Genomic DNA, 527,826 nt, shown 5'->3' on the forward strand with positions numbered 1-527,826 from the left:
ATTCAATTACTAATTAATTATTCACTTGAATCCCAGCACGTGAATTAATTCTGTGCAACCCCGTGCTCGCATATTACATTTAACCAGCACGTGAAGTGATTTGTGCTCTCCTCGTGCCTAAATACAAATCTACACTTTAAACACACGTGAAACACAGACCCGTTTATATCCCGTGTACCAATCTATACACCAACATTAACATACGCACGCATACATACATACACATAACACAAATGCACACAGGGGCGGGGCGCTTTGCCACAGGCAGTCTAAAGCATGCTCCTATTATTATGCCCTTTGAATTTTTGTCCATTATACTGACCCAGCTTTTGCACGGCGACATTCTTGATGCTGAAGCCTTATCAGGGGCACAGTCTGAATGCTCAAATCTCCACATACAAATGTGTTGTTTCTTTAACAATCTGGCATGAAATCTTGTCACAAATTGACAGAGTTAGCATTGCTTTACAATAAATAAATGCTGATCTTGCCAGTGTGATTCCTCTTATTTCAGATTTTCAAGCTTACTCTCTCTATGGACTTGTAAAGTCTGAAACCCAAGCTGCAGAAGTTTGCAAAGAGCTAGATATTCCAACTGAATATCCTGTTCACAAAGTCCACAAAAGAGCAAGAAAGTGTTCAGACCAAAACTGCCAAGAAGCTGCAGCACTGTACTCTGGCCCTAGGAGTGAGTTTGAGCAGACTTTTTTCAAACCCCTGCTTGAAACGTGCTGGCTGAAATTGAAACAAGATCTTGTTTTTTTATTGATCATAGAATGGCAGCTATATTGTTACAGTGTAACAATAGATGCATCTTAAAAATATAATCTATATTGTAATACAGTATCCATAAACCATAAGCATAACTAATTGTCAGAACATGTACGTGTGTCAGTAGGCTGTACGGTCACCATGGGCAGCCAGGTCTGTATGTTCTGGAGGGAAAGATAATCATTCCTCAAGGTCTCTAAACCTTGAGTGGAAAGGATGAGTGTCAACAAGGTTTATTGCCCCACCACAGGCTTGAACGAGACATGCGTCTAAAACCAGCCATGCATCTAAAAATACCCTATTATTTGTATTGTCATCACTATTGAAACATCCACAATCAGTAACCAAGTCAGGGTGCTCCCTAGGAATTCTGTACAGCAGGGCGGCAGAACATTATAGCCGGTAGCACTTTTAAGGGAAAAATAAACTTGTCTTACCTTAAATATATAATACGACAGAGAATTTGAATAATGTGTTGTCTTTCGTTGACTGTCTCTGGTTGCTCTTTTTTATGTTTTACATTTGTTTTCATGACTGTTTTTTATTATGGTAAATTACTGTGCTTATTTAGGCACTCTGCGATTTGACTGGGGAAAGATAACGTAAGTTTATTGGAGTTCCAAAAAAAAATAAAAAAACAGTAACATTTTCTTTTCCTTTTTAGCTTAAATATTGAGCTTATTGCCTCATTTAAATTGTTTTCTTTATGTTAAGTTTTCAGGGCATTTTGTTAATGCACGTTGTGACAGGGTGGACGAGTGGTGACGTCAGGTCAGAAGCAGGAACCAAAAACACTGACACCAAGTACTGCAATTAAAGGAGCTCGCACCGTTTGGTTTAAATAATACAAATAAATAAAAGGTTTAAACAGAAAACACTTGCTCACAGAATAAAATAAAAAAGATAAACAAAACAAAATCACGAACACAAAATACTAAACAATACAGGTCAGGCTGGGCAGTAGCCTTCACTGAGCCTATACATGTTTTTTTAAAGTTTCGTTTCTCTCTCGCTCTCTCCGCTCTCGCTCCTAACACCCACCCTGAGGGCAGAGAGCTGCAGGTTTATATACAGGTGACCATCTCCCGATTAGCAACAAATTAAACAATTAATTAACTCGGGAGATGGTCACCTCCTGCACAAGGTTTTTAATGACCGTGGATGGGGCTACCCATCCACGCTACTAAACAATACAACACACGGCTACGCCGTAAATACATTTTAAAATAAATACAAATAAACAATAATAAAACCTGTGGCGCTTCGCTGTCATATATAAATAAATCATAACAATAATAATAATAATAATAATAATAATAATAATAATAATAATAATACAAAACAAATACAAAATAACACAGGGGCGGAGGGGGAAACCCCGTTCTAAAAATAAACATAACACTGTACAGGGCTCCTCGTCCTGTTACACACGTCCATTTTTGTTTTTCGCTGTTCCACATTTTTTGAATGCAACTGTTCATTTTAACCATTTTTTTACACAACAGTACTCACACACGTTTGGTCACCATCATAACGGTTGCATGAAACCGGAGTGTAATAATCCAGCACCTCTGCACTAGAGAGTGACATGGGAATGAAACTTCAGTCCTGTCCCATCCACTTTGGGTCTGGGGAGAACCCTGCAAGTGTATGTGTTGTCTTGTCCATTGTAACTGAAAGGACTGGCAACATGGAGATGCATCTTTCGTATATCTTTCAGAATACAGTTCAGGGGTTCATTTGCATTACACATTCATAACTCATATGTTTTGTACTGCAGTCTGATTTGGTCGGAAACATCTATACTTGCTGTTGCCTGTATAATGATGCCAATGTGTGTTGCCAATTGTGACAAGATGCGAGCGGTGTAATGAAATAAGTGAATGTCCAAACAGTAATGCTCTGAAAACGTCTGTGTTTTCTTTACAAACCAAGAAATTATAATAAAACTCCCCTCTACCAGCAATGGTATCAGGGGGGGAACACGGGAGGTTACAGTCCCCAAAAAAACCTGATACACCCCAAAACCACAATCCTCCATGTACGAAAAGTGTGCTGTGGTAATCCGGTTATGTTGGTGAGTGTCTTGTGCTGTTTGTGAAGGATGTGCTCAGGGGTTGGTGCTGGCTGTTTCGGTGTCAATCGAGAACAATGAAGACAACTTCTTTGTTGAATCGACAAGCTTTATTATCAAGAGGCTTGTCCTAAAGCTGCTTGCTTTTTCACTGCGTCTCTAACATGTGGCCGCTAACATAGAGTGTGTCTTAACATAGAGTGTCTTGCTGGCTAATGATTACAGCAGGAAAGCATTGGTGTGCCATCTAGTGTCTTGAAGGCCAGGTATTGTAACACTGGCTTCGTGGCTGCAGCTCCTGGCACTTCAACCCTCCTCTGCAAAACACAATGAATGAATGCAAAACAATAACAAAAGCTCCAGCCGTCTGTTACATTTTAGCGCAAGGCCTGGCACTGATGTAGCTGCTTCCCCTTTGTACCACAAAACTCCTCCCTGCAAATAACCCGTTGCCATGGTTTCTCCAGTCCTTGTCTGTCCCATGGGTGCTTGCAAAGGAGTCCTTTCTTTCCGGTTTCTACCTACCATAGAGGCTGCTCATCTAGGAGGAAGCGTACCACCAATCTTACACGCATCCTTTCTGGTCAAGAAGGAGATTTACATTTCAAATTCATTCGCTCTCTGTCACATATCTCACCCCTCAGAGTGATGCTGAAAGAATTCCCTTGTCCACGTAACTATTTTTCACTTTTTGGTGAGCTCTACCATGCTCTGCCACTATGGTGGCATACTTGGGGATAAAGTAGCAATAATAGCCAGCTATGGTCAGGAAATGGAACAAGCCATCTGGGATAGAGAAACAGTTTTCTCTCGCGAGCTCTAAGTTAATGGAATTTGCCAGTACCCCTTCGTCAGCTCCAAAGTCGAGATTAACCACGCCTGTCCCAGTCGGTCGAGGAACTCGTCGACCCGGGGCATGGGATATGCATCAAACTTGGAGATGGCATTGACCATTCTAAAGTCCACACAGAACCAAGTGTAGCACCTCTTTTTAGCGGCTTTCCGGAATCCGGTATGGTCTCTCTCTGACCATGACACCTGCTGGAGTAATAATAGCATGTTTAATAATACTAGTTCTACCAGGCAAGTTAGAAAAAACATCACAAAACTTTTTCATTAACTCGTGGAGCTCAGACTTCTGATCAGGAAGTAACTGTCGTTAGCTATAAACAGGGCCTCCCTTTCTTTCCAGGTTTTAACAAATTAAGGTTTGCCCATGCCAGGGGAAACGGCGCCCATGGAGCTTGATTGTCCCACTGCCGACCTGCTCTGCCCAGCTGGGGGCCGATCTCGGCCTCCATTCTTGTGGAGTGAGGCAGCCCAATGGGTGACGAGAAGGTGCCAGTCCACCTTGGGCCCACCATCCTGGGTTTGATGAAAGGATGTGCCGGTGTTGTTGTTATCGGAGTAGGCAGTGGTGGGATCATGGCATCTTCATACCTCTTGGCCAACCGGACCACGGCATCCGTGTTGGGGCGGTGTCAGCTGACCCAGTTACGTGTCACAGAGTTGTTTCCCAGTAAGCAGCTCATACAATTGTTCTGATTGATTATTTGTCTAAAAGCTAAAAAATTTTAAATACAAAAAAAAACAGGTTGACTCTCTCATATGTGGGTATCCATCTATTACCCACTGCAGTGACGTGCGGTCAGGGTAGGCAAGGTAGGCACTGCCTACCTAGTGAGAATCCAGCAAAAAAAAAAAATATACAGTATATATATATATATATATATATATATATATATATATATATATATATATATATATATATTAAATTGTGTATGACTATTCATTACCTTTCATTGTCACAACGCATTTCTGCATAGTGGATTTTTTTTTGGTAATATACAAAATTCGATAAAAAGACGAGAGGCAGGGATGCACTCTGCCTTTCCCTACCATTGAACTTAAAGGCAATCCGCTCTACTCAGTTGCGCAAGCGCGTTCCAACCTTATAGTCTCAGCAATGAGTGAGAAAAAAGCACAGCGCGTTGCTGCCTTAACTGTGTCACCTGACTACACTAATTCCATTGCACAGTTAATATTGACGCATGCGTTCTTGCGGAGAAAATGCTGTGGCAACAACCGTTGGAAAGGCACAGACCTTCTCTGCCTTTGGGGGCGTGTCCTTGAGTTACCGCTCTTTTGTAAACCAACCAAGCTATGCTAGCAAGTCTAACATCAACCGATCCGAAAATGAAAAATGTTATATGTCAACTTAAACGGATCAAAACCCACACTCGGAATTGGAACGATCAAGGGCGGCTCTCACCCCTGGCGCTTATTTCCATTGAAAAGGAGTGACTTTTAAAACTTCAGGCCAAGAGAAAGCAATTCTGCAATGATGTCACACACATCTTCGTCCAGAAGGAGAGAAGGATGGACTTCATATACAAGTAGATATGTAAGTGCAAGTATTTATTTTCATTTTAATTGTCGGGAATTGGTGATTTACCGTGATTTAAATGTTTAAAGAACGGTAACAGGTTAACTGTAGATTTGGGCATTTATATAAAAACACTAATAGTACAAATTAAATCAGTGTGTACACTTTACAGTACATTCTTTTGTGGACAATAATAACCATCAATTTGACATAATCAAGATAATAATAAAGTAGGTATTGAAATTCAGTGCCATCTGTCGGTTGAATTGTGTAATTACATCTGGGTTTTCGTTGAGCTGCGTCAATAACAGTCTCGTCCCCAACCGTGCAAAATTATAATTCTGCTCTCCCTACGCCTGCCAATCGAATCTATGTAAATTGGGGTGTGAGACTGGCCAGTGCCTACCCAACCACTGACCTCACCGCACGTTACTGACCCACTGATGCACATATCTTCCCAGGATTATCAGACACAAAACTACTGTTCAGTATCACATTACTTAAATCCATGTCGAGAAAAAAAAAACAATGACAGTGTTAAGTCCCCTTTTTCAGCAGCGTTTTAATGTCTGCTGTGTAGCTTGTAGGAATTCCAGAAACACAAGTAACGATGATTTATGAAAACACACAGGGTTAAGAGTCTTTAATACAGTTTCTCTTTTGAGGGCTGCATACATTTTTGGCATTCAAAAAATAAAAATTAGGTCAGGAAGAAAGGGCTACAGTTGGAGTAGAGCAATTTTTCCATACAGTATTTTGTCAGGAGTTGGCCCTTCCAGTCTAGGAGGTAACTATGTCCGTTACTTTTAATTAAAGTTAAATCTCTGAACAGTTCAGTTTAATTGTACCTATTAAAAGTTGAACAGCCTTTCAGCCAGGACATGATGTTTCAGAGACAAAGCCTAAATTCTGGGTAATAAATACAATGGCCTGCCTGAAACCCAATAGTGTTTAAAAACCTATTATTTCAGACATAAGGTGTTATTCATTCTCATGTACATTACATAAACATTCCTTAAATCCTTAAGAATGACTTAATCAAATATGAACAAAAATAAATAATGTTTACTTTATGTTGAATTTTCTCAAGTTTCCTGTTAATAATATAACTAATCTTCATGTTATGAAAAAGGTGCTCTTTGGAGTCAAGGGTTTCTTGAAAAGTTTAGTAAGAAATATAGGTGATAAAATATCTGTAATCCATTGTTTTTCATGTAGATTCAAATTAATTCATCAGGCAAATCACCAAAAACCAAGATACTCTTACAAACTTATAGGTAAAATACATTTATTAATGGGGCACATCCAAAAACGGAATATTAAAATACAACACGAAACCTACGAGACTACCTAAGCGTAGCGGCAAACCAAGCCTTCATCAGGGTGTAGACTCAATTAACAACAGAGCAATACATAAGCAATCACATTCAATCAATTAACTCTCAATTATTGACATCAATTACATAAGTCAATTAATTAAACACAGCTTAATCGAAGAACTAGTGGAACAGCAATCAAAGGAATACATATAAAAAAACTATACCAAAAACTCAAAAAGAGCCTCTAAGAAAATAACATTCATATCATAAATAGGGTCTATAATCTAGCTCTTCATTTAATCCTGGAGATTCAGTAGCTTTTAATTGAAATGTCCAAAATGTTTCCTGTTGTAAAAGAGATTTGAGTCTGTCACCTCCCCTTATTCATTTATTAACCATTTCTATCCTTAACACTTAAAGGTTATCAGAGTTACTTCCATGGGCAGCTTTAGTGTTTAGCCATGGGATATTCTACGTTACCAGTTCTATTTGCGTATTTATGTTACGCTACCCTTTCTTTTAGCTTTCTTTTAGTTCTCCCTATGTAAAAACACCCATGGCATTCCATTGGCATTCCAAACGATAGACAGCATACGTGGTGTTGCAATTCATGAAGTTATTGATCTCATATGATCTATGTTTCTTAACATCACTAAACTGTTTACCTTGCACAACATTTGTACAATGATTGCAAAACCCACATCTGAATGTCCCTTTTAGTTGTCTAGGAAGCCTGGAACTCTGTTTCTTATCCCAATAGGTAACTATGAACAAGTTTGTCACCGATAGTTGGAACACATCTAAAACCTATCATGGGGGGATCAGTGAATACCTCTCTTAAAGTGGCATCACTCTTTATTAATTCACAGTTTGTTTGTATAATTCTCTGTAATTTTGGTGCTTCTGTACTGAATTGAGTGACAAAATAAGTTATTTGCTTATTTATTCCTTGTTTTTTATACAGCAAATCTGTTCTGCTTAACCACTTCAACACCATGACGTACGCATGTACATCAATTGAAAACCCACTTACAGTACCATGCCGTACCTGCGTACGTCAAGTTTCCCATTCTATACTATGATCAGTTTCTCAGTCGAGCGTTTCAGGTTTCATTCTCTAAAGCAGTGCTAGTACTGTGGAATGTGCAATGAAAGTTGGGGGAGGGTCAGGTGACATTTTTATCCAATTGCATGTCATGTAGCAATTCAAATCTAACTGTGAGCATTTAGAAGGCTGAGATATATTGCAGGAAGCCATTCAGCTTTTCCAAGTATATATATATATATATATATATATATATATATATATATATATATATATATATAGTGTTTTAATTTGTTTTTATTATTTATTATTAGTTTTACTTGTTTAGTTATAGTTTATATAGTTTTTAGCGAAAGCTAAACATGGCAGCGTACGTGGTCTTTCTATAATGAGCAACGGGAGTGAAGTTGGTTCGGAGGATTTCGATACCAGTTACAGTGATGCTGACTTATCACTCAGCGATGATGATGAAGAGGATATGGAGCCAAGAACAATACAAATAGTACGAACAGAAGAGCATGCAGCTACTTTACAGGTAAGCCAGCTGCAAACGGGAAGCTGTTTGGTTTGAAATGGCAGTGCTGTGATGAAATACTATCAAAACACAGCACTGGGTACAGGCAACGCGGCAGCCAGATCCATCACAATGCCTGCGCAAAGTAGCTGTGTACACACATTTGTGACTATCCATCCAACACAAGCGAAGCAGACACCGTAAAAAAGGTACAGTGTCTGCTACAAAAATGAAAACAAAAGAAAAGACACAAGAAAAATGTGCAGTGGTTGCGAAGGCAATCCCGGGTTCTGTCGTATTGAACATTTCAATAAATGGCACAGAGCAAGTCGATACTGGCACACGTTTTGATGTTGTTTGATTTTTATTTGATAATTACTGTTTACTGATTATTATTGTTATTAGCAGCGTTTTTGTTTTCATTGTTAATTTTTTTTTTTTTTTTAAATAAAATTAAAAAAAATGTTTTTATCTCCATATTGAATATGGGTAAGTAGTACACAGCAGCATAAAGGGTTAATGAAAAACACAGTTTAAGTCATTTATTTGTGTTTTATTCATCATATGTTAACATTTTATAGCAATTACGGGTCTGAAAACATTATTATTATTATTATTTTCAAAATCTGGTACCTGGGAAGGGGTTTCATTTTTACATCTGGAGTTGAAGTGGTTAATAATCAACAATCTCCCTCCAGACCTGTGAGGGCGCTGTATAACAGGAACAGTGTGCCCCGGACTGGATGGTTTGGCAGTTCATTCCAGGGTCAGTTGGAAGTCGGCCATCCAGAAGGGGGGTCACAATACCATAAGTCATCGCCTTAATGTGGTAGGCGATTATCAGTCATGGATTTGAGGATACGTGATTGCACTCTCTACCGAAGGGTATATCAGGGGATGTGGGTATATGCACTCTCTACTGAGGGTATATCAGGGGATGTGGTGGACAAAGTTAAAAAAAAAAATCTTACCATCCCAAATACCTGAACATTTATTAGCAGCTCATTTCAATAACAGGCCAGATAGCACTTTGTGTAAAAGCACCATTGTTCCAAACCTTTATATCCACCTAAATCCACCTGTTGCCGTCGCCTCCCGAGGGTCTGCACCTGCTGTCACCTCCCAAGGAACCGCTCCTGCTCTGTCCTGCACCACCTAGGGCTGCAAAGCCTGCACCGCCTGGGGCAGCACAGCCTGCACCGCATGGGGGTGCCTGTTTGATGTCGCCCGGGGATTTGTTATGTGCAGCAGTTTCACTGCCGGATTACCTGTTGCCAGAACAAAGAATCGGGGAGGTGAGGAGACCAACCCTCCCTCAAGGATGGGAGAAGAAGAACCGTAAGATCACATAAGGGGACTTAACAAAGTCACTCAATATAAAAGAACCCAGAAAAAAATAAAAAAAGTACTTGTGGCATTAGTGCTTAAACTTTGGATAAAAGCGTCCGCTAAATGACTATAAATAATAATAATAATAATATGGGCAGCAGTGTGGAGTAGTGGTTAGGGCTCTGGACTCTTGACCGGAGGGTTGTGGGTTCAATCCCCAGTGGGGGACACTGCTGTTGTACCCTTGAGCAAGGTACTTTACCTAGATTGCTCCAGTAAAAACCCAACTGTATAAATGGGTAATTGTATGTAAAAATAATGTGATATCTGTATAATGTGAAATCTTGTACCAATTGTAAGTCGCCCTGGATAAGGACGTCTGCTAAGAAATAAATAATAATAATAATAATAATAATAATAATAATAATAATAACAACAGTAAAGTGCAGTAAAGTAATCTTTCCACAAACCACATTGATCAAATATTGATTGCCTCAGTGTTGTTTGATTTCTTGTGTATTTTTAATGGTGTATAACCGCAGGCTGTATAATTTTGACTTAAAACCAAGTTAGAAAGTATAGCCATGTCAGAGATTAGATAAAGGGGCATTCAGAAAAGAAAATAGGAGGCACTTTTTTACACAGAGAATTGTGAGGGGCTGGAACCAGCTCCCCAGTAATGTTGTTGAAGCTGACACCCTGGGATCCTTCAAGAAGCTGCTTGATGAGATTCTGGGATCAATAAGCTACTAATAACCAAACGAGCAAGATGGGTCGAATGGCCTCCTCTCGTTTGTAAACTTTCTTATGTTCTTATGTTCGTATGTTATTCTTATGTCTGTAGTTTCAGATTCAGACACTGATGCCATGGTGGCGATGCATAGATTGGAAGCTGCTTCCGAGCAGGGTCTATATGAATATTTGGTGATGTGATTAAACAGGATACCCCGGGGGCTCCCAATCCAGGGGATCTTGTCGTTTCTCCCACAGAGTTGAATCTCAGGAGGGCTCAGGAGAATGTGTTTCAGCAATTTAAGATTAAGGCAGTGAGACTTATCAGCGCAATTGCTGCTATAGTGTGCCTGTTGATTAAGAGGTTGGACTGGCACTGCCCACACAAAGCAGTGCAGTATATGGGGAGCAAGATGGATGCCGATCAGTTCACTGCTATGATGGGCGTCTGCTAATAAATAAATACATAATAATGATGGATACCCTGCGCCAAAACCTCACTGTGGCAGTGCAAGAGCTGCGGGGCCAGACCACAGGTTACACCGGCCCACTAAGATGACATCTGAGGACCATCCAGACGCCTATCTGGACGTGTTCGAGGCGATGGCAATCTCTGCTGGTTGGGCCCAAGTGTAGTGGGCTAGCTACCTACTGCCACAGCTGATGGGGGAGGCGCAGGTGGCGGCAAGGACCTTGGATCTGGCGACAATGATGGAGTAACCTACGCTGAAAGCTGCCATCCTCAACCTAGTAGATGCGACTCTGGAGGGCTACCGCCGCAAATTCCGGGAGGAGAGCTTCTCTGCGGAGGAACACTCCAGGGCCATCGCGCACCGCTTGCAGGATTACGCCCGGGGATGGTTGAACCCGGGAGCCACCACCACTGCCAGGCTAGTGGAGGTGATCGTAGTCAAATGGTTCTTGCAGTTCTAGGCTCCAGGGCCGTGTTTGTGGGTGAAACGACAGGCACCCGCTACCCTGGATTGGGTGATCCAACTGGCAGAGCAGTACCAGGCAGCAGAACCAACGCCTGCTAAGCTGCCTGGAAGCAGCGCTACTCCTGCATCACCCCCTCTATTGGCCCCAGGGAAGGCAAAGGGAATGGGAGGGAGGCGTAGCCAGGTCTTTGGATGGAGTGTGGCGGTGGGAGCTTCCGGCCCAAGAACTGGGGAAGAGTGGGGTCACCCAAGGGCTGCTGCAGTGTTGGACCGGGGTCTCGCGCAGCCACCCTACTGTCAAGCCCCTTTGATGGCTTCTGTGTCTCAACCTCCTGCTGAAGCTTTCTGGCGAGAAACCAGTTCACTGATGTGTGGAACAAGCTGGGAGGTGAGCCACATCGACTGGGATTTCCCTGCTATGGGATGTGACCTCATCACCAGGTAAGACTGTTCCATTCCATCAGTCACTCCAGCAGACAGGTTTTGTGATTCCTGTGTTTATTATTCAGCAGACACCTTTATCCAAGGTCACTTACAGAGACTCGGGTGTGTGAACTATGCATCAGCTGCAGAGTCACTTACAATTACGTCTCACCCGAAAGACGGAGCACAAGGAGGTTAAGTGACTTGCTCAGGGTCACACAATGAGTCAGTGGCTGAGCCGGGATTTGAACCGGGGACCTCCTGGTTACAAGCCCTTTTCTTTAACCACTGGACCACACATCCGCCTGTGTCAGTGGATGATACACAAACCCAGGCTCTCTTAGTCAATCCCTAATACAGGAGAGCTTAATCTCACCAGGGCATAAGCAAATAACGGGACAGGTGCATATTAAATGTATTCATGGGGATGTACACACTTATCCAAAGATGTTTGTGAATTAAAAAATTGGTCAGCAGGTGACACAAGTGCAGTTGGGTTTGTGTCCTCGATTGCCAGTGCCTGTAGTTCTGGGGCAGGACTGGTTAGCTGCTGTGACGACCCCCTCCTCCCTATTGGCTAAGAAAGAGGAAGTAATTGGAGAGATCTTCCCCTTTCGTGACCCGGACTGCTATTGCCATAGATTTAGACCCCGCAAAATAAACGGAATGCCGGGCCGCTAAGAATGAGGGCTGGCAATGGAGGGAGTCCAAGAAGTTTAAGGTGGGAGTTTAAGGTGAAGTGTCTGGAGGGAAGGACGTGGAGTCAGCGCAGGGGCCTGGCTCGGCTGCCTCTGCTCAGGACCGACCTGATCCCGAGCTGGAAGACATGGGAGCTGATTTTTTACCTCGTTCCCGTGACTTCCGACTCGAGCAAGGGCGTGACGACATGCTGAGCAGGCTCTTTGACCAAGCAGCAGTGGTTAATGGTCGGGTGGTCGAGCCCAGACGCAACACCACGTACCCTCACTTTGAAATTAATTGAGACCTTTTGTACCGTGTTGAAAAATTACCCCAGACAGGGGGAAGTGCGTCACCAGTTGTTCATTCCTCAGCCCTTTATGGAGGATTTGTTGCAGTTTCCTCATGCTATTGCCCTGTCTGGTCATTTGGGAAGGGACAAGACCAAAGCAAGGCTTGTGACACGGTTCTATTGGCTGGGGCTGGATGGTGATGTCAGGCATTTTAGAGAACGCTGTGGGGAATATCTAAATGCTAGCCCTAGAGCCATCCCACAAGCTCCACTGGTGCCATTGCCCCTAGTGGAAGCTCCATTTGATCGTATTGGAATAGATATAGTGGGACTGCTAGAAAGGAGTGTGACAGGATACACACTCCTATTGGTCATTTTGGATTATGCTACGCATTATCCAGAGGCCATTCCCCTCAGATCTGCGTCTGCTAAGTCTGTTGCCAATGAGCTCATGAAGGTTTTCTCCCGGGTGGGGATCCCCAAGGAAACATTGACCAACCAAGGCACCAACTTTATGTCCCGGTTAGTCTGCGGAACATGTAAACTTTTGGAGGTTAAGACCATTAGGACCTCAGTCTTTTACCCCCAGACTGATGGTCTTATGGACCATTTTAATAAGACCCTCAAAAACATGTTGCACAGATTTATTGACAGTGATGTGCGCTACTGGGACCAGCTGATTCCTCCCCTTCTCTTTGCTATCAGAGAGGTACCTCAGGCTTCTACGGGATTTTCACCATTCGAGCTGCTGTATGGGCGGAGACCCCGGGGTGTGCTCGATCTGGTCAGAGAGATGTGGGAAGAGCAGCAGGACAATTCGACCAATACTGTCCGGTATGTGTTGGACCTGCGCAAACGTCGAGTCTGTAGGAAAATGGGTGCATGACACTTTGCAGCAGGCTCAGCACAGACAGGAGACCCAATATAACAGGGGGGCCTGGTTACACACGTTTCAGCCGGGGGATAAAGTGCTTCTATTGTTACCCAGCTCTGAGTCCAAACTTCTAGCGAAGTGGCAAGGACCTTTTGAGGTTACATGCCGGGTTGGGACGGTAGATTATGAGATCTGCCAGCCAGAGCGATGAAGAGAAAAGCATATTTATCATGTAAACATCTTGAAGCCTTGGTTGCAACAGAAGGCTTTGTTAGTGGTGCAAGCAGATGACGTCACAGACCTGGGACCTGATCTTTCTGTGTTGGCGAAGAAGGGGTCGGTACAGATTGCAGATAATCTGACACCAACACAGAAGTAAGAACATAAGAACATAAGAAAGTTTACAAACGAGAGGAGGCCATTCAGCCCATCTTGCTCGTTTGGTTGTTAGTAGCTTATTGATCCCAGAATCTCATCAAGCAGCTTCTTGAAGGATCCCAGGGTGTCGGCTTCAACAACATTACTGGGGAGTTGGTTCCATACCCTCACAATTCTCTGTGTAAAAAAGTGCCTCCTATTGTCTTTTCTGAATGCCCCTTTATCTATTCTACATTTGTGACCCCTGGTCCTTGTTTCTTTTTTCAGGTCAAAAAAGTCCCCTGGGTCGACATTGTCAATACATTTTAGGATTTTGAATGCTTGAATCAGATCACCGTGTAGTCTTCTTTGTTCGAGACTGAATAGATTCAATTCTTTTAGCCTGTCTGCATACGACATGCCTAACTCGGGATAATTCTGGTTGCTCTTCTTTGCACTCTTTCTAGAGCAGCAATATCCTTTTTGTAACGAGGTGACCAGTTCTGAGTCCAAACTTATGGCAAAGTGGCAAGGGCAGCAGTGTGGAGTAGTGGTTAGGGCTCTGGACTCTCGACCGGAGGGTTGTGGGTTCAATCCCAGGTGGGGGACACTGCTGCTGTACCCTTGAGCAAGGTGCTTTACCTAGATTGCTTCAGTAAAAACACAACTGTATACATGGGTAATTATATGTAAAAATAATATCTTGTAACAATTGTAAGTCGTCCTGGATAAGGGCGTCTGCTAAGAAATAAATAATAATAACTGAACACAATATTCTAGGTGAGGTCTTACTAATGCATTGTAAAGTTTTAACATTACTTCCCTTGATTTAAATTCAACACTTCTCACAATATATCCAAGCATCTTGTTGCCCTTTTTTATAGCTTCCCCACATTATCTAGATGAAGACATTCCTGAGTCAACATAAACTCCTAGGTCTTTTTCATAGATTCCTTCGTCAATTTCAATACCTCCCATATGATATTTATAATGCACATTTTTATTGCCTGCGTGCAGTACTTTACACTTTTCTCTATTAAATGTCATTTGTCATGTGTCTGCCCAGTTCTGAATGCTGTCTAGATCATTTTGAATGACCTTTGCTGCTGCAACAGTGTTTGCCACTCTATTTTTGTGTAGTCTGCAAATTTAACAAGTTTGCTTACTATACCTGAATCTAAACCATTAATGTAGAATAGGAATAGCAGAGGACCTAATACTGATCGCTGTGGTACACCACTGGTTACCTCGCTCCATTTTGAGGTTTCTCCTCTAATCAGTACTTTCTGTTTTCTACATGTTAACAACTCTCTAATCCATGGGCATGCATTTCCTTGAATCCCTACTCCGTTCAGTTTGAGAATTAATCTTTTATGCGGGACTTTGTCAAAAGCTTTCTGGAAATCTAAATAAACCATGTCGTATGCTTTGCAATTATCCATTGTCGATGTTGCATCCTCAAAAAAATCAAGCAGGTTAGTTAGACACGATCTCCCTTTCCTAAAACCATGCTGACTGTCTCCCAGGATATTGTTACCATATAGGTCATTTTCCATTTTGGATCTTATTCTAGTTTCCATAAGTTTACATATAATAGAAGTCAGGCTTATTGGTCTGTAGTTACCTGGTTCGGTTTTGTCTCCCTTTTTGTGGATTGGTATTACGTTTGCAATTTTCCATTCTGTCGGTACAACCCCTGTGTCAAGAGACTGTTGCATGATCTTGGTTAGCGGTTTGTAAATAACTTCTCTCATTTCTTTGAGTACTATCGGGAGGATCTCATCCGGCCCAGGGGATTTGTTTATTTTAAGAGCTCCTAGTCCCTTCACACTTTTGCCTCTGTTATGCTAAAGTTATTTAAAATTGGATAGGAACAGGTCGACATGTGGGGCATGTTGTCCGTGTCATCCTTTGTTAAAACCTGTGAAAAGTAATCATTTAATATATTTGCTATTTTTTTTTCTTCATCTATGATTTTGCCATTTGTGTCTCTTAGACATTTAACCTCCTCTTTGAATGTTCTCTTGCTGTTATAATATTGGAAAAACATTTTAGAATTGGTTTTAGCCCCCTTAGCAATATTGATTTCTATCTCTCTCTTGGCCTTTCTAACTTCCTTTTTGACTTGTGTTTGCAGTTCCAAGTACTCTTTCTGTGTACTTTGTTTTTGGTCCCTTTTAAACGCTCTGTAAAGTGCCTTTTTTTGCTGAATATTTTTTTCAATTGATCTATTAAACCATTTTGGCCATTTTGTTTTAGATTTAGATTTGTCTATCTTTGGGATGTAATTGTTTTGCGCCTCTAGTACTACATTTTTAAAAAAAACAGCCATCCTTTTTCTGTGGATGTTTTCTCTATTTCACTCCAATCTACTTCTGTTAGTCTCTGTTTCATACCTTCATAGTTTGTTTTTCTAAAATTGTAAACCTTAGCTTTAGTCATTACTTTTGGGGTTTTAAAAATCACTTCAAATGAGACCATGTTGTGGTCAGAGTTTGCCAATGGCTCTCTTACCTCAGTTTTAGTTATTTTGTTTATGTTATTTGAAAAGACTAAATCAAGGCATGCCTCCCCTCTAGTCGGTGCCTTGACAAATTGCTTTAGGAAGCAGTCATTTGTCATTTGCACCATTTCAATTTCGTCCGTCGTGCTCCCCACCGGGTTCTCCCATTTTATACGGGGGAAGTTGAAATCCCCCATTAGTATGGCTTCTCCTTTGCTACACACATTTCTAATGTCATTGTATAACAGATTATAAACTATAAACTACCCCTGCCCAAGCGCTCTGGAGACCGGCAGTGGTGAGTGCTGCATGGAATTATAGCAACAAACCGGTAGTTGAGCCGTATGGAGCTGGGGGTCGTGATCAGTGCCCTGTTCTGTCCTGCAGTGGAGACAGTTTTCCATCTGTTTTCAGACTGCCCCCGGCTGCAGCTTTTTTTCTGTTTTTAGAAAACCTGCTGGCTTCCTTAGGTATTGTTTTTACCAAACAGCTCTTTGTTTTTAACATTAAATATTAAAGAAACAGGTGCTCACTGGTCAACTTTGTACTGGTCAGGCGAAAATGGCTATTTTAAAATCCCGAAAGAGCAAGATTTTAGCCACTGGTTTTAGTAACACTGTTAGTGTTTTTAGAATCCTGATGGTCTCCAGGATTAAGATTGATTTTTATTGTTATCAAATGGTGCAGGACTTGGATAGTTTTAAAGACCGTTGGTGCATTGGAGATTGGGTGTGCGATGCGTGTGAGGAGGGGGAGCTTATTGTGTAAAGGGCAACAAAAAAAAAAAAAAAAAAAGGGGCTTTAAAAGTGACCTGAACGAACCATGATATTATTATTATTATTATTATTTATTTCTTAGCAGATGCCCCTATCCAGGGCGACTTACAATTGTTACAAGATATCACATTATTTTTACATACAATTACCCATTTATACAGTTGGGTTTTTACTGGAGCAATCTAGGTAAAGTACCTTGCTCAAGGGTACAGCCTATTTATTGGCCGGTAAAAACTGCGCCGGCCGCCTATTGGCAGCCGGTGAAAAAATACAGTATGGCGCCCCCTAATCAAAAGGGGGTGCCAACAAAAAACTGTAAATTAAATTTTCAAAACAAAGGGGGGGGTGGCGCAGAGCACGCCACCCAGAGCCCACTGGTCGACAAAAGCCGTCATGTCGCCAGTGGACTCCGCGTCGGTGCGCTCCAACGCCACCCGGGAACGGAGGAGGGCCCTGAACATGGCCCCACAGTCAAAGAGACCCTCCCCGGTGATCTTACGCTTCCTGGTCTTGTAGATCGTAAGTTTGCCAAGAGCCAGGAGCAGATTCACCAGGAGGTCTCTCTTCCTGGTGGAGCCACGAACAGGGTGCCCGAAAATAAAAATGGTGGGGGAAAAATGCAGCCAGAACTGCAGCAGTAGGTTCTTTAGGAACAAAAAGAACGGCTGCAGCCTGGCGCAGAGGAGGTAAATGTGGAACACCGACTCGGACTCGCCGCAGAAAGGGCATGCGGGGTCCGAGTCGGTGAAGTGACGCAGGACCTCTCCTGACGCGAGCGCTCCGTGTAGCACCCTCCAGCCCAGGTCCCCAGCGCCTCTGGGGACCAGCGGGGAGTATAAAGCCTCCCACTGGGGCCTCTCGCCCTCCGGGGGTTGGAGGGGCTCCCGCCAAGCGGTGTCTCGGCGGGAGACGAGGGCGAGGAAGTGGAGGGTGTGGAGCGCCATCGCGTACAGGGTCCTCCTCGACACGGAACGAAGGGGGGTCGAGGAGAACTGCGAGATCCTGCTCAGGTGATTCTCGAGGGGAGGCTGAGGGGGAGCCCGATCCTTTGGTCTGATCAGCAGGACCGGAGAGCCGGGGGTAGGGAGGGACGATGGCTCTCCGGTCCTGAGGACCCCCTCGAGATACCCGACAGAGTCTGGGTGCAAAGCTGCTTTGCACTCCCGGATCGCTCGGCGGGCCGTTCTGAGGGTCCCCCGAGTCGCCCTGGCGACCAGCGACCCGGGAGTCAGCCACGCCGAGCGTTGGTGATCCAGGAGATCCCAGACTCTGGTCACCTTGGCCGAGATCAACAGGCTCCGCACCGCGGGGGATTCCAATGCCTGCGCACCTAGATGGGGGTTGTGCAGCAGGGGCTCCAGAAGGAATTCCTCCCCCTCGGTCGGAACCGCGTCTCGGCCGATGTCAAACATGCTCCGGGTCCTGAGCAGGTCCTGGTAAAAGACCGGCAGCTCGGGGAGACGGATTCCCCGGAGATCGATCCAAAAGAGCTGCCGGTCGTAGCCCAGGTCGTGCAGCTGGCGCAACAGGAGGGACGCCAGCGTGCACCACTGCGGGGCCGGGTCTGCGTACAGGAATCTCTGCAGCGTCTGGAGGCGGAAGGTGTGCACCTGGCTCTTGATGCACACCAACCCTTGCCCTCCCTCGGCCAGAGGGAGGCTCAGAACCGCCGCAGAGACCCAGTGCTTTCCGGCCCAGAAGAAGTCCGTCAGCTTCCTCTGGACCCTGGCCACAAACTCAGGGGGCGGGCTCAGGACGGTGAGTCGATGCCAAAGCATCGACGCCACCAGTTGGTTAATCACTAAAGCCCGTCCCCTGAAGGAAAGCAGTTTCAGCAGACCCGACCACGACCTCAGCCTAGCAGCCACCTTGTCCTCCAACTCCACCCAGTTGGCTGCGACCGAGGTCTCCGCGGGGCTCAGGTGGACTCCCAGATATTTGAAGCCATCCGCGCTCCACTTGAACTGCTGGAGCGCGACGGGAAGGGAGTCCACCCGCCAGGGACCTACTAGTAACCCGGAGCACTTGTCCCAGTTGATCCTGGCAGAGGAAGCGGCAGAGTAGACGCTCTGGCAGCTCCGCATCCTCTCCAGGTCAACCGGGTCGGAGGCCACCAGGAGCACGTCGTCGGCGTATGCCGACAGGACCACCCTCGTGTCCGACGCGCCGAGCGCCAACCCCGTGAGCCTCCTGCGAAGGAGGCAGAGGAAGGGCTCGATGCACAGCGCGTACAGTTGTCTGGACAGAGGGCAGCCCTGACGCACTCCTCTCCCGAACGCGAGGGGCGCGGTCAGGGACCAGTTGACCTTCAACAGGCACTCGGCAGAGGCGTACAGCATCCGGAACAGGCCGACGAAACGCGGCCCGAATCCGAATGCTCGCAGGGTTCCGAAGAGATACTCGTGATCCACCCGGTCGAACGCCTTCTCTTGGTCGAGAGACAAAAAGGCGACCGACCGACCGGTCCTCCTGCAGTAGTGCAGCAGGTCCCGAACCAGGAAGATGTTATCGAAGATCGTCCGGTTCGGGACCGTGTAGGACTGGTCGGGGTGGATCACGTCTGCCAGCACGGACTTGAGCCTCAAGGAGGCGGCCTTGGCCACGATTTTATAGTCCGTGCACAGCAGCGAGACCGGGCGCCAGTTCTTCAGGCAGCGGAGATCCCCTTTCTTGGGCAGGAGCGTGATCACCGCCCGCCTCATCGAAAGGGGCATCTCCCCGGTCTCGTAGGCTTCCGCCAGGACCCGCGCAAAGGCGGGCCCCAGCAAGTCCCAAAACTTTTTGAAGAACTCCACGGTCAGCCCGTCGATGCCCGGCGATTTGTTATAGGGCATCCGACTGAGGGCGTCGGAGAGCTCGGCCAGGGTCAGCTGGCCCTCGAACTCGTCCCTGACGCCCTGGCCGACCGTGGGAAGCCCATCCCACAGAACCCTGCACGCGTCGGAGTCGACGGGATCCGGAGAGAAGAGGTCAGAGTAAAAGGCTCTGGCCCTCTCGTTCACGCTCTCCGGATCCGTCAGAAGGGAGCCGTCGTCTGCCAGGAGGCAGGTGATGTTCCTGCGGTCTCCCTTCTTTTTCTCCAACGCGTAGAAGAAGTGTGAGCCGCGGTCCATCTCCCGGAGGAACTGGATCCGCGAGCGCACAAACGCCCCCCGGGACCGCTGGAGCTGCAGGTCCCGCAGGGTGCTCTTCTTCTCTACGTACGCGCTCTGCTCGAGTGGGTCCCCGCGAGCCAGGCGGCTCTCCAGATCGAGCAGCTCCCTCTCCAGCCGCTCGATCTGTGAGTCCCTCCGCCTGCTCGCGCCCCTCGTGTACTCCTGACAGAAGACCTTGATCTGCGCTTTCCCCACGTCCCACCACTGACGCCACGTGGGGAAGCGAGATCGTCTGCCGTGCCAGACCGTCCAAAAGTCCCGGAAAGACCGCTCAAAGCGCTCGTCCTCCAACAAGGCGTTGTTAAAGTGCCAGTAGGCGGAGGCGTGCCCGACTGGCACCAGGGCCACCGCCACGGCCACCAGGTTGTGGTCCGTGAACGGCGCCGGCCTGATGTCGGAGGAGCGAACGCAGTGAGCGTGGTTCCTGGTGACGTAGAACCTGTCGATCCGGGACTGAGACACCCGCCCCTCCCTCACCCTGGTGAAGGTGAAGGCGGGGACGTCCGGGTGATGCCAACGCCAGATGTCGACCAGAGAGAGCTGAGCGGTCAGCTCTCTCAGAGCTGCCGACGAGAGAGGGTAGTGCTCTTGACCCCCCACCCTGTCCGCGGCCTCGAGGGTGCAGTTGAAATCACCCCCGAGGACCACGCACTCGTCGGCGCCGATGTTGTTCATGTAGGTCGACATCCGGCGAAAGAACTGGACCCTCGCCGGACCCGTGGACGGCGCGTACACGTTCACCAGGTGAACGATACTGTCGCCGTCCCGGATCCGGTGGTGTAACAGACGGCCCGGCTCGACGTCTACCACATCGAGTACCGTGGGAAGAAAGGACCCGGAGAAGAGCGTCGCCACCCCACAGGAGGTGCCGGTGAGATGGCTGAACGACACTCTCCCCCCCCACTCCAGAAGCCAGCTGGCTTCCGCCTCTGGAGTCGTGTGGGTTTCCTGCAGGAAGCACACAGAGTAACCCCCTTTTTTCAGGAAGGAGATTACCTGGGCCCTGCGGAAAGGGTCCCTACACCCGTTGACGTTCACGGTACCGATGTGATACATGATCTTCTGTCAGGAGTTGTCGGTGACGCTCACGGGAGTTCCTGAGTTCTCCCGAAGCTCACCAACTGGTCGTGTAACTTTCGGGCCCGAATGTGCACGTTCGAGCCCGAAGTTTTGTTGGCGTGGCTGGCCCTGAGGAAGGACCTCACAGAGGTTAGGACCCTCTGGAAGTCCCCCCATTTGTCCAGGGCCAGCTGTACCTTGTCCCTGCGGTGGATGGTGGCCTCCAAGAACTCCAGGAGATCCGCCGCAGGGATGTCAGGGAGAGAGACGGACGGAACCTCCGAGCCCACGCTGCCCGTGGACTCGGTATCCTCCTCCCTCTCCCTCAGCTCTCCATCGCCCCCCTCGCGATGGTAAAGCACAACGCACTCACGTTGGTGGGTGAGCGCGTTGCGCCTTATCTTGAGCTTCACCGGTCCTCCCAGCGCCCCACCCCCAGGGGACGCGACGGGAGAGACCGGCGGAGGGACCCTCGCGGGGACCGTCTGCACCCTCGATTTCGGGGGCGCAGACGGGCGCTCGGCGTACGCCGCCGAGCCGGATGGTCTGGTCCCCGCTCTGGGTCCCTCCTTTGAGGTCCGAGGCACGGTCTCAGGCCCGTCCTCTTCCCTCGAAGGAAGGGGATCCACCCTCTCGGGTCCTTCCCCTCCCTCCCCTAGAGAAAGGGGATACACCCTTTCGGGTCCTTCCCCTTCCTCCGCATCAGTCACCGGGACCGCCTCGGACGATGTTTCCCCCCCGACGGCCGCACGAGGGCCGGAGCCCTCGTCGCCGCCGGAAAGGGAAGCCCGAGGCGGTTGTTGTTTCAGGGGCTCCTCCCGCGCCCCCTCGGTGACTGGAACCGGTCCCTCGATGCTGGGTCGGGGACCGGTTTCTTGGCCCCGTTGCACTTCGGGGAGGGGATCTACCGTGAGGGCACCACCTTCTGCCCTCTCTGGTTCTTCCCCTCCCTTCCGCGCTCCGGAGACCAATGTAAGCGCGGGTTCCGCAGAGCCCGCCGCTGCCTCAGGGGGTGTTTCCTTCTCCCCCTCCGCGGCAGCACGAGGGCCGAAACCCCCATCGCCGCAAGAGAGGGAAGCCTGAGGCAGCTCTTGTTCTTGGGGGGGCTGTTCTTCCCCCCCCTCCGACCCCTCGGCAGGGGTCGCTTGCATGGGCTCCGCGTTGTCTGCGGAGCCCACGCCTGCCTCGGGAGCCCGAGGCAGCTCTTGTTCTGGGAGGGGTGGTTCTCCCCCCCCCTCCGGCCCCTCGGCGGAGGTCGCCTGCATGGGCTCCGCTTTATCCGCGGAGCCCATGCCTGCCTCGGGAGCTGGTTCCGCCGCCCCCTCCTCGGCAACACAGGTTTCAGGACCCGTGTCGCCTTTGGAGGAAGGCGGTGCCCGAGGCAGGTGTTGTGTCGGGGGCCCCTCCTGCGCCCCCTCGGCGACCTCCCCTGCGGCCGGCCCCTCGATGGTGGAATCGGGGCCGGCTTCCGAGGTCTCTGTAGTGACGGGGAGGGGATCTACCCGAAGGGCTCCAGCTGCCCTCGCGGGTTCCTCCCTCCCCTTTGGCCTCTCGGCGGGGGCCTCTTCCATGGGCTCCGCTGTTTCTTCCGCGGAGCCCCGGACCGCCTCGGGGGATGGATCCTTCTCCCCCTCTGTGGCATTACGAGGGCCGAGGCCCTCATTGCCGGCAGAGGGGGGACGCCGAGGCGGTCGCTTTGGTTTTAGGGGGCCCTCTATCGCCCCCCCGGGGACCCTCACCAAGAGGCCGGTACGTGTGCACTTGCGTGCACACGTGGGAATGCGCGCCTGCGCCCTCCTCTTCCCCCTGAGGCTGCCGGAGGCTGTCCCCTGCCCTGCCACGGCGACGGGGAGTTCACCTCCGGCAGCGTCTCTCTCCTCACTCCCGGGGGTGAGGTGTTTTGTTTTTCGGGCGGCTTTGCCACCCTGCCTTGCGGGGGGTGCCGTGGGGGGAGTCTCCTTATCAGGGACTCCCCCAGACCCACCGCCAGATGGTGCGGCGGCGGGCTTCGTCTCCCCCCGCTTGGCCTCCCCCGTGGACCTGGCCGCCACCTTCTTTTTGCGGCGGGCGACCAAGGTCCATTCGGCGGCCTTCTCCCCCTGCGCGCTTTCAGGAGGCGCGGAGGGTCCGGCCACCTCGGGGGCCTTCTCTCCCTTTCCCCCCTCAGATGTTCCTGGGAGGGGGGCGGGTACTGTTTTGCCCCCCTTCTCTGTGGGCCTCTTGGAGGGCCCCGGGGGCGAGGTGGACTCGGAGGGGCACGGTGCTTGCGCGGGTGGCTTTGCGCTTTTCTGGAGCTTGGGGCACCTCTTTTTCTGGTGCCCCAGCTCCTTGCAGTGATAACACCGCACCTCCTCCGAGGAATAAAAGATTACATAGTTGGTCCCCTGAAAGGGGACCACAAAACTGCCCTCCACGGCGTCCCTCCCCGCCAGGTGGATGGTCACCTGGCGTCGGAAGGACAGCACGTGGCGGAGGGGTTGGTCCTTGCACCCTAGGGGGATGGGGTGGATGCCCGATTTTAACTCCCCTAGGGCCTGAAGATGGGGCTTCAGGAGGTCGTCCTTCAAGAAAGGCGGGACGTTAGAGAGGACGACCCTGCTGCCCAACCCCTCCAAGGGTTCAATGGGGATATATATCCCCCCGACCGCGAGACCCCTCTCAATAGCCGTTGGCCCGACCACCTTGGCCATGGCTTTCACCATGGCCTCTATTGAGAGGGTATCTCGGAGGAGGCACCTGACCCCGTGCCTCCTGGTCAAGTTTTTAAAGGGGGCTGCAGCCTCCCCTGCAGCCACCTGTGCCCACTTTTTTGGGGCCTGTGGAGCTTGCCCACTCATTTTAATTTTTATTTGTTTATAAAAAAACAAACAAACAATAAATCAAAATAAAACAAACACAATTGCACACCCCTGCACTCCAATAGTGCAGGGGCACACAGAACACAAAGGTTTTTTTTTTTTTATTTTAATAATTAAATAAACCAAAAAAAGTAAAACAAACAAACAAAAAATTATTTATTTAGTTTTAAAACAACAAAAATAAAAATTCACACACACACAAAAATAAAACAAAAAGCACAAAGGTTTTTTTTTTTTTTTTTTTTATAACAAACAAACGTATTTGTTTATTTTTTAAATAAATAAACAAATACAAATCACACACCCCTGCACTCCAATAGTGCAGGGGTAAAAGAAAAATTCAGAAATAAATCAAAGTTTAAAACTAAACAATAGTTTTAAACTTAAAAGAAAATCAAAAATCAAACAAAGGGCAAACAAAGGAGCACATGGCCTGTGCTCCCTGCCTGCCCTTCCCCCACTCTGCACAAGGCAGGAGCAGGGGATTAAAACAAAAGGATTTTTAAAACAAAAACTAAAACAGTGTTATGATTTTAAATGATTTTAAAATAAACTAAAGAAAGTGCTCTTTAATAAAAAATTAAAAAGAAAAGAAAAGAAACTAGTTTAAATGAAGTAAAAATTAAATGAACAATACAAACAAAAGAAAAAACAGGCCAAAATGGCCGCCCTCCTACACTTGCAAACAAGCAAGTGTAGGAGAACCAAAGAAAAAAGAAATAAAATGTGTTTTTAAAACAATAAATAAAAGTTTTAATTAACAAAAAAGGTGCTCTGCTGCTTTAAAAATAATATAAAATCAAAAGATTGGGAAAATAAAAAGTTTAACACACTGTTTTTAGAAGTTTGAGCAGGAGCTCACCTCACACAGGTCTGCTCTCGCTCAAGGGTACAGCCTATTTAAGGGCCGGTAGAAAACTGCGTCGGCGCACCAGCTGCCCGAAGGCAGCCGGTGAAAAGATTCGGTTTGGCACCCCCTAATCAAAAAAGGGGGGGCCAACAAAAGCCAGCCATTAACTAAGCCAGTTTTTTTTTTCAAAATTAAATATTCAAAACAAAGGGGGGGGTGGTACAGAGCACGCCACCCAGAGCCCACTGGTCGACAAAAGCCGTCATGTCGCCAGTGGACTCCGCGTCGGCGTGCTCCAACGCCACCCGGGAACGGAGGAGGGCCCTGAACATGGCCCCACAGTCAAAGAGACCCTCCCCGGTGATCTTACGCTTCCTGGTCTTATAGATGGTAAGTTTGCCAAGAGCCAGGAGCAGATTCACCAGGAGGTCTCTCTTCCTGGTGGAGCCACGAACAGGGTGCCCGAAAATAAAAAGGGTGGGGGAAAAATGCAGCCAGAACTGCAGCAGTAGGTTCTTTAGGAACAAAAAGAACGGCTGCAGCCTGGCGCAGAGGAGGTAGATGTGGAACACCGACTCGGACTCGCCGCAGAAAGGGCATGCGGGGTCCGAGTCGGTGAAGTGACGCAGGACCTCTCCTGACGCGAGCGCTCCGTGTAGCACCCTCCAGCCCAGGTCCCCAGCGCCTCTGGGGACCAGCGGGGAGTACAAAGCCTCCCACTGGGGCCTCTCGCCCTCCGGGGGTTGGAGGGGCTCCCGCCAAGCGGTGTCCCGGCGGGAGACGAGGGCGAGGAAGTGGAGGGTGTGGAGCGCCATCGCGTACAGGGTCCTCCTCGACATGGAACGAAGGGGGGTCGAGGAGAACTGCGAGGTCCTGCTCAGGTGATTCTCGAGGGGAGGCTGAGGGGGAGCCCGATCCTTTGGTTTGATCAGCAGGACCGGAGAGCCGGGGGTAGGGAGGGACGATGGCTCCCCGGTCCTGAGGACCCCCTCGAGATACCCGACAGAGTCTGGGTGCAAAGCTGCTTTGCACTCCCGGATCGCTCGGCGGGCCGTTCTGAGGGTCCCCCGAGTCGCCCTGGCGACCAGCGACTCGGGAGTCAGCCACGCCGAGCGTTGGTGATCCAGGAGATCCCAGACTCTGGTCACCTTGGCCGAGATCAACAGGCTCCGCACCGCGGGGGATTCCAACGCCTGCGCACCTAGATGGGGGTTGTGCAGCAGGGGCTCCAGAAGGAATTCCTCCCCCTCGGTCGGAACCGCGTCTCGGCCGATAGAAAACATGCTCCGGGTCCTGAGCAGGTCCTGGTAAAAGACCGGCAGCTCGGGGAGACGGATTCCCCGGAGATCGATCCAAAAGAGCTGCCGGTCGTAGCCCAGGTCGTGCAGCTGGCGCAACAGGAGGGACGCCAGCGTGCACCACTGCGGGGCCGGGTCTGCGTACAGGAATCTCTGCAGGGTCTGAAGGCGGAAGGTGTGCACCTGGCTCTTGATGCACACCAACCCTTGCCCTCCCTCGGCAAGAGGGAGGCTCAGAACCGCCGCAGAGACCCAGTGCTTTCCGGCCCAGAAGAAGTCCGTCAGCTTCCTCTGGACCCTGGACACAAACTCAGGGGGCGGGCTCAGGACGGTGAGTCGATGCCAAAGCATCGACGCCACCAGTTGGTATATCACTAAAGCCCGTCCCCTGAAGGAAAGCAGTTTCAGCAAACCCGACCACGACCTCAGCCTCGCAGCCACCTTGTCCTCCAACTCCACCCAGTTGGCTGCGACCGAGGTCTCCGCGGGGCTCAGGTGGACTCCCAGATATTTGAAGTCATCCGCGCTCCACTTGAACTGCTGGAGCGCGACGGGAAGGGAGTCCACCCGCCAGGGACCTACCAGTAACCCGGAGCACTTGTCCCAGTTGATCCTGGCAGAGGAAGCGGCAGAGTATACACTCTGGCAGCTCCGCATCCTCTCCAGGTCAACCGGGTCAGAGGCCACCAGGAGCACGTCGTCGGCGTATGCCGACAGGACCACCCTTGTGTCCGGCGCGCCGAGCGCCAACCCCGTGAGCCTCCTGCGAAGGAGGCAGAGGAAGGGCTCGATGCACAGCGCGTACAGTTGTCCGGACAGAGGGCAGCCCTGACGTACTCCTCTCCCGAACGCGAGGGGCGCGGTCAGGGACCAGTTGACCTTCAACAGGCACTCGGCAGAGGCGTAGAGCATCCGGAACAGGCCGACAAAACGCGGCCCGAATCCGAACGCTCGCAGGGTTCCGAAGAGATACTCGTGATCCACCCGGTCGAACGCCTTCTCCTGATCCAGCGACAGGAAGGCGACCGACCGACCGGTCCTCCTGCAGTAGTGCAGCAGGTCCCGAACCAGGAAGATGTTGTCGAAAATCGTCCGGTTCGGGACCGTGTAGGACTGGTCGGGGTGGATCACGTCTGCCAGCACGGACTTGAGCCTCAAGGAGGCGGCCTTGGCCACGATTTTATAGTCCGTGCATAGCAGCGAGACCGGGCGCCAGTTCTTCAGGCAACGGAGATCCCCCTTCTTGGGCAGGAGCGTGATCACCGCCCGCCTCATCGAAAGGGGCATCTCCCCGGTCTCATAGGCTTCCGCCAGGACCCGCGCAAAGGCGGGCCCCAGCAAGTCCCAAAACTTCTTGAAGAACTCCACGGTCAGCCCGTCGATGCCCGGCGATTTGTTATAGGGCATCCGACTGAGGGCGTCGGAGAGCTCGGCCAGAGTCAGCTGGCCCTCGAACTCTTCCCTGACGCCCTCGCCGACCGTGGGAAGCCCATCCCACAGAACCCTGCACGCGTCGGAGTCGACGGGATCCGGAGAGAAGAGGTCAGAGTAAAAGGCTCTGGCCCTCTCGTTCACGCTCTCCGGATCCGTCAGAAGGGAGCCGTCGTCTGCCAGGAGGCAGGTGATGTTCCTGCGGTCTCCCTTCTTTTTCTCCAACGCGTAGAAGAAGTGTGAGCCGCGGTCCATCTCCCGAAGGAACTGGATCCGCGAGCGCACAAACGCCCCCCGGGACCGCTGGAGCTGCAGGTCCCGCAGGGTGCTCTTCTTCTCTACGTACGCGCTCTGCTCGAGTGGGTCCCCGCGAGCCAGGCGGCTCTCCAGATCGAGCAGCTCCCTTTCCAGCCGCTCGATCCGTGAGTCCCTCCGCCTGCTCGCGCCCCTCGTGTACTCCTGACAGAAGACCTTGATCTGCGCTTTCCCCACGTCCCACCACTGACGCCACGTGGGGAAGCGAGATCGTCTGCCGTGCCAGACCGTCCAAAAGTCCCGGAAAGACCGCTCAAAGCGCTCGTCCTCCAACAAGGCGTTGTTGAAGTGCCAGTAGGCGGAGGCGTGCCCGACTGGCACCAGGGCCACCGCCACGGCCACCAGGTTGTGGTCCGTGAACGGCGCCGGCCTGATGTCGGAGGAGCGAACGCAGTGAGCGTGGTTCCTGGTGACGTAGAACCTGTCGATCCGGGACTGAGACACCCGCCCCTCCCTCACCCTGGTGAAGGTGAAGGCGGGGACGTCCGGGTGATGCCAACGCCAGATGTCGACCAGAGAGAGCTGAGCGGTCAGCTCTCTCAGAGCTGCCGACGAGAGAGGGTAGTGCTCTTGACCCCCCACCCTGTCCGCGGCCTCGAGGGTGCAGTTGAAATCACCCCCGAGGACCACGCACTCGTCGGCGCTGATGTTGTTCATGTAGGTCGACATCCGGCGAAAGAACTGGACCCTCGCCGGACCCGTGGACGGCGCGTACACGTTCACCAGGTGAACGATACTGTCGCCGTCCCGGATCCGGTGGTGTAACAGACGGCCCGGCTCGACGTCTACCACATCGAGTACCGTGGGAAGAAAGGACCCGGAGAAGAGCGTCGCCACCCCACAGGAGGTGCCGGTGAGATGGCTGAACGACACCCTCCCCCCCCACTCCAGAAGCCAGCTGGCTTCCGCCTCTGGAGTCGTGTGGGTTTCCTGCAGGAAGCACACAGAGTAACCCCCTTTTTTCAGGAAGGAGATTACCTGGGCCCTGCGGAAAGGGTCCCTACACCCGTTGACGTTCACGGTACCGATGTGATACATGATCTTCTGTCAGGAGTTGTCGGTGACGCTCACGGGAGATCCTGAGTTCTCCCGAAGCTCACCAACTGGTCGTGTAACTTTCGGGCCCGAATGTGCACGTTCGAGCCCGAAGTTTTGTTGGCGTGGCTGGCCCTGAGGAAGGACCTCACAGAGGTTAGGACCCTCTGGAAGTCCCCCCATTTGTCCAGGGCCAGCTGTACCTTGTCCCTGCGGTGGATGGTGGCCTCCAAGAACTCCAGGAGATCCGCCGCAGGGATGTCAGGGAGAGAGACGGACGGAACCTCCGAGCCCACGCTGCCCGTGGACTCGGTATCCTCCTCCCTCTCCCTCAGCTCTCCATCGCCCCCCTCGCGATGGTAAAGCACAACGCACTCACGTTGGTGGGTGAGCGCGTTGCGCCTTATCTTGAGCTTCACCGGTCCTCCCTGCGCCCCACCCCCAGGGGACGCGGCGGGAGAGACCGGCGGAGGGACCCTCGCGGGGACCGTCTGCACCCTGGATTTCGGGGGCGCAGACGGGCGCTCGGCATACGCCGCCGAGCCGGATGGTCTTGTCCCCGCTCTGGGTCCCTCCTTTGAGGTCCGAGGCACGGTCTCAGGCCCGTCCTCTTCCCTCGAAGGAAGGGGATCCACCCTCTCGGGTCCTTCCCCTCCCTCCCCTAGAGAAAGGGGATACACCCTTTCGGGTCCTTCCCCTTCCTCCGCATCAGTCACCGGGACCGCCTCGGACGATGTTTCCCCCCCGACGGCCGCACGAGGGCCGGAGCCCTCGTCGCCGCCGGAAAGGGAAGCCCGAGGCGGTTGTTGTTTCAGGGGCTCCTCCCGCGCCCCCTCGGTGACTGGAACCGGTCCCTCGATGCTGGGTCGGGGACCGGTTTCTTGGCCCCGTTGCACTTCGGGGAGGGGATCTACCATGAGGGCACCACCTTCTGCCCTCTCTGGTTCTTCCCCTCCCTTCCGCGCTCCGGAGACCAATGTAAGCGCGGGCTCCGCAGAGCCCGCCGCTGCCTCAGGGGGTGTTTCCTTCTCCCCCTCCGCGGCAGCACGAGGGCCGAAACCCCCGTCGCCGCAAGAGAGGGAAGCCTGAGGCAGCTCTTGTTCTTGGGGGGGCTGTTCTTCCCCCCCCTCCGACCCCTCGGCAGGGGTCGCTTGCATGGGCTCCGCGTTGTCTGCGGAGCCCACGCCTGCCTCGGGAGCCCGAGGCAGCTCTTGTTCTGGGAGGGGTGGTTCTCCCCCCCCCTCCGGCCCCTCGGCGGAGGTCGCCTGCATGGGCTCCGCTTTATCCGCGGAGCCCATGGCTGCCTCGGGAGCTGGTTCCGCCGCCCCCTCCTCGGTAACACAGGGTTCAGGACCCGTGTCGCCGTCGGAGGAAGGTGGTGCCCAAGGCTGCTGTTCTTTTGGGGGCCCCTCCTGCGCCCCCTCGGCGACCTCTTCTGCGGCCGGCCCCTCGATGGTAGAGTCGGGGCCGGCTTCCGAGGTCTGTTTTGTGACGGGGAGGGGATCTACCCGAAGGGCTTCATTTGCCCGCACGGGTTCCTCCCTCCCCTTTGGCCTCTCGGCGGGGGCCTCTTCCATGGGCTCCGCAGATTCTGCGGAGCCCCGGACCGCCTCGGGGGATGGATCCTTCTCCCCCTCTGTGGCATTACGAGGGCCGGGGCCCTCTTTGCCGGCAGAGGGGGGACGCCGAGGCGGTCGCTTTGGTTTTGGGGGGCCCTCTTTCGCCCCCCCGGGGACCCCCACCATGAGGCCGAGACGTGTGCACTTGCGTGCACACGTAGGAAGACGCGCTTGCGCCTTCCTCTTCCCCCTGAGGCTGCCGGAGGCTGTCCCCTGCCCTGCCACGGCGACGGGGAGTTCACCTCCGGCAGCGTCTCTCTCCTCACTCCCGGGGGTGAGGTGTTTTGTTTTTCGGGCGGCTTTGCCGCCCTGCCTCGCGGGGGGTGCCGTCGAGGGAGTCCCTTTCTCTGAGACTCCCCCTGACCCACCGCCAGATGGTGCGGCGGCAGGCTTCGTCTCCCCCCGCTTGGCCTCCCCCGTGGACCTGGCCGCCACCTTCTTTTTGCGGCGGGCGACCAAGGTCCACTCGGCGGCCTTCTCCCCCCGTGCGCTTTCAAGAGGCGCGGAGGGTCCGGCCACCTCGGGGGCTTTCTCTCCCTTTCCCCCCTCAGATGTTCCTGGGAGGGGGGTGGGTGCCTTTTTGCCCCCCTCTGTGGGCCTTTTTGAGGGCCCCGGGGGCGAGGTGGACTCGGAGGGGCGCGGTGCGGGCGCAGGTGGTTTTGCGCCCTGCTGGAGCTTGGGGCACCTCTTTTTCTGGTGCCCCAGCTCCTTGCAGTGATAACACCGCACCTCCTCCGAGGAATAAAAGATTACATAGTTGGTCCCCTGAAAGGGGACCACAAAACTGCCCTCCACGGCGTCCCTCCCCGCCAGGTGGATGGTCACCTGGCGTCGGAAGGACAGCACGTGGCGGAGGGGTTGGTCCTTGCACCCTAGGGGGATGGGGTGGATGCCCGTTTTCAACTCCCCTAGGGCCTGAAGATGGGGCTTCAGGAGGTCGTCCTTCAAGAATGGCGGGACGTTAGAGAGGACGACCCTGCTGCCCAACCCCTCCAAGGGTTCAATGGGGATGTATATCCCCCCGACCGCGAGACCCCTCTCGATAGCGGTGTGCGTGGCGGCCTCAGATTTTAAAAAGAAGACGGCCTTGCCGTACATCTTTGAGGCCGCCACGATGGTCGATGGTCCGACCACCTTGGCCATGGCTTTCACCATGGCCTCTATCGAGAGGGTATCTCGGAGGAGGCACCTGACCCCGTGCCTCCTGGTCATATTTTTAAAGGGGGCTGCAGCCTCCCCTGCAGCCACCTGTGCCCACTTTTTTGGGGCCTGTGGAGCTTGCCCACTCATTTTAATTTTTATTTGTTTATAAAAAAAACAAACAAACAATAAATCAAAATAAAACAAACACAATTGCACACCCCTGCACTCCAATAGTGCAGGGGCACACAGAACACAAAGGTTTTTTTTGTTTTTTTTTTTTGTTTTTTTTTTGTTTTTTTTTTAAATAACAAACAAACGTATTTGTTTATTTTTTAATAAATAAACAAATACAAAATCACACAAAAAGAAAAATTCAAAAATAAATCAAAGTTTAAAACTAAAGAACTGTTTTAAACTTGAAAGTAAATCAAAAACTAAACTAAGGGCAAACAAAGGAGCACATGGCCTGTGCTCCTTGCATGCCCTTCCCCCACTCTGCACAAGGCAGAAGCAGGGGATTAAAACAAAAGTATTTTTAAAACTAAAACTAAAACAGTGCAGTGATTTTAAATGATTTTAAAATAAACTTAAGAAAGTGCTCTTTAATATAAAATTAAAAAGCAAAGAAAAGAAACAAGTTTAAATGAAATAAAAATTAAAAGAACACAACAAACAAAAGAAAAAACAAGCCAAAATGGCCGCCCTCCTACACTTGCAAACAAAGCAAGTGTAGGAGAACAAAAGAAAAAAGAAATAAAATGTGTTTTTAAAACACTAAATAAAAGTTTTAATTAACATAAAAGGTGCCCTGCTGCTTTAGTAATAAGAATAAATAAAAAGATTTGGAAAATAAAAAGTTGAACACACTGTTTTTTGAAGTTTGAGCAGGAGCTCACCTCACACAGGTCTGCTCTCGCTCAAGGGTACAGCCTATTTAAGGGCCGATAAAAAACTGCGCCGGCTGCCTATTGGCAGCTGACGCACCAGCTGCCCGAAGGCAGCCGGTGAAAAGATACAGTTTGGCACCCCCTAATCAAAAAAAGGGGGTGCCAACAAAAACCGTCCGTTGACTAAGCCAGTTTTAAATTAAATATTCATAACAAAGGGGGGGGTGGTGCAGAGCACGCCACCCAGAGCCCACTGGTCGACAAAAGCCGTCATGTCGCCAGTGGACTCCGCGTCGGCGTGCTCCAACGCCACCCGGGAACGGAGGAGGGCCCTGAACATGGCCCCACAGTCAAAGAGACCCTCCCCGGTGATCTTACGCTTCCTGGTCTTGTAGATGGTAAGTTTTCCAAGAGCCAGGAGCAGATTCACCAGGAGGTCCCTCTTCCTGGTGGAGCCACGAACAGGGTGCCCGAAAATAAAAAGGGTAGGGGAAAAATGCAGCCAGAACTGCAGCAAGAGGTTCTTTAAGAACAAAAAGAACGGCTGCAGCCTGGCGCAAAGAAAATAAATGTGGAACACCGACTCGGACTCGCCGCAGAAAGGGCATGCGGGGTCCGAGTCGGTGAAGTGACGCAGGACCTCTCCTGACGCGAGCGCTCCATGTAGCACCCTCCAGCCCAGGTCCCCAGCGCCTCTGGGGACCAGCGGGGAGTACAAGGCCTCCCACTGGGGCCTCTCGCCCTCCGGGGGTTGGAGGGGCTCCCGCCAAGCGGTGTCTCGGCGGGAGACGAGGGCGAGGAAGTGGAGGGTGTGGAGCGCCATCGCGTACAGGGTCCTCCTCGACACGGAACGAAGGGGGGTCGAGGAGAACTGCGAGATCCTGCTCAGGTGATTCTCGAGGGGAGGCTGAGGGGGAGCCCGATCCTTTGGTTTGATCAGCAGGACCGGAGAGCCGGGGGTAGGGAGGGACGATGGCTCCCCGGTCCTGAGGACCCCCTCGAGATACCCGACAGAGTCTGGGTGCAAAGCTGCTTTGCACTCCCGGATCGTTTGGCGGGCCGTTCTGAGGGTCCCCCGAGTCGCCCTGGCGACCAGCGACTCGGGAGTCAGCCACGCCGAGCGTTGGTGATCCAGGAGATCCCAGACTCTGGTCACCTTGGCCGAGATCAACAGGCTCCGCACCGCGGGGGATTCCAACGCCTGCGCACCTAGATGGGGGTTGTGCAGCAGGGGCTCCAGAAGGAATTCCTCCCCCTCGGTCGGAACCGCGTCTCGGCCGATGTCGAACATGCTCCGGGTCTTGAGCAGGTCCCTGTAAAAGACCGGCAGCTCGGGGAGACGGATTCCCCGGAGATCGATCCAAAAGAGCTGCCGGTCGTAGCCCAGGTCGTGCAGCTGGCGCAACAGGAGGGACGCCAGCGTGCACCACTGCGGGGCCGGGTCTGCGTACAGGAATCTCTGCAGCGTCTGGAGGCGGAAGGTGTGCACCTGGCTCTTGATGCACACCAACCCTTGCCCTCCCTCGGCCAGAGGGAGGCTCAGAACCGCCGCAGAGACCCAGTGCTTTCCGGCCCAGAAGAAGTCCGTCAGCTTCCTCTGGACCCTGGCCACAAACTCAGGGGGCGGGCTCAGGACGGTGAGTCGATGCCAAAGCATCGACGCCACCAGTTGGTTAATCACTAAAGCCCGTCCCCTGAAGGAAAGCAGTTTCAGCAGACCCGACCACGACCTCAGCCTCGCAGACACCTTGTCCTCCAACTCCACCCAGTTGGCTGCGACCGAGGTCTCCGCGGGGCTCAGGTGGACTCCCAGATATTTAAAACTGTCCGCGCTCCACTGGAACTTTTGGAGCGCGACAGGGAGGGAGTCCACCCGCCAGGGACCTACTAGTAACCCGGAGCACTTGTCCCAGTTGATCCTGGCAGAGGAAGCGGCAGAGTATACACTCTGGCAGCTCCGCATCCTCTCCAGGTCAACCGGGTCGGAGGCCACCAGGAGCACGTCGTCGGCATAGGCCGACAGGACCACCCTCGTGTCCGACGCGCCGAGCGCCAACCCCGTGAGCCTCCTGCGAAGGAGGCAGAGGAAGGGCTCGATGCACAGCGCGTACAGTTGTCCGGACAGAGGGCAGCCCTGACGCACTCCTCTCCCGAACGCGAGGGGCGCGGTCAGGGACCAGTTGACCTTCAACAGGCACTCGGCAGAGGCGTACAGCATCCGGAACAGGCCGACGAACCTCGGCCCGAATCCGAACGTTCGCAGGGTTCCGAAGAGATACTCGTGATCCACCCGGTCGAACGCCCTCTCTTGGTCGAGAGACAAGAAGGCGACCGACCGACCGGTCCTCCTGCAGTAGTGCAGGAGGTCCCGAACCAGGAAGATGTTATCAAAAATCGTCCGGTTCGGGACCGTGTAGGTCTGGTCGGGGTGGATCACGTCTGCCAGCACGGACTTGAGCCTCAAGGAGGCGGCCTTGGCCACGATTTTATAGTCCGTGCACAGCAGCGAGACCGGGCGCCAGTTCTTAAGGCAGCGGAGATCCCCTTTCTTGGGCAGGAGCGTGATCACCGCCCGCCTCATCGAAAGGGGCATCTCCCCGGTCTCGTAGGCTTCCGCCAGGACCCGCGCAAAGGCGGGCCCCAGCAAGTCCCAAAACTTCTTGAAGAACTCCACGTTCAGCCCGTCGATGCCCGGCGATTTGTTGTAGGGCATCCGACTGAGGGCGTCGGAGAGCTCGGCCAGGGTCAGCTGGCCCTCGAACTCGTCCCTGACGCCCTCGCCGACCGTGGGAAGCCCATCCCACAGAACCCTGCACGCGTCGGAGTCGACGGGATCCGGAGAGAAGAGGTCAGAGTAAAAGGCTCTGGCCCTCTCGTTCACGCTCTCCGGATCCGTCAGAAGGGAGCCGTCGTCTGCCAGAAGGCAGGTGATGTTCCTGCGGTCTCCCTTCTTTTTCTCCAACGCGTAGAAGAAGTGTGAGCCGCGGTCCATCTCCCGGAGGAACTGGATCCGCGAGCGCACAAACGCCCCCCGGGACCGCTGGAGCTGCAGGTCCCGCAGGGTGCTCTTCTTCTCTACGTACGCGCTCTGCTCGAGTGGGTCCCCGCGAGCCAGGCGGCTCTCCAGATCGAGCAGCTCCCTTTCCAGCCGCTCGATCCGTGAGTCCCTCCGCCTGCTCGCGCCCCTCGTGTACTCCTGACAGAAGATCTTGATCTGCGCTTTCCCCACGTCCCACCACTGACGCCACGTGGGGAAGCGAGATCGTCTGCCGTGCCAGACCGTCCAAAAGTCCCGGAAAGACCGCTCAAAGCGCTCGTCCTCCAACAAGGCGTTGTTGAGGTGCCAGTAGGCGGAGGCGTGCCCGACTGGCACCAGGGCCACCGCCACGGCCACCAGGTTGTGGTCCGTGAACGGCGCCGGCCTGATGTCGGAGGAGCGAACGCAGTGAGCGTGGTTCCTGGTGACGTAGAACCTGTCGATCCGGGACTGAGACACCCGCCCCTCCCTCACCCTGGTGAAGGTGAAGGCGGGGACGTCCGGATGCTGCCAACGCCAGATGTCGACCAGAGAGAGCTGAGCGGTCAGCTCTCTCAGGGCTGCCGACGAGAGAGGGTAGTGCTCTTGTGCCCCCACCCTGTCCGCGGCCTCGAGGGTGCAGTTGAAATCACCCCCGAGGACCACGCACTCGTCGGCGCCGATGTTGTTCATGTAGGTCGACATCCGGCGAAAGAACTGGACCCTCGCCGGACCCGTGGACGGCGCGTACACGTTCACCAGGTGAACGATACTGTCGCCGTCCCGGATCCGGTGGTGTAACAGACGGCCCGGCTCGACGTCTACCACATCGAGTACCGTGGGAAGAAAGGACCCGGAGAAGAGCGTCGCCACCCCACAGGAGGTGCCGGTGAGATGGCTGAACGACACCCTCCCCCCCCACTCCAGAAGCCAGCTGGCTTCCGCCTCTGGAGTCGTGTGGGTTTCCTGCAGGAAGCACACAGAGTAACCCCCTTTTTTCAGGAAGGAGATTACCTGGGCCCTGCGGAAAGGGTCCCTACACCCGTTGACGTTCACGGTACCGATGTGATACATGATCTTCTGTCAGGAGTTGTCGGTGACGCTCACGGGAGATCCTGAGTTCTCCCGAAGCTCACCAACTGGTCGTGTAACTTTCGGGCCCGAATGTGCACGTTCGAGCCCGAAGTTTTGTTGGCGTGGCTGGCCCTGAGGAAGGACCTCACAGAGGTTAGGACCCTCTGGAAGTCCCCCCATTTGTCCAGGGCCAGCTGTACCTTGTCCCTGCGGTGGATGGTGGCCTCCAAGAACTCCAGGAGATCCGCCGCAGGGATGTCAGGGAGAGAGACGGACGGAACCTCCGAGCCCACGCTGCCCGTGGACTCGGTATCCTCCTCCCTCTCCCTCAGCTCTCCATCGCCCCCCTCGCGATGGTAAAGCACAACGCACTCACGTTGGTGGGTGAGCGCGTTGCGCCTTATCTTGAGCTTCACCGGTCCTCCCTGCGCCCCACCCCCAGGGGACGCGGCGGGAGAGACCGGCGGAGGGACCCTCGCGGGGACCGTCTGCACCCTGGATTTCGGGGGCGCAGACGGGCGCTCGGCATACGCCGCCGAGCCGGATGGTCTGGTCCCCGCTCTGGGTCCCTCCTTTGAGGTCCGAGGCACGGTCTCAGGCCCGTCCTCTTCCCTCGAAGGAAGGGGATCCACCCTCTCGGGTCCTTCCCCTCCCTCCCCTAGAGAAAGGGGATACACCCTTTCGGGTCCTTCCCCTTCCTCCGCATCAGTCACCGGGACCGCCTCGGACGATGTTTCCCCCCCGACGGCCGCACGAGGGCCGGAGCCCTCGTCGCCGCCGGAAAGGGAAGCCCGAGGCGGTTGTTGTTTCAGGGGCTCCTCCCGCGCCCCCTCGGTGACTGGAACCGGTCCCTCGATGCTGGGTCGGGGACCGGTTTCTTGGCCCCGTTGCACTTCGGGGAGGGGATCTACCGTGAGGGCACCACCTTCTGCCCTCTCTGGTTCTTCCCCTCCCTTCCGCGCTCCGGAGACCAATGTAAGCGCGGGCTCCGCAGAGCCCGCCGCTGCCTCAGGGGGTGTTTCCTTCTCCCCCTCCGCGGCAGCACGAGGGCCGAAACCCCCGTCGCCGCAAGAGAGGGAAGCCTGAGGCAGCTCTTGTTCTTGGGGGGGCTGTTCTTCCCCCCCCTCCGACCCCTCGGCAGGGGTCGCTTGCATGGGCTCCGCGTTGTCTGCGGAGCCCACGCCTGCCTCGGGAGCCCGAGGCAGCTCTTGTTCTGGGAGGGGTGGTTCTCCCCCCCCCTCCGGCCCCTCGGCGGAGGTCGCCTGCATGGGCTCCGCTTTATCCGCGGAGCCCATGGCTGCCTCGGGAGCTGGTTCCGCCGCCCCCTCCTCGGTAACACAGGGTTCAGGACCCGTGTCGCCGTCGGAGGAAGGTGGTGCCCAAGGCTGCTGTTCTTTTGGGGGCCCCTCCTGCGCCCCCTCGGCGACCTCTTCTGCGGCCGGCCCCTCGATGGTAGAGTCGGGGCCGGCTTCCGAGGTCTGTTTTGTGACGGGGAGGGGATCTACCCGAAGGGCTTCATTTGCCCGCACGGGTTCCTCCCTCCCCTTTGGCCTCTCGGCGGGGGCCTCTTCCATGGGCTCCGCAGATTCTGCGGAGCCCCGGACCGCCTCGGGGGATGGATCCTTCTCCCCCTCTGTGGCATTACGAGGGCCGGGGCCCTCTTTGCCGGCAGAGGGGGGACGCCGAGGCGGTCGCTTTGGTTTTGGGGGGCCCTCTTTCGCCCCCCCGGGGACCCCCACCATGAGGCCGAGACGTGTGCACTTGCGTGCACACGTAGGAAGACGCGCTTGCGCCTTCCTCTTCCCCCTGAGGCTGCCGGAGGCTGTCCCCTGCCCTGCCACGGTGACGGGGAGTTCACCTCCGGCAGCGTCTCTCTCCTCACTCCCGGGGGTGAGGTGTTTTGTTTTTCGGGCGGCTTTGCCGCCCTGCCTCGCGGGGGGTGCCGTCGAGGGAGTCCCTTTCTCTGAGACTCCCCCTGACCCACCGCCAGATGGTGCGGCGGCGGGCTTCGTCTCCCCCCGCTTGGCCTCCCCCGTGGACCTGGCCGCCACCTTCTTTTTGCGGCGGGCGACCACGGTCCACTCGGCGGCCTTCTCCCCCCGTGCGCTTTCAAGAGGCGCGGAGGGTCCGGCCACCTCGGGGGCTTTCTCTCCCTTTCCCCCCTCAGATGTTCCTGGGAGGGGGGTGGGTGCCTTTTTGCCCCCCTCTGTGGGCCTTTTTGAGGGCCCCGGGGGCGAGGTGGACTCGGAGGGGCGCGGTGCGGGCGCAGGTGGTTTTGCGCCCTGCTGGAGCTTGGGGCACCTCTTTTTCTGGTGCCCCAGCTCCTTGCAGTGATAACACCGCACCTCCTCCGAGGAATAAAAGATTACATAGTTGGTCCCCTGAAAGGGGACCACAAAACTGCCCTCCACGGCGTCCCTCCCCGCCAGGTGGATGGTCACCTGGCGTCGGAAGGACAGCACGTGGCGGAGGGGTTGGTCCTTGCACCCTAGGGGGATGGGGTGGATGCCCGTTTTCAACTCCCCTAGGGCCTGAAGATGGGGCTTCAGGAGGTCGTCCTTCAAGAATGGCGGGACGTTAGAGAGGACGACCCTGCTGCCCAACCCCTCCAAGGGTTCAATGGGGATGTATATCCCCCCGACCGCGAGACCCCTCTCGATAGCGGTGTGCGTGGCGGCCTCAGATTTTAAAAAGAAGACGGCCTTGCCGTACATCTTTGAGGCCGCCACGATGGTCGATGGTCCGACCACCTTGGCCATGGCTTTCACCATGGCCTCTATCGAGAGGGTATCTCGGAGGAGGCACCTGACCCCGTGCCTCCTGGTCATATTTTTAAAGGGGGCTGCAGCCTCCCCTGCAGCCACCTGTGCCCACTTTTTTGGGGCCTGTGGAGCTTGCCCACTCATTTTAATTTTTATTTGTTTATAAAAAAAACAAACAAACAATAAATCAAAATAAAACAAACACAATTGCACACCCCTGCACTCCAATAGTGCAGGGGCACACAGAACACAAAGGTTTTTTTTTTTTTTTTTTTTTTTTTTTTTTTAAATAACAAACAAACGTATTTGTTTATTTTTTAATAAATAAACAAATACAAAATCACACAAAAAGAAAAATTCAAAAATAAATCAAAGTTTAAAACTAAAGAACTGTTTTAAACTTGAAAGTAAATCAAAAACTAAACTAAGGGCAAACAAAGGAGCACATGGCCTGTGCTCCTTGCCTGCCCTTCCCCCACTCTGCACAAGGCAGAAGCAGGGGATTAAAACAAAAGTATTTTTAAAACTAAAACTAAAACAGTGCAGTGATTTTAAATGATTTTAAAATAAACTTAAGAAAGTGCTCTTTAATATAAAATTAAAAAGCAAAGAAAAGAAACAAGTTTAAATGAAATAAAAATTAAAAGAACACAACAAACAAAAGAAAAAACAAGCCAAAATGGCCGCCCTCCTACACTTGCAAACAAAGCAAGTGTAGGAGAACAAAAGAAAAAAGAAATAAAATGTGTTTTTAAAACACTAAATAAAAGTTTTAATTAACAAAAAAGGTGCCCTGCTGCTTTAGTAATAAGAATAAATAAAAAGATTTGGAAAATAAAAAGTTGAACACACTGTTTTTTGAACTTTGAGCAGGAGCTCACCTCACACAGGTCTGCTCTCGCTCAAGGGTACAGCCTATTTAAGGGCCGATAAAAAACTGCGCCGGCTGCCTATTGGCAGCCGACGCACCAGCTGCCCAAAGGCAGCCGGTGAAAAGATTCAGTTTGGCACCTCCCAATCAAAAGGGGGTGCCAACAAAAAAAAAACGGCCATTAATGAAGCCAGTTTTTTTCAAAAATTAAATATTCAAAACAAAGGGGGGGGTGGTGCAGAGCACGCCACCCAGAGCCCACTGGTCGACAAAAGCCGTCATGTCGCCAGTGGACTCCGCGTCGGCGTGCTCCAACGCCACCCGGGAACGAAGGAGGGCCCTGAACATGGCCCCACAGTCAAAGAGACCCTCCCCGGTGATCTTACGCTTCCTGGTCTTATAGATGGTAAGTTTGCCAAGAGCCAGGAGCAGATTCACCAGGAGGTCCCTCTTCCTGGTGGAGCCACGAACAGGGTGCCCGAAAATAAAAAGGGTGGGGGAAAAATGCAGCCAGAACTGCAGCAGGAGGTTCTTCAAGAACAAAAAGAACGGCTGCAGCCTGGCGCAAAGAAAATAAATGTGGAACACCGACTCGGACTCGCCGCAGAAAGGGCATGCGGGGTCCGAGTCGGTGAAGTGACGCAGGACCTCTCCTGACGCGAGCGCTCCGTGTAGCACCCTCCAGCCCAGGTCCCCAGCGCCTCTGGGGACCAGCGGGGAGTACAAGGCCTCCCACTGGGGCCTCTCGCCCTCCGGGGGTTGGAGGGGCTCCCGCCAAGCGGTGTCTCGGCGGGAGACGAGGGCGAGGAAGTGGAGGGTGTGGAGCGCCATCGCGTACAGGGTCCTCCTCGACACGGAACGAAGGGGGGTCGAGGAGAACTGCGAGGTCCTGCTCAGGTGATTCTCGAGGGGAGGCTGAGGGGGAGCCCGATCCTTTGGTTTGATCAGCAGGACCGGAGAGCCGGGGGTAGGGAGGGACGATGGCTCCCCGGTCCTGAGGACCCCCTCGAGATACCTGACAGAGTCTGGGTGCAAAGCTGCTTTGCACTCCCGGATCGCTCGGCGGGCCGTTCTGAGGGTCCCCCGAGTCGCCCTGGCGACCAGCGACCCGGGAGTCAGCCACGTCGAGCGTTGGTGATCCAGGAGATCCCAGACTCTGGTCACCTTGGCCGAGATCAACAGGCTCCGCACCGCGGGGGATTCCAACGCCTGCGCACCTAGATGGGGGTTGTGCAGCAGGGGCTCCAGAAGGAATTCCTCCCCCTCGGTCGGAACCGCGTCTCGGCCGATGTCAAACATGCTCCGGGTCCTGAGCAGGTCCTGGTAAAAGACCGGCAGCTCGGGGAGACGGATTCCCCGGAGATCGATCCAAAAGAGCTGCCGGTCGTAGCCCAGGTCGTGCAGCTGGCGCAACAGGAGGGACGCCAGCGTGCACCACTGCGGGGCCGGGTCTGCGTACAGGAATCTCTGCAGCGTCTGGAGGCGGAAGGTGTGCACCTGGCTCTTGATGCACACCAACCCTTGCCCTCCCTCGGCAAGAGGGAGGCTCAGAACCGCCACAGAGACCCAGTGCTTTCCGGCCCAGAAGAAGTCCGTCAGCTTCCTCTGGACCCTGGACACAAACTCAGGGGGCGGGCTCAGGACGGTGAGTCGATGCCAAAGCATCGACGCCACCAGTTGGTTAATCACTAAAGCCCGTCCCCTGAAGGAAAGCAGTTTCAGCAGACCCGACCACGACCTCAGCCTAGCAGCCACCTTGTCCTCCAACTCCACCCAGTTGGCTGCGACCGAGGTCTCCGCGGGGCTCAGGTGGACTCCCAGATATTTGAAGCCGTCCGCGCTCCACTTGAACTGCTGGAGCGCGACGGGAAGGGAGTCCACCCGCCAGGGACCTACTAGTAACCCGGAGCACTTGTCCCAGTTGATCCTGGCAGAGGAAGCGGCAGAGTATACACTCTGGCAGCTCCGCATCCTCTCCAGGTCAACCGGGTCGGAGGCCACCAGGAGCACGTCGTCGGCATATGCCGACAGGACCACCCTCGTGTCCGACGCGCCGAGCGCCAACCCCGTGAGCCTCCTGCGAAGGAGGCAGAGGAAGGGCTCGATGCACAGCGCGTACAGTTGTCCGGACAGAGGGCAGCCCTGACGCACTCCTCTCCCAAACGCGAGGGGCGCGGTCAGGGACCAGTTGACCTTCAACAGGCACTCGGCAGAGGCGTACAGCATCCGGAACAGGCCGACAAAACGCGGCCCGAATCCGAATGCTCGCAGGGTTCCGAAGAGATACTCGTGATCCACCCGGTCGAACGCCTTCTCCTGATCCAGCGACAGGAAGGCGACCGACCGACCGGTCCTCCTGCAGTAGTGCAGCAGGTCCCGAACCAGGAAGATGTTATCAAAAATCGTCCGGTTCGGGACCGTGTAGGACTGGTCGGGGTGGATCACGTCTGCCAGCACGGACTTGAGCCTCAAGGAGGCGGCCTTGGCCACGATTTTATAGTCCGTGCACAGCAGCGAGACCGGGCGCCAGTTCTTCAGGCAGCGGAGATCCCCTTTCTTGGGCAGGAGCGTGATCACCGCTCGCCTCATCGAAAGGGGCATCTCCCCGGTCTCGTAGGCTTCCGCCAGGACCCGCGCAAAGGCGGGCCCCAGCAAGTCCCAAAACTTTTTGACGAACTCCACGGTCAGCCCGTCGATGCCCAGCGATTTGTTATAGGGCATCCGACTGAGGGCGTCGGAGAGCTCGGCCAGGGTCAGCTGGCCCTCGAACTCGTCCCGCACGCCCTCGCCGACCGTGGGAAGCCCATCCCACAGAACCCTGCACGCGTCGGAGTCGACGGGATCCGGAGAGAAGAGGTCAGAGTAAAAGGCTCTGGCCCTCTCGTTCACGCTCTCCGGATCCGTCAGAAGGGAGCCGTCGTCTGCCAGAAGGCAGGTGATGTTCCTGCGGTCTCCCTTCTTTTTCTCCAACGCGTAGAAGAAGTGTGAGCCGCGGTCCATCTCCCGGAGGAACTGGATCCGCGAGCGCACAAACGCCCCCCGGGACCGCTGGAGCTGCAGGTCCCGCAGGGTGCTCTTCTTCTCTACGTACGCGCTCTGCTCGAGTGGGTCCCCGCGAGCCAGGCGGCTCTCCAGACCGAGCAGCTCCCTTTCCAGCCGCTCGATCCGTGAGTCCCTCCGCCTGCTCGCGCCCCTCGTGTACTCCTGACAGAAGATCTTGATCTGCGCTTTCCCCACGTCCCACCACTGACGCCACGTGGGGAAGCGAGATCGTCTGCTGTGCCAGACCGTCCAAAAGTCCCGGAAAGACCGCTCAAAGCGCTCGTCCTCCAACAAGGCGTTGTTGAAGTGCCAGTAGGCGGAGGCGTGCCCGACTGGCACCAGGGCCACCGCCACGGCCACCAGGTTGTGGTCCGTGAACGGCGCCGGCCTGATGTCGGAGGAGCGAACGCAGTGAGCGTGGTTCCTGGTGACGTAGAACCTGTCGATCCGGGACTGAGACACCCGCCCCTCCCTCACCCTGGTGAAGGTGAAGGCGGGGACGTCCGGATGCTGCCAACGCCAGATGTCGACCAGAGAGAGCTGAGCGGTCAGCTCTCTCAGGGCTGCCGACGAGAGAGGGTAGTGCTCTTGCGCCCCCACCCTGTCCGCGGCCTCGAGGGTGCAGTTGAAATCACCCCCGAGGACCACGCACTCGTCGGCGCCGATGTTGCTCATGTAGGTCGACATCCGGCGAAAGAACTGGACCCTCGCCGGACCCGTGGACGGCGCGTACACGTTCACCAGGTGAACGATACTGTCGCCGTCCCGGATCCGGTGGTGTAACAGACGGCCCGGCTCGACGTCTACCACATCGAGTACCGTGGGAAGAAAGGACCCGGAGAAGAGCGTCGCCACCCCACAGGAGGTGCCGGTGAGATGGCTGAACGACACCCTCCCCCCCCCACTCCAGAAGCCAGCTGGCTTCCGTCTCTGGAGTCGTGTGGGTTTCCTGCAGGAAGCACACAGAGTAACCCCCTTTTTTCAGGAAGGAGATTACCTGGGCCCTGCGGAAAGGGTCCCTACACCCGTTGACGTTCACGGTACCGATGTGATACATGATCTTCTGTCAGGAGTTGTCGGTGACGCTCACGGGAGATCCTGAGTTCTCCCGAAGCTCACCAACTGGTCGTGTAACTTTCGGGCCCGAATGTGCACGTTCGAGCCCGAAGTTTTGTTGGCGTGGCTGGCCCTGAGGAAGGACCTCACAGAGGTTAGGACCCTCTGGAAGTCCCCCCATTTGTCCAGGGCCAGCTGTACCTTGTCCCTGCGGTGGATGGTGGCCTCCAAGAACTCCAGGAGATCCGCCGCAGGGATGTCAGGGAGAGAGACGGACGGAACCTCCGAGCCCACGCTGCCCGTGGACTCGGTATCCTCCTCCCTCTCCCTCAGCTCTCCATCGCCCCCCTCGCGATGGTAAAGCACAACGCACTCACGTTGGTGGGTGAGCGCGTTGCGCCTTATCTTGAGCTTCACCGGTCCTCCCAGCGCCCCACCCCCTGGGGACGCGACGGGAGAGACCGGCGGAGGGACCCTCGCGGGGACCGTCTGCACCCTGGATTTCGGGGGCGCAGACGGGCGCTCGGCGTACGCCGCCGAGCCAGATGGTCTTGTCCCCGCTCTGGGTCCCTCCTTTGAGGTCCGAGGCACGGTCTCAGGCCCGTCCTCTTTCCTCGAAGGAAGGGGATCCACCCTCTCGGGTCCTTCCCCTCCCTCCCCTAGAGAAAGGGGATACACCCTTTCGGGTCCTTCCCCTTCCTCCGCATCAGTCACCGGGACCGCCTCGGACGATGTTTCCCCCCCGACGGACGCGCGAGGGCCGGAGCCCTCGTCGCCGCCGGAAAGGGAAGCCCGAGGCGGTTGTTCTTCCAGGGGCTCCTCCCGCGCCCCCTCGGTGACTGGAACCGGTCCCTCGGTGCTGGGTCGGGGACCGGTTTCTTGGCCCCGTTGCACTTCGGGGAGGGGATCTACCATGAGGGCACCACCTTCTGCCCTCCCTGGTTCTTCCCCTCCCTTCCGCGCTCCGGAGACCAATGTGAACGCGGGCTCCGCAGAGCTCGCTTCTGCCTCAGAGGGTGTTTCCTCCTCCCCCTCCGCGGCGGCACGAGGGCCGGAACCCCCGTCGCCGCAAGAGAGGGAAGCCTGAGGCAGAGCTTGTTCTTGGGGGCGCTCAGCTCCCCCCTCCGACCCCTCAGCCGGGGCCGCTTGCATGGGCTCCGCGTTGTCTGCGGAGCCCACGCCTGCCTCGGGAGCCCGAGGCAGCTCTTGTTCTGGGAGGGGTGATTCTTCCCCCCCCTCCGGCCCCTCGGCGGAGGTCCCCTGCATGGGCTCCGCGTTATCCGCGGAGCCCACGCCTGCCTCGGGAGCTGGTTTCGCCGCCCCCTCCTCGGCAACACAGGTTTCAGGACCCGCGTCGCCGTCGGAGGAAGGCGGTGCCCGAGGCAGGTGTTCTTTCGGGGGCCCCTCCTGCGCCCCCTCGGCGACCTCCTCTGTGGCCGGCCCCTCGATGGTAGAGTCGGGGCCGGCTTCCGAGGTCTCTTTAGTGACGGGGAGGGGATCTACCCGAAGGGCTCCATCTGCCCTCACGAGTTCCTCCCTCCCCTTTGGCCTCTCGGCGGGGGCCTCTTCCATGGGCTCCGCTGCTTCCGCGGAGCCCCGGACCACCTCGGGGGATGGATCCTTCTCCCCCTCTGTGGCATTACGAGGGCCGAAGCCCTCGTTGCCGACAGAAGGGGGACGCCGAGGCGGTCTCTTTGGTTTTTGGGGGCCCTCTTTCGCCCCCCCGGGGACCCCCACCAAGAGGCCGGTACGTGTGCACTTGCGTGCACACGTGGGGAGGCGTGCCTGCGCCTTCCTCTTCCCCCTGAGGCTGCCGGAGGCGGTCCCCTGCCCTGCCACGGCAACGGGGAGCTCGCCTCCGGCAGCGTTTCTCTCCTCGTCCTCTGTGGGGAGGAGGTGTTTGGTTTTGCGGGCGGCTTTGCCGCCCTGCCTTGCGGGGGGTGCCGTCGAGGGAGTCCCTTTCTCTGGGACTCCCCCTGACCCACCGCCAGATGGTGCGGCGGTGGGCTTCGTCTCCCCCCGCTTGGCCTCCCCGGTGGACCTGGCCGCCACCTTCTTCTTGCGGCGGGCGACCACGGTCCATTCGGCGGCCTTCTCCCCCCGCGCGCTTTCATGAGGCGCGGAGGGTCCGGCCACCTCGGGGGCCTTCTCTCCCTTTCCCCCCTCAGATGTTCCTGGGAGGGGGGCGGGTACTGTTTTGCCCCCCTTTTCTGTGGGCCTCTTGGAGGGCCCCGGGGGCGAGGTGGACTCGGAGGGGCGCGGTGCGTGCGCGGTTGGCTTTGCGCCCTGCTGGAGCTTGGGGCACCTCTTTTTCTGGTGCCCCAGCTCCTTGCAGTGGTAGCACCGCACCTCCTCCGAGGAATAAAAGATTACATAATTGGTCCCCTCGAAGGGGACCACAAAGCTGCCCTCCGCGGTGTCCCTCCCCGCCAGGTGGATGGTCACCTGACGGCGGAAGGACAGGATGTGGCGGAGGGCCTGGTCCTTGCAGCCCAGGGGGAGGGGGTGGATAGCTGTTTTAATCTCCCCCAGGGCTTGCAGATGGGGCCTGAGCAGGTCGTCCCTCAAAAAAGGTGGCACATTCGACAGGACGACCCTTGTGCCCAGGCCCGCAAGCGGTTCGACGGGGATAAAAATCCCCGCCACCGCAAGACCCCTCTCAATCGCCGTGTTCGCGGCGGCCTCCGATGTTAGAAAGAAGACGGCTTTGCCGTACATCTTGGAGGCCGCCACGATGGCCGATGGCCCCACCACCTTGGCCATGGCCTTAACAAAGCCCTCGATTGAGAGGGAGTCCTTCAGGAGGCACCTGACCCCGTGCCTCCTGGTAATTGGTTCTTGAAAGGGGCTGCAGCCTCCCCTGCAGCCACCTTTGCCCATTGTTTGGTGGGCTGCGTTTTCTGCCCACTCATTATTTAATAAACAAATAATAATTCAAAATAAAACAAACAGAATTGCACACCCCTGCACTCCAATAGTGCAGGGGCGCACAGAACACAAAGGGTTTTTTTTTTTTTTTTTTTTTTTTTTTTTATAATAATTAAATAAACAAAAAATAAAACAAACAAACAAAAATTATTTATTTATTTCACACACACAAATAAAAATAAAACAAAAAGCACAAAGTTTTTTTTTTTTTTTTTTTTTTTTTTTTTTTTTTTTAAGTCCGTCAGCTTCCTCTGGACCCTGGACACAAACTCAGGGGGCGGGCTCAGGACGGTGAGTCGATGCCAAAGCATCGACGCCACCAGTTGGTTAATCACTAAAGCCCGTCCCCTGAAGGAAAGCAGTTTCAGCAGACCCGACCACGACCTCAGCCTAGCAGCCACCTTGTCCTCCAACTCCACCCAGTTGGCTGCGACCGAGGTCTCCGCGGGGCTCAGGTGGACTCCCAGATATTTGAAGCCGTCCGCGCTCCACTTGAACTGCTGGAGCGCGACGGGAAGGGAGTCCACCCGCCAGGGACCTACTAGTAACCCGGAGCACTTGTCCCAGTTGATCCTGGCAGAGGAAGCGGCAGAGTATACACTCTGGCAGCTCCGCATCCTCTCCAGGTCAACCGGGTCGGAGGCCACCAGGAGCACGTCGTCGGCATATGCCGACAGGACCACCCTCGTGTCCGACGCGCCGAGCGCCAACCCCGTGAGCCTCCTGCGAAGGAGGCAGAGGAAGGGCTCGATGCACAGCGCGTACAGTTGTCCGGACAGAGGGCAGCCCTGACGCACTCCTCTCCCAAACGCGAGGGGCGCGGTCAGGGACCAGTTGACCTTCAACAGGCACTCGGCAGAGGCGTACAGCATCCGGAACAGGCCGACAAAACGCGGCCCGAATCCGAATGCTCGCAGGGTTCCGAAGAGATACTCGTGATCCACCCGGTCGAACGCCTTCTCCTGATCCAGCGACAGGAAGGCGACCGACCGACCGGTCCTCCTGCAGTAGTGCAGCAGGTCCCGAACCAGGAAGATGTTATCAAAAATCGTCCGGTTCGGGACCGTGTAGGACTGGTCGGGGTGGATCACGTCTGCCAGCACGGACTTGAGCCTCAAGGAGGCGGCCTTGGCCACGATTTTATAGTCCGTGCACAGCAGCGAGACCGGGCGCCAGTTCTTCAGGCAGCGGAGATCCCCTTTCTTGGGCAGGAGCGTGATCACCGCTCGCCTCATCGAAAGGGGCATCTCCCCGGTCTCGTAGGCTTCCGCCAGGACCCGCGCAAAGGCGGGCCCCAGCAAGTCCCAAAACTTTTTGAAGAACTCCACGGTCAGCCCGTCGATGCCCGGCGATTTGTTATAGGGCATCCGACTGAGGGCGTCGGAGAGCTCGGCCAGGGTCAGCTGGCCCTCGAACTCGTCCCGCACGCCCTCGCCGACCGTGGGAAGCCCATCCCACAGAACCCTGCACGCGTCGGAGTCGACGGGATCCGGAGAGAAGAGGTCAGAGTAAAAGGCTCTGGCCCTCTCGTTCACGCTCTCCGGATCCGTCAGAAGGGAGCCGTCGTCTGCCAGAAGGCAGGTGATGTTCCTGCGGTCTCCCTTCTTTTTCTCCAACGCGTAGAAGAAGTGTGAGCCGCGGTCCATCTCCCGGAGGAACTGGATCCGCGAGCGCACAAACGCCCCCCGGGACCGCTGGAGCTGCAGGTCCCGCAGGGTGCTCTTCTTCTCTACGTACGCGCTCTGCTCGAGTGGGTCCCCGCGAGCCAGGCGGCTCTCCAGACCGAGCAGCTCCCTTTCCAGCCGCTCGATCCGTGAGTCCCTCCGCCTGCTCGCGCCCCTCGTGTACTCCTGACAGAAGATCTTGATCTGCGCTTTCCCCACGTCCCACCACTGACGCCACGTGGGGAAGCGAGATCGTCTGCCGTGCCAGACCGTCCAAAAGTCCCGGAAAGACCGCTCAAAGCGCTCGTCCTCCAACAAGGCGTTGTTGAAGTGCCAGTAGGCGGAGGCGTGCCCGACTGGCACCAGGGCCACCGCCACGGCCACCAGGTTGTGGTCCGTGAACGGCGCCGGCCTGATGTCGGAGGAGCGAACGCAGTGAGCGTGGTTCCTGGTGACGTAGAACCTGTCGATCCGGGACTGAGACACCCGCCCCTCCCTCACCCTGGTGAAGGTGAAGGCGGGGACGTCCGGATGCTGCCAACGCCAGATGTCGACCAGAGAGAGCTGAGCGGTCAGCTCTCTCAGGGCTGCCGACGAGAGAGGGTAGTGCTCTTGCGCCCCCACCCTGTCCGCGGCCTCGAGGGTGCAGTTGAAATCACCCCCGAGGACCACGCACTCGTCGGCGCCGATGTTGCTCATGTAGGTCGACATCCGGCGAAAGAACTGGACCCTCGCCGGACCCGTGGACGGCGCGTACACGTTCACCAGGTGAACGATACTGTCGCCGTCCCGGATCCGGTGGTGTAACAGACGGCCCGGCTCGACGTCTACCACATCGAGTACCGTGGGAAGAAAGGACCCGGAGAAGAGCGTCGCCACCCCACAGGAGGTGCCGGTGAGATGGCTGAACGACACCCTCCCCCCCCCACTCCAGAAGCCAGCTGGCTTCCGTCTCTGGAGTCGTGTGGGTTTCCTGCAGGAAGCACACAGAGTAACCCCCTTTTTTCAGGAAGGAGATTACCTGGGCCCTGCGGAAAGGGTCCCTACACCCGTTGACGTTCACGGTACCGATGTGATACATGATCTTCTGTCAGGAGTTGTCGGTGACGCTCACGGGAGATCCTGAGTTCTCCCGAAGCTCACCAACTGGTCGTGTAACTTTCGGGCCCGAATGTGCACGTTCGAGCCCGAAGTTTTGTTGGCGTGGCTGGCCCTGAGGAAGGACCTCACAGAGGTTAGGACCCTCTGGAAGTCCCCCCATTTGTCCAGGGCCAGCTGTACCTTGTCCCTGCGGTGGATGGTGGCCTCCAAGAACTCCAGGAGATCCGCCGCAGGGATGTCAGGGAGAGAGACGGACGGAACCTCCGAGCCCACGCTGCCCGTGGACTCGGTATCCTCCTCCCTCTCCCTCAGCTCTCCATCGCCCCCCTCGCGATGGTAAAGCACAACGCACTCACGTTGGTGGGTGAGCGCGTTGCGCCTTATCTTGAGCTTCACCGGTCCTCCCAGCGCCCCACCCCCTGGGGACGCGACGGGAGAGACCGGCGGAGGGACCCTCGCGGGGACCGTCTGCACCCTGGATTTCGGGGGCGCAGACGGGCGCTCGGCGTACGCCGCCGAGCCAGATGGTCTTGTCCCCGCTCTGGGTCCCTCCTTTGAGGTCCGAGGCACGGTCTCAGGCCCGTCCTCTTTCCTCGAAGGAAGGGGATCCACCCTCTCGGGTCCTTCCCCTCCCTCCCCTAGAGAAAGGGGATACACCCTTTCGGGTCCTTCCCCTTCCTCCGCATCAGTCACCGGGACCGCCTCGGACGATGTTTCCCCCCCGACGGACGCGCGAGGGCCGGAGCCCTCGTCGCCGCCGGAAAGGGAAGCCCGAGGCGGTTGTTCTTCCAGGGGCTCCTCCCGCGCCCCCTCGGTGACTGGAACCGGTCCCTCGGTGCTGGGTCGGGGACCGGTTTCTTGGCCCCGTTGCACTTCGGGGAGGGGATCTACCATGAGGGCACCACCTTCTGCCCTCCCTGGTTCTTCCCCTCCCTTCCGCGCTCCGGAGACCAATGTGAACGCGGGCTCCGCAGAGCTCGCTTCTGCCTCAGAGGGTGTTTCCTCCTCCCCCTCCGCGGCGGCACGAGGGCCGGAACCCCCGTCGCCGCAAGAGAGGGAAGCCTGAGGCAGAGCTTGTTCTTGGGGGCGCTCAGCTCCCCCCTCCGACCCCTCAGCCGGGGCCGCTTGCATGGGCTCCGCGTTGTCTGCGGAGCCCACGCCTGCCTCGGGAGCCCGAGGCAGCTCTTGTTCTGGGAGGGGTGATTCTTCCCCCCCCTCCGGCCCCTCGGCGGAGGTCCCCTGCATGGGCTCCGCGTTATCCGCGGAGCCCACGCCTGCCTCGGGAGCTGGTTTCGCCGCCCCCTCCTCGGCAACACAGGTTTCAGGACCCGCGTCGCCGTCGGAGGAAGGCGGTGCCCGAGGCAGGTGTTCTTTCGGGGGCCCCTCCTGCGCCCCCTCGGCGACCTCCTCTGTGGCCGGCCCCTCGATGGTAGAGTCGGGGCCGGCTTCCGAGGTCTCTTTAGTGACGGGGAGGGGATCTACCCGAAGGGCTCCATCTGCCCTCACGAGTTCCTCCCTCCCCTTTGGCCTCTCGGCGGGGGCCTCTTCCATGGGCTCCGCTGCTTCCGCGGAGCCCCGGACCACCTCGGGGGATGGATCCTTCTCCCCCTCTGTGGCATTACGAGGGCCGAAGCCCTCGTTGCCGACAGAAGGGGGACGCCGAGGCGGTCTCTTTGGTTTTTGGGGGCCCTCTTTCGCCCCCCCGGGGACCCCCACCAAGAGGCCGGTACGTGTGCACTTGCGTGCACACGTGGGGAGGCGTGCCTGCGCCTTCCTCTTCCCCCTGAGGCTGCCGGAGGCGGTCCCCTGCCCTGCCACGGCAACGGGGAGCTCGCCTCCGGCAGCGTTTCTCTCCTCGTCCTCTGTGGGGAGGAGGTGTTTGGTTTTGCGGGCGGCTTTGCCGCCCTGCCTTGCGGGGGGTGCCGTCGAGGGAGTCCCTTTCTCTGGGACTCCCCCTGACCCACCGCCAGATGGTGCGGCGGTGGGCTTCGTCTCCCCCCGCTTGGCCTCCCCGGTGGACCTGGCCACCACCTTCTTCTTGCGGCGGGCGACCACGGTCCATTCGGCGGCCTTCTCCCCCCGCGCGCTTTCATGAGGCGCGGAGGGTCCGGCCACCTCGGGGGCCTTCTCTCCCTTTCCCCCCTCAGATGTTCCTGGGAGGGGGGCGGGTACTGTTTTGCCCCCCTTTTCTGTGGGCCTCTTGGAGGGCCCCGGGGGCGAGGTGGACTCGGAGGGGCGCGGTGCGTGCGCGGTTGGCTTTGCGCCCTGCTGGAGCTTGGGGCACCTCTTTTTCTGGTGCCCCAGCTCCTTGCAGTGGTAGCACCGCACCTCCTCCGAGAAATAAAAGATTACATAATTGGTCCCCTCGAAGGGGACCACAAAGCTGCCCTCCGCGGTGTCCCTCCCCGCCAGGTGGATGGTCACCTGACGGCGGAAGGACAGGATGTGGCGGAGGGCCTGGTCCTTGCAGCCCAGGGGGAGGGGGTGGATAGCTGTTTTAATCTCCCCCAGGGCTTGCAGATGGGGCCTGAGCAGGTCGTCCCTCAAAAAAGGTGGCACATTCGACAGGACGACCCTTGTGCCCAGGCCCGCAAGCGGTTCGACGGGGATAAAAATCCCCGCCACCGCAAGACCCCTCTCAATCGCCGTGTTCGCGGCGGCCTCCGATGTTAGAAAGAAGACGGCTTTGCCGTACATCTTGGAGGCCGCCACGATGGCCGATGGCCCCACCACCTTGGCCATGGCCTTAACAAAGCCCTCGATTGAGAGGGAGTCCTTCAGGAGGCACCTGACCCCGTGCCTCCTGGTAATGTTCTTGAAAGGGGCTGCAGCCTCCCCTGCAGCCACCTTTGCCCATTGTTTGGTGGGCTGCGTTTTCTGCCCACTCATTATTTAATAAACAAATAATAATTCAAAATAAAACAAACAGAATTGCACACCCCTGCACTCCAATAGTGCAGGGGCGCACAGAACACAAAGGGTTTTTTTTTTTTTTTTTTTTTTTTTATAATAATTAAATAAACAAAAAATAAAACAAACAAACAAAAATTATTTATTTATTTCACACACACAAATAAAAATAAAACAAAAAGCACAAAGTTTTTTTTTTTTTGTTTTTGTTTTTTTTTTAATACAAACAAACGTATTTGTTTATTTTTTAAATAAATAAACAAATACAAATCACACACCCCTGCACTCCAATAGTGCAGGGGTAAAAGAAAAATTCAAAAATAAATCAAAAGTTTAAAACTAAAAAATAGTTTTAAACTTAAAAGAAAATCAAAAACTAAACTAAGGGCAAACAAAGGAGCACATGGCCTGTGCTCCTTGCCTGCCCTTCCCCCACTCTGCACAAGGCAGGAGCAGGGGATTAAAACAAAATGATTTTTAAAACAAAAACTAAAACAGTGTAATGATTTAAAATAATTTTTAAATAAACTAAAGAAAGTGCTCTTTAATATAAAATTAAAAAGCAAAGAAAATAAACTAATTTAAAGGAAGTAAAAATTAAATGAACAAACCAAACAAAAGAAAAAACAAGCCAAAATGGCCGCCCTCCTACACTTGCAAACAAAGCAAGTGTAGGAGAACAAAAGAAAAAAGAAATAAAATGTGTTTTTAAAACACTAAATAAAAGTTTTAATTAACAAAAAAGGTGCCCTGCTGCTTTAGTAATAAGAATAAATAAAAAGATTTGGAAAATAAAAAGTTGAACACACTGTTTTTTGAAGTTTGAGCAGGAGCTCACCTCACACAGGTCTGCTCTCGCTCAAGGGTACAGCCTATTTAAGGGCCGATAAAAAACTGCGCCGGCTGCCTATTGGCAGCTGACGCACCAGCTGCCCAAAGGCAGCCGGTGAAAAGAATTCAGTTTGGCACCTCCTAATCAAAAGGGGGTGCCAACAAAAAAACGGCCATTAATGAACCCAGTTTTTTTTTCAAAAATTAAATATTCAAAACAAAGGGGGGGGTGGTGCAGAGCACGCCACCCAGAGCCCACTGGTCGACAAAAGACGTCATGTCGCCAGTGGACTCCGCGCCGGCGTGCTCCAGCGCCACCCGGGAACGGAGGAGGGCCCTGAACATGGCCCCACAGTCAAAGAGACCCTCCCCGGTGATCTTACGCTTCCTGGTCTTGTAGATGGTAAGTTTGCCAAGAGCCAGGAGCAGATTCACCAGGAGGTCTCTCTTCCTGGTGGAGCCACGAACAGGGTGCCCGAAAATAAAAAGGGTGGGGGAAAAATGCAGCCAGAACAGCAGCAAGAGGTTCTTGAGGAACAGAAAGAACGGCTGCAGCCTGGCGCAAAGGAAATAAATGTGGAACACCGACTCGGACTCGCCGCAGAAAGGGCATGCGGGGTCCGAGTCGGTGAAGTGACGCAGGACCTCTCCTGACGCGAGCGCTCCGTGTAGCACCCTCCAGCCCAGGTCCCCAGCGCCTCTGGGGACCAGCGGGGAGTACAAGGCCTCCCACTGGGGCCTCTCGCCCTCCGGGGGTTGGAGGGGCTCCCGCCAAGCGGTGTCTCGGCGGGAGACGAGGGCGAGGAAGTGGAGGGTGTGGAGCGCCATCGCGTACAGGGTCCTCCTCGACACGGAACGAAGGGGGGTCGAGGAGAACTGCGAGGTCCTGCTCAGGTGATTCTCGAGGGGAGGCTGAGGGGGAGCCCGATCCTTTGGTTTGATCAGCAGGACCGGAGAGCCGGGGGTAGGGAGGGACTGTGGCTCCCCGGTCCTGAGGACCCCCTCGAGATACCCGACAGAGTCTGGGTGCAAAGCTGCCTTGCACTCCCGGATCGCCCGGCGGGCCGTTCTGAGGGTCCCCCGAGTCGCCCTGGCGACCAGCGACTCGGGAGTCAGCCACGCCTAGCGTTGGTGATCCAGGAGATCCCAGACTCTGGTCACCTTGGCCGAGATCAACAGGCTCCGCACCGCGGGGGATTCCAACGCCTGCGCACCTAGATGGGGGTTGTGCAGCAGGGGCTCCAGAAGGAATTCTTCCCCCTCGGTCGGAACCGCGTCTCGGCCGATGTCGAACATGCTCCGGGTCCTGAGCAGGTCCTGGTAAAAGACCGGCAGCTCGGGGAGACGGATTCCCCGGAGATCGATCCAAAAGAGCTGCCGGTCGTAGCCCAGGTCGTGCAGCTGGCGCAACAGGAGGGACGCCAGCGTGCACCACTGCGGGGCCGGGTCTGCGTACAGGAATCTCTGCAGGGTCTGGAGGCGGAAGGTGTGCACCTGAGTCCTGATGCACACCAACCCTTGTCCTCCCTCAGCCAGAGGGAGGCTCAGCACCCCCGCAGAGACCCAATGCTTTCCGGCCCAGAAGAAGTCCGTCAGCTTCCTCTGGACCCTGGACACAAACTCAGGGGGCGGGCTCAGGACGGTGAGTCGATGCCAGAGCATCGACGCCACCAGCTGGTTAATCACTAAAGCCCGTCCCCTGAAGGAAAGCAGTTTCAGCAGACCCGACCACGACCTCAGCCTAGCAGCCACCTTGTCCTCCAACTCCACCCAGTTGGCTGCGACCGAGGTCTCCGCGGGGCTCAGGTGGACTCCCAGATATTTGAAGCCGTCCGCGCTCCACTTGAACTGCTGGAGCGCGACGGGGAGGGAGTCCACCCGCCAGGGACCTACTAGTAACCCGGAGCACTTGTCCCAGTTGATCCTGGCAGAGGAAGCGGCAGAGTATACACTCTGGCAGCTCCGCATCCTCTCCAGGTCAACCGGGTCGGAGGCCACCAGGAGCACGTCGTCGGCGTAGGCCGACAGGACCACCCTCGTGTCCGACGCGCCGAGCGCCAACCCCGTGAGCCTCCTGCGAAGGAGGCAGAGGAAGGGCTCGATGCACAGCGCGTACAGTTGTCCGGACAGAGGGCAGCCCTGACGCACTCCTCTCCCGAACGCGAGGGGCGCGGTCAGGGACCAGTTGACCTTCAACAGGCACTCGGCAGAGGCGTACAGCATCCGGAACAGGCCGACGAAACGCGGCCCGAATCCGAATGCTCGCAGGGTTCCGAAGAGATACTCGTGATCCACCCGGTCGAACGCCTTCTCTTGGTCGAGAGACAAGAAGGCGACCGACCGACCGGTCCCCCTGCAGTAGTGCAGGAGGTCCCGAACCAGGAAGATGTTATCGAAAATCGTCCGGTTCGGGACCGTGTAGGACTGGTCGGGGTGGATCACGTCTGCCAGCACGGACTTGAGCCTCAAGGAGGCGGCCTTGGCCACGATTTTATAGTCCGTGCATAGCAGCGAGACCGGGCGCCAGTTCTTAAGGCAGCGGAGATCCCCTTTCTTGGGCAGCAGCGTGATCACCGCCCGCCTCATCGAAAGGGGCATCTCCCCGGTCTCGTAGGCTTCCGCCAGGACCCGCGCAAAGGCGGGCCCCAGCAAGTCCCAAAACTTTTTGAAGAACTCCACGGTCAGCCCGTCGATGCCCGGCGATTTGTTATAGGGCATCCGACTGAGGGCGTCGGAGAGCTCGGCCAGGGTCAGCTGGCCCTCGAACTCATCCCTGACGCCCTCGCCGACCGTGGGAAGCCCATCCCACAGAACCCTGCACGCGTCGGAGTCGACGGGATCCGGAGAGAAGAGGTCAGAGTAAAAGGCTCTGGCCCTCTCGTTCACGCTCTCCGGATCCGTCAGAAGGGAGCCGTCGTCTGCCAGAAGGCAGGTGATGGTCCTGCGGTCTCCCTTCTTTTTCTCCAACGCGTAGAAGAAGTGTGAGCCGCGGTCCATCTCCCGGAGGAACTGGATCCGCGAGCGCACAAACGCCCCCCGGGACCGCTGGAGCTGCAGGTCCCGCAGGGTGCTCTTCTTCTCTACGTACGCGCTCTGCTCGAGTGGGTCCCCGCGAGCCAGGCGGCTCTCCAGATCGAGCAGCTCCCTTTCCAGCCGCTCGATCCGTGAGTCCCTCCGCCTGCTCGCGCCCCTCGTGTACTCCTGACAGAAGATCTTGATCTGCGCTTTCCCCACGTCCCACCACTGACGCCACGTGGGGAAGCGAGATCGTCTGCCGTGCCAGACCGTCCAAAAGTCCCGGAAAGACCGCTCAAAGCGCTCGTCCTCCAACAAGGCGTTGTTAAAGTGCCAGTAGGCGGAGGCGTGCCCGACTGGCACCAGGGCCACCGCCACGGCCACCAGGTTGTGGTCCGTGAACGGCGCCGGCCTGATGTCGGAGGAGCGAACGCAGTGAGCGTGGTTCCTGGTGACGTAGAACCTGTCGATCCGGGACTGAGACACCCGCCCCTCCCTCACCCTGGTGAAGGTGAAGGCGGGGACGTCCGGATGCTGCCAACGCCAGATGTCGACCAGAGAGAGCCGAGCGGTCAGCTCTCTCAGGGCTGCCGACGAGAGAGGGTAGTGCTCTTGCGCCCCCACCCTGTCCGCGGCCTCGAGGGTGCAGTTGAAATCACCCCCGAGGACCACGCACTCGCCGGCGCCGATGTTGCTCATGTAGGTCGACATCCGGCGAAAGAACTGGACCCTCGCCGGACCCGTGGACGGCGCGTACACGTTCACCAGGTGAACGATACTGTCGCCGTCCCGGATCCGGTGGTGTAACAGACGGCCCGGCTCGACGTCTACCACATCGAGTACCGTGGGAAGAAAGGACCCGGAGAAGAGCGTCGCCACCCCACAGGAGGTGCCGGTGAGATGGCTGAACGACACTCTCCCCCCCCACTCCAGAAGCCAGCTGGCTTCCGTCTCTGGAGTCGTGTGGGTTTCCTGCAGGAAGCACACAGAGTAACCCCCTTTTTTCAGGAAGGAGATTACCCTGCGGAAAGGGTCCCTACACCCGTTGACGTTCACGGTACCGATGTGATACATGATCTTCTGTCAGGAGTTGTTGGTGACGCTCACGGGAGATCCTGAGTTCTCCCGAAGCTCACCAACTGGTCGTGTAACTTTCGGGCCCGAATGTGCACGTTCGAGCCCGAAGTTTTGTTGGCGTGGCTGGCCCTGAGGAAGGACCTCACAGAGGTTAGGACCCTCTGGAAGTCCCCCCATTTGTCCAGGGCCAGCTGTACCTTGTCCCTGCGGTGGATGGTGGCCTCCAAGAACTCCAGGAGATCCGCCGCAGGGATGTCAGGGAGAGAGACGGACGGAACCTCCGAGCCCACGCTGCCCGTGGACTCGGTATCCTCCTCCCTCTCCCTCAGCTCTCCATCGCCCCCTTCGCGATGGTAAAGCACAACGCACTCACGTTGGTGGGTGAGCGCGTTGCGCCTTATTTTGAGCTTCACCGGTCCTCCCTGCGCCCCACCCCCAGGGGACGCGACGGGAGAGACCGGCGGAGGGACCCTCGCGGGGACCGTCTGCACCCTGGATTTCGGGGGCGCAGACTGGCGCTCGGCGTACACCGCCGAGCCAGATGGTCTGGTCCCCGCTCTGGGTCCCTCCTTTGAGGTCCGAGGCACGGTCTCAGGCCCGTCCTCTTTCCTCGAAGGAAGGGGATCCACCCTCTCGGGTCCTTCCCCTCCCTCCCCTAGAGAAAGGGGATACACCCTTTCGGGTCCTTCCCCTTCCCCCGCATCAGCCACCGGGACCGTTGGTCTTTCAGGGGCTCCTCCCGCGCCCCCTCGGTGACTGGAACCGGTCCCTCGGCGCTGGATCGGGGACCGATTTCTTGGCCCCGTTGCACTTCGGGGAGGGGATCTACCTCGAGGGCACCACCTTCTGCCCTCTCTGGTTCTTCCCCTCCCTTCCGCGCTCCGGAGACCAATGTAAGCGCGGGCTCCGCAGAGCCCGCGGCTGCCTCAGGGGGTGTTTCCTCCTCCCCCTCCGCGGCGGCACGAGGGCCGGAACCCCCGTCGCCGCGAGAGAGGGAAGTCTGAGGCAGCTCTTGTTCTGATTGGGGGGGCTCAGCTCCCCCCTCTGACCCCTCAGCTGGGGCCGCTTGCATGGGCTCCGCGTTGTCTGCGGAGCCCACGCCTGCCTCGGGAGCCCGAGGCAGCTCTTGGTCTGGGAGGAGTAGTTCTTCCTCCCCCTCTGGCCCCTCGGCAGGGGTCGCCTGCATGGGCTCCGCTTTATCCACGGAGCCCATGCCTGCCTCGGAAGCTGTTTCCGCCGCCCCCTCCTCGGCAACACAGGTTTCAGGACCCGTGTCGCCTTTGGAGGAAGGCGGTGCCCGAGGCAGGTGTTCTGTCGGGGGCCCCTCCTGCGCCCCCTCAGCGACCTCCGCTGCAGCCGGCCCCTCGGTGGTAGAGTCGGGGCCGGCTTCCGAGGTCTCTTTAGTGACGGGGAGGGGATCTTCCCGAAGGGCTCTATCTGCCCTCGCGGGTTCCTCCCTCGCCTTTGGCTTCTCGGCGGGGGCCTCTTCCATGGGCTCCGCAGATTCTGCGGAGCCCCGGACCGCCTCGGGGGATGGATCCTTCTCCCCCTCTGTGGCATTACGAGGGCCGGGGCCCTCATTGCCGACAGAGGGGGGACGCCGAGGCGGTCGCTTTGGTTTTAGGGGGCCCTCTTTCGCCCCCCCGGGGACCCCCACCAAGAAGCTGGTACGTGTGCACTTGCGTGCACACGTGGGGAGGCGTGCCTGCGCCTTCCTCTTCCCCCTGAGGCTGCCGGAGGCAGTCCCCTGCCCTGCCACGGCGATGGGGAGCCCACCTCCGGCAGCGCTTCTCTCCTCGCCCTCTGGGGGGAGGAGGTGCTTGGTTTTTCGGGCGGTGCCGTGGGGGGAGTCTCCTTATCAGGGACTCCCCCTGACCCGCCACCAGATGGTGTGGCGGCGGGCTTCGTCTCCCCCCGCTTGGCCTCCCCCGTGGACCTGGCCGCCACCTTCTTTTTGCGGCGGGCGACCAAGGTCCATTCGGCGGCCTTCTCCCCCCGCGCGCTTTCATGAGGCGCGGAGGGTCCAGCCACCTCGGGGGCCGTCTCTCCCTTTCCCCCCTCAGATGTTCCTGGGAGGGGGGCGGGTGCTTTTTTGTCACCCTCTGCGGGCCTTTTTGAGGGCCCCGGGGGCGAGGTGGACTCGGAGGGGCACGGTGCTTGCGCGGGTGGCTTTGCGCTTTTCTGGAGCTTGGGGCACCTCTTTTTCTGGTGCCCCAGCTCCTTGCAGTGGTAGCACCGCACCTCCTCCGAGGAATAAAAGATTACATAATTGGTCCCCTCGAAGGGGACCACAAAGCTGCCCTCCGCGGTGTCCCTCCCCGCCAGGTGGATGGTCACCTGACGGCGGAAGGACAGGATGTGGCGGAGGGCCTGGTCCTTGCAGCCCAGGGGGAGGGGGTGGATAGCTGTTTTAATCTCCCCCAGGGCTTGCAGATGGGGCCTGAGCAGGTCGTCCCTCAAAAAAGGTGGCACATTCGACAGGACGACCCTTGTGCCCAGGCCCGCAAGCGGTTCGACGGGGATAAAAATCCCCGCCACCGCAAGACCCCTCTCAATCGCCGTGTTCGCGGCGGCCTCCGATGTTAGAAAGAAGACGGCTTTGCCGTACATCTTGGAGGCCGCCACGATGGCCGATGGCCCCACCACCTTGGCCATGGCCTTAACAAAGCCCTCGATTGAGAGGGAGTCCTTCAGGAGGCACCTGACCCCGTGCCTCCTGGTAATGTTCTTGAAAGGGGCTGCAGCCTCCCCTGCAGCCACCTTTGCCCATTGTTTGGTGGGCTGCGTTTTCTGCCCACTCATTATTTAATAAACAAATAATAATTCAAAATAAAACAAACAGAATTGCACACCCCTGCACTCCAATAGTGCAGGGGCGCACAGAACACAAAGGGTTTTTTTTTTTTTTGTTTTTTTTTTTTTATAATAATTAAATAAACAAAAAATAAAACAAACAAACAAAAATTATTTATTTATTTCACACACAAAAATAAAAATAAAACAAAAAGCACAAAGTTTTTTTTTTTTTTTTTTTTTTTTTTTTTGTTTGTTTTTTTGTTTTTTAATACAAACAAACGTATTTGTTTATTTTTTTAAATAAATAAACAAATACAAATCACACACCCCTGCACTCCAATAGTGCAGGGGTAAAAGAAAAATTCAAAAATAAATCAAAAGTTTAAAACTAAAAAATAGTTTTAAACTTAAAAGAAAATCAAAAACTAAACTAAGGGCAAACAAAGGAGCACATGGCCTGTGCTCCTTGCCTGCCCTTCCCCCACTCTGCACAAGGCAGGAGCAGGGGATTAAAACAAAATGATTTTTAAAACAAAAACTAAAACAGTGTAATGATTTAAAATAATTTTTAAATAAACTAAAGAAAGTGCTCTTTAATATAAAATTAAAAAGCAAAGAAAATAAACTAATTTAAAGGAAGTAAAAATTAAATGAACAAACCAAACAAAAGAAAAAACAAGCCAAAATGGCCGCCCTCCTACACTTGCAAACAAAGCAAGTGTAGGAGAACCAAAGAAAAAAGAAATAAAATGTGTTTTTAAAACACTAAATAAAAGTTTTGATTAACAAAAAAGGTGCCCTGCTGCTTTAGACAAAAGATTAAATAAAAATATTTGGAAAATAAAAAGTTGAAAACACTGTTTTTTGAAGTTTTATCAGGAGCTCTCCTTACACAGGTCTGCTCTCGCTCAAGGGTACAGCCTATTTAAGGGCCGGTAGAAAACTGCGTCGGCTGCCTATTGGCAGCCGGCGCACCAGCTGCCCGAAGGCAGCCGGTGAAAAGATTCGGTTTGGCACCCCCTAATCAAAAGGGGGGGCCAACAAAAGCTAGCCATTAACTAAGCCAGTTTTTTTTTCAAAAATTAAATGTTCAAAACAAAGGGGGGGGTGGTGCAGAGCACGCCACCCAGAGCCCACTGGTCGACAAAAGCCGTCATGTCGCCAGTGGACTCCGCGTCGGCGTGCTCCAACGCCACCCGGGAACGGAGGAGGGCCCTGAACATGGCCCCACAGTCAAAGAGACCCTCCCCGGTGATCTTACGCTTCCTGGTCTTGTAGATGGTAAGTTTGCCAAGAGCCAGGAGCAGATTCACCAGGAGGTCCCTCTTCCTGGTGGAGCCACGAACAGGGTGCCCGAAAATAAAAAGGGTGGGGGAAAAATGCAGCCAGAACTGCAGCAGGAGGTTCTTCAAAAACAAAAAGAAAGGCTGCAGCCTGGCGCAAAGTAAATAAATGTGAAACACCGACTCGGACTCGCCGCAGAAAGGGCATGCGGGGTCCGAGTCGGTGAAGTGACGCAGGACCTCTCCTGACGCGAGCGCTCCGTGTAGCACCCTCCAGCCCAGGTCCCCAGCACCTCTGGGGACCAGCGGGGAGTACAGGGCCTCCCACTGGGGCCTCTCGCCCTCCGGGGGTCGGAGGGGCTCCCGCCAAGCGGTGTCTCGGCGGGAGACGAGGGCGAGGAAGTGGAGGGTGTGGAGCGCCATCGCGTACAGGGTCCCCCTCGACACGGAACGAAGGGGGGTCGAGGAGAACTGCGAGATCCTGCTCAGGTGATTCTCGAGGGGAGGCTGAGGGGGAGCCCGATCCTTTGGTCTGATCAGCAGGACCGGAGAGCCGGGGGTAGGGAGGGACGATGGCTCTCCGGTCCTGAGGACCCCCTCGAGATACCCGACAGAGTCTGGGTGCAAAGCTGCTTTGCACTCCCGGATCGCTCGGCGGGCCGTTCTGAGGGTCCCCCGAGTCGCCCTGGCGACCAGCGACTCGGGAGTCAGCCACGCCGAGCGTTGGTGATCCAGGAGATCCCAGACTCTGGTCACCTTGGCCGAGATCAACAGGCTCCGCACCGCGGGGGATTCCAACGCCTGCGCACCTAGATGGGGGTTGTGCAGCAGGGGCTCCAGAAGGAATTCCTCCCCCTCGGTCGGAACCGCGTCTCGGCCGATAGAAAACATGCTCCGGGTCTTGAGCAGGTCCCTGTAAAAGACCGGCAGCTCGGGGAGACGGATCCCCGGGAGGTCGAGCCAGAACAGCTGCCGGTCGTAGCCCAAGCGGTGCAGCTGGCGCAGGAAGAGGGAGGCCAGCGCGCACCACTGCGGGGCCGGGTCCGCGTACAGGAATCTCTGCAGGGTCTGGAGGCGGAAGGTGTGCACCTGAGTCCTGATGCACACCAACCCCTGTCCTCCCTCAGCCAGAGGGAGGCTCAGCACCCCCGCAGAGACCCAATGCTTTCCGGCCCAGAAGAAGTCCGTCAGCTTCCTCTGGACCCTGGCCACAAACTCAGGGGGCGGGCTCAGGACGGTGAGTCGATGCCAGAGCATCGACGCCACCAGTTGGTTAATCACTAAAGCCCGTCCCCTGAAGGAAAGCACTTTCAGCAGACCCGACCACGACCTCAGCCTAGCAGCCACCTTGTCCTCCAACTCCACCCAGTTGGCTGCGACCGAGGTCTCCGCGGGGCTCAGGTGGACTCCCAGGTATTTGAAGCTGTCCGCGCTCCACTTGAACTGCTGGAGCGCGGCAGGGAGGGAGTCCACCCGCCAGGGGCCTACCAACAACCCGGAGCATTTGGTCCAGTTGATCCTGGCAGAGGACGCGGCAGAGTAAACGCTCTGGCAGCTCCGCATCCTCTCCAGATCGACCGGATCGGAGGCCACCAGGAGCACGTCGTCGGCGTAAGCCGACAGGACCACCCTCGCGTCCGGCGCGCCGAGCGCCATCCCCGTGAGCCTCCTGCGAAGGAGGCAGAGGAAGGGCTCGATGCACAGCGCGTACAGTTGTCCGGACAGAGGGCAGCCTTGACGTACTCCTCTCCCGAAGGCGAGGGGCGCGGTCAGGGACCAGTTCACCTTCAAGAGGCACTCGGCAGAGGCGTACAGCATTCGGAAGAGGCCGACGAACCTCGGCCCGAATCCGAATGCCCGCAGGGTTCCGAAGAGATACTCGTGATCCACCCGGTCGAACGCCTTCTCTTGGTCGAGAGACAGGAAGGCGACCGACCGACCGGTCCCCCTGCAGTAGTGCAGGAGGTCCCGAACCAGGAAGATGTTGTCGAAAATCGTCCGGTTCGGGACCGTGTAGGACTGGTCGGGGTGGATCACGTCTGCCAGCACGGACTTGAGCCTCAAGGAGGCGGCCTTGGCCACGATTTTATAGTCCGTGCACAGCAGCGAGACCGGGCGCCAGTTCTTCAGGCAGCGGAGATCCCCCTTCTTGGGCAGGAGCGTGATCACCGCCCGCCTCATCGAAAGGGGCATCTCCCCGGTCTCGTAGGCTTCCGCCAGGACCCGCGCAAAGGCGGGCCCCAGCAAGTCCCAGAACTTCTTGAAGAACTCCACGGTCAGCCCGTCGATGCCCGGCGATTTGTTATAGGGCATCCGACTGAGGGCGTCGGAGAGCTCGGCCAGGGTCAGCTGGCCCTCGAACTCGTCCCTGACGCCCTGGCCGACCGTGGGAAGCCCATCCCACAGAACCCTGCACGCGTCGGAGTCGACGGGATCCGGAGAGAAGAGGTCAGAGTAAAAGGCTCTGGCCCTCTCGTTCACGCTCTCCGGATCCGTCAGAAGGGAGCCGTCGTCTGCCAGAAGGCAGGTGATGTTCCTGCGGTCTCCCTTCTTTTTCTCCAACGCGTAGAAGAAGTGTGAGCCGCGGTCCATCTCCCGGAGGAACTGGATCCGCGAGCGCACAAACGCCCCCCGGGACCGCTGGAGCTGCAGGTCCCGCAGGGTGCTCTTCTTCTCTACGTACGCGCTCTGCTCGAGCGGGTCCCCGCGAGCCAGGCGGCTCTCCAGATCGAGCAGCTCCCTTTCCAGCCGCTCGATCCGTGAGTCCCTCCGCCTGCTCGCGCCCCTCGTGTACTCCTGACAGAAGATCTTGATCTGCGCTTTCCCCACGTCCCACCACTGACGCCACGTGGGGAAGCGAGATCGTCTGCCGTGCCAGACCGTCCAAAAGTCCCGGAAAGACCGCTCAAAGCGCTCGTCCTCCAACAAGGCGTTGTTAAAGTGCCAGTAGGCGGAGGCGTGCCCGACTGGCACCAGGGCCACCGCCACGGCCACCAGGTTGTGGTCCGTGAACGGCGCCGGCCTGATGTCGGAGGAGCGAACGCAGTGAGCGTGGTTCCTGGTGACGTAGAACCTGTCGATCCGGGACTGAGACACCCGCCCCTCCCTGACCCTGGTGAAGGTGAAGGCAGGGACGTCCGGGTGATGCCAACGCCAGATGTCGACCAGAGAGAGCTGAGCGGTCAGCTCTCTCAGGGCTGCCGACGAGAGAGGGTAGTGTTCTTGACCCCCCACCCTGTCCGCGGCCTCGAGGGTGCAGTTGAAATCACCCCCGAGGACCACGCACTCGTCGGCGCCGATGTTGTTCATGTAGGTCGACATCCGGCGAAAGAACTGGACCCTCGCCGGACCCGTGGACGGCGCGTACACGTTCACCAGGTGAACGATACTGTCGCCGTCCCGGATCCGGTGGTGTAACAGACGGCCCGGCTCGACGTCTACCACATCGAGTACCGTGGGAAGAAAGGACCCGGAGAAGAGCGTCGCCACCCCACAGGAGGTGCCGGTGAGATGGCTGAACGACACTCTCCCCCCCCACTCCAGAAGCCAGCTGGCTTCCGTCTCTGGAGTCGTGTGGGTTTCCTGCAGGAAGCACACAGAGTAACCCCCTTTTTTCAGGAAGGAGATTACCTGGGCCCTGCGGAAAGGGTCCCTACACCCGTTGACGTTCACGGTACCGATGTGATACATGATCCTCTGTCAGGAGTGGTTGGTGACGCTCACGGGAGATCCTGAGTTCTCCCGAAGCTCACCAACTGGTCGTGTAACTTTCGGGCCCGAATGTGCACGTTCGAGCCCGAAGTTTTGTTGGCGTGGCTGGCCCTGAGGAAGGACCTCACAGAGGTTAGGACCCTCTGGAAGTCCCCCCATTTGTCCAGGGCCAGCTGTACCTTGTCCCTGCGGTGGATGGTGGCCTCCAAGAACTCCAGGAGATCCGCCGCAGGGATGTCAGGGAGAGAGACGGACGGAACCTCCGAGCCCACGCTGCCCGTGGACTCGGTATCCTCCTCCCTCTCCCTCAGCTCTCCATCGCCCCCCTCGCGATGGTAAAGCACAACGCACTCACGTTGGTGGGTGAGCGCGTTGCGCCTTATTTTGAGCTTCACCGGTCCTCCCTGCGCCCCACCCCCAGGGGACGCGACGGGAGAGACCGGCGGAGGGACCCTCGCGGGGACCGTCTGCACCCTCGATTTCGGGGGCGCAGACGGGCGCTCGGCATACGCCGCCGAGCCAGATGGTCTGGTCCCCGCTCTGGGTCCCTCCTTTGAGGTCCGAGGCACGGTCTCAGGCCCGTCCTCTTCCCTCGAAGGAAGGGGATCCACCCTCTCGGGTCCTTCCCCTCCCTCCCCTAGAGAAAGGGGATACACCCTTTCGGGTCCTTCCCCTCCCTCCGCATCAGTCACCGGGACCGCCTCGGACGATGTTTCCCCCCCGACGGACGCGCGAGGGCCGGAGCCCTCGTCGCCGCCGGAAAGGGAAGCCTGAGGCGGTTGTTCTTCCAGGGGCTCCTCCCGCGCCCCCTCGGTGACTGGAACCGGTCCCTCGATGCTGGGTCGGGGACCGGTTTCTTGGCCCCGTTGCACTTCGGGGAGGGGATCTACCGCGAGGGCACCACCTTCTGCCCTCTTTGGTTCTTCCCCTCCCTTCCGCGCTCCGGAGACCAATGTAAGCGCGGGCTCCGCAGAGCCCGCCGCTGCCTCAGGGGGTGTTTCCTTCTCCCCCTCCGCGGCAGCACGAGGGCCGAAACCCCCGTCGCCACAAGAGAGGGAAACCTGAGGCAGCTCTTGTTCTGACTGGGGGGGCTCAGCTCCCCCCTCTGACCCCTCAGCCGGGGCCATCTGCATGGGCCCCGCATTGTCTGCGGAGCCCACGCCTGCCTCGGGAGCCCGAGGCAGCTCTTCTTCTGGGAGGGGTTGTTCTTCCTCCCACTCTGGCCCCTCGGCAGGGGTCGCCTGCATGGGCTCCGCTTTATCCACGGAGCCCACGCCTGCCTCGGAAGCTGTTTCCGCCGCCCCCTCCTCGGCAACACAGGTTTCAGGACCCGTGTCGCCTTTGGAGGAAGGCGGTGCCCGAGGCAGGTGTTCTGTCGGGGGCCCCTCCTGCGCCCCCTCAGCGACCTCCGCTGCAGCCGGCCCCTCGGTGGTAGAGTCGGGGCCGGCTTCCGAGGTCTCTTTAGTGACGGGGAGGGGATCTTCCCGAAGGGCTCTATCTGCCCTCGCGGGTTCCTCCCTCCCCTTTGGCCTCTCGGCGGGGGCCTCTTCCATGGGCTCCGCAGATTCTGCGGAGCCCCGGACCGCCTCGGGGGATGGATCCTTCTCCCCCTCTGTGGCATTACGAGGGCCGGGGCCCTCATTGCCGACAGAGGGGGGACGCCGAGGCGGTCGCTTTGGTTTTAGGGGGCCCTCTTTCGCCCCCCCGGGGACCCCCACCAAGAAGCCGGTACGTGTGCACTTGCGTGCACACGTGGGGAGGCGTGCCTGCGCCTTCCTCTTCCCCCTGAGGCTGCCGGAGGCGGTCCCCTGCCCTGCCACGGCGATGGGGAGCCCACCTCCGGCAGCGCTTCTCTCCTCGCCCTCTGGGGGGAGGAGGTGCTTGGTTTTTCGGGCGGCTTTGCCGCCCTGCCTCGCGGGGGGTGCCGTGGGGGGAGTCTCCTTATCAGGGACTCCCCCTGACCCGCCACCAGATGGTGTGGCGGCGGGCTTCGTCTCCCCCCGCTTGGCCTCCCCCGTGGACCTGGCCGCCACCTTCTTTTTGCGGCGGGCGACCAAGGTCCATTCGGCGGCCTTCTCCCCCCGCGCGCTTTCATGAGGCGCGGAGGGTCCAGCCACCTCGGGGGCCGTCTCTCCCTTTCCCCCCTCAGATGTTCCTGGGAGGGGGGCGGGTGCTTTTTTGTCACCCTCTGCGGGCCTTTTTGAGGGCCCCGGGGGCGAGGTGGACTCGGAGGGGCACGGTGCTTGCGCGGGTGGCTTTGCGCTTTTCTGGAGCTTGGGGCACCTCTTTTTCTGGTGCCCCAGCTCCTTGCAGTGATAGCACCGCACCTCCTCCGAGGAATAAAAGATTACATAATTGGTCCCCTCGAAGGGGACCACAAAGCTACCCTCCGCGGTGTCCCTCCCCGCCAGGTGGATGGTCACCTGGCGGCGGAAGGACAGGATGTGGCGGAGGGCCTGGTCCTTGCAGCCCAGGGGGAGGGGGTGGATAGCTGTTTTTATCTCCCCCAGGGCTTGCAGATGGGGCCTGAGCAGGTCGTCCCTCAAAAAAGGTGGCACATTCGAAAGGACGACCCTTGTGCCCAGGCCCGCGAGCGGTTCGACGGGGATAAAAATCCCCGCCACCGCAAGACCCCTCTCAATCGCTGTGTTCGCGGCGGCCTCCGATGTTAGAAAGAAGACGGCTTTGCCGTACATCTTGGAGGCCGCCACGATGGCCGATGGCCCCACCACCTTGGCCATGGCCTTAACAAAGCCCTCGATTGAGAGGGAGTCCTTCAGGAGGCACCTGACCCCGTGCCTCCTGGTAATGTTCTTGAAAGGGGCTGCAGCCTCCCCTGCAGCCACCTTTGCCCATTGTTTGGTGGGCTGCGTTTTCTGCCCACTCATTATTTAAATTAACAAACAATAATTCAAAATTAAACAAACAGAAATTGCACACCCCTGCACTCCAATAGTGCAGGGGCACACAACACAATTTTTTTTTTTTTTTTTTTTTTTTTTTATTTATTTATTTTTTTATAAATAATTAAATAAACAAAAAATAAAACAAAAAATATTTATTTATTTTTAAAACAACACAAATAAAAATTCACACACACACAAAAAGAAAAATAAAATAAAATAAAAAAACACAAAAGGGTTTTTTTTTTTTTTTTTTTTTATAACAAACAAACGTATTTGTTTATTTTTTTAAACAAATAAACAAATACAAATCACACACCCCTGCACTCCAATAGTGCAGGGGTAAAAGAAAAATTCAAAAAATAAATCAAAGTTTAAAACTAAAGAAGTTTCAAACTTAAAAGAAAATCAAAAACCAAACTAAGGGCAAACAAAGGAGCACATGGCCTGTGCTCCCTGCCTGCCCTTCCCCCACTCTGCACAAGGCAGGAGCAGGGGATTAAAACAAAATGATTTTTAAAACAAAAACTAAAACAGTGTAATGATTAAAAATGATTTTAAAATAAACTAAAGAAAATGCTCTTCAATACAAAATTAGAAAGCAAATAAATGAAACTAGTTTAAATAAAGTAAAAATTAAAAGAACAAAACAAACAAAGGAAAAAACAAGCCAAAATGGCTGCCCTCCTACACTTGCAAACAAAGCAAGTGTAGGAGAACAAAAGAAAAAAGAAATAAAATGTGTTTTTAAAACACTAAATAAAAGTTTTGATTAACAAAAAAGGTGCCCTGCTGCTTTAGACAAAAGATTAAATAAAAAGATTTGGAAAATAAAAAGTTGAAAACACTGTTTTTTGAAGTTTTATCAGGAGCTCTCCTTACACAGGTCTGCTCTCGCTCAAGGGTACAGCCTATTTAAGGGCCGATAAAAAACTGCGCCGGCTGCCTATTGGCAGCCGACGCACCAGCTGCCCAAAGGCAGCCGGTGAAAAGATTCAGTTTGGCACCTCCCAATCAAAAGGGGGTGCCAACAAAAAAAAAAGGGCCATTAATGAAGCCAGTTTTTTTCAAAAATTAAATATTCAAAACAAAGGGGGGGGTGGTGCAGAGCACGCCACCCAGAGCCCACTGGTCGACAAAAGCCGTCATGTCGCCAGTGGACTCCGCGTCGGCGTGCTCCAACGCCACCCGGGAACGAAGGAGGGCCCTGAACATGGCCCCACAGTCAAAGAGACCCTCCCCGGTGATCTTACGCTTCCTGGTCTTATAGATGGTAAGTTTGCCAAGAGCCAGGAGCAGATTCACCAGGAGGTCCCTCTTCCTGGTGGAGCCACGAACAGGGTGCCCGAAAATAAAAAGGGTGGGGGAAAAATGCAGCCAGAACTGCAGCAGGAGGTTCTTCAAGAACAAAAAGAACGGCTGCAGCCTGGCGCAAAGAAAATAAATGTGGAACACCGACTCGGACTCGCCGCAGAAAGGGCATGCGGGGTCCGAGTCGGTGAAGTGACGCAGGACCTCTCCTGACGCGAGCGCTCCGTGTAGCACCCTCCAGCCCAGGTCCCCAGCGCCTCTGGGGACCAGCGGGGAGTACAAGGCCTCCCACTGGGGCCTCTCGCCCTCCGGGGGTTGGAGGGGCTCCCGCCAAGCGGTGTCTCGGCGGGAGACGAGGGCGAGGAAGTGGAGGGTGTGGAGCGCCATCGCGTACAGGGTCCTCCTCGACACGGAACGAAGGGGGGTCGAGGAGAACTGCGAGGTCCTGCTCAGGTGATTCTCGAGGGGAGGCTGAGGGGGAGCCCGATCCTTTGGTTTGATCAGCAGGACCGGAGAGCCGGGGGTAGGGAGGGACGATGGCTCCCCGGTCCTGAGGACCCCCTCGAGATACCCGACAGAGTCTGGGTGCAAAGCTGCTTTGCACTCCCGGATCGCTCGGCGGGCCGTTCTGAGGGTCCCCCGAGTCGCCCTGGCGACCAGCGACCCGGGAGTCAGCCACGCCGAGCGTTGGTGATCCAGGAGATCCCAGACTCTGGTCACCTTGGCCGAGATCAACAGGCTCCGCACCGCGGGGGATTCCAACGCCTGCGCACCTAGATGGGGGTTGTGCAGCAGGGGCTCCAGAAGGAATTCCTCCCCCTCGGTCGGAACCGCGTCTCGGCCGATGTCAAACATGCTCCGGGTCCTGAGCAGGTCCTGGTAAAAGACCGGCAGCTCGGGGAGACGGATTCCCCGGAGATCGATCCAAAAGAGCTGCCGGTCGTAGCCCAGGTCGTGCAGCTGGCGCAACAGGAGGGACGCCAGCGTGCACCACTGCGGGGCCGGGTCTGCGTACAGGAATCTCTGCAGCGTCTGGAGGCGGAAGGTGTGCACCTGGCTCTTGATGCACACCAACCCTTGCCCTCCCTCGGCAAGAGGGAGGCTCAGAACCGCCACAGAGACCCAGTGCTTTCCGGCCCAGAAGAAGTCCGTCAGCTTCCTCTGGACCCTGGACACAAACTCAGGGGGCGGGCTCAGGACGGTGAGTCGATGCCAAAGCATCGACGCCACCAGTTGGTTAATCACTAAAGCCCGTCCCCTGAAGGAAAGCAGTTTCAGCAGACCCGACCACGACCTCAGCCTAGCAGCCACCTTGTCCTCCAACTCCACCCAGTTGGCTGCGACCGAGGTCTCCGCGGGGCTCAGGTGGACTCCCAGATATTTGAAGCCGTCCGCGCTCCACTTGAACTGCTGGAGCGCGACGGGAAGGGAGTCCACCCGCCAGGGACCTACTAGTAACCCGGAGCACTTGTCCCAGTTGATCCTGGCAGAGGAAGCGGCAGAGTATACACTCTGGCAGCTCCGCATCCTCTCCAGGTCAACCGGGTCGGAGGCCACCAGGAGCACGTCGTCGGCATATGCCGACAGGACCACCCTCGTGTCCGACGCGCCGAGCGCCAACCCCGTGAGCCTCCTGCGAAGGAGGCAGAGGAAGGGCTCGATGCACAGCGCGTACAGTTGTCCGGACAGAGGGCAGCCCTGACGCACTCCTCTCCCAAACGCGAGGGGCGCGGTCAGGGACCAGTTGACCTTCAACAGGCACTCGGCAGAGGCGTACAGCATCCGGAACAGGCCGACAAAACGCGGCCCGAATCCGAATGCTCGCAGGGTTCCGAAGAGATACTCGTGATCCACCCGGTCGAACGCCTTCTCCTGATCCAGCGACAGGAAGGCGACCGACCGACCGGTCCTCCTGCAGTAGTGCAGCAGGTCCCGAACCAGGAAGATGTTATCAAAAATCGTCCGGTTCGGGACCGTGTAGGACTGGTCGGGGTGGATCACGTCTGCCAGCACGGACTTGAGCCTCAAGGAGGCGGCCTTGGCCACGATTTTATAGTCCGTGCACAGCAGCGAGACCGGGCGCCAGTTCTTCAGGCAGCGGAGATCCCCTTTCTTGGGCAGGAGCGTGATCACCGCTCGCCTCATCGAAAGGGGCATCTCCCCGGTCTCGTAGGCTTCCGCCAGGACCCGCGCAAAGACGGGCCCCAGCAAGTCCCAAAACTTTTTGAAGAACTCCACGGTCAGCCCGTCGATGCCCGGCGATTTGTTATAGGGCATCCGACTGAGGGCGTCGGAGAGCTCGGCCAGGGTCAGCTGGCCCTCGAACTCGTCCCGCACGCCCTCGCCGACCGTGGGAAGCCCATCCCACAGAACCCTGCACGCGTCGGAGTCGACGGGATCCGGAGAGAAGAGGTCAGAGTAAAAGGCTCTGGCCCTCTCGTTCACGCTCTCCGGATCCGTCAGAAGGGAGCCGTCGTCTGCCAGAAGGCAGGTGATGTTCCTGCGGTCTCCCTTCTTTTTCTCCAACGCGTAGAAGAAGTGTGAGCCGCGGTCCATCTCCCGGAGGAACTGGATCCGCGAGCGCACAAACGCCCCCCGGGACCGCTGGAGCTGCAGGTCCCGCAGGGTGCTCTTCTTCTCTACGTACGCGCTCTGCTCGAGTGGGTCCCCGCGAGCCAGGCGGCTCTCCAGACCGAGCAGCTCCCTTTCCAGCCGCTCGATCCGTGAGTCCCTCCGCCTGCTCGCGCCCCTCGTGTACTCCTGACAGAAGATCTTGATCTGCGCTTTCCCCACGTCCCACCACTGACGCCACGTGGGGAAGCGAGATCGTCTGCCGTGCCAGACCGTCCAAAAGTCCCGGAAAGACCGCTCAAAGCGCTCGTCCTCCAACAAGGCGTTGTTAAAGTGCCAGTAGGCGGAGGCGTGCCCGACTGGCACCAGGGCCACCGCCACGGCCACCAGGTTGTGGTCCGTGAACGGCGCCGGCCTGATGTCGGAGGAGCGAACGCAGTGAGCGTGGTTCCTGGTGACGTAGAACCTGTCGATCCGGGACTGAGACACCCGCCCCTCCCTGACCCTGGTGAAGGTGAAGGCAGGGACGTCCGGGTGATGCCAACGCCAGATGTCGACCAGAGAGAGCTGAGCGGTCAGCTCTCTCAGGGCTGCCGACGAGAGAGGGTAGTGTTCTTGACCCCCCACCCTGTCCGCGGCCTCGAGGGTGCAGTTGAAATCACCCCCGAGGACCACGCACTCGTCGGCGCCGATGTTGTTCATGTAGGTCGACATCCGGCGAAAGAACTGGACCCTCGCCGGACCCGTGGACGGCGCGTACACGTTCACCAGGTGAACGATACTGTCGCCGTCCCGGATCCGGTGGTGTAACAGACGGCCCGGCTCGACGTCTACCACATCGAGTACCGTGGGAAGAAAGGACCCGGAGAAGAGCGTCGCCACCCCACAGGAGGTGCCGGTGAGATGGCTGAACGACACTCTCCCCCCCCACTCCAGAAGCCAGCTGGCTTCCGTCTCTGGAGTCGTGTGGGTTTCCTGCAGGAAGCACACAGAGTAACCCCCTTTTTTCAGGAAGGAGATTACCTGGGCCCTGCGGAAAGGGTCCCTACACCCGTTGACGTTCACGGTACCGATGTGATACATGATCCTCTGTCAGGAGTGGTTGGTGACGCTCACGGGAGATCCTGAGTTCTCCCGAAGCTCACCAACTGGTCGTGTAACTTTCGGGCCCGAATGTGCACGTTCGAGCCCGAAGTTTTGTTGGCGTGGCTGGCCCTGAGGAAGGACCTCACAGAGGTTAGGACCCTCTGGAAGTCCCCCCATTTGTCCAGGGCCAGCTGTACCTTGTCCCTGCGGTGGATGGTGGCCTCCAAGAACTCCAGGAGATCCGCCGCAGGGATGTCAGGGAGAGAGACGGACGGAACCTCCGAGCCCACGCTGCCCGTGGACTCGGTATCCTCCTCCCTCTCCCTCAGCTCTCCATCGCCCCCCTCGCGATGGTAAAGCACAACGCACTCACGTTGGTGGGTGAGCGCGTTGCGCCTTATTTTGAGCTTCACCGGTCCTCCCTGCGCCCCACCCCCAGGGGACGCGACGGGAGAGACCGGCGGAGGGACCCTCGCGGGGACCGTCTGCACCCTCGATTTCGGGGGCGCAGACGGGCGCTCGGCATACGCCGCCGAGCCAGATGGTCTGGTCCCCGCTCTGGGTCCCTCCTTTGAGGTCCGAGGCACGGTCTCAGGCCCGTCCTCTTCCCTCGAAGGAAGGGGATCCACCCTCTCGGGTCCTTCCCCTCCCTCCCCTAGAGAAAGGGGATACACCCTTTCGGGTCCTTCCCCTCCCTCCGCATCAGTCACCGGGACCGCCTCGGACGATGTTTCCCCCCCGACGGACGCGCGAGGGCCGGAGCCCTCGTCGCCGCCGGAAAGGGAAGCCTGAGGCGGTTGTTCTTCCAGGGGCTCCTCCCGCGCCCCCTCGGTGACTGGAACCGGTCCCTCGATGCTGGGTCGGGGACCGGTTTCTTGGCCCCGTTGCACTTCGGGGAGGGGATCTACCGCGAGGGCACCACCTTCTGCCCTCTTTGGTTCTTCCCCTCCCTTCCGCGCTCCGGAGACCAATGTAAGCGCGGGCTCCGCAGAGCCCGCCGCTGCCTCAGGGGGTGTTTCCTTCTCCCCCTCCGCGGCAGCACGAGGGCCGAAACCCCCGTCGCCACAAGAGAGGGAAACCTGAGGCAGCTCTTGTTCTGACTGGGGGGGCTCAGCTCCCCCCTCTGACCCCTCAGCCGGGGCCATCTGCATGGGCCCCGCATTGTCTGCGGAGCCCACGCCTGCCTCGGGAGCCCGAGGCAGCTCTTCTTCTGGGAGGGGTTGTTCTTCCTCCCACTCTGGCCCCTCGGCAGGGGTCGCCTGCATGGGCTCCGCTTTATCCACGGAGCCCACGCCTGCCTCGGAAGCTGTTTCCGCCGCCCCCTCCTCGGCAACACAGGTTTCAGGACCCGTGTCGCCTTTGGAGGAAGGCGGTGCCCGAGGCAGGTGTTCTGTCGGGGGCCCCTCCTGCGCCCCCTCAGCGACCTCCGCTGCAGCCGGCCCCTCGGTGGTAGAGTCGGGGCCGGCTTCCGAGGTCTCTTTAGTGACGGGGAGGGGATCTTCCCGAAGGGCTCTATCTGCCCTCGCGGGTTCCTCCCTCCCCTTTGGCCTCTCGGCGGGGGCCTCTTCCATGGGCTCCGCAGATTCTGCGGAGCCCCGGACCGCCTCGGGGGATGGATCCTTCTCCCCCTCTGTGGCATTACGAGGGCCGGGGCCCTCATTGCCGACAGAGGGGGGACGCCGAGGCGGTCGCTTTGGTTTTAGGGGGCCCTCTTTCGCCCCCCCGGGGACCCCCACCAAGAAGCCGGTACGTGTGCACTTGCGTGCACACGTGGGGAGGCGTGCCTGCGCCTTCCTCTTCCCCCTGAGGCTGCCGGAGGCGGTCCCCTGCCCTGCCACGGCGATGGGGAGCCCACCTCCGGCAGCGCTTCTCTCCTCGCCCTCTGGGGGGAGGAGGTGTTTGGTTTTACGGGCGGCTTTGCCGCCCTGCCTCGCGGGGGGTGCCGTGGGGGGAGTCTCCTTATCAGGGACTCCCCCAGACCCACCGCCAGATGGTGCGGCGGCGGGCTTTGTCTCCCCCCGCTTGGCCTCCCCCGTGGACCTGGCCGCCACCTTCATTTTGCGGCGGGCGACCAAGGTCCAGTCGGCGGCCTTCTCCCCCCGCGCGCTTTCATGAGGCGCGGAGGGTCCAGCCACCTCGGGGGCCGTCTCTCCCTTTCCCCCCTCAGATGTTCCTGGGAGGGGGGCGGGTGCTTTTTTGTCACCCTCTGCGGGCCTTTTTGAGGGCCCCGGGGGCGAGGTGGACTCGGAGGGGCACGGTGCTTGCGCGGGTGGCTTTGCGCTTTTCTGGAGCTTGGGGCACCTCTTTTTCTGGTGCCCCAGCTCCTTGCAGTGATAGCACCGCACCTCCTCCGAGGAATAAAAGATTACATAATTGGTCCCCTCGAAGGGGACCACAAAGCTACCCTCCGCGGTGTCCCTCCCCGCCAGGTGGATGGTCACCTGGCGGCGGAAGGACAGGATGTGGCGGAGGGCCTGGTCCTTGCAGCCCAGGGGGAGGGGGTGGATAGCTGTTTTTATCTCCCCCAGGGCTTGCAGATGGGGCCTGAGCAGGTCGTCCCTCAAAAAAGGTGGCACATTCGAAAGGACGACCCTTGTGCCCAGGCCCGCGAGCGGTTCGACGGGGATAAAAATCCCCGCCACCGCAAGACCCCTCTCAATCGCTGTGTTCGCGGCGGCCTCCGATGTTAGAAAGAAGACGGCTTTGCCGTACATCTTGGAGGCCGCCACGATGGCCGATGGCCCCACCACCTTGGCCATGGCCTTAACAAAGCCCTCGATTGAGAGGGAGTCCTTCAGGAGGCACCTGACCCCGTGCCTCCTGGTAATGTTCTTGAAAGGGGCTGCAGCCTCCCCTGCAGCCACCTTTGCCCATTGTTTGGTGGGCTGCGTTTTCTGCCCACTCATTATTTAAATTAACAAACAATAATTCAAAATTAAACAAACAGAAATTGCACACCCCTGCACTCCAATAGTGCAGGGGCACACAACACAATTTTTTTTTTTTTTTTTTTTTTTTTTTATTTATTTATTTTTTTATAAATAATTAAATAAACAAAAAATAAAACAAAAAATATTTATTTATTTTTAAAACAACACAAATAAAAATTCACACACACACAAAAAGAAAAATAAAATAAAATAAAAAAACACAAAAGGGTTTTTTTTTTTTTTTTTTTTTATAACAAACAAACGTATTTGTTTATTTTTTTAAACAAATAAACAAATACAAATCACACACCCCTGCACTCCAATAGTGCAGGGGTAAAAGAAAAATTCAAAAAATAAATCAAAGTTTAAAACTAAAGAAGTTTCAAACTTAAAAGAAAATCAAAAACCAAACTAAGGGCAAACAAAGGAGCACATGGCCTGTGCTCCCTGCCTGCCCTTCCCCCACTCTGCACAAGGCAGGAGCAGGGGATTAAAACAAAATGATTTTTAAAACAAAAACTAAAACAGTGTAATGATTAAAAATGATTTTAAAATAAACTAAAGAAAATGCTCTTCAATACAAAATTAGAAAGCAAATAAATGAAACTAGTTTAAATAAAGTAAAAATTAAAAGAACAAAACAAACAAAGGAAAAAACAAGCCAAAATGGCTGCCCTCCTACACTTGCAAACAAAGCAAGTGTAGGAGAACAAAAGAAAAAAGAAATAAAATGTGTTTTTAAAACACTAAATAAAAGTTTTGATTAACAAAAAAGGTGCCCTGCTGCTTTAGACAAAAGATTAAATAAAAAGATTTGGAAAATAAAAAGTTGAAAACACTGTTTTTTGAAGTTTTATCAGGAGCTCTCCTTACACAGGTCTGCTCTCGCTCAAGGGTACAGCAGCAGTGTCCCCCATCTGGGATTGAATCCATCCTGTATATATTATGGAAAACTGATGGAATTTAAAAACAACTCAACACCAAGTATAGTTTTCTCTGTGACAGATGGTCAAATGTGAAAATGGGCAGACCATTTGAAAGAATTAAACATGAAATCATTTAGGAACAATATATTAACAAAAAACATTGCATCCTAAAAATATCAGTGTTATTGTTATTCCTCTCCAGGAACATTTAGAGCTACAAAACTGGTGTTATTATTCTTTTTAGACAACAAAGAAGAGCTGTTAGAACTATTGAAAACATTGGAAAAAGAGAAAACGTCAAAGGAAAGTAGGAAAGAAAGAAAAAGAAAGGAAAAGACATATCCCAATGAGGAGGATTGTTTCCTGAATTCTGACAGCGAGGTTAGTTATTGTTTGGAGACAGTCAAAATGCATTCCTTTGGCCTACAGAGGTCCTTGTAGCTCACGAATTAGTATTACTATTGTTATTATTTGTCAGACCACATTCATGAGTTCAAATTCTGTTTAATTATGCTAATAAGGGCTAATTCTTGAAAAATACTTTCCACTTTATCAATGTTAGTTTTTTTTCTGAATTGTTTTACAGAATGTAAGAATTCCATTTAAAAAAATTAGAAAATGTGTGTCAGAAAACAGAGCACAGCAGCTTGGAGAAGCAGTTAGGGCCCGAAGAAGATCAAGCAGTTCTTCAAGCGAAGATCTTGAAGTAGGTGTAATGTATTTTTTCTGTATCGACCATATTTAATAATCCTAAATAATTTAATGTAATTTCATATCAAGTTAGAATTACAAGTTGATCAAAAATACTAACTTATCTACTGTACATCTTTACAGAGACTAGGGTGTGTGAACTATGCATCAGCTGCAGAGTCAATTACAACTATGTCTCTCCTGAAAGACAGAGCACAAGGTGGTTAAGTGAGTTGCTCAGGGTCACACAATGAGTCAGTGGCTGAGGTGGGATTTGAACTGGGGACCTGCTGGTTACAAGCCCATTTCTTTAATCACTGGACCACACAGCCTCCTTACGCATGTAATGCATTTTGCCAGTACATACATGGGGAAATGGAAAGAGCAATTAGAAAATCGGAAAGAGAACCTTTAGAATACATTTGGTTTGTAGATGATATTTTGGGGGTTTGGACACATGGAGAAGAATCTCTTTTCCAGTTTCATAAAATGGTAAATTAAATACACAGTAATATTAAGGTGGACCTTCGATGGACAAGAAAAGAAATATAATTTTTAGATACCATAGTAAAACTTGAAGAAGGTTCAATTGAGACTGACCTCTTCTGTAAACCACATGTCCTCTGCACATCCAATACACACTAAAAGGGCAATCCCAAAGGGTCTAGGAATAAGAATACGAAGAATATGCTCAAAAGAAAGTGACTAGTAAAACAAAGAAATGTATTAAAAACAAATCTTAAAAAAAGAAAGAAAAGTGGATAAACGAAAAAGAGATGATCTACTAGAGATAAAAAGGTCAAAAGAGTCCCATTAGTAATGACTTACTCTAAACTTTTGCCCAATATTTCGAAGATAGTTTGGAAACACTTGTGGATTCTACATAATTCAGAATAAAAAATATATTTCTTAAGGCCCCAGTTGTAGCATTCAAAAGAGAAGCTAATTTAGGTGATATTTTAGTTCAAAGTAAACACAAAAGGATAATTGACAGAATAGGTTCTACGAATACTTGCACTAGTACATGTAAAGTGTGTAAATACATGGACAAAAGTAAAAATATAATTAAACATAAGAACACCACATATCCACTAAAAACTAATACCTACTGTAAAAATAGCAATGTTGTTTATGGAATAGCCTGTGAAAAATGTGATGAAATAAAATATATTGGAGAGACTGGAACAACTTTATATAAAATAATTCAGAACCACCTTTCATTAATTAGAAATAAAAAAATGAATGAACCAATAGTACAACACTTCACCAGTCAAGGACATGACATAAATGATGTAAAGTTTGTTGTATTAGAACAGCTCAAATTAGACAATGCGACATATAGAAGAATGAAAGAAAGTAAATGGATAAATAGACTGAACACAATTATGCCAGTGGGACTCAACAGAAAAGAATGAACTAATTAACTTCAATAAATATATAACATTTAATTAAATAACCAAAATTAATTCAAAAGTTGTGCATGCTGATGCGCTGGGGAGGCCAAATCAAGACTGATCCTCAGAGCCAGCATTATATGATAATATAAATATAAGTTTATACAAAGTAATGGTAATTAATATTAATACAGATTAAAGATAAAAGTAAAAATGATGTCACAATATATAGAACACCATTACATCACGTAAGAATAAATCATGGATTTGAATATAAACAATAACAAGTAGATGTGCCATCAAAAACCTATAAATACCTCCAATGTTTTCATTCAAACACAGGCTCCCTTGAGAAAGATATGTACAACATATTGAAATGTTGGACAGCTGGCTCTTTGAGCTATATACACATATATATATATATATATATATATATATATATATATATATATATATATACATATATATATATACATATATATATACATATATATATACATATATATATATATACATATATATATATATATATATATATATATATATATATACAGTGCCTTGCGAAAGTATTCGGCCCCCTTGAACTTTGCGACCTTTTGCCACATTTCAGGCTTCAAACATAAAGATATGAAACTGTAATTTTTTGTGAAGAATCAACAACAAGTGGGACACAATCATGAAGTGGAACGAAATTTATTGGATATTTCAAACTTTAACAAATAAAAAACTGAAAAATTGGGCGTGCAAAATTATTCAGCCCCCTTAAGTTAATACTTTGTAGCGCCACCTTTTGCTGCGATTACAGCTGTAAGTCACTTGGGGTATGTCTCTATCAGTTTTGCACATCGAGAGACTGAAATTTTTGCCCATTCCTCCTTGCAAAACAGCTCGAGCTCAGTGAGGTTGGATGGAGAGCATTTGTGAACAGCAGTTTTCAGTTCTTTCCACAGATTCTCGATTGGATTCAGGTCTGGACTTTGACTTGGTCATTCTAACACCTGGATATGTTTATTTGTGAACCATTCCATTGTAGATTTTGCTTTATGTTTTGGGTCATTGTCTTGTTGGAAGACAAATCTCCGTCCCAGTCTCAGGTCTTTTGCAGACTCCATCAGGTTTTCTTCCAGAATGGTCCTGTATTTGGCTCCATCCATCTTCCCATCAATTTTAACCATCTTCCCTGTCCCTGCTGAAGAAAAGCAGGCCCAAACCATGATGCTGCCACCACCATGTTTGACAGTGGGGATGGTGTGTTCAGGGTGATGAGCTGTGTTGCTTTTACGCCAAACATAACGTTTTGCATTGTTGCCAAAAAGTTCGATTTTGGTTTCATCTGACCAGAGCACCTTCTTCCACATGTTTGGTGTGTCTCCCAGGTGGCTTGTGGCAAACTGTAAACGACACTTTTTATGGATATCTTTAAGAAATGGCTTTCTTCTTGCCACTCTTCCATAAAGGCCAGATTTGTGCAGTATACGACTGATTGTTGTCCTATGGACAGAGTCTCCCACCTCAGCTGTAGATCTCTGCAGTTCATCCAGAGTGATCATGGGCCTCTTGGCTGCATCTCTGATCAGTCTTCTCCTTGTATGAGCTGAAAGTTTAGAGGGACGGCCAGGTCCTGGTAGATTTGCAGTGGTCTGATACTCCTTCCATTTCAATATTATCGCTTGCACAGTCCTCCTTGGGATGTTTAAAGCTTGGGAAATCTTTTTGTATCCAAATCCGGCTTTAAACTTCTCCACAACAGTATCTCGGACTTGCCTGGTGTGTTCCTTGTTTTTCATGATGCTCTCTGCGCTTTAAACGGACCTCTGAGACTATCACAGTGCAGGTGCATTTATACGGAGACTTGATTACACACAGGTGGATTCTATTTATCATCATTAGTCATTTAGGTCAACATTGGATCATTCAGAGATCCTCACTGAACTTCTGGAGAGAGTTTGCTGCACTGAAAGTAAAGGGGCTGAATAATTTTGCACGCCCAATTTTTCAGTTTTTTATTTGTTAAAAAAGTTTGAAATATCCAATAAATTTCGTTCCACTTCATGATTGTGTCTCACTTGTTGTTGATTCTTCACAAACAGTTACAGTTTCATATCTTTATGTTTGAAGCCTGAAATGTGGCAAAAGGTCGCAAAGTTCAAGGGGGCCGAATACTTTCGCAAGGCACTGTATATGTGTGTATATATATATATATATATATATATATATATATATATATATATATATAACAAGTAGCTTTTGAGTTAAGGTGAGTGAAAGCAATAAATTCAAAAACAAATGGGTTGTAGGGAGATATGCAAATAAAGCATTACAAGAGCCAATCAAATTGCGTGAAAGTTGCCTAATGTTTTTGAATTTATTGCTTTCACTCATCTTAACTCGAAAGCTACTTGTTTTTACTTACTCTCCTGAGCCTTTCTGAAGTCAAAATACAGTTGCGCTGTAGTGATGAGCCCCAAAAAAGGCGAAACATGTATGCAGCTACTGTATTTTGACTTTTAAAACGCTGTGAATGTAGAAGCCGTTCGGCAACTTACACACGATTTGATTGGCTCTTGTAATGCTTTATTTGCATATCTCCCTACAACCCATTTATATATATATATATATATATATATATATATATATATATATATATAGTATATTCACCCTTCATTTAAATGTGCTTTATTTTGCTCTTATCTGCCCCCTATTTTCCTGCATTTAATCCTGTACTTCAGAATACTGTAATCTGCCAAGTGTTTAACCTGTAGTATTTTGTATTTAATCATATCCTGATGTAACTATCACTATTTAATCATATCCTGATGTAACTATCACTATTATCTGCTGTATTATTGAATTGTGGTTTGTCACACTTGAACAAAAGTTATTGTATTACTTGTATTGTAACACTTGAAATGTATTTGCTTACGATTGTAAGTCGCCCTGGATAAGGGCATCTGCTAAGAAATAAATAATAATAATAATAATAATAATAATAATAATAATATATATATATATATATATATATATATATATATATAGTAAGTAGTAAAGGCACGACAGCGTCTGTCACTTTTCTAAGCCCCGCCCCTTTGATTGATTTATGACCCTAACCCCCCCTCCTCCCTCCTTTCACACCTTTAGACTGATATATGACCATAAGCCCCACCCCTATTGGTTGATTTATGACCTTAAGCCCTGCCCCTTTCCACGCATCTGATTGGTTTATGACCCTTAAGCCCCTCCCCTTTCCCACACTTTGATTGATTTATGACCCTTAAGCCACTCCCCTTTTCCCACACTTTGAGTGATTTATGACACGGCCCTTTTTACCAGACAACGTCAAAAAGAGCCCCCCCTAAAAATGGTGTCTGTTGTACCCTTATTTTATAGACTACAAAGAAAAGAAAGAAAGAAGAAAAAGCAAGTTGTATTGTAGTGCATTGTTTTTTGAATATGTTCGAGACCCTCCGTAACAATAACCAGGGGTTATTATCATACAGAGAGTCCCTAAACATTTTTTTACTATGTTTGAGACCCACCGTAACAATAACCAGCAGTTATTAACATACAGAGAGTCCATAAACATTGAACCGAGTCTCATAATCGGTATATTATACACATACTACACTGAAAATTAATCCATAATAGCAAGTCTCAAATGCGCCGGGGCCCTACATTTCGGTTGGATTTCCAGGCCGTGGTAGGTAGCTGTGTCAATTCCATAATAAACATGTATCCATCTAATGGTTGATTTTATTACAACATGTTCTAAAAAACGATTTAAAGTTGTTTTTGAATACAATAAAGGTTAGCACAGGCTGCATTGTAAGGGATTTAGGGTATTTTAGGAGCCTACCCATAATGCCCCGTATTTGCATACTGGTTTCTATTAACATTACAGAGAACTCTAAAATACGATTTACAAGGTATTTTAGACGTTGATAAGTGTTACCACTATGTTCTTTGTCTTAATGTGGTTATTTTAAGACCATACATGACGTGTTTAGGACTAAGAATCGTCTTTTCTGTTAAACTGTATAAATGCGGGAGGAACAGCCATACCGCAGACTCCTGTCTGTAGCTCATTTTAATATACTAGCATCGGTTTCTAATTATTTTCAAAACAAATATTTTATAAAAAGCATGTTTGAAAGTGAAAACTAATGTTTTAATATGAATAAAAGTCTTATTGATAGTTTCAACTCTTCTACATCCGCGGGGCTGTAAAAATAGACGCCGTGTAACAAGGTTACGTCTAATGGACCGTTCTGTGTACTGTATTCAAATGGGGTAGACATCTCTTTGAAAGCATCAATCTCCAGACAGTAATTTTTTTTTTTTTTACATTACGGAGTGTGTGTATTTTATGGTTAAATCCTGGGGTGTTTCTCAGAACTAGTAAAAAAAATATAAAAACACAAGTTATATTATAATGTTTTTTTGACTATGTTTGAGACCCACTGTAACAATAACCAGGGTTATTAACAAACAGAGAGTCCCTAAACATGTGAAAGAGTTTCCTCATCAGTGTGTTTCTACACATATTACACTGCACAATAACCCACAACAGCATCCATCAAATGTGCTGGGGGGGTCCTACATTTCTGTGGGATTTTCAGGCCGTGGTAGGTAAGAAACTGTGTCCATACACATGGTTCTATGTAATGGTTCATTTTAATATTCTAAAAAACAATTTAAAGTTGTTTTTGAATCCAATAAAGGTTAGCACAGGCTGAATTGTAAAAGTTTTAGGGTTTTTTAGGAGCCTCCCCATAATGCACCTGTATTTGCATACCGGTTTCTATTAACATTACAGAGAACACTAATTATTATTATTATTATTTATTTATTAGCAGACTCCCTTATCCAGGGAGACTTACAATTGTAAGCAAAGACATCTAATTAATGTTATTTTTGAAGCTAAAAAATTTGACCACTACATTCTTTGGCTTAATACGTAATTAGGAGTAAAGGTCATCTTTTCCTGTTAAAACTGGATATATTTTGGGATTTCTTAGGACTAGTAAGAAATTATAGAGAAACAACAGAGTTATGGGGAATATGGTGAACAGACCCTGTCTTTTCGCCAAGAAGAAAGAAGCAGTCTTAAAGAAGAAAAGATACAAAAACCTGTTTTTTATTTAGTAAGAGATTTTTCTTAAATAAGAGTCTTAACTACTATCCTTCAGAAGAATACATCTTACATAAAAAAGGCTTCTTAATCAATATGTAATATTTTAAACTATTACACTGAAAAAGAACCTTATCTAACTGTGAAAAGTGAGCCTGTTCTTTTTTCAGGGAGGTAGACTTGGGGGTGGGCTGTTCACTGTGTAATTATTTATTTTTTTATTATTTATTTCTTAGCAGACGCCCTTATCCAGGACGATTTCCAATTGTTACAAGATATCACATTATTTTTTTACATACAATTACCCATTTATACAGTTGGGTTTTTACTGGAGCAATCTGAGTAAAGTACCTTGCTCAAGGGTAATGTAAATGCATGGACTGTTCCCACAAGGCTGTTGGCTGATATTCGAATACGGGGTCTTTCTATCTACTGTATACAGGTTCTCTAATTATTTTCAAATTAAAGTTCTAAAAACAAAAAAAATTAATGAAAATCTTTCGAAGTCGGCTGTTTGGTCGTGTGTAAATTCAATTCTTTAATAATTACATTATTTTAGTTAAGATGAAAACATTTACAAAGCGATGAAATTAATAAATACACAAATAAATAAATACATGTCTGCTGTTCAAGTATAGTCTATAATTGTAGACAGTGTTCAAGTTTGTTACAAATATTTTAGTTCAGATGTAAGCAGCTTATCTTTGAATTGATTGAATGGAGGTCAGAAATTGTTTTACAATCACAAATGGTCGGACATTATGTAAAAAAAACATGTTTTTAGTCCCATGTTTCTGATTTTACTGGACGGATAGGCAGCTGCAAATGTGATATGGTTGTCTTTTTATGATACACTTAATATGATCTAACTTAACATGATATGGCCTGTATGTTATGATGTTTAAGATTTTACTGTATTTAACTAAGTATTTGCATTATTTTAACATATTCATTTTAGATCTTGAAACAAAATGACATACTTAAAATACCTGAAAATCTTATCAAACACCTTTGTGGTATATTTCATACATGTGGATAGAAAAATAATTTCTCTACATAAGTTATTTGGGCCTCATTTATTTTGGAATTGTTTCTTTTCTGTTAGATTAAGATTTTTTGCTGTCAAATTATAATAGATATGTTATAAAAGAAGAAAGATTAAACCAAGCATACATTAACTGGTAGAATGACTGGGAATTTACAAACAGTATGAATGAGAACAACAAAGCATATTGCATAAAGAGGATACAAAATACCCCTGCTCCACCCTTTCGTTCGAGATAGCTTTCACCTATGTAAGAAATAAATAATAATAATAGTCGTACATACTGATCAATCATCTCCTGATCACTCGTTTTATCACCATAATGCGACCCAAGTCATTATTTTATTACTATAACATCTCAAAAAAGCTCTGCAAATGTCCATGATATTCTCTGTGCGCTGATGCAGTATCAGCCAGCTTGTTTCCTTATGACCGCCCCGTTATCTGATGCCAGGGGCAAGTATTACTATTCATGAGATACGCAGTTTTTTCGGCTTGTCTCGGCTCCTATCACTCCCACTCGGCCATTGAATTGTTTTCTTGTCTTTTTCCGGAGAAAAACAACTATAAACCCGTTTTTTGCGTTTTTTTGATGATGTCCGACAATGGACCTGATAGGAATAATTGCCAGGTCCGACATAGGACCGCAAAGGGTTAATAACCCCGGTTACTGTTACGGAGGGTCTTGAGCATAATCAAAAATGTTTAGGGACTCTCTGTTTGTTAATAACCCTGGTTATTATTACAGAGGGTCTCGAACATAGTAAAAAAAAGCACTACAATATAACTTGCTTTCTCTTCTTTCCTTCTGTCTTTCTCTTTTCTTTGTAATAGTCTATAAACTAGGGGTACAACAGATGCTATTTTTGACGGATGTCCGGTTAATGTCAGAAAAAAGGGACGGGTCATAAGGGGTCATAAATCACTCAAAAGCGTGGGGAAAAGGGGAGGGGCTTAAAGGCCATAAATCAATCAAAGTGGGGAAAAGGTGTGGTCTTAAGGGCCATAAATCAATCAAAGCGTGGGTAAAAGGGGTGGGGCTTGAGGGTCCTAAATCACTCAGAGGCGTGGAAAGGGGCAGGGCTTAAGGTCATAAATCATCCAATATGGGGCGGAGTTAGGGTCATAAATCAATCAAAATGTGTGAAAGGGGCGGGGCTTGGGGGTTCATAAATCAATCAAGAGGGACGGGGTTAGACAAGTGACAGATGCTGTCGTGCCTTTACTACTTGTAACAAGTTTGTTTACTATACCAGAATCTAAATCAGTAATGTAGATTAGGAATAGCAGAGGACCTAATACTGATCCATATGTTACACCACTGGTTACCTCGCTCCATTTTGAGGTTTCTCCTCTAATCAATACTTTCTGTTTTCTACATGTTAACCACTCCCTAATCCATGTGCATGCATTTCCTTGAATCCCTGCTGCGTTCAGTTTGAGAATTAATCTTTTATGCAGGACTTTGTCAAAAGCTTTCTGGAAATCTAAATAAATCATGTTGTATGCTTTGCAGTTATCCATTGTCGATGTTGCATCCTCAAAAAAATCAAGCAGGTTAGTTAGACACAATCTCCCTTTCCTAAAACCATGCTGACTGTCTCCCAGGATGCTGTTACCATATAGGTAATTTTCAATTTTGGATCTTATTATAGTTTCCATAAGTTTACATATAATAGAAGTTAGGCTTATTGGTCTGAATTTACCTGGTTCGGTTTTGTCTCCCTTTTTGTGGATCGGTATTACGTTTGCAATTTTCCATCTGTCGGTACAACCCCTGCATGATCTTGGTTAGCGGTTTGTAAATAACTTATTTCATTCCTTTGAGTACTATTGGGAGGATCTCATCCGGCCCAGGGGATTTGTTTATTTTAAGAGCTCCTAGTCCCTTTAACATTTCTGCCTCTGTTATGCTAAAGTTATTTAAAATTGGATAGGAACAGGTCGACATGTGGGGCATGTTGTCCGTGTTCTCCTTTGTTAAAACCTGTGAAAAGTAATCACAGTCTATGATTTTGCCATTTATATCTCTTAGACATTTAACCTCCTCTTTGAATGTTCTCTTGCTGTTATATTATTGGAAAAACATTTTGGAATTGGTTTTAGCCCCCTTAGGAATGTTCATTTCTATCTCTCTCTTGGTCTTTCTAACTTCCTTTTTGACTTGCGTTTGCAGTTCCAAGTACTCTTTCTGTGTACTTTGTTTTTGGTCCCTTTTAAACGCTCTGTAAAGTGCTGTTTTTCGCTGAATATTTTTTAAATTGATCTATTAAACCATTTTGGCCATTTTGTTTTAGATTTAGATTTGTCTACTGTGATAGTTAAGGGCGCAGGTCCTTTAGAAACGTCCGACTGACCTTAAAAACTACGTCTCCCAGAAGCCCTGGGATCATGACTCAAAGAAGGCGGGGTTTTCGAATATATAAGTTAGTCAGCAGATCACTCTGGGTGGGCAGTGGGGATATACCATCAGAGAGACCTACAGACTTCTGGAACCTGAGTTCCAGACATCTCTGTTGTGTTGAAGACTTCTAGCGAACACACACTTTATAAAAAGTAAGTTTCTTGTGTTAAGAACTAGTCTATTTGACGTTTACTGTGCATAATATAACTGTTGTACTATTATTTGTGAAGACAACACAGTTTATTTTTATTTAGTTTTAGCAGAGAGTTATCAGAGCCCGATTCAAGTACTGGCGAGGGCGCACTTTTTGTTTAAGTTTCGAGACGGGAAAAGTTTGTTTTGTTCTGTGTACTGTGTGGGACTCTGCTAACAAAAGACACAGACAACAGGGCAGGGTTTATGGACGATTGTTTATTGTTTTACAACAAGCTGAACACAGTGGCCGGACACCAGAGTTGTGTTCAGCTAGTGAACTGTTTCAACACACCCTGGTTTACTTACCGTGGCTACAGCTTTACCACGATAGCAGGAGCTATCGTATTGTTTCAATGCACTCCAGTATACTAGCCTTTGCTACAGCTTTACCTCGATAGCAGAAGCTATCATATTGTTTCAACGCACTCCAGTTTACTTACCTTTGCTACCGTTTTACCACGATAGCAGGAGCTATCAAACAGTTTCAACACTCTCTAGTATACCTGCCTTGGATACAGTTTATCCACGACAGCAGGAGCCATCGAATGGTTGCAACGCGACCCAATTATACATACCCGTGTGCTCACCCTGCTCCAGCAGAGGGAGCCAGCTCCATTGTACTTATCTGTGTGCTCACCGTGCTCCAGCAGAGGGAGCCATCACCCACATACTCAACTTCCTGTTCCTAGTACTCCAGTAGGAGGAGCGCCGCTTTGCTAAGGGTCTGCAGACAAGAGACCTAACAGACTGAACCCGTACGACGAAGTAACCTCCTGGGGTAGGCCTAGACAGGGAACAAAAGTAAGACAGTTAGTGGCCTGTACAGGGCATGAACCATTGGTGGTGGGAAACAAAGTTTGTTTGGTGTATAAAATAAAGATACTCACCAGTGTAAACCTTCGAGCCCGTCTAGTTTCTGCAAGAAAAACTACTCCCTCTGGTGGGCATCTTTTACACTACTTTTAGGATGTAATTGTTTTGCGCCTCTAGTACTACATTTTTAAAAAACAGCCATCCTTTTTCTGTGGATGTTTTCTCTATTTCACTCCAAGCTACTTCTGTTAGTCTCTGTTTCATACCTTCATAGTTTGCTTTTCTAAAATTGTAAACCTTAGCTTTAGTCATTACTTTTTGGGTTTTAAAAATCACTTCAAATGAGACCATGTTGTGGTCAGAGTTTGCCAATGGCTCTCTGACCTCTGTTTTAGTTATTCTGTCTTTGTTATTTGAAAAGACTAAATCAAGGCATGCCTCCCCTCTAGTCGGTGCCTTGACAAATTGCATTAGGAAGCAGTCATTTGTCATTTCCACCATTTCAATTTCGTCCGTCGTGCTCCCCACTGGGTTCTCCCATTTTATACGGAGGAAGTTGAAATCCCCTATTAGAATGGCTTCTCCTTTGCTACACGCATTTCTAATGTCATTGTATAACAGATTATTTTGCTTGGCGTCTGAATTTGGCAGTCTATAGCATGCTGCTATTATTATGCCCTTTGAATTTTTGTCCATTATTCTGACCCATATTGATTCGGCATTGTTTTCTTCGTCCAGATTTAACACCTGGGCTTCAAGACTATTTCTTATGTATAGCGCTACCCCTCCGCCTCTTCTGTCCTGCCTGTCTTTCCTATACAGTGTGTACCCACTAATATTATATTCGTCTCCATCAATGGATGTCTGTGGCAATGTGCCCCGCCCCTGTGTGCATATTATGTGTTGTATGTTGCGTGTGTTAATGTTGGTGTATAGTCATTGGTACACAGGATATAAACGGGTCTGTGTTTCACGTGTATTTAAAAATGTAGATTTATATTTAGGCACGAGGAGGGCACAAATCACTTCACGTGCTGGTTAAATGTAATATGTGAGCACGGGGTTGCACAGAATTAATTCACGTGCTGGGATTCAAGTGAATAATTAATTAGTAATTGAATCCCAGCACAATAGTATATATAGATGCACATTTCTTTCACTCGTGGTTTGGGTGTTCGGTGAGTGGAGAACGGGAGAGAGAGAAGGAGAAAAGTAAATCTAAGTAAATAATAAGTGTTTTCACTCACCGTGTTTGTTCGTCTGTCTGTTTAAGTGTAGTACGTTTTGTTTGTCTTTTTATTTTGGCGTATAGTGCCGTGTCCCGTGTTTTGTTTTAAAACCTTTTATTTTCTGTGCTGTTTATTAAATGCTGAGCGAAAGCATTCGCTCAGCTCCACCAAACCCCAAATCTCTGTCTGTTTATTTCCTGCTTCTGGTCTGACGCCACCCACTCCGGCCGTCTTTGTGACAATGTCTTACCTGAGTTGATGCCCTTGTTTTGATGTGGTCTCCCTTCTGTTTTTTTGTTTTCTCCCCCCTTCCTTTCTAGTTTAAATGCTTCTGGACCTCCTCAAGGATCCTTTCTCCGAGTAGATTGGTTCCCTTTCTGTTTAAGTGCAGTCCATCCTGCCTATATAGATAGTCCTTGTTGTAGAATGTGCTCCAATGTTTCAAGAACTGTGCAATGGAATTAGTGTAGTCAGGTGAAACAGTTAAGGCAGCAACGCGCTGTGCTTTTTTCTCACTCATTGCTGAGACTATAAGGTTGGAACGTGCTTGCGCAACTGAGTAGAGCGGATTGCCTTTAAGTTCAATGGTAGGGAAAGGCAGAGTGCATCCCTGCCTCTCGTCTTTTTATCGAATTTTGTATATTACCAAAAAAAAATCCACTATGCAGAAATGCGTTGTGACAATGAAAGGTAATGAACAGTCATACACAATTTAATATATATATTTATATATACTGTATATATATATACAGTGCCTTGCGAAAGTATTCGGCCCCCTTGAACTTTGCGACCTTTTGCCACATTTCAGGCTTCAAACATAAAGATATGAAACTGTAATTTTTTGTGAAGAATCAACAACAAGTGGGACACAATCATGAAGTGGAACGAAATTTATTGGATATTTCAAACTTTTTTAACAAATAAAAAACTGAAAAATTGGGCGTGCAAAATTATTCAGCCCCCTTAAGTTAATACTTTGTAGCGCCACCTTTTGCTGCGATTACAGCTGTAAGTCGCTTGGAGTATGTCTCTATCAGTTTTGCACATCGAGAGACTGAAATTTTTGCCCATTCCTCCTTGCAAAACAGCTCGAGCTCAGTGAGGTTGGATGGAGAGCATTTGTGAACAGCAGTTTTCAGTTCTTTCCACAGATTCTCGATTGGATTCAGGTCTGGACTTTGACTTGGCCATTCTAACACCTGGATATGTTTATTTGTGAACCATTCCATTGTAGATTTTGCTTTATGTTTTGATCATTGTCTTGTTGGAAGACAAATCTCCGTCCCAGTCTCAGGTCTTTTGCAGACTCCATCAGGTTTTCTTCCAGAATGGTCCTGTATTTGGCTCCATCCATCTTCCCATCAATTTTAACCATCTTCCCTGTCCCTGCTGAAGAAAAGCAGGCCCAAACCATGATGCTGCCACCACCATGTTTGACAGTGGGGATGGTGTGTTCAGGGTGATGAGCTGTGTTGCTTTTACGCCAAACATAACGTTTTGCATTGTTGCCAAAAAGTTCGATTTTGGTTTCATCTGACCAGAGCACCTTCTTCCACATGTTTGGTGTGTCTCCCAGGTGGCTTGTGGCAAACTGTAAACAACACTTTTTATGGATATCTTTAAGAAATGGCTTTCTTCTTGCCACTCTTCCATAAAGGCCAGATTTGTGCAGTATACGACTGATTGTTGTCCTATGGACAGAGTCTCCCACCTCAGCTGTAGATCTCTGCAGTTCATCCAGAGTGATCATGGGCCTCTTGGCTGCATCTCTGATCAGTCTTCTCCTTGTATGAGCTGAAAGTTTAGAGGGACGGCCAGGTCTTGGTAGATTTGCAGTGGTCTGATACTCCTTCCATTTCAATATTATCGCTTGCACAGTGCTCCTTGGGATGTTTAAAGCTTGGGAAATCTTTTTGTATCCAAATCCGGCTTTAAACTTCTCCACAACAGTATCTCGGACCTGCCTGGTGTGTTCCTTGTTTTTCATGATGCTCTCTGCGCTTTAAACGGACCTCTGAGACTATCACAGTGCAGGTGCATTTATACGGAGACTTGATTACACACAGGTGGATTCTATTTATCATCATTAGTCATTTAGGTCAACATTGGATCATTCAGAGATCCTCACTGAACTTCTGGAGAGAGTTTGCTGCACTGAAAGTAAAGGGGCTGAATAATTTTGCACGCCCAATTTTTCAGTTTTTTATTTGTTAAAAAAGTTTGAAATATCCAATAAATTTCGTTCCACTTCATGATTGTGTCCCACTTGTTGTTGATTCTTCACAAAAAATTACAGTTTCATATCTTTATGTTTGAAGCCTGAAATGTGGCAAAAGGTCGCAAAGTTCAAGGGGGCCGAATACTTTCGCAAGGCACTGTATATATATAAATTTAGTAGGCGCCAATTATTTTTTATTATTTTCTCCCAATTTAGAATATCCAATTATTATTTAAGCTCGGCTCACCGCTACCATCCCTGTGCTGACTCGGGAGCGGCGAAGACAAAACACACGCTGTCCTCCGAAGCATGTGCCATCAGTCGACCGCTTCTTTTCACACTGCAGACTCACCATGCAGCCACCCCAGAGCTACAGCGTCAGAGGACAACGCAGTTCCAGGCAGTTTACAGGCAAGCCTGCAGACACCCAGATAGTTTGCAGGGGTCACTGGTGCACGGTGAGCAAGGACACCCTGGCCGACCTAAACCTGGCCTTTATTGGATGCACCACTCTGGAGCCCCTATATGTTATCATATTTAATGACTTTTTTTAGATTTTTAGTAAAATAAAAAAAAATAGCGCACAAGCCTGCATCTCTATCGCCATATTTTGAATTGGTTTTTATCCGTCGGAAAACGGGAACATTTACAACTTTCTTTTAAACTCTGGTGGTTGCAGTCGGGTGAAAAACACTGCACCATCATGAAAGCTTGTTATAATTCATAAAAAGCAGCAAATTTAATTTTAAAGTAACTTCATAGTAATTTTTGGCAGAGATCAATGGATACTGTAGGCTTGATCAGGCTTTGTTTAGAAACAGAGGCCCCGTTGTCATGGGAACGTGACATACCACTTTCATAGCATATGACAGGAAAGAAGCCAGCGAAGGGGTGGGGACAATTTCACTCGCAAGGAAGCACAACACTATCTGAAAGCATGGCTTGCAAACAGAGATATCATGAGTCAAGTGTAGTACCATATATGATGTTTTAAAAATAATGTTTTAAAAAAATACATTATTATAACATGTGTTTCTTTAAAAGCACTTGAGACCTACTCTATATAAACAAATGGATTTGTGGAATTATTTTGTTAGCTACAACCCAGCAAACAATTTAATGTTATCTGAATGTTAAAAGAACGTTACTCGTAACTTACCAGAATGTTACCAAGTAAAATTACGAGAATGTCAATATGGAAAGTTCTCTATTCGTTCATAGAACGTTACTTCCTAACATTGTTTAATAACCTTCTGAGAATCTTTTGTGAACACTGAATTTGTGCAAATAAAAGAAGCAACAACTATGCATTTTCATCATACTTCATGTTTATTCTTACAAAGGGTCATAAAAGACAAGATTGCAACACTGCACAGAGCTGAGCGCCTATGGAAACACTACAAAAAGAAGGAGTGTGCGAGAACTAACTTTTATAAAGACCCATTCAAATTTGTAAAGAAGTTATTCACCAGTGAGAAGAATGGCACACTAAAAGCATCTAAGTTTGAGCTGGAGAGATATTTGGAGTAAACACATACAGATTCAAAAAGGCAGGAGCCTATGTCAATTCCTTCAGACATCCCACCTATCAATCCACCAGAATACCAAATGGAGGACTGTGCACCTAAGTGGAAAGAAGTAGAGCAAGCTGTGAAAAAAGCAAGGGCTTCATCATCTCCAGGGCCTAATGGAGTTCCGTACAGAGTGTACAAGAGTGCTTCAGGAGTTCCACGAATCCTGTGGAAATTGATGAAAGTGGCATGGGAAAAACAGGTTGTACCAAGAGCATGGCACCGAGCAGGTGGAGTCTTTATGCCTAAAGAAAAAGATTCTGCAAGCATCAGTCAGTTTCGCCCTATTTCCCTATTAAATGTAGAAGACAAGATTTTCTTCAGCATTATTACTCAGAGATTGTCAACTTACCTATTAAAGAACTGCTTCATTGACACTTCAGTACAAAAAGCGGGCATTCCAGGTTTCCCAGGATGCTTAGAACACATCAATGTGATCTGGCAACAAATTCAATCAGCTAAAAAGGAGAGGAAGAAGCTCCATGTGACATTCCTGAATTTGGCTAATGCATATGGTTCAGTGCCACATGAACTTCTTTGGGCAGCATTTTATTTTTTCAGTGTATCGATGACAATAACATAATTTAGTGAAAGCCTACTTTAGCGATTTGCAATTTAGTTTTTCAACTTCAGAATTCAGCACTACATGGCAATGCCTAGAAGTTGGAATAATGGCAGGATGCACCATTTCTCCACTGGCTTTTACCATGGCAATGGAAGTAATCATTAGGGCATCAAAATGGGTAGTGGGAGGAGAGCGCTTGGCTTCTGGAAGGCGACTACCACCAATTCGAGCATACATGGATGACATGACAACCATGACTACAACAGTAGCCTGCACTAATCGGTTATTAGGCAAATTAACCAATAACATTGAATGGGCACGAATGCAATTCAAGCCCACTAAATCAAGGAGCATCTCTATAATTAAAGGTAAAGTAGTAGATAAAACGTTCTTCATTAATGGTGAGGCAATACCAACAGTGTCTGAGAAGCCAGTGAAAAGTCTTGGGAGATGGTATGACGGGGATCTAAAGGACACAGATCGTGTGGGAGAAGTTAGACAACAAGCAGTGGAAGGGTTGAAGAGCATAGACAGCAGCTCTTTACCAGGCAAACTAAAACTCTGGTGCTTTCAGTTTGGTCTACTGCCGCAGCTGCTGTGGCCACTGACTGTGTACGAGGTTTCTTTGACAACAGTTGAGAAGCTGGAAGCTTTAATCAGTTCATACATCAGGAAATGGTTGGGAGTTCCACGCTGCCTCAGCAGAGTGGGACTTTATGGTAAAGGAATAGTGCAGCTACCAGTCTCCACTCTAACCGAGGAGTTTAAGTGCGCCAAGGTCCGACTGGAAATGACATTAGTATGTGTGTTTTTGATTGTTTTAATTTTATTTTTGTGTTCTGTGTGCCCCTGCACTATTGAAGTGCAGGGGTGTGTGTGTGAATTTTTATTTTTGTTGTTTTAAAATAAATTAATATTTTTTGTTTGTTTGTTTAATTTTTTACTTTGCTACTCCTGCATTATTGGAGTGCAGGGGTAGCTATTTTTCGTTTATTTAATTTATTAAAAAAAAAAATAAATAAATAAATAAATAAATAAATAAATAAATAAAAAAAAAATAAAAAAATACTAATTTTGTTTTGATTTAAAACTTTTCTGTTCTGTGCGCCCCTGCACTATTGGAGTGCAGGGGTGTGCAATTTGTGTTTGTTTTGTTTTTGAATTATTGTTTGTTTTTTGTTTAATAAACAAACAAATAAATAAATAATACAAATAAACATTAAATAATGAGTGGGCAGACACAACAGCCCCCCAGACAATGGGCAAAGGCGGCCGCGAGCAACGTGGCCCCCCCATTTAAAAACATCACCAGGAGGCACGGGGTCAGGTGCCTCCTGCGAGACTCCCTCTCGATCGAGGGCTTCGTCAAGGCCATGGCGAAGGCGGTGGGACCAGCAGCGATCGTGGCGGCCTCCAAAATGTACGGGAAAGCCGTGTTTTTCCTGAAATCGGAGGCCGCCGCGAACACCGCGATCGAGAGGGGTCTCAGCGTGGGGGGCATGTTTGTCCCCATCGAGCCCCTCGCGGGGCTGGGCAGCAGGGTCATCCTGTCCAACGTGCCACCGTTTATTCAGGATGCCCTGCTCATGCCCTATCTGCAAGCCCTGGGGGAGGTCAAGACGGCCATCCACCCCATCCCCCTGGGCTGCAGAGACCAGGCCTTCCGCCACATCCTGTCCTTCCGCCGTCAGGTGACCGTCCACCTGGCGGGGAGGGACACCGCGGAGGGCAGCTTTGTGGTCCCCTTCGAGGGGACCAACTATGTGATCTTTTATTCCTCGGAGGAGGTGCGGTGCTTTCACTGCAAGGAGCTGGGGCACCAGAAAAAGAGGTGCCCCAAGCTCCAGAAAAGCGCCAAGCCATCCGCGCAAGCACCGCGCCCCTCCGAGTCCACCTCGCCCCCGGGGCCTTCCAAAAGGCCCGCAGAGAAGGGGGGCAAAAAAGTACCCGCCCCCCTCCCAGTAACATCCGGGGGGGGAAAGGGAGAGAGGGCCCCCGAGGCGGCCGGACCCTCCGCGCCTCCCGAAAGCGCGCGGGGGGAGAAGGCCGCCGAGTGGACCTTGGTCGCCCGCCGCAAGAAGAAGGTGGCGGCCAGGTCCACCGGGGAGGCCAAGCGGGGGGAAACGAAGCCCGCCGCCGCACCATCTGGCGGTGGGTCAGGGGGAGTTCCAGAGAAAGGGACTCCCTCAACGGCACCCCCCGCGAGGCAGGGCGGCAAAGCCGCCCGCAAAACCAAGCACCTCATCCCCGGGTACGATGACAGAAGCGCTGCCGGAGGCATGCTCCCCGTCGCCGTGGCAGGGCAGGGGACAGCCTCCGGCAGCCTCAGGGGAAAGAGAAAGGCGCAGGCGCGTCTTCCCACTTGTGCACGCAAGTGCACACGTCTCGGCCTCTTGCTGAGGGTCCCCGGGGGGGCGATGGAGGGCCCCCAAAAAAGAAAGAGACCGCCTCGGCGTCCCCCCTCTACCGGCGACGAGGGCTCCGGCCCTCGTGCCGCCGCGGAGGGGGAGAAGGAACCACCCCCCGAGGCGGTCCGGGGCTCCGCAAAGGAAGCGGAGCCCATGGAAGAGGCCCCCGCCGAGAGGCCAAAGGGGAGGGAGGAACCCGCGAGGGCAAAAGAAGCCCTTCGGGTAGATCCCCTCCCCGTCACACCACAGACCTCGGAGGCCAACGACAACGCGGAGCCCATGCAGGCGACCCCCGCCGAGGGGCCGGAGGGGGAGGAACAATTACCCCTCCCGGAACAAGAGCTGCCTCGGGCTCCCGAGGCAAGCGTGGGCTCCGCGGATAATGCGGAGCCCATGCAGGCGACCCCGGCCGAGGGGCCGGAGGGGGGGGTTGAACCACCCCAACCGGAACAAGAGCTGTCTCGGGCTCCCGCCGCCGTGGAGGAGGCGGATTCAGCTCCCGAGGCAAGCGTGGGCTCCGCAGACAACGCGGAGCCCATGCAAGCGACCCCTGCCGAGGGGTCGGAGGGGGGGGAAGAACCACCCCTCCCGGAACAAGATCTGCCTCAGGCTCCCCTCTCCTGCGGCGACGGGGGTTCCGGCTCTCGTGCCGCCACGGAGGGGGAGGAGAAAACACCCCCTGAGGCAGAGGCGGGCTCTGAGGAGCCCGCGTTTACATTGGTCTCCGGAGCGCGGAAGGGAGGGGAAGAACCGGAGAGGGCAGAAGGTGGTGCCCTCGCGGTAGATCCCCTCCCCGAAGTGCAACGGGGCCAAGAAACCGGTCCCCGACCCAGCATCGAGGGGCCGGTTCCAGTCACCGAGGGGGCGCGGGAGGAGCCCCTGAAACAGCAACCGGTGACTGATGCGGAGGAAGGGGAAGGACCCGAAAGGGTGTATCCCCTTTCTCTAGGGGAGGGAGGGGAAGGACCCGAGAGGGTGGATCCCCTTCCTTCGAGGGAAGAGGACGGGCCTGAGACCGTGCCTCGGACCTCCAAGGAGGGACCCAGAGCGGGGACGACGAGACCGTCCGGCTCGGCGGTGTACGTCGAGCGTCCGTCTGCGCCCCCGAAATCGAGGGTGCAGACGGTCCCCGCCAGGGTCCCTCCGCCGATCTCTCCCGCCGCGTCCCCTGGGGGGGGGGTCAAGATCAAAATCAGACGCAACGCGCTCACCCACCAACGTGAGTGCGTTGTGCTTCTCCACCGCAAGGGGGGCGGTGGAGAACCGGAGGAGCGGGAGGAGGACTCGGAGTCCGCGTGCAGCGTGGGCTCGGAGAGTCTGTCCGCCCCTTCTCCGGACATCCCTGCGGCGGAGCTCCTGGAGGCCACCATCCACCGCAGGGACAAGGTCCAGCTGGCCCTGGACAAATGGGGGGATTTCCAGAGGATCCTCAACTCTGTGAGATCCTTCCTCAGGGCCAGCCACGCCAGCAAAACTTCGGGCACGTGCGTGCACATACGTGCCCGAAAGTTTCACGACCAGTTGGTGAACTTCGGGAGATCTCAGGATCTCCCGTGAGTGTCGCCAACTCCACCTGACAGAGGACCATGTATCGCATCGGGACCGTGAACGTCAACGGATGCAAGGACCATTTCCGCAGGGCCCAGGTAATCTCCTTCCTGAAAAAAGGGGGTTACTCTGTGTGCTTCCTGCAGGAAACCCACTCCACTCCGCAGGCCGAGGCCAACTGGCTGCTGGAGTGGGGGGGGAGAGTGTCGTTCAGCCACCTCACCGAGTCATCTTGTGGGGTGGCGACGCTCTTCTCCGGGTCCTTTGTTCCCACGGTGCTCGATGTGGTCAACGTCGTGCCGGGCCGTCTGTTGCACCACCGGATCCGGGACGGGGACGCTACCGTTCACCTGGTGAACGCGTACGCTCCGTCCTCGGGTCCGGCGAGGGTCCAGTTCTTCCACCGGATGTCGAACCATCTGAACACCATCGGCGCCGACGAGCTCGTGGTTCTCGGGGGTGACTTCAACTGCACCCTCGAGGCCGCGGACCGGGTGGGGCGCGAGCCCTACCCGCTCTCGTCGGCCGCCCTGAGAGAGCTGATCGCTCGGCTCTCTCTGGTCGACATCTGGCGGTGGCAACACCCGGACACCTCGGCCTTCACCTTCACCCGGGTGAGGGAGGGGCGGGTGTCTCAGTCCCGGATCGACAGGTTCTACGTGTCGCGGAACCACGCTCATTGCGTTCGCGCCTCCGACATCAGGCCGGCGCCGTTCACGGACCACAACCTGGTGGCCGTGACGGTGGCCGTGGTGCCAGCTAGGCATTTCTCCGCCTACTGGCACTTCAACAACAGCCTGTTGGAGGACGAGCGCTTTGAGCGGTCTTTCCGGGACTTTTGGACGGTCTGGCACGGCAGGCGATCTCGCTTCCCCACCTGGTGTCAGTGGTGGGACGTGGGGAAAGCGCAGATCAAGGTCCTCTGTCAGGAGTACACGAGGGGCGCGAGCAGGCGGAGGGACTCGCGGATCGAGCGGCTGGAAAGGGAGCTGCTCGATCTGGAGAGCCGCCTGGCTCGCGGGGACCAACTCGAGCAGAGCGCGTACGAGGAGAAGAAGTGCACCCTGCGGGACCTGCAGCTCCAGCGGTCCCGGGGGGCGTTTGTGGCCGAGCTCTCCGACGCCCTCGGTCAGATGCCCTATAACAAATCGCCGGGCATCGACGGGCTGACCGTGGAGTTCTACAAGAAGTTTTGGGACTTGCTGGGGCCCGCCTTTGCGCGGGTCCTGGCGGAAGCCTACGAGACCGGGGAGATGCCCCTTTCGATGAGGCGGGCGGTGTTAACGCTCCTGCCCAAGAAGGGGGATCTCCGCTGCCTAAAGAACTGGCGCCCGGTCTCGCTGCTATGCACGGACTACAAAATCGTGGCCAAGGCCACCTCCCTGAGGCTCAAGTCCGTGCTGGCAGACGTGATCCACCCCGACCAGTCCTACACGGTCCCGAACTGGACGATCTTCGATAACATCTTCCTGGTTCGGGACCTCCTGCATTACTGCAGGAGGACCGGTCGGTCGGTCGCCTTCCTGTCGCTGGATCAGGAGAAGGCGTTCGACCGGGTGGATCACGGGTATCTCTTCGGAACCCTGCGAGCATTCGGATTCGGGCCGCGCTTCGTCGGCCTGTTCCGGATGCTCTACGCCTCTGCCGAGTGCCTCGTGAAGGTCAACTGGTCCCTGACCGCGCCCCTCGCGTTTGGGAGAGGAGTGCGTCAGGGCTGCCCTCTGTCCGGACAACTGTACGCGCTGTGCATCGAGCCCTTCCTCTGCCTCCTTCGCAGGAGGCTCACGGGGTTGGCGCTCGGCGCGCCGGACACGAGGGTGGTCCTGTCGGCCTACGCCGACGACGTGCTCCTGGTGGCCTCCGACCCGGTTGACCTGGAGAGGATGCGGAGCTGCCAGAGCGTCTACTCTGCCGCTTCCTCTGCCAGGATCAACTGGGACAAGTGCTCCGGGTTACTGGTGGGTCCCTGGCGGGTGGACTCCCTCCCTGTCGCGCTCCAGCAGTTCAAGTGGAGCGCGGACAGTTTCAAATATCTGGGAGTCCACCTGAGCCCCGCGGAGACCTCGGTCGCAGCCAACTGGGTGGAGTTGGAGGACAAGGTGGCTGCTCGGCTGAGGTCGTGGTCGGGTCTGCTGAGACTGCTTTCCTTCAGGGGACGGGCTTTAGTGATCAACCAACTGGTGGCGTCGATGCTTTGGCATCGACTCACCGTCCTGAGCCCGCCCCCTGAGTTTGTGTCCAGGGTCCAGAGGAAGCTGACGGACTTCTTCTGGGCCGGAAAGCACTGGGTCTCTGCGGCGGTTCTGAGCCTCCCTCTGGCCGAGGGAGGCCAAGGGTTGGTGTGCATCAAGAGCCAGGTGCACACCTTCCGCCTCCAGACCCTGCAGAGATTCCTCTACGCAGACCCGGCCCCGCAGTGGTGCACGCTGGCGTCGCTTTTGTTGCGCCGGCTGCACGACCTGGGCTACGACCGGTCTTTTACCAGGACCTGCTCAGGACCCGGAGCATGTTTTCTGTCGGCCGAGACGCCGTTCCGACCGAGGGCGAGGAACTCCTGCTGGAGCCCCTGCTGCACAACCCCCACCTGGGTGCGCAGGCGTTGGAGTCCCCCTCGGTGCGGCGCGCGCTGATCTCGGCCAAGGTGACCAGAGTCTGGGATCTCCTGGATCGCGAGCGGTCCGAGTGGCTGACCCCCGAGTCGCTTGTCGCCAGGGCGGCTCGGGCGACCGTCAGGACGGCCGGCCGCGCGATCCGGGAGTGCAAAGCAGCGTTGCACCCAGACTCTGTCAGGTATCTCGAGGGAGTTCTCAGGACCGGGGAGCCATCTTCCATCCCCCCCCCTGCCCCCGGCTCTCCGGTCCTGCTGATCGAACCCAAGGCCCGAGCCCCCCCTCGGCCTCCCCTCGAGAACAACCTGAGCAGGATCTCGCAGTTCTCCTCGACGTCCCTCCGATCGGCGTCGAGGAGGACCCTGTACGCGATGACGCTCCACACCCTCCACTTCCTCGCCCTCGTCTCCCGCCGAGACACCGCTTGGCGGGAGACCCTCCGACCACCGGAGGGCGTCGGTCCCCAGTGGGAGGCCCTGTACTCCCCGCTGGTCTCCAGGGGAGCTGGGGACTTGGGGTGGAGGGTCCTGCACGGAGCGCTCGCGTCAGGAGAGATCCTGCGTCACTTTACCGACTCGGACGCCGCATGCCCTTTCTGCGGTCAGTCCGAGTCGGTTGCTCATATTTATTATTTGTGCGCCAGGCTGCAGCCATTTTTTCTTTTATTGAAAAACCTTTTGCTGCAGTTCTGGCTGCATTTCTCTCCAACCCTCCTCATTTTCGGGCACCCTGTTCATGGCTCCACTAAAAAAAGAGACCTCCTCGTGAATCTGCTCCTGGCTCTTGCTAGACTCGCCATCTACAAGACCAGGAAGCGTAAGATGATCGGGGAGGGTCTCTTTGACTGTGGGGCCATGTTCAGGGCCCTTCTCCGTTCAAGGGTTAAGTTAGAGCACGCCCACGCGGAGTCCGCTGGCGACATGCCATCGTTTGTCGACCAGTGGGCTCTAGGGGGCGTGCTCTGTTCCACCTCCCCTTTCATTCTAAATATTTAATTTACAGTCCTTTTACCGGTTTTTTGGTTAAAATTAGTTAGTTGCCAGTTTTTGTTAGCACCCTCTTTTGTTTCTTCATTAATGGTGAGGCAATACCAACAGTGTCTGAGAAGCCAGTGAAGAGTCTTGGGAGATGGTACGACGGGGATCTAAAGGACACAGTTCGTGTGGGAGAAGTTAGACAACAAGCAGTGGAAGGGTTGAAGAGCATAGACAGCTGCGCTCTACCAGGTAAACTAAAACTCTGGTGCTTTCAGTTTGGTCTACTGCCAAGGTTGCTGTGGCCACTGACTGTGTACGAGGTTTCTTTGACAACAGTAGAGAAGCTGGAAGCTTTAATCAGTTCATACATCAGGAAATGGTTGGGAGTTCCACGCTGCCTCAGCAGAGTGGGACTTTATGGTAAAGGAATACTGCAGCTACCAGTCTCTGCTCTAACCGAGGAGTTTAAGTGCGCCAAGGTCAGACTGGAAATGACTTTAGTAGAGTCACGCGATAAATGCGTAAGGGAGGCAGCACCTGTGTTGAAAACTGGAAGAAAGTGGGCGGCAAAGAAAGCTGTGGAAGATGCAAAGGCTGCCCTTCGAATTGGTGATATCATGGGGCAAGTTCAGCATGGAAGAGGGGGTCTTGGTTTCAGTTCAACTCCTCCTACATGGCACAAGGCGGCCCCAGCTCAAAGGAGGAAGCTGGTAGTCAACGAGGTGCAAAAGCAGGAGGAGAGGATGAGGTGTATAAAGGCCATTTCCCAGGCCAAGCAGGGAGAATGGATGAGATGGGAGAGTGTGGAACAACGCAAGATTGGCTGGAAAGACCTATGGTCAATGGAACAGAGCAGGATCAGTTTCCTCATCAGGTCAACATATGATGTTCTCCCATCACCACAGAACCTAAACCTCTGGGTCGGAGAGGATCCCTCATGTCCTTTGTGTTCATCACCTGCAACATTAAGGCACATTTTGACAGGATGTAAGGTGGCTCTTAGCCAAGGACGGTTTACTTGGCGCCATGACCAGGTGCTGCGATGTTTGGCCTTAGCATTGGAAGACAAGCGTAACATGACCAATAAGTTGTCACCTGTTCCATCAAAACATTACACACAAAAGACAACATTCCTCCGCCCAGGAGAGCAACCACCAAGAAAAGGTGTTAAAACCAATTCTCGACCAGGACAACTGGAAGCTGCTAGAGACTGGAAAATGCTGGCAGATGTTGGTCAACGGCTTATTTTTCCACCTGAGATTGCCACCACTAACCTTCGACCAGATATTGTCTTGTGGTCTGGATCAGCACGCCTTGTTCACCTGGTAGAGTTAACAGTGCCATGGGAGGATGCTGTAGATGAGGCGTATGAGAGGAAGAAACTGCGGTATGCTCAACTAGCCACTGAAGCGGAACAGCGAGGATGGAGAGTTCGGGTTTACCCAGTGGAAGTGGGTTGTCGAGGATTTGTGGCACACTCTACAACCCGGTTTCTCAGAGACGTCGGATTCAGTGGCCAAGAGTTGCGTCGCACAGTGAAGAACTTATCTGAAACAGCAGAGAGGAGCAGCAACTGGCTGTGGTTGAGACGGAAAGATTCTGGCTGGGGACAGGTAAGTAAGCTGGGCTGAGTTGAGTGGGGGACGGAGGGGGGTGATGCTGGGACGCCAGAATCACCGTCGAGCCCTCTTGAGGTGTCGTGGGCTAGTCGACGAAACACTGAGGATGGAAGGTGCCCACTTGAAAACCCCAGAGATGTACCCTACTTAGCTCAATCCAGACGGTTGTCATGCTGATGCGCTGGGGAGGCCGCACTTTGGTTGATCCCCGGAGCCAGCATCGCAGCCGTTGTGTGTGCTGATGCGCCAGGGAGGCAAAATAAGCTGATCCCTGGAGCCAGCATTACACTTCAGCCATTAACACCAGACAGAAGGATATCTACATCATCATATGGAAGGAAACGTAAATGGATGGAGACACATATGGATCACATTAGTTTACTGTAAAGCTACGTCTTAGTTGGTGCTTATCTTGGCGAGAGCCGAGTTCAAATCAGCATGAAGTTTTAACATCTACTCTCGTGTAATGGAAATCATGAAGATCTGGATACGTCCAGTGACTGCTGTGAATAGTGCAGCTGGCAACAAGGGAAAGACCTTGTAACAGCCTGGAGAGACAGCTGACAGGAGGAAAGAGACCCCATTGGGGCTGGTAAGGGTTAGCTACCCTTGTCGGCAGTATCCAGCTCTGTGTTTACAGGATGCTGGAGACACCCGCCCAAGGCTTCTAAGAAATTAAAGAGAAAAATACCCCTAGAGTCTGCGAGAGCGGGGGCGGAAGATGACTCAACGTTGGACAACACGGTTAACGACTTAGGAACGGAAACGGATATGAGTATGGAGAGTACTTCACAAAAGACTAGTTCAAGATCTGCAGTTAATAAAGACATGGAACTCCAGGTTTGTGTCTGCGGCTGGAGCAAGGCGACAACGGTCAGGGGTTTGAAGATTCATCAAGGGAGAATGAAATGCTTGAGGGAGAAGGGACAAGGGCCTCGCATTGATCAGTACTTCTTACGAAGTCAGTCAAGTCAGTCGAATGAAATCCAGCGACAGGAAGCAAACCACAGTTCGCAGGATATCAGCACCCCTGTCATAGATGTGAGGAGGACTTGCATGGACACAGTTAGTGATGAACCTAATGATCCTTGTGAACCCGGTCAGACAAACCAGCATAAGAGAGAAAAGAACCTCAACGGGCACAAGCCTGGAGTTAAATGGCCAAGAGCTTGTGAGAAAACTGCATGGGACACAGTAAACACAGATCTCTGCGTTGCATTGGAAAGATTAAGTGGAACAGTTGAAAAGAAGCTGGATAAATTTGGGGACATCATCTACGCATATGGAAGTGAGAGGTTTGGAGTTGAAAATAGGAAGGAAAAAGTACAAACTATTCCTGGAAAGTCTAGACGGCAGCAAGAGATTGAACGCTTAGTTAGAGAAAGGAGACAGCTGAGGAACCAATGGAGAAGAGCAGAACAAAGTCAGAAGGAGGGACTCAATCTCTTACAAAGGGTCATAAAAGATAAGCTTGCAACATTGCGCAGAGCTGAGCGCCTACGGAAACGCTACAAAAAGAAGGAGCGTGCGAGAGCTAACTTTTATAAAGAGCCATTCAAATTTGTAAAGAAGTTATTCACCAGTGAGAAGAATGGCACACTAAAAGCATCTAAGGTTGAGCTGGAGAGATATTTGGAGGAAACACATACAGATTCAAAAAGGCAGGAGCCTATGTCAATTCCGTCAGACATCCCACCTATCAATCCACCAGAATACCAAATGGAGGACTGTGCACCTAAGTGGAAAGAAATAGAGCAAGCTGTGAAAAAAGCAAGGGCTTCATCATCTCCAGGGCCTAATGGAGTTCCGTACAGAGTGTACAAGAGTGCTTCAGGAGTTCTACGAATTCTGTGGAAATTGATGAAAGTGGCATGGGAAAAACAGGTTGTACCAAGAGCATGGCGCCGAGCAGGTGGAGTCTTTATACCTAAAGAAAAAGATTCTACAAGCATCAGTCAGTTTCGTCCCATTTCCCTATTAAACGTAGAAGGCAAGATTTTCTTCAGCATTATTGCTCAGAGATTGTCAGCTTACCTATTAAAGAACTGCTTCATTGACACTTCAATACAAAAAGCGGGCATTCCAGGTTTCCCAGGTTGCTTAGAACACATCAATGTGATCTGGCAACAAATTCAATCAGCTAAAAAGGAGAGGAAGGAGCTCCATGTGACATTCCTGGATTTGGCTAATGCATATGGTTCAGTGCCACATGAACTACTTTGGGCAGCATTTGATTTTTTCAGTGTACCGATGACAATAACAAATTTAGTGAAAGCCTATTTTGGAGATTTGCAATTCAGTTTTTCAACTTCAGAATTCAGCACTACATGGCAATGCCTAGAGGTTGGAATAATGGCAGGATGCACCATTTCTCCACTGGCTTTTACCATGGCAATGGAAGTAATCATTAGGGCATCAAAATGGGTAGTAGGAGGAGAGCGCTTGGCTTCTGGAATGCGACTACCACCAATTCGAGCATACATGGATGACATGACAACCATGACTACAACAGTAGCCTGCACTAATCGATTATTGGGCAAATTAACCAATAACATTGAATGGGCACGAATGCAATTCAAGCCCACTAAATCAAGGAGCATCTCTATAATTAAAGGCAAAGTAGTAGATAAAACATTCTTCATTAATGGTGAGGCAATACCAACAGTGTCTGAGAAGCCAGTGAAGAGTCTTGGGAGATGGTACGACGGGGATCTAAAGGACACAGTTCGTGTGGGAGAAGTTAGACAACAAGCAGTGGAAGGGTTGAAGAGCATAGACAGCTGCGCTCTACCAGGTAAACTAAAACTCTGGTGCTTTCAGTTTGGTCTACTGCCAAGGTTGCTGTGGCCACTGACTGTGTACGAGGTTTCTTTGACAACAGTAGAGAAGCTGGAAGCTTTAATCAGTTCATACATCAGGAAATGGTTGGGAGTTCCACGCTGCCTCAGCAGAGTGGGACTTTATGGTAAAGGAATACTGCAGCTACCAGTCTCTGCTCTAACCGAGGAGTTTAAGTGCGCCAAGGTCAGACTGGAAATGACTTTAGTAGAGTCACGCGATAAATGCGTAAGGGAGGCAGCACCTGTGTTGAAAACTGGAAGAAAGTGGGCGGCAAAGAAAGCTGTGGAAGATGCAAAGGCTGCCCTTCGAATTGGTGATATCATGGGGCAAGTTCAGCATGGAAGAGGGGGTCTTGGTTTCAGTTCAACTCCTCCTACATGGCACAAGGCGGCCCCAGCTCAAAGGAGGAAGCTGGTAGTCAACGAGGTGCAAAAGCAGGAGGAGAGGATGAGGTGTATAAAGGCCATTTCCCAGGCCAAGCAGGGAGAATGGATGAGATGGGAGAGTGTGGAACAACGCAAGATTGGCTGGAAAGACCTATGGTCAATGGAACAGAGCAGGATCAGTTTCCTCATCAGGTCAACATATGATGTTCTCCCATCACCACAGAACCTAAACCTCTGGGTAGGAGAGGATCCCTCATGTCCTTTGTGTTCATCACCTGCAACATTAAGGCACATTTTGACAGGATGTAAGGTGGCTCTTAGCCAAGGACGGTTTACTTGGCGCCATGACCAGGTGCTGCGATGTTTGGCCTTAGCATTGGAAGACAAGCGTAACATGACCAATAAGTTGTCACCTGTTCCATCAAAACATTACACACAAAAGACAACATTCCTCCGCCCAGGAGAGCAACCACCAAGAAAAGGTGTTAAAACCAATTCTCGACCAGGACAACTGGAAGCTGCTAGAGACTGGAAAATGCTGGCAGATGTTGGTCAACGGCTTATTTTTCCACCTGAGATTGCCACCACTAACCTTCGACCAGATATTGTCTTGTGGTCTGGATCAGCACGCCTTGTTCACCTGGTAGAGTTAACAGTGCCATGGGAGGATGCTGTAGATGAGGCGTATGAGAGGAAGAAACTGCGGTATGCTCAACTAGCCACTGAAGCGGAACAGCGAGGATGGAGAGTTCGGGTTTACCCAGTGGAAGTGGGTTGTCGAGGATTTGTGGCACACTCTACAACCCGGTTTCTCAGAGACGTCGGATTCAGTGGCCAAGAGTTGCGTCGCACAGTGAAGAACTTATCTGAAACAGCAGAGAGGAGCAGCAACTGGCTGTGGTTGAGACGGAAAGATTCTGGCTGGGGACAGGTAAGTAAGCTGGGCTGAGTTGAGTGGGGGACGGAGGGGGGTGATGCTGGGACGCCAGAATCACCGTCGAGCCCTCTTGAGGTGTCGTGGGCTAGTCGACGAAACACTGAGGATGGAAGGTGCCCACTTGAAAACCCCAGAGATGTACCCTACTTAGCTCAATCCAGACGGTTGTCATGCTGATGCGCTGGGGAGGCCGCACTTTGGTTGATCCCCGGAGCCAGCATCGCAGCCGTTGTGTGTGCTGATGCGCCAGGGAGGCAAAATAAGCTGATCCCTGGAGCCAGCATTACACTTCAGCCATTAACACCAGACAGAAGGATATCTACATCATCATATGGAAGGAAACGTAAATGGATGGAGACACATATGGATCACATTAGTTTACTGTAAAGCTACGTCTTAGTTGGTGCTTATCTTGGCGAGAGCCGAGTTCAAATCAGCATGAAGTTTTAACATCTACTCTCGTGTAATGGAAATCATGTTTAGGGGGTGCTAAACTGAATTTCTGTCCGCCTGCCATTAGGCAGCCGGTGCACCTGACTGTCACTGGGTGGGCGGTGTAGTCCCCCTACTGGCACTAAATAGGACTACTACTACTAATAATAATAATAATAATAATAATAATAATAATAATAATAATAATAATAATAATAATAATATGAACTTACACTGTGAAGTGACCCCAGAGATTGGTTGTGCCTCCATGAAACATCAACAGTCGCTTGCACAGTTTGCATTCAACTTTTGGATAATATACTCTGCTCCATACACAGCAGCGGCGCCATAGAGTTGCTACGTATAACGATTTGGTTGGATTTTAATACAACAACTTTTGTTTAAGTAATATGCATGATACAAATAAAAAGATCTAATTTTGCATGCGAGTGACATTTAATGTGTGATTTATAACAGTGGTTCTCAACCTGGGGTACGCGATCACCTCCTAGGGGGTACTCGAGCTAACCTACATATTTGTCAAGTTCGGCATGTAAAATGTTATGAATATCAAAAATACAAACGAAACTTTCACAAAACGTTTGGCGCTTCTATTAAGTAGATACGGTATTTTAGGGTAACATACCTTATGGCTTACGTAGCTGCATTTATAACCCGGGTAACTGGTGAGGCGACGTCAGTTAGCTAGTTTGTTACATGCTGTGTATGTATGTGTTTCTAGTTGTGCTTTTGAATACTTGAAGCTAATTAGCCAGCTAGCTTCTGGTGAAATGGATACGTTTTTAAAACGCGGTGCTGGGAGCAGTAGCAGTGAAACCAATACATCGCATTTGGAAAACCCAAAAAAAGTGAGAACAGAAACAAAACACTGTCAGTTTCGTGAGGATTACATCAGATTTGGATTTACCTCCACAACTGCCGATCCACCTCAACTGTTATGTTTCTTCTGTGGAGAAATTTTGTCAAACAGCAGCATGAAGCCAGCGCATTTACAATGACATCTGAACACATAACACCCTGCACATGTCGGTAAGCCAGCAGTTTTTTAAAAGAAAACTTGCCAGTTTACAATGCACAAAGCTTCATCTACCTCAGCCAAAGCACTTGAGGCGTCATGTGCGGTCTCGCTGCTCGTTGCAAAATCGCCATACACAGTTGCAGAGGAATTAATTTTGCCCGCCACTGTGGCGCTAGCAGAGAACATGCTTGATAAAAAAGCAGCAGACACGCTCAAGAAAGTACCCTTGTCATATGACACCATTTGTTGTAGGATCGACGACATGGGTGAGGACATTGTCTCACAAGTTGTAGAAAAACTTAAAGTGGCTACTACAGTGGCTCTCAAAAGTATTCACCCCCCTTGGACTTTTCCACATTTTATTGTGTTACAACATGGAATCAAAATGGATTTGATTAGGAGTTTTTGCCACTGATCAACACAAAAAAAGTCTATAATGTCAAAGTGAAAAATAAAATTTTGTTCTAAATTAGTTGTTCTAAATTAATTACAAATACAAAACAGAAAATAATTGATTGCATTTTGAACTTGTGTCATTTTCTGCAATGACCCAAATCAAAACAAAACACAGGCTACATTTGTAAAAAAGCTTAATAACTGTTGCTGCATCATTGCACCCTAGGATGACAAAGCTCATCAGCAAAAGACAGGGTCAAGTTTTGCACTGAACTGTAAGTATATTGACTATTTTTTAATCACATAGATCAGGGACTATATGAAAAACAATGTTAGTATTAATATGTTGCTGTACTTTCTTGTGCATCTATTCACATTAGCAAGTTGTTTTGTGTGTGGTAATTTAGGGGTACTCAAGATGAACCAGACAAAAGGGGTACATTAATAGAAAAAGTTGAGAACCACCACTGCACGAAAAATATGGTTTAACAATAGAGTAAACATACTGTAAACACATACAAACATACGGTTTCATAAGTTTGCAAAGGGTGCAAACAGTTTGTAAAAATAATGTTTACAAATGGTTTACAAAGACTAGAAACTAAATGAAGGTCATCATGTCCATTTGGACATCAGGTTTACACATTTGTAAAACATTGGTTTACAATCTGTGCAAACATTAGCGCATATCCCGTTTACAAAGATTTACATAATTTAAAGCAGTTTTGGTTGTTTAAATACGGTTTACAAACAGCAGGTAAACTTGTCGTGCAATACAGTTCACAAGATTGCAAACTTGTGTTTAGAAAAAGTAAACACCATTTAAAAAATGTGTTAAACGTATTTCAAATAATAACAGACGTTTTTTTATTGTATTTCAAATATACTTTATTAGTGTTAAAAAACAACATTAAAAGAACATTTAAACAATATTAAATAACATTTAGGATTTTAGAAAAACATTACCAAATAAAAGTAGTGAAAAAGGTGAAAAACAGAAAAGTCAGTTGTAGCAGTTACACAATTTAAACAGCTTACTCAAATTGAGTTTACAGGAAAAAAAAGTGAACATTTTTTTTCCCCCAATATTTTTTTTTATTAAATCGAATTAGCCAACCATGAAAATTCATCAGGTAAATCTGGCCTATTGTACTTTGAAAAATAACCTCTTTTTCTAGGAAGTTTGCACTTTCTTTTCTTTTTGATCATGCTGTATGCTATATCACATGCCCTTTTGTACTCTCTAAACCTTCCTGATTCCCACTTCCGTGGTCTGACCACCTTCACAGCCATTTGTTCACCCTGGTTAAATGGATTGTCTTCCTCCCCAGACTCCTCCGTGCTCATCGTCACTTCTACAGGAAGAACTTGAAGCGCATTTTACATGGTTTTCTTGTCCATCTCTGACAAAGAGGAGTGAGGGACCCCTTGTATACGACATTAGCATTTCTAAAAAAAAATAAAATAAATTATACAATCAACTGAAGAATACACCTTTTAGTAATGATTGGGGGCCTAGCTCTGGGGTTCTAGATGTTCTTAAATGCATTCTGAGCCGTTTTGGACTGTCATATGTGCCACGATATATATTATTATCTTTATGGCATAAACCAAACTTGGGAAATACCATCTAATTGGAATTCCAACAGACAACTTTCACACATGCTTTTCTGTCAAAAGTGGTAGATTAAGAGCGTACAATTCAGTAACAGTTGTGGCCAACATTAAAAAAATACTACATTAAAAGAAAGGAATATCTGACAGCATTGTTTGCAGATACTCTGCTTTGAATATATTATGTAAAGCAAATATTTTTTACTATTGTCGTTTACTTGTTCAATGTAATGTTTACCAGTACCGGTAAACATTTCAACAACAATACCAGTACAGCCAAATATGGCTGGTATTCGTGGAAGAAGGACAACTTACATCTCTCTTGCTTTTCCTCCAACGAGCCTCCAGCTGTCTGCGCTCCCATTTGTCTTTCATTGTTTTGTCTGCGGATATTTCAGCAATAGTTATTTATGGCCACTAATAAAAAAAATAAAAATGAAAAAATGATCACATATATATTTTCTATATGTGTAGTTTGTGAAAGGGGATTCCAAACTGCTGATCTGAAAAATGTGACCACGTTAAAATAAAAAGAAATACTGCAACCGTTTAACTTGGACAAATTAAAATAAAACCTAAAATAAAAATATATTTAAATAAAACATGGTACATTATATAGACTAATGAAAAGAATTGCAGATAAACCAGTTTCATAACATTTGGCAGGTGCATCAGTTTTTTCAAGTGTTGGTTTTGTGATTCTGGGGTTTCATTTGTCAAAATCTATATAATTAAATTATCAAAGTTTAGTGTGCCAATATTTTACAAAACTGTAAAGAATGTTGAACATCGGAGCATTTAAAAAATAATAATAATAATACGAACTGATAAAATAAATAAATAAATAAGGATTTGTTTTTTTTTAGCTCAGTCTATAGTTATTTGAAAATGGCCAAATTACACTTTCTGGTGCAGTAACCATTTTACCAAACATAGGCTGGTAGGATATAAACAATAATACATATATAAAGGTATGTTTCAGATTGCTAATGAATTGAATGAACAATTCAACCATTTCAACCATAGGGCTTTATTTAGACTTTGAACCCCCCCCCCCCCCCCCCAGAATGCTCTATGGAGGCATGAATACAAGAGAAATGTCAGCTTTATCAAATGGACATATTGCATCTGATCATTACTATAGAATAAATGTGTGCTTTAATAAAATTTACTAAAGGTTATTTTTGAGTGCTCACACCAGTGCTTTCACCAGTCTGATCGTTGAAGTCTCCTTAGGTAACAACCTGACTTTATATTATATATCAATAAATAAAAATTATTTGTGAATCTGAATGCCAAAGAATTATTATTATTATTATTATTATTATTATTATTATTATTATTATTATTATTATTATTATTATTATTAAATCACTGAAAAGTGATTTAACATTGGATAGAAAAAACTGTTAGTTCCAAAAATGCAAGCACTGCTGTGATAGATGAAAGCTGGCTATATACTCTGGGTATATAGATACTTGCACTGCATTGACTCCGAGCAAGCAAGAAATAATAGCAGCTTCATTGAGCAATGGATGGTAGCAGAGAGCTGAGAAAAACACCAAGTTAACGTATATTTAACTATACTTAAACAACTGCACATTGGAAGTAAATTGAAGGCAATATGGTAGAGAAGTTATGACAACTGAAAAGCATTCTTTGTGTCAAAGCAAATGACTGGCCAGCAGCACAAGGCTGTACAAACAAGTCCTTTGGCCTCCAGCCCGGACATGAAAGAAGCTTGCCCTTCGGGGAGTCCACTGGGGTATAAAACTAGTTAAATAGGTTTTTGCTTAGAATATACAGCTGGTTTATGAGGGGGTCATAAAGCTAGTCTTCAAGGGGACCAGAAGAGACCAGGCTCTAAGACTTCAGAGAGAGCCAAAGAGATAATGCCACTGGAATCAAAGGGTCTCAGGCAAATCGGAGAGATAGGAACAAGGAAGATGACAAAAACCAGATGTATGGACCTTTGTGGCACCAGGGGTCTGAAGAATGCACTGAGTTCAGAGGTCTTCACACTAGATCACACACACACACACACACACACACACACACACACACACACACACACACACACACACACACACACACCACACACTCACACTAAATGAAATATATGGTAACAGGATAATGTGTTGTACCTTTTCTATTGGTTAAGTGTCAGAGAAAGAGGAGGAGAGAGACACCTATGCAGAAGGGTATTTAATGCAGCAGTGTGGAGTAGTGGTTAGGGCTCTGGACTCTTGACCGGAAGGTCGTGGGTTCAATCCCAGATGGGGGACACTGCTGCTGTACCCTTGAGCAAGGTACTTTACCTAGATTGCTCCAGTAAAAACCCAACTGTATAAATGGGTAACTGTATGTAAAAAATAATGTGATATCTTGTAACAATTGTAAGTCGCCCTGGATAAGGGCGTCTGCTAAGAAATAAATAATAATAAATAATAATAATGTCATGCAACAATTGTAAGAAGGAGTATTCTGTTTGTCCTGTACCTGGGACCAGACTCCCTGCATATTTCAATAAACCTAACAACTGATTGAAGAAAAGGACTCTGCAGTTTCTTGAATCTACTTACTCACCATCCTTTTTTAAGTTACATCAATTATTATTATTATTATTATTATTATTATTATTATTATTATTATTATTATTATTAATACATTTCTTAATTAAATTATTTTTTACATACAATTACCTATTTATACATTTGGGTTTATACTAGAGCAATCTAGGAGATAAAGTATCTGCTTGCTCAAGTGTCCCCCACCTGGGACTGATCCCATGACCTCTGGCCGAGTTTCCAGAGCCCTAATCACTACTCCACGCTGCTGCCTAATACTACACCATGCAGTATGTTTTTCATCTTTAAATAAACCAAAATGTCAGTGTTACAAACTAATGGAAAAGGGGGAAACTTACTCTTCGCTTGTATCCCAGTGGGGCAGACCATCCGAGTTTGTCAAATACTTGTACCCTCTTCACACAAGGTTCTGTAAAGTACAAGATACATTTGTTGAGTAACTATATTTAAGCTACAATTTATTGTCCTGCTCTATAAAATGATAACACATTATATCTGTGTTAATGGAGATGTTTTCAGTGCCACTTTTGAGTTTCTTTTATTCTTCTTTGCCATTTCACTTTGAATAAGTTCCATTGTTTTTTTCTAAGTAAAACAAAATATTTTTTGTGATTCAAAGTCTGTTTTTAATACAAGTAAAATATTGTATGCATATGTGACCTTCCAATACTGACAATTCAGAAATATCACACCAGGAGACTAATTTGGCTCCAGAAATTTGGACGAGCTGTTACCTTAAAAGCATTTACTAGTCGTAAAAAAATATGTTTGTGGCAAAAATGTTTGAGATTTTTTTTTTTTTTTTATACGCCAAATTCTTGTAATAAAAATCAAATATTTCTGGATTTACAGCATTTTGTTAGACTGGTCGATCAAAACGGTACTACTGCTTTCTGTAAAATACAGTAGTCTAACATAAACCAATTTGATATAAAAAATAATGATAACCCCTATATAGTCAGTTTTATTTTAATTTCTTAATGTTACAAAGTTATTTCAAATATTAATGTATTTTAATGTCACTTCACATACCTAAAACCGTAATCTAATACCTGAGTGTCAATGAATTCTTTTTGGCTTTTTAATATATAAGCCAGCATAGATTTTGTAGCTTCCGGACTTCCAGAATCGAGCCCTAGATCAGCACATGTCTGCTTCCATAAATCATCACTAAGGAAATAGAGAACAATATGGTAAAAATTCAAAACAAAAAGGATCTATTCAATATTTTCGGATAACGAGATTAATTATAAGTTAACATAAATTGTGAAACAAAAGCACTTTGCATGTTAATTGTTTTAGTTAACCTACACCATTAGAGATCATTTAAAGTGAGAAAATATAAAACACACACCTTGTAAAGTACAGAATGTAGAAACAAACTTTATTATAAACATATGTTGGTGATTGTATTGACAAGATTCAAGTGCATTAATGCGTGTTTATATACATATACACAAGTTGGAATGTACTTACATTATATACACACACTTAATAACAAAAATATATATATATATATATGTTTAACACTGTGGTCAGATGAATGATTTGCATTAAAAAAATACATAGCCCTTCATGTCCCACAAATACACAAAGAAGAATGACAAACTTTCAAAAATATTTCACAGTAAGATAATAAATGTTGACATTATGTCGACTTTTTTACAAATGTTCCCAGTTAATACACACTACACTATCATTTAACATGACTTCTTTTTGTTTTCTAAACCTATAGTGTTCTGATAAAACAGGAATGATGCCAGCACCTAAAGCTAGATTAAACCCTTCAAAAGCACGAGTAATCCGTTTTTGAGTGCTCATTGTTTTTTTAGTGTGGGCAGATAGTCTTTTGTATTCAGATGTTGCATTGTCAGACTTGTCGATTGGACAAGTAACGGATACTCCTTGTCCATTCAACGGAACAGACAGTCTTCTCTTTCTCCTCCTGAGTTGTATTTTTTCACGGAAACGCTTTCTTTTCCTATTGTAGAAAATTATACTTAAGATGATAAAATATAACTAATAGATCACTAAAAAAGTGCTACTGAAATGGAAATGCTTCTTTATATCAAATGAATTAGGCATTAGATATGACCTCATGGAGACTGTTGTGGATGCTGAGGGAGTGTCTGATCTGAAAATGACATTGACAAGAATAAAAACATGTTCCCCAAAATAACAGTAACAAACCCCCCCACCCACCAACGAATACAAAAGGCATAGCTTAACCTTAACGTAAATTTTAAAAATGCACAAAGCTCTTCAAAAGTAGATAATATTCCTTTACATACATATATACACACACACTATGCAGTGTATAAGTCTGTGTACATGTTCTGCAAGGGGATGGTAAATTCTTTAATAAAGCGCTGATCAAGGTGCCAGTTGTGGAAAAATGTTGTGAAATAGAAGCACGTTTTGAGAGAGTGCATCACATTCCCCAAATGCTACCCATCTTTCCTTCCATACAAAGCATCAACCCAAGATTCTTTGCAAAAATCACAGGCATGCGCAAATGTAGGCAAACCCAAGTATTCTGAATAAAGTGTTTACATGACCTGCTATTCCAGTAACAATCCACGGGATAGTTTAATATTCCACCTATCTTATTTGGAATACTCATATTCGGAATACTGCTGATCACATTCCGAATAAGGTGTTTACATGACAGATTACATATTTCGAATATTCTAGTATTCCGAATAATAACAGAATATTAGTGTGCATGTAAACGTACTGAATATATCAAGGGTGTGAATAATTCTGGAGGATACTGTGTGCATATATATATATATATATATATATATATATATATATATATATATATATATATATATATATATATATATATGAGAAAAAAATGAAATGGCATGTTTCAAGAGGAGGGAATAATTATCTGTTTGGTGAGGACACTATTTCATGTAATCAGGAAAGGGAAACTTCATGGTTGCCACTTGTAAACTTGTTAAATAATGTACAGTATATAAATTACAAAGTTTCATACCCGTTAGGCTGTTGCGAGTGGCTGGAAACAACAGAGTGATTCAGTGTAGGGTGTGGATCCTCAGTGTCGTTGGGAGACCTATTTGCAAAAGGCAACATTTCATTTTAAAGGAAAGGAAAAAAAAGAGGGTGTGAATATTATTGCTTATTCTTCTTCAATCAGACCCCTGAATTAAACGTCTTGGTAGCCAACAACAGAGGCTTTAAGGCTTTGTCTTGAAAAATATAAAGACATTGAGGAAATTCTCACATGGCTGGAAATTCTCACATGGCTGGAATAAAAAGGTGTTAAAAGAATTCTGGGAGAGCACTATATGCTTACAAAAGTCCAGAAGAGGTAACAAAGTACTACTCACTTATAGGCTACTGTGTGCATATATTTTAACTAAAACAAGTTTAATCGAGAATAAACTACATGCTACACTACTATGCAATCACAAATTTCCCAATACCTACCCATAACCATCCAAGTCACTGGCTGTATCCACACTGAGCAACGATGGTTCCTGTGGTGTTGAGGTACCAGGTAATTGAACCTGAACTTCACACTCATCTTCACTGTAATGATTGATGAATAATTAATAAAAAATCAACTCAATGCTTCCACAATTATTAAAGTGAACTTTCATTAAAATTCCAAATTAATTGTCACATTTACCTTGAAAGTAACAATAATTGTGTTGAAGTGTTAGAAACTTCATGGGTAGGCTCTTCAGGGGCAAAATCCTCATCGGAAGGGAATGCAGGAATCCGTTTGCTATGGCATAACACAGATCTGAGAATTTTTTTTTTTTTTGGGCGGGGGGGGGGGGGGGGGGGGTGATAAAAAAAAAGTAGAACCTTTTTAAGTAGCACATATATTGGCAAATGTGTTATAAATTTAAATAAAATGCTTAAAGGAGAACCCAAACGCCTCTACCTAACTTTACACCAAACTACTAACTAAAACAGAATTGATAAGTACTGTGTGAGCCTCTGGACAAAACACAGCGGGCTGAGCGGGTCTGATTTCGATACTAGTGAGGGCTTGTCTGTGGGTATGCCTGCTTATATGTCACCTTACTGGCGTCAGCTGCTGTTTCTTTGACCCACAAAGATGGACCCCAGTTTTTCCACAGTATTCACTTCGACCCCCAAATTAATCAGCATTTTGAAAGAGAGAGAATAAAAGGGTGAGCAACAGTGTCATATTGCCCCTTGTATGTATATTTATGTAATCCATACTTTAAATAGTATATATTAATTATTGTAGCAAATATATATATATATATATATATATATATATATATATATATATATATATTTTTTTTTTAATGTGTTTCTTTACAATATTTGTCAGCACCTATATTATATTAATATTATTAGATACGGATACCATATGCAAAACGTCATAAAACAAATAAGCAGAAGTACGAATTTGTATGAACTGATTGCAATGTAAAAGGTACTATTTTAATCGAAACGCATCATTCATTACAACATTTTTTCTTCTATTTCTGCATTTTTGTTATTTGCTAAGTTTAAAAAGAGGTTTGTTTGCAGGCAGAACGTGTTTTACAAAATAAGCGTGTGTTTTTCTCAAAATGCGTGATTCAGTGCAGAGTGCATTGCAGTGACTGCGTCCTTTTCACCATGAGAGTAAAGCGATCAATTACCTTTGTACAGCTAGAAAAAAAAAAACGGAAAGATTGTTTCGACATCACCAGATAGCCTTGATTTAATTAAGAAACGGACATGGATTAACAATGCTAGTTACAGTTTTAAAGGGAGGGAGAGGGAACAGAAATAAACGTTGAAAAGTTCCAAGCCTATAACAAGAGTATTTAAAAGAAAGACATTTAACGAACATAAATAACAATGAAGGTAAATAATTATTATTTGTTTTGTAATCCATCGTAATAGGAAGGGTTAGTCACCTCTGCAAGTGTCAAGAAAGTGGGATATTTGAACCACATTTTATTCATTTATTTGGCTGACGCTTTTATCCAAAGCGATTTAGGATTTGAACCAATTTATACAGTGGGGCATTTTTTACATACCGAGCAATCTGATTCAGTAATGTAGGCTGTCTTGCTCAAGTGTACAACAGCAGCGTACCCGGGATTGAATATACTAGTATTTTTTTTTATTTTTTTTCTAATAACATTTAATAAAAAACGATTACTTCCGATACATTAGTATGCAGTTAGTTTATACACGCTGTAGTAGTAATATAAATAATAACAATAAAAAGAAATAATAAAATAATTTACCAATCTGTGTTATGACAGGCGATCGCCTTCATCGATGTCTGACTCGCTTTCATCAGATGCATTGCTTTCGGTTTCACACGGCTCAAATTGATATGGCGTATATGCCACACACACCAACAACAAGCCCGCTGTCATCAAGAACACTGCCCTCCCCATTACACTCATCGTTTTCATTAACTTCTGAAGAAGTAGTCAGTGAAATCACAGCTTCTCCTCAACGTATTTTCAATAAACTCTCGCCATATTTTCCGCCACGAGTTCACTCCGTGACGTGACGTCAAATTTCACCATCTATTTCCTTGTTGGAAAGAAACCTAGTGTAACGCTATTTGCAACCCAGAAAGTAGTCATAAAAAATGCTTATATTTTTATATCAAATCAGAATAGGAAGAACATTTTGTGTTTTTTTTATAGAACAAAACTGCGTTTGGGTTCCCCTTTAAAAGTACTTGAAACACATAGTTCAGGTCTGTTGTTTAATACTACTTAATGCATACACACTACTAGCCGCCATGATTATCCTTCATACAGTGTAACAGGGCTTGAAATATTTGTATAACGCCAGGGAATATGGAAATTTAGCTGCAGACATAGCAATGCGGCGGTAGGTCGTGATAGGGATAACTTGCAGTTTTGGTTGAATTAATAGTAAAACGTGTCTAAAAACTTAGCGTATGTATGTATGTATGTATGTATGTATGTATGTATGTATGTATGTATATATTACACTGCTAGCATAAATAACTGAGAAAAAATGACAGTGATAATAATAATAATAATAATAATAATAATAATAATAATAATAATAATAATAATAAACCCTATACCCATGCTCAACGTTGCGAGTTTCGCTGTGCAAGTTGATTCAAGGAACACAGAATGCTGTGTATTGCATTATTTGTTGCATAAATAAATTAAAACATGACAAATTGCAAGACTATCATCAGTATAGGATTCTCAAAAACAAATCTGTCCAAAATAATGGTATTTTAATTCACAAGATATGAATAAATTTGATAGTTTTTTGGACAGCAGTAGCTAGAGAGTACATAAACACGTCAATGGGAATGTGCTGTTTTGTCTAAGTGGCATTCTTTCTGTGCTTAACCCCAGAAAAGCGGGAGGTTTTGATACAGAATACATATACATAAAAACGGTATCCCAGAAACTTTAAACATGCATAAAAAATATCAGAATGATAACAAAAACTTGTATTTAATATACTATTTATTTTTAGTAGCTGCCTTGCTTCTTGGCTTCAGGATGATGGTGCTCACCGGTGCAAATCACTGATGCAGTAAATAAATCTTTTTGTATTGTTGAGCGCGAAGAAGTATAATTTGGCGGTCACAGGAAGTGGTGTCATCATCAGGTCCTCATTTCCGCGGATGAGGCAGATGATTGATTGTTACTGGCGCTCTGCAGAAACCAATCAAACTGCTGGAGGTGAATGTGTACATAGTGGGCGGAACCCAGTCTAGAAAGAAAGGATCAGAAACAAAAGCAACTGCGATTGCAGACGAACGAAGGCCAACAACAGAGGGACATCGGGGTGTTTTTCAGGTAAAACAAACAAAATCTTTCAATGTTATTTTGCATTATTATTGTTTTTTTAAATATATACCTAGCTCAACAAGTAAATACGTTTGTTTATACATGATGTGCATCGATGTAAACCAAAATAAAGGTGGCGCGTCCAAAACTACTTTTTTGACATCGCAGATATAATTTAGGATCCCGTCTGCCTCAAACACTGTTTGGCTGTGAACACGAGCACTCAGGCTCTGATCCAATCAGAAAACAGCATCTCTTTGTTTCTACAATGAGAGTAAGCGCATATTTTGTTCTAAAAAATCCATCACATTTTGAATTCCGCGGGTGGAGGCTGATTCAGTGAATCGCGGAATTGTTATTATTTTTATTTTAGTAGACTCCCTTACCCAAGGCGACTTACAATATACAAAAAATACATTCCAAGAATTACAGTACCATTTAAGAGAAATATTCAAAATACTGGAGGGACTACTAGTTAATGTTATGCTGAGTACTAGGAGTATGAGCAGTCATGTTAAGGTGCGCATTATTTTTTTTAATTTTGTTTTGAGCTAATGTATGTGACTTGCTCAGGGTCACACAATGAGTCAGTGGCTGAGGTGGGATTTGAACCGGGGACCTCCTGGTTACAAGCCCTTTTCTTTAACCACTGGACCACACAGCCTCCTATATCTTAATTCCAAATCTATGCTACTGTTCTAGAACACATATAATGAGTCCCCTAACCAGCACATCGAAAGCAAACCTGTCACCACGGCCTGAAGAATAAACTCTTATTGAGTATAAATGAGAATGAGATGTTAGCACCAACCTGCAAAATATTTATAAGTGATCACACTAATCACATCATTATACACAATTAAGTGTTATTCACAATTTGTTTACGTGTAATAAAATAACACGTCTTATACAATATGTACAAGTCAATGTTTTAAAAAACAACATGGGCTACAGGGTTTAAGCTCAGAAGGAATATTGTTTGTGAAATGAAGTAACCCCCACTTTATATCATTTCTGCTGACAAAGTATTCTGGGTATGGACTGTGCTAATAAAATAATATCACATATTCAAACTGTTAGTGTGAGGAATGAAAATGGGTAAAGACAACTTGTACTAAGACAGTTACAATTAAACACATATTTGCAAGTACAATAATAAGTATAATAGCATACAAGTGTACTAGGTAGTGAGGCAAAGCTAGTACAAATACTTTTTTCCAAGCTCTCTGGACCCTATTTTCAAACTAATTAGGGCCCTAATAGAGAATGATATACTCAGACAAGCTTAAATGTAAACTTAAGTGCTTAATTACCTTCAGATAAATTCATGGAGGAGTTTGTGGGCGTGTCTTGAAATAGGTGTGCAATTTCTATATTCCAGTGGGTTTCAATCCTGGTTCTGGCGACCCCCTGTATCTGTTTTCATTCCAACAGAGAGCGCTCAATTGCAAAATTGAACCCTTAACTGAATTATTAATAAGTATTTAAAAGCTGAAACCAAAGAAATGTCTAATTAATAACTTTATCAGTAAAATTAAGGGTTTGATGAAGTAATTCAGAGCACAGTTGGAATGAAAACCAGCAGACACGGTGGGTAGCAAGGGTGGGTTTGAGAACCATTGATCTACTTCTGCAGTGCTATTAAACTTTTAATAATTTGATCCAACAAGTAATTTTTGCCAGATAAAATGCCTTGTGGAAGGTGAAGCCTATTGTTAATTGAGCATACTCTTTGAATTATTTAAAATACATTTCACAATATTTACATATAACATTACTGTGTATATGTGTTTACTATGTATGTTTGGCTCTTTTGATCTGCGCACAGAAGAGTTGCTTTGGACATTACTTAATGGTTTGTTTGCCTCACCAAGTACCACCAATATGAAGCCTACTGTTTGTTATTTTCACAATCTCTGCTCTTATTAATTTAAAATCACTCGGTATGTCTGTTCATAATCAAAAGCATAACAACAAGGAGCAAGTCACTTCTCATGAATTAGCAGGTAGTTTTTCTACAATTTGTTAATGTTTTCTAAAACATTTTTGGTTCAGTTACCATTTTTTTTTTAAATGTTATAATGCCGCAAACAATTTTAAAGGGACATTTGACTATTATTTATTATTATTTATTTCTTAGCAGACGCCCTTATCCAGGGTGACTTACAATCGTAAGCAAATACATTTCAAGTGTTACAATACAAGTAATACAATAAGACAACCACAATCCAGTAATACAGCAGATAATAGTGATAGTTACATCAGGATACGATTAAATACAAAATACTACAGGTTAAACACTTGGCAGATTACAGTATTCTGAAGTACAGGATTAAATGCAGTAAAATAGGGGGCAGATAAGAGCAAAATAAAGCACATTTAAATGAAGGGTGATAGTGTCCCAGGATACAAACAGAGGAGTTCTACAGGTGCTGTTTGAAGAGGTGAGTCTTAAGGAGGCGCCGGAATGTGGTCAGGGACTGGGCAGTCCTGACATCTGTAGGAAGGTCATTCCACCACTGCGGAGCAAGGGTGGAGAAGAAGCGGACTCTGGAGGCAGGGGAGCGTAGCGGAGGTAGAGCCAGTCTTCTAGTGCAGGCGGACTACTGTAGCATTATACCTTCCGTGCTGCAATTGTCTTAAAAGAAGCAGGGCTGACAGTTTTTAACCAATTTAACATCTTCCTTTTTTGTCTATCAGGGTTTCTGGGGCAAGAAGAGAAGCGGCACCAGATGAAAGGAGAGTGATTTGTGAAATCTGTAAAGTAAGCTATGGTGCTCAACATTATGAGCAATACCACAAACACCGCTGCAAAACAGAAACTACTACTGAAAGCTTTCAAGCACCGAGAAGCCTTCAAGAAGGTGAAACCAGTACATGGACTGAAGAGAGTTCTGTTCCTATTGCATCCTTTGAAATTCCATGTCCAGAAGCAGATGATGTAGAGAGTGATTGGAGAAGCAGCTATGCCCATATAAAAGAGAGTTGCAAAACGAGCAGAAAGCTAGATGTCCCCAGTAACGTGTCTGATGAAGACCTTTTTTCATTCTTTCCTGCAGTAGAATTAAATTCTGAAAACCTGTCTGATAGTGAACATGAAGAACAATGGGAAGCAAATGAAGAAAGAAATGGCTCAAAATATGGAAGAAGGAATTGCTCAGGATTTAGATCAGGTAGTAGAACAACTATCCTCAAGGCCAGCTACAGTTCAAGATAAAGTGCAAACGTTTACAAGATGGTTATGCTTATTTTTAATGGTGTGGCAAGCGCGATTTTTTATTTCTGATCTGGCAATAAATACCTGGATGACATTTTTTTAGAGAGATGTTGTCTGTGTTTGCTGAACCAGGAAATATCCTTGGATTGATACTTACAGTCTTCCCTTCAGGTGTCTATGGCATATACAAACTGTTTGGACATTGCAAAGACCCCTTTAGAAAGCTTGTTGTATGTAGGAAATGTTACACAATGTATAACATTAAGGATTGTTTGCAAATTATTGAAGGACGAAGAGACAAAAAAATGTTCATTCGTAAAATATCCATGGCAGAGACATCAACTCCAACGGAATATGTGTGCTCAACCCTTGCTAAAAGAAGTGACATTGCCTTCAGGAACTAGAAGATTCTATCCCTTTAAGTGGTTTTGTTGTAGATCCATAAAAGAATCATTGAGAGAAATGGTTAGCCGCCCTGGATTTGAAGACCTATGTGAAAAATGGAGAGACAGAAACATCCCAGAAGGAAAACAAGATGATGTTATGGATGGTAAAGTATGGAAGGAATTCAAGGGAGAAAAGTACTTTTTTTTTACCTAGGAACGGTGTTATGGCTTGATGTTAAATGTGGATTGGTTTCGGCCATTCAACCATGTTCAGTATTCTGTGGGGGCTGTTTATTTGACAATCTTGAACTTGCCAAAACCAGAACGTTATAAAAGGAAAATTCTAGCAGACATTACCACATATGGGCAGTGAGCCAAAAACCAACACATTTCTGTCTTATCTTGTGGAAGAATTAAAAGAAGCCTGGCTACATGGATTTAGTCTGCAGTCAGTGAAACAAGGCAGAACTGCAACCTTTTGTCTTGCTCTGCTTGCTGTTGCTTGTGACATTCCAGCCTGTCGTAAGGTTTGTGGTTTTTTAGGACATGCTGCTAATCGTGGCTGTTCTGAATGTTGGAAGCTTTTCCCTGGTCAGGTTGGACAGAAGGACTATAGTGGGTTTGCAAGAGATGCATGGCCGCAAAGAACTCATGAAAGACATTTGGAATGGTGTGCGCAAATTCTGGATAAAAAGACCAAGCAGGATGTAAAACTTCTTGAACGTGAATATGGGGTGCGTTACTCTGTACTACTGGAACTGCCGTATTTTGATATAGTTCAGGTGCATGTTATAGACCCAATGCATAACCTGTTTCTAGGTACTGCAAAACATGTAATTGAAATTTGGAAGGAACAAGGTATTCTTACAGACAAAGATATGAAAAGTATTCAAGAGAAAATTGATGACTTTGAAGTGCCCAGTGATTTAGGAAGAATACCTAATAAAATTCAATCAAGCTTTACTGCCGATCAATGGAAAAACTGGACACTTTATTTTTCCATTCCTTGCTTAACAGGCATTTTACCTTCTCAACACCTGGAGATTTGGAAACTCTTTGTGAAAGCATGCTATTTGTTATGTTCATATGTAATGACACATGAAATGCTTGTTGAGGCTGACCCGGAGCTTATTACATTCTGCAAGATGTTTGAAGAAAAGTATGGATCTGACTACGTTACTCCTAACATGCACTTGCATGGTCACATTAAAGAATGTATAATAGGCTACGGGCCTGTGTATGCTTTTTGGCTCTTCAGTTTTGAGAGATACAATGGTATTTTAGGAAATGAACCGTCAAACCAAAGGTCAGTAGAGCTTCAGTTCATGAGACGATTTTTAAAAGATGGGTTATTTTTTGGTCAAGTACTAGAAGTGGCACAAGGAGAAGAGACTTTAGCAAATCACCTAAATATGATGCAAGACCCACCGTCTCGAGGCTCACTGCAGGATATGATGGTATCTGACTTACTGGATGTGTGCAGGATTTCATCACGCTTCATTTGCATTCGTGAGGTTAACATGTCATTAACAAATTTAATATCCTATATAAAAAAAACTATTTGTCACCATCAGGAGCTTTCAGCTGGGCAGATCTTATTTTTCATTGAGCACAATCTTCTTTTCCATGATGGAACAATTAAAAAGCACATTCTTGGGCGAGTTCAGTGGTACCTAGAAATGGAGCCTGTGTTTAAAGACTACTACGGTTTCCCAGTGTCTGTATTTTATCCAAACATTTATAGACAAGAAAACAGTGCAAGTTTCATTCCTGTGCAAAGGATTAAATGTAAAATTGTAAGAAAGACAGAAACGTTGAAAAGACATCACTTGACAGGGCAAGCACTGATTACTGTTCCGAGGGATAATTTTGCTGGAGTTTAAAGAGAAGATGGAGGTTGGAGGGGGGTGTAGTAAAAAAGGGAGTCTTTGTTGTATTGCTCTTGTTTGGTTGTACTGTGTTTTCCTCCAATAACTATATTTGATTAGGTTACTGTTTTTACTTAAACTGCTATGTTGTGGCACTGTTTTGAGACTATAAATATTTAGTTAGGGTTATGTGACTTGTAAACACGATACAGATCTTCTTTTCTGTGAAACAGGAGCATGTATGGATGCACGTCCTTGAGCGGTCAGTCGCACTATGCAAGTGATTTGTTTCTTTTCTGTGAATCAGGAGCATGTGTGGACGCACGTCTTTGAGCGGTCAGTCGCACTATGCAAGTGATTTGTTTCTTTGCTTTTTTTTTCCCTTTGTATCGGATGTTTTAAATTCACATTAACTTGAGAATAATAAAACAAATGTTTTTTTTTTATTTTAACTTGAATCATTTGATTTAAATCACAATTAAGTTGACATTTATATTATAAATAAACATTACTTTTTCAAATCACTGTTGTTCATTCATTTCCCCCCCCAACCCCAAGTAGTATTGAATTATAGGAAACAAACCCTAATGATTTTATTAATTAATATATTTTTGCAAACAAGTCTTGATGTAAGGAAAATCATTCAAATTTTAAGATTCATATATACTGTATATTTGCAGAATAATCAAATAGTTTAGTAATCTAGTTTATTTTTATAGTGGTAGTTTTTTGTTTTCTTATTTGGAAATTAATATTCTTATTAATAAATAATTTTGCTGATTTACAAGATTATTTAATCAGTACTCTAGGTTATACATATGTTATACAAGCTTGTCTTAAAACAAAACTTTGACCCAGCCTCTAATAGCAAACTACAAACCTGTTCTCAATGGCAGGTTTTTTTGTTTTTTTTTGTCAGATGACTAGATCAGTAAAGGTTTGTAGTTTGATGCTGTGTTAGTGGGAGAAAGTTTTGTTTAATATGACACACAGTAGCAATCCTTATTTCACAACACATTTGCTCACTACAGGAAACTGTAGGTAAGGTAATGGAAGGGAAGGAGTTAAAGGTAGGACCAGTCCAAAGTGGGTCTTCTGTAGACAACGGAATGTGGTAAGACATGGCACTGTCCTCAGGTTTGTGCTGCCTTTTAAACCACTTGTAAATCCAACTTTTTTAATTAGGTTTACTTGTTTCATGAACAAAGTAAAATGTAGTTATCCTTCAGAAAGATTGTGTAAACCATGTACATGTAATTTTTACTATAGGTTTACATGACCTCATGTAAACAAAGTGTAGGATTTTTGTACAGTTTACATATAATGTGTAAACTATGTAAAATCAAGGTGTTGTGTTACCATAATTGTAAACGGTTTGTAAAAAATATGTTTGCTAAACAGTTTACAATACCTTTGTAATAGTTTGTAAACCTTAGAGTTTGATAAGGTTTACAATTTTCCTAAACTTAGTAAACCTAATTTTTCATGCATTACACTGATTTATAGTATTCACACATTGTCAAGTGGTTTCTGTTAACAAACATACTGTACTTGAATGGCGTCTGACGAACCTTTGAACAATCTTCAAATTCCTGGCCAGCCAACAAACCTTCTAATACAGCCCTAGTATGTGTGTGTGTGTGTGTGTGTGTATATATATATATATATATATATATATATATATATATATATATATATAATGTATATACTGTATATATACAGACGTGCTCAAATTTGTTGGTATCCCTCCACAAAAAACGAAGAATGCACAATTTTCTCTGAAATAACTTGAAACTGACAAAAGTAATTGGCATCCACCATTGTTTATTCCATATTTAATAGAAATCAGACTTTGCTTTTGATTTGCTTTTTATCCTTGGTTCTTTTTCTACCATTCGCACTATCCTTCTGTTCAATCTGGGGTTGATTTTCCTCTTGCGGCTGCGCCCAGGGAGGTTGGCTACAGTTCCATGGACCTTAAACTTCTTAATAATATTTGCAACTGTTGTCACAGGAACATGAAGCTGCTTGGAGATGGTCTTGTAGCCTTTACCTTTACCATGCTTGTCTATTATTTTCTTTCTGATCTCCTCAGACAACTCTCTCCTTTGCTTTCTCTGGTCCATGTTCAGTGTGGTGCACACAATGATACCAAACAGCACAGTGACTACTTTTCTCCATTTAAATAGGCTGAATGACTGATTACAAGATTGGAGACATGTGTGATACTAATTAAAGAAACTAATTAGTTTGAAATATCACTATAATCCAAATATTTATTATCTTTTCTAAGGGGTACCAACAAATGTGTCCAGGCCATTTTAGAATATCTTTGTAGAATAAGCAATAATTCATCTCTTTTCACAGCTTCTTTGCTTTATTCTATGACATACCAAAGGCATGCAAGTATACATGATAAAACAGCTTTTAATTTCATCACTTTTCAGGAGGAATGAAGCATTATTTCAATGAGCTGTAAGGGTATCAACAAATTTGAGCACGTCTGTATATATATATATATCTATATACTATGTGTATATATATGTGTGTGTGTGTGTGTATATATATATATATATATATATATATATATATATTCAGATGGGTGCACATATCTTCCATCTCTATGGTCTGAGGAAGCAAGTCGTCAATGTCCTCCACACTGCTGCTAAGAGCAGAAACCACCCTCTGTATTAGGACCAAGCCTTCCTGCTGGCTCTCAAGAGTGCTGTCAAGCTTCACGAGGACACTCCTCTGAAAATCTATTAGAACAGACATTTATAGCACTTATGTGATGGTAATTCAGAGATGCAATGCAGTAATGTTCTGCAGCGATTAACTTTTTTTGCAGATGCCTTATTGCATCTGTTGATTTAACCAAAACAACTGGAACACAAGACTTTTTTTAAAGCAAGGACCATTTCATAAACTGCAAGACCATGCAACAATCACATCAGCTATTAGAAGAATTGGGGTTTACAAAATTAATAGAATTGCTACAAACAATTTAAATCTCTGGTTTGAAACAAAATACCAATTAATTGCTATAGAAAACAGCAGCTCAAAGCTGGAGCATTTGGAAATGAAATGAAACAAGTTAAGATTTTAAGGCTAGCAAGATGAATGATCAACTTACTATCATCAGTCTGAGGTCATCTGGTGGCATTCTCTGTAGACGTGGAGGGCTTTGCTGCTACAGAAACTTAAAATAGATAAAGTAGTAAATAAACATAAGCATATGGATTAGTTGTTAAAATCAAAATGGTATTGTTTGCATATATACATAAGTTTCTTGAAAGTTTGCAGATTATGAGGTAAACACAGATACTGTATTTGGAGCCTTACAGAAACATATTAATTCAGCCTTATAGAAATTGAGTAATGAAATAAATTACCCCAAAAATGCACAAACATCTTACAACAATACATTGAATAAAATAACATAATAAAATATAAAACATACTGTGAGGAGAGAACGGCACAGGTCTTCCCCTGCAACTTGAACTTGACCTTGTAGGGGTCCTCTCATCCCATCTGCAAGGTGATGTTGACCTTTCATCTGATCTGCAGGATGACCTAGACCTGTCTTATCTTTTGGATGACTTTGGCCTGGCTGATCTGTAGTTTATTATTATTATGTATTTCTTAGCAGAAGCCCTTATCCAGGGCGACTTACAATTGTTACAAGATATCACATTATTTTTACATACAATTACCCATTTAAACAGTTGGGTTTTTACTGGAGCAATCTAGGGTACAGCAGCAGTGTCCTCCATTTGGGATTGAACCGGTCAAGAGTCCAAAGCCCTAACCACTACTCCACACTGCTGCCCTAAGCTGCTGGTAAGCTTGGAGGGGTCTTCAGACCAGACTGGCACATCTGAGGTAGTGAAGCCCTGTCTGAAAATAACCGCACATGGTTCAACTAATAGTGGTCTAAATATTATTTAAAAGTTGGGCAAGGTATTGATTTAAACTTAAAGTTATACTTTGAAAGATTATCAATATGCAAAGTGCGTTTTTGAGAGTGTGAAGTACTTGAGTTGTAAATCTCATAATATTGGGTTTAACATGCCAACTGTCCATCTGTAATATACATACCAATTAATTAATCCTTTAAACATTTACTTTGTGTACCTAATCTTATATCAACAAAATGTTGGTTGCAAAGAGCAATCACAAATGCAATAGTTAATAGCTGCACTCACACTCTGGTGGCTTTGGCAATGATGTTTATTTTTCTTTTTTGTTAATATGTTTCTTTACACTTTCTTCTGCTTCCTCGTCTACAACATAACAACATTGGCAATGATTGCGTTTTCATCATTGAACAACAATAAAAACACAAGTCATTAACAGAATGAATTAGTGTAATAATAGCATATGGGTCATTCCACGCACGCAACCAGAAAAGGGACATTTCGTTGCCCGTCCGTCTCAGATTTTCCTAGAAAAATTCACCTGGGGTTTTCAGACATGCTCAGTTCAGAAATGATAACATTTTTTTTTTAAATGTCCCCTTTGACCTTTAGGTCAACCTAAAGTGAGTAAGGGACCTTGACCAGAAAAATCACTCTGGGTGCAATTTAGATGCTACAATCATGTTTAGCACCTCATTCTACTTGTATTGAACAGGGCTTTTCAGAAAAAAAAAACTAGGAGCACCCTACTCACTTCTGGCAAATTGCCAGACAAGGGGTAACTGACTAGTTTTATTTGAATTTCAGCCTAACCCTTTATCCTGTAGGGGATGTGGGTCCAAAAATGTAAGTATTGCTGTACGACCCTTAGGTACTAGTCTTCCAAATTTGGTTTCAAGTCCCACCACTGGTCATTAAACCACTTTGAAATTTGAATTTTTGCTATTTGTATCAAGTTTAGGCTGTAATAACTTGTGTGGGGGGGACTCCAAAAAATCACCCAAAGATATGTTTGGATAGATGTTGATGAGATTTACAAGCATCAAGCAAAATATTATGGTATCCGGGGATTTTTGAAGTTGCATTTGTCATGCATTCAAGCATTGCTTATGGGCACTTTGGTGAGGCTTAATGCCACACAGTTCTATCCAAACTGGCTATTTCTTTGCGTTCTCTGAGGATTGATCTAGAGGAAAATGTAACAGTATGTGCTTCCACTGGAACTAGCTTGGAGCTGAATGGTTATGAACTTGCATGGGACTTGGGACTTCTTTGTTACGATGACACATTTGAAACTACCAAAACCTTACTTAGTTGTGTTTTAAAAACTAAATTCACGATTTTTCTTAAAAACAAAAATCTTCCCTGTTTACAGCACCATTTAAATACACCTGCAGTGTTCAAAAATTATATTGCCCGACATGCCTGGGGCATGTACAAATTTCGATGGGGTATGTAAAAAAATTGTTTACATGATCGAGTCGGGCACCTACAATTTTTTATATATATATATATACAGTGCCTATAGTAAGTATTCACCCCCCAAGGACGTTTTCACAGTTTGTTGAGTTACAACCTAAAATCTTGATGTATTTAAATTTGATTTTTTTTCCTTTGATTTACACAACCTACTCAACACTTTCAATGTGTGAAAAAATGGGGGGGGGGGGGGTAAAAAAACAAATCAATTAAAAATAAAAACCTGAAAAGTCTTCATTAGATAAGTATTCACCCCCTTTTCTATGACACTCCTAAATAAGCTCAGGTGCAACCAATTGCCTTCAGACTACACACTATAAGTTAAATGGAGTCCATCTGTGTGCAATAAAAGTGGTTCACATGATTTCAGATTAAATGCACCTGTCTCTGTAAGGTCCCACAGTTGGGTAGTGCATTCAAAGCAAAGATACTACCATGAAGACCAAGGCGCTTTCAAAACAACTCTGGGATAAAGTTGTGGAAAGGAACAGATTAGGGGAGGGGTATAAAAAGATTTCAAAGACATTGAATATCCCTTGGCGCACAGTCAAGACGATCATTAAGAAGTGGAAAGTATATGGCACCACCCAGAATCTGCTTAGAGCAGGCCATCCTCCCAAACTGAGCAGCCGGGTAAGAAGGGCATTGGTCAGAAAAGCCAGCAAGAGCCCATTGACAACTCTGACACACAGCGTTCCATGGCTGAGACGGAAGAAACTGTCCATGTGTCAACAATAGCTAAGGTACTCCATAAATCTGGCCTGTATGGAAGAGTGGCCAGAAGGAAGCCATTTCTGAAAAAAGCCCATGTAAAATCCTGCTTAGAATTTGCAAAAAGGCATGTGGGAGACTGTGACAGGATGGACGTGTGGGGATATCAGGCCAGAGTGCAGGAATGAAAAACTGACACCAGGTACTGCAGGCAAAAAGACGCTGCGCGCCGTTTATTTAAATAACATAAATAAATAAAAGGTTTAAAACAGAAAAACACGGCTCACAGAGCAAAATAAAAGTTTAAACAAAAACATAAAACCGAATAGGTCAGGCTGGGCAGATTGCGGTCACTGTTCCTATTCTTTTCAAATAAATATATCGCTCTCACTCTTGCTCTCGCTCTCGTTCCTCCTCTGAACACACACCCTGAGTGCAGAGAGCTGCAGGCTTTTATTTACTGTGGCTGAGGGGTTAATTACACCGTGTAACAATTTTTTTTATTTTTTTTGGTTCCTGGGTAGTAAGTGTTATTTCCTAATTGCTTATGCCTCAAAAGTATAGAAAATGGCTATTATTCCCCACAAACTTTGCTTTTGTGACCAGGACAGTGATATTTTGAAATTTACCTATTTCCAATGAGAAAACAGGCAAATATGTGTCTTTTCGTTCACATAAAGTCAGAAAAAAACAACATATGAATCCAAATTAACATGTATTTATACTAAAGTAATACAAAAATGACTACAAAAGATTTAGAAGTGAGTAGTTTTTCGAGATTTACGATTATACTGTAAATCACTTTCACGAATCAGCCCCCAAATGTAGTCTCCCATCATGTTCTCGTTATACTGTCCTTGGTAGTGGCATTCAAAGTCCAGTATATCCTGGTGGAAGCGCTCGCCTTGCTCCTCCGAGTAAGCTCCCATGTTCTCCTTGAATTTATCAAGATGAGCATCAAGGATATGGACTTTGAGGGACATCCTACAGCCCATTGTGCCGTAGTTCTTCACCAGAGTCTCAACCAGCTCCACATAGTTTTCGGCCTTGTGATTGCCCAGGAAGCCCCGAACCACTGCGACAAAGCTGTTCCAAGCTGCTTTCTCCTTACTAGTGAGCTTCTTGGGGAATTCATTGCACTCCAGGATCTTCTTTATCTGTGGTCCGACGAAGACACTGGCTTTGACCTTTGCCCGAAGTCTTGAAGGTACTTGAAGGCTGCCGACTCCTTATCTAGAGCTCTGACAAATGGTTTCATAAGGCCCAATTTGATGTGCAGTGGTGGCATCAGCACCTTCCGGGGGTCCCAGCCGTACTCATCATACTTCAAGGCGTCCAGCAAGGTCTTGATGCTGTTGTAATCCTCTTTGAGGTGCACCGAGCGAGCCAGGGGAAGAGACGGGTACTTGTTACCATTATGGAGCAGCACGGCTTTGAGGCTCCTGGATGAGCTGTCAATGAAGGACAGTATAACGAGAACATGATGGGAGACTACATTTGGGGGCTGATTCGTGAAAGTGATTTACAGTATAATCGTAAATCTCGAAAAACTACTCACTTCCAAATCTTTTGTAGTCAATTTTGTATTACTTTAGTATAAATACATGTTAATTTGGATTCATATGTTGTTTTTTTCTGACTTCATGTGAACGAAAAGACACAAATTCGCCCGTTTTCTCATTGGAAAAAGGTAAATTTCAAAATTTCACTGTCCTGGTCACAAAAGCAAAGTTTGTGGGGAATAATAGCCATTTTTTATACTTTTGAGGCATAAGCAATTAGGAAATAACACTTACTACCCAGGAACAAAAATTGTGTTACATAGTGTTATCAATGATCTCATTACCCCTCGGCCACAGTCTGCACAAGGTTTTTAATTATTCCTGGTAGAGGACGAGCACTAATCTTGCCTCTGCCAGAACACATTTTAAATGAAAAAAAAACAAACAAACGCACGGCTACGCCGTCATATTTAAATACAATAAATAAATACAAAAACAATACCGACGGCGCTTCGCCATCATATAAATACATAAATCATAAAACAAACAAAATCAAAACAATAACCTGCACAGGGGCAGAGGGGGAGACCCCGTTCTAAAAATAAATAAAACAAATGCCTTGACAAATTGCGTTAGGAAGCAGTTATTTGTCATTTCCACCATTTAAATTTCGTCCGTCGTGCTCCCCACCGGGTTCTCCCATTTTATACTGGGGAAGTTGAAATCCCCCATTAGTATGGCTTCTCCTTTGCTACACGCATTTCTAATGTCATTGTATAACAGATTATTTTGCTCAGCGTCTGAATTTGGCGGTCTATAGCATGCTCCTATTATTATGGCCTTTGAATTTTTGTCCATTATTCTGACCCATATTGATTCAGCGTTGTTTTCTTCGTCCAGATTTAACACCTGGGCTTCAAGACTATTTCTTATGTATAGCGCTACCCCTCTGCCTCTTCTGTCCTGCCTGTCTTTCCTATATAGTGTGTACCCACTAATATTATATTTGTCTCCATCACTCTCAGACAACCAAGTTTCTGTAAAACCTATCACATCGTAGTTACTTGTTAGTGCAGTAGCTTCAAGTTCTAACATGGGGAAAGGTGTAAAGTATTGCATGCAGGCAACAAAAACGTGCATTATAAATATCATATGGGAGATACTGAAATTGAAGAAGGGAACTATGAAAAAGACCTATGAGTTTATGTTGACTCAGAAATGTCTTCATCTGGACAATGTGGGGAAGCTATAAAAAAGGCCAACTAGATGCTTGGATATATTGTGAGAAGTGTTGAATTTAAATCAAGGGAAGTAATGTTAAAACTTTACAATGCATTAGTAAGACCTCACCTAGAATATTGTGTTCAGTTCTGGTCACCTCGTTACAAAAAGGATATTGCTGCTGTAGAAAGAGTGCAAAGAAGAGCAATCAGAATTATCCCGGGTTTAAAAGGCATGTCGTATGCAGACAGGCTAAAAGAATTGAATCTATTCAGTCTTGAACAAAGAAGACTACGCGGCGATCTGATTCAAACATTTAAAATCCTAAAAGGTATAGACAATGTCGACCCAGGGGACTTTTTTGACCTGAAAAAAGAAACAAGGACCAGATAAAGGGGCATTCAGAACAGAAAATAGGAGGCATTTTTTTACACAGAGAATTGTGAGGGTCTGGAACCAACTCCCCAGTAATGTTGTTGAAGCTGACACCCTGGGATCCTTCAAGAAGCTGCTTGATGAGATTCTGGGATCAATAAGCTATTAACAACCAAACAAGCAAGATGGGCTGAATGGCCTCCTCTCGTTTGTAAACTTTCTTATGTTCTTATGTTCTTCTTATGTTCTTCATGGCCGGCAGCTCCTCTTTGTGGGGCTCTGGCCACCCGATTTCCAGCAGCGAAACTGCTGCAGGGGGAGCTGGTCTCCTGTCCTCCCCCTCCTTCTTTGTGGCTGGCAGCTCCCCTCCGTGAGGCTCCGGCCTCCCGTTCTCCTGCAGCGAAATTGCTGCGGGGGGGGGTGGGGGTGCTGGTCTCCTGACCTTCCCCCCCTTCTTTGTGGCCGACAGCTCCCCGGCAGCGACCCCAGGCGAAGCAAAGCCGGCAGCGACCCCAGGCGAAGTAGAGCAACAGGCTGCCCCAGGCGATGCGGAGCAGCAGGCAGCCCCAGGCGATGCGGAGCAGCAGGCAGTCCCAGGCGATCCAGGCGTGGCATCCCTGAGCGGAGCGGGCGTGGCATCCCTGAGCGGAGCGGATGTGGCATCCCTGAGCGGAGCGGGCGTGGCATCCCTGGGCGGAGGAAGGCAGGCATCCCCGGGCGGTGCAAGGCAGGCATCCCCGGGCGATGGCAAACTGGCATCCCCAGGTAATGGTAAAACTGGCATCCCCAGACGATGCACGATAGGGCAGCAGCGGTCCCTCAGGAGGCGATGGCAGCAGCGGACCCTCGGGTGGCGACAGCGGCACCGGACCCTCGGGAAGGCGACTGCAGGAGGGAAGTCAGGACCAGCGGTGGTGCTGGGGTTGGCCCTCTTATCAGCCGCTGCGACCCGGCGGTTTTCCCCCTTGCTCTGCTCAGCAGCCTATGCAAGGGCAGCTGCGGACCGCCAGCCTCCTGTCCTGGTCCGTCCTGTCTTGAAAGGAGAGACCGCTCCTGCTCCTCTCACTCGGGTGGTGGCGAAGGCGGCAGGGGCTCCTCCCCTTTTGGCAGCGAAGGCAGCAGGGGCTCCTCCCCTTCTCCCCCTGGTGGTAGTGCTCCCATGGTGGTGGAGGTGGGAGCAGCAAGTCATCCTCCCAGGAGGTGGGAGCAGCAAGTCATCCTCCCTCTGCTGGTGGGGGTGGGAGCAGCACGCATTCCCACAGCGGCGGAGGTGGAACCAGCAGGTATTCTCCCTCTGCTGGTGGAGGTGGGAATGGCAAGTCGTCCTCCCACGGCGGTGGAGGCGGAACCAGTGGGTATTCTCCCTCTGCTGGTGGATACCTGGGCTGTGGACATTCGGCCTTCCCCCTCTTGGGCTCTGGACGGACCGACTCTTCCCTCTTGGGCTGTGGACACACCGACTATTCCCTCTTGGGCTGTGGACGCACCGACTCCCCCCTCTTGGGCTGTGGATGCACTGACTCCCCCCTCTTGGGCTGTGGATGTTCGGGCTCCTCCCGCTCAGGTGCAGAACGTTCAGGCTCCTCCCACTCAGGTGCAGGAAATTTGGGCTCCTCCCTCTTGGGCTGTGGACGCCCCGACTTCTCCCACTCCAGGTCCATGTCCCCTCTCTGCCTCCTTCTCCTCACCTTCCTCTCTCTCTTGGCCTGTGGAAGTGATGGGGTCTGCTGCTCCAGCAGCCAAAACCACCCGGACGCACAGGACACCTTCCACATCGAGTAGGCCTTCCAGAAGCAGGGGTCTTCATAGGGGCAGTCCTCCTGGTCATGCCCAAACTCTCTGCAGATGACACACAGGAGTGCCCCTTCAGCCCTCCGTGTCCCAGTATGGGGGTCCCAGTTGGGTGGGGTCCCATGACCACCATCTCCTCTTGCTCTGCTGCTGCTGCTGTTGCAGCTTTCTGCAGCTCTACCTCCTTCCTCCCATCCTCTTTTCCTCACTCCACAAAAAATAGAAAAAAACGAAAGAAAAAAATGGACGTATGGTGACGTCAGGCCAGAGTGCAGGAAGGAAAAACTGACACCAGGTACTGCAGTGCAAAAAGACACTGCGGCGCTGTTTATTTAAATAACAAAAATAAATAACACAGCTCACAGAGCAAAATAAGACCTACACCTCTACCGCCCTAGACCTCTACCACTCTCTCCTCTGCTAAATGTTCTTATTTCCAATCTATAATCCAAGCCTCCGCTAACAACACACGTAAACTATTCTCTACCTTCTCCTCCCTCCTTAACCCTCCCCCCTCCTCTATCTCCTCTGATGACTTTGCCTTTCTTCTCTTCTAAAATATCAGATATCCGCAAACTCTTTAACACCTCTCCCGCTCCAACACCTACACCCACTGCATCCCCTACTAATTCACCCTCCTTCTCCACCTTCTCGCCTCTCTCAGACTCTGACCTCTCCTCCCTGCTCCAGGGTCACAAACCCACCACATGTGCCCTGGACCCCCTCCCCACTCACCTCTTTCAAGCTGCTGCTCCTGCTCTACTTCCCTTCATCTCCTCCCTTCTCAACACCTCTCTCCTTTCTGGTCTCTTTCCCTCTGCCTTCAAAAAAGCCTCTATCACTCCCCTCCTCAAAAAACCTACCCTCGACCCCAGCTCCCTCCAGAGCTACCATCCTGTCTCCCTTCTACCCTTCCTCTCCAAAACCCTCGAGCGGACTGTACACCGCCAGCTCTCTGCTTTCCTGTCCAACCACTCTCTGCTCGACCCTCTCCAATCTGGCTTCCACTCTGCTCACTCCACTGAAACCGCCCTCCTGTCTGTCACTAACTCACAAAATTCTGCCCGAGCTGCCTCTCTCTCCTCTGTCTTAATTCTCCTCAACCTCTCTGCTGCCTTTGACACTGTCAATCACTCTATTCTACTATCCTCTCTCGCTGACCTGGGAATCTCTGGCACTGCTCTGACCTCTCCAACCGCACTTACCAGGTAACCTGGCGTGGAATGACCTACCTACAGATGTCAGGACTGCCCAGTCCCTGACCATCTTCCGACGCCTCCTCAAGACTCACCTCTTCAGACAGCAGCTGTAGAAACTCCTCTTTTCCATCTGGACACATCACTCTTCCTTAAATGCACTTTACTTCCTCTTATCTGCCCCCTATTTTACTGCATTTAATCCTGCATTTTAGAGTACTGTAATCTGTCAAGTTTCATTTAATCTGTAGTATTTTGTATTTAATTATATCCTGATGTAACTATCACTGACATCTGCTCGGTTATTGAATCGTATTTTGTCATATACTTGTACTTGCTAGAACCGAAGTGATTGTATTTTATCTTGCTCTTAATTGTATTAATACTTGTACTGATTCTTGAAATGTATTTTTGTTTACGACTGTAAGTCGCCCTGGATAAGGGTGTCTGCTAAGAAATAAATAATAATAATAAATAAAAGTTTAAACAAAAACACAAAACCGAATAGGTCAGGCTGGGCAGATTGCTGTCACTGTTGCTATTCTTTTCAAATAAATGTATCACTCTCGCTCTTGCTCTTGATCTCACTCTCGTTCCTCCTCCGAACACACACCCTGAGTGCAGAGAGCTGCAGGCTTTTATTTACTGTGGCAGAGGAGTTAATTATCAATGATCTCATTACCCCTCGGCCACAATCTGCAAGAGGTTTTTAATTATTCCTGGCAGAGGACGAGCACTAATCTCGCCTCTGCCAGAACACATTTTAAACGAAAACAAAAACAAACAAACACACTGCTACGCCGTCATATTTAAATACAATAAATAAATATAAAAACAATACTGACGGCGCTTCACTGTCATATAAATACATAAATCATAAAACAAACAAATACAAAACAATAACCTGCACAGGGGCGGAAGGGGAGACCCCGTTCTAAAAATAAATAAACAAATACACGTACAGGGCTCCTCGCCCTGTTACAGAGACTCTGAAAAGATGTGGCAAAAGAGTCTGTGGTGCGATGAAACAAAAATTGAAATATTTGGCCTAAATGCAAAGCGTTATGTCTGGCGCAAACCCAACACAGCACATCAACCAGGTAACACCATCCCTATTGTGAAGCATGGTGGTGGCAGCATCATGCTATGGGGATGCTTTTCATCGGCAGGGACTGAGAAGCTTGTCAGGGTAGAGGGCAAAATGGATGGAGCTAAATACAGGCAAATCCTTGAGGAAAACCTGCTTCAGTGTGCAAAAGACCTAAGACTGGGACGGAGTTTCACCTTTCAGCAGGACAATGACCCGAAGCACACAGCCAAAGCGACACTGGAGTGGCTTAAAAATAAGAAAGTGAATGTCCTAGAGTGGCCCAGTCAAAGCCCGGACTTGAAAAAATTTTGCCAAGAAGAATGGGTGAATATTGCACGATCCAGATGTGCAAACCTGGTAGAAACTTACCCCAAAAGACTCACAGCTGTAATTGCTGCCAAAGGTGGTTCTCCCAAGTATTGACTCTGGGGGGTGAATACTTATCTAACCAAGACATTTCATGTTTTTTATTTTTCATTACCTGTTGTTTCACAATAAAAATTCTCTTGCCTCTTCAAAGTGTTGAGTAGGTTGTGTAAATCAAAGGAAAAAAAATCCCATTTAAATGCATCAAGATTTCAGGTTGTAACACAACAAACTGTGAAAACGTCCAAAGGGGGGTGAATACTTACTAGAGGCACTGTATAAGTGCTGCAACGACGTATGCATGGTGCTGCAGGTAGAGGGCAGCAGTCTCGTAAGATCCGCCTGTCAGTCATAGCAATGACACGGAGAGGTGGGAATGAGGGTGTGTTGGCTTTCCCTCTCTCTGAGTGGCTGAGAGGTGGGCCTTGTGGGATTGCTGGACCTATAAAATAACGCACTGCTGTTCCCTCAGATCTGCCCCTCTAGACCGACAACGAGCTTGCAGAAGCTCTGCTCTAAGAGACCGTGAACAGACAGAGAAAGAAAACCAAAGAAAAACCAAAGAAAAGAAAAATATAGAGAGCGTGGAACCCTAGGGCAGACCCCCAACAGGTGGAGGGAACGGTAGAGTGTAGAACAGAGACCCGGTTGGGGAAATGCTGCAGAGTGCAGCAACTTTATTTTGTAGTTTTGATTAAAAGCGTTTTATTTTCTTTATTTCTTTGTACCTTCTGTTTTTGATTATTATTTGTTTAGGCACCTGCGAGTGTCTATATGGTCATATCTCATTTACCATTGCTGGTATCTGGGAACGGCGGACCTCTAGGGCCACCTGCCGGTGAACAATAAATTGTGCACCTTTCTGTCTCCTGTGTCAGTGAATTCCTCACCCCTCCACACTTCTGTATTTGCTCCCACATCACTTTCTTTTTTTACCTACATCCCTTCCAGCCAGCATCTCATGTGTTCTGGTATTGAATCCCTGTGCACTTGCGCGAACAGCAGAACATGTGATGCCTGAATGTTTTGAGCTGCTATTGGTTAAGCTATTCTGCTGTCTGAGTGATAACAGATTGTATTTGCAATGGATTACCGATACTGAGGGGAAATAACAAAAAACGTTTAATCAGAGATTCAGCAAATTTTGAGTATTCTTTAAAGTTTATGTTAAAATAATGTTATTTTGTGTCATTGAGTACACCCCCCCTCTCTCCCCCCCTCCCCCCCTCCCCCCCTCCCCCAACACTTTGTTTATGTGATAGTATGCTGGATGTATGCAGTGCTTAATTTGTACCGGTGCGCAAGCAATGACAATAATACTGTCCTTAAGAACCGCATATTCAAATTCATAACACTTTATTTGAAAGAGTATTGTACGTACTAGTGTTAGATGTTTACATTTACGTATTCTACATCATATACAAAGTAGTAGTGTGTGCAGAGAAATTAATTAAAGGCAACCGCAGGACAAATAATAAATACATTTAAAAAAAAGTCTGTATTACATGTTTTGTTATGGTTTTGCATTAAAAATGGTTTAAAAAACAGACAAATGAAAAGACATTCAGAGGACTCCAGAAGGATGACATTGATTAAAAAACAATATGCACCTGTGGCAGGATGGCTGATGTGGTGATGTGTGTGACGTCAGGTTCCAGGAAAACAGTACACCAAAGGCAGGAATGCGGGGCAAAACACTGCATGGCTGCGCAGTTTTTTTTATTAAACAAAATAACAACTTTTCAAAAACACAAAATAAAACGGAACAAGAGCCAAACAACACAGAACAAATACCTCAACAAAACAAAGGTAGCAGTCATTTTCTCACAATGCTGTCTATCTCCTCCAAACTCTCCAAACTCTCCAAACTCTCCAAACTCTCCAAACTCTCCAAACTCTGTTCCTTTTCCTAACTCCAACCAACCCTAATGAGCCTGGAGCTGGACTTATATAGCAGGTGATTAGGAGTTAATTGCACAATTAGCAATCAATAAACTCCTAACCACCTGCACCTGAACAATCATCCCTGGATGGAAATGAACCCCATCCTAGCCAAACACTAATACAACTGCATTTGAACTAATACACACCCGGTTTTCAAACAGCAGGAATATACAAAATACAATAACAATAAATCATAATGCAAATATATAGGGGGGGCACCCCACCCCGTCACATTTGCCCCCCCCCCCCTTGTGCACAGCACATATGGCCCTATGGCCACCTCCCCTCATAAAGTCCCAAATGTCTTTGTCAAACTCCTGAGGTGGGGACGGAAGCTGTCTTGGGCCCACAAGCAGTCCAGTGGTCCCAAGCAAAGATAGTCCGGCTGCCCCGGGCAATGACAACCCAGCGGCCCCGGGCAGTGGCAACCCGGTGGCCTCTGGCAAAGGTAGGCCAGTAACATCCCTGGACATTGATGCAAGGCAGACAGCAACTCCGGGCGATGGTGCGGAGCAGGCAGCACCCCAAAGCGGTGGCACGCAGGCGGCATCCCCAGGCGGTGGCGCGCAGGCGGAATCCCCACGTGATGCAAAGCAGGCGGCGACACCAGGGGATGCAGAGCAGACGACGACCCCAGGGGATGCAGAGCAGGCGGCGACCCCAGGCAAAGCAAAAGAGACAGCTCTCCCAGGCAAAGCGGCGCAGCAGGCAGCCTCAGGCAATGTGAAGCAGCAGGCAACCCCAAGTGGACTGTGTGGTCCAGTGGTTAAAGAAAAGGGCTTGTAACCAGGAGGTCCCTGGTTCAAATCCTACCTCAGCCACTGACTCATTGTTTGACCCTGAGCAAGTCACTTGACCTCCTTGTGCTCCGTCTTTCGGGTGAGACGTAGTTGTAAGTGACTCTGCAGCTGATGCATAGTTCACACACCCTAGTCTCTGTAAGTCGCCTTGGATAAAGGCGTCCGCTAAATAATAAAATAATAATCCCTGAGCGGTGATGTACTGGGCAGCGAACCACCGGGAGGTGACGGCGGTGGTAGGGGAGCCCCTGGCCATGAAGGCGGCAGCAGGAGCTCCACTTCTGATGGAGTGATGGAGCCAGGACTATTGGTGGTGCTGGGGGTAGCCCTCTTCGCAGCCGTTGCGACCAGGCGGTTTTCCCCCATGCTCCCCTCAGCAACCTATGCAGTGGCTGTTGAGAACTGCCAGCATCCTGTCCTGATCCCTCCAGTGGCGAAGGGAGAGGCAGCTCCTGCTCCTCTCCCTCAGGTGGTAGTGATGGGAGCAGATACAGCAACCCATCCCACTCGAGAGGTTTATGCGGGTATGTCAACCCGTCTCCCTCTGGTGGGGGAGGCGGGTACAGCAAACTTCAGAACTGGGCAGACACATGGCAAATGAAATTTAATAGAGAAAAGTGTAAAGTATTGCATGCAGGCAATACAAATGTGCATTATAAATATCATATGGGAGATACTGAAATTGAAGAAGGGAACTATGAAAAAGACCTAGGAGTTTATGTTGAGACAGAAATGTCTTCATCTAGACAATGTGCGGAAGCTATAAAAAAGGCCAACAAGATGCTCAGATATATTGTGAGAAATGTTGAATTTAAATCAAGGGATGTAATGTTAAAACTTTACAATGCATTAGTAAGACCTCACCTAGAATATTGTGTTCAGTTCTGGTCACCTTGTTACAAAAAGGATATTGCTGCTCTAGAAAGAGTGCAAAGAAGAGCGACCAGAATTATCCCGGGTTTAAAAGGCATGTCGTATGCAGACAGGCTAAAAGAATTGAATCTATTCAGTCTTGAACAAAGAAGACTACGCGGTGATCTGATTCAAACATTCAAAATCCTAAAATGTATAGACAATGTCGACCCAGGGGACTTTTTTGACCTGAAAAAAGAAACAAGGACCAGATAAAGGGGCATTCAGAACAGAAAATAGGAGGCATTTTTTTACACAGAGAATTGTGAGGGTCTGGAACCAACTCCCCAGTAATGTTGTTGAAGCTGAAACCCTGGGATCCTTCAAGAAGCTGCTTGATGAGATTCTGGGATCAATAAGCTACTAACAACCAAACAAGCAAGATGGGCTGAATGGCCTCCTCTCGTTTGTAAACTTTCTTATGTTCTTATGTTCTTCTTAACTGTCTCTGTGCAGTGGAGGTTCGGCATCCCTGAATGATATAACTTTGGCACCCCCGTTCAGTGCAGTTCCCATATCCCCAGGTGGTGCAACTTCACCCAGTGGGCCATCTCCCTCAACTGGTACTATGACTAGCCCGTTGTCTTCCTTCACAGGTGGGGACTGCCGAACATCTCCTTCTACTGGAGGTGGAGGGAGTAGCAGCTCCTGCACTACTCCCTCTGGTGGGGGTGGAGGGAGTGGCAGCTCCTGCACTACTCCCTCTGGTGGGGGTGGAGGGAGTGGCAGCTCCTGCACTACTCCCTCTGAGGGTGAAGACCGATGCAGTCAGGTGCCCTCACCTGGCGATGCCAACAGAGTCAACAAGACGTCCTTTCCAAGCAATAGCGTCAAGAACAGCAGGACGTCCTTTCCAGACTTCGGCAGCAAAGACAAGACATCTCCCACTAGTTTTGGGGACAGTGAGATGTCTCTTCTTGGCGGCGGTAGCTGGGACAGTGAGTCGTCCTCCCCTGGCATCGGTGGTGGGAACCTTATGACGTCCTTCCCAGGCGACAACAGCGGGACCTTCCGGACGTCTTACCCAGTCAACGGCAGTGTAACCTTCAGGACGTCCCTCCCATCTCGAGCCCACAAGAGGTCCCTCTTCATGTCCCCCTCAAGGTCCACCAGCCAATCCCAAATCTCCAGTGAAGTAATCTGCTCCGGTAGCACCAGAGCTGGCGGCCCTTCTCCAGACGACTCTTTCTGGGTTCTTCGGGGTGCCTGGTCTTGGCTCCTTCGAGCAGCCAACACCTCTCCCTGATATTGGGAGGAGCAAATGGCCACTGTGTGCCTGAATTTGCCGCAACCAGAACACCATTCATCCACCAGGTAGACCTGGCAGACAGCAGTGAAGCCGCGCTGGACTCTTCCTCCAGTGCAGGCTGCAATGGCTGTCCCAGAAAAGGGCACTTCCTCCAGCTGTGTCCGGAACCCTCACAGCGACCGCACCAGTCTGGAGGCACCTCCGGGCAGTCCAACCAGCGGTGCTCCAAGTGGCTGCACCGGGTGCACCCGGGCCAGGCTTCCTATGGTTCCACCCATGGCTCTTCTTGCCGGGGTGGCTGCTGCTGCTCTTGCTGCTGCTGCCGCTGTTGCTTCTTGCGACTGTTCCTTCCCATATTAAAAAAAAATACTTCTCAAAGAAAAAAAACATAAATAAGGCATCTGCAGTACTGCTCCTGGCCTGAGTCCTCCAGGGTGCTGTTTGATCCCACAATGACACCACGTGTGGCAGGATGGCTGATATGGTGATGTGTGTGACGTCAGGTTCCAGGAAAACAGTACACCAAAGGCAGGAATGCGGGGCAAAACACTGCGTGGCTGCACAGTTTTTTTATTAAACAAAATTAAGACTTTTCAAAAACACAAAATAAAAGGGCACAAGGGACAAACAACACAGAACAAATACTTCAACAAAACAAAGGTAGCAGTCGTTTTCTCACAATGCTCTCTATCGCCTCCTAGCTCCTTCTAGCTCATTCAAACTCTCCAAACTCTGTCTCTGTTCCTTCTCCTAACTCCAACCAACCCTAATGAATTAACCCCATCAAGAACTTGCAGACTTGATACAACTATTGTTGAGAATTTAAAAAGAAAGCATTTCATAAGATTATTAATTAGAGGTACCGGGAACATGACTCTGCACGCCCAGAGGTTCCGGGGCTGTGCCCCGGCACAAATTAAGCACTGCATGTACTTATTTGATGAAAATGGCAACAAGATGATGCAGTAGTGGAACATTGGATGTTTGAGACTGTTGGCACGAGACACACTTGACACACAGCAGGACATGTCCTCTATCGGTGTGGAATCACCAGCAACAGAAAAGTGTTTTTCAGTTTTACACTTGGGCGTGTAAAATTTTGTGTTGGGCATGTAAAATTTAGAGCTACATGCCCGACTGGACATGTTAAGATTTTGGGAATTTTCTACCCCTGCACCTGTTTCTGTCATCAAAGATGCCAAAGACTTTCAGTTGTGCCTGAAATTGACTGATTGGCTAGCATGAGAATGCAGCAAACGGCTTTTTAACAAATGGTTGGTCAGTCAATCAATTATCCCCCTAGGTAGGCACCACAACTTATAAAAAAAACTTTACTATCACTTTTTTTTTTTCAAAATCCAACTAAGTAAGGTTTTGGTAGTTTCAAATTGGTTCCTAAGGTTCTTACAGCAATACTTACATTTTAGGAACCACATCCCCTACAGGGTAAAGGGTTAGGCTGAAGTTCAAATAAAACTAGTCAGTTACCCCTTGTCTGGCAATTTGCCAGAAGTGAGTAGGGTGCTCCTAGTTTTTTTTCTGAAAAGCCCTGTTCAATACAAGTAGAATGAGGTGCTAAACATGATGGTAGCATCTAAATTGCACCCAGGGTGATTTTTCTGGTCAAGGTCCCTTTCTCACTTTAGGTTGACCTTTGCAAGGTCACAGGTCAAAGGGGAAATAATAATAATAATAATAATAATAATAATAATAATAATAATAATAATAATAATGGGGCTCCCGAGTGGCACATCCAGTAAAGGCGCTCTGCGCGGAGTGCAGGATGTGCCCTATAGCCTGGAGATCGCAAGTTCGAATCCAGGCTATGTCACAGCCGACCGTGACCGGGAGTTCCTAGGGGGCTGTGCACAATTGGCTGAGCGCTGCCCGGGTAGGGAGAGCTTAGGTCAGCAGGGGAATCCACGGCTCACCGCGGTTCTGCAGTGGAGCTGCCAGATCTGTGTTGTCCTCCAGCACTATAGGTCTGGTGGCACCGCTGCGAAAAATGACAGCTTGGCAGGAGCACGTTTCGGAGGACGCTTGCTCCAGCCGCTGTTTCCCGAGTCGGCGGGGGGTTGCAAGCGGTAAGACGAGGATACAGATAATAATTGGGAATACTAAATTAGGGAGAAAACGGTGGTAAAAAAATTGGCGACGACTAAATAAAAAAAAAAAAAAAAAAATGGCAATCATTTCTGAACTCAGCGTGTCTGAAAACCCCCAGGAGAACTCTTCTAGGAAAATCTGAGATGGCACTGGTTGAGCTGGCATGGAATGACCCATATACAGACGTGCTCAAATTTGTTGGTACCCCTCCACAAAAAACGAAGAATGCACAATTTTCTCTGAAATAACTTGAAATTGACGAAAGTAATTGGCATCCACCATTGTTTATTCCATATTTAATAGAAATCAGACTTTGCTTTTGATTTTTTATTCAACATAATATTGTAAATAATAAAACAAATGAAAATAGAATGGACAAAAATGATGGGACCGCTAACCTAATATTTTGTTGCACAACCTTTAGAGGCAATCACTGCAATCAAACGTTTTCTGTAGCTCTCAATGAGACTTCTGCACCTGTTAACAGGTAGTTTGGCCCACTCTTCCTGAGCAAACTGCTCCAGCTGTCTCAGGTTTGATGGGTGCCTTCTCCAGACTGCAAGTTTCAGCTCTTTCCATAGATGTTTGATAGGATTCAGATCAGGACTCATAGAAGGCCACTTCAGAATAGTCCAATGTTTTGTTCTTATCCATTCTTGGGTGCTTTTAGCTGTGTGTTTTGGGTCATTATTCTGTTGGAGGACTGTCACAAAGACGGCTGCAGTGGGTGACGTCAGACCAGAAACAGGAAGTAACACACAGATACTTGGGGTTTTGATGAAGCTGAGCGTGTGATCGCGCTCAGCATTTATTAATTAAACAGAACAGAAAATAAAAGGTTTGAACACAAAACACAGGACATGGCACTTACGCCAAAATAAATATATAAACAAAACGGACTAAACAGTAAACAGACAAACGAACAGACAAACACGATGAGTAAGAACACTTATATTTACGTTCTTACTTTCCTTTTACTCCTCTCTCTCCCATTCTCCACTCTCGAACACCCAACCCAGAGTGAGTGAAAACATGCTGCTTTTATGCAGTTGTACCGAGACTCGATTGCTAGTCAATCATTCAATTGGAATCTCGGTACAACTGCACATGAATTAATTAAAGTGCACTTTCCCGTGTTCACATACTAATACTTTAAATGCACGTGATGTGATGTGCCATCCTCGTGCCTAAATACAAATATACAATTTAAATACTCGTGAAACACAGACCCGTTTATATCCCGTGTACCAATGACTATACACCAACATTTACACACAACACGTAACATATAAACAAACTACGTTTCGCAGAATGCCTTGATAGTCTTGAGATTTCATTGTGCCCTGCACAGATTCAAGGCACCCTGTGCCAGGCACAGCAAAGCAGCCCCAAAACATAACCGAGCCTCCTCCATGTTTCACTGTAAGTATGGTGTTCTTTTCTTTGAAAGCTTCATTTTTTCGTCTGTGAACATAGAGCTGATGTGACTTGCCAAAAAGCTCCAGTTTTGACTCATCTGTCCAAAGGACATTCTCCCAGAAGGATTGTGGCTTGTCAATATGCATTTTAGCAAATTCCAGTCTGGCTTTTTTATGTTTTTCTTTCAAAAGTGGAGTCCTCCTGGGTCTTCTTCCATGGAGCCCACTTTCGCTCAAAAAGCGACGGATGGTGCGATCAGAAACTGACGTACCTTCACCTTGGAGTTCAGCTTGTATCTCTTTGGCAGTTATCCTTGGTTCTTTTTCTACCATTCACACTATCCTTCTGTTCAATCTGGGGTCGATTTTCCTCTTGCGGCCGCGCCCAGGGAGGTTGGCTACAGTTCCATGGACCTTAAACTTCTTAATAATATTTGCAACTGTTGTCACAGGAACATCAAGCTGCTTGGAGATGGTCTTGTAGCCTTTACCTTTACCATGCTTGTCTATTATTTTCTTTCTGATCTCCTCAGACAACTCTCTCCTTTGCTTTCTCTGGTCCATGTTCAGTGTGGTGCACACAATGATACCAAACAGCACAGTGACTACTTTTAAATAGGCTGAATGACTGATTACAAGATTGGAGACATGTGTGATACTAATTAAAGAAACTAATTAGTTTGAAATATCACTATAATCCAATTCTTTATTATCTTTTCTAAGGGGTACCAACAAATGTGTCCAGGCCATTTTAGAATATCTTTGTAGAATAAGCAATAATTCATCTCTTTTCACAGCTTCTTTGCTTTATTCTATGACATACCAAAGGCATGCAAGTATACATGATAAAACAGCTTTTAATTTCATCACTTTTCAGGAGGAATGAAGCATTATTTCAATGAGCTGTAAGGGTACCAACAAATTTGAGCACGTCTGTATGCTTAACAGTCTACTGCAATTCTGATTTTCAAATCTTAATTTCTTATATATTTATAATGCAATTGCTGTTAAATAACATTATATCTGCACTGATGACACAAACGTTTTGATAGTCTTTTGCAAAAATAAATCTATTAATCTTTAATTCTTACCATCACCATATCCATCTGTATCCGAGTCAAAACGAGCTGGTTTCACCACTCTCCTAGGTCAGTCCCTGCTCTGTATTGGACATTGTCATATTTTTCTGGAAATACATATTTCTCTGTAAGAAGCCCATCAATAGATTTTGCATTTTAACAGGTACACATGTGAAAAACTTTTTTCTTAAAGTTATTCTTTTAACTTTCCAGTAGCTACAGAATTATCATTTGAACCGAGAAATTGTAGAAATCTGAAACTTTGCCTGTAATTTATCTGATAGTAAAATTGTATCTGAAATTGTATTTGTTGAGAACTACAATAGCTGTGTCTTGTAATAATTAAAATATCTTGTGTTTGTTAGTGTTTTATTAACTGTCATCTGTTTTTTTAATAGACTTCCAGTTGCACGATCCGGAGCTGTAGCAAAAGCCAGCAAAAACCTGGACATCACTTTCACCCCTGCATTTCACGGAGAACTGTATTACTCCACTTGCACGTATTCACTATCACTAAGAACTGTGTTTGTGTTTTGTGTTTAGTGTTGGTTTTGTAAAACTGGACTTTTGGTTACGGATCAAACCCGGGGAATTACAAATACTGAGTGATACACTCTGCTGTATCACTCCATCATTATTATTTACAGGTGTTTCCCATAAGGCTCTGGACATTGTTAATTAAATCAATAAACACCCTTGCACCTGGAAATCATTGTCTGTCTGTTTCGTATCCGCTCTGCACTGCACTCACCTGTATTCACTCACCACTTTGCCACAGGCACACACATTTTCAAGTTATTTTTTCTCCCGCACTAATTTGCCGTAAGGATGAATTGAGAGCTTCGATGTTTCAGGGAATTGTTTGGCCATATTCATTTGTTTCTTCAAGTGTCTTAAATTTCCAGGAGTGCACTGCGAAAAGTTTATGGTCTAACTTATGCAACCGTCTTAGCTGTGTGTAACATCGTCAGTCTGACTTAACATTAGACTAAGCCAAAGACTTTAGTTTATCTTATGCAACCGGACCCTGGTCTATTGGTTCAATGTGTTTGCCTGATCTGGCAACACTTGAGCAAGTCCAAAATCCAAGATAAGAAAGAATGCATACTGACCTGACAACATGTGTATGGCGGGCAAGTTAAGACTTTATGGAGGCTGACAGAATGTGCCAGCAATATCAAAGCGTTATTATGGTTCTACAGACTCTCATGTATGTAATCTTTATGAATGTTTGATGAGAGGAAAAAAATAACTTATCTAAAACTTAATCTTTATGAATGCCTGTGGCAAAGTGGTTAGTAAGGGGAACAGGGGTAGCGGTGATGCGGTGCAGGAGTGACAAGCAGACAACGGTAATCCAGTGACAAATGTTTTTATTTATTTTGTTTCCTGGTCTAGCGACCGTAAATAATAAACCCCGGCAATACACAACGATGTGTAGAGCGCGGGGATGAAAACGGCAGGTTACAGTCCTGAAATAAAGAAAACAAAAACACGTTCACCCATCTCGGGTGCGTGCAGTCGTGCTGGTGGTGAGTGAATACACTTTTTATTCGGTGACAGTTCGTGAAGTGGTGATCCGGCTTGTGCTGGCCCAAGGCGACAGCTCCGGATGTGCTTTAGCTGTCTGGTGGTTGTAAAAACACAGACAGTTATTTTTTTTACAGTGATTTCAACAAAAACAAACACACACACACGCAACTCTTTACACAGTACTTTACTGTCTCGTCCTTCTCGGTCCTTGGCTTAACCCAAACGAAGGAAAAGAACAGCGTTACCCTGGCCCCTATATGTAATCCCGCATGATATCTAGGTAAACGGTTGCAGCTGCCTTATTACTTGCAGCTGCCCCTCGTTTACCTGTCAAATCAATACGGTCTTACAACAGAGTCTCGCTTCCTTCCAGGCTGACCCACTTCCTGGTCCCGGAAACGAACTGTCAGGCCAGCCCTTCCAGATACTTCTCCTCCCGTTCTTTAGCGCCCTCATAGGTCGGGAGGAAGATTTATCACCAGAACTCATTGTATTTCTGTCACAATGCCATACAACCTTACCTTAACACCGGTTGCAATCTGCAGAAACTGGATTTTCAGTGCGAAAAATGCTTACTGTTTCACAATCCGTTACAGCGCAAACTGAACTATGCATATAGTACTGTAGTCAACATGGTACAGTCCATTACATATTTCAGCGACCCGGCTAACTGTACTGTGGGGGAAAAGGGCTTTGTGTATTGTCGCGCTGTGTGTTATCATGTTCTTCCAGGGGTCATAACCTCGGAGAGCGTGAAAGACCTGGGCTTAAGGTTGGCTGGAACCGGGGGACGGGTGGACTGGTTGAAGAAAAGGATAAATATGAGGGGGGGGGGGGACTGTAGCTGGTAGGGGCAGAGCAGTCAAAGGTTGCGGGGTGAACATTTCATGGTGCATAAGGGGTGCTTTCATGGAGATCATTCTGCACAGAATCTGACCAGTTTAGCCAATGATCTTCTAAGAATGATCTCCGTTAACGCAACGATTGGCTAAATTGGTCAGATTCTGCACAGAATGATCTCCATGAACGCACCCTATAGCAGCTGTCTGAAAATCCCAGTAAGAAAGCCTGTTGGTGATAGAGTTCTGTTAATCAGATGTATTATTTTTGCGTAGACTATGGCTAGCAGTAGTTTGTGTAACCTACTGAAATAATAAACAGAGTATTCAGAAATTGCATACTAGGTCTCCGCTTACATCTTTTCCTGAGTTTGTTACAATGTTGGTACAATCCAGCTAGGTTCTGACGTGTGACTGACTCAGCTGTGTCGTGATTGCCTGTCTGGATGAGATCCGAATACACCACATTTAATAAAGCGCACAGTTTGCTAAAAGCTGGTATGGTTATAAATATGCATTAATATATGAAAAATGTCATTCGAAACTAACTTTTCTTCCACATCCAAGGCCAAGTTTTGGCTAGTTTTTAGTAATGTTGCAGGAATGTTATAAGAACATTATTTGATTTTTTTTCAAGATCATGTTAGGTCGGTCAACTCTTTAATTAATTGCAAATAAACATTATAATGACAATGAAACACATTTCTGTTGGCAACATGAATATACTAATAAAGTTAGCCAAACGTTAGCAGAATGTTCTGTAATAACCTAAACAATACAGAACCTACAGATAACGTTACGGTTACGTTACGTGTTTGCTGGGAATCACTTTTAAGGTGTCCATCTTTTCAGGCAGTTTTAATCAAATTTTACTATACATTATAATTAGGACTGATTTTCGGTTTTAAGTGATAAAAAACGACAAAACACCTGCCGATACAAAAAAAAAATGAAACCAGTGTATAGTCAATAAACATCGGAAAAACACTGGAAATGGAAACTAAATTCACGTTGACTTTACCCCTTCCCATAAAAAAAAAAATAATAATAATAAAAAAAAACCTTTCCCAATGCAGTGGAGCAATGTCCCTCCTGACTTTATCATTCATTTGTTCTGAATACTTTAAACCCACCAACTACTGTGTGGCAGCAACTTCCTACATTTCTATTGGAGACTGCTTGCGTGATTTGAAACAATAGGTTACGGAAGTAACCCTGGTTCCCTGAAAGAGAAGATGACCGCCAAATTGAATACTTTTGGGATATACCTGCTTGTCAGGTATTCGCTGAGCATTTTATATCAAAGCTGCCGATAGGCCCCTCCACTGAGTCTCTTTTGCATTGAACCCGCGAATGTGAGTGATGCGACCTCACAAGGTTGGCGGTCATCTTCTCTTTCAGGGACCGGGGTTACATCCGTAACCTATCGTTCCCTTTCAATTTGAAGATGACCGCCTGTGGCAATGTGCCCCGTCCCTGTGTGCATTTGTGTGTTGCGTGCGTGTGTAAATGTTGGTGTATAGTCATTGGTACACGGGATATAAACGGGTCTGTGTTTCACATGTATTTAAAAATGTAGATTTATATTTAGGCACGAGGAGGGCACAAATCACTTCATGTGCTGGTAAAATGTAATGTGTGGTCACGGGAGTACACTTAACTAATTCATGTGCTGGGATTCAAGTGAGTAATTAATTAGTAATTTAATCCCAGCACAACAGTATATATAGATGCACATTTCTTTCATTATTATTATTATTATTATTTATTTCTTAGCAGACGCCCTTATCCAGGGCGACTTACAATTGTTACAAGATATCACATTATACATTATTTCACATTATACAGATATCACATTATTTTTACATACAATTACCCATTTATACAGTTGGGTTTTTACTGGAGCAATCTAGGTAAAGTACCTTGCTCAAGGGTACAACAGCAGTGTCCCCCACTGGGGATTGAACCCACAACCCTCTGGTCAAGAGTCCAGAGCCCTAACCACTACTCCACACTGCTGCCACTTGGGGTTGGGTGTTCAGGGTGAAAGAACAGGAGAGAGAGGAGGTAAAAATAATAACACCAAGAAGAAGAAGAAGAATAAGTGTTTCTCACCGTGTTTGTTCGTCCCTGTTTGTTAGTGTCTGTCTGTTTTGTCTACCTGTTTATTTTGGCTACCAGTGCCGTGTCCTGTTTTGTGTTTCTGTTTCAAACTTTTTATTTTCTGTTCTGTTTATTAAATGCTGAGCGCGATCACGCGCTCAGCTTCACCAAAACCCCAAGTCTCTGTATATTTCCTGGCTCTGGTCTGATGCCACCCACTCCGGCCGTCTTTGTGACACCGCCAAATTGAATACTTTTGGGAAAGTATACTAGAGCCGTCGTGATGGAGAACGAGCAGCAGCATCTGATGGACATCTCGCTACCACCATCTAGTGTTGGTGGTGTGAGCGTGCAACCTCAAGGACCCTAGTGCCTATTAAAGGCATAGAGGGATCTACGACATTAAGTCGGTAGAACCTGGTAAACGTATGCAGGGTAGTCCAGCTAGCCGCAGTACATATATCGGTCAAAGAGGCACCTCTGAAGAGGGCCCATGACGTAGCCACCCTCCAAGGTGGGGGTAGGCCGGCATTAGTATACGCATTCGAAACCAAGTCCACAATCCAATGGGACAGTCGCTGCTTAGAGACGGCTTGACCTCGGGCCCATTCACCATGACAAATGAAGAGCTGGTCAGATTAATGCAGCACTCTCATTCTACTCACATAGCATCTCAATGCCCGAACTCCGCGAAGGGAGGGGGATGGAAAGCCTCTAGTTCCACTGATTGATTCAAGTGAAACGCTGTAATCACCTTAGGGAGGAAAGCAGGGTTCGTGCGCAACGATACCGTTTCCATCGTCCCAAACGCGCATACAGGAACTGTGCACGGACAGTGCCTGTAGCTCACTGACCTGCTTAGCAGAGGTGATAGCTAACAGAAATGCTGTCTTCATAGAGAGATATTTCAGCTCTATGTTATCTATGGGCTCAAACGGGGCCTTCGTGAGAGCCTCTAGTATCACGTCTAGACTCCATTCGGGTAGGACGTCATTTATAGGAGGTCATAACCGCCGAGCGCCCTACAGAAAACGGGTCACCAGAATATGAGCGCCCGGGACACTGAGTCAATGGGAACATGGCAAGCAGATATGGCTGCTAGGTACACTTTCAATGTAGAGGGGGATTTACCTGCCTCTAGTAACTGTAAAATAACTGCTATTGAGAGGAACGGTAGTTCCTCGTACAAGTTAGAAAAACTTGTTTGAAACTACCGAGAGTCTCTATTCAGCTCAAAAAGTACAGCTGTTTTTACCAGGTTGCATCGGCAAAACTAAATCACTTAGAATTACCATCTGTACCAGTATCAAAAGTCTGAAACTTTCTTACCCCAAATGTGAAGAAAAACGTACATAGCTCTTATACACAACGAGATATGAGTCGTCAAACTAAAGTAAAATTGTTATTCTCCTTCTTCTTCTTCATCTTCTTCTTCCGTCTACTTTTTAAGGGTGTGGCGACTATTCAAACAGAAAAGCTAAATAACTGGACATCTACCAATCATGTGATTCCACATGTTGGTCAACGTCAAAACAAACCAGGGTATGCAAGCAGTTTGATATCCACACCATTTATATTAAACAAATTATTTATGTTTTAAAACAGCACATATCGCAGGAAAAAAAAAAATACTGTGGTTTGAACTTGCAACATGACATTCTTAAAGAGTACACAACCTTAGTTCACTGCACCACTGCGCAGTTATTGAAATGCGTTCATTTTTTAAGCTTAGATCCAAACCTGACCAGCTTTCACTGAAAACCCGAAGGTGGTGCTCGATTCTAGAAATTTTCGATTTCCTGTTTGAAAATTTCTAGTTTCCTGTTTGTTTGGTAGATACCATAGAATGGAATTGCACACAAGAGTGGCATGTAGCTTCCTTGTCTAAATTTCTGATCTCTGATAAATCATTAGTTCCTCGTTTAATTAAAAATAAATAAAGGAATAATTTATTTGGTAGAAATAAATAAATGATTTAAACAAATGCATAGAGGAATAAATACATTTAGAAATAAATGTTTTTAATTTAATAAATTTAGAAATGAATACATGTTTATATTATAAAGGTATAAATAAAATTAATAGCGCATCAAAGAAACTCACGAGGTTGAAACATTTAATGGTAGCTACAGACTCAATGTAACAAACAAGGGTCATTTAAATGTGTTGGCTGAAAAAAGAAACAAGCAGACAAAACTGATTAAAACTAAACAAACATTGTCAAGTTTTGTAAACATTTAAAACTTGTATGCTATGTTCATACAGTATTAAATGGACTGTGTTGTATAGCGTTATGCTGACTTTGAAAAACAAAATGTTAAAACAAGGTTAGTGCAAGTGAGAAAACCGTTTTTCTTTACACACACTAAATTATATATGATGCGCACGCAAGCATGCTCTCTCACACACACGCACACGCACACGCACACACACACAAATGATCTGACCCGTGAGCGGAAAACTAATTATTTGTTAAAGGCTAGCATGGGCAGCAGTGTGGAGTAGTAGTTAGGGCTCTGGACTCTTGACCGGAGGGTCGTGGGTTCAATCCCAGGTGGGGGGACACTGCAGTACTGAAATAAATAAAATTAATAGTGATTATAGTAATAATCGTGCATCTTGTTGCAGTTTCAACACTTGTGGTTTGTCTTTGTTGTGTAAAAACCTGTCCATATGCAGAAACTGTTCGTGCTGCAGTTTGGTAGAATTGACAAAAAACAATCCGCAATTTTTGCCAGTTTCGGAATCTGATTTCATACCTCAGCCAGAAATCAACAATATTTACATTTTTCACGGTAGGCAGTCAAATACGTGAAATCGTGAATTTTCCGTGGCCTTCTACAACGAGACACTAGTGATCCGTCGCTTGCAGCATCTGTGGAGCAGCGGTTAGAGCACTTTGTTCTTGACTGGATGTTTGTGAGTTCAATCACATATGGGGGACACATTGCTGCTTTATCTAGATTTGTCCAGTAAAAAACCTGACTGTATAAATGGGTAATTGTATGTCACAATTGTATGACATATAAGTGTGTCTGCTATAATAATAATAATAATAATAATAATAATAATAATAATAATAATAATACAGGTGTAGCTTACAGAAAGTGTGTCCCTCGCTGGGTACCTGCAGAGAAATCACGGCCCGATGTGATTTAACCTGTTAAATGCAAAGCTACTTATTCAACGTAGATACATAAAGAGCGAATCAGAAGCTGAGCAATTGGCATATGTGGCATATTTACCCGCTGTTCTTCCCCAGTAAACCACGTTGGGCCGGGCTAAATACAAGTGGGGCTTGCAGAGGGGTTGCCCCTTGTCAGGTACCGGCAGAGAAATCGGTGGCCCAAAGTGATTTAACCAGTTAAATTCAAGGCTACTTCTTCAACATAGACAAATACATTTATGCACTAAAAGCCAGCGAATAAGAAGCTGAGCGAATGAGAAGCTGGCGAATAAGAAGCTGACAAATAAGAAGCCAACTTCAGCCTTGTCTGTAAAACCACAGACGTGTGAAACGTTTGTATGTAAATGGAATGTGTGCATACTAAAAAAAAGTTCTCTATTCCTAAACAGCAGTGTTTCTACCTCATTATACCTGGACTCTTGACCGGAGGGTTGTGGGTTCAATCCCGGGTGAGGGACACTGCTGTTGTACCCTTGAGCAAGGTATTTTACCTAGATTCAGTATAAACAACTGGATGAATTGGTAATTGTATGTAAACATAATGTGATATAATTGTGATAATTGTAAGTTGCCCTGGATAAGGGTGTCTGCTAATAAATAAATAATAATAATTTAAATGCAATCTGCTGAATTTCAAATCATGGGAAAGCTTCAAAAATATTTCAATTTTAAACACTTTTCAATACTAATGCTCATAATAAAGTAGAGAGACTTTTCAGTATTGCTGGTAAAGTTGGTTAACCTGAAATATGCAAACTAAAGGACACTTTTTGAGAACTTCATGTTTATTAAACATAACAAACAAAACAAGTAAAAATAATAATTGTGCAATGCACACATATATAAATATATACATATATCTCATCATGTATGTCAGTTTTTCACAAACCTGGTCCTACAGGCCCACTGTGTCTGCTGTTTGTGTTCCAACTGAGTTTTCAATTATTAAATTGATCCCCCAATTGAACTAACAATTAGTGACTTAATGCAATGTTAGAAATAACTTGAAATATCCAACTCTTTTGCACTAATCTTGGACTACCTTACATGAGTTAACATTAGGTAGTCCTAGATTAGTGTTAATTGAGGCCTGTGCTGCCAGCCATTTCTACAAATAATTCAAATGCTCTGATTAGACACATTATTCATTCAATTGAGGGTTCAATTCGTAATTTAAAGCTCATTTGGAACACAAATCAGCAAACACTGGGTCCCCAGGACCAAGATTGGGAAACACTGTTTTATGTAACTTTCTTCCTATATTGGTACATACCTGTTAATTATTATGAACTACGTGATTACTGTGTTTATGTTGTTATTATATAAACTGCTTTCCTTGTATGTCACCTTGGATAAAGGCCTCTGCCAAATTCATGTTAATAAATTAACATTTGTTGTATGGCAAAGTATTTGAAGTCCATTTAGCATTTGTCACATATTTGCATTTGTATTTAGTTTGGTAGTAAATGTATCACATTTGCATTTGTATTAAGCAAATTCGCAGGAACATTGACATTGCCACTGGTCTCATCAATTTCCTACTATCTGGAAAATACAAGTATGCTCAAAACCATCACATTTAACAATGGAGTCACCCATACCTATCAACATTTATGCTCAAAGTTTGAAATCATGGATAGAGTCTACATTTGTCACTTCTTAGGAGAACCTTTCAACAGAGGTGAGCAACAACATGTTGCAGAGTTTCTCACCAAATGGTCTGAAATTTGTATCTTGCATGGTTTCAGTCACAATAAGTCATGACATTCTATGTACTACATGGAACTAATGCTCATCAAACCGAGAGGTGTTGCATATTTATCCTCTACATGTACCTGCTGGTACAGATTCCATGTGTTCGGCCATCAGACCCAGTAGTTTGTGGCACAACACTAATTGCACTGTGGACCCTAGTTGAAACAGGGTCAGGCAGGTGCGAATAGCAGCTACCCTGTCGTCTGTCAGGTAGGCTCACATTGTAAGGGAATCCAGCCGGAGACCCAAATAAACCGTACTCTGTACCGGTGTTAATTGGCTTTTTGCATTGTTGAGGGTGAGACCCAGCCTCGACAGATGCTCTGTCACAATCGCTGTGTGGGCCACTGCTCCTGCCTGGGGCTGGGAACAAATCAGCCAGTCATCCAGGTAATTCATCACCCTGATCCCTTGCAGCCACAAGGGAGCTAGGATGGCATCCATGCACTTTGAAAATGTGCGGGGGGCTAAGGAGAGGCCGAATTGCAGCATGGATAACTCGAAGATGCTCCCCTGAAAGGCGAAGCAGAGATATTTCCTGTGTGCTGGACGGATAGGAACATGAAAATACGCGTCCTTCAGGTCCACTGTTGTAAACCAGTCGCCCAGCCAGATAGACTGGAGGATGTGGTGATGTGTGACCATCTGGAACCTCCTCTTCCTCAAGAACCCGTTGAGGTGCCTCAGGTCTAGCATGGGGCGAAGGCCGCCGTCCTTCTTTGGCACCAAGAAATACCTTGAGTAGAACCCCTCTTTTTGAGAGGTGTTTTCTATGAGATGGATGGTTTGTTTTTGAAGTAGTGTTTCTACCTCTTGTTTGAGGGCCAAGACCTGGAGAGGGTCGTTCACGGATGTGACCGTGATCCCACGAAAGGGAGGAGGTCCCGAATGGAATTGCAGTGCGTAGCCGTTGTGTACGGTGGCGAGCACCCAAGAGTCTGAGGTGCCAATAGTGCAGATGGTGCTGTGTGTACGGTTGGGTCTGAGGCCGCAAGCCTTCAGGGCCCCTGCTGGGGCTGTTGAGGCTGGGGCGGAAGCTGCATTGGAGGCCTCAGGTCACCCCGTGGTGCCGTAGGGATCGGGATAGTCCAGGTTACCGTGGTAACTGCCGGACGCCATCACCTCCCCCTTCCCCGTGCTGAGGCATGGGAGGGGAGCATCACTGCCACCTGTCGGGACGGTTCTCGCTCTCTGTGAGAGCGTTGCAGGATCTCCTCTACCGCTGGTCGAAAAGTATGGCCAGGGGAGATAGGCACGTTCAATAAGGTGGACTTGTCCACATTCGGGACCATCGCCTGAGACAGCCACAGCTGTCTGCGTGCCATCACTAAGCCTGCCAGGCTTCTGCCCAAGGCTTGCAAGCCCCACCGCCTCTGCTCCCTCCATGGAGGCAAGTGCGGCTGCGCTCTTGGACACGCTGGGCGCCGAGGCCAGGTGTTGCCAAGAGGATTTGACCTCCTCCAGTTAGTCCGGAAACGCCGTAAAAGGCTGGGGTTCGAAGTCTGCGCTGGTCTGAAAACAGACCTGCGCAGCTCGGAACTTGCCCAGGAAGCCACTAGAAAGAGCGCATCCTGTTCCTCCTCGCTCATCACTAAGTCCTGTTGCTCAGCCTCTGTAACAACCACTGGCGAAGCCGGGGTATGCTCTGGGGCAGGTGCTGGTGGAACTGGGGCAGACGCAGAGGGGACCTGATGCCTACTTAAGTGCTCGAGTATCTGGGCCATTTGGCCCTTTAACTTGGCAATATCCCTCACCTGGTCTGCGTTTCTAGCTCTCTTTCTGCCCATCGAGGGAGATCTAGAGCGATTGCCATGGCGCTGTGAAGCCTGTGGAGAAGGAATACTTTGCGCAGGGCTTGGAGGGTAGGGAGGGGAGGGGAGGCCTTGGATCCCAAGGCCAATGATGGATCTCCTAGGCTGGCTGCAGGGTTCTCGTCTGAGAAAAGCGTTTTTTTTATAGGGTGCTCTCCTTGGACCCGGCGCAAAAGGAGCAGGTCGACCTGTCTACCAAGGCAGCAGAGGTGTGCTCAATGCCCAGGCACCTCGCACACAGAGTGTGTTTGTGCAATTTCCGCCTGCATGATGCGCACGGGTGGAAATTAGACATTTCAGTCGAGGTGTGTAACTCTGGAACGTCAATGGAGCTGAAGCACCGCAGCGTCAAGGCTGTATAACACCGAGACACCGAAAAAAAAACCCAGGGGATTGAGTGTGTTGGTGAAACGCTGCGGGCGTCGAAGCGCCGAGGCACCGAGGCTATGGTGCGCAGGGGCCCGTGGCCACAGAGGGTGCAATGTGTGGAGCTCAAAAAACCTTGAGGCGTTGAAGCACTGAGGGTTGGAGTCCTCGAGGCACTGAGGGCATCGAAGCGCTGAGGTATCGAAGCTCTGGGGCAGCGTGCCACCAAAGGCGCCGCTGCACAGGCTTGAAAAACCTCAAGGCGTCCAGGTGCCGAGGCGTGTAGCCCTCGAGGTACTGAGGATGCCGATGCACTGAGGTTGTGGAGCGTCGGGGCACCAAGGCCACCGAGGGCGCCAAAGCGCAGGGCTCGAAAGGGCTCGAAAGGCCTCGAGGCGCCAAGGTGTGTAGCTCTCGAGGCACCGAGGATGCTGAAGCACCGAGGTACCAAGGGCGCCACTGTACAGGGCTTGAAAGGCCTCAAGGCGTCGAAGTGCCGTGGTGTGTAGCTCTTTAGGCACCGAGGATGCCGAAGCACCGAGGCTATCGAGGTTCTGAGGCACCGCGGGCATTGAGGCCTAGACACGAGGCGCCGAAGCACCGAGCACCAAGTACCAAGGGCAAAGCACCAAGGTACTGGGCTGCAAGACTGTGTCTGGGCTGCTTGCAGTCACACAACCAGGAACAGCGCGTAGCTTGCAATGGTGTGGAGCGTAGCCTGCAGACGGTTGCAGTGCAGTCACACAACCAGTGCAGCATGAAGCTTGCAGTGGAGTGGAGCACCCAAGATGGCGTCCGGACCGCGTGGAGCCCTCAACCGGTGCAGCGCGTAGCTTGCTGCGGGGTAGTGCAGTCACGACCGTGGAGAAAGGAGAGAGACAGAAGAAAGAAAAAGAAAACTCACCTGTTACTTTTTTTTTACACAACATCCCACCTTATAGGTGTGTGGTGATGCGCGCGGTTTTTTTTACTGTAACAGTAAAAACAATAGTAATCGGTGGCCTGTAGGGGCCGCACACACCGAGTGGGCGTACTGAGGTCGCCCAGAGCCCTCGAGTCATGAACGGCTGCAAAGTGAGGCTGGACTCGCTGGAGGGTTGTGTCTCCCGTCTCTCTTTTTTTTTAAGCTGCATAGAACAGAGGAAAGGAACGTGCAGCAAGCTTAATACATTAATAGAAAGCAGGCTACAATCGCAGAGTCTTCAGCTGCCGACTTTCTAATTCCTGGGAAGTGGCAGGCCTACTTCCAGCAATTAATTGTAAGGAAACTCACAAAATCTCTAAGGAGGAGCTCTAAAGAGTCAATCACAACTGGAAAAAAAAGAGTTAGAGTAATAGTCGTCACTTTACCTACCTGTCTGTGAAAGGCAAGAGGCTGAGATCTCCGCTCAGTGACTATTTATTACGTCAGTGAGGCGGGACCAATGACGTCACTCCGCGCAGGGGCCTATCGCAGCTTTGATATAAAATGCTCAGCGAATACCTGACAAGCAGGCATATCCCAAAAGTATTTAATTTGGCGGTCATCTTCGAATTTGAAGGGAACTATAGATTACAATTAGGAATGTCGGAGATGTGTTTGTGGAATTTAAAGCTACATACAGTTAGGAAGTATTTAAAACAAAATTGCTAATTGTTGCGAAATGTAAAAAAAATGCCTAGACACAAAAAACCCAAAAGAATGTGCCCTTGACCACAAGGATTGATTGAGGAAGACAGCAAAGAAAAGGAAGTACAACTTAGTCTTAAGTGTGTTAAGCACGAGTTACTGTACATAATATTGTGACAGAAAAAAAACAAAAAAACAAAAACAAAAACACCGAAGCATTTTTTAAAGTAACCGAATGCAACAATTTCATACAGTATATAAAAAGCGAACGATCTCGAAAATAGCTAAAAAATAAGCACCGAAAAATTACATTAATAAAAATCGAAAAACAAAAGCCCAAATTAATTTATAATCCAGTCTGGCAATGGAACGTGAAACAAGCAATGTGATTGGTCGATCAAGGTTCCAGCAGTCCGTATGGATATGGACAGTTCGAGCCTTATCACTGCTCGTTTATTTTGAAAGAAATGCTGAAGATTTAAAATAATACCCTAACTGAGGTGGCACAACCAGGCTATCAATGTGATTTAACTCGTAGAATGTGATCTAGTAGTCAATAAAGTGGCAACTATTAATAAGGGGAGGGGAGTATATTTCATGGCACAGCCTGTGAATGCGCGCTTGTGCAACTCCAAATAGGGAATAAGTAACTAATTTAAACCCGGTATATATATATATATATATATATATATATATATATATATATATATATATATATATATATATATATATATACAGTGCCTTGCAAAAGTATTCAGACCCCTGACCAATTCTCTCATATTACTGAATTACAAATGGTACATTGAAATTTTGTTCTGTTTGATATTTTATTTATTTATTTTTTTCAGTTGCGATGTTACCTCCATGTCCACAGCAGTCTATACTTTTTTTTTTTTTTTTTTAACAAGGTAAAATCCACTGTACTGTTTTTAAGCTTTTTTAAGGACCATAAGGTGTCACGATAGAATAGGGCATATTCCGAATTCTCTCATGAGTGAGCAATCACTGCGGGCGTGGCTAACAGGTTTTTGTACGTCTCGTGCGTGTGCCACGCCGCTCTGAGAAGACCTGCTGCGTCAGTGCGGTGTCGGAGACGGGAATCCCGGGGGCGCGCGTTGGTGGTACTCGAAGCGATTCAAGTCTGAGTAGAAAGAGAAAAGAAAATTGAGTTTTTTTCCCCTTACAACAAACATTACATTTTACGGGATGTTATAAACAATTTGGAGCAGTCGCATTTTTTATTTGATTTTTTCTGGGATTTACATTTTTAGTCTTGGCATTTTTCCACTTATAGTTTAATTTGGTACCAAATGAGTCTGTCTGTCTGTCTGTGCGTGTGAGTGTGAAAAGAAGAGGAATAACATTACATTTAATTGAATAACGTTTCGGACCGAGGGTGAGCAGTTTGAACGTGGAAAGCATTTCCAACATGAGGTAAGAATATATTCTACGAAAACATGCGAATGCTGCATTGTTTGAATGTTTGTTTTATTCCTTTAACTTTATTTTAGTTTTCCATGTGCAAACCATATTCAAGTATACAACAAGGACTATTTGTGTTTACTGCATGCATGTCAGATTGGACATTTTTAACTCGTACTATGTAATTCATGTTTGGTTTGGGAAATTCTTACATGAACTGAAGCATTGTTGGATGAAGTACACAGTGGACGGTGGACGGTTTACCAGTGGGCAAATTATTTATTATTATTTTTCTTTTTGACAAATTCTAGGATACCATTCATGAGTACACGATTAAATAAAACAGCTGTATCTAACATTCTGCTTTTTTAAATCAAGTTGTTTAATATTCTGCATTTCGCCTTTGTTGCAATGCAGTCATCTTCTCGTGGAATCAATAAACAAGTGGAAAAGAGCTACGAGATATCCGTTTAAAAAATAATCCGTCTTCAACAAAATCAATCCATCTAATTATTATGGATATACTGGTAATCTGGTTGTAATCCTAATGCAATTTATTGTTGTCTACCTTATGTTTTGGAATGGATGGAGTACGTGCCATGGATCCTAATATTTCCCCAAGCATTTTAATTTTCAAATGCGAAATTATTGTTTTGGGGATTGCCAGTTTTCATAATTGTGTATGCACATTGCTAACCCGGTTAAAATATACAAAATAACATTTTGGATTCAAACACAACTGTATATTTTAAAATGCATATATATATATATATATATAAAAATTTTAAATATGACTATTTTGTATTTGGTGTCTTTCAAAATTGTAAAATTCCACCCACATACTTCCACATCTAAAATGTGGATAGAATATTTTAATAAAATAAATAAATAAATAAATAAATAAATAAAAACTTAAACACTGTTACTCTTTATTGAGGAAGTATTTTTATGGAATGCACTGGACCAAATAAGGTAACGGTTCATTTTTTAGTACTAACAAAATTATTTACACCATAAAACTTCCCATGTTCTTTCCATTTAAACAAATCCAATATTGTGCATACTACCAGTGGTGGTTAATAATAGTAATAATAATAATAATAATAATAATAATAATACAAATAATTGTTTGGAATTACAATCAAAAAACATAATATTCTTTGTTATATACATTATTTATTACTTGTCCGATAGTTCAGATGAAATTTGCCTTTGGTGTGGAAATCCACTTGTTAATCCAATCTGAAAGGCCAGTAATGTGTTGTGTTTTTTTTTTTTTTTCTAAATACCTGTACAAGAAAAACAGAGGTTGGGAAATGTTTACTTGTCTGGTAACAACTGTTGCCCACACAATTTGTTCTAAAATACAATTTTAGATCCCACACGTTCTCTGTTGAAGGTGGGTTTATTTTACATTCATTGATAAGGACGAGTTGGTGGTAGATTTTATTGCCTTGGCATTTTGACTAACAGATTTACACCTGTATGCACAGTGAAATTCTAATAATGGCAATTGTCAGTTATACCATTACACTGTACAAATCTTGTCAATCAAGTCACTTAATATTTTTTGTTTAAAATAAAACTTTAATTACATGTGTGTGTCTGTTAATCTGTATAAATTTAAACAGGCCTGGTGTAGGGGTTTAAACATTTTACAGAGCTAGGGTTATTTAAGCTCAGTGCTTCATTTGTCTTGTCATTGAAAGGTGTAGGTACTGAATGTTTTTCTATTATGATGATGAGACAGTCTGCATGCACCATTCATAGAGGTGTTTGGATCTTCTAATATAAATCGATATTGATGGATTCCTTTGGTTATTTATTTTCCATGCTGTCTAGGGATGGAAATAAGACTCCCATTGCATAACTTTGATCCATTCCTGGTTTTACTATGAGTTTAATAAGACACACCTGAGCTTGTTACCTATACACTGTGGCTAATCAAGCTTGTTTTAAAATTTGGGATGGGCGAAACTGCTGTACAATACGTCTTATTTCCCTCCCTGGTGTCTTGTACAAATTGACTGGCGCCGCCTAGAAAATAACCCAAATGTCTGGAGAGATGTATAGAAGGGAACAGTGTGCTTTAATGAAAGTCTGTTGGTTCATCTTTTGATCAGCAGCCTTTGGGTGGGGCACCCATATATTTGGCCATAGTTGATAGATATCATATAATATACAGTCAAACCTGTGTTAAGAGACCACTCAAGGGACAGTCTGATATTGGCCTCTTAACACAGGTGGTCTCTAAGAGGGCCCATAACTTATGAATTTTCTATTTGTCTCTGATATGCTTTCCTGTAATTATGTATGTCTTGCATACACTGTAAAAGCCAGAAGATGTAATATGAACAAAAGGAAGTATGTCATTTTAATAAGTCATTTAGATAATGCATTTACAAAATAAATTATTTTGTGAAAGTAATGAATGCTTTTTAGAGCACTGACTAAACACCCAGAAACCTAACTAACCCGCAGGACGGCTAAGCCGTTTACCTGCTATAAACATCACAACACTCCGTTCTATAAACTTACGTTTTGTCATTTCAGTGGCTGCCTGGAAGCAGAGCACTCCTTCTACTTAGCCCTGAGCAGACTGACTGCTTCTCTTTTATACCCTGCACCTGGCTCTAATTTAATAATAATCACCAGGTGCAGGGGATAATCAACATTGAAACAGTTAACAAATTAAATTAAACCATAAACCAAAACAATCAAACAATAAACCAAAACAATTAAACTAAACAAATGTGCATTCCGCACATGTTTTTCTTCAGGGAGGCTTTAACCCCCTCCCTGCTGTCTCACACATCCCCCCCTTGTCTTTTCAAGACACCGGCCATTCGACGGCCGCCTCCTCCCCTAAAACACAACCACCCACCCTCGAGTCCATCAATGTCTCTTTTCGCCCTCTTCCACGGGCGGACTTGAGGGTGGGCCGGTCCACTTTCCAGCCCCGCCAGGTAGGGACTGCGCACCTGCGATGAGGGACCCCACCGGTTTGTCAGGGGCGACCGGAGCATAAACCGGGGCACTGGAGGTTGCAGCAGTGGGCAGTCTGCAGCTGGGGCCCGGTGCAGCAACGTCCAATCACCCAGGGGGCGCGAAGTAGTGACCAGGGGGAGCTCAAGCGACGTGTATATATATATATATATATATATATATATATATATATATATATATATATATATATATATATATATATATATATATATATATATATATAATATATATATAATATATATATATATATATACAGTGCCTTGCGAAAGTATTCGGCCCCCTTGAACTTTGCGACCTTTTGCCACATTTCAGGCTTCAAACATAAAGATATGAAACTGTAATTTTTTGTGAAGAATCAACAACAAGTGGGACACAATCATGAAGTGGAACGAAATTTATTGGATATTTCAAACTTTTTTAACAAATAAAAAACTGAAAAATTGGGCGTGCAAAATTATTCAGCCCCTTTACTTTCAGTGCAGCAAACTCTCTCCAGAAGTTCAGTGAGGATCTCTGAATGATCCAATGTTGACCTAAATGATGATAAATAGAATCCACCTGTGTGTAATCAAGTCTCCGTATAAATGCACCTGCACTGTGATAGTCTCAGAGGTCCGTTTAAAGCGCAGAGAGCATCATGAAGAACAAGGAACACACCAGGCAGGTCCGAGATACTGTTGTGGAGAAGTTTAAAGCCGGATTTGGATACAAAAAGATTTCCCAAGCTTTAAACATCCCAAGGAGCACTGTGCAAGCGATAATATTGAAATGGAAGGAGTATCAGACCACTGCAAATCTACCAAGACCTGGCCGTCCCTCTAAACTTTCAGCTCATACAAGGAGAAGACTGATCAGAGATGCAGCCAAGAGGCCCATGATCACTCTGGATGAACTGCAGAGATCTACAGCTGAGGTGTGATACTCTGTCCATAGGACAACAATCAGTCGTATACTGCACAAATCTGGCCTTTATGGAAGAGTGGCAAGAAGAAAGCCATTTCTTAAAGATATCCATAAAAAGTGTCGTTTACAGTTTGCCACAAGCCACCTGGGAGACACCCCAAACATGTGGAAGAAGGTGCTCTGGTCAGATGAAACCAAAATCAAACTTTTTGGCAACAATGCAAAACGTTATGTTTGGCGTAAAAGCAACACAGCTCATCACCCTGAACACACCATCCCCACTGTCAAACATGGTGGTGGCAGCATCATGGTTTGGGCCTGCTTTTCTTCAGCAGGGACAGGGAAGATGGTTAAAATTGATGGGAAGATGGATGGAGCCAAATACAGGACCATTCTGGAAGAAAACCTGATGGAGTCTGCAAAAGACCTGAGACTGGGACGGAGATTTGTCTTCCAACAAGACAATGATCCAAAACATAAAGCAAAATCTACAATGGAATGGTTCACAAATAAACATATCCAGGTGTTAGAATGGCCAAGTCAAAGTCCAGACCTGAATCCAATCGAGAATCTGTGGAAATAACTGAAAACTGCTGTTCACAAATGCTCTCTATCCAACCTCACTGAGCTCGAGCTGTTTTGCAAGGAGGAATGGGCAAAAATTTCAGTCTCTCGATGTGCAAAACTGATAGAGACATACCCCAAGCGACTTACAGCTGTAATCGCAGCAAAAGGTGGCGCTACAAAGTATTAACTTAAGGGGGCTGAATAATTTTGCACGCCCAATTTTTCAGTTTTTTATTTGTTAAAAAAGTTTGAAATATCCAATAAATTTCGTTCCACTTCATGATTGTGTCCCACTTGTTGTTGATTCTTCACAAAAGATTACAGTTTCATATCTTTATGTTTGAAGCCTGAAATGTGGCAAAAGGTCGCAAAGTTCAAGGGGGCCGAATACTTTCGCAAGGCACTGTATATACATATATATATATATATATATATATATATATATATATATATATACAATATGAAAAAATATACATACATACACACAATCTGAGCGTTATAAACGGGGGAGGGTTTGGGGGGTTGCCGTGGGACACAACATACATCTAACTAAAATAACTCCCTCTCTATAATGCACTGTGGCAAAGTGGTTAGCAGGTGCAGGAGTGATGCAGTGATCAATAACAAACAGACAACGATAATCCAGGTGTAAGGGTATTTTATTTATACACCCACAATATACAAACACGGTCACCAGTCCAAAGTGAGTGCTGTAGTGGTCGTGGTGCAAATACAATTTATCGTGAAACAAAGTGCGGTGTTGTCTGGGTTTGAACTAGCCTGTAGTGACAGCTCCGGATCGTGTTAGTCGTCTAAATAACAAACAAGTACAATTAGACACGACAAAAACAAACAAAACACTCAGGATTCAAGAGCTGCAACAAAGGGTACATTTTGACCTTCGAAGGTTCGGAACACTTTACCGAAGGAAGGTTCGAACCATCGATGGTACTAATTTGCATAATTTACTGGTGACGTCACCAGAGCTACTTCTTTGTTTTGGATTGAAAATCCTATTTTACATGTAATCCATATAAATGGAATAAAATGTTCACATGTAGTTTAAAAATACACAAGTGTTTTTATAATTAATAAAAATACACATTGTTTATTTACACGTAATTGATGCTGCTTGTGCATAAGTTTGCATTGCAGCAGCACTAACTAAAGTGGATTTAGGCAAAACAAGCTTAATTTAACAGTCACTGTTCCAAGCAGGTTATCCGTCACAGTCACATTTTACTACTACTACTACTACTACTACTACTACTACTACTACTACTACTATAATAATAATAATATGACCTTACGCTTGTCAAGTGACCCCGGAGATTGGTTATGCCTCCATGATACATCAACAGTCGCTTGCACAGTTTTCATTCAAAACAGCAGAGGGGTTTCGAGACATTTCTTTCAATACAGCTTATGATATAGACTGCTTTGCTGTCGAGATGGTGAATGAAGAAATTAAAGGTTTGTCTGGATAACACGAGTTGGAGGGGGGAGGGGCGGACGGTTGCACAGTTTTTTAAATTGAAATTGTTAGCATATATTTTGTATGTTTCAAACATATTCTACCATAGCACTTCTCTTACACTGTCTTGTACACTAGGTATTCAGTACATATTTTAATGAAGCACTACAACTGCTATAGGTTCCCCCTCAGTGCTTTGGGTACTTACTATACCCTGCCCCATACATGGCAGCGTATAGCTTTTGTTTAAGTAATATGCATTATGCAAACCAAAAGATCAAATTTTAGATGCAAGTGACATTTAATATGTGATTTGTAGTATTCACACATTTGTTAAGCAGTTTCTGTTAAGAGGGAAAAAAAAACAAAACAAACATAGTATGTGAATGGTGCCTGACAAACCTTTGAACCTTCTAACACAGTCCTACCCGATTCACAATACGCTACTCCTTCCGGTTAGCATTAACCATAGATCACTTCACTATGTCCCCTTTTATACCGTCAATCATGACCCCTTGGTTAACGATTGCAACCGCTCCTCCAATCCGCGGCTGCCACATCGTTTCTCTTCCGGGTCAATGATTTAGTGCAAAGTTTTTGCGATTTGTCCTAAAGATTGACCTTCATTTCTTAAAGTAATTACAGACTGTCTTTTTTTCTTTGCTTAACTGAGCATATTTTGCCATTTTCTGCTCCCTTACATTCAGGAATGACAAACTTGTGCCTATGCTACCTATATTTATAGTAATCATGGACCCTCACCTGTTAACAATTGGTGACAAAACGTTAATTAGGTAACATGCTAGTTAACTCTGAGAACATCTAACAAAGACACTTTTATACTTAGGCCAGTGTTCTAACACCTTGTTATACAGATTTCAATATTTTAACTGACTTGGGCTTCAGACTGAAATGGGTGACCATTTCATTGAAATTGACAAGATTTTCATTTAAAAATAACATTTTTGAATGCAATTCACTTATGATTATCAGCTTATATAAGTACACGTATCATATAATGAAATATTAAATGTTTATAGACAAGTTTATACAGTTAAAAGCATAGATAATAATGAAAAACCTGGTTTCAAGCAGGTGTACTTTTGACTGGTACTGTGTGTGTGTGTGTGTGTGTGTGTGTGTATATATATATATATATATATATATATATATATATATATATATATATATATATATATATATATATATATATATATATATAAAAATGTGTGTGTGTGTGTAATATTGTATATATGTATGTGTGTAATAACACACACAACATTACTTTCCTTCTGCATGCTGTATATCCTGTGATATGTGGTGGAAAGTATCTGCATTTAATCCAACATTGTGATTAAACCTTAAGTAAGGGAAGATGATGTTAGTGTTGCTTATCACTGCAATATATGGATCAACTTTCTGTGGGTTTGGAACTTAACCTCTTCCTAATAGTGTGCATACCCTGTAGTTCAGTGATTTTATTGTTCTCAAACAAAACTATTGCAACTGGACCTCTGGATGATGGCCATAGGCTGCCCACGATTACTATAGGTATGTGGTGCATGCATGTTGTAGGAAAATGGATAGTTTTTGATCAAACTTGTTATGCCTGTAAACAAGGTTTTGCACAAATGTATGGAGCCTATTTGTATAAATATCTTTATTCCTAAAGACAAAGTACAGCGTGTCCCATGTAAGTCAGGCACCACAGGCGGTATCATGGCTTATGTCGGTTAGGATGGTCTCTGGTAAATCGGTCAGCCACACCCCGTTGAAATTTCTGAATTATCTGAATGCGTTACTCTTTGCTTAAATATATTTGTGACTGGGAAGAAATCAAGAGACAACCAGTATTAACAATTAGAAAATTGATCAGAGATTTTCTTTAGCCCAGATGATCAATATGAGGTTCCAAATCTTTGGTAAAGGACCTTGAGTGTTATTGTTTAAAGTATGTTTAATCTCTATTCCAAATCAATCCACTGGAAAATACATACATTGATTATTTATTTATGTATTTTACCCTTTTTCTGCTTGATGAATGAAAGAAAATCTCCTTTCTAGTACACAACCTCTGAACAATGACTGTCAATGTGGACTGTCTTAAGTGTGCTTCCTCGCTGTCTTATACATGGTCTGTCTATTTAATTTTATTTGCTATACTAAATTTAAAGAAAATAAAAAATAAATCGAGACTAGTGTTTGCTGTCAGGCAATACAGTAACCATAATAGCAAAAGCAACTAGTCACCGGTTTGAATGACTAGTTGTAGATGCAGACTGATTGATTACTTTCAGCAACTATTTTAGCATGTCATGGTAACAGGCACTGTGCTCTCTTGTCTAACAAAGCCAGGAGGCTTTGGATATTTAACAGCATGAGGTGGGCCAGATGGTAAAGCCCTCTTTAGGTTATATAGCTTAATTAAGCCTATGATGTCTGACTGATGGGACATGGAGATCGCAATGTAAACTTAGCTGGAGGAGTAAGACTACTGATGTGTGGCAGTGTGTGTGTTTGTTGTTGATTGTAGGCTATAGTAATTGTTGTAGGATATTTGGAAGATAAATTGTATAATATTTTTTATCTTTTCCCATTGTGCTGGACCTGGTAACATTTAGTAGTATGCATCGAAAATGATCTTAGTTGAAATGTAATACTGTGGCAAAATAAATAAGCTGTGGTAAACAAGCTTTGAATAGTCCATTGGCAGTATAAAATGTTGTCTATAATGAAACAAACACCTTTGGAAATCAATATGATACCTGAAGGTGCTCACTAATGTATCTGTTTGAGGTAGGGCTAAGGAAAGACTTTAAAAATAACAGATTTTTCAATTTTCTCACCATTCATTATTTAAAATGTCTAAAGTAAATTACCAACAATTAAGATAGGGTCATTTTATATGCGTTCTGGGACCAAAAAATTATCAAAGGTCAAAATTCAGGTAATGTATTTTAACAAGACCAATACATATTAAAATATGTGTTCTTAACCAGTATTTTTGGTCTGAAATATGACTACATTTTTAATTATTTTTTTGTGCACTTTCGGAAAGACCTCATTTGTGTTTCCATTCACATCCAAGAAAACACAAATAATTGTCAAAAAATGATACACGTCTGCTTTTTTATTTGACTTGATGTGTGGCATACAGATAAAGTACAGTAGAACCCAGTTTATCCAAACCTCGATAATCTGGCTCTCTTTATAAACCGAACCACCCCTTTCCACCTAGCGGTGAAAATTGTGAACAGCTGTAAATGCAGAAATGGTGTCTTAATGTCTAAAACATGGTATAATGCCAGTGGCACGCACAAACTTGCATTAAGTCATTGGCAAAGCAAAAAATCCACATGTGCCTAAGAATTCAAACATTAACAGTAGCCTACTCTGTTTTGTGATTTTTTTTTCATACATTTTTACCAAATGTAATCATCCTGATGTAAACAACATCACGACAAAATCTATTATTCACCTGCTTACCCTGATGGCATTGCTTACCTCACAAGACAACACAAACTTGTTTTTTTCTCTCTCCAGATATAACGTCTTTTTTTTTTTTTAAATGTCTCTTGTGTAGCACATGGAACCATGAGTGCTAGAAAGTCTAAACGGCACTATTACCCTATTTTTTTTTAACCGAGTACTGATGTCAAATCCATGCAACCACTGCTTACAGTACATGGAGCATCAGTCCGATACTGACCCGAACTGCTGTTAATGAAGAAGCGGCTACGTGTGCAAAGCGTTCCTCAACTAAAACAAGGCACAGTGTCAGTTTTTTTTCAGTCCTTATTAACGTGAGTACTGTTTTACCACAGTACTTTATACTTAATTGCCAGTTTGTTACTTTAAGCTTTATTATTTATTATTATTATTATTATTATTATTATTATTATTATTATTATTAGAAAACTGGTTTTGTTTTCTGAAACTTAAGTTTTCATATGCTGTAATTTAAATAAGTGGTGGAGGTTTTGCTGCTTTTCTCGCATGGCTCAGCTGTTTTAAACATTGCATAGCTGTCTGCACATTAAAATAAAGGTAACCGATTTTCTTAAACAGTTAATAATGTGTATTCTCCTGATGATCCGAACTTTCATTTTCCGAACTGGCTCCAGTCCCAATTAGATCGGATTAACGGGGTTATTCTGTAATATGGTGACTTTTCAATTTTCTAGCTTTAAAACATTTCTAAACATCTATACTTAGAAACAAAACAAAAAAATGGCATGTTTATCTGGAAAAATATTTAAGATGTAACGATAAAAATGCAGTAAAAAACACTCGTAAGCAAAGCTTTCGAACGGAGGTACCCTCATGCTTTATGCACACATGCTCTGTTAGGACTCTAAGGTTTGCAGTTGTTTGTGTCCGTGGGACGCGTGTCTGTCCGTGTGACACGGGCAGCCCCACTGCATATTTTTTATTTATTTATTTTTATTTATTATTTTTAATTATGCAGGTAATACAGTTGCGTTGTGTTAAGTGCAAGCTTCAGAATGTTGACAGGCATCGTTGTAGTTGCCGCAGTGGAGAACTGGAGAACATGGACCCGGGTACATTTTGGATCGGAGCGGACTGAACACTATACTGAGTTGTGCCCCTTTCACATGACCTCCTGTGTACAGTTGCGTGTTTTAATGAAATCAATTTTTGGCTTTTGTGGATTATGTTCTTCGTTCTTTTAGACTGAAAAAAACTTTCTGGTTGTGGCTTTTAGTTTTGGCTTGTTGTTAAATTGTCAACACTTTTTAATAAATGAAAAAACATTAAGACTTTGTAAAAGGATTACCAGACATCCTGGGAAAAGGTGGGATTGTCCCAGTTTTAACACTTCATTTTTTCTCCCGGACAGAAACAGTAATATTGTTAAATTGTCCCGGTTTTGCTGTTGTATTCACATTTTTTTATAAGTACAAAACTGAAGCAGTGTGTTCAGTGAGTTGACAGCACAGTAATTAATTATACAAAAGTAAAATAAAGAAATGTATGGATTACTTGTTTAATAATTTTGGTTATGGGTTTAATAATTCATATTCTAGTTGCTGTAAAAAATGCTAAATAAGTTGTTTTTCTAGACATTTTTGCGGGGGCCTAAAAGGGGGTAGTGACTAATACACCGTTGTGACGTACAGTGCTGTGAAAGTATTTGCCCGTCTGATTTTCTGCATTTTTGCATATTTGACACTGAATGTTATCAGATCTTCAACCAAAACCTAATATTAGATAAAAGGGACCCTGAGTGAATTAATAACACAAAAATGTGATACATATTTCATTTATTTATTAAAGAAAGTTATGCAACACCCAATGCCCCCGTGTGAAAAAGTAATTGCCCCCTTAGACTCAATAACTGGTTACGCCACCTTTAGCAGCAATATATATATTATATAACACACACACACAATATTATATATAACACACACACATGTATCTGTGTTAGATGGGGAGGAAGCTATTCTTGCAACCTTTTGATACATTGGAAATAGCATTTAAATAACATCCTCGGACAACAGGGCAGAGGCTGGGTGCGAACCTGTGGCAGAATCCTTTACAGCAGTGCATCTCACAACACCACCCATTAGGAGGCTGTGTGGTCCAGTGGTTAAAGAAATGGGCTTGTAACCAAGAGGTCCCCGGTTCAAATCCCACCTCAGCCACTGACTCATTGTGTGACCCTGAGCAAGTCACTTAACCTCCTTGTACTCTGTCTTTCGGGTGAGACGTAATTGTAAGTGACTCTGCAGCTGATGCATAGTTCACACACCCTAGTCTCTGTAAGTCGCTTTGGATAAAGGCGTCTGCTAAATAAACTAATAATAAAGGTGGGAGCGATTTTTACACCAGTGCGACCTATATAGATTTTTATGGTAACTTCCTGGACGATGTCAAGTTTTTAAAAATGTTATGTTGGTAGTGCCACCAGCCAAGTTAGTCCCTATTGTGCCTATTGTGTTTTGATTAAGAAAGCCTGACTGAGTTAAATATATGTATGTGTATATAATATCACATTTAAATGGTAATGGCTGATCTTATTTTTCTAACCTGGCTTTTTGTACATTTAACTGATTAACTTTCTAATTATGATTGTGTTATTATATACTTGGGATGGTCAGTGTAGTTGAATACACAATTACATGAAAGTGTAAAAAAAAAAAAAATAATTGAAAAGCATATTGTATATTAGAGTACACAGACAAAGCCTTGTATAGTAGCTACTAGTAGAAGTAAACACATTTATTTATTTTAAATGCTGACATTTGACAAGTCAGTCATTATTATGCCTGTTGCGCCAACCAACAGTTTAGCCTGGCTTAGCTACATCCAACGTAAATATTCTAAATCTGGCGTTCATGTGAATGAGATTTGCATAATAACCATAAGGACCCTCATTAATTATGCAATGCTTGTAACAGCAACATTCTACAGTAAATGTATTCGGTTTGAAATTGTTGACAATTTTATTGTTTTGTTTTCGTAATGACTGCACACAGCAGCTTCTGGGGCTGTTGCTTGGCAGACGTGAAAAAACTAATGGGGGTTGGCACCGCCAACCTTTTAAATTTGTAAAGTGAAATAAAATAATGTATATAGCAAGTGCTAAACGAAGGACACCAAACTTGAGTAACATTGAAATTAGAAAGCTTATTTAACTTTATGATGAATATAAAGACATAGTAAATGCTAAGCAGAACAATGTGACTAATAAGAAAAAGCAAGATACTTAGAAATGAGGTATTTAACTCTGGACTGCAGTTCAGTGTAAAACATCTGCTGTTGACTTTCTGCGATTTGATAGTAACGTCAACATTTACAGGTTATTGAATAAACAAAGTAACTTGACTTAAGCCCCTTTCACTCACAAGTGCTGCTACTGAGCCGTCTTGGAGATGTTAAAAAAATTATTTAAAATACCCATTCACACAGCACAAAATTGCGCAATCTATGCCAGTATAATAACAAAACAAAACTAAACTACAAATAAATAAATAAGGAGAATAACGTGGGTAAGCTACTTTAAAAAAATGTATATACTGTGATTGTGTTATTTATAATATTTCTAATCCAGGGCTGGCAATGGAATGTGAAACAAGCAATGTGATTGGTCGAGCAAGGTTCCAGCTGTCTGTATAATTATTATTATTTATTCCTTAGCAGATGCCCTTATCCAGGGCGACTTACAATTGTTACAAGATATCACGTTGATATTGGATTTACTTAGCTTAACTTGTGTGTAGTTCAGAGTTATAAATGGGATTACTTTATTGACATAAGGATATTTTAATAAATTTGTTTTTGCAATTTTTTTTATTTTAACATGATTTATGCTCCTTTTTTTTTTTTTTTTTTTTTTTCCCTTCAAATCCACTGTTTTACCTTCAGGGTGTCTGTATAATTTAGTGCTGCGACGAACACAGGATTTTCATGTTGGAATATTCGCTCATAATTAATATTTGTTCGTTTTCAAAAAGTAATTATTGTTCAGAACGCAGGCAGATGCAGCATAGCAGCATCTGCTGTGTGTGTGCCTTTATTTTACAACAAGATGTAAAAGTGGAAAAATGTTCCAGGAATAAAGAATAATACATTGTGTAGGCTTTACTTTTGCCGCAGTGAATTAACTACAAAACAAATAGGGAATATTAACCATTACAAAAGGGTGTTTCCCTTTAAGACACCTGCACTGAATACTCTATACCAAAGATTCTCGCTAGAGTAGGGAGGTGCTGCTGAGGCTCTGCCCTGCAACCATAAGCAGCAGCATGACCTACAATCATCGCCATTTTCTTTTTTCAGCCGTGCGGATTTATTCCTGAGACAGAAGTGTATCTTTCTTCTCTATACCTATTGTTAGCGCTTTTTAACTTGCTTTTAAATGCTATATATATATATATATATATATATATATATATATATATATAATTGTAAAAGAACCGCACCCACTCTGGTTCGTTGCCCCTTTAAAAATAGACCCAAGACACAGATTATGGATTTTAACGCACTGTCGCGGTATTTACAATAAACAAACAAAGCACAAAATAAACACCTAGCTCTTTTTTTGAGCAATAACTAATACACAAACCAGGAACCTAACTATAAACAGGACAGCTAAGCGGTTTCCCTGTAACACAAACTAAACAAAATAAACACAGTTTGAACACAAAACCCCTCACAGGTTTCACACTACCTTACTTTCTTTTTACGCCTGCACACACTTGCAAGCAGGCTGTTCACACAGCAGCAGCCTCGAGCAGACTGACTGCATCCCTTTTATATCCTGCGCCAGGCTCTACTTTTCAGTAAGTGCCCGGTGCAGGTGATAATTAAACAAACCAATAAAACAATTAACGAAAATAATTTAAACAATGTGCCTACGCACATGTTTTCTGCAGGGAGGATTTTAACCCCCCTGCCTGCTGTGTTTTTACATATATATATATATAAAAAAGCTGTTTTTCTGTTGTTGTTAGTCTCTGCTGGTTACGTACCACCGCGGCCTTGTGTGCCGTGGGAAGCCTGCAGCTCAATTAGCCGTTCCTTCCCAGGATCCTAGTACATTAGACTGACTCACTCCAGTTGGAATATCGGTATAGAAAATATTTTTCTGTAAATTTTATCGTATTTATTACATGTAAATAAATAAGAATATTTTGTGGACCTTGTGGTTTTGCTTTCGTTTCTATCGGGGTGTGTGTGTGTGTGTGTGTGTGTGTGTGTTTTTCTGTTTTTCATTCTTACAGTGGTAAGTATTTAAAAATTCAGAGCAGCTATTGTAGGTGTTCCTACTAGCAGCTCAATGCTGTTTTAGTATTGCTTCAGCAGTACTATAAAGGCTTTTTGAAGGAGGCTTTTTCTATTTATGTGCGCGAATTTAGAATTAGCCAGTGGCTGACTCGCAGGTGGGCATCCCTGTTGATTCACCACATACAGTAAATGCGATTTATGGCCCCTGATTTCTTTGCGAGTTTGAGGTTACTGCTTCGGTACCGAGTGCATCGAGTCGGCGCAGAGTGTCGGTGCAGAGAGTATTGTGTCAGCTTCTGCACAGAGTACAAGTGTAGGTACTGAGTGACGTATCGGCACTGAGTGTCGGTACAGAGTGCCTGGTGTACCAAGTGCAGTGTGCAGGTACTAATAAAAATCCTCTTTTTGGTGTATTGCACAGCATTGTTAACATGTCTGGGTTCCATGTATGTACCTCTTGCAAGGCTAAGCTGCCTGCACAGGACGGTCACATGGAGTGCATTGTGCATCTGTGCATCGTTCAAGAAACGTACTCTCGAGAACCGAGTAGCACGTCACTCTAGGGATCCCTCACGCCTGCGCAGTGCTCGGCATTGCCGCACTCCACCAGTGAAGCTGGACCCTCTTCTTGTGGTCATGTCAAGAGAGAGGGTAGAAGACGAGCTAGGAAGAGCCCTATATCTAGCTGTACCTCTCGTTCCTCGCCGTCTTCCTACAGTTCCCCCCCTCCAAAGCAGAGGAGGAAGAAAACCCACTGATCACGTTCGGCAGGCAGGGGCCAGATCGACAAGATCTGGGAAGCGATTTCGAGCCAGCAAGCAAACCCTTGCAGGCAGTGACTGATGAGATAGATGACATGCTCTCCATCGCTGGTGGATGATCAGCTGATCCTCCCATCAGATGATGCAGAGTGACATGCCAGTGGCACAGCTCTCGCTTTCAGCCGAGCTTATGCCTTTAATGCAGCGAGCGACTGCAGTGTTACAGGTGCCCTGGCCTGCAGCACAGACTGAAAGGCGCTCTATTTATGATGAGCAGCCGACAGTTACCCCTGCTGCCCCTCCCGTCCACCTGGACTTCCTGTACGAGTTATAGTCCACCTGGGAACATCTTGCAACGACTGTGGCGGTTTCCCGTTCAATGGATGCACTGTACAGGGTTTCTGGTGGTCCCTACACCCCCACTCGACCTCTCCGCTCCGCCTCCACTAGAAGACTGGCTCTACCTCCGCTCCCCTGCCTCCAAAGCCCGCTCCTTCTCCACCCTTGCTCCGCAGTAGTGGAATGACCTTCCTACAGATGTCAGGACTGCCCAGTCCCTGACCACATTCCGGCGCCTCCTTAAGACTCACCTCTTCAAACAGCACCTGTAGAACTCCTCTGTTTGTATCCTGGGACACTATCACCCTTCATTTAAATGTGCTTTATTTTGCTCTTATCTGCCCCCTATTTTACTGCATTTAATCCTGTACTTCAGAATACTGTAATCTGCCAAGTGTTTAACCTGTACTATTTTGTATTTAATCATATCCTGATGTAACTATCACTATTATCTGCTGTATTATTGAATTGTGGTTTGTCACACTTGAACAAAAGTTATTGTATTTCTTGCTCTTATCTGCTAAGAAATAAATAATAATAATAATAAGCTGGGTCTTACCAACTTTCCACCAGTAGAGGCCCCCATTGCTTCACTTGTTAAGCCTGCTAACTTGTCCTTTCTTTCCAAGGACGCAGCATGTCCAAGCAAGCAGTGCAGAGTGACCGAGGTCATTCTCAAGAAAGCATATACAGCTAGTGCAGCGTTTCTCAAATGCGGCCACCAGCGGATCTTTTTGTGGCCACGACAATTGCTGAGATGTTAAGAAGACGTATGGAGGTTTTTTTTTTTTTTTCCCCCACTTATCACAATATAGATGATTAACCAAGGTGTGCAATATAAATAATGTGGGTACTATTGTAGGCAGTTAATATATTCTTAAAAGCAATACATTAAAAGGACCTCCAAAACTGTAGGGGATAAAGAGATATCTTCGATTGTCAAGATCTCGGTGGGACCTCTACAGTAAACAGTGTCCTATTATAATGTACAAACCCGTTTTTAACATTGCTCTCTGAAAACGATGGCGGATTTACACGTTACAAGAAGCCAAAAATAGACCACATTCCAGACTGTTCAAAGTTCATAAATCGTGTTTGTTCAACATGAGCGAATGATTCAATACTGGGAATCTCTTCTTAGAGAGATGGCGTTTAAAGCATGCAACAAAATAAGTTTGAAAATCACACAAAACAGTTACACAATTAAAGTCACATTAAAAGCATTACAATGAGAACTAAGGTTTAAAACAACAATTTACCAAATAAATATTAGTACATACTGACACAACAAGGGGTCACACAATACCTGAAAAGATATTTAAAAGTATTGTTACCTAGCCTGGAAAGCAGTCACTTTCAGCGTTCTGTTACCTTGTGTTTCTCCGAGTGTCAGGGCCCCCAGCCTTGATGGATAAATACTGAGAGCTGAGGGCTCCAGGTGCAGTCTTGTAGTTAGAATCTGAGCGAGCAGGGATCAGCGGTCGGGATAGCGCAGGGGGCTATCGCAGAGGAATAGACCAGGGGCTAGCTGGGGCTAACGCAGAGGCTAACGTAGGGGGGTAGATCTGGGGCATAAAGCAGGGGCTAGCGTAGGGCAATGGATCAGGGGCTAGCGTAGGGGAATAGAGCGGGGGCTAGCGTAGGGGCTAACGCAGGGGATAAAGCGGGCACAGAGCTAAGGTTTAGTCGGCTTTTATACTTTTCAAACAGAGATTATTTCCCGCTGCATGCTCCGATTGGCTACTTTGTAACTCAATGGGCTTGAACCCTTGATTGATTGCACCCCCCTTCCTCCGTCTGATTAGTTCATTATCATAATCTGGAAACTTTTTCAGATTTTATTCTGAATTCTCGTTATTTTTACCATAAGAAATTACATTTCTTTAGACACCAAACATGTCTGGTTGCAACTTTGGTTAGACATTGCAAACAGCTTAATTCTCTTAGGCAATTTAAGAATAAAAACGCTTGCATCTTGTACTCATAGTGGTATTAAATCAATATGATGTGAAATTTGTCTTAAATCTCTAAATCTTTAAGCTATTTTTCTCTTTCAGACTCCTATGCTAAACCACCTCTCTCTCACTAGACGGGTTAATTGAATCACGGAGACGGGTTTGATTAGCCTTTTGTTTCCTGAGTGCCTGGTGCATTCAAGGTGTTAGGTTGATCGTTATCTCTAGGCAAAGCTAGACAAATTAGATTAACCCTTTGCGGTCCATTGTCGGACCTGGTCCGACATTGCAATTATTCCTATCCGGTCCATTGTCTGACCCTGTCCGACATCATCAAAAAAATGCAAAAAACGGGTTTCTAGTCGTTTTTTCTCAGAAAAAGCAGAGAAAACCATTCAATGGCCGAGTGGGAGCGACAGGAGCCGAGACAAACCGATAAAAAAAAAAAAGGCGTATCTCATGATTAGTCATACCTGCCCCTGGCATCTTATATGGGCGGTCATAAGGAAACAAGCTGGCTGATACTGCATCAGCGCACAGAGACTATCACGGACATTTGCAGAGCTTTTTTGAGATGTTATAGTAATAAAATAATGACTTGGATTGCAATATTGAGGAGTTTGGTGATGAAACGAGTGATCAGGAGATGATTGATCGGTATGTACAACTATTATTATTATTATTATTATTATTATTATTATTATTATTATTATTATTATTATTTATTTCTTAGCATATGTGAAAGCGATAGCGAACGAAAGGGTGGGGCGGGGCTGATATACAGGGCCTTTTAAACCCGTTTGACTGTGAAAACAGCGCGTCTAAAATTAACTGCGTGTGTGAAAATAAATTGGACCTGACGCGCTTGACGCGCACTTAATAAATGGACTGCAAAGGGTTAAAGTTCATTCAGTGTAGATTCCTGTTAATATACAATATCATAAGAACATAACATCAAGTCCATGACATTTGCAATATATTTGAGATGACAATGTCTATAGAACCTACAACTACTTGTGTAATATACATGATTAAGATGTGCAATATAACTGGGCTACTATTGATGTGCAATAATTACTATTTATGTGCAAACTATAATGAGTTTATCAAGTGTGCAATATGATGTTTTTGATTCAGCCGGATATAATGTTTGTTGGGCCAGATGGTTAACTATTGAGTGCTATAATATAACTTTGGATGTGATTTATTATGAAATAATTTGTTCTGTATTTGTGCCAACTCTCCAAAAGGTCTATTACCTGCAGAGCACAATAAATGCTCAATTTGTACTGTCTCTCTGGGTTCTGTTCCAGCTTCTTCTCTCCTCTGTCCTGTTTATAATTCCTCGGCATAGGATTCGAGTGGTGTTACTCCTAAATCGTGCTCATGTAATGTCCTAGTAGCGGTTTGGTCACAATTAAATATGGTGAATTGTGTATTTGCCAGGCACCCCTGATAGCTAATCGTTACACTATTATCACTTTCTATTGCTTTAAAAAAAATGCACATTAAATGATAGTGGCATTAAAATATACAAAAACCAATACATGCTGTAGACTTTATTTTATATTGCAAAATGAAGAATAGGGCACCACACGCACACACACACACGCACACAAACTCAAACAAAGAGTGATCTAGAATTTAGAACAATGTTAGCCTCTTTATATGCATTATTTTCAAAGTCTATATGACTGCATACTATTTAGAATTTTGTGTGCATCCAAATACAATTTAAATAGACTGCTAACCAATAATTCCAATATGTGGGCCAAAATTGACACAGTTAGCACAGTTGTGATGATAATGCTTCATTTATAATAACCAATGCACTTAAATTTCAAGATAACTGCTTGGAAGCCGTAAAGTTGCTTGCAACTCTAGTTATTTGATGATACTTTTTCTTGCTTTTGTTATTTATCCTCTTTGGATGCTTTACATTACATTGATCTGCATGTGATTAAATACAGCCTTTACAGTAAATAAAGTAAATATGGTTTAATTACTATCTGTATTATATCTTATCATAAACCATAGATATGCGTGTGGGTATGTTTACATATTTATGCGTAACTCGGTTATTTGTAATATCATGTTGAAAACCCTGAACCTAATACCAGAAACATCAACTCCCTCCTGAGCTTTTGTTTTGAATAGCAGGCTCTAAAGTCTCAGGGAGAGGGCAAGCCTAACCCCAGAACATGTTGATATGCTGGTGTTCTTGCAATCAAATACTGTGGACTAGCAATAATGCAACTTTATATTGCCATGTGACTGACTTGCAGAGACAACATATAATTCATGTCTTTTAGTTTCCTCAACAAATTCAAAAGGGCTCTTAAGATTTTAAAACAAAACAGGTTATTTGTTAAAGTACATCCTGCTGCGAAATGTAATAAAGTTTTGTTAGAAAAAATAATCAAAAAGCAATTAACATTATATACTGAAAACACAGCAGTCTAAGTTTTACATCAAAGCTCACTGGGCACATACATAATGTATGTTTGTTGATTGTTTGAGTAGTATTGTTCCTTGGGAAATACTAAGCTCAAGTCAAGTGATTTCATAAAAACAGCAGGTGCTCAGTGTTTGGTATTTGAGTTGTTAAGATTGCCAAAATGAGTTGATTAAGACTCTGTATAAATGTATGATTTTAATTCCCGCAAGAACAGCGAAAGATACGACCACGCCCCGCTTGAGTAATGAAGATAGCCTGGTTCCTATCGGCATGATTGAAGACGGCCTGTCCGTGAGGGACGTTGCCCAGGGAATGAGATGTTCTGCTTCAACAATCAGCAGACTAGTCCAGAGAAACCAGGAAACCAGCTCTGTAAGGGACAGGCCACATCCTGGAAGGCAGAGGGTCACCACACCGGCCCAGGACCGTCACACCCGAGTGATCCATCTGTGTAATCGTTTTCAGACTGCAGTGGCTACAGCACGAGAGATTCCAGGAAGAAATTACCCGCACATCAGCAGAATGACTGGAGCTCCCAGTCTGCATGAAAATGATTTGCATGCTCGGAGGCAGTTCAGGGGTAACATGTAGACAGCTGAGAGCTGAAATCACCATCTTCTGTGGGCCAGAGAACATCTGAGGTGGCGGCAGAGAGAGTGGTGGAGTGTTTTAATCACAATGAATGCTGTTTTACCCTTGACAGACATTGGCGAAGTCCTTTAGGCAACAGTTTTTCCATTCCTGCAAGCTGTGGCCAGCTTTTTCTCCTGACCTGAGTCCAATAGAACAGGAGTTCCCAAACTTTTTTACCTGAGGCCCACCTGTTCAGCTGCATTAGGAACTGCGGCCCACTATTAGCACTCCATTTTGTATGTTTAAACCTGTAACATTATAAATAAACCTAATCTAAATTGTCCTTTATTCATTTGAGTAAATATTGTGAAAGATGGAAATCACATAGAAAATTCAGAGTGAAAATATTTTTTTGAAACGCTTTAATTTTAGTTAAGAAAATAAATTGCAAAAACTAAGCAGACATTTTTTATCAAACCTTTAAATTAGGTACTTTTGTATAATTGAAAATTTTAGAAATGCAGTTATTTTTCTTGATCATCAAACAAGAAAAAAGTGCATGTCTCATTATTCCCATTCATAAATACCTGAACAGGAATCACTGGAGTAAAACCAGTACAACATGCACAAAAGCATAACTCTTAAATCCTAATTTCTGAACGCTGTAACTAAAACGTCCTGCCATTATCTCTCACGCTGAACTGTCATGCACAAAAAAGACGAATGCGCACAATACAGAGGGAAATGAGAGCCTTACATAAGTTACTTTTTTTGCCACTACTTTGTTGAACCAAATACAACTTGCAAAATCATATTGTTGCCCCCCCCCCCCCAAAAAAAAAAAAAATCGCAGAGTGCAGCTGCGCCACTTAACCAAAAAAAAAAAAAACTTATGAAAATAAATTCATCTGCCGTGAGATTATTGTTTTTTTTTTTTTTTTCAAACAAAACATATTCTAGCGGTATTTTAAGATGACTGAACGAGCCAGTAATCAATAAAATAGCAGTATATCCAAAAATTAACAAATAAATTACTGGTAGTAGCAAGATTTATCAGTTTGATTAATAACTTGATTTAGTTAATGTTGAAACATACATCAACGTGCTCAATATTTTAAATGTTAATACCTAGTCACAAAAACGTATTCAGCATATCATAGCATCAATTTAATTAAGTGAATATTGTCAAGCACAAAACTTAGTATGAAAATGTTTCTACAGAAGAAACCCATTCCAGCACCTCAAAACTGAGCCCACGGTACAAATGAATTTAAACTCCTGTAGCTGCCTTTATTTTTCTTTATACTCTGCAAAACATATTCTTTGGTAGCGAATTCGACATGTAATTTTATAAAACTCTAAACACACTGTTTACATCCTCCTGCAGAATGATCACATGACCTGACACTGCCCTATTGTCAGAGCTCTCGCTTTACATCCCGCCTACAGGTTGTCAATCTATTAGCTCTGATTTGTGAATTTCTGCTTTGATTGACAGTCCGCCAATACTGCCTTGCTACACTTCTATTTTTATACAGTTACAGCTGTCGCAGATGCCTGCTTTTCTCTATTAATAGAAAAAAATACATAGAATGTCATTGATCCCACGGCCCACATGCGGACCACAGTTTGGGAACTACTGCAATAGAAGATTTGTGGGACCAAATCGCCAGTGCCATCCACAGGAGACAACCACGACAAGACGACCTTTGCCAGCTGCACTGGAAGAGTGGCGGATCATCCCACAGCAGTCTATCTAGAAGCGATCAGGTCTATGCATCAACGCTGCCAGGATTGTGTTAATGCTCAGGGAGGTCATACCACATACTAACTAATGTTTTCATTTTGACAGTGTGTCACGTTTCATAATGAAAACTTATGATTCGTTGATCTGTATTTTTGTTCACATTTTCTGTGATTTTGTTTCATATCTATGTTTAAAATATTTGATTAAATCCATTAGCCTAGATTTTGCATTTCTTTTGTGCATCAGGTATAGTTGTGTTTTGTCTTATGAAGTGGTCAACTTAAAAGTAAATAGTTTCTGCTTGTAAAATACGCTGAGTATTGTTTATTTAATACTTTCATTTAGAAAGTGTAGAGTATTTTTTGTTGCTGAAATAGAAAAGAAAAGCAAGTGCAATCATCTTGAGACATATATTGCACGGGTACATACAAATCTGTTAAAAACCGTTCAACTTACTAGCTATTGAGTGATGTGTGGTATTTATCAGAATAATCGAAGCAACAATAGACACCAAACAGCTCATAAAGAGTTTGTCGTATGCAAACATGTTTTGCAATGATGTATTTAAGTAACATTAATATCTCAGATCTATGTCCTATTTCAATTTTGACAAATTAAAAATGTTGGATTAACCAGGTCAAAGTGAACTTGTATTCATATACAGTAAAACATCCGAACGTCAGTAAGTTGATGCCCCCCGTGATTTCCCAGCACAGTACAGGGCCCTGCAGAACACTGCCTGTCGAGCTGAATTAAAGCATTCTGCAAAACATGTCCGCTGCAGGCAGGACTAACTTTGTTTGCTGGTATTTTAATAAATTGTTCTTGTTTTCGAAGACGCTGCTCCACTAGGCGTTTGGATTGCAATGTTCTACTGTGTTCTATATTTAATATGTATCTTTGTAAATAGCACCAACATTTAATCTCAACGTGGTGGGATAAGCCATTACAAAGAAACATTTTCAAGAATAATGTCTACATAGAGGCGTGTTAGTGATATGAACAAGTTTCAGGAAATTTGCTCACAGTGATATAATTTCCTGCAAAGGGTGAATGTGTGATTGTAATTATATTTCTGTAAGTTTAAGTAGTTGGATGTTTACAAAAGTAGAAGACAGCAGTTACATGGATGTTAATTGTGACACAGCCTAATAATTGGATTGTTAGGGAACATGCAAATATATTACCTACCTGCTTGAAAATTCGTACAGTTAGTTGAATGGGAAAATGTTTATTTGCATGTAAAACATTATATCATGTGAAGATTGGAACGAAGTTTTGGGCTACCAATAATTCGTAATAATAATTAGAATTAATAGTAGAAGATGCTGAACTGGAAAATGCTGCCAATCTCTGTTGGGTAGATTTTCTATGGAAGGTTCCCAGCCCAGAACAAAGAAAAGGAGACTGTCACTCTCCAAAACTAGTAGGGTTATTCATGCCTGTTCTTAAGAAATATTATTTGGCTGCAAGGCCATATTCGGTGCAATACTGGATTTTCAAAAATGTTAATGCCGGATGTACCCACATGAAAACATTTGGAAAACAACTATTCACTCCAAACTGGTCCCCCCAAAACATGTTTAAGCATTTCAAATAAAAAATAAAGAAATAAAAAAAGCTATTTTACATACACTAAATGTCTGGTATAATGTTTAAAAAATGTGTAGGATTAGACAATGATTATTTAAAACGGGGGGATATTCCGTCCACAAAATAAAAAAAAGCTTGGTATCAACACTGCAGGACAATATTAGCCTAACACCTGTTCTTTTACAATAGAAAATAGACCATACAGACATCACAGATCACAGAAATAAAAAACAAGCAATAAAATGCATACAATTAAAGATTAAAGAGAGAAAAAAAAAAACATTAAAATCAGACAAAATAGTAGGTCACAAATAAATACACGACAAAATGTATGCAATAAAATAAAGAACAGCTTAGTAAAAACAGGTGTGTGATGCATTTGTAAACACTTACAGACGTGCTCAAATGTGTTGGTACCCCTCCACAAAAAACGAAGAATGCACAATTTTCTCTGAAATAACTTGAAACTGACAAAAGTAATTGGCATCCACCATTGTTTATTCCATATTTAATAGAAATCAGACTTTGCTTTTGATTTTTTATTCAACATAATATTGTAAATAATAAAACAAATGAAAATGGCATGGACAAAAATGATGGGACCGCTAACCTAATATTTTGTTGCACAACCTTCAGAGGCAATCACTGCAATCAAACGTTTTCTGTAGCTCTCAATGAGACTTCTGCACCTGTTAACAGGGAGTTTGGCCCACTCTTTCTGAGCAAACTGCTCCAGCCGTCTCAGGTTTGATGGGTGCCTTCTCCAGACTGCAAGTTTCAGCTCTTTCCATAGATGTTCGATAGGATTCAGATCAGGACTCATAGAAGGCCACTTCAGAATAGTCCAATGTTTTATTCTTATCCATTCTTGGGTGCTTTTAGCTGTGTGTTTTGTGTCAGTATCCTGTTGGAGGACCCATGACCTGCGACTGAGACAGAGCTTTCTGACACTGGGCAGTACGTTTCGCTCCAGAATGCCTTGATAGTCTTGAGATTTCATTGTGCCCTGCACAGATTCAAGGCACCCTGTGCCAGGCACAGCAAAGCAGCCCCAAAACATAACCGAGCCTCCTCCATGTTTCACTGTAGGTATGGTGTTCTTTTCTTTGAAAGCTTCATTTTTTCGTCTGTGAACATACAGCTGATGTGACTTGCCAAAAAGCTCCAGTTTTGACCTATCTGTCCAAAGGACATTCTCCCAGAAGGATTGTGGCTTGTCAATATGCATTTTAGCAAATTCCAGTCTGGCTTTTTTAGTTTTTCTGTCAAAAGTGGAGTCCTCCTGGGTCTTCTTCCATGGAGCCCACTTTCGCTCAAAAAGCGACGGATGGTGCGATCAGAAACTGACGTACCTTCACCTTGGAGTTCAGCTTGTATCTCTTTGGCAGTTATCCTTGGTTCTTATTCTACCATTCGCACTATCCTTCTGTTCAATCTGGGGTCGATTTTCCTCTTGCGGCCGCGCCCAGGGAGGTTGGCTACAGTTCCATGGACCTTAAACTCCTTAATAATATTTGCAACTGTTGTCACAGGAACATCAAGCTGCTTGGAGATGGTCTTGTAGCCTTTACCTTTACCATGCTTGTCTATTATTTTCTTTCTGATCTCCTCAGACAACTCTCTCCTTTGCTTTCTCTGGTCCATGTTCAGTGTGGTGCACACAATGATACCAAACAGCACAGTGACTACTTTTCTCCATTTAAATAGGCTGAATGACTGATTACAAGATTGGAGACATGTGTGATACTAATTAAAGAAACTAATTAGGTTTGAAATATCACTATAATCCAAATATTTATTATCTTTTCTAAGGGGTACCAACAAATGTGTCCTGGCCATTTTAGAATATCTTTGTAGAATAAGCAATAATTCATCTCTTTTCACAGCTTCTTTGCTTTATTCTATGACATACCAAAGGCATGCAAGTATACATGATAAAATAGCTTTTAATTTCATCACTTTTCAGGAGGAATGAAGCATTATTTCAATGAGCTGTAAGGGTACCAACAAATTTGAGCACGTCTGTATATGATATTAAACAAGTTTCGCTTTGTATTGTAAGCTTTCACAATTCAGTAAATAGAGAGATCTTACTAGGAACGAAAGGTCGATAAGGGGAGGCAGTGCCTGTTCTGTGCTGTTTTTCATCGTTGTCCGATAGTATTTAGTTTGTCAGCTATTGTGTTGTGGTTTTTCTCCCAGTTTGAAATGTCCAATTATATTTTTAGGCTCAGCTCACCGCTACCACCCCTACGCTGACTCGGGAGTGGCAAACAAGACAATATGCTGTCCTCCGATGCGTGTGCCGTCAGCCGACCGCTTCTTTTCACTCTGCAGGTCCATCATGCAGCCAACCCAGAGCTACAACGTCGGAGGACAATGCAGCTTGCAGGCAAGCCCGCAGGTGCCCAGCCAGTTTACAGGGGTTGCTGGTGCGCGGTGAGCCGAGGACACCCTGGCCAACCTAAACTCTCTCCCCGGACGGCGCTCGGCCAATTGAGTGCTGCCTCCTGGGAGCTCCCATCCACAGCCGGCATTGGAATAGCCTGGACTCAAACCGGAGACCTCCAGGCTATAGGGTACATCCTGCACTCCACGCAGCTATTGTACTAATATTTACTTTTGTTTATTTTAGAAATGTCTTAACTGAACCAACACATGTTATGTGATAACATTCTTTTAAAAAACTAAAATGCAATAACCCTTTAAAAACCAGTTGCCACACCAATTTCAGTAGGCCACTGTCTAGCCAGAGAGCACACGCAGATGCAGTACAAGGAAAAAATGCGTTGGGAACATTAAACGGTGAAGTATTGGTGAGAAATAAAATAGGCTACTATTCAAGATAAATAACAAAGATGATGTGTGAAAAAATGGCGTTTCACCTCAGAGTCTAACACAGGTTATAATTCTTTTTTCTGGTATGTGGTCACATTTTTCAAGCAATACTGCAAAACAACTACTTAGCGATACGCTGCTGGCGTCTTGTTTGCTACGCTGCTTACTTGCAAGGTGGTTCAGAGATGGCATAAAATACGGCATCAAATTTGATGGCTCTGTGACGGTATAGGCAATTCACACAGACCAAAATGCCGCATCAGTGCCGGTTCTGAACTGTCATAACTCATCTGTGAAAGTGGTATAACTGATGTCAGTGCTTTAACCCTTTGCGGTCCAATGTCAGACCTGGTCCGACATTGCAATTTTCCCTTTCCGGTCCAATCAGAAAGACGTAAAAAACAGGTCTCTAGTAGTTTTTTCACCGGAAAAAGTCGAGGAAAAACATTCAATGGCCGAGTGAGACCGATAGAAGCCGAAAAAAAAGGGGCGTATCTCATGAATACAGATTGCCCCGGCATAAACAAATAAGATAGCTGCTTCTGCATCCAGCGCTCAAAGAATATCACAGACATTTGCAGAGCTTTTTTTAGATGTTATAGTAATTAAATAATGACTTGGATCGCATTATTGAGGAGTTTGGTGATAAAACGAGTGATCAGGAGATGATTTATTGGTATGCAACTACTATGAAGAGGTACTATGGGGCTGGAGATGCAGTACTGAGTGTCCTGTTGATATGCAGTGCCTTTTAAACCTGTTTTACTGTGAAAATAAATCCTTTTAAACAGCGCGTCTATAAAAAAAAAAAAAAAAAAAAAAAAAAACTGTGCATGTGAAAATAAATTGGACCTGACGCGCCTGAGACGCGCTGAATAAATGGACCACTGAGGGTTAATGGCTAGTTGTAATTGGTATGTATTGGAATGTATTTTCTATTGTTTTGGCCAGGATACAGTATTTCCACTATTAAGATTATTTTATGAAATGTTATTTGTTAGAATTAAACAGATGTAGAATATTTAGGTTGCTATATGATGTGTTATTTTATTTTGAATACATCAGAAATTATTATTTAGTACTCTGTTTTGAGCTGTGCAGCTACTGTAATGTAGCTTTAATTGGAAGAGATACGCGGTATGACGTTGCTGCTCAACTGCGTCTTGGTACAAGTTTCATCGAGTGAGTTCAGATGCAAAAATAATTGCAGATAGGGTTATGGTAACTGTGGATCACATATTGGAAACTTTTATGGGCTCTGTCCAATAATTACCTTAACATTGACCTTTGACCTCTTCTTCAAGGACAAATGTAGCATTATGGCTTAAAACATCTGAATTTAACCATTATGGAAGCCCAATAGCTCAAACCTCAATTGCACGTAGTAGGCTATGTAAAGCCTAACAATTGTCAGTTTGCAGTTTTTGGATATGATGACAGGAATTTTTTTCCTAGAAGTGCTTACTATAGCTACATATTTTATAATTTTATTTAAAAAATAATTTATTTCAGTTCAGTCACATTTAAAAATAGATATCCTGTGTATTATGTTTTCTGATCTCTGTATGCTGTTGATCAAGCTTGAACCGCACATTTTATTGTGTTGGATGTATTTGTAATTTCTAAATTATTGCCTCTAGTAAATTTTGGTGGGGGTCTCAATGGGTACATTTCCTGGTTAAATAAATACATAAATACATTTTAAACAATTTTATTCAGCTAAAAAGGAGAGGAAAGAGAAACAATTTTATTCAGCTAAAAAGGAGAGGAAGGAGCTCCATGTGACATTCCTGGATTTGGCTAATGCATATGGTTCAGTGCCACATGCCACAACTTTGTGCAGCATTTGATTTTTTCAGTGTACCGATGACAATAACAAATTTAGTGAAAGCCTACTTTGGAGATTTGCAATTTAGTTTTTCAACTTCAGAATTCATTTCTCCACTGGCTTTTACCATGGCAATGGAAGTAATCATTAGGGCATCAAAATGGGTAGTGGGAGGAGAGCGCTTGGCTTCTGGAATGCGACTACCACCAATTCGAGCATACATGGATGACATGACAACCATGACTACAACAGTAGCCTGCACTGACCTATGGTCAATGGAACAGAGCAGGATCAGTTTCCTCATCAGGTCAACATATGATGTTCTCCCATCACCACAGAACCTAAACCTCTGGGTAGGAGAGGATCCCTCATGTCCTTTGTGTTCATCACCTGCAACATTAAGGCACATTTTGACAGGATGTAAGGTGGCTGTTAGCCAAGGACAGTTTACTTGGCGCCATGACCAGGTGCTGCGATGTTTGGCCTTAGCATTGGAAGACAAGCGTAACATGACCAATAAGTTGCCACCTGTTCCATCAAAACATTACACACAAAAGATAACATTCCTCCGCCCAGGAGAGCAACCACCAAGAAAAGGTTAAAACCAATCCTCGCCCAGGACAACTGGAAGCTGCTAGAGACTGGAAAATGCTGGCAGATGTTGGTCAACGGCTTATTTTTCCACCTGAGATTGCCACCACTAACATTCAACCAGATATTGTCTTGTGGTCTGGATCAGCACACCTTGTTCACCTGGTAGAGTTAACAGTGCCATGGGAGGATGCTGTAGATGAGGCGGATGAGAGAAAGAAACTGCTCAACGAGCCGCTGAAGCGGAACAGCGAGGATGGAGAGTCCGGGTTTACCCAGTGGAGGTGGGTTGTCGAGGATTTGTGGCACTTTCTACAACCCGGTTTCTCAGAGATGTCGGATTCAGTGGCCAAGAGTTGCGTCGCACAGTGATGAACTTATCTGAAGCAGCAGAGAGGAGCAGCAACTGGCTGTGGTTGAGACGGAAAGATTCTGGCTGGGGATCTCAAGCACAATAGAAAGAAAGAAACGGTGATGTACGGGTAAGTAAGCTGGGCTGAGTTGAGTGGGGGACGGAGGGGGGTGATGCTGGGATGCTGGAATCACCGTCGAGCCCTCTTGAGGTGTCGTGGGCTAGTCGACGAAACACCAACGATGGAAGTTGCCCACTTGAAGACCCCAGAGATGTACTTGGCTCAATTCAGATGGTTGTCATGCTGATACGTTGGGGAGACCGCACTATGGTTGAGCATCGCAGCCGTTGTGTGTGCTGATGCACCAGGGAGGCAATAAACTGATCCCTGGAGCCAGCATTACACTTCAGCCATCAACACCAGACATAAGGATATCTACATCATCATATGGAAGGAAGCGCAAATGGATGGAGACACATATGGATCACAGTTGTTTACTGTAAAGCTACGTCTTAGTTGGTGCTTATCTTGGCGAGAGCCAAGTTCAAATCAGCATGAAGTTTTAACATCTACTCTCGTGTAATGGAAATCATTTTTACAGTTAAGGATAATAAAAACAATAGCATCAGTAATAAAACAAATTTAAAATTATCCAGGGCGACTTACAGTTGTATACAAAATATACATATCAAGAATTAAAGTACAATTAACAGCAAGATACAAAATACAATGACTTCAGTCCTAATAAGAGCCAATACAAAACACAGTATGATTTGATATTGGGGCAAGAGCAGATAAGTGTTGATAGTTACATCAGGGTTAGATACGAGTGCAAGTGAAATATAAAATACTACAGATTGGGTTAAGTGCAGGATTAAATACAGTACAATAGGGAGCAGATAAATGCAAGTTAAAGTGCATTAAAGGCTGAGTGCTGTATTGTGCAGAAGGGAAGAGTTGAGTTTTACAGGTGTTGTCTTAAGAGGTGTGTCTTGAGGAGGTGCCGGAAGGTGGTCAGGGACTGGGCAGTCCAGATATCCATAGGAAGTTTGTTCCACCACTGCGGGGCGAGGGTGGAGAAGGAGCGGGCTCTGGAGGCAGGGGAGCGTAGAGGAGGTACAACCAGTCTTCTAGTGCAGGCGAAGCAGGGAGGTCGGGTGGAGGTGTAGGGAGAGATGAGGGTCTGGAGGTAGCTGGGTGCAGTCTGGTCTCGCCTACCGATGCCTTGTGCAAGTGTCTTGAACTGAAAGCGGAGCAGTGGAGTAGCATGAGAGAAGCGGGGCAAAGAGCACCAGGCGAGTAGTGGAGTTCTGGATGAGTTGGAGCGGACGGGTGGTGGACGCAGGGAGGCCGTCCAGGAAGGAGTTGCAGTAGTCTAGGCGGTCGAGTACCAGGGCCTGGACGAGGAGTTGTGTGGAGTAGTTGGTGAGGAAGGATCGGATTCTTCGTGTGTTGCTCAGGAAGAAACGGCATGTGCGTGCTAGAGTGGAGATGTGCTGGGAGTAGGAGAGGCAGGGGTCCAGGGTTACTCCGTGGTTCTTGGCTGAGGAGGAGAGAGAGCGCCTGGTAGATTCCAGAGGAATGGAGATAGAGATGAGAGGAGGGGGAAGAAAAGGAGGTCAGATTTAGAGAGGTTGAGTTTGAGGTGATGCAAGTGCATCCAGGAAGAGATAGCAGACAGACAGGTAGAGATATGGGAGGGGATGGTGGGGTCGGGGGGGGGGAAGATCTGAGCATCATCAGCATAGAAATGGTATGAGAAACTATAGGATGTTAAACTTAAAAAATATATATATATATTATACATGACTTTATTATTTATTTTGGTGACACAGTATTTCTGAAGTTGAGAAGTCCCAGTAATGTATAGACTGTCAGCGTTAATATACAAAAAATGTTTTTATTCACAGATATGTTAATATAAACATATATATTTAAAAAAATTACCTGCAATAGGAGTCGAATTTCACTAATGAGAAATATTCTGTTTAAAACAGGCGATGCTATGTTTGGTATGATTCTTTTTGTTACATCGCATATCGCTGGCTGCCTCACATCAGCTGTGACAGAAAGAGACATTTATTGCAAAGCGAGATTTATTTATTTATTTATTGATTGTGCACATGTTTCCCCGCCCCTCTGTTACCAGAGGAAATTGGGAAGCAATCGGCATAGTGCACGAACAAACTAGATGCTGATAAAAGCCTGGTGTATTAATACAAAAATACATTTTTAAAAAGTAAACATCAAGAAATAAGACAAACATGCAATTAAAAAATTTAATCTCCAAAAACGTGTTAATCGCAGAAGTTAACTGCGATTTAATTGACAGCCCTAGTATTTACAAATGTATTTAATCAGAAATGCCTCATTGGTACTTTTACTAAGTTTGTTGCTTTTTGTTTTTATTTAGAAGATGCTAACAAAGCATTCCTTATAAAATGAACTTAATCAAAGGAAAGTAATTCTCAGAACACACATACATACATACTTCCTTCCTCAATTATCCTATACGGTAAACTCATGAAGATAGCCGTAAACAACTCTCAAGCCCTTTCAGGGCTATTTGTAGAATAGCTACAGTACTATATGAATGTTCATGCTGTATGAGCAGGGTTAGTCCTTATGTGAAGTGAGTTGGAATCAACAACAGCAGCAGTTGGGGTCCTAAAAATATTAGGCTTAGATTTTATTTTCCTAAAAATTAAAAGTGTGTGTGTGTGTGTGTGTGTGTGTATATATATATATATATATATATATATATATATATTATATAATATAATATAATATATATATATATATATATATATATATATATATATATATATACACACACACACACAGTACCAGTCAAAATTTTGAGTACACTTGCTGGAAACTAGGTTTTTTTCATAATTGACAATGTTTTACGTCGTATATGTTTCTGTAAATACTTGAAAATGAAAACACATGTTATAATATACAAAACAAAACATAAGGAGTATCAAAGCAATGTTCAAGAAAATTGAAAATGGTCTCTAAATCTTGGATTCCTCAAAATAGCCACCCTTTGCCTTAATAACAGCCTCACAAACACGAGGCATTCGGTTAACAAGTTTCAGCAGGAAATCACCCGACATGTCTTCCCAGCTCTTCGGCAGCAATTCCCAGAGATGTAGGGCATTTGTGGGTAGCTTTGCTTTGACTCTTCTGTCCAGTTTGTCCCATATAAGTTCTATGGGACTGAGGTCTAGAGACTGGGCAGGCCAGGTCATTAGATTGAGTTGTCCTTCACATTCCTTCTTCACCAGATAGTTCTTGCACAACTTTGAGGTGTGTTTCGGGTCATTATCTTGCTGAAGAATGAAGGACTGCCCGACTAGCCGTAATCCTGATGGAATGGCATGCCTCTGAAGTATGCTATGATAGCCATGCTGGTTGAGCTTGCCATGGACTTGGTAAAGATCACCAACTCTGTCACCAGCAAAGCAACCCTAGACCACGACACTGCCTCCTCCATGCCTGACAGTGGGAACCACACATGCAGAACTCATGCGCTCACCCTCTCTGTGTCTTACAAATACTCGGCGGTTGGACCCATATATTTCAAATTTTGACTCATCGGTCCATAAGACTGACTTCTACTCCTCAAACGTCCAGTTTCTGTGTTTTTTGGCCCAGGAAAGTCTCTTCCTCTTATTCTGCACTCTTTAACAATGGTTTCTTTGCAGCAATTCTTCCAGTTAGGCCAGCTTCACGCAATCTCCTCTGAACAGTTGATGTTGAAACATCTATACTTCTAGTAGCATTTGGCTGAGCTTGTATTTCAGGGGCAGTTAATTGCCAGTTTCGCGGACTTGTGACTCGAATTACCTTGTTCTCTGATTCTGAGGTCACCCTTGGCCTGCCTGACCTTGTTCAGTCCTCATGAGTGCCAGTTTCTTCAAATCGTTTGATGGTCTTGGCCACAGCAGTTACAGACACTTGCAAAGTTCTTGTGATTTGTCTTTAAGATTGACCTTCATTTCTTAAAGTAATTTTCTTTGCTTAACTGAGCGTATTTTGCCATTTTCTGCTCCCTTACATTCAGGAATGACAAACTTGTGCCTATGCTACCTATATTTAGTGTAATCATGGACCATCACCTGTTAACAATAATTGGTGACAAAAGGTTAATTAGGTAACATGCTAGTTAACTCTGAGAACATCTAACAAAGACACTTTTATACTTAGGCCAGTGTTCTAACACCGTGTTATACACATTTCAGACTTTTAACTGACTTGGGCTTCAGACTGAAATCCCCTTGCTTTGGGTGACCGTTTCATTGAAATTGACAAGACTTACATTTTCATTTGAAAATAACATTTTTGAATGCAATTCACATGATTATCAGCTTATATAAGTACACGTATCATATAATGAAATATTAAATGTTTATAGACAAGTTTATACAGTTAAAAGCATAGATAATCATGAAAAACCTGGTTTCAAGCAGGTGTACTCAAACTTTTGACTGGTACTGTATATATAATTATAAAGTGCCATGAAAAAGTTTTTGCCCCCTGTCTGATTTTCTGCATTTTTCACATTGTATTTGGTCAGATTTTTTTTTGTGGGTTGTAGTAGTATATAGAGGGAGTCTGAGAGAAACAATTGTCTACCATAGCACTTCTCTTACACTTTCTTGTACACTAGGTATTCAGTACATATTTTACTGAAGCAATACCCCCCCCCTGCCCACTGTGCTTTGGCATAATATACCCTGCATCATACATGGCAGCGGCGCTATAGAGTTGCTACGTATAACGATTTGCCAGTGGATTAGTTCAACAACTTTTGTTTTAAGTAATATGCATTGTACAAATCAAAAGATCGAATTTTGCATGCGAGTGACATTTAATGTGTGATTTTATAGTATTCACACATTGTCAAACGGTTTGTTATCAAAAACAAAACAAAAAATCACAGTGCATGAGTGGTGCCTGACGAACCATCGAAGTTTTAAAAGTCTTTGAATTCCTGGCTAGCGAACAAACCTTTTAATACAGCCCTAATTCCTAATCTAATAACCAGTAAACTAAACATTTTGCATAAGGAGCAGTACAATTGCATTCAATTTCCAGCTGTACAAATACATTCATTTTGTTTTGTTAATCACAAACACAACCATACACTTACTTTACAAGTGTACCACTGTGTTGCACTGACATGTAGAACAAGTTACAGTATGTATTAAAGTCATTCAAAGTACTCCATTCAAACAAAATGTTTTCTATATCGGGCCATAAACACTTTGCTCCTCTATCTGCTTGTTTTTCTTTTGCCATTTTTAGTTTGTCTTTTTCGATGCCAGTCACGTACTGTTTTATCAGCATTGTGATTGCCATGCATTTTGGCAAAATAAACAACACACAATTTCAAACCTGTTGTGTAGTTTTTTGTCTGACTGGCCTACTTTTATTCAGTCTCAAAGTCACCTTTGTTATAGTATTGCAGTTACAACAAATGGAAGACAAAATAAATTTACTCTGCTTTCTAACCAGTAGCTGTTTGCTACGGGGGCGGGTTCAGTCTGAATGTTGACAAATCATTGGCTCGGGAGGCTGGGAATAAGGACATTCATAAAGACTGACAGCTATTGTGTTAACAGTGAAGCAGTATAGCTGTGACATTTTCGTATTCCAAAGATTGATAAGTTTAACCACTCCCCACTTAGGCACACATCTGGGTTGAGAGGAGGTCTAAAAGCTTGCTTTTAACATTCAAAATGATTAAGAGGATTGAGAGTAACAAATTAAAACTTTTAATTAGAACAGTGGTTTTGTGTTTCTACATAGCACCATGACATGAATGCCGCAGATCCTGGACAAATCTGGTTTTTGACAGTTAAGTTTGTGTGAGCCATAACTGTGGCTGTAGTAATTCCATTGTGGCACTGGTACAGTAGTTTAGTTTATTATTAAATACACGACGCATACATCAAACCTTTTAAGGACCCCGCAAAAAGATTAGAAAAACGACTTATACAATGTTTTTTATGGGAAATATGTCTAATCGGTACTTAACTGTTAAACCTGAAGAATTTTTTGAATGATAGCCTACAAACAACCTGCGAGGACTATAGTCGAGTGCTGCAGTAATGTGAGGTTCATTACAGCCACGAATGTCTGTGAAAGCTGGATATTTATAGTGTGTAAGCTATTTTAATGTGAAATATTAGAAGATAATGTGTTAACTGCTCCTGCAGTGGTTTCTTGGCCTTTCCTAAAAAGGTAACAAGCCTGCAGCTGTGTCGTAACAGTTTGAATCTGTTCAGTAATGATCATGGTTGATTAAATAAATGAATGAAAAAATCTATTGTAACATTATCAGTTGACCTGTAGCATGCCATTTACTGCCTAGTTGTGTCTACCCCTAAAAAAAGAGTGGGAATATTTAGGCTTTATTTACCAAATTCGTATAGCAAAAATACTATAGTACCATCCAAAATCACTGTGGTTTCCTGTAATATTCTGCAGTGCTAGTGTATTGTCAAACCTTTTTGGACCATACTGTAGAATTTTATATGGGAAGCTGTACCATTTTCAAAAAACAAAATAGTTCTCAATCACAAGGAGCATGCTTATCACATTCTTTTATTTTATATGCAGTAACCCTAGATACAGAATACTGCTCTTTTAGTCCTGTTATATTGGTAATGCATAGAAAATAGTTATGTAAATAAGTTAAGAAAATAGATTGTTTTTGTGACTTATGCTTACCACAGGGATGTAATGGTTAGGATTTTCCCAAACAGAAAACTAACTGAAACTGACTTTTGCATAAAATTCCAAATCGAATGATACTGTCAGTCTTGGCACTAAATTTTGGGAGCTCATTGTGAACCTTTCTGCATGTAGATGGTTCATATTAACATCCCTTAATACAGTAACAAATCAAGTGTTCTGACTCGAGTTACCTGATCGATTCTCACAGCTCTAAGTTGAGAACTACAGCTTCATACTTCAGGTTGATTTATACTCCGTCTCTGACCCTGTGCTACAGGTCGGAATTACATTATCTCTTTTTGGAAAGTTGTACAGCCTGTTCTCCTACGTCTGCGACCTGAAGTCAGATGTCAGCATTTGCTGCATGGTCGGAGTGAAGCTGCACAGCTTTTATAGCTGTCTGCGCCTGAAGTATCGCATTCATCTGCGACAGAAGTGTAAAAGAGCCCTTAGTCTGGGGGATCAGATGTCTATCTGGTATGCAAACACTCAGCTTGTGCACCTTAACTTGTATACCTTTTGTTAAAAAAATGCATCCTAAGATATGAAAAGCTGAAGCTGGATGTTTTGGGGTTTACAAAAAAAAAGTTATCTGTTAAATTACTTTTTATTTAACCTTATTTAGACTTACTAACAAATTAAGTAATGATTCTAAACTGACTAAATGCATGGTGCAACTTAATAAGCAGTAAACTGAGTGGAGCTGCAAAACTAGCTAAAGGGGATGCTTGATAGTAATTTGAGGAAGACCATGCTCACTAAACACCTGGATTCAAAGGGATGTCTCAGTGCAGATATCTGGAAGATGCTTTAAATTAGACACTTCCGTGAGCAGATTGTTTGTTTATTGTTATTAAGGTAGCTTAATTTACTGTGCATGTATTGAAATTTGTTTAGTTTGTCCGATTTAAGTTGTTGCTGCATTCTATCAGCATTTTGATCAAATTTAAGTGTCCTGTACAGTAATCTGTCGTGTATCTGCCCATCACATATCCGCCCTGACATATGTGGTGTCACAGTACCTGTCGTAATACTTGGTGATCCGGCATACTCACTCCTTCCTTGGTTAATGAAGCCTTATCATGAGCAGAATGATCTCAGGAAAACAACATTCAACTATCGCTTGAGTCGCACGCGAATGGTTGTGGGAATGTTTTTTCAGGGTGTCAGCTTCAACAACATTACTGGCGAGTTGGTTCCATACCCTCACAATTCTCTGTGTAAAAAAGTGCCTCCTATTTTCTGTTCTGAATGCCCCTTTATCTAATCTCCATTTGTGACCCCTAGTCCTTGTTTAATCAATAGTAGTACAGTCAACCTTCTTTATACCAACATTCAAATGTTTTAATTTTTTAGTTATACAATTACAGTATATCCAGGCCATTTTAATTAAACCATCTTTTTTTACAACTACAGTACTAGTTAACACAACAGTACGTATACTAGTGACGTTTCATCATCTTTTCCCATCTGTATGAAACACACATGGTTACTTTTGAGGAACAGTTTAAACTTAAAAAAAAAAATAATAATAATAAATTTTTTTTTTGTTTACTGTACTGTCATTTTGAACTTCACTGTTTGTGGCAGACTGTAAGCCTGCTGAATCCCCCATTTGAATGATACCATCTATTTATTTCAAAAAGCAATTAAAAAAAAAAACAAAAAAACGTTGAATATGTGCAGGCAACACTTTAGTTTTTTTTTTTTTTACTTTAATTAAAAAACAAAAATTCTGCTGTTTTACAAAACTGATGCTTTAGTTTGTCAGCCTTCATGTTTGCAAAACTTGCACGTAAACAAACAAACCTCTTACCGTATTTGCGATGTCTTGCTGACTTGCTTTCTTATTTTCAGATGCATACATGCAGATTTTTTTCTTTTGCTCTGGTGTTAAATGTAGGGTCGATTTGCCATTTTATACTTTGTTTTGCTTTGGGAACGGGAGGGTTGATGGCATTGGTATGAACGTTCAGTTAAGAACAAATTAAGAAAGCGAGTTAAAGGTTAACTGCATAACGTTGTTGTTTTAATTGACCGTGATTATTTCACTGGCGCTACAATGAGGGAAACTACAATGCTTATATATTTTTTGTTTGCTTGGCTGGGGAAGTTGGCGGGTGGCGGACAGTGGGGTGTCGATATAACGGGTACAAATAGCACTGTTTTTATATTGATGACATTTGTTCAGAGAGAATAGCTCGCGGTATGCGAGGGTGGCATTATAAAAGGGGAGTGGTATAACGCGAACTGTATTTTATTAAGTACACACATTTAACAGAAATCAGGAAAGTCAGAAAGTAAATCTATTTTCTACGTATGGAAACACAAGGCACACAGGGCATCTTTGAGTGCCTGAAATGTGGACTCTGCCTCCGATAATCATTTTACCATGACTGCCCAGTGGATGTTTGTGGCCCCTATTGATTTGCAAACATCAGGTACGGCAATAAAAAATATAAAATATAATATTAAAAATTCCAGTTCTTGCCGTCTTTGTCGATCACTTTGCGTATCGTGGATTTCAAAGTTTTGATAAGCCGTTCAACTAATCCGTCTTTTTTTGGGCGATAAACAGAAGTCCGTAAATGTTTCATTTTAAGGAGTTCACACAATTCTTATGTTACACAAGACATAAAAGGGGTTCCCTGATCAGTTAATATTTCCTTGAATTCCAACCTGGCTAAACATGATCATAAACTGTTTTGCAATGGTTTTTGCACTAGTATTCTGATTGGTACGGCTTCAGGGTAGCAAGTGGCATAATCAAGTATTACCAGTATGTGTTGGTGCACTCTAGCTGATTTCCTTATCGCCCTATTGGGTCCATTGCAATCCTCAAAGGGAACCTCAATTATTGGCAATGGCACTAACAGCTGCGAAACTCCTTAAAAGGAGCCCTCCGCTGACATTCGGGACACCCAGTACAGTATTTAATTACATCAGCATGGACACCCAACTAAAGAACACGCCTCAGTATTCTCACTTTTATTTTTAGCACTTCCCAGATGTCCACCCAGCACATGACTATGAGCTACATCCAATATAGTATGTCTATATTGCTGTGGTACAAGCAGGTGTTCTGCAATATAGAGTCCTTTCTTTTCTATGTGATACAAAAGATCATTCTTAAAAATAGTGGGTTTGCAAGAGTGCCATTGATTATTTGTACTGCTTCTCATACCGTGGGGTCTCTTGATTGTGCAGTACCAAAATTTTCAGTGTTGACACCTAAATTAACAAAGTTTAAGTCTGAATCGGTGGTACTATCTTGGGAGGACCCGGGTGCTTCATGACGTGTTTCCCCTCCTATCATTTCCTTTACATGGCTATTTTGAGGTGCCATTGTCAGGGTTGGTTACACACTCTTCCCCTAAATTATCTAAATAGATCTAAATCAAAAGGGAATAATGCTTCAAACTCATTACTCTCTAACTCATTCTCAGCTACACCTTTTAGTTTTTTCGGGCGAATCCAATTCACCCTTCTTGTCCCACAGCCTGCGGGAAGTTGGGAAAGTCCCGCCCCAATATTACCTGATGCGGTAATGTGGTGACAACAGCGACCCGGCAGTTCACACGCCTGGCGTTTTAGTCTGTACGTGACCCTGGCAATGAGATACTCGCGTGTTTTACCATGTATGGAGGTAATATTAAGTTCATGGGCTTGTTCCAATTTGGCTGACGCTACTAACTGCAGAGACTAAAGTGACCATGCTTCCCGAATCGAGTAACGCTTCAGCTTTATTACCTTCTACTTCAACTTGACACAAGCATTTGCAATCGTTTTTTACCCGTCAGCACTGATATGACAGTACGACTTAAAAGAATACATTTCCTTCTTTTTTCCCCAGGTTACACTGCGCAGGCTCCTCTTCCAGAGGACAATAGGTTGCTGTATGCCCTGTCTCTGGACATTTTATAATATTTTACGGTTTTCCAGTAATCCCGGGACTAACTCTCATGGGAAACTGCATGCAATGCAGCAGCTCCCATGCTCAGTATCAGTGAACTCCTGATCTGACAGCATGTAACACAGACAGCTCTTATGATTTACATGTTACTGTTTGTTTTTCAGTAAAAACAAGTTTAAATTGCAGTGAGTTGGTTCTGCTATTTATGATATCACTATGTAACACAATTTTTGTTCCTGGGTAGTAAGTGTTATTTCCTAATTGCTTATGCCTCAAGTATAGAAAATGGCTATTCCCCACAAACTTTGCTTTTGTGACCAGGACAGTGATATTTTGAAATTTACCTATTTCCAATGAGAAAACGGGCAAATTTGTGTCTTTTTTCGTTCACATAAAGTCAGAAAAAAACAACATATGAATACTAAAGTAATACAAAAATGACTACAAAAGATTTAGAAGTGAGTAGTTTTTCGGGATTTACGATTATACTGTAAATCACTTTCACGAATCAGCCCCCAAATGTAGTCTCCCATCATGTTCTCGTTATACTGTCCTTGGTAGCGGCGTTCAAAGTCCAGTATATCCTGGTGGAAGCGCTCGCCTTGCTCCTCCGAGTACGCTCCCATGTTCTCCTTGAATTTATCAAGATGAGCATCAAGGATATGGACTTTGAGGGACATCCTACAGCCCATTGTGCCGTAGTTCTTCACCAGAGTCTCAACCAGCTCCACATAGTTTTCGGCCTTGTGATTGCCCAGGAAGCCCCGAACCACTGCGACAAAGCTGTTCCAAGCCGCTTTCTCCTTACTAGTGAGCTTCTTGGGGAATTCATTGCACTCCAGGATCTTCTTTATCTGTGGTCCGACGAAGACACCGGCTTTGACCTTTGCCTCAGACAGCTAGGGAAGAGGTCTTGAAGGTACTTGAAGGCTGCCGACTCCTTATCTAGAGCTCTGACAAATTGTTTCATAAGGCCCAGTTTGATGTGCAGTGGTGGCATCAGCACCTTCCCGGGGTCCACCAGTGGCTCCCACTTGACGTTGTTCCTCCCCACAGAGAACTCGGTCCGCTTGGAAGGGTCCACCATGCAGAAGTAGCAGTTGCTTGAGTGGTCAGTGGGTTCCCGCCAAATTCTTGGGATAGCGAACTTCATGGCTCTCTTTACCATCCTACAAAAATACATTTATTTCACCCATGACTAATGTGTAAGAGATTCTCGCAACATTTTTCATATGATATATTTTTTCAATAACATTGAAAATTGTAAAACATTTTAAAATTAAAAACTTTTACAATTTTAAAGCAACAATTGTCCATATTACCTTCGAGTTTTTTTGCAGTGCTCGCAGGTGAAATGAGGTGCCCAGGGTTTGTCTTGATCCCCAATAGGCATGCCGAAATATGCCTTGTAGGCCTCACACATCTTAGCAGATGCTTCCACGAGCACTTTTTCGCTCTTGTCTTGATAAATTGGCCGCAGACATAGCAAAATGCGTCTGCCGGATGCTTGCAGCCTCTTGATGCCATCTCAGAAAAATGCAGATATGTATCCACTTAGGCAGCTGGAACTAAACTGAACTGGTGGGCTTAAGGCCCCTGTATTTATACTACTATTTATATTACTGGAAAGTTCTAGAAGTTACTCCAAGTTTACTCAGCACTGAATCTATCTGGAATGTTCTGGAAAATAGGTAAATTTCAAAATATCACTGTCCTGGTCACAAAAGCAAAGTTTGTGGGGAATAATAGCCATTTTCCATACTTTTGAGGCATAAGCAATTAGGAAATAACACTTACTACCCAGGAACCAAAAAAAAAAAAAAAAAATTGTTACACGGTGTATTAAATACTAAATGATTACACAACACTTGAACACGTTTGGTCACCGTCACAACTGCAGCATGAAACTAGGGTTACCGTATTATGCTGGTGTTAATACAACACCTGTCTGTACAAGCATTTGTATTTGATGAAATTGTTAATGTATCGCCCTTCACGCATTTCAGTTTATTAAATGCGTGTTTTCCCCTTAGACTGACATCCTAGTGCATTCATAAATATTGACACATGGTTTTAAAGGGAGAGGCAGCTTTTTTGTGTTACAGGCGCCAATGTGCATTAGTTAATGCACATTGGCTAACCCCTAAAAACTTTACAAATTATTTCTTTTTCACATTTGTAACCATTTTAGCCCCAGTCTGGAGCTCTGCAAATTCTAGCCTTACACATTTTATACACAGCATGACTTGTCAAGAGCATGAGGCGAGTCCACACTGGATTTTAAACCGGCCAGAGCAGGTCGAATTTCGCCTTCGCCCTGATGAGATTATCAACATTAACTCGCCTCCGCTCAGCTTCTGTTTTGCTCAGCTACCGGCGGACATGACAAAAACATCCTGAACACAGTGATTGGTAGGTGAGGCTGCTAGCGTACATACTAATAAATAATATTCTCTAATTATCAGTGTAGACACAAATTAATGCATGCTTATGTTTGTTAGCAGATAAAATTTGACTTTAAAAAACAAAACAAAACAAAAAAACAACTTGCAACCAGGACTTGGAATTGGTTTCTGATTTGGTTCCCAAATTGGTTTCTGAGTCTTGCATGGCTCCACAATATAAGTTAGCGTTAAGCTTTATACCTCTTGACTGCAAGAAGATTATGTACCCAGCAATAAACAAACATTAAAGAAAGCTCCGTGTTCAGGACTCCTGCTGATTAGGAAAAAAAGACATCTGCAAGTCAGTGTATCTACGGGTCAAACGAACCATTCCCGGTTCGGATAATAGCTTCTGTTTTCTAGTCGTAACCACAGCATATTGAGACTGTGTCTGCCTTCGAGGCGAAGCATGCAAGGAAAGAAGAAAGCACACAGGCTGTGTGTGAAACCCCCACTTGGGTTTTGAAGATAAAGGAACACACGGGAAGTGTGCGAAAACGCCAATTGGGTTTTGAAGATAGTGGAGCCCCAACTTTGGTTTGAAGATTTGTTGTAACGAAGTGAAAATTTTAAACTACATTGGAAGATTTATTCTTCAAGGAACTGTTGAGTATCATTACCTTTCCTTTGTGGAACTAGAGTAATTAATTGTAGTTGCAAACACATAAAGTTGATAAAATAGTTAAGTTGCGCTTTTTTGATGAGCGCATGAAAAGCCTCAGAGTTTGAATCATGAAAAAAAAAAAAAAACCTATAAGCTGCTTAACTTTTATATTTTCATATGAAGTGCTTGAAGGATGAAGTTTTGAAAGTATACTTGTGTAATTGTTAGCTGTGTTATATTGCTAAAGCAATTGTAAATGAACAAGGGTTGTTTTGCATGTAAGCAATAGAGGCAGAAGTATTGCCTGGGTAGCACTGTCTGTGTACCTCAGCAGGGAACTGTCAGAATGAAATGTTGAACTTGTACTTCATGCTAGTAAAGCAATCAGTGCGTTCTATAAGTTTACCAAAGCATCACCATTTTCCGTTAAATATTTACGATTAGATAGGCAGTGTTAGGCATTGTTTTAGCTGATGGACAGTACCGTTGCATGAATTCACCAAGACATACCTCTGTGCAGTCTGCAATAAACAGTGGCTGTCCAGCAAAGCACGGCACTCTGACAAACAGTCATTCTGCGCTCTCTTTTTTATTAAAGCGTGTGTAAAAGCTTCATTAACTGATTGCGTGTCTCTCAGTTCACTTTAAGTTTTAGTTTAATGTGTCGCTTATTTTTCTGTATGTTCTTTTATTGTCAGCGCGAACATCTACCTCAATGCAGCAATATTTGCAATGCTATGCGTCTTCTGCCTCATCTGACCCACTTCTGTTATTTTTGCTTTTTGTATACTTCGAAACATTTGTTTAATTTATTTTAAATATTCATAAACTGATTTACGTTTTCTCCCCATTCCTCATCCACTAAAAATATTGTATTTTCGTGTATTTTTGCCGCAGTAATCAGACTTTCATTGGCCAACATAATCAGGTGATAATGTGTTTGTGAAGTGACAAAGAAGCACGTTTTGAATTTTATTTGATCCTCTGACATCTAAATATCTGCTGTATCCTACAGTGTAGGGCTGCTTATTACAATGTCGGAGTCAAAATAAAACAGCATTTTTATTTTCCTAGAAAATACTACTTGGAAAATATTGAATAATAGACAAAAATCAGGTATAAATCAGTAAAAAACAACGTCCTGTTTAAAAAAAATAAAATTCAGAATAAACCGGAAACTCAGAACACTAATTATAAGGTTATAATCACAACCGAGTTGTTTTGAATATGAAAGCTAATTTCAGCATACTACATTTGCTGCTACATTAAAAAAATTCATGCAATGTGTTATACTAACTGGTTTGTTCATAAATATGTCCCCTCGCACACTGCCTTTTCACTGGATATTTAAATGCTGTACAATTTTGAAGAGAGTAACTAAGAAGTAATAACAGAATAAGGGATATCAACCAAGAGAAAAAAACAAAAATGCGTTATATGGAAAGGTAATCATGTTTTTATCATTTTAAATACAAATAAAAATACACTAAGAACATAAGAAAGTTTACAAACGAGAGGAGGCCATTCAGCCGATCTTGCTCGTTTGGTTGTTAGTAGCTTATTGATCCCAGAATCTCATCAAGCAGCTTCTTGAAGGATCCCAGGGTGTCAGCTTCAACAACATTACTGGGGAGTTGGTCCCAGACCCTCACAATTCTCTGTGTAAAAAAGTGCCTCCTATTTTCTGTTCTGAATGCCCCTTTATCTAATCTCCATTTGTGACCCCTGGCCCTTGTTTCTTTTTTCAGGTCAAAAAAGTCCCCTGGGTCGACATTGTCTATACCTTTTAGGATTTTGAATGCTTGAATCAGATCATCGCATAGTCTTTTTTGTTCAAGACTGAATAGATTCAATTCTTTTATCCTGTCTGCATACAACATGCCTTTTAAACCCGGGATAATTCTGGTTGCTCTTCTTTGCACTCTTTCTAGAGCAGCAATATCCTTTTTGTAACGAGGTGACCAGAACTGAACACAATATTCTAGGTGAGGTCTTACTAATGCATTGTAAAGTTTTAACATTACATCCCTTGATTTAAATTCAACACTTCTCAATATATCCGAGTATCTTGTTTGCCTTTTTTATAGTTTCCCCACATTGTCTAGATGAAGACAACATAAACTCCTAGGTCTTTTTCATAGATTCCTTCTTCAATTTCAGTATTTCCCATATGATATTTATAATGCACATTTTTATTGCCTGCGTGCAGTACTTTACGCTTTTCTCTATTAAATGTAATTTGCCATGTGTCTTACCAGTTCTGAATGCTGTCTAGATCATTTTGAATGACCTTTGCTGCTGCAACAGTGTTTGCCATTCCTTCTATTTTTGTGTCATCTGCAAATTTAACAAGTTTGCTTACTATACCAGAATCTAAATCATTAATGTAGATTAGGAATAATCTACTGTGGTACACCACTGGTTACCTTGCTCCATTTTGAGGTTTCTCCTCTAATCAGTACTTTCTGTTTTCTACATGTTAACCACTCCCTAATCCATGTGCATGCATTTCCTTGAATCCCTACTGCGTTCAGTTTGAGAATTAATCTTTTATGCGGGACTTTGTCAAGATCTTTCTGGAAATCTAAATAAACCATGTTGTATGCTTTGCAATTATCCATTGTCGATGTTGCACCCTCAAAAAAATCAAGCAGGTTAGTTAGACACAATCTCCCTTTCCTAAAACCATGCTGGCTGTCTCCCAGGATATTGTTACCATATAGGTAATTTTCCATTTTGGATCTTATTATAAGTTTACATATAATAGAAGTCAGACTTATTGGTCTTTAGTTACCTGGTTCGGTTTTGTCTCCCTTTTTGTGGATCGGTATTACGTTTGCAATTTTCCAGTCTGTTGGTACAACCCCTATGTCAAGAGACTGTGTTGCATGATCTTGGTTAGCGGTTTGTAAATAACTTCTTTCATTTCTTTGAGTACTATTGGGAGGATCTCTTCCGGCCCAGGGGATTTGTTTATCTTAAGAGCTCCTAGTCCCTTTAACACTTCTGCCTCTTATGCTAAAGTTATTTAAAACTGGATAGGAACAGGTTGACATGTGGGGCATGTTGTCCGTGTCCTCCTTTGTTTATTTACACGTAATTGAGACTGATTGCAATATATACAGTTAGCTTGCATTGCACAACTGCAGCGGACTTAGGCTGAACAAAGCTTTATTTAAGTCAACATTCCAAGCAGGTTATCAGTCACATTTTACGACTAATAAAAATATTAATAGTACTAATAATAATTTATTACGCTTGTCAAGTGACCCCAGAGATTGGTTATGCCTCCATGATACGAGTCACGTGCACAGTTTGCATTCAACTTTTTTTTTTGTTTGTCTGGGCATTAAACAAAAAAATCCCAAACAGCAGAGGGGTTTCGAGACATTTCTTTCAATACGCCCTACGCTACAACATTTTGCTGTCGAGATGGTGAATGAAGAAATTAAAGGTTTGCCTCTGGATAACACGAGCTGGAGCGGGGAGGGACGGACGGTGCTCAGTTTTCGAAGTTAAAATGATGAGTGTTAGCATATATTTGATATGTTTCAAACATATTCTACCACAGCACTTCTCTTGCACTGTCTTGTACACTAGGTATTTAGTACATATTTCACTGAAGCAATATAGCCACGAGCCCACTGTTTTGGATACTATACCCTGCTACATACACGGCAGCAGCGCCATGTAGAGTTGTACGTAATGTATAACGATTTGGTAGCAGATTTTAATAACTTTTGTTTACGTAATATGCATTATACAAATCAAAAGATTGAATTTTGCATGCGAGCGACATTTAATGTGTGATTTATAGTATTCACACATTGTCAAACAGTTAACTGGAAGAAAAAAATATATATTTATTTCTTAGCAGACGCCCTTATCCAGGGTGACTTACAATTGTTACAAGATATCACATTATATTTTACATACAAATGACAGCCACCCCCCAGCCACTAGCACCTCTCCCTTTCTCCTCAGATCTCACAGCCTTATTGAAAAGAGCCACCACAGTGCTGTGGCCTGAGGACTCTGAGCTGAAGTGCTCTGTTTTTGACAGGCCCTCATCCCTAGGGGTTTGCTGCCACGGGTCCAGGACCCTTATTGAGGGAGCCAACTGGATTACTGGCGATCAAGCACCACAGACATCTGGGTGCTCACCACTGTACAGCTTGGCTACTCGCTCCAGTTCAAACAGGGCCCTCCCCCCTTTTTGGGAGTGATTACGACTTCTGCCTCCAACCCTCAAGATGCCCTGGTGGTGTTCCAAGAGGTGAAGACCCTGTCGCAAAGAAGGGCTATCCAGGATAGACCCTTCCGACCTAGAGTCGGGTTTTTATTCCAGGTACTTCCTAGTGCTGAAAAGGGACGGCGGCCTACGGCCCATTCTCGACCTCAGACAGCTCAATCTGTTCTTGAGGCGCAGGGAGTTCAAGATATTGACAATGAAGTGGCTCTTGCAGTCTGTCAGACCGGACGACTGGTTCAATACAGTGGGCCTGAAAGACGCCTACTTCCATGTCCCAGTAAGACCCGGTCACAGGAAATATCTGCAGTTCTGTTTTCAAGGGACTGCTTACGAGTTCCATGTTCTGCTGTTCGGCCTTTCTTTAGCCCCTCACACCTTTTCAAAGTGTATGGAGGCTATCCTGGCCCCTCCTGAGGCTGCTAGGACGACTGGCATATATGTGCCAAGCCTCCAGTACAGGCAGCAGCGCACGCTGGTGACTGCTCACCTCAACAGGCTCAACCTGATGGTGAACCTGTCAAAAATCCAGCTGATACTTTTCCAGACTACTATCTACCAGGGAACCTGCTTGAACTCAAGCAGCATGATCGACACTCTGGACAGAATCCAGAGGCTCCACACGTGCCTGAGGCTGTTTCAGCCCAGCGTGTCACGGGAGGTCATCACCTTCCAGAGGCTTCTGGGCCTGATGGCAGCAGCATCACAGACCTTTTCATTGGATCTTATCCGCATGCATCCTCTCCAAGTGTAGTTCAGTCGCATGGTGAATCATCCTCTCTTGCAACCACTTCTCCGCCTGTCGGTGTCCCGACACTGTATGGAGGCCCTTTCCTGGTGGAAACTACCAGGTCACCTGTATCTAGGTTTGGCGTCGGGCAGTATTACCACGCAAGAGGTGATCACCATGGATGCCTCCGGCTGGGGTGCCGTGTGTAACGGACAAGGAGCACAAGGTATGCGGCAGCCTCCTTGGGTTGGGCTACATATAAACCATCCTGGAGCTGCAGGCAGTTTTTTTGGCCTTGCAAAGTTTTTTCCAGAAGGTGCAGGGGAGATACCTGTTGATCAGGATGTGGTGGCTTACATCAAACACCAGGGCCGTCTGCGCTCGCAAAGTTGTGGGGTCATGAGCACCTGCTCTCACTGAGAGCAATACATCTGCCAGGGTCAAAAAACCACGCCGCAGACCACCTATCAAGGTAAGTCCCGTGCGGCTCAGAGTGGAGGCTCCACACCGAGGTGATGAGCCTGATTTGGGACAGGTTTGGGAGAGCAGTGGTCGACCTCTTTGCCTCCCTGGAATCCGCTTGTTGTCCCATCTTGTTCTCCATTCCGGGGAACGGGGGTCTGCTGGGAGTTGACGCCCTTGCACACGAGTGGCTGAGGACTCTCCTTTATGCCTTTTCACCGTAGCATTGCTTCTGATGTGCCTGGAAAAAATCAGGCAGGAACGAGACTGGGTACTTTCAGTCGCCCCATAGTGGCCCAGGAGAACGTGGTTCTCCACGCTGGTGCAGCTGTTGCGCCACTAGCCTTGGCAATTGCCCATGCTCCACGACCTGCTCAGCCAGGCGCAGTGGACATTGTGGCACCCCAGTCCATCGAACCTACATCTCTGGTTCAGCCAGTTAGGCTTGTCGGAGAGTGTCACATTGACTCTCCATAAAGCGAGAGCTGCTTCAACGCACTCTCAGTATGGATACAAGTGGGACGTGTACCAAATTTGGTGTTTGGCACGTCAGATTGATGCCACGACTTGCCCCATGCCAGTCATTCTGCAGTTTTTGCAGGACCTCTTTGATGAGGGTGTCCCTCCTCGACTGAAGGTTTACTTGGCAGACATCTTGGCTTGCCATGTTAAAGTTGACTCGGGCTCATTTTCTGGCTGGCCAGTTTTCTGAAAGGCACACTGAGGGTTCAGCCTCCTTTTGAAGGACAAAGAGCTTCAATACCTGTCTCTGAAGGCAGCGTTTTTACTTGCCCTCACCTCTGCTAGACGTGAGTGAGATGCAGGCACTTTCAGTGGCAAAAGCTTGTTTGTTCTTTACAGAGTCTAGGACTAAGGTCATGCTCCGTATGAATCTGGCTTTTGTGCCCAAATGCTTATCGACCTTCCAAGTCAATCGGCGGTGGAATTGGCCTTTCATCCGCCACCATTCCAGTCATGCATGAGGTAATTATGCGTTCTGTGGCGTTACCGTGCCTTAGACCATGGGTCTCGCCAGATTGGCTCTTCTGCAAGTCATGTCCTTGTTACGGCTTGGGTATACTTACCCGTTGTGTAATGGAATACTTTTCATACTTGAAAGGGAACGTTGGCTTATTATCATAACCCTGATTCCCTGTAATAGAAATGTATCCATTACAATTCTTTGGTGCGTATATTCTATGCAGTAGGCAGTTTTGTCTCCTGTGGGGGCGGAGAGAGGCATGCTGACGTTGCAGGCGTAAGACGCAGTTTTCGTAGAAGTGTTCAGTTGAATCGGGTATAATAGGTTAACCCATTGTGTAATGGGTACATTTCTTATGATGATAACCTAACGTTCTGTGTGTTGCATTTACTAAAATAAAAATAATAATAAAAATGCTTTTAGAAAGACTATTGGGCTTATTTTAGATTCTGTTGATTTTTTAGTATTACTATTCAGGACAGCCGCTATAAAATTGTTACCTTTATTTAAAATGTGCATGGATTAATCTGCAGATTTTTAATCAACTAATGCCCATAAATGAACTGGTCAAAATTTAATTGAGTGACAGCACTAGTAAAAATGTTTAATGAAAAAAAAAAATCGCCACATTTTTCCAATAAACAAATGAAGAAAAATGTTTGTTTTAAAACAGTGTTGTCTAATGTATCCTTTTTACAACCCACAGTAATGCTGACACAGGCTTCCTCTCCTCTCTCCCCTCTCCACCCTCTCCACCTCCCCCGCCCCCCCAGTTATAATGGCTGAGTTAATCAGAACACAATAGAGACTAACTTTTTAAAGGCTAACTTGGCTGGTGGCACTACCAAGATAAAAACATTTAAAACTTGACGTGGTCCAGGAAGTTAAATAGAATATGAATTATTAAACCCATAACCAGAATTATTAAACAAGTAATCAATACATTTTCTTTATTTTACTTTTGTATAATTAATTACTGTGCTGTCAACTTGCTGAACACACTGTTTCAGTTTTGTACTTATAAAAAAAAAATGTGACTACAATAGCAAAACCGGGACAATTTAAAATATTACTGTTTTTGTCCGGGAGAAAAAATCAAGTGTGAAAACTGGGACAATCCCACTTTTCCCGGTACGTCTGGTAACCCCAGTACAGTCTTAATGTTTCTTCATTTATTAAAGTGTTTTGACAATGTTTTTAACAATAAGAAACCAACACAGTTTGGTTTTTCAGTTTTAAAATTTTATTTTGATTTAAAAAATGTATTTATTGTATTAATTTAAAATATTTAAATACATATGCAATACCAAGAAGTCTGTTAAATACTTAACTGAAAGTATAAATGAATAATTGACGTGATGTTATCCTAAAGTGTGCCTGCTCAGTCAGGTCAAATGTGTGCTGGAGAGTTGCACACTAATTTGATATTAAGTCTTATCCCAACTTAACCTCATATGAAGATGTAATCGATTGAAACGTACTATAGTTTATTTCTGCTGGGAGATGTGTTGGATCAGTCGCAGCTCTACCCATCTCCCTCTCATTGACACAATTAATGAGCTGCCTCTTTCTCTTCAGTACCCAACAGGAGGCTGGGAGCAAATTTCAGAAGCCACTACCTTTTGACATTTTATTTTTTTATTTTTTATTTTTTTATTTCTTAGCAGACGCCCTTATCCAGGGCGACTTACAATTGTTACAAGATATCACATTATACATTATTTCACATTATACAGATATCACATTATTTTTACATACAATTATCCATTTATACAGTTGGGTTTTTACTGAAGCAATCTAGGTAAAGTACCTTGCTCAAGGGTACAACAGCAGTGTCCCCACTGGGGATTGAACCCACAACCCTCCAGTCAAGAGTCCAGAGCCCTAACCACTACTCCACACTGCTGCCCCACACTTAAATTCCTTTTTAAACAAAGGATGCTTGGAAATCAATTGTTTAGCAAAATGCATGCTGCAACATTAGCAGGCAATTTTTAAAACTTGATAGGTGACTGTAGATTCATTTTGCAATTTGAAAAATAATACATACATTTTTTGGTTTGCCATATAGCTGACTACAGTAATTGTTATAGTACCTGATGCTATTCAAACACCAAATAGTCACTACGGTTTTATTTTTAAAGTAAACAGCGGTTTTAGGGCCAATCTTCCAGCTCTGTACAGCCTCGTACATTTTGTCTCATCAGGATAATTGTTTGCAAAAAAACAGGTTTTAAACCTGGTTTAATCAGTGGTACCCAAATTTAGAATTATCTTTTAAATTAGAAAACGATTCAGTACCGTTGACTAGCGGACAATAGACAGTAAAAAATATAGACAGTAGATGCCCGCTGGAACGTCTCGGCACCAACTGTGAATCAAATGTAAAATCAGTCCGTGGAAGTGCTGGCTTTCTTTTTGATTTTTTTGTATCTTAAGTGTAGTTCACATCTTTTGGACAGTAAATACTAAACAAAGACACAATTGGTTCAAATTAATTTGATTATTTACCATAACCAGCCAGTCAATACTTTGCATTGACAAAAGCAACCAATCCTGTAAGTTACCTGCGACTGCCGAGAGCCAATCACAGACTGTCAGTTCGACTGGAGTCACAGACACAGCATCTTTCAACAGCAGTAATGTGAGAAGCAGACAGTTCAGAAATATTGCTCCATTCATTCAGGAGGGAAAGGCTTTGGCTGATGGTAGAAACAAGGGGAGTTAGGAGGCATTTTAGAGTGTTATTTAATGAGAGATTGTATTGGTAGTTCAGACTATTTAATGAGAGATTGTATTGGTAGTTTAGACTATTTAATGAGAGATTGTATTGGTAGTTCAGACTCTATTTAATGAGAGATTGTATTGGTAGTTCAGACTCCATCGTCCTCGAACTGTTCAGTAATTGCTCCGTTCATTCAGGCAATGCCCAAATTATAATTGGAGTTTAAAACTCTAACTTAATAAACTCTAGTTAATAAAAAATAAACTGATTTACTGCCATCCCTGTTTTTTTATTTAAATAATGTTCTGGACTATTTAATTAGAATGTCTTTACTCAGCAGAAAGGTTCTCAACAAATCAGTACAAGTTCAAGGTAAATCTAGGTTTTAAGGTGTTTTTTTTTTTTTTTTAAGAAAACAACGTTAAAAATAATTTTCTAATAGCGTTAGTGCCCTCTCTGAGGGCTGTACCATGTGATAATTGACCTTGACTCGTTCGCGCCCTCGTCTTCGGCTTGGGACGCATACCTCCCGTCGCGGTCAATTATCACGCGGTAGAGCCCTCATCGGCGGGCACATTCGCTTAAATAGTACATTTACATGGTTCTGCCATCGAGTGATGCCAAATGCTGGTTAAAATTCAGTTTAGAATTACACCAGTGCTGAGGCTGTTTGTTTAATGTTTTTGTTTCTAAATCCTGTGTTGCTGGTTAATGGTTTCTGAGCAGGTGGACAAACCTCATTCTTCCCAGCAGTCCACCAAAGTAAAGTATATGTTGGAAAGTTTTTACTCTGTTCCATGGGTCAAGTTGTATAATTGGAGGCAAAGTTAATGTTTTAAGTGGAACACTTTCAATAACTTGCCATTTTATTTATTTATTTTTACCACCATTCATAGCTGTTGCAGTGTTAACAACCCTGCTGAACAACAACTGTTAAGGAATTTCAGTTGTTTAATTGTGGGGTTCTTTTCAGCAGTTCATCTGTGCTTTTACTGTCCTTTTAAGAATATTACTGTTTAAATTGTTGAATGTGGACCCTGGACTCTGAATCCATGTCTTAACTACTTATAATCTGACAGTAGAGTGAAATATGTTTGCGCTTGAACATCGGCTGTGTCCCAGTAACCCTGTCAGAATTAACAAGACAAGGTTCACGCTGACTGCCTGGTGAAAGGCATTTGGAAAATTCTCATGGCAGCCATCCAGTCGTTTGAAACTGTAAAGAATTTCTCTTTTTTTCACTTTTAATCTCTGAGGAAATTCAATGATGCACACAAGAACATCTTACGTAAGGCTGAAAGCTAAGCTTAATTAAAAAAAAGTCAAAGGGTGGGGGGAGGCGCTTTGTTGGCAGAGATGCCAGTTTCAGGCTCTATGCTAACTTTTTTCTTAGGTGGACATGTGTGATCAAGTTACATTGCTGCCGTTAACTTTGCATTTGTTGCTGTTGTTGTTGTTGAACAAGTACATTAATTCTCATATATATTATATATATTATATAAATTATGTATTTAGAATGCAGTTACTTGGAGACAATTTTTACGTCTTCCAATGCTGTACATAAAATAAAAGCTTGGCAATCGGGATGTAAACTAAAGAAACTTCTACGTTTTGCCTTTTTTTTTTTTTTTGTGTGTGTATATATACAATTTTGGTTCTAACGTCCTTGTAACTTGCACATCTTGAAAACCACAAGTAATGAACCATTCATTATCAAAGCGCACATCGTTGCACACATTTACCTGTAACAGTAGGGTTGTGTGGGCTATGCAGTTTTTAGAGCTTTGCTAGCAATAGAAATAATGATACAATGGACTAGAATCCCACAGTGATAAACACTTGCGTGAGTTGGAACATATGCAGAAAATTCTTTTTGTTTTTCAGATGAGTTTGTATTTGTAGCTGACAAAAAATTCTGATCGGTTTTTGAGGTTGTGAAAGCATTGGTCGCACACGTGTGCCTAAAACAAAATTAATGGTCGCACTTTAGACCCTGAGTTTGTGTTCAGAGGCATAAAAACTAGCAGGTTTAATTGATTAACTATTAATCGATTTAATAACACGTGTGGGCTTTGATCGATTAAAAAATTATTCATAGATTAATCTAGGGCTATATTAGAAGGTTCGAAGGTTGGTTCGCTAACTAGGAATTGGAAGATTGTTTTAACTTTCGAAGATTCGTCAGATGCCATTCACGCACTCTGTGGTGTGTGTGTGTGTGTTTGTTTTTTTTTGTTTGACAGTGTGTGAATACTATAAATCACACATTAAATGTCACTCACGCGAGTGGCACCCTTAAAAGCATTCATCTCAGAGCACTTCACAATTAATGGTACATCAATAAATAAACAGATTATAAAAAAGCACAAGGAAATAAGTCATAAAAATCATAAAAACGCCTTTCTAAAAAAGTCAGTCTAAATCAGCTTTAAAAACACTCAAAGAAGCGGAGTCCCTGATCTCTAGTGGAATAGAGTTCCATAGTTTGGGGGCATAACAACAGAAGGCCCTGTCGCCCATAGAGCGCAGGCAAACAGGCGGGACACACAGCAGTCTGAGATCAGCAGAGCGGAGGTTGCGAGTGGGAGTGTAAAAAGATAAAAGATCTGACAGATAAGTCAAATAATAATAATAATAATAAAAATAATAATAATAATACATAATAATAATACAGGGCTTAAATTTCATTTTTATATGAAAATGGCAAAAAACAAACTAACTTTTGCATATAAAAAACTATATACATTTTACTGCATCATCATTCACACTGGTGTTGCTTTAAAATAAGCATTTCAGGAGACCTAACAGCTGTTCATCACTGAGACAGAGCACTCTCCATTGCTTTTGCCATTGCCTGACGTGAAGTTTTTGCATCCAGCAGAAGAAAAAGGTGCTTTTCTTTTTAACCAACGCTCCATTTCTTTTTTTTTTTTTTTGTTTAACTCTTTACACACAGCCCTATTTCTGCCTGTTTTTCACTGCTTTCATTTACTGGATAGTTTGTACTGCATGCATGTAACATCAAATGAAAGGCCACAACATTTCCTTTCATATTATGTAAGTTGCAACAGGATCAGCCATATTGTACATCGTAGAGATGAGAATATATGTAAAAAAAAAAAAAAAAAAATGCACCATTGAACCTCAATATGAAATGAACATGGGGGGGTGGCTGAGCTTCTAAGCTTTCCAACGATACCACCCCTTTCAGTCTAGCTGATTCAATGATGGAGCAATAGACTCAAAACAAGACCTAAGCTGTGAACTCTGTCACATGATGAGGCAGTTGTAGATCTGGCTAGGAGTACCGCATACACACACTGAATACGTCTTTGGAAAGCCCAGAGTCTGTACTTTTAAACAAGCCTACCAAGTAGGTGGCTTTTACGGTGCCTGAGTAATATGTGCATAACCTTCGGCGCACTGGCGCCCCAAAATGAATGGGGCTGAATTTTAAGAGTTAAAGCGAAAGTCACTGCTTGCAAAACAACACCTAGATAGACTTAACATCGTTTTTATTTATTTATTTATTTATTTATTTATTTATTTATTTATTTTTTAACTGTTTACACTGCAGTGTACTGAGTTTCTATAATGCTTAAAGATAGTGGCCGAGAATCACATATGAGAAAATAGTCTCTCGGCACTTTATTTATTTACTGTGAATGCGACTCATAGTGCTTTTGTCACTGACACCCACTTCTTTAGAGATTGTTGTAGCGTTTCAGGCATTCTAAATTGGGTGAAAAATACAGTAGCTTGGTGTCTTAAAATGCGTGATTCCGCACAGAAATTCAAGCCCTGTAATAATATTTGTAGTAGTAGTAAAATGTGACAGTGACTGATAACCTGCTTGGAACGCTGACTGTTCAATTAAGTTTGAGATTACGCGCAAGCAGCATCAATTACGTGTAAATAAACAACGTGTATTTTTATTTCAATTATAAAAACATGCTTACTGTTCTATAGAATGTATTTTTAAACTACAAATTAATGTTTTATTCCATTTATATGGCTTATTGTAAAATAATAGGATTTTCAATAAAATATAAAGTAGCTATGGTGACGTCACCAGTAAATTATGCAAATTAGTCGGTAATGTGTTCCGAGCCTTCGAAATTCAAAATGTACCCTTCGATGGATACCCTAGATGAATCTTTTCTATCTGAGTGTTTTTACTTTCGTCATGCAACGTGCAAGGCATCATGGGATATAAAGCGCTCCAGGGCTTTTTCCCTATCAAGTAAGAAATGTAACTATTACCGTATGGGTATTTACCTTGTGAAGATCCCGAACCTGAATAAAATTATACCAAAGCTGGTGCAGCGCCTGTAATGCAGTCATGCTTGCCCCATGCACAGATGCCAGCAGGACTGAACCTAGATGAAAGCCACAGACAGATAAGTACTTGTTACTTTTTATCTGCTTCTATAGTTCACTAATTCTATAATACACTATTTTTGTGATTATATTATTTACGTTGTTTTAGTTTTCTAATTACACGTAATTTTGTCCACATGACCTGTTTGTCGCATCCCGCAGTGGCCTTGTGCCCCACATGAAGCCGGCGGCTATCGACACCCCTTCCCAGGGATCAAGCAACTTGGCTAACTGGAGCTCTCCTTACATACTGCTTAGCTCTAAATGGAGTTAAAAATAAGTTTCATTTTTTCAAACAATTTTATTATTTGAATTGTAAATATTGTTGTTACTGTTTTATGTGAGTTTTTCTTGTGTGTGTCCAATTTTTTTTTTTTTATTTACAGAAACATGAATATAGCTGCTAGACATTGATCCAAGATACGCACTTTGGTATAGACTGCTTGCAGTCTCTGCCCCAGTATCTCGCTGCTGTTCTGGTTAGGGCTCTGACAGCAGGCATCCCTCAGTCTTGTATTTGTTTTGGTCTGTTTGGGTTTGCCAGAAGCTATACAGGTGGGCATCCCTGTATACTGCTTCTTGCAGTAATGCAAACTGTGTGAGCCTGTAGGTCACCGACCCGCTCCGTTCCGAACCCAGTACCCGACGTACAGAAAATACAGAATACCGTGGGTACCGTAGTACCAAGTGTACCATACCGAGGGCATTGTACTGAATGCACCGTACCGAGGGTACCATACCAACGGTGCAAGGCACTGCACGTGTACCATACCGAGGCTAAGGCCCGGTGTTGATTTAGAAATTAAAGGTTAGTTAGAAATTACTGTTCTTTTTTCCTTCATGCATCTGTCAGTATAAATAATTATTGTGGTTCTGAACTCTGTTGTAGATTTCAACAAAGATGTTTTATTCAATTAAGTACAGCAGTTGGGTATTCCATTTTCCCTAAGCACAGGTCATAACAGAATCCACAAGACAATACAATGTTTGGATTTAATATAGCTTCTCTTGGACAATACCCCTTATTCCTTAACCTATCAGAATATCATCATGGGTCCACTTTTGTCTTATTACCTTAAGTGATTGTAACATCAAAGCCTGTTTGATGTTTCACTCAGGAAACCCTGATGTTATAAAGATTAGGAAGGAAGGAGATTGTTTAAGCTTTTGAAGGTTTTAGCCCCCAAAGTGTTCTCTCTGACGAAGCACAGGGTACCCTTTTAAATGGCCATTTGGTGCACATTAAAGCTTTCCCGTAATGATCTGTCTTCCTGCGCCAGTAATTAATATTAAACCCAAATTGTCTTTTACTAACTCAATCTAAAACTAAACAGTTAATCTTTTAAAATAGTTTCTTAAAGTGCATGTTTCTCCAATACCCGGTACTGCTCGTTTACATCTCGATGCAAAGTCACCGACCCAGTTCCCACCATCCCTGGTCCAGGACCAGAGGACTTGATTTGAGTTTTGAATGGCCTGTTACAGTTTTTATAGTACTGTGCACGGCGCTGTTACATACAGTACTGTACATTCTGTACATTACTGTGCAGCGGCATTGCTGCTTGTGTAGAAGGAGGCAGCAGTTTTACACTGTGTTGCTGTTTGCATCATGCCGGGGTTTTATTCTCGTGACATGTGCAAGGCCAGTTTCCCAGTAGAGGATAAGCATGGCAGGTGCTCTTACTGTCTGGGGTCAGAGTATGCAAAACAGGAACTCGCTGACCACAGCTTCTGCAAGGTTTGTGCGAATTTTTCAAAACAAACGCTGGGGAAACTAATGTCTCACAGTTCTGCTGACTCCATGTCCATTCCACTTGGACAGGAATCTCCCCCATCATCATTTAAAGACGTAGCTGTGACCTCTCCAGATGGCTCTGTACCAAGACAGAGCGGAAAGATTGCCCTGGGGAATGACCCATGTAAGAGGCCGTCTCCATCATCTCTTCATCATCTTCAGCCTCTCCTCCAAGGAAGAGAAAGAGTCACCAGTCTAAAAGATCAGCTGACTCCGACCAAATGGAGAAACTCTGGGCAGCTGTTTCCCAGCAGGGCACAGTGCTTGCTGAGCTGTTGCGTCAGCCTGCCCCCTCAGTTCCCTTGGAACAACACAAGGCTTTAAGCCATTGCTGGCAGCTAGTCTCTCTTCTGTCATTGGTTAGGAGGGCCACTGCAAGATTGCAAGTGCCCTGGCCTGCAGATGAGGCATGGAAGCAGTCCATCTTTCTTCTACCATGTCCCCCCCCCCCCCCCAGTGCACCTGGATTTTCTCTATGAAATACTATCGTCCTGGGATCAACCGGCTACAGCGCAGGCTGTTTCCCGCTCAATGGGGGTGTTACATGTGGAGAAGCTGGGTTTGGGCCAATTTCTTCCCATAAACGCTGCAATTGCCTCTGTGCTGCAGGTGCCTAAACTAGCGCGTCTAACCAAAGGCGCTACCTGCCCTAACAAGCAGTGTAGGCTCTCGGAGGTCATTTTGAAGAGGGCTTACTTAGCCGGTGCGTTTGCCGCAAAGCTGAGTAACTACAACAGTATAGTGATAGCTTACCAGACCTGTTTGTTGAAGACTCTTTCTTTCTGAGCGTCATAGACCCTCACCACAGCAGCTGGAGGAGCTGCAGTTGGTGAATAAAAACCTGCTCTGTATCTCAAAGCTGAATGGACAGGCTGTGGGAAGAAATCTTGCTGCTCTGAAAACTGCAAGAAGACAGCTTTGGCTTGATATGCTGCAGCACTTTCACCGCACACAGGAGGTCACAAGGGAGCTGGTGCATCTGCTTCCCAAAAGGCCACCTGCAGGTGTGCAAACCAGTGGCAAACTGGCGCCCAAGGCCCCAGCAGCCTCATTGACGGGCAAAGCCGGCTGCAAGTACAGCCAGAAGGGATTTTCATAACCGACCCGTGGCTGCGCACCGTGGTAACTAACAAGTTATTCTGCCAGGACATCTGGGTACTTACTATTGTACAGACCAGCTATTCTCTGCAATTCCAGCCCGGTACCCCTCCCTTTTTTGGGGTGTGACTACAACGTTGGTTGGTACAGTGGTACTGTCTCAGGAGATGACAGCTCTGCTACGTGGTGGAAGGGTTTTACTGCAGGTACTTCCTAGTGCCCATGCGAGATGGTGGCCTCAGACCAATTCTCGACCTCAGACAGGTCCACCTGTATCTGAGTCGCATGTTGAACAAGCAACCGCTGTTGCAGTCAGTCAGGACACACATTTTCACATCCCTATAAGACCAGGACACAGGATGTACCTGAGGTTCGTTTTCCAAATAATGCCATTTGGCCTCTCTGTAGCTCCCTGTGCCTTCTCGAAGTGCATGGAAGCTATTCTGGCCCCATTTGAGACTCAGAGGCATCAGAGTACTCAATTACCTGGACGACTGGCTCATTTGTGCTCAGTCTCCAGCACAGACAGAGGCTCGCACAGAACTCGTCACTGGCCACCTTCATCGATTGGGCCTGTCGGTGAGTCGTGTAAAGAGCCAGCTCACACCTTCGCAGACAGCCTCCTATCTGGGAGTGCACTGTCCGGACGACGGTGCAGAGAATAGTTGTCTGTCTGGAGCTTTTTCATCTCAACAGAGCACTTACAGTAGTGATGTTCAGAGACTTCAGGGCTTGTTTGGCAGCAGCTTCTCAGCCCCTTTTCTTTGGGTTTCCTGTGCATGCACCCTCTCCAAGCCTGGTTCAGCAGCAGCTTGCATGCTTCCGCTGTGTCAGGAGAAAATAAGGCAGGACCGGACCAGGATGCTATTATTGGTCCTTTACTGGCCCATCAGCTCTGATACAGTTCAGCTCTGATACAGTTCCTGAGAGGCCAGCCATGGAACTTGCCAAAACGCTGCAACCTGCTTAGTCAGGCGTGGGGGGACATAGTGGCATCCCTATATATGGAGCCTACAGCTCTGGGTCTGGCCCCTGAACTGCTGCATTTGAGCCGTCTCTGTCTGTCAAATAGGGTCAGTGACACCCTGCAAAATGCTAGATCAGCATTCCACACGTTTCCAGTACGGGTGCAAGTGGGGTGTTTTTTCAGACATGGTGCCTACCTCTGGGTTTTGACTCCATGACCTGTCCCACGGCAGTTGTACTGCAATTTTTGCAGGACCTGCTTGATGGGGGGGGGGAGATCCCCTTCTACATTTTTTATTATTATTGCTATTATTTATTATTATTATTATTATTATTATTATTATTATTATTATTATATTATTATTTATTTATTTCTTAGCAGGTCTATCTGGCAGCTATTTCAGCTTGCCATGTTAAAGTTGATTCCCCAGGAAGGAAAGAAAGAAAGAAAGGAGCTTGGCGGCTTTGGACACCTTTTTGAAGGTCCCTCGTTGGAGGCTTAACGTAGTGCTTGCTATCTCGGCATTCCACATCACCCAGTCTGTGGAATTGGAGGCTTTCCATTCACCTCCTTTCCAGTTTTGGAGTGACAGCTTCATACACTCTGCCCTGTGCGGGCTCTAGCTTATTATCTTGACAGGACACAGAGTTGGAGGTAGTCTGAACAGTTGTTTTTTTTTGTCTGTTGGGAGGCAAAGTCCCATGGTAAAGCCCTGTCTAAGCAGAGGCTATCTAAATTGATAAGACGCAGTTAAGACTGCCTATGAGTGAGTCAGCTTGCCCCCTCCAATAAAGCTCACTGCTCATTCCACCAGCAGCGTGGCAACTTCGTGGGCTTTGTTTCAGGGTGCTTCTGTCAGGGACATTTGCAATGCAGCGGCGTGGGCTACTCCCTATACTTTTACATGGTTCTATTGACTAAATGTCATGGATCCCCAAAACCCTGGTTTAGGACAATGTTCTATTTTTCAGGCGACACGAGGGCAACATTTTCAACACAGCCAATCATATTTGATAGTAGTGTCACATGATAAGGATATAGACCATGAAGTCAGACAGACAGCGTATATAGTACATTCCGATTCTTGTATTTCATCCAATTAATTATATGTAGGCTATACATATGCAATAGTTTGTGTGAATAAGCGAATGTTAATGGTCACGATTACAATAACATATTTAATCTATGAATACAATTATCTTGCTATAATAAAATACATGTGTAGTGTATTATTAAAAATGTTTTATTTAATTAATTTGCCATGTACAGACGTGCTCAAATTTGTTGGTACCCTTACAGCTCATTGAAATAATGCTTCATTCCTCCTGAAAAGTGATGAAATTAAAAGCTATTTTATCATGTATACTTGCATGCCTTTGGTATGTCATAGAATAAAGCAAAGAAGCTGTGAAAAGAGATGAATTATTGCTTATTCTACAAAGATATTCTAAAATGGCCTGGACACATTTGTTGGTACCCCTTAGAAAAGATAATAAATATTTGGATTATAGTGATATTTCAAACCTAATTAGTTTCTTTAATTAGTATCACACATGTCTCCAATCTTGTAATCAGTCATTCAGCCTATTTAAATGGAGAAAAGTAGTCACTGTGCTGTTTGGTATCATTGTGTGCACCACACTGAACATGGACCAGAGAAAGCAAAGGAGAGAGTTGTCTGAGGAGATCAGAAAGAAAATAATAGACAAGAATGGTAAAGGTAAAGGCTACAAGACCATCTCCAAGCAGCTTGATGTTCCTGTGACAACAGTTGCAAATATTATTAAGGAGTTTAAGGTCCATGGAACTGTAGCCAACCTCCCTGGGCGCGGCCGCAAGAGGAAAATTGACCCCAGATTGAACAGAAGGATAGTGCGAATAGTAGAAAAAGAACCAAGGATAACTGCCAAAGAGATACAAGCTGAACTCCAAGGTGAAGGTACGTCAGTTTCTGATCGCTTTTTGTGCGAAAGTGGGCTCCATGGAAGAAGACCCAGGAGGACTCCACTTTTGAAAGAAAAACATAAAAAAGCCAGACTGGAATTTACTAAAATGCATATTGACAAGCCACAATCCTTCTGGGAGAATGTCCTTTGGACAGATGAGTCAAAACTGGAGCTTTTTGGCAAGTCACATCAGCTCTATGTTCACAGACGAAAAAATGAAGCTTTCAAAGAAAAGAACACCATACCGACAGTGAAACATGGAGGAGGCTCGGTTATGTTTTGGGGCTGCTTTGCTGCTCCTGGCACAGGGTGCCTTGAATCTGTGCAGGGCACAATGAAATCTCAAGACTATCAAGGCATTCTGGAGCGAAACGTACTGCCCAGTGTCAGAAAGCTCTGTCTCAGTCGCAGGTCATGGGTCCTCCAACGGGATAATGACCCAAAACACACAGCTAAAAGCACCCAAGAATGGATAAGAACAAAACATTGGACTATTCTGAAGTGGCCTTCTATGAGTCCTGATCTGAATCCTATCAAACATCTATGGAAAGAGCTGAAACTTGCAGTCTGGAGAAGGCACCCATCAAACCTGAGACAGCTGGAGCAGTTTGCTCAGGAAGAGTGGGCCAAACTCCCTGTTAACAGGTGCAGAAGTCTCATTGAGAGCTACAGAAAACGTTTGATTGCAGTGATTGCCTCTGAAGGTTGTGCAACAAAATATTAGGTTAGCGGTCCCATCATTTTTGTCCATGCCATTTTTGTTTTATTATTTACAATATTATGTTGAATAAAAAATCAAAAGCAAAGTCTGATTTCTATTAAATATGGAATAAACAATGGTGGATGCCAATTACTTTTGTCAGTTTCAAGTTATTTCAGAGAAAATTGTGCATTCTTCGTTTTTTGTGGAGGGGTACCAACAAATTTGAGCACGTCTGTATGCAGTATGCATGTCATTCCTACATTAACCCCAAATCACAACATCTTTCATTTTAACAGTAAACGAAGTATTGAAAACATTGCTTAAGATAATGAATACCGATATATTTATTTTGTTTGGCATATCAAATATGTAGACCTACTGACTAAATTCTACTAATGTACACCTTTTTATTTAAGAAGGAACTACAGGTTTGTTAATGTAATTAGTACATTTTTATGTCCTATTCTTCCTTTGCGGCATGTTTGTCTTTGCATTAGGTTATTGCCTGTGTGTTGCCAGCTTGTCGACCTGCATGCTTGTCTGTCATGTGACTAACACGCAGACAGCAAATGTGTTCCTCTTATTGCTGTCAACAAAAGTCGCCTGTGTGACCAGGCTTTTAGAGTTAAGACTGAATGGTTCTGACTCATAATCACAGAGGGTTTACTATATTTGGTGCTAACTGTTATTCCAGGCATTGTCACAGGCAAGCCAAGGTTAGTCACTTTTCTAATACCACAGCATTTATTTTGGCTTGTCTTTTGAAGTGGGTGGCTTTTCGGGTGAAAGAAAATTCGATCTTTGTAAGATGATCCCTGAACAGTTGCTTAATTAGAGGATGAGTAAAATAAGAGAACTTTAACAGTTCCAGACGGCAGAAAACAAGCATGTCTATTTCAGGCTTCTGGATGCACAGTATTAATGTTGACCACTTTTCAGGTTTACATGCTACAGTGTTTATCTTTGGATTCTACTGCAGCATTTCTATGAACTGGTAAATACCAGTGAGACGGTTTCAAAAGCCTGTTGAAAAGCCAGTTTCACTGGCAGCAAATATTCTGGCTATACCAGAATCGAACCCCAACTTTTGAGAGGATAAGTCAACGCATTCCGGAATGCGTTTGTTTAGCATTTACACTTGCAAAATCTTCTGGAATATGTCCTGTTGGCTGCTTGTTCCGGAATATTTGTGCAAGTGTAAACGCACCTTTACTGTCCAATACCCAGAAAGCTATTAGCATGCAGCAGATTAAATTTGCCTCAGGCACAGCTGAACATAAAATATGTTGTTACTTTTACTTCCATACAAACACAGGTACAGAACAGCGTTCGGAGAAAAGATGTTTTGGCTGAATGGCACAACATTTAAAAAATAAAATAAAAATGTTGCCAAAGTTACTTGGTTTAAATTGATGGCATCACACCTTTTTAGGTCAACTCTCTGTAGTCTATCTGTTGCACCATTGATTCAACAGCTGTGCTATCTGCTTGATATTCATTAGTAGCCTGTTACTTTACAGAGCACCTTTTAGATGTCTTGCTCTGATGTGACATGGCACTTTTATGCATGTTTTGATTTCAACAAAGTAAAATTACACTATGTAACACAATTTTGGTTCCTGGGTAGTAAGTGTTATTTCCCAATTGCTTATGCCTCAAAAGTATAGAAAATGGCGATTATTCCCCACAAACTTTGCTTTTGTGACCAGGACAGTGATATTTTGAAATTTACCTATTTCCAATGAGAAAACAGGCGAATTTGTGTCTTTTCATTCACATAAGTCAGAAAAAAACAACATATGAATACAAATTAACATGTATTTATACTAAAGTAATACAAAAATGACTACAAAAGATTTAGAAGTGAGTAGTCTTTTTGGTTGGGGTAGTATGGGTTTCTCTCCTCAGCTCCACCTCTGAAATTGTCATCTGGATCTACAACGTCTTCCTCGCTCTCTGACTTGCTGCTCTCTTCTAAAGACGGCTGCTCTCTCTCCGGAGGAGTGGGTACGGGGAGCTCATGGCAGTGTGGCACTGGGACGATGGATGAAGGAAGGTCCGGATACGTGATAGCAGGTGCATTCTTGCCAGTCCGACGTTTGGAAGGGTCCACCATGCAGAAGTAGCAGTTGCTTGAGTGGTCAGTGGGTTCCCGCCAAATTCTTGGGATAGCAAACTTCATGGCTCTCTTTTCCTCTCTGTACTATCCTACAAAAATACATTTATTTCACCTATGACTAATGTGTAAGAGATTCTCGCAACATTTTTCATATGATATATTTTTTCAATAACATTGAAAATTGTAAAACATTTTAAAATTAAAAACTTTTACAATTTTAAAAATTAACAAATTTTATAACATAAAATTCCGAGCAACAATTGTCCATCTTACCTTCCAGAGTTTTTTTTGCAGTGCTCGCAGGTGAAATGAGGTGCCCAGGGTTTGTCTTGATCCCCGACAGGCATGCCGAAATATGCCTTGTAGGCCTCACACATCTTAGCAGATGCTTCCACGGAGTACTTTTTCACTCTTGGCTTGATAAATTGGCCGCAGACATAGCAAAATGCGTCTGCCGGATGCTTGCAGCCTCTTGATGCCATCTCAGAAAAATGCAGATATGTATCCACTTAGGCAGCTGGAACTAAACTGAACTGGTGGGCTTAAGGCCCCTGTATTTATACTACTATTTATATTACTGGAAAGTTCTAGAAGTTACTCCAAGTTTACTCAGCACTGAATCTATCTGGAATGTTCTGGAAAATTTCAAAATATCACTATCCTGGTCACAAAAGCAAAGTTTGTGGGGAATAATAGCCATTTTCTATACTTTTTGAGGCATAAGCAATTACAAAATAACACTTACTACCCAGGAACAAAAAAAAAAAAAAATTGTTACACAGTGTTATTAAATAAAGAAACGACTTTGGAAGAACAACTAACAATGAATTAATCTTGATTCTAAAGAGGTACAGCTTTCTTGAATTACACGTATCACTTGTGCAGACAATTAAGCGCAAGTGCAGCCATTTCAAGTTGTTAATGTTGATACCAAGGGAAAGTACAGTAGCCTAACTTTTCAATGCATTTAAAAAAAATAGTGATCAACATAATTTACACCTTTGTGAAATGACCATATATGTCTAATGATAAATGTGTTGGCTTATAAAGAAAGAACGAGGCTTGGAAGGGAAAAGCTGCAGTAGCAATAGCCTTTTCTACAGATAATCTCGACCTTGGACCTTGCTTCTCTCCAGGGGCAGTCCCAAACTGTAGTCATTTATTGAATGTTAATTTGGCACTTTATGTTAATATCTTGAATTTTGTTGCATACAAATATAACAGTGTTTGCATATTAGGAGGCTGTGTGGTCTGGTGGTTAAAAGGCTTGTAACCAGGAGGTCCCTGTTTCAAATCCCAGCTCACTCACTAACTCACTGTGTGACCTTGTGCTCCGTCTTTTTGGGGAGACATTGTTGTGACTCTGCAGCTGATGCATAGTTCACACACCCTAGTCTCTGTAAGTCGCCTTGGATAAAGGTGTGTGCTAAATAAACAAATAAATAATAAAATATTAGCAAAGCTAAATACATTAATATTAATGTCAAAATATTAATGCCCAGAGTTATACGCTTTTGTGGCCAAAGATATTGTGGAAGGTTTCCAAAGGAAGTGGGGGATCCCAAATTGCGGTGGTGCTGTTGACGGATGCCACTTCCCAATTCTATGCCCACCTTTTAGTGCCACAGAGTACTACAACCATAAGTGCTACTGTTCAGTTGTGATGCAAGTGGTCGTGGATTACCCCTTTTGCTTCACTGACATTAACATTGGGTGGCCAGGAAAAGTACACAATGCTTGGGTGCTTAGAAACTCCACCATTTTTATCAAGGGGCAGGCAGGTGCTCTTTTCAATGGAATGACATATGTGGTGTCACAGTACCTGTCGTAATACTTGGTGATCCGGCATACCCACTCCTTGGTTAATGAAGCCTTATGAGCAGAATAATCTCAGGAAAACAACATTCAACTATCGCTTGAGTCACACGCGAATGGTTGTGGGAATGTACTTTCAGCTGTCGGCATCGACAACATACCCACTGTCATCGCCACATGTTGTCTGCTGCACAATTTGTGAATTCCAATCAGGAATTCCTAAGCGAATGGTTGGATTAAATGCCCGCCCATCCCCACTGCGAAAAATTTAACAAAACAAAAACACTCCACGTTTTATTTTTGTCTCTCTACAAACAATTTTTTTCTGTGTATACTTGTACAGTTTAAACAAAGCATGAAAACTATAGTCTTAGTAGATCCCTTACAGCAAAACAGATTTATGTCAAATCAATGTACTGAACCAAATAGATTTACAACTGTAAATGTAAACTATTCAACAGAAATATTATTGTGGCAGCTTTTCCAGATTTTTTGTAAACCATTACTTTTAGATTTTTTTTTATGACTATAAGTGTTTCTAAAAATAAATCTTTGTAAATATTGTTCCTAAATTGTAGTTCCATTTATCATGTAGTCGATTTTCTAACCCCTCTATCCAAATAAAAGAATAAAATAATTGGGAAAAAATCTACAAAATCAAATCCAAGGACCGTGACTCAAGTGCAGAAACTTTTGCATTTGTCACAAACTGGTCCATGTGAAATCTCTTGCCAATTCAGATGATGCACCCTGCTCGTCGCTATTGGGCAGCAGTGTGGAGTAGTGGTTAGGGCTTTGGACTCTTGACCGGAGGGTTGTGGGTTCAGTCCCAGGTGGGGGACACTGCTGCTGTACCCTTGAGCAAGGTACTTTACCTAGATTGCTCCAGTAAAAACCCAACTGTATAAATGGGTAATTGTATGTAAAAATAATGTGATATCTTGTAACAATTGTAAGTCGCCCTGGATAAGGGCGTCTGCTAAGAAATAAAATAATAATATTGGCTGTTGATGGTTGAGAATGAAATGTGTTATACTGCTCATGCCTACCATACTGATATTGGGGATGCTGTGTAGCTCTGTAAGCTTGTTCTGCAGAAGGGTTGTGGGGTACAGGAGAATGAGAGGTATCTGGAATGGGAAAAGCGGGTCCTGCCAGCACCTGCAACATTGATTGAAACATTTTGTTCTGCTTCAAATTTTCTAATCCTCTCTCCCATTTCTCGATCAGCTTTAGCTCGCTCATTCTCCTGACGCATCATTGCCTCGTGTAGGTAAAAGCACAGCCTCCATCATATCTTTAATGCGATTTAAGTTTAGATTTTTTGCGAAGGTTTGATAAACCCTCTGATCCACCACTACAACACCTCAATCCTGAAGCTTGCAGGTATCTGTATTGCTGGAAGACGTTGGTCCTTCAGTGCAGTCGCCAGTGTCTGGTACCGTTTTTGCTTGTGACGTCTAGGGGATCACTGGTGCTGTCTGAGTTGTGAGTAACATCAGTTGAAAATATAACAATTTTAAATCATCTAGTAAATGGAAAATAAATATGTTGTATTTAAGTTACACTTAATAAGAAACTATTGGCAACAATTGCATTGCATAATTGCAGTGCTTTAAAATAGAAATAAAAACAATGATACACTTCAAAGGTGACATTAACCTTTTTAAACACAGGGTGCATTGTTTGCAGGGATGGAAATAAGACTCCCATTGCATAGCAGTGTGGTCCATTCCTGGTTTTACTAGGATTTTAATAAGACACACTTGAGCTTGTTACCTATACACTAAGGCTAATCAAGTGTCTCGGCACTGTCTGCAGGCTCTATCCTGGTGGACACAGCCTGCTCACCTATGCTTAGGCGTAGTGCTGGGCAGCGTTACCAGTAAGGAGGTTATACCCCTGTGGAATGGCAGGGGAGTGCAAGGAGTATAGAGACCCCCATGGCAGGGTCTCCATATAAATATTCTGGAACTGCAGGCAGTGTTTCTAGCCTTGCAGAATTTTTTTACAGGAGGTTCAGAGGAGACGTGTGCTTGTCCGGAAGGACAACGCTACTGTGGTGGCATACATAAACCACCAGAACAGCCTCAGGTCCCCCAGTCTTCACCGGGTTGCTCGCAAGCTGCTGCTTTGGGCGCACCGTTACCTCCTCTCACTGCAGGTAGTACATCTTCCCGGGGTGACGAATTGGGCAGTGGACCTTCTTTCAAGGACAGTCCCCAGTGCCTTGGAATGGAGGCTTCACCCAGAAGTGGTGAACCTCATTTGGCAGTGTTTCGGGTGTTACTAGTAGCCCCTTATTGGCCCAGGAGACTGGTTTTCAACTCTGATACAGCTGAAAGGTCAGCCGTGGAGTCCTACAAAACGCCGCAACCTGCTCAGTGGGGGGACGTTGTGGCATTCCAACCCACTGAGCCTGAACGGCGCCATTTGAGCCGTTTGGGGCTGTCTAATAGAGTTGTTGACGCACTACAGAATGCCAGAGCGCAATCCACGTGTTCCCACTATGGGTACAAGTGGGGTGTTTTTCAAATGTGGTGTCTGCCCAAGGGGTTAGACCATACAACCTGTCCCATAGCAGTTATACAGCAATTTTTACAGAACCTATTTGATGAGGGGAAATCTCCCTCTACTTTTAACCATTTGCAGTCCATTTTATTAAGTGCGTGTCAGGTCCAATTTATTTTCACACGTGCAGTTAATTTTAGACGCGCTGTTTAAAAGTATTTTTTTTCCCACAGTCAAAGGGGTTAAAAGGCCCTGCATATCAACAAAGCACTCACTAGGCATCTCCAGCCCCGCCCCACCCTTTGGTTCGCTATAGCTTTCACATATGCTAAGAAATAAATAATAATAATAGTCGTACATACCGATCAATCATCTCCTGATCACTCATTTTATCACCAAACGCCTCAATAATGCGATCCAAGTCATTATTTTATTACTATAACATCTGAAAAATGCTCTGCAAATGTCTGTGATATTCTGTGAGCGCTGATGCAGTCACAGCCAGCTTGTTTCCTTATGGCCTCCATTATCAGATGCCAGGGGCAAGTATGACTATTCATGAGATACGCCCTTTTTTTATTTTTTTCGGCTTGTCTCGGCTCCTGTCGCTCCCACTCGGCCATTGAATGGTTTTCTCGGCTTTTTCCGGAAAAAAAACGCCTAGAAACCCGTTTTTTGCATCTTTTTGATGATGTCGGACAGGGTCCGACATTGGACCAGATAGGAATAATTGCAATGTCGGACCAGGTCCGACATAGGACCGTAAAGGATTAAAGGTCTATTTCGCAGCCATTTTGGTTTGTCATATTAAGACTGATTCAGTCTCCCCAGGAGATTTGTTTCCTGGCGGGGCAATTTTTAAAGGGTGCCCGGCGGCTTCAGCCACCTATGAGGACATTGTCCTTCGTTGGAGGCTTAATGTGGTGCTGTAAGCGCTTATGATGTCTCCCTTTGAGCCCTTACATTCAGCAGAGCTGAAATATGTATCAATGAAAGTGGCTTTCTTATTTGCTGTTACATCTGCGAAACGAGTGGGTGAGATGCAAGCCTTTTCGGTTGCAAAAGCCTGCTTAATTTTTGCAGAAGCCAGGGCGAAAGTCACACTTCGCACTAATCCTGCTTTTTTGCCAAAAACCATCTCGGCATTCCACATGAACCAGACAGTAGTGCTCGAGGCTTTTCATCCGCCTCCTTTCCAGTCTGATAGAGAGTGGCAGCTTCATACTCTTTGCCTGATGCGGGCACTAGGGTATTATGTGGAGAAAAACAAAAGTTGGAGTAAAAGTCTGAGCAATTGTTTATCTGTTATGGGGCTAAGTCCCATGGGAATGCTCTGTCTAAACAGAGGCTATCAAGATGGATCACAGATACCGTTCAGACTGCATATGAAGGAGCCATCTTGCCCCCTCCAGAGAAGCTCACTGCCCATTCGACCAGGGGCATGGCAACTTCGTGGGCTTCATTCCAGGGTGCAACTGTCAGAGACATTTGCGTTGCAGTGGTGTGGGTTACTCCACATACTTTTACGCGGTTCTATTGGCTGAATGTGGTAGATCCACAAAACCCTGGGTTTGGAACAAGAGTGTTTAGGTCGGTCTCGAGCTCGACCCTTGCAGCATAAAATTGGAGGCGAGTTCCCCCTCAATGTTTTTAGCCTTGTTACTTGTACTGGGTTCCTCATGGTAAAGCGCAAGGTGGCCTTTGCCATGCCTTTTAGCTTTCAATTGGTCTGCAAAATCCTTGTGACAGCTTTGGTATATCTACCCATGAGATAATGGTTACATTTCGTACTTGATAGGGGACATTAGGTTATTATCATAACCCTGGTTCCATTAACCTTCAAGGTCGCTGCGTCTTATTACAGCAGTCTTGAGGGAAAAATAATGGTGTTTTGAGTGTCAACAGTCTCTCTTATGCCCTTGGGGTGGGGCACAACTGTGTCACTGGCACTACGTGCAGCTTTGGAATATATATTCAGGTTAGACAGTATCAAAGGATTAATACACATAAGGTAATGGTTACATTTCTATTTCAGGAACGTTTTCTAAACCTGCATATGTATTCTGTATGTGTAACAATCCAGTGGACTGCCAGTATTTGTTTGGTGCACTGCTCATATGCTCTCTCCACAGGTGTAAGCAGGCGAGAGAAGTAGCCTACTGGGATGCACTTGCCGTGCATGAGGACAGCTGCCCTCCCTTTCATCATGTGGCTACCTCTATGATGAAAGGAAGGGCAGTGTCAGGGCTGCGTACGGCAGGTGCTTGTACCAAGGAACGTTTGAGTGTTTCAAAAGATTGTTGTGACGCTTCATTCCAGGTGAGTGCATCTACCTTCTCAGGTTTGCCCTTCAGGGAAAGAGGTACAGCCCTTTCGCTGTACACCTCTCTGAAATCCCAACAGAAACCCAGTACACCTAGAAATGAGCGTAATGCTGTAACAGTGTGTGGCTGTGGTAAATTGCCCGCCTCCTCCAACAGGGGGAGGACTTAGGATAGCGTTCCTCCCGTGTTTGTTGGTTTGTAGCAGCATGCCATCTACATACTGGATGACGCTTTCTGTTTTGAGAACAACATTGCAAAATGTTAGCCATGCATTGATGAAACAACGTGGGAGAGTTGTGAAACCCTTGCGGGAGACCCGGATCAGTATTAGGTCCTCTGCTATTCCTAATCTACATTAATGATTTAGATTCTGGTATAGTAAGCAAACTCGTTAAATTTGCAGACGACACAAAAATAGGAGGAGTGGCAAACACTGTTGAAGCAGCAAAGGTCATTCAAAATGATCTAGACAGCATTCAGAATTGGGCAGACACATGGCAATTGAAATTTAATAGAGAAAAGTGTAAAGTATTGCATGCGGGCAATAAAAATGTGCATTATAAATGTAATATGGGAGATAGTGAAACTGAAGAAGGGAACTATGAAAAAGACCTAGGAGTTTATGTTGACTCAGAAATGTCTTCATCTAGACAATGTGGGGAAGCTATAAAAAAGGCTAACAAGATGCTTGGATATATTGTGAGAAGTGTTGAATTTAAATCAAGGGAAGTAATGTTAAAACTCTACAATGCATTAGTAAGACCTCACCTAGAATATTGTGTTCAGTTCTGGTCACCTCGTTACAAAAAGGATATTGCTCCTCTAAAGAGTGCAAAGAAGAGCAACCAGAATTATCCCGGGTTTAAAAGGCATGTCGTATGCAGACAGGCTAAAAGAACTGAATCTATTCAGTCTTGAACAAAGAAGACTACGCGGCGATCTGATTCAAACATTCAAAATCCTAAAATGTATAGACAATGTCAACCCGGGGGACTTCTTTGACTTGAAAAAAGACAAAAGGACCAGGGGTCATAAATGGAGATTAGATAAAGGGGCATTCAGAACAGAAAATAGGAGGCACTTTTTTACACAGAGAATTGGAGGGTCTGGAACCAACTCCCCAGTAATGTTGTTGAAGCTGACACCCTGGGATCCTTCAAGAAGCTGCTTGATGAGATTCTGGGATCAATAAGCTACTAACAACCAAACGAGCAAGATGGGCTGAATGGCGTCCTCTCGTTTGTAAACTTTCTTATGTTCTTATGACCCGTCCATGGAAATTGTTTATCTTTTGAAGGAAAAAGCAAACTTGTACTGACTGTCTGGATGTACCCTAATGCCCCAGAATGCATTTGACACATCTAGTGTAGAGTAAACCTGTGGTTGTTCCTTTAAACTGTGACATCATGTCGGGGGTGCTGTAGCACTAGGCATGTTCTTGTTTAACTACCTGTAATCATTAGTTATCCGCCATGAGTCGTCCGGCATTTTCACGGGCCATACAGGTGAGTTAACAGATGAAACACATTCTCTAATTACTTTGTTGCAAAAGTGACTCCAGTGTTTGGCTTACCACTGCCTCCGCTACCTTAGGGTAGGGGTTCTGTTTTTGCGCGGTGGTGGGGGGTGCGGGATCTATGCCTTTAACTGCCACCTGCATACCTCTAATGTTCCTGCAATCGTGTTTGTGCTGTGCCCACACCTGTGTGATGTGACAATGTCAGCCAGCCGGCTGTCAGTAGTACGTAACAGCTTCACAACATCATAACTACCTACTCCCTTCACTGTAAATGCCGAGTGTCAGTCTGAGATTATAATGGGCACCTTGCTGCCCTTGGGGTTTTGTGCCCCTTGCCATATCAGGCGATTAGACAGATCAATGATCAAGCGGGCGCATTTGTAAGGGCCATGCATAATGGCAAATCAAATTTAATAGTGCCCAATTAGAGCATAACTGGAGTAGAGATTTTTCCTTTCATTACACTACCTACTACTCTTACTAACTGAACAGACCTCCCATTAAAAGGGAGATCCGTGTGATATGTTAGAGAGGATGCAGGTCCTGTGTCAATCAAAAAAGTGTCCTGAAGACCTCCAGCCAAAACGTCAACACAAGGTCTGCCCTATTAATCAGCAGTGACAGCTCACTGCCGCAATAGAGACCGGACACCTTCAGAAAAAGAGGGTGAGGGCTGGTAAAACGCGTTACCATGCCTTCCCTGTCCTCCAGCTGTAGGAGCACCTCTAGAGCCTGCAATAGAATACACAAGTTGCATCACCTCCTCATATGAGGGGAGAGGAGTGTTTGGTGTGCTTGTCGCACCCCTCAACTGCTTCTTCAGTTCCCCCCTCCCTTCGACCAACATTGATTACTTACATGCCCAGGCCTGTTACATTTATTACAGATTTTTTTTTTTTGGTATTCTACAATCTTTTGCCATATGTCCCTGCCTGTTACATTTAAAACATTCTGCTTTCACCCCTCCCTCATTGGTTACAACTGCTGCAACCTTTTTTTATATATATAACTCATTCCAATCTCTCAAGCAGTCGTTTGTACTTGCACCAATAGTCTGTGGTGGGTAGTCATGCGACAATTCACGCTGTACTATATCAAGAGATGCTTACATGTAGAGGGTACCAAACCCTTGTACTTGCTAATCACTAACTGCCAGAATGTGAAGTCATTACCAACCAGTGTTTTACATTGACTGCATTACGCTCTTTGTGTGTTGTAAGTGTTAACAAAACCGCGCAGTAGGGTGTTGGCCCTCTTTTGGTACGGCTTGTAAAATTTTACTCAAGTCAATCAATCTATTAATCTTTATTTTATATAGCGCCTTTCATAGTGGACCACCATCACAAAGCGCTTTACAAGATGCAGTAACCATAATACTTTAAATACAGAGAAATGCATAATACATTAAATACAATGGAAAGTGCATAATACATAATAGTAACAATACATGAAATAGTAGCAGCAACACAGCAGCTAATAGCAGATAACAGGTTTAAAGAGCATGGAAAGCAAGAGAGAACAGGTGGGTCTTGAGAGTTGATTTAAAGCGAGCGATGGTGGGGGCATCACGCACCAAAGCTGGGAGAGAGTTCCAAAGAGTCTGAGCCATGAAGCTAAACGAGCGTTCTCCAAGTGCGGGGCACTTTTGCTTGGGGATAACAAGCAGGCCAGAGTCAGAGGATCTATCTTGCGGGCAGGGACATAGCGGGTCATCAGGTTGAGGAGGTACTCGGGACCTGTGTGATGAAGGGCATTGTAGGTGAGCAGGAGAGTTTTGAAAATAATCTTGAACTTAACAGGTAGCCATTGCAGCTGGGCAAGATGGGGGGGGTGATGTGATCACGTTTTTTACATTTGGTAAGGATCCTGGCAGCGGCATTCTGGACTAGCTGCAATCGGCTTATGGTGTGTGCCGGGAGACCACCATATAGAGAGTTGCAGATATAGAGAGTTGCAGTAGTCGAGTCGAGAGGAGACAAATGCATGACAAAGTATCTCCGCATCTGGGAGGGAAAGGTAGACTTTGGAGATGTTTCGAAGATGGTAGAAGGAAGATTTGACTACGGAGGAGATGTGGGCATCAAAGGAGAGGTTGCAGTCAAGAAGTACACCAAGGCTTCCTACTGTGGGGGAAGGCAGCAAGAGAGAGTTTCCGATGTTCAGGGGAGCTATATTTAGATTCTTAAGTTGAGTTTTGGATCCTAATAGAAGGAGTTCAGATTTGCTAGTGTTCAGCTGAAGAAAATTGGCAGACATCCAGGCCTCTGTGTTGAATGCAATCGGGGGCATGGCGATTAGTTTGCAGCAGTACACATTAACATTACCTGTTCATCTTCAGGATTATCAGGGGTTAATTCAGTGGGAGCTGGTACCTCAACAGGTAAATCAAAATCTTACAACAATCTCTATCACACAAATGGTGTTTCATTTCTTCTGCAAGGTCAACGTCCTCGTCTTCCACCTCTCTCTTCCGCATTACTTTCCTCATGCAACCTCCAATTATGTGGGTCATCATTGTCTTCACTATCAGTCTCGGACTCAAGTCCTGCCAAACTGAGCGCTGCTATGCGGCATTGTAACTTTTTATTTTCCACTTTCTGAATCTCAGTATTTTTACGTACTGTGTGCAACTCTTGCATAATGCTTCTGTCTTGATTTTCACCTGACACTTTCCACAGTTCCTGATATGCAATCTGTGACTTCTGCAGGTTTGCTTCCAATTTAATTACTTTTTCCTGACAGTCTATCAACTGTTGCAACTGTGTCACATTCTCCTTGCACATTTCAATGCCCTAGTAACACTTAGTAAAAAATGTTTACTTCCTCTTTCAAACTTAGTCTCAACAGACATTTTTCTGCAGTTTTCGCGTGTAAAATCATACCTAGTCTTCAATTCCTCATACGGACCCTCCTACGAGCGTAAAAATCTTCTCCGAAACAGCTTATGGTAGATATGTGAAACTTGGGGCACAACTACCCTTATGTCCTATATTTAGATTTGTCAAGAGAAGTCAATTGGTCACATGGTTTGACGGCCATATTGGATTTGTCAAAAATATTCAAACGCCTTCTGTGAAACCTTTACGCCGATTTGAAGCGAAACTTTGCATACATAGCCTTGGCAAGGTTGTCTATCAAGATTGTACAAGGCAAGTCGCTACATAAAAAACATGGCCGTCGCGAGCCAATCAAATTTCAGCTATGATCAATTTTCATATAGTTGGGTATAATACAGTATTTATCTAAGGTAGTGGAGGCCTCTTGGAATTAATGTGTGCTCTATTAAAAAAATTAATTTATCTTAACCTTTGACCTCTCAAGGTCAAATGTAAAAAAACTAGCTTATAACTTCTTACATAGTGCAGATAGGGTAATGGTTACTATGGAACACAGATAGGAACCCATATATGCTCAATCCAAAAATTACCTTAGCACTGACCTTTGACCTATGAAATTTAAATGAAGTTGTTGCGTCAAAAAACATGAATGCCACGAGCAAATCAAATTTCAGCATATATTGTACTATTAACCTATGATCGAATATAGTAAAGTCTTCAAAGTTCAAAGACTAGTAGGCGCCAATGGGGTGCTACGCCACAGGGGAAATACGGTCATAGGTCACATGGTTTGGCACTTGGCCCCCGGTCATTGCTGCTTGCAGCTATATTATTATTATTATTATTATTATTATTATTATTATTATTATTATTATTATTATTATTATTATTATTATTAGAATATTCTTTTTTATTGTTATAAGGAGAAGGATGATGAAGATTATGATATTTTTGAGGAGGCACTGCTTCCCTTGCCTCCTCTAAGGAAACCTCTACTGCAAATTACTGTAGAAATTGTATTAATGTTTACAGAAATTGGTCACCTAAAATCATAAATCATTTTGGGGCCCTATTAGGCACATACTTAGGCCCAGGATATGCAGGATTTAGACCCCTGCAAAACCCTGAAATTCATTGCCCCCTGCACCCGCGCTGGGGGAGGACCCCCAGTACCCTCTTGCCTTCTACTTAGGATTTCTAGAAAAATGCGCATCTCTAAGCATGTTTTTGTTCTTAATATGCACAATACTTTATTTATTCACGGGGCGGTAGCCAGGCTACCTGTAGTGGTGTCACCTGCTTTCTCACATGGAAGCATATACGCATAGAGGAGAGATAGCTGAATAAATTGACCTTGCTGAAGCTGATCCGTTTTGGAAATGCTCAGTAAGAGGATAAAATGGGAATCTGAGACGAGTGTGAAATCACTGCAGCGAATACCCAGCACAGGAAAGCTGGCAATAGAAGAAACTGCATATTCTGAGCATCTTAAAAAAAAAATAATAATAAATAGTTAGACATATAGTTTCCATTGTTAGGTCATCAAATGTAGAGAAGCAGCCTTGACAGAGGATTGAAATCAAATTGCCACAAATATCTATGGAGATAGGCAGACGAGAAGGAGAATTGGTAAGAGAGCTCTTGGAGATTCTGCGCTGGAGGAGACGGACAGCTGGTATTGATAGGAGAGTTTGGGAGGTAATAGACTTGAAGCGAAATTGGTATTGTATTCTTGACAGATAGGATTTGATTGTAGCTGGTGCAAGATGTTAAGAGTCCTTTTGCGTGCACTATAAAAACCATAATCCAGTCCTGGTTGAATGTGGGCGGATTAATCATGCTTTGGGAGCAGAAAGTCAGATGGGTGGTTCAGCCGGTGGAATAAGAGGATCTGGTGGAAGGGCCAAGTGCTGAAGCCATGTATACTTGCACTGTATAGAGTAGTCCACTGCAGGATTTGGCAGAGCTGTAGGGACCAGACTGTGAAATCTGTGAATCTGTAAACGAGACAGAGCGTCAGCTGCATTATTAAAAATGCCCGGTAGATGGCGGACTTGGATTAGAAAATTATTTGATAATGAAATCCATATTAATCACTGCAGCAATTACGTAATAAGAGGGGAACTGGAACAGCCTTTATTGATAATGTGAACTGTAGATTTGTTATTGCAAAAGGATAGTATTGATTTCTTTGACCAAAGATGACCCCATAGGTGTGCTGCCATGACTATTGGGTACATTTCAAGAAGAGCTGTGGATTTCAAATGCGTTGATAGGTTTTCGATTTCTAGTGGCCATGCACTAGAAAACCATTGATTTGTTTAAAAGACCTCCAAATCCCTTAAATGAAGCGTCCATAAAGCCAGGTCGTGAGGTGCTGAAATGAAATCATAATAACATAGACAGGCCATTCCAATGCTTTATGTCTTTCCTGGCTTCTGATGAAATATTGATGTAGGAGTCCACGTTTTTTGCTGTCGATGAAAGAGCAAGTAATCGAGATATAAATGTCTGACCCTGGGGGATAATGTGAATTGCAAAATTGAAATGGCCCAGCAAAGAGATCAGTGCCCGTTTCCTGATCGTTTTACTGATCTGAAAGTTCTGAATAAGGGAATGAATATGGTTGAGTTTAGATACGGTAGGCTGGCTTCAAACTTTTCTGTGTCCTGTATGATTCCTAGAAATTCAGGGAATGAAGGGGGCTGATTTTTTTAGTTTATTTTTTCCTCTGAAAGCGGGACGCCAACTTCAAAAAATCAACTTCTAAGATTGGAGGGGCTCCCGAGTGGCGCATCCAGTAAAGGCGCTCCTAGCAGGATGTGCTCTATAGCCTGGAGATCGCTGGTTCGAATCCAGGCTATGTCACAGCTGACCGTGACCGAGAGTTCCTAGGGGGCGGCGCACAATTGGCTGAGCGCTGCCCGGGTAGGGAGGGCTTAGGTCGGCAGGGGAATCCACGGCTCACCGCGCATCAGCGACCCCTGTGGCCGATAGGGCGCCTGTGGCTCTGCAGCGGAGCCGCCAGATCTGTGTTGTCATCCGGCACTATAGGTCTGGCGGCATTGCTGTGGATCTGCAGTGCGAAAAATGACGGCTTGGAAGGAGCACGTTTCGGAGGACGCGTGTTCCAGCCTCCGTTTCCTGAGTCGGCAGGGGGGTTGCGAGCGGTGAGCCGGGGATACAGATAATAATTGGGCATGCTAAATTGGGGTGAAAACCGGGGTAAAAATAATTGGCGACGACTAAATTTATAAGAAAAAAAAAAAAAAAAAAAAAACTTCTAAGATTGGTGATTGCTTCTGTTGGTGGATCTTCAATTATGCTTCGCCGAATCTGCGGGGATATTGAGTAATGACGGACAGTGGTTGAGGCGGCGGAACCAGATGCTGTGGCAATTGCAAGGTTGTAGATCAGAGGCTTGACCAAACTGGGAGTGACTGTAGCTGATACAGAGACAGCTGAGTTTAGTGCAGAAATGGAAGAAAACACTATCTGCGGAACCTTGCTTCTCTTGCTCGATGTTCAGCACCCATTTATCCAAGTTGCTGAGTTTGATATTGACTGAGGATAAGGTATCCGCAAATGGTTGCATGAATGCTTTTATTTCCTGCTGAGTTTTTTGTTGACTGGAGCGGCTGCCTGCTAGCCTGATGTGCTGGCTACTGGACTAGTTCCTGCCCCCTAGGTTAACAGTAAATGCAGAATTACCAGACACTTATTTTTAAAGGCAGTACTAAAACTAGCACTTTTTTTTATGGACACATTTTGTGTCCATGTTTACATTTGCCCCATCAGCCCCAAAGCTAACTTTTTTTTTTTTTCTTCCTTTGCTCCAAATTCCTCAAAGGAAGTTTCAGTGGCTGCTTTGGCACCTAAAAATATGAAGGACTGTCATTAAATAATGGAGAATATTTGGGATAGAAAAATGACAACTGTATAGCCAATGGCTAAGGTCTAAAATGTTTAACTTAAATAGGTCAATTGCATTTCAATAATAATAATCATAATAACTAAAAAACAGTAATGATTAAGTTTACATAATAAAACAACGAAATGAAGGTTACTGAGTTTACTAACTTTAAGAACCAAGTACTGGGGGCTCCCGAGTGGCACATCCAGTAAAGGCGCTCCGCGCGGAGTGCAGGATGTGCCCTATAGCCTGGAGATCGCAGGTTCGAATCCAGGCTATGTCACAGCCGGCTGTGACCGGGAGTTCCTAGGGGGCGGCGCACAATTGGCTGAGCGCTGCCCGGGTAGGGAGGGCTTAGGTCGGCAGGGGAATCCACGGCTCACCGCGCATCAGCAACCCCTGTGGCCGATAGGGCGCCTGTGGTTTTGCAGTGGAGCCGCCAGATCTGTGTTGTCCTCCGGCACTATAGGTCTGGTGGCATTGCTGTGGATCTGCAGTGCGAAAAATGACGGCTTGGCAGGAGCATGTTTCGGAGGACGCGTGTTCCAGCCTCCGTTTCCCGAGTCGCGGGGGGGTTGCGCGCAGTGAGCCGAGGATACAGATAATAATTGGGCATGCTAAATTGGGTTGAAAAACCGGGGTAAAAAATTGGCAATGACTAAATTTATAAATAAAAAAAAAACAAAAAAAAAAAAACCAAGTACTATACACTAAAGAACTTATTTATATTGTTATTACAGGCTTTTAGGTGTCATGCTAAAAAAAAAAATTCAGTGTATTAATTAATTGGTTTGTGCATTTACATTAATACTTATTTAAATCATTCACTCCATTCATTTTTTGTAGCTCCAGCACTGGGCGATACTTTGTAAAGGGAGCTCTTCTTTTGCAGTAAAATAAGCGGTGTTCATTTTTATGTACATATCCTCTTTTTCTGTGCTTTGTTGCGAAACCACGTGAATTTCAAGTAAAAACATCAACTATTCTTTAAATAATCCCTGCCATTGTATGTCTTTGCAAAAAACAAAGTAGCCATAGACATCTTTTCATGAAGTAATAACATAACATTTTAACTTAAATAAACACTTCAAATAAAATACATGTGGAAAAGGGGATTTTATATAATGAAAAAAACAACATACCTGACCTGTATCATACTGCAGACAGAAACGGACCCTGCAACTTCACTAGAGATCACTATTTGGCAGCTAGTGTTGCGTGCACAGCTCAACCTGTACTCTAAAATACCAACGTTTTTTGACAGCTAGAAGTAAATAAGAGTGTTGATCTTCTGTTTTAATTTTTTTATTTTTTTTTATATATACAGAAATCCCACACAGATTAAGCTATTTTTCTTGCTAATTTAGAAACTGTTGCACAGATTCTGGCAAGGTGGTAAATCGTTGCAAGGAAAAACACGTTGCGATACGTATTTCTAATTTCCGTCAACTGTAATTTCTACAACTATAAAAAATGGGTCTTGGCACTAACAGATTTACAGACTTTAAGTTTCTGCAAAAACTATAAAACAATAAGCATGCGCTAGATTATTGCCTGGTGGTCATAATATAGTAATTTCACTCTGGGCATGGATATAAAGATGAAACCTTGAAGGAATAGAAGTTTCAGGTTCAAGTCAAACCAGTTTCTGCAAAAATAAATAAATAATAATAATCTTGGGGGTGGAGGGGAGCAAGTGGTTAAATAACAAAATCAACCAAAATAATGCATATATACAGTACATGTGTTATTGTACGCCCTCTATTATTCAGTATGTCTTCATGGACATTTTATGAATTTATAAAACATTTATATCTAATTTGTTACATTAAAACTGTAAAAAAATGGTGATGCATTTCGGTAAAATAAGTTTAAAGATATTTCCTCTGGCAAAAGCACAATACTCTACTCTATGCCTGAAATTTGTGTTGCACATATATAACCCGTTTAACATAGCTTATTTTATACAAGGGTGTTTTTTTTTTTTTCTGAGGAGGATACTCGTGTAGTAGGAATCATTCTGCTAAAATGCACAACAATTGTTACCAATTCACTGTACCCATAATTCAGTTGGAAGATTATGATGGGGGAGGGAAGGGGTGCACAAGAATAAAATAAACACATGGGAGGCTGCAGGCAGGTTTATTCTAGGGAGCAGATGCATTCTTTAGGGGCTGCACTTCCATACAGATTTAGACATGAGGGAGGGTTTTCTCATGAGGCTGAAGAAGATAGAGAAACATTATTCAGGGTTTCTGAGTTCTGGAGAGGGGCGGTTTGGTGAGGTGAATTTGACCATGAGGTTTTTAAAAGCAGTGAATGTGCAGGACCATGTGGCTATAAAAATGTTGGACATACCCATTGTTTTGGCCGCTGAGACGCCTGTTGATTTGTAAGTATTTAGAGATTTGAAGATTTTATACTAATGAAGGGTTAGTGTTGGTGTTTGTAGATAAAGGGTGGAAATTAGCAGAATAAAACAAACTGTTTAAAACACCATTGCAGTTGATCATTAATGTCAAATTAAAATTGTATTTTATTTTTTCTTAATTAACCAACTATTTTTCAAAATTATAGTAGGAAAGAAACTAGGCAGTCAAAGTAGGCCGCATGTGCTTTTGGTCTTGGAGGTTATGTACCGTTCGAGGAGGAAAGATACAGTACAGTAGTCAAACCATGACTGAAGCAGGAGTGAAATAACTGATCAGTTGCAGTCTTGGACATTTACAGTTTCCACATTAGACATATTTATAGACCAAGTGCTTTTATATTTGAAAGACTAAAACACAGCCAGGACTATTGTTGCATATTGGAAATGAGGGTTTAATCTTCAGTATTTAGTTGTGAAAGTATCTGTAATTTAGTAGTTTTATGAGAAATTGATGCTGAAATGTGGATTTTCTGATTTTTTGTGAGTGGTTCATATGACAGGTTTCAGTGGTACTGTGGTTACATTTAATCAAAACGAAACAGATTCTAATTCTGTTTATTCCTTCTCCTGCTGTTGTTGTTATTATGTCTGTGTGTGTGTGTATACATATATATATATATATATATATATATATATATATATATATATATATATATATATATATATATATATATATATATATATATATATATATATGTGTGTGTGTATCTATCTATCTATCTATCTATCTATCTATCTATCTATCTATCTATCTATCTATCTATCTATCTATCTATCTATCTATCTATCTCTATCTATCTATCTATCTATCTATCGGTTCTCACCAGGAATTTCACAGCATGGTGGTGGGAGGAGCGGGGGGTGGGGGCGGCGAGAGAAACGGAGATCCTCGCAACCCCCTGCAGGCGAGGCAGGACAAGTCATGCATATGCTTACACTTCGTGGAAGTAGTTGTTAGCATATATAATATTCTATATCTATGGTTGTCAGTAGGTAGATGCACAGCTAAGTTTTTTTTTTTTTTGGTTTTGTTTTTATTCCCCCTGTTTGCTATCTCTTTAAAATGTGTTGAAATATATTTTGGAAATAGTAACAGAGTGGATTTGAAAGAGGAATAATTTAATAAAATAATAAACACATTTATTATTTTAAAAAGGATTCGTCTCACTGTGATTTATTGAGTTTTAATGTCAGAATCAGTGCAATATTACTGTCAGTAGTCACAGGTGAAAGAACATGTTTTTTTTTTTTTAAACACAGTAGTGGCTGTACAATCCTACTAATTATTAATCACATAAGTACAATCTTGTGTAACTAGAGCTGCAGTTGGTCAGGGAGGCATTAATATTAACATACACTAATAACACTGTCTACTGGCATAATTTTGCTTTACCATTCTGTAGTGGAAAGAAAACCGCGTCACAGTCAAAATAATGTAAAGGATTATGCAGTACATAAGAACGTTACAAATGAGAGGAGGCCATTCGGCCCATCTTGCTCGTTTGGTTGTTAGTAGCTTATTGATCCCAGAATCTCATCAATCAGCTTCTTGAAGGATCCCAGGGTGTCAGCTTCAACAACATTACTGGGGAGTTGGTTCCATACCCTCACAATTCTCTGTCTAAAAAAAGTGCCTCCTATTTTCTGTTCTGAATGCCCCTTTATCTAATCTCCATTTATCTAATCACCAACAGACTTCAAGAGAAATTTGACTCGGTACAATCAAATGAGCAAGCAGGATTCAGGAGTGGATTTAGCACAATGGATCATGAAGTTGTATGGCAAGTGATTAAAACCAGCAACGAGTATGAACTACCGCTTGGAATTCATCGACTATGAAAAAGCCTTTGACTCTGTTTACACAAGATCTGTATTAAGCTCTCTGAAAAAAACAAGGAATTGAGAAATCGTACAGAGGCTTGATCAGCACCATATACAATAATGGAACATCCACAGTAAGAATCCATAAAAAGTGACAAAATCAAGATTAAAAAAGAGTGTCAAGGAGTGTGACAGGATGAGTGGTGCGGTGCGGTAGATATATAATGTCCAGACTGTTTCTCCCAAAGAAATTCTCTTTTATTTTCACAAACAAAAATACCAAAAATAATCCTAATGAAAAAACAATAATCCACCCCGCTACCAACGATGATATCGGGGTAAAATAGAAACAATAGTCTCCAAAAAGTAAATAATAAGACACTCCACAACCACAATCCTCCTCTTTTTCTCTGGGGATCGTGGTGCGTGCGCTCTGCTGTGATGTGCTGTGCGATGAGGGGCGTGCTCTGGGGTTAGTGCTGGCTTAGTGGCTAAGCCTTCCGTCCTCCTGCTCCTCTGCCAAAACACAAACAAACACGTAACAAAACAAAGACATATACCAACTCCAGCCAGTCGCTTTAGTTTCTCAGCGCAAGGGGAGGTACTGACGTAGCTGCTTCCACTTTGTACCCAGAAATCTCCTCCCTGCAGTCAACGCGTCGCCATGGTTTCTCCAATAGAGGGCTGCCCTGCATCTGACTGCAATGGAATCGTCCTTAGTACTTATTAGTATACCATATTAGGAGGGTAGTGTATTGAAAAAGGATGGGGTCATGGGTGACGACGACGACAATGATGGATATATATATATATATATATATATATATAATATATATATATATATATATATAATATATATATATATATGTCAGCACAGATAGAAAATCCAGAACCGGGTACCCAGATCTTTTTAGAGTAATGTTTTTAAAAAAAACAACACCACCTATATTAATGTTTTAAGTGCATGACACATATTTAAAATACAATATAGTACACATACATTTAGTCCCTTCAGATCTGTAGACTTTCAGTACTGGAAACATCAAAAAAAAAAATGTTTCACTTCTTTCGGTAGAACGTCTGGAACTTCCTCGGATTGCATTTTTTCCGTCCTCACTTTTGTCATCTGCTACGTTGCTCTTTTCATCTTGATATCATTTTCTGTAAAAGTCTTCGACTCTCAAAATCAATTGGTGGTTCTTGGTGACAGTCCTGTCCTCTTATTTGATTGCTAAAATCTGTTTTTTTTATTTTGCTTTATTTTGTTTTGCTTCATGCTTTGGTTGTTTTAAATAGTTTTCTCTACCAACCTACAGTTGAACGACCGTGTATCCTCGGTAATGTGCTTTCTTACTGTCTTGCAGAGCGCAAAGTATTCAGTCTTTGATTTCAGAGCTGCTGTTTCATTTCCCCTCTTCATGAGGTCTTTTGTCTCTCGCATGATCTTCTGGTCACATTTTGTACTCTGTGTTCCAGCAATGTGTTTTGATGTTTCTGCAGTTAGTTGCGTCACTTCCTCATAGATTTTGTTTACCTCAATTGCTTCATCTTTTTGCAGATCTTGAAGAGCGCTAAACCTATTCTTCAGTACCAGTTGAAACACCAGGCTTTGCTTCTGGAGCATTTCTACGTTGACTGTGTTTATCATGAGTTTTGCTCTCTCCAGAGCTGTGTTTAGGTGTATTCTGCATCTTACAAGTCTGTGGTCACTTCCTGTGTTAAAATTGTTTAGTACTGAGACATCTTGTACGGTGTGCTTCTTGTTGGTGAGTATGTAGTAAATTTCATTCTTCACTCCATTGGATCCTCTCCATGTCCATTTCCTGATGGGTTTTTTCTGGAAGAAGGTGTTCATGATGAATACGTTCTTGTTCTCTGCAAGTTCCTGTTGCCATGTCCAAATTTGCCGACCGAATTCTCGCCTTCTTGCTGGACTCCTATTTTGGCGCTGAAGTCACCGATGATGAACTTATAGTGGCTGTTCCCATTTTCGTGTAGTTCTTGTACTTCATAAAAATCTTCGACTTCTTCATCCGAAAAGCTTGTTGTTGGTGCATATACTTATATGACCTTGTGACAGGGTGGCTGTGCGGTGACGTCAGGTCAGAAGCAGGAACTGAAAAACACTGACACCAAGGAAGTACTGCAGTTCAAAATAGAGATGCGGCGGCGCAGTTTATTTAAATACAAAAATAAAATAAAAAGTTAACAAAAACACTGTGCTCACAGAGCAAAATGAAACAGTTAAACAAAACAAAATCATAAACACAAAAATAAACAAAACCCAGGTCAGGCTGAGCAATAGCCTTCACTGATCCTGTAATTTTAAATAAAGTTTCATTTCTGTTTTGTTTCTTTCTCGCTCCTCTTGCTGTTTCTCTGCTCTCGCTCCTAACACACCCACCCGGAACGGAGAGCGCTGCAGGTTTATATGCAGGTGACCATCTCCCGATTAGCAACAAATTAATCACTTAATTCGTGAGATGGCCACCTTCTGCACAAGGTTTTTAATTTTGATGGGGCTACCCATCCACACTATTAAACAAAATAAACAATCGGCTACGCCGTCAATACAAATACACTAATAAATCATAAAACAAAACAAATACAAAATACACTGCACAGGTGCCGTTCTAATAATAAAGAAACTAATACGTACTGGGCTCCTTGCCCTGTTACAGACCTGAAATTCATACTTCGTTGAAACATTCACTATCAGTCTTGCGGACCTCTCTGACGCACTGTCAGTCTCTACTACGTTATTCTTGATTCTCTTGTGGACAATGAATCCAGCTGTTCATCCATGTGTAAAAGTTCTGTATGATCAGCTGTTTCATTGTTGTCTCCAACTGTGTCCCAATACTTGAATCTCCCATCAGAATCAGTAATCACTTCATTTAAGAACCTAGAAGAAAATCAAATTCAGTATTTCTTTTGATATCTGATTTCAATTGGATTTTAATGGAGCCCTTCACTTTTTTGTGTGTAAAGTAATTTTGTCTTACCTGGGAATGCATATACTCGATGCAGCCTGTAACAGAGAAAACAAAAATGATCCCTGCTTTAGCTTCAATGATCTGTTTCACCTGTAAAAAGGCTATTAATTTTCAAGATCTCAATTGAGGCATAAAAGTGCAATTTCTCCTTTGTTTCTCTTATCACTAAACTATTTGAGCAGATCACCCAGAATCGAAAAGAAACTTCAAGTTTTTAAAAGTTACCACAAAAAAAATAGCAAAATGGGAACCACTCCCCCCTTTTTTTAATACTTCAAATGAGTTTTATTGCAGGCTAGCAGTATACAGACAATGGCTTTGTCAAACAAACAAACAAACAAATGAGCACACTACCTTTGCCCCTTTTAAACCAGTCTAAATTTCATAGCATTTTTGTTCGAAATTGTGCTATATTGTCCAGAAGGGAAGAGTTGAGTTTTACAGGTGTTTTCTGAAGATGTGTGTCTTGAGGAGACGCTGAAAGGTGGTCAGGGACTGGGCAGTCCTGACACCCATAGGAAGGTCATTCCACCACTGCAGGGCGAGGGTGGAGAAGGAGCAGGTTCCGGAGGCAGGGGAGCGTAGAGGAGATACAGCCAGTCTTCTAGTGCAGGCGGAGCAGAGAGGTCGGGTGGGGGTGTAGGGAGAGATGAGGGTCTGGAGGTAGCTTGGTGCAGTCTGGTCAAGGCATCGGTAGGCGAGTACAAGAGTCTTGAACTGGATGTGAGCGGTGATCGGGAGCCAGTGGAGTGAGAGGAGCAGTGGAGTAGCTTGGGAGAAGCGAGGCAGAGAGAACACCAAGCAAGCAGCGGAGTTCTGTGTGAGCTGGAGCGGACGGGTGGTGGACGCAGGGAGGCCGGCCAGGAAGGAGTTGGAGTAGTCTAGGTGGGAGAGTACCAGGGACGAGGAGTTGCATGGAGTAGTTGGTGAGGAAGGGTCAGATTCTTTGTATGTTGCTCAGGAAGAATCGGCAGGTGCGTGCTAGAGTGGAGATGTGCTGGGAGTAAGAGAGGCAGGGGTTCAGGGTTACTCTGAGGTTCATGGCTGAGGAGGAGGGAGAGAGCGTGGTAGATTCCAGAGGAATGGAGATGGAGAGATCAGAGGAGGGGAAAGTGAGGAGGGGAAGAAAAGGAGGTTAGATTTAGAGAGGTGATGTGAGTGCATCCAGGAGGAGATAGCAGACAGACAGGTAGAGATACGGGAGAGGATGGTGGGGTCAGAGGGGGGGGAAGGATAGGAAGATCTGAGCATCATCAGCATAGAAATGGTATGAGCAACCATAGGATGTGATGAGGGGGCCTAGGGAGCGGTTGTAATGAGCAAACAGGAGAGGACCCAGGACTGATCCTTGGGGGACTCTTGTTGTTGAGAGATGGTGAGGTGTGGAGGTTGAGCCACACCAGGTTACCTGGTAGGAGCGGTTGTAGAGGTAGGAGGAGAACCAGGCCAGAGATTCCCAGGTCAGTGAGAGAGGATAGGAGAATAGTGATCGACAGTGTCAAAGGCAGCAGATAGATCGAGGAGAATTAGGACAAAGGAGAAAGGGGCAGCACAGGCAGAGTTTAGCGAGTTAGTGACAGACAGGAGAGCAGTTTCAGTGGTGTGAGCAGAGCGGAAACCAGATTGGAGAGGGTCAAGCAGAGAGTGGTTAGACAGGAAAGCAGAGAGCTGGCGCTGTACTGTCATCTCGAGGGTTTTAGAGAGGAAGGTTAAGAGGGAGACAGGACGGTAGTTCTGGAGGGAGATGGGGTCGAGGGTAGGTTTTTTGAGGAGGGGGTGATAGAGGCTTGTTTTAAAGGCAGAGGGAAAGAGGCAAGAGAGGAGAGAGGTGTTGAGAAGGGAGGAGATGAAGGGGAATAGAGCAGGAACAGCAGCTTGAAAGAGGTGAGTGGGGAGCGGTTCCAGGGCACACGTGGTGGGTTTGTGGCCCTGGAGGAGGGAGAATAGGTCAGAGTCTGAGGGGGGAGAGAAGGAGGAGTTAGTTAGTAAGGGTGACACAGGGTGTTGGGTTTGGAGCGGGGTGGGGTGGGGGGGAGGGAGAGGTGTTAGAGTTTGCAGATATCAGATTTTAGAGGAGAATAAAGAGGCTAAGTAGTCAGAGGAGATGGAGGAGGGGAGGGGAGGGAGGGGGTTGAGAATAGTTTCCAGGGGTTGTTAGTGGAGGATTGGATAATAGATTGGAAATAGGAGCATTTATCAGATGAGAGAGCAGAAGAGAAGGAGGAGAGGAGGGAGCGGTAGAGGTCTATGGCAGCAGGGAGTTTGGTTCTCTTCCATTTCTTTTTAGCAGAATGCAGTTTGGTTCTTGCTGAGCGGAGCACAGTGGAGAGCCAGGGTTGGGGAGAGGGGTGGGCAGATCGGGAGGTGAAGGGACTTAGGGGGTCAAGGGAGGAGAAGAGGGTGGAGGTAGCAGAGTCTACAGAGTTGGTAGAAGGAGTCGATAGGAGGGAGGTGAGAGAGACTGTGGAAGCAAGGACAGGGGGAGAGAGAGCAGATGTTATGGTCGGAGGTGACAGTGGAGGTTGGTGGAGTAGGGAGAGGGGAGGGACAGAGAAAAAGAGATAAAATAGTGATCAGAGAGGTCCAGAAGGGTGACAGAGAGGGTGGAGGGGCAGCAGGCCCTGGAGAAGGTGAGGTCCAGTTGACGACCAGCTTAGTGGGTAGGAGGGGATGGAGAGAGATAGAAGTTGAAGGAGTGAAGGAGAGGAAGGAATCTGGCAGAGTGCATGGGGTTGGAGAGATGGATATCACCTAACAGGACAGTTGGGGTAGACAGAGAGGGGAGGGAGGAGAGGAGATAGTCAAGTTCATCATGAAAGTGAGTGAGAGGTACAGTACAATTAGCAGGAGTTGACTGGGAGAGGTTAGTTGGACATCGTGAAATTCAAAGGTGTTAACAGAAAGTGAGGAGGTTCGGATTTTCTCCAGCAGCCTCTCCTCGCTGGTCTTTCCTCGCAGGACTTGAGACTCCCGGCTCTTTGGTAGAGAGGCTGTTCGGTTGGCTGGAGCTTCGTGCTGGCGCAGAAATAGGCTAGCTGTCTTATACTAACTAGATGGATAAAAGCTATCTGCATCTGACTGGTTACCATTAGACTGACCACTCGTAGATTCACTCAGCTTAAGTAGGCGCCACCATCACTTTGCAAGGGAATTGGTTAACAGCTGCTAAGCTGCGCTAAAGACAATACTTAAGCAGTACAATAGTTTCAATGCACTTCAATAGGATCACACAACCTACAAAATGCTGTGTGGAAACCAATCAAATTGCAAATCAACCTCTATTCAATTTAACCATGCTCACCTGGTACTAATCACAAACAGTAGATCACCTAACTAAAAGAACACCACCTTTATAATGTTACTTAAATACAGCTGATGTTAATTACTTGAAGCAGGATCACTTGCCTATCTCCCTTTGACTCTGGTTACCTGTAGACTGACCACTAGTAGATTCACTCAGCTTAACCCTATGCTGCCTACGGGGAATGACCATATATGGTCATAAATACACCGTGTAACAATTTTTTTTTTTGGTAGTAAGTGTTATTTCCTAATTGCTTATGCCTCAAAAGTATAGAAAATGGCTATTCCCCACAAACTTTGCTTTTGTGACCAGGACAGTGATATTTTGAAATTGACCTATTTTCCAGAACATTCCAGATAGATTCAGTGCTGAGTAAACTTGGAGTAACTTCTAGAACTTTCCAGTAATATAAATAGTAGTATAAATACAGGGGCCTTAAGCCCACCAGTTCAGTTTAGTTCCAGCTGCCTAAGTGGATACATATCTGCATTTTTCTGAGATGGCATCAAGGTCATAGGAGACTTCAAAATGTTGGCATTCCTGATGGGTCTCCAAGGCGGTTTTACCAAGTTTCCCTGCTATCTTTGCCTTTGGGACAGCAGGGACACCAAGGCGCACTACCACAGGCGGGACTGGCCACAGCGGACCGAGTTCTCTGTGGGGAGGAACAACGTCAAGTGGGAGCCACTGGTGGACCCCCAGAAGGTGCTGATGCCACCACTGCACATCAAATTGGGCCTTATGAAACAATTTGTCAGAGCTCTAGATAAGGAGTCGGCAGCCTTCAAGTACCTTCAAGACTTCTTCCCTAAGTTGTCTGAGGCAAAGGTCAAAGCCGGTGTCTTCCTCGGACCACAGATAAAGAAGATCCTGGAGTGCAATGAATTCCCCAAGAAGCTCACTGGTAAGGAGAAAGTGGCTTGGAACAGCTTTGTTGCAGTGGTTCGGGGCTTCCTGGGCAATCACAAGGCCGAAAACTATGTGGAGCTGGTTGAGACTCTGGTGAAGAACTACGGCACAATGGGCTGTAGGATGTCCCTCAGTCCATATCCTTGATGCTCATCTTGATAAATTCAAGGAGAACATGGGAGCGTACTCGGAGGAGCAAGGCGAGCGCTTCCACCAGGATATACTGGACTTTGAACGCCGCTACCAAGGACAGCATAACGAGAACATGATGGGAGACTACATTTGGGGGCTGATTCGTGAAAGTGATTTACAGTATAATCGTAAATCTCGAAAAACTACTCACTTCTAAATCTTTTGTAGTCATTTTTGTATTACTTTAGTATAAATACATGTTAATTTGGATTCATATGTTGTTTTTTTCTGACTTTATGTGAACGAAAAGACACAAATTCGCCCGTTTTCTCATTGGAAATTGGTAAATTTCAAAATATCAGTGTCCTGGTCATCAGAAGTGATGTGATCACGTTTTTTTTACATCTGGTAAGGATCCTGGCAGCGGCATTCTGGACTAGCTGCAGTCGGTTTATGGTGTGTGCCGGGAGACCACCATATAGAGAGTTGGAGTAGTCGAGTCGAGAGGAGACAAGTGCATGACCAAGTATCTCCGCATCCGGGAGGGAAAGGTAGGACAGACTTTGGAGATGTTTCGAAGATGGTCGAAGGAAGATTTGACAACTGAGGAGATGTGGGCATCAAAGGAGAGGTTGCTGTCAAGAAGTACACCAAGGCTTTGTACTGTGGGGGAAGGCAGCAGCAGACAGTTTCTGAGGTTCAGGGCAGATATATTTAGATTCTTAAATTGAGTTTCTGTTTCTACTAGAAGGAGTTCAGATTTGCTGGTGTTCAGCTGAAGAAAATTGGCAGGCATCAATGTCTTGAATGCGAGCCGAGACCCAGACCATGGCAGAGAGGCTTCCAGGGTTGAGTTTTAAGTAGAGCTGCGTGTCGTCAGCATAGGAGTGAAACATGAGGCTGTGTTGGCGGATGAGGTGACCCACGGGAATCATGTAGATATTGAAGAGAAGGGGCCCAAGAACAGATCCTTGGGGGACACCACAAGTGACTGGGTTTGCAACGCCACTATGTCCAGCATAGAAAAAAGACTGCATGCGTCCGGATAGGTAAGAGGACATCCAGGAGAGACTGGTTCCAGAGATTCCAGCATACTTCTGAAGGCGGTCAAGAAGAATCCCATGATCTATGGTGTCAAAAGCGGCTTGTTAGGTCAAGGAGGGCAAGCACATAGGGAGTACCAGCATCAGCATTTAGCAGGAGATCATTCACAATCCGGAGCAGAGCAGTTTCAGTACTGTGATGCGGCCGGAAACCAGACTGTAGAGATTGAAGCAGTGAGATGTTTCATCAGCTGACTGGCTACAGAGAAAGGGAGATTGGAGATGGGACGGAAATTAGATAAGTCAGCCGGGTCAAGGGAGCGTTTTATGAGTACCGGCGTAACTCAGGCAAGCTTAACCCTTTGCGGTCCTATGTCGGACCTGGTCCGACATTGCAATTATTCCTATTAGGTCCTATTAGGTTAAAAGGGGCGTATCTCATGATTAGTCATACTTGCCCCTGGCATCAGATAACGGGGCGGTCATAAGGAAACAAGCTGGCTGATACTGCATCAGCGCACAGAGAATATCATGGACATTTGCAGAGCTTTTTTGAGATGTTATAGTAATGAAATAATGACTTGGATCACATTATTGAGGAGTTTGGTGATAAAACGAGTGATTAGGAGATGATTGATCGGTATGTACGACTATTATTATTATTTATTTCTTACATAGGTGAAAGCTATAGCGAACGAAAGGGTGGGGCGGGGCTGGAGATGTCTAGTGAGTGCTTTGTTGATATGCAGGGCCTTTTAAACCCGTTTGAATGTGGGGAAAAAAAATACTTTTATACAGCGCGTCTAAAATTAACTGCGCGTTTGAAAATAAATTGGACCTGACGTGCCAGACACGCACTTAATAAATGGACTGCAAAGGGTTAAGGGCAGCAGGAACCGAGCCAGGTTGAGAGTGTGCACAATGGAGGGAGCAAGATCGGAAGCACAGAGACAGACAAGGTTAGTCGGCCAGGGGTCCAGGGGGCATGTGGCACTAGTTGATTTCAACAGTAAGCCAGAAACATCAGCAATGGAGAGAGGAGAGGGCAGGAGGAGCAACCAGAGGAGCGTCAAGGTGGTCAAGTAGTAAACTGGGTTTGTGGTGGGAGAGTGTAGAATAGATGTCGATTTTTGTTCCGAAAGAAAGAGGAGAAATCATGACAGGTAAGAGAGAAGGATGAATGGGAGATGGATCTGTCGGTGGCTGGATGTATGAAGAGGTATGTGAAAAATACAGCGAACAAGGGGTGGGGCGGGGCTGGAGATGCAGTACTGAGTGTCCTGTTGAAATGCAGTGCCTTTTAAACCTGTTTTACTGTGAAAAAAAAAATACTTAAACAGAGCGTCCTAAAATAAATTGCGCGTGTGAAAATAAATTGGACCTGACACGCTGAATAACTGGACCGTTAAGGGTTATATTCAGTGGCGTGCCGTGACAAAATCTACTGGGATGGTAGTCAGTATCCGTGCCCCCCCACCCCCACCCAATAAAGTATCATTGCGCTTCAGTTCGTATTGTTAATTGGGGGGGCAGGGGGGAATAGCAAAAGTTTATTTAATGTAATATAATGTTATTATCATAACCCTGGTTCCTTGAAATAGAAATGTAACCATTACATAACAGATGTTTACCTCCTAAAGAACCCGATACCTGAATAGATATATCAACGCTGCTCATCAGAGCCTGTGATGCAGTAATGCCTGCCCCTGAGGGTACATAAGGTCTGCACGCACAGATCTCTGCATCATTTTTCCTTCAAGCGTACTGCAATCATTGACGCAGTAACCTTGAAGGTTAATGGTTACATTTCTATTTCTGGGAACCAGGGTTATGATAATAACTTAACATTCCCTCAATTAAGTACAAAATGTAACCATTACCAAATGGGTGAGTATATTGACCACTTGGCCGCTCAGGTATTTTGCAGGGTGTCATTGACCCTATTAGAAAGCCCTACATGGCTCAAATGCAGCCGTTCAGGGGCCAGATCCAGATCTCAAGGCTTGTTGAGTCGGAATGCCATAAGGTCCATCACGCCTGACTGAGCAGGTCGTGGCTTTGGGCAGGCTCCACGGCTGGCCCCTCAGTAGCTGCATCAGAGCTGAATACCAGTGTCTCCTGGGCCAATAAGGAGTTACTAAGAGCACCTTGGCCCAGACCTACCTGATTTTCTCCACACAGCGGGAGCATGGTGAGCAATGGGAAGGCATATGGAGAACCAAAGGAGACAGTGGCTTGATTCCTCTGAGGCAAAGCGATCTATCTCTGCCTGCAGCTCCAAAAGATTGATGTGGAGACCCTGCCGATGGGGGGGGGGGGGGGGATCCATACCCCTTGTGCCCCCCTGCCATTCCACACAGCGCCTCAGCAGAGGCAAGACATGTCCGTGGTGAGGACCTCCCTTCTGGTGACGCTGCCCAGCACTAAGCCTAGGCATAGATGGACAGGCTGTCCACCAAAAGAGTGCCTTTAGACAGTGGCGAGACACTGTCACTAGGCAGCCACAGTTCAATGCGGGCTGAAAAACCCTGTTGTTGAACCAGACTTTGAGAAGGCGCATGCGCAGGAGACCCAGTCGAAGGGTCTGGAAAGCTGCTGCCATCAAGCCCAAAAGTCTCTGGAACGTCACTATTGTAAGCGCTCTGTTGAGCTGAAAAAGCTCCAAACAGGCGGCTATGCTCCACTCTGTCAGCCGTGTGCTTAGACCTGGAGTCCAAGCACACTCCTAGATAGGAGGCTGCCTGCGAAGGTGTGAGCTGCCTCTTGGTAGGAATCACGACAGGCCCAACCAATAAAGGTGGCCAGTGATGAGCTCAATATGAGCCTCTGCCTATGCTGGAGACATCCAAGTAAATTGAGCACTATGATGCCTTTGAGTCCAATGGGGCCAGGATAGCTTCCATTCACTTCAAGAAGGCATGGAGAGCTAGAGAGAGGCCAAATGGCAGAACATTGAACTCATTCACTGTTCCTTAAAGCGAACCGCAGGTACCTCCTATGCCTAGGTTATTGGGATGTGGAAATACGCATCTTTTGCACTCCACCGTGGTCACCTGGCCTGATTGACTGCAACAGCTGTTCATGGTCAACATTTTGAACCTGCTTTGATCTGAGATACAGGTTGACCTGTCTGAGGTTGAGGATTGGTCTGAGGCCACCATTCCGCTTGGGCACAGGAAGTACCTAGATTAGAACCCTTTCCTTCAAGTGGAGAGGGTGTACCGTTGAAATAGTCAATTTTTGCAGCAATACCACAGCGTTTCGCTGGCCTGTTACTAATGTTGTGGTCTTGCCCTGAAAGGGAGGGGGACTGTGTCTGAATTGCAGAGAATAGCTGGTCTGAATGGTAGTAAGCACCCAGATGTGTGTGGTGTACTGACACCAATACTCCAGGTGGCTCCTTAAAAAGGGGCCCTGAGCTTGGGGCAGCATGCTCCTAGTGCCTACTGGGGCCTTGGGCGCTGGCTTGCACACTGGAGGTGGCTGCTTGGGAAGCAGACGCACCAGCTCTTTGTGGACTCCTGTGTGCAGTGAGAGCTCGGTAGCATCTCCTCCACCGCAGGACCAAATGTATGTCCCAGTGTAATGGGGGCATCTAACAGTGGTGCTGTATCCCCATCAGGCACCTGTGCCTGGTAAAGCTAAAGCTGCCTTCTTGCAGCTATCAAAGCAGGCAAGTTCCTGCCCACAGCCTGCTCGTTCAATTTGGAAAGACAAAACAGGTTTTTGATCACCAAATGCAGCTCCTCTAGCTGTAGCCGGGTGACCCTAGGAGGATTGTCATTCAAAAAGAAAATCCGGGTGCACTGGGGGAGACAAGGGAGAGGCAGCAGGCCCATCATCACTGATGGACTGCCTCGTGTCATCTATCAGCCAGGGCACTTGCAAAACCACAGTGGCCCTCTTAATCAGTGGGAAAAGCTCTGCTGACAAACTAACTGTCAAACTAAATTAACACATCACATTAGTTATCAGGTTACAAAACAGTATTGTATCCATTGTGAACGAATCGCTATTGGTGCCAAGAAGGTGTTCTTTTAAGTGAAGCTCCTGTTCCTTTAGCCGGAGCATTTATAATGGGGAAAAATCAGTTTCACCACAAGGGTGTTCCCTTAGGCGAAGTGTTCTCTTAGGAGGTGTTCCTATATGCAGAGTCTACTGTAATATATTTTTATATTCAAATTTTTTTATTTTTTTTTAATCGTAATAAAAAATCAAACCAGTAATTAAAGTTTTTGGGGATATGGGGAAAGGAGAAAAAAATTAAATCAATATAGTATAAATCAGTCTTATTTTGTGTGTGTGTGTGTGTGTTTTAACCAAATAGAACAGGACACAATCTGATTAAATAATTATAGAAATGTTTTAAATGGGAGATAGTCACGTGACCTATAGACGCAATGGTCGACGAGAACTAGAACTCCTAACCCAAACCCTTCTTTTTTGCTAATTTCGAGGCTAAATTTACTTTTCTTTAACAAGTTTTCTAACCCCCTCGCTATCATAATGTCGGAGCATAAAAAAGACCTGCTTTAACCGGCTACAACCCCATCTGGGAAACGCTTCAAACCGTCGTCTCAAGCTCCTTCGGAGGCCTATATTGCTGATGCCATTTCCCAAGCGCTGGTTAAACAACATGGAGCCCTTTTGTTGATGATCTCTAATGCTGTTAGCAGTGCGATGGAAGGGGTGAATACTTTGCTTCGAGAGAACAGAGATACTATACAATCTCTTAAAACCGATAGATTCCCATATGACAGTAATTTGTGGGTTAATCACTAAGGTGGATGGTTTACAATCTGAGACGAGGACAATGAAACGTGACTTTGTGCATTGCATTTCCGAGATTGACAAACTACATCTCAAATTAGCTGATCCTGAAGATAGATCCAGACGTAATAATGTAAGGATCTGTGGGCTGACACCAAACCGAGAGGGAGATAATCCTGTCTGCTTTCTGCAAAAAATGCTTCCAAAATGGATACCCTCATTTGCAGGCAACCCCATACCGATTGAACATACTCACAGAATCTACGATGGCAGCTCCAAAGGCACTGAAGTATCACGTACCATGATCTTTAAGGTACTCCGGTACAAAGATCGTCAGGCCACTCTGGGGCCAGAGAAGTGGGTCCCATTCACAACAACGGTAAAACTCTACGATTCTATGCCGATTACAGCACGGCTACTGCACAGAAACGAAAGGCCTTTGTTGAAATTCGGAAAGAACTACAAGAGGTGGGTGCTACATCTTTCCTCATTTATCCAGCTACCTTACGAGTCTCTTACAACAGAGAGCAATTCTCTTTTTCATCGGCTACTGAGGCAGAAAACTTTTTGAGGGGAATCAACAACAGTCGCTATACAAGCAGAAAGCGGCTCACCTTTCAATCTGACAAGGAGACCCAGGACGCAGCAACTTTGATGGAGGTTCCGGGGTGAATTCAGATGACCACGGCTCTGCTTCAATGAATCTTGCATTAGTGTCTGGCTCAACACTATATCTAATTATTATTATTATCTTTTTTTTCTCGAGGAATGATCCAGGCCTGTATCTGGTACCTTAACGGAGAGTAATACAGGACTGCTTGTTTTGTTTTGGACTCCAGTTTTGGTTGTATTATGCACCTTTTTTTTGCTGATACCCGAGCCCTTTTTCTTTTTTGGAATACTTCATGTCAACTTTAATTAATTAACCACGGATTTACTCGCTTGGTAGTGTTTTTTTGTGTGTGTGTGTGTGCTTGCGAACTGACACACCGTGGACACAGCTCGGAAAGACTGATAAGTATTGTTCCTTGTATATTGTTAATATTAATGTTTTTCTTAATATGTATAGGAGGTTTAGTGTATAAAGATAACTAAGCAGGAGTAGTAGAAAATTATTGCATTGTTTTAATATTTCATTTGTATTTTTTCACTAGTACGAAGGGAAAGGGGATGAGATCTGGGAATCAAGAACTGGGTGAAGTCGCTGTCACGTGTCATAGACATAGGGGAACAAAGCGGGGTAGTTGGGAAGGGATCTGGGACCTCACAGGAAGTTGTTTGTTGTACATCATATGCTTTATACTTTTTTTTTTTGTTGTTGTTCTTAGTTTGTGTCCTATATACTAGATACAGACAACCCATGTTGTATCGGTTGGTAGCATTGTGTCTTCCACAATGTTTGTGTTACGATCCTCAGGGAAAATATTTGATTTTCTTCGGTACAATTCCTGGCTTTATTTTTGATAATGGTTAAAATTAATATGTCCTGGAATCTGAGAGGTCTAAATAGTCCAAATAAGCACACTAAATGTCTAGATTTATTACGCAGGAAATATGTGGATTTGGCATTTATACAGGAATCGCATTTGCATACAGTAGATGTCCACAGATTGCAAAACAAATTTTACAAAGTTGCAGCTACATCTAGTGATGATTCGAAAACAAAGGGTGTCATTATTCTTGTTAAACGCAATCTCAATGTTATTATAGAAAGGGTTAGTGATGACAAATCGGGAAGATTGGCTTACATATGTACAACATTACAGGGTAGAAAAATTGCTTTTGTTAATATATATGCCCCCGTTGTCTTAGGGAATTACTGGCTCTATCAGGCTACTCTCTAATAATTGCGGGAGATATGAATGCTGTTTTCGATTTGCAACAGGACAGATCAGGTGGTGCCTTTACTAGTTCACAACAATTAGCATCTCAAGCACTTAACCGTTTAGTACAGGACCTGAATGTTTCAGATATCTGGCGTCTACAAAACCCTTCTGGGAAAGATTACACATGTTTTTCATCACGTCATAAAACGCACTCAAGAATCGACTATCATGTCTTCCTCTGAATTAGTTAAATTTGCCAATACAATAACAATGCTTCCTGCGATTATCTCGGATCACAACCCTATACAGTGTGAATTTCACTTTTGTCCTACAGTGCAAAAATCATCACGCTGGCAATTTAATATAACTTTATTAGAAAACCCAGAATTCATTTCAAAGTTTAAAACTAAGTTAGTGGAGTTTTTGGAAATGAATAGCCCCTCAGTGAACGACCCAGCTATAGTATGGGAAGCTACCAAAGGCTTCATAAGAGACAACACTTCCTCATTTGCTTCTTGCATTAAAAAATCAAGATTAAAACAAATTAATGACCTAAAAAAACAATGTCTGTGGCTTGAAAATGCGCAAAAAAGTAACTACACCCAAATTAATGAAGAAAAACTGAGCTACTAGAGTACAACTTAATGATCTTTTACGAAGAAGGGCAGAATTTATTATGCATAGAGTTAGACAAAAATACTACTTTCAAGGCAGTAAACCCAGCCGATTACTTGCACTAAAATTAAAACAAAAATGAATCTCGTGCATTTATTGAAACAATTCGCTCACCTTCAAAAGGTCAAATCTGCGACCCCAAAGAGATTAGTGCGACCTTTCGCTCCTTTTTTTCTAATTTGTACAATTTCTAATTTGCACTGAGTTCCTGCAAAACCTAAATCTTCCAAAACTATCGGAGACAGAGACAATGGAATTAGGCAGACCCATCTGTATTGATGAGCTTAAAGCAGCACTAGTGACTACTAAAAAAGGCAAAACTCCAGGACTTGACGGTATCCCCCGAGAGCTGCTGCTGTTATTTTGGGACATACTTGGCCCAATTTGGCTTAACGTGATAAACGCAGCAGTCGAGAAGTGCATTTCACCGTGATCTAAACATGGCTTTAATTTCCTTAATTCCTAAAAAAGGGAAAGATCCCACTGAATGTGCCAACTATCATCCAATTTCATTAATTAACTCAGACATGAAGATGTATTCTAGAATTTTAGCTTTACGTTTAGAAAAATATATGGGGAAACTTATTCACCCTGATCAGTCTGGCTTTATGAAGGGGCGCTTTGCTGCAGACAACGTCCGCTGCCTACTACATATAATACATGAAGCAAAAGATCTAAATACTCCTTGTGCTGTCCTATCATTAGATGCGGAGAAGGCATTTGATAGACTTGAATGGAACGTCCTTTGGCTGGTATTTAGAGAGATTTGGTTTGGGTGAAAATGTTATCAATATGATTCCAGCCACGCTATATCATTGTATGCAGATGACATTCTTTTGTATATTGCAGATATTCAAAATTCTATTCCAAAAATTAACAACTTTCAGTGAATTTAGTGACTTCTCGGGCTATAAAATTAACTGGGCAAAATCGGCCCTGATGCCTCTTAACGCAGCTGCAGGTAGGGTCTTGTTACTCTGTGTCATTCCAATCAAAAAACAATTTACATACCTAGGCATTGATATACAGCCTTCCCTTCAATCCATTGTTAAAAATAATTATCACAAAGTATTAAGGGAGGTGAAGGGAGATACAGAGAGGTGGACAGTGATGCCCGCCTCCCTACAAGCTTGAATTGCTACAGTCAAAATGAATATTCTTCCTCGAGTTAATTTTATTAGTGCCATGATTCCACTCCCTCCACGTACAGGTTATTGGACTAAAATTGATTCTTTATTAAGGAATTTCTTGTGGAATGGCGAGCAATCACAAATCAAGTTAAATACACTACAGTGCACAAAAATAGATGGAGGCTTAGCTGTCCCAAATTAAGTTGTACCACTGGGCTTTCCAGTTACGCTCCCTCAGGGTATGGTTAAATCCACTGTCTGCTGTGTCCTGGAGAGATATTGAAGAGGCACTAGTGTCTCCCATAAGACTACAAGACCTTTTATTCACAGGTCTCACAAACAAAAATATACTCTACATTATGGTCCTATTATTGCTAATACTATAACTAATTTCAGGGCAATAGAAAAACACATGAGGTATAATATTAAATGGCACCAACATTCACCTATCTGGCATAATAGTGCTCTTCGGTCAGGTAACCAACCCTTTGTTTTCGACTCCTGGTCTAGAAAAGGCATTAACATTCTTAAGGACATATACAATAAGGACGGGCTTGTTAATTTCCAGGAGTTGAGCTCACACTTTAACCTACCAGGATCATCATTATGACGGTTCAGTGCCGTCTCTGAACCAGCTCGCGAAGTGGTTCAGAGATGGCATAAAATATGACAGTTCTGTGGCAGTATAGGCAATTCACACAGACTTATAAGCAGCTTCAGTGGCAGTTCTGAACCGTCATAACTCCTCTGTGTGAAAGCAGATGGCTAAAAAAAACCACAGTCTAGCTGCTACAATGACGGAGCAATAGACTCAAAACGAAACCTAAGCTGTGAACTCTGATTAGAGGCTTAACTTTAGGCGATTGTAGTTCCGGCTAGGAGTACCGCATACACACTGAATATGTCTTTGGAAAACCCAGAGTCTGTACTTTTAATCAAGCCATGAACCAGGTAGGTGGCTTTTACGGTGCCTGAGTAATATGTGCGTAACCTTCGGTGCACTGGCGCCCCAAAATGAATGGGGCTGAATTTTAAGAGTTAAAGCGAAAGTCACTGCTTGCAAAACAACACCTAGATAGACTTAATATCGTCTTTTTTTTTTTTTCAAAACTGTTTACTTACTGCAGTGTACTGAGTTTCTATAATGCTTAAAGCATAGCAGCCAAGAATCACGTACGAGAGAATAAAGTCTCGTGGCACTTAAAATATCCAGCACAACTTTTATTTATTTTAACCAGAACCATACTCAGAATGCGACTCATAGTGCCTTCGTCACTGACGCCCACTTCCTTAGAGATTGTTGTAGCGTTTCAGGCATTCTAAATTGGGTGGAAAATACAGTAGCTTGGTGTCTTAAAATATCTCTGCGGGATTTTCCCACACTGAAAGTTGCAAGTTGCAGATATGTGGGAGCAACTTGGAAAATGCACGATTCCTGCGATCCCACGCTGAAATTCAAGCCCTGTGTGTTCAAAATCACAGAGTAAGGGGGAAATAGCGTGTCAAGTCATGTGGATGAAAATTCCACTAATGCTTTTTTTTTTTTTTTAAATATAATATACCTACATAAAAATTAAATTTGTCTCTCTATATACGTAGGAAAAAATGAAAATGAAATTAATAAATGAATGTCTGTCTTTATTTATTATGGTTTTCACAACATCAGGTTCAAGTTTTAATCCTGTAAATCGCTAAGCTTCACAGTGTATATACTAAACAAAAATGTTCATTTTACATAATATTTAGTGGGTTTTCTACAGTAGAGCAAACAAACTGCAAACATACCTTTTAAAAAAGAATGTTTGAAGTGCATTTGTTGTACAGTTTGCAGTTATTTTATGTTTTTGTTTGTTTACATATACTGGTAAACATCACATTTCATTTCACTGAGAATTTTGTAGTAAGCATGTTCTCTTCGAACGGTGGAATGGCCTTGAACACTTCTCTCAGCTGCAGGTTGCCAAAATCGGGCAATGGAGTTGCACTTCATGTATTTTTCAATTTTGTTAAGCAACAATAAGAATCATGGAATCCGTGACTTAATCCCAGCCTTAATGATAGCAAGGCGACAGTTTCTGAAGCCAGGACCCCTACACTGGTTACTAAGCAACCCGGCTTTTAGTATGTCTGTTAAAATGCCACAATAAACTGTCAGTGAAATACAGTATTAAGAACAATTAATTCATTAAAAAATTAAACCGGAAAACACACACATGGTATTGAAATAATATTTCATAAACTTTCAGGAAGTATCCGTTATTTATTTATTTAATAAAAATCATAGTATTGTACTCCGTCGCCGTAACGCCATACCAAAATAGTACCTGGTACGGCCAAATCATAGCTGTTGGTATCTCTATTGTTTGCCCAGAGAAATAGACAGAATTTCTTTGGAAAGTTTGGCATTTAACCTGCTATCTGGGTGTGCTTTCGCTTTCATTCCATGCAAAAATAACCATGTATTGTAAACCTCTCTAAGAAGATATATTTTCTAATAAATTTCCTATTTAATATTAAACATTTCACTAAGTTATTTATTGCTGCTCTGACATTAAGTAGCATTCTGCAGCTTCTGTGTACAGTATATATTGAAATATTTAGATCAATTTACCTGACTGACACGTTAAATTTGGATGCTCTGCTGTGCTTGTGAAAGCCGTTTAGTATGCATTCTGGGAGCTGTAGTTCAAACTGAAGAGCGTGTCTAAATGATTGCATTGTTTACAGCCACCCCAAAACTACATATCCCAGAGTGGCCTGACGTGCAGGGGCAGGATTCCTTGCTAAGAGGATTTAACAAAGTCCCGGATGCTAGGCGGTTATCTTTTCATTATTAACCGTTTCATATTTTTTCACCAAACCTTCAAAAGTGCCTCCTATTTTCTGTTCTGAATGCCCCTTTATCTAATCTCTATTTGTGACCCCTGGTCCTTGTTTCTTTTTTCAGGTCAAAAAAGTCCCCTGGGTCAACATTGTCTATACCTTTTAGGATTTAGAATGTTTGAATCAGATCGCCACGTGGTCTTCTTTGTTCAAGACTGAATAGATTCAATTCTTTTAGCCTGTCTGCATACGACATGCCTTTTAAACCTGGGATAATTCTGGTCACTCTTCTTTGCACTCTTTCTAGAGCAGCAATATCCTTTTTGTAACAAGGTGACCAGAACTGAACACAATATTCTAGGTGAGGTCTTACATTAGCATTGTAAAGTTTTAACATGAATTCCCTTGATTTAAATTCAACACTTCTCACAATATATGTAGCTGCTGTGCGTCTTGTGCTCATTTATCTAAAAGGACGTTGGCCAGCAGGCTGGCCCGCTGTTCAAGGGAAAGCTCTTCTTCTTTGACACTGGCGCAGCATCCAGACTCGTCCACTGCAGTGTGGTCGAAAGAGTCCCCCCTCCCTGTTACACCGGGAGCAGGGAAGCGACCCTCTAGGGGTAGGAGCAGGACTAAGAGCCTGTGCTTCTCTAGGTCCTCCTCTTTGTCTTGGAGAGTTCTCCCTCTACTCCGCCCAGGAAGAGGGACAGAAGCCGCTGTAGCAGGCATTCTGATTGTAATGACCGGGTTGTGGTTCAAATGGAGAAGCTTTATGAAACTATGAACCAGCAGCAGTCCCTTTTGACAGAGTTACAGCAAGGGCACCCCCATTTCTCAGTCCCCATGGTTCAGGTACAACTGCCTAACCCAAAGCCAGCGCAGGAGGACACCCTGTCCCTTGCTGCATCCTGGACGCCCAAAAATTAATTTTCCCATCTGAGGACGCGTAATCTGATGTTTTGGCTGCTGCTGTAAGCCCTTTCCTGTCAGAAGAGCTCGCCACCCTGATCAGATGAGCTACCACAGCGTTGTAGGTGCCTTGGCCCATGGAAGATGAGACCAAACGCTCTATTTTTGATAGGTTTCCCGCTGCTGTAATCCAACGTTTGGCCCCCCTGGTTCTCCCGGATCTTGGCATGTCCGGTAACTGTCCCTGCTGTCTCAGGATCATTTGACAGTTTTATATAGGGTGCACAATGCAGATAAACTGGGCCTTGGCCAGTTTCCACCTGTTGAGGCTTCCATCGCCTCTCTGGTGCAGATGTCCAATCTAGCCTTGCTGCAAAGAGATGTCTCATATCCCAATAAACAATGCATTGTCACGGAAGTGATGGTGAAGGTGGCCTATACAACCTCAGTGTTTTGCATGTGCTATGGTAGCTACAGTAGCATACTGGTGGCTTACCAGTACATGCTTGTGACAGGAATGGCTGAGTGGTCTGATGTCACGGCAGAAGAAGGGACCACAACAACAAAAAGGTATTGTGCAGTGGCGCGGGCGCCGTTTTATTTAATGAATCCAAAAATAAATAAAATATTCAAACAGAAAACACTCGCTCACAGAGCAAAATAAAAGGTTAAACAAAAACAAATCACGAACACAAAATAATAACTGCAACACAGGTCAGGCTGGGCAGATTGCCTTCACTGTTCCTATGTTTACTTTCTCTCTCGTTTCTCCGTCACTCCTCTCGCACACTCTCCTTCTGACACCCACCCCGATCTAGAGAGCTGCAGGCTTTTTATAACAGGTGACCAGTTTTAATTATTACACCTGGCAGAGGACGAGCACCGATCTCGCCTCTGCCAGGACATGTTTTAAAAATAAACAAAACACGGCGCTACGCCGTCATAAATATAATACAATAAAACTACATACAAAAGAAAAACACACTGCACAGGGGCGGAGGGGGAGACCCCGATCTAAAAATAAACAAACAATGTACAGGGCTGCTCGCCCTGTTACATATCCCCCTCCTTGTGCGAAGCACACATGGCCCCAACGGCCACCTCCCCCCTCAGTCTCAATGTCCTGGGAGAGGGGGAAGCAAGTTACTTCTGGGGGGTGGCCATGGTGGAATCTCCAGCACCCCCCAATTCTTCGTGGCCGGCAGCTCCCTCTTCTGGGGCTCCCTCCACACTCTCTCCTGCCGCGAAATTGCGGCTGGGGGAGCTGGTCTCCTGACCTTCCCCCTCCTCTTCATGGCCAGCAGTTCCCCTCCGTGGGGCTCTGACCACACAAACTCCTGCCGCGAAAGTGCGGCTGGGGGAGCTGGTCTCCTGACCTCCCCCCCCTTCTTCATAGCCGGCAGTTCCCCTCCGTGGGGCTCCGACCACACAATATCCTGCCGCGAAAGTGCGGCTGGGGGAGCTGGTCTCCTGACCTCCCCCCCTTTCTTGATGGCCGGCAGCTCCCCTCCGTGGGGCTCCGACCACAGTGTAGGGACCCCAGGTGAAGCAGGATCCCTGGCGACCCCAGGCGACGGCAGCGGACCCTCGGGAGGCGACGGCAGCGGACCCTCGGGAGGCGACGGCCGCGGACCCTCGGGAGGCGACGGCCGCGGACCCTCGGGAGGCGACGGCAGCGGACCCTCGGGAGGCGACGGCCGCGGACCCTCGGGAGGCGACGGCAGCGGACCCTCGGGAGGCGACGCAGGACTGGCAGCAACCCTAGGAGACGCAAGGGAGACACAGGCGACCCAAGGCGATGCTGACGGCGGGAGGGGAGCCCCTGGCCATGAAGGCGGCAGCAGGAGCTCCACCTCTCCCAATGGTGGTGGTGGTGGAGGTTGAGGTAGCTCCTGCTCCTTTCCTCTTGACAGTAAAGGCGGCAGGGGCTCCTCCTCTTCTGGCGGCCAAGGCAGCAGGGGCTTCTCCCCTTCTGGCGGCCAGGGCGGCAGGGGCTCCTCCTCTTCTGGCGGCCAAGGCGGCAGGGGCTTCTCCCCTTCTGGCCGAGGTGGTAGGGGCTCCTCCCCTTCAGGCGGCCAAGGCGGCAGGGCTTCCTCCCCTTCAGGCGGCCAAGGCGGCAGGGCTTCCTCCCCTTCAGGCGGCCAAGGCGGCAGGGCTTCCTCCCCTTCAGGCGGCCAAGGCGGCAGGGCTTCCTCCCCTTCAGGCGGCCAAGGCGGCAGGGCTTCCTCCCCTTCAGGCGGCCAAGGCGGCAGGGCTTCCTCCCCTTCAGGCGGCCAAGGCGGCAGGGCTTCCTCCCCTTCAGGCGGCCAAGGCGGCAGGGCTTCCTCCCCTTCAGGCGGCCAAGGCGGCAGGGCTTCCTCCCCTTCAGGCGGCCAAGGCGGCAGGGCTTCCTCCCCTTCAGGCGGCCAAGGCGGCAGGGCTTCCTCCCCTTCAGGCTGCGAAGGCGGCAGGGCTTCCTCCCCTTCAGGCTGCGAAGGCGGCAGGGCTTCCTCCCCTTCAGGCTGCGAAGGCGGCAGGGGCTCCTCCCCTTCTGGCAGCGAAGGCGGCTCCTCCCCTTCTGGCAGCGAAGGCGGCAGGGGCGCCTCCCCTTCTGGCTGCAACAGGGAAACCAGCAGGCATGTTCCCTCTGCTGGTTGTGGTGGAGGTGGAACCAGCAGGAATGCTCCCTCTGCTGGCGGAGGTGGGAGTGACTCACAGTCCTCCCACGGCGGTGGAGGTGGAACCAGCAGGAATGCTCCCTCTGCTGGCGGAGGTGGGAGCGACACACAGTCCTCCCATGGAGACGGAGGTGGCACCAGCAGGTATTCTCCCTCTGCTGGCGGAGGTGGGAGCGACTCACAGTCCTCCCACGGCGGTGGAGGTGGAACCAGCAGGTATGCTCCCTCTGCTGGCGGAGGTGGGAGCGACACACAGTCCTCCCACGGAGACGGAGGTGGAACCAGCAGGAATGCTCCCTCTGCTGGCGGAGGTGGGAGCGACTCACAGTCCTCCCAGGGCGGTGGAGGTGGAACCAGCAGGAATGCTCCCTCTGCTGGCGGAGGTGGGAGCGACTCACAGTCCTCCCAGGGCGGTGGAGGTGGAACCAGCAGGAATGCTCCCTCTGCTGGCGGAGGTGGGAGCGACTCACAGTCCTCCCACGGAGACGGAGGTGGAACCAGCAGGTATGCTCCCTCTGCTGGCGGCGGTGGGAGCGACTCACAGTCCTCCCACGGAGACGGAGGTGGAACCAGCAGGTATGCTCCCTCTGCTGGCAGGTACCTGGGCTGTGGACCTTCGGCCTTCCCCTTCTTGGGCCGTGGACGCACCGACTCCCCCCTCTTGGGCCGTGGACGCACCGACTCCCCCCTCTTGGGTCGTGGACGCACCGACTCCCCCCTCTTGGGCCGTGGACGCACCGACTCCTCCCTTTTAGGCGCAGGACGTTCGGGCTCCTCCCTTTTAGGCGCAGGACGTTCGGGCTCCTCCCTTTTAGGCGCAGGACGTTCGGGCTCCTCCCTTTTAGGCGCAGGACGTTCGGGCTCCTCCCTTTTAGGCGCAGGACGTTCGGGCTCCTCCCTTTTAGGCGCAGGACGTTCGGGCTCCTCCCTTTTAGGCGCAGGACGTTCAGGTTCCTCCCACTCCAGGTCCGTGTCTTTGAAGACCTCCAGGCAGTGGTGCTCCTCATGCCCGTATCTCATGCAGTTGGTGCACCACTCCTCTTCCCCTCGTTCCACTTTTCCTCTCTGCCTCCTCCTCCTCCTCACCTCTGTCTGTGTCCCCTCCTCCTGCCATATGGGGAAGGTGCCAGGGGAAATGTGCCATGGCTCCCCACAGTTAAAACACCACTCCTCCCCCAACAGGCAGGTAAGGCAGACTTGCTGCGGCTGTTGCTGCTGCAGCGGCTGCTGTCCCTTCATCCTCCTTCTTCCTCCCATCTTCCTTCCTCCCATCCTCCTCTTCACTCTCCACACAAAAAAACGAAAAAAAAATGAAAAAGATGCAGTACCCTCTTCTGCCTGCGTCCTGGAGGCGCTGCGATCCCACGCAGGACACCACGTGTGACAGGAATGGCTGAGTGGTCTGATGTCACGGCAGAAGAAGGGACCACAACAACAAAAAGGTATTGTGCAGTGGCGCGGGCGCCGTTTTATTTAATGAATCCAAAAATAAATAAAATATTCAAACAGAAAACACTCGCTCACAGAGCAAAATAAAAGGTTAAACAAAAACAAATCACGAACACAAAATAATAACTGCAACACAGGTCAGGCTGGGCAGATTGCCTTCACTGTTCCTATGTTTACTTTCTCTCTCGTTTCTCCGTCACTCCTCTCGCACACTCTCCTTCTGACACCCACCCCGATCTAGAGAGCTGCAGGCTTTTTATAACAGGTGACCATCTCCCGATTAGCAACAAATTAAATCGCCTAATTAATTCGGGAGATGGCCACCTTCTGCACGAGTTTTAATTATTACACCTGGCAGAGGACGAGCACCGATCTCGCCTCTGCCAGGACATGTTTTAAAAATAAACAAAACACGGCGCTACGCCGTCATAAATATAATACAATAAAACTACATACAAAAGAAAAACACACTGCACAGGGGCGGAGGGGGAGACCCCGATCTAAAAATAAACAAACAATGTACAGGGCTGCTCGCCCTGTTACAATGCTGTTGCAGGCTGTCCACTGACTACAGGCCCTGCCATGTTACCTGGATCCCTGTCATGTTACATTTTTAGTGCTGTTTTGCAATTCTGTGTTATTTTGTTACTTTCTTTAATGCTATCTACTGGAGGTTTTAGCAGGAGTATGTCTGTTTAACTCGGGTGAAACAAAGACTTCAAAGAGTGTACTTTTAGATAATGTAGCTGTAATGGGCCTATTTTCTGAATAGGGAGAGTGTGCAGAATGTTAGTGTGGAAGAAGATGCATGCTGAAATATACAGTAATAACACACTGCAGCTTGAATTTGTATTTTCAGGCAGTTATTTTCTACAGTATGGACTGCTTTGTTTGTCCTGGATTCAAGAGAGTGCGTGTGTTTAAGTCTACCTATTTGATGCCATTCAATAGAAACTAGCCCAGATTTGGGGAATTTTAGTGGGGATAATTGAGTGACTCCACCTCGTTGTGCACATATTATTGCAACTGAACTGTGTACTGGATTTGTGTTTCTCTGCATCTCAGGAGGGATATGCATAAAACCTGCCCACGCACACAGGGTTGCTACGGTGATTGCAGTTTTTTCACAGCCTATAAAAAGATCTGGAGAACGCAAGGAAACACTAAAAAAAAGGTTGAACACCAACCATGCTATTGAAGATAAATTGTTAAACTGTTTCTTACCTAGTTTCTGTTTGTCATTTTTAGGCTTAATTTATTACATCTGCTGAATAATTGGCCATTGGATCGTCTCTGTCTTGGACTGGTCAGTGCTGTGTATCAACCAGACCAATTGGCACACCTCACTTTAGAAGCTTAATAGCTTACAATAGATATAGATGTTAAGCTGCCAAAGGTTCAGTCTTTAAAAGGCAGTGCAAATATCTCTTCTGCTAAACTGCTCAGGCACAAATATGAACATTTATCGATTTGAATTTCAACAGGGTGGGTAAATATGTTCACGAGACTTTAGCATTGAAGATATTTATGTCTCGACCTCGCAACTTTCTACTGTAACGAAAGGCTGTACCAACCAATTCTTTATTAACAACTAAGGCTTCTTTGACAGTGTTTTTTTTTTTTTTTTTTTTTTAAAGCATACAACAGTTTTCTTATGACGCAATGTATTCGGTGTTTCAAATTGTTGCCTTTTGTGGGTTACTCCTAAAATGCTAGTGCTTTTATAGTAGTTTCATAAGCAAAGTTAAAGGAAAAAATACTGAAGCTACTACAAAGTAAAAAAAGAAAAAAAAAAAGAAAAAACCCTTTGCATAATAATAAAAATAACAATAATGAAGCCCTTTGCAAAGCATAGAAAGATATATTTATCCTTTATACTTGTTATTTTCATGTTTAGTGATCAAATAACTGATTGCTTTAAGCTTAGACTTTTCAGTCCTTCAGAAGTAAGATAAAATGTAATTTACAGTCTTAAGTAGCATCCCATATTTTAATATTGATTAGGTCAAACTACATGTAAACCCAAATTGCCTGTAAGGTACTACCAAAATAGTGTCCCAAAAAGATAATACGTATTTTATTTTTGCATGTAAACTAATCCAATGACTCGATTTTATCGATTTTATTCAGTAAAACTGTTAGATGTGTAGCTAATTTGATAATACTTGTCCATAACAGCATATTAATTGCTAAAAGCAAGTAGGTCTCCCCACTTTAAAACGCTATTGAAGAATTGTGATTTGAAATCCTACTTGAGTGCACTCAGCTTTGTTTACCTCCGTCCAAACAGTCTGTCAATAAAGCAGATTTTAAACTAACAATACATTGAAAGGTATAGCATTGTGGCAAAACCTGTAAAGCATTTAAAGTCTATTCAAAACAAATGTTTTTTTCTAAAAGGTTAATGACTGTATTATAGTATTGTTGTTGTTTAGTTTATTTGGCAGACACCTATCCAAGGTGACTTACAGGTGTCACATTGCAAAAACAATATTTAAATAATGTAGTTGTAATGTAAGTGCAAATGCTACGAGAATACAATATGAGGTAAGAAGTAACAATTTAAGATGAAGACCATTTGTATCTATAATGACATAATACTAGTGCAATTGTGCAAGGATATTGCATCAGCTGAGTATCCAATAACGTGGTGTGTAGATCAGCGAAGTCCAGTGCATAGTAGGAAGGGTAGATCAAAAAGATGCGTCTTGAGGAGGCAGTGAGAGGCAGAAAGACGGTTCCATCACAGAGGGGATAGGGAACAGAAGCAGGGGGCCAGGAGGATGGAGAGTGGAGGGGAGGCATGATCAGTCAGCCAGTAGAGGAAGAGCGGAGAGGGGGTGTAGGGAGACACAAGGGATTGGAGGTAGGAGGGGCAGTGTGGTGAAGAGAGCGGTAGGCAAGAGCAAGGGTCTTGAATTGAATGCAAGCAAAGATAGGTAGCCAGTGGAGAGTGCGAAGCAGAGGGGTAGGATGAGAGTAGTGAGGTTAGGAGAATGCAGCAGACTCTTGAATGAAGTGAAGGGGACGGATAGCTGAACCAAGAGGACCAGCAAGGAGAGAGTTACACTAGTCCAATCTGGAGAGTACAAGAGCTTGAACCAGGAGTTGAGTGAAGGAATAAGTAGTGAGAAAAGGATGGATTTGGTAGCTGTTGCCAAGAAAGAGTAGGAGAGGGAGGGGTCAAGAATAACCCCTAGGTTTTTCGCAAAATGAGATGGAGAAAGAGTGATAGTGTCAAGGGAGACTGAGATGGATAGGCCAGAGGAAGGAGTGGAGACAGATGGAAAGTAGAGGAGATCAGATTTAGACAGGTTGAGTTTGAGGTGATATGAATGCGTCCAAGTTGAGTTAGCTGAGAGAGTCTGAGATACGGGAGGAGATGTGGGAGTCAAAGAGGTGGTAGGAGAGGCCAAAAGAGGAGATGAGAGTACCAAGCGAGCGGGTGTAGAGTGAGAACAGGAGGGGCCCCAGGACAGATCCGTGGGTACACCTGTAGAGGGGACGAGGAGAAGAGAGCCATGCCAGGAAACCTGGAAAGAACATTAACATGTATTTAAATCAAACTACTGTATCAGTGTTGGCAACTTTACAGTCAAACACCATGTAGTGTACAGTATTTGAACATAAGAACATAAGAAAGTTTACAAACGAGAGGAGGCCATTCAGCCCATCTTGCTCGTTTGGTTGTTAGTAGCTTATTGATCCCAGAATCTCATCAAGCAGCTTCTTGAAGGATCCCAGGGTGTCAGCTTCAACAACATTACTGGGGAGTTGGTTCCAGACCCTCACAATTCTCTGTGTAAAAAAGTGCCTCCTATTTTCTGTTCTGAATGCCCCTTTATCTGATCTCCATTTGTGACCCCTGGTCCTTTGTTTCTTTTTTCAGGTCTAAAAAGTCCCCTGGGTCGGCATTGTCTATACCTTTTAGGATTTTGAATGCTTGAATCAGATCACCGCGTAGTCTTCTTTGTTCAAGACTGAATAGATTCAATTCTTTTAGCCTGCCTGCATACGATAATTCTGGTCACTCTTCTTTGCACTGTTTCTAGAGCAGCAATATCCTTTTTGAAGCATGGTGACCAGAATGGAACACAATATTCTAGGTGAGGTCTTACTAATGCATTGTAAAGTTTTAACATTACTCCCCTTGATTTAAGTTAAACACTTCTCACAATATATGCGAGCATCTTGTTGGCCTTTTTTATAGCTTCCCCACATTGTCTAGATAAAGACATTTCTGAGTCAACATAAACTCCTAGGTCTTTTTCATAGATTCCTTCTTCAATTTCAGTATCTCCTATATGATATTTATAATGCACATTTTTATTGCCTGCATGTAATACTTTACACTTTTCTCTATTAAATATCATTTGCCATGTGTCTGCCCAGTTCTGAATGCTGTATGGATCATTTTGAATGACCTTTGCTGCTGCAACAGTGTTTGCCACTCCTCCTGTTTTTGTGTCTTCTGCAAATTTAGCAAGTTTGCTTACTATACCAGAATCTAAATCATTAATGTAGATTAGGAATAGCAGAGGACCTAATACTGATCCCTGTGGTACACCACTGGTTACCTCGCTCAATTTTGAAGTTTCCCCTCTAGTCAGTACTTTCTGTTTTCTACATGTTAACCACTCCCTAATCCATGTGCATGCATTTCCTTGAATCCCTACTGCGTTCAGTTTGAGAATTCATCTTTTATGCAGGACTTTGTCAAAAGCTTTCTGGAAATCTAAATAAACCATGTTGTATGATTTGCAATTATCCATTGTCGATGTTGCATCCTCAAATAAATCAAGCAGGTTAGTTAGACACTATCTCCCTTTCCTAAAACCATGCTGTCTCCCAGCATGCTGTTACCATATAGGTAATTTTCCATTTTGGATCTCATTATAGTTTCCATAAGTTTACATATAATAGAAGTCAGGCTTATTGGTCTGTTGTTACCTGGTTCGGTTTTGTCTCCCTTTTTGTGGATCGGTATTACGTTTGCTATTTTCCAGTCTGTCGGTACAACCCCTGTGTCAAGAGATTGTTGCATGATCTTGGTTAGCGGTTTGTAAATAACTTCTTTCATTTCTTTGAGTACTATTGGGAGGATCTCATCCGGCCTAGGGGATTTGTTTGTTTGTTGCGCCTCTAGTACAATATTTTTAAAAAACAGCCATCCTTTTTCTGTGGATGTTTTCTCTATTTTACTCCAATCTACTTCTGTTAGTCTCTGTTTCATACCTTCATAGTTTGCTTTTCTAAAATTGTAAACCTTAGGTTTAGTCATTACTTTTGGGGTTTTAAAAATTACTTCAAATGAGACCATGTGGTGGTCTGAGTTTGCCAATGGCTGTCTGACCTGTGTTTTAGTTATTCTGTCGTTATTTGAAAAGACTAAATCAAGGCATGCCTCCCCTCTAGTCGGTGCCTTGACAAATTGCATTAGTAAGCAGTCATTTGTCATTTCCACCATTTCAATTTCGTCCGTCATGCTCCCCACCGGGTTCTCCCATTTCATATGGGGGAAGTTGAAATCCCCCATTAGTATGGCTTCTCCTTTTCTACACGCATTTCGAATGTCATTGTACAACAGATTATTTTGCTCAGCGTCTGAATTTGGCGGTCTATAGCATGCTCCTATTATTATGCCCTTTGAATTTTTGTCCATTATTCTGACCCATATTGATTCGGTATTGTTTTCTTTGTCCAGATTTAACACCTGGGCTTCAAGACTATTTCTTATGTATAGCGCTACCCCTCCGCCTCTTCTGTCCTGCCTGTCTTTCCTATACAGTGTGTACCCACTAATATTATATTCGTCTCCATCACTCTCAGACAACCAAGTTTCTGTAACACCTATCACATCGTAGTTACTTGTTAGTGCAGTAGCTTCAATTTCTAACATTTTGTTTCTGAGACTTCTAGCATTAAGATACATTTAATAGCTGTCTTACCTGAGTTGTTGCCTTTGTTTTGATGTGGTCTCCCTTCCAATTTGATGTGGTCTCCCCCCTTCCTTTCTAGTTTAAATGCTTCTGGACCTCCTCAAGGATCATTTGTCCAAATAGATTGGTTCCCTTTTTGTTTAAGTGCAGTCTGTCCCGCCTATATAGATAGTCCTTGTAGAATGTGCTCCAATGTTCAAGAAAGATGAAGCCTTCCTGTGTGCACCACGATTTCAGCCATGCATTTTGATTTTGTATTTCCAGCTGTCCATATGGTCCATTGCAAGGTGCCGGCAGTATCCCAGAAAATACCACAGTTTTGGTCTTGTCTTTTAATTTCCTTCCTAGCTCTCTGAATTTGTTTTGCAGTGATCTTGGTCTGTCTCTTCCAATGTTGTTTGTACCTATGTGGATGACTACTACCGGGTCGACTCCTGTTCGTTCTAGGAGCCTGTCCACGTTCTCAGTGATGTGCGTGACAGAGGCTCCTGGAAGGCAGCACACTGTGTTTCTCAATATGGAGTCCCCAACAAGTACTAGCAGGCACAGGCAAACACTCAATGTATTTTTTTATTTATTTATTTTTTGAACAAAAGGCTAAGAAGTGCAAAATTACTGTGTAGATCTAATAAAAAATGTCATAATGATGCAAAACTGTCTAAAACCGACAAATGCGAAAGCATTGAAATAAAATAATGTTAGTTGAGGTCCCAGCCATTGTGAAGATGCCAAACAAGCAAAAGGGACACCGCAGAGAAATGTCTGGAAGGTGCTTAAATTAAATGCTTCTGTGAGCAACTCAGTTTATTTTTATTAAGGTAGTTTAATTTACTGTGCATGTATCGCACTGAGTGTCATTTGTCTGATTTACTTTGTAGCTGCATTCTGTCTTCATATTGATTGACTTCAAGTGTAAGGGCCTACCATAGAGGCTAAAATAAACCAGCATACTAATAAACAATCATTTTTTGGGGGGCCAGTGGCTGGCCTGAGTTCTAGCTTAATTTTTTTGCTGACATAAATGTATTGTGACCTTCATATTGAAGCACTGGTATGTGTTGACCAATTGTTGTGGTGTTTTTATTTTATTTTTTTACTAGATTTTGTACATGTTAAGTACAATATAATAATTATTTTTGTAGTTTTATGTTTCTCTTTCCGGCATTTTAAAGGCATTTACTGTTGATAGCATTTTTTTTAAAAATAAATACAAAGGAGAGTTAAAAAAATTTAAATTGACCACACTGAATTGAAATTTTATTTTGTGTAGTTTTGAAATTAAACATCTGCTTTGTGTTAATATATGGGCTACTGTGCATTACGAGAATTATTTCAAGGGTTTCTGTTACATCATAAACCGCGAGAAATGGCACAGAACCCTGGAGATTTTTGCAGATGGGTAATTAATAAAAATCTTTCTGGAAGTAAAAATTAACTACACTCCAAACTTGCAATTAACTCAAAATCGCCCTATTAAGAACTTTGATGTTTCACCTCACAGTCACACTTATCAAACATACAAATTAAATAACAAAGAATAACCTACCTTACCTGATGTTTAAGTCCATCCTCCTGTTTTTCATTGCAAACTTGTTGAGTACTTACAGGTCTCAGTTTAAAGCATGAATCGCACGTGTCTAAAAACCTCAGTTGGTCAAAAGCAGATGATGTCTAGTAACTTCCCAGTGGATTACTTTTTATCAATGAAAGTTGGTAAATTAAAAATGCTATGTTGTGGCCAGAGAAGGAGCTTTTGTGCATGATTTGTAAACAGTGAAGGGTTTAAATAACTAATTTAGTTGTACCTTATTTTCCAAAGACTACACTAACCATTTCGTCCTTTGAGTGATATGTATTTCCATACATATCTTCACATGCACCATTTTTTATAATCGCCAATTATGTTTTGTATTTTTGCCCATCCCCAATTTGGTTATGCCCATTAGTTGTGTTTTACTGTACTGTAGAATCTCAGGACAGATTGTACCAGTTTTAATATTATATTATGGTTTATTGTGAAGGCTGGTATTGCTTTGAGACGAATACCCTGGAAATGCTATATGAATTGTAACATAACACTGACATGGTCGAATCGCATGGGAGTAAAAAGAAGGAAGGTCCCAATGTCCAGTAAAATAATCAGAGGATCTCTGAGAAAATGAGCTGGGATGAAAAGAAATGGACGGTTTGCATGGGACTAAATTTCAGAGACATCAGTAAAAATTCCGAAACCACCTGTTTATGTGGTGATTTTTGTCCCATGCACATGCGTTGTCCAATCATAATAGTCGAAGGCTGGATCTTGTGTAAAAATGACAGGACTCACAACTATATACAGTATATGTTTGACTGATTTTTTTTTTTTTATTGTTTTTGTGCTTAGGCGGGCAGCGAAGCAAACAGGTCAGAGCTTACATTGGTTGGAACGGGGGTTTATGTTAACGAGAGCCTAGTGTACAAAAAGGAGAGCACCCCTTATGACCGACCCCATACTTTTACCCCTTGGTATATTGTTACCAAATTATTATTTTAATTTTTTCGCTATTCGTATTTTTCCACAGCGAACATATCAATTTTAAGGAAAACTGGAGATGGATGGCCAGTGCAAGTTTCTTTTTAAACATCCACATTATTAGGCAATACAGTTTACAGTATGCTTAAAACACCTGTTTTTGTGACTGATAAAATTAGTGTAATTCTTGAATTGAACAGATTTCGTAAAACATTCGGTGCAAATTGGATCTCAAAACCTAATGCTTGCACGGGCACATATACTTCTTACTTCCTTAAACAGTTTTGAACTTCAACTTTGTGTGGCCTGTTTTCAGAGGCTCAATGTTAGGGTGACTTCCGTCAGATAGGTACACAAGACAGGGACACTGCTACGGATGACTGAAGCATATGCACTTAATCACCTAATTAGTGAGACAGTTGATTGGACACTGGATATGGAGTGATTTCAGCTGTTGAATTGCATGCTTGAATAAAAGCAATAAACAAAATCACAGAAAAAAACAATATGCCACGTCTGTCAAGAGGTCAGTGCCTTCATGCAAACGGCATGTTGGAGGCTGGACTAGGGCAGCGTACTGTGGCTCACCATCTTGGGTGCTCACACCAGCAATTTCAAACCTGACGAGACGGTCAATGACAGGCCACAAACTGGGAGACCAAGAGTCACAACACCTGCTCAAGATCGACAGATCATTTTTCAGCATCTTCGTTATGTCAATTGTTAATCAGCATAATAAGGAGTGCAGATAGGGTCATGATTAATATGGAAAACATATAGTAACCCATATGCGCTGTCAAAAAATGTCATAGCCTGTGATCTCTGACCTTCCCTAAAGGTCAAATGTAAAACTGGCTTATAACTCCTGAGAGTGCACACAGGGGCATGGTTACTATGTAAAAATGCCATTCTGCACTGTTTGCTAAAGTGTTTGGTACTGGCATTGTGCACTATTTACTAAAGTGTTTGGTACTGGAAGCTGTAAAGTTGCTGGCAACCTTCTTCTTCTTCTCCTTCTCCTTCTCCTTCTCCTTCTCCTTCTTCTTCTTCTTCTTCTTCTTCTGCTCCTGTCTGCACACGGCGTAACCAATCAACATGAAACTTGGTAGGTATCATCCCGTGCAGATTACAGTTCAGATGCAAAAAAAAAATGTGCTCCTGCATCAGCCAAGATGGTGGCCTTATGCATTTTTTTGAAAAATCTTTCAAAATCTTCTTCAAATTTGTGAAGCAGAAGTTGCTGCGATAGTTTACTATCAAATGGCTGCCACAAATTTTACCAAAACACGCCCCTAACAGCAAACTGCGTTTCTTTGTAAGCCGTTTGACCAACAAACTCCAAACTTGGTAGGCATCGTTCTGGTGACAATGGAGTACAATTACAATTAAATTTACAATTTACTTCAAAAATGGTGTTTGCATGAACCAAGATGGCCGCCCGATGCATTTTTTGGAAAAAAAAAAATTCAAAATCATCTTCTGGAGAACTGATGAAGTTACTGATTTCAAACTTGTCAAATATCAAGAACTATCTTGCTCTTATTGTATTATTGTATTATTTGTACTGTAACACTTGAAATGTATTTGCTTACAATTGTAAGTCGCCCTGGATAAGGGCGTCTGCTAAGAAATAAATAAATAAATAAATAAATAATAATAATAATAATAATAATAAAAGAACTAAACCCGCTTCTTCCAGTAATTGCTTAAGTGTTTGGTACTTGGGAGCCGTAAAACTGCCTGGCAATTCTAGTTTTATTTGTTTTGTTTTAACTAAATTCACCTTTCCTTACAGTGAACAGAGCATCTGTCAAGCCCGAGCTGCTGTTATGATATATGATGATGCCAACAAGAAGTGGGTACCAGCTGGTGGATCAACTGGCTTCAGCAGGGTTCATATATACCATCATACAGGGAACAATGCATTCCGAGTGGTGGGCAGAAAAATCCAGGACCATCAGGTGGGTAAACCAAACAAGGGTGTTTATAGCATGTCACAGGCAAAATTCGAATGAGGATGTCATTCAAGATCTACATGACTAGAAGGAACATTTGTAGCATAAGATTTGAACTTTGAATTGTCTTGTGTTTTCTTTTTTCTTAGATAAAAAAGCAAAAGGCTACAGCTGGTTGATCATCTACATTCTGTCTGGAATTATTTTTTAAAAAATGCACTTGATACCATAATTGGAAACAAAATAAGAATAGTTGTATTCAGTTCCATAAGAGAGCATGAACTGACTGTCGTGGCATTTCAATGTATTTTTATTCCACATACTTTACAGAAAACACACTTGTTAGTGACTCTACAGTGAAGTGCTGCTGTAGTCTGCTGGGTTCAGCATACAGTACCATAAATATATTATTTTTAACTGGATTGGAGGAATGAAAGGAAGAGAAGAGAAAGATCAGAGAGAGTATGACTTTGATCATGCAGAGCAACACCTGTTTAGTAAGCGACAGTAATTTGGCCAGAATTGCGGGAGAAAATTGAGATGACTATGCATTCCCAAAGTGTCACGCCTTATTTAACTAGTTAGAAACAAAAATACCAGTCAGAAAAAATCTAATTGGCATACAAATTGTGGGTGGCAAAAGGTCTGAAGTTGCACACAACAACAATGTGAAGCCTACAAAGCATCAGCATGGTTTGTTTTGTACTGTATTACATGTAGGATGGACAAAAAAAAGCCTGCTAGATATTCATTTGATTTTACTACTGTGCTGTTTAAGCCTATTGTACATATCTATATTTTTACATAATGTAATGTGTACAAACACATTCATGTTATTTTAATATGCCCTCGTATTTATTATGCTCTTTTTTTTTTAACTAAACAAACTTGATCGATTTTGAAAAACTATAAATACATATATAGTATATTAATTAATGTCGAAATAAATATATATATGGCTCCAGTAAAAACCCAACTGTATAAATAGGTACCAGAATTTGAACTCGGTTCAACTGTTTGACACAATGTTACAAGATTCATCAAGAATCATTAAGATTCATTGTTACAACGTAACCTCCCAACTAGGTTAAAACCAGAAAGAACCTACAGAAAAATGTACACTGTAACTACGTTTAATTACAACTGTGATGAATCTTGTAACATTGTGTCAAACAGTTGAAATTTGCTTCTAAAACTGTTTGATCAATAAAGGTATTTAAAGGCTGGTTGGGTAGGTTTTTTCAGTAGTATGCTATACTCACTTAGTTTTTATTACGTGCATCATTTTCATCCCAAATGGAAGTTCGGAACAGAGTGTTCCTGGCGGTTTTATGAATAATGAGTATTTATGTGAAATAAGTCGTTTCGGGTGGGTTTTTCGTTAGCACTATGGTGCTCTCGCCAATTTATAAAGAGTTGTAACATTTTTGTTTACCTTTTTCTGCATTACACACACAGATGGTTTGAGCTAGTTTGACCAGACTTTGATACAAACAACTTACACCTGTCCTCTACCAATCCCCATAGTTATCCTGTTTTAAGAGCTAATATAAATGTAAGGTGTCCGATGTTACAATTGAGAACAATTAACAAGAATTTAACATTGTATTGAATAAGATAAATTTTCACATGAAGCAAATATGTTTGTTTTTATTGAACTCAAAAACTGAATATCTTTATTGAAATATAAAAAGGTTAAAATAAGCCAATTTTTTCTTTTTGTTGTCCCACTTTTAAAACATCCCTAAAATTATAAGCCTTTTCAAACAAGAATATATCACTCTGAGTCACACTTGTGATATATTTACATTTTGTTTCCTTCAGTGGAAGCTTCTGTGCCAAATAGTCGAGCTAATGTTGTATGGGGTCAATTGTAACACGTGTTACAACTGGCCCAACCCAGGGAGCCATTACTAAACCTCATGTTCCAGCAAGAAACAACCAAACTAAGAGCAATCAATTATGTTAGTTATAAGGACAGAGATCATAAGAACATAAGAACATTTACAAACGAGAGGAGGCCATTCGGCCCATCTTGCTTGTTTGGTTGTTAGTAGCTTATTGATCCCAGAATCTCATCAAGCAGCTTCTTGAAGGATCCCAGGGTGTCAGCTTCAACAACATTACTGGGGAGTTGGTTCCAGACCCTCAATTCTCTGTGTAAAAAAGTGCCTCCTATTTTCTGTTCTGAATGCCCCTTTATCTGATCTCCATTTGTGACCCCTGGTCCTTGTTTCTTTTTTCAGGTCAACAAAGTCCCCTATATATAAATGTATGTGTGTGTGTGTATATATATATATATATATATATATATATATATATATATATATATATATATATATATATATATATATATACACACATACACACTGAGTGTACAAAACATTAGGAACACCTTCCTAATATTGAGTTGCACCCCCTTTTGCCCTCAGAACAGCCTCAATTCATCAGGGGCATGGACTCTACAAGGTGTCGAAAGCGTTCCACAGGGATGTTGACTCCAATGCTTCCCACAGTTGTGTCAAGTTGGCTGGTAGTGGATCTCTACTCTGAATAGCTTGTTCCATCTCATCCCACAGATGCTCAATTGATTGAGATCTGGTGACTGGGCAGGCCACTTCAGTAAGCTGAATTCACTGTCATGTTTGTGGAACCATTCCTGGACAATCCTAGCCTTGTGGCATGGGGCATTATCCTGCTGAAAAAATCCATTAGCAGATGGATACACTGCTGCCATGAAGGGATGCACCTGATTGGCAATGATGTTCAGATATCCTGTGGCATTCAAATGTTGCTCCACTTTTATCAAGGGGCCCAATGTGTGCCATGAAAACACATCCCACACCACCACCACCAGCCTGCAATGTTGACATGCGGCATGATGGATGCATGTACTCATGTGGTTTTCTCCATACCCTAGTCCTCCCATCAGCGTGAAACAGCAGGAACCGGGATTCATCAGACCAGCCAATGTTTTTCCAGTCCTCCAGTGTTTTCGTTCCTTAGCCCACTGCAACCGCAGTTTCTTGTGTTTTGCTGAAAGAAGTGGAACTCTGTAAGGTCGTCGGCTGCCATACCCCATTCGTGTCAAGGTACGACGAGTTGTGCATTCTTTTATGGGTCTTTCGGCACCAATGTTGTACTGGACTGTCAGTTGACTAACTGTAGCCCATCTGTTGCTCTGCACAATTCGTGTCAGCCTCCTTTGGCCTCTTTCATCAATGAGCCGTTTTCGACCACTGGCCTGCCGTTGGCTTTGATGCCCTTTGGGTGGTGGGCATCCTTGATACACACGGGAAACTGTTGAGCGTGAAAAACCCAGCAGCATTACAATTCTTGACACACTCAAACCGGCTCGCCTGGCACCTACTACCATACCCCGTTCAAAGGCACTTAAATCTTTTGTCTTGCCCATTTACCCTCTGAATGGCACACATACAGTACACAATCCATGTCTCAATTGTGTCAAGGCTTAAAAATCCTTCTTTAACCTGTCTCCCCTTCATCTACACTGATTGAAGGGGATTTAACAGGTTACACCAATAAGGAATCATAGCTTTCACCTGGATTCACCTCGTCAGTCTATTTCATGGAAATAGCAGGTGTTCCTAATGTTTTGTACACTCTCTCTATATATATTGTAAAAGAACTCACCCACTCGGGTTCGTTGCCCCTTTAAAAATACGACCCAGGACACAAGAAATTGAATTTTTAAGCGCAGTCGCGCTATTATTTTAATAAACACAAAAAATAAACAAAATACAAACAAACACCTAACTCCCACTGGAGCGCTAACTAAACGGGTTTTTCCCTCACTACCTTGTAGGACGGCTAAGCCGTTTACCTGCTAGTAAAAACCACAACCAGACAGGTTTAACACCGCACTTACGACTGCTCGGAAGCAGAGCACCTTCCTTCTGCCTCCTTCTACTCAGCCCTGTGCAGACAAGCTGCACGTCTTAAATACCCTGCACCTGGTTTTAATTTACAATTGTACCCAGGTGCGGGTGATAATTAATCAATAAACAAATTAACAAAACAATAAAACAATTAAACAAAATGTGCATTTCTTTCGCAGGGAGGTTTTAACCCCCTCCCTGCTGTCTCTCACAACCCTCTATCTCACAATATATATATATATATATATATATATATATATATATATATATATATATATATATATATATATATATATATAATACACACACCGGTCAAAAGTTTTAGAACACCCCCATTTTTCCAGTTTTTATTGAAATTTAAGCAGTTCAAGTCTAGTGAATAACCTGAAATGGTACAAAGGTAAGCGGTAAACTGCCAGAGGTTAAAAAAAAAAAAGTTTAGGTTACCAAAAACTGAAATAATTTACATTTCAGAGTCCTACAAAAAGGCCTTTTTCAGGGAACAAGTAATGGGTTAACAACTTACAGCTGTTCTGCAGCAATGGAAGTAAATTAAGCCTTGAAAGTTGATGCTAACAATTCCTACAGGTGTCCCAACTTTTGTTGATTACTTACAAACCCTCTGTCTGTATAAAAGCAGTGTTGGAACAGACTGTGTTACTACACCCTCTTAAGCATTATTTGGACAGTATTGTACTGCAGGAAGTAGTATATTGCTCTCATAATGGCGAGAAAAAGGCAATTAACAAAGGAAGACAGACAGACCATAATAACCCTTAAAAGTGTAGGTCTTTCCTTTAGAGAAATTGCAAAGAAAGCCAAGGTGTTAGTGAGTACAGTTTCCTACACCATCAAAGGCACTTGGAAACTGGAGGAAACTCTGACAGGAAGAGGTCTGGCAGACCCAAAGCCACAATAGAATCAGAAGACAAGTTTCTGAGAGTCAACAGCTTGCGTGATAGGCGGCTCACAGGACAACAGCTTCAAGCACAGCTTAACACTGGTCGAAGTAAGCAAGTCTCAGTTTCAACTGTGAAGAGAAGACTTCGAGCTGCAGGTTTGACAGGTCGAGTGGCAGTAAGAAAGCCATTGCTAAGATGGCAAAATAAGAAAGAGGCTGGCCTGGGCCATGAAGCACCACCAGTGGACTACTGAAGACTGGAAGAAGGTCTTATGGACCGATGAATCAAAATTTGAAATCTTCGGTTCATCACGCAGGGTTTTTGTACGCCGTCGAGTAGGCGAAAGGATGGTTCCTCGGTGTGTGACACCAACTGTCAAACATGGAGGAGGAAGCGTGATGGTCTGGGGCTCTTTTGCTGTATCCAGAGTCGGTGACTTGCACAGAGTGAGTGGCACCCTGAACCAAAACTGCTACCACAGCATTTTGCAGCGCCATGCAATACCCTCTGGTATACACCTAGTTGGTCAGGGGTTCATCCTACAGCAAGATAATAACCCAAAACATACCTCCAGGCTATGTCAGAACTACCTTAGAAGAAAAGAACAAGACGGTAGGCTTCAAATCATGGAATGGCCAGCACAGTCTCCAGACTTAAACCCCATCGAGCTGGTTTGGGATGAACTGGACAGAAGGGTGAAAGCAAAGCACCCTACAAGTGCAACACATTTGTGGGAACTTCTGCAACAGTGTTGGGAGAACTTTCCAAACAATATTTGATTTCCATTGTAGAAAGAATGCCACGAGTGTGTTCGGCTGTTATATCTGCAAAAGGTGGCTACTTTGAGTCAAAAATTTAGATTAAATTTTGTTAAACAAAATGATTCCATGATTTCTTTTTTATCTCCAATTGTTTATTTGTTCTATGCTTTAATTTCAGAGTACATTGAGACATTAAACTGCGTAAATTTCAATAAAAACTGGAAAAATTGAGGTGTTCTAAAACTTTTGACCGGTAGTGTATATATATATATATATATATTGTGAACGATACGTTCTGAGTTTGATTGTGGTAGCCAACTGACAGTATGAAAGGTGACACAAGTAGACAGAAGTTCGGGGTGAAAGTAAAGACACTTATTTTTAAGCAATTATTTTCAGTTATCACCCTTAATGAAAATAATAAAAGAAAACAGTTAAACTCACTTCTTCGCCCCTCTCTAGTACCTTGCCCGAGCTGACCTCATGGCAAGTAACAGCTGGTATTGCTTCCAGCAATGGTATAATTAGTCCAGGGTTTTTATTTATCCAGTGCCAGCTGGCCAAGGGTTAATCTGGCCTTGGATCACTTATAGCAAGCCAGGCAAGTGTCCCATGTTCTTTGTTTGGTACAATCCACAAGGCTGTTGAATGAACGTGTTGGTGGTCCTTTTCCAGGTAAACAGGTACGTAATCCAAGGTTGGTTTTTCCCTCTTAATCAGAACGATTGCAACCCTGTGTGGTCCTTGAGCACCCTCTGCTGGGGAGCACTGGAATTGCATCATCAATTACCGCGGACCGATCACCTGAATCTACCTCTCAGGATTATGGGGATTGAAGTTTCTAACTCCTCCCATCTTACAGTGTACACTGTTGTCTTCTACCAACAAACGTCATTTTTGTTTTGAAATCGGGCCAGATATCAGAATCCCCACGTTCCTGATATCTTCCCCTAGTGTTCCAAACTGACAGTTTGTTACTATATATATATATATATAGTGCAGTGAAAAAAGTATTTGCCCCGTCTGATTTTTCTGCATTTTTGCACATTCATGCAATCTTCAGGTGTGAAAGTTATTCCCCCCCCCTAGTTAACTCAACCCAATTAAAGAGATAATTAGGGTCAGCTGTTTGAGTACTTTGGTTAACAACCAGGCCTGATTTGGGCCAGCCCTGCCCAATATAAATCTGACTAACTTTGGCCCTTACTGTCAGAGTGAAGTTGTCAGCACACAGGTTCTAGTGGCACATCATGTCACGAACAAAAGAAATTCCTGAAGACCTCCAGAAAAAAAGTTGTTGATGCCTATCAGTCTGGAAAGGGTTACAAAGCCATTTCTAAGGCTCTGGGGCTCCACCAAACCACAGTCAGAGCCATATTGTCCAAATGGAGAAAGTTTGGGACAGTAGTGAATCTTCCCAGGAGTGGCCGTCCTGCCAAAATCTCTCCAAGAGCAAGGCGTAAAATCGTCCAGGAAGTCACAAAGAACCCTAGAACAACAACCAGGGATCTGCAGGCCTCTCTCGCCTCGGCTAAGGTCAGTGTTCATGACTCCACCATCAGAAAGACACTGGGCAAAAATGGGATTCATGGCAGAGTAGCAAGGCGGAAACCATTGCTCACAAAGAAGAACATGAATGCTCGTCTCAAGTTTGCCAAAAAGCACTTGGATGATCCTCAAGAGTTCTGGAACAATGTTCTATGGACAGATGAGTCAAAAGTGGAACTTTTGTCTGGGGAAAACCAAACACTGCATTCCACAGTAAGAACCTCATACCAACGGTCAAGCACGGTGGTGGTAGTGTCATGGTTTGGGGATGCTTTGCTGCACCAGGACCTGGACACCTTGCCAGCATTGAAGGAACCATGAATTCTGCTCTGTATCAGAGAATTCTACAGGAGAATGTCAGGCCATCTGTCCGTGAGCTGAAGCTGAAGCGCAGCTGGGTCATGCAGCAAGACAATGATCCGAAACACACAAGCAAGTCTACATCAGAATGGTTGAAGAACAAGAAATGTTAAGTTTTGGAATGGCCTAGTCAAAGTCCAGACCTAAACCCCATTGAGATGTTGTAGCAGGACCTGAAACGAGCAGTTCATGCTCAAACCCACAAATGTCACTGAGTTGAAGCAGTTCTGCATGGAGGAGTGGGCCAGAATTCCTCCACGGCGCTGTGAGAGACTAATCAATAACTACAGGAAGCGTTTTGTTGCAGTTTTTGCTGCTAAAGGTTGCATAACAAGTTATTGAGTCTAAGGGGGCGATTTACTTTTTATCTAATATTAGGTTTTGGTTGAAGATCTGATAACATTGTGTCAAAAATATGCAAAAATGCAGAAAATCAGACAGGGGGCAAATACTTTTTCACGGCACTGTGTGTGTGTGTGTGTGTGTGTGTGTGTGTGTGTGTGTGTGTGTGTGTGTGTGTGTGTGTGTGTGTGTGTGTGTGTGTGTGTGTATATATATATATATATATATATATATATATATATATATATATATATATATAGTGCAGTAGCACCACTATAGTTCAGTTGGGTGCTCAATGTTAAACCCCTAACTTTGGCGTGGTTTGTCGGAATTGCTCACAGATTTGCATGTTCTATTGACTTGCAATGTTGTGAAAGCGTGGGGAGTTTCATGACGGTTTCGTGCGGTCTCTGAGATCTGGATGCCCGTTCTTTAGTAAAAGTTCCCTTTTTTCCCCCCTATACTTTAACATGGGTTTTTTGCATTTTTTTGCTCTCATGTACAGGCTACACGATACTGAATTTCTACACCAAGCCGAGTAATGTACACATGGTCTGTACTGAGGTAGGGACTTTCGAAGGTTTGGTGAAATATGAAACGTTTCCTGAGTTATAATAATAAAAAGATAACCGCCTAGCTTCCTGGACTTTGTTCAATCCTCTTAGCAAGGAATCCTGCCCCTGCACATCAGGCCCCTCTGGGATATGCAGTTCTGGGGTGCCTGTAAACAATGCAATCATGTAGACACGCTCTTCAGTTTGAACTATAGCTCCCAGAGCGCATAACAAATGGAGCAGACCGTCCAATTTTACTTGTCAGTAAAAAATAATAACGTGTCAGTGAGTAATATGAATGAATATTTAAATATATACTGTACTCGCAAGCTGCGGAGATGATACGGCTCTGCAGCCTGAAGTGGGTGTGTGTGTGTTGAAGTGTACATGTATATCCATTGCTACAGCACCAGTGGACCATCATGATGGATGTCTCTTGTGTCATCTGGAAAGAGTTGCATGTTCTATGTCTTACCTGATGACGGCAGTCTGCGGTTGCTTGTGTTGTCTGGTTCCTTTCGCTGCTTGTGTGGGGGTGGGATTGGCAAGTTAGGGTTAAAAACCCTAACACCACAGTTCCTTGCTTTTGTGTTGATGAGTTCAACCGTAACTGCTACAATAACTTAGTTTTTTGCAATATGTGTGTATATATATATATATATATATATATATATATATATATATATATATATATATATATATATATATATATATATATACACATACACACACTCACACGCATACATAGCTTCTATAACTTACGATCCACCAATTTGGAAAAGGTATCATTTTTGGTTTTAAGTTATGCATGGTTTTGATCAGAAACGGTCAATTATGCCGAATTCTAGTGTATTATTAATTATGACAAAAGTTTCACACACTGCTTTGAACTGAACAGCCACCTGAATCTGACAGAAACAGTTTAATTGAAGGCGGTGTGCTAAATACATTTCAAAATAAAATCGGAAAACCTTAAGCCTACTTCAAATCCTATAGCGAACAAGAACACCATATTGGATTGTTATCCAATTTAAAAAAAGTGATACTTCTCTATAGGAGGTGTTGAATTCAAAATAAAAGTTAGTTAGAAGATAGTGTTCTTTTTTCCTTCATGCATCCATCAGTATAAATAATTATTGTGATTCCAAACTCCTTTGTAGATTCCAACAAAGATATTTTATTCAATACAGTCGAAGAGTTGGGTATTCCATTTCCCTAAGTACAGGTCATAACAGAATCAAAGACTTGTTCATATATCATTTCTTAACCAATCAGAAAAAGACATTCCCCTTTCAATGACCTTTCTTAACCAACCAGAAAAGACAATCACATACTGATGCAAGTTTTACAAGCCTATAAACCAATAATAGTATTGCTCCCGGGAGTCCGCTTTCGTATTATTACCTGAAGTGATTGTAACATCAAAGCCTGTTTGATGTTCCACTCAGGAAACCCTGATGTTATAAAGATTAGGAAAGGAGATTGTTTAAGCTTTTGAAGGTTTTAGCCCCCAAAGTGTTCTCTCTGACGAAGCACAGGGTACCCTTTTAAATGGCCATTTGGTGCACTTTAAAGCTTTCCACTTACCATCTGTGTTCCTGCTCCAGTAATTAATATTAAACCCAAATTGTCTTTCACTAACTCAATCTAAAACTATACAGTTAATCTTTTAAACTTTAGTTTCTTAAAGTGCATGTTTCTCCAACAGGAGGGTGCTCAAACTTTGGTCCACTAACAGCAGGTCCCCTATAGTCCATGAAAACATATACAGTGCCTATAGAAAGTCTACACCCCTTGAACTTTTTTCACATTTTGTTGTGTCAGTGCCTCAGAGTTTCATGCATATAAATGAGGTTTTTTTCCACTTATCTACACACCATACTCCACACTGTTAAGGGGAAAAAAGTTTTTATTGAGAAAAAATTATATATTAAAATACAAAACTGAAAGATCATAATTGGATAAGTCTCCACCCTCCTGAGTTAATACTTGGTGGAAGCACCTTTGGCAGCAATTACAGCTGTGAGTCTGTTGGGATAGGTATCTACCAACTTTGCACACCTAGATTTGACAATATTTGACCATTCTTCTTTACAAAACTGTTCAAGCTCTGTCAAGTTCCTTGGGGAGCGTTGATGGACAGCAATCTTCAAGTCATGCCACACATTTTCGATTGGATTTAGGTCAGGGCTCTGACTGGGCCACTCAAGGACGTTTACCTTTTTGTTCCTTAGCCACTCCAATGTAGCTTTGGTTATTTGCTTTGGATCGTTGTCATGCTGAAAGGTGAACTTCCGTCCCAGTTTCAGTTTTCTTGCAGAGGGCAGCAGGTTTTCTGTGCTTTGCTCCATTCATTTTCCCTTCTATCCTGACAAGTACCCCAGTTCCTGCTGGTGAGAAACATCCCCATAACATGATGCTGCCACCACCATGCTTCACAGTAGGGATGGTGTTCTTTGGGTGATGCACTGTGTTGGGTTTGCGCCAAATATAACGCTTTGCATTTAGGCCAAAAAGTTCCATTTTAGTTTTGTCAGACTTTCTTGAATAATGGCTTCCTTCTTGCCACCCTACCATACAGTCCAGATTTGTGGAGTGCTTGGGATATTGTTGTCACATGCACACTTTGACCAGTCTTGGCCATAAAAGCCTGTAGCTCTTGCAAAGTTGCCATTGGCCTCTTGGTAGCCTCTCTGATCAGTCTCCTTCTTGCTCGGTCATCCAGTTTGGAGGGACGGCCTGATCTAGGCAGGGTCTTGGTGGTGCCATACACCTTCCACTTCTTAATAATCGTCTTGACCATGCTCCAAGGGATATTCAAGGCCTTTGATATTTTTTTTATACCCATCCCCTGATCTGTGCCTTTAAACAACTTTGTCCTGGAGTTCTTTTGAAAGCTCCTTGGTGCTCATGGTTGAGTCTTTGCTTTGAAATGCACTACCCAACAGAGGAAACCTACAGGATCTGCTGAATTTATCCTGAAATCATGTGAATCACTACAATTTAACACAGGTGGAGGCCACTTAACTTGGTGTGTGATTTTGAAGGCGATTGGTTACACCCGAGCTAATTTAGGATTGCTATTACAAGGGGGGTGGACACTTATCCAACCAAGCTATTTCAGTTTTTATTTTTTAATTAATTTTCTAAAATAAAATAAATAAAAGTGGGGTAGGATGTGTAGATAAATGAAAAAAAAAACTATTTTAATGCATTTTAATTCCAGGCTAAAAGGCAACAAAAGGTGACAATTTTGAAAGGGGGTGTAGACTTTCTATAGGCACTGTATTAAAAAACAAACAAACATACCTGCACATTGTCGTGTAGTCAAATCAGGGTTGCCAACCTTTTATTTTTGATTTTACTGACACTGGACTTTTACTGACATGATTTTAAAAAATCTGAAACAATAAAAAACATTATAAAATAGGCTAGTTTTATGTACTTACATTTCCTTAGGTCTTATTTACTTATAGATATACATGGACACCTTTGCAGACTGGATGATTTGCTTAGTTGGTTTGAAGCTGGTGCTGTTTTTTATGGTGCTGTTTTTATTGCCATGAACTATATTCATGGCAAACTTGGCAAGTCTAGGAAAACGTGGCTTTCATAAGAAAGAACATAAGAAAGTTTATAAACGAGAGGAGGCCATTCAGCCCATCTTGCTTGTTTGGTTGTTAGTAGCTTATTGATCCCAGAATCTCATCAAGCAGCTTCTTGAAGGATCCCAGGGTGTCAGCTTTAGCAACATTACTGGGGAGTTGGTTCCAGACCCTCACAATTCTCTGTGTAAAAAAGTGCCTCCTATCTTCTGTTCTGAATGCCCCTTTATCTAATCTCCATTTGTGACCCCTGGTCCTTGTTTCTTTTTTCAGGTCAAAAAAAGTCCCCTGGGTCGACATTGTCTATACCTTTTTGGATTTTGAATGTTTGAATCAGATCGCCGCATAGTCTCCTTTGTTCAAGACTTTCTGCTAGGTGTAGACAAGAGCGCAATGTTGTGCCAGACCACATCTAAGATCCATCAAGTCAGTCCTACTGCATAAATTACATTTCTAGGCTATCCAGCATAGATTTCCAAGAACAATCTGTGGTAAAACCAATGCAAGCTGGTCGATGTTTCCCGAGCTCGTTGTGCTTTGGCTACTTAGTTGAAGACAATATTGTTAATTGCCATTCTTCTTTTGATGATTGTCACTGCCATCACATACGGAGTATGTATATGTCATTCGAGCTGACTGGGGAAAGGCCGCAAAGCAATAAAAATATATACCATCCCTTATTTATTTATGGTTAAAATATGACTTCCGGGTCAGCCAGTTTGATTTTGTGTGAACACAAGTGAGATGCATTGCCTCGGTTGGAATGTCAGTGAGTGAAGTTCTTCCAGTTTGCGCGCAATTACATATCTGTTAAAGAAAAAAAAAATAATAATAATTGTTTTGTGGCCCCCACCACCCCATGATGTTGGGCCCTAGGCAGATGTCTCGTTTGCCTATGCGTTAATCTGGCCTCAGTCATCGGCCTAACATGGTTGATGAATCTGCGCTTGTGGTATGTACTGCAGCAGGTTTATTTATTTATTTATTTATTTATTTATTTATTTTTTAACCAGATTCCTACTATAAGATATTGCCTTAGTGCTGTATAAATAACCCACATCCTTTTAATAGCCTTCAGGGATCAAAATGTCTTTGACTCTTCTGAAACTTTCAACCCCAGTCCTCATGCCTTTTTTTCTTTTCTCCCAGATTAATTTACAGATATCCTGGAATACGAATTTATTGTGGTCTTATAAGCGGATTTTAAGGGTTGGGGGCGGGTATTTTGTGTTACAAATGTAATTTTCAGATTTAAGTTCACAGTCCTCCATACACTGATCACTGATCCGGTATTTAAAACAATAACAAAACCCGCGGCGCTTCGCCATCATATAAATATAAATACAATAATAAATAAATCATAATACACAATAACCCAGGGGCGGAGGGGGAGACCCCATTCTAAAAATAAATAAACAAATCAATGTACAGGGCTCCTCGCCCTGTTACAGTCCCCAAAACATATTAGTCTTTAAGAACATAAGAAAGGTTACAAACGAAAGGAGGCCATACGGCCCATCTTGCTCGTTTGGTTGTTAGTAGCTTATTGATCCCAGAATCTCATCAAGCAGCTTCTTGAAGGATCCCAGGGTGTCAGCTTCAACAACATTACTGGGGAGTTGGTTCCAGACTCAAACAATTCTCTGTGTAAAAAAGTGCCTTCTATTTTCAGTTTTGAATCTCCATTTGTGACCCCTGGTCCTTGTTTCTTTTTTCAAGTTGAAAAAGTCACCTGAGTCGACATTGTCAATACGTTTTAGAATTTTGAATGCTTGAATCAGATCGCTGCGTAGTTGTCTTTGTTCAAGACTGAATAGATTAAATTCTTTTAGCCTGTCTGCATATGACATGCCTTTTAATCCAGGAATAATTTTGATTGCTGTTCTTTGCACTCTTTCTAGAGCAGCAGTATCCTTTTTGTAGCGAGGTTACCAGTACTGAAAACAATATTCTAGATAAGGTCTTACTAATGCATTGTACAGTTTTAACATTACTTCCCTTGATTTAAATTCAACACTTTTTTAATATATATCTGTGGCAATGTGCCCCGCCCCTGTGTGCATTTGTGTGTTATATGTTGTATGTTGCGTGTTGTGTGTAAATGTTGGTGTGTAGTCATTGGTACACAGGATATAAACGGGTCTGTGTTTCACGTGTGAGTTAATTGTATAATTATGTTTAGGCACGGGATCACTTCACGTGCATTTAAAGTATGTAATAATATGTGAGCACAGGGTTGCACATAATGAATTCACGTGCTGGGATTAAAGTGAATAATTAATTAGTAATTGAATCCCAGCACAACAGTATATACAGAGACACGTAGCACTCACTCGGGGTTGGGTGTTCAGGGCGAAAGAACGGGAGAGAGAGGAGGTAAAAATAATAAGAAGAAGAATAAGAATAATTAATAAGTGTTTCTCACCGTGTTTGTTCGTCCCTGTTTGTTAGTGTCTGTCCGTTTTGTTTGTCTCTTTATTTTGGCTACCAGTGCCGTGCCCTGTGTTTTTGTATGTTTACAACCTTTTTATTTTCTGTCTGTTAATTATTAAATGCTGAGCGCGATCACACGCTCAGCTTCACCAAAACCCAAGTCTCTGTCGTTTTATTTCCTGAACACCCAACCCCGAGTGAGTGCTACGTGTCTCTATATATACTGTTGTGCTGGGATTCAAGTACTAATTAATTATTCACTTGAATCCCAGCACATGAATTAATTACGTGCAACCCCGTGCTCACATATTAATACATACTTTAAATACACGTGAAGTGCAATCCCATGCCTAAATATAATTATACAATTTTAACTCACACGTGAAACACAGACCCGTTTATATCCCATGTACCAATGACTATACACCAACATTTACACACAACACGCAACATACAACATATAACACACAAATGCACACAGGGGCGGGGCACATTGCCACAATATCCGAGCATCTTGTTTGCCTTTTTTATAGCTTCCCCACGTTGTCTAGATGAAGACATTTCTGAGTCAACATAAACTCCTAGGTCTTTAGCATAGATTCCTTCTTCAATTTCAGTGTCTCCCATATGATATTTATAATGGACATTTGTATTGCCTGCGTGCAGTACCTTACACTTTTCTGTATTAAATGTCATTTGCCATGTGTCTGCCCAGTTCTGAATACTGTCTAGATCATTTTGAATGACCTTTGCTGCTGCAACAGTGTTTGCCATTCCTCCTATTTGTGTGTCATCTGAAAATTTAACAAGTTTGCACACTGTACCAGAATCTAAGTCATTAATGTAGATTAGGAAGAGCAGAGGACCTAATACTGATCCCTGTGGTACACCACTGGTTACCTCGCTCCATTTTTAGGTTTCTCCTCTAATCAGTACTTTCTGTTTTCTACCTGTTAACCACTCCCTAATCCATGTGCATGCATTTCCTTGAATCCCTACTGTGTTCAGTTTGAGAATTAATATTTAAAGGGAGGGGAGAGGATCGAGTCTTCAAAAACAGTAGAGGTCATATGGTGAACTGTGTTAATTGGTATATATATATATTTTTTTTTAATTAAAGATACACAATGCTGAAATGTACATTATTTGCCTACTTTGGCACAATGACTAGGAGAGTTCAGAATTTTCAGTTCTGACGGAACACTGCTCAGAGAGTGGCCTCACAGTATACACTTTCTTTTCAGGTGGTTATAAACTGTGCCATTCCTAAGGGGCTAAAATACAACCAGGCCACACAGACCTTCCATCAGTGGCGTGACGCCAGACAGGTATACGGTCTGAACTTCGGAAGCAAGGAGGATGCCAATGTCTTTGCAAGTGCCATGATGCATGCATTGGAAGTCTTAAACTCTCAAGATACAGGTATGTGCTTTCTTTAATCCAGTGTTTTAATGCCTTGCTTAGTAAATTTCTAACCAAATTCTCCAGCACAGATTTGGTTTGTTTTCGTTAAGTTTAATGAGCAGGAAAGAGTAGCAGTTGAGACACTGCATCACAGCAGGTGGTATTGAAAAACTTTATAATGCATAACCCGGTACAATATCTGTTAGTATTCCAACTGATATCTAAACATGCTTAGTGTTTTAACAAATGTTTCAAAAGAGTCAAGTAGAATTGTTAACTGGATATTCATTACCTTTTAAGCAGAGGTTACAATGGTTAATAAAATGTTTGTTCACCAGCAAAACAAAGTTAAAAATCCCAATTATGCATCAGACACTGTGGCCTTGGAGGTTTACGTTTGAAACTGATTGGAGCATGCTGTTCTTGCTAGATTACAATTAGCATTTCATGAAAATTGTATGTATTGGAAACAGATGGGGCTTTTTTTTTTTTTTTTTTTTTATTAAATATTTTTTTCAGGTATAATGTCTACATATGCTGACATTTCATTGCAAATTTGATTTTAAATGAAATGGTGAAGTTTATTGGTGGGGTGGAGGTAATTTCTGTACATTGTTTTATTATAGACAAATCAAGGCGACCATTGCATTTAATATATTTTTAACAAGAAAAAAAAAAATCTGAACTTGGCTTAAGATAGCTTTTTACATATTTCTAATACCTTAAACTTTGTATTTATTGTATCGGTTATGAATAGTGTAGAGTTTATGTAAAATAAACTGAATTAAGTAGTTTAAATATGAATGGTCTTAATAGGTGAAGAGTGTTGTAACTGGTTTTAAAATTTTTTTTTATTTTGTTTCACTTCCCTTTTAGTTAAAAATGTTCAAGTATAAAAAATATGAAACTATATATATATATATATATATATATATATATATATATATATATATATATATATATATATATATATATATATGTATATATATATATATATATATATATATATATATATATATGTATGTATGTATATATGTTAGCATACCTTAGCAACCTCTCAGTACCCAGCAAAAAGTTAAAGGCCATCGGGAGTTCAGTTTGAAGCGACAGACAAGGAAACCAAGTGCGAGAAGGAGGGCGGGTCGTGAGAGGGGAAGAGGGAATGGGCTCGCCCCAAGTTCGGCTGCCGGAGCAGGGCTGAAGCGTCTCGTCTCGCAGCAAAAAAGTACATGCATGAGGAAAGATAACCACGTAATAGGCCTAATATTTATTTAATTATAAAACCAATGCTGAATAAGGTGCCTGTGTTATGAAGTGTCAGCGCAGCTTTTCTTCAGTTCAGATACTGTATCAAAAGGGAGAGACAGAAACGTTAGCTATACTGAGAAGTTGTTTACAGTTTGAACATCACCAGTACTGTATTTACTGTAGAAATACAGTATTAGGGTGCTCCCAAATGGCGCATCCAGTAAAAGCACTCGCGTAGAGTGCAGGATGCGCCCTATAGTCTGGACGTCGGCGGTTCGAGTCCAGGCTATTCCTTTGCCGACCTGAGGATGGGAGCTCCCAGGGAGCGGCGCACAAATGGCCAAGCGCCGCCCGGGGGAAGGAAGGTTAGGTCAGCCAGGGTGTCCTCGGCTCACCGCTCACCGCTCACCAGCGACCCCTGTGGCCTGGCCGGGTGCTTGCGGGCTTGCCTGTAAGCTGCCCAGGGCTGCGTTGTCCTCCGATGCTGTAGCTCTGGGTGGTTGCATGGTGAGTCTGCAGTGTGTAAAAAAGCGGGTGGCTAATGGCACACGCTTTGGAGGACAGCGTGTGTTTGTCTTCGCCCCTCCCGAGTCAACGCAGGGGTGGTAGCGGTGAGCTGAGCTAAACAAAATAATTGTACACTACTAAATTGGGGAGAAAATAACAACAAACGAATTGGCGAGGCGCATTATAATCGAGAGCCTTATAGCGAGGGAGCACTGTATATACAGGGCCAGCCTTAGGCTGTGCGGGGCCCTAGGCAGTGATGGGTCCAGAACATCAAATGAATGCTACAGTAGCAACTGTATCTTAGTTAGTATATAGGTGCATCATGTAATTATATGCACCCGCATATACTAACGTTGATACGGTAAATACTATTCATGATATTAAAATGATAATGAATACGTGTTTCAGTTTGTTTTGTTAGACTTTATCATTTTTATATAATTCACAACTTCAAAGCACTCAGAATTCTAGTCAAACATATCACGTTATAACTTTTTCTAAAATCACCATGCCCCCATAGGCCTATTGAAAAATGCTGTTATGCCCGAAGTCGGTTCTCACTGGTCGGTGACAAGAATGACCAGGCATAAATAAATAAATAAATAATATTAATAACAAAACAAAAAAATCACGCTAAGGCTTTGACACTTGACACTGTGTGCAATGCCACTTTTTCCCGTATTTTTTTTATTATTACAAATTAATCCCTGGGCATTATCAAATCCTTTTTTTTCATTTTATGTTACAGACTATGTAAGAACATAAATTACAAAGACATTTTCCTAGATTTAGTAGCAGCAAAGTCCTTTATCAAATCTGAGTATTCTACATTCTTGGCCAAATTTGACAATCTTTTTTTGAGTCATCATTGAGCACAGACATGTCTTGATCAATTTCAGCCTGGAAAAGCTGCGCTCACCAGAAGCAAGTCACTAGAATGATCTGTCGGCTCATCTGTTTCCATGCATGTACTGTAGCATTTTCATAAGACATACTTGCGAGGTACCGACATGATGATCTGCAGCTACAGTGTCAGGGGTGCAAATCATTTAGCAGCCTGTAATATTATTTTAATTTAAATTTTTTCAAAAAAAAAAAATTGTAAACAAATGTTCTTAAAAATAGGGTCTTTTAGATGTGGGTAGATGTTTAAAAAAAATTCTAATTAACAAAATGATGAACTATATTATAAAAAGCTGTGAATTATATAAAATGATAGTCTAATCCTTAAGGAGTAGAAAAAGACAAGCGTTGAATTGACAAGTCCAAAGCACCCTTGACCATTGTTCCATAGTCCAATTTCTGTGTTCTTGTGCATATTTTATCCTTTCAGTCTTGTTCCCCTTTCTTAACAGAGGTATTCTTACTGCAACACATCCTTTAAGTCCTGATTTCAAGAGTGACCTTCGTACTGTTGATTTGATGGACAACGACATCTGTGCCTTCTGCCAGTTCTGTTGTCAATTCAACGCTTGTCTTCTTTCTGTTCGTTAAGGATATTATCCAAGTTTTTGGGATTCGGCCGAATACCGAACCGAATGTCGAATCTACAAAAACTGTCAAGAAAACTTAAGGAAACGGTTGAATGAAAACAGACTAGCAGCTACTCACAAGGGACATGCACAATCTATAGTTTTGAGCCTTTTAGTTCATAGTATTTTTATTACCGAATAGAAATATAGCCCTGAATAAGATTTAAGTTTGAAACTTACACAATTTACCGCTAGCCCCCTCCCCCCAAAATAGAAACGTCAAAATACAGAACTGTTTACTTTACCTTTACAAGAAAGGAGAGCTATTTTCTTTAATGACGTTTCAACCTGTGTCCCCTGATCTGAGAGTAGGGTTGCCAACAGGCTCCAGAATCTCGGGACACTTTAAGGCAGGTCAGGTTTTGTAACTCACCTCTCTAAACTGCAATGTATTCAGTAAAGTGAGTGTGAATTGTGCAAACTGTCGCTAAATTAATTGAATTGTTTTGCTTAGTTGTTACCAAAAGCACACACCTCCTTGTAAGGATAATTTCCGTCAATCAGACCTATACAGCAGCTGATTGGCTTTCTGAGTCACTATATGGGCGGGACTGTAGAAGCAAGAAATATTAAACAAATAGAAACTTTACCTGCTGTCACAAGGTTAAATGAAAGAGTGCCGGTGAGTGCAAAGTTATCTAATAATGGTGTTGCACTATTTTTATAGATATTGTTTACTGTATAAAAAAATTCAAGCAATACGATTAATTGTTGTTATGAGGCTCTCCGGATAGAATTGCCACCACCAATTAAACAATTAAATACATTTACTAAACTGCTGAAGCAATTCACACTCACTATACATTTACATGTCGAATACATTGCAGTTTAGACAGGTGAGTTAAAAAACCTGACCTGCCTTAGTGTCCCGAGATTCTGGAGCCTGTTGACAACCCTATCTGAGAGCTTTGAGGAAAAAATTACCATGATGAGTGACCTGAATCTCCCTGCGAAATAAAACCCATGTTGATTTAAACGCACCATGTGTGTAACATATATCAAATAGGCTATGAAATTGTTTTAAAAGTATTTTAATAAAACACAGCAGTTCCCAAATGGTTCAACTTGTATTGGCACATTACAGTAACGTAAAATGTAATAACATAAGAACAAAAATAGCAATTTTGATATATATATATTGTAACAAGAGCGGGTGGGGTTGTAACAAGAGTGGGTGTACCTTTTTTTTTTAACATATAGCGACGTATTCACTGGATTACAAGGTGAATAACTTTAATTTACAATTGATTGTCGTTCTTACGATATTGACACACCCTGTGCGGGCAATTGACTAACTCACTTCTTCCGCCCTGACTAAGCTAAACAAGTAGTAACAGGTGCTCAGGTAAGTCCCGGAAGTTGGCGCTTCAACTGGTTCCCTCAACTGGTGGACACCAGGAGTGCAGGTAAGTGGTGGTCGGGCTCCCTCTACTGGAAAGCACCAGGAACGCAGGTAAGTGGTGGTCGGGGCTCCCTCTGCTGGAGAGCACCAGGAATGCAGGTAGGTGACAGTTGGGGCGCCTTCTGCTGGAGAGCACCAGGGTTGCAGGTAAGTGGTGGTCGGGCTCCCTCTACTGGAGAGCATCAGGAACACCGGTAAGTGACGGTCGGGGCTCCCTCTGCTGGGGAGCACCAGGGTTGCAGGTAGGTAGTTCCCACTATCGGGAACCAGAAACAATGTTAGGTGGAGGACGGAGACTCCAACTACTGGAATCCGCCGGGAAGAACAGTAATTAGAACAATGGTACAATATGCAGTTCTCAATTCGTGTCCTGTCTCTGTATCCACGGTATGTCCCAGCACACAGACTTACAGCCCCTTTGTAAGGGCTCGCGAAGAGGCAGTCCACAAACAAACAAAACTTCGACTTCACTGCAATTTGTCAAGGCACCGACTAGAGGGGAGGCATGCCTTGATTTAGTCTTTTCAAATAATGAAGACAGAATAACTAAAACAGAGGTCAGAGAGGCATTGGCAAACTCAGACCACAACATGGTCTCATTTGAAATATTTTTTAAAACCCCAAAAGTAATGACTAAAGCTAAGGTTTACAATTTTAGAAAAGCAAGCTATGAAGGTATGAAACAGATACTAACAGAAGTAGATTGGAGTAAAATAGAGAAAACATCCACAGAAAAAGGGTGGCTGTTTTTTTAAAAATGTAGTACTAGAGGCGCAAAACAATTACGTCCCAAAAGTAGACAAATCTAAAACAAAATGGCCAAAATGGTTTAATAGATCAATTAAAAAAAATATTCAGCGAAAAAAGGCACTTTACAGAGTGTTTAAAAGGGACCAAAAACAAAGTACACAGAAAGAGTACTTGGAACTGCAAACACAAGTCAAAAAGGAAGTTAGAAAGGCCAAGAGAGATAGAAATCAATATTGCTAAGGGGGCTAAAACCAATTCCAAAATATTTTTCCAATATTATAACAGCAAGAGAACATTCAAAGAGGAGGTTAAATGTCTAAGAGACACACATGATAAAATCATAGATGAAGAATAAAAAATAGCAAATATATTAAATGATTTTCACAGGTTTTTACAAAGGAGGACACAGACAACATGCCCCACATGTCAACCTGTTCCTATCCAATTTTAAATAACTTTAGCATAACCGAGGCAGAAGTGGTAAAGGGACTAGGAGCTCTTAAAATAAACAAATCCCCTGGGCCGGATGAGATCCTCCCAATAGTACTCAAAGAAATGAGAGAAGTTATTTACAAACTGCTAACCAAGATCATGCAACAGTCTCTTGACACGGGTTGTACCGACAGACTGGAAAATAGCAAACGTAATACCGATCCACAAAAAGGGAGACAAAACCGAACCAGGTAACTACAGACCAATAAGCCTGACTTCTATTATATGTAAACTTATGGAAACTAATAAGATCCAAAATGGAAAATTACCTATATGGTAACAATATCCTGGGAGACAATCAGCATGGTTTTAGGAAAGGGAGATCATGTCTAACTAACCTACTTGACTTTTTTGAGGATGCAACATTGAAAATGGATAACTGCAAAGCATACGACATGGTTTATTTAGATTTCCAGAAAGCTTTTGATAAAGTCCCACATAAAAGATGAATTCTCAAACTGAACGCAGTAGGGATTCAAGGAAATGCATGCACATGGATTAGGGAGTGGTTAACATGTAGAAAACAGAAAGTACTGATTAGAGGAGAAACCTCAAAATGGAGTGAGGTAACCAGTGGTGTACCACAGTAGATTATTCCTAATCTACATTAATGATTTCGATTCTGGTATAGTAAGCAAACTTGTTAAATTTGCAGATGACACAAAAATAGAAGGAATGGCAAACACTGTTGCAGCAGCAAAGGTCATTCAAAATGGTCTAGACAGCATTCAGAACTGGGCAGACACATGGCAAATGAAATTTAATAGAGAAAAGTGTAAAGTACTGCATGCAGGCAATAAAAATGTGCATTATAAATATAATATGGGAGATAGTGAAATTGAAGAAGGGAACTATGAAGACCTAGGAGTTTATGTTGACTCAGAAATGTCTTCATCTAGACAATGTGGGGAAGCTATAAAAAAAGGCCAAAAAGATGCTCGGACATATTGTGAGAAGTGTTGAATTTAAATCAAGGGAAGTAATGTTAAAACTTTACAATGCATTAGTAAGACCTCACCTAGAATATTGTGTTCAGTTCTGGTCACCTCGTTACAAAAAGAATATTGCTGCTCTAGAAAGACTGCAAAGAAGAGCAACCAGAATTATCCCGGGTTTAAAAGGTATGTCGTATGCAGACAGGCTAAAAGAATTTAATCTATTCAGTCTTGAACAAAGAAGACTATGCTGCGATCTGATTCAAACATTCAAAATCCTAAAAGGTATAGACAATGTCAACCCAGGGGACTTCTTTGACCTGAAAAAAGAAACAAGGACCAGGGGTCACAAATGGAGATTAGATAAAGGGGCATTCAGAACAGAAAATAGGAGGCACTTTTTTACACAGAGAATTGTGAGGGTCTGGAACCAACTCCCCAGTAATGTTGTTGAAGCTAACACCCTGGGATCCTTCAAGAAGCTGCTTGATGAGATTCTGGGATCAATAAGCTACTAACAACCAAACGAGCAAGATGGGCTGAATGGCCTCCTCTCGTTTGTAAACTTTATGTTCTTATGTTCTTATCACCACCAAACTGTACAGTTTCATGTGTTCTCGTAATATAATGCTGCATATCATTCCAAAATAATTCCGTATAAATACATTGATAAAATAAATGAAATATAGTTTATCTTTCCATATTACAAAACACACAATTGTAATCTATTTCAAGTTTAAATCTAGCCAGGACATGTTTTACAGGATAAGTCCTATTAACAATGTTTTAAGATACCTCTTAACTTTGTTGATGAGACAATACCTACCGGGGACTGTGGCAAAGTGGTGAATGGTTACAGATGTGTGCAGTGCAGAACGGATACAAAATACACAGACAATGATTTCCAGGTGCAAGGGTGTTTATTGTTTTTACAATGTCTAGAGGAGGCTGTGTGGTCCAGTGGTTAAAGAAACGGGCTTGTAACCAGGAGGTCCCCAGTTCAAATCCCACCTCATCCACTGACTCATTGTGTGACCCTGAGCAAGTCACTTGACCTCCTTGTGCTCCGTCTTTTGGGTGAGACGTAGTTGTAAGTGACTCTGCAGCTGATGCATAGATCACATATCCTAGTCTCTGTAAGTCGCCTTGGATAAAGGCGTCTGCTAAATAAACAAATAATAATAATAAATAATAGAGCCTTAGGGCAAACACCTGTACATAATAAATGTTGGAAGTGATACAGCGGCGTGTATCACTTCGTTTGTAATCCTCGGTTTGACCCGAAACCAATAACAAAAAAAGTTCTGTTCTTTCCTCAACCACACGTAACACAGAACACAAAACTCAGTGTTATTTTATTACGTGAAACTAGTGCTCGTGGTGAAAAGACGAAAAGTTTGTTTGTGAAACAGAGAAGTGCTGGTGTCTGGGTTTGTTGCTGGCCTGCGGCTGCAGCTCCGGATAGTGTTTAGTAGTCTTTAGAAACAAAAACAAACAGTTTTTACTAAGACAAAACAAACAAACACAACACTCACGTTTTATTTATCACAGCGGTCTCCTTCTAGGTTGTTCTAACCATTTACAAAGGAACAGATCACTTACGCTATGTCCCCTATTTATAGCCTCACTCATGACCCCTAGGTTAACGAGCGCATCCGCTCATCCAATCCTCGGATGCCACACCGTTTACCGTCTGGGTCATTGAGTTTGGATACCGTAGCTCCGCCCCTTTCCTAAATGACTGACTTCCACCTACCCTACGGAATAAATTGTCATGCCATTTAGTTAAGGGTACTCTGTTCCTTTTACACAGTGCCCTCACAGGTCGAGAGGGAGATCTAACACCAAGAATCATTAGATCTCTTTCACAGGGACCTTCCAAATTTTCTTTCAATTTATATGCTGAAATAATGCACTCCAGTAAAATCTTGCCGAAGGAATCTTACCATCATTACATAAATTCTTGTGTTTGTTGTTACAATTATTATTTAATATATTTATACCGCCTACAAACATGGTAGACATTAATTCTACACTACACCCTCTTTTGCAGCTTCTTAGAAGTACTAAATCCCCTCTGGGAATTGCATCAAATTGCAAACTCTTTAGTAGTAATTGGAATTTAACGTTGTCAAAAACTCAGTACAATTAAAGAGTTGTCCATCTTCCTTAAGTAACTGACTCACCAAGAAAATATTATCATCATACTAATTTTGAAAAAAGTTTTATTTTTATATCTTATATCCTTATTATCCAAATTATGTATATATGTGGGGAAAAATTATGCTTATACTGTATATTAATGTCCAAGCAAATAGTACCTGCTTATGAAAACTAGCAAATTTATATAGGGATTTTATTCACATCAAAGTTACATCTTAGTAAGAATTCAAAACTACCAACCCCCTGAAAGACGTAGTTAGGGAAAATATTCGAAATACTATCTGTATTTTTATCCGTGTTCTTTATCCAACTTAATTTTAAAATAATATTTGAAAAATAATATTTGACGTCTTAAAATTCAAGACATACTACATAACCTACTTCTTTCTTTTTGATCTTTACAAATCTTAATCAAGATATGTAATTACATTTTTTTATTGGAATATCACATTTCCCTCAACTCGCAATTTTTAAAGCAAATAGCTCACATTTTTTTAATATTTAAAGTCAATCCAGATACAGAAGAAACATCTCTATACTCTTAATAGCCTTTACAACTTCCCCTTTGTCTCTCAAAAAAGATGGTGGTGTCATCTGCTAATGGACATATCTTCAATTTTTCCAATATATCAATGCCTTGGAATGTATTTTTATTAATATAAAGAGCCAAAGTTTGTGTGACCAACAAAAAGAGGAAAGGAGAGATAGGGCAACCCTGCCAAATCCCTCTACCAATATGAATTCTTGGGGAGGTTCCATTTGGCATTTTAATTGAATTGTTACATCCATTATAAGTAGTCTTACATTCTGAAAATATTTACCAAAACAAAAAAAACTTGTGTTCAACAGTGTCAAAGGCTTGGTAAAAATCCACAAATAAAATCAAGCTGTCTTCAACAATAAAGTCACTGTAGTCTATCAAATCCACTGTGATAGGCTAGCTCTAGTGATGACGTAGTTGGACAGTAGTTGGTAGTGAATCTGAGACGCTGCTGCGCTCAGTGTTTTATTAACACACAGAAAATAAAAAGGTTGAACAAAACAGAAGACAGGACACGGCACTTTACGCCAAAATAAATAGACAAACAAAACAGACTAACACTTAAACAAACGATGGACTAACAGACAAACAAACACGGTGAGTAAAAATAAACAAACAAGTATCGTGCTGGTCCTACCAGCACTCAGTAGCAACTGTTAATCTTTAACTTTATTTCTCCTCCTCTCTCTCCCATTCACTACTCACCGAACACCCAACCCCGCGTGAGTGCTTTGTGCATCTATATATACTATTGTGCCGGTATTCAATTACTAATTAATTATTCACTTGAATCCCAGTATGTGAACTAATTCTGTGCAACCCCGTGCTCGCATATTATTAAATACTTTAAATGCACATGAAGTGCAATCCCCGTGCCTAAATACAATTATGCATTTTAAATAACTTGTGCTACACACACCCATTTATATCCCATGCAGCCATATCTATACACCAACATTAACACACCACACGCAACATAAAACACAAAAATACACACAGGGGCGGGGCACGTTGCCACACCCGCATAAAGCCAGATTGTGACTGATCAATAATTTGGTCTAATCCATTCTTTAATCTATCTGCAAATATCAAAGTCATTAATTTTGCATCATTATTTATTAACGTTACTGGTCTCCAGTTTTCTAGTATGAGATTATCTGTATTAGGTTTGGGTATCAAAGAAATTAAACCTTGCTTTAATGATGGAGGTTATTCTCCAATTTCAGTCGCTTCAGAAAACACAGTGTAAAAAAACTATTAGTTCTTATTGAAATGTCTTGTAGAATTCACTAAGCCATCGTTTCCAGATTTGTTATCTTCAAGCTTATTTATAACTATTCCTGGAAAGTCTAGACGGCAGCAAGAGATTGAACGCTTAGTTAGAGAAAGGAGACAGCTGAGGAAGCAATGGAGAAGAGCAGAACAAAGTCAGAAGGAGGGACTCAATCTCTTACAAAGGGTCATAAAAGATAAGCTTGCAACATTGCGCAGAGCTGAGCGCCTACGGAAACGCTACAAAAAGAAGGAGCGTGCGAGAGCTAACTTTTATAAAGACCCATTCAAACTTGTAAAGAAGTTATTCACCAGTGAGAAGAATGGCACACTAAAAGCATCTAAGGTTGAGCTGGAGAGATATTTGGAGGAAACACATACAGATTCAAAAAGGCAGGAGCCTATGTCAATTCCGTTAGATATGCCACCTATCAATCCACCAGAATACCAAATGGAGGACTGTGCACCTAAGTGGAAAGAAGTAGAGCAAGCTGTGAAAAAAGCAAGGGCTTCATCATCTCCAGGGCTTAATGGAGTTCCGTACAGAGTGTACAAGAGTGCTTCAGGAGTATCTCCGAATTCTGTGGAAATTGATGAAAGTGGCATGGGAAAAACAGGTTGTACCAAGAGCATGGCGCCGAGCAGGTGGAAAAAGATGAAAAAGATTCAGGTGAAAAAGATTCTGCAAGTATCAGTCAGTTTCGTCCTATTTCCCTATTAAATGTAGAAGGCAAGATTTTCTTCAGCATTATTGCTCAGAGATTGTCAACTTACCTATTAAAGAACTGCTTCATTGACACTTCAATACAAAAAGCGGGCATTCCAGGTTTCCCAGAATGCTTAGAACACATCAATGTGATCTGGCAACAAATTCAATCAGCTAAAAAGGAGAGGAAGGAGCTCCATGTGACATTCCTGGACTTGGCTAATGCATATGGTTCAGTGCCACATGAACTTCTTTAGGCAGCATTTGATTTATTCAGTGTACCGATGACAATAACAAATTTAGTGAGAGCCTACTTTGGAGATTTGCAATTTAGTTTTTCAACTTCAGAATTCAGCACTACATGGCAATGCCTAGAGGTTGGAATAATGGCAGGATGCACCATTTCTCCACTGGCTTTTACCATGGCAATGGAAGTAATCATTAGGGCATCAAAATGGGTAGTAGGAGGAGAGCGCTTGGCTTCTGGAATGCGACTACCACCAATTCGAGCATACATGGATGACATGACAACCATGACTACAACAGTAGCCTGCACTAATCGGTTATTGGGCAAATTAACCAATAACATTGAATGGGCACGAATGCAATTCAAGCCCACTAAATCAAGGAGCATCTCTATAATTAAAGGCAAAGTAGTAGATAAAATATTCTTCATTAATGGTGAGGCAATACCAACAGTGTCTGAGAAGCCAGTGAAGAGTCTTGGGAGATGGTACGACGGGGATCTAAAGGACACAGTTCGTGTGGGAGAAGTTAGACAACAAGCAGTGGAAGGGTTGAAGAGCATAGACAGCTGCGCTCTACCAGGCAAACTAAAACTCTGGTGCTTTCAGTTTGGTCTACTGCCGAGGTTGCTGTGGCCACTGACTGTGTACGAGGTTTCTTTGACAACAGTAGAGAAGCTGGAAGCTTTAATCAGTTCATACATCAGGAAATGGCTGGGAGTTCCACGCTGCCTCAGCAGAGTGGGACTTTATGGTAAAGGAATACTGCAGCTACCCGTCTCCGTTCTAACCGAGGAGTTTAAGTGCGCCAAGGTCAGACTGGAAATGACATTAGTAGAGTCACGCGACAAATGCGTAAGGGAGGCAGCACCTGTGTTGAAAACTGGAAGAAAGTGGGCATCAGAGAAAGCTGTGGAAGATGCAAAGGCTGCCCTTCGAGTTAGTGATATCATGGGGCAAGTTCAGCATGGGTCTTGGTCTCAGTTCAGCTCCTTCTACATGGCACAAGGCAGCCCCAGCTCAAAGGAGGAAGCTGGTAGTCAAAGAGGTGCAAAAGCAGGAGGAAAGGATGAGGTGTATGAAGGCCATTTCCCAGGCCAAGCAGGGAGAATGGATGAGATGGGAGAGTGTGGAACAACGCAAGATTGGCTGGCAAGACCTATGATCAATGGAACAGAGCAGGATCAGTTTCCTCATCAGGTCAACATATGATGTTCTCCCATCACCACAGAACCTAAACCTCTGGGTAGGAGAGGATCCCTCGTGTCCTTTGTGTTCATCACCTGCAACATTAAGGCACATTTTGACAGGATGTAAGGTGGCTCTTAGCCAAGGACGGTTTACTTGGCGCCATGACCAGGTGCTGCGATGTTTGGCCTTAGCATTGGAAGACAAGTGCAACATGACCAATAAGTTGCCACCTGTTCCATCACAACATTACACACAAAAGACAACATTCCTCCGCCCAGGAGAGCAACCACCAAGAAAAGGTGTTAAAACAAATTCTCGCCCAGGACAACTGGAAGCTGCTAGAGACTGGAAAATGCTGGCAGATGTTGGTCAACGGCTTATTTTTCCACCTGAGATTGCCACCACTAAACTTCGACCAGATATTGTCTTGTGGTCTGGATCAGCACGCCTTGTTCACCTGGTAGAGTTAACAGTGCCATGGGAGGATGCTGTAGATGAGGCGTATGAGAGGAAGAAACTGCGGTATGCTCAACTAGCCACTGAAGCGGAACAGCGAGGATGGAGAGTCCGGGTTTACCCAGTGGAAGTGGGTTGTCGAGGATTTGTGGCACACTCTACAACCCGGTTTCTCAGAGATGTCGGATTCAGTGGCCAAGAGTTGCGTCGCACAGTGAAGAACTTATCTGAAGCAGCAGAGAGGAGCAGCAGCTGGCTGTGGTTGAGACGGAAAGATTCTGGCTGGGGATCTCAAGCACAATAGAAAGAAAGAAACGCTGATGTACGGGTAAGTAAGCTGGGCTGAGTTGAGTGGGGCACGGAGGGGGGTGATGCTGGGACGCCAGAATCACAGTCGAGCCCTCTTGAGGTGTTGTGGGCTAGTCGACGAAACACTGAGGATGGAAGGTGCCCACTTGAAGACCCCAGAGATGTACCCTACTTAGCTCAATCCAGACGGTTGTCATGCTGATGCGCTGGGGAGACCGCACTGTGGTTGATCCCCGGAGCCAGCATCGCAGCCGTTGTGTGTGCTGATGCGCCAGGGAGGCAAAATGAGCTGATCCCTGGAGCCAGCATTACACTGCAGCCATTAACACCAGACAGAAGGATATCTACATCATCATATGGAAGGAAACGTAAATGGATGGAGACACATATGGATCACATTAGTTTACTGTAAAGCTACGTCTTAGTTGGTGCTTATCTTGGCGAGAGCCGAGTTCAAATCAGCATGAAGTTTTAACATCTACTCTCGTGTAATGGAAATCATTTTTATACCTGCCTTAATTTCCTCAACACTTAATTCTTGATCACATATTTCTTTAAAATCATCACTTTTGCATTTTCTGTTATTAAATTTAAATATGCATCCATATTAGACTTTGATTGTATTGATGTATATAGTTTTTGGTAAAATGTAGCAACATATTTAGATATCTCTTTTGTGTGTAAATGTACCATAATATTTAACTTAATTAAGTAAATCGGAATTTCTTATTTTTTTCCAAATTATACAAATATTTTGTATTCTTCTCTCCTTTTCCCATCCATTTTCTTTTAGCTCTCACAAATGCCCCTTTAGCTTTCTCCTCATATATTTTGTCTAATTCTTATTGTAATAATAATAATTTTGTCTCTCTTGAGTGCTCATATCCTGCTTTTCAGTAAGATAAAAAAAAATCTCTTTAATATTGTTTTCTTCAAGTCTTGTTAGCTATCTCTTTTCCCCTTTTTCATGGCTGCTAGTCTTACCTTAAACTTTATAAGTTCCCAATACTTACCAAATATTTACATCAAATTAGCTTGCCGCCAACAATAATTGTTTCACTTCCTCCCTAAATTTAATATCTTCTAACGTTTTATTAAACTTCCAGACAGATTAATTGTTAAATATATTGCTTTATGATCTGTAAGAGCCAATGGTGTTTCTTAACTTACTATTTGTTGCATATACATTTCCTAATATAAACCGTGTTTGATTAATTTCAACTGTTGAAATTACCCACCTACCAGAATGATGAATCTAAAGATGCTTTCACACAGAGGAGTTATGACGGTTCAGAACCGACACTGAAGCGGCTTATAGGTCTGTGTGAATTGCCTATACCGCGAGGTGGTTCAGAGATGGCACTGAACTGTCATAACTGCCTGTGTGAAAGGCTATACCACCACTGAAGCGCTGTAGTGGGTGTGGTTTCAAAGTCAACATGCCATGTCACCTATAGTGTAGGTAGGTAAGGGGCGTGCATGAGGTGCTTAATTTGTGCCGGGGCTTGCCGGGTCACAGCCCCGTAACCTCTGGGCATGCAGAGTCTCTAGAGTCTCTAGTTAAAAATCTCATAAAATGTTTTCTTTTTAAAATCTCAACACAGTTGTATCAAGTCTGCAAGTTCTTGCGTGCACGCTAAAGAGAGACAGTCCGCTGCCACGTTTGTAGCCTACTTTTAAATTACTTTACGATTTCAGCTTGAGTGCCTTAAGTAAGATGACCATTTTTTTTGTTTTTTTTTTAAACACAAATAAGCTTACTTGATTTGAAAAACGTCATGAACAATACAAGCAACTTCTTACACTACTTGGTTTCATTAAATGAGTAGTACACAACAAAATATGAAAGCTGAACATTAATTTCAACAAAGAATGACAACTTTTTAATGAAAAAAAATATTGTAGCCTACTTCAAAAGGAACGTTAGCCTGCTATATTATATTATCCCAAAACAATAAAATTAATAACAATCTGGTTCTCTTGCCTTTTTCAATGAATATAGTTTAATTAATAGAGAATAAAAACATACTAAGTTAACAACTACCTAGCCTAGGTTTAATTAATCTTTTTTGTAATCTACCAGTGGCTTCTGTTGCATACACATCGCTGCTAATAGTGCAAACCGTGAGTCAAATCAATGCTCGTGTTGGGGTGCGTTTTTTTCATCAATGTCGTCCTTCTGCAGTGCCTCTGAATGCCTTTTAATTTGTTTGTTTTTTAAACCATTTAAATGCAAAACCATAACAAAACATGTATACAGGCTTTTTTTTAATTTAATTATTTGTCCTGTGGTTGCATTTAATTCATTTCTCTGCACACACTACTACTTTGTATATGATGTAGAATACGTGAATGTAAACTTCTAACACAAGTACGTACAATACTCTTTCAAATAAACGTGTTATGATTTTGAATATGCACTTCTTAGGGTTGGTATTATTGTCATTGCTTGCACCCCGGCACCTCTTTCTTTACAAATTAATCACTGCGTGCATGTGTTGGGTCTTGTCAGTGTTTCAGATTGCACGAGAACAGTTTGTTGTTGCCATGAGAACAATCTGTTGATTGACAGGTTTGAAAGTTGTACTCACGCGATCTCTGGCTGTGTGAAAGGGTTATGACGGTATTAAACCGGCATAGATTGCGCAATTTCATGCTGTGTGAAAGGGTATTTTACACACTCGTTAAAACGTTTCAGACGGCACAGTAGCTGCATTTTTGTGTGAAAATGGTATTAGTGTTTTGAATTTTCCCTTTAAAATTCCCTTTCAAAACTCCTACCCCTGCTGAACGGTTGCTACCAAAAGATAACCAAATATAATTTCCCCTTTGGTTTCTCCAGAATCCAGAATCCGAACAACATGCGTGTATTTCTTGAATAAATAAAAATCAGCATTACATTTTTTACAAAACAAAAATATTGCTTTTCTTTTCACTAAATTACAAATACAGCTGGCATTAATAGAAAGAATAGATAGTGACATTGTAAAAAAAAAAAAAAAAAAAACCTATTCAGAGGTAAAGAGTACCGTATGCATTGGTTTTTTCTTCACAAAAAAATACTAAGAATTTGTTACTGGTTGCTAAATTTTCAAGTTCTTGTAATAACCATGCCCACTGCCTCTAAGTTCGATTTTAATTTCAAGTGTTTAATTTCATCATAAGAACATAAGAAAGTTTACAAACGAGAGGAGGCCATTCAGCCCATCATGCTCGTTTTGGTTGTTAGTAGCTTATTGATCCCAGAATCTCATCAAGCAGCTTCTTGAATGATCCCAGGGTGTTGCACAAATTTCTTTACCATCAATGTACGCCTTTACACCAACAGTATGCTTTCTTCCCTTCCTTCTGTGCATTCTCCACCATTGGCCATAACTGAATCTGGGTTGCCTTATCCGTTGATGTTAGATTTTCTCAGAATCTCAGCTTGTTGTTTTTCAGAAATTCACTCCCTTTTGCCATCTTCCACAGCAGGTCCCTCGTTGTTCTTGCAGTGAATTGGATAATCACTGCTCTTGGTCTCAGGTTTTTGCTTGGTTTAATTTTTCCTAAGCGGTGGACAGTCTCAATTGCAGATTCTATTTTTGCTTCATACTCCGGGAGCACCGATTTGCAAATTTCAGTAACTTATATATATATATATATATTTTTTTTTATATATCATCTGATTTCTCGGGAACTCCATAAAGTCTCAGATTCCATCTTCGTTTGTATCTTTCCGCTTCATTAACTTTCTGTTAAAGTTCATATATTTTCTTCTCCTGTTACTTGCTTTTTTGTTTAACTTCTTTAACATCACTTTTCACGTCCTGCACATCTGAAAACAAAGTCTGTTGATTTTTTTAGTGCCTCAATACTCACTATGTTGCTCCTGATCATTCCCTCTAAATTATCTGCTCTTTATTAATTTTCGCTGCAAGAATCCCGATAATATTCTCCTGCATTTCTGATACGGTTGTTTCAATCTTCCCTATTCTGGGGGCTGGGCTTTTTGTTGGAGTATCAGGATCCAAATCAGCAAAATGCATCTCGGCAAAATCGTTTGTGCATGTCAAAATTCCTTCTTCATTTCCTTTTATATTGATCACATCTTCTTGTCCACTTTTATTTTTACAATCTGAACTGTACATTATAGATTGGTGTACAGTACTTTTCCCCTTTTTTGCTGTTTGCTTATCTTTGTTTGCCTGAGTTTTTCATGCTGTTACTTCGCGCAACCTCTTTGATCATACCTTCAGTTTTCGTATTGTCTTTATTTCTATAAATAAAAGTCTTTCAATGGTGGAAATGCTATATATTTATCAGTATTATTACCTTACATTGCATATGAATGTTTCAGTTGTAACTGCACTAAATCGATAATTAAGTCATTTAAAGTGAGAAAACCCTAATTTGATTCCTCTGCAATTACATCTCCCTTCCACTCAGGCCGCCATCTAGCACCGCCTCCTCATAAACTCGTTTTCATTCAAACTCTCGCCTCCTACCGCCTTCTACCACCTCCTTCTTCTCATACTGCACTCTTACAACGCCCGCGTGCTCATGCTTCTCATTGCCTACGCAATTACATCATAATACTACGCACAAGCTGTCACTTGCGTGTCTGACTTATTAAATTTAACACAGCTAAAACTCTAAAGGGCTGCGGGAGCATCCCTTTATAGGTACTCCATACGGGCCCGTACCGGCTTGCTTTCACCTCTGAGCGTCCTATTGAGCTCAGTCTAACAGCGTCCCTCCCTCTGTTTGCCCGTCATTAACTAAAGATACAGTATGTCTTTCTTCTTCTTGGTGCTGGGAGGTGCACAGTAAAAACAATGGCAACAATAATACATTATGATGAATAACACTGTGTAACAAATTATTTATTTTTTTTGGTTCCTGGGTAGTAAGTGTTATTTCCTAATTGCTTATGCCTCAAAAGTATAGAAAATGGCTATTATTCCCCACAAACTTTGCTTTTGTGACCAGGACAGTGATATTTTGAAATTTACCTATTTTCAGGAACATTCCAGATAGATTCAGTGCTGAGTAAACTTGGAGTAACTTCTAGAACTTTCTAGAACTTTCCAGTAATATAAATAGTAGTATAAATACAGGGGCCTTAAGCCCACCAGTTCAGTTTAGTTCCAGCTGCCTAAGTGGATACATATCTGCATTTTTCTGAGATGGCATCAAGGTCATAGGAGACTTCAAAATGGTGGCATTCCTGATGGGTCTCCAAGGCGGTTTTACCAAGTTTCCCTGCTATCTTTGCCTTTGGGACAGCAGGGACACCAAGGCGCACTACCACAGGTGGGACTGGCCACAGCGGACCGAGTTCTCTGTGGGGAGGAACAACGTCAAGTGGGAGCCACTGGTGGACCCCCGGAAGGTGCTGATGCCACCACTGCACATCAAATTGGGCCTTATGAAACAATTTGTCAGAGCTCTAGATAAGGAGTCGGCAGTCTTCAAGTACCTTCAAGACTTCTTCCCTAAGCTGTCTGAAGCAAAGGTCTAAGCCGGTGTCTTCGTCGGACCACAGATAAAGAAGATCCTGGAGTGCAATGAATTCCCCAAGAAGCTCACTAGTAAGGAGAAAGCGGCTTGGAACAGCTTTGTTGCAGTGGTTCGGGGCTTCCTGGGCAATCACAAGGCCGAAAACTATGTGGAGCTGGTTTAGACTCTGGTGAAGAACTACGGCACAATGGGCTGTAGGATGTCCCTCAAAGTCCATATCCTTGATGCTCATCTTGATAAATTCAAGGAGAACATGGGAGCGTACTCGGAGGAGCAAGGCGAGCGCTTCCACCAGGATATACTGGACTTTGAACGCCGCTACCAAGGACAGTATAACGAGAACATGATGGGAGACTACATTTGGGGGCTGATTCGTGAAAGTGATTTACAGTATAATCGGAAATCTCGAAAAACTACTCACTTCTAAATCTTTTGTAGTCATTTTTGTATTACTTTAGTATAAATACATGTTAATTTGGATTCATATGTTGTTTTTTTCTGACTTTATGTGAACGAAAAGACACAAATTCACCCGTTTTCTCATTGGAAATAGGTAAATTTCAAAATATCACTGTCCTGGTCACAAAAGCAAAGTTTGTGGGGAATAATAGCCATTTTCTATACTTTTGAGGCATAAGCAATTAGGAAATAACACTTACTACCCAGGAACAAAAATTGTGTTACATAGTGTAATTTTCTTGCAGGACAGAGATTGGACAGAGAACGGGCCAGCTGACGCTGAGCATGTTTGTGAATGGGTTGTAGCTCAGATGTGCTGGTGCGGAGGGACGTCGGCGGCAATGACGGGCGGGCTTACAGGCAACTTTTGCCGTAAGTTTTCTTAAATTTGAGAGGCACTGCGGCAAGTGGCTTGTGCATTTCGCGCCATGTATATGTATGTGTGTGTATATACAGTATATACAGTATATGTGTGTGTGTGTGTGTGTGTGTATATATATATATATATATATATATATATATATATATATATATATATATATATATATATATATATATAATATATTAAGCATGACATCGGGTGGAAGAATTCTGAGTCGGTTCTAGGCCTTCTAGGAACTGGGTTACCCGATTGCTGGAAAGGGTTAATTACACAGTTTTTGCCCCTAAAGCACTACGAACTAATGCGCTCGTGTTGGTGGCTGTAGGTTGAAATAATCAAGTTTGAAGGTCGTTGTACGTCATGCCCGGAGCAGGGGAGAAGGGAAGGGAATGCAAGCCAGCTGAACGCACGCAATTCTGTGTGTTATGCTTTCACATTTTTTAAATGGCCAGTTTGAGTTTGGTTTATTGGAGTTCACAAAGTCAACTTTTTTCAGCTTGGTACGGTAACCTTTTCACATCCTTGTTTGTTTAATTCTTGCTCTTTTTGTTGCATTACAGCCCTTCATTAATTACGTTAAGTTTTCAGGCATTTTGTTAATGGCACGTGTGCAAGACACAAACCTTAAGTGTATTTTTATTTGTTGCTGTTCTTGTTCTACATTTCCTAAACGGCTGTTCATTTTAAACTACTTTTTTTTTTTACACAACAGTACTCACACATTTGGGCACCATCACAACTGTTGCAAGAAACTGGGGTTCATGTATTCTGCTGGTGTTAATATACCATTGTTTGTTTTACAACTATGTCCTTTTTTTAAAATCAGTGAAGAGGTTTTGATGAAGAATGTAAACAAGTGGGAGTCAAGTATTTAAACCTCTTTTAGAAGCATTTAATATAGTTTGGCTGAAAGAAATTTGAACGCTTGCATTGCCGTAGAGACTTTAATTGTGTGTGTGTGTGTGTGTGTGTGTGTGTGTGTGTGTGTGTGTGTGTGTAATATATATATATATATATATATATATATATATATATATATATATATATATATATATATATATATATATATATATATACAGTCACCTCCAAAATTATTGGCACCCTTGATAAAGATGAGCAAAAAAGGCTGTATAAAATAAACAACACAGGTAATGAGCTATTAATGACCCCAAGCACACATCAAATCCACAAAGAAATGGTTAATTGACCACAAAATCAACATTTTGCAATGGCCATCTCAGTCTCCGGACTTGAACCCCATTGAGAACCTGTGGTTTCAATTGAAGAGGGCAGTCCATAAGCGCAGACCGAAGGATATCAAGGATCTGAAAAGATTCTGTATGGAGGAATGGTCTAAGATCCCTCCCAATGTGTTCTCCAATCTCATTAAACATTATAGAAAAAGACTCAGTGCCGTTATCCTTGCAAGGGGAGGGTGCACAAAGTACTGAAAACAAGGGTGCCAATAATTGTGACACCATTTTTTTTGGAAATTAAATTAATAATTTGAGAAATGTGTAATTTTGGTTGATTCCACTGAATCATTAATAAAGTCAAACATATTCCACATGTTGGAAAATTACAATATAGCTCAGTACTGGTATTATTTATTTTACAGTCTTTTTTGCTCATCTTTATCAAGGGTGCCAACATTTTGGAGGTGACTGTATATATATCAGACCAACGTCATCTCGCATTCGTAAATATTAACGTGCTTTTAAAGAGAGATGCTGCATTTTTGTGCCTAATCCCTGAAAAAGAGTTTTTTTGTTGTTGTTGTTCTTGCATTGCTAACCATTTTAATCGCAGTCTGGAGCTCTGCATTATAATTTCTCATTTCTCTGTGCTTCAGTGGTACAAACAGATTGATACACGATGGTGCGATTGAGGGAGCATTGTGTTTTGAGGAATCATATTGTCATAAAGAACTGTTGGCGCTTACCACAGGTTGAAAACCACAGGTCTAGCCGTTCGATTTTAGCAAAAAGGGATTCGAAGAGGAATCGACTCCTGAAAATGGATTCTGGTAATATCGAGAACCCTATGTCATCACTAATATATATATATATATATATATATATATATATATATATATATATATATACAGCTCTGGAAAAAATTAAGAGACCACTGCAAAATTATCATTTTCTCTGGTTTTACTATTTATACGTATGTGTTTGGGTAAAATGAACATTTTTGTTTTATTCTATAAACTACTGACAACATTTCTTCCAAATTCCAAATAAAAATATTGTCATTTAGAGCATTTATTTGTAGAAAATGACAACTGGTCAAAATAACAAAAAAGATGCAGTGTTGTCAGACCTCGAATAATGCAAAGAAAATAAGTTCATATTCATTTTTAAACACAATACTAATGTTTTAACTTAGGAAGAGTTCAGAAATCAATATTTGGTGGAATAACCCTGATTTTCAAGCACAGCTTTCATGCGTCTTGGCATGCTCTCCACCAGTCTTTCACATTGATGTTGGGTGACTTTATGCCACTCCTGGCGCAAAAATTCAAGCAGCTCGTCTTTGTTTGATGGCTTGTGACCATCCATCTTCCTCTTGATCACATTCCAGAGGTTTTCAATGGGGTTCAGGTCTGGAGATTGGGCTGGCAATGACAGGGTCTTGATCTGGTGGTCCTCCATCCACACCTTGATTGACTTGGCTGTGTGGCATGGAGCATTGTCCTGCTGGAAAAACCAATCCTCAGAGTTGGGGAACAATGTCAGAGCAGAAGGAAGCAAGTTTTCTTCCAGGACAACCTTGTACTGCCAAATATTTATATAGTTATAAAACTAATGCCGAATAAGATGTGTTATATTAAGTGCCAGTGCAGCTTTTCTTCGGTTTAGCTACTGTATCAAAGGGGAGAGACAGAAACGGAAGTTAGACTGATAAACTGTTTACAGTTTGAACAACACCGGTACTGTATTTACTGTTGGAATATTGCATGAATCACTAGCATAAGGAGTTGGGGGAAATGCTGTAAGAGTGTTATATCCGAGGCGTGTAATAGTCGAAAGCCTTATAGCGAGGGAGCACTGTAATCCATAAGATCGTTTATTTAATTTTTGTAATAATAAATTACTCTGCTGTTAACTTGCTGAGCACACTGCTACAGTTGTGTACTTATAAAAAATGTGAATGCAAAATAGCAAAACCAGGATGATTTACAATTTTACTGTTTTTGTCCAGGAGAAAAAATGAAGGCTTTTTTCCAGGATGTCAGGTTTTTTTTTGGTAACGTTTGGTAACAGTACAAAGTCTTTTGTGGTACGCAAATCATTTGTTTTGACATTTTTATTAACAATAAGAAGCAAACACTAAAAGCCACAAACAATGTTTTTTTTTATTATTTATTTTTAAAAGAACGAATAACAAAAAACGTTACCAAAAAAATCAAAGCCTGCCACAACATGCTGTTGGTATATACCAGCATTATGCTGAAACCAGGTTGCAGCATTATTGCAGCTAATCCATAATTTATCATGCAACCTCTTTCTATTGCAACCTAGTGGCAAAAAGGTTTCAAAAATTGGTAGCAGCTAAGGCATAGCAGTAGGATCCACAAAAGCCTGAAATGGATTTCAGTAAAACATATAACCATACACAGGAGGTCACGTGAAAGGGGCAAACTCAGTATAGTGTACAGTCCTTCAGTCTGCTCCGATCCAAGACATACCGGTGTCCATGTTTTACAGTGCATAGTTTGAGCATGCCAACATTCTGAAGATTGCACTTCACACAACTGTGTTACTTGCATGATTTAAAAAAAAAAAAGAAAAGCAGTCCTGATGTGTGCGTAAAGGACTCGGGTACCCACATCCCTGCGAGCCTTGCTTTACATCCAATGTGTTGAGGGGGAATACAGGTCCACAGACTTGGGGCCCTGTAAGTCTACACAGGAACCTTTTAATAAGAATTATCTATAACATGAAACCTGTTAATTGTGCAGTACTGCCATGACTAAGTGGGTGGAGGTTGGAGATAGACAATGAGTGTAGAATCATCCCTAATCTCCAATAAGTCTTGAGTAGGGAGCTTGCATAGTTGTTCAAAATGAACATGTTTAATGATGTTATAATGAAGAACTCAAGTCAGTTCAAAACGAATACTTTCATTTAAAGGCTGAGTGATTTTACTAATGTATTTGAGCCCTCATAAAGAATGTGCACTGATAAATTCAAGCCCTACTGTACGTATATATCCAGAGAGCCACTTATCCACTTGTGAGGACATTTTCTAAGACCATCCCCAGCACATGTTATATTGTAACAGACAACCTCTATACCCCAGATCCTATCAATAACTTGTGCTAAAGGGAATCTCCTTTGCAAGTTTAATCAAAATAAATAAGCGGTTTGATGGACAACCTTTATACACAGTCTAAAGGGTATTTTTTTTTATATATCGCTTTTCTAATTGTCATTTTAAACTTGCTAAGGACATTCTATTTTACAAGTTATTGATGGTCTAATATCTGTGGATACTGATAAAGGTTGTCTGTCTGTGTCACACTTATTTCTGTGTTGCTAAATAATTATTTACTAGGATGAAACTTGCTAAAGACATTATATAACACAAATTATTATTCATATTAAATTGGGCGTTTTTATAGAGACATCTGTCTAGAATGTCATACATTCAGCATATGTTGGATGTAGGTCATCATGATAACTTTGATACTGGTGGATCTATTATTATATCTAGTCAAAAGAAAAGTAATTGGCTTGTTTTCTGTGTAATGTAGCTGTTTAAAATTACTTTGAAGTTTTGTTAGAATTTACAACATTTTTATAAACCAAAAATGGTACCCTTGATGCACATACAGTCAACACCGCCTAATTGGGATCCTGATAATCGGGATTGCTGCTTAAATGGGATACAACTCCGGGAGACGATTCTTCCCAATGCTATTAATGTCTTTTAATTGGGACGTCACTTCATTTAATTTGGATACAGTATTTTCAAATGATGACTGGAGATCGCTTTTCAGAGCAAGACAGGTCGCGTAGCACAGTGCAGTGACTACGTGATTACGCTGTGACTTGAGTAAATTGAGTAAACCATGTTGAACTCTTGTGGTTTCTCAGGCGACTGTTGCAAAGAAAGTTGGCGTGTCAACATCACAGGTACAATTAATTTTGTTTAGGAATAAAAAGAAAAAAACATTGTGTCATATTTTAAATGATGTATTTAACATTTAATAGTAATGTGATTTTGTTATTTTTCTTTTCATTAAGAATCAAAAAAAGTGTGACTAAGGTTGTCTCAGCTGCCTCGCGTTTAATTGGGACAGCCACTGATTCAGTATATTTTGCCTTCTCCTGAGGTATCCTGATAAAGTGGCGCCGACTGTACAGTATTTAGATTGTATAAAATTATCTCAGATTAACAGGTACAGTAACTTTGAGGCATCTACAAATATACAAATTGAACTACAATTCAGATTATTGGAGTCAAAATGAACTTGAAACCATACCTTGTGGCGTTAAAATTAGTTCATTCATGGTATAACTCATTGTTGGATAGGAACATTGTACTGTAACATAAAGGAATGTGTGGGCTAGCGCAGCATGTGGAATGCTAGGCTTAGACTTAGGCTATATTTTTAGACTTTCAAATAAACACCTGTTTCTGGTGTGGGATTGTGAACTGTTTTTCAGGAGGGAACAAAGGGAAACTTGTGATTTTAAATAAGAATCCTGATCAACATATTCAGTTGACATTTGAATCAACCCCTGACTTGACCTTTTAAAGACAACTTGAATTCCAGTGATTTAGGGTCCTTGACAGCCCTTGTATGTATTTTTTCTGGTTTAACCTTTTTTTTTTTTTTTTTTTTTTTTACTGGTATTTATTAAAGCCAGAATGGTAGGTTGATCAAATCCAGCTTTTTAGCCACCAAGTCATAATGGTTTCAAAAGTGAGTGCACTTATTTCCAGAGTTGTTGAACTGATAGAAACCAGTAGACAAACACTGCACATTTCAGACCTATTCTAATTCTGACTTAGAATTCTAATTCTACCTTAAAAAAAAAATCTGGTCAAAAACGGTTGCTGCAAGACAGTATAGGGAAAGCCATGTTTCGAAGAAAATGTACAGGAAGAATCGGTCTGTTTCCAAACAAATGTAGTCTATATCTGAACATACCAGTTAAATGGTACGTTATAATCCAGCTGTGGATATGGAACCTGAAACAAGCAATGTGATTGGTCAACCATCTGTATATATGATGTATATGGACAGCTGGGACCTTTTCACATTAAAAATCACTATGCTTTCAGAATTTTCAGCAGTGACCAACTGTCTGAAAATATTAATGTCTTTTAGTCTGAAGATACTCAACTACAAACAATAATGAAAGTTGGTGTGACAGGATGGATGTAGTGGTGACATCAGGCCAGAAGCAGGAAGGAAAACACACAGGCAGGTACTGCAGGGCAAAAGACCCGCCGTTTATTTAAATAACCAAAACAAATAAAATAAACAATAACAAATAACAAATGCACTGCTCACAGAGCAAAATAAAAAGATGAACAAAAACAAAATCTCGAACACAAAACACAGGTCAGGCTGGGCAATCGTCTTCACTGATCGTGTATATTTTTTTAATTTTACTTTTAAACTCCTCTCTCTCACTTCTGTTCTTCCTCTCGAACACTCCTCCTCTTCTGGCTGCAACGGGGGGATAGCAGGCATGCTCCCTCTGCTGGCGGAGGCGGGACCAGCAGGCACTCTCCCTCTGCTGGTGGCGGTGGTGGAGACAGAGGCAGCTCCTGCTGCTCTGCTCCTGCTGTTGGAGGTGGTGGAGGCAGAGACAGCAGGCGCCCCTCTGGTAGGAGGGGGCAGTTGAGTGGGGAATGCCCCCACTCTCCGCAGATGATGCACCAGCAGTTGCTCATGACCGCCCTGAGGATGGCATCCCAGTTGCTCTCCCGTTTTGCGGCCGCAGCTGGTATTTCCCGCTTCTGGGGTCTTCCCCGGGGTGCCTGGTCCTGGCTTGCTTGTGCAGCCACCTCCTCTCCCTGGTATTGGGTGGGGCAGATGGCCATTGTGTGCCCAAACTCCCCACAACCAGGGCACCACTCGTCTACAACGTAGACCTGGCTGACGTCCCCCGGTGGCAGCTGTTGCTGTTGCTGCTGGTGCGGCAGGTGTCGCTGTAGTGATGACGTCAAGCCAGAAGCAGGAAGGAAAACACACAGGCAGGTACTGCAGGGCAAAAGACCCGCCGTTTATTTAAATAACCAAAACAAATAAAATAAAAGGTTTTAACAAATGCACTGCTCACAGAGCAAAATAAAAAGATGAACAAAAACAAAATCTCGAACACAAAACACAGGTCAGGCTGGGCAATTGCCTTCACTGATCGTGTATATTTTTTTAAATTTTACTTTTAAACTCCTCTCTCTCGCTCCCATTCTTCCTTTCAAACACCCACCTAGAGCTGGGAGAATTACAGGTGACCATCTCCCGATTTAGCAACAATTAAACAATTAATTAACGGGAGATGGTCACCTTCTGCATGTGGATGGGGCTTCCCATCCACGCTGCTAAACAATACAAAATAATAACAAAACATGGCTCTGCCGTCATATTTATAAACAAATAAACCATAACAATAACGACAATAAAAATAATAATACTACTCATAATAATAACAACAACTACAACAAAAACAAATACAAAACAATAAATTGCACAAGGGCAGAGGGGTACTCCGTTCTATAAATAAACAAACACATATACAGGGCTCCTCGCCCTGTTATAGTTGGTATTAACATGTTTTGTTGCAAGTTATTTGGTGTTAGGGGATGTCCTTTTACTGACATACTTGTTGATTGAGGCAGTACTGATATTTTCAGTATATTATGTAAAAAAATGTGCAGAATTGTGCAGAATCCATAATATCAGGGATACTTTTTTTTTTTTTTTAAGTCTTCTTTTATACTGTTTCTGCCTGGAAAATCTTTTTATGGAATAGATCATGGTAATTAATCTACGCAGAAACACAACAGAGTAACACACAGAATATATTATTGTAGGATAAGTAACAAGTAAAAAATATATAAAAGAAACAGGCATATAGTTCTAATCCAAGGCTATTATTGTAGCACGGCCAGGTCCTGTTGTAGGTGAATACCCAGGCTCTGGGAAGTATGGAGATGATTGCTGAGAATACTATGGAGATTAAAATGGCCAAGTCAAGTACAGCATTAGTAGTAGTAGTGCCTGTTACATAAAAAAATGTGAGGGGTATTTTAGCCCCTATTGTGCAGTTACTGCATAGCGGAATATTTCTTAATGCTTGTCCTTTAAGGTTTAACTTAAGTGTTATATTACAGTGATACTGAGTGATACATGCAGAGGATACAATGCTTTCAGTATTTTCAGCTTCCTTGTGTATGGTGAATTGGTTATAATTGATCAGTTATTTAAGGCTTATTTTGTATTCATAAATGTATCCTGTACTGACATGTATACATTTTAAAAGCATTTATTCATTGGCACTCAAATTGTGTCCATTTTTAAAATGTTTACACCCGGTTGTGCATATGTGTACCTGCACTTGTTTGTTGAGAATGTCACCCCGCTTATACTTTTAAACTGGCTTGAAATACATTACAGTTTTCTTTGGCTTGCTTTTATTTATGAGTGTATGTATTTATATGTTTATTTTCAGAGTTCAGACAATTCATTGTCAGGGTAATACCTTCATGACAAATTAGTATTTCTAAAAAATAAAAATAAAAAAGGGAATGACAAAGGGCAGTCTATAGAAATACATATTCAAAACCTTTTGTTTTACCAGATATTTAAGTAACCGTGCACATTGTCTTTTTTTTCACTATTCAAGACCAGTATTAAATAGTTAACTAACAGATTGTGCTGTTGAAACCCAGAAACTTAATGCATCCAACTGCTAAGCTCATATTCCAGTCCGACAGACATAGCACAGATATGAACTCAATGTTTTTATTTAAAGCAACTGCATCAGCTTGAAAGGATACTACAAATAGCCTTTTTTTCTAGAAAGCATCTGTTTTGGCACAACCTTTGCTAGTATCTTTATTTGTGTTAGTAACCTTGTGATATCATGCTGTCCAGTCTTAAAAACAACTATTGAGTATTAAATAAGGTCAGGGGTATTTGAGTCCCTTTTTTACCCTCAGTTGGTAGCATGTGATCTTATTTTGTAACCTGTGGTTAATAATACAGCCAGAGCTGACATGACACAGACCAGTAAGCTAATCACTCACCTAGTCCATGTGATGAGGCTAAACACTGTCTCCCAGGCTTGCTAGAAAAAGCATCGGTTAAGATGTGTGACAGCATTTTTAAATCGTTTCTTATCAAGAAAAACATTTAAAATGCCATTAGATTTATGTCAGGAAAAAAAAAAACTAAAGATAAAACTCAGGCCTGCTGCCAGATCCCAAGTAATATACACAAAGTTATAGTTTATTATAAAACGGATTATTAGAATGCTACATGCTGATTGGTTCATCATTGTCCCAACCCGTTACAATATCCAGCACAATGTCATGATTAGGAACTACTTGGGAACAAATGCATATCACTGCACTGCACTGTTAGGATTATTATTATTAGGCTTCCAAGCCAAAGGCTGGGGAAGCCTATTGTTTCTGTAAGGATTATTATTATTATTATTATTATTATTATTATTATTATTATTATTATTATTATTATTTTTCTTTCTGCCGAAACCTCATCGCAGAAACAAAAAATCTGGTTTGTAGGTAGGTGGCTATGTGCAGATAACAGGTTAGGCGTCCAATCTTGCGCAAGTCACATGGTTTGGCAGCCATATTGGATTTTGCGAAATTTTTTAAAACGCCTATGCTTCGGAAACCGCTTACTCTAGAGTTCTGAAAATTGCTATACATGTTGAAGGATAGTCCTTGATTGACTGTTGTTAATATGAAGCTGATTGGTTATGTGGTTTGGCAACCACATCAATTACTGTCATAAAAATGTTGAATTCTCAAAATTCAAACATCTTCTCTGAAACCGCTTATCCGATTGAAACAAAAATTGGAATAAAACATCTCAGTATGGTCCTCTATTCCGCTTGTTCAAAGGAAGTTGCTACTGTGAAAATCGTGGCGTCCACGCTGCATGACATCATCAACACACGCAACTGGCTATAAAACCGCTTATGCTGCACCAAAATGCACGAAATTTCACACACACACAGACACAGAGACACACACACACACACACACACACACACAGAGACAGACACACAGACAGACACACACACACACACAAACTCCATTGCAGCCATCTTAGATTTAATGTAATTTTTTGTGCAGTATTCAAAAGTATTGTTCTCATGAACAGTAAATAGTACAGCTGTGAAAAAAATTAAACATAGTGCCTCATGCCCACGATTGATTCTACTTAAGGAAAAATAGATCGGTCACATGGTGTGGCAGCTATGTTGGATTTTGCGTAAAACACTTAAACAACAACTCCTCATGAGCCTTCTGGCTTATTGACTTGAATCTTGGGTATACGTTATCTTTGTACTGTCCTCTAAACCAAGTTATTCAGGAAAAGTTCCTATTTGAACAAACATGGCTGCCATGAACCAATCAAACTGCATGACATCATCAACATACGCAACTGGCTATAAAACTAAAAGCACGAAATTTCACACAGATGTAGAGGACTATGGGATGTTGTGCCATGGTGAATATGGCAGCCATTGGTCACATGGTGTGGCAGCCATCTTAGATTTAATGAAAATTTTGCCCAATTTGCAAAAATGCTGTTATCATGAACGGTAAATAGCACAGCCGTGCAAAAATGTCTACATAGTGCGATAACAAATGCACATAAAATTTACGATGACTGCTTGGAAGCCGTAAAGTTGCTCGCAACTCTAGTTGTTGTTGTTATTATTATTATTATTATTATTATTATTATTATTATTATTATTATTATTATTATTTTTCTTCCCAAACATCATCGCAGAGTTATGAAAACGCATATGCAAGTAGATGCCTATGGCTGGACAACCAGACTGGCGTCCCCGAATGAAAAAGTCACATGGTTCGACCGCCATATTGGATTTTGTGGAAATTTGGGGAATTTTTCAAAACTCTTGTCTTTAAAAACAACTTAAGGTGGAACTATGACAATGGCAGCAGATAGTGCAGCAATGGCCTATAAAAAACATATGTTCAATCGAGGTAGATTGAACAATTACTTTGCCCGCTACGCTGGATTGGCGCCAAATATTCAACAATCTTCTTGTCTTAAACCGCAAAGTCAATCGACACCTAAACTTGCACACATGTTCATGACCAGGTCCTTTCTACCGTTTGTAAAATCCACGCTTTTTTGCTACAAAGCATGGCCGCGGCGTGCAAATAACCGTTTCACCATGGCTCTATTTTCATACATTCGTGCATAAATCCAAGGTGCAATACACTACAGTCATGAAACTTTATATGACCATAGAGACCCACGTACAGTACTGGTGATATGAAAATGACACATTTTGGTCACATGGTTTGGCGGCCATATTGAAAATTGTAAAAAAAACTTTTGCAACCCATAACAAGAACACTGTTGCACTTATGCTCTTCAGTGTTGACACAATTGTACAGACCGTTGGAAAGTAATAACTGCTGAAGATTGAAACCGATTGCTCACACGGCGCGATGGCCATATTGGAATTTACGTTGAAATTTTAACTCCTAGGGCGTGCCGACAGGGTTGAAGTTATAATGGAACAAAACTGCCTATAACTTCTGATCGGCTGCACCAAAACGCACGAAATTTGACACGGATGTTGAGGACTATGTGATGTTGTGTCGTGGTCAATATGGCGGCCTTTGGTCACATGGTGTGGCAGCCATCTTGGATTTAATGAAAAGTTTGGACAATATTCAAAAGTCTTCTCATGAACAGTAAATAGTACAGCTGTGAAAAATGTTGTACATAGTGCGCTCATGTCCACGATTGATATACTTGATTTATAATTAAGGAAAAATGGATCGGTCACATGGTGTGGCAGCTATGTTGGATTTTGAGTGAAATGCTTAAACAACAACTCCTCATGAGCCCTTTTGCCGATTTGATGTGAATCTTGGTTATACGTTATCTTTGTACTGTCCTCTAAAAAAAATTAGTCAGGAAAAGTTCCTACATCAATAAACATGACCGCCATGAGCCAATCAATAAGGGTGGCATGCCAGTTTTGTCAATTTTTCACCCTGAAATGACACATTCCCACCACTGGGGACAGCTGTTAACATGGACAGGTCTGCAAGGTAAGAAAAAAAATTCCTAAAGCAGCCATTTTTCGCTGGTGTTTAACAACAGTTTTACTAACACATGTAACTTAAAAAACAGTAATTACAGTGGAAAGGATTATATTTAGATGTACACATAGTACAGTATACAGACACATACTGTAAACTAAGAAAACATTTTTTTAAGAACTGTTGCAGCTGCATCCACGCGAAAAAAAAAACAAAAACCTGCACTATGCTTTTTAAACCAACACAATCAAAACAATTAAATGCATAAAACATCAGCTTTACAAGTCACATGAATATAGTTTGCTTAAAAATCGTTATATAATTATTTTTATGACTGAACTGTGGTAAACACAGTCACAAATCCTGAATCGGTTGAAACGAAACCCTGTGTGTAATCCATTAAAAAAATGCATGTGAAAAGGGGGGGGGGGGGGGGGGGTGACTTTGGGGCTGTATCTTTCATTGAAATATTTATTTTTGGTAATCAAATGTATAGACAGAACGCTTCACAATTGCTTGCTCTATAAAATAGCATTATAACTGTAAAGATCACATAGTTATTCATGGAGAATCCCCTCCCCCAAAAAGCAGACACTTTAGTATATTTCGAGTTTACCAGCTTCTCAGCCGTAATACTGTTTGTTTACTTATAGCCTCGTGGACATGCAGGCAATACTGATACACACAAAGAATTAGAAAAAAAAATACCGTCTTCTCGGGCTGTACAAAAATGTTCTGTAATCACATTTTCTTTTTACAACGCTGTCGTAGCTGAACAGAAGCCAACAAAAAAAAAATGCACTACTCGTTTTACTGATATGGCGTCTTTTTTTTTTTATTTCATAACTACAGTGATAGTTATAATTATTAAGACTAAACTGATAAAACAACAATCGCAAATTCTGAATATGTGGCAACGAAGCCAGGCACCCCAGATAGCCCATCGTTACACTGTTATCACTTTCTATTGCTTTACGAATGCACATTAAATGATAGTGGCATTAAGATATACAAGAACCAGTACTGTCTCTCTGGGTTCTGTTCCAGCTTCTTCTCTACTCTGTCCTGTTTATAATTACTCAGTAGAGGATTCGAGTGGTGTTACTCATGAATCGTGCACATGTTATGTCCTAGTAGCGGGTTGGTCACAATTAAATATGGTGAATTGTGTATTTGCCAGGCACCCCTGATAGCTAATCGTTACACTATTATCACTTTCTATTGCTTTTTAAAAAAAATGCACATTAAATGATAGTGGCATTAAAATATACAAAAACCAATACATGCTATAGACTTTATTTTATATTGCAAAATGAAGAATAGGGCACCACACGCACACACAGACACGCACACAAACTCAAACAAAGAGTGATCTAGAATTTAGAACAATGTGAGCCTCTTATATGCATTATTTTTAAAGTCTATATGACTGCATACTATTTAGAATTTTGTGTGCATCCAAATACAATTTAAATAGCCTGCTAACCAATAATTCCAATATGTGGGCCAAAATTGACACAGTTAGCCAGTTGTGATGATAATGCTTCATTTATAATAACCAATGCACTTAAATTTCACGATAACTGCTTGGAAGCCGTAAAGTTGCTCGCAACGCTAATTGTTGTTGTTGTTGTTGTTGTTGTTGTTGTTGTTATTAGGCTTCCAAGCCATAGGCTAGGAAGCCTATTGTTTCTGTAAAGATTATTATTATTATTATTATTATTATTATTATTATTATTATTATTATTATTATTATTTTTCTTTCTGCCGAAACCTCATCGCAGAAACAAAAAATCGTGTTTGTTGGTAGGTGGCTATGTGCAGATAACAGGTTAGGCGTCCAATCTTGCGCAAGTCACATATTGGATTTTGCAAAAAATTTTAATACTCCTATGCTTCGGAAACCGCTTACTCTAGAGTTCTGAAAATTGCTATACATGTTGAGGGATAGTCCTTGATTAACTGTTGTTAATATGAAGCTGATTGGTTATGTGGTTTGGCAACCACATCGATTAATGTCATAAAAATGTCGAATTCTCAAAATTCAAACATCTTCTCTGAAACCGCTTATCCGATTGAAACAAAAATTGGAATAAAACATCTCAGTATGGTCCTCTGTTACGCTTGTTCAAGGGAAGTTGCTACTGTGAAAATCATGGCGTCCACGCTGCATGACATCATCAACATACGCAACTGGCTATAAAACTGCGTATAACTTCTTATCGGCTGCACCAGAATGCACAAAATTCGACATGGATGTAGAGGACTATGGGATGTTGTGTCGTGGTCAATATGGCGGCCTTTGGTCACCTGGTGTGGCAGCCATCTTGGATTTAATGAAAAGTTTTGTCAATTTTTCATCCTGAAATGACACATTCCCACTACTGGGGACAGCTGTTAACATGGTAAAGTCAGCAAGCTAGAGAAAAAATATTTCTTAAAACGGCCATTTTTTACTCGTGTATAACAAGAACAGTTTTACTAATTCATGTAACTTAATTACAGTGGAAAGGATGATATTAATTCACATGTACACACAGTACATTATACAAAGACACATACTGTAAACTAAGAATATATATTTTTTAATAACTGTTGCAGCTGCATCCACGTGAAAAAAAAAACTGCACTATGCATTTAAACCACGAAAATCGAAACAATTAAATGCATAATACATTACAAGTAATACAAATACAGTTCGCTTAAAAATCGTTCTATAAATATTTTTACGACTGAACTGTGGTCAAACACAGTCACAAATCCTGAATCTGTTGCAATAAACCTGCGCGTGTAACCCATTTAAAAGACACGTGGGACGAAGGGGGGTGGGGGTGGGGGTGGGGCACTTTGGGGCCGTATCTTTCATTAAACTAGTTATGTATGGTAATGAAATGTATAGACAAAACTGTTCAGAATCACTTGCTCTATAAAATAGTATTGTAAGTGTAAAGATTGCATAGTTATTCATGGAGAATAAAAAGCAGACTTTTTTTTTTTTAAAGCCCTGTGGTAGCTACAGGATCTACTCATAGGTAGGCTGACAGACTCCTCATATCAGTATATAAATGAAGTTTTAATACGATATTCGTTTGGTTATTTGTGTGTTTTAAAGTGTTTCTAGTATAAGCCTACATAGTACGCTAACCAATGCGCTTAAATTTCACGATAACTGCTTGGAAGCCTTTATAGTTGCTAGCAACTCTAGTTACTGTATGTTCCTGTTGGTGATTATTGTAGTAGGAAGCAAATAAAGTGTCACTGGCATTTACCAAATTTAAATGTTTTCTTTTATTGCTGTACCTGGTTGCTTTATAAAGATTAAGTAATCTGTTACAGCTATTTGGTATATGCAGAGCCAATGGGAGTGAATAACCTAGCAACAATGTTGTGTAGATATGCAGGAAGGCAGCACCTCACAGATGCACAACTAAGCAAGGCTTTTTTTGATAGTTATTTAAAGTCTTTATTAAAAAAAAAAAAATGTATTGCTTTTACTGAAACAAAAAAATAAAAAATAATAATGTTTTACTTGAATATTATTTTTAGTTCATAGGGACTATTTTCTGTTGTGGAAGGTTATACCTCAACATGTTAATAAATCTTTAGACACTGTATAGATTTCTCCTTTCTTTTTTATAAAATGTTTATAAATCACAGGTACAGTGCTTATTGATTAATTATTCTGGTTTATTATAGCCTGTTACTATAATACCTATGACTATGGATAAGACCTGTACACTTCAATTCTGTCAATATGCCAGTAAAATGCAAACAAAATAATCAAACAAAACAAATTTAAATACATGTACAGTAAATGAAGCTTTTTTATCTTAAACTTTCAGCTTCAGCTTTTCACTTCTTAGGATGCATTTTTTTAAGGATTAAGTTAGGGTACGCCAGCTGGGTGTTTGTGTACGCCTGCAGCGCTCACAGCACCAGCACCTTTCATCAACAAACCGTTTTAGAAACCTGAAAAGACAACAGCCCAGCCATCTGAACACCGAGACTAAGTATGAAACCGTGGTTTTCCCTACTGAGGGCTATCAGAATCAATCTGCAGTGTTGTCATAACTTCTGATTTATGTTCCTTTATTAAAATGAAGGGATGTTAATATGAACCTTCTACATACAGAAAAGTGCTTGATGAGCTCCCAAAAATCCCACCCACTTAGTGCTTAAACTGCCAAAGCTTTTTCAAAAGTGTGGTCTAATTTCGGTTTTATTTATTGTCGGTATTGTTCGATTTGGAATTTTATTAAAATGTTGGTTTTGGTTCAGTTTAGGAAAGTCATAACCATTGCATTCCTGAATTTCTCTTGATAGTGAGCATTAAAAAAAAAAAAAAATTCAGAAAGGTACATTTTTAGCAATTAATACATTTGTACCTCTGCTCAGAAATGGAAAGGCATTATATAATAGATGCAAATAAATAAATAACCTATTGGTATAACCTCATTACAATATTTACCTCAGTGGTACAGTACTGATAGTGTACCATTTACTCAGAATATAATCTTTTTGAGCTTGTTGCTGAAATGTACACTCTAACAGTATCATTGTACTTTAGTACGATGCAGGGCCAACCTAATTATAAAACTTCACACACACACAGAAGATTATGTTATGGTCAAAACAGTAAGTTATAGTCAAATGCATCTAATAGGAGCTGAAGTAAAGAAAAAAAAAAAGCCAAAAAGCCATTGCTTACAAATGACAAAGCATTTTCTTTGGTATCGCTGGGCAACAATACCATTACAATATCTGGAATGAAATGTCATCCTGTAGGCAAGAGCTACTTTCTCTTTCCTTGCAGTCCCAGCTGCTTTTATAAAGGTTTAGTGTGCTTTCAGGGTAAAGTACATTAGAAAGCAAACACTTGCAGCACCTGATCAATATTTCTATCTTACCTGACCTTGTCTTCTCAAAGTAACGTTCTGTGATGGCATTGCGTCTCAATGTGTTGAAATGCAGAACTTAGGTTCCACACAATGAATGTGTGTAAACAATGAATAATTAAGAAATTTCTAAATGTAGTCTGATTATACTTGGTTTTCCTCTCTTTAATCATTAACTGTATAGTCTGTGTGTGTATATATATATATATATATATATATATATATATATATACACACACACACACACACACACACACACACACACACACACACACACACACACACACATACACATACATATACATATATATATATATATATATATATATATATATATATATATATATACAGTGCCTTGCGAAAGTATTCGGCCCCCTTGAACTTTGCGACCTTTTGCCACATTTCAGGCTTCAAACATAAAGATATGAAACTGTAATTTTTTGTGAAGAATCAACAACAAGTGGGACACAATCATGAAGTGGAACGAAATTTATTGGATATTTCAAACTTTTTTAACAAATAAAAAACTGAAAAATTGGGCGTGCAAAATTATTCAGCCCCTTTACTTTCAGTGCAGCAAACTCTCTCCAGAAGTTCAGTGAGGATCTCTGAATGATCCAATGTTGACCTAAATGATGATAAATAGAATCCACCTGTGTGTAATCAAGTCTCCGTATAAATGCACCTGCACTGTGATAGTCTCAGAGGTCCGTTTAAAGCGCAGAGAGCATCATGAAGAACAAGGAACACACCAGGCAGGTCCGAGATACTGTTGTGGAGAAGTTTAAAGCCGGATTTGGATACAAAAAGATTTCCCAAGCTTTAAACATCCCAAGGAGCACTGTGCAAGCGATAATATTGAAATGGAAGGAGTATCAGACCACTGCAAATCTACCAAGACCTGGCCGTCCCTCTAAACTTTCAGCTCATACAAGGAGAAGACTGATCAGAGATGCAGCCAAGAGGCCCATGATCACTCTGGATGAACTGCAGAGATCTACAGCTGAGGTGTGATACTCTGTCCATAGGACAACAATCAGTCGTATACTGCACAAATCTGGCCTTTATGGAAGAGTGGCAAGAAGAAAGCCATTTCTTAAAGATATCCATAAAAAGTGTCGTTTACAGTTTGCCACAAGCCACCTGGGAGACACCCCAAACATGTGGAAGAAGGTGCTCTGGTCAGATGAAACCAAAATCAAACTTTTTGGCAACAATGCAAAACGTTATGTTTGGCGTAAAAGCAACACAGCTCATCACCCTGAACACACCATCCCCACTGTCAAACATGGTGGTGGCAGCATCATGGTTTGGGCCTGCTTTTCTTCAGCAGGGACAGGGAAGATGGTTAAAATTGATGGGAAGATGGATGGAGCCAAATACAGGACCATTCTGGAAGAAAACCTGATGGAGTCTGCAAAAGACCTGAGACTGGGACGGAGATTTGTCTTCCAACAAGACAATGATCCAAAACATAAAGCAAAATCTACAATGGAATGGTTCACAAATAAACATATCCAGGTGTTAGAATGGCCAAGTCAAAGTCCAGACCTGAATCCAATCGAGGATCTGTGGAAAGAACTGAAAACTGCTGTTCACAAATGCTCTCCATCCAACCTCACTGAGCTCGAGCTGTTTTGCAAGGAGGAATGGGCAAAAATTTCAGTCTCTCGATGTGCAAAACTGATAGAGACATACCCCAAGCGACTTACAGCTGTAATCGCAGCAAAAGGTGGCGCTACAAAGTATTAACTTAAGGGGGCTGAATAATTTTGCACGCCCAATTTTTCAGTTTTTTATTTGTTAAAAAAGTTTGAAATATCCAATAAATTTCGTTCCACTTCATGATTGTGTCCCACTTGTTGTTGATTCTTCACAAAAAATTAGTTTCATATCTTTATGTTTGAAGCCTGAAATGTGGCAAAAGGTCACAAAGTTCAAGGGGGCCGAATACTTTCGCAAGGCACTGTGTATATATATATATACAGTGCTGTGAAAAAGTTTTTGCTCTCTGTCTGATTTTCTGGATTTTTGCATATTTTTGACACTGAATGTTATCAGATCCTGGCAGCGGTAGTTCCAGTACTCCCCCGGATGATGGAGGCAGGAGTGGCAGGTAGTCCTCCCATGGCGGTGGAAGTGGGAGCGGCAGGCATTTCTCCCATGGCGGTGGAAGTGGGAGCGGTAAGCAGTCCTCCCATGGCAGTGGAAGTGGGGGCAGCAGGTCATTTTCCCCTGCTGGTGGTGGCGGAAACAGCAGACAGTCTTCCCTTGCTGGTGGTGGCTGGAACAGCAGGTAATCTTCCCCTGCTGGTGGATACTTGGGCTCTGGACACTTGGCCTCCCCCCTCTTGGACTGCGGACGCACAGGTTCCCCCTTCTGGACACTGGACGCTCAGACTTCTCCCACTTGGGCGCTGGACGCTCGGGCTCCTCCCACTTGGGCCTTCTGCAGGCACGGCCGCTCCTCCCTTTTACCCTCTTCTGGGCAGGCAGTTCTCTCCAGGCTTGGCCCGAGAAGCGGGGCGTTGGGTGGTCCCCACAAATGGGTCTTTTCCTCCCTCTCTTCGGATACAACAAATGACTTCTCCTCCGGGTATTGGGAGGGGCAGATAGCCACTGTGTGCCCATAATTGCCACAGCCGGGGCACCACTCGTCCATGATGTACAGTGCCATGAAAAAGTATTTGCCCCCTGTCTGATTTTTGCATTTTTGCATATTTGTGACACTAAATGTTATCAGATCTTCAACCAAAACCTAATATTAGATAAAAGGGACCCTGAGTGAACAAATAACACAAAAATTTGATACATATTTCATTTATTTATTAAAGAGAGTTATGCAACATCCAATGCCCCCGTATGAAAAAGTAATCGCCCCCTTAGGCTCAATAACTGGTTATGCCACCTTTAGCAGCAATAACTGCAACCAAACTCTTCCTGTAGTTATTGATTAGTCTCTCACAGTGCCGTGGAGGAATTTTGGCCCACTCCTCCATGCAGAACTGCTTCAACTCAGTGACATTTGTGGGTTTTCGAGCATAAACTGCTCGTTTCAGGTCCTGCCACAATGTCTCAATGGGATTTAGGTCTGGACTTTGACTAGGCCATTCCAAAACTTTAAATTTCTTGTTCTTCAACCATTCTGATGTAGACTTGCTTGTGAGTTTCGGATCATTGTCTTGCTGCATGACCCAGCTGCACTTCAGCTTCAGCTCACGGACGGATGGCCTGACATTCTCCTGTAGAATTCTCTGATACAGAGCAGAATTCATGGTTCCTTCAATGATGGCAAGGTGTCCAGGTCCTGATGCAGCAAAGCATCCCCAAACCATGACACTACCACAACCATGCTTTACCGTTGGTATGAGTTTCTTGCTGTGGAATGCAGTGTTTGGTTTCCAGAACTCTTGAGGATCATCCAGGTGCTTTTTTGCAAACTTGAGACGAGCATTCATGAGCAATGGTTTCCGTCTTGCTACTCTGCCATGAATCCCATTTTTGCCCAGTGTCTTTCTGATGGTGGAGTCATGAACACTGACCTTAGCCGAGGCGAGAGAGGCCTGCAGATCCCTGGATGTTGTTCTAGGGTTCTTTGTGACTTCCTGGACGATTTTACGCCTTGCTCTTGGAGAGATTTTGGCAGGACGGCCACTTCTGGGAAGATTCACTACTGTCCCAAACTTTCTCCATTTGGATAATATGGCTCTGACTGTGGTTTGGTGGAGCCCCAGAGCCTTAGAAATAGCTTTGTAACCCTTTCCAGACTGATAGGCATCAACAACTTTTTTCTGGAGGTCTTCAGGAATTTCTTTTGTTCGTGGCATCTTGTGCCTGTAGAACCTGTGTGCTGACAACTTCACTCTGATGGTAAGGGCCAAAGTTAGTCAGATTTATATTGGGCAGGGCTGGCCCAAATCAGGCCTGGTTGTTAACTGAAGTACTCAAACAGCCGACCCTAATTATCCCTTTAATTGGGTTGAGTTAACTAGAGGGGGCAATAACTTTTTCACACCTAGATTGCATGTTTAATTACCTTGCACACCAAACAAATGAAAGAAGCACCAAACGTTGGTGTCATTTTTTCTCTGACTCCCTCTATATACTACTACAACCCACAAAAAACTCTGACCAAATACAATGTGAAAAATGTAGAAAATCAGACGGGGCCAATACTTTTTCACGGCACTGTATATATATTTTGTTTTGTACAGTAGCAACCAAACCAAAAAGGTTTAAAAGGTTTAGTGAATGGAGTCTAGAATTGTGCCTAGGTCTTATAATAGGCTAACCCTGATAATGTTTTCATTTTGAGAACAGAACAGAACACTAATGACTAGGTTTTTTTTTTATATTCCTGTTATTTTAAGTAACTCTACTGTAGATAAACTTATAACATTGATAGTAATCTGAAGGGCATTTTGCTTGCCCTTCGCAGACATGATATGAATAATTTAGTATGGGCAGGAAATGCAAACTGCAGCAGGAGTTAGTGCAGCCTCATACCAATATGTAAACAATAAGCTGTAAAGCACTGTTCACTAGACCGAGCCCCTTAGGATACTCGTCCTTCTGCATTCAGCAAGTAACTTCATATCTTTATTGAAAAGTGATTTGGGTTTGTGAATCAATGTTTTGGAACCGGAGGAAGGTTTGAAGCTCTCCGCTCCTGTGCAGTGCTAGAATGTAAAAGGGATGGTCGTTCACTTGGTTTCTGAGGACTCTGTGGAAGGTGGTGTCGGCTCCAGGCCCCAGGATGGTGGAAATGGACTCTGGCAGTATATCTACTGTCAGAAATGGGATCATGTCTCCCCTTTCGTATGTAGGTTTTCACAACAACCTGTTCTCCTCACAGGGCAAGGAAGGGGCTTTAATATTCTTTGATGTGCTTCAGTTTTCACACTAAAATGTATTTTATTTACAGAGTTGCAGTGCATTGTTTTAATAAGCAGGTGCTGGTATTTATTCAGAAAGAAATATTGCTGTGTAGATCTGCAAACTGTATTGATCAAATAGTTTGGCAGCTACTGTGGTGAAAGTTAAATAGAATGCTTAATATGTTAGGTTGGTTTTGGAAGCTTATGAATTTACTATGCACATTGATTAACTAAAACGGTTCAGCAATTTGAAAGAAAGAAAATGCAAAAAGTGTTTTATACTGCAAAATAATTGAGAAACATAGAAAAGGGAAGGAAAAAATAATCTGAAACTATTCAGCCAATAGGTCAAGATTATGTATTGCAGATATTTCTACATAGTACATTTAGTCAGATTGTGTTCATTTTCTGGATTGTCCATTAATAATTGATGTAACTTAAAAAAAAAAGGATGGTGAGTAAGTAGATTCAAGAAACTGCACAGAGTCCTTTTCTTCAATCAGTTGTTAGGTTTATTGAAATATGCAGGGAGTCTGGTCCCAGGTACAGGACAAACAGAATACTCGTTCTTACAATTGTTGCATGACATTAAATACCCTTCTGCATAGGTGTCTCTCTCCTCCTCTTTCTCTGACACTTAACCAATAGAAAAGGTACAACTCATTATCCTGTTACCATATATTTCATTTAGTGTGTGTGTGTGTGTGTGATCTAGTGTGAAGACCTCTGAACTCAGTGCATTCTTCAGACCCCTGGTGCCACAAAGGTCCATACATCTGGTTTTTGTCATCTTCTTGAGACCCTTTGATTCCAGTGGCATCATCTCTTTGGATCTCTCTGAAGTCTTAGAGCCTGGCTCCTTCTGGTACCCTTGAAAACTAGCTTTATGACCCCCTCATAAACCAGCTGTATTTTCTAAGCAAAAACCTGTTTAACTAGTTTTATACCCCAGTGGACTCCCCGAAGGGCAAACTTCTTTCATGTCAAAGGGCTGGAGATCAAAGGACTTGTTTGTACAGCCGTGTGCTGCTGGCCATCCATTGCTCAATGAAGCTGCTATTATTTCTTGCTTGCTCGGAGTCAATGCAGTGCAAGTATCTATATACCCAGAGTATATAGCCAGTCTTCATCTATTACAGCAGTGCTTGCATTTTTGGAACTAACAGTTTTTTCTATCCAATGTTAAATCACTTTTCAGAAAAATAACATGAATACAGCCGTCATTCCTCATGCGTAGCAAACTGCTATTCAATACTTGTTCCATGTTTTCCAACAATAATAAATAGAGTTTGTACTGGGTGTAGATATAGTGCGTTTTGTTCAAATCGTTACTGTACATGTTGCAGCTGTTTAAAAACAAATAGTGACTAAAGTTGCCATCAAATATGGAAAGAAAGCTGTATTATTATTATTATTATTATTATTATTATTATTATTATTATTAATAAACAAAGAAACATATTTCTCCACTGTTGAGAAACAAACACTCCAGTATTTACATTTCAGTAAGAAAATTAATGAACATCCTTTGCAGCCTTCGCCAACTAGGCTATATCAATGTTATAGCAAGAATCATTGAATGCAGAGTAATGGGGTTGTCACTTTTAAACCCAGAATAGCAGTCTAGATTTAATAATCGATTAAAAAAAAATGCATGGGAAGATAGGGAAGTATATCCTTTGGCACCCTGCTTCATAGCTTAAAAAAATACACTTTAATAAGTTGCATGCAACAAATAAGTATTTCAGCTTGAACAATTGGGTGGAACTAAAAATGTGCCTGCAGTGTTTTTGAGTTAATGTGGTGGTAGTTAAATGTGACCCCATTTCCCTGCTTGTATTAAAGAGGAATTTGGTATTTAGACACACACACACACTATGTGGTGGTTGCAGTTATTAAATAGTGTTTACATTTTTAACTTTGTCAGTGTTTGTGCTTTTGTAGGCTTTTCTACCAGTGTCTCCCCACACAATATTTAATCCTTTGCGGTCCTATGTCGGACCTGGTCCGACATTGCAATTTTCCCTTTCCGGTCCAACGTCGTACCCTGTCCGACATCATCAAAAAGATGTAAAAAACAGGTCTCTAGTTGTTTTTTCTCCGGAAAAAGCTAAGAAAACCATTCAATGGCCAAGTGAGACCAATAGGAGCCGAGAGAAGCCGAAAAAAAAGGGGGCGGATCTAAACAATACACATAGCCCCGACACCACAGAGATAACAGACATAAACTAAACAAACAAGATAGCTGCTTCTGCATCCAGTGCTCAAAGAATAACACAGACATTTGCAGAGCTTTTTTAGATGTTATAGTAATATAATATTGACTTGGATTGCATTATTGAGGAGTTTGGTGATAAAACGAGTGATCAGGAGATGATTTGTCGGTATGCACTACTATGAAGAAGTATGTCAAAAAATACACCGAACAAGGGGTGGGGCAGGGCTGTAGATGCAGTACTGAGTGTCCTGTTGATATGCAGTGCCTTTTATACCTGTTTTACTGTGGAAAAAAAATACTTTTAAACAGCACGTCTTAAATAAACTGCACGTGTGAAAATAAATTGGACCTGACACGCCTGAGACGCACTGAATAAATGGACCGCTAAGGGTTAACCTTTTGTCTGTTGAGGCCCTTTTGATGCTCTGTGCTATCATATGTTCCATATATATATATATATATATATATATATATATACATATACATATACATATACATACTGCTGTGCAAAAGTCTTAGACATGTTGCATTGTTCTACTTTGGTGCATTATGAGCATCAACAATTTACTCAGACCCTCCAACAAGGCTAACAAGATGCTTGGATATATTGAGAAGTGTTGAATTTAAATCAAGGGAAGTAATGTTAAAACTTTACAATGCATTAGTAAGACCTCACCTAGAATATTGTGTTCAATTCTGGTCATCTCGTTACAAAAAGGATATTGCTGCTGTAGAAAGAGTGCAAAGAAGAGAGACCATGATTTCCATTACACAAGGGTAGATGTTAAAACTTCATGCTGATTTGAACTCGGCTCTCGCCAAAATAAGCACCAACTAAGACGTAGCTTTACAGTAAACTAATGTGATCCATCTGTGTCTCCATCCATTTGCGTTTGCTTCCATATGATGATGTAAATATCCTTCTGTCCGGTGTTAATGGCTGAAGTGTGATGCTGGCTCCAGGGATCAGCTTATTGCCTCCCTAGCGCATCAGCACACACAACGGCTGCGATGCTGGCTCCGGGGTCAACCACAGTCCGGTCTCTCCAGCGCATCAGCATGACAACCGTCTGGATTGAGCTAAGTAGGGTACATCTCTGGAGTCTTAAGGTGGGCACCTTCCATCCTTAGTGTTTCGTCGACTAGCCCACAACACCTCAAGAGGGCTCGACGGTGATTCTGGCGTCCCAGCATCACCCCCCTCCGTCCCCCACTCAACTCAGCCCAGCTTACTTACCCGTACATCACCGTTTCTTTCTTTCTATTGTGCTTGAGATCCCCAGCCAGAATTTTTCCGTCTCAACCATAGCCAGTTGCTGCTCCTCTCTGTTACTTCAGATAAGTTCTTCACTGTGCGACGCAACTCTTGGCCACTGAATCCGACGTCTCTGAGAAACCGGGTTGTAGAGTGTGCCACAAATCCTCGACAACCCACCTCCATCCTCGCTGTTCCGCTTCAGTGGCTAGTTGAGCATACCGAAGTTTCTTCCTCTCATACACCTCATCTACAGCATCCTCCCATGGCACTGTTAACTCTACCTGGTGAACAAGGTGTGCTGATCCAGACCTCAAGACAATATCTGGTCGAAGTTTAGTGGTTGCAATCTCAGGTGGAAAAATAAGCCGTTGACCAACATCTGCCAGCATTTTCCATTCTCTAGCAGCTTCCAGTTGTCCTGGGCGAGGATTGGTTTTAACACCTTTTCTTGGTGGTTGCTCTCCTGGGTGGAGGAATGTTGTCTTTTGTGTGTAATGTTTTGATGGAACTGGTGGCAACTTATTGGTCATGTTACTTGTCTTCCAATGCTAAGGCCAAACATCGCAGCACCTGGTCATGGCGCCAAGTAAACCATCCTTGGCTAAGAGCCACCTTACATCCTGTCAAAATGTGCCTTAATGTTGCAGGTGATGAACACAAAGGACATGAGGGATCCTCTCCTACCCAGAGGTTTAGGTTCTGTGGTGATGGGAGAACATCATATGTTGACCTGATGAGGAAACTGATCCTGCACTGTTCCATTGACCATAGGTCTTGCCAGCCAATCTTGCGTTGTTCCACACTCTCCCATCTCATCCATTCTCCCTGCTTGGCCTGGGAAATGGCCTTTACCACCTCATCCTCTCCTCCTGCTTTTGCACCTCGTTGACTACCAGCTTCCTCCTTTGAGCTGGGGCTGCCTTGTGCCATGTAGGAGGAGCTGAACTGAGACCAAGACCCCCTCTTCCATGCTGAACTTGCCCCATGATATCACCAATTCAAAGGGCAGCCTTTGCATCTTCCACAGCTTTCTTTGACGCCCACTTTCTTCCAGTTTTCAACACAGGTGCTGCCTCCCTTACGCATTTGTCGCGTGACTCTACTAATGTCATTTCCAGTCTGACCTTGGCGCACTTAAACTCCTCGGTTAGAACGGAGACTGGTAGCTGCAGTATTCCTTTACCATAGAGGCCCACTCTGCTGAGGCAGCGTGGAACTCCCAACCATTTCCTGATGTATGAACTGATTAAAGCTTTCAGCTTCTCAACTGTTGTCAAAGAAACCAGTCAGTGGCCACAGCAACCTCGGCAGTAGACCAAACTGAAAGCACCAGAGTTTTAGTTTGCCTGGTAAAGCGCTGCTGTCTATGCTCTTCAACCCTTCCACTGCTTGTTGTCTAACTTCTCCCACAAGAACTGTGTCCTTGGGGGCTCCCGAGTGGCGCATCCAGTAAAGGCGCTCCGCGCGGAGTGCAGGATGTGCCCTATAGCCTGGAGATCGCAGGTTCGAATCCAGGCTATGTCACAGCCGACCGTGACCGGGAGTTCCTAGGGGGCGGCGCACAATTGGCTGAGCACTGCCCGGGTAAGGAGGGCTTAGGTCGGTAGGGGAATCTTTTTGAATCTGTATGTGTTTCCTCCAAATATCTTTCCAGCTCAACCTTAGATGCTTTTAGTGTGCCATTCTTCTCACTGGTGAATAACTTCTTTACAAATTTGAATGGGTCTTTATAAAAGTTCGCTCTCGCATGCTCCTTTTTGTAGCGTTTCCGTAGGCGCTCAGCTCTGCGCAATGTTGCAAGCTTATCTTTTATGACCCTTTGTAAGAGATTGAGTCCCTCCTTCTGACTTAGTTCTGCTCTTCTCCATTGCTTCCTCAGCTGTCTCCTTTCTCTAACTAAGCGTTCAATCTCCTGCTGCCGTCTAGACTTTCCAGGAATAGTTTGTACTTTTTCCTTCCTTTTTTCAACTCCAAACCTCTTGCTTCCATATATGTAGTGATGTCCCCAAATTTATCCAGCTTCTTTTCAACTGCTCCACTTAACCTTTCCAATGCAAAGCAGAGATCTGTGTTTACTGTGTCCCCCGCAGTTTTCTCATAAGCTCTTGGCCATTTGACTCCAGGCTTGTGCCTGTTGAGGTTCTTTTCTCTCTTATGCTGGTTTGTCTGACCGGGTTCACAAGGATCATTAGGTTCATCACTAACTGTGTCCATGCAAGTCCTCCTCACGTCTATGACAGGGGTGCTGATATCCTGCGAACTGTGGTTTGCTTCCTGTCGCTGGATTTCATTCAACTGACTTGACTGACTTCGTAAGAAGTACTGATCAATGCGAAGCCCTTGTCCCTTCTCCCTCAAGCATTTCATTCTCCCTTGATGAATCTTCAAACCCCTGACCGTTGTCGCCTTGCTCCAGCCGCAGACACAAACCTGGAGTTCCATGTCTTTGCTAACTGCAGATCTTGAACTAGTCTTTTGTGAAGTACTCTCCATACTCATATCTGTTTCCGTTCCTAAGTCGTTAACCGTGTTGTCCAACGTTGTCATCTTCCGCACCCGCTCTCACAGAGTCTAGGGGTATTTTTCTCTTTAATTTCTTAGAAGTCTTGGGTGGGTGTCTCCAGCATCCTGTAAACACAGAGCTGGATACTGCCGACATGGGTAGCTAACCCTTGCCAGCCCCAATGGGGTCTCTTTCCTCCTGTCAGCTGTCTCTCCAGGCTGTCACGAGGACTTTCCCTTGTTGCCAGCTGCACTCTTCACAGCAGTCAGTGGAAGTATCCAGATCTTCAAGATTTCCATTACACAAGAGTAGACGTTAAAACTTCATGCTGATTTGAATTCGGCTCTCGCCAAGATAAGCACCAACTAAGACGTAGCTTTACAGTAAACCAGAATTATCCTGGGTTTAACCCTTTGCGGTCCATTTATTAATTGCGCGTCAGGCACGCCAGGTCTAATTAATTTTCACACGCGCAGTTAATTTTAGACGCACTGTTTAAAAGTATTTTTTTTCACAGTCAAACGGGTTTAAATGGCCCTGCATATCAACAAAGCACTCACTAAGCATCTCCAGCCCCGCCCCACCCTTTCGTTTGCTATAGCGTTCACCTATGTAAGAAATAAATAATAATAATAATAATAGTCGTACATACCGATCGATCATCTCCGGATCACTCGTTTTATCACCAAACTCCTCAATAATGCGATCCAAGTCATTATTTTATTACTATAACATCTCAAAAAAGCTCTGCAAATGTCTGTGTTTTCTGTGCGCTGATTCAGTCAGCCAACTTGTTTACTTACGTCCGCCCCCGTTATCTGATACCTGATACCATGTATGACTATTCATGAGATCCGCCTTTTTTTTTTTTTTTTTTTTTTCGACTTGTCTCGGCTCTTGTTGCTCCCACTCGGCAATTGAATGGTTTTCTCGGCTTTTTCCGGAGAAAAAACGACTAGACACCCGTTTATTGCGTTGCTATAATTATGTCGGACCCAGTCCGACAAAGGACCTGTGAGGAATAATTGCAATGTCGGACCCAGTCCGACAATGGACCGCAAAGGGTTAAAAGGCATGTCGTATGCAGACAGGCTAAAAGAATTTAATCTATTCAAGTCTTGAACAAAGAAGACTAATGCGGGGATCTGATTCAAGCATTCAAAATTCTAAAAGGTATCGACAATGTCAACCCAGGGGACTTTTTCGACTGAAAAAAGAAACAAGGACCAGGGGTCACAAATGGAGATTAGATAAAGGGGCAGTCTGAACAGAAAATAGGAGGCACTTCTTTACACAGAGAATTGTGAGGGTCTGGAACCAACTCCCCAGTAATGTTGTTGAAGCTGACACCCTGGAATCCTTCAAGAAGCTGCTTGATGAGATTCTGGGATCAATAAGCTACTAACAACCAAACAAGCAAGATGGGCCGAATGGCCTTCTCTCGTTTGTAAACTTTATGTCCTTACTAGTGTTTTTTACTATTATAACAACCTTGACATTCATAAAGAAGGAAAAACATTGAGTGAAATAGCTCACATCTCTCGATTTTCAAGGTGTGGTATCTGAAGCATAATCAACAAGTACTGAGAAACGTCATCTGTAATTGACAAACCCAGGACTGACCCAAAAAGCTGTCTAACAAGGATTAGCAATACTTGACGATAATATCCTTAAGGAATAGAAAGAAGACAAGTGTTGAATTGACAACAGAACAGGCAGAAGGCAAAGGTGTCACTGTTCATCCATCAGCAGTCCAAAGCACCTTTGACCATTGTTCTATAGTCCAATTTCTGTGTTCTTGTACAAATTTTAGTATTTTAGTCTTGTTCCCCTTTCTTAACAGAAGTATTCTTACTGCAACACATCTTTTAAGTAATAATTTCAAGAGTTACCTTCGTACTGTTGATTTGATGGACAACGACACCAGTGCCTTCTGCCCAGCTGGCCTCTTGGTTGCTTCTCTGACTAATGCCCTCCTTACCTGGTCACTGAGTTTTTTGGTGGACGGCCTTCTCTAGGCAGAGTCGTGGTTGTGCCATATTCTTTCCATTTTTTAATAATGGATTTAACGGTGCTCCGGGGGATGTTCATAGTTTGGGATATTTTTTTATAACCCAACCCTGATTGGTGCTTCTCCAGAACTTTATCCCGGACTTGTTTTGATAGCTCCTTGGTCTTCATGATGCTGTTTGTTTAGATATGCTCTCTAACTAACTCTGGGGCCTTCCAGAAACAGGTGTATTTAATCTGAGATCATGTGATACTTTAATTGCACACAGGTGGACTCTATTCAACTAATTATGTGACTTCTGAAGGCAATTGGTTGCACCAGAGCTTATTTAGGGGTGTCACAGCAAAGGGGGTGAATAGTTATGCAATCAAGACTTTTCAGTTTTTTATTTGTAAATAATTTTGAAAAATATGTAGATTTTTTTCCCCACTTCGACATTATGGACTATTTTGTGTAGATCAGAGACAAAAAAATCCTAATTAAATCCATTTGAATTCCAGGTTGTAACACTACAAAATGTGGAAAAGTCCAAGGGGGGTGAATACTTATGCAAGGCACTGTGTGTGTATATATATATATATATATATATATATATATATATATATATATATATATATATATATATATATATATATATACAATTTGTAGTCAGAAGTTTACATACCCCAATGGAAATGTATAATTTTAGAAACTTCTCAAACAAATAATTGTAGCAAAAGTTTCTTTTGTGGATGACGAAACAAAGTTACAAGAAATAGATGTCTAGAAATGATTTATTTCAGCAATTTTTTAAACTCTAAAAATGCTAATTCAAAAGTATTCATACCCTGACAAGGAAAATGAAATTAATAGCTAGTTGAGGCACCTTTAGCAAAAATAACCTCTTTTAAATGATGATATTTGTCAGTGAGCTTTTGGCATGATTCTTTAGTGATTTTTGACCATTCTTTAATGCAAACTTGTTCCAGTTCATTCAAATTCTGAGGACTTCTCTTCTACACAGCCTTCTTCAACTCATACCAAAGATTCTCAATCCGATTTAGATTAGGACTTTGACTAGGCCAGTCCAGAACCTTGATTTTATTCTTCTTTAACCATTCTGATGTAGATTTTGATGAGTGCTTTTGATTGTTATTGTGTTGGAACACCCAGTTGCACTTTAAACCAAGTTTTGTAGCGGAGGGTTTCAGATGATTGGTCAATATCTTTTGGTGTGCTATGGAATCCATTTTACCATGTATTGGAACCAAATTCCCTGTGCCATTAACAGCCACACAGAAGGATATTACCACCTCCATGTATGGTGTTCTTTTCTTTGTACGCCTCACCAGACTTTCTCCAAACGTAACGACTATCAGTGTGACCAAATAGCTCAATTTTGTTGTTTCATCACTCCACAAAACCTTTGATTAGAACCCATATCCATCATTCAAATGCTGTTTTGCAAACTTTAAGCGATTGTCCTTGTGACGGTTTCCTAAGAGTGGCTTTTTCCTTGGCCTACGACCATTGAGACCTTCACCATGCAATACTCGACCTATGGTTGAAATGGAAACCCCAGTCCCACTTACAGCTAATTCACTTTGAATGTCTTTGGCAGTCGGTCTCAGATTGTTATGACGTTGTGACAGTACCATGACTCTTGTACTTCTTGACAATAGAAACAAGAGTTGAAATTGAGATACTCAAATGCTTGGAAATCTTCTTGTATCCTTCTCCAGCTTTATGACAATAAATAATTTTCTGCTTAAGGTCTTCAGATAGCTCTTTACTTTTTCCCATATTGACTTATTGGTAATGACAGCAATCATCCTATGCCTGTCCCTTTTATACTCTCTGTGGAAGGGTGGTGGGCAATTCACTGACACAGAGCACAACCTAATACCAGCAATGGTAAAAAGGTTGGCAAGTCGTAGCATACACATAGGTGCTCAAAATAATAACGAAAACAAAAGGCGAACGAAAAAGGGAAAATAAAACACAGCAATAAAACTACAAAACAAAAATTGCTGCTTACACAGTGCCCCCACTGCCGCTAAGCCGGTCAGTATGGGCCTCCGACCTACACTCAGCTATTTCTATACACTGGGGTGGCAAGAGTTCCCTGTATACCTACACACGTCCCCTCGAGTACGTAATTATTCTTTTACTTTTAAAATTATATTAAGGCAGGCTGTCTCCCTCAGCCGGGCTTGTCTGGTCCTTGTTTTACACTGGTGTCTTCTGCCAGCGTCACTGTATATTCCCAAACACGGCCACCTGAATGCATAACCAAGCGCAGTACTTATGGGCCGAGCAATCCCCCAAGGCCCGCCTCTCAGCCACTCGGAGAGAGCGAAATCCAACACACCCTCTTCCCCACCTCTCCGTGTCATCGCCGTTACTGACAGGCGGATCTTACGAGCTGCTGTCCTCTTCCTGCAGAACCACGCATGCGCCAGACAGCACAGATCTCTCCCCGTTACACTCTCTAAGAATGTTCACCTACAATCCAGCATTTTCTAGACTTTGCTAGAATTCGGTTCTGCATGATCATATTGATAGCATCAAAGGGTATGAATACTTTTGAATTAGCATTTTTCTAGTTTTGCAAAAATAATTCTAGACATCTATTTCTTGTAACTTTTTTCCACATCCACAAAAGCAAAACTTTTGCTACAAAAGATTTTTTCCTAAAATTCTTTATTTTCGAGAAATTTCATATATACTATATATATATATATATATATATATATATATATTTATATGTTTTTTGTCACAGGCTGACACAAGGCCACTTTGACTTTTCCACTTCAACTTATGCAGCCCATGGTGTATATTACCCACCCCAATTTCAAATGCCCAGTACGCCACCAAAGAATGAGATACCCAGGAAAAAAGTATATATTTTCTGAATCTGCACAAAATAAGGGTTTTAGAAATGGGTAACATTACATATCCTGTCAATGGTTTGTTACCCATAATCCTTCTGCAATCTGAAGTAATGTCATTGTATGTAGTAAAAATCACTTGTTTGTCACAGTATTTGGACCTTTGAATCTGAAATCTTTAGTTTCATTGTTGAATAAAGAGTGTTTCTTAACTCGTCTGATGAACTCCACACAATGTGAACTTCCGGTCTCCATGTCGCTTGGGTCAAGAGAAAGAACCAGATCTCTTTCCCAGAGATCCTTTTTATAATCCTCATTGACACAAAATACATGCTCCTCCTCCATAAAACCCCCACCTCGTATCCAAGTCAGGTTGTCTAAATTTCTCCTGCGTTGATTGGGAAAGGACTAACGTGCTTTGCTAGTTTTGTTCGAAAAAAAAAGTATGGGTTAAAGTTTTTTTTTCTTCTCTTCCCCTTTTCTCCATTTTCTGCTTCTATGTCTTCCATCTGTTCTAAGTGTGGTTCCCCACTTTCTCCATCTTCTAACACAAATTTATGATTAATGTGTGTAGACATGTCAGTCACTCCAACTCACAAGGAAGTTCCTTCCCCTTTGGTGGTTCTCTGTTCTGATAAAGGTAGTTCTATACCCTCTACTTTTAAAAGAGCAGGCAGGGGTCCAGGTTTTTCTTCTCCCAGGAAAAGAACGAAAAAATCCACACACTCCCGCAGTTGCAGGGAGAGAGACGTATCGGCAAAATCAGCGACCACCATTACGGAGGCTCCAGCAGCCAGGGCTCAACCATCCCCTTCACAGCATCAATGCCTTTTTTTCAATGGCTAAAGGAATATGAGCAGTCAAAGCAGGCTCAACCTTTACAGCCAGCCTGTAGCTCGTACAGCAAGTTCTGGTACCGTTGCACCCGGAAGTACGCAGGAACATACTTTCCAGGTGCCCCCACCCTAGGAGACGATGATGTCATTGACTCCGCCCCCGAGGAGGACGTTTTTGAGTAAACAGACGACCCCTCTCCCATATACACAGGTGCAGATGCCGTACGGAGAAGGACTTCATCCTCTCAAGGTACAAACCCAGACCTGTGCAGATCAGGATGACTTCCTTATTATCTTGGATGCAAAGGATAAAAAAAGCCTTTGAAGGGTTACCCTTCCATGAGGCGGTCTGGAGGTATGTTGAGGCTATTTGGCAAAGATCTGCTACTTCTGCACCATGCCTGCCCAGAGTAGATAAACTCTACAGGGGTACCAGTGGATCATAAAAACCACCTTTTCAAACAACCTAAACTGGATACCGTCATGGCTACACCAACTGCAGGTATGTCCTCCTAGATCTTCTTCTTTGAATGGATCTGATAAAAAAAAAAGATGATTTCTTAAAAAAAAGATTACTCTGCCTCCACATGCAGCATGCAGATCAACAATTATCAGATCCATGCAGCAAAATACCAGCATATGCTGTGGAACCAGCTTTCCACAATTTTACACCTGAAAATCTAGAGGTGGCCATGCAGCTGGCAGAAGAAGGGAAAAACACTGCAAAACTTCAACTGCAAGCAGCAGTGAAGCAGGGTGATCTTTTATTTGGCACCAGCCTGAAGAATTCCTTGTCTGACATGAAGGAGGTTAGACAGGTGATTAGATCTTGCTCTACTACAGGGAGAGGTGCACCGTGCAACAGGGTTGTTTTCAATAGACAAAAGTCATTCAGAAACCAGCCACCTCAACCATGGTTTAACAGGCAGGGCCGCTTTCAACGTGGCCAGGAGTTTAGACCACAAAAAACAGGACGTGGCTATTATAAAGAGGGAGGTACACCCTCTACCTCCTCCTGACATTTTCTCAGCCTTCCAAACCCACCCCCCCCCAACCCCATCTACTGCCAATGTGAGGAAGGGTGTCCCATTTTCTAACCAGCTGGGAAAAAATTGCATGAGACCCCTGGGTCCTGAGGCTTATTCAACATGGTTACAGGATTGCGTTCCAAGTTTTACCACCAGCAACAGGCATCATCCAGACAGTTTTAGACTGGTCAAGGCCAAGGGGCATCTGCCTGCAAGAGGAAATAACAAATATGCTGCATTCCCATGCCATAGAAGAGGCCCCCTTATCTTCACAGACCCAGGGCCATTACTCAAGATACTTTCTGATACAAAAGAAAAGTTAATCATCCAATGAAGAAACCATATTACAGGTAATCTTTGTATTCTGAATTGCTTGGAGTGTCCTTAGTTCAAAGATACCAAATATGTGCACCTTTACAGACATTTCCAGGCGTTTACATGCCCTAGACCAGTGGTCTTCATTGCACAGTCCGCAGGCCACTGGCGACCCCCAATTACCCTAAATTTGTCCCTTCAAATGATCCTTCATTAATAAAGATTTGTTTAAATTAGAAATAACAAAGGGAAATCAAAACCATGAACTCAGGGAGTTGTATTTTACTCACCTCCCGCTTAAGTGTTATAAGTATATGACCTGCATAATGAACCCACTGAACAAAACTGAAGCTGGAACTACTGTAAAACGGAGGAAAGTTTGGGCAGTTCAGGATGAGCACCGCAAGTTTCAGGAGAGGTGGACAAATGACTTTTTCTTTATTTTTAATGAGGAATCTGAAAAGCCAGTTTGCTTGATGTGCCAGAAAACCGTCTGTGTATTAAAAACCAGCAATCTGGAGCGACATTATTTGAGTGTGCATGAGGAACTTAATGAAAAATACCCACCTGGTAGTTCCATTCGGAAAAGCAAAATCAACCAGCTTGTCAGTTCATTGAATAAACAACAGAAAGTGCTAAAAACTGCTAGCTCGTTTGCAGGATGTCTAACAGAGGCATCCTTTGAAATTGCGTGGATATTAGCACGCCACTGAAAGGTTTTTACAGATGCAGAAATTGTAAAGGAATGTTTTGTGGCTTCTGCGGAAATTTTACATTCCGATTTCTCCAACAGAAATGAAATACTAAAACAAATTAGGGGGCTACAGTTATCTGATACTACAGTGATGAGGAGGGTTGAAGTGATCGGCCAAGACATCAGACAACAAGTCATTTCAGATGTTTTGACAGCTCCTTGTTATAGTGTTGCTCTTGATGAGAGTACTGACATTTGCAATGTATCACAATTATGTGTGTGGGCTCGTTTCCCCAAAGACGAATGCTTCTGCGAAGAACTCCTGGGTTTGATTCCACTGAAAACACAAACAAGGGGTGAAGATATTGTGAATGCACTTAAATTATTTTTTTTTTTATCAGACTGGCCTCTCTTGTAAGAAACTCGTATCTGTGTGTACTGACGGTGCCCCAAGTTTGAGAGGCAAAGAAAAAGGATTGCTGGGTCTAATGAAAAAGAAAGAGGGGATTCCACTTTTTTGGGTTTCACTGCATAATTCACCAAGAAGCTCTTGTGAGCAAGGTGAAAAACGGCAAAATGCAAAAGATTATGCAGGTAGTCACCAAGATTATGAATTTCATTGTTTCGAAAGCCCTGAACCACCGGCAGTTCAGAGAATTAATTGAGGAGTATGAAACGGAGTATGGTGATCTGGTTATGCATAACGAAGTCAGGAGGCTTTCTCGAGGACGAGTGCTGGAACGATTTCTCAGCCTGCTCCCTGTAATTCACAACTTCCTTGAAAGTAAGGGAAAAGAAAAGGAACTTGATGATCCAGACTGGCTAATAAAGCTGGCTTTTCTTACTGACATTACAAGCTCAATGTTATTAACCTACAATTATAAGGCAAGCAAAAAATGCCAAGTGACATGCTCCGTGTTATAATGGCATTTTAGAGCAAAATAAGAACATTATTTGTTCCTGACTTATAAAGTGCTACCTTTCTGCATTTTTCTAATTATTATTATTATTATTATTATTATTATTATTTATTTCTTAGCAGATGCCCTTATCCAGGGCGACTTACAGTCGTAAACAAAAATACATTTCAAGAATCACAGTACAAGTAATAATACAATTAAGAGCAAGATAAATACAATGACTTTGGTTCTGGCAAGTACAAGTATGACTCTATATATATATATATATAAGCTAAGCCTTGCCACAGTTTCTAATCTTTCAGTCTCTGGTACTCCTTGTGTATAGAACAAAAGGCTGGAGAGCACAGAGGTGTGAAATTCAAGAAATGTGAGCTGAATCTCTGGTGCTGTAGTTAGGTACACTATGTAGGTGTACAGTGAGATCTGGACCATGTACATGACAAGCTTCTTATACTGTGCCTTCATCATCCTGCAGCATTGTACAGCTCCAGCATCTGGTCTGACCTATCCACGCCTCCCATGTATTTGTTGTAGTTTTTATTTATTTTTATTTTTTTTAAATGGACGAGGACACAAAAATACAATGAAACCAACACAATTCCTATCAGTTTATTTATTTTTTTGAAGGGAGAAAATATATATATATATCCTGAAAGGTTTAGAAAAATTACTAATTACTATAATTACTTTTTTTTAAATGTAGAAAAATCTGATACATTTTTAATAAAATTGTCATTTATATGTGAATTATTATATCAAAAAATACAAATAGAAGACAGTAGACAAATAAAATTAGATCAAATATAAAAAATTTGAATAGTCCAAAAATTATATTTTACATAAGCGAATCAATCGAAAATTAGGTGAACTTGTTTCTCTCCAACACCAACTCAACCAGACTCAATGCAGAGGTTGCAAGTACAGGAACTGTAACAAAACCATGTGGTCCTTTGAGCTTCTGATCGCTGGCCTCAAACATCACTGGAGAAAAAAATAATGAAGCCATGAAGTCATAAAGTATCTTTGGCCACATGATCCAAGTGTGTTGGCACACACGTGAGAAGTTTCAATAATGTGGACATGACAACCACAGAAGTAGGAGGGTATTTCTGTATAGTCACATAAACAAAAGAGAATGCAGTACAGTGCAGAGAAATACAGGTGTGTCACTTCAAAGCTAATTCCACAAAACACAAGATGGTAACACTCCTAATCAAAGGAGAACTTTTGTGTTATCAATCCTCATTGCAGAGAAACAAGCTAGATGCAGATTGTTTTAAATTTGCTCTAGATGTATCATAATGCTGGCCAGCAGAAGCATTCAAGCAGGCTGTAGATTAGGTCTAACAACTGTGTCACATGGAAGGTATTTTATCACTGTAACATAATGAAATTAGAACCACTGACCACATATCTGTAAAGCTTCTAGTTGATGGATCCCGAGTGAAAAACAGCAATCCAGCGTTTTTTTTTTTTTTTTTTTTAATTAGGACATACCAGATATGTTGGGCAGCATAGAAGTGGTTAATCAAATTGTCCAGAAACTGCTTTTCTAGTGCCAAGCTGACACGGTTTGATAACTAGATTTGAAGTTTTCCTGTGATTGTGACTTGAATTTCTAGCAGCATAGTCACTAATTACCCCATCCGCTGAGCCCAGTATGCTAAACAGTGCCTACTACATAAACAGTTTTACTTTTTCAATGACCTGAGTACTAATGCTACTCCCCTTGCTGTGCTGATGTAAAAATGACACCCTTAATGGTAACCCTATGAGGGTGTTTGTCTTGGTGGTACAGTATAGGTTGTAAAACTGTCCAGGAGCATGCTCTTAAAATATGCTTTTTGTTTTTTCTGTAGGTCCAACATTGCCACGACAAAACGCTCAGCTTTCCCAGGTGCAGAATGGTACTTCACAGGAGGAGCTGGAGATGCAGAGAAGGTACAGTAGTTTCCTCATATAGGAACACCTCCTAAGAGAAAACTTCGGCTTAGGGAACAACCTTGTGGTGAAACGAAACTTTCCCGTTGTAAATGCTCCGCCTAAAGCAGGGGTTCTCAAACATTTTTTGCTGGGTCCCCCTTTGGAAATATTTCAGGCTGTGACGACCCCCCCAGTACGTTATCATATGAAATTACTGTACATACTACATACAATCATGTATTGTGATTGGACATGCAGTCATGATGCCTGCAGTCAACGGCGACGGAGCCTTTCTAAAAGAGTGTGTCAAGATCCACGGGTGAGGGGGTTGGGGGGTAGCAACGGTTTTTAGGAATAAATGTTTTATTTTTATTTTTAGTTAATATAAAATAAACTTTTATTTTGACCAAACATCAGCTGTAAAATAACCAGATTACAAAATGAAACTATGGCATATTAGACCCACAGAGGCGGAAATGTTTAAATCAACAGGAAGCCTGTCATTTGTGTCAGTTGTGTTTCTGCTTCTGTGTGAATTAAGATTTAATTTTGCCATCAAAAATAGAACGAAGCAACGAAACCTTGCATATAGTATCGGTACCGTCTACTTGTAGTAGACTCCTCTGATTTGTAAATAACGCTTGCTCCTTTAAGTTCCACTTTCAAAGTCTCTTCTTCAGGGGTATGTAGACATTTAAGAAACACGTGTTACTGTCTGAAAATCTTGCTTCTAACATACCGCAGCCAACAGGAAGTTCTGGGAGCTGGAAGTACAGTACTTGCAAACAAACTGAGTTTGCCAATGATTGTAGCAGTAATCGTAACATTGTCCAAGGATTGTGGCAAGTGGAGAAACCGTGTGAAACACAAAAAACCTGAACATTTAAAAAAGGTTCTTTTGACTGTTGCTAGCACTTTATACATAACTATATACACAAACAAACAAGCATCTGGACACTTTAGTAAACAAGGCAGGAGGTATGGCTTCAAATTACACCATTTACTGTTAAGGATTAAATGTATATGCGCTGTAATGTAATGTTAAGGATCTTAAGAAGGGCATATTTTTAAGTCTTCATTCTTCGGTGCTTATTTTGATCTATTTTCAAGTTTTATGTAAATCTTTTTTTTTTTCCCCCTGGGGCTTTCGCTTTGTTTATACTGTATGAAATTATTGTTTTCGGTTACTTTCCAAAATGCTTGGGCGTTTTTTTTCTGTCATAATAGTAGTAACTCAACAGACAGTAATTGCACATTTAGGTACCTTCTTTCCTTTGCTTCCACAGCAAAATCCTTATGGTCATGTGCACATTCTTCTGGGGTTTTTAGGCATTTTTTTTTTACATTGCGACAATTTGCAATTCTGTTCTAAATTCTCACTATCTAACTAATATAGCTTTAGATCCCGCGAACATTCCTTCTACTGTAATTGTTATCTCGTTTTAAATCTAGCAAGCTGAATCTCCAATAGAAATGTAGAATTTGCTGCCTCTCAGTAGTTGGGTGTGTTTAAAGTATTCAGAATAGTGATGTGCAGTTTGATTCTTTTCACTTACTCGATTAGTTTGATTCAGTTCAGTTTGGTGAATTGGTTCAAAAGATTTGTTTGTTTGATTCACAGACGCAAAACAATTACGTCTTGGTTGAATCACTGGGTTTACACATGAAATTGTATTATAGTTTAAAAAAAAAAGTTTTAGTAAAACAAACAAAAAAAAATCCTTAAAGAGAAAACTTAAGTATTAAATATTTATTTTAAACTATGTAATTTAGCTTTAACGGCAACCTATTTATTAACCTACAAAAATGAAAAAGTAGAAGATAGTCAAAATGAAATTAAGAATAGTCAATTTCTTACTTAACTTTTTACACTGGATTGTACAGAGCGGATCGAACATATAAGTGTAGCAATTATTCTGCCAGTTCATGTGTCTGTTGCTGGAGCTAGCGAGACATCCAGTTTTTCGAAAAATGCAACTACCTTTTATTAATATCTTCATGTGTGTTTGTATCTCAGTAGTCGAGATTATGAAACTGATACCATTGTGGCTCCAACACAGAGTCTGCAACATGTACTAAACCTATAGAGCATTTGGAGCCAACATGGCAGATTTGGGATTAAGTTAAATAACTTTCTCAACAATAAGATCTAAACCCACCCGGTTAGGGCGGAAACTGCCGTCCTTCCCGGGTACTACAAATATCTCGATTAGAACCCCTCTCCGAAGGCTGCCACTTCCTTTTTTTTTTTTTTTTTTTTTTTTTTAAACCAGGTTTGCCAGGCTTCTGCCTAGGGCTTGTCCTTGAAGGCCGGAAATCTGGAGCAGCATACTAGATAGGAGGCGGAGCTCTGTGGCCACCTGCTTTGGGAGCGGGGTCTCCGTGAGCACGCCATCCAGGTACGCAGTGAGAATACTCACCGTGTTAGCTAGGCGAGATGCCTGTGCTTCCGCTGCATAAACCCTCTTTGGGTCTAGAAACTGTGGGAAGGGTTGCACTGCAGGAGCCGCTGCCTGTGTCTGGAATCCGGACCAGCGGGGCTCTGTCGGTGTTGTCCAGGGGATGTGCAAGAAGCTTGCAGCGCTCCCCCTCAGTGCCGGCATAGAGCTGGGCAACGGTGGCAAACTAGACTCTGAGGCAAACTCTTAGCTAGGTCAAATCTTTCACGGTCAATGGTGCTGGTTCCCCTTCTTCCTCCATCTCAGTGGGGAAGGAGTCATCCCAGGAGGCCGCTAACGATAGCGTGTCCTCCTCCGCCATCAATGGCTGCACTTCAGGCTCGGCTTGGGCTCCTGTGGGAGGCTCAGTGGTTGGGGCTGATGCAGGTAGCAGCGGGGCCGGGACCTGTATTGGTACCGCAGGAACTTGCTGCCTAGACAGAAACTCAAGGACCTGTGTCATCTGCTCCTTCAAGTAAATAATGTCCCTCGCTTGTTTCGAACACTTCACCCTTCTCGCCTGGGGGGAGGGGGAGTGGCTGCGAGGTCTAGGCGCATTAGCCTGAGCGCAGAGAATCTCCTGCAAGGGGCTCTGCGAGAGCTGAAGGAGCGGGGGTGGGGCCACGAATGCTGCTGACGGCTCGGCCATGGGAGACTCAGCGTCTAACCCCATGGCTCTGTTGAACCAATGGCGACGTATTTTCTGCTGAAGAGCCACGCATAGGTCGCAAAACTCCTGTCTGCCCATGGGCATGTTGGACTCCCAAGCACTGCACGCGGAGTGAGTGCTTGTCCTGGACTGGCAGGTTTACACCGCACGATGTGTAGCGGTGGAACCACTGGATGCTCGACATGGTGTTTCTTAATGTTGTGCTTGCACTGGAGCTATGCTATGCTCCAGTGCACTCCCAAGTGCAGCAAGCACTGGAGTGCTGTGCGCAGTTGGCTCTGTGCACACCGAGTGACACGCACCGTGTGCACTGCTGGGACTAGCTCGCTGGAGCTGTGAGCACCGAGGGTACCAGGCACCAAGTGCACCGGGAACCCAACGTAGCACCAAGTGCACCGGGAACCCAACGTAGCACCGTGCACTCCGAGGAGGCTGAAAGACAGAAAGGTAAAAAACTCGGTCTTCAGAGTCGTTGATTCCGGGAAAGCGGTGAGCCAGCTTTCAGCATGAATGCAAGGAAAATACAATCGACTTGATTTGACTCGAGAAGCTCTTTTCTATCAACATGCTCAGCTCAACACAGAGATCTTACCGTACCGTCTTGAGAAGGAAAAAGAGAAATGGCTTCCTCAGGATGATGGTTTTAATCCCTCGGTGGACAGTGCGTCATCCCAGGAAGGGGCCTATCGGCAGCTCTGGTATAGAGAGCTCAGCGATACCTACCCAATGGGCAGGCATATCCTGTATATAATGTCGTTGGTGGTTGTCTTCGAATTGAAAGGGAACTGATTCAGTACCTGATAATTCATCATCATCAAACTCAAATTAAAGTGGTTTATTCAATCTTTTCAAAATTGACTTGTCATTGCGAGAGTAATCTAGAGCTGCTGCTGCATTTCTTAACATGTGTAGGGTGGTGCTGTGCTGACTATTGTATTAAAATGAATTCTGGTACTTATAATTACTGTTATAGTTGCTGCTGCATATTTACTATATGTAGGGGTGTTTTGTTCATTTAGTTTGTCAGTTAGTTGATTTAATGTTAGTTTATTATTGTAGTTTATTCACAAATGCTTGCCTATTGCTTTTCTCATACTTATTCTGTTCATTTCTTATGTTGATGCATGTGCGTTATGACATAAGTAATAAAGTAATAAATGCATTTGTATTTATTTATTCATATTGTGGTTAGCTTGGTGTATTGTGTCTGGTGGTCAATTCTATTTTTTTTTTTTTTTTTTTTTTCCCCAATTAATATTTTTATCCCCATTCACACGCGTCCTCCGAATTGTATTCAGGCCAATCCGTCATTTTTTGCACTGCGGATCCACAGCGAAGCCACCAGACCTAAAGTGCCGGAGGACAACACAGATCTGAATGGCTCCACTGCAGACCCACAGGTGACCTATCAGCCACAGGGGTCGCTGGTGCACGGTGAACTGTGAACTGTGGATTGCCCTGCCAACCTAAGCCCTCCCTACCTGGGCGGCACTCGGGCAATTGTGCACCGCCCCCTAGGAACCCCCGCTCACGGTTGGCAGTGACATAACCTGGATTCGAACCTGCGATCTCCAGGCTATAGTGTGCATCCCGCACTCCACACGGAGCACCTTCACTGGATGCGCCACTCGGGAGCCTGGTGGTCAATTCTGTCTTAGAGACCACTTTGTCTAAGAGAACACTTCACTTGCTTCCCAAGGCGTGTTCTCTAAGTCATAGACTACTGTAACTACATTATTTTACTTGCTTTTCATCTTTTTAACTCTGTCTACATTGTGGAATGGCTTTCAGCCCTGCTTGCTGAAAGCAACCACAGATGTATTATGAGTGATGGGGCAGAAGATGCTGTGTGTTCACCCTGTTTACCCTGCTGTTTGTGTTCTCCCTCTGCGCGGGATGTGAAGTTTATCGTTTGAATTTACTGAAACACGTTGCATCTTTTGAAGTAAGTGTAAAGTCATTTTACAAAAATGTGTTGATTTATACTGGGTTATGACCATGACCTGAAGATGTCATTAGCAAAGGGAGCCGATTTGTACGAACAAGGTTAAACAATAGGCCACGTTTTACTAAACATTTTAAAACTAATAAACAAACAATTACCATAATGAATGTAGTATGTTGCTTAAAACATAATAACACAATTCATAATAAAGTTGAGTTCTTATCTATAAACAATAACACGTTTAAAGCTGTCTGTATTGGTGTTGTTTACATTATCGTCAGCATATTTTAAGTGATTGGAAGCTGAAATTACTTTTTTAAAAACACACTTTTCTTATGGCAATACAGTACTGCTGAAACCAGGCTTTTATCACTGATAACAGGTGCTCAGGCATTGATTTATTGAGCGCTCTGGGGCTCAAGCACCAATGCCAATTGTGGAAAATAAAGTCCTGCATAGTGCAAATAAATCACCTGTTCTATCAAATTATACTGTGGATACTTCACAAACTGTTATTGCAGCATTTAAAAATATAAAATCCATTTATACAAAGTCTCCCAGCTTTCTTGAAAATATCTGTGTTTCCCTCATTTTTCTTTTGTATTTGTTATGCTCTCATTTGTATCTAAACCTGGTAGACACAGCGTCTGTCAGTTCTGGCAGATTCTGTACTTGCTGAAGCGGTTTTCTCCCATTGCTAATTAAAAAAAAAAAAAAAAAAATAGCCACCTAGCTAACAATTTAATCCCAAGGGCTACAATGAAGCGTACTGTTTTTAAATTGGGACTTGAAGACCACGTGTGTACATGACTACATTAATTAGTGTAGATAGTAATTCATAGCCAGACAGCATTTTTGTAAACAGCAACACATGTAATGTACAACAAAATAAACATTTTATTTGTGTCATCGGTGTGAATTCCAGGCGGAGCTTCATGGTCGGCAAGGTGACACAGCTGAGAGAATGTTTCCTCTGTCATCCCGTCTGGTGCTGTCAGTTTCTCAGCACACAGTACAGTAGTCGCTCATAACGAGGTGCAAACAAGTGATTGATCGATCTGTATGAGCGTTTACGAAGGTGCTTTTAAAAAAAAAAATGTAAATCTAAATTTATAAGTGTTTATTTTTTAGCAAAATAAAATCTAAGCCTATTTTTAGGGACCCCAACTGTTGTTGTTTATTCCAACTTAGGCACTTCACATAAGGACTAGCAAGTTTACATTAGGACTAGCAAGTTTCAAAAGGTACTAGCCCTTTGGACTAGTAGCACAATATTGTTAGTTTCTAACCCTGCTTCAGACTATTCAATAGGAGTGCAAAATGTTGACTCACAAAGTAATGTGTTATGCTGATGCACAGGCTTATTTACCTTTACAAATCTGTGACTACATGGGACAGACTTGAATCTTAAATCATTCTGTTAAAGCACCTCCAGGGTTCTGTTCGTAAAATGATGGAGTAAGTCTTTTCAGGCTAAATAACACATTTTGGTTTCCTTTAACATTGAAACATTCACTAACCGCTTTAATGTAATGTAAATACTTACAGATGTAGCAATGAAAAGATACCTTTTATTTTATATAAAATATAATAAATCTTAGAAGGCTAAGAAGAGAGATGGGGTGCAGATCATATGTTTACATTAATTTGATTCCAGTATTAAATTACTGGGGCCATCTGCAACTGTATTTTTAGTTCTTTATTTCATACTTTTTTTTTTTTGTATAGTAAATGTTTTTGTTTACAGAATTAAGAGCGGTCTTTAGACTGTTCTAGTTTATCAAACTGTGGCTTAAGGTGGGGGGTGGGGTGGGGGGTGGGGGGTGGGGGGGGGACTTTAACTGAGTAGCCTAGCTTGGATTTAACTAGGCAACCACAACTGACTGTGAAGAACATATTTTTATGATTAACTCATTTAATGTGGTAAACATTTGTAATTTTACAACCTAAACAATTGTAATACAGGATCCACCACTTACACCGTACAGGGTTATTTCGGGCAGCCGTTTATATCTGACAAGTAATGTTTGCCGTTTGCTATTCCCATTAATTTCAGTAACAAAGTGTGATAGAGAGAGAATGGATTAATGCTGTAAATCTCCCTCCCAATTAGAAAAGGCACTGTGTAAGAGGGAAGGTAAGCTGCCTCCTAGATCTGCCTCGGTGGTAGGTGGAAACCAGAAGGTAACCGTATGAGGAGGGGCGCGTAGCTGCAAGTACTCAGGACGATTCCATTGCAGTCAGCTGCGGGGCAGCCCTCTATTGAAGAAACCATGGCGACGCGTTGACTACAGGGAGGAGATTTCTGGGTACAAAGTGGAAGCAGCTACGTCAGTACCTCCCCTTGCGCTGAGGCAATAATTGACCGGCCGGAGCTGGTGTATGTTTGTTTTTGTTACGTGTTGTTTTTGTGTTTTCGTAGAGGAGCAGGAGGACGGGAGACTGTCGCTACAAAGCCAGCACTAACCCCAGAGCACGCCCCTCATCGCACAGCACAGCGCACGCACCACAGTCCCCTTTGGAAAGAGCACAGTTTCGTGCACAGAGGATTGTGGTTAAGGAATGCCTTTTTGTTTGTTATTTTTTGGAACGTGGACCTTGTTTTGTTTTGCCCCGATTACCATCGCTGGTATCGGGGTTGATTATTTTTCTGTTTGGATTATTTTTGTGAATATTTCTGTTCTTGTTGGATTATTGAATTGTTTTGTTTTGGGAGAATACGTTTGGACATTTGCAGTCTTTTGCACCACATCATTCATCCTGTCACAGTTGGTGTTCAGAAGAGGGATTCAGGATGGATGCCGCCGTGTTGGGAGCGATATTGGAGGCACAGGAGCGAAGACACCAGGAGGGAATAGCGACCATAATGGAGCGGATGCATGCCATGTTCCTGGAAGCCAATCGGGGGGGGACCGGCGACAGAACCAACGCCACCCTTACCGAAGGTAAGGGTGGTAAAAATGTCGCTGGAGGATGATCCCGAGGCCTATTTAGTTGCCTTTGAGAGGCAGGCAACAGCAGCGCAGTGGTCTCGAGATTGGTGGGCTACCCAGTTGGGGCCCAGTTTGATTGGGGAGGCCTTATCCAATGAAGATGCCCTTGACTGTGATCGAGTGAGACAGGCCATTCTCCAGTGACTCGACATTACGGAGGAAACCCACCGTCGCCGGTTCCGGGAATACCAGCAACCCCCAGGACTGCGACCCCGCGTGGTGGCGCAACAACTGGTGGACCACGTGACCCCGTGACTCTGCCCTGGCACCAATAGTGCGGAGCAGGTCACCAAGCTCATTGCCATTGAGCAATTCGTGAAGGTGCTGGGGCCAGACACAAGAAACTCGGTCAGTCGCCACCGTCCCACCACGCTGGATGCAGCGGTCAGATTGGCTGAAGGGTTCGAGGGCGCTGTACCTGCCGCTCCAGTGGTTGCTCCACCTGCTCCTGCCTCCAATAAACCGCAAGCGGCGGCACCACCACCACCACCACGCTTCACCCCCACTACCCACGGACCAGCACTGCAGCATCACGTCATGGGTGGCCTCCCTCCAACACAATGGGGCGACCCCCAGCAGGGTAAGAGCAGAGTACCCCTCCCCGCTGCCCAACCGGTAACAGGACACGCAGGCTCCGTGGGCACCCTTTCGCCCCACTTGTTACCGGTGCCAGGAGGTCGGCCATCTGGCATGGAATTGTCCAGCAGCCATGGAGTGTGGGGTGACCTCCCATTTGGTTCTGACAGCACCAGGTAAGACCAGGGGTAATGATTGGGAGGGGCCTTGTATTGTTAATGTACAGGTTGGTGAGGTGAGCACCCACGCATTAGTGGACGCAGGATGTGGCCAGACTTTGATTAGGCGAGCTCTATTGAAGGGGGTACCTTGGTGGTCATGAGGGGTCGTGGTCATTTCCTGTATTCATGGGGATAACAAGGACTACCCCCTTACTAAATTAGATTTGACAGTTGAATGTCATGCCCGCCGCGTAACTGTGGCTGTGGCGGAGAAGCTGCCATATCCAGTTATTTTAGGTCGAGACTGGCCGCATTTTGACAGCATGATTAATAAAACTGTAAAGCCAGTCTCCGGTAAGACCATGGGAGCAGCGGGGGAAACTATTGGGAATATCTTTCCGCTGCACACCGATTTGTTCCACTCTCGATTTCGCCCGAAAAAAAACAAAAAAAGAGCGAAGGGTTGAAAAATGTGAAGGAACATTAATGAAACAAGGCTGGGGTTTGGTGGGGGAAGCCTCAGGATCAGTCAAATGTAAGGGAAAGGGGGTTGGGACCCAGTGTGACCTGCGGGGGCAGGTTACTGAGGCCCCCAGTGCTGAAGCTACTTTAGCTCCGCTCGATATCCTGAAATTCTGGGACCGAGATGTGGACCTAGCGTTGGAGCAAAAGAACGATCCTTCGCTGGCACACATCTGGGGGCAGGTTCGGTCTATCGAGGGGAAGGATGTAGAGGATAGCCGGCCGCTTGCATATCCCCACCACATTATTGTCGGGCACTTACTGTATAGAGTATCCCAAGCCACGAGCACAAGCCAGATTGTAACACAATTACTCGTTCCTCAGTCTTTTCGACGTGAGATCATGCGGTTGACTCAAGATGTCCCCTGTTCAGGCCATTTAGGTATCGATAAGACTCGGGAACGAATATTGGCTCGATTTTATTGGATGGGAGTTTTTGGTGAGGTGGCGTGATATGTAGCGGAATGCCCGGAATGCCAGCAAGTAGCGCCGCGGCGGGTTCGCCCGGCCCCGCTGGTCCCACTGCCCCTAATCTCAGTTCCCTTTGAGCGCATTACTATGTACATAGTGGGTCCATTGAGCCAGTCTGACTCTGGATATACGCACATTTTGGTAGTGGTGGACTACGCGACCAGATATCCAGAGGCAGTACCATTGAGATCCACTAGTGCCGCAACCATTGCTAAAGAGTTAGTAAATATTATATCGAGAGTAGGGATTCCAAAAGAAATCCTCACTGATCATGAAACGTTTATCACCCGCAGACGGACGGTTTGGTGGAAAGTTTTAATCAGACCTTGAAACAGATGCTGAACCAAGAGCAAAAACATTGGGCTAAACTCCTCCCTTACCTGTTTGCAGTGAGAGAGGTGCCTCAGAGTTCGACCGAGTTGTCTCACTTTGAGCTGCTATATGGGAGGCAACCACGAGGTATCTTGATCTTGTGAAAGAAGGGTGGGAGGAGCAAACAAAAACCTCTAAAAAAATAGTCAAATATGTAATTATGTTAAGAGACCGCCTAGCATTGGTTGGTCATTTGGCGCAGGAGAACCTAAAACTAGCTCAGCATCGCCAGGAGCAACAGTATAACAAACAAGCACGAATTCAGACTTTTCGGCCAGGTGATAAAGTACTGTTGCTACTTCCCACATCGGAATCTAAGTTGTATGCTAAGTGGCAGGGGCCATATGAGGTGGTTTGGGAAATTGGTAAAGTAAATTATGAAATTAGACAACCCGATCACCGAAATAAAACAAAAATTTATCATATCAATTTGCTAAAACCCTGGAATGAAAGGGAGGCCCTATTTGTAGCTGGTAACAGTTTCCGGATCAGAAACGAGAGCTCTACCAGTTAGTGAAAAGGTTTAATGATGTTTTCTCTGACTTGCTCGGCAGGACTAATGTTATTTCTCACGCTATTATTACTCCACCAGGGGCCAGGGTCCGGGAGAGACCGTACCGGATCCCAGAGAGTCGCAGGGTTCCTGTTCGCAAGGAGGTGGAGGATATGCTCGAGCTTGGAGTCATTGAACCTTCCCGGAGCGAGTGGTGCAGTCCTATCGTGATGGTGGGCAAGAAGGACGGCTCCACTCGGTCCTGCGTAGACTTTCGAAAGGTTAATGCCATCTCCAAGTTCGATGCATATCCAATGCCCCGGGTGGATGAGCTCCTCGACCAACTGGGTAAGGCGCGGTTGATTTCGACTTTGGACCTGACGAAGGGATACTGGCAGATTCCACTGACTCAGAGCTCGAAAGAGAAAACTGTTTTCTCTAACCCAGATGGCTTGTTCCATTTCCAGAGCATGCCCTTTGGGTTGCATGGAGCTCCCGCCACCTTTCAGAGACTGATGGACCAGGTCTTGGCTCCCCATCATCAGTATGATGCCGCGTACATTGATGATGTGGTGATTTTTAGCTCCACCTGGAAGGAACATATTGTTAGAGTTTCAGCCGTACTCCAGTCTCTGAGGGAGGTGGGGCTAACAGCCAAGCTGGGAAAGTGTGCATTTGGCAAACAGGAGACCCAATATCTTGGCTACATTATGGGTAATGGCCGGGTGAGGCCGATCGCCTCCAAAGTCCAGGCACTGGTGGAGACGGCGATCCCGAGAACCAAGTCACAGATGAGATCGCTATTGGGGTTAGCCGGCTATTACCGCCGATTTATTCCAGGAGCATGTCACCATAGTTAACCCCCTGGTAGATCTCACCCGAAAGGCTGCTCCAAAAACAGTTAAATGGACAGGGCAGTGTCAGGAGGCATTTGATTTGATCAAGAAGCGACTCTGTCAAGCTCCCGCTCTGATTTCACCGATTTCAGCAAAGAGTTCATCCTGCAGACCGATGCCTCTCACATTGGTCTGGGGGCGGTCCTGTCCCAACAAGTTGACAGGGTAGAACACCCTGTTATTTATTTGAGCAAAAAAATGGCTCCTAGGGAGATTAACTACTCCGTCATTTAGCCATCAAATGGGCTACTCACGCTCTTCGCTATTACTTGTTGGGGCGTTCTTTCTCTCTCAACACTGATCACGCTCCTTTAAGGTGGTTACATACGATGAAGGACAATAACGCTTGGATTACTCGGCCGCTGCAACCCTTCCACTATACAGTGAAACATCGTGCGGGTAAGGACCATCAAAATGCAGATTTTTTTTCAAGGGAGGGGGGACCATTGGGGAATGTAGAGTTGGCCGAATGTTCCTTCGGCATCACTCTGAGGGGTAAGATATGTGATAGAGAGAGAGAGGATCGATGCTGTAAATCTCCCTCCCAATTAGAAAGGGCGCCGAGTAAGGGGGAAGGTAAGCTGCCTCCTAGATCTGCCACCTCGGTGGTAGGTGGAAACCGGAAGGTAACCATATTAGGAGGGGTGCGTAGCTGCAAGTACTCAGGACGATTCCATTGCAGTCATCTGCGGGGCAGCCCTCTATTGGAGAAACCAGGCGACGCGTTGATTGCAGGGAGGAGTTTTCTGGGTACAAAGGGGAAGCAGCTATGTCAGTACCTCCCCTTGCGCTGAGACAATAATTGACTGGCCGGAGCTGGTGTATGTTTGTTTTTGTTACGTGTTGTTTTTGTGTTTTCGTAGAGGAGCAGGAGGACGGGAGGCTGTCGCTACAGAGCCAGCACTAACCCCAGAGCACGCCCCTCATCGCACAGCACAACACAGCACAGCGCACGCACCACAGCCGCCTTTGGAAAGAGCACAGTTTCGTGCACAGAGGATTGTGGTTAAGGAATGCCTTTTTGTTTGTTATTTTTTGGAACGTGGACCTTGTTTTGTTTTGCCCCGATTACCATCGCTGGTATCGGGGTTGATTATTTTTCTGTTTGGATTATTTTTGTGAATATTTCTGTTCTTGTTGGATTATTAAATTGTTTTGTTTTGGGAGAATACGTTTGGACATTTGCAGTCTTTTGCACCACATCATTCATCCTGTCACACAAAAGCATTGTTTATACCGTGTTAAGCACACCATATATTTTGGGCAAACTCAGCTGTTTGGATCTGGTTATGTGCCATTCACATAGAGTTAAATAACAAACGCACTGCTTACTAGATTTCAATACAAAAGGTAGCACTTTACTGTAGTAAAAGCTTGACAGATCGATCAATCAGCTGTTTGCACCTTGTTACTGCTTGATTACCCCTGTACTGTACCTTGGCTATTTAATCCCTGTATGCAGTGTCATGTTTACAGTTTGAAAAAACAGCACTGACTGCAACAGCAAACATGGCTGGAAAGAGAAAAGGAAATAATTTCAGTCCTGCTTTGCTTTAATATGGATGGCAATGAAAAATGTGATTGACAAATCGCAAACCCCAGGTTGTTTTAGAGGAGTTCACCACCTGCCTGTGGTTTACCAGCAAACAGAACCGCTTGGATGACTGGGGAGTTTTTTTCAGAATGACTACGCATGTGCGTGCTGTGCTTTTAACACTGTGGCGTGCTATGGAGCAGCATCTGAATATAGAGCAGAATTTATTTTAATTTTTTTTTAGAAAACGGTAACAAAGTTTGCCATCCATACTTGCAAAAAAAGACCTTCCAGATTCATATCACAGAGTTCTTCGCTGGAAACAATTTGCAGTAATGTAGCCTACCTGTACTGTACATTGCATTACTTTTTTGCACTTATTATTACATTTGTAGGTTTTAATAAAAAATATTTATTAGTGTAATGCGTGTCTTAATAAAGATTTGTAACCACATACACGCTGTGGCAGACCGAAGGGTATATTGCTTATGTTACACCCTTGTTTTAAAAACGCAGGGTGTACAGACATAGTTGGCCATCATTTGTTGGATAACACAGTAGAAATCGATGAATTCAAACTAAAAATCAAGAATAAACTGAAAAAGGTACCTGTTTGGAGTCTGAACAAATAATAAGAAAGAGGAGCAGCACTTTAACGCAAAACAAGACAATCTTTGCAGTTAAGTGACGCTGTTAATTGTTTTGTTTCATCTGGTCAATGCTGCAACTTGTTGTTTTGTTTAGTTAGGAACTCTGTGAAGATAGCTTGTTTGCGTTTGGTGATTTTTAATAATTTATATTGTGTGACAGGACAGCTTTGCAGGGGTGACGTCAGACCAGAAACATAGCGTCAAAGCAAGGAATGGCGGGGCAAAACTGAAGCGCAACGGCGCTCAGCGTGTTTATTTTAAATAATAAAACAAAAGATTGCACTACAAACCACTTTGCCACACTATCCCACATAATATTTGTGAGTAATAGCTGGTAGATACATTAACTATTTTAGTTTTATGGTGGTTGGGGTAAGAACATAAGAAAGTTTACAAACGAGAGGAGGCCATTTGGCCCATCTTGCCCGTTTGGTTGTTAGTAGCTTACTGATCCTAGAATCTCATCAAGCAGCTTCTTGAAGGATCCCAGGGTGTCAGCTTCAACAACATTGCTAGGGAGTTGGTTCCATACACTCACAATTCTCTGTGTAAATAAGTGCCTCCTATTTTCTGTTCTGAATGCCCCTTTATTTAATCTCCATTTGTGACCCCTGGTCCTTGTTTCTTTTTTCAGGTCGAAAAAGTCCCCTGGGTCAACATTGTCAATACCTTTTAGGATTTTGAGTGCTTGAATCAGATCACTGCGTAGTCTTCTTTGTTCAAGACTGAATAGATTCAATTCTTTTAGCCTGTCTGCATACGACATGCCTTTTAAACCCGGGATAATTCTGGTTGTTATTCTTTGCACTCTTTCTAGAGCAGCAATATCCTTTTTGTAACGACGTGACCAGAACTTAACACAATATTCTAGATGAGGTCTTACTAATGCATTGTAAAGTTTTAACATTACTTCCCTTGATTTAAATTCAACACTTTTCACAATATATCCGAGCATCTTTTTGGCCTTTTTTAAGCTTCCCCACATTGTCTAGATGAAAACAGTCAACATAAACTCCTAGGTCTTTTTCATAGATTCCTTCTTCAATTTCAGTATCTCCCATATGATATTTATAATGCACATTTTTATTGCCTGCATGCAGTACCTTACACTTTTCTCTATTAAATGTCATTTACCATGTGTCTGCCCAGTTCTGAATGCTGTGTAGATCATTTTGAATGACCTTTGCTGCTGCAACAGTGTTTGCCACTCCTCCTATTTTTGTGTCGTCTGCAAATTTAACAAGTTTGCTTACTATACCAGAATCTAAATCATTAATGTAGATTAGGAATAGAAGAGGACCTAATACTGATCCCTGTGGTACACCACTGGTTACCTTGCTCCATTTTGAGGTTTCTTCTCTAATTATTAGTACTTTCTGTTTTCTACATGTTAACCACTCCCTATCCAAGTGCATTAATTTCCTTGAATCCCTACTGCGTTCAGTTTGAGAATTAATCTTGTATGCAGAGCTTTGTCTTATAAACCATGTCATATGCTTTGCAATTATCCATTGTCGATGTTGCATCCTCAAAAAAATCAAGCAGGTTAGTTAGACACGATCTCCCTTTCCTAAAACCATGCTGACTGTCTCCCAGGATACTGTTACCATAAAGGTAATTTATCATTTTGGGTCTTATTATAGTTTCCATAAGTTTACATATAATAAGTCAGGCTTATTGGTCTGTAGTTACCTGGTTCGGTTTTGTCTCCCTTTTTGTGGATCGGTATTACGTTTGCAATTTTCCAGTCTGTCGGTACAACCCCTGTGTCAAGAGACTGTTGCATGATCTTGGTTAGCGGTTTGTAAATAACTTCTTTCATTTCTTTGAGTACTATTGGGAGGATCTCATCTGGCCCAGGGGATTTGTTAATTTTAAGAGCTCTAGTCCCTTTAACACTTCTGCCTCTGTTATGCTTAAGTTATTTAAAACTGGATAGGAACAGGTCGACATGTGGGGCATGTTGTCCGTATCCTCCTTTTGTAAACGCTTGTGAAAAGTAATCATTTAATATATTTGCTATTTTTTTTCTTCGTCTTCATCTCTTAGACATTTAACCTCCTTTGAATGTTCTCTTACAATATTGGAAAAGCATTTTAGAATTGTTTTTTTGTTAATTTCTATCTCTCCCTTTTCAAACTTCTTTTTTGACTTGCGTTTGCAGTTCCAAGTACTCTTTCTGTGTACTTTTGTTTTTGGTCCCTTTTAAACGCTCTGCAAAGTACCTTTTTTCACTGAATATTTTTTTTTACTTGATCTATTAAACCATTTTGGCCATTTTGTTTTAGGTTTAGATTTGTCTGCTTTTGGGATGTAATTGCTTTGCACCTCTAGTACACATTCTGTGGATGTTTTCTCTATTTTACTCCAATCTACTGTTAGTCTCTTTTTCATACCTTCATAGTTTGGTTTTCTAAAATTGTAAACATTAGCTTTAGTCATTACTTTTTGGGTTTTAAAAATCACTTCAAATGAGACCATGTTGTGGTCTGAGTTTGCCAATAGTTCTCTGATCTCTGTGTTAGTTATTCTGTCTTCGTTATTTGAAAAGACTAAATCAAGGCATGCCTCCCCTCTAGTCGGTTCCTTGACAAATTGCATTAGAAAGCAGTAATTTGTCATTTCCACCATTTCAATTTCGTCCATCGTGCTCCCCACCGGGTTTTCCCATTTTATATGGGGGAAGTTGAAATCCCCCATTAGTATAGCTTCTCCTTTGCTATACGCATTTCTAATGTCATTATATAACAGATTATTTTACTCGTCTGAATTTGGCGGTCTATAGCATGCCCTATTATGCCCTTTGAATTATTATGCCCTTTGAATTTTTGTCCATTATTCTACCCATATTGATTCTGCATTGTTTTCTTCATCCAGATTTAACACCTGGGCTTCAAGACTATTTCTTATGTATAGCGCTACCCCTACTCCTCTTCTGTCCTGCCTATCTTTCCTATACAGTGTATACCCACTAATATTATATTCATCTCCATCACTCTCAGACAACCAAGTTTCTGTAACACCTATCACGTCGTAGTTACTTGTTAGTGCAGTAGCTTCAAGTTCTAACATTTTGTTTCTGAGACTTCAAGCATTTAGATAAATACATTTAATGGCTGTCTTACCTGAGATACGTATCAATTGTTTACGTCTCTTCAAGGTTTACTTTCCTTTCCCAGCCGACTCGTTCCGCCTTAGGTCAGCTGCAGGTCTTTTATATTCTGGCCGAGGGGTTAACTAGCTAGTAATTATCTTATTACCCCTCGGCCATAGTCTGCATGAGTTTAATAAGGATGCGTGACTGTCAGCTAGTTAAATAATCAGTAGCTGATCAGTCACACATCCTCACAAGGTTTATAAAATATAAACAATACAAAACAATAACAAATAATATTGGCTTTCGCCGTCATATATACATATAAATCATGATATAAATAAATAATAAACAAGGGCGGGACACTCCGCCACATATCGGTTTTTATATTATTGTTATTTGAAGTAAATTAAAAGAAACAAGGTGCTGTGATGACCTATGTTGTACTAACTATTAACTAAGTGAGTTATCATTTAGGGTTCTGGTCACCACCCACTTTCGATAAGCTTGGATATATCTATTTTCTTTTGTTTATTTGTTTCTGTGTATGTGTGTACTGTTCTGTAGGAACCACCTGACCATCACAACGCGTGTTTGTTTTGTTTACTGAACTAGTGATAGGGGGACATTTTGAATGTCAGGTTATTGTCTGGGAGTTTATACCGTCCATCGCTCACTGTGGGTGAATCACGTTACACAAATGTGCCCATTCTAAGCGTTTTAGTTTTAGCACCTTATAAAGATATACAGTGCCTTGCATAAGTATTCACCCCCCTTGGTCTTTTCCACATTTTTTAGTGTTACAACCTGGAATTAAAATGGATTTAATTGGGATTTTTACCATTTGATTTACACAACATACTTAACACTTTGAAGGTGCAAAATATTTTTTATTGTGACACAAAAGTTAATTAAACAAAAAAAAGACATTTGTTGATTGCATAAGTATTCACCCCCCTGAGTCAATACTTGGTAGAAGCACCTTTGGCAGCAATTACAGCTGTGAGTCTTTTGGGGTAAGTCTCTACCAGCTTTGCACATCTGGATCCTGCCATTTTTGCCATTCTTCTTGGCAAAATTGCTCAAGCTCTGTCAAGTTGGATGGGGACCATTGGTGAACAGCAATTTTCAAGTCTTGCCACAGATTCTCAATCGGATTGAGGTCTGGGCTTTGACTGGACCATTCTAAGACATTCAAGTTATTGTTTTTAAACCACTCCAGTGTAGCTTTGGCTGTGTGTTTAGGGTCATTGTCCTGCTGGAAGGTGAACCTCCGCCCCAGTCCCAGGTCTCTTGCAGACTGAAACAGGTTTTCCTCTAGAATTTCCCTGTATTTGGCTCCATCCATCTTGCCCTCAATCCTGACCAGTTTTCCAGTCCCTGCCAATGAAAAGCATCCCCATAACATGATGCTGCCACCACCATGCTTCACCGTGTGGATGGTGTTCTCAGGGTGATGAGCAGTGTTGGCTTTGCACCACACATAGTGTTTTGCGCTAAGGCCAAAAAGTTCAATTTTGGTCTCATCAGACCAGAGAACCTTTTTCCACATGTTTGCTGTGTCTCCCACATGCCTTTTGGCAAAATCCAAACGGGATTTGATATGGGTTTTTTTCAGCAATGGCTTTCTTCTCGCCACTCTTCCATAAAGCCCAGCTTTGTGGAGTGTCCGGGTTATAGTTGTCCCATGGACGGTTTCTCCCATCTCAGCTGTGGGTCTCTCAAGCTCCTTCAGAGTTACCATTGGCCTCTTGTTTGTTTCTCTGACTAATGCCCTCCTTACCTGGTCACTGAGTTTTGCTGGACGGCCTTCTCTAGGCAGAGTCGCAGTTGTGCCATATTCTTTCCATTTTTTAATAATGGATTTAACGGTGCTCTGGGGGATGTTCAAAGTTTGGGATATTTTTTTTATAACCCAACCCTGATTGGTGCTTCTCCAGAACTTTATCTCGGACTTGTTTTGATAGCTCCTTGGTCTTCATGATGCTGTTTGTTTAGATATGCTCTCTAACTAACTCTGGGGCCTTCCAGAAACAGGTGTATTTAATCTGAGATCATTTGACACTTTAATTGCACACAGGTGGACTCCATTCAACTAATTATGTGACTTCTGAAGGCAATTGGTTGCACCAGAGCTTATTTAGGGGTGTCACAGCAAAGGGGGTGAATAGTTATGCAATCAAGACTTTTCAGTTTTTTATTTGTAAATAGTTTTGAAAAATATGTAGATTTTTTCCCCACTTCGACATTATGGACTATTTTGTGTAGATCAGTGACAAAAAATCCTAATTAAATCCATTTTAATTCCAGGTTGTAACACTACAAAATGTGGAAAAGTCCAAGGGGGGGTGAATACTTATGCAAGGCACTGTAAAGGCCAGTCTTGATCAACCCCAAAAAAAGTTGGGACATATTGTATTACTTGAGGTTCTTTTTTTTTTTTTTTTTTTTTTTTTTTGTAAATCTAATTTATAGGAATTGACTGGGAACCGTCCAGTTACTGTTCCAGCATACTTCCACATTTAGCTATTGTAGTCAGTGAAATTGGCACAATTTATGGCTGATTTAATCTGTTTTTAATTAAGTACTGGTTTTTAAGTTATTGTTTTTCTTGCTGAGGAATTAGACAATAACTGGGTGCAATTACTTCCCATAAGGTCTAGACTTGCTGAAGTGCTAGTCGGTAGGTTTAACAGGGGTGACTTTCCATTCCCATACTGCTCAGCGGAAATTAAAATGCTTAATCTGTCTGCGAGATTTTAGGGGGAAGGTGTAGTCTTTCATATAATAAACACTTATCACTTTACTTATAGAATTGTCTCTTACTGTAGTCTTCTCCTCCTAAACAACTGCTTTGCACAGAAGTACAGTTGCTTTATGCAGGTCCCAGTTGGGAGTTAGAGTGTAGATTTCCTAATTGTTTTAAGGCTATAAAGCTTAAAAGAAAGTTTTTGAATATTATGTAAAAACGATGAAGTGCAGGGGAGATTTTCTGCTTAGCCATGTGCAATATAAAAAACGAAAAAGTTTTGAGGACTTATTTTAACTAGTGAAAATAAAAATGTGTACAGTGACTGAAAAAAATATATATATAATGAGATGTCTTTTGCATTTACACATAGTGCCGGTAATAAGTCTTGTGGAGCATTATAAGGGTCAGAATTAAATTGTTAATTTGTTAATTAGTCAATTCATAAGTTAATTAATTAGTCAATCCATGAGTTAATGCTTAAATGAATCGGTCAATTCATAGGTTAATTCAAAAATTAATTATTATATTTATAAATGCATTTTTAAATTTAGAAATTCTTAAATTCATAAATTTAATTTGTAAGTTAATTGGTCAATTCTTACATTAAATTGTAAACGAGGGGGAGAGACACAGAGGAGGGAGGAGGAGAGAGACAGAGAGAGGAAGGGAAAATGGTAACTGGACTTTCAATTTCATTTGGCATTTAATTTTTTTAATTTACATTTGCTTGTGTTTACACATAGCTTAATTGGCCTATAATGAATCAGTTTTTGTTACATAGATGTGCACTTTTATAATGTGCAGTGGGATCAATGTGTAATTGACATTACTGTGTAAATATTTAAGCGATGTTGTCATCTGTTTAAAATACGTTTGTACTCACTATGCCAGTCTGTTACTGCCTGGGGGTAAATATGTGCATGTGGTCAGTTTACAAATTAAAATACTACTGACCTTATTTTAATCCAGTTGACGCCACACATGCTAACGATCTTAAGCTGTACGGCTCGTGAGCCTTCGGTCTACAGACATACACTATTGGAACACAATGACATCACGAAGGCATAAGCAACCTTTGGCAGCACTATCGATTGTAGACGCCCCCTCATGTGATTGACAATGTTCAAACATAGGCTTTAAAAAGCTAAATTGCCAAATGAAATTGAAAGTTCAATTGGCAAACACCTGATTTACAATTTAATATAAGAACTGACAAATTAACTTACAAATGGATTGATAAATTTATGACTTAACCTACAAATTGACAAATTAACTTATGAATTGAACTAATAAATTAACAAATTAACTATTTAATTTTCACTCTTTATAATGCTGCATAAAGTCTGAGCCCACCACCAACTTGAACTGCCTATATTGTGTTGAAATCCCAAGCTTCAGATTGTAAAACACTACGAACATTCCAAATGCATGTAGTATTCTTGATTTTTGTATTTTTATCATTCAGAACTAAGGTATGCCAAGGAATGCAATTTAGGCCTGAAATGGCAAAATCAAATAGTGTACTTCAGTGATTTATGAATGAGGAATTTATTGGCAGACACTGCAATATTGCTGGAACATAGAAGTTTAACCCATCCTGCAAATGCAGAGCACCCATGGAAAACTTCTGGATAGCAGGATTGTGTTATTTGGGGAATTATAGATTTCCTTCAAAATTAGTTCTTTTGAAATAATTGCACTTATACCTTCATTTTGAAAGATTAAAAACACAGAAATCAAGATTACTACATATTTTGAATGTTTGTAGTGTTTTACCATCACATTTTAATTTATATCCAAGTCATTAAAAACATTGATGTTTTGGTCTATAGAGTGCAAGGTCCATTTGTAAATGTAATTTTACAAACGACAGGATCGGTGGAGTGTTTTAGAAAACAAAATATCACTGTGCACTGATTTTCTTTGCATCAGGCATAATTTACTTCATTATTTTGAAGTGGCACTACTGTACTTGATTTGCACTTCACATCATTTCAATTTGTTAAACACAATACTGTAAGTACAGTATTCACCATGTTTAGTCCTTTTTTTGGCAGCGTTTTTCTGCTGACATCCCTCATACTGCAGCTTGGAGCGAGATTTACTTTTTTTTATCCTGGAGTCATTCATCTGCTGTGCTGCCAGCGTGTTCACAGGGCTCCTGTACTTCATCACAGTGTTGCAGCGTTTACACTGCCTAAACATTTTAATGAACTCTCCTGAGCCTTAAATAATACACAGCAATGACTCATTTCCAAACCAACTGTATGCTGTCAGAAGTCAGGAAACCCTTTCTGATATAATCATAATTTTAAAAATAGAAAGATAGTTCAAACATTAATAACAATTACATTCAATGAATAAATAAGTAAATGGTGGCTGAGTGGAGACTAAAATGCATACATTTAAAAAATAAAAAGAAGCAAACATGGAATGCTTTCCTGTTTTTTATTTATTTATTTATTTATTAGTAGTTTATTTGGCAGACGCCTTTATCCTTTCTATTTTATTTTTTGCATTTCTTGTGACTGTCAGGTTCTTATCGGCCATTGACTTGTCGTGTAAAATGAATTCTCACTAGTGTTTGTGTGTATCATGCATTCAGTGAGCGGTAAACTGTTCGTCAGCACATTTGAAGCATGCATACAGTATGTCACCCTTTAGAGTTTTGCATATAAAGAACTGCTTGTGTTATTATGATGAATCCTACAGAGTACATTTGTTAGCACAGATTATTGCTAGTATCAGAATACGAGGGTAAATATGCCTGACACTTTTACATATCTCTAAAGAGCTAAATGTCCTTTTGTAATAAAACTTACTAAGGACATTCTTATGCACAAGTTATTACGTTTATTGTAAACTGGGGGAGTATGGAGTCTGTCTGACTACCTTTGCGACTTGCCTTCCTCTACAGTACGACAAACTTACATTGTTCCATATTCAGTAGTATCTAGATACTCTATAATGAAACTTAAAGGGTATTTTTTAGCACATCAGTATCTGCGTTTTTATATGCACCATGTCCGTCAGTACATAACGATTATGTTTTACATGTATCTAGAGGTTTGTTTGGTTGTGATGAAACTTGGTTTGTATATTCTTTAGCATTAGAATCTGAGAATGCAAGGAGGCATACTGTATGTGTGTGTCACAGGTGTGTACAGTTGATGTTGGTCATGGTGGGTTATTTTTTAGTTCTAATGTTGTATTTACAGCTCTGATGGAGGATCATGGCACCTGTCATGTTTTCTTTAATAAATATACAGTATATTGGTCTAGTTTAATATACAGTGCCGTGAAAAAGTATTTGCCCCCTGTCTGATTTTCTGCATTTTTGCATATTTTTGACACCTGAATGTTATCAGATCTTCAACCAAAACCTAATATTAGATAAAAGGGACCCTGAGTGAACAAATAACACAAAAATGCATACATATTTCATTTATTTATTAAAGAAAGTTATGCAACACCCAATGCCCCCGTGTGAAAAAGTAATTGCCCCCTTAGACTCAATAACTGGTTACGCCACCTTTAGCAGCAATAACTGCAACCAAACGCTTCCTGTAGTTATTGATTAGTCTCTCACAGCGACGTGGGGGAATTTTGGCCCACTCCTCCATGCAGAACTGCTTCAACTCAGTGACATTTATGGGTTTTCAAACATGAACTGCTTGTTTCAGGTCCTGCCACAACATCTCAATGGGGTTTAGGTCTGGACTTTGACTAGGCCATTCCAAAACTTAACATTTCTTGTTCTTCAACCATTCTGATGTAGACTTGCTTGTGTGTTTCGGATCATTGTCTTGCTGCATGACCCAGCTGCGCTTCAGCTTCAGCTCACGGACGGATGGCCTGACATTCTCCTGTAGAATTCTCTGATACAGAGCAGAATTCATGGTTCCTTCAATGATGGCAAGGTGTCCAGGTCCTGGTGCAGCAAAGCATCCCCAAACCATGACACTACCACCACCATGCTTGACCGTTGGTATGAGGTTCTTACTGTGGAATGCAGTGTTTGGTTTTCGCCAGACGTAACGGGGCCCATGTCAGCCAAAAAGTTCCACTTTTGACTCCATCTGTCCATAGAACACTGTTCCAGAACTCTTGAGGATCATTCAGGTGCTTTTTTGCAAACTTGAGACGAGCATTCTACTTAGTGAGCAATGGTTTCCGCCTTGCTACTCTGCCATGAATCCCATTTTTGCCCAGTTTCTTTCTGATGGTGGAGTCATGAACACTGACCTTAGCCGAGGCGAGAGAGGCCTGCAGATCCCTGGATGTTGTTCTAGGGTTCTTTGTGACTTCCTGGACGATTTTACGCCTTGCTCTTGGAGAGATTTTGGCAGGACGGCCACTCCTGGGAAGATTTAATACTATCCCAAACTTTCTCCATTTGGACAATATGGCTCTGACTGTGGTTCGGTGGAGCCCCAGAGCCTTAGAAATGGCTTTGTAACCCTTTCCAGACTGATAGGCATCAACAACTTTTTTCCAGAGGTCTTCAGGAATTTCCTTTGTTCGTGGCATGATGTGCCTCTAGAACCTGTGTGCTGACAACTTCACTCTGACAGTAAGGGCCAAAGTTAGTCAGATTTATATTGGGCAGGGCTGGCCCAAATCAAGCCTGGTTGTTAACCAAAGTACTCAAACAGCTGACCCTAATTATCCCTTTAATTGGATTGAGTTAACTGGGGGGGGCAATAACTTTTTCACACCTGAAGATTGCATGTTTGATTGCCTTGCACACCAAACAAATGAAAGAAGCACCAAACTTTGGTGTCATTTTTTCCTCAGACGCCCTCTATATACTACTACAACCCACAAAATACTCTGACCAAATACAATGTGAAAAATGTGCAAAAATGCAGAAAATCAGACAGGGGGCAAATACTTTTTCACGGCACTGTATAGTTGACAAAATAATAATGCACTTTACCAGTAACCAAATACAGTTTAAATGAAAAATTACATTGAAATAGTGTGTTAGAATCTATGCAAGGGTACTGGAGATGTTGGAAATTAATCTTAGCCTTCTACCTCATCAAGACTCCCTTAGCAACTGTTCCCTTGACAACACAGTTAGAAAAGCAGATGGTGGGTCTAAGATCGGCCTCCAGCATCACTTCCTCAATCCAAAAAGCACATAAGAAAATATCATTATTTCATAAAAGAATACAACATATTAAGAAAATGGGTATGTTAATTCAGAAGCCAGTGCCTTGGGATGGGCATGCATAAGGCACTTCCACAATTCCCCAGTGCCCTCTGGTGCTGGGAATTTCAGATTGAGGCTAGCATTTGTTGCAATGTCCATGTTAAAATGTGGTGGTAAAAGTATCAAACATAATATGTACTATATAACTTGTCAAAGAGGCTATATGTATTTGTATTATTTTTCATTATTAATTGTATTAAGATGTTGCAGATGTTGTATTAAGAGTTTTTAATGTAGAGAATTCAACTTTATTGTAGGGATGTATCTATTGTTTATGTATTAAATAAAATAATTAAAATGTTGTTCACAAAAAAATTACCAAACATTAATAAATACCTTATATTTAAATATTGGTGTGGCGAAGTGGTTAACAGTGTGCAGGTGCAGCAGTGATCAATGAACAGACAACGGTAATCCAGGTGCAATGTTATTTATTTTTATAATCTAAAGGCTGATGACAGAACAGCAGTAAACAATAACAATGAGAAACAGGCAATACAGCGGCGTGTATAGCACTGTTTTAATCCACAGGTTGGTCCCGAAATAATAGTCCCGATCTTAAACACCCACATGTAACACAAAACACAAACATAAGTCCACAGTGAGTGCTAAAGTGCTTGTGGTTCAAGTAGTTATTCGTGAAACAAAGTGCAGTGTAGTCCGTGTTTGTGCTGGCCTCTGGCGACAGCTCCGGATCGTGTTAGCCGCCTAAATAAAAACAAGCAGTATATTTAATAATGACAAAACAAACAAAACACTCATGATAATAACACACGTCTTTCCTTCTGGTTCAGCTTAACCATAACAAGGAACAGATCACTTCGCTACGTCTCCTTTTGTACCATCAATCATGACCCCTTGGTTAACTAGTGCAACCACTCCTCCAATCCGTGGCTGCCATGTCGTTTCCCTTCCAGGTCGATGATTTAGTGTATCGTAGCTCCGCCCCCTTTCTAGATGACCGACTTCCTTCTAGTGGCCACGTGTATAAAAGGAGCCAGAGGCTATATGTAAGCTTGCTACTTTTCGATTAATCGGTAAAAGTCATTAAACATCGAATTCCCGAAATATGAGTTCGACTGAAATAAATTTATACAGGATAAACGTCGGTAAAACCACTCGCTATTTTTTTTCTTACCAAAAATAATAATTTAGAAATCTTCTCTAGCCTGTGTAGTTTTTATACTTGCTGTCTGTCCCGTCTCTGTTCCGCTCTGAATGGCTAGGGGTCACTGTCAGTCAACGTAGTGGTCCCTTAATAGGCTAGTGTAGTTTTTTCACCATCAGTCATTTCATTCTGTTCTGACAGATCTCGTTGGCTGAAGCAGTGCTATTATGCTGTCATTCATTAATAAAAGACTGTGCACTTTAGCCCTTTGCGGTCCTATGTCGGACCTGGTCCGACATTGCAATTTTCCCTTTCCGGTCCAATGTCGGACCCTGTCTGATATCATCAAAAAGACGTAAAAAACAGGTCTCTAGTCATTTTTTCTCTGGAAAAAGCGGAGAAAACCATTCAATGGCCGAGTGAGACCGATAAGAGCCAAGAAAAGCCGAAAAAAAAGGGGCGTATCTCATGAATACAGATACAGCCCCGGCACCACATAGATAATACGGACATAAACAAACAAGATAGCTGCTTATGCATCCAGCGCTCAAAGAATATCACAGACATTTGCAGAGCTTTTTTTAGATGTTATAGTAATACAATAATGACTTGGATCGCATTATTGAGGGGTTTGGTGATAAAACGAGTGATCAGGAGATGATTTATCGGTATGCACTACTATGAAGAGGTATGTGAAAAATACAGCTAACAAGGGGTGGGGCGGGGCTGGGGATGCAGTACTGAGTGTCCTGTTGATGCAGTTTTGATTTGAAAATGGGGTGCAAGAGGAAAACACTTATGAGTATTGTGCCTGTCTGCCTTGCCTCCAGTGACTCTGAGTCCAACTGTGCTGAAGCAGGATAGGGGTGGAGCTCAGAATAATAAGTGCAAGTTAGTTCTGTTCAACTATCTAATGTTTTGTTTTGTACATATTATTTTTTACATGTAAATGTATTCTATAAAAGTATGTGTAATACATTTTATATGCTGTGTTTTCTACGGTTTATTTATTTAATTTGTTTTTTTACAAGCTTTAGATTTACAAGGTATAGCTTTGCTGTGACCAAACATTATTTCAATTAGAATGTTGGTAACCATGGATTTGTTGTATGTTGAATGTGATAAAGGTTTCTCTAAATGAGACGTTTCTCAATGGCATAAAAAGTTTGGTTTATTTTTAAGCATAAAGGTCGATTTCACCCATGCTCTGCTTGAATTGGAAAATAAAGATAACCCCCCCCCCCCCGGTAAATTCTTTAGAAAATACCTCATGGACATGTACCCACGTGGACCTCTCCAGAACTACATTTCCTATCATTGGGAAATGGGAAATGTAGTTCTGAGAGGTTCATGCGGGTACATGTGAAGCCATCTTGAGGCAGGGAATGCAATTTAAAAGTTTAAAAAAGTGGTCAAAATTTAAAAAACTAAATTAAAATTAAAACAATACACACACCTTACGTAAACAGTTGTAGCAACACATGGGAACATGTAACACAATAAAATAAAAAAGGTCCTTATATACCCTTTAATGCCTGGTATACTGTATAACACACATACATTCTTTACAAGATTTTACAAGGAGGCAAAATAGCTTTGGGAAACACTCATTCAACACCCCCCCCCCCCCCAAAAAAAGAAACATTTTAATAAGTGTCTCTTTAGATAAGGCAATGGAGGCATACTACTTGAAAAACCTCAGTTATTTTGCTCCTGATTGGATGAAAACGTTCTTTTAATACCTATACAGAAATGTAATTATTGGAATTATTTTGGCACAGTGACAGGAAAGTTAATAATCATACCATCAGGATTATATACAACCAGCTCAATATATAATAGAAAGAGGTGAACTGCAGTTGCCTTTTACACTTCATTTTTTAATATTATAAAGTGATTTGGAACAAGAGATATCCTTTGGGAACATCAGACAGAGCTGTCTCCAACCCATTCAATAATGAGCAGAGTGCTACTAAAAGACCTGCAGAAGATAATAAATACAGCAAAATAGTAAAAGTTAATCTAAATTTCGATTGATTAATTTAACTTACCCTGCAGCAGGCTTTGCAAAGCGGTGCCTATTTGTGGTAAACAAACCAGAAAACCTGCTTCCTGTGCAACTTCTGTGTTCTGTGTTCTGCACCTTCCTCCTGGCAGCAGCCAAGCATGCAGTAATAACTGGTTCCTAGGGATTAGAACTGTTTCATTTAATTGTGTCCTTCTCATTGACCATAAATTATAGCATGTGAAACACGTTGCATAAACCAGGTCCTGGAAGCAGTGAGACAGGAGCAGTATATCAATTCACCCATCTAAGTCATGTCACAGTAGGAGTCAAGCCCAATGACAGCACATTGTTTTCATTCTAAATGTACAGTACATAGTTAATATTAATTTTAATTGTGAGCAAACTGTTTGTAGCACATTTAACTTAGTGTTTAGAGGTTTTAACTCCCCTCTACTGGTAGTTTTGTATTATGAATGAATGAATAAGTTATACTTTCCTAAAATATGCATTGAGTCTGGTTGTCATATCAGAGTGGTGTCTTTAGATCCATTTAGTTATTCGGGGTGGCACGTTGTACATTTTTGTCTCCATCAGGCTTCTATATGTTTTGGACCAGTGCTACGTATGGCACAATATACAATTATAACTTCAGTGACTGCAAACAGAGGTTAGACACTTAAACATTTACTCTTCTATTCAAATACATGATACACAAGGTTTCTCTCTTAGTCTGCATTAAAAAGACGATATATATATATAATTTATTTTTTTGTTGCTCTTAGGCAGCTGCAGGAGCAGCAGCGACAGAAGGAGCTGGAGCGAGAGAGGCTGGAGAGACTAGAGAGGGAGAGGCTAGAACAGGAGCGGCAGGAGAGAGAGCATCTTCAACGGCTAGAACGTGAAAGACTGGAACAAGAGAGACTAGAGCATGAGAGGCTTGAGACAGAGAGACTGGAGAGAGAGCACCAGGAGCAGCTTGAAAGGGAGCAGATGGATTGGGAGAGGGAACAGAAGATGTCCAACACCGGTAAGTGAGCACTGCATGTCCTATCCTGTACAGTATTTCTTGTATTGTTTTTACTTTTCTCGATCAACTAAGTGATGTTCATATAACAGCTAGGTTAGACCTTGCTGTGGCAAGCTGGATCTTTTGAAGAGTTGGAGATGCACCTACAGTGCCGTGAAAAAGTATTTGCCCCCGGTCTGATTTTCTGCATTTTTGCACATTTTTTACACTGTATTTGGTCAGATTTCTTTGTGGGTTGTAGTAGTATATAGAGGGAGTCTGAGAGAAAAAAATGACACCAAAGTTTGGTGCTTCTTTCATTTGTTTGGTGTGCAAGGTAATCAAACATGCAATCTTCAAGTGAAAAAGTTATTTCCCCCCCCCCCCCCCCCCCCCCAAGTTAACTCAATCCAATTAAAGGGATAATTAGGGTCAGCTGTTTGAGTACTTCAGTTAACAACCAGGCCTGATTTGGGCCAGCCCTGCCCAATATAAATCTGACTAACTTTGGCCCTTACCATCAGAGTGAAGTTGTCAGCACACAGGTTCTAGAGGCACATCATGCCACGAACAAAGGAAATTCCTGAAGACCTCTGGAAAAAAGTTGTTGATGCCTATCAGTCTGGAAAGGGTTACAAAGCCATTTCTAAGGCTCTGGGGCTCCACCGAACCACAGTCAGAGCCATATTGTCCAAATGGAGAAAGTTTGGGATAGTAGTAAATCTTCCCAGGAGTGGCCGTCCTGCCAAAATCTCTCCAAGAGCAAGGCGTAAAATCGTCCAGGAAGTCACAAAGAACCCTAGAACAACATCCAGGGATCTGCAGGCCTCTCTCGCCTCGGCTAAGGTCAGTGTTCAAGACTCCACCATCAGAAAGACACTGGGCAAAAATGGGATTCATGGCAGAGTAGCAAGGCGGAAACCATTGCTCACTAAGAAGAACATGAATGATCCTCAAGAGTTCTGGAACAGTATTCTATGGACAGATGAGTCAAAAGTGGAACTTTTTGGCCGACATGGGCCCCGTTATGTCTGGCAAAAACCAAACACTGCATTCCACAGTAAGAACCTCATACCAACGGTCAAGCATGGTGGTGGTAGTGTCATGGTTTGGGGATGCTTTGCTGCATCAGGACCTGGACGCCTTGCCATCATTGAAGGAACCATGAATTCTGCTCTGTATCAGAGAATTCTGCAGGAGAATGTCAGGCCATCCGTCCGTGAGCTGAAGCTGAAGCGCAGCTGGGTCATGCAGCAAGACAATGATCCGAAACACACAAGCAAGTCTACATCAGAATGGTTGAAGAACAAGAAATGTTAAGTTTTGGAATGGCCTAGTCAAAGTCCAGACCTAAACCCCATTGAGATGTTGTGGCAGGACCTGAAACAAGCAGTTTGTGCTTGAAAACCCACAAATGTCACTGAGTTGAAGCAGTTCTGCATGGAGGAGTGGGCCAAAATTCCCCCACGTCGCTGTGAGAGACTAATCAATAAATACAGGAAGCGTTTGGTTGCAGTTATTGCTGCTAAAGGTGGCGTAACCAGTTATTGAGTCTAAGGGGGCGATTACTTTTTCACACGGGGGCATTGGGTGTTGCATAACTTGCTTTAATAAATAAATGAAATATGTATCAATTTTTGTCTTATTTGTTCACTCAGGGTCCCTTTTATCTAATAATTAGGTTTTGGTTGAAGATCTGATAACATTCAGGTGTCAAAAATATGCAAAAATGCAGAAAATCAGACAGGGGGCAAATACTTTTTCACGGCACTATCTTTCCGCAGTGCAGTTCATCTTCCTATATCTCCGAAAATAAAGTGAAACAAGTAAAGCTGATAACTGTATTTGTCTCTGTAGCTCATTATGTGTTGCTTTAAAAATCCTTTGTGATGATTTTTTTTTTTCAATGAATAGAAAGTGGATAGTCAGTGTTTTTTGAGTTCAACAGACCTTTTTTGCATTCCAGTACTTTGCTTCAGCAGGAGACTAAAAATTGAGATTAGGAGACAGCAAGCTTGCTGATGGTTTTAGGGCAGTCAGTGGTACTTGTCAAGTCAGAGCACAACTAAGAGTAGTGGTGGGAGCTGATTTAGCAAGTGTCTGTCATGCAGCTATTTCTGAGGAGTTCAGAAGAAGAGGGGAATACAAATGGCGAAATGCTGGCTCCAAATTATTAAAGGGTTAAAGATAATAAACTTAATTGTCTTTTGTACAGCAACACCGTAGAAGATCAACTTTATAAAACCCTGATATGAATACGCAGCAGCAGCTGCTCCCACCTTCCCCTTAAATGTAATATTTCTGATGTTGATATTCTCATGCTGTAGTTGCTTAATAATCAAATGCACGACGGCTTCGAACAAGACTTTGAAAACATTAGGTGTAAAGATCAGAAAGATTATATATATTTTTTTCTCTTAAGTCTAACCATGTTTTACTAACCTTAGTTTTTAGATTATAATTTTTTTTAATCTTTCTGGTTTCCTTGCTTCATTTGCTCCCTTTTTTCTTTTCTCTTTTCACTCTCTCCTGTTTCCTCCTGTCTGCACGGCTGTTGCTTCTTCCTCCTCCTCCTGCCCTTTCATCTGGGTCCAGCTCCATCTTTTGACAGCTTGCTCTACAGCACTCCTCCTCCTGTCTACTCCAGTTGCCAGGCTCCTGCCGCACCTCCTCCATCTTACTCCAAAGCCATCTCTACTCCCGTCTCAACATTTGTGACCGAGTCCTCTGTTCCCGACTACACTTCAACATCCACCCCTGCTAGCAATGCCCCACCCACCCCTCCACTGCGGCACTCTGCCTCTCGTTTCGCCACTTCCCTTGGCTCTGCCTTCCATCCTGTGCTGCCTCATTACGCTACTGTCCCCCGACCTATCAATAAAAACCCTGCCCCTCCCTCCCCTGTGATAGCTCCCCCTCCCACTCCCGCGTCATCCAAATCCATAGTCTGGTCTGCCACCAATTTCAGCCCACTCCCACCTTCCCCTCCTGTTATGATCAGTAGCCCCCCGGGAAAAGCCACTGGCTCTCGCCCGGTGCTCCCCATTTCAGTCCCCAGTCCCCTCACCCACAAACCCTCCTCTCCTACAGCAGCTAACAGTCCCCCGGACTCCCCTGCTACGGCCCTGTTCCCGTCCAGCACTGCTCCCCCTGTGCCCCCACCACCTCCCCCGCCCCTGCCTCCACTCTCACTGTCCTCTTCTCAAGCTGCATCTTCTTCTCCAAGCACCCCTGTTGTGTCAACTCCCTCATCCCAGCCTGGTGTTCTCCCCTCTCCCTCCGCAGCTTCTGCTGAACACTTTCTAAACTTTGTGCTGGGTGACTCCTGCTCTGCTCCAGAGCTGCCGCCTGCCTCGCTGGTGGCTTCTCAGCTAGCTGAATCTCAGACCCTGCAGGGTAAGGCTTTTCTCTCATTACTAATGAACTAATCAGGGTGGGGATGCACTTGTTTAATAGAAACTTGATACATTCTAAATCCTGTGTTTGGAAAAATCATTGTCTTGTTTGTACACATCAGATAATATGAATCTTAAACTTAACCCTTAGCGGTCCACGCTGTTTAAAAGTATTTATTTTTACAGAAAAACAGGTTTAAAAGGCACTGCATATCAACAGGACACTCAGTACTGCATCTCCAACCCCGCACCACCCCTTGTTCGCTGTATTTTTCACATACCTCTTCATAGTAATGCATACCGATAAATCATCTCCTGATCACTCGTTTTACCACCAAACTCCTCAATAATGCGATCCAAGTCATTATTTTATTACTATAACATGTAATAAAATCTCTGCAAATGTCTGTGATATTCTTTGAGTGCTGGATGCAGAAGCAGCTATCTTGTTTGTTTATGTCCGTGTTATCTATGTGGTGCCAGGGCAATCTGTATTCATGAGATATGCCCCTATTTATTTTTATTTATTTTTTTATTTTTTTATTTGTATTTATTTTTTTTCGGCTCCTATTGGTCTCACTCGGCCATTGAATGGTTTTCTCGGCTTTTTCCAGAGAAAAAACGACTAGAGACCTGTTTTTTACATCTTTTTGATGATGTCGGACAGGGTCCGACATTGGACCGGAAAGGGTTAAGTCAAGGCCAAAGTATAGGATGTTGTATAATTTTACCTAGGATTCATATATAAAGCTAATTATTGGCCACAGAAAGAAAAACACAATTTAACTATTTATGTATTTAGAAAATGTAGGGTTTTTTGTCAACCAGCAACCTAGACAGGGTTCCAGACTAACATTTTGGGCCAAAAAAATTGGTCGCCAAATCCTATTGTTAGGTGCCACATTAGGAGCAAGTTGGTTGCTACCAAATTCAACTGCTTAAACTTAACTGACTAATTGGTGGTCTGTCTTATTTTTGTGTTGCTTTTTCTTTCCACTAATAAATAACTATTAATTTCTGCTTGTTGAACCAGAATGGTTTATTACATCTTGTATTTTTTTCTGGGTTTCAGAACTATCTTTGTTTGGTACAGAGTGCAAGAAATGTTCAGATAATCTAGACAAATCTCAAAACCTTTCAATTAATCAGATAATAGTGTTCATTTTATAAAGAAGGCATCATTATTATTTATTTCTTAGCAGACACCCTTATCCAGGGCTACTTACAATTGTTATAAAATATCACACATTACAAGTTACCACATTATAAAATATCAAATTACAGAATATCATAATACAGATAAGAGCAGTTATGAAAGTACAATAAGACTAAAAGCAATTTAAATAATTTGGACAATGTTTTTTAAATATATATACAGTACTGTGCAAAAGTTTTAGGCAGGTGTGAAAAAATGCTGTAAAGTAAGAATGCTTTCAAAAATAGACATGTTAATAGATTATATTTATCAATTAACTAAATGCAAAGTGAGTGAACAGAAGAAAAATCTAAATCAAATCCATATTTGGTGTGACCACCCTTTGCCTTCAAAACAGCATCAATTCTTCTAGGTACACTTGCACAAAGTCAGGGATTTTGTAGGCATATAGTCAGGTGTATGATTAAACAATTATACCAAACAGGTGCTAATGATCATCAATTCAATATGTAGGTTGAAACACAATCATAAACTGAAACAGAAACAGCTGTGTAGGAGGAATAAAACTGGGTGAGGAACAGCCAAACTCAGCTAACAAGGTGAGGTTGCTGAAGACAGTTTACTGTCAAAAGTCATACACCATGGCAAGACTGAGCACAGCAACAAGACACAAGGTAGTTATACTGCATCAGCAAGGTCTCTCCCAGGCAGAAATTTCAAGGCAGACAGGGGTTTCTAGATGTGCTGTCCAAGCTCTTTTGAGGAAGCACAAAGAAACGGGCAACGTTGAGGACCGTAGACGCAGTGGTCGGCCAAGGAAACTTACTGCAGCAGATGAAAGACACATCATGCTTACTTCCCTTCACAATCGGAAGATGTCCAGCAGTGCCATCAGCTCAGAATTGGCAGAAAACAGTGGGACCCTGGTACACCCATCTACTGTCCGGAGAAGTCTGTTCAGAAGTGGCCTTCATGGAAGACTTGCGGCCAAAAAGCCATACCTCCAACGTGGAAACAAGGCCAAGCGACTCAACTATGCACGAAAACACAGGAACTGGGGTGCAGAAAAATGGCAGCAGGTGCTCTGGACTGATGAGTCAAAATTTGAAATATTTGGCTGTAGCAGAAGGCAGTTTGTTCGCCGAAGGGCTGGAGAGCGGTACACGAATGAGTGTCTGCAGGCAACAGTGAAGCATGGTGGAGGTTCCTTGCAAGTTTGGGGCTGCATTTCTGCAAATGGAGTTGGGGATTTGGTCAGAATTAATGGTCTCCTCAATGCTGAGAAGTACAGGCAGATACTTATCCATCATGCAATACCATCATGGAGGCATCTGATTGGCCCCAAATTTATTCTGCAGCATGACAACGACCCCAAACATACAGCGAAAGTCATTAAGAACTATCTTCAGCGTAAAGAAGAACAAGGAGTCCTGGAAGTGATGGTATGGCCCCCACAGAGCCCTGATCTCAACATCATCGAGTCTGTCTGGGATTACATGAAGAGAGAGAAGCAACTGAGGCTGCCTAAATCCACAGAAGAACTGTGGTTAGTTCTCCAAGATGTTTGGGCCAACCTACCTGCCGAGTTCCTTCAAAAACTGTGTGCAAGTGTACCTAGAAGAATTGATGCTGTTTTGAAGGCAAAGGGTGGTCACACCAAATATTGATTTGATGTAGATTTTTCTTCTGTTCACTCACTTTGCATTTTGTTAATTGATAAATATAAACTATTAACATGTCTATTTTTGAAAGCATTCTTACTTTACAGCATTTTTTCACACCTGCCTAAAACTTTTGCACAGTACTGTATATATATATTTTTGGTTTGAATTAAAGGTAAAACTAAGAAGTGTCCATCTCAGGGACACAAACATAACCAATTAAAAAACCTTGCTAAATGTTTAATGTTTAAGTTCATTCCTTTTTGACACTTCACACACAGATGCTATCCAAGGATCACCAGCTCCCCCTCCTCCACCACCACTTCCTCCCGGAACCCTCATGGCCCCAGCGGCAGGACCCCCACCTCCCCCTTGTCCACCACCTCCCCCTCCCCCTCCCCTTCCACCCACCTCAGGACACCCTCCACCTCCAGGGCCGCCACCGCCACCCGCCACCTCCTCCTTGCCTGACCCCTCCACTGGCCCCACCTCCACCCCCAGCCCCTCCTCTCCCCATTGCTTCTGCTGCTGGATTCTCAGTGGCCTCTGAGGAGAATCACCCGCTCTCTGGATTAGCAGCTGCATTAGCTGGAGCCAAACTACGGAAAGTACCAAGGGTAAGTCAAAAGTTTAGATTTTCGTGTGTTATAACTAGGCTTGCTACTATTTTGATTTTTATTTTTTTGCAAAATCGACAATTAATGTCGACCGTTTTATTTTAGAAATAATTTACAGGGTTTTTTTTTTTTTTTTTTATCTTTTCAGTTCAAGCAGCGAATGGATGAAATTGACCTTTATATTTAAAAAAAAAAACCAAAAAAAAAAAACCTTATGCCATTGAGAAACATCTCATTTGGTAGAAACCCCTTTATCATATTCAAAATGCAACAAAATCGTGATTACCAGCATTCTAATTGGAATAATGTTTGGTCATAACAGAGCTATACCTAAAGATAAAAATCCTACACAAATTAAAAAATTGTCTCAAATAAACCGTAGAAACTGCAGCATTTAAAAGTGTATTACACAGACTTTTATAGCATAAATGTACGAGTAATAATAATATGCATAGAACAAAACATTAGATAGTTGAGCAGAACTAACTTTCCCTTATTATTCAGACTGAGCTCCGCCCCTCTCCTGCTTCAGCACAGCTGGACTCAGAGTCACTGGAAGGCAAGGCAGACGGGCCCGCTTCGTCCTGCCGCAGAGACTTCTGTCAACAAAAGAATGAAGTTGATTGGTCACATGATTTGGCACCCATATTGGATTTTCCAAGCCAAATATTTGTATGTCCGTAAAATCAACACAGTTGCACGAAAACTCACGAGGCAAGTTGTGTCAGAGCGAAAATGAAGATCATAGGGTCACATGGTGTGGTGGCCATATTGGATTTTTTGACAATTTTGGACAATTTTAAAAAATCTTCTTCTCCGAAACCGCTTACCGCAGAGATGTGAAACTTGGGGCACATACTAACCTTATGGCCTACATTTAGATTTGTTCAACACAAGTCGATTTGGTCACATGGTTTGGCAGCCATATTGGATTTGTCAAAAATATTCAAACGTCGTCTTCTCTGAAACCGTTATGCCGATTGAAGCCAAATTTTGCATACATAGCCTTGGCAAGCAACTCATGACATAAAAAAAACATGGCAGGCGTGAGCCAATCAAATTTCAGCTATGGTGAAATTGCACATATTTGCACAAATTACCTTGCTAAAGCTCAAATGCAAAACTTGTTTAGAACTCCTTTGAGAGTTTAGACAGTGTCATAGTTACTATAGAATACACAAATGAACCCACATGTGCTCTATTCAAAAATTAACTTGACCGTGACCTTTGACCCGTCCTTAAGGTCAAATGCAAAACTAGCTTGTAACTCCTTAGAAAGTACAGATAGGGTCATGGTTATTATGGAACACAAGAACCCATACATGCTTCATCAAAAAACGTCTTTGACTATGACCTTTGACCTCTCCTTAAGGTGAAATGCAAAAGTGGCTTATAACTGCTTAGAGAGTGCAGATAGGGTCATGGTTACTATGGAACACAGATAGGAACAAGAATGCCTTGGAAGCCGTCAAGTTGCTTGCAACTTCAAGTTATTATTAGGCTTCCAGGCCAGAATGGCCGGGAAGTCTATTGTTGTTGTAAGGATTATTATTATTATTATTGTTGTTTATTTATTCATTTATTTTTTCCTTCCACCTAAATTAATAATGCCTTTAACGTTTAACCAAAACGCATAAAATTTGGCATGGATGTAGAGGACTATGGGATGTTGTGGATCTTGGGTTTAATGAAAATTTTGGACAATTTTCAAAAGTCTTCTTCTCATGAACGGTAACTAGTGCAGCTGTGAAATTTTTTTTACATAGTGTGCTCCTGTCCACGATTGATTCTACTTAAGGAAAAATGGATCGGTCACATGGTGTGGCAGCTATGTTGGATTTTGCTTAAAACACTTAAATGACAACTCCTCATGAACCCTTTGTCCGACTGGTGTGAATCTTGGGTATACATTATCTTTGTATTGTCCTCTAAAAACGTTATTCAGGAAATGTTCCTACATGAACAAACATAACCACCACGAGTTAATCAATATGGGTGACAAGCCAGTTTTGCCCATTTTTCACCCTGACATGACACATTCCCACCACTGGGGACAGCTGTTATCATGGAAAAGTGAGCAAAGTCTAGGAATAAATATTTCTTGAAGCAGCCATTTTTTGCCGGTGTTTAGCAAGAACAGTTTCACTAACTCATGTAACTTAAAAGACAGTAATTACAGTGGAAAGGCTGATATTATTTTACACATACACACAGTACAGTATGCAAAGACAAATACTGTAAACTAAGATATATCGTTTTTTTTGCCAAACGCTGTTGCAGCTGTACAGCATCCACTTGAAAAAAAAACTTTACCAGGCTTTTTAACCCTTTGCAGTCCATTTATTAAGTGCATGTCAGGCGCGTCAGGTCCAATTTATTTTCACACGTGCAGTTGTTTAAAAGTATTTTTTTCCACAGTCAAACAGGTTTAAAAGGCCCTGCATATCAACAAAGCACTCACTTGGCATCTCCAGCCCTGCCCCACCCTTTGGTTCGCTATAGCTTTCACATATGCTAAGAAATAAATAATAATAATAATAATAATAGTCGTACATACCGATCAATCATCTCCTGATCACTCGTTTTATCACCAAACGCCTCAATAATGCGATCCAAGTCATTATTTTATTACTATAACATCTGAAAAAAGCTCTGCAAATGTCCGTGATATTCTCTGAGCACTGATGCACTAGCAGCCAGCTTGTTTCCTTATGGCTGCCGTTATCTGATGCCAGGGGCAAGTATGACTATTCATGAGATACGCCCTTTTTTTTTTTGGCTTGTCTTGGCTCCTGTCGCTCCCACTCGGCCATTGAATCGTTTTCTCGTCTTTTTCCGGAGAAAAAACGACTAGAAACCTGTTTTTTGCGTCTTTTTGATGATGTCGGACCAGGTCCGACATAGGACCGCAAAGGGTTAAACCAGAAGACAATTGAACATTTCGGACATTTTAGTAAAATAGGAGCTGACCAGCTTTTCTGCCGTAATGCTGTTTGTTTACTTAAAATAACCTCTTGGACATGCAAGTGTAGCCAGGCAACCAGAGGGAAACATGTGTGTTGTAGTTCTGTCGAGCTAGTAAATAAAAAAATAAATAAAAGAAAACTACAACCGGCAGAACTTCAAAAGCGCATCACGTTCTGGCTGTCCCTTTAGAACTGCAGTGCTCTCTGACACTCGTGTCAGACAGCGTAACGACATGAAGCTGACAGCACTGATGTACTAAGCCTGCCGTGTACTTGTGTATTTATGTTTTTGTGCCTCACATTCCCTCATTAATTCCTCCCTAAGGTATTCTCCGTTATGTTTTGTCTTTAATTTAGTTAAATTCATATTTTTTAAATTATATGTATAGTTAAGGGACAAGTAATGTTGTTGAAGCTGACACCCAGATATGGACATTTTGCTGTTTCAAGAATGACAGCCAAAAACTGGACAGCTCCTACTCCTACAGTTTTCAACCGATCAACTCGACCATTTCGCTCAGCTCTTCCAATATGTTTGAATTTAGTTGGTATTAATTTTTAAAGTGATTGGATTTGAAATGTGGGCACAGTGCCCACAAAAATGCCACATACCAACTTTCTCTGTCTGCACGTATCTCCTCCTAGAGCTTTGAACTGATCAACTCAAAAATTTGCACAAGTACTGCACTCTATCTCATTTGAGAAGCTATTACTTTTGGTGGCGATCAGACTGGTGGATTTGGGGGTAACAGGTCATGAACCCTCCCAAAATAAACAGCTTATAACTCCTTATAGGGGCAAGATAGGGTCATAGTTACTACTGAACATAAGAACATAAGAACATAAAGTTTACAAACGAGAGGAGGCCATTCAGCCCATCTTGCTCGTTTGGTTGTTAGTAGCTTATTGATCCCAGAATCTCATCAAGCAGCTTCTTGAAGGATCCCAGGGTGTCAGCTTCAACAACATTACTGGGGAGTTGGTTCCAGACCCTCACAATTCTCTGTGTAAAAAAGTGCCTCCTATTTTCTGTTCTGAATGCACCTTTATCTAATCTCCATTTGTGACCCCTGGTCCTTGTTTCTTTTTTCAAGTCAAAGAAGTCCCCCGGGTTGACATTGTCTGTCTATATCTTTTAGGATTTTGAATGTTTGAATCAGATCGCCGCGTAGTCTTCTTTGTTCAATACTGAATAGATTCAATTCTTTTAGCCTGTCTGCATACGACATGCCTTTTAAACCCGGGATAATTCTGGTCGCTCTTCTTTGCACTCTTTCTAGAGCAGCAATATCCTTTTTGTAACGAGGTGACCAGAACTGAACACAATATTCTAGGTGAGGTCTTACTAATGCATTGTAGAGTTTTAACATTACTTCCCTTGATTTAAATTCAACACTTCTCACAATATATCCAAGCATCTTGTTAGCCTTTTTTATAGCTTCCCCACATTGTCTAGATGAAGACATTTCTGAGTCAACATAAACTCCTAGGTCTTTTTCATAGTTCCCTTCTTCAATTTCACTATCTCCCATATGATATTTATAATGCACATTTTTATTGCCCGCATGCAATACTTTACACTTTTCTCTATTAAATTTCATTTGCCATGTGTCTGCCCAATTTTGAATGCTGTCTAGATCATTTTGAATGACCTTTGCTGCTTCAACAGTGTCTGCCACTCCTCCTATTTTTGTGTCGTCTGCAAATTTAACGAGTTTGCTTACTATATCAGAGTCTAAATCATTAATGTAGATTAGGAATAGCAGAGGACCTAATACTGATCCCTGTGGTACACCACTGGTTACCTCACTCCATTTCGAGGTTTCTCCTCTAATCAGTACTTTCTGTTTTCTACCTGTTAACCACTCCCTAATCCATGTGCATGCATTTCCTTGAATCCCTACTGCGTTCAGTTTGAGAATTAATCTTTTATGCGGGACTTTGTCAAAAACTTTCTGGAAATCTAAATAAACCATGTCGTATGCTTTGCAGTTATCCATTTTCAATGTTGCATCCTCAAAAAAGTCAAGTAGGTTAGTTAGACATGATCTCCCTTTCCTAAAACCATGCTGACTGGCTCCCAGGATATTGTTACCATATAGGTAATTTTCCATTTTGGATCTTATTATAGTTCCCATAAGTTTACATATAATAGAAGTCAGGCTTATTGGTCTGTAGTTACCTGGTTCGGTTTTGTCTCCCTTTTTGTGGATCGGTATTACGTTTGCTATTTTCCAGTCTGTCGGTTCAACCCCAGTGTCAAGAGACTGTTGCATGATCTTGGTTAGCGGTTTGTAAATAACTTCTTTCATTTCTTTGAGTGCTATTGGGAGGATCTCATCTGGCCCAGGGGATTTGTTTATTTTAAGAGCTCCTAGTCCCTAGACACTTCTGCCTCTGTTATGCTAAAGTTATTTAAAATTGGATAGGAACAGGTCGACATGTGGGGCATGTTGTCCGTGTCCTCCTTTGTAAAAACCTGTGAAAAGTAATCATTTAATATATTTGCTATTTTTTTTTTTCATCTATTATTTTGCCATTTGTGTCTCTTAGACATTTAACCTCCTCTTTGAATGTTCTCTTGCTGTTATAATATTGGAAAAACATTTTAGAATTGGTTTTAGCCCCCTTAGCAATATTGATTTCTATCTCTCTCTTGGCCTTTCTAACTTCCTTTTTGACTTGTGTTTGCAGTTCCAAGTACTCTTTCTGTGTGCTTTGTTTTTGGTCCCTTTTAAACATGTATAGGAAACCATTGGTTTCCTAAAAGTCAGCGCGGGTTCCGTTGACCTATGACCTTCCCAGACCCAGATATGGCCATTTTGCTGTTTCAGGAATGACAGCTAAAGACTGGACAGCTCCTACTCCTACAGTTTTCAACCGATCAACTCTATGTTTTCGCTCAGCTCTTCCAATATGTTTGAATTTAGTTGGTATTAATTTTTGTAGTGATCCGATTTGAAATGTGGGCGCAGTGCCCAGAAAAATGCCACATTCCAACTTACTCTGTCTGCCCTCTGGTGGCCAAATCTTGTAACTGCAGATTTGACAGTATAGTTCTCCTTAAGCACTGCAGATAGTCATGTTTACTATAGAACCTGTATAGAAAACCAAGTATGCCATATCCAAAAACGACCGTGACCTGTCGTGTTTTACAACGCAGACGAAGTTTCTCCAGAAACTTCCATTCTAGTTGTCTGCGTTGTAAAACGCATACCTTGTTTTCTCTCGGTTTCTTTATTGTCTGCGTTGTAAAACTATATATTGGACAGCATCTCCTCCTACAGTTTTCAACCGATCAACTTGATTTTTCCGCTCAGCTCTTCCAATATGTTTGAATTTATTTGCTTTTAATTTTTGTAGTGATCGGATTTGAAATGTGGGCGCAGTGCCCAGAAAAATGCCACATTCCAACTTTCTCTGTCTGCCCTCTGGTGGACAAATCTTGTAACTGCAGATATGACAGTATATTGCTCCTTAAATACTGCAGACAAGCTCATATGTACTATTGGACACTTATAGGAAACCAACTAAGAGCTATCTAAAAATGTGTTGGACTTTGACCTTTGACCTCTCGCTCATGGTCAAACTGGACAATAGACTGCATTTACAGCTTCTATCTCCCTAAATACTGCAAATAGGCTCATATGTACTATTGGACACTTACAGGAAACCACCTAAGAGCTTTCTAAACATGTCTTGGATTTTGACCTTTGACCTCTCTCGTTCATGGTCAAACTGGACTATAGACTTTTTTAACAGATTACATTTCCTTAAATACTGCACATATGCTCATAAGCACAATTGGATATGTATAAGACACCATTAAGACCTTTCTCAAAATGTCTTGGACTTTGAGCTTAAAGTCAACTGCTAATAACAGGATATGAATGCTTATGAAACAAATTTGTCTATTGAAACCACTTCTACCGCACTATTAAAATTACACGTTATCCAAAACAACTTACAACGCAGACGAAGTTTCTCCAGAAACTTCCATTCTAGTTATTATTTATTTTACATTCTCTGACACTCGTGTCAGACAGCGTAACGGCATGAAGCTGACAGCACTGATGTACTAAGCCTTCCATGTACTTGTGTATTTCTGTTTTTGTCTTTTAAATATAACAGGTGGAACTAAATAAAGTAGAGCTGGTTTATTGTACCCGAACAACCTGGTCTGGGTTTATTAATTGAAACAAACAAACAAAAAAGAAACACACAGCGCAAACTGCACAATGTAAATAACAATTATTATCACCCCACTACCTGATTTTAATTCGAGCTACAGTAATTACTTCACCGGAGCACTACAGTTGTGTCAATAGAGAGGGCACAGCGAGTCCGCCCATTTATAAAACTGGGTTTATTATCTATTTTATTTTTTACTACAGCCCCAAGAAACGTTAGGCGTTCAGGCTATCCTGGAGGATCATTGGTTTTAGATGGCCTTCAGCGCGTGAGTTTACCGTTACCTAGATTCTAAAGCAGAGAAGGGGGGTTACACAGGCATATACAGAACTGTAAACATACCGACACACACACTGCAAGTAGGGTTGCCACCTTTTCCACAGACCAAACCCAGACATGCTTCGTAAACAAATTCTGGAAGTGATCACGCAATACCTACAGAGTTTAGTAAGACTGGCTCTCAAATCTTGCATTTCTCTCTCCCTCCTCTTTGTTTTATATGTATGGTGATTTCCATTACACGAGAGTAGATGTTAAAACTTCATGCTGATTTGAACTCGGCTCTCACCAAGATAAGCACCAACTAAGACGTAGCTTTACAGTAAACTAATGTGATCCATATGTGTCTCCATCCATTTACGTTTCCTTCCATATGATGATGTAGATGACCTTCTGTCTGGTGTTAATGGCTGAAGTGTAATGCTGGCTCCAGGGATCAGCTTATTTTGCCTCCCTGGCGCATCAGCACACACAACGGCTGCGATGCTGGCTCCGGGGATCAACCACAGTGCGGCCTCCCCAGCGCATCAGCATGACAACCGTCTGGATTGAGCTAAGTAGGGTACATCTCTGGGGTCTTCAAGTGGGCACCTTCCATCCTCAGTGTTTCGTCGACTAGCCCACGACACCTCAAGAGGGCTCGACGGTGATTCTGGCGTCCCAGCATCACCCCCCTCCGTCCCCCACTCAACTCAGCCCAGCTTACTCACCTGTACATCAGCGTTTCTTTCTTTCTATTGTGCTTGAGATCCCCAGCCAGAATCTTTCCGTCTCAACCACAGCCAGTTGCTGCTCCTCTCTGCTGCTTCAGATAAGTTCTTCACTGTGCGACGCAACTCTTGGCCACTGAATCCGACGTCTCTGAGAAACCGGGTTGTAGAGTGTGCCACAAATCCTCGACAACCCACTTCCACTGGGTAAACCCGAACTCTCCATCCTCGCTGTTCCGCTTCAGTGGCTAGTTGAGCATACCGCAGTTTCTTCCTCTCATACGCCTCATCTACAGCATCCTCCCATGGCACTGTTAACTCTACCAGGTGAACAATTTGTGAATATTTTTTAGCTAATGCATTTAATTGTAGTCATTTCTTAAAACCCACAACTAATTTGGTATTATATACTGCCCCTGCTAAATGTTACATAAAAGCAGTTTAGTAATATTACTTTTATATTGGAATATTAACTTCAGCTCTTTCTTAAACCTGCTTTAACCCTGTATTAAATACTGTCCCTGGTAAACTTTAGCTCAGTGTGTTGCTCATGTATGATTAGTATTATTATTTTTCTTCCGAGACCTCATCGCAGGCTTATGAAATCGGGTTTGTAGGTAGGTGGCTATGTGCAGATAATCAAATGGTGTCCAAATTTGCGCAAGTCACATGGTTCGGCAGCCATATTGGATTTTGCGGAATTTGTTAAAATGCCTATGTATCGGAAACCGCTTACTGCAGAGTTCTGGCTATATAACTGACTATAAAACTGCCTATAACTTCTTATCGGCTGCACCAAAACGCACAAAATTTGACACGGATGTTGAGGACCATGTGATGTTGTGTCGTGGTCAATATGGCAGCCTTTGGTCACATGGCGTGGCAGCCATCTTGGAATTAATGAAAAGTTTGGACAATATTCAAAAGTCTTCTTCTCATGAACGGTAAATAGTACAGCTGTGAAAAATTTTGTACATAGTGCGCTCATGTCTACGATTGATTCTACTTAAGGAAAAATGGATCGGTCACATGGTGTGGCAGCTATGTTGGATTTTGCATGAAATGCTTAAACAACAACTCCTCATGAGCCCTTTGGCCGATTGATGTGAATCTTGGTTATACGTTATCTTTGTACTGTCCTCTAAAAAATTATTCAGGTAATGTTCCTACATCAATGTGATGGTTCACGTCCCATCCCTTATAAAAATAAAACTTTTAACAAGTGAATGTGTTTTTAAAGGAATTGTGGAGTAAAGCGGGACTGTTTCTTAAGAACGCAACGAAAATAATAATACTGTATATTGTGTTTTATTTAAATGCATATGAATTGTTTTACATTTGCAATTGCATACAGTATATATATATATATATGTTGTAGGTGGCCGCGGGTGGATTCCAGGATAGAAAAAAAAAGAAAGACAAACAGAAAGTTAGGTTAAAGCGGTGCTGAATGCTCAGGTAGAATTGATATTAAACCTAGTGATTTTTATATAACTTGGTGATATAGTTATATAATAGTAGTTTTAATGATATATAAATGGATTTTAAAGTTAATTAAAGTGACATTTTTGGTTTCTTCTAAGGGGAGGAGTGATTTTAGCCTGAGTATAAAAGGGAGGCTGTGCTAGAGTAAGGAGAGAAGGGTTTAGAGAGAGATGGGTGCTGCATGAGTGTCCTGGCTATACAAAGTAATATATCTCTTTACTGTTTTACTGCTAAAAACAGTTTCATCATCCTGCATTTAGGAGTTTTTTTTATTTTATTTTGTAAAAAGTTTTTTTTTTTTTTTTTTTAAATTTTGTTTTGATATGCTTTTGTTCAGTTCAGTTCTTGGATTATTGAAAAAAAGAAAGTTTGCAACGCATCTTCTGTTGTCTGTGTGCTTCCCTGCAATACCATCTTTGGCCACTTGGCATATCCTAACAATCAACAAACATGACCGCCATGAGCCAATCAATATGGGTGACATGCCAGTTTGCCCATATTTTACTCTGAAATGACACATTCCCACCACTAGGGGCAGCTGTTAACATGGAAAACAACAAGAACAAGAAAAAAAATTCCTAAAGCAGCCATTTTCCGCTGGTGTTTAACGGTTTTACTAACACATGTAACTTAAAAAACAGTAATTACAGTGGAAAGGAATATATTTAGACGTACACATAGTACAGTATACAGACACATACTGTAAACTAAGAAAACATTTTTTTTAAAGAACTGTTGCAGCTGCATCCACGCGAAAAAAAAACCAACCTGCACTATGCTTTTTAAACCAACACAATCGAAAACAATTAAATGCATAAAACATCAGCTTTACAAGTCACATGAATATAGTTTGCTTAAAAATTGTTATATAATTATTTTTATGACTGAACTGTGGTCAAACACAGTCACAAACCCTGTGTGTAATCCATTTAAAAAAATGCATGTGAAAAGGGGGGGGGTGACTTTGGGGCCGTATCTTTCATTGAAATATTTATTTTTGGTAATCAAATGTATAGACAGAACGCTTCACAATCGCTTGCTCTATAAAATAGCGTTGTAACTGTAACGTATCGCATAGTTATTCATGGAGAATCCCCCCAAAAAGCGGACATTTTAGTATAATTCAAGCTTACCAGCTTCTCAGCCATAATGCTGTTTGTTTACTTATAGCCTCGTGGACATGCAGGCAATACTGATACACACAAAGAATTTGAAAAAAATTACCGTCTTCTCGGGCTGTACAAAAATGTTCTGTAATCACATTTTCTTTTTACAGTGCTGTCATAGCTGAACAGAAGCCAAAAAAATGCACTACTCGTTTTACTGATATGGCGTCTTTTTTTTATTTCATAACTACAGTGATAGTTATAATTATTAAGACTAAACTGATAAAACAACAATCACAAATTCTGAATATGTGGCAACGAAGCCAGGCACCCCAGATAGCCAATCGTTACACTGTTATCACTTTCTATTGCTTTACGAATGCACATTAAATGATAGTGGCATTAAAATATACAAGAACCAGTAATGTATCTCTGGGTTCTGTTCCAGCTTCTTCTCTCCTCTGTCCTGTTTATAATTCCTCGGCATAAGATTCGATTGGTGTTACTCATAAATCGTGCACATGTTATGTCCTAGTAGCGGTTTGGTGACAATTAAATATGGTGAATTGTGTATTTGCCAGGCACCCCTGATAGCCAGTCATTACACTATTATCACTTTCTGTTGCTTTAAAAATGCACATTAAATGATAGTGGCATTCAAATATACAAGAACCAATACATGCTGTAGACTTTTTTATATTGCAAAATTGAGAATAGGGCACCACACGCTCACACACACGCACACACACACAAACTCAAACAGAGCGATTTCGAATTTAGAACAATGTTAGCCTCTTATATGCATTATTTTCAAAGTATATGACTGCATATTTTGTGTACATCCAAATAAAATTTAAATTTGCTACTAACCAATAATTCCAATATCTGTGCCAAAATTAACACAGCACAGTTGTGATGATAAAGCTTCATCTATAATAACCAATGCGCTTAAATTTTACGATAACTGCTTGGAAGCCGTAAAGTTCCTCTCAACTCTAGTCATTATTATTTTTCCGCACAAACAACATCGCAGAGTTATGAAAACGCATACGTAAGTAGATGCCTATGGCTGGACAACCAGACTGGCGTCCCCAAATGAAAAAGTCACATGGTTCGACCGCCATATTGGATCTCGTGGAAATTTTTGGAATTTTTCAAAGCTCTTGCCGTTAAAAACAACTTAAGGTGGAACAATGACAATGGCAGCAGATAGTGCAGCAATGGCCTATAAAAAACATATGTTCAATCGAGGTCGATTGAACAATTACTTTGGCCGCTACGCTGGATTGGCGCCAAATATTCAACAATCTTCTTGTCTTAAACCACAATGTCAATCAACACCTAAATTGGCACGCATGTTCATGACCAGATCCTTTCTACGGATTGTAAAATCCACGCTTTTTTGTTAAAAAACATGGCCGCGGCACGCAAATAACCGTTTCACACCGGCTCTATTTTCATACATTCGTGCATAAATCCAAGGTGCAATACACTACAGTCATGAAACTTTATATGACCATAGAGACTCACGTGAAGTACTGGTGATATGAAAATGACACATTTTGGTCACATGGTTTGGCGTCCATATTGATAATTGTAAAAAAAACTTTTGCAACCCATAACAAGAACACCATTGCACTTATGCTCTTCAGTGTCAACACAATTGCACAGACCATTGGAAAGTAATAACTGCTGAAGATTGAAAAAGATTGCTCACACGGCACGACTGCCATATTGGAATTTATGTTGAAATTTTAACTCCTTAGGGAATGCCGATAGGGCCATAGTTATTGTTGAAGACATGTAGGAAGTCATATGCAGTCTATGAAAAAATGTCATCGTCCGTGACCTCTGACCTCTCCTAAAGGTCAAACGTGATGCATGACATCATCAACATAAGCAACTGGCTATAAAACTGCCTATAAGTTCTTATCGGCTTCACCAAAATGCACGAAATTTGACACGGATGTTGAGGACTATGGGATGTTTTGCCATTGTCAATATGGCAGCCTTTGGTCACATGGTGTGGCAGCCATCTTGGATTTGATGAAAATTTTGAGCAATTTTCAAATGTCTTCTTCCCATAAACGGTAAATAGCACAGCTGTGAAAAATGTGCGCTCATGTCCACGATTGATTCTACTTAAGGAAAAATTGATCGGTCACATGGTGTGGAAGCTATGTTGGATTTTGCGTAAAATGCTTAAACGACAACTCCTCATGAGCCTTCCGGCTTATTGACTTGAATCTTGGGTATACGTTATCTTTGCAGTGTCCTCTAAAAAAAGTTATTCAGGAAAAGTTCCTACATGAACAAACATGGCTGCCATGAGCCAATCAATATGGGTGACATGCCAGTTTTGCCCATATTTCACCCTGAAATGATACATTCATACTGAAGTGTGAAAAGGATGGTAACAATCTCATTGAATACAAATAGCTGGAAGTTTAGAGGTGCTATATTCATACCAAAAGAAGGTTCATGCAACACCAGTGATGGTGACCAATCGTGTGTAAGTACTGTTGTGTAAAAATGTTACTTAAAATGAACGGTTGCATTCAAGAAATTTAGAACAAGAACGGAAAACCCAAATAAAAATGCAATGCTAAGGTTTGTGTGTTGCACATGTGCCATTAACAAAATGCCCTTTCTAACAAAAAATGTTCTGGGGACAATTATATTAATTTATAAGTAGTAGTAATAAAGTAATCTTATAAAATATACAATGAAGTATATCATGGTATACTTGTATGTAATTAAAAAGCATTATAAAATGCTTCTATAAAAGCTTTATAAATGGTTCTAAATATTATTAGTGTGTAAAGGACATGTTATAACTTATAAGTCACATTATAGGTCACGTACTAATGTATATTATAATATTTTTATAACACATAGCAAAAAAATTGTATTGTATTATTTCTGATCATATTATATAATTAATAGCATAGTTAATAACATATTTATAGATTGTTTATAATCATTTATAACGGATACCTAAACCAATGTTACCGTGAGTTCCCTTTCAAATACGAAATGTAACAATAACGTATGGAGTATTTACCACCTAAAGACCCTGATACATCATGACCCGCCCCAGAGGGCAGCGTAAAGGAATATCTGCTAGAAAGTGTCCTGAGAGCATCAGATGATTCTAGGGCAGTTGCCAAGCACTCCCCTTTTCACTTCCAGAGCTCGGCAACTCTACAAAATCAAGTCACCCTGACCCTAACCCAACCCCGACCCTAACCCAACCCCAACCCTAATCTTAAGCAACCCCAGCCCTAAAACCTAACCCTAACCCAATACCTAACCCTAAACCTAACCATCAAAAATCATCTGATGCCCTCAGGACACTTTCTAATGGCTATTCCTTTGTGCTGCCCCCAGAGGACTCTCACAGATCTCTGCACCATTTTTTCTTTCAAGATTGACCTGACCAGAGAGCCTTGTTCAGATAAGTACTTGTTACCTCTATCTGCTATATATTTCGCATTTATTGTGTTTTTATACAAAATGTATGTGATATTAATAAAATAACACTATGTAACACAATTTTTATTATTTGTTATTTCCTAATTGCTTATGCCTCAAAAGTATAGAAAATGGCTATTATTCCCCACAAAAACTTTGCTTTTGAAATTTACCTATTTCCAATGAGAAAACGGGCGAATTTGTGTCTTTTCGTTCACATAAAGTCAGAAAAAAACAACATATGAACCCAAATTAACATGTATTTATACTAAAGTAATACAAAAATGACTACAAAAGATTTAGAAGTGAGTAGTTTTTCGAGATTTACGATTATACTGTAAATCACTTTCACGAATCAGCCCCCAAATGTAGTCTCCCATCATGTTCTCGTTATACTGTCCTTGGTAGTGGCGTTCAAAGTCCAGTATATCCTGGTGGAAGTGCTCGCCTTGCTCCTCCGAGTACGCTCCCATGTTCTCCTTGAATTTGGGGTTGTGGTAGTATGGGTTTCTCTCCTCAGCTCCACCTCTGAAATTGTCATCTGGATCTACAACGTCTTCCTCGCTCTCTGACTTGCTGCTCTCTTCTAAAGACGGCTGCTCTCTCTCCGGAGGAGTGGGTACGGGGAGCTCATGGCAGTGTGGCACCGGGGCGATGGATGAAGGAAGGTCCGGATACGTGATAGCAGGTGCATTCTTGCCAGTCCGACGTTTGGAAGGGTCCACCATGCAGAAGTAGCAGTTGCTTGAGTGGTCAGTGGGTTCCCGCCAAATTCTTGGGATAGCGAACTTCATGGCTTTCTTTTCCCCTCTGTACCATCCTACAAAAATACATTTATTTCACCCATGACTAATGTGTAAGAGATTCTCACAACATTTTTCATATATGATATATTTTTTCAATAACATTGAAAATTGTAAAACCATTTTAAAATTAAAAACTTTTACAATTTTAAAAATTAACAAATTTTATAACATAAAATTCCGAGCAACAATTGTCCATCTTACCTTCCAGAGTTTTTTTGCAGTGCTCGCAGGTGAAATGAGGTGCCCAGGGTTTGTCTTGATCCCGCACAGCCATGCCGAAATATGCCTTGTAGGCCTCACACATCTTAGCAGATGCTTCCACTGAGTACTTTTTCGCTCTTGTCTTGATAAATTTGCCGCAGACATAGCAAAATGCGTCTGCCGGATGCTTGCAGCCTCTTGATGCCATCTCAGAAAAATGCAGATATGTATCCACTTAGGCAGCTGGAACTAAACTGAACTGGTGGGCTTAAGGCCCCTGTATTTATACTACTATTTATATTACTGGAAGGTTCTAGAAGTTACTCCAAGTTTACTCAGCACTGAATCTATCTGGAATGTTCTGGAAAATAGGTAAATTTCAAAATATCACTGTCCTGGTCACAAAAGCAAAGTTTGTGGGGAATAATAGCCATTTTCTATACTTTTGAGGCATAAGCAATTAGGAAATAACACTTACTATCCAGGAACCAAAAAAAAAAAAAAATTGTTGTAAAATTGTTACACGGTGTAATCACTGTAATAGTTTTCAGTAATTACGACTAATTTGTGCACTACACCCCGTTGCTTGTTACGTCCCACTGCGGATCCAACAACATAAGTCGGCTGACATGCTCTCCCTCCAGGTTGCTTAGCTCTGGCTAGAGTTATTGTTTCTTGTTTTTTGTTACGGGACATTTTATTCCAATTTTATTCCGAGACATTATTTACTGTAATATTTTATTACTGTTTGTAGAGAGGTTTCTCTTGTGTTTTCAGTTTCTTTTCCAGAGACTACGCGCAGGCCAATCTGCAACGTGGTGCTTTGCACACGTACAGTGAGAGCAGCTGCTGGGCTCAGCAGCACTACGCAGGACCAAGATACGAGCTTTGGGTGTTGAATGCTTGCATTCTCATCCACAGTGTTTTGATAACGTTTTGGTGACTGCTTTTACATCATCATTGCAAAGGCTGTTGGTACCATCTAACAAGCAGGCTTCCCTTTCATGTGTGGTACTGACCGGTGGTTTTGCCAGTGGCTTGTACAGGTGGACATCCCTGAACATTGCTACCCGTGGTGACTGCAAACCGGTGGATCCGTACCATCCATTCCCAACCCAGTACCATACCGGGACCAAGATTACTGCACCAGTACCGACCCAGTATCGTGCCCGTACCATAAAGACCTGGTGCTAAAGTCACCAAACTGGTACCAACCCTGTTTCTACCCGGGCCTACACAGCCCGCTACCAACCGGTGCTCACACCCCCGGTCCGGTAGCAGGTTTTGTTTGGGTCTTGACCCTCCTGGTTGCTATCTATAAGCAGATTGAGGTAGCACCTCTTACATCTATATACTGTACACTGCATTGCTTGCATACCTGGGTTTTATCCCTGTAACACATGCAAGGTCTCTTCCGCAGCTCTACAGAGCACTCTGCGTACCTCGCTCCTGCACAGTGCTCTTCCCTATCACCCTCTGTTAGAGAACTGGCTGCATCCTCACCCCATGGCTTTGTGCCAAGGGAGAACGGACGATGCACCCGGGAAAGTACCCCACGCAGGGATCCGTCTTCCTCATGTTCCTCTGCTTCTCCTTCTCTGTCACCTCCTGCCAGGGGTGACAAACTGGGCGGCAGACTTCCTCTGAAGGGGAGTTCTCAGCACCTCAGAGGGGAGGCTTCACCCCGAGGTGTGAGCCTCATTTTGGAGAGGTTCAGGAGAGCAGAGATAAATCTCTTTGCTTCCCAGGAATCAACCCACTGTCCCCTCTGGTTCTCCATAATAGGAGGCAGGGACCCACTGGCAGTAGATGCTTTGGCACACCAGTGGCCAAGGCAACTGTTCCCTTTCAAGTACGAAATGTAACCATTACCAAATGGGATATAACCTCTTATAGCCCGAATTATCTGCGCACCATAATAAAGCTGCTCTTTTAAGAACCCTGCATGCGACAGACATCATCTCCGCTCCCAGGAGATAAATACGAATGACACAAGGCGCCATTTTCTCTTTCAGCCTGCCTGAGGAAGGAGTGAGCTTTGACTTTAAGCCATAGAAAAGAAACAAAGGTAAGTAATGAGTAATTCACTCTTTCTCTCATTTCATATTGAAATAATTTCGCTTTTATAGAATTCTTCTTCTTAGCTTAGGTTCTGATTAAGTCCCATCTGCAGCTGTGTACCCTGTGTGAAGCCGGCGGCTCTCCCTACCCCTTCCCTGGGATTCAGTACCTTGTTGCCACCAAGTTCACGCTCTCTCCCTTGCTGCTCGGCTCTTCGGGAATCGATATAAATTCTTGCTAGCGTCTTTTCATATATATATGTTTTTGGCAAGTGTCTAATAATTTCTGTTTTCTTTCAGAAATCTAGCACGCACCCAGGCTGTCTCTCTGTACTAGAGTCCGTCTCTGTACACAGACAATATACTGCGCTAGCCATCTGGGGTTTTTTTTCAGTCAGCTTTTCAAGCTACAGTGACACCGCCAGAGTTAATGGCTTTTTAGCTACACTGTGCTGTTGAATTGGCAGAACCCTTTTCGATCAGAAAATATTTTTGAGTGTCTCTATGCCGTTGCTGTGTTTGCTTTGCTGCACTGACAACGAAGGGTACTACTTTTTTCTAGTTAGCAGGCAACTGCAGCCCCTGTCTGTTTTACAGTGCATGCTTTCAGTTTGCCAGTGGCATTGTCAAGTCTTTACCCGCACGCCACTTGTCCTTGTACCAGCTTGGTACCAGTGACTTGCTCTGCTCGGTGCCAGTTGGTACCAGCCTGTATCAGCCTGTACCAGTCGATACCAGAGCCCGTACCCTGGTCGGTACCAGAGCCGGTACCAGTTGGTACTAGTGCCTGTACCAGTCACCTGGTCGATACTGGAGCCTGTACGAGTCACCTGGTCCGTACCAGAGCCTGTACCAGTGACCTGATTGGTACCAGTGCTGGTCCCAGTGATTTGGTCGGTACCAAAGTAAGTACCAGCCACCTTTATTGGTACCAAGGTGGGTACCAGTCATCTGGCTCACACCAGAATAGGTACCAGTGGCTCGGTTCGGTCCTGTTTTACACCAAGACTGTTATCAGTGCTCCGTTTTTTGTCTAGACTGTACACAACAGGTTTTTGCACCAGTTACCTTACTGTCTGTTCTTGTGCACATATATTGCACAGGTTTCACCTTTGTGCTGGCAGCAAGAGAAACATTCCAGCAGAGGATAAGCACGACAGGTGCATCCACTACCTGGGAAGAGAGCATGCAGAGGAGGCAGTTAAAGACCGCCGCTCTTGTGCTAGCAATTACGTTTGTGCAGAAGCCAGGACAAAGGTCAAATTCCGTACCAATGCTGCATTTTTGCCGAAGACTATCTTGGCATTTCATGTCAACCAGTCTGTGGAACTGGAGGCTTTCCATCCACCTTTCCAGTCTCACAGAGAACGGCAGCCCTGGGCGGAAAAGTTAGAGGCAGTACAAACAGTTTTTTGTCTGCTGTGGGGGCGAAGTCCCATGGTCAAGCCCTGTCTAAACAGAGGCTTCCAAATGGATAGCAGTCACAGTCCGGCTGTCTATGAGCGAGCCAACTTGCCCCTTCCAGAAAAGCTTGCTGCCCATTCCCCCAGGGGCATGGCAACTCTGTGGGCTTTATTCCAGAGTGTATCTGTCAAAGACATTTGCAATGCAGCGGTGTGGGCTACTCCCCATACCTTTACTAGGTTCTGTAGACTGAATGTCGTGGATCTGGACTGGCTGGCTTGTGTGGTGACATCAGGCCAGGATGGAGTAGCACACACAGAGACATCACTAGGGTATGAAGGCGCTGCGGCTTCCTGGCTTGACTCCTCCGGGAACAGCTGCTCCTCCCCTTCCTTCTCTGGGCTGGTCCCTGGGCCTTTAGGCGGAGCCACTCCTCCACGGTCTCCACCTCACCCCGATTGAAAGCTTACATAAACAGGGGGTCTTCGAAGGGGCACAAGTTCGGGAGGTGCCCGTATTCCAGGCATGCCAGGCACCACGACGCCCCTTCGGCTTCGTGGGGAGTCGTGCCACCTCTCCATGTCCTCCTCTACTTTGTCCTTTAAAAAAAAAAAAAAAAAAAACAGTTGGCACGTTGGCCAAAACAGACAGACAGACAAACAGACACGGAACATGCAAGTATCGCACTGGTGTAAATACCACCACAAATAGCAATTGTAATGATTTAATTTAGTTTCTCTTTCACTCACATCTCGTTCTACCTCTGAACACACTCACTGATCAGCCAAATCTGTGGGTTTATATACATGTCTCCAAATTAGTAATAAATTAATCAATCAATCTGGAGACGGTCACATTCTGCATGGGTTTAACCCCATCCATGCTGCAAAAACAATAACAATAAAAGTGCGCAAAAAGCGCTTAAACTGCTGTTTCAGTGTCTGGGTCTAATATTTCAAAGGGTGCAGACTGGCCTTCCCTGGAACGCTATGCCACACCTACAAATAATAATAATAATAATAATAATAACTAGAATGGAAGTTTCTGGAGAAACTTCGTCTGCGTTGTAAAACACGACAGCTCAAGGTCATTTTTGGATATGGCATACTTGGTTTTCTATACAGTTTCTATAATAGATATGACTATCTGCAGTGTTTAAGGAGCAATATACTGTCAAATCTGCAGTTACAAGATTTGGCCACCAGAGGGCAGACAGAGAAAGTTGGAATGTAGCATTTTTCTGGGCACTGCGCCCACATTTCAAATCCGATCACTACAAAAATTAATTGCAGCTAAATTCAAACATATTGGAAGAGCTGAACGAAAAAATTGAGTTGATCGGTTGAAAACTGTAGGAGGAGCAGCTGTCCAATATTTAGCGGTCATTTCTGAAATGTCAAAATGTCTATATCTGTCTCTGGGAAGGTCAAAGGTCAATGAAACCAGCGTTGACTTTTAGAGAACCAATAGGTTTCTGTACATGTTCAATTGTAACTATGACCCTATTTTGCTCCTAAAGGGAGTTATAAGCTGTTTAATTTTGGGGGGTCATGACCTGTTACCCCCAAAGCCAACAGCCCGATCGCCACCAAGAGTAACAGCAACTCAAGTGAGATAGAGTGCAATACTTGTGCAAAGTTTTGAGTTGATCAGTTCAAAGCTCTAGGAGGAGATGCATGCGGAATTTTGTTGGAAACTGGAATAATAATAATAACTAGAATGGAAGTTTCTGGAGAAACTTTGTCTGCGTTGTAAGTTGTTTTGGATAGCGTGTAATTTTAATAGTGCGGTAGAAGTGGTTTCAATAGACAAATTTGTTTCATAAGCATTCATATCTTGTTATTTAGCATTTGACACTAAACAAGAGGCCAAAGCTCAAAGTCCAAGACATTTTGAGAAAGGTTTTAATTGGTGTCTTATACACGTCCAATTGTGCTTATGAGCATATGTGCAGTATTTAAGGAAATGTAATCTGTTAAAAAAAAAAGTCTATAGTCCAGTTTGACGAATAACGAGAGGTCAAAGTCCAAGACATTTTTAAAAAAGCTCTTAGTTGGTTTCCTATAAATGTGTAATAGTGAATAATAGTCTATATGCAGTCTGCAAGGCTAATTAAGCTGTCAAAACAGTGTATTGTCCAGTTTGACCAATAACAAGAGGTCAATGGTCAAAGTCCAAGACATTTTTACAAAGCTCTTAGTTGGTTTCCTATGAGTGTGCAATAGTACATATTAGCCTGTGTGCAGTATTTAAGGAGATAACAGCTGTTAAAACAGTATATTGTCCAGTTTGACCATGAGAGGTCAAAGGTCAAAGTCCAAGACATTTTTAGAAAGCTCTTAGGTGGTTTCCTATAAGTGTTCAATAGTACATATGAGCCTATTTGCAGTATTTAGGGAGATAGAAGCTGTAAATGCAGTTTATTGTCCAGTTTGACCATGAACGAGGGGTCAAAGGTCAAAGTCCAACACATTTTTAGAACGCTCTTAGTTGGTTTCCTATAAGTGTCCAATAGTATATATGAGCATATGTGCAGTATTTAAGGAGATAACAGCTGTTAAAACAGTCTACTGTCCAGTTTGACCATGAGAGGTCAAAGGTCAAAGTCCAAGACATTTCTAGAAAGCTGTTAGTTGGCTTCTTATACATGTCCAATAGTACATATGAGCCTATCTGCAGTATTTAAGGAGCAATATACTGTCAAATCTGCAGTTACATGATTTGGCCACCAAGGGGCAGACAGAGAAAGTTGGAATGTGGCATTTCTCTGGGCACTACGCCCACATTTCAAATCCGATCACCACAAAAAATAATAGAAACTAAATTCAAACATATTGGAAGAGCAGAGCGAAAAAATTGAATTGATTGGTTGAAAACTGTAGGAGTAAGGGATGTCCAGTTTTTAGCGGTCATTCTTAAAACAGTAAAATGTCCATATCTGGCTCTGGGAAGGTCATGGGTCAACGAAACCCGTGTTGACATTTAGAGAACCAATGGATTTCTATACATGTTCAATTGTAACTATGACCCTATTTTGCTCCTAAAGGGAGTTATAAGCTGTTTAATTTTTGTGGGTCATGACCTGTTACCCCCAAATCCACCAGTCCGATCGCCACCAAAAGTAATAGCAACTCAAGTGAGATAGAGTGCAGTAGTTGTGCAAAGTTTTGCGTTGATCAGTTCAAAGCTCTAGGAGGAGATGCGTGCAGAATTTTGTTGGAAACTGGAATAATAATAACACCGTGCAACAATTTTTTTTTTTATTTTTGGTTCCTGGGTAGTAAGTGTTACTTCCTAATTGCTTATGCCTCAAAAGTATAGAAAATGGCTATTATTCCCCACAAACTTTGCTTTTGTGACGAGGACAGTGATATTTTGAAATTTACCTATTTTCCAGAACATTCCAGATAGATTCAGTGCTGAGTAAACTTGGAGTAACTTCTAGAACTTTCTAGAACTTTCCAGTAATATAAATAGTAGTATAAATACAGGGGCCTTAAGCCCACCAGTTCAGTTTAGTTCCAGCTGCCTAAGTGGATACATATCTGCATTTTTCTGAGATGGCATCAAGAGGCTGCAAGCATCCGGCAGACGCATTTTGCTATGTCTGCGGCCAATTTATCAAGACAAGAGCGAAAAAGTACTCCGTGGAAGCATCTGCTAAGATGTGTGAGGCCTACAAGGCATATTTCGGCATGCCTGTCTGGGATCAAGACAAACCCTGGGCACCTCATTTCACCTGCGAGCACTGCAAAAAAAACTCTGGAAGGTAAGATGGACAATTGTTGCTTGGAATTTTATGTTATAAAATTTGTTAACATTTTTAAAATTGTAAAAGTTTTTAATTTTAAAATGTTTTACAATTTTCAATGTTATTGAAAAAATATATCATATATGAAAAATGTTGCGAGAATCTCTTACACATTAGTCATGGGTGAAATAAATGTATTTTTGTAGGATGGTACAGAGGGGAAAAGAGAGCCATGAAGTTCGCTATCCCAAGAATTTGGCGGGAACCCACTGACCACTCAAGCAACTGCTACTTCTGCATGGTGGACCCTTCCAAGCGGACCAAGTTCTCTGTGGGGAGGAACAACGTCAAGTGGGAGCCACTGGTGGACCCCCGGAAGGTGCTGATGCCACCACTGCACATCAAATTGGGCCTTATGAAACAATTTGTCAGAGCTCTAGATAAGGAGTCGGCAGCCTTCAAGTAGCTTCAAGACTTCTTCCCTAAGCTGTCTGAGGCAAAGGTCAAAGCCGCTGTCTTTGTTAGACCACAGATAAAGAAGATCCTGGAGTGCAATGAATTCCCCAAGAAGCTCACTAGTAAGGAGAAAGCGGCTTGGAACAGCTTTGTCGCAGTGGTTCGGGGCTTCCTGGGCAATCACAAGGCTGAAAACTATGTGGAGCTGGTTGAGACTGGTGAAGAACTACGGCACAATGGGCTGTAGGATGTCCCTCAAAGTCCATATCCTTGATGCTCATCTTGATAAATTCAAGAAGAACATGGGAGCGTACTCGGAGGAGCAAGGCGAGCGCTTCCACCAGGATATACTGGACTTTGAACGCCGCTACCAAGGACAGTATAACGAGAACATGATGGGAGACTACATTTGGGGGCTGATTCGTGAAAGTGATTTACAGTATAATCGTAAATCTCGAAAAACTACTCACTTCTAAATCTTTTGTAGTCATTTTTGTATTACTTTAGTATAAATACATGTTAATTTGGATTCATATGTTGTTTTTTTCTGACTTTATGTGAACGAAAAGACACAAATTCACCCGTTTTCTCATTGGAAATAGGTAAATTTCAAAATATCAGTGTCCTGGTCACAAATGCAAAGTTTGTGGGGAATAATAGCCATTTTCTATACTTTTGAGGCATAAGCAATTAGGAAATAACACTTACTACCCAGGAACCAAAATTGTGTTACATAGTGTAATAATAATAATAAAGAAACCGAGAGAAAACAATGTCTGCGTTTTACAACACAGACAATAAAGGAACTGAGAGAAAACAAGGTCTGCGTTTTACAACACAGACAATAATAAAGAAACCGAGAGAAAACAATGTCTGCATTTTACAACACAGAACATAATAATAATAAAGAAACCGAGAGAAAACAATGTCTGCGTTTTACCATGCAGACAATAATGCAGTGAAACACGCTTAATGTCACACTCTGCTTATTATCACCACATTGAAATGTCTCGGTCAGAATATAATGGAAGTCAGTGGAAAAAAGTTCCTGATAATATCACTTCAGTTATTATCACATTCCGCTAAATATCAGTCAAATTTATAACATTCATCTAATTTGCACCCCACTTAATAACCCTTCAAACTGTGTGCAAGATCACATTTCTTGTCTTGCAGCAACTGCTGCTGTGCAGCATCTGTTCTCAGATTTAAATTTAAATTTGGAAAGTATCAAAGGAAAAGATGTATAGGCCCTTGTGATAGAGATCGAATGATTCTTGGTGTTAGATCTCCCTCCCTCCCTGCAAGCAGTACTGGGGAAAGAGATGTGTTTGTAAACTGTTATTCTTGTTCAATGAGTGAGGAAGGGGGGGGGACTTGGGGGTGTGTGTGGAGTTGACAGTCTGAAAGAGAGAAGCTGGATCTGGTGGCAGGAGAATTGAGAGAGAGAGTTGAGAGGGAGTTGAGAGATTGAGTTTGTGAGTGAGAGCCATTGTTCACTAAAATAATAAATACAGCTGTTTCCTACTGCTTTGAACCACAACTGTTGTCTGTCTCATTACATCCTGGAAACCCAGCAGTTCAGTGCTACCTGTTCGTTTGTGGGGCGTATCAACTTCAATCATAGTCTTGATCTCCTGCCTGTCACTCAGCAGCGAATGCACACATCCTCACGGCAGACGGCTACTCTGTCACAAGCAATAATACCCTGTATCTTTCTAAACAAGGGGTTTAGGGGAGCGCCGTAATAAAAGCTCTCAAAACAGTAATAATATAGTACAGTAATTGTTACAGCTGTGTGATGGTATTTAAAACAGGATTCATTTATCCACCTTTTTACATATCCGCCCTTACTCTGGTCCCATTGCTGTCGGATACTCGATGGATTACTGTACTTTTTATTACATTAATAGGTTTTAATACATCTTTTTTATTAGTGTAATGAGTGTCTTAATAATGATTTTTAACTGCATACACGGTTGTTTGTTTTGTTTACTGTACTGGTGATTGGGGGACATTGTGAATGTCAGGGTATTGTGTGGGAGTTTATACCATCCATCGCTTACTGTGGGTGAATCACGTTACACAAACATGCCCGTTGTAAGTGGTGGCGACTGTATTTAGTTTTTGAAGATGGTCTTCTATAGTGACCTGATCTTCAGCAGTGGTGCGCAAAGTGGGGGGCGTGCAGAGATTTAGAAAGGGGGGGGGGGGGCAGGGCGGTGACTATGACTAAAGGAACAGTTCACTAAAAACTTTTTTTAAAGGATAGAAAATTTAAAATAAATACATAAATGACAGCTAATTAGTCCAAGTTCTTACCTTTCAAATGAGCCTTTGATAATCAGTGAAACTGCAGTGAACAGTGGTGACAAGTGTAAAAAAAGCAGTAATGTTTCAACAGATTTTTTTTCCCGGATTTAATGTAGATAGCATATTTTTTACTAGATTTTACCAAAAGTCCAGATTTAGCTAAATACATTAATGTTAACAAACACATTCTTAAAAGTCGGAGTGTAAGCGCAGCTCTGCAGCATACAATGCCAAATCAAACGCGTCAATGGGCATGGGCTTGCATGTTAAAGAGCTATGCACACCAGACGCGAGCTTGCGAATCAAAAATAATTAAAACTATTGATTTAAATGGAGTGACGCTTGCGGTGCAAATGAAGTGAGCAAATATAGAAATCCATTTGTTTTATTTGTATTTGCGCTACATGGTGTTCGCGTCGCAAGGTAGGGGAGACCGGGGTTGGTTGTCACACTTTTTACTCTTTATTATTTTCCTCAATCTGGTGACATTCTGTGAGGTTCTGTTCCTCGTTATATTGAAGAATAACTCTTCACATACAAATTGATGTTTTTTTATTTCAGCGTAACTTTATTCCAAATATGATATTTAGACGGTTGAAAATGCGCCGGTCACCTGTGACAACCTGCCCCATACTGGGGTTGGTTGTCACAAAGTATGTTCTTGGTTTTACAGTAGACAATAATGCAACATTTTTTGTTTTTTTAAATAACGTAAAGTTTCTACTGTGTACAATGACAGAAAAAGTTGTATTTTTACTTTTTATGTGAACATAAAAAATATAGACCTATATATATTTGAAACGTTGACCCATGCTACAAAATAATACCACAGCCTCCACAGAACCGGAGGACAAACAGTAAATAACTTAAATAAGCATTGTATGGTGACATATCCCACATGTTGGTGTAAAAAAAGTAGAAAGAAAAAATATAAGACTTCTTCCTGTAGGATTTACATGTGACAACCAACCCCAAAAACTATGTGACAACTTGCAATGAAAATGTCATTATTAAAGTCGAAAAATATAATGTTCTTTATGGTGCCAGTGTCCGTGGTTATAAAGACAGTAAAAAGGACAACGCCACATGGCAAGAAATAGCAGAACAATTAGACGTTTATGGTAAGTCTATCTCACTTTATTTCACTTTGTTTCGTATTTCTGTAAAATGACGCTTCCTTTGTTTTAATAATGTTGACCAATAATAATAATCACATTAGGTCTTTAACAAGCCAGTGGTATTCCCCTATTTCCTTTTTTTAGTGCGTGGTGTACCCACCCATACTCTCTTTCTTTGTGTTTTATTTATTTTATTTCATCGCCACAAAAGGAGACAGTTTTTTCTTTTCTTTTCATGACTAGCTACAGTTGTCATTTTTTTTTTTGTATTCGTGTCGTTCACTTCGCTCCCGGTGTGCATATCTGTTAGGTAAATGTTGAATCGGCAAGTTTACAATTTTTTTTTAAAAAATCACAGATTTATTTGTTAGAAATGTTAGCTAAATGTTGACCTTCCAAGTGTAAAAACAATTTTTTAATTCACAGATTTATTTGTTAGAAACACAGGTTTAACACTAGAACCGCTGCGGTTATACTCATACCTAAAACCGCCGCCGGCAGTCATTATGACAGTACATTTTAAACAATATCAGTATTAAAATGAAAGACAAACTATCGGATACAACTCAAAAGTTGTATTCAAGCACGTCATATCAAACATCTGCACAACCGAAACACCGTATTTAAATGAACAATTAAACATAGAAGGGTTTATTTTGTAACTTAACACATATAAAGCGTAAACAGGTATATGTACAAAACTGTAAAAACTAAATTATTTTTTAATTTAAAACGAAAGCAACATGTTTTCTCTTGCGTGTGTCAGTCGGTGGATTACTGAATCTAGGTTGAGTTGCAGCAGCAGCCTGCTGCTTTACAGTTTTCTGATCAAAATGTTTCTGCCGAAGCACTGTGGCTTAATTCAAGAGGAAATCTCTCCTACTGATATTTTCCCTGGTGCATTCCTTGTACAAAACGAAGGAATTGATGTCTGCCAGGTCCAGTAGAGATAACAACAGGCTTGTGTGTGTATGTGTATATACAGTGCCTTGCAAAAGTATTCAGACCCCTGACCAATTCTCTCATATTACTGAATTACAAATGGTACACTGAAATTTCGTTCTGTTTGATATTTTATTTTAAAACACTGAAACTCAAAATCATTTATTGTAAGGTGACATTGGTTTTATGTTGGGAAATATTTTTAAGAAAAATAAAAAACTGAAATATCTTGCTTGCATAAGTATTCAACCCCTGTGCTGTGGAAGCTCCCAGTTTACACTGATGAAAGAAATTGCCCCAACGAGGACACAATTACCTTACCATTGGCCTCCACCTGTGAACCATTAAAGTTGCTGTCACATTTTCTGGATAAAAACTCCACTGTTGAAGGATCATTGGTTAGGCTGTGAATCTGAAGGAAAATGAAAACCATTTGGATCAATAATCAGGAAGTGGAAGCTGCATCACACCACCCAGGCACTGCCAATGAAAGGCCGTCACTCAAAACTCAGCGTGCAAACAAGAAGGAGACTTGTGAGAGAAGCCATAGAGAGGCCAACAATCACTTTGAAGGAGCTACAGTTCAGTGGCTGGGAGTGGAGTAATGGTGCACCAGTCAACCATATCAAGAGCTCTGCATAACACTGGCCTGTATGGGAGGGTGGCAAGAAAGAAGCCGTTACTCAAAAAGTACCATCTGAAAGCACGTCTGGAATTTGCCAGAAAGCATGAGAGTGACCCAGCTGCAATGTGGGAAAAGGTTTTGTGGTCAGATGAGACCAAGATAGAGCTTTTTGGCCAAAACTCAAAGCGCTGTGTGGCGCAAACCTAACACTGCCCATGCCTCAAGACACACCATCCCTACAGTGAAGTATGGTGGTGGCAGCATCATGCTGTGGGGATGCTTCTCATCAGCAGGGACTGGGCATCTTGTTAAAATTGAAGGAAGAATGGATGGAGCAAAATACAGGGAAATACTGCAAGAGAACCTGCTTCAGTCCGCTAAAAAACTGAAGCTTGGGAGGAAATTCTCCTTTCAGCAGGACAATGATCCCAAGCACAAGGCCAAAGCAACATTGGAGTGGCTCAAGAACCAAAAGGTGAATGTCCTACAGTGGCCCAGTCAAAGTCCTGATCTCAATCCCATTGAGAATCTGTGGCACTATTTGAAAATTGTGGTCCACAAGCGTCGTCCAACCAACCTGAACAACCTGGAGCAAATCTGTCATGAAGAATGGGCCAAAATCACTCCGACACTGTGTGCAAAGCTGGTACATACTTACCCTGTTATTGCAGCGAAAGGTGGCTCTACCAAATATTAATGTGTGGGGGTTGAATACTTATGCAAGAAAGATATTTCAGTTTTTTATTTTTCTTAAAAAATATTTCCCAACATAAAACCAGTGTCACCTTACAGTAATTGATTTTAAGTTTCAGTGTTTTAAAATAAAATATCAAACAGAACGAAATTTCAATGTACCATTTGTAATTCAGTAATATGAGAGAATTGGTCAAGGGTCTGAATACTTTTGCAAGGCACTGTATGTATATGTAATAAAATATTGTAGGTTATATTCAAAATAAAAACATGTATTGTAAAGGCAGTCCAAATTGGCAGTTCTAGGGGGTGGGATTTATTGACTGATTTTAAATGTTGAATTTGTGTACGCTTATGTATTTAGTTAAATCTGGACCTTTTGTGGTTAAGGAAAAAATATGTGATTTACACGAAATCAGGAAAAAAATACACCTGTTAAAATATAAAGTTAATATGTGTGTTCGGGCGGGGCGGCGGGGGGGGGTGTATGCTAAAAAAGGGGGATGGCATTTAAAAAGTTTGTGCATCACTGCTGTAGCGTGCAGAAGATACATGACAGGTTAAGTAAACTGCATATCACATTGACCTCACTTTTATCGTGGAGCATACCACACCATACTTTGTCATTTTTATAGCTGGCCATGGCTAGGCTGTAAATGGAGACTTTCAAACTTGTACAGTTTTTCATTTTATTGATTGTTCTATTTGTTGTACCACTATTCCTGAGAGCATAATAAGTCTTATGTAATTCATTTAAAATCATTTCTTTTAAATAGAGTGAAGCATCCAATCCTGCTGCTTTATGTGCCATAAGTTCTGCATCCACTCCATCGAAAGCTGAGTCCAGTCGTGGAAATGGACCCCTTTCCGTGGGAGGTGGTGGTCTGATGGAAGAAATGAGTGCCCTGCTGGCCAGGAGGTGAGATGCACTTTACATTATCTTGGAAAATATATAATTTTGCTTTACTTTATAAAGCAGAAGTGCAGTATATTCTTAGTTCTAGCACGCTTTTACAAGGTAAAAGCTTTCTTAAATTACAAAAAATAAACACAGAACTATCTGTCACTCATAGATCATTACTAGTTCACTAATGAGTACCTGTGCTCATTGAATAAACTAATGTTATCTGCTTAAGGATGACTGAGGTACACCAAATAAAAGTTGTTAGTTGGATTTTACCGCTCTGTATTTTAGATTTCTGAATTTATTTATTTATTCTAAATGTAGTATTATTATTATTATTATTATTATTATTATTATTAATAATAATAATAATAATAATAATAATAATAATAATAATAATGATGATGATGATGATGATGATGATGATGATGATGATGATGATGACGATAACTAGAACTTCCAGGCAGTTTTACGACTTCCAAGCTCAGTACCAGTTGGAAATGCTGGCAAGCTGTAGCATTGCAGCACAAGTGCCAGCAACAGATCAGTTTTATGGAGCAGTTTCAATTCAAAATACTGCATTAGTTTATTATTTCATGATGCTTTACAACTTTAAAGCTAATTTTACATTTAACCTTAAGGAGAGGTCAAAGGTCACGGTCAAGTTAATTTTTTAATAGAGCATATATGGGTTCCTATATGTTCTATAGTAACTATTACCCTATCTGTACTCTGTAAGCTAGTTTTGCCTTTGACCTTAACACTAGAAGGACCGGAGATATACTCATACCTAGAAGCCCCGCAGCAGTCTTTCTGACGCCTGTATTCAAAACACTGTAAATAGTATAACGAAAGGAGAAACAGTCGGATGTAATTTTTTTTTTTATTGCGTACATCACATGAACATCTGAACAACCGAAGTGTGTGTGTGTGTATATGTATATGTATATATATATATATATATGAACATTTATTTTACAAATCAAAACAAGAAAATGTAAATAAATAAACATTTGAACAGACATCAGTTTATAAAACATACATATTTATAAAACTGAAACAATAGCAATACATTTTTAACTTTTCAACAGCAATCGGTTAATTATCAGATGAGCAAAAGCAACTGAACAACATAGATAAATAAACTTAGAAGAAAACATTTTACAGAAGCGCACAGCACAAGAAAAGGGCAAAACCTGGCATTTGGCGTCTCTTGCGGCTCTCAGCGGGGTTGCCAGCTTCAGCTGTGGCTACACGCTTGGCAGTCTCCCTCTGTTCCAAATGCTTCTTGCGAAGTTGTGTGTTTCATGCTTTGTGAGACAGACAGAAGAGGTACACGAACGCACAGCCCCATATGTGTTACACGACTGGAGAAAATTACATTTTAAAACCAAAAACTGCCAAAATGACTGCCGCGGGGCTTCTAGTGTTAAGGACAGGTCAAAGGTCACGGTCAAGTTAATTTTTGAATAGAGCATATATGGGTTAATTTGTGTATTCTATAGTAACTATGACACTGTCTAAACTCTCAAAGGAGTTCTAAACAAGTTTTGCATTTGAGCTTTAGCAAGGTAATTTGTGCAAATATGTGCAATTTCACCATAGCTGAAATTGAATTGGCTCATGGTGGCCATGTTTTTTTATGTGGCGACTTGCTTTTAACTTAATAGACAACCTTGCCAAGGCTATGTATGAAAAGTTTCGCTTCAATCGGCATAACCGTTTCAGAGAAGAAGACGTATGAATATTTTTGACAATTCCAATATGGCCGCCAGACCATGTGACCAATCGATGTCTCTTGAACAACCGTAAATCTAGGCCAGGGGTGGCCAACCGGCATCTCCCGAGCCACATGCGGCTCTTTAATCCACTACATGCGGCTCTATTGAAGGGGCATAATGTAGAACATACCATCACAGTAGCAAAGAATAATGAATGTCTCCCGTGCTGTGCAGAAAACTGTCATTGCCAAAAACTGTTGCCTCTGCTGTTCTGCGCACGCATAATGGGTCAAAAGTCAAGACGTCAGTAGCTGCCGAAACCAATCGCAAAACAGAACCAATCTTTTGCCTAGTAGGCCTATTAAAAAAAAGAAATAAATATTTGACGGAATTGCATTTTGCACTCATCTCAGTAACGTCCAGCATTCTGTACTAAGTAGGCTAGTCCTGAAGATGGAAGAAAAATGTAAACGCAAGCGAAAATATGAGGATGAAAACAGAACTTTCTCAGCGGAGTGGGAGATTTTATATTTGTTTTTACTGAGCGCAATGGGAAACCACTGTGTCTGATATGCCAAACTTCTTTGGTACAGTTCAAGTCTGATAATCTCCAGCACCATTTCACCACACACCATACACCATGCTAACATCGATCGGGAATTTCCAAAAGTCACTGAACTCAACAACACACACACAAACTCAAAACATTGAAAAGCCAAATACAAAAACAGACTCAAGTGTTCAGTAAATTTACCAAGCACTCTCAAACAGTAACACTCACCTCCTATCAAGTTGCTTGGAACGTAACTTGTGCTAAAAAAGAACATACTGTTTTTAATGTTAAAAAATGCCTTGCAGATGTTATTTCCATCGTGTCTCCAGAAGACGATAATCTGAAAAGAACGATCTCTGATCTTAAACTCTCGCGCCATATAGTTGAACACTAAATTATGCCATTGAATCACAGTTGTATTCGGAGCTTCAGAAATGCAAGTACCTCAGCATTGCACTGGATGAGTCATGTGATGTTTACGGACAAACCGCAGTTAGCAATATTCGTATGGACTGTGTCAGATGAGTGTGTAATAAACGAGGAACTCCTGGATATCGTACCATTAAAAGACAGAACCCGTGGCATTGATGTAAAAGAAGCACTGATGGCAGTTGTTGCAAAAAAACAACCTACCTTTACAAAAACTTACGGCAATTGCAATGGATGGGGCTCCATCTATGCTTGGGTTTGTAAATGGATTTGTGGGGCTATGTAAGGCTGACGACAGCTTTCCTGAATTCTGGACATTCCACTGCATCATTCATCGGGAGCAACTGGTGTCGAAAGTGCTGTATTTAGACCACGTCATGAATCCCGTGCTGGAAATTGTCAATTTCATTCACACAAAAGCTCTCAACCACAAACAATTCAAGATTCTCGGGAACCTGCCGCTTCACTGTACTGTGAGATGGCTTTCAAGAAGTAAAGTGATGTCGCGTTTTCTTGAGCTGTTGGACGCTGTTAAACTGTTCATGGAGGAGAAGCACAAAGATTATCCCGAGCTATCAGACCCTGTGACAATGTGTCCTGCCCCTATGTGCATTTTTGTGTTACGTGTGGTGTGTTAATGTTGGTGTATAGATATTGTTGCACGGGATATAAATGGGTGTGTGTAGCACAAGTTATTTAAAATGCATAATTGTATTTAGGCACGGGGATTGCACTTCACTTCACGTGCATTTAAAGTATTTAATAATATGTGAGCACAGGGTTGTACAGATTTAGTTCACGTGCTGGGATTCAAGTGAATAATAAATTGGTAATTGAATCCCAGCACAATTGTATATATAGATGCACGTTTCATTCACTTGGGTTGGGTGTTCGGTGAGTGGAGAATGGGTGTGTAGAAGAAGAAAATAAAACGTAAAGTAAATAGAAGTTGCTGGGACTCACCGTGTTTGTTTGTCTGTTCATCCACTGTTTGTTTAGTGTTAATCCGTTTTGTTTGTCTTTATTTTGGCCTCAAGTGCCATGTCCTGTTTTCTGTTTAAACCTTTTATTTTACAATAAACTCACTGAGCACCACCGCATCTCAGTTTCACTCACCACTACTGTCTGTCTGTGTACTCCTTTCTGGTCTGACGTTACCACTAAAGCCAGCTTGTCACAGACCCCCAGTGGGTTTTGGATTTGGCATTTCTCATGGACATGTTGCGTCATTTGGACAGACTTAACCTGGATTTACAGGGGAAGTTAAAATTGCTGCCTGACCGTGCAAAGTGTGTTCCCGTTCATGAACAAACTCAAGCTCTTCAGGACTCAACTTCAAAGGGGGGAACTGACACATTTTCCTTCAGTGTTGCAAACAAGTGAACAAGCAACCATAGCCTTGAAAAATAACACAACGCGATATGCATCAGTACTTGAAAAACTGCAGGATGCTTTTGTGGAAAGATTTCGTGATCTACAGCTGAAAAGGCCCCAGATTAAATTCCTCATCGACCTTTTCACTACTGAGTCTGGGTACTTGAAGGCCCCATTGGTCACAGAGGAAGCAGCCGCTGAGCTTGTGGTAATTGAACTCTCTGAGAATGACAAATTGAAGTCAATTCTAAAAGAGGCCACCCTTGAGTTCTGGAAAACTGTACCGATGGACAAATACCCCAACGTCAAACGTGCTGCGCTCCGACTGCTGTCGATGTCCGGCTCAACGTATGTTTGTGAGTCAGTTTTTTCAACATTGAAACATGTGAAGTCAAAGCATCGGTCTGTTCTAACAGACACACACGTGAAGGAATTACTTCGACTGGCCTCAACAGAGTACAAGCCAGATCTGAAGAAGATTGTTGACAGCAAACATTGCGAGAAGTCCCACTGAGATAAAAAAAAGTGCATCATACAAGGTAAAAAACAATAATTTTTGTTCTGTCACACTTAGCCATGAATAAACAGTTATATTATTGTAAACTTTGAACTATGATGGCCATTAAAGTTATATAATATGATATTATAAAATACACACCATTAAAGTTGTATGATATAATATTATATATATACACTTGGCTCTTTGCAGAACTCATGGGTAATTTTTGGCTCTTGGTCTGTTACTTGGCCACACCTGATCTAGGCCATGAAGGTAGTCTATTGCACCAAGTTTCACATCTCTGCGATAAGTGGTTTTGGAGAAGAAGATTTTTTTAAATTGTCCAAAATTCTCGAAAAATCCAATATGGCCGCCACACCATGTGAGCGATGATCTTCACTTTCACTTTGTGCCTACCACCCTAACAAGTTTCGTGAGTTTTCGTGCAACGGTGTTGATTTTACAGACATACAAATGTGGCATTCTTTCGTTGACATTAATTTCCCATAGTCCTCTACTACTGTATGAAGTTTCATCGCGCTATCACATTGTATCATAGAGAAACACTGCAATATATGCAAATTGACCATAGCTGAAATTTGATTGGCTCGCGGTGGCCATGTTTTTTTATGTAGTGACTTGCTTTGAACAAACTTGATAGACAACCCTGCCAAGGCCATGTATGCAAAGTTTTGATTCAATCGGCATAATTGTTTCAGAGAAGAAGTAGTTTGAGTATTTTTGACAAATCCAATATTGCTGCCAAACAATGTGACCGATCGACTTCTCTTGAACAACCGTAAATCTAGGCCATAAGGGGAGTATTTCCACCAAGTTTCAGATCTCTGCTGTAAACCGGTTCGGAGAAGAACATTTTTTAAAATTGTCCAAAATTCTTGAAAAATCCAATATGGCCACCACACCATGTGACCTATGACCTTCATTTTTGTTCTGACACAACTTCCTTTAGGTGCCTACCACCCTACCAAGTTTTGTGAGTTTCCGTGCGACGGTGTTGATTTTAGAGATTTTTGGAAGAGAGGAAATAAAAAAATAAAAATCCTAACAGAAACAATAGGCTTCCCAGCCATTCTGGCTTGGAAGCCTAATAACTAGAAGTTGCAGGCAACTTTAAGGCTTCCAGGCCTTAACAGTAGAACAAGATATGGTTTGAGACTTGTGAAACTGGAAATCATGGGAACATTTTGTTAATTGGAAAGTATCATTTTCTAGTGGGGTTTTTTTGTAGGATGACAGTTAGTATTTAGTAATAGGCTAGTATTTAGCCTATTGTTTTTGTTAGGATTATTAGGCTTCCAAGTCACAGGCTGTGGAAGCCTATTGTTTCTGTTAGGATTATTATTATTATTATTATTATTATTATTATTATTATTATTATTATTTTTCTTTCTTCCGAGACCTCATCGCAGGCTTATGAAATCGGGTGTGTAGGTAGGTGGCTATGTGCAGATAACAGGTCAGGTGTCCAAACTTTTGCAAGTCACATGGTTTGGCAGCCATATTGGATTTTGCGGAATTTGTTAAAATGCCTATGTATTGGAAACCGCTTACTGCAGAGTTCTGAAAATTGCTATACATGTTGAGGGATAGTCCATGATATGAAGCTGATTGGTTATGTGGTTTGGCAACCACATCGATTAATGACATAAAAATATGAAATTATCAAAATTCATCAAATCTTTTTCTCTGAAATCGCTTATCCGATTGAAACAAAAATTGGAATAAAACATCTCAGTATGGTCATCTGTTACGCTTGTTAAAGGGAAGTTGCTACTGTGAAAATCATGGCGTCCACGCTACATGACATCATCAACATACGCAACTGGCTATAAAACTGCCTATGCTGCACCAAAATGCATGAAATTTGACACGGAAGCAGAGCACTATGGGATGTTGTGCCATGGTCAATATGGCGGCCTTAGGTCACATGGTGTGGCAGCCATCTTAAATTTAATGACATTTTTTGTGCAATTTTCAAATGTCTTGTTCTCATGAACGGTTAATAGTACAGCTGTGAAAAATTGTGTAGATAGTGCGCTCATGTCCACGACTGATTCTACTTAAGGAAAAATTGATCAGTCACATGGTGTGGCAGTGTGACAGGGTGGCTTTTTAATTTATTTTTGTACCAAGGTATTTTTGTTGACTCCAAAAACCTTTCCTACTTCCCTTCATGTATGAATGTGTGTGTGCTTGTGATATGCATGAGTAATGAATTCTGACATACCATTTCCCCCATTTTCCCCAAATCACTGCAGTGTATCCCCATTCTTGGAGAACAACACAAGCAAAGAGAAAATATAATTAAAAAACCAAAGTTCGTATTATTCATACCTGTGTATAAAAATCCATGTTGCTGGTAGTAGCTGATCAGCAGTGTATAAAAGATGGCCGCCAGTGATACCTCAGCATATAAAGATGGCTGATAGTGCCACATCAGCAGAAACAAAATGGTTGCTGACTTTAGAGGTTAAAGGTCATAGCTAATATTTAAAAGTGCACTTTTCTTATGTTGTTGTCTTATATATGTGTATGGTTAACCTTATGTGTGTGAATCTGGCCAAAATAATTTTTGATGATGCTAATGAAGCATTTTTGCATCTGTATTTATTTTTATTTTTTAAAAAATGAGAGCTGTATCTTTAAATGAGAGTTGCCTTAAGGGAAATTCATTCTATATATAAGGGCCATGGAATGCTCAGGGGGAGCTCTGTCCGTGAAGGTGGATGCTGGAGAGACTCATGGCATATTTCTTTCGCTAGTTTTGCTTTTGTTTCCTATAAATAAATCGGGTTTTTTTGCAATTTAATTCTGGTGTTTTTATCATCCTTTCTGGCAAGCCAAACCCAGTCACTCGGCCCGGTGACATATGGTGTCAGGAACAGTGGGATTTTGCGGCTTGGGTGTTGCAAACATGAATGCCATGATTTACCAGAATGCATAAAACGAGAGAATGGAGACTAAGGCCAAAAACGAGAAAGACAGTGGAAAAATTATGAACCAGACTTCAAACACCCCAAAAGAAAGAAGACCGCTGGAGTAAAGTGGTACAGCATCTTAAACGGATGGCAGATGAGGATAAGATGGAGGAAGGAGCACAGGGAGTTACAACAGGTGCCAGACCCAAAACAACTCCTACCTTGCAAGCCCAGACCAGGTCCCAAAAGACTCATTTACCAGCAACCACAGTATCTGAACAAGCAGCAACTGTCAGGTGGCCCACTGGAAGATATAGGGTCACTGTAAAAATGGCTGGCTATTCAGCAGGTGGAGACTGAAAAAAGACAACAGGAGGATGAGAAACGGCGGGTCAGCACCAGGCAGAGTAGCAGGTATTGCAAAAACAAACACAACAACCCCCGGTAGTACCAACTATGGTAAAACCGGGTTAAAAATAAAGAGTAAACAAACCAGTCCCACACAATAATAATGTAGTGCTCCAAAGGATAGTAGCTGCCGTTCTTTAGATGGCCACGTTAGTGGTGGTGGCTCTGTGTCTGCAGTTGGCTCCTTCACGCACTAGCTGCAGCATACTCTAGCACTCACTGCCCTGAGCGGAAATTAGACTTCCGGGTACTTCCAAAACATACGCTCGAGAAGAGAAGAACGTAGTCGGGACGCAGGCAGCCGCCTGTTCAGGGGTCTGGAATAGGAGCAGAGGTAAGTAGCAACACACACACGCAGCAGCCCAGCGAACTCCTGTTGCTAACCCAGGACAGAGAGCCCGAATGCAGAAACAGCGCAGCCTAAATACTGCCCAACCCCGCCTCTGCAATCAGCTAATGCCCCCGCCTCAGCCAACCGGCGAACACAGCACAGCTGATTGCAGAAAGTGAGCCCGGCGACCGTGCGGTTCCGCGTCAGGGCAAAACGACCAACCACACCAGAACTCCCAGTATGATCGTTTTCAGGTCGTTCGCCACGACTTCGGGCTGCCCTATGCAACGCCACAAGAGATCGGGAGGGCGGATTACAGTGGGACCCTATTACATCCCCGTCACAACATTCAAGATGCCAAAGACTATGCCAAAGTAAAGGATACCATACTGAAAAGATATGATATTAACTCTGAAACGTATCGGCAGAGGTTCCGCAAATTCCGCTAAAGAAATATGTACAGTCAGAGCCTAAAGAGTGGGACAGGATGCTGCCATATCTTCTTTTTGCATATCGAGAGGTTCCCCAGGCCTCAACAGGGTTCTCACCCTTTGAGATGCTATATGGATGACAGCCTTGAAGCCCATTAGACCTCATTAAAGAGAGTTGGGAGGGGCAAACTGCTGATTCCACCAACATAATTGATTACATTGTAAATATGAGGGAAAAGCTTGCTAACTTTGCAAAATTGGCAAAAGAGAACGTAATGGAAGCCCAAATCAAGCAGGGGAACTGGTATAACAAACATGCCAAAGAAAGACAGCTCAAGGTGGGGAGTAAAGTTTTGTTGTTGTTGCCTACCACAGAGAATAAGTTAATGGCAAGGTGGCAGGGTCCCTTTACTGTGCTCAGACAAATAGGTCCTGTAGATTATGAAATTGCTCTATCTGAACGAAAGAAAAAGATTTTTCACATTAACCTATTAAAACCTTGGTTTGATAGGGAGCAAAGTAATCTTTCTCTCACTATCCTGCCTGAGCTAGGTAAGGTAATTTGTCAATAGATCAGCATGCTGATCTGGATAAATTGTTGGAAACGTTTGAGAATGTTTTCATAGGTCTGCCTGGCAAGACTGATGTAATTCAGCATGTGATTGATACTGAACAGCATGTCCCTATCAGACAAAGACCGTATCGAGTTCCCGAGAAACTAAAAGCTAAAGTGGCAGAGGAAATAGAGCAAATGCTAGCTTTAGGGGTAATTGAGCCATCAACCAGTCCGTGGTGCTCACCAGTAGTCATTGTACCCAAGAAGGATGGGCAAATTAGGTTTTGAATCGACTTTCGAAAATTGAATGCAATATCCAAATTTGGTACGTACCCGATGCCAAGAGTAGATGAGCTGCTAGATCTGTTAGGTGGTGCTAAGTTTATAACCACTTTAGATTTAACCAAAGGTTATTGGCAGATTCCCTTAGAGGAAGGGTCTAGAAGTAAGACTGCTTTTTCTACTTCCCATGGCCTCAGTTCAGCACAATGCCTTTTGGTTTACATGGGGCACCAGCAACGTTTCAACGTCTGATGGACCGGCTGCTGCAAGGTCATCTAGGCTACGCTGCTGCATACCTTGATGATGTAATTATTTATAGTCCAGACTGGGAGAGTCACACGAAACATATAGAACTAGTGGTGAGGGAAATAGCTAAAGCAGGTTTGACCATTAATCCTCAAAAGTGTGTATTGGGCAGCTCTGAGACAAAGTATTTGGGATACATAGTGGGGAATGGACAGGTGAAGCCAGAGGTGTCAAAGGTGGAAGCAGTAGCAGAGGCAGCCATACCAACCACAAAGAAAGAAGTCAGATCTTTCCTTGGGTTAGCTGGCTACTACCGTAGATTTATCCCAAAGTTTTCACAAATTGCAGCACCTTTGACTGAGTTAATCAAGAAGTCCAATATGGTATGTGACAGGGTGGCTTTTTAATTTAATTTTTGTACCAAGGTATTTTTGTTGACTCCAAGAACCTTTCCTACTTCCCTTCATGTATGAATGTGTGTGTGCTTGTGATATGCATGAGTAATGAATTCTGACATACCATTTTCCCCAAATCACTGTAGTGTATCCCCATTCTTGGAGAACAACACAAGCAAAGAGAAAATATAATTAAAACAAAGTTTGTATTATTCATACCTGTGTATAAAAATCCTTGTTGCTGGTAGTAGCTGATCAGCAGTGTATAAAAGATGGCCGCCAGTGATACCTCAGCATATAAAGATGGCTGATAGTGCCACATCAGCAGAAACAAAATGGTTGCTGACTTTAGAGGTTAAAGGTCATAGCTAATATTTAAAAGTGCACTTTTCTTTATGTTGTTGTCTTATATATGTGTATGATTAACCTTATGTGTGTGAATCTGGCCAAAATAATTTTTGATGATGCTAATGAAGCATTTTTGCATCTGTATTTATTTTTATTGCAATTTAATTCTGGTGTTTTTGTCATCCTTTCTGGCAAGTCAAACCCAGTTACTCAGCCCGGTGACAGGCAGCTATGTTGGATTTTGCGTAAAACACTTAAACAACAACTGCTCATGAGCCCTTTGGCTGATTGACGTGAATCTTGGGTATACATTCTCTTTGTAGTGTCGTCTAAAACAGTTATTCAGGAAAAGTTCCTACATGAACAAACATGGCTGCCATTAGCCAATCAATATGGGTGAAATGGCAGTTTTGCTCTTTTCTCAGCCTGAAATGACACATTCCCACCACTGGGGACAGCTGTGGCCATTACTGAGCAGTCTTTGAAAAAATATTTCTAAAAGCAGACATGTTTTTTGTATTTCTTGCATAACAAAAACGAAGGAGAAAATACACAACTGCAAAGGGACAGAAAGTTATATACTGCCCTTTTGGATGACTATGCTGGCTTTAAAAAGTTTACCATTGTTGGGTATTATAGTTTTTGATGTTGTAAATGTTTTAAATGGCACATATAATTATGCTGAGGTGGAAAGTAAATGAAGCTGCATCAGCAGCTTTTCTGTCATAATGTTGTTTGAGTAGCAGCTACTTAAAAAATCTACAAATTAGAATAATAATTAAATGTGCTGGAACAACAAAACAAAGTACACATTTATAAATATAATAAATATTAAAAAACATATTACACACACTAATAATAATAATAATAATAATAATAATAATAATAATAATAATTAGGGCTGTCAATTAATCACAATTAACTTCTGCAATTAACGCGTAAATGTTTTTAGAGATTAATTATTTGAACGCGCGTTAATCGCATTGCTGTGTATTGAGTCTTTCAGCACACCATACTTCAATCCAGGCTGCAGCAACATTGTATCGAGTGTCTGAGTGCAGTTATTGTTTAAATAGAAAGTTAGTCACTGAACCTCTTAAAGGAGCAAAGCACTAAAAATGAATAGGATCTTTTTTTTTTTTTTTTTTTTGACGGCTCACTGGACAGAAAGACGCTTACTTTGATACAGTCAAAGTGAGTTCCAGTATCAAACATGAGTACATCGAGTCTGCTGCGTGCTGAAAACGTCTTCATGTCTCAAAATACACTAGCACCTCTTTAACAATAACAAATTAAACCCACCAGTTTCAACAGAAATGCAGGATCGCTGCAAGCCCATATCAAGCTAAGTATGATAATTTTTTAATTTATTTCAGTTCACAATCACATTTAAAAATAGATATCCTATGTATTATGTTTTCTGATCTCTGTATGCTGTTGATCAAGCTTGATTAACTAAGATTAATGTTGTAAGATTAATGTTAATTTTTTAAATCGCTTCACAGTCCTAATAATAATAATAATAATAATAATAATAATAATAATAATAATAATAATAACTTCTCAGAAACTGCTTATCTTATTGAAGCAAAAATGAGCATAGATGATCTAAGTATGATTACACCATGTAACAATTATTATTTTTTTTTTGTTCCTGGGTAGTAAGTGTTATTTCCTAATTGCTTATGCCTCAAAAGTATAGAAAATGGCTATTATTCCCCACAAACTTAAGTGACCAGGACAGTGATATTTTGAAATTTACCTATTTTCCAGAACATTCCAGATAGATTCAGTGCTGAGTAAACTTGGAGTAACTTCTAGAACTTTCTAGAACTTTCCAGTAATATAAATGGTAGTATAAATACAGGGGCCTTAAGCCCACCAGTTCAGTTTAGTTCCAGCTGCCTAAGTGGATACATATCTGCATTTTTCTGAGATGGCATCAAGAGGCTGCAAGCATCCGGCAGACGCATTTTGCTATGTCTGCGGCCAATTTATCAAGACAAGATCGAAAAAGTACTCCGTGGAAGCATCTGCTAAGATGTGTGAGGCCTACAAGGCATATTTCGCATGCCTGTGCGGGATCAAGACAAACCCTGGGCACCTCATTTCACCTGCGAGCACTGCAAAAAAACTCTGGAAGGTAAGATGGACAATTGTTGCTCTGAATTTTATGTTATAAAATTTGTTAACATTTTTAAAATTGTAAAAGTTTTTAATTTTAAAATGTTTTACAATTTTCAATGTTATTGAAAAAAAATATCATATATGAAAAATGTTGCGGGAATCTCTTACACATTAGTCATGGGTGAAATAAATGTATTTTTGTAGGATGGTACAGAGGGGAAACGAGAGCCATGAAGTTCGCTATCCCAAGAATTTGGCGGGAACCCACTGACCACTCAAACAACTGCTACTTCTGCATGGTGGACCCTTCCAAGCGGACCGAGTTCTCTGTGGGGAGGAACAACGTCAAGTGGGAGCCACTGGTGGACCCCTGGAAGGTGCTGATGCCACCACTGCACATCAAATTGGGCCTTATGAAACAATTTGTCAGAGCTCTAGATAAGGAGTCGGCAGCCTTCAAGTAGCTTCAAGACTTCTTCCCTAAGCTGTCTGAGGCAAAGGTCAAAGCCGGTGTCTTTGTCGGACCACAGATAAAGAAGATCCTGGAGTGCAATGAATTCCCCAAGAAGCTCACTAGTAAGGAGAAAGCGGCTTGGAACAGCTTTGTCACAGTGGTTCGGGGCTTCCTGGGCAATCACAAGGCCGAAAACTATGTGGAGCTGGTTGAGACTCTGGTGAAAAACTACGGCACAATGGGCTGTAGGATGTCCCTCAAAGTCCATATCCTTGATGCTCATCTTGATAAATTCAAGGAGAACATGGGAGCGTACTCGGAGGAGCAAAGCGAGCGCTTCCACCAGGATATACTGGACTTTGAACGCCGCTACCAAGGACAGTATAACGAGAACATGATGGGAGACTACATCTGGGGGCTGATTCGTGAAAGTGATTTACAGTATAATCGTAAATCTCGAAAAACTACTCACTTCTAAATCTTTTGTAGTCATTTTTGTATTACTTTAGTATAAATACATGTTAATTTGGATTCATATTTTGTTTTTTTCTGACTTTATGTGAACGAAAAGACACAAATTCGCCCGTTTTCTCATTGGAAATAGGTAAATTTCAAAATATCACTGTCCTGGTCACAAAAGCAAAGTTTGTGGGGAATAATAGCCATTTTCTATACTTTTGAGGCATAAGCATTTAGGAAATAACACTTACTACCCAGGAACAAAAATTGTGTTACATAGTGTAATCTTTTACTCTTGTTCAAGGGAAGTTGATGTTTTGGCCACATTTTGTGCGTTTCATAACACAAACACCGTTGCATGTAAACACTTCAAATTACACAGGGTTGTACAACCGTACGTGAAGTAGTGCTCACAGTTGAATGATAATGATTGATCACATGGATTTCACGATAACTGCTTGGAAGCCGTAAAGTTGCTCGCAACTCTAGTTGTTATTATTATTATTATTATTATTATTATTATTATTATTATTATTATTATTATTTTTATTTTTTTATTTTTTTCTGCCAAAACATGCTCAAAAACTCACAATGTGAGTTTTTGCCTATGGATGATAGTCAGTGATATTCAGCAAATTTGCACAAGTCACATGGTTCGGCAGCCATATTGGATTTTGCAGAATTTGTTAAAATGCCTATGTATCGGAAACCGCTTACTGCAGAGTTCTGAAAATGTCTATACATGTTGAGGGATAGTCCATGATTAACTGTTGTTAATATGAAGCTGATTGGTTCTGTGGTTTGGCAACCACATTGATAAATGACATAAAATTACCATAAAAATATAAAATCATCAAAATTCAAACATCTTCTTCTCTGAAACCGCTTATCCGATTGAAACAAAAATTGGAATAAAACATCTCAGTATGTTCATCTGTTACGCTTGTTCAGGGGAAGTTGCTACTGTGAAAATCATGGCGTCCACGCTGCATGACATCATCAACATAAGCAACTGGCTATAAAACTTGTAACTTCTTATCGGCTGCACCAAAATGCACACAATTTGACACGGATGTAGAGGACTATGGGATATTGTGTCGTGGTCAATATGGCAGCCTTTGGTCACATGGTGTGGCAGCCATCTTGGATTTAATGAAAAGTTTGGACAATATTCAAAAGTCTTCCTCTCATGAACGATAAATAGTACAGTTGTGAAAAATGTTGTACTTGGTGCACTCATGTCCACCATTGATTCTACTTAAGAAAAAATGGATCGGTCACATGGTGTGGCAGCTATGTTGGATTTTGCGTAAAACACTTAACCCTTTGCAGTCCATTTATTAAGTGCGCGTCAGGCGCGTCAGGTCCAATTTATTTTCACACGCGCAGTTAATTTTAGACACGCTGTTTAAAATGTATTTTTTCCACAGTCAAACAGGTTTAAATGGCCCTGCATATCAACAAAGCACTCACTAGGCTTCTCCAGCCCCGCCACACCCTTTCTTTCGCTATCGCTTTCATCTATGTAAGAAATAAATAATAATAAAAATAAAAGTCGTACATACCGATCAATCATCTCCGGATCACTCGTTTTATCACCAAACTCCTCAATATTGCGATCAAAGTCATTATTTTATTACTATAACATCTGAAAAAAGCTCTGCAAATGTCCATGATAGTCTCTGTGCGCTGACGCACTCAGCCAGCTTGTTTACTATGACCGCCCCGTTATCTGATACCAGGGCCATATATGACTATTCATGTGATACGCCTTTTTGTTTTTTTTTTGTTTTTTTTCCGACTTGTTCGGCAATTGAATGGTTTTCTCGGCTTTTTCCGGAGAAAAAACGACTAGAAACCCGTTTTTTGCGTTGCTATAATGATGTCGGACCCAGTCCGACAAAGGACCTGAGAGGAATAATTGCAATGTCGGACCCAGTCCGACAATGGACCGCAAAGGGTTAAACAACAACTCCTCATGAGCCCTTTGGCTGATTGACGTGGATCTTGGGTATCCGTTATCTTTGTACTGTCCTCTAAAAAAGTTACTCAGGAAAAGTTCCTACATCAACAAACATGACCACCATGAGCCAATCAATATGGGTGACATGCCAGTTCTGCCAGTTTTTCACCTGAAATGACACATTCCCACCAGTGGGGACAGCTGTTAACATGTTAAATTCTGCAAGGTATAGAAAAAATATAGCAAGGTATAGAAAAAAGTATGTTTGTAATTTATTAGATGTGACTTTTGTTGTTTTACAAAACTGGTGTGTTTATATGAGCACTATAGGTAATGCAAGTAGTGTAATGTGTAATGCATAAATAGTTTTACATAGTATGGTTAAGTTCTGCTAAATGTCAAACTTAAAGCTGGCTGTAAAACTTCCCATAATTTCTTATTGACTGCAGATGGATGTTATATAACATGCAGAGTTCTGATTGAAGCCAAAATGAGCATAAATGATCTAAGTATGATTATCTTTTACGGTTGCTCAAGGGAAGTTGCTATAGTACAAAACATGGCTGCTGTGGGCCAAAGAGATTTCAGCATTGATCATCTAAACAGTGATTCCAATATTTTGGCCAAAATTGACAGTCAGCTGTGTCCAAAATGATTTGTGATAACGTTTCATCTATAACAACCAATGCGCTTAAATTTGACACTAACTGCTTGGAAGCTGTAAAGTTGCTTGCAACTCTAGTTTATAACTGTTGATGTGATTAGTTGTGAGAGTGCATTGCGCACTGTGGAACTTTCAGCTGCATATTTTAAATACCCCAGATGTAAAATTTCTGTACAGCCCGAGATCACAGTAATGTTATAAAAAAAATGGCAAATAGTAATATAAAACTAGAAGTTGCAAGCAACTTGACGGCTTCCAGGCATTCTTGTTCATATCTGTGTTCCATAGTAACCGTTACACTATCTGCACCCTCAGCAGTTATAAGCCACTTTTGCATTTGACCTTAAGGAGAGGTCAAAGTTCACAGTCAAAGACGGTTTTTGATAGAGCTTATATGGGTTCTTATATGTGTTCCATAATAACCATGACACTATCTGCACTTCCTAAGGAGTTACAAGCTAGTTTTGCATTTGACCTTAAGGAGAGGTCAGAGGTCACAGTCAATACATTTTTTTGAATAGAGCATACATGGGTTCCTATATGTGTTCCACAGTAACCATTACCCTATCTGCACTATGTAAGGAGTTATAAGCTAGTTTTGCATTTGACCTTATGGAGAGGTCAAAGGTCATGGTCAAGTTAATTTTTGAATAGAGCATATATGGGTTCATTTGTGTATTCTATAGTAACTATGACACTGTCTAAACTCTCAAAGGAGTTCTAAACAAGTTTTGCATTTGACCTTTAGCAAGGTAATATGTGCAATTTCACCATAGCTGAAAATTGATTGGCTTACGGTGGCCATGTTTTTTTTATGCAGCAAGTTGCTTTGCACAAACTTAACAGACAAGCTTGCCAAGGCTATGTATGCAAAGTTTCGCTTAAATCGGCATAACTGTTTCAGAGGTTTGAATATTTTTGACAAATCCAATATGGCTGCCAAACCATTTATTATTATTATTATTATTATTATTATTATTATTATTATTATTATTATTATTTATTTCTTAGCAGATGCCCTTATCCACGGCGACTTACAATAGTTACAAGATATCACATTATTTTTACATACAATTACCCATTTATACAGTTGGGTTTTTACTGGAGCAATCTAGGTAAAGTACCTTGCTCAAGGGTACAGCAGCATTGTCCCCACCTGGGATTGAACCAACGACCCTCCGGTCAGGAGTCCAGGGCCCTAACCACTGCTCCACACTGCTGCCCGTGTGTTTAACAAATCTAAATATAGGCATAAGGGTAGTATGTGCCCTAAGTTCCACATCTGTACCATAAGAGGTTTTGGAGAAGAAGATTTTGTTAAATTGGCCAATATTCGCGAAAAATCCAATATGGTTGCCAAACCATGTGACCTATGACTTTGTTTTCGCTCTGACACAACTTCCTGTAGGCCTGTACCACCACTCTGAAGATTCACGAGTCTACAACATTGTACCTTAAATGAATACTCCAATATGTGCAAATTGACCATAGCCAAAATTTGATTGGCTCATGACAGCCATGTTTTTTTTTATGTAGCGACTTGCTTTTAACAAACTTAATAGACAACCTTGCCAAGGCTATGTATGCAAAGTTTCACTTAAATCGGCATAACGGTTTCAGAGAAGACAATTGACAATTCCAATATGGCCGCCAGACCATGTGACCAATCAACTTATCTTGAACCGTAAATCTAGGCCATGAGGTTAGTCTATTGCACCAAGTTTCACATCTCAAAATTCTCTAGAAATCCAATATGGCCACCACACCATGTGGCTGCCAAATCATGTGACCAATCAACTTCATTCTTTCGTTGACATTAATTTCCCATAGTCCTCTACTACTGTATGAAGTTTCATCACTCTACCACATTGTACCATAGAGAAACACTGCAATATATGCAAATTGACCATAGCTGAAATTTGATTGTCTCGCGGTGGCCATTTTTTTGATAGACTTGATAGACTATCAAAAAACCAACTCCCCAGTAATGTTGTTGAAGCTGACACCCTGGGATCATTCAAGAAGCTGCTTGATGAGATTCTGAGATCAATAAGCTACTAACAACCAAACGAGCAAGATGGGCTGAATGGCCTCCTCTCGTTTGTAAACTTTCTTATGTTCTTACAACCTTGCCAAGGCCATGTATGCAAAGTTTTGATTCAATCGACATAATCATTTAAGAGAAGAAGTCGTTTGAATATTTTTGACAAATCCAATATGGCCACCAAACGATGTGACTGATCGACTTCTCTTGAACAACCGTAAATCTAGGCCATGAGGGTAGTATGTGCACCAAGTTTCAGATCTCTGCTGTAAACCGGTTCGGAGAAGAAGATTTTTTTAAGTTGTCCAAAATTATTGAAAACCTATGACCTTCATTTTCACCCTGACACAACTTCCTTTAGGTGCCTACCAGCCTACCAAGTTTCGTGAGTTTCCGTGCAACAGTGTTGATTTTAGAGATTTTTTGAAAGGGGCGGAAGAAAATAAAAAATTCTAACGGAAACAATAGGCTTCCCATTCTGGCTGGGAAGCCTAAAAAATGTCAATTTTACACTCTTAAAAAAATTATATATATATATATATATATATATATATATATATATATATATATATATATATATATATATATATATATATATATATATAACCATTATATGATTTATTATTAGATGTGTTAATAGTATTAACCCTTTGCGGTCCATTTATTCAGCGCGTCTCAGGCGCGTCAGGTCCAATTTATTTTCACACGGGCAGTTAATTTTAGACACGCTGTTTAAAAGTATTTTTTTTTTCCACAGTCAAACGGGTTTAAAAGGCCCTGCATATCAACAAAGCACTCACTAGGCATCTCCAGCCCCACCCCACCCTTTCGTTCGCTTTTGCTTTCACATATGCTAAGAAATAAATAATAATAATAATAATAGTCGTACATACCAATCAGTCATCTCCTGATCACTCGTTTTATCACAAAACGCCTCAATAATGCGATCCAAGTCATTATTTTATTACATCTGAAAAAAGCTCTGCAAATGTCCATGATATTCTCTGAGCGTTGATGCAGTCACAGCCAGCTTGTTTCCTTATGGCCTCCATTATCAGATGCCAGGGGCAAATTTCATGAGATACGCCCTTTTTTTTTCTTTTTTTTTTTTCGGCTTGTCTCGGCTCCTGTCGCTCCCACTCGGCCATTGAATGGTTTTCACAGCTTTTTCCTGAGAAAAAACGACTAGAAACCCGTTTTTTGCGTCTTTTTGATGATGTCGGACAGGGTCCGACATTGGACCGAATAGGAATAATTGCAATGTCGGACCAGGTCCGACATAGGACCGCAAAGGGTTAAGCAGTATGTGTTGCAGGGTGAGGCAATATCATTTTTATCAGGAATTACGAGTTTTCATGGTCATAAGCAGCCTCTTGTGGTGAGATTTTCAAAAGCAGGCTACTAATGGAAATTATCGTGCCCCACTGGCCTGGGCTGTTGCAGTAACAGTTATAAAAGGGCATAGTGAATAAAGAAACACTACAGAGAAGACAGCACCACTAAAAATACAGTTTAGAGTACGATTTCTTTGGTTTAATTAAAATAAAATAAGTGGCATACAGAACGTGAAATAGTTCTTACTACTAGTAAAAAGAAATGCAGGAAGGTCATGATTTGTTTATTGAGAAATATATTGACACATGTTAACAGTTAAATATCCTTTATTCTCAACTGTTTAAATGTGGTTCTGGAAGTTACAGAGATTCATTTTTAATGTTTTGCTAACCCACATTGTTAAACACTTGATTTTGTAACACGTCAATTAAATATTTAAGATAACTAAATCAACCCAGATAGTCTAAATGATCAGTTATTGAATTGTTCCTACAGCGTGTTGCAATTATACAAAAGTGTTGCAAAGAATTACAAACGATCCGCCCCTAGACAGGTTAGCATTCACACAGGACAAAAACTCCCCATTCATGTGGGAGTGATTGGACGCTCGCTTAAGGTGTGCGGGGTCGCCGTTTCGCGCCCAGCCTCGGCCTTGTTACAACAGTACTTACTTGATACTGCTCAGTAAGCCTTGTGAATTGTGTTGGATAAAGGCATCTGTTAATTATTATTATTATTATTATTAACAAGCACTTAATCTGCATCAGATTCCACCATCCTAATACTGAAGTTTTGTGAGACTTATCGAAGCACTGACACTATACATGCCCACACAAAGTGAAGTTAAAATTAGTTACAAAACTTATTAAAACGTATTAATCATAGGCATTAATTGGATTTTTAAATGAATGTTATCAAGTAAAAAACTTAGTACAAAAATGTTTCTATAAAAACAAAACACATGTGCATGTCAAAACCTGGCCCACAGTACAAATGCATTTGTTACAACTCATAAGCGAAAACATAGTTTTATTAACAAAGTTAACAAATTAATATCCCAAAAGCATGTATTTTATATATGTATTTAAATACTGAATTTTGACCATCCGTTAGTAATATTCAAAGTTGATGGAAATTTGAGAGGCAGGAAGACTCCGACACGTTCAGCTTGTTCGATGTTTAACATAAACAGATTTTAGCCTTGTGGCTGACAGCGATTTGGGGATACTGTTTGTGCATTGTGGAGATTTTGTTTAGACCAAAAATTCCAAGCAGTAGTTACATCATGTGTAATAAACTAGAACATTAATATTATGGGTCAAATATATAAACACATCTCACTATACAGTACAGACCATCGTAAATCAAGGCTTGTTGTATTTTGCCAGTATTGCATGTACAGTTGTAATGTATCTATTAGAATACAGTGAATTAGCAGTACAGCTATGGCCAAAAGTTTTGCATCTCCCTATCGAATGAAGCCTGTGGAATAATGCTACATTAACATACTGAATTGCATACCGCTTTGTAGTTTTCCATACTTAAAGAAAAACTGTGACATTTAAAAATGTGGTATTTGGAAATCCAACATGCCGTAAATGCTACTATATAACTTATGGCTTCCGATAGACTTTTGTGATCTCGTTCTGTAGTTTCTTTGATTACATGATGTTAAATAAAACATCTAAATTATGTTAATCTAACCTTTTTTTTAATGGTCAAAAACTGATGCAAAAGTTGAGACCAAAGCTATACCATCGCTCGCAGCAAAAAAATAAAAAATATGTAAAAACGTAGGCCTAATAGTTGATAGTTTTCAGCGAGGAAGCTTCATGCCTGCCCCTTATTATTAGCCAAGGACCCAGCGGCGGTTAAACCAAACAAACCAGAGGAACACAATGAGTTCTTGTAGTTCTAACTTGAACAGAGGCTGAGATCGATCAATCAATCAGTCAATCAATCAATCTTTATTTTATATAGTGCCTTTCATAGTGGACCACCATCACAAAGCGCTTTACAAGATGCAGTAACAAGAACATCCATAATACTTTAGATACAGAGAAATGCATAATACATGATATACAGTAAAAAAAAAAAAAAAACATGCATAATACCTTAAATACAGTGGAAAGTGCATAATACGTTATAGTAGCATAATACATTAAATAGCAGCAGCAACACAGCAGATATCAGGCTTAAAGAGCATGGAAAGCAAGAGAGAACAGGTGGGTCTTGAGAGTTGATTTAAAGCAAGCGACGGTGGGAGCATCACGCACCAGAGCTGGGAGAGAGTTCCAAAGATTCAGAGACATGAAGCTAAACGAGCGTGGTGCACTTCTGCTTGGGGATAACAAGCAGGCCAGAGTCAGAGGATCTATCTTGCAGGCAGGGACATAGTGGGTCAGCAGGTTGAGGAGGTACTCGGGACCTGTGTGATGAAGGGCATTGTAGGTGAGCAGCAGAGTTTTGAAAATAATCCTGAACTTTACAGGTAGCCAGTGTAACTGGGCAAGACGGGGGCTGATGTGATCACGTTTTTTACATCTGGTAAGGATCCTGGCAGCGGCATTCTGGACTAGCTGCAGTCGGTTTATGGTGTGTGCCCGGTGACCACCATATAGAGAGTTGCAGTAGTCAAGTCGAGAGGAGAAGTGCATGACCAAGTATCTCCGCATCCGGGAGGGAAAGGTAGGGACGGACTTTGGAGATGTTTCGAAGATGGTAGAAGGAAGATTTGACCACAGAGGAGATGTGAGCATCAAAGGAGAGGTTGCTGTCAAGAAGTAGGCCAAGGCTTCATACTGCAGGGGAAGGCAGCAGCAGACAGTTTCCGAGTTTCAGGGCAGCTATATTGAGATTCTTAAGTTTTGAGATTCTTGAGTTTTAGATCCTACTAGGAGGAGTTCAGATTTCCTAGTGTTCAGCTGAAGAAAATTAGCAGACATCCAAACCTCGACGTCTTGAATGCAAGTCGAGAGCCGGACCATGGCAGAGGGGCTACCAGGGTCGAGTTTAAAGTAGAGCTGGGTGTCGTCAGCATAGGAGTGAAACATGAGGCTGTGTTGGTGGATGAGGTGACCCACGGGAAGCATGTAGATATTGAAGAGAAGGGGCCCAAGAACAGATCCTTGGGGAACACCACAAGTGACTGGGTTTGCAACGCCACTACGTCCAGCATTCGAGTTTTTGAGAGAAAAGGGAGATTGGAGATGGAACGGAAATTAGATAAGTCAGCCAGGTCAAGGGAGGGTTTTTTGAGTACCGGTGTAACTCAGGCAAGCTTAAGGGCAGCAGGAACCGAGCCAGAGTCCAGGGACAGGTTGAGAGTGTGCATAATGAAGGGAGCAAGATCAGAACCACAGAGACAGATAAGGTTAGTCGGCCAGGGGTCCAGGGGACATGTGACAGTAGTTGATTACAACAGTAAGCAAGGCGTCGTACCCGCTCCCTAGAGATATAAACAACTGTTGCATAGGGATCAGTGCCATTCTTCTTTCAGCCTGCCTGAGAAAGGAGTGAGCTCTGACCTTTCGGTCAAAACTACGGAGATAAGTTGATATTTCACCTTTTCTCTCTTATTTCAATTCTGAAATAATTTCAATTTAATATTAAGCATATAATTCTATCTAAGCCTAGGTTCTGATTAAGTTCCACCGCTGCTTGGCTCTTCGAGAGTCGATATTATTTCTTGCTAGCGCTTTTTCATTGGATATATATGTGTGTGTGTGTGTGTATATATATATATATATATATATATATATATATATATATATATATATATATACAGTGCCTTGCGAAAGTATTCGGCCCCCTTGAACTTTGCGACCTTTTGCCACATTTCAGGCTTAAAACATAAAGATATGAAACTGTAATTTTTTGTGAAGAATCAACAACAAGTGGGACACAATCATGAAGTGGAACGAAATTTATTGGATATTTCAAACTTTTTTAACAAATAAAAAACTGAAAAATTGGGCGTGCAAAATTATTCAGCCCCCTTAAGTTAGTACTTTGTAGCGCCACCTTTTGCTGCGATTACAGCTGTAAGTCGCTTGGGGTATGTCTCTATCAGTTTTGCACATCGAGAAATTTTTGCCCATTCCTCCTTGCAAAACAGCTCGAGCTCAGTGAGGTTGGATGGAGAGCATTTGTGAACAGCAGTTTTCAGTTCTTTCCACAGATTCTCGATTGGATTCAGGTCTGGACTTTGACTTGGCCATTCTAACACCTGGATATGTTTATTTGTGAACCATTCCATTGTAGATTTTGCTTTATGTTTTGGATCATTGTCTTGTTGGAAGACAAATCTCCGTCCCAGTCTCAGGTCTTTTGCAGACTCCATCAGGTTTTCTTCCAGAATGGTCCTGTATTTGGCTCCATCCATCTTCCCATCAATTTTAACCATCTTCCCTGTCCCTGCTGAAGAAAAGCAGGCCCAAACCATGATGCTGCCACCACCATGTTTGACAGTGGGGATGGTGTGTTCAGGGTGATGAGCTGTGTTGCTTTTACGCCAAACATAACGTTTTGCATTGTTGCCAAAAAGTTCGATTTTGGTTTCATCTGACCAGAGCACCTTCTTCCACATGTTTGGTGTGTCTCCCAGGTGGCTTGTGGCAAACTGTAAACGACACTTTTTATGGATATCTTTAAGAAATGGCTTTCTTCTTGCCACTCTTCCATAAAGGCCAGATTTGTGCAGTATACGACTGATTGTTGTCCTATGGACAGAGTCTCCCACCTCAGCTGTAGATCTCTGCAGTTCATCCAGAGTGATCATGGGCCTCTTGGCTGCATCTCTGATCAGTCTTCTCCTTGTATGAGCTGAAAGTTTAGAGGGACGGCCAGGTCTTGGTAGATTTGCAGTGGTCTGATACTCCTTCCATTTCAATATTATCGCTTGCACAGTGCTCCTTGGGATGTTTAAAGCTTGGGAAATCTTTTTGTATCCAAATCCGGCTTTAAACTTCTCCACAACAGTATCTCGGACCTGCCTGGTGTGTTCCTTGTTCTTCATGATGCTCTCTGCGCTTTAAACGGACCTCTGAGACTATCACAGTGCAGGTGCATTTATACGGTGACTTGATTACACACAGGTGGATTCTATTTATCATCATTAGTCATTTAGGTCAACATTGGATCATTCAGAGATCCTCACTGAACTTCTGGAGAGAGTTTGCTGCACGTAAAGGGGCTGAATAATTTTGCACGCCCAATTTTTCAGTTTTTTATTTGTTAAAAAAGTTTGACATATCCAATAAATTTTGTTCCACTTCATGATTGTGTCCCACTTGTTGTTGATTCTTCACAAAAAATTACAGTTTCATATCTTTATGTTTGAAGCCTGAAATGTGGCAAAAGGTCGCAAAGTTCAAGGGGGCCGAATACTTTCGCAAGGCACTGTATATATATATATATATATATATATATATATATATATATATATATATATATATATATATATATATATATATATACACAGTGCCATGAAAAAGTATTTGCCCCGTCTGATTTTCTGCATATTTTTGACACTGAATGTTGTCAGATCTTCAACCAAAACCTAATATTAGGTAAAAGGGACCCTGAGTGAACAAATAACACAAAAATTTGATACATATTTAATTTATTTATTAAAGAAAGTTATGCAACACCCAGTGCCCCCATGTGAAAAAGTAATCGCCCCCTTAGACTCAATAACTGGTTACGCCACCTTCAGCAGCAATAACTGCAACCAAACGCTTCATGTAGTTATTGATTAGTCTCTCACAGCGCCATGAAGGAATTTTGGCCCACTCCTCCATGCAGAACTGCTTCAACTCAGTGACATTTAAAACATAAGAACATAAGAAAGTTTACAAACGAGAGGAGGCCATTCAGCCCATCTTGCTCGTTTGGTTGTTAGTAGCTTATTGATCCCAGAATCTCATCAAGCAGCTTCTTGAAGGATCCCAGGGTGTCAGCTTCAACAACATTACTGAGTTGGTTCCAGACCCTCACAATTCTCTCTGTAAAAAAGTGCCTCCTATTTTCTGTTCTGAATGCCCCTTTATCTAATCCCCTGGTCCTTGTTTCTTTTTTCAGGTCAAAAAAGTCCCCTGGGTCGACATTGTCTATAACTTTTAGGATTTTGAATGTTTGAATCAGATCGCCGTGTAGTCTTCTTTGTTCAAGACTGAATAGATTCAATTCTTTTAGCCTGTCTGCATACGACATGCCTTTTAAACCCAGGATAATTCTGGTTGCTCTTCTTTGCACTCTTTCTAGAGCAGCAATATCCTTTTTGTAACGAGGTGACCAGAACTGAACACAATATTCTAGGTGAGGTCTTACTAATGCATTGTAAAGTTTTAACACTACTTCCCTTGATTTAAATTCAACACTTCTCACAATATATCCGAGCATCTTGTTGGCCTTTTTTTATAGCTTCCCTACATTGTCTAGATGAAGACATTTCTGAGTCAACATAAACTCCTAGGTCTTTTTCATAGTTCACTTCTTCAATTTCAGTATCTCCGATATGATATTTATAATGCACATTTTTATTGCCTGAATGCAATAATTTACACTTTTCTCTATTAAATGTCATTTGCCATGTGTCTGCCCAGTTCTGAATGCTGTCTAGATCATTTTGAATGACCTTTGCTGCTGCAACTCCTCCTATTTTTGTGTCGTCTGCAAATTTAACAAGTTTGCTTACTATACCAGAATCTAAATCATTAATGTAGATTAGGAATAGCAGAGGACCTGACACTGATCCCTGTGGTACACCACTGGTTACCTTGCTCCATTTTGAGGTTTCTCCTCTAATCAGTACTTTCTGTTTTCTACATGTTAACCACTCCCTAATCCATGTGCATGCATTTCCTTGAATCCCTACTGCGTTCAGTTTATTGAATTCATCTTTTATGCAGGACTTTGTCAAAAGCTTTCTGGAAATTTAAATAAACCATGTCATATGCTTTGCAATTATCCATTGTCGATGTTGCATCCTCAAAAAAGTCAAGCAGGTTAGATAGACACAATATCCCTTTCCTAAAACCATGCTGACTGTCTCCCAGGATACTGTTACCATGTAGTTAATTTTCCATTTTGGATCTTATTATAGTTTCCATAAGTTTACATATAATAGAAGTCAGGCTTATTGGTCTGTAGTTACCTGGTTCGGTTTTGAAGAGCATAGACAGCTGCGCTCTACCAGGTAAACTAAAACTCTGGTGCTTTCAGTTTGGTCTACTGCCGAGGTTGCTGTGGCCACTGACTGTGTACGAGGTTTCTTTGACAACAGTAGAGAAGCTGGAAGCTTTAATCAGTTCATACATCAGGAAATGGTTGGGAGTTCCACGCTGCCTCAGCAGAGTGGGACTTTATGGTAAAGGAATACTGCAGCTACCAGTCTCTGCTCTAACCGAGGAGTTTAAGTGCGCCAAGGTCAGATTGGAAATGACATTAGTAGAGTCACGCGATAAATGCGTAAGGGAGGCAGCACCTGTGTTGAAAACTGGAAGAAAGTGGGCGGCAAAGAAAGCTGTGGAAGATGCAAAGGCTGCCCTTCGAATTGGTGATATCATGGGGCAAGTTCAGCATGGAAGAGGGGGTCTTGGTTTCAGTTTAACTCCTCCTACATGGCACAAGGCGGCCCCAGCTCAAAGAAGGAAGCTGGTAGTCAACGAGGTGCAAAAGCAGGAGGAGAGGATGAGGTGTATAAAGGCAATTTCCCAGGCCAAACAGGGAGAATGGATGAGATGGGAGAGTGTGGAACAACGCAAGATTGGCTGGCAAGACCTATGGTCAATGGAACAGAGCAGGATCAGTTTCCTCATCAGGTCAACATATGATGTTCTCCCATCACCACAGAACCTAAACCTCTGGGTAGGAGAGGATCCCTCATGTCCTTTGTGTTCATCACCTGCAACATTAAGGCACATTTTGACAAGATGTAAGGTGGCTCTTAGCCAAGGACGGTTTACTTGGCGCCATGACCAGGTGCTGCGATGTTTGGCCTTAGCATTGGAAGACAAGCGTAACATGACCAATAAGTTGCCACCTGTTCCATCAAAACATTACACACAAAAGACAACATTCCTCCGCCCAGGAGAGCAACCACCAAGAAAAGGTGTTAAAACCAATCCTCGCCCAGGACAACTGGAAGCTGCTAGAGACTGGAAAATGCTGGCAGATGTTGGTCAACGGCTTATTTTTCCACCTGAGATTGCCACCACTAACCTTCGACCAGATATTGTCTTGTGGTCTGGATCAGCACGCCTTGTTCACCTGGTAGAGTTAACAGTGCCATGGGAGGATGCTGTAGATGAGGCGTATGAGAGGAAGAAACTGCGGTATGCTCAACTAGCCACTGAAGCGGAACAGCGAGGATGGAGAGTTCGGGTTTACCCAGTGGAAGTGGGTTGTCGAGGATTTGTGGCACACTCTACAACCCGGTTTCTCAGAGACGTCGGATTCAGTGGCCAAGAGTTGCGTCGCACAGTGAAGAACTTATCTGAAGCAGCAGAGAGGAGCAGCAACTGGCTGTGGTTGAGACGGAAAGATTCTGGCTGGGGACAGGTAAGTAAGCTGGGCTGAGTTGAGTGGGGGACGGAGGGGGGTGATGCTGGGACGCCAGAATCACCGTCGAGCCCTCTTGAGGTGTCGTGGGCTAGTCGACGAAACACTGAGGATGGAAGGTGCCCACTTGAAAACCCCAGAGATGTACCCTACTTAGCTCAATCCAGACGGTTGTCATGCTGATGCGCTGGGGAGGCCGCACTTTGGTTGATCCCCGGAGCCAGCATCGCAGCTGTTGTGTGTGCTGATGCGCCAGGGAGGCAAAATAAGCTGATCCCTGGAGCCAGCATTACACTTCAGCCATTAACACCAGTCAGAAGGATATCTACATCATCATATGGAAGGAAACGTAAATGGATGGAGACGCATATGGATCACATTAGTTTACTGTAAAGCTACGTCTTAGTTGGTGCTTATCTTGGCGAGAGCCGAGTTCAAATCAGCATGAAGTTTTAACATCTACTCTCGTGTAATGGAAATCATGTCTCCTGTTTTGTGGATCGGTATTACGTTTGCAATTCTCCAGTCTGTTGGTACAACCCCTATGTCAAGAGACGGTTGCATGATCTTGGTTAGCGGTTTGTAAATAACTTCTCTCATTTCTTTGAGTACTATTGGGAGGATCTCATCTGGCCCAGGGGATTTGTTTATTTTAAGGGCTCCTAGTCCCTTTAACACTTCTGCCTCTGTTATGCTTAAGTTATTTAAAACTGGATAGGAACAGGTCGACATGTGGGGCATGTTGTCCGTATCCTCCTTTGTAAAAACCTGTGAAAAGTAATCTTTTAATATATGTGCTATTTTTTTCTCTTCATCTATGATTTTGATTTGTATCTTTTGGACATTTAACCTCCTCTTTGAATGTTCTCTTGCTGTTATAATATTGGAAAAAATATTTGGAATTGTTTTTGGCCCCCTCAGCAATGCTCATTTATATCTCTGTCTTGGCCTTTCTAACTTCCTTTCTGACTTGTGTTTGCAGTTCCAAGTACTCTATGTGTACTTTGTTCTTGGTTCCTTTTAAACGCCCTGTAAAGTGCCTTTTTTCTCCTGAATATTTTTTTTAATTGATCTATTAAACTATTTTGGCAATTTTGTTTTAGATTTAGATTTGTCTACTTTTGGGATGTAATTGTTTTGCGCCTCTAGTACTACATTTAAAAAAAAAAACAGCCATCCTTATGCCGTGGATGTTTTCTCTATTTTACTCCAATCTACTTCTGTTAGTCTCTGTTTCATTCCTTCATAGTTTGCCTTCCTAAAATTGTAAACCTTAGCTTTAGTCATTACTTTTGGGGTTTTAAAAAGCACTTCAAATGAAGTGGCTTTTGGCTGTATAATTTTCGTTAATTATTGTATTTACATAATTAATGTGATTATTTTACGTTGTAATAGTTTTTTAAAAAATGTATTACGTGTATATTGTGCACTACAGCCTGTTGGGGGCTATGAGCGCAGATTGACAGCAGTAAGTATACCTGTGCAGACATAATGCCAGAATGCCTCCTTCACATTTTTCCTAATCATCTAACTTTTACATGGATACATCCTTCATGCAGTATTTAAAAAAAAAAAGAAAGAGAGACAAACAGAAGGGAGGTTTTAGAAACAAAAATGCTTGTGACCAACTAGTGAACCACTATTAGCAATTTTGCATGGCTGGTGAATATATTGATAAAATTGCTAACCTGTCAGTGTAAACAGCTGTTTGGGTCCTGATCAGCAGCCAGTCATATGCCCACAATAGTCTGTTTTTCACAGTTTTACCCTGCACTTCTTCGGTCTTGAGGACTGACTTGTCAAGTTTTGTAATGTTAAGGTCACTTTTGACTGGAAAACAAATCCTGCAACATGGTTGGTGGTTTCAGAACAGTATACTGTATATCCGTAAATGCCGGATAATACAGTCGGAACCTTGTACAATATGCTTGCATTCCATTGTATCTGCAGGAGAAGAATTGCTGACAAGGGATCCACACCTGAACCAGAACAGAAGGACACAAATGTAAGTGTGAAGCCACAGGAAATTGAAACAAATTGCTATGTTATGGAGAAATCCTCATATCATTAAAAGTAACTCGTCTTGTAAACAGGGTTTTACAATAAATGTAATTGAAATGCTGAAATATTAAATATCTTTGGGAAAATGAAACCTTGAAGGATTATTTTATTCTGCTTTAAACAGGATGAGCCTGAAGTTACAACCCCTAAACTCCCTGCAACAAGCACACCGGGTGAGTAGATTAAGTACAGCAAAGGCTACAAAACCTGTAACACCAACATTTATTTATTTTTTGTTATTTTTTTTACAGGTGTTTAAGGGGCAAAACAGAAAAAAAATCATTTTTGATTGTGGTTATTTTAAAACAACCACAGCATTGTCTTCTTACATTATGTATATCACTGATGATTTAATCAGTTCTGCCAACTGCCTTTTTCATGTCTGCTTCCAGAGCTCTTTCTTACAGTCTTGTCTGTATTATGATATTTGTTCCAATGTTACATCAACAGAAAGAGCTGGTTTAAAGGGATGGTAAAAATGCTATTTTTATATAGCAAAATACGCCTTTATTACCTTTACAGTATAAAATAATGTTAAGTTCCTACCCACATGGCAAAATGAAACTAACCAACCTAAATATTTGAGGAAAAAAAATAATTTGAAACTTTAGGACAAAAACAGATTAATACATAAAGAATCATGACACTGTGCTTTGGTTAACTTTGGCATGCTGGTCTCCTAGGTCTTAAAATTGAAGGACAAAAATATGTTGATAGTTTGGAATCATCGTGCCATAACAGAGAATATATTGCAGTGTAATCCATGACATATATTAATTGTCTTGTTTGTTTGTATTTTTCAGACATGGCCAGAAAGCCTTGGGAAAGAACAAATGCTATGAATGGTAGCAAATCACCTGTTATAAATAGGTAATGTATTAAAAAAAAAAATGACTCCAATTAGAATTATCCACAAATCTGGTATGAGGAAAATAAAATAAATAAGTGACTGTACATTTTCTAAAGTGTTCTCACTAATAGTATTTTAGTGAAATTAAAAACCCAATGAAAGTTATTGCAATCCCAGAAAATAAACACAGAACTGCCGTTCTGTCTTGGTTTTTATTTAATTTTTTTATTTTTTTTTGGATCTGAAGACCCTGTATTTTGCCAAAGTCTATACACTTGAATGTAATAGTGTAACTTAACCACTACAGAATCTACATTGTTTCTCAGCATCTGAGCAAACTGATTTGCTTTGTGTTTCTTCAAGGATAGCTTTGGCATGTGTTTAGTTTTTTTTTTCCCCAACTATTTCAGCAGTTTGTAACAATGCTTCTTAACAATATTAAAGCAAATTGTTAAGCTTGCTTGGATCTCTGTACAAGTGTGTGCATTTCACTGTCACTGTCTTGGAACTTATTTTTATAGACAAAATACACAGTATCGAAAGCAGCCATGCAAAATATGTGCATGCTGAGCAGACAAGTACATCACCAAAGTATTTAACCTTTTACTTCTTTATAGGTTGTTCTGTAAAGTCAACACATTCTCTTAAGGCAGTTGAAATTAGTCATCATTGATTGCAACATTATTTTAAAAATCATGTAGTGGATTAAAGATATATAAATATAGTGGTAGAACAGTTCTGTGGGTTCCACATCAGGTAAAACAATTGTGAAATAATAGATTAAAATCATCACCGAGGTGTAGATTTTTAGTCCGCCTATTGTGTGTGTGTGTGTGTAGTAGGATACTAGTCCTTTGATAATTGTGCAGGAGACCTAATCTCTTGTGCAGGTAAAAAGGCACCATAACATTTCTCATTAGCAGGCTCCAGAACAAGCCTGTTAAAAGCTAGTCTTTTTACCCTCACAGATGGGATTCACCATGGAGAAATCAGATGGTTTCTGACAACAGGTTCTGTGATTCATTAAGCAGGTATACAAACCTGTAGAGTTTGAGAATATATATTTCTGCTGTGTTCAATGTGATCAGTGGGGGCAGTGTTTTTTTTTCAGTGTTTCAAACAAGGTAATCGCCACACCTGAATGTTAAGAATGCATTTTACAATTCTCGTAGACTCTGATGTGAGCGGATAATGCATTGCAAATTATTTTTAGGAAGTCAAATCTTTGGCCTTTTCAGTTCCTTCACGTGCAACAGTTGACTGTAATTGTATATGAAGTAGTTGGCAAAAGGGGCATCCTTTTGATTATTCATTGTTTTTTGGTGATTACCTTGTTGCCAGATCTTCTTGTTTCAGCTGATTCTTTGACAGGGTGCATGAATGTGAGACACCCCCTTTCTGCATGTTTGATTACAGAATAATCAACCATGATTCTTTTCCCGAAATGGAGCCTCCCTAATGACTCCTCCCTCCTTTGTTGCACATGTCTGCTGTATTGCATTAATGTACTTGATTAAGAAGTGTTTCTGTCCGGGGTTTAATGTTAAAGCCATTGTCCTTTTATTTATTATGCATTTTTTTGTACTTGTATTTATAATTTATAAGTACCATTGAGTGGTACTAGTTTCAAAGTGTAGTTTTAACTAAACGACCGAAGAATCTGTTACATTTTACAAAAAGCACTTTTAGTGACTCAGTCTTTAAAATAAAGCTAACCACCTAAAAAGTATGTGCTTACTGTCCAATGAAATAAAGAATAAAATGTGCTATGGGTCGAAATAGAGATAAAGTGAGTTTATTGCCATGATAAAAAATGGAAAAACAACACAATTAAGGCAGTAAATGTATGACATAGGAAAGATTTCAAATAATAAACAGTAAGAATAGACAGAACCACGAATATGAAGAGATGGCAATACAAAGAGATCTCACAAAACAAAGGACAGTCTAACATCAAAATACCCAAAAGCACAATGAGAAAATCATTTTATTGTGAAAGTAACAGTAATGGTGGTCAGGTTGCAAAATCACATGCTACCAAAAAAACAACAGCTGGCCTAAGTTTGGACTAGGTGTCTGTATCCTAGTTGGTAAAACAAGACCTAACAAATACATTGAAAAAAAATGAACAACTTATCTTGACAATAACCATATAGTGATTGGTTTAGAGTATGTTTTTAAAAGAATGATTGGCCAATAAACATGTTTTTATAGCTCACGTCAATGAAATCAGGGACATTTCTGTTTTTTTGGGGACTGCATGTAAGTAGAGCAAACACATTCACTGTATTAATAAATGTCTTACAACTAAACCAAATATTCCTGAGTACCGTAATGGATCGCCTTAGTAGTATTACTGATAATGCTGCTGATGGCTGCCTTTCAATACAGCAATTGAGACATTCCTACTCATTGGCACTGGACTGAAAACGAATCTAGTGCAGGCAGCTTTGGTAGACATTGATGTTCACTCATATCCTCCTGTGAGTAACTGCATCTGTTATGATTTTGATAAGTATGTGTGTGAGCAGAAACTAATTCAGATAATCATGTTTGTTAGTAAAAGGCTTGTTTTTTTAATATGTGGTTTATCTTACATGGAGCTGTGGTGTGTGTAATGTATTTGTGAATTATCTTTGGAAAATGTCGCTTTATTTTGTACTTGACACCCAAAATATTCTAAACTCTACTTAGAAGTCAAGTTGATGTATTCATTGTATACATTCTGTTAAGTGACCATTGAATAAGTACATATAAAATAGTCACACATGTACATGTTTTCTTGTGTTACCCAGACCGAAATCCACACCAATGCCAACTGGATCCCTAAGTGCCAATGGGGTGGTGACAGAAGGGTTGGACTATGACAGATTGAAACAGGTAAACAGTTGTGAATTTCCATATACATTAGAAGCAACCGCTAGTAAGACAAGTAAAAGAAAACTACTTAGTGAGTTATTTGAAGCTGTCAATTCTGTGTGTATGCCTGTGTAAATTGAGATTTAAAATGTTACTGGGCTTGCCTTATTTGATTTGACTGTAGTGAGGATTTTACCTCTTCAACACATGTCTGATGATTTGTTTACGTTTTGTTTCTGCCAATGTATTGCATGCTAAACCCCTGATTATTGTGTATATACTAAGGTAGATGGGAGTGCCCAATGCTTTTATTACTATGTTTATCCCTCCCTTTCCTTCAACACCTGGGACTCCCTAGCCTTATGGCCTGACTTAGATAAGTGGTGGTTCATTACTAGGTCATTCATTTCCGTGTTATCTAGGGACACAGCAAAATGTTGCGTCGATGGGCTTTACATACAGTAAATGTCAAGTGAGTCGCTGAAAATGTTATGGAAGAAATTCAAAGACCAATGTCTGAACTAAGGTGCTTCAGAATTGGCTGTAGTAAAGCCTTTTTTCTGAAAAATAGTTTAACACTAGAATGACCAAGGCGGTCATTTTGACCGTTTTTGCAATTTAAGTTTAAATTGTGGTGCGTGTGTTTAAGATACGGAGCTGTGCTTTCAAGACCTAAATATATGTACTAAGTACTTGGGGAGATAAAATACTGTCATACCTATTCCGACCAGGAGCGGTCAAATTGAACAATATATATAAAACATATTATAACAATTAAATGTTGCGGTATTATTTGTATTTATCAGTCGGGACTTGCCGCCATGTATTGAAGTTTGATTTTATCAGTCTGCATTCCTCAAATGAGCGGTCTTCTGACATTTCTATTGTTTCAATGAGCCTCCTGATAGCCCATCAATCAGCCTTGACAGCTCACGGTGCCCAGCTGTCTGTCTGCACTCTGGTTACTATACAACTCACTCGATTTTTTTTTTAGAAATTCATTGTTACCCCAATACACATTGAAAAATGGATTGCAGAAGATGCAGGACAGCAAAGCAGTGTTTGGAATTACTGCAAAGCTTACCAAACCACAATTCTGATGCAGCAGAGACAGTAAATGACAAATTTGGCTCTGGGTTTGCGAAGATGAATCTTCCAGCAGCAGTGACAGTGAGAAGGATTCCAGCAAAGTGCCAGGACCAAGTGCGCGAAGGGGGCGCAGGAGATCCCATGGGAGAAGAAGCAATCCTGTGGCAGCCCCTGCAAGGATTCCAGCCACTTCACCTGTATCAGCCCCTGCATCTGATCCAGCCGCTACTTCACCTGAGGCAACCACTTCTCCAGCGGTAGCGCCAGCACCACCTGGCACTCAAGAGGCTGATAATGATGGCACTGTTTGGAACACTATAAATCCTGGTGTTGAAGCTGCAGGTAGAAGGGGTGAACATAATATTTTGAGGGAAGTTCCAGAGCCCACGGCATATGCAAAACGCAACATTGATGAGAGCGCATTGAGTGCTTTTTGCCTATTGATTGACATGCATACGCTTCACCACATACAACGCTGCACTGAAGAAGAAGCCTACCGACAACTACAAGATGATTCCTGGTCAATGCCCTTGGAGGAATTAGAAGCTTTCATTGTACTAGTATATGCCCGTGGAGCATGTGGTGCCAGAAGTCTAGGTTACTGTTGATTGCTGTGCCGAATGCACAAAGACAGTCTGCGGTAAGTGCACTGCATAAAAGTGCAGGATCTGTGTGATTTGTGCCAGCACTTAGACTTTTTAAATGATTGTAAATGAAGCCCATTCTGTTCAAATGTTTATTTATTCATGTAATTTTGATTATAGTATATCTGTGTATAAACAAATAGCTTCAGTTGCATGTATGCGCTTTATGTAGGCAATATAAACCCATTTATTTAAAAAAAAAAAATAATGGATACTTATTTACATTGTTTCAGTTATACAGTTTTGTATGTATGTGATGATGTATATACACAAATTTATTTTCAAATATTTATTTAATGTTTTACCATTTTTTGAGGTTGCGCTTTATGTAATATGTCTGTATATAAAGACATTTCTGTTCAATGTCTGTTTATTTACAATGTTTCGGTTGTGTAGATGCTTTATATGACGTTCTTCAATAAAACCATTACTCATATTCAATTGATTGTCCTGTCATTGTAATATTTGTGTTGTTCTAATACGCCAGTCAAATTGACCGCTCATGGTTGTTCCAGGTATGTGTAAACACGCGGTCGTTCCAGTGTTAAAGGGGACAATCTAATTTCTGGGTGTGGGGGATTTCAATAAACCCTTTGATTCACAGTGGCATTCCAGAACAGCTTTGAAACAAACAGCTTCAGCTTCACATTTTACATAAACTGTATCTGAATATTGGTATCATAATAAATATTTGCCTGCACTCATGTGGCCTACTGTAAAAGTTCAAATAATTGCCTGTCTCCAATAAACGGCGGGTCTGCTGGCAGATATTGTAAATAAACGTTGGGTCTCTGTCATTGCCATTGAAGCTGAGGAGGATGAGGAGGAGCTTGAGCGTAATGAAGTGACAGCGATGAAAGTGACTCTCAGGATTAATAAATAATAATAATAGAAAACGTAATTTAAGGTAGACCTACATGTAATGCATATTTGTTTAATGCAGTTATTATGTTATTAAAAGTGTTGATAATTTTAAGCGTGCTGAAAGTAGGCCAGATACAAACCTCTTGTGTATTTTAACATGTTTTGCTGTATTAACAATGTACAAGTTTGAGATTAATCAATACATTATTTTTGATAATGATACTTATTGCTTTTATTGTTCATTTTTAAAAACAATTTAGAAGTTTGTAATTATTATTATTATTATTATTATTATTATTATTATTATTATTATTATTAACAGTGGTAGATCTAATTCCGTTTTTAAATATAAATTCGTATATTTCTGCTTGTTCATTTTCCAGTGTTTTGCATACCGTATTCTTGTTAACCAGTGCATGTAAAAAGACTGTACTCGCTTTATACTTGAGGGTGTACAATACAATGTAATTTTGTTATAAAACAAAACTGTTTTCGTTCTCACTGACACACAACCTTTTAACAAAGTTGCTGGAATGTTTATATTGAGTTACAATGTTGCTACAAGGTTGTGTGTTAGCAGCTTCTCAATGACTGCATGAAGCATGTGAAACAAGTGATCTAATATAAACGGCAGTCTCAAATAATCGGCGGTCTCCAATATGCGCCGGGTCTGCTGGCTAATATTGTAACTATACGGCGCTGGCGTTTAATTTAAGTTTTATGGTATATCTAAAACAATTTGCGATGGATGATCAGGCTTGTCCTGGATGGGGAAAGATGACCTTGACTTTTTTTTTGTTGTTGATGCTAGACCACCCACTGATTTGTATAGCTTCAAATTTGATACACAGTTGTGATGTTCCAAAAAAAAAACCCTGAATGTTCCAACAAATTGCTAATTCACTGATGATTAGATTAAGAAACCAGGATTACATTTTGCCTAATATTAACTACATTTTCTTTAATAGGATATTTTAGATGAAATGAGAAAGGAACTGACAAAACTGAAAGAGGAACTTATTGATGGTAAGCGTAATTGAAATAAAAAAAACTTTAAGACTTTATGAGAAATTGTTTCCAATGAAAGCAATGTTTTTATTACTGGTGGTGCCTTGTGTAGTTAGAATAGTTCAGGGATGGAAACAAGTCTCCCATTGCATAGCAGTTTGATCCATTCCTGGTTTTACTATGAGTTTAGTAAGACACACCTGAGCTTGTTACCTATACACTGTGGCTAATCAATCTCGTATTAAAACATGGAATAGGTGAAACTGCTGTGCAATAGGAGTCATATTTCCATCCCTGAAGTTAGAATACATTAACCCCGTTTTTCTTTCTTTCCCCCCCCCCCCCCCCCCCAATACAAGTTTCTAACTTCATACAATGTATATCAGGAAATAGTACCTTAATAGAATAGAACAGCTGGAGGGCATGCTGCATAAACCACAGAAGTGTTATAGATTCATTCAGTGCTTAATAATATTAAGGTTCAAATTTTATACTTATTACCTTGCTAAAGTATTTTATTTACTTACATGCATGTTAATTATTACCTGTGTCATGTATTCTAACGCTTTTTATGAAATGTAGTTAATTTTTTGTCTTTACATCTACAGCAATCAGGCAGGAACTGAGCAAGTCAAACACAGCATAGAAGGACATGAGGTCCCTGCAGATTTGCCCCTTGACCAGACACATGCGCTTCACTACAATTATGACAACATTTATTTAAGAGGTGAAAAAAAAGAAAAGTGAGCAAGTTGTGCAAGAAGGAGATTCTGGAGATTTGGAGGCCGTCTCAGTGCAGCGACAGGGTGCTTTTATTTGTATTTTCTTTTCTTCTCTTGAAGCTTGCTTACTGCTTTTTCCTGACCTTCTTGCCAGGGAGTGGGAAAGTCTTAAAGCTACTGTAATATGCAAAGATTCCATTCTTTGTAGAGAAAACATGATAACAACACGATAGTTATTCACGTTAATGAAGACAAAAGTTTGCACGTCTGAATTCTTTGCAAAAGGCACATTTGGAGGGGCTGTTTTAGTGTGCGGCTCAGTGTTGGCTGTAGAGGATGGCTTTTGTTTCTAGAAGGACTAAATGGCTAGTTTTGGCCTTCTGCTGCAGGGCTCCATAAAGCTTGTCTTCCTGAAATACTCTTACCTGAACAAGTACATTTAAATATTTGGAGTTGTTCATTAATGTTTGTTCTAATGTTAAAACTACGGCCATATTGGGTAGCTTTATGGGATCTTTATGAGGTGGCTAGTCTGTATGATTTTTTGGCTTTCCATTCTGAGAAAAATTCCAGGACTTTTTGCTAGAAAGCCTAACTCATAGTAGCCTACGTATTGCATTATAGTAGTTTGTTTTGAAATGTTTAACTATGAGGGGTCAGGTGATTGCAGAAGTAGATGCCTTCCTGCATCACTATACCGCTTTACCAAATCTGAGACTCCCATTATACAGATCAGTATACAGATCAGCTGTATTGTAAATCACAAAGACAGTATTTGTAGATATAGCTTTGTTTTTTTGTTTGTTTTGTTTTTTTCTCAAATGTGCATGTCGGTTTTTCTAATGTGTCAATCACCACAAAATCATTTTTGCTAGTTTATAAGCAATAAGTGTAACATCACCATTAAGTTGCCTTTTTAAGTTCTTCACATCTCCTATCTTAAAGAATTATTTTGTTTCTTAATTTTTTTTTGATTACTTTTTCTTTTGTTCCAGGGCAGACAATGCGTTAGTATTTTCAAAATAAATGTTTTTACATTTACATATATGATTTCCACTGCTGTTAATTTCTTTAAATGCATGAACATGGCTATTGCATGGAAGTGCTCCACACATTTTCATTAACTAGATGTTGTATTTCATTTTGACAATAGAATGTTAAAATTCAGTTGTAATTAATACTGTGCCTCTCAGCCTTTGAAACCTGTACATGTACCAAATAAAGTAACAAGATTTAAAAAGAGAGTAAATTTCAGATGCTAAAAAAAAGTTTAGCATTTCAGTAGGAACACATTCAAGAACGCTCTCTCTCTCTCTCTCTCTCTCTCTCTCTCTCTCTCTCTCTCTCTCTCTCTCTCTCTCTCTCTCTCTCAAATTCAAATTCAAAGGTGCTTTGTTGGCATGACAACATTAGCGGTATTGCCAAAGCAGTTACAAAGTACAGTATATAATATAAAATTACATAAACATTATGAACATCAATATCAAAAGTAAATAATGAAAAGGAATAATTAAATAAAGGTGGGAATGTAAAACAGAACACTGATAAATAAACAAACACTATTTACTGCAGTGTAGGAGAAATATATATATATAGAGAGAGAGAGTTTAGATTGTATGAGTTTCTGTTTTTCCACTTTTTACGAACTGATTTTTTCCCCTTATTTTTAGCAACCGACTAAACTGCTGTGCAGTATAGAGTGTTTACTGCATTGATTGCACTTTAAAACCCATTTGAACTTGTACTGAGCTGTAGCCAAGTTATATGTGGCAAATTACCAACAATACATTTAATTCTAATTTACTATCATTCTGCCATTTTCACTGTGAAGCCTTCATTCTTTCTAGCATCTGGGTTGGTTTGAATCGAGGAATAAAAACTAAAATGTAGTTGGCCTGTTTGTTCTAGCAAATCACATTGGTTTGTGCCTTGTTTGGAAGTAGTTGTATTTAATACTAATGGAAGCTGTCATAACCTCATCACTGGTTACCCATATACATTGTGCTATAGTGATTCTTAAAGAGAATTTGAAGCTGATGTTGGTTTGAAAAACACCTTGTTACACAGTTCACACATTTCTTTATTTGTAAAGAGTTGAGTTGTGTTGTGTTTGTTTTATCTTGTACTCTAGAAGTAATATCATTGAAGGACGATTGGCTTCATTCTTTTTTATAATAGTGTGGAAATCTGAACACCTTGCACATTTCTCATACAATCTCTGCAGTCACATCAGTTGAATGTCAAAATCAAAATGCTGGTGCTGAAACACTCTCATTTCCCTACATTAGGTCTGTAAAACTCATCAATCAAAGAACTGTTGATACAAGCGAATGCAAATGAAGTACAAATGAATGTTCTGTACTATACTGTTCTGTTCCATTTTAAATTTCTTACATGCTAACATGTTTTAGTTTGAGCGAATGAAATAAACTTGCAATACATTAATATATTGGTATTTTTGTGTTTTTGTACACTAAAACCTCATTAGCCAAGTTTTAAAATCATTTTTCTTACCTCAATATTATCACTGGGCTCCTTTTTTCTGTTGATCTTTTTGATTTACTTGTTTTTTAAACTTCAGTTTAGAATATTCAAATATTTCAAAGACATTATTAATCACTTAATACATTGTAATTCAAACTCACTTCAGTTGTCCAGCTGCAGTCACACTGTACCCAATAACCTTACCGCAACGGTACCAGGATGCAGCTGTTTGAGAGATTATCAGTACAATAAATGTTAATAAAGGTAATGGGCAATAATTTAAAAGCATTTAGTACTCCTTTAAGGCCATTCAAGGGACCAGGAAAATGGGGAAAGCTTTCTACTGAGGTTATATAGAAGTTCTACATTTTTATTAATAAAATGTTAAAACCACAAAAAAGTGAGCTGATTAGCAGGTTAACCATTTCCTTTATGGGTTCATTTTATTTTAAAAAAAATGTGTGAACTTTAATTTATTGCAATAATAACAAGCAGTTGGCAATGGGTCTGACATACCAAACTTGGTACTTGGATTTTAAGTAAATTTGCTCACTGATCCAGGTTTGACTGCTAGAAGACTTGTGCATCTGTTTCCCATTCCTCCCTGCAGAGCCATGACTGCCACTGGCAGTTTTAATTATTTTGTCGATGTCATCTTTTATATGTTCTATGTGTAGAAAGAAATGTACATATTAACTTTTCAAGCACTTTAGAAAGTTTCCATATATCTGGAGGTTTCTGCCAAAAGCCAATTCTTGTTGTACAAACAAGGATTAGCTAACTCAATACAGGAACAACTAACAGATGATGTAACTTCATATTTTAAAATGTATACACCGTCATTTTTATTATTATTATTTTAAATACCAAGCGACAAATAAACCATAACAAAATTTAACCGTGATACAATAACAGAAAAAATCAAACAAAAATGAGCTCACAAAAATAGTAATGTTTGTGTTATGCATAATCTGTTAACCCAGAGATATGTTCATCTTTGCCATGGTTCACTCCAGAAAAGTTATATGTCTGAAGCAATATATCCAAGGCAGAATTTAGCTGCTTATGTAATTAGGCTTCCACGCCAGAATGGCTGGGAAGCCTTTTGTTATTGTTAGGATTTTTATTAGGGGTCCAAGCAACGAAGTTGCTGGAACTCTATTGTTAGGATTATTATTATTATTATTATTATTATTATTATTATTATTATTATTATTATTCCGCCACATTTTCAGATGTCTGTAAAATATATAACAAATACATTGTCAATGTAAAAAAACAAGTTAGAAAAACGCAACAGCCGTTTAAGGGGTGATATCAAACACAAAAGCCCAAGTTAGGAGAAGCAATTGGGGCAACCTTGTCAAGCATCAAGCAAATAGGCACAATTGGAAAGGTGTTGGGGCCCAACATTCACACAATTGTTGCTTCTAACTTGGCTTCTGTTTTTTGATCGCTCCACTTGAAATGCTCATTTCCTTATCAGCTGGGTTGTAACCAGAATAAAGATGCTGAGACACATATGTGCCAAGGAAAGTGCTCAACACAGACTGAAGTGTTCTTGGTTATCCTTACAAGCACTACTACAGAGAGAAAGATAGACAGGGAATGGGAGAAGCGTCATCACAGGTGCAGACAAGTATGCTTTGGGAAGACACATGGACAACATGCAGGTAAGGCGCAGGTAGATGAGGGCACACATGGACAGACATTTAGCCCATACATACTATTTCCAACAAAGAAGATGATGAACAAGACCAATAATGGCAACGAGTGCAAGGGATAATGAGAATGCAAGGTAAGTGTATGGGAAGTGACAGTTGATGGGGCAGATCCAGGGCTGGGGTGTTGGAGCCTTTTTTTGGTTGTGCATTGTCAATGTTTTTTGTTGCAGATGTGACTTTTGAGCTGATAAGGGAATGGTCACAATGCCCTTGAAGTTGTACAAAGAGCATTTCAATGTAAAGTGGAGCAATGAAAAAAAGAAGCCAAGTTAGAAGCAACAATTGTGTGAATGTTGGGCCCCAGCACCTTTCCAATTGTGCCTATTTGCTTGATGCTTGACAAGGTTGCCCCAATTTCTTCACCTAACTTTTGTGTTTGATATCACCACTTTAAACAGCTGTTGTGTTTTTCTAACTTTGTTTTTTTTATATTAACATTGTTTTTGTTATAGATATCAATTCTTTTTTTACTTCATCAAATAATGAATAAAGCGAGGGAAATATATTCGAGAATGTGTATGGTAAATAGACAGACAGACAAGACAAGAGAGTAATAAGTAGAGAATATAAGAGAAATGAGAAAAGATTTGAAAGTAAAATAATGGTAGAAGGGACTTTTGGACAGTATTGAAAGTGTAAACATTGTATTCCTATAGTTGCATCAGTGGTGAAAACAATATGTCTATTTTGGTAGGTATTGATATATTGATATTTACGTAGGTACATAACTACAATATTATGAATGGTTCAAAAGGTACATATCCATGTCAGTGCTAAAGTGCAGTATACTAACACATTTTAATGCTGGAAAAAAAAAACATTATTCTCCTTGATATAGTGGTGTTATGAACTTAGGCTAATGTAAGGCATTTGTAAAGCATTAGATCTCTTCATAAAAGGCCATATACATGTCGTTTGCATTTCTTGGCCATGGTGCATCATTTGCATGCACCCATTTTCCAGTAGCACCCACGGCAAGAACAGACACATAGTGTCCTGAAGTAACACCCTGTCCTTGGTGTATGATAATGGAAGCTAATTGGTCATTCCTGTTGTCCACAGTAATTGTGCTCTTCTACACAGCAGTAAACTGTTTGTGTCACTTTGTAACGGTCCCGTCTGGTTTGGTTTCCCAAAGCATAAGTTGGACTGCAATCATTCTTCCTGCTGATTGAATAAGTTCACGCTTCATGACTGGAGAAGTTTTGCATTGCCTACATTTGCTACCAGGAATCATTGCCCATTTGTCATTTCTATAAATGAGTTCTTCCAAACACATGGAATATGTACCAGCAGGTACATGTAGAGAATAAACATGCAACACCTCTCGGTTTGATGAGCAGTAGATACATCTAGTACATAGAATGTCATGACTTATTGTGACTGAAACCATGCGACATACTTCAGGACAAATTTCAGACAATTTTTTGAGAAACTCTGCAACATCTTGCTGCTCACCTCTATTGAAAGGTTCTCCTAAGAAGTGACAAATATCATATTTGTGAACAAAGCTACCGATAGCCTCTTGTTGACTGTGTTTTAATGAATCCTCCAGAGGTTGCAAGTGAAGAAGGCATTGCAATTTTGCATAGCATGAGGTGAAATTTGGGTTGCTCAAGCTTTTGAATGGATGTGTAACTGCAAGTGTTCTTTCAGAAGATTGAGGCTTTTACTGTTGCTGAACATTAATGATGGCTCGGTGAATGAAATGCACACAATCTTTTACCTTGTGTCCCTTGTGTGTGTTAGTCTCCTTCAAGCTTATCAACTTAGGACAATAAATCCCTCTGAGCCGATGGTACTCTTCAACTGCAGTTTGACATGCGTAAATGCAGGTGGGGTCAAAGTTGATAAGGTGGACACCGCTTAAGGAAGTAACTTTGGAAAGTGCAACGAAACCAAGATCCATCATAACTGTTTTTAGAGTCATCCCCTGGCATTTGTGAATGGTGATTGCATGAGCTGCTCTGGAACAATGTAGACTCTATCCATGATTTCAAGGTATGGGTGACTCCATTGTTAAATTTGATGGTTATGGTTTTGAGCATACTTGTGTTTTCCAGATAGTAGAAAACAACTTGAAGCTTCCCTATTGCCCTATTGATGAGACTAGTGGAAATGTCAATGTTCTTGCGAATTTGTTTAAAACAAATGCAAATGTGTGACAAGCTAAATGGACTTCAAATACTTTCCCATACAACAAATGTTAATTTACTAACATGAATTTGGCAGAGGCCTTTATCCAAGGTGACATACAAGGAAAACAGTTTATATGATTTAAAACATAAACACAGTAATCACGTAGTTCATAATAATTAATAGGTATGTACCAATATAGGAAGCACGTTACATAAAACAGTGTTTCCCATTTTTGGTCCTGAGGACCTAGTGTTTGCTGATTTTTGTTCCAACTTAGCTTTAAATTACTGAATTGAACCCTCAATTGAATGAATAATTTGTCTAATCAGAGCATTTGAATTATTTGTAGCTCTTAACTGGGTGGCTGCACAGGCCTCAATTAGCACTAATCTAGGACTACCTAATGTTAACTCAGTTAAGGTAGTCCAAGATTTGTGCTGATAAGGGTTTGTGAAAGCAGCCAAAAGAGTTGGATATTTCAAGTTATTTCTAACAGTGCATTAAGTCACCAATTGTTAGTTCAATTGGGGCATCAATTTAATAATTGAGAACTCAGTTGGAACACAAACAGCAGCCACAGTGGGTCTGCAGGACCAGGTTTGTGAAAAACTGGCATATGTATATACTGTATGTATATTTTTATATATGTGTGCATTGCACAATTATACTTTTTACTTGTTTTGATTGTTATGTTTAATAAACATGAAGTTCACAAAAGTGTCCTTTGGTTTGTGTCTTTCGGGTTGATCAACTTTACCAGCAATACTGAAAAGTCTCTCTACTTTATTATGAGCATTATTATTGAAAAGTATTTAAATGCATTTGAAATTGAAATATTTTTAAAGCTTTCCCATGATTTTAAATTCAAATGCAAATTCTTATATTTCAGAATATACAAATACCAAGTCAAATGCAAATAGTTCAGCAGATTGCATTTAAATTATTATTATTTATTTTTTTAGCAGACACCCTTACCAGGGCAACTTACACTTATATCACATTATGTTTATATTCAATTACCCATTTATCCAGTTGTTTATACTGAATCTAGGTAAAATACCTTGCTCAAGGGTACAACAGCAGTGTCCCTCACCTGGGATTGAACCCACAACCCTCTGGTCAAGAGTCCAGAGCCCTAACCACTACTTCACACTGCTGGCCCCAAGTCTGGATACAAAGTAATGTGTCGATTTAAAGCAAAGTAATGGTTTTGGAGACTTATAGAGGAAACTACAGGTAGTGGACAACAAAATGGAAACACCAATGTAAAGTAACTTTTATAAGACGTTGAGTCACTATGGTATCCCGCTCTGTGGAGTCTCTCGGCGGACCGTTTTTGATGAAACTGGCTGCTCGTGCCCCAGGTTGAAATTTGCAGTCAATTGATCTGCAGTTGCTCGCCTGTTTTGCCTTGCACTTCAAATTAGTGCACGGATATCACGATCCTGGAGTATGCGCTTCCACCCACTGTTGTCCTTTGCTGATGATGTCTTTCCCTCGGAGTTCCATGCCGACATCACCTTAGACACCGTTGCTCGTGAAACATCAGCAAGTTGAGCTGTCTTGGTCACTGAAGCTCCTGCCGAACGCGCCCCAACAATCACCCCTCTTTCAAAGTCACTGAGGTCTCCTCTTTCAGCCATGCTAGCCATAATTATAGGCAACAAGGCCTGTCCAGCATTTTTATACATGACCCTAAGCATGCTGGGATGTTATTTGCTTAATTAATGAAGCCCTTGCTTTCAATATACTTGGTCCCTCATTTACCCAAGTGTTTCCATTTTTTTGTCCACTACCTGTATGATGTAAAGAAAAAACTACTTGAGATAATTCAAGAAAACAGAAAAATTGTGTAAATACATATAGTACAGTGGCTAAGATAAGAGTGTGTAACGAGCAAAACCAGGTGTCTGACCTTCATACATTTGGGTAAAATGTTGTGTTTGTGAAATAATAGAACAAAAAGTATAAAAGCTACACTGTAAAACACTTATTTGTCACGCTTTTAAAACACGTCACTGGGTTTATGATTTTAAATGTGTTTAGGATTTAAACACTGTGTGGTGTTTATTTTATAAACTCTTGGACCTGTTTATGATTTGTAACACTTTTTAAACATTCATACACATTTATAACAGGGCTGGTGTTTAAAATCTAAACAATAAACTTAGCAGAAATGGCACAGATTAAACACATAACGTTTAACAATTATTTCCAAATGACTAAACACCAGTGTGACACCTATAAACACTGCTGTTAAGGAATAGAGCACTTCTGGTGGAGGCGTGAAATAAATATATTTATAACTTCTCTTATGCAATTATTTCAATAGCGATTAATAAAATCAGTCATAACGGTGCATCTCATGCCTTATAGAAAAGTGAAAGAGCAGCACGCCGCACCGGCATGGTGTGCTGCAATGGAATCAGAGATGAAAAGTTCTGTTAGGAGAGAAAGTAGTGAGGAGCTGGCGAGCCCAGCGACCTGGGAATCTTTTATTAAGGCGAGCAAAGCGAGGTGGGAATTATTTAAAACGAGCGCAGCGAGCTGGCATCAATAAATTAATAAATCGGCTCATTTTTGCTGTTTAATCTACTATTTGTTATTGTAAACAAGTAAAACTTCAAAGAAAAGTTTAAAGTACCTGGTACTGCCAGGCAGTCTCCCATCCAAGTACCAACCAGACACGCATTATTATTAATTTTTTTTAGCAGACACACTTATCCAGGCCAATTTACAATTGTGACATACAATTACCCATTTATACACTCGGGTTTTTTTATTGGACCAATCTCGGTAAAGCAGCAATGTGTCCCTGTCACATGGCTAGCTGAGTGGTGACGTCAGAACTAGGAAATGAATACACAGAGAACAGATGAGGTGAAATGATGAAAGCGCTGTTGCGCGGTTTATTATAAATAAAAGGTTTAAACAAACAGAAGACAGGACACGGCACTTTAAGCCAAAATAAACAGACGAACAAAACGATAAAGCAGTGCACGAACAGACAAACAAACACGGTGAGTGAAATACTTTTTCTTCTTCTTCTTCTTCTTATTCTTTTTGTTATCATTTACCTCCTCTCCACACCCGTTCTCCACTCACCGAACACACAACCCCTGAGTGAGTAAAACGTGCATCTATATATACTGTTGTGCTGGGATTCAATTACTAATTAATTATTCACTTGAATCCCAGCACATGAATTAATTATGTGCAACCCCGTGCTCACATATTATATACTTTATATGCACGTGAAGTGATGTGCAATCCCGTGCCTAAATACAATTATACATTTTAAATAACTCGTGCTGCACACACCCATTTATATCCCGTGCAGCCATCTCTATACACCAACATCAACACACCACACGCAACATACAACACAGAAATGCACACAGTGGTGGAGCACATTGCCACATATACCCCCCCCTTGTGCGCAGCACACATGGCCTCAACGGCCACCTCCCCCCTTAAAAGCCCAAAAGTCCAGCACAAAGTCCTGGGCCAGGACCGGAGGCTTCAAGGGGCCCACAGGTCGTAAGGCTGTCAGCAGCAATGCTGACAGCGGGGTGGCATACTCCTGCCACTCTTCTGCTGCTGGTGACAATGCCGGCAGCTTCCTTGCTGTGCTCCCCTCAGCAGAATATGCAGTGGTTGCTAAGGAATGCCAGCATCAAGTCCTGGTACTTTTTCTTGTGAAGGGAGAGGCAGCTCCTGCACCTCTTCCCCTGGTGGTGATGGAGGCAGAGGTAACTCCTGCTCCTCTCCTCTTGGGGGTGAAGATGGCGGTCGGGGAAGTGATACCAGCAGACATTTACCCTCTGCCGGTGGCAGTGGACCCAGCAGGCATTGACCCTCTGCTGGTGGAAGTGGACCCAGCAGGCATTGACCCTCTGCTGGTGGAAGTGGATCCAGCAGGCATTCACCCTCTGCTGATGGAAGTGGACCCAGCAGACATTCACCCTCTGCTGGTGGAAGTGGCGGAGGTAGAGGCAGCTCCTGCTGCTCTGCTCCTGGCGGTGAAGGAGGTAGAGGCAGCTCCTGCTGCTCTGCTCCTGCCGGTGAAGGAGGTAGAGGCAGCTCCTGCTGCTCTGCTCCTGCCGGTGAAGGTGGCAGAGGCAGAGGCAGCTCCGGCTGCTCTGCTCCTGCCGGTGAAGGTGGGAGCAGCATGTAGTCTCCTGGCGACGAAGGTGGGAGCAGCGTGTAGTCTCCTGGTGACGAAGGTGGGAGCAGCATGTAGTCCCCTGGCGACGAAGGTGGGAGCAGCGTGTAGTCTCCCCCTATTGCAGGGGACTGGTGCGGCGCTCCCCCTATTGCAGGGGACTGGTGCGGCGCTCCCCCTATTGCAGGGGACTGGTGCGGCTCTCCCCCTATTGCAGGGGACTGGTGCGGCTCTCCCCTTATTGCAGGGGACTGGTGCGGCGCTCCCCCTATTGCAGGGGACTGGTGTGGCTCTCCCCCTATTGCAGGGGACTGGTGCGGCTCTCCCCCTATTGCAGGGGACCGGTGCGGCTCTGCCTCGGAAGGGGAAACCAGCAGGCATTCTTCCTCTGCTGGTGGAGATGGGGACAGCAGGCATTTTCCCTCGAGCCCAGTGAGGGTGCAGGTAGGTGTGGCTCCTCCTACTTGGAAGTCAACCTGCTGGGGAAGTCCCATATCGGCAGCCAAGTAGTTGATTACCACGGCTGCCGGGTTCACAAAGGGCACTGGGTGGTAGTGTTGTTCCCAGTGTTCCCAATGTTCCCCATCTCTGGCCCACAGCAGGTCAACAACCTTTGGGAGGTCCTCCCAGTTCCACTCTGGGTCCGACACCCAGTCCAGCATCTCCTCAGAGGATGGGAAAGGCTCTGTCTCCTCCCTCCTGGGCTATGGATGCTCCGGGACCTCTCTCCACACCTGCTGTTGCTGCGGTTGCTGTTGTTGCTGCTGCAGCTTTCCTTTCCCCCTTCTCTTCTTACTCCTCCTCCCTACCTGGGCTGGTTCCTCCTCCTCCTCCTCCTCTTGGAAGGGGCAGATCTTCACTGTGTGTCCATAGACCCCACAGGCAAGGCACCAGCCTTGGTCCTCGAGGCCCCCGAGGAGGTCCTCCAGGTTCCGGCAGCCGTCTCTCCAGCCTTCCATTTCCCCTTTTTTTTTTTTTTTTTCAAAAGGGGAAAGAATTATTATTATTATATTTTTCACAAAAACACCTCTCTTGGTCTGACGCTTGGAGGCGCCGTTATCCCACGGAGGACACCATATGTCACACGGCTAGCTGAGTGGTGACGTCAGAACCAGGAAATGAATACACAGAGAAAAGATGAGGTGAAATAATGGAAGCGCTGTTGCGCGGTTTATTATAAATAAAAGGTTTAAACAAACAGAAGACAGGACACGGCACTTTAAGCCAAAATAAACAGACGAACAAAACGATAAAGCAGTGCACGAACAGACAAACAAACACGGTGAGTGAAATACTTCTTATTATTCTTATTCTTTTTGTTATCATTTACCCTCTCCACACCCGTCCTCCACTCACCGAACACACAACCCCCGAGTGAGTAAAACGTGCATCTATATATACTGTTGTGCTGGGATTCAATTACTAATTAATTATTCACTTGAATCCCAGCACGTGAATTAATTATGTGCAATCTCGTGCTCACATATTATATACTTTATATGCACGTGAAGTGATGTGCAGTCCCGTGCCTAAATACAATTATACATTTTAAATAACTCGTTATATATATATATATATATATATATATATATATATATATATATATATATATATATATATATATAATTTACATGAAACTTGTACTTTTTATATAGGTATATAAATGTCAATTGCTTAAACGCATCAGCCAAATCAATTAATATGACATGTATTTTTCTAGCTTGCTATTTATTAATTTATTTATACATTTATAATATAAACATGTGTTCATTTCTACATTTACTTATTTAAAAATAGTTATTTCTAAATGTATTTATTCCTCTATGCATTTGTTTAAATCATGTATTTATTTCTACCAAATAAATGATTCCTTTATTTATTTTTAATTAAACAAGGAACTACAATTTATCCGAGATCAGAGAATTAGACAAGGAAGCTACATGCCACTCTTGTGTACAATTCCATTCTATGGTATCTACCAAACAAACAGGAAACTGGATATTTTCAAACAGGAAATAGAACCTTCAGGTTTTCAGCGAAAGCTGGTCAGGCATGGATGTAAACTTAAAAAATGAATGCATTTCAACAACAGCCCAGTGGCTCAGCGGGCTAAGGCCCTGTGCTTTTCAAGGATGCCATGTTGCAAGTTCAAACAATAATCTTTTTTTTTTTTATTATTATTATTTTTTGTGCGATATGTGCTGTTTTAAAACATAAATGCATTGTTTAATATAAATGGTGTGGATATCAAACTGCTTGTGTTCCCTGGTTTATTTTGACGTTGACCAACATGTGGAATCACATGATTGGTAGATGTCCAGTTATTTAGCTTTTCTGTTTGAAAAGTCGCTACACACTCTTAAAGTAAACGGAAGAGGAAGAACAACAACAATTTTACCTTAGTTTGACGACTTATATCTCATTGTGTATAAGAGGTATGTACGTTTTTTTCACATTTGATGTAAGAAAGTTTCAGACTTTTTGTACTGGTACAGATGGTAATTCTAAGGGATTTAGCTTTGCCGCTGCAACATGGTGAAAACAGCAAAACTCTTGGAGCTGTATAGAGACTCTCGGTAGTTTCAAACAAGTTTTTCTAACTTGTACAAAGAACTACCGTTCCTCTCAATCAACACTGTTGCACAAAAAGTCACAAGACGTGGTAGGGTCGTAGAAGCCTATAGGAAGTTGTGTCACATTGAATATGAAGGTCATAGGTCACATGGTTTGGCAGTTATATTGGATTTTTCGCAAAAACCCTTGGCAAGGTGGTCTATTAAGTTTGTTAAAAGCAAGTCGCTATATAAAAAAATGATGGCCGTTAGCCAATCAAATTTCAGCTATGGTCATTTTGCACATATTGCCGTATATGCTCTATTTAAAAATTGCCTTGACAGTGACCTTTGACCTCTCCTTAAGGTCATATGCAAAACTAGCTTATAACGCCTTACAGAGTGCAAATAGGGTAATGGTTACTATGAAACACATATAGAAACCCATATATGCTCTATTCAAAAATTGCCTTGACCGTGACCTTTGACCTTTCCTTAAGGTCAAATGCAACTGGGGATGCACCGAATCCAAGTTTTTGAGATTCGGCCGAATACCGAATCCATCTTAAAAGATTCGACCGAATACCAAATCTACAAAAACTGTCAAGAAAAACTGTTGAATGAAAAACAGACTGGCAGCTACTAACAAGGGATGTGCACAATCTATAGTTTTGATCCTCAGTTCATAGTATTTTTATTACATAAGAACATAAGAAAGTTTACAAACGAGAGGAGGCCATTCAGCCCATCTTGCTCGTTTGGTTGTTAGTAGCTTATTGATCCCAGAATCTCATCAAGCAGCTTCTTGAAGGATCCCAGGGTTTCAGCTTCAACAACATTACTGGGGAATTGATTCCAGACCCTCACAATTCTCTGTGTAAAAAAGTGCCTCCTATTTTCTGTTCTGAATGCCCCTTTATCTAATCTCCCTTTGTGACCCCTGGTCCTTGTTTCTTTTTTCAGGTCAAAGAAGTCCCCTGGGTCGACATTGCCTATACCTTTTAGGATTTTGAATGTTTGAATCAGATTGTCGCGTAGTCTTCTTTGTTCAAGACTGAATAGATTCAATTCTTTTAGCCTGTCTGCATACGACATGCCTTTTAAACCCGGGATAATTCTGGTTGCTCTTCTTTGCACTCTTTCTAGAGCAGCAATATCATTTTTGTAACGAGGTGACCAGAACTGAACACAATATTCTAGGTGAGGTCTTACTAATGCATTGTAAAGTTTTAACATTACTTCCCTTGATTTAAATTCAACACTGCTCACAATATATGCGAGCATCTTGTTGGCCTTTTTTATAGCTTCCCCACATTGTCTAGATGAAGACATTTCTGAGTCAACATAAACTCCTAGGTCTTTTTCATAGTTCCCTTCTTCAATTTCAGTATCTCCCAGATGATATTTATAATGCACATTTGTATTGCCTGCATGCAATAGTTACCCATTTCTCTATTAAATGTCATTTGCTATATGTCTGCCCAGTTCTGAATGCTGTCTAGATCATTTTGAATGACCTTTGCTGCTGCAACAGTGTTTGCCACTCCTCCTATTTTTGTGTCATCTGCAAATTTAACAAGTTTGCTTACTATACCAGAATCTAAATCATTAATGTAGATTAGGAATAGCAGAGGACCTAACACTGATCCCTGTGGTACACCACTGGTTACCTCGCTCCATTTTGAGGTTTCTCCTCTAATTAGTACTTTCTGTTTTCTACATGTTAACCACTCCCTAATCCATGTGCATGCATTTCCTTGAATCCCTACTGCGTTCAGTTTGAGAATTAATCTATTATGCGGGACTTTGTCAAAAGCTTTCTGGAAATCTAAATAAACCATGTTGTATGCTTTGCAATTATCCATTATCAATGCTACATCCTCAAAAAAGTCAAGCAGGTTACATGATCTTCCTTTCCGAAAACCATGCTGACTGTCTCCCAGGATATTGTTACCATATAGGTAATTTTCCATTTTAGATCTTATTATAGTTTCCATAAGTTTACATATAATAGAAGTCAGGCTTATTGGTCTGTAGTTACCTGGTTCGGTTTTGTCTCCCTTTTTGTGGATCGGTATTACATTTGCAATTTTCCAGTCTGTCGGTACAACCCCTGTGTCAAGAGACTGTTGCATGATCTTGGTTAGCGGTTTGTAAATAACTTCTTTCATTTCTTTGAGTACTATTGGAAGGATCTCATCCGGCCCAGGGGATTTATTTATTTTAAGAGTTCCTAGTCCCTTTAACACTTCTGCCTCTGTTATGCTAAAGTTATTTAAAATTGGATAGGAACAGGTCGACATGTGGGGCATGTTGTCCGTGTCCTCCTTTGTAAAAACCTGTGAAAAGTAATCATTTAATATATTTGCTATTTTTTTCATCATCTGTGATTTTGCCATTTATGTCTCTTAGACATTTAACCTCCTCTTTGAATGTTCTCTTGCTGTTATAATATTGGAAAAACATTTTGGAATTGGTTTTAGCCCCCTATTGATTTCTATCTCTCTCTTGGCCTTTCTAACTTCCTTTTTGACTTGTGTTTGCAGTTCCAAGTACTCTTTCTGTGTACTTTGTTTTTGGTCCTTTTTAAATGCTTTGTAAATTGCCTTTTTTCGCTGAAATTTTTTTTTTCAATTGATCTATTAAACCATTTTGGCCATTTTGTTTTAGATTTATATTTGTCTACTTTTGGTATGTAATTGTTTTGCGCCTCTAGTACTACATTTTTAAAAACAGCCATCCTTTTTCTGTGGATGTTTTCTCTATTTTACTCCAATCTACTTCTGTTAGTCTCTGTTTCATACCTTCATAGTTTGCTTTTCTAAAATTGTAAACCTTAGCTTTAGTCATTACTTTTGGGGTTTTAAAAAATACTTCAAATGAGACCATGTTGTGGTCTGAGTTTGCCAATGGCTCTCTGACCTCTGTTTTAGTTATTCTGTCTTTGTTATTTAAATCAAGGCATGCCTTCCCTCTAGTTGGTGCCTTAACAAATTGCGTTAGGAAGCAGTCATTTCTCATTTCCACCATTTCAATTTCGTCCGTCGTGCTCCCCACCGGGTTCTCCCATTTTATATGGGGGAAGTTGAAATCCCCCATTAGTATGGCTTCTCCTTTGCTACACGCATTTCTAATGTAATTGTATAACAGATTATTTTGCTCAGCGTCTGAATTTGGCGGTGTATAGCATGCTCCTATTATTATGTCCTTTGAAATTTTTTCCATTATTCTGACCCATATTGATTCGGTGTTGTTTTCTGGTGGTTGTGTTTGACGAAGTTTCTTTTATTTCCCTGCTTCTGCCTATCTGAACCCAGCTGTTTCGACTCTTCCATCTCCCTGGTGGCTTTCAGTCTGCTAGGGGTGCAGACTTCCATGAATTGTGGGTGTGTCCTCCTCAGGCTCCTGTTGCTGTCTCATTTCCTCCAGCTCCATTTCTAACAGACTTACTCGTTGAAGGAAGTCCTGGATAATGCAGCACTTTACACAAACTTGGTTGAGCTCTGTTGGGTTCTCTCGGATTTCCCACATCGTGCAGTTGTCACAGATTACTGGCTTGAAGACAATGTTTTATTTATTTATTTTTTTTGGAAGTTCAGTTTAGCTTCTGCAGCTGTCAACCTGCTTTCAAACTGCTTCTAACTGTGATGTACTTGTCCACTTGTACTTCTCCCACGCTGTCGCTTCCACACGCTGTCGCTGTGAACACTGGCTGGCTATCAGTTGGAATGAAAACTAGCAGACACAGGGGGTCCCCAGGACCGAGTCTGAGAACCCCTGCTTTAGGGGTTTATCATAAGCCTTTGCATAAAAACCACTAAGCATACCGTGGTTAGTTCAGTTATTTTCATTTCAATTTAGGCTATAATGAACATGTTAAATATAATAGCCTTATATTTAACTGTGCCATGCTTGGACTACGCCTGACCTCTCTGTTTCTAAAAATTCGCCTGCACAAGCAGGTTTGACACCCTGTTTACTTGCCAAGACTAGTGTTTTAATTAATATGAAACTCCACTGAAAGCACTTTTCCAAATTCACAGCATGAAGTCATTTTTGGGCTCTCAAACATCAGCCCAATTAAAGTTGTTACCTGCCTGATAAAAACTGATACTGTAGACAACTTCTATAATTTAACCCTTTGCGGTCCATTTATTCAGCGCGTTTCAGGCGCGTCAGGTCCAATTTATTTTCACATGCGCAGTTTATTTTAAAACTATTTAAAAGTATTTTTTTCACAGTAAAACAGGTTTAAAAGGCACTGCATATCAACAGGACACTCAGTACTGCATCTCCAGCCCCGCCCCACCCCTTGTTCGTTGTATTTGCATTGTATTTATCTTGCTCTTAATTGTATTATTACTTACACTGTGATTCTTGAAATGTATTTTTGTTTACGACTGTAAGTCACCCTGGACAAGGGTGTCTGCTAAGAAATAAATAATAATAATAATAATACCTCTTCATAGTCATGCATACCGATAAATCATCTCCTGATCACTCGTTTTATCACCAAACTCCTCAATAATCCAAGTCATTATTTTATTACTATAACATCTTAAAAAGCTCTGCAAATGTCCGTGATATTCTTTGAGGCTGGATGCAGAAGCAGCTATTTTGTTTGTTTATTTTTGTGTTATCTCTGTGGTGCCAGGGTTATGTGTATTGCTCAGATCCGCCCCCTTCTTTTTGTTCGGCTTCTCTCAGCTCTTATCAGTCTCACTTGGCTATTGAATGGTTTTCTTGGCTTTTTCCTGAGAAAAAACGACTAGAGACCTGTGTTTTACGTCTTTTTGATGATGTCGGACAGGGTCCGACATTGGACCGGAAAGGGAAAATTGTAATGTCGGACCTGGTCTGACATAGGACCGCAAAGGGTTAAATGAAATGCTCGCCTCAGCTGCCAAGTTGTCATTAACTTATATGATATAATGAAGATAGTTAATTTTGCTCATTATAGAAAGGCCTTGGACTCAGAACTGCTGATGACAATTAAATCTCGCTTTGACAGCCAAAAAGAACTTTCCAGGTCTAGAAGTTATTTTTCTTCCAGTAAGTCTATTGTGTATTAAAGTTATTAAGTACAGTTTACACTTTATTGTCTGATATTCAAACCTAACAGTTCCTGTTTTTATTGCAGTAAAACCTTTGTGTAAACTAAGCATTTATATTCTTTAGTTTAATTGATATTGTAATGTCTAAAAGACTTTTTGTTTAGTTGGAGACAAAAACTGAACTAATTCTTAAGTTGATTAAATTAAATGAAAATTATCTCAAATGTGTCTTAGCAATTAGTCTACAATATTGTCAGTGTCAGGCATCTGTTATAATACACTTTTAATATGTTCTTGCAACAGTTTAAATTACTTTATAACATATTTCCAATTCAAATACTTCAATAATTTTATTTTACTCCATTGATCAGTTATGATGTCATTTAAGCTTTCAATGGAAGGTCCAGTTATTTTCATCTAAATTCAAGCCACTGTTAACATCCTAGAATATAATAGTTTTACAGCGACTGAACAAAGTCTGACCTTTTTCTCTGTTCATACAAAATCCAGTTGAAGCAAGTTTTAAGACAACCTCTCCTTTTGCCAATTTTGAGTGTTGATTAACATGAGACACTATCGTAAGCACTTTCTAATAGTCTTTATTTTAAACCAATCTTTAGCTTAATTCAGTAAAACTGTCCTAGATATTTCAGTTTTTTATTTTTCTTAAAAATATTTCCCAACATAAAACCAATGTCACCTTACAATAATTGATTTTGAGTTTCAGTGTTTTAAAATAAAATATCAAACAGAATGAAATTTCAATGTACCATTTGTAATTCAGTAATATGAGAGAATTGGTCAGGGGTCTGAATACTTTTGCAAGGCACTGTATATATATATATATATATATATATATATATATATATATATATATATATATATATATATATATATGTTAACCTTTAGGTGTAATTCGATGGATGCTGTAGAGGGCGCTCCCTCGCTGAGCTTCCAATTTGTATGTTTGTATTTGGCTTCTCTAGCCCCCTGGCAGCTCTCAGTGGGGTCGGGATTAGCCACGCAAATTACTTCAGGAGGGGGGTGGGGGGAGGGGCAGTTTAGTTTCTCAAGTTCCAGTCTCTCTGCCAATAGCTTGCGCTGCTCTGTTTGGTCAGGTAAAATAGGGCGTGACCATAGCGGTATGGGCAATCCCGTTAGGTAGCTTGCATGTCAATCTCTCCTTCTTTTCTATTTATACACCCAGCACTGCTTCCGCCCTTCGTCTGTGTTTGTTTTTGGTCTGTGTTTGTTTTTGTTGTTCACTCCTTTCACTGCAGTCCATTTCTCTGCTCAGCGCTCGCAAGATAGTATCAGCTATTTTCCTACCTGCTCAGTCCGCGCCGTTCAAAGCACAGTGACATTCTCAACTTGGTCTACGTTTTCATCAGAAAGGACTGTTCCAACGTCACTGCTGTACTGCAACTCTTTCCCACCGGATTTGCACTTCCTCATTTGCCCCCAACTTCATCAAGGCTAATACAATTTTCAAAGTCCATTTCATTCAATTTGAGCTACCAGGCACATACAGAAATTATGTCCTACGATTATCAACATTTCAGTCAAAGCATCCTCCTACACCGCAATAGACAATACTCTTAGACTACTCCTGATCAAATCAATAGGTTTTGCAGCAGCCTCCGAGCAACGCATTCTCTTCCTCTCAGGTTCTGCAGCGGCCTCAGATCTATGCATTCTTCATCTCTGCCCAAAGGCAGCCCCATCTCCGACATCATCTTAAACGCCTTAACTCTCAAATACAAATTTCCACTGCATTCAGCAGCTCTCTGCTCTCTACAGCAGGTCACTGCAGACTACTGACAGCATTCCATCGTTTAATCCCTCAGATCTCTGCCTGTTCGGCAGATCTTGCCTCTACTGTTAATATCCCCCCATTACAGCAAATCTCGGCTCCTTTTCAGATCTGCTCCTATTGCAGCATACAAAGTTGATTTTGGTTTACTGTTCAAATCTGCAACTGCTCTCCTCCAGAGCTTCCAACGCTCCAGCTTTCCTCCAATACCTGGATCTAAAAAAAAAAAAAATGGTGCGGAGAAACTTGATTACAAGTTCACTCTGATTACAAGTTCACCTTTTCCATTCCAAACAGACATTATTTATTTCTTAGCAGACAGGATGGTAACAAACCGCCGATCGATCCCGTATTAACTAACACAGGATGGTCGGCATCTCATCTTTCTGCCTTCATTTCCAGAAACAACTCAGCAGTCGATAAAATATATTTGTTCAGGTCCAGCTGCCACCTCAGCCCTCATCAAACTCTGCAACCCCAAATCTGCCGTTCAACTAAATACAACACTCTCCAACCTCCTGCAATCTGCTCATCACTACATGGCCACACTCTTAGCCCCAGCGACCAAATCTTCATTTACCACTGGATGGAAAACATTTACAACTTTCTGCACTCAAAACAAAATACATCCCATTCCAATTTAATGAACAACGGATTGTAGCCTCCATCGCCCATGCAAGGGATTCTCTTCACTTAGCCCCCACTACCGTTAAGTCTACATCTCCGGAATTCAGTATTTCTGCCGCCTCATCTCCGTCCCTTCAGTTTGCTTGACACTCATAGATCCTCAAGAGCCCCCCCCCCCCCCCCGTTGCTCCCTCCTGGCTCCCTATATCAATAGACATCCTTCACTCTTTAATCTCTACCCTCAGAAAAAGCTGCTCTGTCTATTCAATGACCTGACCATGGAAGTACTATGTCTAACTGCTCTTGTGAAGCACTTCCTCTGTCGGACTCCTGAAGAGACAGAGTGCACCCTGTGAACTTACCATGACAGCATCAGTGATTTACCGGGTGGTGGGGGGGGGGGGGAAAGGTAACAGTTACCAGGACATAAAGGGTAATACAATGGATAGACTTGAAGCATCAAGCCATCTCAACCATGAGGTCTTGTGAACCATTCCGTGCACCCAGATACTGGACTTTGGCCAGCTGTAGTATTTTACTACAGAATACTACACCTTGCAGTAAAAAAAACAAAACAAAAAACACATGCCCAGTGTTAAACATGGTGGAGGTTCTGTGATGGTCCACAAGTTTCACAGCCTGGTCCCAGAAGCAGACCCCAACCCGAGGCACGTTTCTCCTTTCAGTCAACTGGTGTTCCCTAAACTCCACACTCTCTGGCCTCCTCCAGTCAGCCCGCAGCTTCAGGGAGAATGCCTTCGTCCTTTCCACTCGCTCTTCTTATTCTACTGCGTGATCTTCCTTTTCACATTCTGTGCCCAGAATCGGATCTCTCTCACCTCCAGTAACCTTCAGTACCTCCTTGCCTTTATCACAGACCCCAGGCTATCCCTTAACCTGGCCCCTTCATCCATCAGGAATGATCTCTCAGGTATCCAGCACCAGTTCCGCCTCCAGCCCCCCCCCCCCCCTCCCCACCTCAGCAAGACAATATTCAACTGAATAACTCTCTCTCCGGCCTCCTTCAATCAGCACGTGGATTCATGGAGAATGCTCTCGCCCCGTCTACCCGTTCCTCCTACTCGACTGCCTGGTCTTCAGTTACTCACTTTAGCGCGCAAAATTGGATCTCTCATACCTGTTGCAACCTCCAGCACCTCCTCTCCTTCATCACTCACTTCAGGCTGTCTACGTTTAGCCCCCACATCTATTTAGATGCTACCTAGCGGGCATTCAGTATCAATTTCGCCTTCAATCTATCTCCTCTCCTCCTCGTCAGTTCCAGAGATCCACCTAATTCTCAGAGGCATGGAGAAAAGCCTGCCCCCCACCTCTCCATCAAGACAACCAAAATCTGAATCTAATTAAAAAATATGCTTTTGTCTTATAAGGGAGGTTTGGAACTTTCAGCAGGTTGGCCTGACCTTTTGATACCAGGAGCTCTCTTTTTCAGACATTACACATACTTATTCAAATGGTTACAAAATACAGGATGCTACAACATTAATAACATTAATATTAGCAATGTATTTCATTCTGTAGCATCTAATCCATATGTATGTGATTTTAAACCAGGTAGTGTGGTTATTTGAATATTAACGTGATTTGCAATTTGTAACTTCTCAGGGAGGGTGGTTTGCATTTGGATTGGTCTCCACACAGCCTCCTGCAGTGGTGTGATCCCCTTTGAAGTGTGTAAAAGTATTGTCAATAGAGCAGTTAGCAGTTGTGCCAGTCCCCTTGCAAAGTGAGGTGGAACCCATCTAGGGTGTGCATATAATAGTGATCAGTCACTCCTCTGCGCTCCGCTCGGCAAGAATCACACTGCGATCTGCTGAAAAGAAATGGAAGAGAACCAAACTCCCTGCTGCCCTAGACCTTCACCGCACTCTCCTCTCCTCCTTCTCCTCTACTCTCTCCTCTGCTAAATGTGCTTATTTCCAATCTGTAATCCAAGCCTCCACTAACAACCCACGTAAACTATTCTCTACCTTCTCCTCCCTCCTAAACCCTCCCCCCCCTCCTCCTCCCTCCTCTATCTCCCCTGATGACTTTGCCTCCTTCTTCTCTTCTAAAATTTCAGATATCCGCAAACTCTTTAACACCTCTCCCTCCCCCGCACCCCCTCCTGCTCCAACTCCTACACCCACTGCAACCCCTACTAACTCACCCTCCTTCTCCACCTTCTTGCCCCTCTCAGACTCTGACCTCTCCTCCCTGCTCCAGGGTCACAAACCCACCACGTGTGCCTTGGACCCCCTCCCCACTCACCTCTTTCAAGCTGCTGCTCCTGCTCTACTCCCCTTCATCTCCTCCCTCCTCAACACCTCTCTACTTTCTGGTATCTTCCCCTCTGCCTTCAAAAAAGCCTCGATCACTCCCCTCCTCAAAAAACCTACCCTCGACCCCACCTCCCTCCAGAGCTACCGTCCTGTCTCCCTCCTACCCTTCCTCTCCAAAACCCTCGAGCGGACTGTACACCGCCAGCTCTCTGCTTTTCTGTCCAACCACTCTCTGCTTGACCCTCTCCAATCTGGCTTCCGCTCTGCTCACTCTACTGAAACCGCCCTCCTGTCTGTCACCAACTCACTTAAATGTGCCCGAGCTGCCTCTCTCTCCTCTGTCCTAATTCTCCTCGACCTCTCTGCTGCCTTTGACACTGTTGATCACTCTATTCTACTATCATCTCTTGCTGACCTGGGGATCTCTGGCACTGCTCTGGCCTGGTTCTCCTCCTACCTCTCCAACCGCACTTACCAGGTAACCTGGCGTGGAGCAACCTCCACACCTCACCCTCTCTTAACTGGAGTCCCCTAAGGGTCAGTCTTGGGTCCTCTCCTGTTCTCTCTCTACACCCGCTCCCTGGGCCCCCTCATCGCATCCTATGGTTTCTCATACCATTTCTATGCTGATGATGCTCAGATTTTCCTCTCCTTCCCCACCTCTGACTCCACCATCTCCTCCCGTATCTCTACCTGTCTGTCTGCTATTTCCTCCTGGATGCACTCGCATCACCTCAAACTCAACCTCTCTAAATCTGACCTCCTTTTCTTTCCCTCCTCCTCCCCCTCCTCTGATCTCTCCATCTCTGTTCCTCTGGAATCTACCACACTCTCTCCCTCTTCCTCAGCTAAGAACCTTGGAGTCACCCTGGACCCCTGCCTCTCTTATTCCCAGCACATCTCCACTCTGGCACGCACTTGCCGATTCTTCCTGAGCAACATCCGAAGAATCCGACCCTTCCTCACCAACTATGCTACCCAGCTCCTGGTCCAGGCCCTGGTACTCTCCCGCCTAGACTACTGCAACTCCCTCCTGGCTGGCCTCCCTGCGTCCGCCACCCGTCCGCTCCAGCTCATCCAGAACTCTGCTGCCCGCCTAGTGTTCTCTCTGCCTCGCTTCGCCCACGCTACTCCACTACTCCGCTCGCTCCACTGGCTCCCGATCACCGCTCGCATCCAGTTCAAGACTCTTGTACTAGCCTACAGATGCCTTGACCAGTCTGCACCCAGCTACCTCCAGACCCTCATCTCTCCCTACACCCCCACTCGACCTCTCCGCTCCGCCTGCACTAGAAGACTAGCTCTACCACCGCTACGCTCCCCTGCCTCCAAAGCCCGCTCCTTCTCCACCCTTGCTCCGCAGTGGTGGAATGACCTTCCTACAGATGTCAGGACTGCCCAGTCCCTGACCACATTCCGGCGCCTCCTTAAGACTCACCTCTTCAAAGAGCACCTGTAGAACTCCTCTGTTTGTATCCTGGGACACTATCACCCTTCATGTAAATGTGCTTTATTTTGCTCTTATCAGCCCCTATTTTACTGCATTTAATCCTGTACTTCAGAATACTGTAATCTGCCAAGTTTTTAACCTGTAGTACTTTGTATTTAATCACATCCTGATGTAACTATCACTATTTAATCATATCCTGATGTAACTATCACTATTACCTGCTGTATTATTGAATTGTGGTTTGTCAAACTTGTACTTTACTTGAACAAAAGTTATTGTATTTCTTGCTCTTATTGTATTACTTGTATTGTAACGCTTGAAATGTTTTTGCTTACGATTGTAAGTCGCCCTGGATAAGGGCGTCTGCTAAGAAATAAATAATAATAATAATAATAATGTAATAAGTCAGCTGTTCCCAGCAAGATTTGAAGAAGGGAACTATGAAAAAGACCTAGGAGTTTATGTTGACTCAGAAATGTCTTCATCTAGACAATGTGGGGAAGCTATAAAAAAGGCCAACAAGATGCTCGCATATATTGTGAGCAGTGTTGAATTTAAATCAAGGGAAGTAATGTTAAAACTTTACAATGCATTAGTAAGACCTCATCTAGAATATTGTGTTCAGTTCTGGTCACCTCGTTACAAAAAGGATACTGCTGCTCTAGAAAGAGTGCAAAGAAGAGCAACCAGAATTATCCCGGGTTTAAAAGGCATGTCGTATGCAGACAGGCTAAAAGAATTGAATCTATTCAGTATTGAACAAAGAAGACTACGCGGTGATCTGATTCAAGCATTAAGAATCCTAAAAGGTATAGACAATGTCGACCCAGGGGACTTCTTTGACCTAAAAAAAGAAACAAGGACCAGGGGTCACAAATGGAGATTAGATAAAGGGGCATTCAGAACAGAAAATAGGAGGCACTTTTTTACACAGAGAATTGTGAGGGTCTGGAACCAACTCCCCAGTAATGTTGTTGAAGCTGACACCCTGGGATCCTTCAAGAAGCTGCTTGATGAGATTCTGGGATCAATAAGCTACTAACAACCAAACGAGCAAGATGGGCCGAATGGCCTCCTCTCGTTTGTAAACTTTCTTATGTTCTTATGTTCTTATGAGTTCTCCTCCTGGCTCAGCATGAAGTGGCTCTGCGAACACCACAACAGGCTGTGCATCCAGCGTTTTACATCACTTCACTTGATACCTACAAAAACTTAAATCTTGTTAGCTGGGCTCCCATCTCTACATTCTCTTTCCCATCATCAGTGGGCAAACCTCAAATAAATTAAGCTGTTTCAAAGAGCCAGACAGCTCTGCCGCATACACCTTTCATTCAAAATAGCTGCTCGCACCTTGTACAGAGGAAGACGGGTTTTAGGGTTACTGCGTGACAGCTTCCAAGCCAGAATGGCTGGGAAGCCTATTGTTTCTGTTAGAATTTTTATTATTATTAGGCTTCCAAGCCAGAATGCCTGGGAAGTCTATTGTTATTGCTGTGATTATTAGGGGTCCAAGTAACAAAGTTGCTGGAACCCTATTGTTATTGTTAGGATTATTAGGCTTCCAAGCCAAAATGGTTGGAAGCCTATTATTCTTGTAAAGATTATTATTATTAGGGGTCCAAACAACGAGAAGTTCAAGAGAAGTTGATTGGTCACATGGTTTGGCAGCCATATTGGATTTTTCAAAAATATTGAAATGTCTTCTTCTCTGAAACAGTTATGCCGATTGAATTGAAACTTTGCATACATAGCCTTGGCAAGGTTGTCTATCAAGTTTGTTCAAAGCAAGTCCCTACATAAAAATACATGGGTGCCATAAGCCAATCAAATTTCAGCTATGGTGAAATTGTACATATTTGCACATATTACCTTGCTAAAGCTCAAATGCAAAACTTGTTTAGAACTCCTTTGAGAATTTAGACAGTGTCATAGTTACTATAGAATACACAAATGAACCCATATATGCTCTATTCAAAAATTGACTTGACTGTGACCTTTGACCGGTCCTTAAGGTCAAATGCAAAACTAGCTTATAACTCCTTACATAGTGCAGATAGGGTAATGGTTACTATGGAACACATATAGGAACCCATATATGCTCTATTCAAAAATTGTGACCTTTGTGAACGTGACCTTTGACCTCTCCTTAAGGTCAAATGCAAAAGTGGCTTACAACTGCTTAGAGAGTGCAGGTATAGGAACCCATATATGCTCTATTCAAAAATTGTGACCTTTGTGAACGTGACCTTTGACCTCTCCTTAAGGTCAAATGCAAAAGTGGCTTACAACTGCTTAGAGAGTGCAGGTATAGGAACCCATATATGCTCTATTCAAAAATTGTGACCTTTGTGAACGTGACCTTTGACCTCTCCTTAAGGTCAAATGCAAAAGTGGCTTACAACTGCTTAGAGAGTGCAGGTAGGGTCATGGTTACTATGGAATACAGATAGGAACAAGAATGCCTTGGAAGCCGTCAAATTGCTTGCAACTTCTAGTTATTAATAGCGTTATAATTAAATTATACCAAATCATGTTTTTTATTTACAATGAAGGTAACCTATACTGTGTCACCCAAATGCTTATAAAGTCAGCAAACACATGTTTTCGCTTAGTTGTAAATAAAAAAGTGATTTGATATAGTTTAATTATAACGCTATTAATAATAAACAAATCATGCAGCATGTTCCTAATAGCAGTTGTTAAGTATTCTATAAACATTTAGTCTAATAGTTAAAAAGTGCACTATGGGGCTTGCTTTCATAAAGGTGTCACCACAGACATGAATGGAATACCTAATGTGGTCGAGGTCATTGACATGGATTTTGCCTAACGTATTTGTGATGTTGTAAGACTCCCCCAACACTGTATGTACAGTGTACACTCTCACCTTCACATGTCTGTATTGTTGCAAAGTGGTTAATAATATGCAGGTGCAGGTGATCAATGAACAGACAGACTATTATAAGGTTGTTTAATGATATTTTTGTGTCCAGTGCCTGATGGCAAAACAAGCAGTAAACAATAAATGATGTTAAGTATACAGCAGCGTGTATTACTTAATATGTAATCCCTGGGTTTGTCGCAAAATAATAGTCCCGTTTTTTATTATACACCCACACAAAACACATACACAAGACCAAGTGCGTGAATTAGTGCTAGTGGTGCAAATACAATTATTGGTGATACAAGTGCAGTGCTGTTCCGGGTTTGTGCTGGCCTCTGGCAACAGCTCCGGAACGTGTTAACTGTCTAGTGATAGCAAACAACAAATAGACAGAACAAACAAACACTCACGATATGGATACACGAAACACAGGTCCTTCCAGGTCACTTTTCATAAATCAAAACGAAGGAACAGATGATATTGCTTCGACCCCTATTTATACCGTCACTCATGACCCTTTAGTAAACGATTGCAGCTGCTTTTTATGATCTGCAGCTGCCACATCATTTCCCTTCCATGTCAATGAGTTAGTGTACCAAAGCTCAGTCTCTTTTCTACATGACCGGCTTCCTTTTAACCCTCGAAACAAAGTGTCAGGCCAAGTAGTCCAGAATACTCTGTTCCCATTACTTAGCACCCTCGCAGGTCGAGAGGGAGATTTACCACCAAGAATCATTGTCTTTCTGTAAAAGTATGCATATATTATAACATCTTATAATACTGTGTTTGGTGGCTACTTCTATTCATGTTGAATTTATTTATCGCAGAGGAGAGCAAAGAGTAGCAAAAAAAATGCATGATTAGAGGAGTTCACTGAACAATTAACTATAAACAAATTGTGTATTGGGTTAGTTGGTGCTTATCACCAGATAAGCACCAACTAAGATGTGGCTTTACAGTAAACTAATGTGATCCATCTGTGTCTCCATCCATTTGCGTTTCCTTCCATCTGATGATGTAGATATCCTTCTGCCTGGTGTTGATGGCTGAAGTGTAATGTTGGCTCCAGGGATCAGCTTATTTTGCCTCCCCAGCGCATCAGCACACACAACGGCTGTGATGCCGGCTCCGGGGATCAACCACAGTGCGGTCTCTCCAGCGCATCAGCATGACAACCATCTGGATTGAGCTAAGTAGGGTACATCTCTGGGGTCTTCAAGTGGGCACCTTCCATCCTCGGTGTTTCGTCTACCAGAGAGCTTGACGGTGATTCTGGCATCCCAGCATCACCCCCCTCCATCCCACACCCAACTCAACCTGGCTTACTTACCCGTATATCAGCGTTTCTTTCTTTCTATTGTGCTTGAGATCCCCAACCAGAATCTTTCCGTCTCAACCACAGCTGTTATTGGTCAAACTGGACAATACACTGCATTTACAGCTTCTATCTCCCTAAATACTGCAAATACACTGATATGTACTATTGGACATGTATAGGAAACCAACTAAGAGTTTTCTAAATATGTTTCGGACGTTGACCTTTGACCTCTGTTATTAGTCAAACTGGACAATAGACTACATTTACAGCTTATATCTCCTAACAGACTGCAGATGGGCTCATATGTAATATTGGACACTTATAGGAAACCAACGGAGAGCTTTCTAAATATGCCTTGGACTTTGACCATTGACCTCTCGTTATTGGTCAAACTGGACAATACACTATTTTGACAGCTTAATTAGCCTTACAGACTGCACATAGACCATTATTCACTATTAAACATTAATAGGAAACTGTCACGTTTTCACTTTACACATACTCTTTTTTATTGTATTATTTGCTTTGTACACACTCTTAAATGAGGGGAGACGTTGAGGAGGACAGAGATGTTTAAAACTCCTAGTGGTTTATATTCGAGCACTGGACGAGCGGTGTGTCCATGAAACCTTTGTTTAACCAAGAAAATCACTCAGACTCATTTATTTGAAGTTTTACGAATCAGAGCAACATCAGTGCTCCTTCGGTTTATTAAAATGCTTTTAATATTGGATTAGTAGTTTGCGCATACCACCTAAACCCAGAAACATGTAATAACAATTAGCAGTCCTAAGTTTATTACAAGCTCGGCATTAATACTTCAATAACATCATACAATTATATGTATTTAGTGCAGCTCTCGGGCCAGCTAAGCACAAAGCCTACAAGCACCCACTGCTATATTTTAGCACATTCAATATAACACTCTCTTAATACTAAAACATAGTTTCAACACCTCATAGCAATACAACCAATACATGCAAGATACAATATTTCCATTAATATGCTTACCTCCTATTACAAGGGAGAGTAGCATGAACAAAAGAGAAGGACTGTCTTGTGAAGATCTGCAAAGGATGGACCACGTTGCTCTGCCAAGCTGAGTCTTGATTGTGGTACCTCATAGTGAGAGATCTAGGTTTTTATAAGATTCTCTCTCCATTGGAATACATGGGAAGACAGTTCTTATCTTTTTTGGCAGGTAACTAACTTTTCACAATTAATGGGAGTCATATGTCATCAACATCTGTCGAAAACACTTGACCATGATTTCATCCACTCATTCCTTGACCCCCTCCTCTATCTAAAAAGTTAGGTGAAGCAGAGTTCACAAAGTCCTTGCTACCTTTTTACTTTTTATATGTGTATTTATAAAAGCTTTTTTTGAATATATGAGTGTTGTGTGAATATGTACAACATCAACAGTTTTGGTTATACTGATTATATGTGCCTGGCTTCTAAAAATATATTCCCTCATGTCATCTCATTTTTTGAATTGGTTTCCTTCTCTCCTTACAGGTGTGTGTTTAGCAGGTATTATAGGGAACTTCTTTTTTAGTGTAGAATTTCTCCCCGTGGAAAATTATTTTTACTGAGTTGTAAGGCTGTAGTGTTTTACTCTTATGGGTCCATGGTAGCCTGAACTTAATTGACCTTTAGATGACTTTGTATTTTTCAGTTATACACAAACTGGCTAAAACCAGTTTGCTAGAGACACCTCTCTCTTTGCCAATTTTAGTAGTGATTAATGTTTTCTAGAACTCTCCCTACATCTGTGTCTTATGTGCTTTTTCTGCCCGCCAACTAACTATCTTAATATATATTGGAATTAGTCCATTCCTATTCTAACTCCCTTTTTCGCAGTCCTTGGAATAGTTCTGGCCTTGATACCGTAAGTTTCCCGATAAGAGAATCCCCGCTTCTCTTGCCAACAAAAACCTCTTGGTACCAAGCACCGATCCCTCCAAGGTCAGGCTTGTAGAAATTTCGAGAAAACAGGTTACATAGAGTTTACTTTTCCAAAGCCTATCCTTTGCTTTTAAAGTTATTTTTCAATATTTATTCAATCTTTTTATTTTTTATTGTAAACTCAACTTCTTTCTATGCTGCATTATCTTTTTTAACTCAGAGCCAAACTAGTATTTTACTCCTTATAGGGTATGGTTATTAACTATATTACTCTTTACTAGCAGCAACATAGCAGCAATATCGCAATAACAATTTATTTAGCTTTTCTGTTCCCTTTTTGTGGTGTATCTTCTAAAATACTTGTTTTTATTGAATCAGAGGCTGCTTTTTATTCTAAGTCAGTTTTACCCGCCCACCTATTCCAAAACTGAATTACAAAATAGGTGAACAAGCAAAAACCGACTCAAAGTGAAATCTTTTAGTCCTTTTCTGCGGAAAAAAAATCTGTATAGAAAACCAAGTATGCCATATCCAAAAATGACCTTGACCTGTCGTGTTTTACAACGCAGACGAAGTTTCTCCAGAAACTTCATTCTAGTTATTATTATTCCAGTTTCTGACAAAACTTCCGCACGCATCTACTCCTAGAGCTTTGAACTGATCAACCCAAAACTTTGCACAAGTACTGCACTCAATCCCATTTGAGTTGCTATTACTTTTGGTGACAATCAGACTGTTGGATTTGGGGGTAACAGACCCCCAAAAATTACACAACTTATAACTCCTTTTAGGAGTAAGATAGGGTCATAGTTACTTTTGAATATGTATAGAAACCCATTGGTTTCCTACAAGTCTGTGCGGGTTCCGTTGACCTATGACCTTCCCAGACCCAGATATAGACATTTTGCTTTTTCAAGAATGACAGCCAAAAACTGGACAGCTCCTACTCCTACAGTTTTCAACCGATCAACTCGATTTTTTCGCTCAGCTCTTCCAATATGTTTGAATTTAGTTGCTATTATATTTTGTAGTGATCGGATTTGAATTGTGGGTGCAGTACCGAGAAAAATGCCACATTCCAACTTTCTCTGTCTGCCCTCTGGTGGCCAAATCTTGTAACTGCAGATTTGACAGTATAGTGCTCCTTAAACACTGCAGATAGTCATGTTTACTAAAGAACCTGTATAGAAAACCAAGTATGCCATATCAAAAAATGACCTTGACCTGTCGTGTTTTACAACGCAGATGAAGTTTCTCCAGAAACTTCCATTCTCGTTATTATTGTCTGCGTTGTAAAACGCAGACATTGTTTTCTCTCGGTTTATTATTATTATTATTATTCCAGTTTCTGACAAAACTTCTGCACGCATCTCCTCCTAGAGCTTTGAACTGATCAACCTAAAACTTTGCACAAGTACTGCAATCAATCCCATTTGAGTTGCTATTACTTTTGGTGACGATCAGACTGTTGGATTTGGGGGTAATAGGTCATGAACCCTCCCAAAATAAAACAGCTTATAACTCATTATAGGGGCAAGATAGGGTCATAGTTACTATTGAACATGTATAGGAAGCCATTGGTTTCCTAAAAGTCAGCGCAAGTTCCGTTGACCTATGACCTTACCAGAGCCAGATATGGACATTTAGCTGTTTCAGGAATGACAGCTAAAAACTGGACAGCTCCTACTCCTACAGTTTTCAACCGATCAACTCGATTTTTTGCACAGCTCTTCCAATAAGTTTGAATTTAGTTCCTATTCATTTTTGTGGTGATCGGATTTGAAATGTGGGCGCAGTGCCCAGAAAAATGCCACATTCCAACTTTCTCTGTCTGCACGCATCTCCTCCTAGAGCTTTGAAGTGATCAACTCAAAACTTTGCACAAGATTTGCACTCTATAGCATTTGAGTTGCTATTACTTTTGGTGGAGATCGGACTTTTTGGATTTGGGGTAACAGGAGATGACCCCCAGAAATTAAACAGCTTATAATGCCTTTTAGGAGCAAGATAGTGTCATAGTTACAATTGAACATGTATAGAAATCAATTGGTTCTCTAAAAGTCAGCACAGGTTTCGTTGCCCTATGACCTTCCCAGAGCCAGATATGCACATTTAACTGTATTAAGAATGACCGCTAAAAACTGGACAGCTCCTACTCCTACAGTTTTCAACTGATCAACTCCATTTTTTCGCTCAGCTCTTCCAATATGTTTGAGTTTAGTTGCTATTAATTTTTGTAGTGATCTGATTTGAAATGTGGGCGCAGTGCCCAGAAAAATGCCACATTCCAACTTTCTCTGTCTGCCCTCTGTTGGCCAAATCTTATAACTGCAGATTTGACAGTATATTGCTCCTTAAATACTGCAGATAAGTTCATATGTAGTATTGGACATGTATAAGAAACCAACTAACAGCTTTCTAGAAATGTCTTGGACTTTAGCCTTTGACCTCTCATGGTCAAACTGGACAATACACTGTTTTAAAAGCTGTTATCTGCTTAAATATTGCACATATGCTCATATATACTATTGGACACTTATAGGAAACCAACTAAGAGCTTTCTAAAAATGTGTTGGACTTTGACATTTGACCGCTCGTTTATGGTCAAACTGGATAATAGACTGCATTTACAGCTTATATCTCTTTAAATACTGCACATAGGCTCATATGTACTATTGCACACTTCTAGGAAACCAACTAAGAGCTTTCTAAACATGTCTTGGATTTTGACCTTTGACCTCTCGTTCATGGTCAAACTGGACTATAGACTTTTTTAACAGATTACATTTCCTTAAATACTGCACACATGCTCATAAGCACAATTGGATATGTATAAGACACCATAAAGACCTTTCTCAAAATGTCTTGGACTTTGAGCTTTGGCCTCTCGTTTAACGTCAAATGCTACATAACAGGATATGAATGCTTATGAAACAAATTTGTCTATTGAAACCACTTCTACCGCACTATTAAAATTACACGAAATCCAAAACAACTTACAACACAGACGAAGTTTCTTTAGAAACTTCCATTCTAGTTATTGTCTGCGTTGTAAAACACAGACCTTGTTTTCTCTCGGTTTCTTTATTATTATTATTCCAGTTTCCAACAAAATTCCGCACGCATCTCCTCCTAGAGCTTTGAACTGATCAACTCAAAACTTTCAACAACTACTGCACTCTATCTCACTTGAGTTGCTTTTACTTTTGGTGGAGATCGGACTGTTGGATTTGGGGTAACAGGTCATGACCCCCCAAAATTAAATAGCTTATAACTCCTTTTAGGATAAAGATAGGGTCATAGTTACAATTGAACATGTATAGAAACCTATTGGTTCTCTAAAAGTCAGCTCGGGTTTTGTTGACCTTTGACCTTCCCAGAGCTAGATATGGACATTTCTCTGTTTCAAGAATGACAGCTAAAAACTGGACAGCTCCTACTCCTACAGTTTTCATCCGATCAACTCGATTTCTTCGCTCCGCTCTTCCAATATGTTTGAATTTAGTTGCTTTTAATTTTTTTAGTGATCGGATTTGAAATGTGGGCGCAGTGCCCACAAAAATGCCACATTCCAACTTTCTCGGTCTGCACGCATCTCCTCCTACAACTTTAAACTGATCAACTCAAAACTTTGCACAAGTACTGCACTCCACCTCATTTGAGAAGCTGTTACTTTTGGTGGCGATCGGACTGTTGGATTTGGGGGTAACAGGTCACGACCCCCAAACATTACACAGCTTATAACTCCTTTTAGGAGCAAGATAGGGTCATAGTTACAATTGAACATGTATAGAAACCTATTGGTTCTCTATCACTCTCCGCGAGTTTCATTGACCTACGACCTTACCAGAGCCAGATATGGACATTTGGCTGTTTCAAGAATGACAGCTAAAAACTGGACAGCTCCTACTCCTACAGTTTTTAACCAATCAACTCGATTCTTTCGCTCAGCTCTTCCAATATGTTTGAATTTGGTTGGTATTAAAATTTTTTAGTGATCGGATTTGAAATGTAGGCGCAGTGCCCAGAAAAATGCCACATTCCAACTTTCTCTGTCTGCCCTCTGGTGGCCAAATCTTGTAATTGCAGATTTGACAGTATAGTGCTCCTTAAACACTGCAGATAGTCATGTTTACTATAGAACCTGTATAGAAAACTAAGTATGCCATATCCACAAATGACCATGACCTGTCGTGCTTTACAACGCAGACAAAGTTTCTCCAGAAACTTCCATTCTAGTTATTATTTCAGTTTCTGACAAAACTTCCGCACACATCTCCTCCTAGAGCTTTGAACTGATCAACCCAAAACTTTGCACAAGTACTGCACTCAATCCCATTTTAGTTGGTATTACTTTTGGTGCTGATCGGACTGGTGGATTTGGGGGTAACAGGTCATGAGCCCCCAAAAATTAAACAGCTTATAACTCCTTATAGGGGCAAGATAGAGTCATAGTTACTAAAGAACATTTATAGAAAGCCATTGGTTTCCTAAAAGTCAGCGCAGGTTCCATTTACCGATGACCTTCCCAGACCCAGATATGGCCATTTTGCTTTTTCAAGAATGACAGCTAAAAACTGGACAGCTCCTACTCCTACAGTTTTCAACCGATCAACTCGATTGTTTCGCTCAGCTCTTCAGATGTGTTTGAATTTAGTTGCTATTAATTTTTGTAGTGATCTGATTTGAAATGTGGGCGCAGTGCCCAGACAAATGCCAAATTCCAACTTTCTCTGTCTGCCCTCTGTTGGCCAAATCTTGTAACTGCAGATTTGACAGTATATTGCTCCTTAAACACTGCAGATAGTCATGTTTACTATAGAAACTGTATAGAAAACCTTAAATACTGCAGATAGGCCCATATGTACTATTGGACATGTATAGGAAACCAACTAAGAGCTTTCTAAAAATGTCTTGGACTTTGACCTTTGACCTCTCGTTATTGGTCAAACTGGACAGTAGACTGCATTTACAGCTTTTATCTCCCTAAATACTGCAAATAGACTGATATGTACTATTGGATATGTATAGGAAACCAACTAACAGCTTTCTAGAAATGTCTTGGACTTTGACCTTTGACCTCTCATGGTCAAACTGGACAATAGACTGTTGTAACAGCTATTATCTCCTTAAATACTGCAGATAGGCTCATATGTCCTATTGGACACTTATAGGAAACCAACTAAGAGTTTTCTAAATATATCTTGGACGTTGACCTTTGACCTCTCGTTATTAATCAAACTGGACAATAGACTACATTTACAGCTTATAGCTCCTAACAGACTGCAGATAGGTTCATACAGACGTGCTCAAATTTGTTGGTACCCCTCCACAACAAACAAAGAATGCACAATTTTCTCTGAAATAACTTGAAACTGACAAAAGTAATTGGCATCCACCATTGTTTATTCCATATTTAATAGAAATCAGACTTTGCTTTTGATTTTTTATTCAACATAATATTGTAAATAATAAAACAAATGAAAATGGCATGGACAAAAATGATGGGACCGCTAACCTAATATTTTGTTGCACAACCTTTAGAGGCAATCACTGCAATCAAACATTTTCTGTAGCTCTCAATGAGACTTCTGCACCTGTTAACAGGTAGTTTGGCCCACTCTTCCTGAGCAAACTGCTCCAGCTGTCTCAGGTTTGATGGGTGCCTTCTCCAGACTGCAAGTCTCAGCTCTTTCCATAGATGTTTGATAGGATTCAGATCAGGACTCATAGAAGGCCACTTCAGAATAGTCCAATGTTTTGTTCTTATCCATTCTTGGGTGCTTTTAGCTGTGTGTTTTGGGTCATTATCCTGTTGGAGGACCCATGACCTACGACTGAGACAGAGCTTTCTGACACTGGGCAGTACGTTTCGCTCCAGAATGCCTTGATAGTCTTGAGATTTCATTGTGCCCTGCACAGATTCAAGGCACCCTGTGCCAGGCGCAGCAAAGCAGCTCCAAAACATAACCAAGCCTCCTCCATGTTTCACTGTAGGTATGGTGTTCTTTTCTTTGAAAGCTTCATTTTTTCATCTGTGAACATAGAGCTGATGTGACTTGCCAAAAAGCTCCAGTTTTGACTAATCTGTCCAAAGGACATTCTCCCAGAAGGATTGTGGCTTGTCAATATGCATTTTAGCAAATTCCAGTCTGGCTTTTTTATGTTTTTCTTTCAAAAGTGGAGTCCTCCTGGGTCTTCTTCCATGGAGCCCACTTTCGCTCAAAAAGCGACTGATGGTGCGATCAGAAATTGACGTACCTTCACCTTGGAGTTCAGCTTGTATCTCTTTGGCAGTTATCCTTGGTTCTTTTTCTACTATTCGCACTATCCTTCTGTTCAATCTGGGGTCAATTTTCCTCTTGCGGCCGCGCCCAGGGAGGTTGGCTACAGTTCCATGGACCTTAAACTTCTTAATAATATTTGCAACTGTTGTCACAGGAACATCAAGCTGCTTGGAGATGGTCTTGTAGCCTTTACCTTTACCATGCTTGTCTATTATTTTCTTTCTGATCTCCTCAGACAACTCTCTCCTTTGCTTTCTCTGGTCCATGTTCAGTGTGGTGCACACAATGATACCAAACAGCACAGTGACTACTTTTCTCCATTTAAATAGGCTGAATGACTGCTTACAAGATTGGAGACATGTGTGATACTAATTAAAGAAACTAATTAGTTTGAAATATCACTATAATCCAATTATTTATTATCTTTTCTAAGGGGTATGTAACAGGGGAGATCTGGACTGACTGTCTGGCACATCCGTATTACTGCAGGTAGAGGTCAGCAGTCTCGTGGGATCCGCCTGTCGGCCATGGCGATGACACGGAGAGGTAGGGAAGAGTGTGTGTGTGCTTTTCCTCTCTCTGAGTGGCTGAGGGGCGGGCCTTGGGAGACTGCTCGGCCCATAAGAACTGGCTTGGTGATGCACTCGGGTGGCCGGGTTGGGGAAAGTACAGTGTCGCTGGCGGAAGAGGCCAGCATGAAATAAGGAGCAGGCGAGCCCGACTGAGGGGACAGCCTTCTGTAAAAATAATTTTAAAAAAAAAATAAATAAAAAAATAAAAGAAATAATTACGTACCCGAGGGGACGTGTATAGATATACGGGGAACCCTGGCCAACCCCAGTGTATAAGCACAGCGGAGTGTAGGACGGAGACCCGTGCTGACCGGCTTAGCGGCAGTGGGGGCACTGCATAAGCAGCACTTTTGTTTGTAGTTTTATTACTGTGTTTTATTTTCCCTTTTTCTTTCGCCTTCTGTTTTCATTATTATTTTTGAGCACTTGAAGGTGCACGGACTGGGATACCTGTGTTGGTAACCCCGTGGTCCTGGTTTACTGTCGGCAGTATCCAGACCACGGACAACAGCGCCCTCTGCGGGCTAAAGTAAACAAAACAAGCAATAAGAAAAATAAATAAATCTGGGCACCTGTGCGGTGTTTCCAAATAAAATCTTCTGTCTCCTGTGTCAGTGAATACCCTCACCCTTCCACAGGGTACCAACAAATGTGTCCAGGCCATTCTAGAATATCTTTGTAGAATAAGCAATAATTCATCTCTTTTCACAGCTTCTTTGCTTTATTCTATGACATACCAAAGGCATGCAAGTATACATGATAAAATAGCTTTTAATTTCATCACTTTTCAGGAGGAATGAAGCATTATTTCAATGAGCTGTAAGGGTACCAACAAATTTGAGCTGTATGTACTATTGAACATGTATAGGAAACCAACTAAGAAATTTCTAAATTTGTCTTGGACGTTGACATTTGACCTCTCGTTATTTGGCAAACTGGACAATATACTGCATTTACAGCTTCTATCTCTCTAAATACTGCAAATAGACTGATATGTACTATTGAACACATATAGGAAACCAACTAAGACCTTTCCAAAAATGTATTGGATATTTGACCTCTTGTTCATGGTCAAAGTGGACAATTCAGTGTTTTGACAGCTTATATCACTTATATATTTTTTGAAAACCAGACCTGACAGCCCCACATTGTAGACTTTTTAAAGTATTAGACAAACTATTTACAGAATACTTAAAAACTGATGCTATATCATGATTAATTTATTATTATTAGCATTATCATTAAATTATACCAAATCACGTTTTTTTATTTACAATGAAGGTAACCTATACTGTGTCGACCAAATGCTTATAAAGTCAGCAAAAACATATTTTCCCTTCATTGTAAATAAAAACTTGATTTGGTGTAGTTTAATTATAATGCTATTAATAATAAACAAATCATGCAGCATGGTCCTAATAGCAGTTGTTAAGTATTCTGCAAACATTTCGTCTAATAGTTAAAAAGTGCAATATGGGGCTTGCTTTCAAAAGATATCGCCACGGACATGAATGGAATACCTAATGTGATGGTGATCAACGTCAGACTCCTCCCACACTATATGTACAGTGTACACTCTCACCTTCACACATCTGTATGCACATATTATAACATCTTCTGATAATATTGTGTTTGGTGGCTAATTCTACCAGAGTACCAGAGAAAATGCATGATTAGAGGAATTCACCGAACAAATTAACTATAAACAAATTGTGTATTTGGTTGAGGAGTTATCATAACATAAGAAAATAAATTCCAGCCAATAAATGTCTTACCCAGCCACCCCGTCCAAAAAAATATAAATAAAAAAGTTTTTTTTTTTTTTTTTTTTAAATCTGTGCCGTTCGATTTTTACACACCATATGATCGTAAATGTTGTTGAAGCTGACACCCTGGGATCCTTTAAGAAGCTGCTTGATGAGATTCTGGGATCAATAAGCTACTAACAACCAAACGAGCAAGATGGGCTGAATGGCCTCCTCTTGTTTGTAAACTTTCTTATGTTCTTATGTTCTTAAATCAGCATTGTATATGTGAAGTTATCTAAATAAATGTACATTCTGCATGACATAATGCACAATTTTAAATAAAGTTTACAAATTATACACAAAATAGATATTCCCGTTATAGAGCCATCTCACTGTACGCTAGTAGTTTCCATAACAGTGAATTATGCTTCCATTCATTTTTCTTGATCTCGTTAACATGCATTTTGATTAACGTGTTCCCCTTATTTAGTCACTGAGACAGGAAGCGATGTACATGGCTGTGGCAATGTGCCCCCGCCCCTGTGTGCATATTATGTGTTGTATGTTGCATGCGTGTGTTAATGTTGGTGTATAGATTGGTACACGGGATATAAACGGGTCTGTGTTTCACGTGTATTTAAAAAGTGTAGATTTGTATTTAGGCACCAGGAGGGCACAAATCACTTCACGTGCTGGTTAAATGTAATATGTGAGCACGGGGTTGCACGTAATGAATTCACGTGCTGGGATTCAAGTGAATAATTAATTAGTAATTGAATCCCAGCACAACAGTATATATAGAGACACGTAGCTCTCACTCGGGGTTGGGTGTTCGAGAGTGGAGAACGGGTGAGGAGAAGGAGGAAAGTAGTAAAGTGAAATAATCTAGAAGTGTTTTCACTCACCGTGTTTGTTCGTTTGTCTGTGCATCCACCGTTTGTGTGTTAGTACGTTTTGTTTGTCCTTTTATTTTGGCCTCAAGTGCCATGTCCTGTGTTTTGTTGTTTCAAACCTTTTATTTTCTGTGCTGTTTATTAAATGCTGAGCGAAAGCATTCGCTCAGCTTCACCAAACCACACCTCTCTGTCTGTTTATTTCCTGCTTCTGGTCTGACGCCACCCACTCCGGCCGTCTTTGTGACAATGGCCTACGACAATTAAGCTTTTTAACGAGAAATGCATTCACTAATGACCTCATCGACTCAATTTCAAAGCATTAACGGATTGATTTAATTAACACATTTCATTTGAAAATCACTTGCTACTAAAGCTCTCATTACTATGGCATGAGTTTGATACAACAACAACAATAATAATAATAATAATAATAATAATAATAATAATAATAATAATAATAATAATAAACTTTTATTTATATAGCACAATTCATGTACAATACAATTCAAAGAGCTTTACATACAGACAAAAACACAAAAATACAATAATAAATAGTAAGAAAAGAGTACAGTTATTAAAACAGAAGTCTTTTACCATTCACCCTTGGAATACATAAAAGCCCAGCATTTGCAGATCTCAGAGTGCGTTCAGGCTGATAAGGAATTAGCATATCATTTAGATATTGTGGAGATAGTCCATTCAGTGCTTTAAAAACTAGTAATAGAATTTTAAAATCAATTCTGTAATGCACATGAAGCCAATGCAATGATGCCAACACAGGCGTAATGTGAGCCCTTTTTTGTTCTAGTTAGCATTCTAGCAGCAGCATTTTGCACTAGCTGTAGGTGTGATATAGCACGACTTGTAAGTCCAGAGAATAAAGTGTTACAGTAATCTAACCTAGAAAAAATAAAAGCATGTACTAATTTCTTTGTATCATCCAAGGACAAGAATGATCTAACTTTTGCAGTGTTTCTTAAATGATAGAAGGACACTCTAGTAATGTTATTATTATTATTATTATTTATTTCTTAGCAGACACCCTTATCCAGGGCGACTTACAATCGTAAGCAAATACAATGTATTTTATATGTGGTTCAAAGGAAAGTGCAGAATCAAAAATAACCCCCAGGTTTTTCACTTCAGATTTTACATTTAATTTTAGCATACCTAGATCAATATTTGTCGAGTCCAAATGTTGATTAGAGCCTAAAAGTAAGACTTCTGTCTTATCAGAATTTAACAGTAAGAAATTCTGAGACATCCAACTTCTAATATCGGCTAGACATTTGAAAAGGACATTGATAGCTATTGTGTCACCTGGTTTAACAGATATATAAATCTGTGTGTCATCTGCAATCTGTGGAAATTCACTCCATGTTTACGAATAACCTTCCAGAGAGGCAGCATGTATAAAGAAAATAACATGGGACCAAGAATGGAGCCCTGCGGAACACCACCTGTAATATTAGCTAGTCCAGATGTAGATTCTCCTAAGGCAACAAAATACTGTCTATTCATTAAATAGGATATGAACCAGTTTAGGACACTACCAGAAAGGCCCACCCATTCTCTAAGATGATTAATTAAACTCTTGTGATCCACAGTATCAAAAGCAGCACTCAGATCTAAAAGGATCAGTACAGATAAACACTTAGAATCTGTACTTATACGTAGATCATTTACCACTTTGACAAGTGCAGACTCAGTGCTATGGTTAGCGCGAAATCCTTATTGAAATTTCTCAAAGATGTTATTATTGCCAAGGAAACTATTAATTTGTTTAAAAATGACTTTTTCAAGTACCTTTGCTAAAAAAGGAAGGTTTGAAATAGGTCTAAAATTACTTAGAACTGAACTATCCAGATTTGTTTTCTTAATAAAGGTTTCACTAAGGCTGTTTTTAAGAAGAAGGAAACCTTCCTGATGACAAAGAGCTATTAACTATATCAAGGACATCATTGGACAGCTTACTAAACACCTCCTTCAAGAGACTGTTTGGTATAGGATCCAAAAGACACATAGAAAATTTAATGTGCATAACTATTTTATTTAAGTCTTGTAAGTTAATCAGAGAAAAATAATGTAATTCTGTTTCGATTGTTTTTGGTGGCACACAGAGCTCAAAATCATTTTGTGGAATTTGATCCTTAATACTAAGTATTTTTCCATCAACATAATTACGGAATTCTTCACACTTGATAGGTGAGGCCACAATGCAATATTCAGGTGAAGGAGATGGATTTACTAATCTATCAATAGTTGAGAAAAGGACTCTAGCATTGTTCTTATTTTCTGCAGTAAGACTGGAGAAGTAAGCACTTCTTGCTGATATTAATGCTGCATTATATTTTGATAGGCAGTGCTTTAAAATATCGTAATGTATTTGTAATTTTGTATCTCTCCATTTGCGCTCTGCTTTGCAAACAATTTCTTTTTATTTGATGTATATCATTATTCATCCACGGTGTCCTACGTTTTACAGAGGCTGTTTTAATTTTTACTGGCGCCACAGTATCAAGTGCAGTTTTTAGTTGATGGTTGTATCTGTCAACTAACTCATCAATTGATAGAGAACTTGTTGAGATGGGTGGACATAGACTAACTACTTCAGAAAACTTTTGAACAACTGCAGGATTTATAATGCGCCTTTTAACAGAACTCACTACAGTCTTTTTACATTGAGGCAATATAGCCTCAAATGAAATTAAGAAATGGTCTGATAATGCCATAGTACTGGTTTTTGAAAATCCTACCCTGAAGGTGGACTTAAACCAGGAGGAAAGGGATATCCTGTCCAGTTTATGTCCTGACCATGGGTGAGAGACATTTTGTCCCCCCTCCTTTCAATAGATTTTTTTTTTATGTACAATACTTATAAGTCAACAGACTTTATCATGTTTTATCTATTTTATCTATTAACTTGTTTCCATAACGGTTACAAAAACAATGTTCTTCAAAGAAATCAGGTTGCGCCGCTTTATCGGAATGCATTGGCAGATGTAAAAATATCCAGAATAAGCGGCTGTCCCAATTAAACGAGAGGCATTTGAGAGGGACTTAGGCACACTTATATTCATAATGTAGCATTGTGGGGGGGGGACCCGGCGAGGCTGTTTGGTCCTTGAAACACTTTACTAGCTTATTTAAATCAGATCTGTACACATAACTGAACAACAAGAACAGTCACCATTTTCTTACACCCGCTGTCTCACCCACCTTAGCTAACAATCCCTGAGTCAATCATACACACTGACACAGGCATGGCAAGTCAAACATCACTGACAACTCCCCAGTATTCCCATAATAATTCTTACAATAATTTACAACATGTGCAAGAGAGAAGTATTTTTACTTTTTTATTTTTAAATGAAAAAGAAAAATGACTGTGTATTTATTTTTGTCATTTAGAATATTATATATGTATTTCCAAGGGTTCTTTCTCCAAAGAAAAATATAGATTTAAAAAAAAAAACAAGAAACAAATGTTGGAAGTGAGTTTTTTTTTCATTTATTTGTAATGTTCCAGCATTACCAGGTTGTTTTTAGTATCAGCAAAATACTACAACTTGCCTGTACTACAATAAAAAAAACTTCATAATATTAAAGTCTGTAATAAAATAAAAATACAGATTTTTCTTTTCATACACCAATTTATAAGCACAATAACACAGTAGGTTGTGCAAAGTTATAAAATTCCAAAGACTCTATTACCCGAAGCCTCAGTCGGTCATAAAATTATCACTATGGAAAATAACACCATAAATATTATTCTTAAAGGACACTCAAGCAAACTTTAGTTTTGAAACTATACTGTATGTTACATTTAAAATGTATAATGCATTCTATGTTTTTAATTTTTTTTAGTGTATGCATCAAACAGCTTGGAAGCACCGAAAAAGAAGTTTGAAAAACAAATGTAATAACCACCTGCCCACAAATGTAATAACTACCCTGTGACAGAAACACAATGATTATTGGTGGTAAATCTCCCTCTTGACCTGTGAGGGTGCTAAGTAATGGGAACAGAGTACTCTGGACTACTTGGCCTGACACTTTGTTCCGAGGGTTAAAAGTAGTGATGCACCGAATACAGGATTCGGTTTTGGATTTGGCCCTAATACCTACTTTTTCAGCAGGATTCGGATTCGGCCGAATACTTAGGATTCGGTGAACTGAATTCAAATCCTATATCCACCCAGCCGCACATCCAAATCCGGTATTGAACGTAACTGTTGTATTGAATAACAAGAACACATTGATGAACTCTGTCGCAGCTCTCAACTCCCTAAATTACCGGTGGCGCACACACTAAACACGTCACTCAGATGCTGAATGCAAACATACCCCCGTATGCAACAGCACAGTCACATCACACTTTTCATGGAGTAAAGTTATGCAGTAAACCTGTATATATAGTAACAGCAAACTGTTATAGACTTTTGTGCTTTGTTGTTTTGTCTGTCAAATGTGTTCTAGAGATCATACTAAGATAAAAAAAATAATAATCGGTGCACAGAAATATATATTTTTTATAACTTTACAACTGTCAGATGTGCAATTACGTTATTGTAATGTGCCAAGTTGAACCATTTGGGAGCTGCTGTGTTTTATTAAAATATTTTTAAAACTATTTCGTAGCCTATTTGATATGTGTTACACACACAGTGCATTTAAATCAACGTGGGTTTTATTTCGCAGGGAGATTCTGGTCACTCATCAGGGTAATATTTTCCTCATAGCTTTCAGATCAGGTGACACAGTTTGAAACGTCATTAAAGAAAATAGTGGGTTATGGCAAAGATGCAGCCCTCCTTTCTTGTAAAGGTAAAGTAAATAGTTCTGTATTTTGACGTTTCTGTTGTGGGGGAGGGGGCTAGCGGTAAATTGTGTAAATTTCAAAGTGAAATCTTTTTCAGGGATATATTTCCATTCGGTAATAAAAATACTACTGACTAAAAGGCTCAAAACTATAGATTGTGTGCGTCCCTTGTAAGTAGCTGCCAGTCTGTTTTTCATTCAATAGTTATCTTCCATTTTCTTGACAGTTTTTGTAGATTCGGTATTTGGTCAAATCTTTTGAGATGGATTTGGTATTTGGCCGAATCCCAAAAACTTGGATTCGGTGCATCCCTAGTTAAAAGGAAGTCGGTCATGTAGAAAAGAGACAGAGCTTCGGTACACTGACTCATTGACCCAGAAGGGAAATGATGTGGCAGTCACGGATTGGAGGAGCGGCTGCAATCGTTTACCAAGGGGTCATGAGTGACGGTATAAATAGGGGTCGAAGTGATGTTACAGTGCCTTGCATAAGTATTCACCCACCTTGGACTTTTGTAGTGTTACAACCTGGAATTAAAATTGATTTAATTGGGATTTTTACCATTTGATTTACACAACATACTTAACACTTTGAAGGTGCACATTTTTTTTTTATTGTGACACAAAAGTTAATTAAACAAAAAAAAAAGACATTTGCTGGTTGCATAAGTATTCACCCCCCTGAGTCAATACTTAGTAGAAGCACCTTTGGCAGCAATTACAGCTGTGAGTATTTTTGGGTAAGTCTCTACCAGCTTTGCACATCTGGATCCTGCAATATTTGCCCATTCTTCTTGGCAAAATTGCTCAAGCTCTGTCAAGTTGGATGGGGACCGTTGGTGAACAGCAATTTTCAAGTCTTGCCACAGATTCTCAATCGGATTGAGGTCTGAGCTTTGACTGGGCCATTCTAAGACATTCAGGTTCTTGTTTTTAAACCACTCCAGTGTAGCTTTGGCTGTGTGTTTAGGGTGATTTTCCTGCTGGAAGGTGAACCTCGGCCCCAGTCCCAGGTCTCTTGCAGACTGAAACAGGTTTTCCTCTAGAATTTCCCTGTATTTGGCTCCATCCATCTTGCCCTCAATCCTGACCAGTTTTCCAGTCCCTGCCAATGAAAAGCATCCCCATAACATGATGCTGCCACCACCATGCTTCACCGTGTGGATGGTGTTCTCAGGGTGATGAGCAGTGTTGGCTTTGCGCCACACATAGCGTTTTGCGCTGAGGCCAAAAAGTTTAATTTTGGTCTCATCAGACCAGAGAATCTTTTTCCACGTATGCTTTGTCTCCCACATGCCTTTTGGCAAAATCCAAACGGGATTTGATATGGGTTTTTTTTTCAGCAATAGCTTTCTTCTCGCCACTCTTCCATAAAGCCCAGCTTTGTGGAGCATCCAGGTTATAGTTGTCCCATGGACGGTTTCTCCCATCTCAGCTGTGGGTCTCTCAAGCTCCTTCAGAGTTACCATTGGCCTCTTGGTTGCTTCTCTGACTAATGCCCTCCTTACCTGGTCACTGAGTTTTGGTGGACGGCCTTCTCTAGGAAGAGTCGCGGTTGTGCTATATTCTTTCCATTTTTTAATAATGGATTTAACGGTGCTCTGGGGGATGTTCAAAGTTTGGGATATTTTTTTATAACCCAACCCTGATTGGTGCTTCTCCAGAACTTTATCCTGGACTTGTTTTGATAGCTCCTTGGTCTTCATGATGCTGTTTGTTTAGATATGCTCTCTAACAAACTCTGGGGCCTTCCAGAAACAGGTGTATTTAATCTGAGATCATGTGACACTTTAATTGCACACAGGTGGACTCCATTCAACTAATTATGTGACTTCAGAAGGCAATTGGTTGTACCAGAGCTTATTTAGGGGTGTCACAGCAAAGGGGATGAATACTTATGCAATCAAGACTTTTCAGTTTTTTATTTGTAAATAATTTTGAAAAATATGTAGATTTTTTTCCCCACTTCGACATTATGGACTATTTTGTGTAGATCAGTGACAAAAAATCCTAATTAAATCCATTTTAATTCCAGGTTGTAACACTACAAAATGTGGAAAAGTCCAAGGGGGGTGAATGCTTATGCAAGGCACTGTATCTGTTCCTTTGTTGTGGTTATGCAAATGAACCAAAAGGACCGGTATTCTTGTGTTTAAAAAGAATGTGAGTGTTTTGTTTGTTTTTGTCAGTCTGTCTATATCGTCTTGTTTGTCTTGTGTATTTAGACCAGACGGCTAAACATGATCAGGAGTTTTCACCCATGGCCAGCACAAAACCTGGACAACAACACACTGACTGTTCACTAAATAACATTGTAAACTCACTACCAGCACTACAGCACTCACTGGGAGAGATGACCGTGTTTGTGTTTGGGTATTTACATTGGGATTAAAGTTAGCCTTTAGGCATAATTCGGGGGATGCCGTAGAGGGCTCTCTCCCGCTTTGCGCTGCTTTTTTTCTTATCCTATTTCCTTTTCTTTAGCCTGTCTTACCTTCCCTCCGTGGCGTCCTGCCCGGTAGCGTCCGCGATCTCTTCCGGGTGGAAGCTGATCCCAGTTCAGCCTCATTTAGTATTTCCAGCCAATCACACAATGCAGCGCTCGCCTCGTCAATTATTAGGGCATGGCCAGCGCTGCTCCACGTATGTGTTATTGGCTGCCCCTCCTGTCTATCTCGCTCTCTTTTTCTACTTTAACCCAGCACTATTTCCGCTTCCTTGTCTGTGTTTGTTTTTTGTTCCTCCTCCTCCCCACCTCTGCTCCTTTCCATATCGCACTGTCCGCACAGGGCTCCCTCAGGGGGGGAAGTGAGTCTCACTCCCCCGGCTGTCCGGGTCGGCCTCTCGTCTCAACCACTGCCGCCCAGCTATTCCTCGCTGGCCTGAGGGGACCCCCGGCCACATCCTATTCTTTTGCTGCTTATGCGCTAAGCCTTCCAGGCCTCAACCTTGCTATCCCATCTCCTCTCTTCTATTTCAGGTCCAGGACCATTTCAGCCCCCTCATGCAGTAGGCCGAGCCTCCACCTGCCGAGCGGGCCTCAACTGAGGGGGGGGGGGTTCTCTATTTTCGTCTCTCCTAAACGGACCCGAGACACTTTTTCCTAAGCTCTCCACGCCGCCCAGCTGCCAGTTTAGCTGCCTGAGGATGCTGAACTGAGTTGCGAAGGATCTGTCCTTTTGTCCTGTTCGTCCCCTTCCTGTCTCTTGCTCCACTAAACGCCTAGCAGCCAAGGATGCTGTCTGACCCGTCGGGAGCGAGAGTCAGTTTGTTGTATGTTATATGTCTAAACTTTGCTCTATCTCTCTCACTTTTACGTCACCCAGCAGTCGGAGGATGCTGTCTGACCCGGCGGAAAGTGTTTATATCTAATCCTTTGCTCTTCTCATGTCTCCCTCTCTACGTCACCCAGCAGCCAGAGGATGCTGCCTGACCCGACGAGAAGGGAAAACTCTTCGCCCCCCTATCTCGTCCTGCTATCAGTATCTAACCTCAATGTTACTAAGCACCATTCCCAAACTCCAGCCCTCAATCTCGCCATCCCTCAAACTCGTCTCACTCTTAAACTCTCAAATGTCTCACCCCTCTCAAGCCTCCTGAGCAACCGGAGAAATCCTCTCATCTTGTCTCATTCTTAATATCTCACTCCCAATTTCGCCTCCTCTCAAGCCCTCGTAGGCAACCAGTGAATTGATTATTGTAAACGGGACTGCAACCCATCATCATTTACTGTGCAATACACATTGTTGTGTATTGCCAGCCATCATTGTTTGTCTCTGTTTGATCATCAGACCCCTGGATTAAAATAATCAATAAAATAAACAGAAACCTTTTCACCCTTACTTTGATTGTCTGTCGTTTCTTGTTGGATTACTGCACTGCACCTGTACGTACAACTTACCACTTTACCACATACCCACAAATGTAATAATCTCTCCCAAAAAAAGTTATATCCATCTACCAACTTTCAGTTATTATTTATTACAAAAAAAAATGTCATAAATAACTAGAAGAGTATATACTTTAATCATTGGGCTGTCATTATTGGGGGTATGTGAATGGCTTTAAAAAAATATATATTTATATCCAAAACCAACACTAATGAATATTATTATTTATAAAAGTTAAACTGTTATTTAAAAACATAAATAAATTTGTGCTAAGTAATTCACGGGCATTATCATGGATGTAACATTTGTGGGAGACATTATAAAGCATATGTGAACAGGTGATTATTACATTTTTGGGAGATACTACATTTGTGGGCAGGTGGTTATCAGTCAATCGTGAGCGTGTGGAAGCGACATCATGGGAGAAGTACAGTCGTGGACAAGTACAATGCAGTTAGAAGCAGAAAGGAGGAATTACATCCTTAAATTAAATCTGGAGTTGCTTTAATCAGAAAACATTGCATCTTAAATAAAGCCTTACAGCTACGTGTATTTTTCTGATAACAAGCTGAAACTCGGAGCAGCTGATTCAAATTCCGCGGCGTTCTGAGACACGGGGGAGGGGCGGAGCCCGCAGCACAAACAGAAACAAACAAAAAGCAGGCAGTCTTCCCAGCGACAGTGTGTGGAAGCGACATCGTGGGAGAAGTACAGTTGTGGACAAGTACAACGCAGTTAGGAACAGTTTGAAAGCAGGTTGACAGCTGCAGAAACTAAACTAAACTTCCACACAAAAAAAAATACATCACGGTCTTCAGCCAGTAATCTGTGACAACTGTATGTTGTGGGAAATCCGAGGAAACCCAACAGAGCTCAACCAAGTTTGTGTAAAGTGCAGCACGATCCAGGACTTGCTCCAACGAGTAAGTCTGCATGAAAAGGAGCTGGAGGAAATGAGACAGCAACAGGAGCTTGAGGAGCTGACACACCCACAATTCATGGAAGTCTGCACCCCTAGCAGACTGAAAGCCACCACGGAGATGGAAGAGAGTCAAAACAGCTGGGTTCAGATAGGCAGAAGCAGGGGAAAAAAGAAACTTCGTCAAACACAACCACCAGAAATCCAGACATCCAACAAATTTGAGCCACTTCAACATTTAGATGACCAAAACAAACATCAAGAGAATGAAAGAAACAACCTCCAGGACCCTATAAACAGTGCTGACCAGGCAGCAAAAAGAAGGGAGGTCATGATTGTTGGGGACTCCATATTGAGAAACACAGCAAGTTCAATTCGCAGTTTGGACCCCCTTACTACAACAGTGTGCTGCCTTCCAGGAGCCTCTGTCAAGCACATCACTGAGAATGTGGACAGGCTCCTAGAACGAACAGGAGTCGTCCACATCGGTACAAACAACATTGTAAGAGACAGACCAAGATCCCTGCAAAACAAATTCAGAGAGCTAGGAAGGAAATGAAAAGACAAGACCAAAACTGTGGTATTTTCTGGGATACTGCCGGCACCATGCAAAGGACCAAAATCAAAATGCATGGCTGAAATCGTGGTGCACACAGGAAGGCTTCACCTTTCTTGAACGTTGGAGCACGTTCTACAACAAGGACTATCTATATAGGTGGGACGGACTGCACTTAAACAGAAAGGGAACCAATCTACTCAGAGAAAGGATCCTTGAGGAGATCCAGAAGCATTTAAACAAGAAAGGAAGGGGGGAGAAAACAAAAAAACAGATGGGAGACCAAATCAAAACAAGGGCAACAACTCAGGTAAGACAACTATTAAATGTATTTATCTTAATGCTAGAAGTCTCAGAAACAAAATCTTAGAACTTGAAGCTACTGCACTAACAAGTAACTACGATGTGATAGGTGTTACAGAAACTTGGTTGTCTGAGAGTGATGGAGACGAATATAATATTAGTGGGTACACACAATATAGGAATGATTTCCATTACACGAGAGTAGATGTTAAAACTTCATGCTGATTTGAACTCGGCTCTCGCCAAGATAAGCACCAACTAAGACGTAGCTTTACAGTAAACTAATGTGATCCATATGTGTCTCCATCCATTTACGTTTCCTTCCATATGATGATGTAGATATCCTTCTGTCTGGTGTTAATGGCTGAAGTGTAACGCTGGCTCCAGGGATCAGCTTATTTTGCCTCCCTGGCGCATCAGCACACACAACGGCTGCAATGCTGGCTCCGGGGATCAACCACAGTGCGGCCTCCCCAGCGCATTAGCATGACAACCGTCTGGATTGAGCTAAGTAGGGTACATCTCTGGGGTCTTCAAGTGGGCACCTTCCATCCTCAGTGTTTCGTCAACTAGCCCACGACACCTCAAGAGGGCTCGACGGTGATTCTGGCGTCCCAGCATCACCCCCCTCCGTCCCCCACTCAACTCAGCCCAGCTTACTTACCTGTACATCACCATTTCTTTCTTTCTATTGTGCTTGAGATCCCCAGCCAGAATCTTTCCGTCTCAACCACAGCCAGTTGCTGCTCCTCTCTGCTGCTTCAGATAAGTTCTTCACTGTGCGACGCAACTCTTGGCCACTGAATCCAACGTCTCTGAGAAACCGGGTTGTAGAGTGTGCCACAAATCCTCGACAACCCACCTCCACTGGGTAAACCCGGACACTCCATCCTCACTGTTCCGCTTCAGCGGTTAGTTGAGCATACCGCAGTTTCTTCCTCTCATACACCTAATCTACAGCATCCTCCCATGGCACTGTTAACTCTACCAGGTGACCAAGGCATGCTGATCCAGACCGCAAGACAGTATCTGGTCGAAGGTTAGTGGTGGCACTCTCCGGTGGAAAAATAAGCTGTTGACCAACATCTGTCGGCATTTTCCAGTCTCTAGCAGCATCCAGTTGTCCTGGGTGAGGATTGGTTTTAACACCTTTTCTTGGTGGTTGCTCTCCTGGGCGGAGGAATGTTGTCTTTTGTGTGTAATGTTGTGATGGAACAGGTGGCAACTTATTGGTCATGTTGCACTTGTCTTCCAATGCTAAGGCCAAACATCGCAGCACCTGGTCATGGCGCCAAGTAAACCGTCCTTGGCTAAGAGCCACCTTACATCCTGTCAAAATGTGCCTTAATGTTGCAGGTGATGAACACAAAGGACACAAGGGATCCTCTCCTACCCAGAGGTTTAGGTTCTGTGGTGATGGGAGAACATCATATGTTGACCTGATGAGGAAACTGATCCTGCTCTGTTCCATTGACCATAGGTCTTGCCAGCCAATCTTGCGTTGTTCCACACTCTCCCATCTCATCCATTCTCCCTGCTTGGCCTGGGAAACGGCCTTTACGCATCTCATCCTCTACTCCTGCTTTTGCACCTCGTTGACTACCAGCTTCCTCCTTTGAGCTGGGGCTGCCTTGTACCATGTAGGAGGAGCTGAACTGAGACCAAGACCCCCTCTTCCATGCTGAACTTGCCCCATGATATCACTAACTCGAAGGGCAGCCTTTGCATCTTCCACAGCTTTCTTTGCCACCCACTTTCTTCCAGTTTTCAACACAGGTGCTGCCTCCCTTACACATTTGTCGCGTGACTCTACTAATGTCATTTCCAGTCTGACCTTGGCGCACTTAAACTCCTCGGTTAGAGCGGAGACTGGTAGCTGCAGTATTCCTTTACCATAAAGTCCCACTCTGCTGAGGCAGCGTGGAACTCCCAACCATTTCTTGATGTATGAACTGATCAAAGCTTCCAGCTTCTCTACTGTTGTCAAAGAAACCTTGTACACAGTCAGTTGCCACAGCAACCTCGGCAGTAGACCAAACTGAAAGCACCAGAGTTTTAGTTTGCCTGGTAGAGCGCAGCTGTCTATGCTCTTCAACCCTTCCACTGCTTGTTGTCTAACTTCTCCCACACGAACTGTGTCCTTTAGATCCCCGTCGTACCATCTCCCAAGACTCTTCACTGGCTTCTCAGACACTGTTGGTATTGCCTCACCATTAATGAAGAATGTTTTATCTACTACTTTGCCTTTAATTATAGAGATGCTCCTTGATTTAGTGGGCTTGAATTGCATTCGTGCCCATTCAATGTTATTGGTTAATTTGCCCAATAACTGATTAGTGCAGGCTACTGTTGTAGTCATGGTTGTCATGTCATCCATGTATGCTCGAATTGGTGGTAGTCGCATTTCAGAAGCCAAGCGCTCTCCTCCTACTACCCATTTTGATGCCCTAATGATTACTTCCATTGCCATGGTAAAAGCCAGTGGAGAAATGGTGCATCCTGCCATTATTCCAACCTCTAGGCATTGCCATGTAGTGCTGAATTCTGAAGTTGAAAAACTAAATGCAACTCTCCAAAGTAGGCTCTCACTAAATTTGTTATTGTCATCGGTACACTGAAAAAATCAAATGCTGCCCAAAGAAGTTCATGTGGCACTGAACCATATGCATTAGCCAAATCCAGGAATGTCACATGGAGCTCCTTCCTCTCCTTTTTAGCTGATTGAATTTGTTGCCAGATCACACTGATGTGTTCTAAGCATCCTGGGAAACCTGGAATGCCCGCTTTTTGTATTGAAGTGTCAATGAAGCAGTTCTTTAATAGGTAAGTTGACAATCTCTGAGCAGTAATGCTGAAGAAAATCTTGCCTTCTACGTTTAATAGGGTGTGGAAGGGTGAGGGTATTCACTGACACAGGAGACAGAAGATTTTATTTGGAAACACTGCACAGGTGCCGAGATTTATTTATTTTTCTTATTCCTTGTTTTATTTACTTTAGCCCGCAGAGGGTGCTGTTGTCCGTGGTCTGGATACTGCCGACAGTAAACCAGGACCACGGGGTTACCAACACAGGTATCCCAGTCCGTGCACCTTCAAGTGCTCAAAAATAATAATGAAAAGGCGAAAGAAAAAGGGAAAATAAAACACAGTAATAAAACTACAAACAAAAGTGCTGCTTATGCAGTGCCCCCACTGCCGCTAAGCCGGTCAGCACGGGTCTCCGTCCTACACTCCGCTGTGCTTATACACTGGGGTTGGCCAGGGTTCCCCGTATATCTATACACGTCCCCTCGGGTACGTAATTATATCTTTTATTTTTTTTTAAATCATTTTTACAGAAGGCGGTCCCCTCAGTCGGGCTCGCCTGCTCCTTATTTCACGCTGGCCTCTTCCGCCAGCGACACTGTACTTTCCCCAATCCGGCTACCCGAGTGCATCACCAAGCCAGTTCTTATGGGCCGAGCAGTCTCCCAAGGCCCGCCCCTCAGCCACTCAGAGAGAGGGAAAGCACACACACCCTCTTCCCTACCTCTCCGTGTCATCGCCATGGCCGACAGGCGGATCCCACGAGACTGCTGCCCTCTACCTGCAGTAATACGGATGTGCCAGACAGTCAGTCCAGATCTCCCCTGTTACATAGGGAAATAGGACGAAACTGACTGATGCTTGTAGAATCTTTTTCTTAGGTATAAAGACTCCACCTGCTCGGCGCCATGCTCTTGGTACAACCTGTTTTTCCCATGCCACTTTCATCAATTTCCACAGAATTTGTAGAACTCCTGAAGCACTCTTGTACAGTCTGTACGGAACTCCATTAGGCCCTGGAAATGATGAAGCCCTTGCTTTTTTCAAAGCTTGCTCTACTTCTTTCCACTTAGGTGCACAGTCCTCCATTTGGTATTCTGGTGGACTGATAGGTGGGATGTCTGACGGAATTGACATAGGCTCCTGCCTTTTTGAATCTGTATGTGTTTCCTCCAAATATCTCTCCAGCTCAACCTTAGATGCTTTTAGTGTGCCATTCTTCTCACTGGTGAATAACTTCTTTACAAATTTGAATGGGTCTTTATAAAAGTTCGCTCTCGCATGCTCCTTCTTTTTGTAGCGTTTCTGTAGGCGCTCAGCTCTGTGCAATGTTGCAAGCTTATCTTTTATGGCCCTTTGTAAGAGATTGAGTCCCTCCTTCTGACTTTGTTCTGCTCTTCTCCATTGCTTCCTCAGCTGTCTCCTTTCTCTAACTAAGCGTTCAATCTCCTGCTGCCGTCTAGACTTTCCAGGCATAGTTTGTACTTTTTCCTTCCTTTTTTCAAATCCAAACCTCTCACTTCCATATGCGTAGATGATATCCCCAAATTTATCCAGCTTCTTTCCAACTGTTCCACTTAATCTTTCCAATGCAAAGCAGAGATCTGTGTTTACTGTGTCCCATGCAGTTTTCTCACAAGCTCTTGGCCATTTAACTCCAGGCTTGTGCCCGTTGAGGTTCTTTTCTCTCTTGTGCTGGTTTGTCTGACCGGGTTCACAAGGATCATTAGGTTCATCACTAACTGTGAAAGACAGGCAGGACAGAAGAGGTGGAGTGGTAGCGCTATACATAAGCAATAGTCTTGAAGCCCAGGAGTTAAGTCAGATCAAAGAAAACAATGCAGAATCAATACGGGTCAGAATAATGGACAAAAATTCAAAGGGCATAATAATAGGAGCATGCTATAGACAGAAATTCAAATTCAGATGCTGAGCAAAATAATCTGTTATACAATGACATTTGTAATGCGTGTAGAAAAGGAGAAGCCATACTAATGGGGGATTTCAACTTCACCCGTATAAAAAGGGAGAACCCGGTGGGGAGTACGGCGGATGAAATTGAAATGGTGGAAATGACAAATGACTGTTTCCTAATGCAATTTGTCAAGGCACCGACTAGAGGGGAGGCATGCCTTGATTTAGTCTTTTTCAAATAATGAAAACAGAATAACTAAAACAGAGGTCAGAGAGCCATTGGCAAACTCAGACCATAACATGGTCTCATTTGAAGTATTTTTTAAAACCCCAAAAGTAATGACTAAAGCTAAGGTTTACAATTTTAGAAAAGCAAACTATGAAGGTATGAAACAGAGACTAACAGAAGTAGATTGGAGTAAAATAGAGAAAACATCCACAGAAAAAGGATGGCTGTTTTTTAAAAATGTAGTACTAGATGCGCAAAACAATTACATCCCAAAAGTAGACCAATCTAAATCTAAAACAAAATGGCCAAAATGGTTTAATAGATCAATTAGAAAAAATATTCAGCGAAAAAAGGCACTTTACAGAGCGTTTAAAAGGGACCAAAAACAAAGTACACAGAAAGAGTACTTGGAACTGCAAACACAAGACAAAAAGGAAGTTAGAAAGGCCAAGAGAGAGATAGAAATCAATATTGCTAAGGGGGCTAAAACCAATTCCAAAATGTTTTTTCCAATATTATAACAGCAAGAGAACATTCAAAGAGGAGGTTAAATGTCTAAGAGACTCAAATGGCAAAATCATAGATGAAGAAAAAAAAATAGCAAATATATTAAATGATTACTTTTCACAAGTTTTTACAAAGGAGGACACAGACAACAGCCCCACATGTCGACCTGTTCCTATCCAATTTTAAATAACTTTAGCATAACAGAGGCAGAAGTGTTAAAGGGACTAGAGCTCTTAAAATAAACAAATCCCCTGGGCCGGATGAGATCCTCCCAATAGTACTCAAATAAATGAAAGAAGTTATTTACAAACCGCTAACCAAGATCATGCAACAGTCTCTTGACACAGGGGTTGTACCGACAGACTGGAAAATAGCAAACGTAATACCGATCCACAAAAAGGGAGACAAAACCGAACCATGTAACTACAGACCAATAAGCCTGACTTCTATTATATGTAAACTTATGGAAACTATAATAAGATCTCAAATGGAAAATTACCTATATGGTAACAATATCCTGGGAGCCAGTCAGCATGGTTTTAGGAAAGGGAGATCATGTCTAACTAACCTACTTGACTTTTTTTGAGGATGCAACATTGAAAATGGATAATTGCAAAGCATACGACATGGTTTACTTAGATTTCCAGAAAGCTTTTGACAAAGTCCCGCATAAAAGATTAATTCTCAAACTGAACGCAGTAGGGATTCAAGGAAATGCATGCACATGGATTAGGGAGTGGTTAACATGTAGAAAACAGAAAGTACTGATTAGAGGAGAAACCTCAAAATGGAGCGTGGTAACCAGTGGTGTACCACAGGGATCAGTATTAGGTCCTCTGCTATTCCTAATCTACATTAATGATTTAGATTCTGGTATAGTAAGCAAACTCGTTAAATTTGCAGACGACACAAAAATAGGAGGACTGGCAAACACTGTTGCAGCAGCAAAGGTCATTATCCCAGGCTTAAAAGGCATGTCGTATGCAGACAGGCTAAAAGAATTGAATCTATTCAGTCTTGCACAAAGAAGACTACGCGGCGATCTGATTCAAACATTCAAAATCCTAAAAGGTATAGTCAATGTCGACCCAGGGGACTTTTTTGACCTGAAAAAAGAAACAAGGACCAGGGGTCACAAATGGAGATTAGATAAAGGGGCATTCAGAACAGAAAATAGGAGGCACTTTTTTACACAGAGAATTGTGAGGGTCTGGAACCAACTCCCCAGTAATGTTGTTGAAGCTGACATCCTGGGATCCTTCAAGAAGCTGCTTGATGAGATTCTGGGATCAACAAGCTACTAACAACCAAACAAGAAAGATGGGCTGAATGGCCTCCTCTCGTTTGTAAGCTTTCTTGTGTTCTTATGTTCATTCTTATGTAATCAGGGATCAGCCTTCCAGGAGCGAGTAGTGCAGTCCAATTGTGATAGTCGCCAAAAAGGACGGCACCGATCACTTCTGCGTTGATTTCCATAAGGTAAATGCTATTGCCAAGTTCAATGCCTACCCATGCATCGGGTCGACGAGCTTCTCGACAGACTGGGAACGGCAAGGTTCATCGACACAGAGAATTGTGAGGGTCTGGAACCAACTCCCCAGTAATGTTGTTGAAGCTGACACCCTGGGATCCTTCAAGAAGCTGCTTGATGAGATTCTGGGATCAATAAGCTACTAACAACCAAACGAGCAAGATGGGCTGAATGGCCTCCTCTCGTTTATAAACTTTCTTATGTTCTTATGTTCTTATGACTTTGGATCTGACGATGGGATACTGGCAGATCCCCTTAACCCGCAGATCACATGAGAAAACTACATTTTCTACTCCTGATGGTCTGTTTCACTTCATAACCATGCTGTTTGGGCTACATGGTGTGCCCGCTGTCTTTCAGAGACTAATGGACCAGGTCTTACACCTACATTGTGAGTATGCAGCAGCGTATATTGACAATGTGGTTATTTACAGCTCCACCTGGCGAGAGCATATGGCTAGGCTCATGGCCGTTCTGCAGTCTCTGAGGGTAGCCTGGCTGACAGTCAACTTGGGAAAATGTGCATTTGCCAAATTAGAAACACAGTATTTGGGATTTGTTATGGGACATGGGCAGGTGATGATGGAGGCGGCAATCCCGAAAACAAAGTCTGAGATGAGGTCTCTCTTGGGGTTGGCCGGTTATTAGTGAAGATTTATCTCTGAATATTCCACAGTAGTCTTGTCACAGCAGGTTGTAAAAAAAATGCTTCCCTGGGAGCGTAACGCAATACTCCGTCATTGAAAAGGAATGTCTGGCCATTAAATGGGGCACTCAGATCTATTACCTATTGGGACATTCATTCAATCTCGTCACTGACCACGCCCCACTCAGATGGTTAAGGATGATGAAGGATTGCAACTCCCGGGTAACTCAGTGGTATCTGGCTCTGCAACCCTTCATGTATTTTATAACACACCATGCAAGGAAAGATCACCAAAATGCGGTTACTTTTCCCGGGAGGGGGGTGTAATGGGGAAAGTAGATTCAGCCGAGTGTTCCTTCGGCTCCGCTCTGAGCGGTGGGATATGTGACAGAGAGAGAATTAATCCAAGTCAACAATCTTCCTCCCGACCTGTGAGGGCACGGTATAACAGGAACAGTGTGCCTCATACTGGATGGTTTTGCAGTTCATTCCAGGGTCAATTGAAAGTTGGCCACCCAGGAAGGGGGCAGAGCCACAATACCAGAAGTCATCGCCTTAATGCGGTAGGCAACGTGTCAGTCATGGATTGGTACGTGATTGCACTTGCTACCGAAGGGGGCGTGACTGAGGGTTTATCAGGGGATGTGGCCGAGCAATCTGTTCCTTTGTTATCGTTACAGATGAACCTGTAAAAGAACCTGTTTTGTTTGTTTTGTTGTTCTAACTCTCATTGTTTGTCTGTTAGATGGCTAACACTAGCCGGGAGCTGTCGCTAAAGGCCAGCACCGAACACGGACTACACTACACCACTGTTTCACAATTGTTGTATAGCACCATGGGCACAAAGAGCACTCACTGTTTGGATAAGTGATCGTGTCTGTGTTGTGTGTTATTATTACTGCATTGTTATTTTGGGACTGAACCCAAGTGGTTTAACTGAGCGATACACATTGGTGTGTAGAGCTAGTTATTATTATTTACCAGCAAATAAGGAGCTGTTTAACCGTGAACTGTATTGTTTCCAATCATTCCTGGGAACAGCATCACCTCTACACCTGTGCACTACAAACCACTTTGCCACACATGCTTATATCCTATGTCCCTGGACGCCAGTTGAGATCAGCAGATGCTGGACTTCTGGTGTCTACAGTGGTCAAGCGTATTTCTCTTGGTGGACGAGCCTTTAGTCATGCGCCCGCATTGTGGAATACTCTCCCTTTCGAAATTCGTAATGCTGATTCATTAATTACATTAAATCTAAACCTAAAATGCATTTTTACACAAAGGCCTATTTGTAGACTGGGATGGTGTATTGGAGTGTTTTGTGTATCCGTCTGTTACATGCTCTGTTATAGTGTTGTATCATGTATTGGATTGTTTTTAGATTGTTTTTAATATGAAATGTATTTTTTAAGTACTCATTTTGAATATTTTAGTATTTATTTTAGTATATAGTTTTTATTTTTATATTGTATAATTGTTTTCACTGTGAAGCGCTTTGGCATGCCTTGGCATGAAAGGTGCTATATAAAATACATTTGAAATTGAAATTGAAGGAATGCTATAGTACCTACGTTGTACCAAAGTACTGCACACTGTGCCATGGCAAATCTTGGAAATGTACCATGTGTACCTGTGACAGAAATAAAATCTTCCTTCCGACCTGTGAGGACGCTAAGCAGCGAGGACAGAGTTCTTTGGATGGGCTGGCCTGACAGTACTTTCCCCGGGTCGGGAAGTCAGTCAGTCTGGAAGAAGGCGAGACTCAGTTGCAAGAACATATTGACCCGGAAGGAAAACAATGTAGCAGCCGCAGATTGTAAAGGCAGCTGCATTCGTTTACCAAGGGGCTATGTGTGACAGCATGTAAGGGGGATGGAGAATTGTAATCTGTTCCTTCGCTTTGGTTACGAAATATAACCCGGAAGGACCCGTGCAGTAATTGTGAAATATCGTGAGTGTTTGTTTGTATTGTCTATAATTGTTACTTGTGTTTTCATAGACGGCTAACATGTTCTGGAGCTGTCGCTAAGGGCCAGCATAAAACCCGGAACAGCACTGCACTATTGTCACTCATTAAACTGTATCACCCACCGCGAGCACTACAGCACGCACCCAGGACTGGTGACCGTGTTTGTATATTGTGGGAGAGATACCTGTGTTTATTGTTTGGGACTGCAACCCGTTATTATTAACGCTGTGCATTACACATTGCTGTGTATTGCCGGGGATCATTGTTTTGGTCACCAGTCCTGGAATATAAAAATAAAAGATACCCTTTTCTATACCGGATTACAATCTCTGTTTTATTGCTGCACTGCATCACCTCTGCACCTGTACACAATCAACCACTTTGCCGCAGTACCATGGTGACACCTATGGTATTCAAGGTATTCTATGGTACTTGTTATACATTGGTACTACATGGTACCGAAACATGTACCATAGTACATCCCTGTGACAGAGAGCGAATGAATCCTAGTCAGCAATCTCCCTCCTCATCTGTGAGGGCGCGGTTTATCACGAACAGAGTGCCTCGTACTGGTTGGTCTGGCAGTTAATTCCAGGGTCAGTCGGAAGCCAGCCAGCCAGGAAAGGGGCGGCGTCACAATGCCCAACATCATCTCTGTAAAGCGGTACGCGATGTGTCAGTCATGGATTGGAGGAGACGTGACTGAACTAGCTATCACAGGGGGCATGACTAAGGGTATAATTGCACTCTGTTCATGACAAGGTAATCTGTTCCTTTGATGTGGTTCAAAAAGGAAATGGACTGTGTACAAAGTATAAGTGTTTTGTTTGTTTGTGGAAACTAACTGTCTGTTTGTCACTACTAGACGGCTAACACGAGCCGGGAAGCTGTCGCTACAGGTCAGCATCAAGCCCAGACTGCACTTGCACCACTTGTGACTGAATACCTTGCACCACACCTGCACGCAGAGCACTCACTGTCAGGAGAAGTGGCCGTGTGTTGTTTGTAATTATTATTTCGGGACTGAACCCCGTGGTTTAAACCTGGAAATACACATTGGTGTGCAGAGCCAACATTTATTATTTAACAGTATAAACGGAACGAATAAGAAATAAAATAACTGTTTTGAACCGTCAACTTTGTGTTTGTCATTGTTGAAGCACCGCAACCCACACGTTCACAGTCCCATAGTATTACCATGGTATACCATGGTTTACCATAGTACGTACTACAGTATTTTAATACTTCATTGTTTAATGTTACCGACACAACTTTCCCTTTTATTGCGTCTGTGTGCACGCTATCTGACTCAACAACAACGTCTTGTATTGAAATTGACAAGCCTCCATCGGGAACTCAAATTGACGTGACAACTGGATTTTAGAGGGCGATTGCATTTTAGTTTTTAAAGAATGTTATCACATAACACGTGTTCAGTTAAGACATTTCTAAAATAAACTAAGTGAAAATGAGTATAATTGTTTACCTTTTTTTCTTTCCAAAACTGACAAAATAAATGCTATCCAACAGACTCGATGAAAAACAGCACACAACAGGCACTGCCTCCCCTCATCAACCCTTCGTTCCTAGCAAGATCTCTCGATTTACTGAAAATAATTGTGAAAGCTTATACTACAAAGCAAAAGTTGTTTATTATAATTGTTTGCAAAGACTCCACACACCTGTTTTTACTGGGCTATAAATTATATAAAGCCTTCCATTCTTTATTCTGTTGCATACATTTTGTCATGTTTATTTTTTATTTGTGACCTGCTGTTTTGTCTGATTTTTTATCTTTTTTCTTTTTTTCAATTGTATGCATTCTGTTTGCTTGTTTCTTATTTTGTTTGTATGATCTTTATAGTTTTTATTGTAAAAGAGCTTTGGGATACTATATTGTATTTAAAAAGGGCACAAGTGCTAAGCTAATATTGTCAGTTTATTTTATGCTTTCATTTTTATTTGCAACCTGAATTTTTTTTTAACGGCTTAGCGTGCAGCAATACTATGAATTTGAATGCACGTATTCTATTCATTAAAAGGCTATGTTGTGGCCATTTTGAGGACTTATTTATTTGAAATAACTTATTATTATTATTATTATTATTATTATTATTATTATTATTATTATTATTATTCATTTAGCATATGCTTTTATCCAAAGATGGATGTCTTTTTCTCGTCAAGTAGGGGGTGAGCTACGCATCAACAACTGCTGCTGCAAAGTCACAAACAGTACGACCTTGTTTTTTTGTATGTCTCAAGAGGTTAAGTGACTTGGTCAGAGTCACACAAAGTAACCTCCTGGTAACAAGACCCTTTCTTTAACCACTGGACCACTAAGCCTCTTTAACATTTTGATGTTCCAAGCCTTTTCTATTTTGTGGAAGAAATATCTTTGTTCACCTCCAGTGAAATAATCCTAAACATTTTGCAAACATTATACCAGACATTCAGTGTATGTAAAATAGCTGTTTTTTATTTGAAAGGCTTAAATAATTTTTTGAGAGATAGGATAAATTAATGGACAGATTGTTTTCCAAATGGTTTCATGTGGTACATCCAGCATTAACATTTGTGAAAATCCAGTAATGCACCGAATATGGCCTTGCAGCCAAATAATATTTCTCAAGAACAGGCAAGGATAGGGCTCCTAGTTTAGAGAGTGAGAGTCTCCTTTTCTTTATTCGTGGCTGGGAACCTTCCCTAGACAATTTGCTCAGTATTGATTGGCATCATTTTCCACTTCAGAATGTTCAACTTAATTCCATAGTATACTGATTATTGATAGCCTAAAACTTTGTTCCATAATATAATGTAATGATTTACATGCAAGTAAACATTTTCCCATCCAACTAACAGTACAATTTTCCATGGACCCAGCCTCCCCAAATAATATCTACAGACCATTTTTTTCATATTTTTAGGTGTAAAATTAACTGCACTGGCACTGTAAATGTGAGAAAAATCCCAAGAAAAAAGCACACCATTGCGTAACACTATAGAGTCCACTCACTGTTTTCTTTAGGAGTCTAACCCTGTTTAAGAGGTACATTATGAAAATTGTGTCCTCCTCAAGGTATTGTAAATAGAGAATGTTTACCTAAAACGATATTGATAATTTACATAGCTGACTTAATGAAATTCTTTGCGATCTCCCTCTCCAGCTGCCGCCGCTGCTGCCGTAAACACTGTTAATCTTTCCTGCAAAATGTCCTATAACCCCCTTTCTTTTTGTGCTATGCTGAATGCCAAACCAGTAACAAGAGGTCATGGGTGTCCTAAATATTTACGCAATTGTAATAACTTACACTGCTGAATACTGAAAGCTACATATGTTCAGAACCCCCCACGGATGTCTGTTTCTCGTCATGTACAAAAAGTACATAAATAGTTCAGTATTTGTAACCCCTCCAAAAGAACTGGAGATGAATGTGACCTGTGGACTGTATTTCACTGGAATGGAATTATGGAGAATAAGAACAGTATTTAGTTGCAAATTCTACACCAAATATGAAATTGTAGTTATTACAGATAACATTTTCAGAAGAATCACTTGTTGTGGTCACTTTATTATGAAATATTAGGAACTAAAGTTAAGCTAAGCAGCTGGGAATATGTGACATGTGACATTTAACACACTGACTAACTGGAGTATCAGTTTCTCAGATTACTAATAAAATCAGGAAATCAATGGCCGCTGTGTCACAGGAAATGGAATGGCAACTGTCCCAGAAGACAACATTGATTGTTCTACAGAAACATGGGATGACCGATAGGGGAAAATGAGAATTGCAGAGGACTCACAGGATAGAACTGAGAGCATAGTCCACTTATCATAAAACATATTTATACAATATACGCTTGCAAATTAATCTTATGGCTTCATAAATAACAATCTTCTGTTGCATGGATTATCATTTTAAATAAATCAAGGAAAATCTATGCAAGTAAAAATCTCCCATCCATTCATTACTTTAATCAAAGAGTGCTTAATTACTTAATTACTGCAGTACCAACTTTTCCTTTTTTTGTCCCATATTCATAAAACGTATTTATCTTTAGAAGCCTGTTTTAAAATGTAAATAGACTTTGTTGGTGGGCTTGTTTAAGTATTGCACTTCAGCTCTTTCGGTCACATGTACTGTACAATAAAAAAAAAAAAAAACATTCTCATGTGGAAAGCAAGTTGTATTTATACCAGGTGTAACGTAGCGGGTTGTGAGAGACAGCAGGGAGGGGGTTAAGACCTCCCTGCGAAAGAAATACACCTTTTTGTTTGATTGTTCTGCTTTTTCAGTTAATCAGTTTTGTTAATTGTCTTATTGTTTGTTTAATTGTTTAATTGTTTTATTATTAATTATCATCCGCACCTGGGCGTTATTGGAAATTAGGCCCAGGTGCGGGGTTTAAAAGGAGAGCAGGCAGTCTGCTCGGGGCTGCTAAGGAGAAGGAGGCAGAAGGGAGTGCTCTGCTTCCTGGCAGTCCCGAGAGAAAAAAGGTATAGTGCAAACCTGTGTGGTTACGTTTTGGAACAGGGAAACGGCTTAGCCGTCCTGTGGTAGTTAGGTTCCTGCGTGTGTAGTTAGTGCTCAGAAAGAGCTAGGTGATTATTTTGTGTTTCGTTTTATTGTGTGTTATTAAAAAAATTGCGCGTCAGCGCTGAAAATCCAATTTCTGTGTGCTGGGTCAAGTTTTTAAAGGGGCAACGAACCCGAGTGGGTGAGTTCCTTTTACATTTGGTGGCAGAGAGTGTGGGCGCCCCTACGACCCAGAGAAAGATGGATTTATGGGACCTGATCGAGCAGGTCAATAGAAATGCCACTGCTCAGAAGGAGCAGCTGGAGAGATGGGAGAGAGAGATGGGGTTGGCTCCAGTGAAGAAAAGGGAGCCAACAGAATTGGAGCTGCTGCTCCAAGAATGGGAGCAGGCTAGCGGAGCTCCGCAGCCTCCCGAGCCAGAGGGGGAGGAGCCGCTGCTGCCAGAGCCTAGAAAGGAGGAGCTGCCGCTTCCGGAGCCCAGAGGGGAGGAGCTCCCGCTGCCGGAGCCCAGAGGGGAGGAGCTCCCGCTGCCGGAGCCCAGAGGGGAGGAGCTGCTGCTGCCGGAGCCCAGAGGGGGAGGAGCTGCCGCTGCCAGAGCCCAGAGGGGAGGAGCTGCCGCTGCCAGAGCCCAGAGGGGAGGAGCTGCCGCTGCCAGAGCCCAGAGGGGAGGAGCCGCTGCTTCTGGAGCCCGGGGAGGAGGGGGAACGCATACCTCCACCACAGCCCCGACCACCACCCCTACGGTCCAGTCCAGCGCTGCTGCGTCCAGTCCCTCACTCCTTGCTCCAGGACACCCGGCCGGTCTTCCTGGACCTTCCTGCGCTGGACCTAGAGCCCAGGAGTCTGCAGCACTGGCCACAGCTTTGCCCCTGGTTCCCTGCTCCGCTCTCCCCAAGCACCCAGACGTCGCTGGGCTGCTGCCAGACGTCGCTGTCACTCCCCCTGTTCGTTGCTTCACTTCCCCTGGGTGATCGGACATCACTGCGCCGGTTCCCAGGGGAAGATCTCTGTCCACTGCTGCATCCTCCAGTGCCACGGTCTACGCTCCGGTCGCCCCTGTCGAACCGTTGGGTCCCCTTGTCGCCGGTGCGCGGTCCTTACCTGGCTGAGCCGGGATGTGGACCGATCCACCCTCAAGCCTGCCCGTGGAAGAGGGCAAGAAAGGACATTTATGGACTTGAGGGTGGGTGGTTGTGTTTTAGGGGAGGAGGTGGCCGTCTCGTGGCCTGTGTCTTGTAAAGACAAGAGGGGAGG

The 527,826-nt window shown here is 42.9% G+C and overlaps 2 protein-coding genes and 1 long non-coding RNA gene across 3 annotated transcripts; 2 read left to right on the plus strand and 1 right to left on the minus strand.

The window, feature by feature from the left end:
- Window positions 1-115,741: 115,741 nt before the first annotated feature.
- LOC131737236 (uncharacterized) lies at window positions 115,742-117,962 on the minus strand. The gene is made up of 4 exons (XR_009328808.1): window positions 117,834-117,962; window positions 117,632-117,733; window positions 117,177-117,254; window positions 115,742-116,306 (listed from the first exon to the last, which is right to left on the minus strand). It is a non-coding gene; the product is annotated as an uncharacterized LOC131737236 (long non-coding RNA).
- Window positions 117,963-120,748: 2,786 nt separating this feature from the next.
- LOC131737148 (uncharacterized) lies at window positions 120,749-126,949 on the plus strand. The gene is made up of 2 exons (XM_059024329.1): window positions 120,749-120,990; window positions 123,682-126,949. The coding sequence occupies exon 2, from the start codon at window positions 124,947-124,949 to the stop codon at window positions 126,465-126,467; it is 1,521 nt and encodes a 506-aa protein (XP_058880312.1). The 5' UTR covers window positions 120,749-120,990; window positions 123,682-124,946; the 3' UTR covers window positions 126,468-126,949.
- Window positions 126,950-163,776: 36,827 nt separating this feature from the next.
- On the plus strand, window positions 163,777-464,479 carry LOC117403252 (protein enabled homolog). Its single transcript, XM_059024330.1, is given in 16 exon segments — window positions 163,777-164,245; window positions 283,875-284,040; window positions 299,683-299,860; window positions 358,534-358,615; window positions 387,281-387,525; window positions 390,100-390,900; window positions 393,998-394,191; window positions 394,193-394,333; window positions 423,690-423,832; window positions 453,888-453,942; window positions 454,123-454,171; window positions 454,802-454,868; window positions 455,817-455,879; window positions 457,644-457,728; window positions 461,273-461,330; window positions 461,921-464,479. Coding segments are annotated over 16 exon segments (2,370 nt in total). The 5' UTR covers window positions 163,777-164,240; the 3' UTR covers window positions 461,959-464,479.
- Window positions 464,480-527,826: the final 63,347 nt, after the last annotated feature.

The sequence above is a fragment of the Acipenser ruthenus genome, chromosome 5, assembly GCF_902713425.1.
Source record: "Acipenser ruthenus chromosome 5, fAciRut3.2 maternal haplotype, whole genome shotgun sequence".
In the NCBI taxonomy this organism is placed as follows: Eukaryota; Metazoa; Chordata; class Actinopteri; order Acipenseriformes; family Acipenseridae; genus Acipenser; species Acipenser ruthenus.

Coding starts and splice junctions, on each gene's coding strand:
- LOC131737148 (XM_059024329.1), top strand. CDS start 124,947: ATGGGCAGTGAGCCAAAAACCAACACATTTCTGTCTTATCTTGTGGAA.